A 562,472-nucleotide genomic window follows, 5' to 3' on the forward strand; every position below is an offset into this window, starting at 1 on the left:
TGGCAAAGAACATTTGAGATCAGCTCCATCTTATATGGAGCTATTAATAGCAAGCCAGGAACCACCATGTGGCGAATATTCCATTTCAGAATCCATGCTTAGAACAGAGAAATGTTTGCCAGAAGCTTGGAAAAGAAGCCACACAAAATCCAGGCGTCTTCTGTCTCGGTGGGATCTCCGGGGTCCAGCGGCTGGGGGCATCTTCTGATTTCCCCCCAAGGGAAAGAGAATTGCTGTCCTGGTACCTCCCATCAATAAGAGCGGGGCACAGTGCCAGGCAGGGCGTTCTGGAGTTTGGAGGCAGAATAGTCTTCGGCAGATAACTGTTCTCCTTTTTTTTTTTTTTTTTTTTTTTTTTTTGAGACGGAGTCTCGCTCTGTCGCCCAGGCTGGAGTGCAGTGGCCGGATCTCAGCTCACTGCAAGCTCCGCCTCCCGGGTTTACGCCATTCTCCTGCCTCAGCCTCCCGAGTAGCTGGGACTACAGGTGCCCGCCACCTCGCCCGGCTGGTTTTTTGTACTTTTTAGTAGAGACGGGGTTTCACTGTGTTAGCCAGGATGGTCTCGATCTCCTGACCTCGTGATCTGCCCGTCTCGGCCTCCCAAAGTGCTGGGATTACAGGCTTGAGCCACCGCGCCCGGCCAACTGTTCTCCTTTTAAGAAAAATAAAGAGTCTGGCTTTTGACTAGGCTCAAGTGGAGGTTCACCACTTACTAGAGGTGAAACTAGTAAGCCAATGAACACTATGAATGCTCCATTTCAGAATACCTGCTTAGAACAGACAACCTATACCATAAAGTACAGGTTGTCAAGGGACCTGGGCCTCTATGAGTGAGTGTCACCCAGCACTCATGCCCCAGATGTGCATGGCAGCACCCCGCTAACCAGGAGGGGTGAGGCGTGTGGCTCAGGCTTGTGCACGACTGACATGGCTGCACCCCACTAACCAGGAGGGGTGAGGCGTGTGGCTCAGGCTTGTGCACAACTGACATGGCTGCACCCCGCTAACCAGGAGGGGTGAGGCATGTGGCTCAGGCTTGTGCACGACTGACATGGCTGCACCCCACTAACCAGGAGGGGTGAGGCGTGTGGCTCAGGCTTGTGCACGGCTGACATGACTGCACCCCACTAGCCAGGAGGAGTGAGGCCTGTGGCTCAGACTCACACATGGCTGATACGGCTGACTCCTGTTGCACTCCCTGGTCTCTCTCCCCACACTGATGGCCTCACAGGTTGTTCCCTCTGACCAGTCCCATAGAGGAGAAAATATTTCGGCCTCATTTCTGGATGTTTTTTAATGAAATACTGGCATTACCTAAAAGTGCATGGCCACACCCTTCCCCTCTGAGGGGTGGCCCTAAATGATGCAGAGGGTGAAACTGCCTTTGCAAAAATGATAAGAGTGAGAAAATCATGGCGGTGAAAGAGATCTGACCTGACCAATCCTATCTTGCCTTTAGCTCCAAACTGCCCTCAGTCATTCCTAGGCTTGGGCCGAGCTAACTGTGGGAAAATTTTAGTTTATAGTTGAAATTATTAGGTTTGTGCAAATGTCATTGTGGTTTTTGCCATTAAAAGTAATGCAATTACTTTTGCACCAACCCTTTCCCCAGACTAAATCACCTTTGTAAAATGAATGAAAGACTGCCAGGTTAGGAGACTGAGAGGGACCTGAATTCGGCTAAGATGTGGGCATAGTTATATGATTACCAGCCATTGCTCTGGAGGCCACAAGATTTGCAGCTTCCCCAATTCCTCCTGCAGATAACTTCACTATTATAGAACCTAAGGTGGCATTTTGAGGTGTCTTTTCAGGCTTTTGCATTTCTGACAACCGGATGGCCCCACCCAGACCCTCGACTCTTGGCTCAACTGGTCCTGTGGTCCTCACCCAGAGGCAGACTATCATTGCATCCCCAACCTGTCAGCAGCACCCATTCCCCTAGTCCCCCTGCCCACCAAACTATCCTGGAAATGTGTGGAGAAAACCGTGAAAAACCCTAGCTATCAAACTCTCCTTGGTCAGGCGATTACGAGGGGAGAAGGGAAAGTCCACCTTATAAGCAGAACCTGTGGGACTCACCTGGCGTGGGTTTGCCTGGAAGGAGAAAGGGACAGAGCTGTAGCTGTATGTTGATTCAGCACCCAAAGGGGCTGGCCTGGACAACCGGGGTCTGGGAGGGAACCCTGTGGGCTGGAAGGTCCCAGGGAATAGCTAGTGGGTAGACGTCTCTAAACGAGCCCAAATGTGGAGATATTCGTGTCCCAGCTACGTGCTCAGTAAGTGCAGCCTCAGCAGAGGCCTCTCCTGCCAGCGAAGTGTACAAGGTGCCCCCAGAGTGGCCCATCCCGGTCTCTGCTGGTGCGGGCGGCCTCGACAGTGGGGTGGGGGATGTGCGGCTCCACCTCGTGGTGCCCTCGCCCGTGCTGACGTGGCTGCTGCACTGTGAGGTCCAGCTCCTCCCTGGTGTCTGCTGCAGCACAGCCCAAGGGGCTCCTCAGGGGCCAGACCCAAGTCTGGGTGCCCAGAACAGGAACCTGGACCTCTGCTGCACACACACCTCTCTCTGGGCTGGTGAGTCTCCCTAGCCAGGGGAATGACACCTTCACTGCCGTGGCTCCAGCCCCAGGCTATCGAGATCCTGGACTAGCTGGGTGGTCTTTGGGCTCAGAGTTCCTTGACGGACATGAGGGAGCTTCGAGTGTTCACAGCAGGACCCCAAGAGGGCACAGCTGACACCACTAAGAGAAACACCTTTCACCCCTTTGGGACCTCTCTGCCTCACGCCTCCAGCATGTGCGTGGTCCACAGGCAAGCAACTCTCCAGACTGAGCCCCAGCTCACCCCAGCAGACGCTTCCTGCTGACCAGTGGGATTGTAAATGGTCAGGTTCCAATTTGGAATCATCACCCCCTCACACGGTGGACTGTAGGATTAATGTGTGTCGGCAAAAGAGGGTGACAGGACAGGACACACAGGCACCCCAGGGGGCCCCTCAGGCAGTGGCAGTGCTCATCGGGCCCCGTCTGCCTTGAGGAGCTCAAGGTCCTGTGGAGACAGAGAAACAAAACGTCAGTGCCTGTCTACATGAGCACTCGCTTCCATAAACCTGCTGTGCCTCTGGGGAGGTTCTGACGCAGCCTGAGCCCTACCTGGTCCTGGCCTGCCTGGCGCTGGGGGTCCTGGGTGAGCATCTGGAGCATTGCTGTCATTGTGGGTCCTAAGCCTGCTGCCACCAAGTCCAGGGGCCCCAGGCCCAAGAGGAGCCTGCGTCGTCTGATCAGCACCTTGGACAGGGGCACGGGATGTTGTTCCTGGCCACGGCCGCCGACTCCTGGCACAAGCCTGGTGCCTGGGCCCAAAGGGATGAGCGGAGCAGAAGCCAGCTCAGGTGACTCTGACTCCAAAGCGCGGGGCCCAGAGCTCTAGGACTTCTTTCTCCGTGAGGAGCTCAGAGCACAGCATCAGGCCTCTTGCATTGTTGTTCTCTGACCTGGGATGTTGGGAAGTCATCAGCACACCCTTCTCTGCATATTTCTCAGACTTGTTCTTGTTTTTGTTTTTAACAGCTTTATTGAGATATAATTGACATACAATAAACTAAAAGTTTAGAGTGTACAGTCTGATAATCGTTGACACATGCATGGTGAACCAGCATGCTGATGGAGGTAAGGAATGGATCCGCCACTCTCAAACCCCCCCTGCCCCTCTGTAATTCCTCCTCCATTCCCTCCCTACCCCGCAAGGCAATCACTGACTCACTTTCTCTAACTGTAGACTAGCTTGCATTTTCGGGAATTTTATCCAACTGGGATCATTCAGTTGAGACACGTGTTTTTGTCTGACTTACTTATTCTGAGCTTCATCTGCGTGGCGGCGTGTATCAGCAGTTAATTCCTTTCCATTGCCGGGCATTCTTCCATTCTTGGATGGAGCACACTTTGTTTACTCATTTGCATGTTGGTGGGTGTTTCGAGTCTTTCCAGCTTCTGTCCACTACAAGTAAGCCTGCTACGAACATTCGCATACAGGTCTTTTTAAGGATGTGAGCTTTCATTGCTTTCTGCTAAATACCCACAAGTGGAATGGCTGCACCATATGTAGGCATACATTTAACTTTTTAAGGAACTGCCAAACCATTTTCAAAGGTGGTTGTAGCATTTTCCATGTTCACCAGCAGGACAGGAACGGTCTGTGACTCCACCTTTTCACCAAGACTCAGACTCGTATGATTGGAAAGTAAGGGATAGTTCAGAGGATGACAGCGACATCTCAAAAGCACACAGAACCCCACTTGATCGGGCTCCTAGGGACCAAGTCTGGGATACTTTTTAAAAATTCAACTTTTAATTATGAGATCATTGTAGATCCACATGTAGTTGTGAGGAATAACACAGAGAGGTCCTGTGTGCCCTTCACCCAGTTTCCCTCAATAGTAACATCTTGTAAAGCTGAAAAGTACAACAGCACAACCAGGACATGAGCATTGATGTGGTCAAGGCACCATGTGGGTCCCTCCTGTTGTCCTTTATAGCCACACCCCTCCTCCTCTTACCCCCATTTCCAAGACCTCCCTCACTCTTGGGGAACACTAATCTGTTCTTGGGGAATACTAATCTCCACTAACTCTTGGGGAACACTCCTCTCCATTTCTATAATTGTGTCATTTCAAGCATGAAATAGAAATAGAGCCCTACATTATGTAACCTCTTGGGGCTGGGCACGGTGGCTCACGCCTGTAATCCCAGCACTTTGGGAGGCTGAGGTGGGCAGATCACTTGAGGTCAGGAGTTCAAGACCATCTTGGCCAACATGGTGAAACCCCATCTCTACTAAAAATAAAAAAGTTAGCCGGGTGTGGTGGCAGGCACTTGTAATCCTACTCAGAAGTCTGAGGCAGGAGAATTGTCTGAACCTGGGAGGCGGAGGTTGCAGTGAGCCGAGATCGCACCACTGCATTCTGGTCTGGGCGACAGAGCCAGACTCCATCTCAAAAAAGAAAGAATGTCACTTCTTGGGACTGGCGTTTTCCCCTCAGCATAGCTCTCTGAAGGTTTATCCATCTTTGGAGTGCGTCGAGAGCCCATTCCTTTTTCTTGCTCAGTAGTGTTTCATGGTATGGATGTGTTGCACTTTGTTTAACCATTTGTCCACTGAGGGACACCTGGGTTGCTTCTAATGTTGGGGTATTTGGTATCAAGCTGTGCTAAACATTCATGTTTAGGTGACATGGTTTGGCCGTGTCCTCACTCACATCTCATCTTGAATTTCCACGTGTTGTGGGAGGGACCTGGTGGGAGGTAATTGAGTCAGGGGGCAGGTCTTTACTGTGCTATTCTCACGATAGTGAATAAGTCTAATGAGATCTGATGGTTTGAAAAAATGGGAGTCTCCCTGCACAAGCTCTGTCTTTTCTTGCCGCCATCCTCATAAAACATGACTTGCTCCTTCTTGCCTTCCATCATGATTGTGAGGCTTCCCCAGCCATGTGGAACTGCAAGTCCAATAAACCTCTTTCTTTTGTAAATTGCCCAGTCTCAGGTATGTCTTAATCAGCTGTGTGAAAACGGACTAATACGGCAGGTTTGGGTGTGAACATAAGTCTCCATTTCTCTAGGTAAATGGCTGGGAGCACAATTATTGGGTGGTATGGTAGTTGTATGTTTATTTATTATTATTATTTGAGATGGAGTCTTGCTCTCTCACCCAGGCTGGAGTGTAGTGGTGCTATCTTGGCTCACTGCAACCTCCACCTCCCAGGTTCAATCGATTCTCCTGCCTCAGCCTCCCGAGTAGCTGGGACTACAGGTGTGCACCACCATGCCCAGCTAATTTTTGTACTTTTAGTAGAGGCGCGGTTTCACCATGTTGGCCAAGATGGCCTCAATCTCTTGACCTCGTGATCCGCCTGCCTTGGCCTCCCAAAGTGCTGGAATTACAGGCGTGAGCCACAGCGCCCAGCCGTATGTTTAGTTTTTTGAGAAACAGCTGAAGAGATTTCCAGGAGGCGTTTGCTATTGTATGTTCATATCAATAATGTGTGAAGGATCCTGTGTTCCACATCTTCACCAGCAGCATTTTTTAATTTTGGTCTTTCCGATTGGTGTGTATAATATCTTGTTGCATTTTAACTTTTCATTTCTTTCACTTATAAAGTTGTTGAACATCTTTTTATGTACTTATTTTGCTATCTATATATTCGTTTTTCATGAGGAAAGCCCTCAATTTGAATATATATTCTCTTCAGTGAAATGCCGTTTCATGTCTTTTGCCCTCCTTTCTAATTGATTGACTTCTAACTGTTGAATTTTGAGAGTTCTTTATACAGTCTAGACACTAGTTCTTTGCTGGATAAATGGTTTGCAAATATTTTCCCCTAGACTGTAGCTTGTCTTTACACCCTCTTAACGATTTTTTTTTTTTTTTTCAGTGCTAAAGTTTTAAATTTGAAGAGGTCAAGTTTATCAGTTTTTCTTTTTATGGATCATGCTTCTGGTGTCAAGTCTGAAAATCTTTTTGCCTTGTCCCAGATCTCAAAGATGTTCTCCCGTGGTTTTGTTTTCCCTAAATTTTTTTTTTTTTTAATTTCATGTTTGTGATCTGTTTTGAGGTCACCTTTATACAAGGTCTAGGTTGCGTTTCGTTGTTGTCTGTTGTTGCTTTTTGCCTATGGATTTTTGATTGCTGTGGTGCCGCACTTTGAAAGCAATGTATCTTCCACTCAGTTGCACTTGCATCTTTGTAGAAATCCCCAGGGTGCCCAGGGTGTATCGGTGTGAGTCTATTTCTGGGTAGTTTGTTGTGCTGCATCAATCTGAGTATCTGTCCCTCTGCCAACCCCACACTCTCTAGGTCACTGTAACTACTATATATAAGAAGTCTTGGGATCAGGTACATGGATTAGCCCCATTTTTCTCTTTTTCCAAATTAAACCTCTTATTATTATTTTTTGTTTGTTTGAGACAAAGTCTCATTCTGTCGCCCAGGCTGGAGTGCAGTGGCGGGATCTCGGCTCACTGCAAGCTCCACCTCCCGAGTTCAGACCATTCTCCTGCCTCAGCCTCCCGAGTAGCTGGGACTACAGGCGCCCCCCACCACCCCCGGCTATTTTTTTAAATATTTTTAGTAGAGACGGGATTTCACCATGTTGGCCAGGATGGTCTCAATCTCTTGACCTCGTGATCTGCCTGCCTCGGCCTCCCAAAGTGCTGACATTACAGGCATTAAACCTCTTTTCTTTAAAAATTACCCAATTTTAGCTATTCTAGCTCCATCACTTTCCATTTATCCTTTGGAATAATCTTGTACTTATTCATGACATATCTTTTTGGAATTTTGTCAGACACAATAAGAACTGTGTTAAACCCATAGATCAGTCTGGGGAGAATTCAGCTCTTTACGATGTTGGGTCTTCCACTCCATGAGCGAGGCATGCCTCTTCACTTGCTTACGTCTTCTTTCTTCCATCACAGTTCTGTGTACAAAACATATATACAAGTCCAGTACATTATTCATTAGACTTACACCTAAGTATTTCATTTTTTGAGTGGTTAAAAATAGAATTACATTTTTCATTGTGGTGCCCATGTGTTTACTGCTATTACGTAGAAATACAATTGATTTTTCAAACGTTTAATCTTCTTTCTTGTGACTTTTCTGAACTCACTGATTAGTTCTAGGAGGCTTTTATTTGTTTCAGATTCCTTAGGATTTTCTAAGTGGGCTACAAAGTCATCTGCTTATGGGACGAGGGCATGTCTTCCTTTTTGATGTGTATGCCTTTGGTTTCCTCATCTTGCTGTGTGCACTGACCAGAGCTTCCAGCACTGTGTTGTGTTGGACACGAGGGTTTCCCTGTCTTGCTGTGCACACCGGCCAGAGCCTCCAGCACTGTGTTGTGTTTCACAAGAGTGAAACTTCGTCTCAAAAAAGAAAGAATAAGAATAAGAATTAAGAATAAGAATAAGAATAGGAATAGGAAGAGCAAGAGGAAATCTGACTGGGCGTGGTGGCTCACACCTGTAATCTGTAATCCCAGCACTTTGAGAGGCCGAGGTGAGTGGATCATTTGCGGTCAGGAGTTTGAGACCAGCCTGGCCAACATGATGAAACCCGATCTCTACTAAAGATACAAAAATTAGTTGGGCATGGTGGTGGGCGCCTGTAATTCCAGCTACTCGGGAGGCTGAGGCAGGAGAATCGTCTGAACCCAGGAGGCAGAGGTTGCCGTGAGCCGAGATTGCACCACTGCACTCCAGCCTGGGTGACAGAGCAAGACTCTGTCTCAAAAAACAAAGCAAAACCTAAGATTGGGAAATTTGTAAAGAAAAGAGGCTTAGGCCGGGCGCGGTAGCTCACGCCTGTAATCCCAGCACTTTGGGAGGCCGAGGCGGGCGGATCACGAGGTCAGGAGATCGAGACCATCCTGGCTAACACGGTGAAAGCCCGTCTCTACTGAAAAATACAAAAAACTAGCCGGGCGAGGTGACGGATGCCAGCTACTCGGGAGGCTGAGGCAGGAGAATGGCGTGAACCCGGGTGGCGGAGCTTGCAGTGAGCTGAGATCTGGCCACTGCACTCCAGCTTGGGCGACAGAGCGAGACTTGGTCTCAAAAAAAAAAAAGAAAAGAAAAGAGGCTTAGAGGGCTCAGGAAGCTTGCAACCATGTCGGAAGGCAGCAGGTGCGTCAGAGGCCGGAGCAGGAGAAAACTGGGGGATGGGGGAGGGGAAGAGGGGAAGGTGCTACACACTTTTTAAATGCCCAGATCTCGTGAGGACTCTGTCATGATCCAGCCATCGCCGTCCACACTGCCACTGGGTCTTGGCTGCCTTCCTTGCCTTCCTCACCCTCCTCGTTGCTCACTGTTTGCTGAGGCACATTCCCAGTGCGGGTGCCTTTGCTGGGCTTCCCTGATGGGCGTGGAATCTGGGGCCGGTGGACAGGCAGAGGCTCCTCCCACCTCACAGCACAGAGGGGTGGCTTTGTCAGGGGACGCCCTCCTGGGCTGGAGCAGAAAGCACGCACGGGGGCATTGGCCACCCCCCGGCCCCGGGGGAGGGGACGGGGGCTGGACCTGCCCAGACTTACAGGCTCAGAAGGAAACGTGTCCCTCCACTGTCAGGGGAGGCAGTGAGTCAAGGGAGCCTCACCTGGGAGGGGGGGCCCCACGACCGGTCCAAACAGAGATGGGGGATGAGACGCGGAGATGGTCATCAAAGGACCATGCAGATGGGAGAGTGGGCATCAGGGAGGAAGGGTGCTAACCACCGGGTGAGTTGCGGCCCCCTTGCAGGGCCTGGGCAGCGCTGCCTGCCGTGGCTTCCCGGTTACCCAGGTTCTCGGAGCAGCACAAGACACTGGCACAGAGGACGCTGTCCCAGGCGAGCTCCTCCCAGCCGGTTGTTGGTGCAGCCCCTGGTGACCTCTGTCACTTGTTCTGAACCTGGGGAGAGAGGAGGCTGGGCTCACAGCTCTGAGCCTCCAGGGGCAGCACAGAAGCCGGCTTTCCTGGAGGCGGTGAGGACCAGGGAGGACACAATTCCTCCCCAGACCTCCCTGAACCTGGGGGCGGAGTTCAGAGCAGCAGGTGTTCTCCCAGTGCCTGTGGGCGTCCGACCCAGGCTTGGCTGGGTCCTGCTTGTGTGCACAGACGGGACCGAGATGTCAGGAGAGGCCTCTGCCACTGTGTCTGTTTATAGGGGACCCTCCTGACAAGCACAGAGGAAAACCCAGAATGGCCCTGAAAGAAGAAAGGCTCGTGTGGGCGCAGCAGGAGGTGCCAACATCACACCCCACGCTCAAGAAGAATGTTTTCCAGCTGAAGGAGGCCTGGGGTCCTGCTGTCCCCGTCCCCAGGAAGCACTGCGCAGTTGGACAGGGAAGAAACGGGATCTTTAAAGTGCGAGTCAGTCCCGAGGGCTGAGCCGCCCCTGTAGCCCACCCACCTCCCTCCTGGCCTGCCCAGGGCTCACCCAGGTGGGGGCTTTGCTGCCACCAAACCTGGACCCAGAAGGACAGAGGGGAGGAGCAGAAACCAGCATGAGCTGCATCCAGGCGAAGCTGCAGTCTCCATTGATACAAAACTTCCTTCAAAACAGGAGGAAGGAGGAGCAGATGCTGAAGGAGCAGTGGGGTGACTGCCTGAGAAGGCGGCCACGGAAAATGGCAAACAGGAACAGCCCGCCCAACAGGGCTGGAGTTCAGTGCTTGTCAAAGCCCCAGCTGGCCAGCCGGGTGCAGTGGCTCATGCCTGTAATCCTGGCACTCTGGGAGGCCAAGGTGGGAGGATCCCCTGAGGCCAGGAGTTGGAGATCAACCTGGGCAACATGGTGAGACACCCATTCTATAAATAAATAAGTTGGGTGTGGTGGCACGTGCCTGTTGTCCCAGCTACTTGGGAGGCTGAGGTGGGAGGATCACTTGAGTCTAGGAGGGCGAGGCTGCAGTGAGCCATGATCGTGCCACTGCACTCCATCCTGGGTGACAGAACAAGACCCTATTTCAAAGATAAATGAATAAATAAAAAGCCACCAGCCACCCCAAACCACTGGGAGAAGAGGACATGGTGCCGGGAGGGCCATGGGCGTGCTGAGGGCTACATGCCCATCAGCACATCAGTGAGGGAGTTTTCAAGGGAAGGTGACTTGCAGCCAAAATTCAAAATGTGCCTCTCTTATCTAGACTGGTGACAGAGGATGCAAAACCACGTACAGCAGGGTGGCGGCCTAGCCAGGCAGGGCATTGACGTCTTTGAAAGTAACAAGCCAGCCCTGCACCTGCCCCCAAAATACTCAGAAATGATCACAAAGAAAGAGGAGGGGGACGGTGCAGCAGCTCATGCCTGTAATCCCAGCAGTTTGGGAGGCTGAGGCAGAGGATTGCTTGAGCCCAGGGGTTTGAGACCAGCCAGAGCAACATAGTGAGACCCCATCTCTACAAAATAAAAATGATAAATAAAAAAGAAGGAAGACAGCAACACATGGCTGGCACGTCCTGGGGATGCCTGCTGGTGCCTGTGTCCCTGGGATGCCTGCTGGTGCCTGTGTCCCTGGGATGCCTGCTGGTGCCTGTGTCCCTGGGATGCCTGCTGGTGCCTGCTGCAGAGTTTAGAGTTGACCTGCATTGTGGCTTATGCCCTTTGGAACCAGAGCAGGGAGAGGACTTCCTGTTACCCAGGGTCTTCCCATGGAATTGGAATGTACATCAATTCTCTATCTGGTCACCCAAAAAGAGATGGGTTTCATTGGCTCTCTGGACTCCTGGCTGCTCCCCTCCTCTCCAGGCATACGTGGCATCCTAGGGCCTGCTTTTCCCAAGGTATCCAGAGGCTCAGCATGGAGTCCCCAGCTGAGTCCACAAGGAGGATGAAAGGAGGAGGAGGTTGCCTAGGCCAGAACTCGAAATCTAGGTCCCCCCACCCTGGATCCCCAGGCCCTGCTCACAGCTGAGCAGGAGCCCATGGAGGGAACCACTGAGCTCAGAAGCCCACCCCCACCCTCTCCAGGGACTGTCCAGGCTGGCCTTGCCCTGTGTGGACCACCGCATGCTGGGAGAAACCTAGGCCCTCCTGGGCGCTGCAGGAGACTGGCTTGTAGGCCGCTGATGTTGGTGTGGAGGCAGTGGTAGCTTGACAGGCTTTGGTCTGCAGGAGTAGGGGTGAGGGCAGAGCCCTGGGCTCTGAGCCTACCTGAGTCTGGGACCAGCCACCACCGTATGAAGATGCTCAGCAACCCCAAGCTCACAGCACCTCAGGTGACACCGTCAACCCTGAGCACACATTCTCCACCCTGGGGCCGGCGTTCACAGCCACGGGTGTGAAGCCACATAGCATCCCACCCCCCTGCAGGGTCACAGGGCAAAATGCACTCAGCATAGCAGGCCTGGGTTGTCCTCAAGGAAACATGCGCCTCACAGCACAGAGACACAGCTGGCCTTTCCTTCCACCCCGCCCTGGTGTCTTCACCTTTCTCTGCACACACCAGCATGGGCCCCAGAAGCAGGAGGAACTGTCCGTTATGCAGGCAGCAGGTCTAGGCTGAGAGCAGAGGCAGAATCTTGCAAGGGCCCTGACCCCTGTTCTCTCCCGTCAACCCTTGGTCTTACCCCTGGACGTCTCCTCTGTGCCCAGTGGGATGTGTCCTCCTGGCCCCTCCGGCCCTATCCTCATGGAGGTCTGCATCCCAGGGAGCCTCACCTGAATCCCCCTCCTGCCCCTTTCCTCAGACCTGGGCTGGGCCTGACAGAGGACAGAGGTACTGGGGAGGATTCCTGGGGTTCTTACACAGCAGCCTTGGAGGCCCAAGGAGGAGGATGCAGCCGTCACAGCCAAGGGGGAAATGCAGGTCTACCCCCTGCCAGACTCAGCCCCAGCCTCAGCTCTGATGCATCCCCTCTTTGTCTAACAGTCCCCAAAAGCAGGGCACGGGGCTCCACACCGTGGGGTCACCAGGGACCGTGAAGGCTGGGAGCAGACCCAGAAGTCTCTGAGCTCCTGAAAGGACAGGGGGCCGAGGCTGAGAAACTGTGGAGAGAACAGTTTGTTTTATCAAGTTCATGTTCAGTGAAACAAACTGGTCCCTCGGGCTCCCTCAGCTCTCACCCTGTGAGCGTGATGGACATTGCATGCCCCTGGCACTCAGGCACTCAAGCCTGGATGCTTGAACAAGGACATCCAGGGCTTTGATTTTTATCCAGCATGTCCAGATCTTATCGTTCTTAAAAGCTTTCTGTATCTCATATCTTAAGACCATATTCTCTGATACAATGAAGTCATACAGTCATAACAAAAAGGATAAATACATATTTTCACAAGTGAAAATGCAAAAAGCACATTCCAAATGAATAGATTCTTTAAAAAGAGAAGATCTTAAATATTTTTTTAAAAACCTAGAACAGATGAATGAGGAAAATACCGCTTCTCAAAATGGGATGCGGTGAAGGGTGGTAGCTGAGCAAAATGCGTATCCTATGTCCTTACATGAAAGAAGAATAAAGGAGAATGTTCTGTTGGGAGTTCGTTTTTAGCTTTTCAATTTTCTTTTTTGTTGTCGTTTTAACCTCTACTCAAGACAACTTGGATTAACTTTTCATTTTGAAACAGTTTCAGATTTATTAAAAAGTTGCAAAAGTACAAGAATTATTCTGTCTGCTTTATATAGATTTTCTGAGTCTTAACATTTTTCATAACTATAGTACAATCAAAACCACAGAATCAGCACTGATAGAACAGTATAATCTAATCTACGGACCTCATTCAAATTTCAGCCATTGTCCCCCTCACAGCCTTCTCCAGTCCAGCATCTAATCCAAGCTCACACGTTTCACTTGGTTGTCTAGCCCCTTTAGTCTGCTTTAACCTGGAACGGGTCCTCAGCACAGATTTATTTCGTGACCTGACACTTTTGAAGAGTAAAGGCCAACTGTTTTGTAGAAAGCCCCATTATTTGGGATTGTTGCTTAAGTGTGCTGCTCTGTGTATTCACACTGACACATCTCTCCCACTGCCATAATATTCTGTATTTCCTTCCTTCTTGCGTACTTTTGATCTCTTTTCTCCCACAGTGACAATGCTGGCTTGTGACAAAATCAATTTATTTCAACAGTTTAATGATAATGTATCTGCATCTGTATTTATCCTATTTGAATTCACCAGGCTTTTGAATCTGTAATCTTTAGGTTTATGTTCTTTTTCAAAATTGAAACATTATCAGTCATTAGTTCTTCAGATCTCATTTCTGTACTCCACTCTTTCTCCTCTCCTTCTGTGACACCAATTATACAGCTGTTGGACTTTTTGGTATTGTTCCTGAGGTGCAGTTCTTTTTTTGTTTTGTTTTGTTTTGAGACAGAGTCTCCGTCTGTCACCCAGGCTGGAGTGCAGTGGTGCGATTTTGGCTCACTGCACCCTCTGCCTCCGGAGTTCAAGTGATTCTCCTGCTTCTGCCTCCTGAGTAGCTGGGATTACAGGCACCTGCCACCACACCCGGCTAATTCTTGTATTTTTAGTATAGATGGGGTTTTGCCATGTTGGCCAGGGTGGTCTTGAACTCCTGACCTCAGGTGATACATCTGCCTCAGCCTTCCAAAGTACTAGGATTACAGGCGTGAGCCACTGAGCCCGGCCTCATTTTTTTTAAATCAGTGTCTTTTGTGTTGTTCAAATTGCACGACTGCCATACTGACTCTTTCCCTTTTCATTTCCAGTCTGCTGTTGGCCCAGCCAGAGACTGCTTTATCCTGGTGATTATGTTTCCAGTGGTGCAATTCCCACTTGGCCATTCTTCATACATTCCACTTTCTCCCTGAGCCTTCTTATCTTTCCATTTATCTCAAGAGTGTTTGCCATTACTTGCTAGAGCATTCTTATGATAATTACTTTAAAGATGTTACATAAAAAATTCTTATGATAATTACTTTAAAGCCAGTGCTGAGGGTTGGAATCATCAGCACTGGCACCTACTGGTTGCAGTTTTCCTTGCTCATTGAGATTTTCCTGATCTTTTGTAGAAGTAATTTTGGATTGTGTCCTGGGCATTTTGAATGTTATGAGAACCCGTGTCTTATTTAAGTGGTATGGAGAGTGCTGCTAGTTTTGTTTTGGCAGCAATTGATGTGGTTGGGCTTATACTGCAAGTGCAGACCAACCTGCAGAGGCTGCGGCTTCCACATCAGCTCAGTCTTTAAAGCCTCATGGTGTTTGGGTATGCAGGTCACTCTGACACCTCGGTGGAGGTTGATCCCATCACCTAGCTCTCATAGTCTATGCCATCGAGGGTCACATCCATGCATGCCCAGCTCGGGAGTGAGCCCGGGGTTTTATTGACAACACGATGAATTGCTTTGCAAAGTTCCTCACCTCCTGCAGTTTCTCTGATGCTGTGTGGTCACCTGGGATTCTTCTTTGGGGCATCTAGTCAGAAGGCTGTGGCTCACTATGTCACGGTGCTTACACTTCCTCCCTCCTCAACCTCCTCTGGGGTCATGATGTGGGAAGATGTGGAGAGAAAAAGACCCATGGCCTTTACCTGCCCTCTCGGAATCACAGCTTCTCTGATTAGAGGAAAGCTCCCTGCCCTCAGCGTTGTGAGTCCCTGCAGGCTTCATGGTGGCTTCTGTGGCTACTGCCAACCCACTCCCTGAGTAAGCCCTGGAGGGGTCCCCCAGAGCTCCCCACCTGTGCCCTGGTGTCTGCTCCTAGAGTGTGGGCTGCCTTGAGTCAAGGCCACGCAATGCCAGAGGAATGAAAAGGGAAAACTTTCCACTGGTTTGGTGGCCCTCACATTTTTATCTTATTTCTCAATCTTCCTGCTAATTTTCTGATCAGAGTGTCCATTTGCATGTGTCCTGGAGGCAGCTCAGATAGCTTCTCCATGTGTTTCAGGCCGGTTTTACAGCTGCACTCAGCAGAAGAGATGGGAGGGAACTACCTCCTCCACCTGACCTTGAGCTCGAACCAGCCTTGGCAGTGCTGCCCTTGACAAGGCTGCAAGTTACCCTCTGCAGCAGGTGCCGCCCCAACATCCCTAGGGCTGTTTTCATTTGCATTTCTTCCACAAGTGAAGGGCAACATTTTTCCTTGTGTTTAAGTGATATTTTATATCACTGCCACTAATTGTTTTTGTATGTTGCTCATATTTTCTATCAAGCTTTTGGCCTTTGCCTACTTCCCCCAATTAAGAGTTGTTTATAACTCCCTGGTATATGTTTGTTTATTTGTGTGTGTGCCCATGTGCACCTCATACAAAATATATTTTTATAGAGTCAAATTAGTCAATCTTTTATTTTTTGCATTTGGACTGAATTAAACTTAGGAAGTCTTTCTCCACACTCAGGTTATAAAGATATTCACAGTCGAGCGCGGTGGTTCACGCCTGTCACCCCAGCACTTTGGGAGGCTGAGGCAGGCGAATCACAAGGTCAGGAGTTCGAGACCAGGCTGGCCAACTTGGTGAAACACTGTCTCTACTAAAAATACAAAAAATTAGCTGGGCGTGATGGTGGGCGCCTGTAATCCCAGCTACTTGGGAGGCTGAGGCAGGAGAATGGCTTAAACCCAGGAGGCAGAGCTTGCAGTGAGCTGAGATCGTGCCACTGCACTCCAACCTGGGCAACAGAGCAAGACTCCATCTGAAAAAAGAAAAGATTCACATATCATTTCTTTTGGTATTTGTACACTTTGGTTATTTAACATTAATTCTTATGTGTGCTATATGGATGTATGGGTGGAGGTCCTATTTGACTTCTTCCAGGAATCCATTCATTTGTTCAAACATCAATTTTTTAATAAGTTTATCTTTGATTCAGAGATTTGAGATTCTCCCTGTTTTGTACACTGAGTTTCCATGCATTCTTGGGTATATTTCTGGTCTTTCTATTCTACTTCACTTGATTATTCATTCTTATGACAACACCACACTGTTTTAATTTTTGAGGGTTTTTTTTTTTTTTTTTTTTTTTTTTTTTTTTTTTTTTTTAGTATGTTTTAATCTCTGGTAGTGCTAGCCCATCAATAACTCAACTTTTTTTGGAGTTTTCCTAACCAATCTTGAATGTTTTTGTTTGCATGTGTTTCAACTTGTCTTGTTCAAGAAAAAGAAGTCATGATTTTTATAGCAATCACGTTAAATGAAAACATTTTATAAATTAGGGAGGACTGATGTCTAATGGCCTTGGTGTCTAATGGCACCAATGCCATTAGACAACAAGGAACCGCTGAGAACAAGGAACAGCTTTACCGTTGCTCAAGGCTCCAGGTGCATCTCGCAGGAGTGCATTGAATTTTACTCCCTTAGATTTTGCACATTTTAAAATCCGATTTATTTCTAAACATTGGATTTTCCCCCCAATCGTAAATGAGGTTTTCTCTTCCATTATATCTTCTAGTTGGTTATTGCTTCTATATAATGAGGCTGTTGGTTTTCACTTTAATTTCATATTATACTACCTCACTGAATGATTTCATTGAATTTTCTAGTCTCAGCATTGCTCCATTAGGACTTTTTTCCTTTTTCCTTTTTTTTTTTTTTGATGGAGTCTCACTCTGTCATCCAGGCTGGAATGCATGGTGCAATCTTGGCTCACTGCATCCTCCACCTCCTGGGTTCAAGCAATTCTCCCACCTTAGCCTCTTGAGTAGCTGGGATTATAGGCGCCCACCACCACACCCAGCTAATTTTTTGTATTTTTAGTAGAGACAGGGTTTTACCATGTTGGCCAGACTGGTCTTGATCTCTTGACCTCGTGATCCACCCGCCTCAGCCTCCCAAAGTACTGGGATTACAGGCGTGAGCCACTGCGCCCAGCCAGGGCTTTCTTTAAAAAGAGTTTCTGAGGTAGATGGGTCAGCTGCAAATAGACTGTTTTCCTCAAATCTTATGCCTCCAATTGCTTTCTCTATTTTTCTTTGCTTCTGTCTCCACTGCAATGTTTAAAAAATGATGGTGCCTGTCCTGCTCTTGTTCAGTGCATTAGTGGGACTGCATCCAGTACTTTCCCATACAGTGAGTTTCTGGCTTCAGGGTTCTCTCACGCACACACACATGCACACGTGTGCACACACACAATCATGTTATTGTCCTATGTGCTACTGTATTTGTCTTGCTAATATTTTATTTAAGATTATTGCACTGATATATAAAAGTGCTATATTTTCTTTTTTGGTATCCTCTTTATCATGTTTAGCTGTCAATGTCATGCTTGCCTTGTAAAAGGAACTTGGAAACTTTACCTCTTGGGTCCAATCTGGCAAATTATGTTTTTACTAGAAATACTTCATTTCATCTAAATTTTCAAACTTATTCCATATAGGTACGCAAAATGTCTCTTGTGGTCATTTATTTCATTTTTATTTATTTTTTTGACACAGGATCTCATTCTGCTGTCCGGTCTGGAGTGCAGTGGTGCGATGTCAGCTCACTGCAGCCTTTACCTCCTGGGCTGAAGCAATCCTCCTGCCTCAGCCTCCCCAGTAGCTGAGACGACAGACATGCACCACCCAACCCAGCTTCTTGTGCCAGTTGGATCAATTTTACTGAAGTGTTATTTACACACAACAAAAAGCACCCATTTTAAGTGGTCAGCTCAATGAATATTGGCAAATTTACACACCACGTACCCACCACCACGCTCATCACACTTGCCTCCCACAACAGGTGCCTGCCATGAGTGGCATGGCCCCCCCATCGACATCCAGCTCCAGGCAGCCACTGATCCACTTCCCACCACTTGATTCAATTTCCACTTGCTGGGATTTTGCATGAATGGGTGCCTGGGACAGTTCAGCCTCTTTAACCACTCAAGCCGTTTATCTGTGTTTCCCCTTCCGTCTCATTCTCAGTCCTGCCAGCAATGTCACCATTTTGTGCATCTGTTGACTTTGTGGATCTTCTCTATTTTAGTTTATTTTGATTTCTGACTTATTCAATAACACCTTTGGGGGTACCTTTTCCTTCAGACCTCCTTGGGTTTCATTTATTGTTCTTCTCAAGGTTCTAGACCTGAATACATGGTTTCTTAATTTTCAACCCCTCTTCCTTTCTAACACTAGGGTTTAAGTCTATATGTTTTCCTCAAAGCACTGCTCTCATTTAAAACAAATGCTGGTTCTGATTTTTGTTACTATGCAGCTCAAGGAATTTTTAAAAAGCCTATTATAGTTTCTTCTTTAACAGATGAACTAACTGAAATGTTAATTAAATTTCCCATATTTGAAATTTTAAAGTTTATCTTCATAAACATTTAATTTAAATGCACATGGTCAGAGAACATGGTGCATGGGAAATGTGTTACACTGGGACATTGAACATGTCAGGTCTATACCACTGGGCTGGTATGTTACCCTGGGACATTGAATGTGTCAGGTCTACACCACTGGGCTGGTGTGTTACCCTGGGACATTGAATGTGTTAGGTCTACACCACTGGGTGGGTGTGTTACTCTGGGACATTGAATGTATCAGGTCTACACCACTGGGTGGGTGTGTTACCCTGGGACATTGAATGTGTTAGGTCTACACCACTGGGTGGGTGTGTTACCCTGGGACATTGAATGTGTCAGGTCTACACTACTGGGTGGGTGTGTTACCCTGGGACATTGAACATGTCAGGTCTACACTATGGGCTGGTGTGTTAACCTGAGACATTGAATGTGTCAGGTCTACACCACTGGGCTGGTGTGTTACATGTCAGGTCTACACTATGGGCTGGTGTGTTAACCTGGGACATTGAATGTGTCGGGTCTGCCCCCCTGGGGACAGCATCGCCATTTCTGGCTGTAGGGTGTCTGATAAAAGGTCTTGATTTTCCTTTGTTACTCAACGGTATAGAAGGTTTTTTCCCCTATCAGTAGGGGGAGGATGGGTGATTGATTATTGATGTTGCTGCAGTTGTTATTTTTAAAAATAAATTTGTATATAAAAAATGATGTGTTAAAATTGAAAATCCACATACAAAAACAAAACAAAACAAAAAACTAACCCAGACACAAATCTTATACCTTTCACAAAAACTAACTAAAAAGGACCATAGGCCTGAATGCAAAATGCAAAACTATAAACCTCCTAGAAGAAAATGCAGGAGAAAATCGATGTGACCCTGGGTTTGGTGATGAGTTTTTAGATACAACATTGAAAACATAATCTCTAAAATTAAAAAAATTGATTAAAAAAATCGACAAAGAGGTTGGGCATGGTGGCTCAACCTGTTTCTCTTGGGCTCAAAGAATCTGCCCACCTCAGGCTCCCAACGTGTAATCCCAGCATTTTGGGAGCCTGAGGCAGGCAGATTCCTTGAGTCCAAGGGTTTGAGACCAGCCTGGGCAACTTAGGAAGACCCTGTCTGTATTTTTTAAAAAAACAAAAAACAAACAAAACTCAATAAGAACATAAAAAATTAAGAAAGCATCTGACCAGACACCTTACCAAAGATACACCACTGGCAAGTAAGCAGATGGAACAAGGCTCAGGGAATAGGGAATTGCAAACGAAGACACCTATAAGACACCAGCACCGCTTTTTAAGTGGCTGAAATCCAGAACATTGACAATATCAACAATATCAGTTTCTGGCTGGGATGCAGAGTGATGGGCACTCCCTGTCATTGCTGGTGAGGGTGCAAAGTGGTGTGGCCGCCGTGTATTGGGGGAAATTTGCCCCTGATACACGTAGGTTCTTTCCTATTTTCCTAAGTGTCAGTTGGTCTGAGAAATAAAGGGAAAGAGTACGAAAGAGAGAAACTTTAAAGCTGGCTGTCTGGGGGAGACATCACATGTTGGCAGGTTCCGTGATGCCCCCCTGCCATAAAACCAGCAAGTTTTTATTAGTGATTTTCAAAAGGGAGGGAGTGTACGAATAGGTTGTGGGTCACAGAGATCACATGCTGCAAGGGCGACAAAAGATCACAAGGCAGAAGGTCATGGCGAAACTAGAATCACTAATGAACTTCCATGTCCAGTTGTGAACACATTGTCATTGATCAACAAGGTTCAAGAGCAGAAAACTGGCCTGACTAGAATTCGCCAGGTGGGAATTTCCTAATGCTAGCAAGTCTGGGGGAGCTGCAGGAGACTAAGCTGTGTTTCATCCCTATCTACGTCTGCATAAGGCAGACACCCCCAGAGTGGCCATTTCAGAGGCCTCCCCTAGGAATGCATTCTTTTCCCAGGGCTGTTAATTAATATTCCTTGCTGGGGAAAGCATTCAGTGATATTTGTCTTACCCGTTTTTGGTTATAAGAGAAATATGGCTCTATCCTGCTCGCCCACAGGCAGCCAGACTTTAAGGTTATCTCCCTTGTTCCCTGAACATCACTGTTATCCTGTTCTTAAGGAGCCAGATTTCGTATTATTCAAATACACATGCTCTACAATGTGTGCAGTTAACGCAGTCATCACAGGCTCCTCAGGTGACATTCATCCTCAGCTTATGAAGATGACAGGATTAAGAGATTAAAGACAGGCATAGGAAATCACAAGAGTATTGATTATGGGGAAGGGATAAATGTCCATGAAATCTCCACAATTTATGTTCTTCTGCCATGGCTTCAGCCGGTCCCTCCGTTCGGGGTCCCTGACTTCCTGCAACAGCCATGGAAGACAGGTGTGAAGTTTCTCACACAGCTACACAGAGGCTTCCCGGCAGCTCTGGCAATTGTGCTCCGTGGCATTTAACCAGAGGGGCTGAAGACTGACGTCCACATAAGAACATGAATGTGGACGTTTACCGTAGCTTCATTCATAATTGCCGATGCTTGGAAGCAACAAGATGTCTTTTGATAAGTGAGTGGATAAACAAATAGTGCTACATGAAGACGGTGGAATATTATTCAGGGATAAAAAGAGATAAGGTAACTAGCCATGAGAAGACATGGAGGAACTGTAAATGCACATCGCTAAGTGAAAGAAGCTAATCTGAAAATGCTCCACACTGTGTGTTTCCAACCACAGGTCATTCTGGAAAAAGGAAAACTGGAGTCAGGGAAAGAATCAGTGGTTGCTGGGGTTCAGGGGGAGGGAGGGATGACGAGGGAGAGCACAGGGGATTTCTCTCCAGCCATGAAAGTATCCCACTAGACACAGCAGCGATGGCACCGGACACTGTGCATTTATCAAAACCCACGGAACTTTAAGGCACAAAGAGTGAATTTTTTTTTTTTTTTTTTTTTTGGCCATTCTTCTTTTTGAAATGGAGTCTCTCTCTGTCACCCAGGCTAGAGTGAGGTGGCGTGATCTTGGCCCACTGCAACTTCTGTCTCCCCAGTTCAAGCGATTCTCCTGCCTCAGCCCCCCGAGTAGCTGGGATTACAGGTGCCCAACACCACACCTGACTAATTTTTGTATTTTTAGTAGAGACAGTGTTTCACCATGTTGGCCAGGCTGGTCTCGAACTCCTGACCTCAGGTGATCTGCCCACCTCGGCTTCCCAAAATGCTGGGATCACAGGCATGAACCACTGTGCCTGGCCTGCCATTATTCTTACGATATGGAAAAATATGGATTCTGGCTGCTTTGGTTTTTATGCGTTGCCGCACACTCCTGAGCGTTTGCCTGGCCGGCCTGGCTGCCTGCCCCGTGCCTCTCCCTTGTACAGGTGGTGCTGGGCCACCTGCCTGCATGTTCTCACGGTCCCCTGCCCTGCCCCGTCCCCCTGTTGGAGGCTCAGCCCCCGGTCTGATCGCTGCCTGTGGGGAACACAGATGGCTCAGGTTCCCCAGGTAACAGGGGGGGCCCCACTGCCCTGGAGAGACTAGAACAGTGGCTCAGAATTTTCTCAGGTCAGAAGGACAGGGAAACTGAGGGCCAGGAGAGAAGCAGTGGTGCGGGAAGGCATGCACCGCCCTCCTCATCCACCCTGACTGTCCCTTCTGTGACCACTTCCCAGTCTTACGTGCTCACCCTCAGCAAGCATTTATTTACCACTCAAGGAGTCTTTTCTCATTAATCTCTGAAGCATTCAGTCATCTTCATCTTTCCTTCCTTCATCCTCTTTTTAAAAAATCCATTTATTCAGACAAACTGTGGTGGCACACACCTGTAATCCCAGCATTTTGGGAGGTCGAGGCAGAAGGATCACTTGAGGCCAGGAGTTCAAGACCAGCCTGAGCAATACAGTGAGACTCTGTTTCCACAAAACATAAAAATGAGCTGGAGTGGTGGCACGCGCCTGTGGTCCTAGCTACTCAGGAGGGTGATGTGGGAGGATCGTTTGAGCCTGGGAAATCAAGGCTGCACTGAGCTAGGATTGTGCCACTGCACTCCAACCTGGGCAACAGAGCAAGACCTTGTCTCAGATAATAATTTTTTAAAAAATCAATGTATTATGCAATGTTTCTGAGTTCCAGCTGAGCAGGCGCCCTGAAGGAATTGTGGTTCCCGTCCTCCTGTCCAGAGAGGCCAAAGCCCCCAGCTCTCAAAGGCACAAGAGTGGCTGGTCCAGTGGCTGTGGGGAGGGGGGCCATAGGCCCCTGACCCCAGCACAGGTGCCCAGATTAGATTCACACATATTTCCTGGGAAAATGCATCAGGGAAGACCTGCACCGCCACTCTCACTGCGGCCAGATCACTTCCCAGTGCCTTCCTGTGCAGAAAAACAGAAGCTTTCGGGCCAGGGTCCTGGGGAATCTCCTCCCAGCACTGGTCTTGCTGGCTGCCCCAAGGCGTCGGATGCCAGATTCCTGACGTTACGAGGAGCACCAGGTGCCCTGCCCTGAGGATCTGCCCTAGCCAGCAGGGTTGGAATTCAGCCGATAATTCATAACCGCAAGAGGAGGGGAGCAGGTCCTGCTCTGCCTGGGAACCCGAGGACCCTTCTCTGGAGAGCCCGCAGCCTGCCGAGGACAGGGGATCCAGGGCCTCTACCTGAGGGGGCTGCCATGGCCACCTGGGTCCACAGGGGCAACATTGACTGGCTGGAGGACAGCGGGGGGTGCAGTGCACAGGCGCAGGGGTGCAGGCTGCAGGGGTGCTGTGAAGACCTGCCCTCGGGCAGCAGGCGGCAGACCCAGCATTGTCCTTCATCTGGGGCTTTGCTACCTGGTGAGGCCACCTCCTTCCCGATGCAGAAGGCCTCCTTCTCAGCCACCCCTGCCCTAGGACAGCTCCAGGATGTCCCATGGTACCCTGCTTAGCCTGGCCAGTCCTGAACTCGGCATTGGTCCCCTCTGCCCCAGGCTGCCCATTACCCGTGCCTCACCTGGCAGCCCTCCCATTCCTACTCTCCCCTTGCTGGCACTGTCCATCAGTCCTGACCTCCTGTTATCCTACTGTGGCTGCTCAGACGGGCACCCCAACCCTGGTCACATGCCACAGACCCCTTTCTCCAGGCTCATCCCCACCTCCACTCAGGGGCCCCAGCCCTTCTAGGATCCCAGCCCCGAGCCTGTGACATACTGCTTACCCACTGCTGGGCCCTAGGCTGCAGGGACAGTCCTTATCCTCAACCTCCCAGCTGGAAGGTTTTTTGCAGATCTGGCTGCTCCAGTGGCCGCCAGTACCAACCCACAGAGCCCTTTGCTGAGGACTGGGCAGGGTGGGTGGACGGGAAGGAGCAGGAAGGAATGAGCACCATGGAGCATGAGAGTTTATTATCTCCAAGAGGGTGAAGGTCATAGTCCCAATGGACGGGTGGGGGCACCCACAGTGTTATCCTTCCTGGGTTTCCCTTGGGCAGAGGGGGAGCCCCAGCTGTGGCCGCACCCGGGCTCTCCTGCCCCTCGAGGGGTCCTGGACAGCATTCAGGGCAAGGGGCCTCATGCAAGGGGCCATCGTCCACCAGAGACACCGTCCTTCCCCATCACCCAACACCAGAGGCACCGTCCTTCCCCATCACCCAACACCAGAGGCACCATCCTTCCCCATCACCCAACACCAGAGGCGCCGTCCTTCCCCATCACCCAACACCAGAGGCGCCGTCCTTCCCACCACCCACACCGGAGGCACCGTCCTTCCCCAGGAGGAGCAGTTGCTGAATCCACAGGGTTCCCCAGCAAAGGGGCCCCTGTGGGGGAGAAGTGAGGTGGCTAGATCCAGGGTGGAGGCAATGGCACCTTCCCCACCACCTCAGAGAGGGAGGGTCCCCCCCAGTGTCCCGGAAGGGGCGGACACAGGATGGCAGTGGGAGGCAGGAGACAGGACGGGCCAGCAGGGCCAGGAGGGGGTGTAGAGGGAGGGCCCTCACAACAGGGCCCTGAGGAGGCCGAGGCCCACCTGGAGCAGGAGCCCCCCTTGCAGGGCCCAGCGCCCCTCCTGTGGGGTTGGTGCCCTGTTGCAGAGAGCCCCGGAACAGCAGCGCCTAGTTATCACGCCTTGCACCGTGGGGGCTGGCGTCCATTCGAACTTCGTGTTGGTGTTGGGACATCTGGGAGCACAGCGTTTGCTGAGCAGGGTGTGTACGCTCCATTCTGCAGAAAAGAGGAGAGGCAGGTGGCCCCAGAGCCCCCAGCAAGGAAGTATCCACAGTTATCAGGAAAATGCAAGGATGCTTTCCAAAGGGGCAGCCGGGACCCAGAAGAACTAGAGCAAGGAATCTGGCCCTATGAGGGGGACCAAGAGACCACCGTCTCCTGTCCTTTCCTGGGCAAGGCGCTGCAGAGCTGGGGACCCTGGCTGCCCAGGCCACCTCCGCCCCGCAGCACAGCAAATACAGACTCCAGGGCAACTGGCTGTAAGGGGCTTTCCCTGGAAGCCAGGCACAGCCTGGACCACCCCTGCCAGCCCGGGGGCGCGTGCGTCGTGGGGAGAAGGGGTGACTCAGAGCAGTGGAAAGGGGCTGCCCATCACAGAAAACCTGCTGGGCTGGGTGACCAGCCCTGGGCTCCTTGCTCTGCTGCTCACTTAAAGACATGGCAGAGACTTTCTGATGGACACGTGTCTGTCAACAACCACGGAACCCCTGAAGGGATGTACAACACTCAAAATCCAAATGGTGGAGAAAAGAGCTTGGGTGGAATCTCCTTTATGTGTCATAGTGTGTTATGGCGTGTTGTGTTGCATTCTATTTTATTATATTATGTTGTATTGTATCGTATTATATGAAGTTGCAGTATACACGTTATATTCATTACGTTGTGTTATACTCTATGACACTGTCATACACTGTATTAGATTCCAGTGCAGCCTGCCCCATGCTGGGCTGTAGGGCTGTGCCAGGAAGGGCGGATAACCCATCCACCCGAACAGCTGCCTCTCCCCACCCCGTGTGTTCCTGCTGTCTTCGTAAATTCAGTGACATCAGAGCCTTTGTCCTGCTGACAGTTCCTAGAGACACCTCAAATGGAGGAGAAAAAGAAAAGTCAAAATTCACACTCTGGGATGCTCGCCCAAACCCAGCGCGGGAGAGAGAGCAGGAGGCACTGTCGGACCCACACGTCCCCAGGTCCTGGAGGACGCATCAGCTGAGTTGCTGAGAGGCGGGGCACCCGGCAACTGCCCTCTGCCCCAGGGGGGACTCACCAAAAGAGACGACCACCTCGTTGGAGATGCAGACTTGGTCCAGCGGGCTGCACGCGGTGGGCGGGCACTGCCTCCAGCTGCTCACCTTGAAGCACTGGTAGCAGCTCAGGTTCCGAGCTGTGGGCAGCAAGCGGGCCGCGGTGGACCAGGGTCCCCAGCCCCAGCCCCAGCCCTGATGCCCCGAGCCCTGTCAGGGCCGCTCCTTACCTGGCATCGTGGCGCAGACAGCAGACGCGGCAGCCAGCGGGAGGGCACACAGGGCTAGGACGAGCCCCTCCATGACGCCAGAGGGCTCAGCCTGAGTGGGGTGAGGTGGGTGTTGCGGGGGACTTCGCCCAGAGAGCCCCCTCCCCAGCTTCCTGCTCCCTAACCGGGCTTCACTCAGGGCGCAGCCCCCATCCCACCCCAGCCTCCTGCGCTCCTGGACTCCGCTTCACCCAGGACGCCCCCCGCCCCCAACTTCCTGCACTCCTTGGCGGGGCTTCACCGAGGGCGTCCCCGACCCCCAGCGTCCTGCTCCCGCGCTCGCTCTCCTCCCTTCCCCGCATCCCCTCTCCCTGGGCCCTCTGCCTTTGGTCCCCCTTCCAATCTCTCTTTCTAAACTCCTCGGAGCCCCATTCTCACCCGACCCTCATCCCAGCCCCCGGCCCACAGTCCGGACCCCTCTCCAGGCACCTTCTCTCCTGCCGGGCTGCGGGGATCTGCGCCCTGGAGGAGGAGTCAGCCCTGGGACCGAGGGGCTGGACCGGCCAGCCCCTCCTCTGGTCTCTTGCACTGGGGCGGCTCCGGGGTTCCGAGGGCCTCAGCGTCTGCCTGCAGCCGCCTCCTGGGGAAAATAGCCCGAGACCCGGGAGGAGGGGGACGCCTGCAGGTCCCCCCAAGGCCAGCCTCAACCCCAATCACAGACCCTGGGCTCCACGCCGTAGGGAACGTCGGGCCAGATTTGGTTCCTGACTCGGGGACCCACGGAGGCTGAGGGAGACCCAGAGGGCGCGGAGGGCGGGACGACCCTTTCCCTGGGGTGGGGCGGGAGTGGTCTGGATTTGGCCGCGGACGGGGGAGGGAGGAGGCTTCAAGGCGGAGGAGGAGGAAGAGGGAGGAGGCGGAGTAGGGACCCCGGGGCGCAGGTGAGGTTTGGACAACCTGAGATGGAACGGGAGGCGGCCAGGGCAGGGCGGCCCGGAGCCGGCCAGGCAGATCCAGGAAGGAGCATAGATCCAGGAAGGGCAAATGAGGTCGGCGGGGATGGTTAGGCCACAGGCACAGAATCTTCGTTCTTTCTAGAGTGCTTGGAGGCTTTCCCCGGCAGAGGTGGCCTGGGAGGAGGGGAGAAGGGAGGAGAAGGGCAGACGCCTCCAGGGGCCCCTCGGGCGCGTTCAGTGGCTCAGAGAAAAGCAGGGCTTAGCCTTACAGGAGCCTGGAGCTGCCGCAGGGGTTGGAGGCTGCTGCTCCAGAACCCTTGCTAAGTTTCTGGGACCTGCAGGGGGCTGAGTCCGGGCCTTTGAAGACTGGTGCCCTGGAAAAACGGCTCCTGCGCAGGCTGCCTCCCAGCTCTGTCCTCCCACACTTCCACCTCTCACAGGTGAGGCTGGGGCCCAGCCGGGTCTGTCCGGGTGCTTAAGCGTCCCTGGGCCCCTCGGAGGCTGTGGTTCCAATTTCTTTTGCAGCATCTGCCCGGACCCATGTAGGTCCTGGATGCAGAGTGTTAGGCCGCCCCGTCACAGCACAGACCTGCCCCCTCCCCACTAAACTCATCTGCCTCCTACACGGAGTCTTCCCTTTGTCCTGTCGTTTATTCTGTTGTTGTTGTTGTTTATTTTTTTATCCCCGGGAGCCAAGGGAGTTGACCCATGTTCTCACTGGGCCACTGGAACCCAACAGCGTGGACATCCCGGTTGGTGGGCACCCAGCTCTCCCCTCCAGAGGCACTGTCACACCCTCCCCCACCTCACCAGGGGGCACAGGGCCCTGCTGGACCCAAGCGACGTCAGGAAATGCTGTCCTCAGTCTGGAGGACCACCGACCCACTTTCCTCCACGGAGCCCCTCCCTGGGACCTCGGTGTCCCGAAGCTGTCTCACTAAGGGGTAGCCCCAGGCTCTCCCCTCCAGCCCGGGTGGTCACACAGTTTTCACTCTGTGTCAGGTTCACTCTTTTCTCCTTCCTGCCTTCATTTCCTGAATCACATCCTTTTGAGCATGTGTGATGACAAGGCAGGGCTGGACCCTGGGTCTGCAGCAGTGAACCGGCCCAGTCACCTGCCCTAAGGGGTCTTGCAGGAAGTAAGTGGCAGAAAGAAGAAAGGGGTAACTGCTACCCATAAGGTGGTTGGGAAGGGCTGCCCCTGGCCCCAGCGTGACTGCTGCCCACCACCTCCAGGGGCCTGGCATCCTCTCCTGCACTGCAGCCCAGCAAACCCCTCCCCTGCTGTGGCTTCGGGTGACAGCTGCTGGGAGAGAAGGTGCCGACCCGGCCCAAGAGTGAGTGTGCAGGCAGGTGGCGCCATTTCCCCTTCGTCCACGCAGTGGCCCACCCAGCAGGACTGTCCCGTTCCTGTTTCCCCTGGTGCATGCTCTAGGGATGCCCCAGATGGGCCCTGCCCTCTGACCCCTGCCTGACCAGGCTCAGCGTCCTCTGCTCCCTTTGTCCTCTGATGCTCTAGCCCTTTCTGCCTGTGTGTCGGTCGGGGCTGTTTTGGGGGTGGGTTTAGAGGGCACGGGATGGAAGTCGTTTGGAGGGGAGGGGCCGTATGCCCTTTGTTTATCATGTGCATTTTTTCATTTGCCATTCACACTGTGATTGATTTGAATGAATCTGGCACTGTGAAATCTGCAAAGTCAAAAATCAAAAAGAACAATCAAAAGAACAGTGGCATTGGAGGCACGTGCAATAAAGGAGTCCAGGTGGCAGTTGGAGGTCAGAGGCTGGAAGGAATACACAGTTCTCAAAGGAAGTGGCTGAGGGGTCTGTAGATACTCATCTGAGCCTGCGGCTGGTGGTGGGATGTTGGAGCAGCCACGGCCAAGAGGGCCGTGCTCAGAGCCGCACAGCTTTTAGTGCCCACGAGAAGGCACTGGCCCTCCTCAGGGCTGACCAAGTTCCTCGGTACTGCATCCAGCTGTGCTCCTGGCCTCATTTTTTCTCTCCTTGGTGAATTAACTCCCAGACACAGCAGCCCCTGGAGGTGGCGGGGAGTAGCCAGGGATGGGAAAGGGTCAGTCAGCCTGTGGTCAGCAGGGCGGCGGGTGCAGGCCTGGTGTTCCCAGGATACTTTGCTGGGTCATGCAGTTGTCCCCATCACGGATCACTCCAGCTCCCCGGAAGGCACAGGCTGTTGCTGTTCCTGGGGGCACCCCTGGAATGAGCATAGTTCGTGGACAGGCTTCAAAACAGCCCAGAGCAAAGATGTGGCTGTGAGGGAGGGGCACGGCTCTGGGGTCTTTGCCTCCACGGTTCCCTGACTTGGTCCCGCAGTTGCCCTGGAGAGGCAGGGCCACCTCGTTAAGGGCTTGCTTGTTCCTGGTGGTCTCTGTCAGGAGCCCCCGTCCCCTGGCCCCAGACTCCAACACCTGTCCAGGTGTGTGAGCCAGTGTCCCTCTGGCAGCAGAGAGGCCTGTAGGAGCACAGCCCACAGGCCCCAGTGACATTTGCTGAGTGTTTATTCTATCAATATTCTTCATTTCTGGCCTGACTTCAATCCTAGGAGGTGGGTACCATGATGAGTCCAATTCTAAAAATAATAAAATGGAACAGAGACCTGAGGAGATGGCTTCCTGATGGGGGACCAATGTCCCAATTTTAGCACCAAAGTCCTGCGACCTGGGAAGCCCTCAGTGCTGGGCAAACCCGGATGGTTGGTGCCCTGATTCAGGATCACCCAGGTAATAGGTAGAGGGCTGAATTCAAGCCCGGCGCAGCCGCGCGGAGCCTCGGCCTGCACTCTGCTTCTGAGCGGAGCCGGGAGCAGCACTGTCCAAGGAACCCGGGTCATAAAACCCAGCTGGCGAATAGGAACCATGTTTGTATGTTCTAGAAGATGAAAGAATAGAATTTAACTGAATAACAAAGATCAGGGTACATTATGCACAATTAGGACACATATATTTTAATGAAGAAAGTAATTAAATAAAAAAGTGTTTTATTTATGTTTATATATTTTTGCTTGTGTATATATGTGTATATAATGTTTTAGATATACAAATATACATTGTGTTTCATATTTTATTTCATATTTTATATTTGTTTTGTTATAAATATGTTGATCAGTTATAAATGTATGTAAATAAGTTCTGTGAATGTTTTCTGTGTCAGTGTTTTGGGTGTGTATATATTTATTTAACTTTTTAAAGTATAGATCTCAATCAGGAAAATGTGAGAGCTTCCTGTTTAGATGAAGTGGATGACCTTCCTTCCTGCCCTTATTGTATTCACCGTCCGAGAGCTGGGTGCCAGGAAGCTGCTGTGTGGGTATGTGCGCCAACCCTGGCATAGGCACGGACAGAAACACACCGTGGAATTTTTCCAGTGAGGGAATCTTGGCGCGATGTCCAGAGGCCTCCCCGAGAGGTGTCCTGAATGAGTCCCACAGTCTCCGTCCCTGCACTCTTGCTATGGAATGCTAGGCTGAATTGTTGAACTGAAGATGACTGTGCTCCCGCTACACTTATACCTGACTCTTTCCTTTTCACCTTGGCTGTTGGGAAGCTCAGATCCTAACCATTTGCCCCCAGGCACACGTGTGGGGCCTGGCAGGTTTCTTGTTGCCCCTCGTGGCTCTGCTCAGGTCGTAACTTGCTTGCCTTTCTCCTCCCCTTGCCATGTGGAACCCTGGTTTGAGCGTCAATTCTTAGGGCCGTGGAGCTTTAGCCCTTTTGACTGTTCATAGTTTTGGTGCCTTGGCTTCTTTCATGCTCCAGTTCCTGGCCCTGCCTTGGGGGCTCCATGCACAGCTCTCCCTGGGAACAGGTCGTCTCCTTGCCCTGTCTTAATCTGGGGACTGGTGTCTGGGTGTCCCCAGCGAGACCCCTCTCTGCTGCTGACAGGGCTTCCAGGAGGAACGACAGCGGCACCCCAGAGAGGCATGAGGGTGCAGAGAGAGCTGGGTCAGCAGTGGGGGCCTCACACTCTGGCTCCTCACTCCCCATGCCTGAGCAATTCATCAGGTGCTCTCCTTAGATGGACAGGTGTGTGCGATTGTGTTCCGTTTCTGACTTTGGGTTTAGTGACGTCAGTAAACATCAGGTTTAGACCTGAATGGTCTCCCCACGGTGCACAGCCCTTCTTGTTAATGCTGCAAAATCAGTCAAACACACAGCCACCAGGGAGCCCTTGAACCAGAGAGCCCAGTACTTTCATTTTGTTCTAAATGTACAGATTGTTATTATTTTCTTTTTTTCAAGGCAACAGTGAGCAAGGATTTTGTTATCATTTTCAAACTGGCACATTTACCACGCTGACAATATTCTCTGACCCAGCACAGAAGTTCTTAACAAAAGCATCAGTGACATAGTCACACATATTAAAAGATTGAAAACCACTATTCTAATAAACCACAGTTAAAGAAGAAGTCATATTGGAAATTAAAATACCTAGAAATGATTAAAACTAAGATACTACTATCAAAACTATTGGGCTGCAGCAAAAGCTGTACCTGAGAAAAAAAATCTAACTGTACATATTTGCATTGGGAAATAAGAAAGGTCAATTTTTTTTTTTTTTTTTTTTTTTTTTTTTTTTTAAGATGGAGTCTTGTTCTCTTGCCCAGGCTGGAGTGCAGTGGTGCAATCTTGGCTCACTGCAACTTCTGTCCCCCGAGCTCAAGTGATTCTCCTGCCTCAGCTTCCCAAGTAGCTGAGAGTACAGTTGTGCACCATCACGCCTGGCTACTTTTTGTATTTTTAGTAGAGACGAGGTTTCATCATGTTGCCCAGGCTGGTCTCGAACCCCTGGCCTCAAATGATCCACCCTCCTCAGCCTACCAAAGTGCTGGGATTACAGGCATGAGCCACCATGCCTGGCCTTATTTTTGAATTAATAATTTTCTCAGCCATTAGAGTGATATTTAGTGAGTAGGAGGGAGACTTTTTTCTTAGGGAATCAATGCTGGAGTTATTGGGGGAAACCGGTGGGAAGCCTGAAGTTAGCAAGCTCAGGGTCCAATCTCCGCATTTTGAAACTCAACTGAAGAAAAGAGACAGGACTGAGAATGCCTATTAACAAAACAGAAAACCAAGGTAAAATCACATGGCTATGGCTGTGTCTTTGAAGGAACAAAAATTAGACAAATATCTGGTAAGACTGAATAAGGAAAAAAGATCCACAGATGAATAATGTAAATGAAAAAATGGGTCATAATGACAAATAACTCCCAGATTTTGTAATGCAAAAAGACAAGAGTTTCACTTCCAGTTAGCATGAGGAAAGAGTGTGAAGCCATCCTTTCTATCTCAACAATGAGAAAGAAATGGAATTATGTACAAAAATTATCACTGCTTTCAAATGCATTGGAAAGTGATGGGTGCAAATCTGAAGGAACTGCCAGTCTCGGGAGGCCCTTCCTCGCAGTGGAGCTGAATGGTGCTGAGGGCGGGTTAGTCATTGGCAGAGCTCTATCTGCAGGGAGAGACTGATGTTTCTTGGTTCTTTTGCATATAATTTCTAGTACACTACCAAAAATTATAAGAATTACAGGAGAGTGTGATTTTCTTTCTTTTTTTTTTTTATTTGAGACGGAGTCTCGCTCTGTCGCCCAGGCTGGAGTGCAGTGGCCGGATCTCAGCTCACTGCAAGCTCTGCCTCCCAGGTTCACGCCATTCTCCTGCCTCAACCTCCCGAGTAGCTGGGACTACAGGCGCCCGCCACCTTGCCCGGCTAGTTTTTTGTACTTTTTTTAGTAGAGACGGGGTTTCACCATGTTAGCCAGGATGGTCTCGATCTCCTGACCTTGTGATCCGCCCATCTCGGCCTCCCAAAGTGCTGGGATTACAGGCTTGAGCCACCGCGCCCGGCCGAGAGTGTGATTTTCAACCAAGAGATAAGCTATGCAATAGAAGCAGACACACAGATAACCCAGATGAAAGAATTAGCAGACAAGTGCTTTACAATACTGTTGTAAATACATGAAATAAGATGGAGGAAAGGATGCACAAAATGGATGAAAAGATGGAGAATTTCAACAGAGAGATGGAAGCTATGAAAATAAGTGCTTATCTGTTATTAAAAATAAATAATAAAAATAAGTTTTTATTATTATATTAACCAATTAATATAATACCTGAAATTAAGAACTCATTGGATGTGCTTAAGAGCAGACCAAACATACAGTAGCAAAAAGGATTAATAAAATTTCAGACAGGTCCATAGAAATTATCCAAAATAAAGCATAGAGACAAAATAGAATTAAAAGTACACATACACACACACACACACACACACACACACACACACACAGAGGAGAGGGCCATATGGTACTGATCCAACTGTCTAACATGTATATTGGAATCCCAGGAGAAGGGTGAGAATGGGATAGGAGCAATATTATTTTTATGTATAGTAGCCAATTTTCCAAAACTGATAAGAGGCATTAACCCACAGATTCAATAGGCTTATTGAACTCCATGAAGTATAAAGCTGAAGAAAGCCATACTTAGTCACATCGTAGTCAAACTGCTGAAACTAAAGGAAAAGAGAAAACTGTTAGATGTAGCCAGGAGAAAAAAACACCTTAGCACTAGGGAACCCCGAGAACGACGGCTGTCTCCTTAAACAGGAACCCTGAGAACGACGGCTGTCTCCTTAAACAGGAACCCCAAGGATGACGGCTGTCTCCTCAAACAGGAACCACGAGAATGACAGCTGTCTCCTCTAATAGGAACCAAGAGAATGACGGCTGTCTCCTCAAACAGGAACCCTGAGAACGACGGCTGTCTCCTCAAACAGGAACCCTGAGAACGACGGCTGTCTCCTTAAACAGGAACCCCAAGGATGACGGCTGTCTCCTCAAACAGGAACCACGAGAATGACAGCTGTCTCCTCTAATAGGAACCAAGAGAATGACGGCTGTCTCCTCAAACAGGAACCCCAAGGATGACGGCTGTCTCCTCAAATAGGAACCATGAGAATGACGGCTGTCTTCTCAAACAGGCACCCCCAGAATGATGGCTGTCTCCTCAAACAGGAACCCTGAGGATGACGGCTGTCTCCTCAAACAGGAACCCCCAGAATGATGGCTGTCTCCTCAAACAGGAACCCCCAGAATGATGGCTGTCTCCTCAAACAGGAACCCCGAGGATGACAGCTGTCTTCTCAAACAGGAACCCCGAGGATGATGACTGTCTTCTCAAACAGGAACCCCGAGGATGATGACTGTCTTCTCAAACAGGAACCCCCAGAATGACGGCTGTCTTCTCAAACAGGAACTTTGGAAGCCAGAAGCAGACACTGGTAAGAAATCAAATTGCCAGCTTGGACTCTGACACTATGCACAATTTCCCTCACAAATTAGGGCAAAATAAAGGCATTTTTCAGATAAATAAAAGCTGAGAGGAATTGCTGCCAACTGTGATGTCAGGAGGAAGCGTGGGGATGTCACATCCTTTTCAGAAGGTAAATGTGAGGGGAGGTTGTGTTAGATGCTGTGTTGACTTTGGGGTGGATGGTGCTGGATTTTCTGTTGTAGCCTTGAACCCAGCACACCCTCTTCTGAAGAACCACCAGACTCCCTCCCGTGTGGCTCTGAATTAGAGTTTTCCAAGGGAAACTCACGTAGAACTTGGAAGATTAAGCAGAGGCCCTCCTTTCTGGTGATGGCTGAAGCCGGGCGCGTGTGTAGACGGCACAGAGATCCTCCTGCGAGCTCGTGGAGATGCTCGTTGCTGTAGAGAGTGACAGTAGGTGGAAGCTGTTTGGGGACCTTGGGGATTGCAGCAGCTTCCAGGAAAACTTATTTATTTATCAATAGACTCTATTTCTTTGAGCAGTTTTAGCTTTATAGAAAATTGAGAAGATAGTACAGAGGGTGCCCATGTATCCTCCTGTCTCTCACATTTCTCCTGTTACTAACACCCTGCATTCACGTGGTACAATGGAAAAACCAATATTGACACGTGGTTACTAACACAAGTTTATAGCTTACATCAGGGCTCACTCTTTGTGTTGTATATTCTGCGGGTTTTGACAAATCCATAACATCATGTGTCCACCATTACAATGTTGCAGAATCGTTTCAGGGCCCTAAAAATCCCCTTGCTCCACCCACTCATCCCTCCCCTCTAACCCATAGCCCTCTGACCACTGCTGCCAGGAGAATGTTTGAGACCTCTTCTTGGGTGCTTCAAGCTGACATGTCCACCATCAAGTCTTCTCACTGTGTTGACTTTGGTGTGGCCGCTGTAACATCCCCTGTCCCCTGTTCATTCACGTGTATTTTGTCCTCAGTGTGGGGACAGCTTCCCTGACATCCATGCTGCTGGGTCTTCCACCAGTCGTGCCGCCTCCTGAGTCTATATTCCACCCTTTATTCCATCCCGTGTGAAAACAAGCAACCTTCCTTTCCCCACCACACTCTGATCAATACACATCTCTCTCTGGGTGAAAGTGTGTGCTCTGGGAAGCCAGCCAATCCTGTTAGAATACTTTGTAACAGGCCGGGCGCGGTGGCTCAAGCCTGTAATCCCAGCACTTTGGGAGGCCGAGACGGGTGGATCACGAGGTCAGGAGATCGAGACCATCCTGGCTAACACAGTGAAACCCCGTCTCTACTAAAAAAAAAATACAAAAAACTAGCCGGGCGAGGTGGCGGGCGCCTGTAGTCCCAGCTACTCTGGAGGCTGAGGCAGGAGAATGGCGCAAACCCGGGAGGCGGAGCTTGCAGTGAGCTGAGATCCAGCCACTGCACTCCAGCCTGGGTGACAGAGCCAGACTCCGTCTCAAAAAAAAAAAAAACAAAAAAAAAAACAAAAAAAAAGAATACTTTGTAACATAAATACTAAGTCTGTTAATTTACAACAGATTTAGTAATTTGTATAAAATAATAAGGTAGAGGAGGAGTGAGAGGAGAAGAAATAAAATAATACATAAAAACACAGGGCAACTGCGGCCGGGCGCGGTGGCTCACACCTGTAATCTCAGCACTTTGGGAGGCCGAGGCTGGTGGATCACGAGGTCTGGAGTTTGAGACCAGCCTGGCCAACATGGTGAAACCCCGTCTCTACTAAAGATAAAATAATTAGCTGGTTGTAGTGGTGCATGCCTGTAATCTCAGCTACTCCGGAGGCTGGGGCAGGAGAATAGCTTGAACCCAGGAAGTGGAGGTTGCAGTGAGCTGAGATAGCATCACTGCACTCCAGCCTGGGTGATAGGGTGAGATTCCATCTCAAAAAAAAGAAAAAAAGAAAAAAAAATATATATATATGGCAGCTGGAGAAAGCCCATGGGCACTTGTTATGGCTGAACCGTGCCCCCCTCAAATTCATAAGTTGAGCCCTCACCCCCACTATCTCAGAATGTGATCGCATTTGAAAATAGGGTCCTTAAGGTGATTACGGTAGAATGGGGTCATTAGGGTGGGCCCTCGTCCAGCATGCCTGGTGTCCTTATAAGAGGAGATGAGGACACAGACACACACAGAGGGCAACTGTGAGAATGCAGGGTGCAGATGCCATCTGCACGCCAAGGAGAGGGGCCTCACGGGGAGCCAGCCCTGCTGACACCTTGATCTTGGACCTCCAGCCTCCAGGACGAGAGAATCCATTCCTGTAGCTTAAGCCCCCAGTTGTGGTGTTTGTTATGGTGGCCAGAGCTGACTAGTGCACTGCTGGACCCTAATGCCTGGGGCTTCCTACGACGCTGGGTGCGGCCGCTGTAACATCCCCTGTCCCCTGTTCATTCACGTGTATTTTGTCCTCAGGAAAGGGCTCTTTACTGGTGGGCTTGGAGCCGCCACAGGTTCAGGGGTTCTCTGCTGGCAGAGTCTGATTAACAACAGCAGGGGCCGGTAGAAAGGAAGAGACTTCATTCGCCAAGACTAGTGAAAGGAAGTAGCTGGATTCTGACCCAGAGCAACCACTTCAAACGTGGGGGGAAAGGCAAGCGTTCACAAATGGAAAGCTCGATATGGAAGGCATGCAGGAATCATGCTGAGCACAGCGCCTGTGTGTCCTGTCCTGGTGGCAGTCTTGGGTCTCAGTCCACCTAGAACGTGGGCTGGCATCATCGCAACTATGGCCGGGCTGTTAATTACCCGCTTTGAAGTCATCTCCGGAATTTTGCAGCTGGGTCTCCAGGCTTGGCCTGTCTGTCTCAAGATTAGCCTGCGGCACTTCTAAGAAGGCACATAATTAGATACTAATGGACCGTTAGAGAAATGGGAGGGGTTATTTACGGTGAGAAAGGGAGGGATGAGGAGTCTATTTCAAGGCTAAGGGAAAAGGCTTCTGCAGTTTGCTTCGAGGTTATATCTTGAAACCGAAGAGAAAGGAAACAGGTCTAAAAATGCATTTTGAAGACCAGCCACTCAGTTACAGGGTGACCAAGCCCTCACTGCAGAAGTCTTTGGACTTTCCACAGCCTTGTCTCTTTCTAGGGGCTCTGGTTCCTATTAACTTTTTCTCTTGGATGTAGGAGACGTAAGAGATGACAGAGAGCCTCGAGCCCACAGACATTTCCCCCCACGCCGTGGTGCGGTGCCAGCTCGCTTCCTTGGTTGAGTTGAAAACAGCCCCAGCTAGGATGGCACAGCCACTTGATTTGCCTATTGACTCAGAGATAGGAGCTCAGAACCACCATGGGTCAACCTCCGCTTCCAACTTCCAGGGCCCCTGGGGTCCTCCTGGGGTGGTGCGGGGAGCATTTCTCCCTGGGACATAAGATCTCAGACCCAGCCCAGCTCACTCCCACAGTGACAGGACAAACAATTCTGGGAGTGGCACGGCAGAAGAGCTTGGATTTTTATCCTAAGCATGGTAGTTTTCTAGGAAATTATTAGTCAATCTGGAGCAAGATTCTCAGGAAAAAAAAAGAAATTATTAGTCAAGTGCCCTTTGTTGGCATAAATCACCATAATAACCACTATAAATATAAAATTACTGTTCTCCAGGGAAACTGAGACAAGAAAATTTTGACTCTTTCCTGTTGTATTAGTCTATTCCTTTGTTGTTGTAAAGAAATACCTAAGACTGGGCAACTTACAAAGAAAAGAGGTTTAATTGGCTGTTGGTATTGCAGGCTGTACAGGAAGCATGGCGCCGGCATCTGCTTGGCTTCTTGGGAGGCCTCAAGAAGTTTCTAATCATGGCAGAAGGCAAAGGGGAAGTAGGTTGCGGGGAAAAGAAAGAGAGATCAGATTGTTACTGTGTCTAAGTAGAAAAGGAAGACGTAAGAAACTCCATTTTGATCTGTACTAAGAAAAATTGTTCTGCTTTGAGATGCTATTAACCTGTAACTTGAACCCCAGCCCTGTGCTCACAGAAGCATGTGCTGTATTGAATCAAGGTTTAAGGGATTTAGGGCTGTGCGGGATGTGCCTTGTTAACAATATGTTTGCAGGCAGTATGCTCGGTAAAAGTCATCGCCATTCTCCGTTCTCTGTTAACCAGGGACACAATGCACTGCGGAAAGCTGCAGGGATCTCTGCCTGAGAAAGCCTGGGTATTGTCCAAGGTTTGCCCGCACTGAGACAGCCTGAGATATGGTCTCATGGGAATGGAAAGACCTTACATCCTCCAGCCCAACACCCGTGAAGGGTCTGTGCTGAGGAGGAGGAGTGAAAGAGGGAGGCCTGTTTGCAGTTGAGATACGAGGAAGGCCTCTGTCTCCTGCTCTTCCCTGGGAATGGCATGTCTCAGTGTAAAGCCGACCATTCATTCTATTCTGAGATAGGAGAAAACCGCCCTGTGGCTGGAGGCGAGATATGCTGGCAGCAATACTGCTCTGTTACTCTTTGCTACACTGAGATGTTTGTGTAAAATGAAGCATAAATCTGGCCTATGTGCACATCCAGGCACAGTACCTTCCCTTGAAATTATTCATGATACACATTCCTTTGCTCACATGTTTCCCTGCTGACCTTCTCCCCGCCATCACCCTGTTGCCCGGCCACACCCCCTTCACCAAGATAGTAAAAACAGTGATCAATAAATACTGAGGGAACTCAGAGACCAGTGCTGGTGCAGGTCCTCACACGTTAAGCGCCAGTCTCCTGGGCCTACTATTGTTTCTCGATTCTTTGTCTCTGTGTCTTATTTGTTTTCTCAGTCTCTGGTCTCCACCTGACAAGAAATACCCACAGGTGTGGAGGGGCAGGGGTCCCTGTGGCTTTCCGCAGTGCATTGTGTCCCTGGTTAACAGAGAACGGAGAATGGCGACGACTTTTACCAAGCGTACTGCCTGCAAACATATTGTTAACAAGGCACATCCTGCACAGCCCTAAATCCATTAAACCTTAATTCAATACAGCACATGTGTCTGTGAGCACAGGGCTGGGGCTCAAGTTACAGGTTAACAGCATCTCAAAGCAGAACAATTTTTCTTAGTACAGATGAAAATGGAGTTTCTTATGTCTTCCTTTTCTACATAGACACAGTAACAATCTGATCTCTCTTTCTTTTCCCCACAGCAGGTATCTCACATAACAAGAGTGGAGTTGGGGGTAGGAGGCACCTCACTCTTTTAAACAATTACATCTCACATGAACTCAGAGTGAGAACTCACTCACTGTCATGAGGATGGCACCAACATGTTCATGAGGGACCTACCCCCACAATCCAAACACCACCCACCAGGCCCACCTCCACCACCAGGGACTACACTTCCGGAGACTTCTGAAATCCCACCAGGCCCACCTCCACCACCAGGGACTACGCTTCCGGAGATTTCTGAAATGCCTTTGAGGCCTTTTCCCCATGAGATTTAGAAGAGACAGACATCTAAACCATATCATTCCACCCTGGGCTTCCCGAATCTCATGTCCTTCTCATATTGCAAAGTAAGATCGTCCCTTCTCAGTAGCTCCCCAAAGTCTTAACTCGTCCCAGCATCAACATAACCAAAAGCCTCCAGTCCCAGGTTCAGTCTCATCTGGAAATGAGTTCCTTCCACCTATGAGCCTACGAACTCAAAGACAAGTTATTTATTTCCAAGATACAATGGGGATGCAGGCATTGGGTAAACATTCCCATTCCAAAAGGGAGAAATTGGCCAAAAGAAAGGGACAATTGTCCTCTCTCTGGTCTGTGCCTCCAAGATGACAAAGAAAAGAAGGAACAATGGTCATGCCAAGAAGGGCTGCGGCCATGTGCAGCCGATTTGCTGCGCGAATGGTGCCTGATGTGTGGCCAAGGACAAGGCCATTAAGAAATTCATCATCTGAGGCCGGGCGTGGTGGCTCACACCTGTAATCCCAGCAAGGCCAAGGTGGGTGGATCACCTGAGATCAGGAGTTCCAGACCAGCCTGGCCAACATGACAAAACCCCGTCTCTACTAAAAATACAAAAAATAGCTGGGTGTGATGGTGGGTGCCTGTAATCCCAGCTACTCAGGAGGCATGAGAATCTCTTGAACCTGGGAGGCGGAGGTTGTAGTGAGCTGAGATCGCGCCACTGCACTCCAGCCTGAGCGACAGAGTGAGACTCCATCTCAAAAGAAAAAGAAAAAAGAAAAGAAAAGAAATTCATCATTGGAAACATCATGAGGCCACAGCAGTCAGGGACTTTTCTGAAGCAAGCGTCTTCAATGCCTGTGAGCTTCCCCAGCTGTGTGTGAAGCTACATTCTCGTGCGGGTTGTGCAATTCACAACAAGGGAGTCAGGAATGGATCTCGTGAAGCCCACAAGGACTGAACACCCCCACCTTGATTTAGACCTGTGAGTGCTGCCCTGTGACCCCCACCAAAGCCCACATGAGGAACTGAGTCCTTAAAGACTGAAGACGGACTATTCTCAGGAGAAAAATAAAATGGATATTTACTGAAAGAAAGGAAGAAAGGAAGAGAGAGAGAGAGAGAGAGAGAGAAAGGAAGGAAGGAAGGAAGGAAGGAAGGAAGGAAGGAAGGAAGGAAGGAAAGAAAGAAAGAGACAAGTGGCCACATGCAAGTCCTGTGCCCAGCACAGGAGTCATTATGTCTTCCGGCTCCAGTACAGGCAATGCTCTGTCTCTCCCTACACAGTCATTTAGGGAGAATTCTGTCACATTGGAAGAACTTTGGTTATCCATCCATGACCAGCCCAAAAAAAAAAAAAAAAAAAAAAAAATCTTTTATTGCAACACAGCTTGGCCAATGTTTGTTTGGGGGTCTGAGAAACGGGGGCCAGTTTTTGGATCTTTGCAATTTCATACCATTTATCCATTAAAACTGTTCTGCCAGAGGTCAGGTAAAGGGGGCAGAACACCTTGACATGTATGTGGCTGCGTAACGAGGATGCTGAAGCAAAGGGAAATGAGCTCATGGAGTGAGGCACTGCTAAGGTCTGTCCTGCTCCCCAGGGGAGGAGGAGAAAACCTCCAAACCTGACAGTGAGTACCCTAAACCCCATAGTGTCTCCTGCCCCAGCTCAGAAAAGAGAGGGAATGTGACTCCCAGAGTACAGGGAAGCACCAGGGCTACTGTCTTCCTCTCAGACTAGGCTAGGTACTAATTTTGGCCGAGAAGTCACGGAGTCCAGAGCAGGGCACTGCATAATGTTCCCACGATGACAACATCCATCAGCAAGCAACTCCAGCCCGAAATGATTGGGCCTGTAATCCCTGCTCCACCTCAGACTTGTTAAATTGGAAGAACTCTAACCCTCCCTACAGACAGGGAGGATGCCCGAAAGATGGCTGAATTATTGACCACTATTTGCCGCACACCATCTCTCCTGGGCAGACGTGCAGGCTCTCTGGGACAATATGCTCACTGCAGATGAGCCACAACTGGTTTTAAATGAAGTAAAGGAAGAGGCACAGCAGCTTCATGATGAAAATCCAGACAACACTCTAGATCCTGACCAGAGCAATTCCCTGCACGGACCCAAACTGGGATGTTGTAGAGGACATACGTCCCACTGTAGCTAACCTGTATGCTATGTCTGTTTCTCTTCCTGGAGATCATAAATGGTTTGCAGTATCGGATTTAAAAGAAGCTTTCTGTTGCATACCCACAGACACAGAAAGCTAACTGTTGTTCACCTTTGAATACATAGGTCCTAAAGCCACACACAATTTCAGTATCATTGGACTGTGCTCCCACCAGGATTTCAAAGCTCTCCAACTATATATGGAGTAGCCTTGGCTCAAGATTTGAGGAGCTTACAATTGAAAAACTGGGTATAGTTACAATATGTGGATGATTTACTAAGATCTAGCCCCTCTGAATGGGACTATCAGAATCACACCATTAAAACGCTAAACCATCTAGCAACCTGTGGATCTAAGGTTTCAAGTAAAAAGGCTCAAATATGCCAACAAACTGTGGAATATTTAGGTTTTCTCTGACAGAAGGGAAACAGAGCTCTAACAGTGGAAGGGCGAAATGCAACCTCTTCCATCTCAGCCACAGCTACCCGAAGGCAGCTAAGAGGATTTCTAGGCATAACAGGGTTTTGTTAATCTGGATTCCTAACTATGAACTACGGTGAAGCCACTAGACAAACTGTTGAAGGAGCTAACCGTGGCCCCTTCTCCCGTGAACAAAACACCAGCACGCATGTGAATAACTGAAACCTAAGTTAACCTCTGCCCTAGTCCTCGGGCTCCCAAATTCTCACAAGCCCTTTCACGAGCCTGAGAGACTGGGTCTAACACTAGGGGTCCTTACACAGAAATTAGGAAGAATATTGCAGCCAGTGGCTTACTGGACACTGTGGCCAAAGACTGGCCCCTTGTGTAAGGGTGGTTGCTGCCACCTGCCTGCTGTTAAAGGAAGCTGAAAAGTTGGTTTGGGGACAGCCCATCATGATCCACGAACCTCACCAGGTGCTGGTGTTACTAGAACAGAAGGACTGACAGCAGGCAGGCTGAGCAAATGCCAGGCCACACCTCCAGATGACCCTGCAGGAAAAGTGCAGACTGCTGGAGCCTTAAACCCAGAAACTGTACTTCCTGCTACTGAAGAGCACAAAGAACCTATGCACAATCATTTAGAAATTATCTACCAGGTGTCTTCCAGTTGCCCTAATTTATTTGTTTGCTTGTTTATTTATTTATTTATTTTATTTTATTTTTGAGACGGAGTCTCGCTTTGTTGCCCAGGCTGGAGTGCGGTGGCGCGATCTCGGCTCACTGCAAGCTCCGCCTCCCGGGTTCACGCCATTCTCCTGCCTCAGCCTCCCAGTAGCTGGGACTACAGGTGCCCGCCACCACGCCCGGCTAATTTTTTGTATTTTTAGTAGAGACGGGGTTTCACCGTGTTAGCCAGGATGGTCTCGATCTCCTGACCTCGTGATCCACCTTCCTCGGCCTCCCAAAGTGCTGGGATTACAGGCGTGAGCCACCGCGCCCAGCCCAGTTGCCCTGATTTAAAGGACACAGCCCTGCCACATTCAGACTGGACATTGTTCGTGGAAGGGAGCAGCCTGGTAACCAACAGAAAAAGAAATGTTGCATATGCCTTGGTAACTGTTTCCAAGGTAACAGAAGCGGGGACTTTACTAATGGGAATCTCTGCACAGGAGGCAGAACTGATTGCCCTTATGAGAGCCCTGTGGTTGTCCCAAGTACACAGGGCACTCGGAATAAATTGGGAGTCGCACTCAGCATGGAGACCACAATCCTCTGGACCGATGGAAAGGAAAAATCAAACCCTAAAAACAGTTCTTACCAAACCGTGTCAGGAAACTCAACTGAAATGGATTTAGGGCTTTGGCCTTGCACTGCTCCGGGTAAGAGTGACCCCCAGAAGTGGGATCAGGTTAAGTCCCTAAGAAATTATATAGGGGAGACCCTTGGCTGCTAATCTGTCTCAGGTTACTGGGGTGCCCCTTGGTAGAAAGCCAACTATTAAACATACTCAGGTGGGACAAATTCTTCATGTTTTGCATAAGCTTGCTCTGAACAGGAGCCCTGTGAACTCGGCAGAACCAGTCCGCTCGTTCCAGCCTGGTGATCAAGTGCTGCTAAAACATGGGCCCAACTCAGCAGCTGTCTGTCCCCTTTGCCAATACCTAGCTGTCACAACAACAGAAAGTTTCAGAAAATCTTGACACGTGATTCATAAGCCCTTGTTCTTCTCCAAGGTTGCCCTGGTTATTCTAAAATTTTAGTATTTCCAGGTAAATTATAGACTCAGCAGGCGAATTTTGACATCCTCATCATTATCATCATTCCTGATACCCTTTTGATCAGGATTGCATCAAGTCTATACATCAGTTTAAAAGTATTAACTCTTCCAACAGATGCCTTTGTATGTCCTTCCTTACGTAGATCTCCATTTTTTTCTCATGTGTATTTTTATTTTTATTTCTTTGAAATGGAGTCTCACTCTGTCGCCAAGGCTGGAGTGCAATGGTGCGATCTTGGCTCACTGCAACCTCCACCTCCTGGGCTCAAGTGATTTTCGTGCCTCAGCTTCCCAAGTAGCTGGGATTACAGGCACCCACCACCATACCCGGCTAAGTTTTTGTATATTTAGTAGAGACAGGATTTCACCACGTTGACCAGGCTGGTCTTGAACTCCTGACCTCATGATCCACCCACCTCGGCCTCCCAGAGTGCTGGGATTACAGGCGTGAGCCACCATGCCCGGCCTCATGTGTATTTTCTTGGTTTTTCAGGGTAGAGATCTTCTGCATCTCTTGTTGGGTTTCATTTTAAACATTATATTGGTTTTGATGATAATATAAATGATATTGTCTTTTACATTTCACTTTACCTTGTCAGTCTATAGAATATATTTGATTTTTGTACCTTGACCTTCAGAACCCTGTTAAATTTATGTATATTTTGTTTGCAAATTCTTTTGGTTTCTCCCCATATGCAAGTATATCATTTGCAAATAATGACATTTTCATTTCCTTTCTAGTCATACCTTTTTCTTGCCATATTGCATTTATTTCTTTCCAACCTTTATATGTTTTATTTCTAATTCTAGATTAATTGCATGGCTGAGCATGGGACACATGTGATAAACGTTCTACATTCACTTAAAGAAATGTGGATTCTCCAGGTGTTTGGTACAGCATTCCATGTATGTTCAGTATGTGAATATTTATAATCCTGTATAAATTCATGTATTCTATTTTTTGGTCTGCTTGTTCTATCAGTTACTTAAAGATTCATATTAAAATACCTGGCCAGGCACGGTGGCTCGTGCCTGTAATCCCAGCACTTTGGGAGGCCGAGGCGGGCAGATCACCTGAAGTCGGGAATTCAAGACCAGCCTAACCAACATGGAGAAACCCCATCTCTACTAGATATACAAAATTAGCTGGGCATGGTGGCACATGCCTGTGATCCCAGCTACTCAGGAGGCTGAGGCAGGAGAATCACTTGAACCTGGGAGGTGGAGGTTGCATTGAGCCAAGATCGTGCCATTGCACTCTAGTCTGGGCAACAAGAGCAAAACTCCATCTCAAAAACAAAACAAAACAAAACAAACACCAAACGAACAAACAAACAAACAAAAACCTAAGTGTGATTGTGGATTTGCCTTGATTTTCAGCTTTGTCATATTGTGCTTAAATGTTTGGAAGCTGGTATTAGATATGTACAAATGTAGGATTAAAATATTGTCCTATTGTGTTGACCCTTATATCACTATAAATATCCTTTTATTTCAGTTGCATTTCCTGCCTAATACTATCAGTATGATGTATCTTTTCCCATTGTCTTCTTTCAGTGACCTTTTTTTTTTTTGTAGACAGGGTCTTGCTATGTTGCCCAGGATTGTCTTGAACTCTTGGGCTCAAGAGATCCTCTGACCTCAGCCCCTCAAAGTGCTGGGATTACAGACATGAGCCACCATGTCTGGCCTGTGTCCTTCCTTTTAAAATAAGTGCTGTGACCAGTTTATTGTTATCTTTATTCAGCCTAAAACTTTCTGTCTTTAAATTAGAATAAGTTCATTTACATTTAATGTGAGAACTAACATAGTTGGGTTAAAATATTCCATTTCACTGTTTGCTTTTATTTTTTCCCAGCTTTTTTTTTCTTTGTTTTCCTTTACTGTATTCTTCTGGATTTGTTAAATATTTCTCGTATTTTGTTTTGTTATATTCTGACATATATTTTACATGATTCGTCAGTGGTTATTTTAGACATTACGATATGCATCTTTGACCTATAGTCCATCTTAAGTTGGTTACTGTCTCATCATAGGGTCCAGCCCTACAGGGCCTGTGGGTTTTTCTCCTCATGTGTGGAGATGAGAGATCGTAGAAATAAAGACACAAGACAAAGAGACAGAAGAAAAGACATTTGGGCCCTGGGGACCACTACCACCAACGTTCGGAGACCAGTAGTGGCCCCGAATGCCCGGCTGTGCTGTCATTTATTGTATACAAGGCAAGAGGGCAGGATAAGGAGTGTGAGTTGTCTCCAATGATAGGTAAGGTCACATGGGTCACGTGTCCACTGGACAGGGGGCCCTTCCCTCTTTGGTAGTCAAGGCGGAGAGAGAGAGGGGAGAGTTTGTGTCATTATTTCTTCTATGTATTTCTGGAGAGATCAAAGACTTTAATACTTTCACTAATTCTGCTACTGCTATCTAGAAGGCAGAGCCAGGTGGATAGGGCGGAACATGAAAGTGGACCAGGAGCATGACCGCTGAAGCACAGCATCACGGGGAGACGTTTAGGCGTCCGGATGGCTGAAGACAGGCTTGACTGATGTCAGGCCTTCCACAAGAAGTGGTGGGGCGGAGTCTTCTCTAACTCCCCAAGGAAAGGGAGACTCCCTTTCCCAGTCTGCTAAGTAACGGGCGCCTTCCCAGGCACTGGCATTACCGCTAGACCAAGGAGCCCTCTAGTGGCCCTGTCCAGGCATGACAGAGGCTCACACTAGTCTTCTGGTCACTTCTCACCGTGTCCCTTCAGCTCCTCTCTGTATGGCCTGGTTTTTCCTAGGTTATAATTGTAGAGCAAGGATTATTGTAATACTGGAAAAAAGAGTAATGCTACAAACTAATGATTGATAATATTCATATAGAGTCATATCTATAATCCATTTCTAGTATAACTATTCTCATTCTATATATTTTCTTTATTAGACTGGAACAGCTTGTGCCCTCGGTCTCTTGCCTCGGCCCCTGGGTGGCTTGCCGCCCACACTCATGAACAATTCAAGAACATTACACAGCATAACTTCATTTACCTACCTCTATTCCATTGTACTTTCGTTGTTTTAATATTTGCTTGTGCCAGACACAGTGGTTCATGCCTGTAATCCCAGTACTTTGAGAGGCTGAGGTGGGAGGATCACTTGAGCTCAGGAGTTCAAGACAAGCCAGATATCGGGGAAACCCCCCCAATGTTTCAACACAGGCTCTTTCTATTTTCCGTGTCAGCTGGCTGAGAAATAAAGAGAAAGAGTACAAAGAGAGGAATTTTACAGCTGGGCCGCCAGGGGTGACATCACATATCGGTAGGACCATGATGCCCACCTGAGCCTCAAACCAGCAAGTTTTTTATTAAGGATTTCAAAAGAGGAGGGGGTGTAATAACAGAGAGTAGGTACAAAGATCACATGCTTCAAAGAGCAAAAAGCAGAACAAAGATCACATGCTTCTGAGGGAACAGGACAAATGGCAAAAGCAGAACTACTGATAAGGGTCTATGTTCAGGGTGCACATATTGTCTTGATAAACATCTTAAACAACAGAAAACAGGGTTCAAGAACAGAGAACCGGTCTGATCACAAATTTACCAGGGCGGAGTTTTTTCCCCACCCTAGTAAGCCTGAGGGCACTGCAGGAGACCAGGGCGTATCTCAGTCCTTATCTCAACCACGTAAGATAGACACTCCCAGAGTGGCCGTTTATAGACCTCTCCCCAGGAATGCATTCATTTCCCAGGGTATTAATATTAATATTCCTTGCTGGGGAAAGAATTTAGCGATATCTCTCCTACTTGCATGTCCGTTTATAGGCTCTCTGCAAGAAGAAAAATATGGCTCTTTCTGCCCAACCCCGCAGGCAGTCAGATCTTACAGTTGTCTTCCCTTGTTCCCTAAAAATCGCTGTTATTCTGTTCTTTTTCAGGTGCACTGATTTCATATTGTTCAAACATACATGTTTTATAATCAATTTGTACAGTTAACACAATTACCACAGTGATCCTGAGGTGACATACATCCTCAACTTACAAAGATAACAGGATTAAGAGATTAAACACAGGCATAAGAAATTATAAAAGTATTATTTGGGAACTGATAAATATCCATGAAATCTTCACAATTTATGTTCCTCTGCTATGGCTCCAGTCGGTCCCTCCATTTGGGGTCCCTGACTTCCTGCAACACCAGGCAACATATCATGATTCCATTTCTACAAACAAATTTTAAAAATTAGCTGGGTGTGGTCATGTGTGCCTATAGTCCCATGTATATTTACTTGTATGTATGTTATAAACCTACAAGATGTTATTCTTATTTTACACCAATAATTACACCAATATTATTTTATATTTATCCAAGTAGTTATTATTTCTGCTTCTCTTGCCTTCTTAGAGTTCCATACTCCCATTTGGGATCGTTATAAGTTAGCTTGAAGAACGGTGCTGGAACAATTGAATATTTGTCTAAAAAAAAAAAACCTCTTCAGTAAATCATGACCCCAAGCCTCACAGTCTACCCAAAACCATCCTAACCCTGAATGTAGGACTTAAAAACAATAAAACATTTAGAAGTCAACACATGGGAATATTTTAAGAAATCCTTGTCTACTCCACAAAAGCACTAACTATCAGAGTAAACGTACATGAATTTGACCTCATTAACATTGAGAATTTCTGTTCATAAGAAGATGTGGCCACACGTGGTGGCTCATGACTGTAATCCCCGCACTCTGGGAGGCTGAGGCAGGCAGATCACTTGAGCCCAGGAGTTCAAGGCCAGCCTGGCCAATCATCTCTATTTTATTTTTTAAAATATATTACAAATATGGTGGATATGCATGTTTAATCATTCACCTGCCACCTCACTGCCTGTCCTTTCTGAGGTGGCCTTAACCTGGTCACTCCTCATCCCAGCCCCTTGTTTGTGCATCCTGAGAACCATCATCACTATCTGAAATGCTCTATTTGTTTGTAAATGAATACAGTTAAATTAATTGCACTGACATTAATGAACTTGCCTCCACTTTCTTTCTTCTCAATTTGACTCAGTCTGTGGGCTGCCAAGATTTGAGAGAGATGCAGAGGGAGGGAGGGTCAGACAGAGGCGACGCTGAGACCACCCTCACCATGGGCTGTATCCCTCTAGAGCTGCTGAGACCACCTGCGCCGTGGGCTGCAACCCTCCAGAGCTGCTGAGACCACCCACACCATGGGCCGCAACCCTCCAGAGCTGCTGAGACCACCCATGCCATGGGCCGCAACCCTCCAGAGCTGCTGAGACCACCCATGCCGTGGGCCGCAACCCTCCAGAGCTGCTGAGACCACCCACACCGTGGGCCGCATCCCTCTGGTTGCGCGTGGGCTGGTTGAAATCTCTCATATGGCACCCGACACAGGCCACCAATCAAGCTGGCTGCAAGAGCTGGAAAATCTCACCCAGTCTAACTGGCTGTTGGATGGTTTTTCAAGGACATTTCGACAGGCAGAAGCCCTAGATAGGGCTCATCAGATCGACGCAGTGATTAGCCTGAATGTGCCCTTTGAGGTCATTAAACAACGCCTTACTGCTCGCTGGATTCATCCCGCCAGCGGCCGAGTCTACAACATTGAATCAACCCTCCCAACACTGTGGGCACTGATGCTCTGCCTGGGGACCCTCTCATTCAGCATGAGGATGATAAACCAGAGATGGTTATCAAGAGACTAAAGGCAGCCAGGCACAGTGGCTCACACCTGTAATCCCAGCATTTGGGGAGGCCGAGGCAGGCGGATCACAAGGTCAGGAGTTCTAAACCAGGCTGCCCAATATGGTGAAACCCCATCTCTACTAAAAATACAAAAATTAGCTGGGCGTGGTGGCAGGCACCTGTAGTCCCAGCTACTCAGGAGGCTGAGCAGGAGAATCGCTTGAACCTGGGAGGTGGAGATTGCAGTGAGCCGAGATGGCGCCACCACACTCCAGCCTGCGCAACAGAGCGAGACACTGGCTCAAAATAAATAAATAAATAAATAAATAAATAAATAAATAAAGAGACTAAAGGCTTATGAAGCCAAACAAAGCCAGTCCTGAAATATCACCAGAGAAAAGGGGGTGTTGGAAACATTCTCCGGAACAGAAACCAATAAGATTTGGCCCTCTATATATATTTTCCTACAAACTAAAGTGCCACAAACAAGCCAGAAAGCTTCAGTTACTTCATGAGGAGAAATGTGTGTAACTATGAATAGTAAGATGGGCAAACCTCCTAGTCCCTGCATTTAGAAGCGCTTTTCCTAAGACTTCCAGTATGTATGAATTCTTTGAAAACTATATGACTTTTATTTCTACTGATTTTATTCTGGATACTAAGGATGTGCCAAATGAGTCAGATACTAAGATTCATCCTTTGAAATCACGTAGTGTGTTTTATGCAGCTATCCTCAGAAACATCAGTGATGCCTGAACTTTTAAAACATCTGTTAGAGCAAAATTAAACAAGCATTTGGTAGTAATCTCACTTTGTGTTCAGTTAATTAGTGGTTGATAAAGTCCATGTTTTTCTGGAAAAATTAAAAAAAGTTACATGTCATTTGAGGAAAATATGTAATCAGAAATTTTTGCATAGATTGATTCCAAAAAAGGCATTTCTAGCATTGTGGAACATGGTGAGACATTATATAAATTCCAGAAAGAAAGCAACTGGATTTAGAGATTTATTGTAAGACACAAATTCACTGCTGCCTTTACAGTAAGAAATGTATGTGCTAACCATATATGCTGTATTTATTTTGTTGTTAAGCATACTTTCAGTTTGCTCAGAATTTTCAATTTGCTATAAACATGTATCAATTAGCATGTAGAAAAATATTACTTTAAGATGACTTGTTTCCTTTGAAAGTACATATATACTCAGGGCTATGATTTATGTCAGAAACTGGCATTATAAGTCCTTGGACAAGCACCAAAGTTGAATGAATTTTCAACAAAATGTAATTAAAGTCTGTATGTTTTCAGATATGACTCAGGTGAAGAAATGTGTTTTAGGATCTACTTGACGGTTTCTCTTTTTGATCCAAACGTATGATCTGCCCTGATAAATAACAAGTCACAGTGCCACCCCGCTGCCCAAAAAAGAAAAGAAAAAAGAGAAAACTGCGGCACTGTGTAAATAAAGTAAGCACACGTTGTCGTGAGTAAATAGATGAGGCATGCCTGGCATAAATAGCAATCAATCGTAATTAGTAAACAGGTGTGCCAATAAAGAGAATTTACGTGACGGGTTAACAAGGACCAGGAAGGTGAGTGAGTTTCCTGAAGGAGTTCTTGGTTCCTGATCAGAGAACTCAATGCTGTTAGCACTCATCGCCGCCTTATTTTAAGGGGAAAGAACTCTACTGGCGTCATCTGAGCAGCCATTTACAAATCGGAATCTAAAGTGATTCCTCAGTGGGGCAGCAAGGACGGCTGCTGACGTGCTGTGTGGTCTGATAGAAGTGGGGCAGCATGAGAGGTGGAGGAAATGCCCGATGGCGTCTTCCATTGCGTGTTTACTCTTCCTTTACTTGGTGCCAAGTCAAATGAAACAAGCCCTCGTACAAGCCGTTATTAATTGCCTTTAAAAATCTGTTCCGTTGTTTTCCAGGTACTTAAAATACCAGTGCCAGTAAGTAGTTCTTATGTATTTTGGGGGAAAAATTTCATTTTCCTTTTCTTCTGATATTTAAAAAATTCATCTATCTTTCAAGATGAACCAAAGTTTCTTAAACTAATTATAGCAAACACTTCATTCTTCATAAAACCTTCTATAATGCCTTGTTTGAATGTTAATCGTATGTGCTTTCTAAAATGTTGTGAACTACTAAACTTATGGATTATTGCTAGGCTATCAGGCATACATTAGTCTTTATCAGAATAAAATGAAATTAAATAACTGTGGCTATTACTTTGTCCTTGGTCCTTCACAGGGCCTGCTCCACCCCACCTTCCTTCCTGCTGCCTGATGGCTCAATGGCTTCTGAATGACTGTGTTCTAATAAAAGTTCTTAAAACAGAAAAGCAGCAACAACAACAATAACAAAACAAAGTTGGACTAAAAGTTAAGGCTAAAAGTATGACAATAATCAGCACTATTAAAGGGAGTAGGGCAGACAACAGCCATTGCTTCCAAGTTCCCATGGAAGTCCTAAAGATTCAATTTTGTCTGCCTGGGTAATGATGTTTTTAATATGTTCTAGGACCAAACTGGGCTGACTGATGTAGCCACAGCATTCTCCTTTTAGATACAGACATGTTCCTCCTTGTCTGGCATGAGAAGATTTAAGGTCCCTCAGTTTTGCAGGACTACAGCAGCCAGGGAGTCCAGCTGCTGTTGAAGACTCGTGAGGCCCTCTGCTGTTTGCTGGAGGGCCATTCGGTCTCCCAAGACAGTTTATGCTGGATTCCCAAGGCTCTGTCTCCCACAGCTGTCCCTGCTAATCCCAATAGAGAGGATGACACTAAACCCAAGGGAATAAGGGGTCCTGCTCAGCGGTGGCTCGCGCGATGTTGGTACATGGGAAAAGGGAGAGACACAGTAGCCCATGGGGGGTTAGATGGGGCGAGCTGTAAGCGATGGAACGCTGTCCCTTCCAGAGTGCAGGGAGTCGTAGATACACTGGAGATCCACAACCCCCAAAACTCCGTGTGCTACAAAAGTATTTTTCATTAAAGTGGTGAAAGCAGTGGAGGTTCTATAAAAGAGGGTTTTCTATTTTCTGGCCTACGAGTGAAAGGTTTTGTGCAGCTATGTTGGCAGTGCTCACTGGGTCCATCAGGGGATGGTAGAGTTGGATGGTGGTGTTAACAAGTTCTTTAAACGGTGCTCACTGGGTCCATTAGGGGATGGTAGAGTTGGATGGTGGTGTTAACAAGTTCTTTAAATAGGGTTCCCCTCTTAGGGTCCCACCACATTTAGTTTATTTTTTTATTATTATTATTTTTTGAGACAGAGTCTTGCTCTGTTGTCCAGGCTGGAGTGCAGTGGCACGATCTCAGCTCACTTCAAGCTCTGCCTCGTGGGTTCACGCCATTCTCCTGCCTCAGCTTCCCAAGCAGCTGGGATTACAGGTGCCCGCCACCACGCCCGGCTAATTTTTTGTAATTTTTTTAGTAGAGACAGGGTTTCACCGTGTTAGCCAGCATGGTCTCGATCTCCTGACCTTGTGATCCACCCGCCTCGGCCTCCCAAAGTGCTGGGATTACAGGTGTGAGCCACAGCGGCCGGCCAAGTGTAGTTATCTTTAACAGGAAATGTTGATGGTCCCCAGAGGATATATTGAGATAGAGTGATTAAAGGCTTCCCATGTGAAGGCAGCCCCAGCAGAAACCCCGTCCTAGTTTTGTTGACAGGAAGTAGAGACCCTGCCAGTCAGGGAACAGCATAGAGCAGGAAATTGATTGCATGGGCGAGTTGTCCATTTATCAGTATAGTTCCTGCAGATGTGTGGACTAGATAGTGACCCAGTGACAAAGGTTCATCTACACGGACTCTCTTGGAGTTTTCCTGCAAAAGTGTTGGAACTGGCATGATTGCTGTAAAGGCAGAAGGGGAAATACTCCAGATAAAAGATACGCTAAGAAAGAATTTCTCCTTTTGGGACATTTGAACTACTGTTGATCGTTAAGAGAGGGAACTTAGGGAACCCATGACCCCATCCAATAAAATCCCTTTGTATTGACTGTTGGGGCTGCTATCCCCATCCTGCTGGCCAGTGAGTTTGCTTCTGGAGGTGTGCTGGGAGGCCAGAGTCTTCCACGGGCACAGGTCTGGCATATTCCCCGCGTTTGGTAGTCATGGAAAGCCAGCCAGGCTGAGTTATGTTTAATAGACTAACATAATTATGTTATGTTAATTGCTTCCCTAGCACACGGACCAGCATCTCTAAAAGCGCTTAGAGCACAGCAGGCGAGCACCAGAAAAGGAAGATGTTACTTGTCTTCTGGATCAGCCCCATCTGGGGTTGTTTTCTTGAATAGAAACTTCAGAGCCTCTTTGAGCTCTTGGGTGTAATGAGCGGCTTCCTCTGGTTTCTGTAAAGGTTTATTGCAAAGTTTAATTCTGGTCATGCAGGCCCAACTGGCGATTCCCTGCAGCTTTACAGCCACTGGGGGTGGTTCGCAGCACTTGGTAAGGTCCGTTCCATTTAGGAAGAAGTTGATCTGCTGGGGAGCCTTCCTTCTAGGTTTTCAACAGGACCCAGCCTCCAGGCAGCACTTTGGGCTTCTGTTTCACTTGCCCAGGCGAGGGCAGCACCGTGTTTCCATATTCCTGGATGGCCAGCCGCACCTGGCCTAGATTTTGAATATATGTTATAATAGACTGAGTTTCAGGTTTGATTAATGGGTCTACGGTGAGGGAGGGTCTCCCATAAGTCATTTAAAAAAGACTAAGTTTCCTATTCCCTTCGGGGACCGTTTGTATTCTCATGAACGCGGAGCAAACTGAAAGTATGCTTAACAACAAAATAAATACAGCATATATGGTTAGCACATACATTTCTTACTGTAAAGGCAGCAGTGAATTTGTGTCTTACAATAAATCTCTAAATCCAGTTGCTTTCTTTCTGGAATTTATATAATGTCTCACCATGTTCCACAATGCTAGAAATGCCTTTTTTGGAATCAATCTATGCAAAAATTTCTGATTACATATTTTCCTCAAATGACATGTAACTTTTTTTAACTTTTCCAGACAAATATAGAAACTTTATCAACCACTTATTAACTGAACACAAAGTGAGATTACTACCAAATGCTTGTTTAATTTTGCTCTAACAGATGTTTTAAAAGTTCAGGCATCACTGATGTTTCTGAGGATAGCTGCATAAAACACACTACGTGATTTCAAAGGATGAATCTTAGTATCTGACTCATTTGGCACATCCTTAGTATCCAGAATAAAATCAGTAGAAATAAAAGTCATATAGTTTTCAAAGAATTCATACATACTGGAAGTCTTAGGAAAAGCGCTTCTAAATGCAGGGACTAGGAGGTTTGCCCATCTTACTATTCATAGTTACACACATTTCTCCTCATGAAGAGCTGGACCATGACAGGGTCTGGGACATCTCCTTGAATCCTCATGAAACCAGGGCCCTAGGAGGTCACGGGCATTTGGCATGCACCGTCCTGGGTCTCCTGGGTGCTGGAAGTCTCCAGGCCCGACTGAGGTGGCCCCCCCTGCTGGCTGGGAGGCCTGACATCTCACCAGCAAGCCTTTCCCTGCCTCACTGGTTGGCCATTGGTGATGCCCAATTACAATGCCTGGAATGCCTGATGCAATCCCCACGGCCTGGCATCTACATGACTAAGCATCTTTTGTTCAGCAAAGAAAGCCAGTCGAAGGACCATCTGAAGGAGCTGGAAAATGCATAAGGTCTGGAGGGACAGGGCACTCTTAATGTGTCCCTCAAAACAGACTTTGGCCAGGCGCAGTGGCTCATGCCTGTAATCCCAACACTTTGGGAGGCCAAGGTGGATGGATCACTTGAGGTCAGCAGTTCAAGACCAGCCTGGCCAACATGGTGAAACCCCATCTCTACTAAAAGTATAAAAAATCAGCTGGGCGTGGTGGCAGACCCCTGTAGTCCCAGCAACCCGGGAGGCTGAGGCAGGAGAGTTGCTTTAACCCAGGAGGCAGAGGTTGCTGTGAGCCGAGGTGGTGTCATTGCACTCCAGCCTGGGCAAAAGAGATTCCGTCAAAAAAAAAAAAAAAAAAAAAAAAAAAAAGAAAGAAAGAAAAGAAAAGAAAGAAAAAAGAAAAAAAGAAAATTTTGTAAAACAGAAAACGCGATCAGACAATAAATCACAATGGCCACGAGGTGGCGGCCGAGTGCTACCAGAGGGACAGCAAACAGCTGCGTCTGAAACGAGTCCAGAAAGGTGTGAAATTAAGCAGCAAAACAGCCCAAATACTGAACGTTGAGAGCAACCCATGTGGTTAGGATAATGATGAGCGGTGCAGAGGCAGCCAGAGGACAGCAGCACATACATCCACAGAAAGGGTACAGGCAACTTAGAAACCTTTCCCAGAGCTTGACTGAAACAGCCCTGGGAAAAGCAGCAGCAGCCAACCAGGCAGCCTGGCACTGCCACGGTACCCGCCGCGGGGAAGGGAAACCGGAGTGAACGACGCGGACAAACCTCCATCCGAGTCACGGCACCAGAAACGGTGACGGCTGCTGGGAGGCCTCCATTCTTGTCTTCTTCGTTTAAAAGAATTTATTTATTTATTTATTTATTTATTTATTTATTTATTTATTTGAGATGGAGTCTCGCTCTGTCGCCCAGGCTGGAGTGCAGTAGCCGGATCTCAGCTCACTGCAAGCTCCGCTCCCGGGTTCCCGCCATTCTCCTGCCTCAGCCTCCCGAGTAGCTGGGACTGCAGGCGCCCGCCACCTCGCCCGGCTAGTTTAAAAGAATTTAAACAAGAGACACGCAGCCAAGGAGAAGCAGCACAGAGCAATGTATTGCAAAGGAGAAAGAATATTTTGAAAGTGCGACGCAGAAGAGACAGGACGCCCTGAGAGAGAGGATTCAGGGCCGTCTGCTGGTAAGGGCGAGACAGCAGAGACTGGCACCAGGGAGGCTCCTCCGTGGGAGTCTTCCATGATTACTCACCGCGGGTGGGCAGAGGCGTTGCTAGGAAACATGTTCGGCGGGGCGGGGCGGGGCGGGTGGGGGGGGTCCTCTGGGTGCACATGCGCAGTACCTGCACCTGCTTGTTCCTCAGTTGCGTGTCTCATTAGCATCTTAAATCTCCACCCAGGGGTGTGTTTTCTATTATAATGAGCAAAGGGTCAGTCTGAGGACAGGGAAAATCAAATATGCATGCTCTCTAGTTGGGGAGGGGGGATTTCTCTCCTGGAGCTAGCTTTGCTTGGATGAGCTGGACCACAGCGCAAATGCAAAGCCTCACTGTGTTGACTGTACAGTGGCCACGGTGGCTGCATCCTAACGATATGGTCACTTCCTTAACTACCTATCCTGGCTCATAAGCAGAAGTCAAGCCCCTGGGCCAGGCGCCATGCCTCACGCCTGTAATCCCAGCACTTTGGGAAGCCGAGGCAGGCAGATAACAAGGTCAAGAGTTTGAGACCAGCCTGGCCAACACGGTGAAACCCCGTCTCTACTAAAAATACGAAACCCCCCCCCAAAAAAAAACTGGGTGCGGTGGCAGGTGCCTGTAATCCCAGCTACTCCGGAGGCTGAAGGAGGAGAATCACTTGAACCCGGGAGGCAGAGATTGCATTGAGCTGAGATGGCGCCATTGCACTCCAGCCTGGGTGACCGAGCAAGACTCCATCTAAAAAAAAAAAAAAAATTTCAAGCCCCTACCATAATGCTAACATTGTGGTCTTTCATTAGTTTTACAAAGGCGGCTTTGGTCAAGGAGTGGAGTAGTTTTGGGAAGAGACTATTATCGTCCTTACTTTATTTTTTATTTGTATTTATTTATTTTTGTTTTGAGATGGAGTTTTGCTCTTGTCACCCAGGCTGGAGTACAATGGCACAATCTCGGCTCACTGCAACCTCCCGCATCTCAGGTTCAAGTGATTCTCCTGCCTCACCTTCCTGAGTAGCTGGGATTACAGGTGCCCGCCACCATGTCAGCTAATTTTTATTTTTTTTTTAGTAGAGACAGAGTTTTGTCATGTTGGTCAGGCTGGTCTTTAACTCCTGACTTCAGGTGATTCACCTGCCTCGGTCTTTCAAAGGTATTACAGGTGTGAGCCCTCATGCCTGGCCCATCCTTACTTTAAACTATGAACTAAATTCCTCCCATAGTTAGCTTGGCCTATGCCACCTGAGCAAAGGCAGGTTAGCTTGTGAGATTAGAAGCAAGCTGGAAACAGTTATGTTAGATTCCTCCCTTTTTTTTGAGCACGAGTCTCACTCTGTCACCCAAGCTGGAGTGCAGTGGCGCAATCTCAGCTCACTGCAAGCTCTGCTTCCTAGGTTCACGCCATTCTCCTGCCTCAGCCTCCTGAGTAGCTGAGACTACAGGCACCTGCCACCACGTCCCGCTATTTTTTTTTGTAGTTTTATTAGAGACGGGGTTTCACTGCGTTAGTCAGGATGGTCCTGATCTCCTGACCTTGTGATCCACCCGCCTCGGCCTCCCAAAGTGCTGGGATTATAGGCATGAGCCACCACGCCTGGCCTCCTCTCATTGTTATAATCTTGCTAAAGTTCTTTCACTCCTGGCCTCAAGCTATCTTCCTGCCTTGGCCTCCCAAAGTGATGAGATTACAGATGTGAGCCACCAGGCCCACCTACTGCCAATTCTAGTGTAAAGAGTAAACTGGGCTAGGCATGGTGGCTCACACATGTAATCCTAGCACTTTGGGAGGCCAAAGTGAGCAGATCACTTGAGGTCAGGCTGGCTCAGAACGGTCTGGGTGAATGAACGCCTGTCTCAGCCTGGAGTCAGGGCTAGATTCAGAACAGCCTGGGTGGACGGCTGTCTCAGCCTGGAGTCAGGGCTGGGCTCAGAACAGTCTGGGTGAATGAACACCTGTCTCAGCCTGGAGTCAGGGCTAGGCTCAGAACGCCCTGGGTGGACGGCCGTCTCAGCCTGGAGTCAGCACTAGACTCAGAACAGCCTGGGTGCGCGGCCGTCTCAGCCTGCAGTCAGGGCTGGGCTCAGAACGGTCGGGTCGGAGGGCCCTCTCAGCCTGGAGTCAGGGCTGGGCTCAGAATGGTCTGGGCGGACACGTTCTCAGCCTGGGGTCAGGGCTGGGCTCAGAAGGGTCTGGGCGGACAGCGTTCTCAGCCTGGGGTCAGGGCTGGGCTCAGACGACCAGCAGAGGCTTTGCCCTGCCATGCCAGGAGCCACATCTCATGACCAGGTCCTGGTCTCCCACACTGGCCAGACGCCTCCATCTGAGACGTCCTGGTCCCTCCGACTGCACAGTGTGACAGCCACCACCCAGCCGTGCTGGGTAAGATGCCCAATTAAATTTTAATTTCAGATAAACAATTTTAGCATAAGTATGTCCCCAACATTGGTAAAAATGACTATTTGTTGTTTATCTGAGATTCAGAATAAACTGGGCATCTTGGACTTTTTATTTGCTCAACCTAGAAACTCATGAGTGCCTAAGGAGGTCAAGGCAAATTCCCGACCACCCCAAATCTGTGTCGGACCCAGGGGCAGTCACAATGGGGTGCAGTGGTTGTACCTGGTGACTCAGGCCGCTTGTCTACCATCTCATGTCGCCCCCTGCCCCTAGCACCATGGTGTCATGCCCTACCCGCCAGTGGGCCCAGAAAGCAGCGCTTTTGCCCAGGGCCATGGTCTTCTAGGCACAGGGTTCAGCCCAAGGAGGGCAGCCCTGGTTCCCAAGCCTCCTGCAGCACTGACTCTCCACTGCAGCTGGCCTGGGGTCTGCAGCTGGCCTTCTGCTTCTGGCCCTGGCTGGCCCTGGCTCACCTCTCCAGAAGGTCTCTGGAAGCTTCTTCCCCACAGGGTCCTCCCTTCTACCGTAATCTTCCCGGGTTCTGGGAAACAAACTTGAGAGGCCCAGGCGCACCCCACCTCTTCTCTCTGGGTATCCACAGCTTCTCCTCTGCCTCCTCCCCAAGGGGATCACTCCGGCCTTTCCCCTCTCCAGTGACCCTCTCCACACCCACCCGGCTTCCCCCTTCCTCTGAGCACCCCAGATCCCAAAGGACGAGGTGAGGGAGGCTTTGGAGAAATGTTGCCTGACGTCACGGGTCCTCCACTCTCGGGGGAACCACGCGGCCTGCCCGGCAGTCAGCCCCCTCCCCGCAGGCAGCTCCCTCCCCATAGTCAGCTCGCTCCCCGCAGGCAGCCGCCTCCCGCACGCAGCCCCTCCCCGCACGCAGCCCCTCCCCGCACGCAGCCCCCTCCCCGCACGCAGTCCCCCTCCCCGCACGCAGCCCCCTCCCCGCACGCAGCCCCCTCCCCGCAGGCAGCCCAGTCCCCGCAGGGAGTCCCTCTCCCCGCACGCAGCCCCGTCCCCGCACGCCGCCCCCTCCCCGCAGGCAGCCCCGTCCCCGCAGGCAGCCCCGTCCCCGCAGGCAGCCCCCTCCCCGCAGGCAGCCCCTCTCCGCGTCGCCTCACAGCTGCAGGGGTCTGGGCTGGGAAGTGTTGGAGGCATCTCAGGTTGAAGGCCGGGCAGCGGGCGCTTCTCCCCCAGCCTCCTGGGGCCCGGGCATCACTGGAAGCGGCGTTTGTCCCCACTTTGTATCAGTCGCAAAGAAAGAGCACCCAATTGGACGAAAGGCTGCGTTCCTGGCCCAGAGTGGGTGAGAGTGAGCCCCTGTCCTGTGGGGGAGGCTGAGGCCGGGGGTTGTGAGGAGTCCCATGCGGGGAGGAGGCTGCAGGAGCACCTCCGTGCGCCTCTTGATACCACGCATGCTTAGCAAGCCCTGGGGACTGTTCTCCCGGGCGGGGACTTCCGCCTTGTAATGACATGTCACTGACTTAAAGGGAACTGGGGTCACCAGCTCTGGTTTGTGCCCATCTGGTGCGTTCTTATCTCCCTGGTATTTGGCAGGGGATCCCAAGCCTCTCCTGGCATGCTGAGACATCTGGAGCTCATTAAGCCTTGGAGCCTGTAGATAAAGAGATTAAAGGAAAAAAGAAAAGAAATCCCGCCCTGGGAGAGTTGGGGCAGGATTAGCCCGGAGGCCACGCCTCTGCGGGGTCTCCCATAGGCTGGGCCAGCCTCTGCCCTCCCTGCTTCCAGAACCCTGAAGGCTGATGGCCTGTGGCGGCCAGTCTCCACCCACCCCAGAGCCCAGCCTAGCAGTAGAAGGCCGCCCACCCCGTTCGAATGTCCCTCTTCCTCCAGGGTCAGCCCGCACGCCACTCTCACGGAGGCCAGGAAGGTGGTGGGACGGGGAGTTTATCCTCTGCCTGAGGGGGCGTCTGGGGTGCCATTGAGCCTTTCACCCTTTGAGAGGAGTCAGGGTCATGCAGCGTCTCCAGCAAGTGGTGGCAGCAACTGATGGAGCATCCTAATCACAAAATAGGAAGAGAGTTTACAAAATAGGAGCGTTTACCAAGAGCTTCTCCCTCCCTCCCTCCGTCCCTCTCTCTCTGTCTGTCTCTCAAGTAGAAGTGGGGTCTCTCTGTGTTACCCAGGCTGCTCTCGAACTCCGGGGCTCAAGCGATCCTCCTGCCTCAGCCTCCCAAAGTGCTGAATTACAGGTGTGAGCTACTGGGCCCAGCCCCAGGCCCTCTTACAGGGGTGGGCTGCCCGGAAACAATCCTGCGCCGTATCCCCCTCCGGGTGCAGTGACAGGACCCCTGCCACCCCCAACCCAGGCCCAAAAGGAGGGGCCAGGAGGAGAGGGGCCTCCAAGGCAGGTGAGCTGCTTAAGAGGAGCGAGGGCTGTGGACAGTCCTGCGGACTGCAGGAGGGGCCAGCAGCAGGATCAATACCCAGCTTCTCTCTCCTGCTGGCTCCTGCTGGGGCTCCCCGTTGGTCACCCCAAAACTTACTGTCTCTCATGGCTGCCGGGGCTGGCCAGGCTCAGCTGCTGGTTCTGCCTTGGGGCACCTCCTAGGTGGAGTCAGGGCGGCTGAAGGCTTCTCCACTCATGCATCCACTGTCTGGACGTCCTGCCTCTGCTGACCTCCAGGACTTGCAGTGTGCGAAGGCCACACCACAGCCCCTCTTCCGCTGCCTCCCTCGTGCCTCCCGGAATGATGCTCTTAACCCCCCATTAGAGGCCCCATTCTTCCCGACTGTACCTCTTGACACCCTGAGTACAGTTCAAGAGACCGTGAAGAAACTCACAAAAGTGACAATTAGAGGCTCTGAGAGAAAAGAGTGAAGTCACTATGCATTTATTTTTATTTACTTATTTTTTTTTTTTTTAGAGATGAGGTCTTGCTTTGTTGGCCAAGCTGGTCTCTTGAACTCCTGGCCTCAAATGATCCTCCCACCTTGGTCTCCCAAAGTGTCGAGATGACAGGTGTGAGCCGTTTTCTCCGGCTTACTCTGTGTTTTACAGGAGGGATGTGTTGATGAAAGAAAACCAAACTCTAAAATATTTGAAGAGGTTTATTCTGAGCCAAATGTGAGGACCGTGGCCTGTGACAGAGACTCAGGAGGTCCTGAGAACACGTGCCCAAGATGGCCGGGGTACAGCTCGATTTTACACCCTTCAGGGAGAAAGAAGTTACAGGCTGATATGGTTTGGATTTGTGTCCCCCCCGGCCCCCCAGATCTCATGTGGAATAGGTGGAGGGGCCTGGTGGGAGGTGATTCGATCATGGGGTCAGATTTCCCCCTTGCTGTTCTGGGGATAGTGAGTGAGTTCTCAGGAGATCTGATGGTTTGAAAGTGTGTGGTGCTTCCCCCTTTGCTCTTTCGCCCTTGGGCTCAAGGGATCCACCTGCCTGGGCTTCCCAAAGTGTTGGGATTACAGGCGTGAGCCACTGCGCCTGGCTGAAGCCTCTGTTGATCCTGATTTTTTTTCCCGTTGCTATTATGGCTGTTTTTCTCCTCTTCTTTTTCTGACGGGTCTCTCACAAGAATTATCCACATTTTTAAGGCTGGGCACAGTGGCTCACACCTGTAATCCCAGCACTTTGGGAGGTTGAGGCAGGTGGATCATTTGAGGTCAGGAGTTTGAGACCAGCCTGGCCAACATGGTGAAACCTCATCTCCACAAAAAATACAAATATTAGCTGGGCATGGTTGCACAAGCCTGTAATCCCAGCTACTTGGGAGGCTGAAACACAAGAATTGCTTGAACCTGGGAGGCAGAGCTTGCAGTCAGCTGAGACTGCACTACTGCACTCCAGCTCAGGCAACAGAGTGAGACCCTGTCTAAAAAAAAAAAGAAAAAAAAAGCAAGAGTTATCCAAGTTTTTAGTTTACCCAAAGAAATAACTAACTTATGAATCCTATCTAATGTATACATAATTTATGTATTATTAATTTCTGATGTCACTTTTATTAGTTTCTTTCTTCTGTTTTTTTTTTTTTTTTTTTTTTTTTTTGGATTCCATTTGCTGTTCTTTCTGTAACTTCCTGTGATGAATGCTTCATTCATTGATGTTGAATCTTTTTTTTTGAGATGGAGTCTCGCTCTGTCACCCAGGCTGGAGTGCAATGGCACGATCTTGGCTCACTGCAACCTCCGCCTCCCGGGTTCCAGCGATTCTCCTGTCTCAGCCTCCCAAGTAGCTGGGATTACAGGTGTGTGCCACTACGCTCGGCTAATTTTTGTATTTTTAGTAGAGACAGGGTTTCGCTATGGTAGAGGCTGGTTTCCAACTCCTGACCTCCGGCGTTGGCCTCCCAAAGTGCTGGCATTACAGGCATGAGTCCCTGTGCCTAGCCTGAATGTTTTTTTAATGTAGGAAGGTAAGGGCCAATGGGAAATCTTCCCTTTTAACCCTGACATTTCCATGAAAACTCAGCTCAGAAAAGGCAGAGTAACTGGAGAAAAGGCACACAGGTTTATTAACGTGTTCACAGGGAAAAACACAGAGTGATATCCCCCACCCTGCAGCGGGGTTCAGACGCTGAGGGACCACCCTGGCCACACAGGCCATGGGGAGAGAAGAGGAATTCTGAGGGCAGTGGAGCAGGGAGCAGAGATGAACTTGTAGACAGTTCTCTTTGGAATGTGGATGGGCCTGAGGGACAGACATTATTATCTTTTGAAAGGGTCTGTTCAGATATGGTGACATTCTTTGTCTTGGGGTAGGGGGAAGAAAATACAATTGTTCTTGGTGGTTCAGACTTTAGGCAGACAAAGGAAGTTTAGAGAACTCCATCCTGACTTTGGCAGTCTGTGGGTTGTGGGGGAGAACAGAAAGTTCTTGAAGTTTCTTCAGCATGTCAAAGTGCCATAATTTGAGGTATTGGGTTCTGAGACCTAACAGTGGATACAGTTCTCTCAAAGCATGCAGTTATGGCCGGGCGTGGTGGCTCATGCCTGCAATCCCAGCACTTTGGGAGGCTGAGGAAGGCGGATCACCTGAGGTCAGGAGTTCGAGCCCAACCATGGCCAACGTAGTGGAACCTCGTCTCTACTAAAAATACAAAAATTAGCCAGGTGTGGTAGTGCATGCCTGTCATCCCAGCTACTTGGGAGGCTGAGACAGGAGAATTGCTTGAACCTAGAGGTAGAGGTTGCAGAGCTGAGATCGTGCCACTACACTCTAGCCTGAGCAACAAGAGCAAAGCTCCGTCTCAAATAAATAAATAAATAAATAAAAAACTAGCAAGATGTGGTGTGTGCCTGTGGTCTCAGCTACTTAGGAGATTGAGGCAGGAGGACCACTTGAGCCCAGGAGGTCAGGGCTGCAGTGAGCTTTGATTGTACCCACTGCATTCCTGTTGCATTCGGCAACAGAGGGAAATCCTATTTTCATTTTGATTTCTTCTGTGACATATGGGTTATTTATAAATATACTTGTTCATTTCCAAACAGAGGAGGATTTTCTCGTTTTGGGTAATAATTTCTGGTCTAATTGAAGTGTAATTAGAGAAGCCACTCTGTATGATTTCAGTTAATTTGTGGAAACTTTTTCATGGCTCATTATGTGATCGATAGTTGTAAATGTTTGTGTGTACTTGAAAAAGATGTGTGCTCTGGAATCGCTGTGTCCAGTTTTCTATGTCGGTTACCTTTCTTTTATTAATTTTAAAATTTGTTTTATTTTCTAAATTTTTAAATTGAAATTTTTTTTTTTTTTTTGGTTTTGAGATGGGGTCTTGCTCTGTTGCCAGGCTGGGGTGCACTGGCGCAATCTCGGCTCACTGCAGCCTCTGCCTGCAGGTTCAAGCAATTCTCCCACCTCAGCCTCCCGAGTAGCTGGGATTACAGGAGCCCACCACTACACCTGGCTAATTTTAGTAATTTTAGTAGAGATGGGTTTCACCATCTTGGCCAGGCTGGTCTTGAACTCCTGACCTTGTGATCCACCTGCCTTGGCCTCCCAAAGTGCTGGGATTACAGGCATGAGCCACCGTTCCCAGGAAGATCGCTTTTTAAAAGACGTTCTTGGCTGGTGCTGTGGCTCACACCTGTATTCCTTGAGCACGGGAGTTCGAGACCAGCTGGGGCAAAATGGCGAAACCCTGCCTCTACAAAAATACAAAAATTAGCTGGGCATGGTGGTGTACACCTGTCATCCCAGCTACTTCGGGGGCAGAGGCAGGAGGATCGCTTGAGCCTGGGTCAAGGCTACAATAAGCTGTGTTCCCACCACTGCACTCCAGCTTGGGCAACAAAGTGAGATCCTGTCTAAAATAAATAAATAAATAAAATAAAATAAAATAAAATAATAAAATAAAATTTTCTTTTAGTACAAGTATGTTGGAAGTATGTTGGTGATAACCTTTGTGTCTGTCTGACAAAGTCTTTCTTCCAATGCTCTTGTTGCCTGTGAATTCAGGGCTATCATCTCTCCTGGCTTCCATAGTTGTCCTTCTCACTACTGCCCCCTGGTGGCTGATCTTTTTCTCTGGCCGTTGACAGGACTTTTTTTCTTTGGGCTTCTGCATTTTCACAGGTGCATGAAGGGTTATTTATTTGTTGACGCTGCCTGAAATTTTCTGGGCTGCCTGATCTGTGGCTGGATCCACTTTATCAGTTCTGGAAATGTCTCAGCTATTAAGTCTTCAATATCACCTCTGTGCTAATCGCTCAGCTATTTGGGGAACTGTCACGGTGTATCTGCTATCTTTGTATATTTCTTACTTTTTCTCCTTTTGAGTATGGATCGGGCACTGAGGGGAAGGTCCGTCAGAAGGATTTTCCACAGATCCCTCTGCTCCCCAGGTGGGAAGGCAGGTCCCAAGTTTTCCCCATGCAGGAGGCTGGTTCTCCCAAAGGGACCTGGGTGCTTTCTGGAGAGGCAATGGTGGCTGTGTGTTTTTAAATTGTGGACCAGGCCGGGTGCAGTGGCTCACACTTATAATTCCAGCATTTTGGGAGGCTGAGGCAGGGGGATCACTTGAGCCCAAGAGTTCAAGATCAGCCTGGGCAACACAGTGAGATCCCATATCTATAAAAATTTTTTTAAAAAAATAGCTGGGTGTAGTGGCGGTGCCTGTGGTCCCAGCTACTTGGAAGCTGAGGCAGGAGGATCGCTTGAGCCTGGGAGGACTGCAGACTTGGCGTGGGTCTGGGGGCCGAGGCCCGTTCTCTTCTGCTTGTCTCCTGGTTGTCTCCGTGTCCACACTGGCTTCAAGGTTCCCTGAAGGGGGTGGCCCTAGGGAGGGTCCGAGGGGGTTGGGTGGGGCTTCCTGTGCCAGATGCCCTCCTCTTTCACCCACAGGGCAGAAGTTCAGCTATACTAGCAAGGGCTGTGGCCCTATGTCCAGATTATGAACCTCACCCATCCTGTGGTCCCTGGCAGGTCTTACCCCACAGAAACTGAGCATGGACTGATTGACTTGAAGACTGAGAAGCTGGACATGACCTGCTGTGAAAAGAGCCTCTGTAACAAGGGCGTCAAGGGGGCAGAGGCTGTGGATGGGGAAGGCGGCACAGGGTCCTGCCTGGGCCTTACCTCCCGAGGTCCCCACAGGGGCAGAGTGGTGGGGGACTGGTGAGGGGCAGTGCCAGGACCTGCTGCCCATCCTCCGGAGGCTCATTTGCAGGCAGATGCTGGGAAGCAGGGGCTGGATGGGGCTGCAGAGAGGAGGGTGCCCAGTTCCGGGCTGGCATGCAGACTGGGAAATCCCCGGCGGGAGGCTCAGGTTCAGAGCCCTGAGATGAGGCTTCCTTCCTCTCCCTTCCCTTCCTCTCCCTCCCCTCCCCTGCAGGCTGAGGTTGGGAAGGAGGTTGAGGCTGCAATGAGCTGTGATTGTACCACTGCACTCTAGCCTGGGCGACAGAGGGAGACCCTATCTCAAAAAACAAAACAGGCCAGGCGTGGTGGCTCATGCCTGTAATCCCAGCACTTTGGGAAGCTGAGGCAGGCAAATCACTTGAGGTCAGGAGTTCGAGACCAGCCTGACTAACATGGTGAAATCCCATCTCTACTAGAAATACAAAAACTAGCCAGGCATGGTGGCACGCACCTGTAATCCCAGTTACTCGGGAGGCTGAGGCAGGAGAATCTCTGGAACCCGGGAGCTGGAGGTTGCGGTGAGCCGAGATCGTGCCACTGCACTCCAGCCTGGGTGACAAGAGCACGACTCCATCTCAAAAACAAAAACAAACAAAACACCAAATAATCCCCCTGCCAATAAACTGGGGACCATGTGCATAGAGGGTATAAAATCAATTGAGTGGGACACAATCGATACTTTTCAAATAAAGTAGAAGGCATCACATGAAGTGAGGATAATTTGCTGTGTGAAAGCCATGCTTTCATCATCCATAGACACACAGAGTGCACACCTCTCGGGGATGCTTGTGCTCTGACTGGCATGTAACATGCACTGCTTATGGACGGTCAGATTAAAACATATATTTTAAGATTCAAAAATACAGCAAGTCAGTATCCCTAGCAATATTCTAACTTCTCCATTGCTTGGTGTTATGATGTCTGGCTCAGCCATCATCAGGCCGTGGGACCCGAGCAGTGTGACTGCGGGGCCAGCAGAGTGACCCGCGGACCATGGGCCCTGCTGGCGCTGCCCCTTCAGGTCTGACCTGTGCTCTGGTGCACTGCTTGGCGGGACAGTCAGGCCTCTTGGGCCCACAGCTGCCCGGAGCCACTGGGGTCTTTTGTGCCTGCTGCCTCCAGCTCTGTCCTGTCCTCCCCGCTCTCAGGAGCCACCCCCACCTCACCTGGCTCATCCTCTCAGATGCCATGGAGTCTCCAAGCAGAGACCCCTGAGGGCACAGGGTGGATTCTGATTTTTAGAGGGGACCTCCCACCTGAAAGGCGACCCATTCTTATGCGGGTGTGCTGCCTTTATCTGTCTTCATCAAGGGCTGTCCCCGCAGTCCAGGAAGCCCTCTCCCTCCTTCTGCCCAGCACCTGGTGGGGGGGTGCGGGGGCGGAGTCTGCAGTCACCCCTGGCCCATTTCCTGTGTCTTCTGATTCCCCTGAAGAACAAGTTCGGGTGTGGGTGTGATGGGGGTGGGCAGGGGGCACTGACTGGGAGGGACAGGGGTGGTTCCAGGAGTGGCCAGGACCCCCCCCACCGAGGGAGCCCCCATGTCGCCCCACCCCATTACAGGGGCCTCTGCTCCCTGCACAGAAAACAAGGGGTGCCTGCCCTGGGGTCTCAGTGTCAGAGCTTGTTGCCCCGCTGGCCCCTCCCAGGCTCTGTCTGCACAGGGGCCTGCCAGTGGTGGGCTCAGCCAGAGACCCTCATCCTGAGTGGGATGACCTGAGTGTGACGGCTGCTTTTCTCTCTTGCTTCTGACACCAGGAAGAAGCTTGCTCCTGATGCACCAGGAAACTGAAACTGAAACTCAGGGCCCTAGTCCAGGACCCTCCTCTCTATTGAGTCACAATTTCTCCTTCTAAGGCAACCTCCCACCCCAGGGGACACCCTCTTGCTTCTCTCCTCACGGCAGCCCCTCCTCCTTCCGGGTCTGTTCTGCTCACACCCTGAGCTCTGGGAGGCCCCAGGCAGAGAAGGGGTGGGGGGGGTGGTCTTGTTCGAGGTCACGTCTGCCTTCTAGAGCAGCCAGGTCAGGACGGAAGGGTTTCTACCCCTCAGTTCCCGTACTACGAGATGATGCGGTGAGGCCATCGGCTGTGTGCATATTACACAAGCAATCTGGGTTCCTCCTCATAAACCAGACGTGGGGCAGAGGTTCCCAGGCTCGGGGGTGCAAGGCCTCCCCTAGCTCTTTCCAGGCTCGGAGCCTCTGTGCCACACCTGCCCTCAATGCACCCACACCCAAGACCATGAAGGTCACCGGCCCCTGCTGCTGCTGCTGGCGCAGCTGTGGGTGAAGCCCTGTAAGTGGGGGCTGAGGGTGGAGGATGGGAAGGAGGCCTGAAGGTGGGAGTGAGACCCTCTCGATGCTGGGGGCTCCAGATGCCAGCAGGACCCTGCCCACAATTCTGAGTAGCCAAGGGCACCTGAGCCTACCTGTGTGCTGCCCAGGCCTGCTGCCTGTGCTGGTGAGAGGGACTGGAACCCACCCTTCAGCCTGGGACCCTGACCTGCACCCTCCCCGCCCCATCCCGAGTCAGGGCCTTGAGTGCTTCCAGTGCTACGGTGTCTTGGACCCCAGCCTGTGCCACCCGTCTCCGACCCCATGCAGGCTCAAAGCTGCCCCTCCTCTGTGGTCACTGGCACTACCAATGGTGAGTCCGGGTGGGACCGGCGTCTGTAAGCAGGTAAGGGGTGGGCAGGGCACTCTCAGGCAGCATCCCAGGGGCTCTGCCTTGAGCCCCCTGGCCTGGTAGAAGCTTGGATCTGGGGACAGAGCTCAGGGACCTCCATGTAACGGATCACAGACTTGGCATGGAGCCTGGGGCCGCCCCCCGTTCTCTTCTGCTTGTCTCCGTGTCACCACTGGCTTCAAGGTTCCCTGAAGGGGGTGGTCCTGGGGCAGGTCCGAGGGGGTCGAGTGGGGCCTCCTGTGCCAGCCGCCCTCCTCTCTCGCCCACAGGGCAGAAATTCAGCTACGCTAGTAAGAGCTGTGTCCCCACCCCGTGCCCAGATTATGAACCTCACCCATCCTGTGGTCCATGGAGGGTCTTACCCCATAGAAACTGAGGATGGACTGATTGACTTGAAGACTGAGAAGCTGGACATGACCTGCTGTGAAAAGAGCCTCTGTAACAAGGCAGCCACAGCGCGGCGCGGCCTTTGGGGCCTGGCTGTCAGGGAGCTCCTGCTCAGCCTGGGCCTCTTCCTTTGGGCCCTGCTGTGAGCCCAGCCCACCCTGGCACTGCCCCTGGTGGGTAAATAGGAGCGCAGGGCGGTTGCCCTGTGCAGCCCTCAGCTCCTGCCCTGATGCCCTCGCCTAGCTGCCCAGCAGCCCAGAGACCCCCCTCACCCAGCAGCCTAGATGCCCACTGACCCAGATAGTAAATGCATGTGTTCAACCCAAGGACTTTGTTCCCTTATTAACCCTTGGGGTCTGGTCTGTGGCCTTCAAGGGGGTCCCAGCAAATTCCCCAAGGTGGGGTTCAGAGACTGGAGGGCCTTCCCCAGGTGGCCCAGCCCTGTGCTCATTTCCAGCCAGGATCAGGCTCAGCCCCAGCCCGAGGTCCAGAAGCAGCCCGGAGGGTCTTGCACTCACGGCTGGGGCCACCCAGGAAGACTTGTTGGGGGCTGACAGAGGGGGCGGAGGGGTGGAGGCACTAAGGGCCCAGGCCAGCTGTGGCTGCCGGATGTGTGAAACGGTCCTGGGCCCACAGGCTGGTGACTCCTGCAAGGCACCGCAGAGGGCGGGGGTGTCAAGGGGGCAGAGGCTGTTGATGGGGGAGGCAGCGCAGGGTTCTGCCTGGGCCTCACTGCAGGAAGTCCCCACAGGGGCTGAGCGGTGGGGGGTGGGTGAGGCGCAGCGCTGGGGCGGGCTCCCCATCCTCCAGAGGCTCATCCATGGGCAGATGCCGGGAAGCGGGAAAGTGGGGCTGGATGGGCTGTGGAGAGGAGGGGGCCCAGTTCGGGTCGACGTGGAGACTGGGAAATCCCAGCTCCTAGCAGGGTGTGGTGGGCCCTGGGCGGGAGGCTCCGGTCCAGAGCCCTGAGGTGAGGTTCCCTTCCTCTCCCTCCCTCAGGCTTCAGGAAATTGAAACTCAGCGCGCTGGGCTCCTCCCTTCTCTGCTCCAGCCCCAGGACACAACCCGGGCTCCCTCCCTCTGCTCCCGGACTCCACTCCCTCCCTCGGCTCCTGGAAACCACCTGTCCTTGGGGGGCCTCCCGCCTCCGGAGGGCAGGGCGGCAGGAACCCGGCGGAACCACTCTCTCTGCTACCCGCAGGAGGTCAGGGCTGCCTCTGACCCCAGCCCTAAACCCAGAGCAGAGGGAGAGCTGGGCCCCGAGTTCCAGATCCCAGGAGGACAAGCAGCTTCCACTCTGAGACTGTCTCCCCTGGGGAAACGAGGGGATGACTGCGCCCTCGTCTCAGTGTGGTTGCGAGACTTAGAAACCAGTGAGCTCACCTGGGAAGTGGAGGAGATGCCAGAGATGGAAGTGAAAATTAGCTTTAGCAGAAACCAAGCATTTGTTAGAAATTCTATCATCGCCCAGCGCCCACCATGTTCCTGTGTCCCTGGAGTCAGATCCAGGTTCCTGGCCATGGCTTTTGGGTGCAGCTTCCTCTCACCAGCTCCACTATGATCAACTGGTCTGTCCCTCCAGCAAAGCCACTTGTGATTCCGAGTGAACAATGCAGTGAATGCACTGCACACTGGGACCCGAATGCCGGGATCTCTGTCCTGGCTACCGTGACCAGGCTTCTGGACCATCTGGTTTCCACCCTCTGTTCTCTGCTTGCATTTCTCAATGCTAGAGCAACCCACTCAGCAAATCCAAACTCCCCACAGAATCTCAAGCTCAGTCTCTGCAGGGTCCGTCCACAGGGAGTGGTGATTGGCGGCAGGACCCTCCTCTCGGTGACCCCTCTTGCTCAGTTACAACGGGCCCTTCTTGGGTGGCAGTAATGATTCGTGTGTTTCAGACAGGAATCACTACCTCAGGGACACAGGAGGACACAGGTCGTTGACCTGCCTTGACCTCAGGGACCTGGGAGGACCCGGCTATTCATACCAGCTGCCAGGGGTGGGAATCTTGGGCTTCCATGGTGACCACCGGCCCCTCCTGCTGGACGGTGCCCCTGGAATCTTGACACACACAGCACAGTTTCTGGGCAGCCAGGGAAATCCAGGGTGGGCGCCGAGTGGCCGAGACCCTGGTCCGTTTCCTCCCGTTGTTCCAGATAAACAAACACACACACCTCCATTGCGTGTCTGCTTGTTTTCTCTCTCCAGCCCAAAGAGCCCTCTGGGCTGTGCACAGCACCTGCCTGCAGATGGTGGCCTGGGCCGGGTTCCTCTGTCAGGAGGCCGCCACCTGCTTGCCAGGGGGAAGCGGGCAGCGCTGCAGTCCCAGGCATGGATGGGTCAGGGTTGCTGCCCCGAGCTTTTGCGTGGGAGCCCCCTGCTCCTCTCAAAGGCCACTCACTGAATTCCGGACTGTCTGTCCTGCCCCAGCCCAGCTTTTGTGCCCTCTGCACCAGCGGGTCCAGACAGACACCCTCCATTCCCAAGTCCTAGAGAGCCCTGGGTGCTGCCCCAGCCTGAGCGTGCTCCTTCTGGCACCTGCTTTCTTTCCTCCATGCCCCCCGACCTCCTCCTGCTGTGGGAGGCCGAACTCACTCGACCTGCTGAGCCTGGGGCAGGAGAAAGGGCAGAGTGCTGGCGAGGGGCTCCCTCGGAGGCCAGGCAAGCTGCTGGCGATGGCTCAGGGGACGACTCCTCCTCCCCGACCACCCGCCGGGCCGTACCAAAGAAGACCCCAGAACGCTCCAAACCTGGGGTGCTCTGCCTTTTCCCCCATGGGGCAGCCATACTCAGAGCAGGAAGCTGGGGGACATCTGTATTTATTTGAGGCACCACAGCAGCAGGAGGGCTCCAATGTAGGGGTGGGCTGGGGCAGGACTGGCTGGATTTGGGGCGGGGCCTAGACCTGGAAGCGGCAGAAATCCCAGCTCCCAAAGGCTGCCCTTGATGGGCATGCGGCTGTGCCAGGGCAGGGGCTACAGGAGACTGAGGCTCTCCAGGCTGCCGGCACCCCTCCCTCCCCAAACACCGCCCCCAGAAGCCGCCACGTGCTCCCACATGCACTGCACACCCACGTACACAGCTAGGCACACATCCCTACTGACACAGCCTCCCTGGGGGCTGTCAGCGTGTCCATGGGACTTGGTCCTGACAAAGGACCCTAAGACTCCAGGGAACCCTCGTCTCTTCCGCAGTCCCCCAAGGAAGGTCACATCATCGACCCCAGAAGTAAGGGCAGCTGGCCCCACTTGGGGCAGCGGCAGGGGCTGGGGCAGGTGGAGGTGCAGGGGGTGGGCCTGACCTGGGACCAAGGGCACAGATCAGGCACGTGAGAAGTCAGGGGCTCCCATACCCTGTGGGATCCAGAAAGGGCTGGGCTTTCCTTCCTGAGCTGGGGGATCGGGGGACAGGGTCTGGGCGGTCAGGGGCCGAACCGCAGCAGGGCCGGCAGCAGGCTCAGCAGCAGCCCGGCGCCCAGCAGGGTAGCGCTTGCCCGCAGCCCGCCGTCGGCTGCACTGAAATTGCACAGGAAGCTCTGGCAGCAGCTGATGCCCATGGAAGCCACACCAACATTGATGCCTTCTGGGAGGGGGCAGGCCGGGGAACAGGTCTTGCTCAGGCTGTGGCCAAATGTCACGAGATTCCCTGCATGGGAAATGAGGCTGTCAGGGGAGAGGCAGACGGCTGCAGGCAGACAGCAATGGCCTCTGCTGAGCCCCGGCCTGGGCCAGGGAGACGGCCAGGGGAGGAGGGCGTGGTCTGAGGCCTGGCACTCACCAATGCCGGCACTAGTAGACACGGTCACGCAGTAGTTGTCCTGGTCGGAGCAGATGGTCGGCTTCAGGCAGTACAGATTGCTCTTCTGGTTCAGGCAGGAGAAGCACATCAGCGAGCTGGCTGTGGAAGGAGGACACACCTGTCTCAGGGAAGCCTCCAGTGTCCCTCCCAGGCCTGACCCCAGTGGACATTTACTGAGAAATTACCGTATAGCAGCCCTTGGGGTGGAGGCAGAACGAAGACAGTGACACCCTACCCTGGCCGTCGAGCAGCTCAAGTGGCACCCAAACACACAGTGGGACAGTGTGGCCAGGCCGGGGGAGCCCTCTGCTGAGAGCGGCCTGGAAGGACCCCTGGGAGTCGAGCAGGGCACAGCCGGACAAAGTTCTGGGGTCCCCGAGGGCACCTCACCTCGCTCCACACCCAGAAGCGCAGCCAGCAGCACCGGCAAGAAGATCTTCATTCTGGAGAGGATGGCCGTCCTGTCCGGAAGTCACAAACCAGAGCAGCCGTCCTGCTCCGGAGAGACACCGCTGGTTAGGGGGCCGGGTGGTGCCTCGCTCCTCCCCAGGACCAAGCACCCCCACTTTGCAGATGAGGACACAGACAGCAAAGAGGGGCAGGGACCTGCCAGCACACAAGAACTTCTCTGCTTCTCTCCCGACCTGCCCCTCACTCAGTGCAGGCATGCTCTAGGCTATACCCCTCCTGAAACCTGGCATGGGCGCTGTGCAGTCAAGAGGAGGAAACTCACCAGCCTTCTCAGAACCACAGAAAAGGAAGCAGAGTCAGTGGCCTCTGCCAGTAGTCCTGGGGTGGGGGAATGGTGACCAGTAATACTATGAGCTAGTCTGGGGCTGGGTACGGTGGCTCACGCCTGTAATCTCCACGCTATGTGAGGCCAAGGCAAGAGGATCACATGAGGCCAGGGGTTTGAGACCAGCCTGGGCAACAGAGTGAGACCTCCTGTTTCTATAAAAAATACAAAAATTAGCTGGGCGTGGTATGTGCCTGTGGTCAGCTACTTGGGAGGCTGAGGTGGGAGGATCTCTTGAGCCAGGGAGTTCAAGGCTGCAGTGAACCATGATCATGCCACTGCACTGCAGCCTGGGCAACAGAGTGAGACCATCTCAAAAAAAAGAGAGATCTATATACACATTTATATGTGTGTCTGTGCATATTAGCTAATCTATATCTAGAACTTTCCTTGGGACAGCTCAGTGTCTTGAGCCCAGGTATCTCTCCTGACATGGAGACCGGGGGCCGCGTGGGACATGGCCCAGGGGAAAGCACTCCCCATTCCTGATGTTACTCAGTTCTGAGGACAGCAGCCCACTAAGTATCTGCTACTCCCCATTCTGTGGCTGGGAAATGGGCTCCAAGAGACCAGGCTGCGTGCCACCGGTCCCACCAGCAGGAAGGGGCCAGATGGGTCCATGTACTGCTCCTTGGCCTCTGCACAGGACCCTCTGTTGAGCAGGGGCCCATGGCACTGTTGGAGAAAGAATCTGGAACACGCCCTGCTGGGGTCGTGATTCTCTATTTTGTAAGTGCATGGTGTTGGAGGGGGAGGCTGCTGCCTTCTGCCAGGGACAGCCGTGGGCAGAGGAGGGGGAGGGACATCCCGGGCCTGGGGAGCTAGTGCTGGGCACTGGGGGTGAGGATGCCTCAGAGAAAAGATCTGGAGAGGGGCTTGCAGAGGCCCTAAGGGGAGAGCAGCAGGCCAGGACCCTGAGACCTGGGCTGACATCCTGGGGTTGGGAGTGGGAGCCCCAGATGGCCAAAACCAGTGCCAAGTCCAGCTGGGGCCTGTCCCCGCCTCCAGGGAGGAACCCGAGGAGGAAGGATCTCCAATTCCTTATCCCCCCACCCCCGAAAAGTGAGGTTCTGGTGTGGGGATCCCTGACCTGTCTCTGAGGAAGTCCTGGCACACAGGGCCGCAAACAGGTCCAGTTGGTGCCGCCATCTGCCCACTGGTTGGCACCCAACCCGCCGGGCCACCAGGCTGAGCTAAGGCACCGGTGGGAGCAGAAGGCAATTAGGAAGGCCGGGTGGGCTGTGGAGCCCAGAGGGAGCCGGCAGGCCGTAGGGGGCGCCCGTGGGGTCCAGGCTGCAGGCTCGTCCCCAGGCTCAGGGAAGCTGGCCCCTGGGAGCCAGGTATCTAGGGGCTGCCCAGCCAGCAAGAGACGGGAGCCTCTCCTGTGGGAATGGGGAGCGGCCCGGCGGTCCACTCCGGGAGGCTGGGCTCCTTGGACCTCACCGCAAGCACCACCAGTGCCAGAACAAGAAGCGGGGGCGGGTTCCAGTGCTCCGGGGTGATACGCGGGGGAGCGGTCAATCCTCCCTTTCCGGCCAGGAGCTCTGCAAGGTCCCGTGCCCCCTCCCCTAGTCAGCAAAGCTGTCACTCCCGGCCCACGCTGGGGAGCCAGGAGCGTCTGGAGTTGGGTGATGGGCTCCAGTGGCTGCGCAGCCCTGGGCCGGCCGCGAGGCTCCTGGCGGCAGTCTCCGCCCGCTCCCGCCCCAGATCTTTGGAAACATTCGGGGAGGCCTGGGGGGGGATGGGAGGAGAGGCTCAGCTCTCGCGGGACCAACCCACCGGCAACCCCAACCCCTCTCCTGCGCCTCCCCGTGCGCCCCTCTTGCTCTCTCCCACCGTCTCCAGCCCCGGCCCCCGCAGGGCGCCTTCCGCCGCGCGTGGCTGGGCCGGGGCCGCGTGCACCGCAGCCGAGGCCGCCGGGTCTGAGCGCGTGCGCGCAGGTGGCGGGGGCGTCCCGGTCGCGGCCCCGCGGACTCACCGCCGGGCGGACGCAGGTACCAGCAGCCTCGCGGAGCTCCCCGAACCTCGCGCGCTCTGGACCGCTGCTGGACCGCAGACTCCCAGGCAGCCCGCGCGGCCCCGGGGCGGGGGCAGGGGCGGGGCGCGGGAGGGGCCTCCGGGGGGCGGAGTCGGCGAGCCAGCGGTGGGGGTCCCCTCGCCGCCGAGGCCTGCCCCAGCTTCTTGGGATAGATGGGGAGGCTGAGGACCAGAAGGGGGCTGAGACCACCCCCCAATTTCCCCAGCGAGGTGGCGCCTGAGCCACGGCCAGGCCCGGCCTCCTTCCACCCGGCCCTGCTGTGCGCGAGGCGGGTGCTGACCTGGCGAGGCCGGACAGGGACCAGGTCGGGGTGAAGGTCACTGACACCTGGACTTGTGGCCAGTCCTCGTTGTGATCGGAGTGGGAGGCCCACGGGTGAGCAGACGTGTTTTGGGTGTGAGCACGGAGGAGGGGTGCCTCGGAGAGTGTCGGGGAGCAGTGTTGGGGGTCTCGCCTGCGGAGTGGAGCGGGGGAGGGGAAGAAGCAGGCACCCTTGTAGCCTGGGCTTCCTGAGGTCATCTTGTCCCTGCTCCCCGCTCCAGACTGGGCTGTGTCTTGGCCATCCCCCAGGCGGAGGTGGGGAGACCGGCAAGGGTTGGGAGGTGGGAGGTTGTGGGTTCTGGCTTCTCTCAGGGCACTGGGGCTCTGCCATCGGTGCGTGCCTTTCCTCCCGCCAGGCCCTCTCCGAGGGTTTGTGGGCGCTGGGGCTCCGCCACTGGCCTGTTCTCCAGTTGACAGTGAGTTTCCTTTCTGGGTGACAGGGCGAGCGCCAGGGAGGGGCTTCTGAACCCCACACGGAAGTAGGGGGAGGGTGTGGGGAAACGCGAGGGTCGGCAGGTGGCCGCGTGGCCAGGAGGGGGCTGGGGCGGAGAGACACCTGTAACACCCATCTCAAATCTAGGGGTGCATTCAGTGTGGCTGTGTATGTGTTTTGCATGAGTGTGTGTGGTGCGTGTGTATGGAGGCTGAGGCTGGGGCTGTGTGTGTCACAAGATGTCCTGGCTGTGGTATGATGGCACCGTGGGTGGGGCTTCCACGGCTTTGGGGGCGATGCCCCAGCTGTCTCTGGGGACTGGAGCCTCCAGTAGGCTGTGGCCCGGGGGGAGTCCAGGCCTCTGGGTCTTAACTGGGGCACAGGCAGGGTGTCTTCCCCTCTAGAATGTTGGCGGTGAGGGCAGGGGGTTCTCTCTGCGCAGCCAGCACCTGGGGCCATCCGTGCCACCGCAGGGGCTCAGTAAGAGTGGTGGGACGAGAGCGTGGGTGGGTTTGCCCCCTTCAAGACAGTACCGTCTGATTCAGAAAACAAGCCGCTTTAGGAAGAGGGCTGTTTGGAAAAGACTCTCAAACCTTTAATCCTGTCTCTCACTCAACACCACACAGGAGACATCAACACAGAAGACTCCCACGACTGCTGGGGCCAAATGTGGGGGGTGGAAGTCTCCCCGCCACCAAGCAAGCCGTCAGTTCTGCAGCGGACACCAGCTGGGTGTCCAACACCATTCCAACACTGTACCTGGAGACAGCGTCAGATCCCACAGCGTGAGCGCTCAGCCCCGAGACACCTACACACACACACACACACACACACACACACACCCCAGCTGGGTGTCCAATACCATTCCAACACTGTACCTGGAGACAGCGTCAGATCCCACAGCGTGAGCGCTCAGCCCCGAGACACCTACACACACACACACACACACACACACACACACCAGCTGGGTGTCCAATACCATTCCAACACTGTACCTGGAGATAGCGTCAGATCCCACAGCGTGAGCGCTCAGCCCCGAGACACCTACACACACACACACACACACACACACCCACCCCAGCTGGGTGTCCTCCAACACCATTCCAACACTGTACCTGGAGATAGCGTCAGATCCCACAGCGTGAGCGCTCAGCCCCGAGACACCTACACACACATACACACACACCTACACACACACACACACACACACACACACCCCAGCTGGGTGTCCTCCAACACCATTCCAACACTGTACCTGGAGATAGCGTCAGATCCCACAGGGTGAGCGCTCAGCCCCAAGACACCTACACACACACACACACACCCACCCCAGCTGCGAGGGCCAGCCTCTAGAACTTCTTGCCGACTGGCCCGACGTTGAGGTTCCCACTGTCAGAGGAACTCCTGCTCACCAGGCCTCTGGTTTAGTGAAACATGACCAGAGTGACTCCATCTTGAAGTAAGTAGGAGGCACTCACAAGGCACCTATAAGGTTAATGCTTATGGTCTAAAAATAGCCACGTCTCAAGCTGGCCACCAATTATAATGACAGAATATTTATGGCCATATGGGGCATCTCCCAGCAAGCCTGCAGACTGTCCAGATAACCCGAGAGTGCAGGCCACGTTACTCAGAGATAATGTCAGTGAGCAGCCTGAGGTTGGAGGATGAACGGTCACTGATGGCACCCACAGCCCCTATCTTTAGTGAGCGCATCTGCACATTCCAGGAGTGATTGCAGCTCCTTACAGTTTCTTGTAAGCAGAGGCACTAACAGAGGACCCGCCCTCCTTCTCCTGCTTTCTGAGCACGCCCCACTCTAGAACGGAGTCATTTCAAATAAACCTGCGTCTCTCACTGTGCTCTGTGGTTCACCAAAATTCTTTCCTGCACAACATCCAAGAACCTCTCTTGGGGTCTGGATTGGGACCCTCTTTCCCAGCAATATTGTAGCCCCTCCCCATTTTGCGTTTAATTGATTTGCAAGAGTGGCTCCGGGAAGTCAGGGAAATACATTTGCAGTTAATTATAAAGGGATACACATGAGAGGCACCGGCGCGGTCTCCGGGAAGGGGTGGGGAGCTTCCATGCCACCCACGTGGCCCCTCCAGGAACCCCTGTGTGCCCAGCATTCCTACCCCCAGGGCGTGGGACGAATCCTCTCTGAATGACCCCCTTGGGGCCCATGATCAGAAAGGAGGGGGAGGACTGGAGTCCTGCCTTGGGGCAGGTGAAACGGAGCAGGACCCGTCACAGACATTCCATTTCTACCCGTAACTGTAACAAGGGCCACGGAGTCCCCAGTCAGGAACCTGGCCGAACGCCAACTCTACCCATGCATCTCCCTCCTTACAGAGCAGCCCTCCTGCACACACGCCATTCCCTCCTCCTCACACGCCACTCCCTCCTCACACGCCACTCCCCTCCTCACACGGCACTCCCTCCTCCTCACACAGGACTCCCTCCTCCTCACACGCCACTCCCTCCTCCTCACACGGCACTCCCTCCTCCTCACACGCCACTCCCTCCTCCTCACACGCCACTCCCTCCTCCTCACACGCCACTCCCTCCTCCTCCTCACACGGCACTCCCTCCTCCTCACACGGCACTCCCTCCTCCTCACACGCCACTCCCTCCTCCTCACACGCCACTCCCTCCTGCTCACACGCCACTCCCTCCTCCTCACACGGCACTCCCTCCTCCTCACACGGCACTCCCTCCTGCTCACACGCCATTCCCTCCTCCTCACACGCCACTCCCTCCTCCTCACACAGGACTCCCTCCTCCTCACACGCCACTCCCTCCTCAAACGGCACTCCCTCCTCCTCACACGCCACTCCCTCCTCCTCACACGCCACTCCCTCCTCCTCACACAGCACTCCCTCCTGCTCACACGGCACTCCCTCCTCCTCACACGGCACTCCCTCCTCCTCACACGCCACTCCCTCCTCCTCACACAGGACTCCCTCCTCCTCACACGGCACTCCCTCCTCCTCACACGCCACTCCCTCCTCCTCACACGCCACTCCCTCCTCCCTCCTCCTCACACGGCACTCCCTCCTCGTCACACGCCACTCCCTCCTCCTCCTCCTCCTCCTCACACGCCACTCCCTCCTCCTCACACAGCACTCCCTCCTCCCTCCTCCTCACACGCCACTCCCTCCTCCTCACACGCCACTCCCTCCTCCTCACACGGCACTCCCTCCTCCTCACACGCCACTCCCTCCTCCTCACACAGGACTCCCTCCTCCTCACACGCCACGCCCTCCTCCTCACACGCCACTCCCCTCCTCCTCACACGCCACTCCCTCCTCCCTCCTCCTCACACGGCACTCCCTCCTCCTCACACGCCACTCCCTCCTCCTCACACGCCACTCCCTCCTCCTCACACGGCACTCCCTCCTGCTCACACGCCACTCCCTCCTCCTCACACGGCACTCCCTCCTCCTCACACGCCACTCCCTCCTCCTCACACGCCACTCCCTCCTCAAACGGCACTCCCTCCTCCTCACACGGCACTCCCTCCTCCTCACACGGCACTCCCTCCTCCTCACTCACACGCCACTCCCTCCTCCTCACACGGCACTCCCTCCTGCTCACACGGCACTCCCTCCTCCTCACACGGCACTCCCTCCTCCTCACACAGGACTCCCTCCTCACACGCCACTCCCTCCCCCTCACACGCCACTCCCCCCTCCTCCTCACACGGCACTCCCTCCTCCTCACACGCCACTCCCCCTCCTCCTCACACGGCACTCCCTCCTCCTCACACGCCACGCCACCCCCTCCTCCTCACACGGCACTCCCGCCTGCTCACTCACACGCCATTCCCTCCTCCTCACACGCCACTCCCTCCTCCTCACACAGCACTCCCTCCTCCTCACACAGGACTCCCTCCTCCTCACACGCCACTCCCTCCTCAAACGGCACTCCCTCCTCCTCACACAGCACTCCATCCTCCTCACACACACCACTCCCTCCCTCCTCACACGCCACTCCCTCCTCCTCACACAGCACTCCCTCCTCCTCACACAGGACTCCCTCCTCCTCACATGGCACTCCCCCTCCTCCTCACACGCCACTCCCTCCTCCTCACACAGGACTCCCTCCTGCTCACACGCCACTCCCTCCTCCTCACACAGGACTCCCTCCTCCTCACACGCCACTCCCTCCTCCTCCTCACACGCCACTCCCTCCTCCTCACACGCCACTCCCTCCTCCTCACACAGCGCTCCCTCCTCCTCACACGGCACTCCCTCCTCCTCACACGCCACTCCCTCCCTCCTCACACGCCACTCCCTCCTCACACGGCACTCCCTCCTCACACAGGACTCCCTCCTCCTCACACGCCACTCCCTCCTCCTCACACGCCACTCCCTCCTCCTCACACGCCACTCCCTCCTCCTCACACAGCACTCCCTCCTCCTCACACAGGACTCCCTCCTCCTCACACGGCACTCCCTCCTCCTCACACGCCACTCCCTCCTCCTCACACAGGACTCCCTCCTGCTCACACGCCACTCCCTCCTCCTCACACAGGACTCCCTCCTCCTCACACGGCACTCCCTCCTCCTCACACGCCACTCCCTCCTGCTCACACGCCACTCCCTCCTCCTCACACAGCACTCCCTCCTCCTCACACGGCACTCCCTCCTCCTCACACGCCACTCCCTCCTCCTCACACGCCACTCCCTCCTCACACGGCACTCCCTCCTCACACAGGACTCCCTCCTCCTCACACGCCACTCCCTCCTCCTCACATGCCACTCCCTCCTCCTCACACAGCACTCCCTCCTCCCTCCTCCTCACATGGCACTCCCTCCTCCTCACACGCCACTCCCTCCTCCTCACACAGCACTCCCTCCTCCTCACACTCACACGCCACTCCCTCCTCCTCACACGCCACTCCCTCCTCCTCACACAGCACTCCCTCCTCCCTCCTCCTCACACGGCACTCCCTCCTCCTCACACGCCACTCCCTCCTCCTCACACAGCACTCCCTCCTCCTCACACGCCACTCCCTCCTCCTCACACGCCACTCCCTCCTCCTCACACAGCACTCCCTCCTCCTCACACGGCACTCCCTCCTCCTCACACGCCACTCCCTCCTCCTCACACAGCACTCCATCCTCCTCACACAGCACTCCCTCCTCCTCACACAGCACTCCCTCCTCCTCACACAGCACTCCCTCCTCCTCACACGCCACTCCCTCCTCCTCACACAGCACTCCCTCCTCCTCACACAGGACTCCCTCCTCCCCACACGGCACTCCCTCCTCCTCACACGCCACTCCCTCCTCCTCACACGCCACTCCCTCCTCCTCACACGCCACTCCCTCCTCCTCACACGGCACTCCCTCCTGCTCACACGCCACTCCCTCCTCCTCACACAGCACTCCCTCCTCCCTCCTCCTCACACGCCACTCCCTCCTCCTCACACAGCACTCCCTCCTCCTCACACAGCACTCCCTCCTCCTCACACAGCACTCCATCCTCCTCACACGCCACTCCCTCCTCCTCACACGCCACTCCCTCCTCCTCACACGCCACTCCCTCCTGCTCACACGCCACTCCCTCCTCCTCACACGGCACTCCCTCCTGCTCACACGCCATTCCCCCTCCTCCTCACACGCCACTCCCTCCTCCTCACACAGGACTCCCTCCTCCTCACACGCCACTCCCTCCTCACACGGCACTCCCTCCTCCTCACACAGCACTCCATCCTCTTCACACGCCACTCCCCCCCTCCTCCTCACACGCCACTCCCTCCTCCTCACACAGCACTCCCTCCTCCTCACACAGCACTCCCTCCTCCTCACACAGCACTCCATCCTCCTCACACGCCACTCCCCTCCTCCTCACACGCCACTCCCTCCTCCTCACACGCCACTCCCCTCCTCCTCACACGGCACTCCCTCCTGCTCACACGCCACTCCCTCCTCCTCACACGGCACTCCCTCCTCCTCACACGCCACTCCCTCCTCCTAACACAGCACTCCCTCCTCCTCACACGCCACTCCCTCCTCCTCACACAGGACTCCCTCCTCCTCCTCACACGCCACTCCCTCCTCCTAACACAGCACTCCCTCCTCCTCACACGCCACTCCCTCCTCCTCACACGCCACTCCCTCCTCCTCACACAGCACTCCCTCCTCCTCACACAGCACTCCCTCCTCCTCACACAGCACTCCATCCTCCTCACACGCCACTCCCTCCTCCTCACACGCCACTCCCTCCTGCTCACACGCCACTCCCTCCTCCTCACACGGCACTCCCTCCTGCTCACACGCCACTCCCTCCTCCTCACACGCCACTCCCTCCTCCTCCTCACACAGCACTCCCTCCTCCCTCCTCCTCACACGCCACTCCCTCCTCCTCACACGCCACTCCCTCCTCCTCACACAGCACTCCATCCTCCTCACACAGCACTCCCTCCTCCTCACACAGCACTCCATCCTCCTCACACGCCACTCCCTCCTCCTCACACGCCACTCCCTCCTGCTCACCCGCCACTCCCTCCTCCTCACACGCCACTCCCTCCTCCTCACACAGCACTCCCTCCTCCTCACACGGCACTCCCTCCTCCTCACACGCCACTCCCTCCTCCTCACACGGCACTCCCTCCTCCTCACACAGGACTCCCTCCTCCTCACACAGGACTCCCTCCTCCTCACACGCCACTCCCTGCTCCTCACACGCCACTCCCTCCTCCTCACACGGCACTCCCTCCTCCCTCCTCCTCACACGGCACTCCCTCCTCCTCACAGAGGACTCCCTCCTCCTCACACGCCACTCCCTGCTCCTCCTCACATGCCAGAGCGGAGAGATCATAAGACTGGGACGGGCCCGCTCTCATGTGGAGGGCCTTTGTTTTTTCAATTTTTAAAATTTTGAATTAGGCAACCTCTGAACCAGAATAGGGTGGGGGAGGCTGCCATGACTGAGGCCTTTGGCCCTAGCTGTGGAAGAGTTTTGTCCTGGTGGTTTCTCAGATGACAGGAGGAGGCCGGTGGGGCCTGTGGGGAAAAGTCCTGTGGGTCCTAAGGGCCGAGTGAGCGTTGGCCCCCAGGGTGAGCACGCAGCCTTGACGTGGCCCTTTCCTCCCACATGCTCAAGAGAACTTTCCTCTTGCAGGATTGAGTTAGGTGCATGTAGAGTTTGGGGCACGTTTGCTGCAGGCTGCCTCCCAGCTCTGTTTCGAGTCTGGATTCAGCCATGACTGCTGTCAGGAGGGACCTGGCTGACGGCCTGGCCCAGCAGGCGGCGTCTGGAGCCAGAAAGCCAGATGCTGCTGCCCCGGGAAGAGCGAGCCGGGGCCTCCTGGAGCCCGGCGCTTACTGGGGCCAGCAGATGAGGCCACAGATGAGCTCTGCCCTGGCTTCTGGGTTCAAGAGGGAAGGAGCCACACCTGCCCTGTGTGCTCCTAGGACAGGTCAGCCACCTGAGACCTGCCCGTGGCCATGGGCCTCATCCTGCCCTGACCTTTCTCTGGTCACTATTCAGGGGTCCTGTCGGGGAGCGCCCCTGATTCTCGGCCTCCCGCATCCAGCCCCTGTTGCTGCTGCCTGTGTCTCTTGGAAGACAGGGACTGTGGAGCTGACCAGGAGGCCTGACGGGGAGTGCAGATGGCAGGACAGGGCAGGCTGGGGCAGGACGGGGCAGGCTGGGCTGGGACCTGCCTGCTGGCTCTGGCGGGAGGTAGGCTGTCTCCCAGCCTGGGCTCAGTGTGGGGAGAGCAGGCTGACTCTGGCTGGGCTGCCATGAGCTTGCTGCCTGACCTCCCTGAGTCCAGGCTTCCCGTTCCAACCTGCAGCTGCCAGTACTCTCAGGCCTGGTTCCTGCCTGGGCACAGTCCAAAGTGTGTCAGCATCTGCTCCCACCGCTGGGGCCTCAGGCCCTTCCTCTAACTTGCACTGCCACCTTGACCCTGGCTCAACCCTGACACTGAAGTTGGCTCCAGGCCTCCCTGAGTCGCTGCTTGGCCTCTCCTCTTGGGAAATCTTCCCTGACCCCAGGGGAGCCCCTCCCGCAGAGTGACTGAGACAGGTCTCAACCAGTTCAGAGGTTTACTTTGCCAAGGTTGAAGCCATGCCTGGGAAAAAGAGACAGAAGCCACAGTAGGGTGTGCAGCCCACTCCTTTTCCAAAGAAGGTTTTGGGGCTTCAATATTTAAAGAAAGAAGTGGCCAGAGGGGAAGGAGGAAAGGAAAAAAGGGAGGGTCGTATTCCTGTGAGGCTGTGATCTGTATCCACTGCTCTCCAGGTTGCAGGTAAAAGGAGCGGGGGAGGGGGGCAGAGGAACAGTTGATTTGTGTTTGTTTTTCATTTTTTATTTTTGTTTTTTTGAGATGGAGTCTCACTCTGTTGCCCAGGCTGGAGTGCAGTGGCACGATCTCAACTCACTGCAACCCCCGCCTCCCGGGTTCAAGCGATTCTCCTGCCTCAGCCTCCTGAGTAGCTGGGAATATAGGCGTGTGCCACCATGCCCGGCTAATTTCTGTATTTTTGTAGAGATGGAGTTTCACCATGTTGGCTGGGCTGGACTCGATGTCTTGACCTTGTGATCCACACTGTTCTTCACTGTGGTTGTACCAATTTACATTCCTTCCAACAGTGTACAAGGGCTCCCTTTTCTCCACATCCTCACCAGCATTTATTATTGTCTGTCTTTTGAATAAAAGCCATTTTAACTAGAGTGAGATGAGATCTCATTGTAATTTTGATTTGCATTTCTCTGATCATCAGTGGTGTTGAGCAACTTTTCATATACCTGTTTGTCATTTATATCCCCCCTTCCCCTCCCCCTTTTCCTCCCCCTCTTCCTCCTCCTCCTTCTTCCTCTCCTTCTCCTTCTCCTTCTTCTTCTGACAGGGTCTTGCTCTGTTGCCCAGGCTGACGTGATCACATCACATCTCGCTGTAACCTTGACCTCCTGGGCTCAAGTGATCCTCTTACCTCAGCCTCCCAAGTAGCCAGATCATGGGCACACTATACCCAGCTAAATTTTGTATTTTTTGTAGTGACAGGATTTTGTCACATTTCCCAGGCTGGTCTTGAACTCCTGAGCTCCACCAATCTCTCTGCCTCAGCCTCGAAAAGTGCTGGGATTACAGGTGTGAGCCACTGTGCCCAGCCATGCATGCCATTTGCATGTCTTCTTTTGAGAAATTTCTATTCAAATCTTTTGCTCATTTTTAAATTGGATTATTAGATTTTTTTTCTGTAGAGATGTTTGAGCTCCTTACATATTTTGGCTATTAATCTTTTGTCAGATGGATAGTTTGTAAATAGTTTTCTCCCTTTCTGTGAGTTATTTCTTCACAGTGCTGATTGTTTCCTTTGCTGTGCAGAAAGTTTAAAACTTGATGTAATTCCATTTGTCCATTTTTGCTTTAATGGCCTATTCTTATGGGGGTATTTGCCATGTTGGCCAGGCTGGTCTCGAATTCCTGACCTCAGGTGATCCACCCGCCTTGGCCTCCCAAAGTGCTGGGATTACAGGTGTGAGCCACCTCGCCTGGCTGATTTGTTGTTCATTTATATTTTCAGGTGAGGAAGGCCGCCTGGGGAGACTCGTGGCCTTCTCTCTTGTAGCTGTCTGTTTAAGAACAAAAGGAAAGGCAGGTTTTTTTCTTGTTTTTGTGTTTGTGTGACTCAGTTTCCAAGCTTCACTTTTTCCTTTGGCATAGTGAGTTTGGGGACCCAGATCTTATTTTCCTTTCTGTCACCCCACTTGGTTTTGGGCTCCATGGCAGCTGGACCCGGCTTCTGCGTGGTGCGTGCCTCTGAGTGGAAATGCTTGTGGGTGGTGGTGTGTGTGTTTGAACACGTGGAGGGGGACCTCTGACGGAGTCGCTGACGGAAGTCCAGCAAGCCTCACTCTGAGAAGCCTCCTTATTTGTGTAGTCACATTTGATGAGTCCTGAAGGAATTGTTAGTGGAAGCTCAACAGGCCTGATTGGGGATGACTGTCCGCTCGTCCATCTGGCCCGAAGACCACCCATTGAATTCCTGGTCAGAGGTCATCCCTCCCCTCCTTGAGTGCATCAAAGACACCAGGGACCAAAGGGGGCAAGTCTGAGCCTCGTGAGGTCGGCGTTGACTGCTGCGCGAGGTGACCTGTGTCTGTTTCGTTGTGTGTATTTTGCGACAGCTGGGATGAAAAATGTGAATTTTACCGGTTCCCCATGCAGCTCACTGGGCAGCATCTTGCAAAATTGAGAGTTTTTTTTCCCCCTGTGATTCCATGAAGTGGAAAAGGTGATTTTCCTTTGTGATGCCGCTTCGCCACCATAGCTGTGGTTGGTGCTGTGAGCAAGGTCACCAGGGCAGCCCAGGGAAAGGGAACCCAAAAACCTGGCATACCAGCAACAGGGTAAGACTGTCTTACCGGGCTGGGTGCGGTGGCTCACGCCTGTAATCCCAGGACTTTGGGAGGCCGAGGCGGGTGGATCACCTGAGGTCAGGAGTTCGAGACCAGCCTGGCCGACATGATGAAACCCCATCTCTACTAAAATACAAAATAAATAAATACATAAATAAATAAATTAGCCAGGTGTGGTGGCGGGCGGCTGTAATCCCAGCTACTTGGGAGATTGAGGCAGGAGAACTGCTGGAACCTGGGAGGCGGAGGTTGCCATGAGCTGAGATCATGAGATCATACCATTGTACCCCAGCCTGAGCAACAAGACTGAAATTCCGCCTCAAAAAAAAATAATAAGAATAATTCCTTACCAGCCAGGCTTCTGGGCCCTCTCTCTCTGTGCATCCTGGCTGAGTGAATGGTAAAAATCACTGTTTATTAATGAGGAAAAGGATTTGTGAGGCTAGTCTGAGGCTGTAGCACATCTGGAGTACCTTGTGCTGTGGATTTGTCTTTCTCTGTTGTTCTGTCATAAACAGGGTACCACAGGATGAACGTGAGCTTAGGACCCCTGGACGCCCACTACTCAACCTGGTCCCACGGGCTGGTCAGTGACAAACTTTGCTGAGGGTTCCTGGGCCAAAACTGAAGGAAGTTTCCCTTTCGTCTTGGTTTATGTCCTTGGAAGCGTGACTTTGTGACCGTGTGCAGGAATTCTCTCCGGGTCTCCACCATCCGGAGGGCAGGAATTTTCAAGTTCGTGTTGGGCGGCCGGTCCGAGAGGACCAAGAGTCAGAAATGAGTTGCCTTGCTCTTCCCCTGAGTGTGTTGAGCCCTCGCACGAGTTTTGTCTTAAAAGGTTTCGTCCCTACGGGGCTTTTACTGTCTATCGCTTTCTTCTTTTTTTTTTTTTTTTTGAGAGGGAGTCTCGCTCTGTTGCCCAGGCTGGAGTGCAGTGGCGTGATCTGGGCTCACTGCAAGCTCTGCCTCCTGGGTTCATAGCATTTTCCTGCCTCAGCCCCTTCTGAGTAGCTGGGACTACAGGCGCCCGCCACCATGCCTGGCTAATTTTTTGCATTTTTTTTTTTTAGTAGAGACAGGGTTTCATCATGTTAGCCAGGATGGTCTCGATCTCCTGACCTTGTGATCCGCCCGCCTTGGCCTCCTAAAGGGCTGGGATTACAGGCGTGAGCCGCTGCGCCCGGCCATCTATTGCTTTCTTAAGCCCATTTCTCAGAGTGAATTCTTGGGGATCATGGAGATGCCTGCTTTACCCGCTTTCTGGAAATACCTTTTGCTAATATGGTAAAAACCTGGAAAATTGCCATCTGGACTTCAGCTAGCTTTTTGGATTGAGTCGCAGTTGACACTGACTCCTGGGAAAGACGCCAGCAGTCACCTTGTGCTAGAGGTCAGCTAGCTAAAGCTTTGGTGGTTCTTCACAATAGCAGCCTGGGTTCAGCTCCTGGCTGTGGGAGTGAGTCCTTCATGGTCTAATACTTGCTAGACTTTTGCTGCTTGTTGATTATTTTCCCCTCCATGGACAGCTTCTGATTTTCTGTCTTGAACTACATTTGGGGAGATTCTAGACCTTGTAAAAAATCACTTATTATCTCTTTGGAGACACTCTGCATATCTTTGTGGTTAAGTCATCCTCTTAGTTAAGGCTCACTGATTTACCTTTAGTAAAACAATTCCAAAGCCAGAAATATTGGCCCTTTGTCCTGGCTGAAATCTGGTAATAAAAGATTTATTATTATTATTATTATTATTATTATTTTTGAGATGGAATTTCGCTCCTGTTGCCCAGGCTGGAGGGCAGTGGTGCAATCTCAGCTCACTGCACCTCCACCTCCCGCGTTCAAGCGATTCTCCTGCCTCAGCCTCCCGAGTAGCTGGGATTACAGGCACGTGCCACCACGCCCAGCTAATTTTATATTTTTAGTAGAGATGCGGTTTTACCATGTTGGCCAGGCTGGTCTCGAACTCCTGGCCTCATGTGATCCACCCACCTCGTCCTCCCAAAGTGCTGGGATTACAGGTGTGAGCCTCCACGCCCAGCAAGATTTTAAAAGGATTTTTCTTTTGAGAGCTCTGTAGTTAGAAATTGACTTCATTAAAGCCGATATTTGGGCAGACATTGTTTTAAAGCCCCTGCTCTCCCTCTAAACACTTCTCAGTCAATGGAATTCTGTCTTCATTCTTCGTTTCTGTCTGTCTGTGTATTTAATGTCTCGCGTGTGGCCTTTCTATAAAAGAGCTCTAATTGCTGGGCTCGGTGGCTCACTCCTGTAATCCCAGCACTTTGGGAGGCTGAGGTGGGTGGATCACCTGAGGTCAGGAGTTCAAGACCAGCCTGACCAACATGGAGAAACCCTGTCTCTACTAAAAATACAAAATTAGCTGGGCGTGGTGGTGCATGCCTGTAATCCCAGCAACTCAGGAGGCTGAGGCAGGAGAATCGCTTGAACCCGGTAGGCTGAGGTTGCAGTGAGCCAAGATCATGCCATTGCACTCCAACCTGGGCAACAAGAGTGAAACTCCATCTCAAAAAAAAAAAAAAAAAAAAAAAAAAAAAAAAAAAAAAAAACTCTAATTAACTGGATTAAAGAAAAATAGGCTAAAAGTTGGAAGACAGCCACCAATGTAGCCAGGTGAAACAGCTGCCATCGAGGGGCGCAGACGACTGGTGTGTTTCCAATAGATCTTCAGAGGGAGGGCACCAGGAGTGGACTGCGGGGCACCCAGAGTGGACTGCAGGAGGACACAGAAGCTAGGCTGAAGCGGGAGGAAGCTGGGAACCCTGTGCGGGGCCACTGCACACCGGGACTCGTTACTGGTCCCCAAGACTCTGGGAGAATAGGTGAGTTGAACTGGCAAGGAGGAGCCTGCTGTCACTACGGGCCTCTGGAATCCTGGCAGGAGGAGATTAACCACCATGGACACTTGAGGTGGCGGAGACAGCTGCCTAGAGAAGGTGTAGGGGCAGCCGCCAGCTGAGGCGGAGCCCGGAGGGTTTGGTGCAGGAGCGTCTGTAGTGGAGGGCCATCCCCCAGGCTCGAATTCCTCCCACAGGAGATTTTAGCCCTAGGGGAACTGTTGTATATGATCTTTGCAGGGCAGTCTTGCCCATCAGATGGGGCCAGTCTGACCCAGCCTGGCCACGCCTGCTTGCAGGGCAGCTCTGGGTGCCCTGGGGGCCTGCAACATAGCTTCTGCACTGGTGGACCATGCCTGACTGGTGGAGAGCTCCAGCAGGGCGGCCCCCACATCCCTGTGCCAGCCTACCCACTGCCTCCCACCCTGCAGCTTCTCCAGGGCCCACCGTCACCCCCCATGTTGCTTTTGCCAGTGCATTTCTGTGCAGGTGGGTTTTGCTTTCCTTGCCCACCAGTGTACCTGTGTGTTTGCACCCTGCCCTGCCATTGCTGTGGCAGGAGTATGGTTTGCCCCATGCCCCCTGCTGACTGCCATTGCAGTTGGAGCCTTGGCAGACACACAGCCAGCCAGCCCCACCTCCCTTGCACCCGCTCTTGCACCAACACTGTTGTGGGAGTGAAACTAGGCACCGGGAACAGGGACCACCCCTGCGTGTGGGGCACAAAGAATGCCACAGGCCTGGGCCTGCCGGTGCCCCACCTCCATCCCAACACCACCACCAGCATGGCTGTCACCAGCAGGGGGCCCTGCCTCCCAGGTGCTTGCTTCTGCCACTGCAGTGAACACCTGCACAGAGGCAGGCACCCCAGCACCTGCTAGCACCCTGCTACAGTTGATGAACGTGCACCCTATGCTGCTGCCACCGCGATTACTGGCACATGCAAACAAGAATGGATCCTGCTGCCTCTGCACTGCAAAATGCATTGGCTGGCACCACCTATCAGAGTGTAGTGACCAGTAGTCCAGGAGCACCTTGATCTCTCCAGGAGCCAGAGAACAAAGTTGGTGCCTGATACAAGTACCCCAGAGTTAGAGCACACAGTCCAGGAGTTGGGAACTGAGCCTTGGCCCCCTAAAATCTTCCAGAAACAAAGTCAGTCAGCTGAATCCAACTTATACTACAATGAGATCCTCAAGGTCATCAAACAGGATAAAAGAAAAAAAAAAAATCATCCAATGGTTAGCAATTCAAAGAGCACGGGAACATCAGCCCAAAAGATAAGAAAGAACCAGTGCGAGAACCCAGACAACACAAGCCAGAGTGACCTGCCCCACCTCTCCAGCAAGGGTTCTGAACCAGGCTGAGATGGCTGAAATGACAGAAATAGGATTCAGAATATAGATAGGAACCAAGATCGTTGAGGTGCAGGGATATGTGAAAACCCAATCCAAGGATGACAGGAGTCACAATAAAATGATGCAGGAGCTGACAGACAAAATAGCCAGAAAATAACATAACTGACCTGATAGAACCAAAAGCCACACTATAAGCATTTCATAATGCAATCAGAAGTATTAATAGAATATACGAAGTAGAGGAAAGAATCTCAGTGCTTGAAGACTAGCTTTCTGAAATAAGACAGTCAGACAAGAATGGAGAAAAAAGAACTTTGAAAAGGAATGAACAAAATCTCTAGGAAATACGGGATTCTGTAATCCAAATCTATGACTCATTGGTGTCCCTGATAGAGATGGGGAGAGTGTGAGCAACTTGGAAGACAGATTTCAGGATATCATCCATGAAAACTCCCCCAACCTAGCAAGAGAGGCTGCCGTCCAAACCCAGGGAACACAGAGTGAGATACTCCATGAGATCATCCCCAAGATACATAATAATGAAATTCTTCAAGGTCAACATGAAAGAAAAAATGTTAAAGGCAGCCAGAGAGAAAGGCCAGGTCACCTACAAAGGAACACCTATCAGACTAACAGCAGACCTCTCAGTAGAAACCCTACAAGCCAGAAGAGATTGGGGGCCAATATTCAACATTCCTAAAGAAATTCCATCCTAGAATTTCATATCCAGCCAAACTAAGCTTCATAAGTGAAGGAGAAATAAGATCCTTTTCAGACAAGTAAATGCGGAGGGAATTTGTTGCCACCAGACCCGCCTCAAAAGAGCTCCTGAAGGAAGCACTAAATATGGAAAAGAAAGACCGTTACCAGCCACTACAAAAACATACAAAAGTACACAGACCAGTTACACTATAAAGCAACCACACAAACAAATCTGCATAATAATCAGCTAACATGATGACCCGAGCAAATCCACATATATCAATATTAACCTTGCATGTAAATGGGCTAAATGCCCCAATTAAAAGGCACAAAGTTGCACGCTGGATAAAGAACCAAGACCCATTGGTATCTTGTCTTCAAGAGATCCATTTCACATGCAATGTCCGTAGGCTCAAAAGGATGGAGAAAACTCTAGCAAGCAAATGGAAAACAGCAAATCCGGGGTTGCAATCCTAACTTCAGACACAACAGACATTAAGCCAACAAAGATCAAAAAAGACAGAGGGGTATTATATAATGGTAAAGGGTTCAATTCAACAAGAAGACCTAAGTATCCTAAATATATATGCACCCAACACAGGAACACCCACATTTATAAAGCAAGTTCTTAAAGACCTTCAAAGAGACTTAGACTCACGTACAATAATAGTGGGAAACTTTATTATTTTATTTTTATTTATTTATTTATTTTTGAGACAGAGTCTCGCTTTGTTGCCCCGGCTGGAGTGGAGAACCTCCCAGGTTCACGCCATTCTCCTGCCTCAGCCTCCCGAGTAGCTGGGATGACAGGCGCCCACCACCACGCCCAGCTAATTTTTTGTATTTTTTTTTTTTTTTAATAGAGATGGGGTTTCACTGTATTAGCCAGGATGGTCTCTATTTCCTGACCTTGTGATCCACCTGCCTTGGCCTCCCAAAGTGTTGGGATTACAGGCGTGAGCCACTGTACCCGGCCTAATAGTGGGAAACTTTAACACCCCACTGACAGTATTAGACAGATCATCAAGGCAGAAAATTAACAAAAAAATTCAGGAGCTGAACTCAGCACTGGACCAAATGGACCTGATAGACATCTACAGAACTCTCCACCCCAAAACAACAGAATATGCATTCTTCTCATTGCCACATGACACATACTCTAAAATAGATCACGTGATTGGACAAAAAACACTCCTCAGCAAATACAAAAGAACTGAAATCATAACAACCAATTTCTCAGACTACAGCACAACCAAATTAGAAATCAAGACTAAGAAATTCACTCAAAACCATGCAATTACATGGAATTTGAATAATCTGCTCCTGAATGACTTTTGTGTAGATAATGAAATTAAGTCAGAAATCAAGAAGTTCTTTTAAACTAATAAGAACAAAGATACAACATACCAGAATCTCTGGGACACAGCTAAGACAGTGTTAAGGGGAAATTTATAGCTCTAAAGGCCCACATCAAAAAGTTAGAAATATCTCAGTTTAACAACCGAACATCACAACTAAAAGAACTGGAGAACCAAGAGAAAACCAACCCCCAAGCTAGCAGAAGACAAGAAGTAACCAAAATCAGAGCAGAACTGAAGGGGACTGAGACATGAAAACCATTCAAAAGATCAACAAATCCAGGAGCTGGTTTTTTGAAAAAGTTAATGCAATAGATAGACTACTAGCTAGACTAATACAGAAGAAAAGTGAAGATCCAAATAAACACAGAGATGACAAAGGAGATATTACCACTGACCCCACAGAAATATAAATAACCATCAGAGAACATTATGAACACCTATATGCACATAAACTAGAACATCCAGAAAAAATGGGTAAATTCCTGGACATATACACCCTCTCAAGACTGAGCCAGGGCCAGGCATGGTGGCTTATGCCTGTAATCCCAGCACTTTGGGAGGCCAAGGTGGGTGGATCACTTGAGATCAGGAGTTTGAGACCAGCATGGCCAACATGGTGAAACCCCATCTCTACTAAAATTTAAAAGTTAGCCGTGCATGGTGGTGCATGCCTGTAATCCCAGCTACTTGGGAGGCTGAGGCAGGAGAATTGCTTGAACCTGGGAGGCAGAGGGTGCAGTAAGCCGAGATTGCACCACTGCACTCCAGCCTGGGTGACAGAGCAAGACTCTCTCAAAAACAAACAAATGAAAAACAAAAAACTGAGCCAGGAAGAAAGTGAATCCCTGAACAGACCCATAATGAGCTCCGAAATTGAATCAGTAATGAATAGCATACCAGTCATAAAAAGCCCAGAACCAGATGGATTCTCAGCTGAAGTATATCAGATGTACAAAGAAGAACTGGTACCATTGTTGCTGAAACAATTCCAAAAAAATTGAGGAGGAGAGACTCCTCTCTAACTCATTCTATGAAGCCAGCATCATCCTGATACCAAAACCTGGCAGAGACACAGCAACAACAACAAAAACTCCAGGCCAATGTCCTTGATGAACATCGATACAAAAACCCTCAACAAAATACTGGCAAATGGAATCTAGCAGCACATCAACAAGCTTATCCACCGTGATCAAGTAGGCTTTATCCCTGGGATGCAAGGTTGGTTCAACATACACAAATCAACACATGTGATTCATCACATAAATGGAACTAATGACAAAAACCATATGATTATCTCAATAGAGTCAGAAAAAGCTTTTTATAAAATTCAATACCCCTTCATGTTAAAAACTCTCAATAAACTAGGTATTGAAGGAACATACCTCAAAATAATAAGAGACATCTCTGACAAACCCACAGTCAACATCATACTGAATGGCCAAAAGCTGGAAGCATTGCCCTTGAAAACCAGCATGAGATAGGAATTGTCTCACTCACCATTCCTGTTCAATGTAGTATTGGAAGTCCCAGCCAGAGCAACTGGGCAAGAGAAATAAATAAAAGACATCTTGTCCAGGCATGGTGGCTCACTCCTGTAATCCCAGCACTTTGGGAGGCTGAGGCAGGTGGATCGCTTTGAGCTCAGGAGTTGGAGATCAGCCTGGGTAACACAGTGAGACTTTGTTTCTACAAAAAAAAAAAAAAAAAATTTACCTGGGATGGTGGCTTCTATCTGTAGTCCCAGCTCCCCAGGAGGCTGAACCAGGAGGATCACTTGAGCCTAGGAAGTGGAGGTTGCCATGAGCTGAGATTGCACCACTGCACTCCAGCCTGGGTGACAGAGTGAGACCTTGTCTAAAAAAAAAAAAAAAAACAATTAAAAATGCATCCAAATAGGAAGAGAGGAAGCCGGACCATCCCTGTTTGCAGACAACATGGTCTCAGGATACAAAATAAGTTTACAGAAATCACTAGCATTCCTATACACCAACAAGAGTCAAGCTATGAGGCAAACCAGGAATGCAATCCCTTTCACAATTGCCACAAAGGAATAAAATACCTAGGACTACAACTAATCAGTGAGGTGAAAGATCTCTACAAGGAGAATTACAAAACACTGCTCAAAGAAATCAGAGGTGACACAAATGGAACAACATTTCATGCTCATGGATAGGAGGAATCAATATTGTTAAAATGGCCATATCACCCAAAGCAATTTGTAGATTCAATACTATTCCTATTAAACTACTGATAATATTTTTCACAGAACTAGAAAAAACTATTTTAAAATTCATATGGAACCTAAAATGAGCCTGAATAGCCAAGGCAATCCTTAGAAAAGAACAAAGCTGGAGGAATTTGTTTGAAGCCACCCAGCTTCAAACTATACTACAGGACTACAGTAACCAAAACAGCATGGTATTGGCACAAAAACAGACATATAGACCAAAGGAACAGAATAGAGAGCCCATAAATAAGGCCACACACATACAACCATCTGGTCTTCAACAAAGTCAATAATAACAAGCAATGGGGAAAGAACTACCTATTCAATCAGTGGCACTGGGATAACTTGCTAGCCATATATGCAGAAGGATGAAATTGGCCCCCTATCTTTTACCACATACAAAAATTAACTCAAGATGGATTGAAGACTCAAATGTAAAACCCCAAACTATAAAAACCCTGGAAGACAACCTAGGCAATACCATCCTGGACATAGGAAATGACAAAGATTTCATGATGAAGACACCAAAAGCAATAGCAACAAAAGCAAAAATTAACAGATGGGACCTAATTAAACTAAACAGCTTCTGCATAGCAAAAGAAACTATCAGCAGAAGGCCGGGCGCGGTGGCTCAAGCCTGTAATCCCAGCACTTTGGGAGGCCGAGACGGGTGGATCATGAGGTCAGGAGATCGAGACCATCCTGGCTAACACAGTGAAACCCCGTCTCTACTAAAAAATACAAAAAAAAAAAAAAAAAAACTAGCCGGGTGAGGTGGCGGGCGCCTGTAGTCCCAGCTACTCGGGAGGCTGAGGCAGGAGAATGGTGTGGACCTGGGAGGCGGAGCTTGCAGTGAGCTGAGATCCGGCCACTGCACTCCAGCCTGGGAGACAGAGCGAGACTCCGTCTCAAAAAAAAAAAAAAAAAAAAAAAGAAACTATCAGCAGAGGAAACAGACAACTTACAGAATGGGAGAAAGTTTTTGCAAACTATGCATTTGACAAACAGCCATAAGGAACTTAAACAACTTTACAAGAAAAAAACAACCCCATGAAAAAGTGGGCAAAGGACATGAACAGACACTTTTCAAAATAAGGCATACTTGTGGCCAACAAGCATATTTAAATAAGCTCAACATCACTGATCATTACAGCAATGCAAATCAAAGCCATGATGAAATGCCATCTCACACTCGTCAGAATGGCCATTATTAAAAAGTCAAAAAATGGCCAGGCATGGTGGCTCATGCCTGTAATCCTAGCACTTTGGGAGGCCAAGGTGGGTGGATCATGAGGTCAGGAGTTCAAGACCAGCCTGGCCCGCATGGAGAAACCTGTCTGTAGTAAAAATACAAAAATTAGTGGGGCATGGTGGTGCACGCCTGTAGTCCCAGCTACTCAGGAGGGTGAGGCAAGAGAATCGCCTTAACCTGGGAGGCGGAGGTTGCAGTGAGCCGAGATCATGCCACTGCACTCCAGCCTGGGCCACAAGGGTGAAACTCTGTCTCAAAAAAAAAAAAAAAAAAAAAAAAGGTAAAAAAATATCAGATGCTGACAAGACAAGGTAGTAGAGAAAAAGGAATATTTATACATTGTTGGTGGGAATGTAAATTAGTTCAACCACTGTAGAAAACAGTTTGGCAATTCCTGAAAGACTTAAAAACAGAAATAGTATTTGACCCAGCAATCCATTACCAAGTATATACCTAAAGGAATGTAAATTATTCTGTCATAAAGATACATAAATGTGTATGTTCACTGCAGCACTATTTACAATAGCAAGGACATGGAATCAACCCTAATGCCCATCAATGGTAGACTGGATAAAGAAAATATGGTACATATACACCGTGGAATATTATGCAGTCATAAAAAAGAATGAGATCATATCCTTTGCAGGAACATGGATAGAGCTAGAGGTCATCATCCTTAGCAAACTTAGGCAGGAACAGACAACCAAATATTGCATGTTCTCACTTATAAGTGGGAACTAAATGATGAGAACACATGGACACATAGAAGGGAATAACATACACTGGGGCCTATCAGAGGTTGGAGGGTAGGAGGAGGGAGAGGATCAGGAAAAATAAGTAATGGGTAGTGGGGCTTAGTACCTGGGTGATGAGATGATCTGTACAACGAACCCCCATGACACAAGTTTACCTAGATAATAAACCTACACATGTACCACTGAACTTAAAATAAAAGGTAAATGATAAAAGGAAAGCAAGTGCTTAAATCAAACACTGTCAGAAAAATAGAAACTTTAATGCCTTTTAGGTCATGTGACTCTGATAATCTTTGAAAAATAAAGACAATTGAAAGATTATTGCCAAGAAGTTTACACATTTGGTCTAAATTAGGAATGTTTAGTACTGTTTGCTAGATGCTTTAAGGCCATAAACTGCTTCTGTGACTTTTAATAAGTGGTCTGTTTTGTAGCCATTAGATTCTAGGGAAGGCCTGGGGGCACATGGAGGTAGCTAGGTCCCCTGGTGAGGCTGGGAAGAGACATACATTATCTGCAGCAATCTCCTTGCCTGGGCTCTCCAATCTTATACATGGTGAAAACTGCTTGCTTACCAGGTTTTTCACCAAAAATAAAAGTTGCTAAGAGTTAACAGTGTAACACGTACTTGAGACTACTGGAAAAACAGATTTACATGGAAGGTGTAGAAGGAAAGTAGAATGTGTTCTTTGTAAAAGGTTATAAGAAGGTTTGGAAATATATGTTTGTTTGTTTGTTTGTTTTTTGTAAAACAGAATGTAGTTTTGTCTAGTACACAGATTTTCAAGGGTTGCCCTAACCTAACAAGAGTAATGGGATGAAACTGAAGGTTTAAGCAAGTTGTGAAGGGTTTGTGAAGGGTGGATCTTGTTCAGGATGTTCTGTGGATATGAGCAAGTTGGCTAGGATTTAAAGGGGATGATTTAGTTTTCCATAGGTTGAACATGGAAATAAAAGCAACACTGATGCAGGGCCAGAATCTGGGCCCATGTGTTTGAATAACAGGGCTTTCTTAGAGAGCTGATCTGCTGTTTAACAGAAAATTATAAAACATTTATGGAAATTTTGTCTTATGTACAAAGTAAGATTGGATAGACTTGTTTGTAAGGTTTTATTAAGAATCGGATTTGGCCAGGCGCGGTGGCTCATGCCTGTAATACCAGCACTTTGGGAGGCCGAGGCGGGTGGATCACCTGAGGTCGGGAGTTCTAGACCAGCCTGGCCAACATGGTGAAACCCCGTCTCTACTAAAAATACAAAAATTAGCTGGGTGTGGTGGTGGGTGCCTGTAACCCCAGCTACTTGGGGGACCGAGGCAGGAGAATCGCTTGAACCCAGGAGGCAGAGTCTGCAGTGACCCAAGATCGTGCCATTGCACTCCAGCCTGGGGGACAAGAGTGAGACTTCATCTAAAAAAAAAAAAGGGAATCGGATTTAACATTAATAGTACATTAATGGAAAAGTGAAATTTGGGTTTCTTTTTTGAACAAGATTTTCATGTAATATTAAAAGAGAATGAAAGAGTTTTGTTTGCCTTTTGAGTAACAGCAGGAAAAACAGGAGGGAAAGAGGGGACATTCAGTTGGCCTCATGCCATCTTTTTTGGGTCCTGTTTGGAAAGTGGAGTCTCCCCTCTGTCAGTGAGTAAAGATGTTCCCCTTTACTTGTAGTGATCTGGACTTTCATGTTGTAATATCAAAAATTTAGTTAAACCTTTGATATCTGATAAACTTTCCAAAGTCAAATTCTAAAGTTAGCCTTTTAAAAACTCTGATAAAAAGTCCAAAAGAGGCATATTTGGTTTATTTGGTATATTAAAACCATACAGGAAGAATTATCAAGTATGAAATAGTATTTAGCTTTATTTGGGCTGTATTTGTATGAATATGTTATGAGTATGTGTTCCAAAATTGTGTAAGATTCCTATAATTCTGGTATGTCTCAGGATATATTGTCAGTAATAATTAGGATTGTTATGTGAAATTATTGTGAACCACAGAGATGACCAGACTTTAACTGTGGCTCTTCTGAGATTTCCTCATCCACAGTTGTTTTACTTTATTCTCAAGGTGGTTTTATAATCAGCTATAGGACTCTGACAGGTGCTCTTGAAGGCAAGTTTCTGAGAACTTTGGCAATTGTGACATTAGAAAAGAGGAAAAACTTCCAAGACTCCCACAGACAGCTAATGTGTTCATGAATACTGAGTGGAGCAGAAGTGAATTACATAGACTGAACTAATGGAAGACTGGAGTAATCTTTTCATTGCTTTTTTGTTTGAAGTGTTGCTAATTCTTTTGTTTTTCAGAGTCTAGAAGAACTTTTTTTTCTTTTGAGCTGTGTACAGCTTTTTTTTTTTTTTGGCTTGTGAAGGGTTTTTGTTTAATACATCTGAAAAGAATGCATATACAAAGAATTGAGACATGAGAAGGCATTGGTTCAACACTAATGAATCTACAAGAATTAGGATTGGGAAGGTGGAAAAGATTACCTCAACATTTAAAAAAATTGGAAACTGCAACCAAAGTAAGCTGATAAAATCCCTATTAACACTTATGAAGAGTCTTCATAAGATTCTTTCCGGTCAGGCGTCGTGGCTCACGCCTGTAATCCTAGCACTCTGGGAGGCCGAGGTGGGTGGATCACAAGGTCAGGAGATCGAAACCATCCTAGCTAACACAGTGAAACCCCGTCTCTAATAAAAATCCAAAAAAATTAGCTGGGCGTGGTGGCAGGTGCCTGTAGTCCCAGCTACTCAGGAAGCTGAGGCAGGAGAATGACATGAACCCAGGAGGTGGAGGTTGCAATGAGCTAAGATTGCGCCACTGTACTCCAGCCTGGGTGACAGAGCAAGACTCCATCTCAAAAAAAAAAAGACTCTTTCCATGATTTTTATTAAACTAGACAGCCTCACCTGGCTGCTTTAGGGTTCCTCATATGCAAAACAGAAATAAGGGGATTCCCCTGACTGGTCCCCATGTTGTTAAGTGTTTTCCCCACCCCCACAAGACCCCCAGCTTCTTAATGAAGTGGGATCCCCCCCTAATGAGAGGATGTGAATCAATCATTCCATAGATGTCTATCTGCTGGCGCCACCCCTGGTATTACCTCTACATACCAGGTCTTCAGCTGCATTCTAGGAACACCATATACCACTGAATTGCAAATCTATGCTAAGCATATAAGACAATGGCTGACGGGGAAAAAAATGTTAATTACAAACTCAATTCATTTGGTGTACTTCAAAGGTGCAATACTTTTCTTCATTTATTGGTGAGAGAAGTTAGAAATTAACTCCCCCCAAAAATCAGCAAATGGCAAACAAATGTCCTTGAAAGTCACAGTCACATATGGTGTGTCCTAGAAAAGAGGAGGGGCAAGACAGGCTCCACCCACTTTCATGAGTTTCATCAAATACTGGATCTACTGAAAGGTGAAGAGAAAAGGCAACTTTCAAAAAGGAGTCTGTTGTTAAATGAGTCATTTACTATACTCCTGCCTGAGAACCCCAGGTGGGGAACATGTTTTCTCAACTAGATCTAGGAAGTGGAATGTTCCTTCCTCAAGGTCCCAAGATAATTTTGGGCTCCTGAGCCTGTCAGAAAGTGATATTCTTTACATACTCCTACTGAGTGGGGCTGGTCTCCCTGTCCCTGGGGCTACCCTGGAGCTGGGCCTGCTAGTGGTCACCTGTCTGAGCGTGGGTTAGGAGGCTGGGAGGGCTGCCCACCACTCCAGGGCCCGCCTCCAGCTGCCTCCACCCTCAGGCACTACTGGCCGTGGTGCTCACACAGGGCAGGGTAGGCTGGCTGGCTGAGGGCAAGGGGTCCCACGTCAACATTCTGAGGACTATACTCTGGCCCTTTTTTCTTCTTTTGCCCAAATTCCTACCTAAGAGGCCTGGGGAGTGTGCCCTACAAACCGTAGAGTCTCTCAAATGGGTTTTATTTAACCCTATGTAACACGGCTCCCTTTCCAGCCTGACTGTGGCGTACCATCGCACGACAGACGAGGAAGGAAATGAGAGATATTTTAACTTCATATACGTTTATTTACCATATCTTGATGTAGCCCTGCAAAGTTGTCTCTTGTGGAGAAACGTCTACATTCTGCAGAGAATCCCCTTCCTCTTCTGAGGCCTTTTTCCTGACCCAGGAGAGAATCAGCTAAGAGACTGACACCATTTTAGGACTGATAAGAAACATTTACATTCCATTCTTCCTGAAGCCTGCTATCTGGAGGCTTTACCTGGATAAGAACATTGATGTTGCAATCCCTTATCTTAACCCAGACATTCCTTTCTACGGATTCCAAGTCTTTTTTTTTAGACGAAGTCTTGTTCTGTTGCCCAGGCTGTAGGGCAGTGGCGTGATCTTGGCTCACTGCAACCTCCGCCTCCTTGGTTCAAGCGATTCTCCCATCTCAGTCTCCTGAGTAGCTGGGATTACAGGCGTGTGCCACCACATCCAGCTAATTTTTGTATTTTTGTAGAGATTTCTACAAAAACTTCAACACAGGGTTTCACCATGTTAGCCAGGATGGTCTTGAACTCCTGACCTCAGGTGATCTGCCTGCCTCGGCCTCCCAAAGTGCTAGGATCACAGGTGAGCCACTGAGCCCAGCTACAAATGAATTTTTGTTTTTTTTGAGATGGAGTCTTGCTCAGTCGCCCAGGTTGGAGTGCAATGGTATGATCTCGGCTCACTGCAACCTCCACCTCCTGGGTTCAGGTGATTCTCCTACCTCAGCCTCCCGAGTAGCTGGGATTACAGGCACCCACCACCACACCTGGCTAATTTTTGTACTTTTAGTAGAGATGGGGTTTCACCATGTTGGCCAGGCTGGTTTCGATCTCCTGACCTCAGGTGATCTGCACACCTTAGCCTCTCAAAGTGCTGGGATTACAGGCATGAGCCACAGCGCCCGGCCATACACGTGAATTTTTAAAGGCAAAAAGGGGGCAGGGTGTGGCGGATACAAAGTTGTTTGTCAGGAATTCTGATTGGTTCACAGAAGTGACATTGCTGGGTGATTGGCTGGACATGGTTAAGTTTCAGGGTGTGGGTTTTCATGTCCAGCACGGCATTATCAGGTGAATTCATAGCTGCTGGCAATGGCAGCCACCGGAGATGAGTCCATTGCTCAAGGTAGTAGAAGGATGCACCTGCTGTCTCATGTCAGCATCTCTCTGGGTCTGATAATAGAAAAGGACTCACATTTCCCAGATAAGAGTTCTTTTCTTTTCTCCCTCTCAGCAGGGTGAGTGCCAGTCTGCTTCCGGGACACCACTGGGAGCACAGCCAATTGGAGGGGGAGAGGACCCTGCGTTTGGGGCAGGAGCTGGCCTCTGTTGACGCAAGTTCAGCACTGCCCCAGCCCCTTCCTTCCTGCTGGCAAGGACACAGAATCCCTGCAATTCCCTTTTCCCTGCCCCCACCCACGCCAGCTGGGCTCTGCTATGGCTCAGGGTGGCTCCTCCGGGTCCACTCTGTGGCCTTGGGAAGACCCTGCGTGCTTCCTGTGGCTGCCTCTCCCCACAGTACTGACCCCAGCACCTGATGAGGATGGTTTGCTTGGCCAATCTGTAATCAAGCTTCTGAACCTTCCCCCAGTCCCATCTGTGCCTTTCCTCTACAATTCAGTTTTAGCAAGAATCCTGCTGAGTCAGTTTAGCCCAAAACCCGCAGCCTCGCTGTCTGATCCGTCTCACATCTGATGGGGTTTCTCATCCTTTACCCAGGGCCAACCTGGGAGACTGAAGCAGGGTCTCCATCAGCTGAAGCTTGTTGAGCCACAGCTTGAGGGCATGGTCGGGAAAAATGCGGGCCCAGAAGCTTCCGTGGCCCATGTCCTCTGAAGAGGCCTGTGGGGGTTCAGTATAAATAACGTTTCTTTAACCGGGAGAAGGAGCGCAGGAAGAGGCAGCAGGCGTTTAGGCAAATTGGTTTCATTAACGAGTGCCCAACAGTAATCCGTGGGCAAACATTGCCGGGGATGAGAGGAGGCAAAGGAAGAGTTAATCCTGCTGGCGTCTGGTCTCAGGTAGGCAGAGGAATGGTTGATCTCATCTGGCCTTTGTTCTGCACCTGGGAAAGTCCACTTGGAATGCAGCTTGTCGATGTGCCTCTTCTGACAGACTAGCTTTGGGGACCAGGTGCTGCAGACTAAAGTTGCAGTTGAGGGTGTTCTTTTCTTGTTTGTGGAAAGATAAACATCTTGGAAGCTTGGGCCAGCAAAGAGCGCTATGAATGTGGAGGCTATGGTCAGCCTGGGGCCCTTCCCCTCTCCTCAGCTCCTGGAGGCTGTCAGGACACCTGGAGCTTCCACTCGCTCAGGGAGGGCCCAGGGCCACTGCTTTGCTCTTGGAGGCCTTAGCTGCTCCCTGCCTTGGGCCTGCTCAGGGGCCCCAGGTCTGCCCAGCAAGTCTCCCCAACTGGAGTCTTGGGGTTCCTCTCCTCTAGAAGGCGTATCTGCTCTTTGGGGTTTCCTGGGATTGGGGAAGAATGCCCACCTGTGCCCACCTGCCACTGTGGGTGGAGGCTGTGGGTGGTGGGTAGAGGCTGTGGGTGGTGGGTGGAAACTGTGGGTGGTGGGTGGTGGGTGGAGGCTGTGGGTGGTGGGTGGAGGCTGTGGGTGGTGGGTGGAAGCTGTGGGTGGTGGGTGGAGGCTGTGGGTGGTGGGTAGAGGCTGTGGGTGGTGGGTGGAAGCTGTGGGTGGTGGGTGGTGGGTGGAGGCTGTGGGTGGTGGGTAGAGGCTGTGGGTGGTGGGTGGAGGCTGTGGGTGGTGGGTGGAGGCTGTGGGTGGTGGGTAGAGGCTGTGGGTGGTGGGTGGAAGCTGTGGGTGGTGGGTAGGTGGAGGCTGTGGGTGGTAGGTAGGTGGAGGCTGTGGGTGGTAGGTGGAGGCTGTGGGTAGTGGGTGGAAACTGTGGGTGGTAGGTAGGTGGAGGCTGTGGGTAGTGGGGTAGATGCTGGGGAGGCTTTCCCGGACAGAAAAAGCACTGAGTAGCACCCCTGAGGTGCAGCGGGAGAAACCTCTCTTTGTGTGGCAGCCAGGGGTGGGGCAATGTGGGATCGCCCATGTCAGCTATGAACCTGGAACCACATATTCCAAACACGGGTTTCATGAGGCCAGGCCCGGTGTACTGTGAACCCATCCTTATACACACATACACACACACACCACAAATGCACACCTACCAAACCCAAACACACCCACCACACACACACCTCTACCAGACACACACTGCAAATGCACACTTACCAAACACACATGCATACACACCTACCAAATCCAAACACACATACCACACACCACACACACCTACCACACACATACATGCACACCTACCACACACATATCCAAACATACACACACACACACTTATACCACACACCCACACACCACACACACGCACACCTACCACAGCCAGATACCTAAACACACACCACATACACGCACACTTACTGAAGGGGTGGCCTGCCCCTCCACACCTGTGGGTGTTTTTCGTAAGGTGGAACGAGAGACTTGAGAAAAGAAATAAGACACAGAGACAAAGTATAGAGAAAGAAAAGCGGGGGCCCAGGGGACCGGCGCTCAGCTTACAGAGGACCCACGCCGGCCCCGGTCTCTGAGTTCCCTTAGTATTTATTGATAATTATCTTCACCATCTTAAAGACAGGGGAGTGGCAGGACAATAGGATCAAAGAAAAAAGAGGAAATCGGCAGTAAGACATATGAACAAACACCTCTGTGACATGAATAAGTTCAAAGGACAATGCTGTGCCTTGAGATGCATATGCAAACATCTCCATAAACCTTTTAGCAGCATACTTTCAGTCTATCACATGGGGAGAAACCTTAGACAATATCTAGCTTTCCTAGGCAGAGGTCCCTGCGACTTTTTGGCCGTGTACGTGTCTCTGGGTAGTTGAAATTAAGAGAATGGTGATAACTTTTAACCAGCAAGCTACCTTCAGGCATTTGTTTAACAAAGACACATCCTGCACAGCCCAAAATCCACTAAACCTTGAGTCACCGCAACACGTGTCTCTTGCAAAGGACAAGGTTGGGGGTAGGGTCACAGATTAACAGCATCACAAATACAGAACAAAATGGAGTCTCTTATGTCTACTTCTTTCTATATAGACACAGTAACAGGCTGATCTCTCTTCCTTTTCCCCACACTTACCACACACCGACACACATCACACACATGCACACCTACCACACACCCACACCACACACACATGCACACTTACCACACCCCCACACCCCCACACATACGTGCACACCTACCACACACCCACACACTCACCATACATAAAAGTGCATGCCCATCACACCCACATGCTGGCACACACATTTGTGCAAATGCACACCACGCACACCGCAGCACATCGCATGCATGCATGTGTACACACGCTCCCCCATGCATGGATGTGCTGTGAGCCTGGGAGCCAGGCTCTTGGTGCACTGTGTAAAGGGTGTGTAAAATGAAAATTTTTTTAATTAGACACACAGGTGGCCGTTCTAGAGCCCTCCTGTGCACATCTCATGTCGTGTTCAGTCACAGCACTGTGGAAATCCCAGCTCAGAGACAGCAAGGAGCCCTGCGTGGGTTTGCCCACAATGGTGTCCTGGCTCGGTTGAGACTCAGAGGCTGGGATGTCCAGAGGCGGCTCCACCACATCCATTCTGCCCTCTGTGGCCACACCTTGCTCTCCTGCAGAGACTAGAAAGCCAAACACGTTCCCCAGACTCCTCATAGCAGAGTGTCTGGAAGTGGCTTCGGTGCTGTGGAGCGACGGTAGGTTTGTGGTTTGGAAGGAGGGCTCCTGTCTCTGTCGGCGTGCAACGCGTTCCCCAACTTACAGCTGGAAACAGCCATCTTATTTTGGTCATGTTTTAGGGTCAAGAATTCAGGAAGGGATCTTTGGGAGTCAGTCTGTCATATGAGTGTGTTCGGAAGTCACTGGGCTGCGAGTCCAAGATGGGACACCCACGAGGCTGGAGCTCTGCAGGGGCCGTTGCCTGGACGCCACACATGGTGTCTCCAGCGTGGTGCTCACAGGGTGCTGGACTTTTCCACGTGGGCTGCTCTCCTCTCATGGAGCCTCTGAAGACGCCAGGTGGGAGCTGCAGGGCATTTCTGACGTGGCCGCGGGAGCCCTGTGCCACCGCTCCCTTCTCAGACCCCATCTCTCCGTGGGACAGCCCCATAGAACTTGCAGAGCTGTTAAAGGCTGTTGCACAGGGAGGTGACACCTGGGTGCCGCAGCAGCCCTGAGAGTGTGGCTCCCCTGCGGGTGTGGAGATTGGGCTCTGGGTGTTTCTGCGGCAACTCAAGCAGAGATTGTGGAGCCGTTCTCATCCTGGAATGCAGGCTTTTCATTCATAGAAACAGCAAGCGGCCATGAGTGTGATTTATTGGGAACTGGAGGTGAGAAGAGGGTTGCACGGTCTCCTAAACCAACCTGAGGAAACAGGTAGTCATTGCTGGCATTTAACTGTGAATATTTCCTAAGCCTGCCGTAGATTGAGACTCACTGCCATAGCTGTAAAGGGTGTGGACATGATGGGAATGGGGGTTGGTCTCAGTAGGGAGGCAGGGCTCCCATTTTTACTAACACCAGATTTACAGGATCAGCTCAACAAACAGACTGCTTTTTTTCTGGCTGGCTGAAAATAAATGGGAGAGAGAAAATAAAACAATACTGGTGCATTAGTTATCTATTGTCACATTAAAATAATTGCTCTAAAACTTGGAGGTTTACAATCTCAATAAGCATTTACGATGGCAGAGTTTCCATAGGTTGTTCAGAAAGGCCTGCTGGGTGGGCTCCGTGGTGAGCAGGTCTATGCCACTTACCCACAAAGGCTGAGGGAGCTGAGAGGCTGAAGAAACAGGCCGATGAATCCTGTTTCTCAGAAAGAAACATTCAACAGTGCGATGGGAGCAGAAGCCACGTGTGGGCGGCCATGAGATCCATGCATTGCTACCCGCAGACCCAGGGCTTAGGTAGCAGCCAGAAAGGGAGCGGGAGCTTCAGAAGGATGTGTAAGACAACTGGCCTACCCTCAGGAAGAGGCAAGAATGCCACCTGCTGGTCCACCCTCAGGAGAAGCCAAGAATGCCACCTGCACCACAGCCTGTGACTCACGTAAGGGCAGGATTTTGTTTACAATAACATTAAGGTTGTTTTGACCTAAGGGCCCAGAACTAGGGTTCATGGGAAGTCCACATGGAGGCTTAGCATCCGAGATGGAATCATTTTAGCCTTTGCCACAGGTGGTTCCGGCTGTGTGAGCCTAGATATTGTCTGGGGTGAAGCGGTCCGAAGGCTCGGCTAGGGCTGGAGGACCCATCTCCAAGATGGCACACTGTGCTGCCGGCAGGCAGCTGCTGCCCTTCGGCGGGAGGCCTTGGGTTCTTGGCACGTGGTCCTGTCTGCGTGTCTTCGCCGACTGTCCTCATGAGTGGCCTCTTCCTCCACACGGGGATCCCAGAGAGCACAGCGTAAGCTGCAGTGTTCTTCGCAGCCTCGTGTCTGAAGTCACAGTGTCACTCTGCCACATTCCATGTGTGGGGTGTGAGCCTCTAAGGTTGAAAGGAGGGTATCAAAGACGTTGGAACATATTTTAACAAAGACGTGACTATAAAAAATAAAATGACGAAGTGAATTATATAATATTATGTATAATTTTATGGCAAGAAATTTGAAGATTGAGAGGAAATACATTACCAGAATAAGCGGAAAACTTGGGTAAATCAATAAAAAAGGAAGAAATTGGCAAGTCCGTTTAACATTTGTTAGCGCAAAGCATGCCAACACCAAATGGTTTTAAAGCTGACTTCCTCCTCATTGGTAGGGAACAGGTTCTTCTAGTATTTTTTAAAATATTCCGGAAAATAGAAAAAGGTGAAAAATTTTCCAATTCACATTATATAGCTAATTTTGATGCAGTATGAGAAAAATATTCCAATTTATTTTATAAAATGGATGCAAAAATCCAAATAAAATACCATAAATTCATACACAGTCATTTATTAAGGAACAGCACACCATAGTCAAGCTTTTATTGCATACATGTAACAGTGACTTAATATTTGGAAGCATAATATAATACATTACATCAATACACTAAAGTACACAAATCATAATTATGTTGTAATTAGTGAAAAAAGTACTTGACAAAATTTAGCCATTTCTCATAAAATCTTCTATTTAAAATAAAAGGGGGCCGGGTGTGGTAGTTCACGCCTGTAATCCCAGCACTTTGAGAGGCCAAGGTGGGCAGATCACTTGAAGTCAGGAATTCGAGACCAGCCTGGCCAACATGATGAAACCCCATCACTACTAAAAATACAAAAATTAGCCGGGCATGGTAGCACACGCCTTCAGTCCCAGCTACTCAGGAGGCCGAGGCAGGACAATCGCTTGAACCCAGGAGGCGGAGGTTGCAGTGAGCCAAGATCACGCCACTGCACTCCAGCCTGGGCGACAGAGCGAGATTCTGTCTCAAAAAATAAAGTAAAATAATATATGGAATTTAAATAATGCACCTAAAAAATCACACCTACTTTTTAAAAAAGAACAGATAACATATTAATTGATGAAATATTAACGATCAGCATTAAAGCTGGGAAAAGGTCAGGGATGCCTGTTTCACCGCTGCCACTCCACCTGCATTTGGGGGTTCTCATGGCAGACGAAGGCAGGCAGGTGTGGTGGAGATTGTGCACATCAGGCCAGAAGTGCTGACATTCTCCCCTCCCTGCAGAAGAGAGGGATGCCCGTTGAGAAGATCCAAAAGCTTCATTCATACATTCGTAACCTACAGAACCAATAAGATGCTTTAGGTAAGTGATTGAACATATAAAATTGCTTTTATGTACTGGCCATAACCAGTTATCATAGAAATTGGAATAATAACAGTGAATTCTATATGTAACAGAGTCAAAAGCAATAAAATAATGCCTAAGAATATGTTTAATAGATGGCAAGATGATGAACCAGCACTGGCCACCGGTCCCTCGCCCCAGATCAACCCTGGGCGAGGACACCCTGCCTAGCCCTCCTGGGGCTGGGGCCGGAGGCCGGGCTGGACACCCGTTATATAGGATCTGAAAGTTCTTCTGATGTAGGGAACGGCACACTCACACTCCAGAGGTGAAAAGCAGAGTGCTTTGTCACTCACAGCTCCAAACAAGGAAGGCGTCCAGGCAGGGCCACATGAGGCACCCAGGGATGGGGTAGCAGCCAGCTGGGGCTGCCGGGCAGCTGGTGTGTGGCCAGCAGGTGGGGTGGCTGGGTTTCTCGGGCTCCCTGTGGATTGGCTAATTTGGGTGATTTTGAGCTCTGGGTCACAGGGCTGTCCCTGGTTGTCTGGCCCTTGGCCCTGGGGCAGATTTGGGCAGATGTGCAGTGGCCTGGAGTGTGAGGGGCCAATGAGGAGGTGGTTGGGTGTGGACTTAACTGGCTGCTCAAGGAGGGAACTGACTGGCCTCTAGGGCCTCAAAACTGGGTCAAGACAGCACATCAGCAGTAATAAAACCCAAGCTGTGTCACCCCACCAAGGCCAAGAGGGCAGGTGTGTCCCAGAGTGGAGGTGACTGCCCCTGCACAGATGCACCTGCTGCCTGTGGGGTCAGGGTGTCTGCAGGCACTCTGTGATGTCCACCCCCTGGATCTCTGGGTCTCACCTCCAGGGGCCCAGCCTTGGTGCACAGACCTGCCTTGGCTGAGCATTAGAGCTTCCTGAGCTCGCACTCTGTTGTGTCCTGACTGCCCCACAGCTTTGCCCATCCTCTGCAGGGGCCCATGCCTTCCTGATGCTTATGCACCTCCTGGTGTTCTCATTATCCTTTGTAGGGTTAGTGTGACTTGGTGAAGGCTAGCACATGACTGTGCCTGTAGGCATTTGCCCCCAAGACCCTCCAGGCCGCTGAACCATCACATGGGCTAAGGCGTAGTCCTCCCCGGGGTGCTTGCCCAGGCCACTGCCAGTGAACCCTCTGTGACCAGCCCCTGCCTTGAGCCAGGGACCATCTAAGTCCCACCTTCCACTCCAGATGGCCCTCCCTCACCAGGCAGGCCATGACTGGCTGGTCTCAAAATCCCATTTGTTATCTGTTCTCTCTCTTTCTTTCCTTCCTTCTTTCTTTCTCTTTCTTTTCTTCTCTTTCTTCCCTTCTCTCTCTTCCCTTCTGTTTCTTCCCTTCTCTTTCTTTTTTTCCCTTCCCCTCCCCTTCCCTCCCCTTCCCTCCCTTCCCCTCCCTTCCCTTCCCTTCCCTTTCCTTCCCTTTCCTTCCCTTTCCTTTCCTTCGAAGTCTCGCTCTTGTCCCCCAGGCTGGAGTACAGTGGCATGATCTCCACTCACTGCAACCTTCACCTCCCGGGTTCAAGTGATTCTCCTGCCTCAGCCTCCCGAGTAGCTGGGATTACAGGTGTGGGCCACCATGCCCGGCTAATTTTTGTATTTTTAGTAGAGACGGGGTTTCACCATGTTGACCAGGCTGGTCTCGAACTCCTGACCTCAAGTGATCCACCTGCCTTGGTCTTCGAAAGTGCTGGGATTACAGGCATGAGCCACCGCGCCCGGCCTTCCTGTCTGTTTTCTTGGCCCATGGCCTGCTTGGGTCCCTCAGAGAGAGGACACAGGAAGGATGTTGCATAGAAAGAGTTTCCAGCTTCAGCACAGTTCTAAAAAAGCCTCAGCCAGCCAGCAGGTTGCCTTCAAGCCAAAGTTGCCCACCAGAGGACTCTTGCCATGGGCAGAAAAACAGCCAGCTCGAGTACCCTCTCCTGCCCTGTCCTTGTGGGGAGTAGCCGGAGGAAGCCCCAGGCTCAGGCCAGCCTGTGGCCACACGCAGCCAGCAGGGAGCAGCCGTGAGCTGCAAGCATCGGGAATTCATGCCAGAGTCTCTGCTGCCTTTATCCCTTGCATGTTAATGTGCTTGTAAAATGTCTCGTAGGGAATGCAGCCAATTCACCTCTCAGCATCCCAAGGGGGAAAGGAGAAAAATCAGCCGGCCTGTCCTCATCCGTAATCCGTGGGGGATAAAGAATGGAGGAGCTGCCAGTCCTAGAGAGCACTGGGCTGTCCCTAGAGAGCACTGGGCTGTCCCACATGGGGTGAACTTACGGGCTTGGGCTTTTGAAACAATTCAAAGGGTGAGGCCTCACCAGTAGGGGGCAGAGAAACTAAGGCAAGTTCTGGATTTTCCTTGAGTACTGCTATTATTTATTCATTTGTTTAACGAGATGGAGTTTCGCTCTTGTTGCCCAGGCTGGAGTGCAATGGCACAATCTTGGCTCACTGCAACTTCCGTCTCCCGGGTTCAAGTGATTCTCCTGCCTCAGCCTCCCAAGTAGCTGGGATTATAGGCGTGCACCCCCATGCCGAGCTAATTGTGTGTATGTACATATATATGTATTTTGTAGAGACGGGGTTTCACCATGTTGACCAGGCTGGTCTCAAACTCCTGGCCTCAAGTGATCCACCTGCCTTGGCCTCTCAAAGTGCTGGGATTACAGGTGTGAGCTACCACACCGAGCCTTGAGTACTATTATTTAATATTCTTTGAAATAAAAGATAAAAGAAGAGAGAATTTTAAGAGGCTTTCATTTTTGGCAAAAGTTTGAGCTACAGGATACTGGAAGAAGTTGAATTATTTGAAAAGTACGCTGAATTTACAACAAGCAAGGGGGAATCTCTGGGGGGTGACTTGGTACCACACAACAAAGAGGGTGTTGGGATCCAGGACCATTTGCCTGCAGCGTTGCAGGGGTCTGGTGTGCTTAGCCAAGGGTCTTGGGGACAAGCTCTGGTCATGGGGGACGTAAAACTGAGACCCTGCAGGAGGCAGGACCTTGGCAGGGCCACACTCTGCATGGGGAGTGGGAGGGGGGACTACAGAAACCGCTACCCTTCACAACAGGGAATGAATAGGGATTTTGCCTGTATTGGCTTCTGGGTAGGAAAAAAAGCAACTGCCCTGAGATGTACACAGAAGCCTGAACTTCAGATGGCTCTGGGGCTGGAGTGGACACTGCCTGCATACTTGCAGAGGTGCCAAGCCCATAAATCACACCAAAGTGTGGTCTTGCCTTAGTGACATCCCTGTGGCTCCCAGGGAAGAAGATGAGACCTGGATATGAAGGGAAAGGAATCCCCTGAAATAGGGGCTTCCAGAACACAGCTTCAAGATTCACGATTTCAAATCTCATCAGGTAACACACCCACTGAAGGCGATATGTTGTAGGCACAGCAAAGGGCAGAACTGGTTCCGTGAGACCTTGGAATAACAGCACTTTGGAGAGGCACTGCATGATATATAGTTTTAAATAATTGGAGATGTAAAAGAATAAACTGGGAGGCCAGGCACGGTGGCTCACACCTGTAATCCCAGCACTTTGGGAGGCCGAGGCAGGTGGATTGCCTGAAGTCAGGAGTTCAAGACCAGTCTGGCCAACATGGTGAATCCCCATTTCCACTAAAAATACAAAAAAAGTAGCCAGGTATAGTGGCGTGCACCTGTAATCCAGCTACTAGGGAGGCTGAGGCAGGAGAATCGCTTGAACCCGGGAAGCGGAGGTTGCGGTGAGCCGAGATTGCGCCATTGCACTCCAGCCTGGGCAAAAAGAGTGAAACTCTGTCTCAAAAAAAAAAAAAAAAAAAAAAGAAACAGTTACCTGTCGGCTGCAGCTGGTACCAGCTCCCCACCTTGTAGAGAGCCCAAAGCGTCCTCTCTCCCCCCACTCACCCAGCACTAGACTCTGCCCCGTGACCTCAGGCTGCACCGCTTCCTGGCCCCATCCAACCTTCCAGCCTCACTTGATCATCATGGGCCACTGGCCAACACACAGGGCAGTGCCAAGCCCAGGCCGTGGGCACACATGGCTGGGTCAGTAGCTGAAAACATTGTTTTTCACTGGCCTCACAGTAGTGGCACCTGCCCCCATTTTCTGTGATTGAATTTTTGGATCCTGCTACCAGGTTATGATAGATGTTATGGTATGTCTCAAGATGTTGAGATAAAGGTAATAAAACAGATATAAAGTCCTGGCTCAGGAATTGTTACAAACCCAAGCTGGGTAAATACGAGAAAACCGCATGCAGGCACAACATAGTAAAATTGCAGAAAACCAAAGATGAATAGAATACTTAATAGTTGGAGAAAAAGAGCCACATTACCTTCAAAAGGACACAAATCATGCAAACATCTGACTTCGAAATAGAAATACAAAAGCCAAACCACAAGGGAATGTGATCTTCAAAATGTTGAAAGAATTTACTTGTTAAGTGAAATAATTAACTGCCAACCTAAATTGTATTCCTAGTGGAAATACTCTCCAAGAACAGAGGTGAAATAAACACAGACTCATACAAAAGAAATCAAGAGTGTTCTTCCTCAGGAGACGAGCTGATGGGTATGAGGAGAGGTGTTTGAAACGTCCTTAGAGGGACAGCTAGAGACAGAGGGAGGAGAAACCTTCAGAACACACCTTCCACTGAGGGCCAGAAAAGTCAACTATCGATTCTTTGAAAATGCCCCAAACTTGTAAATCTCTGGTGATGCTGACCAAGAAAACAATGAAGGCACCCTGCGATGGGGAAGGAAAAGGGGAGATCGCTGGAGATCTGTGGACATTAAAAAATAGAGCACAAGGAACATGCTAACAAATTTGAAAGTTTTGATGATTTGGACAAATTCCTACGAGCTGGAAAAATTCCTAGAAAATTACAGCTTACCAAAACTGAAAGAAGAAGAAAGACAAATGACCCCATGTTTGTTAAAGAAATTGGATCTGTCATTAAAAATTTTCCCACCGTGGAAACTCTAGTCACAAATGGCTTCACCAGTGAATTCTACTTAACATTTAATGAATAAATATCACCCATCTCGCACAAACTCTTCTAGAGCCGAGACATGATGGGAACAGCAACTCCACCTGTCATGTTTCAGCTCCAGGAAAACGTGATACCCAAACTCAACAAAGAAAAAAATAAACTTACAGACTAGTCTCACTGATGAACATAAACAGAAATCCCCAACAAGATAGTAGCATATAAGACCTGGCAGTTGGCCGGGCGCGGTGGCTCACCCCTGTAATCCCAGCACTTTGGGAGGCCGAGGCGGGCGGATCACGAGGTCAGGAGATGGAGACCATCCTGGCTAACACGGTGAAACCCCGTCTCTACTAAAAATAAGAAAATTAGCCAGGTGTGGTGGCGGCGCCTACAGTCCCAGCTACTCGGGAGGCTGAGGCAGGAGAATGGCGGGAGGCGGAGCTTGCAGTGAGCTGAGATTCGGTCACTGCACTCCAGCCTGGGCGACAGAGCGAGACTCCGTCTCAAAAACAAAAAACAAACAAAAAACCCTGGCAGTATGTAATGAACATATTAAATTGAGTCATCTCTCTCTCTCCTCCTGCCTCTCTCTCTCTCTGTTTGTGAGTGTGTGTATATGTGTGTGTGTGTGTATGTGTGTGTGTGTATATATATATTTCTACAAACCAATGAAAAAATGACCGGCAGCCTGCGAGGCAATTGTGCATAGAACTGAACAAACACTTGACAAAATAAGCTGTCCCATGGCCAATAAACATGAAACGGTGTCCAGCCTCATTAACATCAGGGAAATGCCATGCAAAGCACAAGACACATCAGCACATTCATCAAAACGTATAAAATTGAGGAGACCAACCACACCGAGCACTGGGGAGGTTCCGGGGCGAACAGAGCTCTGTGCACAGCGGTGGGGAGGGCACACATGGAAGGTCCTCCCATTGCCTGCGAGGTGGCAGGGCTGGAACGTCCGTGCTGGCTTCCTTCCTCCCTGGTGGCGCTGTGGCTTGGACAGCTGGGGGCTGGCCGGAGCCGCTCTGCTGGAGTTGCATTTCTGGGGCCTCAATTCCTGCTGTCAGCAGGGTTCCCCGATTTCTTTCCATGTAGCCTCAGGCTCTCTCCCTCTGCACGTGGCTTCTCCACCTGGTGTCTTTAGAGGGGCAGCCGGGCTTCATCCATGGTCGCCTCGGGCTTCCAAGAGGTGTAAGACCGAGTTGCCCAGCCCTCGTGAGACTCAGACGCAGAACTACAGCATAGGCCCCACCCAGATCCATGGGGCGTGGACTACAAGGGCGCAAATACGGGAGGCAGGTTAACACCTGCACCACCTGCACCACCATCCTTGCCAGCACGTGCCCAATGGCGAGTGAGAAAGCAACCGCACAGGCGCACGCAGGGGATGCCCTGACGTAACGTTTTCAGACAGGCGCACGCAGGGGAGGCCCTGACGTACCGTTTTCAAACGGGCGACCGCAGGGGAGGCCCTGACTTAACGTTTTCAAACGGGCGCACGCAGGGGAGGCCCTGACGTACCGTTTTCAAACGGGCGCACGCAGGGGAGGCCCTGACGTACCGTTTTCAAACGGGCGCACGCAGGGGAGGCCCTGACGTACCGTTTTCAAACGGGCGCAAGCAGGGGAGGCCCTGACGTACCGTTTTCAAACGGGCGCACGCAGGGGAGGCCCTGACGTAACGTTGTAACGTTGTGAAACAGGCGCACGTAGGGGATGCCCTGAGGGAACATTTTCAAACAGGCGCACGTAGGGGATGCCACGATGTAACATTTTCAAACCAACCTGAGACACACTGTGTATCAAGCACATCTTTAGCAAAGATACAGACACATTTGGAGGGCAAGGATAGCCCCGTGTGAAGGATGGGGTTACCTCTGGGTCTCGCTCTGTCGCCCAGGCTGGAGTGCAGCGGCGCAATCTCGGCTCACTGCAACCTCCGCCTCCTGGGTTCAAGCGATTCTCCTGCCTCAGCTTCCCGAGTAGCTGGGATTACAGGCGCATGCCACCACGCCTGGCTAATTTTTGTATTTTTAGTAGACACGGGGTTTCACCATGTTGGCCAGGCTGGTCTCGAACTCCTGACCTCAGGTGATCCACCTGCCTTGGCCTCCCAAAGTGCTGGGATTACAGTCGTGAGCCACAGCGCCCGGCCAAATCATGTCTTTGAAAGAATTAGAAGCAGCTATGTCAAAATGTTAAAATAGGACATACGTGCGTGGTGAGTTTACAAGTGTTTGTTATGTTATTCTACCATCTATCTATCAAGCTATCATCTGTCAATTATCTATCATCTATCTATCATTTATCTATGTAATCTGTATGAGTAATGTTAAGCAACACTTACTTAAAACTTTCCAGAGATACTAAGAGCTCCCGTGTCCCCTCTGTCTCTCCAGGAAGTGGTCACTGCTTTTGCCCCATCACACTGCGTACATGCATTCCCTGCCATCATTCTTTCTCGGATGCCAGCCTTGGCCCCTGGTCCTGTGGGGGTCAGCCAGGTTTCTCCACCTGAGATTTTCCTTTTTCCCTTTGTAATTGATTGGTCTTTTGTGGGAGTCATTCTGGATTGCACCAGTGTCCTGTTCTTTAAGTATCCACCCGGCAGCCTCACCGCTGGAACAACCACCCCAAATTAGCCACCTCCAGGAGAGTTGCTCATGGATGAACCTTCATTTCTATAATTTCTTCTGCATTTATTAGCTGACATGTGACTATTAAAAAATGTGAGTTTTCCAATGAGATACCATCTCACACCACTTAGAATGGTGATCACTGAAAAGTCAGGAAACAACAGGTGCTGGAGAGGATGTAGAGAAATAGGAACACTTTTACACTGTTGGTGGGACTGTAAACTAGTTCAACCATTGTGGAAAACAGTGTGGCGATTCCTCAGGGATCTAGAACTAGAAATACCATTTGACCCAGCCATCCCATTACTGGGTATATACCCATAGGATTATAAATCATGATGCTATAAAGACACATGCACATGTATGTTTATTGCAGCACTATTCACAATAGCAAAGACTTGGAATCAACCCACATGTCCATCAGTGACAGACTGGATTAAGAAAATGTGGCACATATACACCATGGAATACTATGCAGCCATAAAAAAAGGATGAGTTCAGGTCCTTTGTAGAGACACGGATACAGCTGGAAACCATCATTCTCAGCAAACTATCGCAAGAACAGAAAACCAAACACTCGTAAGTGGGAATTGAACAATGAGAACTCTTGGACACAGAGTGGGGAACATTACACACCGGGGCCTATTGTGGGGAGGGGGGAGGGATAGCATTAGGAGATATACCTAATGTAAATGACGAGTTAATGGGTACAGCCCACCAACATGGCACATGTACACATATGTAACAAACTTGCACGTTGTGCACATGTACCCTAGGACTTAAAGTATAATAAAAAAAAAATGTGAGTTTTCTCATCTTCCAGGTTCATTCATGTACACTATTAACTTGTGGGTTCCTATTTTATTCAGAGGGCTATAATCCATGAAATGCCTTTATATACTTATTTATTTAGAGAGTGAGTCTCACTCTGTCATCCAGGCTGGAGTGCAATGGCACAATCTCGGCTCACTGCAGCCTCCACCTCCCAGGTTCAAGTGATTCTCCTGCCTCAGCCTCCTGAGTAACTGGGACTGTAGGTGCATGCGCCACCACACCCAGTGAGTTTTTGTATTTTAAGGAGATGGGGTTTTATCATGTTGGCCAGGCTGGTCTTATACTCCTGACCTTAACTGAGCCACCCGCCTCAGCTTCCCAAAGTGCTGGGATTACAGGCATGAGCCACCATGCTCGGCCAATTATTATTTATTTTTGATGTTAAAATGGTTTCTGATTTAGGCATGGGAGCCCCTTCGGGTTGGCCCCCTGTGTCCCTTTGACATGCCTATATCATTCATTGACTAAGTCTGTACTTTATGGCACAAAAAATGTCCCAGGCTCATTTTATTCTTTTCCTGCGCGGCCCTGGAATCATTCCTTTTAGTGAAGGACGGTGTTTAGAAACCAAGGTCTGGGCACTAGGTCTGCTCATAGCTGCCAGGGTGTTAATGCCACTGGGTCCTCTCAGTGGACAGCCTGGGGTGTATGTGTGTGTTTATCCATACACGACACACATCTGTAAGTATCTCTGTATCTATCTGTGCATCCAGTCAACAGCCATGAGTTCTTACCAGTACTCTCAGTTTCAACCAACACCCCAGGATTCTTTCTAGCCTCTCAGAATTCTGTGTTTGTGAATGTCTTCCCCAGCAGGGCGTAACTCAATCTCCTTTATCCTGAATATATTTACTTGTTTGCTTAACATTACTTATCTCCCTATCACACTGATGGCCTCTGTCCACTCACTTTGTGCCCCTTCCCTGACACCCCTTGGCAATGGGGCCCAATGGCCTGCATTCTGAGGGGCTCCCCGCACTCCTGCCACCCCCCATGTCCTAGGAAACCAGAGCCTCTGGTCCACACCTTTGTGCAGCTGCCGGCTCCAGCCTGTGCCCCAGTGTAGCTTCCCAATCTCCATCACATCCTCGTGTCCTCAACCCCTTGGCTGTCTCGTCTATGCTAGAAGGGGAGGGAAGAGAAGGGGAAGGGGAAGGAAGGTGTCTTAGTTTGTTAGGGTTACCACAGCGCAGGTGTCTTATAAAAAACAGACGCTTACGTCTCACAGCTCTGGAGGCTGGAAGTCTAAGATCAAGGCGCTGGCAGATTCTGCGTCTGGCTAAGTCCTGCTTTCTGGTTCATCGAGGCGCTGGCGGTTCCCTGTCTGGCTAAGACTTTCTGGTTCACAGATGCCACACTCTCACTGTGGCCTCACATGGGGGAAGGTGCATGAGCTCCCTTGGCCCTCTTTCATAAGGGCACAAATCTCATTCATGAGGGCTCTGCCACCATGACCTAATCACCTCCCCAAAGACCCCACCTCCTGATACTCTGTCCTTGGGGACTAGGATTTCAGCACAGGAATTTTGGGAGGACACAAACATTCCAACAATAGCATTCTGCCCTGCAAAATTCATGTCTTCCTCATATGCAAAATATGTTCACTCCATCCTAACAGACCAAAAGTTTCCAGTCATTCCAGCATCAACTCAAATAGGCCCAAAAGTCTCATTTAAATATCATGTAAATCAGAGCTCGGTGAGACTCAAGGTGCGATTCATCCCGAGGCGGATTCTCCTCCAGCTGTGAGCCTGTAGAAGCAAGCAAGATGTGAGCTTCCAAAACAGGGGTGGGACAGGCAGAGGACAGATGCGCCTATTCCAAAAGGGAGAAATAGGAAAGAAGAAAGGGTAACAGGTCCTGAGCAAGGACGAAGGCAATAAAGCAAACAGCATTAGGTCGTAAGGCTCAAGAATAGTCTTTTTCTGGCCTAATTCGCTGGTCTCCCATCCCACGGGCAGTTGGGGGATCCACCTTTCAGAGACAGTGGGCGCAGCCCTGCCCGCTGGCTCTGTCCCTAGGCCCAGCCCCTACGGCTGTTCTGTGGCGACCCCAGCTCTGCATGTTCTGTATCTGAGTCTGGAGGTGTGAAATCATATGCTACTATCCTCCACTGCTCTGAGGTCTTGGAGGCGGCCCTGACTCCACAGCTCTGTTTGGCATTGCCCTAGTGGGGGCTTTCTGTGGAAGCTCTGCCCCACAGTGGTCCTCTCTCTGGCTTCCCAGCTTTCTGAGGCGTCCCTTGAAATCTAGGTGGATGTAGCCATGCCCCACAGCTTTGCTGGGCGCACAGACCACCAGCACCTGCCGGAGCCCAACTGGGGTAGTGAGGAGGGCTGCAAGGAAGTCTAGGGGGTGCATCCCACCAGACCAGGCAAAGCCTTCCTTTGAAGTCATTCTATTTCCAGGGCCCTTGCACTCTGGGTCTGTAATGGATGGGGCAGTCCCATGATCTCCAAACCATCAGCCTTTGGGCTCATTCTTTCACCGTCTCCATGGACAGCACCTGGCTTTGCAGAGGTGGCTGAGCTGTGCTGATCTCCTCATCGAGCGGTGGCTTGGCCACACCCTTGTTCTCTCCTGGACGTGCTTTCTCATTCCTTTCTGCATGAGCTGGCTGAGAATTATTCAAATTTTTAAGTTTTGATTCCCTTTTGACTAAAAACTTCATCTTTGAATCATTTTCCTCTTCATGTATTTCACTACAAGCATTTGAGAGCACCAAGCTGCACCTTAATGCTCTGCTTAGAAATGTCTTCAGCCAAATACCCGATTTCTTCCCGTGCAAGTTCTCCATTCACAAAATACTAGGACAGGAGCACAATTCAGTCAAGTTCTTTGCCACTTCATGTCAAAGATCACCTTTCCTCCAGTTTCCAGTCATTTCCATCTGAGACCTCATTAGAATGTCCTTTACTGTCCATATTTCTAGCAAATTCTGCGCCTGACCACCAAGAAGACTGAAGAGTTCTCTGTAACTCTGCTCTCTTCTTTCTGGCCCTCACCAGAAATGGCTTTAAGATGACAAAGTTTCTTTGCTTGATCAAACTTTAGTCAGGCTCCTGAACCTTCTAGACCCCTCTGTGCCCTTCCTTGTGAAGTCCAGTTTTAGCCAAGTCAGTTGATCATGAATCCCCCCTGCCCCACCCTTCCATATCTGATCTTCCTCAATATCTGATCAGGTTCCTCATCCCCCACCACCCCCCAGGGAAGGCCTGGTCCTCTGGCCTGCCTTCAGCATCCTGTTAGGGGGTTTCACCAGAACCCCTCACCCCTGATGCTTCCTCCTGGTCATTTTCCATCCCCCAATCCCACCTGCTCCTCGGCTGTAATCCCCACTTGGCCAGGTTGTATTCAGAGTTGAGCCATCTCTCTCCCACTGCAGGATCCCATTGTCATGGTCCCTGTGCCTATCACAACAGTCCTGAATAAAGTCTTTCTCAGTGTTCTCTAACAAGTACCGCTGAATAATTTTTTCATTAACAAAGAATGGGGCCAAACATTAATAAAGAATGGCATGGTGGCTCATACCTATAATCCCAGCACTTTGGGAGGCCGAGGAGGGCAGATCACCTGAGGTCAGGAGTTTGAGACCAGCCTGACCAACATGGTAAAATGCCGTCTCTACTAAAAATACAAAAGATAGCAGGGCGTGGTAGTGTGTGCCTGTAGTCCCAGCTACGTGGGAGGCTGAGGCGGGAGAAGCCCTTGAACCCAGGAGGTGGAGGTTGCAGTTAGCTGAGATCACGACACTGCACTCCAGGCTGGGTGACAGAGAGAGGCTCCATCTCAAAAACAAGACAAAACAAAACAATAAAACAAAACAACAAAGAATGGCAGTGTAGCCTTTTTCTGGCATCTGTCTCAACACTCTTCCAGCCTCTACTCATCAGCCAGTTCCAAAGCTGCTTCCACATTGTAGTTATTTGTTACAGTAGCACCCCATTCCTGGAACCAATTTTCTGTCTCAGTCTGTTCAGGCTGCCATCAAAAAATACCACAGACTGGGAGGTTTATCAACAATAGACATTTATTTATCACAGTTCTGGAAGCTGAAAAATCCAAGAGTAAGGCACTGGCAGATTAAGTGTCTGGTGAAGGCTGTCTTCTCACTGCAACCTCACATGGTGGAAGGGGCAAAGGAGCTCTCTGGGGCCTCTTTTAATTTTTTATTTTTGAGACAGGGTCTTGCTCTGTTGCTCAGGTTGAGTGTAGTGGTGCAATCAGAGCTCACTGCAGCCTCAACCTCCTGGGCTCAGGTGATCTTCCTGCCTCAGCCTCCCAAATAGCTGGGAGTATGGCTGCCACCACCAGGCCCGGCTACGTTTTGATTTTTTGTACAGACAGGGTCTTACTGTGTTGCTAGGGCCGGTCTTGAACTGGAGGCAAATGACCCTCTTGCCTCGGCTTTCCAAAGTGTCAAGGTTACTGGTGTGAGCCACTGTGCCTGGCTCTGGGGCCTAGGGCACTTATAAAAGAGGAGATTCGCTTTCATAACCTGGTCATCTCCCAATAGCCCCACCTCCATCACACTGGGAGTTAGGATCTCACATATAAATTTGGCGGGGTGGGGGGCAGAAACATTCAGACTCCAGCAGAAAGAAAGGGAAGGGTCGTCATTTGGGTGCTCTGGGAAACTGAGCCCAGGGGAGAATTAGAAGTGCAAGAGACTTACTGGTTGGATGCCTGCGAAGAAGAATAAAGTGGAAGGAGAAGGTGGAAAGAACCTTCAGGTCATAATGCAGATCTGACCCCGTGAAAGGAGAGAGGGAAGGAAGCAGCATTTGGTGGGAGAAATCTCAGACTGCAGAATAGCTCAAGAAAGTCTCAGCCAGGCTGATGGCTGCCTACTGGGAAGGTGGCACCGGGCAGGAATGGCCCAACTCTAGTGCTCTCCCCTGCTCAGTGGTGGGCAGGGGGTGGCAGGGGGCCCTTGCATGAACGTGGCCACTGGCCCAAGGCTGCAGCAGCTCGCCCTGTCTTCTGTAAACACTCCCCACAGCAGGTTGTCTATGGAAGGCGGGCTGAGCTGCGTACTTTCCAGGATGCTACAAGAGGGGAGAGAAGATGTAAAAATTGACTTTGCTATAAAACTATTTTATCTAATGTATGTCTCATGGATCTTTGACCTTTCACTAATTTAATGACTTTAGGACCTGGCAAGGAGAAGCGACTTTCCCTGATCTTTGGCCAAGAATTCTTCTACAGTCCCAGAGCCGGACATTGATCTGGGGTCTGTGCTAATAATTGTTTTTGAGAATTGGAATGGGTGAGGACTAGCCTGAGTCAGTGATCCCATGACCAAGGTCAAGGATAAACCTGCTCAATGCACCTGCTGACACTGAGACTTGCTGTGTAGCTACCCTCCCCTTCTTAGACAGGGACATTCCTCAATCATCCTGCAGTGGGCTAAGCCCTAGCAATTGCATTTCTGAACGTTTTAGACCAAGACCCACTGTAAAAAATATATTTTATATCATGACTGGTATATACAAATCCCTACTCTATGTGGTGCTCCTGATGTTTTCTATTCAGTTTTACTTAATTCCTTTCTATTTTTCATTAAAAATTACTGTGAAACACCACTATACTTGCCAAACCCACAGTTTGGAAAGCACTGCACAAGCCCCTATGCATGGCATTCATTTAATAAATGGCTGATCAGGAGTTTCTATAAGGAATAGAGTTATTTGTATTACAGATAGCTTGAGAATTGGATATTATATTAAAATGAACCTGATTTGAGACAAGAAAACCGGGCTCCTGGCTATCCTCTGGGTCCTTGTCTCCTTGTTGGTGAAGTAGAGGGTGTTCTCACTGATTTCCACAGCCTGACCAGTGCCCACACTTGGAGACCCTTCTGTAATATCCACTGTGCTCTGAGGCTGTGAGGAGAAGGCTGTGTGTGTGGACATGGGTGTGTACATGTGCGTATGTGAGTCTGTACATGTGTAAGTGTGTATGTACATATGTGCATGAGTCTTTGCATGTGTATTTGTTTGTGAGTGAGGGGTGCAGTAAGGATCCGGACAGCTTCTGGGACACCTTTCTTAGTCCTTTATCCTCTCTGAGGGGTTCCTGCCCCCAGCAGTGAAACTGCCTCTCCCTTGAGCTCAGACCTCTCACAGGGTAGAGACCAGTCCCCACTCTGAGACAGACAGATGGGGGTTGACTCAAGCCTCTCCATGAGGGTAGCTCAGGGCAAGGAGCCATCATGCACTGGGTAGGTGTTGGGGGAGAGGCCTTGTAGAAAGAGAACAGCTTCTTAGGCTGCACCAAGGCAGAGAAGGGCAGAGAAGGGCAGAGACAGAGACAGAGACCAAGGGAGAGGAGGAGACAGAGCCTGTGCCATACCCTCTGGCACAGGGATGGGACCAAGTGGGCAGGCAACATATGCTGAGTGAGCAAGTGAGTGAATGAGTGAAAAAATGACTGAATGGGCAATAAACAGCAATACAAGTGCACATACATGAAGTGTTAGACAAACTAGAAAAAACAGTTAAATGTAGATTCAGCATTCATCCAACATTTTCAATTTATCTTGAGTCATTGTTTGTCATCGATTCATTCATACATTCCAAATGTTCATTTTTTTTTTTTTGGACACTCACTGAGTACCAGAGAGAAATGAGACAAAACTGCTGCAGTGTGCCTTGGGCCTAGAGGAAAGGGGCAGGGCCTGGGTGCTTCTGTCCACCGTGTCCTTCTGCCTCCTACTCCAGGGCTGACCGGAGGTATGGGTGTCCCTCTCTATCTGATCCTGGGGGTTCCCTGGTGTCTTAGTCTGTTTTGTGATGCTGCTACAACAGAATACCACATACTGGGTAATTTATAATGAACAGAAATTTATTCTCTCACAGTTCTGGAAGATGAGAAGTGCAAGATCAAGGTGCCAACCGGTTCTGATCCCTGTTCCAAAAAGGTGCCTCACTGCTGTCTCCTCTAGAGAGGAGGAACACTGTGTCCTTATATGGAAGAGGAGCAGAAAAGAATGAGAGCCTATTCCCACAGGCCATTTTAATAGCATATTAGTCTATTCATAAGAGTGGGGCCACCATGACCTAAACACTTCCCTGAAGGCCACACATCCCAAAACTGTGGCATTGGAGGTTAAGTTTCCAACACATGAATTTTGGAGGGGACACATTCAAACCACACTGCCTGGCTCTCTCTCTTTTCATCCAAGCATATATCAGGTCCCCACCTCTTTGTGAGATCCTGTCTGACTTCTAGGGCCAGCAGAGACCCCTGCCCAGGGAGGAAGCTGATTCCAGAATTGGTAGTTCTTGGCCAAGATTCAAATATCCTTGATTGTAGTAGGCAAAGAGAAAGAAATCCAGGCTCAAATCCTGAGTTTTTAGCTATGTACATGTTATGCAATTTTGGGCTCAAGCAGGTAATTGATTTCTCAGGATCAAGAGAATGGCAATCCCAGCTTTGCAAAACTGTGAAGCATTAGGTAAAATTCTGCATGTAACATTGTAAGAGTGAATACAAGTAAAAAATAAGAAAAGACTAAATGTCCCTGGTGCAAAAAGGAAAGAGACTTTCTCCCTTCCCTTTTGTGAATTCTTTCTCTGCCTTAATATATCTATATCTATATATATATATCTATATATCTATATCTATATCTATATCTATATCTGTATCTATCTATATCTATCTTTTAAAAAGCCAATGGCTTCTTCTGGATCACCACAAGCCAACTACAACAGCTTTGGGTTTTGGACAAACCTCACAGTCAGGCAGACCTCGGTGGCTGCAGGCTTTAGACATGCACCAGAGCTGTGCTAAGCTCAGTGGTCATAGGCTTTGGGTGTGCACCAGCACTCCAGCAGACTTGGTGGCCATAAGACTCCAGCCCAGTGTTGTGCTGACTGTGGTGATCCTGGGCTTAGGGCACCCCCTAGTGCTGTAACAGCTGAAGAAGTCACGGGCTTAGGGACCACACCAGGTGACCTGCCCAAAACTTCTAGACAGGCTTACTATTGAAAAGCATTCTCAGACAAAGTCAGACTGTGAAGACTGGAATACTTCCAGAAATACTTCTCTAATGTGCAGACATTGATAAACAATCACAAAACTCAAGAACAATTAGGGAAATGTGATGTTACCACAAGGACAAAATAAAGTCCCAGAGACTGACCCTAAAGACATGGAGATATATGAACTGCCTCACAAAGACTTCAGAATAACTATTTTAAAGAAGCTCAGTAAACTTCAAAAAAATATATACAGAGAAACAATTCAACAAGATGAGGAAAACAATAAGTGGCTAGAATGACAACTTTAACAGAGAGACAAAAATAATAAAAAAATCAAACAGAAATCATTGGCCATTTGTGTATCTTCTTTGGAGAAATGTCTATTGTTGCACAATAAGCAGGTCTGTACAAACCCTTCCCAAAAAGGCCAAGGAAGCCGAGACGCTAAAGAAAGAGGACAAATCCAGTTTCTCAGAAGGAAACATGTAGTAGGGTGGGGGCGGCCTGGGGAAGGCCCTCCCGTCTCTGAGCCCCACCCTGGGGAATTTGCTGGGACCCCTTGAAGGCCACAGGCCAGACTCTGAGAGTTAATAATAATAATAATAATAGTAAAGGTCAAAATCTCTGGGCTGGACACATTTACTCTCCAGCCAGCAGGCTGGCTGAGAGGGGTGGGAGGTGGGGGCTGAGGGCTGCCCTGGTGACCACCCTGCTCTCCTCTAATTTACCCAGCAGGGGAAGTATACGGAGTGGGCTGGGCTCACAGCAAGGCCCAGAGGAGGGGGCCCAGGCTGAGCAGGCAACCCACCTCCACTGCCTCCCCCTCCCCCAATCCCTCCACTGCCTCCCCATCTCCCAATCCCTCCACTGCCTCCCCCTCCCCCAATCCCTCCACTGCCTCCTCCTTCCCACTGCACTCCTGATCCTCCTTGCCCCTCCTCCCCTCTCTGCCTCCACCGGCTCTCCTCTTGTCCCCACCCCTTCCTTCCCCAACTTCCTCCCGCACCCCCCCCCAACTTCCTTTCATTACCACCTCCCCATCCCGGTCCCAGGCAAGTATGTGCAAACATTTACAAATACTGATCATATAAATAGCCATAAAAAAAGTATCTACAAAGTTCAAAGCATTGAAATGATACAAAGCGGCTTCTGCATTTGCAGTGTAATTATACTAGAAATAATTAGCAAATGCACAGAAAATCTTGCTCTTTTTGGAAATAAGGAAACATAAATATTTATGAATAAGCCACAGGTCACCTAAGAAATTAAAAGGAAAGGCCGGGCGTGGTGGCTCATGCCTGTAATCCCAGCACTCTGGGAGGCCGAGGTGGGCGGATCACAAGGTCAGGAGACTGAGACCATCCTGGCTGACACGGTGAAACCTGTCTCTACTAAAAATGCAAAAAATTAGCTGGGCATGGTGGCGGGTGCCTGTAGTTCCAGCTACTCGGGAGGCTGAGGCAGGAGAATTGCTTGAACCCGGGAGGCAGAGGTTGCAGTGAGCCGAGATCGCACCACTTTGCTCCAGCCTGGGTGACAGAGCAGAGACTCTGTTTCAAAAAAAAGAAAAAAATTGTAGGGGAAAGGAAGAGAGATCAGACTGTTGCCATGTCTATGTAGAAAAGGAAGACATAAGAAACTCCATTTTGATCTGTGCTAAGAAAAATTGTTCTGCTTTGAGATGCTGTTAATCTGTGTGTAACTTTAGCCCCAGCCCTGTGCTCACAGAAACATGTGCTGTATGGAATCAAGGTTTAAGGGATTTAGGGCTGTGCGGGATGTGCCTTGTTAACAATATATTTGCAGGCAGTATGCTGGGTAAGAGTCATCGCCATTCTCCATTCTCTATTAACCAGGGGCATGATGCACTGTGGAAAGCCACAGGGACCTCTGCCCGAGAAAGCCTGGGTATTGTCCAGGGTTTCCCCCAACCGAGACAGCCTGAGATATGACCTCGTGGGAAGGGAAACACCTTACTGTCCTCCAGCCTGACACCCATAAAGGGTCTGTGCTGAGGAGGAGTAGTGAAAGAGGGAGGCCTCTTTGCGGCTGAGATAAGAGGAAGGCCTCTGTTTCCCACATGTCCCTGGGAATGGAATGTCTCGTGCAAAGCCGACCATTCTATTCTGAGATAGGAGAAAACTGCCCTGTGGCTGGAGGCGAGATATGCTGGCGGTGATACTGCTCTGCTACTCTTTACTATACTGAGATGTTTGGGTGAAGAGAAACATAAATCTAGCCAACGTGCACATCCGGGAACGGTACCTTCCCTTGAACTTATTTATGACGCAGATTCCTTTGCTCATATGTTGTCCTGCTGACCTTCTCCCCACCATCACCCTGTTCTCCTGCCACACTCCCTGGGCCGAGAGAGTAAAAATAATAATCAATAAATACTAAAGGAACTCAGAGAGCAGCACCGGTGCAGGTCCTCGCATGCTGAGTGTGCCGGTCCCCTGGTCCCACTGTTCTTTCTCTATACGTTGTCTCTGTGTCTTATTTCTTATATCAGTCTCTTGTCTCCACCTGATGAGAAATACCCACAGGTGTGGAGGGGCAGGCCCCCTTCAAAAATTAAAAGGAAAATCAGAAAACATAAACTAAATGATGAGAAATGGGCTCTACGTCAAAGTTCACAGGGTGCATCTAAGGCACACTTCGAGGTTACTGGGTAGACCTCATATATTAGAAAACAAAAAATGTTGAGTTTTAATGAACTAAGTATACATCACAAGAAGTTGCAGAATGAACAGGAAAGTGCAAAAAATAATAGAATGGAAATTAAAGAGAAGTTAATGATGTAAGATTCAATCAATTTTTCTGAGTTTCTCTTCCAAGGGTTTAGCCTGTTAACTTCCTTATCCTTTATTCTCAAACTCAACTTTCTGGTTCTTCCATGCCCCTAGTTACTGTAAACAGCCTACCCCCTTCCCGCCAGCTCTAATCAGCTCACACCTGTTCCCTTGGTTACCCGCACCCATTGTTCCCCCGAAACTGCACGTCTCACACGCTCCACCTCATACCTCACATCCCCCTCCCCTTCTATATTTAGAAAAATATATACAAGTAGCCAATCGGGTCAGCTCAGATTGTGCAGTCCAACCCCAGCCGATGGGGGAGTGACACAGAGACAGGGACTGCATTAAGGATAAAACCCCCGTCTCCTTTGTTCTGTGCGCACTTGCGATCTTGATTGACGGAGTGACACCCTTCTGCAGAAGTAAATTGCCTTGCTGAGAGGATTGAACTTTTTCCTGAGTGCTGGTTTTACTTTGAGGCACTGAGCATTGATTCCTGGAGCATTTTATATCCAACAATGATTTAGAAACTATGTATGCATTAGATAAGATTAATAAATTAGTTATTTCTTTGGAAAAGCTAGTACCATGGATAACTCTGGTGAGACTAGTGTTAAAGCAAACTATATCTGAGTCCTTGAGGTTGATTGTAACCTAGCTTAATAGTCAAACAAAATTGAAAACCTAACTTAGGAGTATTCACCTATAACAATAACCGAATCTTGGTCAATCCCAGCAGCCATACTTCAACCACTCAGACTGCTGAGTGTTCAAACTGTGTTCAAATCTGGCAAATGCCAGCCTATAACCCATCCAGCTGTGCTGTACGTCACTGCCGATTTCTGTACATCATTTCCCTTTTTTGTCTGTAAATCTTCTTCCACTACATGGGGTCTCTGTGAATCTGCTGTGATTCTGGGGGCCGCCCAATTTGCAAACCATTCATTGCTCAATTGAACTCCTTTATATTTAATTCGGCTGAAGTTTTTCTTTTATCACTAGTAAAGAGAAAAAAAATTAAAATAACTAGTATGGGCAATGGGAAAAAATAAAGATCAACAGAGATTTAAAACACAAGAAAATTTTACAACTGTATGCCCCCAAATTGGAAATTTAGCTAAATTGAATTATTAATGAGAAGCTAACAAAAACTGACAGAAGGAAAAACAGTTTTCCTTTTTTATTTGTATTTCTACAAATAGCTCTGATTTTAGAGAAACATTTTACTTTGAAATACTTACAAAAAGAAAAACTTCAGCTGAATAAAATTTAACTGAGCAATGAACAATTTGAGAATCCAGCAAGCTCCCAGCCAGAGTGCGGGCGGAGGATTACGCAGGTGCCGAGGCAAGAGACTGAAGGCAAAAACTATTTCAGTATAATAAAGAAAATAGAAAAAGAATAGTCATAATACAAATTAGATATAGAGATGATCATGAACAATTATCAATCATTATTATAAACATTATTAATCATTAGCTTTCAATATTACTCTTTGTTGCATTACTAACATAACCTAGGAATAACCGACGGGCATAGGGTCAGGTGCTGAAGGGATATTGTGAGAAGTGACCTAGAAGGCAAGAGGTGAGCCTTCTGTCACGCCGCATAAGGGCCGCTTGAGGGCTCCTTGGTCAAGCGGTAACGCCAGTGTCTGGGAAGGCACCCGTTACTTAGCAGACCGTGAAAGGGAGTCTCCTTTCCTTGGAGGAGTCAGGGAATACTCTGCCCCACCAGCTTCTTGTGGGAGGCTGGATATTATCCAGGCCTGTGTGTAGTCATCCGGAGGCCTAAACCCCTCCCTGTGGTGCTGTGCTTCAGTGGTCATGCTTCTCGTCCACTTTCATGTTCCTCCTGTACTCCTGATTCCTGTTTGAAGTTCGTAGTAGATAGCGGTAGAAGAAATAGTGAAAGTCTTAAAGTCTTTGATTAATGCTGACGTATGCTGCCTTCTCTCTCTGCTTTGGCTACCTAAAAGGGAAGGGTGCCATATGCTGTAATCACGTGACTTGCTTCACCTTGTCAATCACTTAGAAGATCTGCCCTCCTTACCCTGCCCCCCTTGTCTTGTATGCAATCAATATCAGCGAGCCCTGCCGCTCGGGGCCACTACCGGTCTCTGCGTCTTGATGGTAGTGGTCCCCTGGGCCCAGTGTTTTCTCTTTATCTCTTTGTCTTGTGTCTATTTATTACAATCTCTCCTCTCCGCACACGGGGAGAACACCCTACACCAGAGGAGACTCAGAGACTCCAGTGCCGCCATGGGGTGGAAGATTTATGGACAGAAAAAAGAAAGTGACTTACAGAAAATGGGCGTGCGGCACAGAAACAGCTAGAGGGTTACAGCTCGGCATCTGCCTTATTTGAACGCGGTTTGAACAGTCGGCTACATTTGGTTGGCCAAGACTCAGTGGTTGGCACAAGTGTAGACTACGGTCTGTTTATACCTCCACCTGTTACAGTTCATGATGTACAGAAAAACCTTTAGGCTGAACTTAAAATATGTAAGGACGTGGCTTTAGGCTAAACCTGATTGGACGATTTCTGTGCCATTTCAGGTGTTACAGGAAAGGGGCCCCAGTCCAGATCCTGAGAGGTTTCTTGGATCTAGAGCAAGAAAGAATTTGGGATGAGTACACAGTGCAAAGTGAAAGCAAGTTGGTTAAGAAAGTAAAGGAGACTGGGCGCGGTGGCTCACGCCTGTAATCCCAGCACTTTGGGAGGCTGAGGCAGGCGGATCACGAGGTCAGGAGATCAAGACCATCCTGGCTAACACGGTGAAACCCTGTCTCTACTAAAATTACAAAAACATTAGCCAGGCATGGTGGTGGGCACCTGTAGTCCCAGCTACTCAGGAGACTGAGGCAGGAGAATGGCGCAAACCTGGGAGGCGGAGCTTGCAGGGAGCCGAGATTGCGCCACTGTACTCTAGTCTGGGTGACAGAGCGAGACTCCGTCTCAAAAAAAAAAAGAAGGTAAAGGAATAAAAGAATGGTTACTCCATAGAGCAGCCCTGAGGGCTGCTGGCTGCCCCCATTTTCATGGTTATTTCCTGACGATATGCTAAACGAGGGGGTGGATTATTCATGCCTCCCCTTTTCAAATCATATGGGGCAACTTCCTGACGTTGCCATGGCATTTATAAACTGTCATGGCACTGATGGGAGTGTAGCAGTGAGGACGACCAGAGGTCACTGTCATGGCCATTGTGGTTTTGGTGGGTTTTGGCCGGCTCCTTTACTGCAACCTGTTTTGTCAGCAAGGTGTTGATGACCTGTATTTTGTGCCGACCTCCTGTCTCATCCTGTGACTTAGAATGCCTTAACTCTCTAGGAATGCAGCCCAGTAGGTTTTATCCTCATTTGACCCAGCTCCTGTTTAAGATGGAGTTGCTCTGGTTCACACACTTATGACATTTTCCCCTTCCCTTTTACAAGAGAATCCTTATTCCTAAGGATTGCAGAGGGATGGAGATCCATCTTCTGTAACTTCTTCAGGCTGAATGGGGGCAATGATATTCCTGTCTAACTATGAGAATCTCTTGCATTCAGAGTAGAGAGGAGCTCAGTCAGAAAGCAACAGTATGGTAAGTCCGTTCATAACTCTTGAGTTTTGACGAAAGGTGGTATCTGGAAGATTAATAAGTGTTTAAGAAAACATTCAGTAAGCTTGTCCTGTATTTCTATACAAAGGGTATAACAGCAACATATTCCCCAAGAGTAAAGCAAAATAAGTAAAGTTATGCCAAGTAAATTTAATTAGAAGGCTTTTGATGAACTGGGCAACTGTTGGAACTAAGCTGGTATGGGGTTGTTAGCTGATTGTAATGTGCCCAGAATTGGGATACCAATCCAGATTTGTACATTTCCCATCCCTCTTTTTTCTTCTGAGCAGCAGTCAGAGATCACTGGTTGATTCACAGGAATAAGCAAGGTTAGCTTACATTGCAGAAACAAACTTAAAAACAACAGATGAGACTAGAATTTAATAACAAGTGTACCATAGTTCTTGAAACATAATACTTTTCTCTCCAGTTTTCCATTTTTACTGAAGACAAATTATGGTAAGACTGATTCGCGTTATTATACTTGGCCTGATTATTTGTATAAAGTTCAGCAACAGTAATTATTTTTCACATAAGCTCCTTTTAAATTGGCTTTGATGGAACTCTGTTTCATAAGGAATCTCAGATAAGACTTTTTAAAAGCCGAGCCCAGCCATGGGTTTTTACCCTTGAATATCTATGAGTTAGGTACATTTTTTTCCTCTTGATGTCCCAGGATAACTTGGGGCTCCTGGACCTGTCAGAAAGTGACATTCTTCACTCACCACAGGTTAGAAACTCTGCACAGGGACTGTTGTAGGAAAGGTATAAGGTCAGTTCCCTAAAGGGATTTTATTGCTCTATAAGTCAAGTTTAGTTCCCTAAAGGAAAACACACTATTCCAGTCAAAGCCTTGACAAAATCACCAATTTCTCCCACTGTGTCCTGTTACAAAAGAAAACAGATTCTTATTGCACCTATGCAAATAACTATTGCCATAAGTTAAGAGTACTCACAACTAGTTTACAAATTCTGGGAAATTAGGTAGAGAGAAACAAATATACTCCACATTTTGTTTATAGGCAGATACATACTCAACTGTTAAAAGCTGTAAATAGCTCAAAAGAAAAGTTTCCTTGACTTTGAAAAACAAAACAAAGGATCAGCAATGTTTTAAGCAAAGTTTAAAAGATTACTTCCTTTTTTTATTGGTTTAGTGAATTTAGTTAATTCCCGTTTTGCTTGATATTTATGAACATTTTAGCTCTCCATGAGAGTCCTACAAGTTTTTCCTCTATTCTGATGTTACAATTTCCAAAGTTATTAGAAAACCTACATTTAAGAATGCCTGTTAGGCTAGGCATGGTGGCTTACACCTGTAATCCCAGCACTTGGGGAGGCCAAGGCAGGGGGATCACTCGAGGTCAGGAGTTCAAGACCAGCCTGTCCAACATGGTGAAACCCTATCTGTACTAAAAATAATAATAATAATAATAAGTAACCAGGCATGGTGGTGCATTCCTGTAATCCCAGCTACTCGGGAGGCTGAGGCAGGAGAATTGCTTGAACCTAGGAGGCAGAGGTTGCAGTGAGCTGAGATCACACCACTGCACTCCAGCCTGGGCAACAGAGTGAGACTCCGTCTCAGAAAAACAAACAAACAAACAAACAAACAACAAGAACAACAAAAACGCCTGTTAGAGTTCTATAATTGATTTTAAACCACTTTTAAAGAGGACTAAAACAAGGTAACAATTGTCTGTGGCCGACAAAATGCTTTAGGGCAGCCTCAGTCAAATAAACAATTGACAAGGAAATTTGTTATCACTATGGCATAGAATGATTTTGTGTAACAATTATAATTATTACTGATAATGTACACTGTCATATTGGGATTATAGGAGTTGCCCATAATTTTGGAATATATACCAATAACACATTTATACAAATACTGCCCAGAGAAAACCAAACACCATTTTATACAGGACAGTGCTTCCTGTAGGATTTTTGTACCAAATAAGCCAAATGTCACTGTTGTATTAGTGCATTATTGATGTCAAACTCGGTTCTTTTTTTTTTTTTTTTTTCTGAGACGGAGTCTCGCTCTGTCACCCAGGCTGGAGTGCAGTGGCCGGATCTCAGCTCACTGCAAGCTCTGCCTCCCAGGTTTAAGCCATTCTCCTGCCTCAGCCTCCCAAGTAGCTGTGACTACAGGCGCCCGCCACCTCGCCCGGCTAGTTTTTTGTATTTTTAGTAGAGACGGGGTTTCACCGTGTTAGCCAGGATGGTCTCGATCTGCTGACCTCGTGATCCGCCCGTCTCGGCCTCCCAAAGTGCTGGGTCAAACTCAGTTCTTAATAAAACCTTATAAATAAATCTGTCCAATCTTAATCAGTTTGACCATAAGGTAAGATCCTCATAAACCTTTTATAATCCTTTACAAGTTTTTGTTAACGAGCAGATTATAAAGTTTTTTTTGCTTTAAGAAAAACCTGTTGTGCTTTTATTCCAATGTTCAATTTATATAAAAACTAAATAATACCCATTTAATTTAGCCAACGTATACACACAGAATCTCTTTTACAATTAAGTTTTTACAAACCTTCCACAACTGTTCAAACCTTTAGCTTTATTCTACCTAACTTACAACAATTCTTTAACCCTTTAGGCAAAAAACATTCACATTCCCATGCCTTCTTCTAACCTTTTACCAAAAGTATATTCTACTTTCCTTACACACCTTCCATGTAAAGCTGTTTTTTTCAGTAGTCTCAATTACATGTTACAATGTTAACTTTTAGTGACTCTTACTTTTGGTGAAAACCCTGGTTAGTAAGCAATTTTATATTGTCTACTAGATGTGGAGCCTAGCCTAGGACATACCAGGCAGAGGTATAGATAAGGGCTGACACTCCAGCATAGCTAGGGACGTGACTAACTCCACATGTCCCCAGGCCTTATCTTACTGAAGCAGGCAAATTGTACAGTAAGAGTCATAGTGGCATTTTATGAAGCACTTAAGAAGCCCAATAACCTTTGAATTGTAGAACATTTCTTGCGTAAATTTCCCTTCACAAATCCTTTCATGACTTACACAGACCACTTGAGACATTTTTGGACTTTCTGACTTGCCCTAAACATCCCTCCTTTTAAACACTCAGTCATTTTACTTTAGGACAAGAATTTGCCATACAAGATCCTTCTCATATAACATTTCTTTCTTTAAAATCTTTGTACAGCTAGGGAGCATGGCTAATTCTACATGTCCCCAGGCCTTATCTAGAATCTAATGGCTTTAAGGTAGGTAAATTGAACAATTTTTAAAAGTTACAGAAGCAGTTTATGACCTCAAAGCATTTAGTCAACTTAATATCTGACCTGCATACTTTAGACTAAATGGTTTTATTTTATCAACAATTATTAAAGCTGTTTTTTATTTCCCAAAGATTTCTAAAGTTACATGAACTAAAAGACATAACAGTTTTTATTTTGCTTTCAAAATATTTGATATAAGTGCTTATTTTTGTGTAAGCCAATTAAGTAGTTTTTTTAATATAGATGTTACACAGAACACATATGTAGCTACACAGAAAGACAGAAGATTACCACAGGAGTTGTAAGATTTTTCATTTGCCAGTTTTTAAATTTTTTAATTGGATTACCAGCTTTAGGGTGGAGCCCTTGGAAGAACAGGGCCAGAAAAAGGGTCTCTGGTGCCTCCTGTTTTTCCCAGGGAGTCCAGGCTGTTAGAGCTTGAATATCCACTTTTAAATAAACCTGATTTTAACCATAGCACTCTTTAATATTAAAGTCTTTTTAGAATTTCTTATGCCAAATGGCCGATATTTCTGGCTTTTGAACTTACCAAAGGTAATGTCCCAGGTGCTTAGAGAAAGGAAGATTTAAGACGGTCTGCAGAGGAGCAGATAATAGACAAGATATTAAACCAGAAATGACTGACTTCCTGTGGGGAAATTGAACCCGGACTGCTACCGTGAAAGAGCAAAGCCTTGGCTACTGAGCTACAGCACAAGGTGGTATCCAGTTCTCTTCCCAGAGGGAGTCTTGAGTAGTTAACTTTGAGCTTGCAAAGGCTTTTAACTCTTTAATATGGTTTTTAGAGCTAACTATGACATGAACCCTAAAATTCCTGTTCCCCGAAGGCGGAGACCAAAAGAAAGTACTGCCACATGGTTAAAAGGTCAAGCTCCCAAGGACATAAAATCTCCATCTCAAATGCTACAAACTATGGCTCCATGTAAGTAACCTTCCCATGACAAAACTGTAGTGATGGAGGACAATTTAGAAGTTGCCAGGAGTTAGTGGTGTGTGAGGAGGGCAGCCATGGCCACAAAGGCATAGCACAAGGGAGGGTGTCTGCAGCGATGGAAGGGCTCTGCATATTGAATGAGGTGATGGCTGTAGAAATGACACAGGCATGGAGTTCCTGGAGCTCGGGGCACATTGTATCATGTCAATATCCTGATTGTCACATTCTACTCTAGAAGGGAAGATGTAACCACTGGGGGAACTGGGATCTCTCTGGACAGTCTTTGCAACTTCCTGTGTCAGAGGTGTGTGAACCAGAGCAACTCCATCTTAAATAGGAGCTGGGATTAGAGGCATCAACCACTGCGCCTGGCTCGTGTACTTTGTGTTTTTAAAGAAAATGCCAAGCTGTTTTCCAGAGTAGTTGTACCGTTTCACATTCCCTCCAGCAACAAATGAGCCATCCAGTCTGTCCACTTCTTCACCAGCATTTAGTGAGGTTGCTATTTTATTTTAGCCATTCTGATAGGTGTGTAGTAGGATCTTATTGCAGTTTTAATTTGCCTTTTTACCTAATGGCTAATTGTGTTGACATCTCCTCATTGGCTTGTTCTCTGTATTTCCTCTTCAGTGAAAAATTTTCCGTGTTTCTTTTTCTGACAATTTTCTGATTGAATTGTTGGAGTTTTTTTTTTTTTTTTTCCTGTTGGGTTTAGAGAGTATATATAAGAGCTGGTATCTAGAATCTAGAGCTCACTGTGGTTTGAATGTTTGTCTCTCCGAAACTCATGTGATCTCCATTGAGGCAGTATACAGCAGCGGGCCTTTAAGAGGTGGTTGGGTCATAAGGGCTCTGCGCTTGTGAACGGATTAAACCCATTCACGGGTTAATGGATTAATAGATTAATGGGTTAATGAATTAGTGAGTTATCATGGAACGGGACTGGTGTCTTTATAAGAAGAGGAAGAGAAAACTGAGCAGGCATGGGAGCACACTCAGCCCCCTTGCCCTGGGTCGCCCTGCATTCCCTGGGGACCCTACAGAGAGTCCCCACCAGCCAGAAGGCCCTCACCAGATGCAGCCCCTTACCCTTAGACATCGCAGCCTCCTTAACTGAAACTTCTTTCTTTCTCTCTTTCTTTCTTTCTTTTTTTTTTTCTTTTCTTTTCTTTTCTTTTTTCTTTTCTTTTCTTTTCTTTCTTTCTTTCTTTCTTTCTTTTTTCTTTCTTTCCTTCTCCTTCTCTTTCTCTTTCTTTTCTTTTCTTCTTTTCTTTTCTTTTCTTTCTTTCCTTTTTGAGACGGAGTTTTGCTCCTTTTGCCCAGGCTGGAGTGCAGTGACACAATCTCGGCTCACTGCAACTTCTGCCTCCTGGGTTCAAGCGATTCTCCTGCCTCAGCCTCCCGAGTAGCTGGGATTACAGGTGTGTGCTACCACGCACAGCTAATTTTTGTAGTTTTAGTAGAGACGGGGTTTCTCCATGTTAGCCAGGCTGGTCTCAAACTCCTGACCTCAGATGATCCACCCGCCTCGGCCTCCCAAAGTGCTGGGATTACAGGTGTGAGCCAGCACCCTCAACCAGGAATTCTTTTTCTTTATAAATTACCTAGTTCCAGGTATTCTGTTATAAACAACAGAAAACAGATTAAGACAGAGCTATATTCTAGGTATTAGTTCTTTACCAGATATGTGGTTTACAAATATTTCAATAGTTTAGCATTTTCCATTTCAATCTAGGAGTTGTTTTGAGTTAATTCTTGTATAAGTAGTTTAGGTCGAGGTTACCTATGGATAGCCAGTTGTTTCAGGACAGTTGTTAATATGACTCTCCTTCCTCCATTAAATTGCTTTTTACCTCTGCCAAGCATCCACTGGCTGCACTGTGAGGGGCTGTTTCTAGGCTCCCTGTTCTGTTCCATCCATCTATGTGTGTGTTCCTCCGCCAGGTCCACAGTCTTCATTACAGTAGCTATACGGTAAGTCATGAAACTAGATAGAATAATTTCTTCCATTTTTTAAGAGTTATTTTAGCTATTCTAGTTCCTTTGCCTTTTCATACACATTTTAGAATAATCTCATCTATATGTAGAACAGCTTTTGCTGGGCTTTTGATAGGGATTGCATTTAAAGTATGTCAAGTTGGAGAGAACTGACACCTTTCCTATGTTGAGTCTTCCAATCCACTGACAGCCTATATCTCCATCGATTTAGGTTTTTTTTTTTCTTATTTCAATAGCATTTTATAAGTTTCAGCACACAGATACTGTACATGTTCTTTTTTTAATTTCCTTTGGAGTAACTGCAAAAAGTATTCTGCCTTTCATTTCTATTTCCTCTTGTTCATTGTTAGTACATAAAACATAATTGAGTTTTGTGTGTTAATCTTGTATCCTGTGACATTGCTAAACTTACTAGTTCTAAGAATTTTTTTTTTTTGTAGATTCATTGAACCAGCAGGCCTGCCCCAGAACATCTCCCAGACTTACTCTCACACGTGAATTATGGAAACATTGGCTTATTGGTTGCAGTATTGGTTGCAGGGCAAAAGACAGAAAACCACCAAAATGTCCATCGGTAGGAGACTAGTTAAATAAATTACCATCAACCAGCCCGATGGTCAGCAATTTTAAAATAAGTTCTCCAAGATGGGCGTTAAGTGACCCATGTACAAAATGTGTGAAATTTGGAGCAAAATTGAAAATAAATTAGACTCCACACCCTTATGTGATTGCATTCCCATAAAGGAACCTGGAAAGGATGAGTCAGCAGGCCTGACGGCTGGCGGCAGCTGCCCTGGCGAGTGCCTGGGAAGTGGTGTGTGCCTTTATCCTGCTATCTGAAGCGTTAAGTCACCTGAGATGGGAAGGACGGAAACCCCTGCCTGTAGGCAAGGGCCCCTGCTGCCCCTCCCATGGCCTGTCCCCTCTGTGGGGCACGCTCTCTCTCCCCTATGGTCCTGCCCACTCCACCTCCCAGTGGGGAGCAGTGGTCCGCATTCCACCAGAAACATGCGCTGCCCTGCAGCCTACTTGCTGCTTCTTGGAAGACCCAGACCAAAAAATCAAAGGAGCACCCTGGCTGGATTCTGGAATGTTCCAGAACTCTCTGGATATGACTTCTTTCTGAGCTCGTCCCCAGAGCTCTTGGAGGCCCACAGCTTCCCTAGTTTTGGGGGTGGCACCCCACAAGTTCCCATCCCTGGCCTCCTAGGTCAGGCCTCCTCCCTGACAGCAGCCTGCTGCCCACACGGGGTGAAGGTGCAGGCAGGCAGGGACCTAGCACCACCCACAGACCCTGGTCTGAGGTCACCGGTGGGGTTTTTCACCTGTGGCGCCTTCCAGGTGGGAACTTCCTCCTCAGGGCCTCAGGGCGACACCTGCTCGCAGGAAGGGTCTCTTGACCCGGGATGAGGGGTGGGGTTTCCTCCTCTGGAGGCACCTGGATCAGGGATGTGGGTCAATGAAAATGAAATAAACACTGTCTTCTATTTTTTCCCCCAAAACTACAGCTTTATTGCCCACGTGACTGTAAATCATAAATCAGATTATGAGCCTTCCTTCATTAAAGTCCCCCAGGAGGCCCCGTATGTTCCGACAGCCTTGCCTGTGCCTGCTGTACTCTTTCAAAGGCCTGAAGTCATCCTGTGGCCTTGGCACTAACGGAGGAGTGTGACGTGGCCGTGCGCAGGGAGGCTGGTGCAGCCCCGCAGAGGAAAAGCAAAACCCTGGGCCCCTGGACCTGGGCCTGCGGCAAAGGAGGCTCGGGCTGAGAGGGGCCATGGGGGACTGGCCCAGGGGAGAAGCCTGCGGGGGTGGTGAGTGTGCCAGACGCAAAGCCAGAGTCCCACAGAGTCCCAGGGCTCTCTCCGCCTGTGTTAGAGTCTCACCTGCCCATTGAAGGGCTTTCGAGCCCTCTCCTGTGAGGGTGTAAGGACGGGGTCCCTGATGGCCTCTCAGAGCCCTGCCCCATCAGACAGGGTGCCCAGGCAAAGTTGAATTTCAGGTGAACACCAAATGATTTTTAGTGCAAGCATGTCTCACGCAATATTTTAAAAATTCAAAATTAATGGGGTGTCCTATGTTTCTTCACTTTGGCTAAGTCTGGCAATCCTGTCCCTCTGCCCCTGCACCTGGCACAGGCCCAGGGCCCGTCCAGTGAGTGGCAGAGGAAACCCGCACAGTTCCCCTGCGCTGTAGAGTGTCGTAGAGCAGCTGGAGCGCTCTGCTTTGCTGTGGGGAGAGCAGCACAGTAGGGCCGCTTTGGGGACGCTGTGGCCACATCTACCCAAGCTCAATAGGTGCCTTCCATGTCCAGCAATTCCACCCCAGGTACACAGCCCGGGGAAATGAAAACGTGTGTCCACAAAGAGACTTTTGTAAGTGTGTTAATTCCCAGTCTGGAAATGACACAGCTGTCCACTGACGGAAGACAAGATAAATAAGTTGTGGATATTCATCAGATGGAACGCTACTCGGCAACAGAAAAAGAACATGGTACCGACGCGCATGCCAGCATGGGTGCACCTTGCAGACGGGACGCTGAGCATGTGACGGAGGGCATCCTGTGCGACTCCACTGATAGAAAATTCAAAAGCAGAAAAGACCATTAGCTATCAGCCATGGAAGTCAGAACGGTGGCCACTTCAGGTGGGGGTGGCACAAGGGAACGCAGGAGTGGTCGCATAGGTGTATACTGTTAGGGACAAACTGCCCCAAGAAGCTTCTTGGTGCTGCCCGCCCCTCCCCACTCTGCAGCTCCTCTCTGTGCTGCCCCAGCCTCTTTACACTTCTGAGCCCTTATCTAGATGCCGCGGTGGCGCCAGCAGACTTTACCTGTCAGGCCTTGCAGCTATAAAGCAAATCCCAATTACAAACCATGGAGACCACACGGGATGTCGTGGGAGGCATAAGCAAACTTTACCCGCACTCCCTGGTAGCATGAACGTCACCAGGTGGTGTGTGGCAGAGTCGACCAACCAATGACCCCAGGGCCTCTCTCCCCCATGTAAACCCCTCATTGTGTAGGCTCAGGGCTGCCTTCTCTGCCTGTAATGGAGCAGCCGGCAGATTCAATAAACTTACTTGCCTGAACTTGGGTCTCTATCTCTTGTCCTTTCTCTTGGCTGACCTTACATATTCGTGTGCAAGAATTCAGGGAACTACATACTTGAGGTAAGGGTGTTGCAGGCACCATCTGCTCAGGTGTTATGCTTCACTTTTAAGTGGTGAAAAACACAAACTGCAGCAGCAACAACAACACATTCAAAACATGCACAAAGATAGAGAGAAGCCGGGTCCTGGAGGGCCCTGGCTGTGTGACTGAAGACAATGGCGTCCTGCACTCATGACCGATGGGAAGAGCCTTTGCAGCTGAGCATGGCTGTCAAGTGGCCAGAGGTGCCCTGCAGCCTGGGATGGGAGGGGAGTGAGTGGGGGAGGCAAGGAGACCAGGGGCAGGCTGGGCACTGGTCCGAACAGAGGTGGAGGGGCCTGAGCCTGGGCAGAGGCAGCAGGGGTGGGGAGGGGACAGACGGGTCATGAGGTGGATTCAGGGCCAGTGCATCCCCTGTAGCCTGTGGGGCTGTGGCACCAGAGGGTCTGGGCTGATAGCCGGGTCCATGGTGAGGTGTCGAGGGCATGCGGCTTGAATCAGGAGAAAATTGCAGCTGCTTTGGTTGAAGGTGGTTGGGCAACATCCCGGAGGGAATGATCCTGGGACACGTCTTGGGAGGGAGAGTTGGAGGCCAAGATGGCAGAGGGAAGTGACAAGGGACTGGGGATGACGGGAAGGGGAGGGGCTCAGTAGGGGATGGAGAGAGAGTGAGAAGAGAGGGAAGGAGAGGTGAGGAGGAGAGAAGAGACAGAGCAGGCAGGTGGGGAAGGTAAAGAGAGGAGCGTCTATAGGAGGGCTTAGGAAACAATCATAATCATAGTAATTAACATATCTTCAGCACTGACTGAGCCAGGCTCTGTTCTAAGGGCTTTGTAAATATCTCATTGTTTCTCACAGCGATCGGCAAAATAGAGACACAGTCGTTTTGCAGATGAGGAAACAGAGGCAGAGAAAGCACATGGACAGCGAGTGCCTGTGCCGGGGCTGGAGCACTGGCTGGTGGCCCATTCTGCTTTCCAGCCTCCACACGCCCTTCCATTTCTAGGCAATGGCACTGGACTGTGGAGAAGATGGTTAGAACTCTAGGAAGCTCAGGGGTGTCTGGATGGGCGACTGGGAGTAGAGGGGAACCTGGGGGATGGTGGCTCCCAGGAGGGAGACAGAGAGGAGCTTCCTAACTGTGCAGGAGAAGCTGAGGCATGGGGTGTGCTGCTGCAGCTTCAGGGACCGTGGGCAGTCGTCTCATGGCTGCCTCTCACTCTCCACCCCTAGCCACCCCCTCAGCCACAGGGAGAGGGACAGATCCTACTGCCCGTGTCAACGTCCCCAGTGCCTGGCCTGACTCTTCTGTGAGACTGCCAGGGTCCAGAGTCCCCTGAGTGTGTGCTCACAGCTGAGTGCATGGCTGGGAGTCAGAAATAAAGTGGGATGCAACCAGGGCCACTGAGCTCAAGGCCTGGCTGGTCCTGGAGACAGGCTGTGACTCACCATCCGCTGGAGTGACTCGGGGGCCAAGGCTGTGCATTGTCATCAGCACCACGAAAACTCTGACGCTGCTTGGCCATGCTGTCGGAAGACTCCAGTGCGTCAGGCTGAAAGCACCCATCCGTAGGGTGCACGTGTGGGGCCTGAGAGCCTTGGATGGGCTGGTCCAGAGCCTGCGGTCCAGGGGAGGAGTCAGAAACCTGCCCAGATCATGATGCTGCAACACCATGATCTGAGCCGAGTGCTGGGAACATGGTGGAGCACCTGCTGGCTCAGCCTGGAAAAGGGGAGGTCCAGGAAGACAACCCACCCCCACCTTTCCACCACCAAGGGGATTAGTGAGAATGTGGCCCTTGACATCCTCAAAATAAGTCTGAACCAGACAGAGAGCTTGAGTTCTGATCATGAAAATGGTAAACACTTACCTAGCGCATGCCAGGCACCAGGTACAACTTTAAAGGATTTGTGTGTATTAAACCCACCTGATCCTCCCCCATACCTTATGAGGTAGGTGCCATTATGAGGCCCAAATTACAGATAAGGATGTTGAGGCACAGAGAAGTTAAATAGCTTGCCCAAGGTCACACAGCTAGCAAGCGGCAGAGCTGGGGTTAGAACCAGGTACTCTGGATTTGGGTTTTCATCTCTAGTCACAGAGCAAAGGGATGATGACCTCAAAGCATGCAGCATGACTAGAGTTTGACCTTCTTCAGTGGGAAATGGAGCGCCAGGGAAGGCTTTGAGCCAAGAGTGGCATGAGTGAGTATGGCTTGGAGGGTCAGCGTCTGCAGCAGGGGAAATGGTGGTGCAGCGCAATGGAAGGTGGCATCACTGGTTGGGGCAAAACCTGCATTGAGATGAGGCAGCAGGAACAGAGCATACAGGGTGATTCTGGGTGGGCAGAACTTGAGAGACCAACTGGATGTAAGGAATCAAAGGGGTGCAGGGATATTTGGCTAATTTGGGTGTTCTTGTTAATACATGATGTGGGGATGCAGGTTTTGGTAAGGAAAGCCTCAGGGCAAAGAGAGCAGCTAAGTGCCCAAGTCTTTGGGACATACAGGGGGCATAAGTAGCCTTCAGAAAGAGTCGGGGAAAGGTGAGCGTTACGGATGGAACCTATCTGACACTAACCACTTTGTGGAGCCACAGCCAAAGAGCAGGCGATACTCTGCAAACTTCGGTGGTGTCTCCAGGGAAAGACACACAAGAGGAAAAGCGGTGCAGGTTGCTGGGAAGAGTGTCCTGAGTTGGGGCAGAAGGGCAAAAGAAAGTGTATAAAGGCGGCAAACAGGTGGGTCATGACAAGGTTGCAGAGCTAGAACAGGACAGAAATAATGAAAGTCTGGAGACATCAAACAGCCAGCAGGGATGGAAATATGGGATGGGGTTGGTAGACTCATGATTCCGGGTAAGTCATTCATGTCATTTCTGGGCTGAGCACACTGTGGTGGTTATCAAACTCTGCATTCCCTTCATGAGTCCTGTGATTCCCACTCCACTGATGAGGTCAGTGAGGCAAACAGATGACTAATGTGGCCGTGGTCATGCAGTGAATAAGTGCTGGAGCTGAGAGTCAAGCCAAGGTATGTAGGATTCTGAAGGCTGGGCTTTTAATCACAACTTGTTACTGACTCGTGGCAGGAAAAGCTGCAATACACTCTCCTCCACCTCCTTTGCCACCATTACTGCTAGCAAAACCACCGCCACTACTGTTATCCCCACCAATAACACCATTACCAGCACCATCATTACCCCTTCCATCACCATCACCACCACCACCACCACCACCATCGTCATAACCACCATGACCACCACCATCACCATCATCATAACCACCACTACCAACACCATCACCATCATCATAACCACCACCACCACTACCACCATCATCATAACTACCACCACCACCACCATCATCATAACCACCATGACCACCACCATCACCATCATCATAACCACCACTACCAACACCATCACCATCATCATAACCACCACCACCACCATCATCATAACTACCACCACCACCACCATTACCATCATCATAACCACCAACACCAACAACAACACCATCATCGTAACCACCAACACCAACAACACCACCATCACCATCATCATAACCAGCACCACCACTACCACCATCATCATAACTACCACCACCACCACCACCCCTACCACCATCATCATAACTACCACCACCACCACCGCCACCACCATCATCATAACCACCACCACCACCACCATCATCATAACCACCATGACCACCACCATCACCATCATCATAACCACCACCACCAACACCATCACCATCATCATAACCACCACCACCACTACCACTATCATCATAACTACCACCACCACCACCATCACCATCATCATAACCACCACCACCACCAACACCATCATCATCACCACCACCACCACCACCAACACCATCATCATAACCACCAACACCACCACCATCACCATCATCATAACCACCACCACCACCAACACCATCATCATAACCGCTCCCACCAACACCATCACCATCATCATAACCACCACCATCATCATAACTACCACCACCACCACCATCATCATCATAACCACCACCACCACCACCACCATCATCATACCACCACCACCACCATCATCATCATAACCAACACCACCACCACCATCACCATCATCATAACCACCACCACCACCATCACCATCATCATAACCACCACCACCACCACCACCACCATCACCATCATCATAACCACCACCACCACCACCGCCATCACCATCATCATAACCACCACCACCACCACCATCATAACCACCACTACCACCACCATCATAACCACCACCACCATCACCATCATCATAACCACCACCACTACCACCAATACCATCATCATAACCACCACCACCACCACCACCAACACCATCATCATAATCACCACCACCACCATCACCATCATCATAACCACCACCACCACCACCACCATCATCATAACCACTACCACCACCACCACCATCATCATAACCACCACCACCACCACCACCACCACCACCATCATCATAACCACCACCAATACCATCATCATAACCACCACCACCACCATCGCCATCACCATCATCATCACCACCACCATCACCATCATCATAACCACCACCGCCACCACCAATACCATCATAACCACCACCACCACCAATACCATCATCATAACCACTGCCGCCACCACCACCACCAACACCATCATCATAACCAGCACTGCCAGCATCATCACCACCATCACCATCATAACTGCCACCACCACCACCATCACCATCATCAGCACCATCACTACCATGACTGCCACCACCAACTTTACCATCACCACCATCACCACCATCATCACAATCATCACTACCACCATCACAATCATTATCACCATTACCATCGCCACCATTACTATTATCACCATCCCCAACAACAGCCCCACCATCCTCATTCATTTTGTGTTGCTAAAACAGAATACTACAGACTGGGAAATTCGTAACAAGAAAAAGAAAGAAAGAAAGAAATTTATTTCTCACAGTTCTAGAACTGGGAAGTCCAATATCAAGGTGTCAGCACTGGTGAGCGTCTTCCCTTGGTACATCAGCCCTATGGTGAAGGTGGAAAGGCAAGAAAGCAGGAGAGAGCAGGAGAGGACAGAACTTGCTTCTATAACAAACCCACCCTCATGATAATGACATTAGTCCATTGATGAGGGTAGAAATCTCATGACCTGAACACCTCCAATTAGGCCTCACTGCCTAACATGTTGCATCGGGGATTGTTTCCAACACATGAACTTTGAGCGACACATTCACACCATAGCACTATGCCCTGACCCCCCAATTCATGTTCTTCTCACAATGTCAAATACATTGATTCCACCCCAACAGTCTCCAAAGTTTCAACTTATTTCAGCATCAACTCAAAGTTCAAAGTCTCATTTAACTTGATATAGATGAGACTCAAGGCATGATTTATGCTGAGGTAAGTTCCTTTCTAGCTGTGGGCCTGTGAAATCAAAACAAGTTAAGTGCTTCCAAAATACAATGGGATGGCATAAAATAGACATTCCCATTCCAAAAGGGAGAAATAGGTAAGAAGAAAGGAGTAACAGCATCCAAGCAAGTTTAAAATCCAACATGACAGAAGCTAAGTCTTAAGACTCTAGTATGATCTTTTGCTCCGTACACCACCTCCTGGGCACACTGCAATGGGGATTGGGCAGCCTTGGGAAGCCTGGACCCCATGGCTTTGCAGCTCCTTTGGGTTGGAGTCTCATGTAGCGACCCCAGGCTTGCACTGCACACTGGTAGCTCCACAGTTCTGGCATCCCGGAGGTGGCAGTCCACTCTTATGGCTCCACTGGAAATTATTCTGGTGAGGACTGTCTGTGGTGGCTTCATGTGTTAGAAACTTAAGCACCAGTGCATAGTGGTGAGAGGTGGGATCTTTAAGAGGAAATTAGGTCATGAGGGCTCTGCCCTCATGAATGGATTAATGCCATTATCACAAACATGGTGTTACAGTTTGGATATTTGACCCTCCAACCCTCATGTTAATATTTGATCTCCAATGTTGGAGGTGGGGATCTAATGGAAGGTGTTGGGTCATGGGAGTGAATGCCTCATGAATGACTTGATGCTGTTCTTGAAGCAATGAATGGGTTATTGCTCTATTGGTTCCTGTGAAAATTCCCCCAAGAGCTGGTTGTTAAAAAGATCTTGGCATCTCTCCTTTCTCTTTCTCACTTTCTCTCTCACCACGTGATTTCCGCACATGGTGACTCCCGTTTCCCTTCCACCATGAGTGGAGGCAGCCCGAAGCTCTCACCAAGTACAGATGTTGGCACCATGCTTCTCGTACAGCCTCCGGAACCAGCCCCCACCTGCCAGCCCTTACCTGGCCAGCCACCTCCCACCTTGGGCCTTCAAGTTTCCTTGTCCATAAAATGGGGCTAAAGCTCACACCTGGAATCCTTGTAGTCAAGAAGAAAGGACAAGTTCCTGGCACTTTGAAATTGTGAATGTTTATTTGTTTAAGGAAGCAGAGCCCTGCGGGCCCAAATGTGGCCAGTAGTCTCCTGACTGAATGGATTCCAGCTATGAGTTTTGGTCCCATCTTAGGAACAAGGATACCCGCCCCCATGGGGCTCTCGGCGATCGCCTCTGTCATGATCACGCCCCAGCCCGGGAAAAGGACCCATTTCTCCCTCTCCCTGTGCTAGGGGCAGAATCGTGTTCCTCTGCATTCCTGTGCTGAAGTTCCAATCCCTAATACCTCAGAGCGAGACTGTGTCTGGGGGCAGGGTTTTTAGAGAGGAGATTAAGTTAAAATGAGATTATACAGGGGGCCTTAACCTAACCTGACTGGTGTCTTTATTAGAAGAGGAAATGAGGACACACACACAGGGGTGACTGCGTGAGGATGCAGGGAGAAAATGCCTTCCCCATGCCAAGGAGAGAAGCCTCAGGAGGGACCAGCCCTGCTGCTACCTCGATATTGGACTTCCCAGCTCCAGAGCTGTGAGACGCACACAGCTGCCATTCTGGCACCTGGCCTGTGGCCTTTGCGATGGTGGCGGAGCTGAGGATGCCCCTGGGTGATGCACCCTAAGGAGATGCAGACACCGGCATTGCTGTCCCCTGGGTGCCGTGGTGGGGAGGTGTGTGTGCAGGGGGCTGGCGAAGGGGGCACTGAGTGGCTCTCCAGGGCCAGGGCACCAGTCCTAGGCAGCTGGGGAGCTTAGGAGCAGGTGCGCTCCCGGAAGTATTTACTGCTCCAACCACACCTTGGGTGATGTCACATGTTGGGATGGAGTCAGGAGAGAGTGAGGAACACATCTGCTCCACTCCAGCCACAGCTGGCGAAGGCCCTATAAAGACCAGATGGCCTAATCCAGGCCAGACAGCCTGAGCTCTGGGCGGGGCCACCACCTGCCTACCTGCCCCACCCTAGCCATGAGGATCCACCTGTCTTGACTGCTGCCTCTGAGGCTGGCATGTTCAGGTAAGCCAATGCGCACCCCTGCTGTGGGTCCCCCCTGGGTCCCTGGGGGTGCTGGCGGCCACCCTGACAGCCTGGGCTGGCCTAGCTGGACCGGCCTGTGCAGTCAGGCACCCGTGCTGCTCAGAGGGGGAAGCTGGGGCACAGAGGGCAGGACTCGTCAGAGGCCCCACAGGAGGTGCAGCCCGAGCCTGAGCCAGCGCAGGGCCACAGCCTGGTCCCTCTGCCCCATTCCCAGCCCCTGGGCTGCCTGCCCACTCTGTCTTCCTAACTCCCCCAGGGGCACCGTTTGATCGCTGCTGCTTTTGCCCAGTCCTGCAGAGTTGCCCCCATTGGCCTGGTGGGCTTTGAGGGGTACCGGGGGTGCTGGGGATTACCTGGTAGCCTAGATCTCTGGCTGCTCAGAGCTTTGGTTCCCTAACCCAGGTGATTTCTAGTCCTCTCCCGAGAAAGTGGAGACGACTTCTTTATCTGAGCCTCAGTGTGCACCATGGAGCCGCAGCACTTGCAGGGCCCGGTGTCCACATGGGTGGGCGGTGGAGGACAGGGTGCAGGGCTTGGTAAGATGGTGCTTTCCCAAAAGCAGAGTCCATGCCTGACGGTTGTGATGTGGGAGGCCGGGCAGGGACCAGGGCTTGGTCTCTGACCACCAGCTGTGCCTCCCCCAGCCCAGGCACTGAGATGCCATGAGTGCTCTGCGACAGGGAATTGAGGGAATTGTTTCCAGCCCACATCCTGCCAAAACACCAATCGCTACCTGGACCAGTGAGTGCCTCTCCTCTGGGTGGCAGGTGGGCAGGGCGGTGTGCCTGGGCCTCAGCAGGAGGGCAGGGAGTGGCGGGGAAATCAAAGGGGCTGGGGAGACTGGTTTCTAATCAGAGCTCTGATGTTGGCAAGCAACGCCTCAGGCAAATGCCGCAACTGCTGGGCTCTCTATCTCCTTCCTCCAAAATGAGAATAGCAAGTGGCCTCCATCCTAAGGTCCTGAGAGTGGGTGAGATATTCCACATGAAATGGCCCACACAGTGCTGGCACCCAGGAAATGCTTAATTTAAATCCTTGTAATTACTGAACAGAGGGCAAAGTCTGCTGAGAAAGGAAGAGGGAGAAAAGTGGGACAGTGGGTAAGACCTGGAATCTGCTCACACACTGAGCCTTGACCTTGGTCACACACTGAGCCCTGACCCTGGTCACACACTGAGCCGTGGGCCCTATTCATACACCAAGCCCTGGTCCTGGTAACACACTGAGCCTTGACCCTGGTCACACACTGAGTCCTGGTCTATGTCACACCCTGAGCCCTGGTCCTGGTCTCACACTGAGCCCTGACCACATACTTAGTCACATACTGAGCACATACAGTATGTATGTCACATACTGAGCCCTGGTCCCTGTCACACACTGAACCCTGGCCTCTGTCACACACTGAGCCCTGGTCCTGGTCACATACTGAGTCCTAGTCCCTGTCACACACTGAACATTGACCCTGGTCACACACTGAACCCTGGTCCCTGTCACACACAGAACCCTGGTCCTAGTCACACATTAAGCCCTGGTCCTGGTCACACACTGAACCCTGACCCTGGTCACACACTGAACCCTGGTCCCTGTCATGCACAGAGTCCTGGTCTTGGTCACACATTGAGCCCTGGTCCCTGTCACACACTGAACCCTGACCCTGGTCACACACTGACCGCTGGTCCCTGTCACACACTGAGCCCTAGTCTTGATCACACACTGAACCTTGGTCCTGGTCACACGCTGAGCCCTGGTTCTTGTCACACACTGAGCCCTGGTCCTGGTCACACACTGAGCCCTGGTCCCTGTCACACACTGAGCCCTGGTCCTGGTCACACACTGAGCCCTGGTCCCTGTCACACACTGAGCCCTGGTCCTGGTCACACACTGAGCCCTGGTCCCCGTCACACACTGAGCCCTGGGGCTGCACTTGCCTCTTGCTGTGCATCCCTGTAAGGTGGGAGAACAATGAGGAAGAGTCAGGCAGGCTTTTGCCTGCCGAGAGGGGCAGGAATGAATTTCACAGGTCTTAAAAAACAGCCCTCTGCACTCTGTTTTCCAGCTCCCCCAGGTCAGCCAACGATTGTTATAAAATCATGTGCTTACACCTGACCTGGCTACTAAGAGAGCCTAGCCACCTCCAGGGCCTCGTGTTGCAACACGGGTCTCTGCAACAGCACAGCAAGCCTCAGAGTCAGCTGGGGACTGCTGGCCCTCAGCATCTGGGTGGCCTGACTCAACAGATAGCAGTGGGCTCAGCCCCAGGAATGCTCAAGAGTGGATTAGGAGTCTGCAGCCGGGTCGCATCTGCCGCTGACTTGCTTTGTGACCTTAGGCAGGGCACTTGCCCTCTCTGGGCCCTACCTCCAACTGGAGGGATTCCAGGAGAGAATGGACACGCACATGGGCGTTACAGGAGACGTTGTGGCCGCATTTGAGCATTGTCTTTGATGCTGTCCAGGGTACTGCATTGTGTGAGAGTTGGCCACCTGCTGGCCTCCAGGGGCTAGCACCATTAGGCGGCCACAGCAACAAGCCTGTTAATGATGCCAAGGCCGAGGCACCTCTGATAGTACAGACCACTGCCTTCGGGCCTTCATCTTTACCTGCATTCCAAGGCTGGGTCCTCCTAAGAACTTGGAATCATACTCAAATGTGCTGCTGTAAGTTGGGTCCCAAGACCATTGGCAAACAGAAACCCTGTGGCGGGACCCCCTGGTCTGTGTGCAGGGGTGGAGCGGCTGCCCGGACCCCCGGTCTGTGTGCAGGGGTGGAGTGGCTGCCCGGACCCCCTGGTCTGTGTGCAGGGGTGGAGCGGCTGCCCACATGGGGACAGGTGCGCCCCCAGCACTGGGTGGGTTAGCTCTGGTGGCAGCAGGAGCTGATGCAGGCAATGCCAGGCTGCCTGGGCATCCCCAGCTCCCGCAGCTCCCGAAGAACACGGTGTCCCCAGGGGCTGGGCCCTGAGGGATGCCCTCCTGGAGGCAGAAGCACTAACCCCAACCAGAATCTCAGCTCTTAAGAACTGCAGTCCACTCTGGACTTCCAGAGCACTGCAGAGCAGGATAACCAAGGGTCGGGCTTCGTCCAGCTGGGAGACTGGGCTTCAGGGCCGGGGCACCAATGCTACTCCCCAATCCCCTCCGCCACTGCCTCAAGCCCAGCCTCTGGTCTTGGTCAGTGTGTTAATCCGCACATCCTTTAATTAAAAGCCTCATGAGAGTCACTGCCTGTTCCTTGAGCGTGTTAGTTGGTTCTGTCTTTAGAGACCCAAAGCCCTAAGATAGCACCTCCCCCAGTCTCTTCAGAGGAGCCCCTTAGACAGGCATTTGTGAACACAGCAGACTTCACTGAAGCTTCCCTGGAAGGCCTTTTTGTACGGTGGGTGGCTTCCAGCATGGGAGGTGTCCACAACCTCCCCATGGGGGCTCTGCGGCCCTCCTCCTTCCTCTCATGCCCTCTCCTCTGGAGGGCATGTGCACAGGTGGCTTCCCTAATGTTTTGCAGCCCTGGGACTGGGCTGGGCTGGGCCACTTTCCTAACAAAGCCAGGGCTGTGCCTCAGCTGCAGCCCAGGGTCAGGGCATAATCCTGGGCTGACTTCACTCTGCAGCAGGGAAACTGGTGTGGCCTGTGTCCTCAGAGCCCCTAATTGTCCCTTAAGCACACAAGGGCTCTTGAGATGAAATGGTCCCTCTAACCAGCAGGCTCCTGGGACACAGTTAGCTCCAGGCAAGACCTTCTGCTGAGACACACACTCAAGCACCCAGCAGAGGCTGCTCCTGTGAGTTAAGTGTTTGCAGCTGGTCGAGGGGACCTATGGGTGCAGATGCTGGTCAATGCCATCGGCGGGCGGGTGGGTCTCTGACTTTCTCCCACAGGAGCTTCTTCAGGCCGAGTGGGGGTGTGGGGCTCTCCCACCTGCAGGGGACCCTATGAACTGCATCCCAGGAGCTGGTTGCATATGGAAATGGTTCCGTAGCTGATTCCTTGGGGATGGGGGGGTCATCAAAAGGGGCTCCGGTGGAAGTTCCCCACCCAACCCAGTCCCAGCAGGGTGGCCTGGCGCAGCCTCAGACAGCCTCTAATGACCAGGGCCCTCTCCGTGGGTCTGGAGTGGCACGTGGTGAGCATCTCATTACGCTGTGGGGGTCCTTGAAGCCTGTGTGCACACTGTGAGCTCTGAGCTCGGGCGTGTGCCACTGGATCTGCCGTCTAGAAGAAGGTGGGGCAGCAGGGTGCACAGCACGCTGAGGACAGCCATGAGACATCTGTCCAGGTGATGGACGGCGGGCTGTCTCTAGGTCTAACAGTGGGTTGTGAGCATTTTCTCAGGTCCTTAGAAATTGGGTCTTTTCTTTTCTTTTCTTTTCTTTTTTTCTGAGATAGAGTCTAGCTCTGTCGCCCAGGCTGGAGAGCGGTGGCGTGATCTCAGCTCACTGCAACTTCCGCCTCCCGGATTCAAGCTATTCTCCTGTCCCAGCCTCTTGAGTAGTTGGGATTACAGGCACACGCCACCATACCCGGTTAATTGTTGTATTTTTAGTAGAAACAGGGTTTCACCATATTGGCCGGGTTGGTCTCGAACTCCTGACCTCAAGCGATCCTCCCACCTCAGCCTCACAAAATGTTGGGATTACGGGTGTGAACCACCACTCCTGGCTAAAACTAGGTCCTTTCTGATGGGACCCCATCACCTGTGGCATGGGCACCCTGGGAACGCAGACTCAGGCTGGCCCCCGGCCTGTCCCCGCCCCAGGAGGCAGCACCTGTTCATGCTGGGCCGTGGGAGGCATTCCGTGGGCTTCTCGGGGCCCAGCACAACCCAGCCGCACGGTCCCAGCGGTGCGCAGAGCCCCTCTCCTTGACTCCCTCTGTCTCTGTCTCACTGGCCGTAGACCCTCTTCCCCTCCAAATCCTGGTCTCAGGGCTGCTTTAGGGGTCTGAGGGGAGACAGTGGGTGCCCGTCAGTTTTTCCTATTCCCCGCCTGCATTTTCCTATCATGAAGAACGAAGTCATATGCACAGGTGGTATCTTGGATTATTTCTTTTCAGTCAAATTCTAAAGTCGCATGATGGGGTCAAAGACCAGGAACAGTTTAAAGCTCTGGGCGCAGGTTAGCTCGCCACCTTCTGGGAGGACCCAACGCACTGCAGTTTGCCTGGACACTCACTCCCAGCCCCACACGAAGCTGGCTTTCATGATTGAAAACAAAATAAAACAAGAAGGCTTGTAAACAAGCCGGGCTCAAGAACATCTCCTTGCTCTGTGACTTCTTTTTCATTGGTGGCGAGGCTGGGCATTCTGATGTGTACAGGTCACTTTTATCTCTTTGTTTATGAATCAAAAGTCCCCACTTCCAGCCTGGCGTGGTGGCTCACATCTGTAATCCCAGCACTTTGGGAGGCTGAGGTGAGTGGATCGCTTGAGGTCAGGAGTTTGAGTCCAGCCTGGACAACATGGTGAAATCCCATCTCTACTGAAAGTACAAAATTAGCCGGGCGTGGTGGGACGTGCCTGTATTCCCAGCTACTTGGGAGGCTGAGGCAGAAGAATCGTTGAATCCAGGAGGCGGAGGTTGCAGGGAGCCGAGATTGCACCACTACACTCTAGCCTGGGCAACAAGAATGAAACTATGTCTAAAAAAAAACCCAAAAAACAAAAGCCCCCACTTCCTATTATTTTTTACACATGACAATTTTGACAATCGTTTCTTGTTCATTTTTTTCTTTGTTCTTTCCTCAGTTTATCTTTTTTGTATTTTTCCAATTTGTTTTCTCCTTTTTTTAATTTTAAAAATTGCCCTTGAGAAAATGAACAATTACTTCTGTATTAAATGTGATAAGCCCTTGTCACATATTTTTCAGTTTTTAATATATTTTTAAATTCACTTATGCAGAAGGTTGACATTTTTATCATCAATCTGTCAAGCCTTTCTTTTCATGCTTAGAACGTCCTTGCCCAAAACAGAAGCAAATTCGCATGAAGCTGAGTAATTTTCCACTGAACACTTTGATCTCTCTGGGTCTTGATAACATTTAGTGTCCACAGGCTTCGGGGGAGGTGGGGGAAGCCTGGCTGGGGGGTGCTGGCCTTTGCCTCACGCTTCCTCCCCTCAATCCCAGCCTGTCACGTCCACAAGGTCCAGCAAGGACCAAGCCTGGACAGGGCGCCGGGATGTGCGTCTCTCTCCGGGACAGCGCTGCCCGACTGTGCCTGTCCAGGGCCTATACTTGCTCCTCCATGGGCCGGATGGTGGGATGTGGGGTGGAGGAGCACACGAGTCCTGTTCCCTCAACTGCGCTCACAGCCTCCTGCGTGAGCTCACCGTCCAGCCAAAGGTGTTTGCGTGAAATGAAGGTGGAAGGATGTGCCCGTGGGGTGAAAGGCCTCAGAAGCATCCAGGGTGGGCAAAGGGAAACGCTGAAAGCCACGTGTGCTCAGGATAGGCCTCACCTGCCTGGGGGCTGTCACTGCGGCAAACTGGGTGCTTCTGGTGACCCATCCTTGTTTTCCTGAATGGAACTTGACTGCCAGCCCCACCCGTGGGGGCAAGGACAGCGCCGTCTCTGGGAAGCAGAGCTCAACAGCCCTCGGGCGCCTCCTGGCCTGCCCCGACTGCAGACCCCGCCACCTGCTCCTCTGGAGCCCATGCCCTTGCTGACCTCCTGGGAGGCCAGGCGCTGGGGACACCCTTGCGGGGAGCTGGCAGGAAGAGTCCGGGGACTTGCCATGTCCCGCCTCAGCCCCCAGGCAAAGCATCTTCGCCTCCCTCTCCAGACTGTGTGACTCTCCCCTCAGTCACTGTGGCTGACCCGGAGCACACAGCAGGTGCTGGGACCCAGGGGTCTAGGAGCCGCCGTGCTGAGAAGTGATTGGTGGAGAGGACACTGGGCGCCCCTGACCCCGGGGCCTTCTGGGAGAACACGCACCTGCCCCGCGGTCTCAGGGGCACCCCACAGGCCCCCAGGAACTGCTGTCCACCTTTGTGTCACGCCTCCCGCACCCAAATCCACGCTGGACCACAGACTCCTGCAGCTGCGATGCAGTCCCGGGCGGCCTCCCAGAAGAGGCGGGGCCTGGTCAGGAGGGAACCGCATCCCGGTGCTCTCTCCCAGGGCAGCTGGTGATGTTAGCAGGCGCTTCGTCTTCCTTCCAGAGAGAATTAGGATTCTTTATATCTTTATTAATTTTTTTCGAGGTAGGGTCTCTCCGTCTGTGGCCCAGGCTGGAGTGCAGTGGCACAATCGCAGCTACTGCGGCCACCACCTCCTGGCTCAAGTGATTTTCCTGCCTCAGCCTCCCAAGTAGCTGGGACCACAGGGGTTTGCCACCACTAACTTTTTCTTTCTTTCTTTTCTAATTTTAGAACTTTTTCTAATTTTTGTAGAGATGAGGGTCTCACTATGTTGCCCAGGGCTGGTCTCAAACTCGTGGCTTCAAGAAATCCTCTTGTGTCTGCCTCCCAAAGTGCTGGGAGTACAGGCGTGAGTCACAATGCCTGGTCCGTGTTAACTATTTTAACTGGAGTTCCTAGAGCCTTGATTTTAAACATTAACGTGTCTTGTAGATATATTGTTGTTAGGACCTACAGATGCATCTAATTCTTTTTTAAATAACAGTTGCCCAGTATAACAGAGCCGCGGCTTAGATAGTACCCCTTGCATGGAGACTTTAGTGGCCTCCAGCTTTTTGTTATTACAGCTTTGCACACCTTTTACACACATCTTCGTGCCCAAATCAGAGTATTTCTGTCAAAAAGATTCCTAAAAGTGAAATTTCTGAAAACAGAGGAATGCCCACATATTTAACATTTTGGTTACCCCTGCCAACTGGCCCTCCTAAAAGATGGCACCGGTTTATACAGGATATAAGCGTATTCATTTCCCTACACCCTTGAAAACACTGACTTTTATCAGGCGTTTACATTTTTGCACCCTGATCTGGGCGGGGCCGGGTGGCATCTCATCACCGCGTTGAATTGCTTCCCTGGATGTTCCCGTGGGGGGTCCTGTCACTTCCTCATCTGTGAACCGCCTGCTCAGGGCCTCTGCTCTTTTACACTGGGTCTTTACGTGCTTGAGATGTTACTTTTTGCTTGTTACACCTACTGCAAATAATTTGTCCTGCTCGTCATTCACTGTTTTTTAAAAATCTTCAGTTAATGGCTGTTATGTAAATATTTTCACTTTTGAATAATTTAAGTGTATAATTCTCCAATATTTCTGCACTCTAAGACTGTAAACAAAATTACTGACGGTTTTCACTGAGGTGTTTTTCGGGTTTTCTGTCTCTCTTCCTCTCATTCCAAATGGGTAAGACATTGTTCCAATGCTGCTGACTCGAAGCACTGGTTGGAACCACCGTGCTGATGCCTGTGTTAAATTCACACACGTAGACACACACACACAGAGACACACACACAGACACACAGACACACACACATACACATACACACAGACACACACACACACACAGACACACAGACATACACACACAGACACACACACACAGACACACAGACACACACACATACACACAGACACACACAGAGACACACACAGACACACAGACACACACACACAGACACACACACAGACACAGACATACACAGACACACACACATAGACACACACACACAGACACACACAGACACAGACACACAGACACACACACAGACATACACAGACACACACACATAGACACACACACAGACACACATGCACGCAGACACACACGGACACAGACACAGGCACACACAGGCACAAACACATGCACACATTCAGACACACACACAGACACACACACATGCATGTACACATGCTTGCACGCACACATGCACACAGACACATGCACACAGACACATGCACACACAGACACACACACTCAGACACACACACATACACATATGCACCCACAGACACACACACACGCACCCCCACACATACACACATGCACACACACATACACATGCATGCACACAGACATGCAGACACACATGCACACACACAGACACGCACACAGACACACCCACCCACATACAGACACACGTGCACACACCCCCCCACATACACATGCACACATGCACTCACAGACACATGTGCACAAACACACACACACACGCACACACACAGACACACACATACACACACACAGACACACACACACAGACACACGTGCACACACCCCCCCACATACACATGCACACATGCACTCACAGACACATGTGCACAAACACACACACACATATACACACACACACACACACACACAGAGACACACACACACACACACCCCTTTGCATTCTGATCCTCTGATGTGTTTGTTCGTCTCCTTGCCAGTACTGTAATGTGTGCATCTCCAGCTGTATGAAAGGTCTGAGATCCGCTGGCGTAAGCTCTTGGTTTTTCTTGTACTTTCATACTTCTGCCTTTGCTGCACATTTAATCTTCCAGATTCATGTTACACACATAACTCCTGTTGGGAGGATATTTGGAGTTTTCTTATGTTTATTGATTTGGCCAGCTGTGGTGGCTCATGGCTGTAATCCTAGCACTCTGGGAGGCTGAGGTGGGAGGATCACTTGAACCCAGGAGTTTGGGACCAGCCTGGGCAACACAGGGAGACCCCGGTCTCAAAAACAAACAAACAAACAAACAAACAAAAAAAAAAAAAAAACAGAAGAAAGAAATTAGCTGGTCATGGTGGCCCACATCTGTGGTCCCAGCCAGTCAGAAGGCTGAGGTGGGAGGATCACTTGAGCCCAAGAGTTCGAAGCTGCAGTGAGCTGTGTTCATGCCACTGCACTCCAGCCTGGGTGACTGAGCGAGACCCTGTCTCAAAAAAATAAAAAAACTTTACTGGGAGAATTGACACCTCTACCACAGTGGTCCTCTCATGTGGAAGCATGGTCTGTCTATTTCCGTTCAGGTTTTAAGCGCTCTTCAGTAAAGTGTAACTTTTTTAGCAGGGAGTGCACACTGAGTTACCCTGGATGGTTTATCATTGTTCGCCCTGTGAAGGAGAGCTTACAGTTATTCTAAGGGGTTATTGGTGGTATTCACATAGGAAAGTTCGTGATTTTTGCTTGTTCTTACTCACATGAAGTATGTATGTATAAACTTATGTACGCATGCATGCACATGTGTGTGTACAGGCATATATGCACAAAACACACGCACACATGTGGGTCCACACAGGGCATATGTGTAGGCAGGTATCCGTGTGCTTTCATGTATATATGCGTGTATGTGTATATGTCCATGTGTATGCATGCATGTCTATATGTATGCTTTATTTTTTGAGACAAAGTCTTGCTCTGTTGCCCTGGCTGGAGTGCAGTGGCGCTATCTTGGCTTACTGCAACCTCCACCTTCCAGATTCGAGCCATTCTCCTGCCTCAGCCTCCCAAGTGGCTGGGATTACAGGCATGTGCCGCCATGCCTGGCTAATTTTTGTATTTTTAGTAGAGATAGGGTTTCACCATTTTGTCCAAGCTGGCCTGGAATTCTTGATCTCAAGTGGTCCACCCTCCTCAGCCTCCCAAAGTGCTGGGATTACAGGCATGAGCCACCACACCCGACAATATGCATTTTTACATAGGAGAGGTTTACAGCCGGTGGAAATGCTCCAGTTGAGAGGATGTGGTGGAACACGGGAATGGGAAGAGTGCTTGCTGCTGTGGGGCACAGAGGGGCCGGGAAGGGTGGGCTCCATGGCTCAGTGGGGGAGGGTGCTGTGCATGGGATGGAGCTGGTGTGGGTTCCGCTCCTCAGGCTGGGATGGGGGTAGGGTTGAACTATTAGGAATTTGTAGGATCCAGTACCTACCTCCTGCCTACCGAGCTTAATTTCTTTCAGTTGTTTATTTTTCAGATTTCACTGTGAAGACTGTCACTGCAGTGGTGTTTGGTAGGTAATTAGTTTATGCCTCTTTGATGGCAGGGTCCTGTGGCAGTGAGGTATGGTGTGAGACTGAGGACAACGGTGGGGCCAGGGTTTTGAAATGGGAATGGCAGTTCTCAGGTTTCATTACATCGACTTTCATTTATTCATTGCACACTGTGTGATAGGGCAGGTGTGGCTCTCACGGTCGGTGCAGCTGTGGCATTTTAAGGCTCAGGCTGGGGATGGCGTGGGCACAGACAGAAGGCAGGTGGTCACTGGGTGATGCAGGAGCCCCAGGGCTGCCCCAGCCTGCCCCTGCCTGACCTGATGGGGAGGACCCCTGCGTCTCACCTCACCTCGGCCCTGTGGTGAAGCCGGCAGAGTGAGGCCTTCGTCTTGTGATTAGCAAGAAAGTGGAAAAGCTGCGGGAACCCCAAACACTTTCAACCTTGAGAAAGCTGTGGCTGTGATGTGAGTGACAGATGGTATAACTTCTGTTTTCAGATTTTGATTAACTCGTTTTCTTATTTTTCTTGTCCCTCACAACCCTCCTTCCCCAAAATGAGACTTAGAAAACTGCACTTCCCAGGCTCCCCTGCTGCTAAGGGCAGTCATGTGATGGGGCTCTGCCAATCAGAAGCTCAGGGTGAGACTTGCAGGGAGACCGAGTCCAGGACTCTCCAGCTGGTTTGGGGTGTGGCAGGTTCCAGGTGGTTCTGGGGCTGTGGGCCAGTCCTTCATAGGGTATAGCTAACTGGAAGTCTCTAAGGGGCACCTATGGGTGTTATCAAATTCTTTTAGCTTAATAAGAACGCTGGCTGGGCACAGTGGCTCATGCCTATAATCCCAGCACTTTGGGAGGCCGAGGTGGGCAGATCACCTGAGGTCAGGAGTTCGACACCAGCCTGGCCAACATGGTGAAACCCTGTGTCTACTAAAAATACAACATTAGCCAGGCATGGTGGCACATGCCTGTAATCCCAGCTACTTGGGAGGCTGAGGCAGGATAATTGCTTGAACCCGGGAGACAGAGGTTGCAATGAGCCGAGATCATGCCATTGTACTCTAGCCTGGGCGACAGAGTGAGACTCTGTCTCAAAAATAAATAAATAAATAAATAAATAAATAAATAAACAAATAAACAAATATACATAAATAAAAGTCAGAATGTATATTTGATGATCATAGTTATGTATATGTGAAATGAAGGACAGCAATGATACAAGGGATGGGTGAGTAGAATTAAAAATATCTTATTATTTATTTATTTTGAGATGGAGTCTTGCTTTGCTGCCCAGGCTAGAGTGCAGTGGGATGATCTTGGCTCACTGCAACCTCCGCCTCCCTGATTCAAGCATTCATCTTGCCTCGCTTGCCAAGTAGCTGAGATTACAGGCATGCGCCACCACACCTGGCTAATTTTGTATTTTTAGTAGAGACAGGGTTTCGTCATGTTGGCCAGGATGGTCTCCAGCTCCTGACCTCAGGTGATCCACCTGTATCAGCCTCCCAAAGTGCTGGGATGACAGACATGAGCAACTATGCCCTGCTTAAGAATATCTGATGATTGTAAAGTGCTTGCGTTACCTCTGAAGCTGTATAGTGTTATATGAAAGTGGACTTGGAGGATGAATTTTAAGTGTATATTGCAAACTCTAAGGCAACCACTAAAGAAGTGAGACCCAGCCTCTAGGAAAAAAAAAAAAAAAAAAGGAAATGAGCTATTAAGCCATGAAAAGAAATGGAGGAACCTGAAATGCATATCACTAACTGAGATAAGTCACTTTGAAAAGGCTACAAACTGTGTCATTCCAACTATACAACATTTTGGAAAAGGCAAAAGCATGGTGATGATGAAAAGATCGGAGATGCCAGAGGCTGGGGCAGGATGGGTGAGCAGCCAGAGCATGGGTTTTCCTTCCCTCTTTTTAAGGCAGTGAAAACACTCGTAGAATCCTGCAAGGAGGGATACAAATCACAAACCATTTGTCAAAACCCACAGAATGTTCACCACCAGGAGGAGACCCCATGTCAATCCAGGACCCTGGTTGATAACAGCGTATCCAGATTCCTCACATGGAACCAGCGTGCTCCTGTGGTGCAGGATGTGCCTGTGTCAGGGCAGGGGCTACATGGAAATTTTCTGCAGTTTTGGATCAAGTTTGCAATGAACTAAATCTGTGGTATAAAAATAAAGTCTATTAAAAGAATCCAAGGCCCCCTCTCATCTCACGATAAGATAAAGTCCCCATCCATTTTGCTCCTTTCAGTCCTGGAGAAAGGAGAGGCCATGTCCCACCACCTGCCACCAGCATAGACCCTTGTCCAGACCCCACGCATCTTCTCAGCATCCTCAGACCAGCAGGACTTGCAGCAATAGTGGATTAGGCACCTGACTTCTCCTTCATCTACCTTTGGCTGGGGGCCTCCAGCCTTGACCTTCGCTCTGAGAGTTTCAGGCAGGTCCAGAGCCAGTTCTCCCATGACGTGATCTGTTTCCAGGGCAGGTTCCCGGGTGAGATAAAAGGATTTGGGCTGAACAGGGTGGAGGGAGCATTGGAATGGCACTCAGAGCAAAGGCAGAGGTGTGCATGGCAGCGCCCTGGCTGTCCCTGCAAAGGGCACAGGCACTAAGCACCAGAGCCGCCCGGGCCCCTAGTACGGTGCTGCCCTTTGAAGCCATACCCCAGCGTCCAGGCAACAGGTGGCTGAGGCTGCTGCAGATCTGGAGGGAGCAGGGTTATGAGCACCTGCACCTGGAGGTACATCAGACCTTCCAGGAACTGGGGCCCATTTTCAGGTAAAGCCCTCCCTGGCCCTCGCTGGGAACACCCAGAGCCCTGCCCCTGCTGCCCAGGACCCTGCCGGGCACACAGCACTGCTGTTCCCAGCAGGCCCCGGCACTCTGCATCCTTTGGAGGATGGGGAGGGAGTGCAGCATGTGCTGGTCTGTGGTTCTGCCAGTGCAGGGGATGGTGCAGAGCAAACCCCAGCTCGCTGCAGAGAGGGCAGGACTCAGAGGCACTAAAGTTGAGACCTTCCGAGGAGCCAGCAGGAGGGCTTCAGCTGTGAAGCCGCTAATCCCGGAGCGGGATGGGTGGACAGGAGACACTTTGGATTGGGAATGCAGAGTGCGGCCGGGGAGACATGACCCCATCCAGCAGGGCCTTGTGCTTGGCCCCATAGATACCACTTGGGAGGACCACGAATGGTGTGTGTGATGCTGCCGGAAGACGTAGAGAAGCTACAGCAGGTGGACGGCCTACATCCCCACAGGATGAGCCTGGAGCCCTGGGTGGCCTACAGACAACATCGTGGGCACAAATGTGGCGTGTTCTTGCTGTGAGGGGCGAGCTGGGATCTGGGAGCAGGGTGGGCAGCCTGGGTGTGGTGGGGAGGTGAAAGAGGCAGGACCCGAAAGCACATCCACTCTGAGCCTGTGTGGTGGGCTGTGAGGGTGAGCACCCAGCCCGGAGGATGGCCATCCCGTGGGGTCACGTCTGCCCTGCAACTAGGGGAAGCAGGACAGTGGTGGAGAAATGGGCACGGGCACCTTTGCAGAGGAGAGAACGCAGAGCAATGAGCCCTTCTGTGTAGCGAGAACCCGCTCTGCACCGACCTCGGCGGCTTCTTTCTCTTGCGGTCTGGGGACTCTCCTTCCCACAGGTCAGAAAACTGGGGTCCTGAGAAGGGGACTCCCACTGGCCCAGGTCACAGGCTGTGAGCGCTGAGCCTGGTGTTGACCAGGGCCGCAGCCTCCCTCACGGCGCTCATGGTCCCTATAGTCCCGGTAAACCTTCGTGATGGGGACAGTCCTGGGCAGGAGGCAGGTGGGGACGCAGGTGGCTGGTGGCTCCATTGTTCTCAGAAGCAAGGCACGAGGTGGGGCGGTTGATGGCACTGGGGAGGATGTTTCCTGGCCCGTGGAGAGGGTGGCGCCTGGTCAGGTGGACAGGGAGAGGCTGGCGCTTGAAGTCGGTCACCTGCAGGGACGTTGCCATTAGGACAGGGGAAGGACTGGACGAGGATGTCACAGTGGTGACAGCCCCCTCTCCATGGCGGGAAAGGAATTCTCTTGGGAATAGCGGGATTTAGGTAAAAGGGCACCTGTGGTTCAGGGCCTTCACTGAGGCTGGCCGACAGACAACATCTGGGAGGGAGTCAGGACCCAGGAAGGCAGGTCCAGGAGGCTGTGTGCGCATAACAGAAGGAAGGAGAGTGCTCCGGTGTGTGTGCGTGTCTCGCATCTGTGCACATGCTGTGTGTTCCTCTGCACCTGCATTTGCACATGTGTGCATGTGTGTGTACCCGAGTGTCTGTGTGTGCATGTATGATGTGTGGTTTGTGTGCACGGCTGTCTCTGTGTGTGCATGTGCGTGTACACGTGTCTGGGTGTGTGCATGTATGAGGTGTGGTGTGTGTGCACGGGTGTCTCTGTGTGCGCATGTGCGTGTACACGTGTCTGGGTGTGTGCATGTATGAGGTGTGGTGTGTGTGCACGGGTGTCTCTGTGTGCGCATGTGCGTGTACACGTGTCTGGGTGTGTGCATGTATGAGGTGTGGTGTGTGTGCACGGGTGTCTGTGTGTGTGCATGTGCAGGTGCCGGCATGGGTGTAGTGTCTGTGCACACGTGTACATGTGTCTCTTCACACATGTGTGTTGAGGTCTTGCACGGGCACACGTGTACATGCGCATCTTCTGTCTGTCATCACTGTCAACTCGGACAGCAGCCGGCTGGACATAAATAAAGGAGTTTTGCAGGAATGTGGCTGAGAGAGGAAATTCCTCCCCACCATTCCATGGGGGCATCCATGGAGCCCCAACACACTCTGGCTGTGGGTGAGGATGGCATGAGGCACAGAGCTCGGTTCCTGCCCTGGAGAAGATGCAGATGCTTCACAGAGACAGGCAGAGACTGCTGCCCCAGAGGCACTGTGCCCAGGACAGGGAAGGGCGGGGAGGAGAGGGCAGCGAGGGGCTCTCCCCTTGAACACTGTGTGGGCGAGATGGGCAAAGCTTGATACCAGAGATCACCTCCTCCTTAGGAGAAAAGCCCTCCCCCCCACTACAGGGAGGGCCTGCATGGGTGAGGTGGTGCCAGCCTTGGGGTGCCAGGTCCCAGGAATGACCTGTTACCTCCTCAGCACCTGCGGGCAGAAACTACCGTCTCATCCCTGATTGGACCTGAGTGGCCTCTGCCCAGCACCTGGAGGCCGCTCTGAGAAAAGGCTGCAGCTCGAACACAAACAGGCAGCTTCCACCAGGGCCCCCAGTCAGCTCCCTGCAGGCCGATTCCCCTCAGGGACAAGGAGGATGGGATACGGGTCAGGGCCTGTGTCTTGCTGGGGCGGCCTCACAAGCTCTGCCCTGGCCTCTGTAGGAATGGGCCTGAATGGCGCTTCAATCGATTGCGGCTGAACCCAGATGTGCTGTCGCCCAAGGCTGTGCAGAGGTTCCTCCCGATGGTGGATGCGGTGGCCAGGGACTTCTCCCAGGCCCTGAGGAATAAGGTGCTGCAGAACGCCCGGGACAGCGTGACCCTGGACGTCCAGCCCAGCATCTTCCACTACACCATAGAAGGTGTGGGCCAGGTGGGAAGGTCCAGCCTCAGAGACCCTGGAGTGGCCAGGGACGGGGATGGGGGGCTGGAGGGAGTGGGGGGAGGCAGCCCGGAGGCCCGGGGCTTCCTTGTGCTCAGCAGTTCATCCTCCCCGCAGCCAGCAACTTAGCTCTTTTTGGAGAGCGGCTGGGCCTGGTTGGTCACAGCCCCAGCTCTGCCACCCTGAGCTTCCTCCATGCCCTGGAGGTCATGTTCAAATCCACCGTCCAGCTCATGTTCATGCCCAGGAGCCTGTCTCGCTGGACCAGTCCCAAGGTGTGGAAGGAGCATTTTGAGGCCTGGGACTGCATCTTCCAGTACGGTGAGGCCAGGGACCCAGGCAGTGCTATGGAGAAGGGACACCATGGGGGCCCAATTTGTTCCACTCCACCACCCAGCGGGGAATGGAGGCCACAGGGAGGGGCTGGGGATTCCTCACCTTCCTGCCAGGGAGATTGGGAGTGAGGCTGGGGCTGGGCTGGGCTGGGCTGATCCGGAGAATTTGGGATGAGAGCAGGGAGACTTGGGTATTGGGGCAGCCTGGGCAGGAGGAGGACACTGAAGGACGCTTCCCAGCACCAAGGACTGAGGCCTGTGTCCCGCTCCCCGGACAGGCGACAACTGTATCCAGAAAATCTATCAGGAACTGGCCTTCAGCCGCCCTCAGCACTATACAGGCATCGTGGCGGAGCTCCTGTTGAATGCAGAACTGTCACTAGAAGCCATCAAGGCCAACTCTATGGAACTCACTGCAGGGAGCGTGGACACGGTCAGGCCGGCAACCAGCCCCACCCAGAGAGGGTGATGCCAAGCCTGCCTCCCAGGCAGTGCCTGCCAATGCCACACAGCACCCACATGGCCCATCCCCAGGCTACGGGCCCTACATTTCTGTTGCCCTCAGCCTTCCCCCTCCATTTATTAAGGGATGAGATTTGCAGGGGAGGGGAAATGGGAGCTCCCTCTCACAGGAGACAGAGTTTGCAGTTACCTGTGTGGGGAAATGTGCTCCAGGCTGGAAGACAGCTGGACGAGGCCCTAGACACACAGCAGCTCAGTCCCCATTGGAAAGCTCTGGGTGTACAAGGAGAAGGAGGGATGAGAGGTGGCTGGAGGACTCCACAGGGCACCCTTCCCAGTGTGCCTGGTCACCTGGGGCCAGAAATGGAGATCCATGGGAGGGCAGGGTTGTGAGGAAGACAGCAGCACAGGCTCCAGCCAGTGCAGAGGGGACTGTGGGTGCCCCGTGGGGAGGATCCAATGGAAGCAGAGGGAGCTGGGGCTCCAGGACTCCCTGGATGATGCTGAGGTTTGGCCCCCCTGCCCTAATGGTGGCTGTGAGAACCCACCCTGAAGAGGCTGCAGGGAACCTGGGCCTTGGTGGAGATGGGGGTCACCTTTCCCTGAAGAAGTCAGGGAAACTGGCCCAAGTGGTCATCAAGGTTTCAGATCCAGGGTCCCAGGGCTCTGTCATGCTCAGGGCATGCATGTCTCCACCCCTCACAGGGAGGTTGTCCTGGGAGGGGTGTCCCGGGGGCTGAGTCCTCCTGTGCAAGGTCTGACCCTGCAGCTGTGGCTCCTGCAGACGGCGTTTCCCTTGCTGATGACACTCTTTGAGCTGGCTCGGAACCCCGACGTGCAGCAGGCCCTGCGCCAGGAGAGCCTGGCCGCCGCCGCCAGCATCAGTGAACATCCTCAGAAGGCAACCACCGAGCTGCCCTTGCTGCGGGCGGCCCTCAAGGAGACCTTGAGGTGGGTGCTAGCTGAGCCTTCCCTGTGGCCCTGGCCCCTGCTGGAGAGCAGCCCCCACTGGGTGGTGGCAGACAGAAGCTGGGCTGATAAGCAGCGTCACCCAGCAGCCCATTCCCCCTGCACCTGCTCTTCCTCTCCCTCAAGGACAGGGAGCTCTTATTCCTCTGCAATCTCTCTTCAATGCCCTGGAATTAACGTGGGGCATGTCCTTCTGGGCTTGGGGCTGCTCAAGTTAGGGGAGGTTTGGCCGGACTCAGCAGGTGCAAGGAAGCACTTCCTCAAGACCTGGGCTTCCCGTGGGCCAGGGACTTCTAGCGGGGTCTTGGGTAGGAAGGCTGCAGAGGGCACGGGAAGCCCCGTCCAGCTGAGGACCCTTTCTGTGGATGCCCCCACCTCCAGGCTCTACCCTGTGGGTCTGTTTTTGGAGCGAGTGGTGAGCTCAGACTTGGTGCTTCAGAACTACCACATCCCAGCCGGGGTGAGTGAGCCCCACACCCCTCCAGCTGAGAACCTCCCTCCCCAATCATTCCCTGATCCCCGCTCTGCACCGTCCGCAGACACTGGTGCAGGTTTTCCTCTACTCGCTGGGTCGCAACCCCGCCTTGTTCCCGAGGCCTGAGCGCTACAATCCCCAGCGCTGGCTAGACATCAGGGGCTCTGGAAAGAACTTCCACAACGTGCCCTTTGGCTTTGGCATGCGCCAGTGCCTGGGGCGGCGCCTGGCAGAAACGGAGATGCTGCTGCTGCTGCACCATGTGAGCAGGCCGGGGGCGGGGGCGGGGGCGGGACCTGGGCAGCAGAGGCGGGGCCTGCACCCTGGGGGCGGGGCTTGCATGGTGTGATTGACATCTGGGAACCGGATGGGGCCTTGGCTGGTTGAGGTCGGCGTGACCAGGGAGGGTCTGTGCTGAGCAAGACAGTGTAGGATCTGGGTGAGGTTACTTCTAAACAGTGAGGTGGGGACTAGGGGAGTGGGGTGGAGCCTGTACAGGATAATGGGGCTTGGGCAAGACCTGGGTAGGATTCAGTCTGGGCCTGGTCTGTAAGGTGGGGCTGGTCAGGAATGGGACAGGTTGGGGCCCAGGCTGCTGCTCCCCCTTCAGCATAATTGCTGCACCTGGGAGGATGGGAGGAAGCTGCCCCAGGTCCATGGGCTGCTGACCAGGCCAGATGGAAACCCAGCCTCTGTCCTAGGTGCTGAAACACTTCCTGGTGGAGACACTAACCAAAGAGGATATAAAGATGGTCTACAGCTTCATACTGAGGCCCGGCACGTTCCCCCTCCTCACTTTCAGAGCGATCAACTAGTCGCGCCTCTGCACCCAGGGTCCCAGCCTGGCCACCAGCCTTCCTCTGCCTGACCCCAGGTGCACAGCTTCCTGAGTCACCCCTCTGTCCAGCCAGCTCCTGCATAAATGGAACTCCCCAGGGCCTGCAGGACTGGGGCTTTCCAGCTTTACCAAACAGCAAGGCCAGGGCACAGCTGGGGACGATCTTGCTGGCTGGGCCTGGCCTTGTCCCCAGCCCCACCTGGCCCCTTCTCCAGCAAGCAGTGCCCTCTGGACAGCTTGACTCTACCCCTCCCAACGCTGGCTCCAGGCTCCTCGTGTGGCCATGCAAGGGCACCGTGATTCTGTCCCTTGCCCTCTTGCCTACTCTCACATGTCCCTGTTCCTCTCCCCTGGCCACGGCCTCTGTGCAGACTGTGTCAGAGTCATTAAGCGGGATCCCAGCACCTCAGAGTGCAGTCAAGCTCCCTCCTGCAGCCTGCCTCCCAGGCAGCTCGAGCATGCCCTGAGCTCTCTGAAAGTTGTCACCCTGGAACAGGGTCCTGCAGGGTAGAGTAAAAAGACCCTGTGGTCACTTGTCCTGACACATCCCCACTTTCAAGTGATACAACTGAGTCTCGAGGGACGTGTGTTCCCCAGCTGATCATGTCAACCCCATGCCCCAGGCCTCGTCTTTCATGGACCAGGCCTCATTCCAGCAGCGAGTGTTGGGTCCTCTGCTTCCCGTGCTGTCCCTTGAGGAAGGTCCTGAGGATGCTCTGAGGAGATGGAAGGGTCATGTGGGGTGGGAATCTTGGGTGTGGTTCCAGAAATGTTTCTGGGAACAGGAGAGACAGGATTGGGCCAACAAGGACTCAGATGCCTTTTATTCACTCATTCCTCTGGTTGATACGGAGCCATGCCACGTGCCATGACCTGGGGTGGGCACAGGGATGCTGCAGTTCCCAACATGAACCTGCCTTGGGCCTCATGTGCTCCTAATCCAGCAGAGAGAGTTGACCCCTCCTGAACTGGCCACTCCACAGTTCTCCCGTGCAGGGAGAGGAAGCACCCAGCCAGATCCTCTTTATCCCCTGGGACTTTCACTGGGGCAAAGATCTCAGCAGCCAGTTCATGGTGGCTGATGAGGATCAGAGCATTTGTTTCCCCTTGGAGGGGGAAATACTTAGGTTATCATTCCAGGTGTGTTTAGTAGTTCTGGGACTCAGGGCCTCAGGCCAGTCACCCTGTGATTGCAGGTCGCTTCCCCTCCCTCGGCAATGCAGCGCAGCCTGGGAAAGGAATAAGGGAGGAGCGAGGTGCACACCTCAGAGGTGGCTTTCTTGTTTATGGGGCTCTCACAGATACCCGTCCAACTCCCTAGTCAGCACCAGATCATGGGATCCTAAAATAAACCTTGGAAAACTATTTTAAAGCCTTTTATCTCAAAATTATTATAGACACATTCCAATTTGTTGACATATATATAGAGATGGGTCCCCCACACCCTTCACACAGCCTTCCACTGTCAGCAGCTTGCATTTATATAGAACAGTCTTCAAAACAGGAAATTGACAGTGGCACGATTCACTGAGTTTATTCAGAACTTAGCAGTGAAATGTGTGCCTGTGTGTGCATGTGTGTGTGTGCATGTCTGTGTCTGTAATTCCAGGCAACTCTGTTCCATACGTAACTTTTTGTGGTTTTTAAATGTAGGCTTAATTCTTACTCAGTTGTGGTGAGACCCACAGGCCAGGAGACTACTGTGGTTGAAAAACAGTCTGCTACTGACAGTGTGCAGTGGCAGGGCTGTTCTTGCCATCATGACCACATTGCAAGCAGCTGGGTCAATCTGGAGGCAGAGGTTTAGTTCTTCCTGGGGGAGGAACCAGTGAAAGCAGGGTAGGCAGGCTTGGGACTGATTGCTTTGCATGATTACCCAGGGTTCCGAGTCACGGGGATTGTTGCTGGCTGTCTGGTGCCTGACTCTGGGGGCATCTGTGCAGGGGAACTGTGGCCTGGAGTGCGCGAGCCCCATGGAGAAGGTGGCTGGCACAGGGCTTGCCCTGGTGAGACTTCACAGGAAAGGCATTCACTGGGGGGACCTTGACCATCTGTAGTAATTGGCCAGCCCTGGTAGGGCATCCTTTCCAGGATGCAAGCCCAGAAAGGCATCAGAAGCACAGAAAATAAAAACGATGATTACATGATTGGCCTGGTGATGCTTGGATGCCATATTGAGAAAGCGCTAGGGTCATGAGAGATGAGACATTACAGAGCAGGGTGTCAGATGCCCTAAACAGCAGGAAGACTTTAAATAGACATGTGAGTGGAAGGAGGGAGCACGAAGCACAGGGGATCTTTGTAGGTGGTCCGTAGCTCGGCTACCTACAAATCCTATAGATCCATAGTTCGGCTCTCCGTGAATATGCTATTAGCCAATGAAGTAGATCTGAAATTTCCAGAGTCTCTAACAGTATCTGGGTGGGGTTGCAAAGTGTATTTAAAAGTGTGATTATGTATATATTCATATGTACAACATGATTTTATTTTATTTCATTAAAATTGCTTTTATTTCCATAGGTTATTGGGGAACAGGTAGTGTTTGGTTACAAGAGTAAGTTCTTTAGTGGTGATTTGTGCGATTTTGGTGCAGCCATCACCCGAGCAGTATACATTGCACACTATTTGTAGTCTTTTATCCCTCACCCTTTTCCCACCCTTTCTCCCTGAGTTCCCAAAGTCCATTGTATCATTCTTATGCCTTTGCATTCTCATAGCTTGGCCCCAACTTATGAGTGAGAACATACGATGCTTGGTTTCCCATTCCAGAGTTACTTCACTTAGCATAATTCCAGATCACTGTGAATGCTATGACTTCATTCTTTTTTATGGTTGAGCAGTATTCCTATATATATATATATATATATATATGCACAGTTTCTTTATCCACTCGTTGATTGATGGGTGTTTGGGTTGGTTCCACATTTTTGCACTTCCAAATTGTACTGCTGTAAACATGCGTGTGCAAGTATCTTTCTTGTATAATGACTTCTTTTCTTTTGAGTGGATACCCAGTAATGGGATTGTTGGATCAAATGGTAGTTCTACTTTTAGTTCTTTAGGAAATCTCCACACTGTTTTCCACAGTGGCTGTACTAGTTTACACGCCCACCGGTAGTTAGAAGTGTTCCCTGTTCATTGCATCCATGTCAACATCTATTTTTTCTATTTTTTGATTATGACCATTCTTGCAGGAGTAAGATGGTATCGCATTGTGGTTTTGATTTGCATTTCCCTGATCATTAGTGATGTTGAGCATTTTTTCTTATGTTTGTTGGCCATTTGTATATCTTCTTTTGAGAATTGTCTATTCGTGTCCTTAGCCCACTTTTTGACGGGTTGGTTTGTTTTTTTCTTGCTAATTTGTTTGAGTTGACTATAGATTCCGGATATTAGTCCTTTGTCAGATGTATAGATTGTGAGGGTTTTCTCCACTCTGTGGGTTGCCTGTTTACTCTGCTGACTGTTCCTTTTGCATTACAACAGCTCTTTAGTTTAATTAAGTCCCAGCTATTTATCTTTGTGTTTATTGTATTTGCTTTTGGGTTCTTGGTCATGAAATCCTTGCCTAAGCCAATGTCTAGAAGAGTTTTTCCAATGTTATCTTCTGGAATTTGTATAGTTTCAGGTCTTAGATTTAAGTCTTTGATCTATCTTGAGTTGATTTTTGTGTAAGGTGAAAGACGAGGACCCATTCTCATTTTCCGGCATGTGGCTTGCCAATTATCCCAGCACCATTTGTTGAATAGGGTGCCTTTTTCCCACTTTATGTTTTTGTTTGCTTTGTCGAAGATCAGTTGGCTGTAACTATTTGGGTTTATTTCTGGGTTCTCTATTCTGTTCCATTGGTCTATGTGCCTACTTTTATACCAGTACCATGCTGTTTTGGTGACTATGGCCTTATAGTATAGCTTGAAATAAGGTAATGTGATGCCTCCAGATTTGTTCTTTTTGATTAGTCTTGCTTTGGCTATGGGGGCTCTTTTTTGATTCCATAAGAGTTTTAGGACTGTTTTTCCTAGTTCTGTGAAGAATGATGTTGGCATTTTGATGGGAATTGCATTGAATTTGTACAACACGATTTCAGTGCACTTGACAACTACACATATATTTGAATAATACTACTTGGTGTGTTGCTTGTGTCAAGGTAGCAAGTTGATCAATTATGTTTTTGGAGGATAACAATGGACAAATTAGGAAGGTATATGTAAGGATTAGTGGCATTTGTGTGTAACCAAGGAAAAAGAGTGGTTGTGATGGTTAGAGATGCAGGGCAGAAGGTCATGGTAGGATCCTGGAGAGGATTAGTAGGAGAAGTTCCTGGAGAGTGAGTGGTCCTTTCCCTGGGGGTAAGATGTTGATGTGAGACAAGTACCTTCTGGGGAAAGCAATAATCTCCATTAATTTTCAGAGTGGCACAGAGAGTATCAACCTTTTCCAGGTGTCCCTTGGGCATGGGAGTGTAGGAGTGTGGGTGGTCCTGGAGATCAGGGATTTTATAAGGACCATGGGTGTTATAGGTGAGTTGTGTCTCCCAGAAGTTTCTGTGTTGAACTCCTAAGCCCAGGACCTCAGAATATTACTGTATTTGAAGACAGAGTCTTTAAAGAGATAAACAATGTGAAACCAGGTCACTGGGATAGACCCTAATCCAATATGACAGGTGTCCTAGGAGGAAAAGGGATTAGAACCCAGGCACAAACAGAGGGTGTCGCTGTGATGTGGTCTATAAGCCAAGGAGAGAAGCTTGAGCAGAAACCACCACCCCCAACACCTTCGCCTTAGTCTTCTAGCCTCTGGAATTATGAAAAACAACTTTCTGTTGGTTAAGCCACCCAGTTCAGGTACTTTGTTATTGCGGCCAAAGCAAACTAACGTGATAGGCTAAGCAGTCAGGAAGCTGCAGAAACTCATTACAATTACTAAAACCAAAGAAAGAAAAGCAATCCATGTCCTGTGTCCAGTTCATGCCCTCGTGTAGCTGAACCCAGGCTCGGCTGCTTGCTGCACGAAAACCAAACTCGAGAGACAAGAGCTGGTGGGAGGAAAAGCAGGGGTATTCAACAGCCAGCAACCTGAGGAGATGGCAGACTAGTGTCACCAAGACCATCTTAATACAGTGCAAATTGTAGGCTCTTTTTAGTTAAGGGAAAGGGGAAGAGGAGGGAGGCGTGATTGAGAGGTGACCCACGACCACAGACTCCAGGGAGCCAGCAAGCGTCTGAGGAGGTTGAAAACTTCTTTGTCCTTGGTCAGGTCTCAATGCCCCTGTGAATCTTTAACAAAACATAGTTGGCTGTTTACATGTTTTTCCTTTGATCTCAGAGTTAGTTTAAAAAACTACTGTTGAACTGCTGTTTTTGTATTATTAACTCAGCGCTCTAAAATTATCCTCCCCCATGTGCAGGAATCGGTAAAGGCCCTTTAAACAGAAAATGGAGTGAGCTATGTGTGTTCACTTGTTGCTTTACTTTTAGATTAGGAAAGGCAGTCCATGGGCATTGCTGGGGAGCTGAGATCTTAGAGCCTGGGATGAAGTTGTGTCCTGAGTTGGGGGAGAAATCTTCTCCAATGGCAAGTTCTTGAGCTGAGGTGAGGTGAGGTCCTCCAAGGCGATGTCATCTCCTGAGTGTTCTCCTGGGCCAGAGTGATGCCATCTGGGATGTGCGCATAGCATTTTCTTTTTAGTGGACACCTGCTTGAGTTGATGCGGGTCTTGTGTTTATAGCTCTATGGTTTTATAATGAGCCTGAGGCCGAGCTCCAGCATTAATTGCTCTGTAGGGCAGGCCCACTTATTTGGTCAATTGCCATGGCCCTGAGCCTAAGTTGTGTGGTTAATGAAGGTCAAGCCATAGGGGCCTTTTGGTCATAAGGCTTTTATCAGCCAGACTCAAAGGCACGTGGTCCTCAGCACAGCCCCAGCAGGACAAATACTGAGGTCCACATTAGGAGGGCTGAGCCCTCCAGATTCCATTTAACAGATTTTTTTGTTTATATTTTTTGTTTTGATGAAGGTTTAGGCTCAAATGGGTCCTGTATCGGATGAGCAGATGCCTGACCCATGGTACAATCCATGGTTAATGGATCACCAGGAAACAATTCAACCCCCAGTCTGGTGGCCAACCCTCCTGGGATGAGGAGGGTTGGCAAACAAAGACCCAAAATTTACAAAGATGAGGGAGTCAACATAATAAGTTTTCCTTTACATGAAGGTGACACATATGCCCCTTTACAAATAAGAAAGGGAAACTGAAAAATTTTAAAACTTGGTGTGAGATGAGTCAGTCAAGCAGCCTGGAGTAAGAAGAGGTTAAGGCCTGGAACAACAGTATGATCCATGTCAGGGACATGATCCACGTTCTTCAGGGACATGTGACAGTATGATCCATGTCACAACCACTCTTTTTCTTTGGTTACACACAAATGCCACTAATCTTTACATATACTTTGCTAATTTACCAATTGTTACACAGACTAGGATTTGAAAAAGAGTTGTTTGAGGAAAATATATTTCTATCAATTAAATTAAATTAAATTTGGGGGACATATCAGGTAAATGAAAGATCTATTGACTGTGTTTTCCAAGAGCCTAGCATTGGGTACTTTGAGAACTACAAAACATTTGCTGAAAGAAATCATAGATGATATAAACAAATGGAAAAACATCCCATGCTTATGGATCAGAAGAAGCAAAGTTGTTAAAATGGCCAGACTGCCCAAAGCAATATACAGATTCAATGCTATCCCTATCAAACTATCAATGTCTTTTTTCACAGAATTAGAAAAACTACTCTAAATTTAAAAGAAACCAAAAAAGGGTCCAAATAGCCAAAACAATCCTAAGCAAAAAGAACAAGGCCAGAAGCATGACACTACCTGACTTCAAACACTACCTGACTTGGGCACAGACCATGAACATAGACTCCTCAAAAGAAGGCACGCAAGCAGCCAACAAATACATGAAAAAATGCTTCAGACTACTGATCATTGGAGACATGCAAATCAAAACCACCAAAACCAGTGAGATACCATCTCATACCAGTCAGAAAGGCTATAATTAGTAAGTAAAAAAAAAGATGTTAGTGAGGTTGTGATGCCCATCAGGTTCAATGGTTCAAGTGTCAAGTTTAAGTCCAGAATTCCTCTGTTAGTTTTCTGCTCTAATAATCTGTCTAACGTTAGTGGGGTGTCTCCATGTGGCAGTGCTGCTGCTTCTTGTAAAGGCTCCACCTTGGGCCTGTGTGGGTGGGTGTTGGTTGTGGTGTTGTCAGCTGGTTGGGCTGGTCTGACCTCAGGCCTTGAGGGAAGTGGTCAGGTGTCAGCAGAATTGAAATGGAGTAGGTAGCTCCCCAGTTCCCAGACCTCTGGATGGCCCACTGGACAGCATTCATGAGTTCTAAAGGGGCTGGACCTGTGTCAGGCTAGCTCAGGGTTCAGGTGCTGGCTGTGATAAGGAAGGGGACAGGATGGTTCCCAGGTCACTGGCCAAACTCTCAGAAAGGGGCAGGCAGAATGCTTAGGTGGTGGGAGGCTGAAGGAAGATCACAGACCTGTAGGGGCTGGGTTTTCAGAAAGGCTCTGGGCTGCAGATAAAAGTTCAGGCAGGGGCAGGGCAGCTATGCTGTGGACCTTTCACTGGGGAGGACAGGACCCCTCAGCTGGGTCCACGGAGACTGGTGGCTGTGGGATATGTGGCATGCTGACACTTCCCTCCTACCCAAGCAATGCTAAACTTCACTGCTGGGGGCATGCAAGGGTGCCAAGCATTGTCTGTTACCTCTGGGAGTTTTGACCCAGAGGAACACAGAGGAACAGCCCACCACAGTGTCCAGGCGGGGGTGGGGTTACTGTACTGGAAGCCCAAGCCAGTGAGCTTTGTCTGGCAAGGAACAATGGGGGTTGGGGAACATCATGTGGGCTGCAGTCTGGGTGCATGCCAGGAGAACACAGAGCTGTGCTCCCACAGTGTTCAGGTGGGGATTAGGTCACCGTGCTGGAAGCCTGAGTGGAGCCTTGCCTGGTGAGGAGAAGCACAGCAGTCTGGCCATTCCTTGGCACCACAGCTGTGGGCTCTATTGGGGCTATGGCAGCTGGCACAAGGCTATTCGGGGATCCAAGACCTGTGGGGCTCCATGTGGGCTTAAATGGTGCCTCTGCAAAACTCCAGCTAGCTCCCTGTGTCAGTCTGGAGGCCTGGGGGTTGGGGCATCAGAGAGGTTCTCCCATGCCCAGGATTGCAAAGGTCCAAGAGGGAGGTGTGGACCCCTTGTGGACTCTCACTCACTCAGCCTTTCCCTAAGTTAGAGAGCTTCTCCTGGCTCCAAACCGGTGACCTCCTTCCCTGTTCCCATGTCTGCTGAATTCATGAGTACACTGGGTTATGACAGGGGTGGCTGGCGATAGTGACTGGCTGGTGTTCACGAACAGATTCTCGTATGTACCGGATTATTAAAATCCTCCTCCATCGAGGTCACACTTTGGTAAGCATTAGCATGGGGCGAGCTTCAGTCCTCTCTGTTCTCTGTGGGTTCCCTTGCTTCCTGATTGAGGCCCAGTGTGGTCTCTCAGATGATGCACTTGAAGAGCTAGTGTTTCCTGGCTACCTTGTTTCCTCTCCAGTGAGTGGCACACACTAGCTGCTTCTAGTTGGCCATCTGGAACCCCCTCCCCAAGGTTTTCTGAATATATTTTGGGACTCTGTGGTTTGATATGTATATGGCTACAGTTGTTATCTCTTTTTGATGAATCTTCTCTAGAATAAGCCAGAGTTCTCCAGAAATACTGAATCAAGATGAGAGAGGGATTTATTTTACAGAATTGGTTCATGAGAGTGTTTCTGCTGGGAAGTCCAGAATATGCAGGGTAGGCTAGTAGTCTGAAGATGCAGAGAGAAGCTAATGTTGAGATCTTGATTCAAATGCTGTCTGGAGGCAGCATTCCTTCTTCCTCAGGAGACCTCCAGCCATCCTCTAAAGGACTTACTAGTTTGGATGAGGCATATCCTCATTCTGGAGTATAATTTACTTTACTCAAAGTTTACCGATTTAAATCTTATTCATATCTAAAAAATTTCTTTTCAGCAACAACTTGACTAGTTTTTGACTTTTATGAAGTGAATTGTGCCCGTCCCCATTTATATGTCGAAGCTCTAGCCCCAAATGTGACTCTGTTTGGAGGTAGAGCCTCTAAGAAGGTAATTAGGGCGAAGTGAGGTCACATGTATGGGGTCTCAATCCAGTGGGGCTAGTGTCTTTATTAGAAGAGGAAGAGATACCAGGAGTGCTCATGCAGGGAAAAAGGCCACGTGAGCACACAGAGGTAAGGCAACCATCTACAGTCTAAGCAGAGAGGCCCAGGAGAAACCGAGCCTTCTGGTACCACGATCGTGGACTGCTCAGCATCTGGAACTGTGAGAGATAAACGTTTGTCATTTAAGCCACCCAATCCATGGCACTTTGTTATGGCAGCCACAGCAGACTCATGCATAGCCTAGCCAGATGGAAACCTAAAACCAATCATCACATTCCATTCTTCTCATCTTGGCACCCACACACAGCTCCTTAAATCATACTCGACCTTCAAATAAAAATAAAAACAAGGTCATACTTCACCTAACGTGATACAGCTGTCCTAATCCTCTCCCCAGAAGAAGGTGCAAAAACCCTTGGTGGTGTTTATTCTTCTTGACTTTCTGCACAATAAATACTATGATATAGTCAACACATCTTATTTTATATAAAGTTATGAGATGAAATAAAAATGTATAGTTTTGACAGCAGCATTGAATGCAGAAAAAATGCACATCCAAAGAAAGTATGTATGTATCCCAAAAGGAACATAATGCTTCCCATCCATGATGAAACAGGCTGGCTGTAATAGACCTGCCACCAGGTTGCTGACTGATCTCCCCAGGGAGCGTATCACTCTGCGAGTTATCTGTTGGTGCATGCTGCTGGCAGACTGTGCACTCAGCAGGAGCTGTAGCCGATTTGGCACCGTCAGTGCAAAACCACATTGCTGAGCAAGCATAACCCCCTTCCTTGCTCCCACGTTTGCTTAATTCAGGAGCACATTGGGCAATGACAGGCATGGCTGGGGAGCTGGTGTTCACGAATAGGTCATCCTATCTACTTGATTATGAAAATCCCCTTCTACTGAGATCACGCTTTGATAAGCATTTACATGGGACACAAAGATCCTCACATGTTTTGCCTGTTCAGAGAGATCTATCAACATGACTCTTCCTCAAAATCTCTAGTCACCCATTTTACAGTCATCTTGCTTCCTAGATCCTGACCCCCAGCCAAATCATTGGCAAAAGCCCATAAATCTGTATATCATTGCATGCCTGGCCATTTCTCCCTCCAAGCGTAATGAACAACCAGGCTCAGTGCCCAAAGTTCTGCCCACTGGGAGAATTTTCCTCTGCCTTTGTCCTTCAGGGACATCTCGGAAAGTAGCTGCAGTGCTGCAGCTGTCTGTTTTGGGATGACAGCAACATCTCTTGCAGAACTATCTCTAAACCTGACTTTAGTTTTCTTGTTTTCTGCCAGCTAAATACAGGTAACCACATAAGGCCATAAGTGCAGGCTGGGAGAGAGAAGATGGTGTAGCAGGATTGTGGACAACATGGACATTAGGGCCACTTCTCCATATAACTTATTTGTGCTTTCTGGGCCTCCTTGAGGCCACATGAACATGCTCCTTCCATTCCATTCATTGACAGAGTGCTGCTGGGGTATGTTAAGGCTTAGTGGTTTATGCAACACCCCACGAATCAAGGACAGTCATGTGGTAATTTAGCGGCCCCTGGTAACGTGTTTATTCTCTACTAAGACCCAGGAGCAAGCAAAATCTCTTTCTCAAAGGAGAGTAGTTATCAGCACAGGATGACAGAGCTTTGTTCTGCAATCCCAGCGGTTTGTGCTGCGATTAACCTACCAGGCCCAACCGAGGCTCCAGAAAGCTTGCCTATCTGCCACTGCCACTTCAGTTATCACTGGATCTGCTAGAAAATGTGGCACAATGAGCAGAGCAGGTTGCACGGTGGCCGGGACCTGTTGCTGAGCCTTCCACTGTCCTGGGTCCCACTCATAAGTAGCAGCACTTTAGGTTAAAACAAAGTGGGCTGGATCATACCCAGATGAGATATATGTTTACCATGAAAGTCCTAAGAGTCTACTAGGCAATGCGCCTCCTTTTTGATTGCAGGAGGGACCAGATGTTACAGCTTGTAATTCACCTTAGAAGAGATATTTAGACATGCCCCACACCACCAGATTTCTAGAAATTTCGTGGCCGTAGAAGGGACTTGAATTTCTGTTGGGCTTATTTCCCATCTGTCTTAGCCCATTTTGTGGACTATAACAGAAACACTAAAGACTGAGTGACTTATAAAGAATAGAAATTTATTTTCCCACAGTTGTGGTGGCTGAGAGTCGAAGATCAGGACACCAGCAGGGTCAGTGTCTGGTGGAGGCTGGGTCTCTGTGTCCAAGTGGCACCTTGAACATTGCATCGTCTGGAGGGAAGGAACAATGTGTCCCCACATGGTAGACGTCAGAGGGCATAAGGGTGATGAAATCCCCTCTGCCAAGCCCCTTTACAAGGGGACCTAATCCCATTCATGAGGGTGGAGCCCTCATTGCCTAACCATCTCTCAAAGGCCCCAGCTCTTAATACTATCAAATCGGCGACAACTGGATTTTGGAGGGGACACATTCAAATCACAGCAGCACACTTTCATACAAATGTCTCTTTTTTAATTATTGTACTTTAAGTTCTAGGGTACATGTGCACAACATGCAGGTTTGTTACCTATGTATACATGTGCCATGCTGGTGTGCTGCACCCGTTAACTCGTCATTTACATTAGGTATATCTCCTGATGCTATCCCTCCCCCCTCCCCCCTCCCCACAATAGGACCTGGTGTGTTTTCACACAAATGTCTTAATAATCAGTCTAGAACAATTGGTATGTCTTGCTTCTAGGTCTAATTAGCATTACATTATAAATGTAATCCATCAGTGTGACATCTTTCAGAAAGGAAAGGTGATCCTTACAAAGTAAATTATGACAAGATCCCTACAAATTAAATTATAACAAGGCTGGAGAGTTAATAGATCCCTGAGGAGGACAGTGAAGGTATACTGCTAACCTTGCCAGCTAAAAGCAAACTGCTTCTGGTGTTTGTTACTGGTAGAAATGGAGAAAAGTGCATTTGTCAGCTCGGTAGCTACATACTATGTACCAGGCATGCATTCACTTGCTGCAATGAAACCACATCTGGTACAGTAACTGCAATTGGAGTGGTGGCTTGGTCAATCTTATAAAAATCCGCCTTTCTCCAGGATTCATTTGTCTTCTGCACAGGCAAAACAGGAGAGTCAAATGGGGATGTGGCAGGAATCTTCACCTGTGCATTTTTCAGGTTCTGACCGGTAGCACTGATCTCTGCCATCCGTCTAGGAATGTTACTGCTTTTGGTTGACTATTTTTCTTGGTAGATGCAGTTCTAATGGCTTCTACTTGGTCTTTTCCACCATAATATCCCTCGCTGCATAGAAGAGGCAACCAGTGTGGGGACTCTGCCAGTTGTTGAGTATGAATACTCCAATCATGCTTGAATTGTGGCGATAACCACAGGATGGATCCTGCAGGAGGATACTTGGAGGATCATCTGCTTTACTCAAAACCTACTTATTTAAATGATGGTACAACCTAAAAATACCTTTCCACCAAAATCCAGACTAGTGTTTGACCAAAACTATACCATAGCTTGGTTAATGACATATAAAATTAACCATCACAACTATTATATCAATATATAATGACCTTCTTTGCCTTTTGTAACATTTTTTACGTAAAGACTATTTTGTCTCACATGAGCATGGCCATCTAAGCTCTCTGGTTACTATTCCCATGAAATATCATTTTTCTACCTTTCCCTTTCAACCTATTTGCATCTTTGGATATGATGTGAATCTGCTGAAGACAGCATGCAGTGGATCACAATTTTTATCCATTTTGCCTTTTCAATGGAGAGTTTGAACCATTTATGTATGAAGCAATTACTAATAAATAAGACAACTTCTATAATTTTTCTATTTGTTTTCTCTGGGTCTTCTACTTTTTATTTCTACCACAGAAATACAAAGGATTATAAGGCAATAGTGGAGTCTATTTCTTTAGCTTGCATTAATCTGATGTTTTGACAAATTTGAGAGAGATTTTCTCCTTGGACACCAGGAGGAAAAGAAAAGAAAGAAAAAAAAAAAAGAAAAGAAAAGAAAAGAAGGGGGGAAATTAAAAAGACAAGAAAAATAATCGTACTGCCTTTGTTTTTGCAGTTTGGGTCTGTGTTTGGGGCACTCCTGGGAAGCCAGCCAGGATGATTATAATTAGACACTGTCTTAGCATGTGTCCTGCCCTGGAGCTTGTGGTTTTTCCAGATATCCCAGTACAGGTTGGCATTTCAAATCCTTTAGTTTCTCAAAGAAACACTCTTCCAAGCTTTTTCTTCTAGTGTTTTGACAAATTTTTTTTTTCTTTCCTCAAGTTGAACCTTTTTCCTTTGATGATATCAGGTTACTCAGCTGCCTTACAGTATTTTTGATAGCTACAATATTTTAGCTACTTTTCCACTTGAACAAATTCCAAGTTAGGCAAAACAAAGGCAAGGCCCTTGCATCAGTTCCTCAGGTAGTCCACAGAAAGGTTAGAACAAATAATGACAATTTTGGGGAATAAGCGCTGCCCTGATCCTTCTGTATCCAGACCTCAGCATCCCATACTGGTAGCTTGAGCTGCCATCTTCAAAGACAGCCACTGATCTGGGGTGGGCAAAGTCAGGGCAAGTAAAAATATGGCAAAGCTTCTCTACAATATAAGAGTTGTCACTTTCTTCATGTAGCATTTACGTGGTTGCTCGAAACAATTAATTATTTTCCAGAGCCCTGACAAAGTTAATTTGTGCAGTTTTTGCTTGATTTTTCAATGTTACTCTGGTGGGTCACACATTTAGAGATGCCCACTGCTTTTTTGCTGAAGCCTTGGATTTCTTTGGAGATGATAGAAATTTCTAAAATTGGAGGTAGTGATAGTTGTACGTATTTGTGACTATACATTTAATCGTATACTTTCAGTAAGTGAATTATTTGGTATGTGAATAACTTCTCGATAAAGCTATTTACAAATAGAATCAGGCCAGGCGTGGTAGGTCACCCCTGTAATCCCAGCACTTTGGGAGGCTGAGATGGGACTTCAATACAACACTTTTAGGAATAAACAGATCATCCAGACATAAAATCAATAAGGAGAAATCAGAATTGAATACATTTTAGACCAACTGAATCTAACAGACATCTACAAAACACTCCATCCAACAGTAGCACAGTACCCCTTCTTCTCAAGTGCACACAGATCATCATCCTATGTAGGTAATATGTTAGATGAATGAACAAGTCTTAAATTTAGGATGATTAAAATCATATCGAGTATCTTTTCTGGCAACAATGATATAAAACTAAGAAATCAATAGCAGTAGGAATTACAGAAAATTCACAAATATATAAAAATTAAACAACATGAACAACCAATGGGTCAAAGAAATTTAAATAAAAAATTTAAAATATATTGAGACAAATGAAAATGGAAACGCAATATAGCAAAATGTATGTGATGCAGCAAAAGCAGTTCTAAGAGGATGTTTATAGCAACAAATGCCTGCACGAAAAAAGGAGAGAAATATCAAATAAACAATGTAACATCACACCCAAAGGAACCAGATTTAAAAAAAAAAAAAAAAAAAAAAAAAAAAAAAAAAAAAAAACACAACGTTAGCAGAAGGAAGGAAATAGAAAAGATCAGAGCAGAAGTAAACAAAATAAAGATTCCAAAAGCAATACAAAAAATCATCAAAACTAAGAGTTGGTTGTTTGAAAAGATAAACAAAATCAACAATCCTTTAGCTACATCAAATAAGAAAAAAAGAAAACTGAGGGTAAAATCAGAAGTAAAGGCTCAGAAGTAAAATCAGAAATGAAAGAAAAGACATTGTAACTGAAACCACAGAAATGCAAAGGATTATCAGATTCTACTATGAATTATTGATTGACAACACATTATAGAAGAAATGGATAAATTCTTAGACGCATACAACCTACCAAGGCTTCATTATCAAGAAATACAAAATCTGAACAGACCAGTAACAAGTAAGGAGATTTAATTGGTGATTAAAAATTTCCCATTAAAGAAAAGCTCAGAACCTGATGGCTTCATTGCTAAATTCTACCAGACCTTAAAAACAACAACAACAACAAACTTCTCAAACTCTTCCAAAAAATTGAAGAGGAGATAATATTTCCAAACTCATTTACAAGGCCAGCATTACCTTACTACCAAAGTTCAACAAAGACATCAAAGAAAATAAAATTTCAAGCCAATGTCCCCGATGGACATAGATGCAAAATTCCTCAACAAAATGCTAGCAAATTGAGTTCAACTGCATATTAAAGGGATCATTCACTATGATTAACTGAGATTTATTTCAGTGATGCAAGAATTGTTCAACATGTGCAAATCAACAAATGTGATTCACTACATTAAGAAAATGAATGGCCTTAGGATCATCTCAATAGATGCAGAAAAACACTTGATAAAATTCAACATCCTTTCACGATAGAAACTCCCAGCAAATTAGGTATAGAAGGAATGTACCTCAACACAATAAAGGCCATATATAGAAATCCCTCAGCTAATATCATACTCAATGGTGAAAATTTGAAGGCTTTTCCTGGAAGATGAAGAATAAGACAAGAATGTCCATTCTTGCCATTTCTATTCAACACAGTGCTGGAAGTACTACATAGAGCAATTAGGTAGGAGAAAGAAGTAAAAAGCACGTAAATTAAAAGGGAAGAAATTAAATTGTCCTCATTTGCAGATGGCAATAATCTTATAATAGAAACCCTAAAGACAGCAACCAAAAAAAAAAAAAAAAAAAAAAAAAAAAAAAAAAAAAAAAAAAACCAAAAAAAACCCCAAAAAACTGATAGAACTAAAATAAATTCAATAAAGTTGCAGGATTAAAAAAGTCAACAGACAAAAATTCATAGCACTTCTGCATACTAGTAACAAACTATCCCCCCCACCAAAAAAAAAAAAAAAAAAAAAGAAATGGAAAAAAAACAATTTTCCCGGGCACAGTGACTCATGCCTGTAATACCAGTTACTCAGGGAGTTAGGGGGTGGGGCTGAGGTGGAAGGATCATTTGAGCCCAGGAGTTCAAGGCTGTAATGAGCTGTAATCGTGCCACTGCACTACAGCCTGGGTGACAGAGCAAGATCCCATCTCTTAAAAAAAAAAAAGAAGGAAAAAATCCCATTAATAATAGCTACAAAATTTTTAAAACTTAGGAATAAATTTAACCAAGGAGGTGAAATACCGATGCACTGAAAACTATAAAACCTTATTAAAAGCAATTGGGGAGAGGAGGTGAAGCAAGATGGTGGAATAGAAAGCTGAGCCAATTGTCCCCCTGATAGCAGTGGTGTGATGTGGAGTGTATTTCAGTGCACAGGGGGAGGGAGAGTGCAGCAATTGTGAGGCATTCAACTCAGTGCTACGCTACTAGAGCAGAAAGCAAAACCAGACCAAACTCAGCAGACGCCTGCCCATGGAGGGAGCATTAAACCAGCCCTAGTTCACAGGTTCTGAGGGTTAGTAACAAAACAACCAAACAAACAAAAACAAAACAAAATGAAACAAAAAACCCAGCCCTAGCCAGAGGAAAATTGCTGATCCCAGTGGTACAAACTGGAGTTGCCTCAAGCCTCGTTACCACAGACTAGAGTTTCAAGTTTATTTAGAGCACCTCTAAATAAAGGGGACCTCAGGACTTCGGAGATCCCCTTTAAAGCACCTTTAAATAAACTTGAAAGGCAGTCTAGGCCACAAGAACTGCAACTCCTGCTGTTGAACTGGGCCCAGAGCCAGTGGACTGGTGGGCACGTGAGATACTTAGGCAATAACTGGGGCAGATAAGGGAGTGCTGGCATTACACCCCTCCCCTAACCAGAGACTGCACAGCTTGCAGCTCAAAAGGATACCTCTTCCTTCTACTTCAGGAGAGGAGAGAAAAGAGTGGGGAGGACATTGTCTTACATCTTGGATAACAGTTTCAGCCACAGCAGGAGTGGGCACTGGTCAGAGTCCTGAGGTCCCCTTTCCAGGCCCTAGCTCTCAGATGACATTACCAGACACACCTTGGGCCAGAAGGCAACCTGCTGCCTTGAAGGAAAGAACCAAGTCTGGCAGGATTCATCACCTGCTAACTGAAGAGATCTTGGAACTTAAATAACAAGCAGCCATACCCAGGTTCTTCAACAAGGGCTTTAGGTGAGAATCTGAGACTTGCTGGCTTCAGGTGAAGCTTAGCAGATTCCCAAATGTGGTGAGAGAGAGAGACCCCCAATACAATAGTAAATGGAGACCTCAATACCTCATTTCGACTATCAGACAGATCTTCCAGACAGAAAATCAACAAAGGAACATCAGACTTAATCTGCACTATACACCAAATGGACCTAATAGATATTTGCAGAATATTTTATCCAACAGCTACAGAATACACATTCTTTTCCTCAGCATGTGGATCATTCTCAAGGATGGACCATAGGTTAAGTCACAAAACAAATCTTAAAACATTCAGAAAAATAGAAATAATCTTGAGCATCTTCTATGGCCACATGAAATAAAACTAGAAATCAATAACAAGAAGAATTTTGGAAACTATAAAAGTATATGGAAGTTAAACAATATCCTCCTGAATGACCAGTGGGTCAATGAAAAAATTAAGAAGAAAATTGAAACATTTCTTGAAACAAATGATAACAGGAAAAAAAACCCCCAAAATTTATGGGATACAGCAAAAGCAGTATTAAGAGGGAACTTTATAGCTGTAAGTGCCTATCTCAAAAAAGAAGAAAAACTTCAAATAAAACCTAAGGAACAGAAATAAATGAAATTGAAATGAAGAAAATGATACAAAAGATCAATGAAACAAAAAATTGGGTTTTTTTCTGAAAAGATAAACAAAATTGACAAAACTTTAGCCCAACTAAGAAAAAAGAGAGAAGATTCAAATAAATAAAATCAGAAATGATAAAAGAGATATTACAACTGATGCAGAAATTCAAAGGATAATTAGTGGCTACTATGAGCAACTGCATGCCAATAAATTGGAAAATCTAGAAAAAAATGGACACATTTCAAGACATAAAAACCTACCAAGATTGAACCTTGAAAAAATAAAAAAACCTGAACAGACAAATAGCAAGTAATGAGATTTACTCCATAATAAAATGTCTCCAAGTAAAGAGAAGCCCTGGACTCAATGGCTTCACCACTGAATTCTACCAAGCATTTAAAGAAAAGCTAATACCAATCCTACTGAAACTATTCCAAAAAACAAAGGAGGAAGGAATACTTCCGAACTCATTGTGCAAGACCAGTATTACCCGGATACCAAAACCAGACAAGGACACATAAAAAAATTAAAGGCCAATATCTCTGATAAATATTGATGCAAAAATCCTCAACAAAATACTATCAAATTGAATTCAACAATACATTAAAAAGACCATTCATCATAACCAAGTGAGATTTATCTCTGGGATGCAAGGATGGTTCAATAAATGCAAATCAATCAGTGTGATATATCCTATCAACAGAATGAAGGACAAAAACTGTATGATCATTTCCATTGATGCTGAAAAACATTTAATAAAATTTAACATCCCTTCATGATAAAAAAAAAAACACTCAAAAAACTGGGTGTAGAAGAAGTATATTTTGACATAATAAAAGTCATCTATTACAGACCCACAGCTAGTATCATACTGAATGGGTGAAAACTGAAAGCCTGTCCTCCAAGATCTAAAGAATGACAAGGATGCCCACTATCACCGCTGTTATTCAGCATAGTACTGGAAGTCCTAGCTAGAGCAATCAGACAAGATAAAGATATAAACAGCATCCACATTAGAAAGAAAGCAGTGAAATTATCCTTGTTTGCAGATTATATAATCTTATATTTGGAAGAACATAAAGACTCCACAAAAAAAACTATTAGAACTTATAAACAAATTCAGTAAAGTTGCAGAATACAAAATCAGCTTACAAAAATCAGTAGCATTTCCATATGCCAACAGTGAACAATTTGAAAAAGAAATAAAAAGTAAGTCCATTTACAATAACCACAAATAAAATTAAATACCTGAGATTAACTAAAGAAATGAAAGATCTCTATAAGTAAAACTATTAAACAGTGATGAAAGAAATTGAAGAGGGCACCAAAGAATGGGAAGATATTCCAGGTTCGTTGATTGGAAGGATTGATATTGTTAAAAAGTCCATACTACCCAAAGCAATCTACAGATTCAATGCAGTCCTTCTCAAAATACCAATGACATGCCTTACAGAAATAGAAAAAACAATCCTAAAATCTATATGGAACCACAAAAGACCCAGAATAGCCAAAGTTACCCTAAGTAAAGGAACAAAACTAGAGAAATCACATTACTTGACTTTAAATTATGCTGCAGAAGTATAGTAAGCAAAACAGCAGGGTACTGGCATTAAAACAGGCACATAGATCAATGGGATAGAATAGAGAGCTAAGAAAAAAATCCATACACAACAGTGAACTCATTTTTGACAAAGGTGCCAAGGAAAAGACAGTCTCTTCAATAAATGGTGCCGAGAAAACTGGATATCCATATGCAGAAGAATGAAATTAGACCCCTGTTTCTCACCATATACAAAAATCAAATCAAAATGGATTAAAGTCATAAATATAAAACTTCATACTGTGAAACTACTACAAGAAAACATTGGGGAAACTTTCCAGGTCATTGATCTGGGCAAAGATTTCCTGAGTAATACCCCACAAACACATGGGACCAAAATAAAAATGGATAAATAGGATTACATCAAGTTAAGAAACTTCTACACAGCAAAGGAAACAACTGCCAAGGTGAAGTGACAACCCACAGAATGGGAGAAAATATTTGCAAGCTACTCATATGACAAGGGAGTAATATTCAGAATATATAAGGAGTTCAAACAACTCTATAGGAAAAAAAATCTAATAATCCAATTTAAAAATGGGCAAAATATTCGAATAGACATTTCTCAAAAGAAGACATACAAACAGCAAACAGGCATATGAAAAGCTGCTCAACATCATTATCATCAGAGAAATGCAAATAAAAACTACAATGAGATATTATCTCACCCCAGTTAAAATGGCTTATATTCAAAAGACAGGCAATAACAAATGTTAACAAGGATGTGGAGAAAAGGGAGCCCTTCTACACTGTCAGTGGGAATGTAAATTAGTGCAATCACTATAGAAAACAGTGTGGTGATTCCTCAAAAAACTAAAAATAGAGCTACCATATGATCCAGCAATCTCATTGCTAGGTATATACCCAAAAGAAAGGAAATCGGTATATGGGATCTGCACTTGCATGTTTATTGCAGCACTGTTCACAATAGCCAAGATTTGGAAGCAACCTAAGTGTGAATCAACAGATAAAAGGATAAAGAAAATGTGGGAAATATACACAATGGAGTACTATTCAGCCATGAAAAAGAATTTGATCCTGTCATTTGCACCAACATGGCTGGAACTGCAGATTATTACATTAATTGAAATAAGCCAGGCACAGAAAGACAAGCATTGCATGTTCTGACTTATTTGTGGGATCTAAAAATGGAAACAATTGAACTCATGGAGATAGAGAGTAAGATGGTTACCAGAGGATGAGAATGGTAGTGAGGGCATGGCGGTGAGGTAAGAATGGTTAAAATATAGAAAGAATGAATAAGACCTACTATTTGATAGCACAACAGGGTGATTATAGTCAAGGACAATTTAATTGTACATTTAAAAACCACTAAAAGAGTATAATAGTGAGATGGTTTGGCTGTGTGTCTCCATCCAAATCTCATGTCAAACTGTAATTCCCACGTGTTGGAGAAGGGTCCTGGTGGGAGGTGCTTGGATCACGGAGGGGTGGTTTCTAATGGTTTAGCACCATCCACCTTGTGCTGTTTCGTGATAGAGTTCTCATGAGATTTGGTTGTTTGAAAGTATGTAGCACCTCCCCCTTCACTCTCCCTCTCTCCTGCTCTGTCATGGTGAGATGTGCCTGCTTTCCCTTCATCATCTGCCATGAATGTAAGTTTCCTGAGGTCTCCCAGCTATGCTCCCTGTACAGCCTGCAGAACTGTGAGTCAACCAAACCTCTTTTCTTTATAAATTACCCAGTCTCAGATAATTCCTTATAGCAGTGTGAGAATAGACTAACACAGAAAATTGGTACCAGAGAAATGGGGCATGCTATAAAGATAACTGAAAAGGTGGAAATGACTTTGGAACTGGGTAATAGGCAGAGGTTGGAACAGTTTGGAGGAATCAGAAGAATACAGGAAGATGAGAGAAAGTTTGGAACTTCCTAGAGACTTGTTGAATGGTTTTGACCAAAATGCTGATAGTGATATGGACAGAGATGGTCAGGCAGATGAGGTCTTAGATGGAGATGAGGAACTTATTGGGAACTGGCATAAAGGTCACTCTTGCTATGCTTTAGCAAAGAGACTGGTGGCATTATGCCCCTGCTCTAGAGATCTGTGGAACTTTGAACTTGAGAGGAATAATTTAGGGTATCTGGCAGAAGAAATGTCTAAGCAGCAATGCATTCAAGAGGATACCCAGCTGTTTCTAAAAGCGTATTCTCATATGCATGAAGAAAGAGATTATCTGAAACTGGAACTTACATTTAAAAGAGAAGGAGAGTATGAAAGCTTGGAAAACTTGCAGCTCGACCATGTGGTAGAAAAGAAAAAACCATTTTCCAGGGAGGAATTCAAGGCTGCAGAAATTTGCATAAGTAAAGGGCAGCCAAATGTTAATAGTCAAGTGCATTCATCCTTTCTTATGCTGCTATAAGGACATACCTGAGACTGGGTGATTTTTAGAGAAAAGAGGTTTAACTGACCCACAGTTCTGCAGGGCTGGGGAGGCCTCAAGAAACTTACAATCATGGCAGAGGGGAAACAAATACATCCTTCTTCACACAGCTGCAGCAAGGAGAAGTGCACAGTGAAGGGTGGGGGTGGGGAGCCCCTTATAAAACCACTAGATCTTGTGAGAACTTACTCACTATCACAAGAACAGCATGGAGGTAACTGCCTCCATGATTCAATTACCATCCACTGAGTCCTTGCCATGATACATGGGGATTATGGAAGCTACAGTTCAAGATGAGATTTGGGTGGGGACACAGCCAAACCATATCACCAAGACAATGGGGACAATGCCTTCAGGGCATTTCAGAGACCCTCGTGGCAGTCCCTCCCATCATAGGCCTGGAGACCTAGGAAGGAAAAATGGTTTTGTGGGCCAGGCCCAGGACCTCGCTGATCTGTGCAGCCTCAGAACATTGTGTTCTGCATCCCAGTGACTCCAGCTCCAGCCATGGCTAAAAGGGGCCAAGGTACATCTCAGGCCATTGCTTCAGAAGATGCAAGCCCCAAACCTTTGCGAGTTTTAATCAGTGAGGCCCTGTGGGTGTGCAGAAGGCAAGAGTTGAGGGTTGGGAGCCTCTGTCTAGATTTCAGAGGATGTATGGAAACACTTGGATGTCTAGGCAGAAGTCTGCTGCAGGAGCAGAGACCTGATGGAGAACCTCTACTAAGGCAGTGCAGAGGGGAAATGTGGGGTTGGAGCCCCCACACAGAGTTCCCACTGAGACACTGCTCAGTGGAGCTCTAAGAATAGGGCCACTATCCTCCAGACCCTAGAATGGTAGATCCACTGAGAGCTTGCATCATGCAGCTGGAAAAGCCATAGGCACTCCACGCCAGCTTGTGAAAACAGTCACAGGGGCTGTACCTTGTAGATCCACAAGGTTGGAGCTACTCAAGGCCTTGGGAGCCCAGCTCTTGCATCAGCATGAGACATGGAGTCAAAAAAGAATATTTTGGAGCTTTGAGATTTAATAACTGCCTTGCTGGCTTTGGGACTTGCATAGGTCCAGTAGCCCCTTTGTTTTGGCCAATTTCTCCCATTTGGTATGAGAGCATTTACCCAATGCCTGTATACCCCATTATATCTTGGAAGTAACTAATTTGTTTTTTATTTTATAGGCTCATAGGTGGAAGGAACTTGCCTTGTCTTAGATGAGATGTTGGACTTTTGGGTTAAAGATGGAGTGAGTTAAGACTTTGGGAGATTGCTGAGAAGGGATTATTGTATTTTGAAATGTAAGAAGGACATGAGATTTGAGAGAGGCCAGGACAAAATGGTATGGTTTGCCTCTACGTCCCCACCCAAATCTCATGTCTAATTTTAATACCCATGATTGACAGTCCCCCAAATTGAAAAGTGTTAGTGAGGATGTGGACAAAGGGGAACTCTTGTACCCTGTTGATGGAAATGTAAATTATCATAAATTATTGCAGGAGGGGCTTGGTGGGAGGTGACTGGATCATGAAGGTGTTTCTAATGGTTTAGCATCATTCCCCCAGTGCTGTCTCGTGATAGAGTTCTCATGACATCTGGTTGTTTGAAAGTGTGTAGCACCTCCCCTTTCTCTCTCTCTCCCCCCGCCCTCTCTCTCTCGCTCTCTCTCTCTTTCTCTCTCTCTCCCTCCCTCCCTCCCTCCTGCTCTGCCATGGTAAGACGTGCTTGCTTCCCCTTCACTTCCCACCATGATTGTAAAGTTTCCTGAGGCCTCCCAGCCATGCTTCCTGTACAACCTGCAGAACTGTGAGTCAATTAAACTTCTTTTCTTCATGAACTACCCAGTCTCAGATAGTTCTTTATAGCAATGTGACAATGGACTAATACAAATTGGATTGCTTGTAACAGAAAGGATAAATGCTTGAGGAGATGGATACCTCATCCTCTATGATGTGATTATTACACATTGCATACTTGTATCAAAGCATATATTCCATGATATGGGTTGGCTCTGTGTTCCCACCCAAATCTCACCTTGAACTGTAATCCCCATAATCCCTAAATGTGAAGGGCAGGACCAAGTGGAGGTAATTGAATCATGGGGGCAGTTTCCCTCATGCTGTTCTCGTGATAATGAGTTAGTCTCATGGGATTTGATGGTTTTATAAGTGTCTGGTATTTCCCCTGCTTGCACTCATTCTCTCTTCTTCCACCCTGTGAAGAGGTGCCTTCCACCATGATTGTATTATTTGTAAATTACCCAGTCTCAGGTATTTCTTCAAAGCAGCATGAGAACAGACTAATACACCCAATAAATATATACACCTACAATGTATTCACAAAAATTAAACACGAAAAATACAAATAAAGAAATTGAAGAAGACACAAAAAATGTGAAGAAATCCAGTATTCATTGACTGGAAGAATTAATATTGTTAAAATGTCCATACATTCCCCAAAATCTACAGATTTAATACAATTCCGATTAAAATTCCAAAGACAGTTTTCAAAGAACTAGAAAAAACAATCCCAAAATTGTTAGAGAATCACAAAATAATCCTGAATTAGCCAAAGCAATTTTGAGTAACAATGAACAAAGCTGAGGGGCATCACACTACTTGACTTTGAAATATACTACAAAGTTATAGTAACCAACCCAGATGGGTATTGACATAAAAACAGACAGAGACTAATGGAACAGAACGCAGAGCCCAGAAATTAATCCATGCATTTAAGGTCAATTGATTTTTGACAAAGATGCCAAGAACATACGGGGGGAAAGGACAGGCTCTTCGACACATGGTGTTGAGAAAACTGGAGATCCATGGGCAAAGAATAAAATTAGACCCTTATTGCACTAGACCGTTCTTGCATTGCTATAAAGAAATATCTAAGACTGGGAATTTCTGGGAAATTCATAAAGAAAAGCGGTTTAATTGGCTACGGTCCTGCAGGCTATAAAGGAAGCATGGCGCTGGCATCTAATCAGCTTCTGGTGAGACCTGAGGAAGCTTACAATCATGGAGGAAGGCAAAGGGGGAGCTGGTGTACCAGATGATGAGAGTGGGCATGAGAAAGCGAGGGGGAAAGTGCCACATTCTTTTGAACAACAGATCTCATGTGAACTCAGATGGCTTATTCTCTACTAAGGGGACACTCTCAGCCATTCGTGAGGGATCTGCCCCCATGATCCATTACCTTCCACCAGGTCCCACCTCCAACACTGGTGGTCACGTTCCAACATGAGATTTGGAGCGGACACACATCCAAACCATATTAAAAATTTTTAAGATATCACTTACTTCCCACCATATAGAAAAATCAACTCAAAATGAATTAAAGACTTAAATGTGAAACCTGAAACTGTAAAAATCATGGAAGAAAACACGGAGGAAAGAATCCACAACACTGGTCTTTGCAAATTTTTTTTTTTTTTTTTATATTAACACAAAACCATAGGCGACAAAAGCAATGATAGACAAATAGAACACATCAAACAAAAAAAATCTTCTGGGCAACCAAGAAAGCAATCCACAGAGTGAAGAGAAATGGGGGCTAAATACCTGCAAATCTATAACTGATAAGGGTTTAATATACAAAATATATAAGGCACTCAATTCAATAGCAAGAAAACAAGTAACTGGACTAAAAAATGGGCAAAGGACCTGGATTATCTATTTCTCAATCTATTTCTCAAATTCCCAGCCTCAGATATTTCTTTATAGCAATGCAAGAACAGTCTAGTGCAATAAGGGTCTAATTTTATTCTTTGCCTATGGATACCCAGTTTTCTCAACACCGTGTGTTGACGAGACTGTCCTTTTCCCTGTGTATATTCTTGGCATCTTTGTCAAAAATCAATTGACCTTAAATGCATGGATTAATTTCTGGGCTCTGCGTTCTGTTCCATTAATCTGTGTGTCTGTTTTTACGCCAATACTCATCTGTGTTGGTTACTATAGCTTTGTAGTATATTTCAAAGTCAAGTATATTTCTCAAAAGAGGATGTATGAATGGTGACAGGTATGTGAAAAGGTGCTCAACATCAGTAATCATCGGAGAAATGCAAATTAAAACCACAATGAAATATCACTGGCTCACGCCTATAATCCCAGTACTTTGGGAGGCCAAGGCAGGCAGATCATGAGGTCAGGAGTTTGAGATCAGCTTGGTCATCGTAGTGAAACACTGTCTCTACTAAAAATACCAAAATTAGCCAGGCATGGTGGCACGTGCCTGTAGTCTCAGCTACTCAGGAGGCTGAGGCAGGAGAATCACTTGAACCTGGGAGGCAGAGGTTGTGGTGAGCCAAGATCACGCCACTACACTCCAGCCTGGGCAACAGAGTGAGACTCTGTCTCAAAAAAAAAAGAAAAGAAAAGAAAAAGAGGAAGTATCACATGACACTGGTTAGAATGGCCTCTATAAAAAAGGGGGAAGATGACAGTGTTGTGAGGATGTGGACAAAGGGGATTCTAGTATCCTGTTGATGGGAATGTAAAGTATCACAGCCATTAGGGAAAACAGAATGGAAGTTTCTTAAAACTTAAAAATAAAATTACCATATGACCCACCCATATCATGGTGCGTCTATACAGATAAAGGAAATGAAATCAATATGCTGAAGAGGTGCCTGCACTCCCATGTTGATGGCAGCACTATTCACCATAGGCAAGACATGGAATCACTGTAAGTGTCCATCCACAGATGAATCAAGAAAATGTGGAATATAGACACAAAGGTTTTAATTCAGCCTTAAAAAATAAGGAAATCTATTATTTGTGACAACATGGGTGAACCTGGAAAATGTTATGTGAAATAAGCCAGGCACAAAAAAGGCAAACGGCAACACACAATCTCACTTATATGTGGAATCTAAAAAGGTAGAACCCACAGAAGCAGAGAGTGGAAAGGTGGCTACCAGCGGCTGCGGGCAGGGAGGCAGAGGTGTGTGGAGGGCTGCGGTGGGGAGGCACTGGTCAGCAGGTGAAAGGATACAAAGTTTCAGTTAGCCGGGGAAAAAAGGCCAAGACACTGATGATGCCACACGGGAACCATGGTTAATAACCATGGACTTGAAAATCTCTAAGGGAGTAGACTTGATGTATTCTAAACACACAAAAAAAATCTGAGCTAATAAACATATTATTTAGCTTGATTGTGGCCAAAATTATATTTCAGCTTTTATATATGTGGGGAAAAGACAGAGAGATCACACTGTTACTGTGTCTATATAGAAAGCAGTAGACATAAGAGGCTCCATTTTGTTCTGTATTTGAGATGCTGTTAATCTGTGACCCTACCCCCAACCCTGTCTTTGCAAGAGACATGTGCTGTGGTGACTCAAGGTTTAACGGATTTTGGGCTGTGCAGGGTGTGCTTTGTTAAACAAGTGCCTGAAGGCAGTATGCTGGTTAAAAGTCATCACCATTCTCTTAATCTCAAGTACCCAGGGACACGTACACTGCCAAAGGTCGCAGGGACCTCTGCCTAGGAAAGCTAGGTATTGTGCAAGGTTTCTCCCCATGTGATAGTCTGAAATATGGCCTCGTGGGAAGGGAAAGACCTGATCATACCCCAGCCTGACACCCATGAAGGGTCTGTGCTGAGGAGGACTAGTATAAGAGGAAAGAAGGCCTCTTGGCAGTTGAGATAGAGAAAAGCATCTGTCTCCTGACCGCCCCTGGGCAATGGAACATCTCGGTGTAAAACCGATTGTATGTTCTGTTTACTGAGAAAGGAGAAAACTGCCTTAGGGCTGAAGGTGGGACGTGCTAGCGGCAATGCTGCTCTTTATGCACTAGAAAGGTTTATGGAGATGTTTGCATATGCATATCAAGGCACAGCACTTTTCCTTAAACTTATTCATGTCACAGAGATCTTTATTCATATGTCTCACTGCTGACCTTCTCCCTACCATGATCCTATTATCCTGTCACTTCCCTTTTCTAAGATGGTAAAGATAATGATCAATAAATGCTGAGGGAACTCAGAGACCGGTACCGGCGAGGGTCCTCTGTATGCTGAGTGCCGGTCCCCTGGGCCCACTTTTTCTTTCTCTATACTTTGTCTCTGTGTCTCATTTCTTTTCTTTTCTTTTTATTTTATTTTATTTTATTTCTTTTGTATTATACTTTTAAGTTCTAGGGTACATGTGCACAATGTGCAGGTTTGTTACATATGTATACTTGTGCCATGTTGGTGTGCTGCACCCATCAACTCGTCAGCACCCATCAAATCGTCATTTACATCAGGTATAACTCCCAATGCCATCCCTCCCCCCTCCCCCCTTCCCATAATAGGCCCCGGTGTGTGATGTTCCCCTTCCCGAGTCCAAGTGATCTCACTGTTCAATTCCCACCTATGAGTGAGAGCATGCGGTGTTTGGTTTTCTGTTCTTGTGATAGTTTGCTGAGAATGATGGTTTCCAGCTGCATCCATGTCCCTACAAAGGACACAAACTCATCCTTTTTTTTGGCTGCATAGTATTCCATGGTGTATATGTGCCACATTTTCTTAATCCAGTCTGTCACTGATGGACATTTGGGTTGATTCCAAGTCTTTGCTATTGTGAATAGTGCCACAATAAACATACGTGTGCATGTGTCTTTATAGCAGCATGATTTATAATCCTTTGGGTATATACCCAGTAATGGGATGGCTGGGTCATATGGTATATCTAGTTCTAGATCCTTGAGGTATCGCCATACTGTTTTCCACAATGGTTGAACTAGTTTACAATCCCACCAACAGTGTAAAAGTGTTCCTATTTCTCCACATCCTCTCCAGCACCTGTTGTTTCCTAACTTTTTAATGATTGCCATTCTAACTGGTGTGAGAAAACCTAGGTAGTACCATTCAGGACATAGGCATGGGCAAGGACTTCATGTCTAAAACACCAAAAGCAATGGCAACAAAAGCCAAAATTGACAAATGGGATCTAATTAAACTAAAGGACTTCTGCACAGCAAAAGAAACTACCATCAGAGTCAACAGGCAACCTACAGAATGGGAGAAAATTTTTGCAATCTACTCATCTGACAAAGGGCTAATATCCAGAACCTACAAAGAACTCAAACAATTTACAAGAAAAAACAAACAACCCCATCAAAAAGTGGGCAAGGGTATGAACAGACATTTCTCAAAAGAAGACATGCATACAGCCAACAGACACATGAAAAAATGCTTGTCATCACTGGCCATCAGAGAAATGTGTCTCATTTCTTTTCTCAAGTCTCTCGTTCCACCTAACAAGAAACGCCCACAGGTGTGGAGGGGCAGGCCACCCCTTCAATATACATATTTCAAAACATCATGTTGTACAGGATAGATGCATGTAACTTTAATTGTCAACTAAAAGTTAATGAAATAAAAATTTTAAAAAGTAAAAAAATACATGTGGTTTAATACAATTAATGCCAACTCATTCCCCTGTTTTTTGCTATGAACCTTGCAAGGAGATGAATAATCCAAGGCTCTTGGATAAGATAAAGGCCCCATCCATCTTGCTCCTCTCAGCCCTGGAGGAGGAGGGAGAGTCCTTCCTCCCCTCTCCCCCCTGCTCCGCCCCCCGCTCCATCTACCCTCACGCACCCTCAATCAGTCCCCGCCTCCAGCCCTGACCTCTGCCCTCGGTTTCTCAGGCAGGTCCAGGGCCAGTTCTCCCATGACGTGATCCCTCTCCGATGCAGGGCACCAGCAAGATAAAGGACTGGGGCTGAACAGGGTGGAGGGAGCATTGGAATGGCACTGAGGGCAAAGGCAGAGGTGTGCATGGCAGCGCCCTGGCTGTCCCTACAAAGGGCACGGGCACTGGGCACCAGAGCCACCCGGGTCCCCAGGACAGTGCTGCCCTTTGAAGCCATGCCCCGGCGTCCAGGCAACAGGTGGCTGAGGCTGCTGCAGATCTGGAGGGAGCAGGGTTATGAGCACCTGCACCTGGAGGTGCACCAGACCTTCCAGGAACTGGGGCCCATTTTCAGGTAAAGCCCTCCCTGGCCCTCGCTGGGAACACCCAGAGCCCTGCCCCTGCTGCCCAGGACCCTGCCGGGCACACAGCACTGCTGTTCCCAGCAGGCCCCGGCACTCTGCATCCTTTGGAGGATGGGGAGGGAGTGCAGCACGTGCTGGTCTGTGGCTCTGCCAGTGCAGGGGATGGTGCAGAGCAAACCCCAGCTCGCTGCAGAGAGGGCAGGACTCAGAGGCACTAAAGTTTGGGAGGTTTCAGGGACCCAGCAGGAGGGCTTCAGCTGTGAAGCCGCTAATCCAGGAGCCAGGAGGGTGGACAGGAGACACTTTGGATTGGGAATGCAGAGTGCGGCCGGTGGGAAATGACCCCGTCCAGCAGTGCCTTGTGCTTGGCCCCACAGGTATGACTTGGGAGGAGCAGGCATGGTGTGTGTGATGCTGCCGGAGGACGTGGAGAAGCTGCAGCAGGTGGACAGCCTGAACCCACGCCGGATGAGCCTGGAGCCCTGGGTGGCCTACAGACAACATCGTGGGCACAAATGTGGCGTGTTCTTGCTGTGAGGGGCGAGTCGGGAGCTGAGAGCTGGGAGCAGGGTGGGCAGCCTGGGCACAGAGAGGAGGCAAGAGAGGCAGGACCTGAAAACACATCCGCCCTGGGCCTCTGTGGTGGGCTGTGAGGGTGAGCACCCAGCCCGGAGGATGGCCATCCCGTGGGGTCAAGTCTGCCCTGCAGCTGCGGGAAGCAGGACAGTGGTGGAGAAATGGGCACGGGCACCTCTGCAGAGGAGAGAACGCAGAGCAATGAGCCCTTCTGTGTAGCGAGAACCCGCTCTGCACCGACCTCGGCGGCTTCTTTCTCTTGCGGGCTGAGGACTCTCCTTCCCATGGGTCAGAAAACTGAGGCCCTGAGAAGGGGACTCCCACTGGCCCAGGTCACAGGCTGTGAGTGCTGAGCCTGGTGTTCACTGGGGCTGCAGCCTGCCTCAGGGCGCTCGTGGTCCCTGCTGTCCCAGCAAACTTTCTTGATGGGGACAGTCCCAGGCAGGAGGCAGGTGGGGACGCAGGTGGCTGGTGGCTCCATTGTTCTCAGAAGCAAGGCACGAGGTGGGGCGGTTGGTGACACTGGGGAGGATGTTTCCTGGCCCGTGGAGAGGGTGGCGCCTGGTCAGGTGGACAGGGAGAGGCTGGTGCTTGGAGTCGGTCACCTGCAGGGACGTTGCCATTAGGATGGGGGAAGGACTGGACGAGGATGTCACAGTGGCAACAGCCCCCACTCCACGGCAGGAGGATAACGCTCTTGGGAATAGCGGGATTTAGGTAAAAGGGCACCCGTGGGTAGGAACCTTCACTGAGGCTGGCCTATAGACAACATCTGGGTGGGAGTCAGGACCCAGGAAGGCAGGTCCAGGAGGCTGTGTGCGCATAACAGAAGGAAGGAGAGTGCTCCTGTGTGTGTGCGTGTCTCGCATCTGTGCACATGCTGTGTGTTCCTCTGTACCTGCATATGCACATGTGCTGTGTGTGCATGTGCGTGTACACAAGTGTCTGTGTGTGCATGTATGATGTGTGGTGTGTGTGCACGGGTGTCTCTGTGTGTGCATATGCAGGTGCCGGCATGGGTGTAGTGTCTGTGCACACGTGTACATGTGTCTCTTCACACATGTGTGTTGAGGTCTTGCACGGGCACACGTGTGCTTGTGCGTCTTCTGCCTGTCATCACTGTCAACTCGGGACAGCAGCCAGCTGGACATAAAGGAGTTTTGTAGAAAGTTGGCTGACAGGGGAAATTCTACCCCACCATTCCCTGGGGGCATCCATGGAGACCCAACGCATTCTGGGCTGTGGGTGAGGATGGCATGAGGCACAGAGCTCGGTTCCTGCCCTGCAGAAGATGCAGACACTTCACAGGAGCTGTTGCCCCAGAGGCACTGTGCCCAGGACAGGGAAGGGCAGGGAGGAGAGGGCAGCCAGAGTCTCTCCCCTCAGGACACAGTGTGGGTGAGGAGGGCAAGCTTGACAACAGGGGTCAGTTCCTTTCTTGCAGAAAATCCCTCCCCCCCACCACAGGGAGGGCCTGCACGGGTGAGGTGGTGCCCAACTCGGGGTGCCAGGTCCCAGGAATGACCTCAGTTACCCCATCAGCACCTGCAGGCAAAAGCTACTGTCTCACCACTGCTTAGACCTGAGTGGCCTTTGCCCAGCACCTGGAGTCTGCTCTAAGAAAAGGCTGCAGCTCGAACACAAACAGGCAGCTTCCACCAGGGCCCCCAGTCAGCTCCCTGCAGGCCGATTTCCCTTGGGGACAAGGAGGATGGGATATGGGTCAGGGCCTGTGTCTTGCTGGGGCGGCCTCACAAGCTCTGCCCTGGCCTCTGTAGGAATGGGCCTGAATGGCGCTTCAATCGATTGCGGCTGAACCCAGATGTGCTGTCGCCCAAGGCTGTGCAGAGGTTCCTCCCGATGGTGGATGCGGTGGCCAGGGACTTCTCCCAGGCCCTGAGGAAGAAGGTGCTGCAGAACGCTCGGGGGAGCCTGACCCTGGACGTCCAGCCCAGCATCTTCCACTACACCATAGAAGGTGTGGGTCAGGTGGGAAGGTCCAGCCTCAGAGACCCTGGAGTGGCCAGGGGACGGGGGCAGGGACTGAAGGGAGTGAGGGGAGGCAGCCCGGAGGCCCGGGGCTTCCTTGTGCTCAGCAGTTCATCCTCCCCGCAGCCAGCAACTTAGCTCTTTTTGGAGAGCGGCTGGGCCTGGTTGGCCACAGCCCCAGCTCTGCCAGCCTGAACTTCCTCCATGCCCTGGAGGTCATGTTCAAATCCACCGTCCAGCTCATGTTCATGCCCAGGAGCCTGTCTCGCTGGACCAGCCCCAAGGTGTGGAAGGAGCACTTTGAGGCCTGGGACTGCATCTTCCAGTACGGTGAGGCCAGGGACCCAGGCAGTGCTATGGGGAAGGGACGCCATGGGGGCCCACTTTGTTCCTCTCTACCACCCAGCAGGGAATGGAGGTCACAGGGAGGGGCCAGGGGTTCCTCACAGTCCTGCCAGGGAGATAGGTGTGAGTCTGGGGCTGGGCTGGGCCGATTCGGGGAATTTGGTGTGAGAGCAAGGAGACTCGTGTGTTGGGGCAGGCTGGGCAGGAGGAAGACACTGAAGGACGCTTCCCAGTACCAAGGTCTGAGGGCTGTGTCCCGCTCCCCGGACAGGTGACAACTGTATCCAGAAAATCTATCAGGAACTGGCCTTGAGCCGCCCTCAGCAGTACACCAGCATCGTGGCGGAACTCCTGTTGAATGCGGAACTGTCGCCAGATGCCATCAAGGCCAACTCTATGGAACTCACTGCAGGGAGCGTGGACACGGTCAGGCCGGCAACCAGCCCCACCCAGAGAGGGTGATGCCAAGTCTGGTTCCCAGACACTGCCTGCCAATGCCACATGGCACCCACGTGCCCCATCCCCAGGCTACGGGCCCCACATTTCTTCCTTGATATTGTGATGTGATAAACACATTTGCAGGTTGCCTTGGTTCGAATGGGGGTTCCTTTCTCTGGAGGACTCAGGGAAAGGGGTTTGGATGGGAACTGGGATTTGAAGTCTTGGGCCCCAGAGCTCTGTCGTGCTCAGGGCATGCGTGTCTCCACCCCTCACAGGGAGGTTGTCCTGGGAGGGGTGTCCCGGGGGCTGAGTCCTCCTGTGCAAGGTCTGACCCTGCAGCCATGGCTCCCGCAGACTGTGTTTCCCTTGCTGATGACACTCTTTGAGCTGGCTCGGAACCCCAACGTGCAGCAGGCCCTGCGCCAGGAGAGCCTGGCCGCCGCCGCCAGCATCAGTGAACATCCTCAGAAGGCAACCACCGAGCTGCCCTTGCTGCGGGCGGCCCTCAAGGAGACCTTGAGGTGGGTGCTAGCTGAGCCTTCCCTGTGGCCCTGGCCCCTGCTGGAGAGCAGCCCCCACTGGGTGGTGGCAGACAGAAGCTGGGCTGATAAGCAGCGTCACCCAGCAGCCCATTCCCCCTGCACCTGCTCTTTCTCTCCCTCAAGGACAGGGAGCTCTTCTTCCTCTGGAATCTCTCTTCAATGCCCTGGAATTAACGTGGGGCATGTCCTTCTGGGCTTGGGGCTGCTCAAGTTAGGGGAGGTTTGGCCGGACTCAGCAGGTGCAAGGAAGCACTTCCTCAAGACCTGGGCTTCCCGTGGGCCAGGGACTTCTAGCGGGGTCTTGGGTAGGAAGGCTGCAGAGGGCACGGGAAGCCCCGTCCAGCTGAGGACCCTTTCTGTGGATGCCCCCACCTCCAGGCTCTACCCTGTGGGTCTGTTTTTGGAGCGAGTGGTGAGCTCAGACTTGGTGCTTCAGAACTACCACATCCCAGCCGGGGTGAGTGAGCCCCACACCCCTCCAGCTGAGAACCTCCCTCCCCAATCATTCCCTGATCCCCGCTCTGCACCTTCGCAGACACTGGTGCGCGTGTTCCTCTACTCGCTGGGTCGCAACCCCGCCTTATTCCCGAGGCCTGAGCGCTATAACCCCCAGCGCTGGCTAGACATCAGGGGCTCCGGCAGGAACTTCTACCATGTTCCCTTTGGCTTTGGCATGCGCCAGTGCCTGGGGCGGCGCCTAGCAGAAGCGGAGATGCTGCTGCTGCTGCACCATGTGAGCAGGCCGGGACTGGGGAGGGGCCTGGGCGGGGTCCAGGCAGCATGGGCGGGGTTTGAGCAATGTGGGAGTGGCCTCGGAGGAGTGGGCGTGGCCTGCATGTTTCCTGGACCGGGTAGGGGGGTTAGTGGGAGAACCTGGGTGAGGTTGAGGCTTTGTAGGTCCTGGGCAGAAGTTGGTATGGTGAGGAGGGTACCATCTGGGTGAGGCTGCTGTTAAACAGAGTCAGGTGGGAACTGGGGAAGTTGGGTGGAGCCTTACAGGATAGTGGGGCTTGGGCAATACTTGGGCTGGATACATTCTGGGTCTGGGCTGTAAGATGAGGCTGGTCAGGAATGAAAGAGGTTGGGGCCCAGGCTGCTGTTCCCCCTTCAACATAATCCCTGCAACTTTGCGGATCTGAGGAGGCTGCACCACGTCTATGGGCTGTGAACCATGCCAGATGGCAACCTGGCTTCTGTCCTAGGTGCTGAAACACCTCCAGGTGGAGACACTAACCCAAGAGGATATAAAGATGGTCTACAGCTTCATATTGAGGCCCAGCACGTTCCCCCTCCTCACCTTCAGGGCCATCAACTAATCACATCTCTGCATCCAGGGTCCCAGCATGGCCACCAGCCTCCCTCTCTGCCTGACCCCAGGCCACCCCTCTTCTCTCCCACACACACAGCGTCCTGAGCCACCCCTCTGTCTAACCAGCCCCAGCACAAATGGAACTCCTGAGGGCCTCCAGGACCAGAGTTTGCCAGGTTAAGCAGCAATGCCAGGGCCCAGCTGGGGAGGATCTTTCTGACAGGGCCTGACCTTGTCCCCAGCCCCACCTGGCCCCTTCTCCAGCAAGCAGTGCCCTCTGGACAGCTTGACTCTACCCCTCCCAACGCTGGCTCCAGGTTCCTCGTGTGGCCATGCAAGGGCACCGTGATTCTGTCCCTTGCCCTCCTGCCTACTCTCACATGTCCCTGTTCCTCTCCCCTGGCCACGGCCTCTGTGCAGACTGTGTCAGAGTCATTAAGCGGGATCCCAGCACCTCAGAGTGCAGTCAAGCTCCCTCCTGCAGCCTGCCTCCCAGGCAGCTGGAGCATGCCCTGAGCTCTCTGAAAGTTGTCACCCTGGAACAGGGTCCTGCAGGGTAGAGTAAAAAGGCCCCTGTGGTCACTTGTCCTGACACATCCCCACTTTCAAGTGATACAACTGAGTCTCGAGGGACGTGTGTTCCCCAGCTGATCGTGTCAACCTCATGCCCCAGGCCTCGTCTTTCATGGACCAGACCTCGTTCCAGCAGCGAGTGTTGGGTCCTCTGCTTCCCGTGCTATCCCCTGAGGAAGGTCCTGAGGATGCTCTGAGGAGATGGAAGGGTCATGTGGGGTGGGAATCTTGGGTGTGGTTCCAGAAATGTTTCTGGAAACAGGAGAGACAGGATTGGGCCAACAAGGACTCAGATGCCTTTTATTCACTCATTTTTCTGGTTGATATGGAGCCATGCCATGTGCCACGACCTGGGGTGGGCACAGGGATGCTGCAGTTCCCAACATGAACCTGCCTTGGGCCTCCTGTGCTCCTAACCCAGCAGAGAGAGTTGACCCCTCCTGAACTGGCCACTCCACAGTTCTCCCGTGCAGGGAGAGAAAGCACCCAGGTTGAGTGCACGCCCAGCCAGACTGTCTTTATCTCCAAGGATTTTCGTCAGGGTAAAGATAACCGCAGCCAGCTCCTGGTGGCTGATGAGGATCAGAGCGTTTGTTCCCCCATGAAAGGGGAAACCCCTATGGCATCATTCCAGTGGTGGTCAGTAGTTCCAGAACGCCCTGCAGGACTCAGCCAGTACAGGGAGAGGAAGTGCCCCAAGTTGGGAGCACACCTAGGTAGAGTTCTTGGTGTTAATCTATTCAGGCTGCTCTAAGAAAATGCCATAGACTGGGTTGCTGACAAATATTAGAATTCTATTTCTCTTGGTTCTGAAGGCTTAGAAAGCTAAGATCAAGGTATCAGCAGGTTCTGTGTCTGGTGAGGACCCACCTCTTGTTTCACAGGTGAAACCTTCTTGCTCTTTCCTCACATGGTGGAAAAGGGCAAGACAGTTCCAGGAGACCTCTTTTATAAGGATGCCAATTCCATTCAAGAGGCCACTGCCTGCATTCCCTTCCCTTCTCAATGGCCCTGCCCTGCTATTACCATCACCTTGGTGACTAGATTTCAGCCTATGGATTCTGGAGGCAGACCCAAAAATTCAGATTAAACTATTCTGCTTCTGGTTCTCTAAAATCTACATCCTTCTCATATACAAAATACATGCATTTCTCCCCCATAACCCCAAATAATCTTAACTCATTTTAGCATCAACTTTAAAGTTGTAGTCCAAAGTGTAATTTAAATGTTATCTGAGTCAAATATGGATAAGACTCAAGGTACAACTTATCCTGAGTCCAACTGTTCTTGCTGTGAACCTATGAAATCAAACATGTTACGTGCTTCCAAAATACAGTGGTTGGAGAGGCATAGGATAAACATTCCCATTCCAGAAAGGAGAAACAGGAAAGAAGAAAGGAGTAACAAGTTTCAAGCAACTCCAAAATTGAATGTGACCAACAGCATTAAACCTTAAGCCTCAAGAATAATCTCCTTTGACTGGATTTTTCATCTTCTGAACATGGTGGTGCAGGGATTGTTTCTCCTGGGGCTTCAGGATGCTCTGCCCCCACAGCTTTGCTGGGTGCAGCCTGGCTTGCAGCTCTCATGAATTGGAGTTGCATTCCTGCAGGTCTCCCAGACTGGAATCAGGCACGGGTAGCTCCACCTGCCTGGGATCCTGGGTTGTCCTGCTCCGCTGGCTCCATTAGGCATGGCTTTCACAGCAGCCCTCTGCCTCAGTCTTGTGCCTGAAGTTCTGGGCCACTCCATCCCTTGATATCCAGGTGAAGGCTTCCACACCCACAGCTCATGCAACCTTCACTCCAGCAGAAATGACCCTATGCTGACACCACCAAGGTTTACTACCTGTGCCCTCTGGAGGGGCAGCCACTGTGGCACATGACACACATAAGCTCACTGGAGCCCACCTGGGGTGGTCAATGAGCAGAACTCCAGCATCTGGGGAGCAGAGCCTTGAGGTAGTACAAGGGAGTGAGTGCCAAGGTTTTACAGAAAAATGCAGTCCATCCTTTAAAAATATTCTGTCCCCCAAGACTCTTGCGCTTTGGGTGTGTACTGAGAGTGGCAGCCCCAGTTATTTCTAAAATGCCTCCTCGGTCATTCTTCCATTGTCTTGGTGAACAACACTTGGCTGATCTATAATAATCTTATCAAATGGTCCCTTGGCCACACCCTTGGTGCTCTCTCCAGAGCATGCTTTCTCATATTTTGCAATATGGACAGACTGGCAATTTCCCAAATCTTTAAGTTCTGCTTCCCTTTTGATTATAAAAAATCCATCTTCAATTTATTTTTTGCTTCTTCTATTTTACTATAAACATTCAAGAGCATCAAGTTGCACCTTAAACACTTGGCTTAGAAATTTCTTCAGCCAAATATCTTATTTAATTACTCACCAGTTCTACTCTACATAAAACACTAAGACGTAAAGTCAATTCAGCCAAGTTCTTTGCCACTTCATAACAAGGACTACCTTTCCTCCAGTTTCTAATAACATGTTCCTTATTTCTGTTTGAGATTCCATAAGAATGGCTTTTACATTCTATATTTCTAGTAACATTCTGTCCCTGACCACTTAGATATTCTCTAAGATGGAGGCTTTCTCTACAGCCCTCCTCCTCTTGTTCTGAGCCCTTACCAGAAGCATCCTTCAGGGCCTGCTCATAGTGACATAGGCTTTCTCCAGCATGCACTTCAAAACCCTTCTAGCCTCTACCCAATTACCCAGCAGCACCCCCATTTTTCAGTACCAATCTTCTGTCTTAGTTTATTCAAGTTGCTACAACAAAGTACCACAGACTGGGTGGCTCGGAAACAACAGAGATTTGTTGCTTACAGATCTGGAGCCTGAGACGTCCAAGATCAAGGTGCTGGCAGATTTGGTCTCTGGGGAGGGTCTATTTCGTGATTCACAGATAGGACATTCTTACTGTGTCCTCACATGATGGAAAGAAATAAAGAAGCTCTCTGGGGACTCTTTGGTATGGGTGCTTTCACTTTCAATAGCATTTTGCAGTTTTCCTTGCACATATTCTGAAAATTTTCCTGTACATGTATCCAGCAGTGGAACTTCTAAAAAAAAAAAGGATTGGCAATAGGGTTTGGAGGAGCCAGAACCCAGATATCCAACATAGCAGGCAGGGTCTTTTTTGGAAAAGAGCACAGTCTTTTTTGGAAAAGAGCCCTGCTCACATATCTCAGCCCTTTTACTGATAGAGAGGGACTGTTGGGCTCTCTTCTTCCTTAAGAGTTATCCTTGGAGACGTCCACCTCTGGCTGGAAAAGAATTCCCCAGCTCCAGTCTTCTCACTCTCCTAGGTAAAAGTGTGTGAGTGTTGTGTGGAGAAGAGCACAAGCTTGAGGCAGCACAGGGGAACGTGTCCCTGAGGATTGCAGAAACTCTGCTTTGCCTGAAGAACTTGTAATGGCGTCCCTGAGGGAGCTGCCTTGTAAGACACTGTTGATTTGTCTCAGAACCTACTCCACTATCTCTCTTTCCTTCTAGACCTAAAGCTTCACTTAAGTACCAGCAGGCCCCAAAAGATGAGGTAAAAGTGTGACCCAGGAGGAGCTGCGCTACACTCTAAAACAACCATGTGCCATTTCCAAACATGCAGATGCATCAGGGGAACACAAATGGAAATGAATATTAAGTGGGTGGGATCATGGTTGAACAAAAGAAAAGTTAGATTCAGGCTGAATAAATTGATATGGGCCCTCCAAGCAGAGCTTCTGCATAGCTTGAGAGTTAGAAACGGGCTCTAATAGTTTGGTTAGTTGGCTGAAATATGAACAAAAGATGGCCCACACGAAATGAATGCCAGGACAATCTTAGTTCACCGTAGAGGAACATATCCAAAGCCTGAAGGAGATCGAAATGATAAAGCAGATTGATCATACAAGATCTGCGCCAATCCACGGAGGTCACCCATCTCTGGAGGCCCAAGGACACATCTTTCACCATGACTGTCAGAAATAAATTTGGGAAGGGAGTTTTTTTTTTTTTTTTATCCTTAAAGAGCTCTGTGGGCACTCTTCTCTGTAGGTCAGGCATTATAGTGGGAACTGCTGTCGCTTAACTCGAATCCGTAAAGGCAGTGGAAATAATTGCAGTGGGAGGGGTGCAGCAGGGCCATGTGGCAACCCTTAATAACCAGATAAGCTGGTATGGCTGCAGTAATGAACAGCATGGTCAAAGCTGCACTCAGAAGAGTCTGCCTGGCAGAGGCAAATGGCATTGTCTAGTTGATCACGGTGTTCCTAGATGCCAAATAAATAGATATGGAGTCCACTAAATCCTTATTTGATCTGTATAAGCACAGGAGTTCTGAGTCAAGTGGACAGAAATTGAGCCAGAATCATGGTCCCTGAATCAATTCCCACACTGAGCCAGTTTACATACCCAGAACTGCTTGAATGAAAGGGTAGGCCAGTTCCTCTTGAGGAAAGACCCCACGACACTGCCAACAATTTATACTGTTAATCTTGCTCACATCCTGCCCCAAAGAGACTCACAGCCTTTTACCAGAGTGACTTTGCACTGGGGAAAAGGCAATCGTCAGACTTCTCAGGAATTTCTAAATACAGGCTCTGAATTGACACTAATGTCAGGAGAGCCCAAATAAAAGGGATTATAGAACTCAGATGATTAATGGAATTTTAGCTCAGGTCCATCTCACTGTGGATCCAGTGGGTCCCAAAACCCATCCAGTGCTTATTTCCCTCAGTTCAGAATGCATTATTGGAATAGACATACTCAGGTCCTGAACAAAATCCCACAAGGCTCTCTTGACCTGTGAAGCAAGGGTTATTACTGTAGGAGGAGCCAAATGGAAGCTACTAGAATTGCTTCTGCCCAGGAGATCATAAATAAAAAGCAATATTGCATTTGCAGAAAAAATTACAAATGTTGGTGTCATATCAAGGACTTGAAGAGTGGAGGGATGATGATTCCCACCATACTCCCACTCAACTAGATTATTTGGACTGTGCAGAAGACAGACGGATCTTCTAGAATGACAATAAAGTACGGTAAAGTTAGCCAGATGGTGACTCCAAGTGCAGTTTCTGTGCCCAATATCATTTCATTATTACAGCAAATTAATATGTCTCCTGGTACCTGGTTGCTATGATTTCAATGTCCCCTCCAGAATTCATGTTGAAACATAACCCAGAAGTGGCAGTGTTTATTTGTGGTGCCTTTGGGAGGTGATTAGACTATGAAGGGTTTTGCCCCCATTAATATATTAATCCATTCCTGGATTAATGGGCTGTCATGCAAGGGAAGTTGGTGACTTTATAAGAAGAGGAAGAGAGACCTGAGCTAGCACACACAATCACACTTAGCCCCTCGCTGTGTGATGCCCTATGCCACCCTGGGACCCTTCAGAGAGTCTCTACCAGCAATAAGACTCTCACCAGATTCACCTCGAGCTGGCAGTTTCTCAGACCCCATAACTGTGAAAAATAAATCTCTTTTTATTTACAAATTACCCAGTTTCAGGTATTCTGTTATAAACAACAGAAAATAGACTAAGACACTATTATGCAGGTATTGACTGACAAATGCTTTTTTTTCTAAATTTCTATTAGTAATGATCACCAGAAGTAATTTGCTTTCAGCTGGCAAAATCAGCAATACAACTTTTCTGTCCTAATGGCTATGATAATCGTATATGTTAACTTAAGTAGGATACAGTATCCAGTAACTCAATCAAACATGATTTATGAGTATTAGTTTGTTGTTACCTTCCTATAAAGAAATACCTGAGACTGTGTAATTTATTTTAAAAAGAGGTTTAATTGCCTCATGGTGCTGCAGGCTGTACAGAAAGGATAGAAGCTTCTGCTCAGCTTCCGGAGAGGCCTCAGGAAACTTACAATCATGGCGAAAGGTAAAAAGGAGGCAGGCAAGTCTTACATGGCTGGAGCAGGAGTAAGAGAGCATGGAGAGGTGCTACACACTTTTAAGCAACCAGATCTCATGAGAACTCACTCATTGTCCAGTACCAAGGGGGGATGGTGTTAAACCATTCATGGGAACTCTGCCCCCATGATCCAGTCACCTCCCACCAGGCCCCACCTCCAACATGGGGGATTACAACTGAAAATGAGATTTGGATGGGAAAACAGCCACACCATATCACTCTGTGTCGTGAAGGTATTTTGCAGATGTGGTTAATATCAACAGTAAATTGACTATGAGTAAAGAAGATTAGGATCATTCTAAAAAATGCGGTGGATCTTATCCAATCAGTTGAAAGGGCTTAAAAGCCAAATTAATGTTTTCTGGAGAAGAAGAAATTCTACCTCAAGACTGCAGCATCAACTCCTGCCCAAGAGGTTCCAACCTACTGACTTGGCCTACAGATTTTGAACTTACCAGCCCCCCAAATCATGTACAAACACACACACACACACAAATAGTATATATTTAGAAAGAGAGAGAGAGAGAGAGAGAGAGAGATCCATTGGAACTAATGCTTCTGTTTCTCTAGAGGACGTTCACTAATACATTTGGTGATATGGTTTGGCTGTGTCCCACCCAAATCTCATTTCAAATTGTAATCCAAATATGTCAAGGGAGGGACCTGGTGGGAGGTGATTAAATCATGAAAGCAGTTTCTCCCATGCTGTTCTCATGACAGTGAGTGAGTTCTCACAAGATGCAGGTGTTGATAGTGTCTGGCGCTGCCACCTTGTTTCTCTCCCTCTCCTGCTGGTTTGCGAAGAAGGTCCTTGCTTCCCCTTCACCTTTCACCACGATTGTAAGTTTCCTGAGACCTCCCCAGCCACGCAGAACTGTGAGTCAATTAAACCTCTTTATAAATTACCCAGTCTCAGGCAGTTCTTTATAGCAGTGTGAAAACAAATTAATACACTTGGATATAGGAAAAGGCTTTTCAATAAATAAAAGCTTGATAAATCTGACAACACAAAAAAGTCTTTTGCATGGCAAAAATGTAAACAAATCAAAAGACAACTGATGAACTAGTAGAAAATATTTGCAAAATACATAACAGATAAAGTGCTAATGTCCTCAAAATATAAAGTGCTTAAAGATGACTGACTGCGATCAGCTACTGGGCACTTCTCTCCCAGAGAGGAATCAAAATCATGAGTAAACACTTACACTTCAAGTAGATCATCTAAGAAAGCACACTGAAATTCAACAGAGAAATGACAGGAATCACAGACAGGCTAGGAGAGTGAAGATGGCACCCTCCGAGCTAGTAAGGGCACAGTTGGGAGAGGCTCCTTAATGTGGGGCAAGTAGTGGGCAAGTGAGAGACACAGGTGTCCACACCTCTGCCATGGACCTTTAAAATACTAGACATGGGAAAGCCCACTCAAGTCCCCCAGACCTCCAGGGAGCTGCCTGGAGACAGCACAGAGGCACCCCTCAAACCTGTGTGGATTCCCACAGGCTTTTGATCCCTGAACAGCTTAATACCAGCTGCTGCTGCCATGCCAGAGAGGGAGGCTGGGCACTTTTGCATTCCCCAAAGACAGATGCTGCAACTGTGCTATGGAGGAGCAGGCAGACTACGCATTGCATGGCTGCCGCTCCCCACCAAATGGGGTGTGCCTGCATTGGCAACAGGGTCCCAGCACAGCCACCCCATAGCTCAGCATTTTCCTGAGATCCCAAACCCCAGAAACCACTGATAAGCCCTGTGGATCATGCAGTAGTCACTGCCACAGCTGCCTCCACCCCTGCCTCCCATAGTCCAGGGAGGGAGCAGGGAGGCCAGGCACCTGCACATGCCCCAAACAGCAAAATCCAGCGCTGCTTCTGTGGGAGGGAAGTGCGATGGGTCAGGCACTCTGCAGTTGCCAGTCTCCAGTGTCCCAGCTTGGGGGGTCTGCCTTCCCTAGTGAAAGAGGCACAGCACAAGCATCAGTTCTCGCCTGACCTTTTCAGCTGCAGCTTGGAGCCCTTCTGACAGCCCCCACAGGCCTATTATCTGCCCTCAGGCTCTCACTGCCTGAGCATCCTGCCTGCTCGCACCTGACAGTTTGGCTGGTGGTCAGGGACCAGTCTACCCCCCCCATTGCGTCCAGCACCTGAACTCTGGGCCGGCCAGATCCTGGTCCAGTCCTGTCAGCACTCATATACGCCATTCACTGGCCATCTCGGGATCTAGGAATTAGATAATTACCTAGCTTATTGTGGCACTGCTGGTACCGGACCACTCCCCCAGGGCCTGAGGTGGGCTGACCCAACCAGCTGACATCACTGCCACTGAAACCCACCCACACAGGCTGAAAGGCAGAGGCACTCCCCACCTGCCTGCCCATCTCTATGTGGAAGAGCAGCAGTGACCACCCTGGGGAACAGGTGAGCCACAGAGCTGTCTGTATCGGGCTGAGTGGAGGTTTTATCCCAAAACCACTCACGCGGAGAGCCGTGGGACAGGCATTTCTGTGGCTGTTACGCCGTGGCCTGGAGATAGACAACAGTGTGCATCTGAACTGAAAGTCATGAGCCCTGGCACAGGGGTATGATAGGGAAACAGACTGCATTCCTGCCTATCTAGGACATAGAGCTGGTGCAATCCCCCAGGTGCCTGTGCTTGCCATTGGGGTATTTATGGGCAAGCCAGGGCATCCACCTCTGCCTAGCTGTGTCCCCCATCCACTGAACAGATAGCTCAGGGCGCCAGGCACTCCACTGTCCAGCCCATCACCTGAAACAACAGAGAGTGCCTCACAGTAGACAAAGGTCTGGTTCATACCCATCCACTTGTGCTGCAGCCGATTCTTACCCATAACTACCACCTACTGGCCTGCAGGTCAAACTGCACAGCTCACTATAAAACCTGCTGACCAAGGTGCAGACGGCTATAGAAGGGAAGCCAAAAGACCCTGCCCAATGTACTCCACAGTCACGCCCCCAAGAGTTGGGAGGAATAATACAGAAAAAAAATCAGAATGAAAATAAATTCAAAAATAAGAAGTGTCAGCTTCTCCAAATGAGAAGGAACCAGCATAAGAACTCTGGCACCATGAAAAATCAGAATGTTGTGACCAAAGGATCACACTAGCTCTTTATCAATGGACCCCAACCAAAATGAGAACTCATAAATGACAGGTAAAGAATTCAAAGTATAGGCTGTAAGGATGCTCAATGAGATCCAAGAGAAGGTTAAGAACCAACAGGAAGGAACCATGAAAGCCAAAGCCTTCCAGGAAATGAAGAAAAAGGTAAATATCTTAGAAACAAAAACCCAACAGAACTTGCGGAAAAGGAAAGGTCATTTAAGGAATTTCAAAGTACATTTGGAAGCTTTAACAATAGAGTACACCAAGCAGAAGTAAGAATATCCAAGCTTGAAGACAGGTCATTTGAATGAATCCAGTCAGACAAAAATAAAAAAGAATTATAAAAAATGAACAATACCCTTGAGAAATATGAGATTATGTAAAGTGACCAAGCCTACAACTTATAGGCATTCCTGAAAGACAAGAGAAACTAAGCAACCTGGAAAACATATTTGAGGGAATAATTCAGGAAAATTTCCCTAAACTTGCTAAAGAGGTAGACATCCAGACACAAAAAATTAAGAGAACACCTGTGAGATATTATACAAGACAAACATCACCAAGGCATATAGTCATCAGACTATCCAATGCCAATACCAGAAAAAAACTCTTAAGGGCAGCTAGAAAAATGGGTCAAATCACCTGTAAAGAAAAATCCATCAGACTAACAGCAGAATTCTCAGCAGAAATCCTACAGGCCAGAAGAGATCGGGGGCCTATTTTTAGCTTCCTTAATGAAAAAAAAAAATGCCAGGCAAGAATTGTATAACTCTGGCTAGTTAAGCTTCATAAATGAAGGAGAAATAAGGTCTTTTCCAGACAAGCAAATGCTAAGGGAATTTGTTACCACTAGACTACAATGAATACTCAAAGGAGTTCTAAACATGGAGACAAAAGGACAATACTTGTCATCATAGAAGGACATATAAGTGCAACACTCACAGATTCCATAGAGCAGTTACACAGTTTAAACTCCAACACAACTAGCTAACAACACTATGATAGGAATAAAACCTCACATACCGATATTAACTTTGAATGTAAATGGACTAAGTGCTCTACTTAAAAGATAAAAAGTGGCAAATTGGATGAAAAAAAATAAGACCCAATCATTTGCTGCCTACAAGAGACCCGCCTACTGGCTAAAGACACCTTCATACTCAAAGTTAAAAGGTGGAAAAAGATATGTCATGCAAATGAAAAGCAAAAGCAACCAGGAATAGCCATTCTTATATCAGATAAAACAAACTTTAAACCAAAAACAGTTTTAAAAAAGTCAAAGAGGGCATTATGTAAGATAAAGCATTTAACTCTCCTAAATATATATGTACCCAACACCAGAGCACCCAGATTCATACAAGAAATACTAGTAGACCTAAAAAAACAGGTTTCTAGCAATACAATAATAGTGGGGACTTCAACACCTCATTGACACCACTGGACAGATTATTGAGACAGAAAATCAAGAAACACTGGACTTGAATTGGACTATAGACTAAATGAACCTAATAGATATCAGCAGAACATTCTACCCAATAATCACAGAATGTACATTCTCATCTATGCATGGAATACTCTCCAAAATCAACCATATGCTTGGCCATGAAGCAAGTCTCAACATTAAAAAAATCATATCAAGCATCCTCAGAACACAGTAGAATAAAATTAGAAATCAATATCCAGAGGAACTCTCAAAACTACGTAAGTACATAGAAACTAAACAATTTGTTCAAGAATGATTCCTGGGTAAACAACAAAATTAAGACAGAAATAAAACAATTCTTTGAAACAAATGAAAGTAGAGATAAAACATATCAAAACCTCTGTGGTACAGCAAAAACAGAGCTATGATGAAACTTTATAGAATTAAACACCTACATTGAAAAGAAAGATCTCAAATCAACATCGTAACATCACACCTCAAGGAACTAGAACAACAAGAGTCTGAGTCCGAGAACACTTCTAAGGAGCTGCCCAGGCACACTGGGTGCAGGATCTACCTAGCTCTTTTCTGCAGCTCCCCTGGCTGCTTGCCCAAACTAAAATCTAGCAGAAGAGAAGAAATAACAAGAATCAGAGCAGAATTAAGTAAGACTGAGACCAAACAGAATGACACACAGGATCAGTGAAATTAAAAGTTAGTTTTTTGAAATGATAAACTAAATTAATGACCACTAGCTAGACTAACCAAGAAAAAAAGAAGATTCAAATAAGCACAATCAGAAATGATAAAGCTGACATCACCACTGATACCACAACAAAAACCAAAAGATCATCAGAGAGTACTTTGAGTACCCCTATGCACACAAACTAGAAAATGTAGAGGAAATGGATAAATTCCTAGAAACACACAATCTCCCAAGATTAAACCAGAAAGAAATAGAACTACTGAACAGACCAAGAAGGAGTAATAACATTGAACCCATAATTTAAAAAAATCTTCCAACAACAACAGAAAAGCACAGGATCAGGCATATTCACAGTGAAATATTACCAGATGTACAAAGAACAGCTAGGACCAAAGTAACTGAAACTGTTCCAAACAATCTAGAAGGAGAGATTTTATGGAATGCTTTTTCTGCATCTATTGAGATGATTACATGGCTTTCATTCTTAGTTCTGTTTATGTGGTGAGTCACATTTATTGATTTGTGTATGTTGAGCCATCCTTCCAACCCTGGAATAAAATCCACTTAATTGTGATAAATTGTCTTTTTGATGCACTGTTGAATTTTGGTGTCATAGAATGAGTTAGGGAGGAATCAGGCAAGCATACTACAAAGAAAACTATGGGCCAGCATCACTCAACACAGAAGCCAAAATTCTCAACAAAATACTAGCAAACTGAATCCAACAGCACATCAAAAAGATAATTTGTCCCTTTATTACAGGGATGCAATGATGGCTCAACATATGCAAATCAATAAATGTGATTCACCACATAAACAGAACTAAGAACAAAAAACATATGATTATCTCAATACATGCAGAAAAAATCATTTGATAGAAGCCAACATCCCTTCATGATAAAAACTGTCAACAAACTAGGCATTTAAAAATACCTCAAAGTAATAACAGCCATATATGACAAACCCACAGCCACTGAATGGGGAATATATATGATGAACCCACAGCCACTAAACATCATGGGGAATGGGGAAAGGTTGACAGCATTTCCCCTAAGAATTGGAACAAGGATGTCCATTCCTTGTTCCACCACTCCTATTCAACATAATACTGAAAGTCCTAGCCAGAGCAATCAGGCAAGAGAAAGAAAGAAAATAGAAAAGAGGAAGTCAAATTATCTCTGTTCACCAATTACATAGTCGTGTACCTAGAAAGCCCTAAAGACTCCTCCAAAAGACTCCCAGACTTGATAAACAACTTCTGTAAAGTTTCAAGATACAAAATCAACATACAAATATCAGTAGCATTTTTATACATCAGTAACATTTAAGCCAGGAATCAATTCAAGAACTCATTCCCATTTACAATAGACCACACACACACACACACACACACACACACTCACACACACAACCTAGCAATACATTTAAGCAAGGAGGTGAAAGATTTCTACAAGGAGAACTACAGAACACTAATGAAAGAAATCACAGATGACACAAACAAATGGTAAAACATTTCATGCTCATGCATTGGAAGAACCAACATTGTTAAAATGACCATATTGCCCAAAGCAATCTGTAGATTCAACACAGTTCTTATCAAATTACCAATGCCATGTTTTACAAAATTAGAAAAAAATTTCTATAGTTCATATGCAACAACAACGAAAAGCCCAAACAGCCACAGCAATCCTAAGCAAAAGGAAAAATCTGGAGGCATCATATTGCCTGACTTTAAATTGTGCTACAAGACTATAGTGACCAAACAGCATGGAACTAGTACAAAAATCGACACGTAGATCTATCAAAAAGAATAGAAAACCTAGAAATAAAGCCACATACCTACAACCAACTAATCTTTGACAAAATTGACAAAAATAAACAATGGGGAAAAGACACTCTATTCAATAAATGGTACTGGGAAAATTGGATAGCCACATACAGAATAATAATACTGAACCCCAACTCTCACCATGTGTATTGAGACGGAGTTTTACTCTTGTTGCCCAGGCTGGAGTGCGATGGCATGATCCCGGCTCACTGCAATCTCTGTCTCCTGGATTCAAGCAACTCTCTTGCTTCAGCCTCCCAAGTAGCTGGGATTATAGAAGCCTGCCACCACGCCCGGCTGATTTTTTATATTTTTAGTAGAGATGGGGTTTTGCCATGTTGTCCAGGCTGGTCTAGAGCTCCTGACCTCAGGCAATCCGCCCACCTTGGCCTCCCAAAGTGCGGGGATTACAGGCATGAGCCATCGTGCCCAGCTCTCTCACCATATACTCTAAAGAAATTAAATTAAGATGAATTAAAGACTAAATGTAATACCTGAAACTATAAAGACCTTAGAAAAAACCCTAGAAAAACCCTTCTGGATATGCCTAGGCAAATAATTTATGATGGAGACCCCAAAAGCAAATGCAACAAAAACAAAACAAGACAAATGAGACTTACTTTAAAAAGCTTCTGCACAGCAAAAGAAACAATCAACAGAGTAAATAGACAACCTACAAAATGAGAGAAAATATTTGTAAATTATGCCTCTGACAAAGGAGTAATATTTACAAGAAACTCAAACAACCCAACAAGAAAAAAACCAAACAACACCATTGAAAACTGGGCAAAGGACGTGGACAGACATTTCTCAAAAGAAGAAATACGAATGGCCAATGAACACATGAAAAAAATGCTGAAAATTCCTCATCATCAGAGAAATGCAAATTAAAACCACAATGAGATACTGTCTCATACCAGTCAGAATGCCTATTATGAAAATATTAGAAAACAACAGACATTGGCATGGATGTGGAGAAAAGCGAGTATTTATACACTGTTGGAGGGAATGTAAATTAGTTCAATCTTTATGGAAAAACAGTATGGAGATGTCTCAAGGAAATAAGAATAGAACTACCACTTGAGCCAGCAATCCCGCTACTGGGTATCTACCCAAAGGAAAAGAAATTATCATATAAAAAAGACACCTGCACTCATATGTTTATGGTAGCACTATTTACAACAGCAGTCATGGGACCAACCTAAGTGTCCATCAACAGTTGATTAAAGAAAATGTGATATATTTGCACCAGGAAATACTACAAAGCCATAAAAAGAATGAAATCATGTTATTTGTAGCAACATGGATGGAGGTAGACACCACTATGCTAAGTGAAGTAACTGAGAGATAGAAAATCAAATACTGCATGTTCTCACTTACACGTGGGGGCTAAACAATGGATGCACACGAATATAAAGACAAATAATAGACAATAGGAGTTTCAAAAGGGAGGAGGGTAGGGGGCTGAGTGTTTAAAAATAACCTGTAGGTACAATGTCCAATAGCTGGGTGACGGGTAGACTAGAAGCCTAACCCCCACAATTACATAAAAAACCCATGTACCAAACATGCACACGTGACCCCTGATGTGGTTTGCTCTGTGCCCCCACCCAAATCTCATCTTGAATCGTAATCCGAATTGTAATCCCCAAGTGCTGAGGGAGGGTCCTGGTGGGAGGTGACTGGATCGTGGGGGCAGTATTCCCCATGCTGTTCTCCTGATAGTGAGTGAATTCTCATGAGAGCTGATTTTTTTTTTTTAATTTTTTTTTCCTGGCACGAGGCTTTTTATCCTAACAGCACTGGGTGGGCCCAACCCACCTGCCAGACAGTTCCTGGAGTGAGGCTGGTCTTTCCTGGCAAGTAAGACACAGTTTTGTTGGGTGAGTGAGCAGCTCCTCCCTTAGTCCAGGGAGAGCCCCGTTCCACTGGGTGATGAAACGCTGGCTTTTTGGAGGCCTGGCAATGCACAAGGCTCTTCCTCTCCAGGAATGCCCAGGCTCACATGGTCCACTTCAGACATCTGGTCTCCTGGTGGGTCCCCAGACAACACATGGTGCAATACCAGGCACCACAGCTGACACAGGTGTAGGAGAGGGGAAGACGCCAGACAGCGCAGAAGGAGCACTGCAGCCACGACGGGGACCCTGCACAGGCTGTCAGGTAGTTGGAGCCCTCGGCCACACTCAAGTTCTGCTCCTCCAGCAGGGCCTGAAAGTGTTTTTGGAAGCAAAGTCGAAAATGATCACTTCAGGTTTTCTTCTTTTACCGTCTGGTATCTGCATCATCATCGAACCGAGGCAGTCTCTTACCGAGCTGAGGGAGTCCCACATGGGGGTCATCCTGGGTTGTCATTCTCCAGGGTCTCCAGCTGACACTGCCAGGTGGCCCAATCCAGCACCCACTGCTGCCCAGGGTCCTGGGAGTGGACTTCCTTGAATAGAAAGAGACCCTTTGCTTACTTCCTTGACATGATTCCAGACCTTCTCCATGTCCAGCAATGCTGCTCAGGCTCCAGCTTGGCTCCTCTCCCTGCCTCTACAGAGGTGGCTGGCCCTCTTCTCTGCTCAGTCTATGCACTCTTCCTGAAGTTTTCTCCTTCACCATTCGCACAACCCAACTGATCTGACGGTTTTATAAATGACAGTTTTCCCTGCTCTCTCTCCCTGCTGCCACCATGTAAGACATGCCTTGCTTCCCCTTTGCCTTTCACCATGATTGTAAGTTTCCCAAGGTCTCCCCAGCCATGCAGAACTGTGAGTCAATTAAATCTCTTTTGTTTACAAATTACCCAGTCTCCAGTGGTATTCTTTATAGCAATGTAAAAACGGACCAATACAACTCCCAAATCTAAAATAAAATAAAATTTTAAACGCTTAGAAATTGAGAGAAAACTTTAAAACCTGATAAAAAGGTAAAAATTCATGAACAGAGAATTCACACACACACACACACACACACACACACGTGCCCTTAGGTCTTCACCTCTATGGTATTCTTCCCTAAGATATGTAACTTCAGGCTAATCATGAGAAAACATCAGATAATCCAAATTGATTGGCATGCTGCAAAACAGCTGACCAGAATTCAAAGTATCAAGGTCATGTAAAACAAGGGAAGACTGAGAAATAGCTATGGGTCAAAGGAGACTAAGGAGACATATTCACCAAATGCAACGTGGTGTCATGAATTGTTCCTCAAAACAAACACGAGAAAGGACATTAATGGAAAGCTGGTAAAATACAAACACATTCTGTGCTTTAGTTAATATCGCTGTAATAAAGTAGTTACTTAGTTTTGAGAAATGTGTTGTGATTATGTAAGATGCTAACTCAAAGGAAGACAAGTGAAGTGGATAAAGGAACTCTGCACTCTTCTGACACTCCTGGATAACTCTAAAATTATTTCAAAATATATATGGAAATATAAATACACGAGACTACTCAGTGAAGCATTGTTTGTAATTGCAAAACATTGGAAACAAGCTGAACGTTCACATACACAGTAGTGGTTGAATAAACTATGGTACATCCATACAAAGGACAACTGTGTAGTTATAAAAAGAAGGAAGAAAACTCCTGTGATTATCATCAGAGCAAATTCCAGGATCTATTAAAAATTGTGTATACAATTTTTGCCTTTTGTGTAAGAAAGAAGAAAGAAAAAGAAAGTAAAGAAAAAGAGGAAGGCTAAACCAGAACTATTGAGATTGTTTACATACGGGGTGTGGGTATGGGATGGGAAGGAGAGAGCGAATGGTGTGATGCCACTTCTGACACTTCCCTGAATATACATCGTTTTGTATAGTTCCTACTTCTGTAACCATTTCACTTACACAACTGGAAAATAAAACAAAAAGGAGGTGTTGTCAGCAAGATGGAGGAGCAGGAAGCTCCAAGTCCTTGCTTCTCCACTGAAATGCTAAATAAACATTATATGGACTAAAACAGATTTCTGAGAACTCTGTAAACAAGAAGTTGCAAGCAACCAAGTGAATGCCCAATTAAGAAAAAGTCACTCGGCCGGGCGCAGTGGCTCACGCCTCTAATCCCAACACTTCGGGAGGCCAAGGCGGGTGGATCACGAGGTCAGGAGATGGAGACCATCCTGGCTAACACGGTGAAACCCCGTCTCTACTAAAAATACAAAAACAAAATTAGCCGGGGGTGGTGGTGGGCACCTGTAATCCCAGCTACTCGGGAGGCAGGAGAATGGCGTGAACCCAGGAGGTGGAGCTTGCAGTGAGCTGAGATTGCACCACTGCACTCCAGACTGGGTGACAGAGTGAGACTCCATCAAAAAAAAAAAAAAAAAAAAAAAAAAATCCACTCAAACAAGTAGAAGATTTCATGACATTTTTCTCACCTTGGCCCACCATCTTGCAGCACAGTGTGGCATAGTTGGAAGAAAACTACCCAATTCCCAGTTCCTCCCTTGGGATTAAAGGAAAAGGGTGGAAATGTATTCTAATGTTCTGGCTTGTTTGGGGATTGTCCAAGGGACTTGTTTCTGCCTTGCCTGACTCAGAGTGCTGATGAGAATGCAGGCATAGATTGGATACCAGGTTGGAGGCCACCGAAAGCAGTGATGGGCACCACCATACTTTAAAGATGCAGGAAGTCTGCAGATCTTTAGGTGACTGGGGCAAGAAATTAAAAGCAGAAAAGTACAATAGAAATCCAAGGCTTCCGAGAAAAAGCACTGTATATATGGAGTATTGTGATGGTTAATATTGAGTGTCAACTTGATTGGATTGAAGGAGGTAAAGCATTGTTCCTAGGTGTGTCTGTGAGTGTATTGCTGAAGGAGATGAACATTTGAGTCAGTGGACAGGGAGAGGCAGACCCACCCTCAATGTGGGTTGGCATCATCTAATTGACAGCTGGCATGGCTAGAATAAAGCAGGCAGAAGGAGGTGGGAGAATTGGACTTGCTGAGTCTTCCAGCCTTCATCTTTCTCCTGTGCTGGATGCTTCCTGTCCTTGAACGTCAGACTCCAAGTTCTTCAGGTTTTGGACTCTTGGACTTACATCATTGATTTGCCAGGGACTCTTGGGCCTTCGACCACAGACTGAAGTACACTGTCTGCTTCTCTACTTTTGAGGTTTGGGACTCAGACTGGCTTCCCTGCTTCTCAACTTGCAGACGGCCTATCATGGGACTTCACCTCGTGATCGGGAGAGTCAGCTCTCCTTAATAAATGCCCCTTCATATATACATCTATCTTATTAGTTCTGTCCCTCTAGAGAGCCTTGACTAATATAGGTATATAAAAGCAGCTGTATAAATGAGGAACTGGAATAAAAACACACATATAGGTCCAAGAAAAACACATCCCTATAAAATATTTCAGAGAACCTGAGCCTTTAAGCCCAGCTGATTAGGGAAGATATTCTGCCTGCATGAAGCCAGTCCACAAAGACTAGGAGGGGTGGCAGTTTTTTCAAATGCCCAAATCCCAACAAAATATCACAAGGCTTACAAAGGAATAGGAAAACAGTATCCATCCAAAGGAAAAAATTAATTTTCTAAAAGCTGACCCAAAATAAGTCAGGTCTCTGACTTACTTGAATTTTAAACTATCTTAAATATGCTCAATGAGTAAAAAGAGAACATAGATGACTAATGAAATGAGGAAAACAACTTATGAACACAGTAAGAATATCAACAAAGAGATAGAAATTATTTTTGGAAAGAACCAAACAAATTCTGGAGCTAGAAAATACAATAACTTAATTTAAAACTCCACTAGCAGGGTTTAACAGCAGACTTGAACAGGCAAAAGAAAGAAGCAGTGAACTTGAAGAGAGGTCACTTGAAATTATTAAGTAAAAGGAGAAAAAGAAGAAATAATTAAGAAAAGTGAACAGAGCCAAGGTATTTATGGGACGCCATGAAGCATCTATGGATATTTGAAGAGAGGAAAGAGAAAAGGACAGAGAGTTTATTTGAAGAACTAATGTCTGAAGAATCTCCATATTTGAATAAAGAAAGTTAAATATGTGAACAAATATAAAAACCTGCATTACTGTAATTTTAATATGAACTCCACTTTTAAATCTTTTGTAGGAGTTAAAAGACAGAGCATAACAATAATTATAGATACATGTTAATGGGTACACAATACATAAAGGTGTGATCTGTGACATCAACATAAAGTAGGACACAATCAAAGAAGAAAATTACAGGCCATTATCACTGAATTACAGGCCAATATCACTGATGAACATAGATGCAAAAATTCTCAAAAAAATACTAGCAAACTGAATTGAATTACACATTAAAAAAAATCATCCAGCTTGATTAAGTGAAACTCATCCCAGGGATGCAAGGATGGCTCAACAGATGCCAATCAGTAAACATATTACATCACATCAATGGAATCAAGAAAAAAGCTATATGATCATTTCAACAGATGCTTAAAAAGCAGTCAATAAAATTTAACATTCCTTCAAGGTAAAAACTGTCAACAGATTGGGTATAGAAAGAACATACATCAAAACAATAAAGACCATATATGACAAATCCACAGCTAATATTACAGTGAATGGAAAAAAATTGAAGCCTTTTCTCTAACACCTGGAACAAGACAAGGACAGTCATTTCATCACTTCTATTCAACATAGTACTGAAAGTCCTAGCCAGAGCAATTAAGCAGGAAGGCAAATACTGTGATTGCACTTACATGTGTTATGCAGAATAGTTAAATTCACAGAAGTGGTAGAATGGTAAAAGTTACCAGGGGCTGGAGTAGGCGAAAATGGGGAGCAGTCAAAGATTGGATAAAACCAGAAAAAGAATGAACCCATATTTCAAATGATTAGCATAACTACACTACTGTTGGGCAAGGGAAGTAACTCAACTAATCACTGAACATCGTTTCGGCTGAACATTCAGGCTGAACCCCTTCATTCTAAATATGAAAACACTCTAATCAAATATTGTACTCTAATGAGTGGATTTCTTTTTGGAAAAATGTGCACAACTCTTAAATGACTTTCTGTACATTCTAAGACAGGGTAAATGAATAAATATGTTTGGCCAAAGGAAGCATATGCCTTGAAGACATATGCCAAAGGAAGCACTGTTGAAGTACAGAGTTACACTGATGGAAAGGTGGCAGGGCAAGATGGACCCAGAGTGTTGGACGTGGGTGGTGGAGAGGGAGAAAGTGGGCCCCCATGGCGTCCCTTCCCCATAGCACTGCCTGGGTCCCTGGCCTCACCGTACTGGAAGATGCAGTCCCAGGCCTCAAAGTGCTCCTTCCACACCTTGGGGCTGGTCCAGCGAGACAGGCTCCTGGGCATGAACATGAGCTGGATGGTGGATTTGAACATGACCTCCAGGGCATGGAGGAAGTTCAGGCTGGCAGAGCTAGGACTGTGACCAACCAGGCCCAGCCGCTCTCCAAAAGGAGCTAAGCTGCTGGCTGCGGGGAGGATGAACTGCTGAGCACAAGGAAGCCCCGGGCCTCTGGGCTGCCTCCCCCCACTCGCTCCAGCCCCCCGTCCCCATCCCTGGCCACTCCAGGGTCTCTGAGGCTGGACCTTCCCACCTGGCCCACACCTTCTATGGTGTAGTGGAAGATGCTGGGCTGGACGTCCAGGGTCAGGCTCCACCGAGCGTTCTGCAGCACCTTCTTCCTCAGGGCCTCGGAGAAGTCCCTGGCCACCGCATCCATCGGGAGGAAGCTCTGCACAGCCTTGGGCGACAGCACATCTGGGTTCAGCCGCAATCGATTGAAGCGCCATTCAGGCCCATTCCTACAGAGGCCAGGGCAGAGCTTGTGAGGCCGCCCCAGAAACACACAGGCCCTGACCCATATCCCATCCTCCTTGTCCCCGAGGGGAATCGGCCTGCAGGGAGCTGACTGGGGGCCCTGATGGAAGTTGCCTGTTTGTGTTCGAGCTGCAGCCTTTTCTCAGAGCGGCCTCCAGGTGCTGGGCAAAGGCCACTCAGGTCTAATCAGGGATGAAACGGTAGTTTCTGCCCGCAGGTGCTGAGGAGGTAACTGAGGTCATTCCTGGGACCTGGTGCCCCAAGGCTGGCACCACCTCACCCATGCAGGCCCTCCCTGTAGTGGGCGGGGGGGGGCTTTTCTCCAAGAAAGGAGGTAACCCCTGTTGTCAAGCTTTGCCCACCTCACCCACACTGTGTCCTGAGGGGAGAGCCTCTCGCTGCCCTCGCCCTTCCCTGCCCTGGGCACAGTGCCTCTGGGGCAGCAGTCTCTGCCTGTCTCTGTGAAGCATCTGCATCTTCTGCAGGCCAGGAACCGAGCTCTGTGCCTCATGCCATCCTCACCCACAGCCAGAGTGTGTTGGGGCTCCATGGATGCCCCCATGGAATGGTGGGGAGGAATTTCCTCTCTCAACCACATTCCTGCAAAACTCCTTTATTTATGTCCAGCCGGCTGCTGTCCGAGTTGACAGTGATGACAGACAGAAGATGCACATGTACACGTGTGCCCGTGCAAGACCTCAACACACATGTGTGAAGAGACACATGTACACGTGTGCACAGACACTACACCCATGCCGGCACCTGCACACGCACACACACAGACACCCGTGCACACACGCCACACCTCATACATGCACACACCCAGACACGTGTACACGCACATACACACACAGAGACAGCCGTGCACACACACCACACCTCATACATGCACACACAGACACTCGGGCACACACACATGCACACACATGTGCAAATGCAGGTGCAGAGGAACACACAGCATGTGCACAGATACAAGACATGCACACACACAGGTGTGCTCCTCTTCCTTCCGTTATGCGCACACAGCCTCCTGGACCTGTCTTCCTGGGTCCTGACTCCCTCTCAGATGTCTATAGGCCAGCCTCAGTGAAGACCCCCACCCTTGGGTGCCCTTTTACCTAAATCCCACTATTCCCAAGAGAATTCCTTTCCCGCCATGGAGTGGGGGCTGTCGCCACTGTGACATCCTCGTCCAGTCCTTCCCCCATCATAATGGCAACATCCCTGCAGGTGACCGACTTCAAGCACCAGCCTCTCCCTGTCCACCTGACCAGGCGCCACCCTCTCCACGGGCCAGGAAACATCCTCCCCAGTGTCACCAACTGCCCCACCTCGTGCCTTGCTTCTGAGAACAATGGAGCCACCAGCCACCTGCCTCCTGCCCGGGACTGTCCCCATCACGAAGGTTTGCTGGGACAGCAGGGACCATGAGCGCCCTGAGGCAGGCTGCAGCCCCGGTGAACAGCAGGCTCAGCACTCACAGCCTGTGACCTGGGCCAGTGGGAGTCCCCTTCTCAGGGCCTCAGTTTTCTGACCCGTGGGAAGGAGAGTCCTCAGCCCGCAAGAGAAAGAAGCCGCCGAGGTCGGTGCAGAGCGGGTTCTCGCTACACAGAAGGGTTCATTGCTCTGCATCTTCTCCTCTATAGAGGTGTCCGTGCCCATTTCTCCACCACTGTCCTGCTTCCCCAACCCCCTGGGCAGACGTGACCCCATGGGATGGGATCCTCCGGGCTGGGTGCTCACCCTCACAGCCCACCACACATGCCCGGGGTGGATGTGCTTTCCAGTCCTGACTCTCTTGCTTCCTCTCCATGCCCAGGCTGCCCACCCTGCTCCCAGCTCTCAGCTCCCGACTTGCCCCTCACAGCAAGAACACACCACATTTGTGCCCACGATGTTGTCTGTAGGCCACCCAGGGCTCCAGGCTCATCCTGCAGGGATGCAGGCTATCCACCTGCTGCAGCTTCTCCACTTCCTCCGGCAGCATCACACACACCATGCGTGGCCCTCCCAAGTGGTACCTGTGGGGCCAAGTACAAGGCCCTGCTGGACGGGGTCATGTCCCCCCTGGCCCCACTCTGCATTCCCAATCCAAAGTGTCTCCTGTCCACCCATCCCGCTCCGGGATTAGCAGCTTCACACCTGAAGCCCTCCTGCTGGGTCCCTGAAACCTCCCAAACTTTAGTGCCTCTGAGTCCTGCCCTCTCTGCAGCGAGCTGGGGTTTGCTCTGCACCATCCCCTGCACTGGCAGAGCCACAGACCAGCACGTGCTGCACTCTCTCCCCATCCTCCAAAGGATGCAGAGTGCCGGGGCCTGCTGGGAACAGCAGTGCTGTGTGCCCGGCAGGGTCCTGGGCAGCAGGGGCAGGGCTCTGGGTGTTCCCAGCGAGGGCCAGGGAGGGCTTTACCTGAAAATGGGCCCCAGTTCCTGGAAGGTCTGGTGCACCTCCAGGTGCAGGTGCTCATAACCCTGCTCCCTCCAGATCTGCAGCAGCCTCAGCCACCTGCTGCCTGGACACCAGGGCATGGCTTCAAAGGGCAGCACTGTCCTGGGGACCCAGGTGGCTCTGGTGCCCAGTGCCCATGCCCTTCACGGGGCCAGCCAGGGCACTGCCACGCACACCTCTGCCTTTGCCCTCAGTGCCATTCCAATGCTCCCTGCACCCTGCTCAGCCTAAATCCTTTTATCTTGTCTGGAACCTTCCCTGGAAACAGATCATGTCATGGGAGAACTGGCGCTGGACCTGCCTGAGAAAGCGAGGGCAGAGGTCTGGGCAGTAGGTGGGGACTGATTAGGGGTTCATGGAGACAGAAATCGGGGGACAGAGTCCCCTCCCTCCTCCTCCAGGGTGGAGAGGAGCAAGATGAATGGGCCCTTATCTTATCCAAGAGCCTTGGATTACTCATCTTCTTGGAGCAAGGTCCCACACAGGAAGGAAGGGCGGAGGGCTGCACTTCCAAATTACCCCACTGGCATTTCGCCTCCTCTTCCAGGCCCTCTGCTGGGTGCATGGAGCAGGAACAAGAGCCCGCACGGGCCCCTCCCAGTGAGGGGCTCAGTCCTCTTGGGGCAATTCGGTGAATCCCCAAGGGCAAAAGGTGTCACAGAAGGAGATGAAAACATGTCCAAGGCCGGGTCTGGGCTGACCTCACTGATCCAGCTAAGGAGGAGGGAATACCCAGGAGACCACAAGAGGCCAGGTGCTGGGAGCCACACCCAGGCTGGAAGGCAAGCAGCGCTTGCCTGCGTCTGTCCTCGTCCAGGCAGGGGCCCTGTGACAGCGGCTCACATCCCCCTTTTCCGTCCTAAAACGTGTTGTCTGTAGTTCTGTAGTTCAGATTCATAGAGCCATGAGGGGCCTATGATGACTGAGTTGAGTTGGGACGCCTGGTCGCTTCCCCTGCCAGGCCTGAAGCTGCCCGTCCCCCTCGCTGATGCTGTCCGGCAGGGCCCCCGCCTTCCCTTGGGAGGACAGATCAGTGGGACCCGGCACTGCCTGTCCACCCTCCCTTGGAAAGGCACTCACTCCAAGTCTAGGGGGGTGGCACCTGGCCATGGGGGAGGACAACAGGGTTCCTGATGCCCTGGGAATGGCGCCCTGGGGCACCCTGAGGCAGGTCAGAGCCCGCACAGCCACACCAGCAGAGGCCAGAGTGAGGCTGGACTGCCCCTGTGGTAGCTGTGGCCTGGGGCCAGCCTAGAGGAAGGGGCCTTTCATTCTCACTGCTCACACCGCCACGTGTCCCCAGGACTCCACGGGCCCGGGGAGGGTGTGCATCCCACCCTGCACAGCACCGCAGAGTTCCCAGGCAAAGCTCTCACAAGCAAGACAGTGTCTGCGTGGACCCCATCGTCTCGCCTGTGTCCGATGAAGTGGGACCGAGTTAGGAAACCTTTCAACTTGCACCATCCCACAGGCAGAAAGGGCCGACCACAGTGGGAGACTTCCAGCCGAGTGGGCGATGCCACCTGGCCGCAGCCACCGTGTGGCCCGGAAACCAGAGAGGAGCAAGTGCAGCGTCTGTCCCGTCACGGGCAGTCACCCCTCAGCATTCTCGTCAGGGCTGCAGAGCTTGCAGGCTAACTGGGGGACCGCCGGTTGGCTCCTTTTCTCTGGGTCATGCTCACAGGGACGTCCAGAGGTCCCCTTGTGCATTTTGCTGGTGTCTGGAGCCAGGGCGTGAGGACATGAAGACGGCTTGAGTTTTAGCGGGTGCCTATCGGTGGCTGCTTGGGGAACGTGTAGACTGTGGCCTCTGCCTTCTGATTATGTTTTTAACACCAAGTCAAGTCCTTCCAACTGCCGGAGGGGCCACGACGGGCACCGCAAGGCTGAGTGGGGAATTGACTGGAGATGAAGCTGAAGGGGAAGCCGGGGGCAGCCGAAGTGTAGTTGGGGGAAAGGGTTTCCAGCCCGGCACACAGGAGGGCAGGCCTGGCCAGGAGTGGGCAGCAAGGGGGCGTGAGGCCTGGGCTGGGGGCTGCGGGGAGCCAGGTGAGTGCTGGGAGGGTTTTCACAGGGGAGGGCAAAGATCCATTTGTTATTTTTCATTTTACTTTAATCAGTTTCCCACTCCCCATTCTTCCTCAGGAATCTCAAAGGCCTCGGCCCCTCCGCAGCTGTGATGTGCTGTGTGTCCCCGTGTGCCTCCCACTGTCGTGTCAGAGCTGGCCTTGGGCAGGCTGATGCCATTGGACTTCCCAGCACGTCCTTGGTGTGGTGGTGCAATCTGCCCGGGCACGCTGGACGGTCCTCCTGCCCGACCCTGCCTGTGTGCACCCTCCCCTCTCCCATCGGCTGGGTCTGTTCTCATCTGTTCTGAGAGTTTCTGGGCCTGTGGCCATGAACCAGCGTTTCCCGTCCCTCCTCAGCCCACCCACAAGGAGGCTGGGGCCCCAGAGGACCCCAGAAGGCCCCTCCCATCCAGAGGGAACTGTGGGTGCAGCTGAGGCGTGGAGGCGCCAGAACAAGCACCCTGGACTTGCTCTAGACTCTGTGGCTTCCCACATGCCCTGACCTTGAAACCTGGAAGCAAATCCCGTAACTCACTTCCTGCAAGGCCTCAGTCATGTCACCGTGTGACACAGGGAAGAGGTGCAGGTCCCAAGGGCCCCTGCCCACCTCGCCTCCGGGGCCCTCTCTCTGCCCATAGGTGTGGTCGCACCCCGCTGGAATCTGCCTCCTGGAGAGGAAATGGTTCGACAGGGCTGACCTGGGACATTTCCTCTAACTCAGCTGTAGGGTGAGGGCCCAGCCAAGCCCCAGAGGCAGAAGAGAGGGGCAGGCAGAGGGCACCCTGGTGGTGCGGGAGCCCCCACCCTGATGTTCTTCCCCGGATGGGGGGGTGCCAGGGCTGCCTGGAGATCCCGGGGCTGCAGTCATGGGGCAAAGTCAGAGCAACTGTCCTCGAATAGGCTGGACGCCTCCAAGGTGCACTGTGGAGGAAGAGGGGCTCCCTCTCTGGGGACAGACCAGGCCTCCACTTTCAGGGTCTCCTGTGAACCAGGCTCGGCCAGCCCTCAGGCCTGCAGCAGAACTGTCCACCTCCCCTGGGTCTGTGGGTCCTGCTCATTACAATCCTTTCTGGCCCCAAACCCAGTGTCCAAGCCTGCACCCCATGATAGTTTGAAAAGCTCTCAGGTTCCTCTCGAGCTCTGAGAAGCAACTCAAACCTCAGCCCTGACCCAGCACTCTCCATCCGCTTGCCCTGGGCTAGGTTCCAGTAGCCCTTGGCCAGAAGCCTGTGTGCCCAGCAGTCGCTGGAGTAGCGGGGCTGTCTACCTGCAGCTGTGTCTCCTGATCCCAGCCAAGAGGACCGTGAGTGTTAGGGCTGGTGCAGAAAGCAGCAGTCCCTCGTCTGTAGCCTTGCACATAATATCTCCTTTACTGCACCAATTTTACTCCTAGGGCCTTGGCATTAGTGACAGCGGTGTCACTAATACAAACAGAAAAACGCAACACAAACAGAGCAATGGGTGGGCGCGGCGGCTCACACCTGTAATCCCTGCCATTTGGGAGGCTGAGGCAGAAGATCACTTGAAGGCAAGCGTTCCAGACCAGTCTGGGCAACAAAACAAGGCCCCATCGTTACCAAAAATTAAAAATTAGCCAGACGCGGTGGTGGCACCTATAGTCCCAGCTACTCGGGAGGCCAAGGCGAGAGAAACGCTTGAGCCCAGGAGTTCGAGGCTGCAGTGAGCTGTGATCACCACTGCACTCCAGCCTGGGTGACAGACTGAGACCAAAAACCCATACAAAGCAGCAAAAGGAAGAAACCGAAAATGGAGGAAACAGCAACCAAAATGCCTGTTGACTGGAGAACGTTTTTGCCCACGTGGTCCATGCACACGCGAGGTGAGTTTTCACCACTGTGGAAATGAATTCTTTCAGGCTCACGTGAAGATGAGGGTGATCAACAGTGCAGGGACTCACGGTGCAGCCTTGAAGGGAAAGAGGGAATGTCGGGAGACTGTGTCCCACGTGGTTCACATGCATTCAGTGAACCGCTTACAGAAGCAGCAAAGGCCAGAGAGAGAACATTGGGTGTGGGTGCCTGTGCTGGGGAGGTGGGAAGGTTGGTCTCTGTGAACGTGGAGGAGGTGGGACTTACTGCCTGTGTGGCAGGGCTTGGGTTGGGTGGAGTGTTTGTGACGTCTCAAAGATAGGGTCTAGGAAAAGGCAGCAGAATGCCAAGTCTGGAGGCCCCAGATCAGTGGTGTGGCACAGCGACGTGTGGACAACCTGGTTGCTCCAACAGACTTGGTCCCAGCAGTGCTGATCAGTGGGCGTGGCCTCCCCCACCTCCACTGTGGGGGGCTGCAGACGAGAGGGTGCTTGCCAGCTCGTCAGTGTCTGTGAGGACCAAGAGGGAGATCCAGCAGGGCTCAGAGCAGACACGCAAAGGAAAAATCAAATGCAGGGGGGATCTGAAGACTTCCTGCCACATCTACAAGGAGTCAGGACTGTGGGAGCTGCCCAGAGGCAGTGGTGTGGACTAGAAGAAGGTCAAAATTCACAGAGGTGCATCTCATGGAGGCACATGAGGTGGTGTGTGTCAATACGGCTAGGAGGACACTTTGTCAGCAAGCAAACCTTCCTTGAGAGAAACCAAGCCAGGGCCAGCAAGGTGGAGTGGCTGCCAGGCAGGGCAGGGCAATGAGTGGGAAGACACGGACGGAGCACAGAATTCGGGGCATGCAAACGCCACTCCTTGGGGGAGTCTGCAGGAATATCCCTCCTGTGTGTTCATACCTTGAGGATGGTGGGGAAAGTGGGAGTCCTCTTCTGGCGCCTTGCATTGTCCCAGCCCCATCTCCTCTGCCCTGGCAAATTCTCTGGGCCTACACAGACCCCACCCCGCCATCAGCTTCCTTCAAAGACCCTTAGTAAAACACTAGTGAACGGAATCCAGCAATATATAAACAGAAGTATACACCATGGACAAGTGAGATTTATTCCAGGAAGAAAAGTTGGTTTAACCTTCAAAATTAATGATTGCAATAAACCGTATCAGCAGAATAAAGAAACAAAAATCACATCCTCATCTCAATAGATGCAGAAAGTGCGTCTGAAAAATCTACCACCAATTTCATTTTAAAATACTAAACAAACTACAAATAGAAAGGAGCTTCTTCAACCTCATAAAATACATTTACGAAAACCTCACAGCTAACTTCCCCCTTAATTGTAAAAGCTAACTACTTTCCTCCTAAGTTAGATCAGGAGCAAGGACATCTGCTCACCACTGCTATTCGACACTGTATTAGAGGTTCGAACCAGAACAAGTCGGCAATAAAAATAAACAGAGATCAGCCAGATGGAAAAAGAAAAAGTAAAACTGCCTCTCTTCAAACTTCACATGATCTTTTATATAGAATATCCTAAGAAGCCCAGTAAAAACAGTACTATTTCTAACAAAAGTAGTTTAGCAAGATTTCAGGATACAAGCTCAATATGCAAAAATCATTTGTATTTTCTCTACTTGTAATGAAGAATCTGAAAAAGGAATTAAGAAAATAATTCCATTTTCAGTACCATCAAAAGGAATAGAATACATAGGAACGCATTTAACAAAAGAAGTTCAACACTTATGCTCTGAAAACTACAGAACACTGTTGAAGAAAACTGAAGATCTAAATAACTGAAAAAGCATCCCATCCATGTTCATGGGTCAGAAGACATGATGTTGCTGAGATGACAATGCTCCTCACATCAATCTACAGATCCAATGCAATCCCTATCACAGTCTCAAAGAATCCCCAAAGAATCTCTTCTTTGTAGAAATTGGTAAGCTGATTATAAAATTCATATGGAATTGCAAGAGACCCACAAATGCCAAAATAGTTTTGAAAAAGAATAAAGTAGAAAGACTCACACTTCCCAATTTAAAAATTTACTACAAAGTAGTAATAATCAAAACAGTGAAATACTAGCACAAGGACAGATATATAGATCAATAGAACAAAATTGTGAGTCCAGAAATAAAACCATACATCTATGGTCACCTGACATTTTTTAAATTGTACTTTGAGTTCTAGGGTACATGTGCACAACGTGCAGGTTTCTTACATATGTATACATGTGCCATGTTTGTTTACTGTACCCATTAATTCGTCATTTACATTAGGTATTTCTCCTAATGCTATCCCTCTCCCAGCCCCTCACCCCATGACAGGCCCCGGTGTGTGATGTTCCCCGCCTTGTGTCCAAGGGTTCTCATTGCTCAGTTTCCACCTATGAGTGAGAACATGCAGTATTTGGTTTTCTGTCCTTGCGATAGTTTGCTCAGAATGATGATTTCCAGCTTCATCCATGCCGCTACAAAGGACATGAACTCATCCTTTTTTATGGCTGCATAGTATTCCATGGTGTATACGTGCCACATTTTCTTAATCCAGTCTATCATTGATGGACATTTGGGTTGGTTCCAAGTCTTTACTATTGTGAATAGTACCACAATAAACATACGTGTGCATGTATCTTTATAGCAGCAGGATTTATAACCCTTTGGGTATATACCCAATGATGGGATGGCTGAGTCAAGTGGTATTTCTAGTTCTAGATCCTTGAGGAATTGCCACACTTGTCTTCCACAATGGTTGAACTATTTACAGTCCCACCAACAATGTAAAAGTGTCCTATTTCTCCACATCCTCTCCAGCACCTGTTGTTTCCTGACTTTTTAATGATCACCATTCTAACTGGTGTGAGATGGTATCTCATTGTGGTTTTGATTTGCATTTCTCTGATGACCAGAAATGATGAGCATTTTTTTATGTGTCTGTTGGCTGCATAAATGTCTTCTTTTGAGAAGTGTCTGTTCATATCCTTTGCCCACTTTCTGATGTGATTGTTTGATTTTTTTTTTTTTTGTAAATTTAACTTCTTTGTAGATTCTGGATATTAGCCCTTTGTCAGATGGGTAGATTGCAAAAATTTTCTCCCATTCTGTAGGTTGCCTGTTCACTCTGATGGTAATTTCTTTTGCTATGCAGAAGCTCTTTAGTTTAATTAGATCCTATTTGTCTATTCTGGCTTTTGTTGCCTTTGCTTTTGGTGTTTTAGTCATGAAGTCCTTGCCCATGCCTATGTACTGAATGGTATTGCCTAGGTTTTCTTCTAGGGTTTTTATGGTTTTAGGTCTAACATTTAAGTCTTTCATCCATCTTGAATTAATTTTTGTATAAGGTGTAAGGAAGGGATCCAGTTTCAGTTTTCTATATATGGCTAGCCACTTTTCCCAGCACCATTTATTAAACAGGGAATCCTTTCCCCATTTCTTGTTTTTGTCAGGTTTGTTAAAGATCAGATGGCTGCAGATGTGTGGTATTATTTCTGAGGGCTCTGTTCTATTCCATTGGTCTATATCTCTGTTTTGGTACCAGTACCATGCTGTTTTGGTTACTGTAGCCTTGAAGTACAGTTTGAAGTCAGGTAGCGTGATGCCTCCAGCTTTGTTCTTTTGGCTTAGGATTGTCTTGGCAATGCGGGCTCTTTTTTGGTTCCAATATGAACTTTAAAGTAGTTTTTTCCAATTCTGTGAAGAAAGTCATTGGTAGCTTGATGGGGATGGCATTGAATCTATAAATTATCTTGGGCAGTATGGCCATTTTCACGATATTGATTCTTCCTATCCATGAGCATGGAATGTTCTTCCATTTGTTTGTATCCTCTTTTATTTCATTGAACAGTGTTTTGCATTTCTCCTTGAAGAGGTCCTTCACGTCCCTTGTAAGTTGGATTCCTAGGTATTTTATTCTCTTTGAAGCAATTGTGAATGGGAGTTCACTCATGATTTGGCTCTCTGTTTGTCTGTTATTGGTGTATAAGAATGCTTGTGATTTTCGTGCATTGATTTTGTATCCTGAGACTTTGCTGAAGTTGCTTATCAGCTTAAGGAGATTTTGGGCTGATGCGGTGGGGTTTTCTAAATATACAATCATGTCATCTGCAAACAGGGACAATTTGACTTCCTCTTTTCCTAACTGAATACCCTTTATTTCTTTCTATTGCCTGATTGCCCTGGCCAGAACTTCCAACACTATGTTAAATAGGAGTGGTAAGAGAGGGTATCCCTGTCTTATGCCAGTTTACAAACAGAATGCTTCCAGTTTTTGACCATTCAGTATGATACTGGTTGTGGGTTTGTCATAAATAGCTCTTACTATTTTGAGATACGTTCCAATAATACCTAGTTTATTCAGAGTTTTTAGCAAAAAGAGCTGTTGAATTTTGTCAAAGACCTTTTCTGCATCTATTGAGATAATCATGTGGTTTTTATATTTGGTTCTGTTTATGTGATGGATTACATTTATTGATTTGTGTATGTTGAACCAGCCTTGTATCCTAGGGATGAAGACAACTTGATCTTAGTGGATAAGCTTTTTGATGTGCTGCTGGACTCGGTTTGCCAATATTTTACTGAGGATTTTCGCATCGATGTTCATCAGGGAAATTGGTCTAAATATTCCCTTTTTTTTTGTTGTGTCCCTACCAGGCTTTGATATCAGGATGATGCTGGCCTCATAAAATGAGTTAGGGAAGATTCCCTCTTTTTCTATTGATTGGAATAGTTTCAGAAGGAATGGTACCAGCTTTTCTTTGTACCTCTGGTAGAATTCGGCTGTGAATCCTTCTGGTCCTGGACTATTTTTGGTTGGTAGCCTATTAATTATTGCTTCGATTTCAGAGCCTGTTATTGGTCTATTCAGCGACTCAACTTCTTCCTGGTTTAGTCTTGTGAGGGTGTATATGTGTCCAGGAATTTATCCATTTCTTCTAGATCTTCTAGTTTATTTGCATAGAAGTGTTTATAATATTCTCTGATAGTAGTTTGTATTTCTGTGGGACTGGTGGTGATATCCCCTTTATCATTTTTTATTGCGTCTGTTTTATTCTTCTCTATTTTCTTCTTTATTAGTCTTGCTAGCAATCTATCCATTTTGTTGATCTTTTCAAAAAAGTAGCTCCTGGATTCATTGATTTTTTGAAGGGTTTTTTTTATGTGTGTGTGTCTCTATCTCCTTCAGTTCTGCTCTGATCTTAGTTATTTCTTGCCTTCTGCTAGCTTTTGAATTTGTTTGCTCTTGCTTCTCTAGTTCTTTTAATTGTGATGTTAGGATATCAACTTTAGATCTTTCCTGCTTTCTCTTGTGGGCATTCACTGCTACAAATTTCCCTCTACACACTGCTTTAAATGTGTCCCAGAGATCCTAGTACACTGTGTCTTTGTTCTCATTGGCTTCAAAGAATATCTTTATTTCTGCCTTCATTTTGTTATTTATTCAGTAGTCATTAAGGAGCAGGTTGTTCAGTTTCCATGTAGTTGTGCAGTTTTGAGTGAGTTTCTTAATCCTGGGTTCTAACTTGATTGCACTGTGGTCTGAGAGACAGTTTGTTGTGATTTCTGTTCTTTTACATTTGCTGAGGAGTGCTTTACCTCCAACTATGTGGTCAATTTTGGAATAAGTGTGATGTGGTGCTGAGAAGAATGTATATTCTGTTGATTTGGGGTGGAGAGTTTTGTAGATGTCTATTAGGTCTGCTTGGTGCAGAGCTGAGTTCAAGTCCTGGATATCCTTGTTAACCTTCTGTCTCGTTGATCTGTCTAATATTGACAGTGGGGTGTTAAAGTCTCCCATTATTATTGTGTGGGAGTCTAAGTCTCATTTTAGGTCTCTAAGAACTTGCTTTATGAATCTGGGTGCTCCTGTATTGGGTGCATATATAGTTAGAATAGTTAGCTCTTCTTGTTGAATTGATCCCTTTACCATTATGTAATGGCCTTCTTTGTCTCTTTTGATCTTTGTTGGTTTAAAGTCTATTTTATCAGAGACTAGGATTGCAACCCCTGCTTTTTTTTTTTTTTTTTTTTTTTTTTTTTTTGCTTTCCATTTGCTTGGTAGATCTTCCTTCACCCCTTAATTTTGAGCCTATGTGTGTCTCTGCACATGAGATGGGTCTCCTGAATACAGCACACTGATGGTCTTGACTCTTTAACCAATTTGCCAGTCTGGGTCTTTTAATTGGGGCATTTAGTCCATTTACATTTAAGGTTAATATTGTTATGTATGAATTTGATTATGTCATTATGATGCTAGCTGGTTATTTTGCCCATTAGTTGACGCAGTTTCTTCCTAGCTTCAATGGTCTTTACAATTTGGCATGTTTTTGCAGTGGTTGGTACTGGTTGTTCCTTTCCATGTTTAGTACTTCCTTCAGGAGTTCTTGTAGGGGAGGCCTGGTGGTGACAAAATCTCTCAGCATTTGCTTGTCTGTAAAGGATTTTATTTCTCCTTCACTTACGAAGTTTAGTTTGGCTGGATATGAAATTCTGGGTTGAAAATTATTTTCTTTAAGAATGTTGAATACTGGCCCCCACTCTCTTCTGGCTTACAGAGTTTCTGCTGAGAGATCCACTGTTAGTCTGATGAGCTTCCCTTTGTGGGTAACACGACCTTTCTCTCTGGCTGCCCTTAACATTTTTTCCTTCATTTCAACCTTGGTGAATGTGACAATTATGTGTCTTGGGGTTGCTCTTCTCGAGGAGTATCTTTGTGGTGTTCTCTGTATTTCCTGAATTTGAATGTTGGCCTGCCTTGCTAGGTTGGGGAAGTTCTCCTGGATAATATCCTGAAGAGTGTTTTCCAGCTTGGTTCCGTTCTCCCTGTCACTTTCAGGTACACCAATCAAGTGTAGATTTGGTCTTTTCACATAGTCCTGTATTTCTTGGAGGCCTTGTTTCTTTTTACTCTAAACTTCTTTTCTCACTTCATTTCATTAATTTGATCTTCAGTCACTGATATCCTTTCTTCCACTTGATCGAATCGGCTACTGAAGCTTGTGCATGCGTCACGTAGTTCTTGTGCCATGGCTTTCAGCTCCATCAGGTCATTTAAAGTCTTCTCTACACTGTTTATTCCAGTTAGCCATTCATCTAATCTTTTTTCAAGGTTTTTAGTTTCCTTGCAATGAGTTCAAACATCCTCCTTTAGCTCAGAGAAGTTTATTACTGACTTTCTGAAGCCTACTTCTGCCAACTCATCAAAGTCATTCTCCGTCCAGCTTTGTTCCATTGCTGGCGAGGCGCTGCAGTCCTTTGGAGGAGAAGGGGAGCTCTGGTTTTTAGAATTTTCAGCTTTTCTGCTCTGGTTTCTCCCCATCTTTGTGGTTTTATCTACCTTTGGTCTTTGATGATGGTGACCTACAGATGGGGTTTTGGTGTGGATGTCCTTTTTTGTTGATGCTGATGCTATTCCTTTCTGTTTGTTAGTTTCCCTTCTAACAGTCAGGTCCCTCAGCTGCAGGTCTGTCAGAGTTTGCTGAAGGTCCACTCCAGACCCTGTTTGCCTGGGTATCACCAGTAGTGGCTGTGGAACAGCAAATATTGCTGCCTGATCCTTCCTCTGGAAGTTTCATCTCAGAGGGGCACCCAGCTGTATGAGGTGTCAGTTGGCCCCTACTGGGAGGTGTCTCCAAGTTAGGCTACACGGGGGTCAGGGACCCACTTGAGGAGGCAGTCTGTCTGTTCTCAGAGCTTAAACACCATGCTGGGAGAACCACTGCTCTCTTCAGAGCTGTCAGACAGGGACTTTTAAGTCTGCAGAAGTTTCTGCTGTCTTTTGTTCGCTATGCCTTGCCCCCAGAGGTGGAATCTACAGAAGCAGGTGGGCCTCACTGAGCTACAGTGGGCTCCACCCAGTTCAAGCTTCCTGGCCACTTTGTTTACCTACTCAAGCCTCAGCAACGGCAGACGCCCCTCCCCCAGCCAAGTTTGTTGCCTCACAGTTCGATCTTGGACTAGCAGTTAGCAAGGCTCTGAGGGCATGGGGCTTGCTGAGCCAGGCACCGGATATAATCTCCTGCCATTTGATAAGACTGTTGGAAAAGCTCATTGTTTAGGTGGCAGTGTCCCGATTTTCCAGGTACAGTCTGTCACAGCTTCCCTTGGCTAGGAAAGGGAAATCCCCCGACCTCTTGTGCTTCCCAGGTGAGGTAATGCCCCGTCCTGCTTCGGCTCACCTCCGTGGGCTGCACCCGCTCTCCGATCAGTCCCAGTGAGGTGAACCAAGTACCTCAGTTGGAAATGCAGAAATCACCCATCTTCTGCATGGATCACCCTGGGAGCTGCCGACCGGAGCTGTTCCTGTTCGGCCATCTTGGAATGCACCACCCCTGTCACCTGACTTTTTTACAAAGGTGCCAAGACCATCCATTGGGGTCAGAATAATCTTTCAAACAAATGGTATTGAAACTTTATAACTATGTGGAAAAGAATGAAGTTGGGTCCTTACCTCAGACCACATATGAAAATTAATCTGAAATTGATCAAAGATCTAATCATAAGAGCAAAAAATAACAGTCTTATAAGGAAACATAGAGGTAATCCTTACTGACCTTGGGTTTGGCAAAGGTCATGGCACCAAGAATATTAGCAACAAAAGAAAAAATAGATAGTTTTGACTTCACCAAAATTGAAAGCGTGTGCTTCAAAGGACACTCTCAAAAGTGAAAGAACAACCCACAGAATGGGAGACAGTATTTGCCACTCATCTATATGATGAGGGATTTGTATCATGAGTATATAAAATTATCTTACAATCAAGGAAGATAAACAAATGGCCAAAAAACACAGGCAAAGATACTCAATGTCATCAGTCATATGGGAAATGCAAATCAAAACCACGATGAGACGGCACTTCACATATACTAGAAAGACTAAAATCAAAAACATCAGAGAATAACAAGTGCTAGAACCCTCATACATGGCTGGTGGGGCTGTAAAATGGTGCAGCCACTCTGGAAAACAGTCTCAGTCTCTTAAATAATTGCATAGAGAGTTACCATAGAACCCAACAATTCCGCTACTAGGAATATACCTAAGAGAACACAAGTCCAGGTTTCCATGACGGCAGTGTACAAGCAAGCTGACTTCCCTCCCATCTCAAAGAAAACCAAAACCAAATACACAGCACTGAGATTATCACCAGCAATATCCCAGAACTCAAACATGAGGATGCGAGAGTTCCTGGGGCCACAGAAAAGTAAAAAAACTCCTAGACCAGATGTAAGAAAACGGGATTTACATGCCCACAATGCCCCTCTCCCCAGTCTGCTCAGCACCAAATGTGCAGAACATTTCTCCCTGACTCCCAATTTCTACACTGGACAAAGTGACATGGAGGCAGACAGCCAGCTTCCTTCTCATGTTGGGTTTCCTGGCAGGAGACCTGCCCCTGCATCAACCCAGGGGTATCATCAGGAGTGCCTGAAGGGAAAAATATCTCTGAGGAAAGTCAGAGACAAAAGGGGAAATGGGACTCCCATCCCACCCTTGAAAACTCTGCTGTGTAACTCAGCCAAAGGAGACACCAAATCAGGCTGACTGTTCACAGTGTTACGTTGTAGGAGGTAAGTCCCACAGGCTCCCAGGCATGCAGCCCTGGTCAGCCTTCCCACATGACCAGGATATCCCACTGGAGCCTCTCTCTTTGGGACTGGTAGCACTCTACTGTTGCCTAGAACCAAGGCAAAGTTGGGCTTAAGTTGCCACCTAGTGCAGAAAAGGAGGCAGCAACCTAGCAGGAAAAAAGCAAAAGAAAAGAAACAGATAAATTACAAAGATCTCTAATAAAACATATCCAGTAAAAAGGTTAGGTGTGGTGGCTCACACCTGTAATCCCAGCACTTTGGGAGGTCAAAGTGGGAAGATCGCTTGAGCCCAGGAGTTTGAAAGCAGCTTGGGCAACACGGCAAAACCTCATCTCTACAAAATAATACAAAAATTAGCTGGACTGAACTACTCAGGAGACTGAGGTAGGAGGATCACCTGAGCCTGGAAGGTGGAGCTGCAGTGAGCCATGATCACCACTACATTCCAGCCTGGGTGACAGAGTGAGACCCTATCTTTAAACACACACACACACACACACACACACACACACACACACACAAACAAAAAAAAAACAAAGAAACAAAAAGAAGCCAGACAGAGAAGTCTGAAATAAATACATAATTCTTCTGTGCAAGGACATAAACATACATTCACAAGAAACAACAGCAAACAGGGAGCCATGACCTCCCCAACTGAACAAGGCAAGGAACCAGTAACTGACCCTAAAGAGACAGCAATATGTGAATTATCTGACCAAGAATTCAAAATAGTAGTTTTAAGGAAACTCAGTGATCTCCAAGATAACAAAGAAAAGCAATTCAGAAATTTATGAGAAATAATTAACAAAGACATTGAAATAATCTAAAAAATCAAACAGAAACCTTGGAACTCAGAGATATATTTGCTGAACTGAAAAATTCATTATAGGCTCTCAACAGCAAAATAAATGAAGCAGAGGTAAGAATCAGTGAGCCTGAAGACAGCTATTTGAAAGCATACAAAGGAGAAAAAAGAGAGAAGAATGAAAAGGAATGAAGATAACCTATAAGATACAGAAAATTACCTCTAAAGACCAAATCTAAGAATTACTGGTGTTCAAGAGAGAGTTAAGCAAGCACCAGGGGTAGGAAGCTGATCAAAAAATAGTAACAGAAAAATTTCCAAAACTTGAGGAAGAGATAAATATTCAGGTACAGGAAAGTTAGAGAACACCAAAGAGATCTGACCCAAAGAGGACTACCCTGACACATACAGTAATCCAACTCTCAAAGGTCAAGGACAAAGACAGGACCCTAAAAGTGGCAAGAGAAAATAGGCAGACACATAAAGGAGCTCCAGTTCATCTGGCAACAGAATTCTTAAAGGAAACTCTACAGACCAGGAGTGAGTGGTATGACATTTTGAAAGTGTTGAACAGAAAAAAAATCCTCAACTGTCATCCAAGAATAATATATCCAGCAAAACTGTACTTAAAATATGAAGGAGAAATAAAGTCTCTCCCAAACAAACAAAAGCTGAGAGAATTCACCACCACCACATCTGTCTTACAAGAAATGCTAAAGGGAGCTCTTCAAACGGAAAGAAAAAAACACTCATGTATAAAAAGAAAATATCTGAAAGTATAAAACCCAGGGTAAAATTAAGTACACAGACAAACCAAAATATTGCAATGCTATAATTGCAGTGTGCAACCCACTCATAACTTTAGTATGAAGCGCAGAGACGAAACTACCAAAATCAATAATAGCTACAGCAACTGATACTATAATAAAACCACAGAGTAATCCCTGAATACAGAGCGAGGGAAGGAAGAACAGATATGAATGGAGACTCCACTATGAGTGCTCAAGTACATGCCGGCAAACAAATGCTCATGAACATCTTCACTAAACAATATATTTTTTTTTATTTTTCTCTTACAACAAACCATAAATGGGCCACCTAGAAGAGCAGTGGATAAGGGTCTCTGGCTTACAAGGGAATAATGGAAAGCAACATTTCTCTGTGGAATGGGTGAAGATGGTCAGACCCTCCAAGGAGGGGTCCTCATGGCAATAGATTGCTGACTATGATAGAGGCAAAGCTCAGGAACAGTTTTGACTCCCCCAGCCTCACAGTTCCTTCTGGAAGCTCCTCTTCAATTACTTCATCGGGTAACATGTCCCTTTCAAGATTAGTAGGTCCTCCTGCATTGCAAACCATGCTATTACAACAACGAACCCAGTAGAAGCTATTAGTTTTGAAGATTTTTCTTGGGGCTTCAGGAGGCTGGTGAGCTGCATATAGAAACGTGCAGTTGAATGTACAGTTCTTATAAACAAGTAGCTCACGAGGGTTTATGCCTGAAAAAAAACAGCAGCAATGAAAATAACTGATTTCACATTTTCTGCTTGTAAATATTGAAGCACATACACCTCACATTCAACCATAATTAGCTCCATGTGCACATTCTATACCCCCAGCTGTGACAATATTGTTTAGAATACTTGACTGAGAGAGAATATCCAAGTACACTAACGGGTCTCATCACTCCAAGAACAACTACTTCTGGAGACAGTTTTCTATCTAAGCTGCCATCTTTAGGCCTCTGGCCCTCCCAAAATAATATCATGGTACCTTGTCATGTAGCTACGCGCAATGAAATGTCCTGTTCATTTTTTGTGGTAAGAATTCTACAGCTCCAGAAATCAAATGCAGACCAGAAGTCATGTTTCACTTATGGTCCAGAGATCGCACGGACCTTTAACAGAGGTGTCCATATTAATGTAGCATTATCCAGATTTTCTGCAGTTGGCAAGACCCTTTTAGGGTAAACTCCTTCCTGGGACCCTCAGCCTGGTGTTTCAGTCTCCTGAGCCCTTGGTGCCAACCTCCTCCCCAGCACAGACTTGATGCAGCATTCCAACTAGGTACATGTTATCCAATGGACAACCCCTCTGGTGAAGGTTATCGATAGCAACTAATGTGATCACGACTAATGTGATCAATAATCTTCACTACAGGGCTTGTCCAGTGGCCTCAGCTGACCAATGCTACCTGATCAAAGCTCCACCTAACACCTCCTTCAAGAATCCCTGGGTTAAATACCTTGGTCCTCATCACTACTTCCATTCCCCTTGAAGTCTATCCAGTGTTTACACAAATACTTTATTCTGGAACTTACCATAATTGATTTATCTATTCATGGATCTGGGTCTTGTCTCCTCTATAACACCAGAAACAACTGATGAATACGAACCAGTCACTTGTTTTCTGTTATTTTCCACTTAAAAAGTTTATTGGAGTTCAACATTCTACAGAAATGTGCCTGACCATAAGTCCACAACTCAGTGGATTTTCCCTAAGTGCCCACAGCCAGTACTCAGCATGTAGCACCAGACACAGAGCTGCACGACAGCCCCATGACTCTTCACTCTGCTCTTCCACACAGACACTACTGTAAGCAGCCCAGGCCAAAGATAGGAAATGTATGGGCTTCTAAACCTATAGGTTAGTTCTGTTTGGTTTTGAACTTTATGAAAGGAAATTATACATTATGTCTGATTTTGTGGATGGCTTCTTTTGCTCTATTCTGTGTTTATGAAATTTATCCCTATTGTTGCACACTGTTGTATATTGTTCATTCTCATAATTGTATAGCATTACATTGATGAACATACCACGATTTATTGTTGATGGACATTAAGGTTGTCTCTGGTTTTTGTTTACTCCAAACAATGCTGCAATGAATACTGCTATATTGTATTTGCCTTGAGGTGAGCCTGCATAAGCTTTTATTAAATTAGCTATGTACCTATTTAGAAGCGCTGAGTCTCAGTGTTTGATATGCAGCTTTAGCAGACAACGTCGAAGGGTTTTCTACACTGGGTTGAATTTATCTATAGTCTGAGGGATTGTGCACACTTCAGAACCCTGACAACACTTGGTATGATCATTTTAGGATACTGAGTCATTTCCTGTGGTGTTATCGTGTTGTGGTTTTAAGCTGCATTTCTTTCAAGAAGAATGACACTGAACAACTTTTCTTATATATGTTACACATTCAGACACCATTTTCTGGTAAATTCCCTTTAAGCCTTTTGTTTAAAATTCCACTGGATGATCAGCTTTTTATTAATTCATAGGAAGAAGTTCATTATATTATGAATACAAGTATTTTAGTAGATACATGTTTTGAAATGCTTTGTCCTCATCTGTGGCTTGCGGTTTTACTATTTCACAGGTATCTTCTTAGGAACCGAGGTTTTTAAGTTAAAGGTAAATCAACCTATCAATTTCATTCTTATGTGACTAGTACTATTTTGCTCAATTTTTAAAATTCTTAATTCCTAAAAGTCACAAATACAGCATTTTACATTTTTCTCTAAAAACTTTATTGGTTTAAAATTTACACTGAGATCTACAAACCGCCTAAAACTGCTTCTTTTGTATGGTGCAAATATTGTGTACAAATATCTAACATATCCACCACTACTTAGTGCAGAGAAGTGTCTTTACCTACTGCACTGTACAGTCAACTTTATCAGAGATCGAGAAACCAGATGTATGTGGCTTTTTCTGAATTATTTCTCTTCTAGTGTTGTATTTTTCAATCCTGACCACAGGATCCAACACCAAACTGTTTTGAATAAGAAAGCTATATGAATAATCTTGATAGTTCAAAGCACAAGTCCTCGAGCTTTTTTCTTTTTCCCCAAGACTGCTTTGGCTTTCCTAGCCCTTCATATTTTCAAAAAGCATTAGGCACCAACTTGTCAAAACACACACACACCCCTGCTGAGACTCTGACTGAAATTCTTTTGGATTTGTAGGTTAATTGGAGAAAAGATATCCTTACTTTGTTGAGTCTCATGGTCCATAAGTATAGTGTACAATTCCATGTGTTTAAGTCTTTAATGGTGTTTTAAGTCTTCAATAGGTGTTTCTGCAGTTTGAGTGTTGAAATCTTGCACAAATCCAGTTAGATTTGTGGTACTTGATTTTGTGATACTTTAAAGAGCAGCATTCCTTGGATTTCATTTTCAATCTGTTTCTTGATGTACAAAAAGACAAGTGATTTTGTAAACTGATTTTTGAATACTTATCTTGTATCCAGGATCTTTCCTAAAGGTATTTGTTATTTGAAGTTTGTTATCTCTGATGAATAGTAAGCAGTATAAATTCTTTCTTTCTGCTCTCCATGAGACTTAATCCTTCCTCTTGGCTAACTGAACTACCTAAGAACTCCAGTTCCATTGGGAATAGAAGTGGTAATGGTAGACATTTCCCTCAGAGGTTTGGAAAGGGTGTTGGATTTTATCAAAGCATTTCAGCATCTACAATAATCTCTGCCCTTTTCTTTGTTAATATGGTGAATTAAACTGATGGGTTTCAAATTGTAAACCACATTGCAATTCTGTTATTGAATCCACAAGGTAGTGGGGTTATGGAATGTGTGTGTGTGTGTGTATGTGTGTGTGTAAATGAACCTTTTATTTTAAAAATAGTTCTAGGTTTTCAGAAAAGTTGCAGAGATAGTGCAGAGTTCCTATATGCCTCATACCCACGCCCCTTGTCTCAGCACACTGCCTATGTTTCTTTCCATAGAGGTCTTTTGCTTACCATCCTGCACAGCCCCAGAAATCAGCAAATCTCCTGAAGGAAAAATGTCCCAGCATTCCAGCATTCCCAATTTCTTTGTCCTAATATCCATCAGGGTTCATTCAGGAAAATGGAGCCCTTAAAACAGTCTAGGTCTAAGTTATTAAATACAAGTGTTACAGCTGCCATGACCATGGGGAAGCCAAGAAAGGAAGTCAGTCAGGTGAGGCTGAAGATCAGAGGAACGGTCCAGAGCTAGGTCACTTACACTGGGGCAGGCTGGAACAGCCCAACTTTGCATGGCAATATCAAAGGCCATGTACCTTTATCCTCTCAAGTAAGGCTCTTGCAGAGATGTTTAAACTGCTCCATTGGAGTACCCATCATCTAGGCAGGCCAGTGGCCAAATACCTGCTGTCGTCTTAGGAATTGCTTTCAGTCAAAGGCTCAGAAGTAGAGAAGATGGGGTGGACATGAAGGAGGACAGATTGGAGTCCGCCAGTGTCCATTACCGCACAAAACCATCGTGACCTTCCAGAAGAGTGATCTCTGCTTCACCCACACCTTGCAAATCTCACTCAAGTTCCTCTTTTTGCCAACTATTACCCCGTGAGCGATTCATGGGAAAGATAGTTTTCAGACTCATTTAGAGGCAGTAATCATGCCATCAAGGTCCCCAGCAGTGGCCACTCTGGAGACAAAGCCCAGATTCTCAGCCTCCTGCCCATGTCCCAAATCAGCAGTTGGTCTGAAGAAGAGATGTGCATGAATCTCTTCTCACACTGCTATAAAGAACTGGCTGAGACTGGGCAATTTATAAAGGAAAGAGGTTTAATTGACTCACAGTTCTGCATGGCTGGGGAGGCCTCAGGAAACTTACAATCATGGCAGAAGGGGTAGCAAACACATCCCTCATATGATGGCAGGAAGAAGTGCCGGGGAAAAGGCCTTTATAAAACCATCAGATCTTGTGAGAACTCACTTACTATCATGAGAACAACATGAGGGTAACCACTCGCATGATTCAACTGCCTCCCACTAGGTCCTTCCCATGACACGTGGGGATTATGGGAGTTACAATTCGAGATGAGATATGGGTGGGAACGCAGCCAAACCACATCGAGGTGGTAATCAGGGGATTGTTTTTGTGCAAAGCTTAGAACACAGAATGACATGTGAAGTTGCAAGCACAACCACAGAAACTGGGGACAAAACGGCTAGAAGACAGGGCTCCAGGCAAGGCCTCCACCTGTACACCATGATGTACACTGGCTGCACCCTCCCTGCTTGCTCCATTGGTCACTGGGCCTCTGGCCATACATCTTCATCTTCTGCAGGTTAGTGCCCTGGGGAGACGGGGCACCTTCCTCAGAGCGCCAGAGGGCTCTGAGGAAGAAGCAAGAGTATCCTGGAAGTGCAGGCTCTGCCCTGACCTCATGCTTGGCCTTCCCATCTGTGTGTGGTAGGCATTTCTCTGAGGGCAGTCCATGGCCCATCCACTGCTTTGACCTGCCGAGCTGGAAGCACTCTCTAGACTACCAGAAATTGAAAGGCCAGTGAGGACTCGCCCAGGCAGCATGGGGTGTCAACACACACAACCAGGGACAGTAGAGGCTCTGAGGTCCGGCAATGCTCTTACCCTCTGGAGACACTGCAGATGTGTGGACAGATTGTACCACTTTGCAGAGTACCTAGCTCTACAAGACGATGCATGCTGGCCTATCATGAGGCTGAGACCAAGGCCTATGGAGACGCACTCAAGATGGGAAGACATGAGGGAAGGGGAAACAGCTGGGTTCAGAGAAGAAAGCAGACTGGCCCTGCCCCAGAGACTATCCAGGTAGGAGACTAATCTACAATGTGTCAGAATGACAAAAAGGTACTTACGGATGGAGATTGTCATACAGCGCCTAACATGATACGGACATGTTCTAATTTCGGGACAGTTGAAGTCATTTATGACCGCACAGTCATGGCATCTCAAACTATAGGTCCCTGAGAGGGGAGAGAGCAGGCTTCAGGCTTCTGCTCCACCACGACTTTTCCACCCATTACCAGCTCACTCTACCCTCCCTCAATGGCCAGCCCTTCCCCTCTGCTTCCAAGGACTTCTCCTAGCCTGCGCAGCTCAGCTCTCTATGCAGTCTGAGTGTCGCCCAGGCTAGCTCCTGGAAGGCAGGCCAGGCACAAGGAGAGCTTTCCCTGCTCTCCAACACAGGCTCCAGGAAGCACCACTGGTGGTCACATACAGGATTGCTATGCTCTGCAGACCTGGCCCACCTCACCAAGGAAGACTGGATACTCACAGGGGTCCAGATTCCTCCTGGATTTCCCTGGACACAACCCCTCCTGCCTGGCCCTGATGGGGAAGGGCCACATCAAGGTTCCCCTTTGGTTCCCGGTCAGCTGCTCTTCCATCCTAACCCTCTCCTTGCTCATGACTACTCCTGGACTGCCCTAGTGCCCAGCCCTGATTACACAGCAAACGTAGGCCCCAGCTGGCTGAGACGTGCTCCACGTTGCAGCCAATCATTCCAGTTACCCCCAGCAGCCCCAGGTGAATTCTCGTCCTCTCCGGGACAGTGAGAGGGAATGATACTTACACTGAGCACCAACGGTAACATTGGCTGCCACCAGTGGGAGCCCCACGGCTAGGAGTAAGGCAAAGCGGAGCATCACTTCATGCAGGAGCCTGGACCTGAAGGTAAGAAGACCCAGACAACACATTAGTGAGCCATGGCTCCTTGGCCAGCTCTATGTCCCTGGCGTCAGTGGTCTCATGAGTCTCCCTGACTCTGCCCACCTGAATGCCTCCCCCACTGGGCCAGCAGCTCCTTGGGTAAGGCACTGGGGTCGGGCAGGTCTGACCCACACACAAGTCTTTGCCAGGCCTGTGCCCTCACCTCAGACAAACTTGCCGTCACTCCTCGAGCCAGGGAGGTCCTGGGGCTGCTTCATGTGGCAGCTCACCTAAGGGTCCCCATGCTTCAAAATATTTCTCTGTATCTACTGGTTGATTCTGAACCTCAAAAGCGACTTGTGAAATGTTCTCAAATACTGCCCATTGACGCGCTTTCTGCTCTCACATGCAACTCAGCAACATGAGAGCTGAGGTGACTACAGGTGGGGAGCGAGGACAAAACATGCCAGAAGCCCAACTTGAAGGCATCCTCAGTGGCATTACGAGAGAACTCCCCTCCCAAAATCTAGTCTTCTTCCACCCTGGGCATCACCGAGCCATCAGTTAATTACTGGCAAGGGGAGGATCTGGGGCACCTCACACCTGAGTCCTGATGCCAGCACTGTGGGCTCAGAAACATCCCCCAGGTCACCAATCAGTTGCCACAACTGAGACATTTTCTCGCAGGGACACAACTGCACCCTTATTCCTGCAAATGCACTGTCTCCATCCCCTACCTGCCTTCAGCAGCCTGACTCAAGGGGGAAGCTCCATCTCCCTGATTCGGAGCAGGTCAGTCCTCAGTGCTCAGTGGGGCAACTCCCTGGGCACAGTTGCTGACGGCTGCTGACTCCCCTCATTCTGAGGCCCCACCTGGAGGGGGTCAGAGCCTAATGTGTAGCTCCCCCCACCGCAGGAGCAGCTGGGGCCACAGAACCAGAAGCTGACTGTGCAACAAGAAGCCACACCCAGGGATAGGGATGATCAGGATCCAGTACCCACTTTGCCCCACCCTGTGTACTAAGTCCAGCTCCAGTGGGGAAGGCTGAGATTCAAAATGCCCCTAGCCCTAGGTCATCAAGTTTGGGAAGAAAGATGGGTTGGTACCTCTGGGATGCAGGAGACCAAGACTGAGGGCCTGTCAGTGTCCACCCTTGGAAGGGGCTCCTGACTCGCCTGGCCAGTCAGCCTCCCTAGGTGGATCTCCCACCCACCCCATGCCCATTCCCCTGAGACCCAGCAGCCCTGTCTCTACTCTGTCCTGCCTGCTCTCCCTGGATGCCTCCTTTACTCATTCAACACTTGCTCCCAAAGCTGGGCTCAAGGGCACCTACTGACGCAGAGCATGTACACTGAGGCTGTCTTCCTCCATGAGGGCACAGCAGACATTCTGAACACCCTTCCACTGTCAATGCCCAGAGCACATGCAGGAAAACTCACATTAGATGTGTTCACTGATTTCCAGCTGGATCTTGGGGCAGATGGGAAAATACCCAAGAGCTACAATGCAACACTAGAAGAAACCGAGCTGGAAAGTCCACAGTAACAGTATGATTTCCTGGGGCACAGGTTGACACCCAGAGCCCAGAGCTTTAGGATTTTGTAGTTGAACAGGTTCTGGAGACAGAGCCAGGACCAAGGTGAGTGGGAAATGAGAGCTTGGATTACTTCACAGAGCACGGATCCTCAAGACCAAAAGTGTCAGAGAAGCAGAGTGGGCTAGAAAATGTGGATCGTCATCATCAGCAAACAGAGACCCTGGCAACTTTGGGCCTCATCTTCCAGAGGATGCATGAAAACAGTGTGTTTCCTGGGAATTCCTTACCCAGAGACTTTCTCAACAGTCAGGCTGGAGTTAGAACATATATGACTGTGTGATTGCAAACCCCAGACAGAAAAACCACTTGCAAGTGGCCATGAGTCATCCTCATCCTGGGAAGCCAACAGAAACCATCACTGGAGGGGGACATACCCTCCACTCAGACCCCCAGCCTCCGGTTGACTAATGACAAATACAAATGTGCCACAGACAACCAGAGGCACAGAAGTGATTAAGCCCCCAGGAGCAACAGCAGAAGAAACAAAACCCAAGTTAGACTCCCAAGGAATTCCCATATAGGAATGATTGGATGCCAATGTAAACACACAGGCTTAAAAAGTCAGGAAAAAATCATGTCACTTCCACTTCTACATGGGATGCAGTAGGTTGTGGCTACTCAGAATGTGACAACTGGGCAAATCAATCCACAGAGTTAAAAGTCACATTTGAGAGGCCCTTGGACAGATATGGAAGCACTAAGGCTAACGTAAACCGAAATTCCAAAGAGGGCAAGCCCTTCCCAGGGTACCCTTTGTCATTCCAGATACATTTGTCAGTTTGGGCACCAGCTGAAAGCCAGGCTGGCTACAGGCAGGGACTCCAGTAGGGAATGCAAACCAGAGTGCTTGGCTCACAGTCTTGGCTTACAGGGGACCAAAGTGGCCCAGAATCTCCAGGTACCCTAAAGATCAAGCCAGTTTTCCCATGGAAGGGCCTCCAAGTGCCATGGTGGGAGGGACCCTGGGGAGTCAGAAAAGGCCAAGTAGAATCCCCCCTAGTGTGGCAGATCCCAGGAGACAAAGTGCCCCTAGAAGGAGCCTGCCACAGTCACACCACTGGTCTCCATCATAAGCCAGTGGCCCGGGAGGAACAGGTGTGTGGGATGAGGTTCAAGGGGAAAGTCAAAGCCTAGAAAGGGACACCTGTCTGAGCTGAGGATTCGGTGTGAAAGCTGACCATACTAATTGGGTCATCCTTGTCACACCCAGCTAAATTAGAGTGCTGGGTGGGGAGACCATTCAGCACTCAAGGTAGAAAACATTGCTCCAAGAATGTACTTCTCTGAGGCCTGGCTGCTGAAACTGCCTGCGGTAACCTGAAATCAGTTTTATCTGATGGCTACTGAGACCACCTGCTGCAACTCTAAGCCTTGGTTCACCCACTGCTGTCATTCATTCACTCATCAACCAGAGCTTGCCAGCTCCCCAAAATCCTACTAGTGCCAATGAAATTCAGACAGCAGACAGCAATATGTACTATTTCTCTTCTTTATAAAAAAGAGGCACAGTTTCTCTCTCTCTCTTTTTTTTTTTTTTTTTTTTTTTGGAGTCGCGCTCTGTCATGCAGGTTGGAGTGCAATGGCGTGATCTTGGCTCACTACAACCTCCACCTCCCGGGTTGCCACACTCTGTGGGAGAAGGGGAAGGACACCGCTCAAGATGGCTTCAGTTAGGGTTAGAGACAGGGCCGGCTCCAGAGGTGGCCAGGGTCAGGTTGAAGCTGCAAGATCCCAACTGGCCTCCACCTTTGAGCAAGCCAGTAGGCCGGGCCTTCCCACAGGCTCCTGGAGAGAGGAGAGGGTGCACATCCCCAGTAGTAACATGCAACCATCTCCAATCTTTCCAGCTATTTTGTACACAGTGCAAGACATTCAATAAAAACATCAGAGGATATTTACGAATCAGGAATAAATTATTGCTAATCAATAAAACAACAATAGAAATAAACCCACACTTCACTCAAATGTTGACATTAGCATACAAGTGCTTTAAAAATTCTAATGAGAGCATGAAAGAGAAAAAGATTACAAAATTGATTACTAAACTGATTTTTTAAAGATGAAAAATATTTAAAAATAACTGGATGTGTAAGAGGCAGAAATAAGGGACTATAGTGTGAATTATTTCTATACCACCATACTTCTGACCCTAAATATGTGAGTTTTTACACACAAACCAGTTCTCCAACTCTCTGGACACTAAGTGACTGTCCAACATTTCAATTGAATTCTGACACTGCCTTGGGTAGGGCAGACCCCACAGGTGAAGGGCTCAGTCCCACCCTATTGCCCCCACTTCAGATGCCAATCACAAGTCTGGGCCACCTGTACTTCTGACTGCTCAGTTATAAATCAAGGGTTTCCAAGACCTCCTCCTCCTAGATAATTTGCTAGAACTGTTCACAGAGCAGAAGAAAACAGTTTATTTACTATTACCAGTTTATTACAAAGGTGACAACTCAGGAACCATCAAAGAGATGCATGGGGCAAATACAAGGTAAGCTTAAGATGGCTTCAGACAAAAAGAGTTGGAATATTTTATTACCAGCACACCCACTACAAGAAATATCGACTTTATAACATATATAGAAATAAAATATATGACAATATCCCAAAGCAAAGGAGGCTGTAGAACTGAAAGGCAGAAACAGTTATGTCAGCGTTGGCGAGCGCAGGCTTCCAGGCAAAAAACATTGCAAGAGGTAACAAGGACCGATACTTCAGAGCCGAATGCAGTTTCGGACACTCAGAGTCCATTTTCTGACTATGGTGGCATTAAGCAATAAACCACCCCTAGAAGGATTAACTGGAAAATCCTCATCTGTCTGGAAATTAAGAACACACTTCCAAATAAGAAATGGACCCCCAAATCCTTCTCAATAGAAGTCAAGAATATTTTGGGCCAAGTAATAATAAAGAATGAAAAATAGAAACCTGGCAGAAGCAGCCCGAAGGGACACGGAAGGAAAAGCAGGGCTCCATCAGAAAAGGAAGAAAGACTGGAAGCGAAGTCCTCCTTCTCTCCTTCGAAAGCAAGGAGCCAGAAAAGAACGAGGAGCAGAACGTGGAAAGGGCTGCGGTCCCGTGACCCCCGCCTTGGGGAATCACAGTCAGTGTGGGGGTGGAGCGGCCCCCGGGACACCCCGAGGGAGAGGGCTCACGAACTGAATGGGGCCCCCACCCCCAGACTCTCGAGGGAAGCTGAGCTCCAAGGGGAGGGGGATCCTGGGACCCCTGAGGGAAGTGGAGTTGGGGTGCTGGCATCTCCCTGGGACCCCTGAGCACAGTTGGGGGGCCTCCCTGGGACCCTGATGGGAGTGGAGTTCGAGGGGTGCCCCGGGACCCTGACGGGAGTGGAGTTGGGGGTCTCCCTGGTACCCCTGAGAGAAGCTGAGTTTGGGGGGTCTCCCCGGGACCCTGAGGGGAGTGGAGTTCGGGGGGTCCCCCGGGACCCTGACGGGAGTGGAGCTGGGAGTCCCCCCGGAACCCCTGAGAGTAGCTGATTTCGGGGGGTCTCCCTGGGACTGTGACAGGAGTGGAGCAGGGAGTCCTCCTGGTACCCCTGAGAGTAGCTGGGTTCGGGGGGTCCCCCTGGGACCTTGACGGGAGTGGAGTCAGGGGTACCCCGGTACCCCTGAGAGTAGCTGGGTTTGGGGGTCTCCCTGGGACCCTGACGGGAGTGGAGTTGGGGGTCCCCCGGTACCCCTGAGAGTAGCTGGGTTTGGGGGTCTCCCTGGGACCCTGACGGGAGTGGAGTTGGGGGTCCCCCGGTACCCCTGAGAGAAGCTGGGTTTGGGGGTCTCCCTGGGACCCTGAGGGGAGTGGAGTTGGGGGTCCCCCGGTACCCCTGAGAGAAGCTGGGTTCTGGGGTCCCCCGGGACTCTGAGGGGGTGGAGTTCCCAGGGGGTGGGGCGCCCCATCCAGGAAGCGCGGGGCACCCCCAGGCGGCGTCCGCGCGGCCCCAGCAGCTGCGGAGGAGGCTCCCGGCCGGGCTGCCTCCGCTGGGCCCCCGGGCAGACTCCAGTCTCACTGGGTCCGGACCCGCCTCAGAAACTGACCTGTGTCCCTCGGGGCCTGCCCTGTGCGTGACCGCCGCCTCCAGCCAGCCGCGCCTCCGCCGCCGGCCGCCCCACCCCCTTTCTGGAACTTTCCGGGCCCTCCGCGGCCGCACAGCTCCGCCCTCCCGCCGGACCCTCGAAGCCCCGTCCCCAGGCTCCAGGCCTCCAGCCCATCCTCCCGTGTTCGAAGCCTGGCGGGGTCCCCCGGGGGCTCCGGTGAAAACATTTCACACAGAAATCTGCACGCCCGGGCTCCATCCACACTCCCTTCGGGAAAGCCACGGGGAATGTTCTAGAAGCCACGCCCCTGGCTGCTGGAGAAGCGGGACAGCAGCCACCCTTGGCAGCCTGTAGGCACCACCCAGGCCCACGCCGCCCTCAAGGTCCCAGTCCACCCACCGCATTCCTGGACCCTCCCTCTAGGTGGTCCTGCCACCACCATAACCCCTGGGGACCCCGGGAGCCCCTCCGCTGGGGGCTCAGGGTGGGACCCCGTCGCCTCTGGAGCTGGTCCTGTCCCTAACCCTGACCGAAGCCAGCTGAGCGGTGCCCTTGCCCTTCAGCCCCGCCAGCGCCCACCTGTCCAGAGGTTTCAAGGGGGCACCTGCCTGGCTGTCGCTTGAGCTCCTGCCATTTTGCCTTCAAGCTGTGTGTGGCCAGTGACCGCTGGCTTCACCCGAGCATCTCCTACACGGTGTGACTTGTCTCTTGTCGAAGTCACACAAAATAGATGAATTTCTGAAATTGAAATGTTTTATTTGGGAGAAAATAACTGCAATTAGGGGCATGGGGGCAGACTGGCTGGCCTTCAGTATGTCCCAAGAACAAAGAAAAGGCTTTTGTAAATTCGCGGTGGCTCACGCCTGTAATCTCAGCACTTTGTGAGGCTGAGGCGGGCAGATCACTCGAGGTCAGGCGTTCAAGACCAGAATGGTCAACATAGTGAAACCCCGTCTCTACTAAAAATACAGAAATTAGCTGGGCGTGGTGGTGCATGCCTGTGTCCCAGCTACTCAGGAGGCTGAGGCAGGAGAACTGCTTGAACCCGGGAGGTGGGGGTTGTAGTGAGCGGAGATCACGCCGTTGCACTCCAACCTGCACAACAGAGCAGGACTCCGTCAAAAAAAAAAAAAAAAAAGAGAGAGAGAGAGAGAGAAACTATGTCTCTTTTTTATAAAGAAGAAGAGAAACAGTACATATTGCTCTCTGAGTTTCATTGGCACTAGTAGGATTGGGGAGCTGGCAATCTCTGGTTGATGAGTGAATGAATGACAGCAGTGGGTAAACAGAGGCTCAGAGTTGCAGCAGGTGGTCTCAGTAGCCAGGCCTCAGAGAAGTACATTCTTGGAGCAACGTTTTCTACCCTGAGTACTTAATGGTCTCCCCACCCGGCACTCTAATTTAGTTGGGTGTGACAAGGGTGACCCAATATGTTTGGTCCCTCACACCGGTCACACTGAATCCTCAGCTCAGACGGTTTTCCCATGCTAGGCTTTGACTTTCCCCTTGAACCCATCCCACACACCTGTTCCTCCCGGGCCACTGGCTTATGATGGAGACCAGTGGTGTGACTGCAGCAGGCTCCTTCTAGGGGCACTTTGTCTCCTGGGATCTGCCACACTTTTCGCCCTTTTCGGAATTTCAGTTCATGCAGGCCTTGGCGAGTTCATGTCTGTCCAAAGGCCTTTCAAATGTGACTTTTAACTCTGTGGATTGATCTCCCTCCCTTCTCAGATCCACTCAGGCCTGGCCAGCAGGATCATTATATGCTGAATGTCCATACCTGGCAATCCTAAAAAGTTCTGCATTCTACTGTCAGCCCATGTCACTCACCCACATCATGGCAAAAGCCCTGAGAGTCCTACACCAGGAGTGAGGGAATAGATACTGGTCCTCCAGAAATTTCCTTCAGATTCAATACCTTTAACCAAGAGACTCATCCACCACCCCACCCTTGGCCCACTTCCAGTATTCCCCAGTTGAAATTACGATCCATACTTGCAGTTTAGTTCCTCCAGGCTGGCACATATAGTAAAGATCTGACCCTTTGAGGCCTGTGTTGGGGCTATAGAGGCCCCCTACCCTGCAGAGGTGGGTGCTGTGGCAGCTTTGGGGCCCCTGACACATCTCCCTCTTCCATCTCCTTCTTTAGGAGCCGTGTCAACATCCTCATCCAGTTAGGTGAGTTGCCCTCTCCTGCCTCCTTATTTCCCCCATAGCTTCAGGTTTATCTAGAGGTGGGAAGCTTTCTCCCACCGTCTGGTCCATGTGCATAGTTGTTGGCTGTCTGACTGCCAGTGGTGACTGATGGCTGCCTCCTGAAGAGCTGCCATGACCAGGAACCTCCAGCCGTGCACATCTGCCACCATCTGGAACAATGGACCTGACTTGGTCATCATAAACCCGGCCTTGGATTCCCATAATTGGGGCATGACCAGTGATTCTGGGGCTGTTCCATTCAGCGGTGAGCAGGGTGTGGCGCGGAGCCAGCCGGTGGGCCCCTTGCCTTCACTCCATGCAACAGGCAGTCATCATGTCATCCTGAAGGGTCACTCCAAATAGTTGGCAACCGATGCCAGTGAACCCCCACATGGGGACTTAGCTTGGAAGGGTTCTTGTCTTCACCCAGGAAAGAATTCAAGAGTGAGCTGACAGTGAAAGAAAGTTTCCTAAAGCAACAGTGTACAGTGAAGTGGATAGTAAAACTTATAAATTATAAATCCCTAGAAAGACTGATCATGACTAAGAAGACACAAATTATCAACAGCAGGAATTAAAAAGGTGACATCTCGAAATTTAAAAACATAGAAAGATAACATCTAAGGCTAGGCAAAAAGTTCTTAAAGTTACACTGAAAACCAAATCCATAAACGGAGCAATTGATAAACTGGACTTCACCAAAGTTAAAAGTTTTACTTCGCTATTGACTCTGTTATTAGGATGAAAAGAACAGCTACAGACTAGAAGAAAATATTTACAAGCCACAATCTGACAAAGAAGGTTTATCTAAAACATATAAAGAACTCTTAAAACTCCACAGTAAAAAAAAAAAAAAAAAAAAAAATCAATGAAAATATGGGCCAGCCATATAAATGGGCATTTCATCAGCAAGCAGATATGGGTGGCAAATAAGCACGTTAAAAAATATTCAACATCCTTGTCCTTCATAAAATGCAAATTTAAGCCACAATGAGATATTGCTACATACCTATGAGAATGGCTAGAATAATAAATAGTGACCACACCAAATCCTGAAAAGGATGCAGAGTAACTGGATCACTCATACACAGCTGGTGAAAATTTAAAATGGTACAGCCACTGTGGAAAACAGTTTGAAGGTTTCTTATAAAAATGAATACACAACTACCATACATTTCATAACCCAAGCTGCACCAGACATTTGGAGAAAGCAGAAACTGGAATCCTACCCCAAGACACCTCAGGTGACATGGATAGCAGAGGTCTTTAAGGTTTTTAACAGTAAGGACCAGGCAGACAAGGAAAAAAAGGATGAGAGAATGAAAAAGAAGGCAAAAGTTTTGGCTGCTATAATTACAGGTCTGCCTCAAGGTGACCCTAGGCAACAGAAACACTCCAGACAAGGGATGACCAGACCTCAACAAGCAGCAATAGGATTGAGGCACAATCAATGTGCTTATTATAAGAAGGAGGGGCACTGGAAAAGGGACTGTTCATTCCATCCTGTGAAGTCATGACAGAATCTCCCCAACCCACTCCTCTTGATGCTAGACTCTTGCATGAAAAGGCCACCCCCTCTGCTGGATGTAGCCCAAGTGCTCTCCCAGTTGCAGTCTTGAAGCATTCTGTCGGCATCACCACTGCAAAGCCTCAGGTCACTCTCAATGTGGCAGGCAGGAAACTTAAATAACTATTGGATACTGGGACCATCTACTCTGTCCTGACCTAACCTGTGGGACCTCTGCAATGCCAACTGTATGGTGATGGGAGTAGATGGCCAGGAGAAGGTAAAATGATTTGCCTTTCCTTTGACTTGTGAAATTGGATTTAAGGGTGCTACTCATTCTTTCCTATATGTCCCTGAGTGTCCCCTTCCTTTAATAGGTCATGATTTATTATCCAACCTGGGAGCCTCAGTTTCCCTCCAGGGGAATGCAATATAAATCTCAGTATCTCTGAGAAGAGAATCCATTTACTGGCCCTTTTGGCTCCCAGCGGTCAGAAGTTGCCTCCTGTCCTGGAAGAGATGTTATCTCAAGTGGCAAAGTTTATATGGGATGCCAGTACTCTGAGACAAGCCATCACTGCAGAGCCTATTAAGATAAAACTTAAGCCAAGCATACCCTACCCATGCAAGCCCCAATACCCTTTGAGGACAGAAGACCTGCAGGGAATACAGCTCCTTCTGGGAAAATTCCTACAGCATAGGCCTATTCAGCCCTGCCAGTTACCTTGTAATACCCCAGTGCTGCTTGTGGAGAGATCAAAAGGGGAGTACTGGTTTATTCAAGACCTTAGGGCAGTGAATGACTCAGTTGTTCCCAGTCATCCTATAGTTCCCAATCTATCCACACTCCTCTCTCAGATCCCTGGGCACACTCAGTTTTACGTGGTGCTGGATCTAGAGGACACTTTCTGTTGTATTCCATTGAATCCCAAATTCTCCTCCATGTTTGCCTTTGAATGGAAGTATCCAGAGACCCAGTACACTTCCCAATAAACCTGGACAGTGCTACCCCAGGGGTTTCAGGGTAATGCAATATAAGTCTCAGTACCTCTAGAGAAGGGAATCCATGTACTGACCCTTTTGGCTCCCCTTAAAGGCCCGGATCTCCCAGACACAGGTTTAACACCGAGGGTTCATACTTATCCCAGAAACCAGGATACTTGCCCCAGACTGAAGGCAGGCCATCGTTTCACCACCAGTCCCTGGTAGTAGAAGACAGCTGCATGGATTTCTGCGGATAACTGGTTTCTGCCCGGTTTAGATCCTAAACTTTGGCCTCATGCTTAAACCCACTCAAGTGTGGAGAAAAACAACCATCCCACTGGGTAGAAGCCTGTCAGCAAGTATATGAAACCCTAAAATCTGAGTTAGGAAGGCCTCTGCCCTAGGACTCCCAGATTTGTAGAAGCCGTTCTTCCTATCTGTATATGAGAGGTTCAGGCCAGCCCTGGATGTCCTAATTCAGAATCTGGAGTCCATCCAATGGCCAGTAGTTACTTTTCAAAGCAATGAGACCCAGTAGCCCAGGGGAGGCCCAGCCGACTTAGGGCAGTGGTGGCCACCAGCCTCCTGGTCAGAGAGGCCTCTCAACTCACATGAGGCCAAGTCCTTCAGGTTGACACTCCTCACCAAGTCCCGAATGTGTTAGAAATAAAAGAGCACCACTGGCTGGGGAAGCCCAACTTTATAGCAGGCCCTGCTGCTAGACACCCTCGACTGAACCTTAAAGGTGTGTTAGACCTTGAATCCTGCCGCCCCAGTTCCCTCACCCACTTCGGAGACACAAACACACTTGTGTGGACACTTTAGACCAGACTTATTCTAGCCAAATGGACCTGCAGGACTCCCGTTAGAAAATCCAGACAAAGAATTGTTTATATCTGAGAGCAGCTGTGTAGAAAATGGAGTCCGGAAGGCAAGCTATGCTGCTTTTGGCCTGAACCACATTGTAGAAGCAAAAGCCCTTGCCCCAAGCACTTCCACTCGGGAAGCAGAGCTCAGAGCCCTAGTCAGGGCTCTTTAACTCAGGGAAGGAAAAAGACTTAATGTATATCTTGCCTCTGAGTATGGGTTCCTAGTGCTCCATGCTCATGCAGCTGTGTGGAAAGAGAGGAGATTGTGGAGTGCTAGGAGCTCCCCCACAAAACATAACAAAGTGATTCTGTCCCTTCTTGAGGCAGTTCAGCTCCCTGCCCAGGTAGCTGTCACGCACCGTGAAGGGCCCCAGCAGGCAGTTCTTTAACCAGCCGAGGAGACAGCTGAGCTGGTGAAGCTGCCAAACAGACGGCTCAGACAGAGTGGCTTGGCTCCTTGGCTCCTGTAACCCATGTTCCTACTATAGGAAGGAGGGGCACTGGGAAAGGGACTGCTCATACCTTCCTGGGAAGCCAGGCCAGAACAAATCTACCCAACCCGCTCCTCTTGTTACTAGCCTCTTCCTAGCCATTTTCTTCTAGACAAAGATTTAAATCAGGCTGTAAAATACATCATTCACTTGGGACAAGTTCAGCAGGCAATCTCCCGATATGATAATCAGATGTGACCTCAGCCAGGTCATGGAGTTTCAGATCATTTCCCTGCTAGCCCAAGTGCACATGTCCTACTCAAGACATGGCGAGAAGGAAGCCCAGAGGCTCAGTTCACTGAGAAATGAAAGGGTCCATACCAGGTTTCCTTGGCCACTCCAATAGCTATACGGTTGGAAGGACTTGTCTCTAGAATAAAATCTTTTGCTTCCAATGGACAACAGGCCTGCTTGGAGAAAACAGTCTACTCCTGTAAACCTGTAGAGGATCTCAAGTATTTGTTCAGGAAGCTGCCTCTGGAAGACAGCAATGGTTAAGTAACATCCTTATATGAATGATATATACCATATATAAATGATATATGCCAGGGGATATGCAGACCATCATCAGGACCCTGGCTTGCTGCTCGCCAACTGCACAATTCGTAACCTGAACCTCACCATTCTCAGTGACACCAGGGGACATTCGAATTTGTGCTCCTCTTGGAACTGTTTTCCCTTGAGGCCACCCTAATAACCTCCTGTGGTCCACTGCCTGCTTTCCCTATACTTTTCCTCTGTTGGCTCAGGCCTATTCTTGCAGAGACAATGTATGATTCACAGATGAATGTGCCTTGGGATCGATGAGGATAAATGGAGTAACCACAACTGCACCCCCCAACATCAGGCCTCTGTCTAAGGAAGGCAAGGCCTTGGCGTGGTGCCAGCAGGAATAGGCCTGACTATTGGCCTAGCAGCCCCTTGGAGAGACCTGACATGACAGATTGGTCATGTAGTGGACCAGACTGGGCAGGCTCTAGAAGGTGTGAAGCCCTCCCTCAATTCTCTCAAAACGTGGTGTTGGATAACCATTGGCCCCCCTCAATTCTCTCAAAACGTGGTGTTGGATAACCATTGGCCCTGGGTTACCTACCGGCAGAACAAGGAGGTGTATGCATAGTCACGAACACCTCCTGCTGTGCTTAGATAAATACTACAGGGCAGGCCAGGCGCGGTGGCTCAAGCCTGTAATCCCAGCACTTTGGGAGGCCGAGGCGGGCGGATCACAAGGTCAGGAGATCGAGACCACAGTGAAACCCCGTCTCTACTAAAAAAAAAAAATACAAAAAATTAGCCGGGCGCGGTGGCGGGCGCCTGTAGTCCCAGCTACTCAGGAGGCTGAGGCAGGAGAATGGTGGGAACCCGGGAGGCGGAGCTTGCAGTGAGCCGAGATCGCGCCACTGCACTCCAGCCTGGGCAACAGCGTGAGACTCCGTCTCAAAAAAAAAAAAAAAATACTACAGGGCAAGCAGAGGTGAACATCCAAGCAATCTACAACCAGACAACGGGGCCCAGCAGAGGAGTCAGTTCCAACTGCTGCCTCAGCACCTCTCTCTCTCTACAAGCTGGTTTCTTCCTTCCTTAGGACCATCAGCAGTTATCCTTCTTTTGATTTTTGGACCATGCTTGTTTAACTTCCTGGGAAACCTTTTGTGTTCTAGATTGCAACAACTTTCCTGACCGTGCATGCTTCCAGTGTGTTCCAGAAGCCCTCAGCCCTAGCACATCGACCCCTTAAGCTGCAGGAGAGTTCCTTTCCTCTCAGATAAAGGTAAAGGTGTAGGAATGACACTCGCCTTCAGCAGGAAGTAGCTCCAGAAGAAGAGACATTTACCCAAAATCCCTTAAGATGAAGATGAAATCTCTCAGGGGGAATGAAGCAGGTTGGCTGACTTCCTGTGGTGACCTGGTCTAAGGGAGAAGAACAAAGCCCCTTACTCAAGCTCTAGCTCACCTGACTTTCAGTCAATCAGCCCCCTGAAGTAGGGGGCTAGGGACTTACCTGAAGCCCTGCATGTGTAGTTAGACTTAAATTCCAACCTGGAGTTACCCCTTCCTCATTTTAATGCTAAAAATCACACCCGGAGGTGGAGATTTAAATTGCTAATGCCACATGCCATGTATGAAAAAGCCACTGCATCAGTGCCAGACAAACACCCCCTCTACACACCCTGACGCCCACCTACCTTGCTGGGAGAAAATGGAATCCAGGCCAAGAGCAAACCCCAGCCAAAGATGTGCAGCCTCCAACCAGGCACGGGCATGAGGTAGCCAGGCAGGGGCGTGGAGGGTGACTGCTGGCATGGTTTTATTAGATCTGCATGAGTATTGCCAAGGTTGGCTGCCCAGGGCCCCTGTCGTAAGGAGGATGACGGTGACCTGGACGGCAACCAAAGACCTCACACTGGGAGAGCACAGCCAGGCTTAGGAGCAGGATTCTGTTCCAATGCTCGTCAGTAGGTCTTCTAAGCTACCTGGGACTACGGGAAGCATGTTTTCTGTGCAGGAGCCATTTCCCACCATCTCAGGCCTACATTCTTATCACCCCCATGGCCCCCAGGCTGTGTGCCCTTCCTGTGAAAGCTGCTGGCCCTCTGGATGCCAGTCAAGGCCACTGTGGCGAATAGCCAGCACAGCGTCCAGCATGTAGGAAGTAAATAAATACTTGCAGAACAAATGAATAAATGAATGCTTTACCTTATATGACATCATACAGGCTGTAGTGTAGGAGCCTTACCTGCTTCCTGCTTGCAACCCCAGAGACTGTCAGGGTCCCAGTGTTAGGACAAGCCCCAGCCCACACGCCAGCCCAGCCTCTGCAGCAGAACCAGCAAGGCGGTGCTTCCCACAGGCATTCCAACCTCCAGAGACATCTGCAGGCCCCCTGGGCCCACACGGTCCCAGAGTCCTCCAATCACCAGGCTCTGGGCTGAGTCCTGCAGGCTCAGGGAAAGTGCTTCCTTTCTGCTGAGTGGACTCAGCACGTTGGGAGTGGCCTTCCACTGCGAGAGGTGGAGCAGGGGGACCCGAGGCCACCGGCGTGTGTCCACTGAAAAGTGGCCTGCCTTCTCCCTCGCTGACTGGGATGGGTGTCTGAGCTCACAGATGCAGAGCTCTGGAAATGGAGACCCTCAGAGCCATGCTGGTGATGCCACCTGAGGGCCTCCTCAACGCCGGCCCCTGCTGGCATCCTCCAAGCTGAGGAGGAAGAGATCAAGGGTAATCCCACACCTGCTTGACCCACTTTGTCCCCAGCCTACGCCCTCTCCCAACCTGGCAAAGGGGTGTGAACTCAAGGTCTAGGCCCAGCAGAGGAGCCCCACACCACCCGCAACTGTGACCTTGCCTGTCCCTTTGCTCTCCCAGGTCCCAGTGAGGTTCTGCACCTGGACTGGGCAGGAACGGCCTTCTGCAGGCTGGCTTTGCTCGATGGCCCCGCACCCTCCCTCTGGGCTCCTGCACCCTATGCTGCTGCCCCCACCTGGGCTGTAAGCCCCACCCCTTGTGCCTCAGCCGTCCCTTCTGACTGACCTTGCTGTGGGCAGGCTTTCACGGGGTCCTTCTGCACATGCAGGATTTGGCTCAACCCCGGCAGAGCCCAGCCAGCCTGTCTATGACATGGGGCAGTGGGGAGGGGAGGGAATGAATGAATGACTGAACCAAGGACCCACCATGGGCAGGACTAAGCTGTCGGGAGGCAGCACTGCCCTGCTTTGAGGGATCTTAGGCTCCAGAGTCAGGTGCAGAGCCTGCAGGGCGTCTTGGTTTCTGACCCTAAGGGATGCGGGCGTGGCTTCCCTTCATGGGTGAGGTTGTATCTGGAAGATACAGCAGAGGTTTGCAGGGTGGGCCCTAGGAAGGCCGTTGGGGAGGCTGGACACTGGCCCAGCTTGCACCTAAGGACATGACAGTTCCACACCCACTTATCCTCAAAGCCAAAAGAACCCCAGGAATTCAGGGACAAGAGGGCTCTGGGTGGTGTGATGGGAGGCTTCCTGGAGGAGGCAGAGGAGAGAATCTGAGGAGAGGGTAGAATGAGGGAGACCTGCAGGCAGGGCACAGTCAGTGGCAGTGGCAGGGGCCTGAGCTTGGCCAGCATCCAGGCATGGGTGTTGTGGGACTCACTGTCATAGGACTGTGCTCTGGCTACCTGTGAGCCAGGCTTTCCTCGGGGCGGGCTGTGGGAGTGCCCGGAGGGTTCCCAAGGCCCATGAGAGCTGGAGGCTGGGGTAGGCAGGCTTTGCAGCGTGAGCTGGTGCAGAGGCACCCCTGCCAAGCTACTCACCGCTCCACACTACCTCCTGCCTCAGTTTCCCCGAGGTGCTCAGGACAGGAAGCACAATTGCTCAGAAGAAAACCCTCCTGAGGGAGTCCCTCTGCGAACAGACGTGCTGTCAGGCAGGCCACCCCCTGCCCTTAGGGCCCTCAGCAGACAGGGCCGGCTCTCCAGCCTGCAGACCCAGCCCAGGTACCCACTTGCCGGCCCTGGGTCACACCCTTGGTCCAAGGGGTGTGCACCTGGCCTCCCCTAGATGTTTTGGCCTTGTCTACAGAAGTCACAGTCCCTTTGGGAAACTCCTGAATTTGTCGCAACTGGGTAGAGTCCATCTCTGTACTCTCCTCCCACCAGTGCGCAGTATCCTGCCTCTGCCCCTTCTGTGAGTCGTACCTCTGGCCTTCGGTGAGTTGTGGCCATGGTCCAGCTGCCCATGTGGCCAGGGACATTCATTCAACAATGGTGACAGCTGTGTCTGAGGGTCCCACAGAAGTGCAAGGTGGGATGCCACTCCAGGGGTCCCCAGCAGGCAGCAAGAGTGGGCGGCCTCACAAAGCCTGTTCAGTTTAGGGAATTCTCTCCGGAATACTCCTGGAGAGGCCACAACCCCCATCCCATCTCTTAGCCACGTCCTCCTCCTGCCCACCTCCCCCAGGGCGTCCCCCAGCCAACCTGGAAACAAGGACTGCGACTCCTGTCTCCTGGCCCAGAAGGCAGCTGGGGTCTCTGGGGACAGCCTGCTGGGCTGTGCCTTACCCTCCCCAGGCCTGTGAGGGGCACGGCGACGGTCCTGGCCCACCCTGGGCTGTGCCTCAGGCCCCAAGCCTGTGCAGCCTCTGTGGCTGCCTGCTGCCCTCACGGGTCTTTCTTAGCTGGGGTAGGGGGACAGGACACTTGGCCGTTTGCTTCCCAGAAGCCCAGCAGAGGCTTTGGGACCCAGTGCTATCGGCAGCCTCCCCCTCAGTACAACTGCCCCTTGGCACCCAGGCCCTCTCTCTTCTCCCACTCCCTCTCGTTCCCAAACTGCACAGCTCTTGGCACCCCCTTCTTACCGCCCCCAGCACTTGGCAAACACATCCAGAGGAGGCCTTTGCTAAAAGGAGTCTGGGCCATGGGTCGGCATGGCCCTGTGGCGTCCACCAGAGGAACCCTGGCTGCAGGCTCCTCTCCCTCTTGCTGCAGGGTCACTGACTTCTAGGCATCTGGAGTGAGGGTCTCCAGGGAGGTCACACCCTGGCAGGCCAGAAATTGGGAGCCTCGTGAGGGACTCTGAGAGGGTTGAGTGGTTCGCTCAGGCCCCACATCCACAGGGGTGGACTTAGACTTGAATCCACCGCCCTGGGCTTCACCAGGCAGTTCCCCTTCCGGGAGCGAGAGCCCCACCCCGAGGCTGAGCCAATGAACTCAGGATCTGAGTGGACTTTGGGACCTGCCCTCCAGACTTGGGCCTTCAAATGTTTCAAACACTTTCCAGCCTATGGGCTCTCATTTCACCAACAGAAGCCCCTGGCTGGCCAGTAGAGCAGGCAGCATTAGCCTATTTTTCAGGCAAGGTGAGTCTGTGGAGAACAGTGGAAGATGGGAGACTGGGGCCAGATCTGAAGCCTGTGGGCCCCAGAACCACCGAGACCTAGAACCACCAGTCAGATCCCCAGGAGGACGGAGCGTGGCCATGTTGCAGGTTACTCTCGGATGATGCTCACGGTCCCCACGGCCTGCTGGGCCCCGTCACAGCCCCCACAGCCTGCCAGGACTGGTGAGCTGCGCTGCTCTTCTAGATGTGTTTTCTGGGTGCTGGGAGTGGGATGACGCAGGTGCCGAGAGCTGCGCAGTTTGGGAACGGGAGGGAGAGGCGAGCAGAGGCAGGTGGGATGGTCCCATCCTGCAGGCAAGGAAACTCGAGGTCCTGCGCAGTGTCGGGGAGCAGCGGGTGGGCAGCAGAGGAGGCTCTGTGGGGTGCCCAGTGCAAGCCGGCCAGCCACAGACCTCCTCCTCCCCATCTTCCCGGCTCCGCGGCTCCCTGGGCCCGGGTCCCTCTTGCCCCCCATTGTCCTAGGTGACTTGGATCAGGCCCCCACAGCCAACACTTCCTCTTCACAGCACTGTCCCTCTGTTTCTCTGGGGTTTTCCTTGGTCCCAGGACTCTGCCAGACACACACATGCCCCTTTAATTCTGGGGACAACTTGGGGCTGGAGGGATCATGATCCCCACTTCATGGATAAAGAGTGATAAGGAGAGGAAGGAGACTGCCACGCAGCCCACACTGCACAAACCTGGTCTGCCAGAGCCCAGAGCCAGGCATCTCAGCACACAGTGTGGCCATGGCAGGGGAGCCGCAGGCCCTACCCTCCTCCTGCCTGGTCCATTGAATCTGACCCCCCAAAGCCGCTGGGCCTCCCTGGCCCTGCTCTTGATGAGATGCAGCAGGGTGGCTAAGCTCTGGAATGGCCCTCATCTTCCCTCTGGGGGCAGGACAGCTTCCTCCCTCTCTCCCACACTAGCCTCGGTCAGTCATGGGGGGAGAAGCACTTGGGGGCTGGACTAAGCCTGGTGCACTCCGGGGTTGGTGTGTGAGTGCAGTATGAATAGTGTGCAGGTGCGTGCACAAGTGTATATGTGCTTACAGGTATATTCACATGCAAATGTGTGAATGTGAGTATATGTGAGTAAATGTAAATGTGTGCATGTGTGTGCAAATGTTTGAGAGTGTCAGAGTATGTGTGAAAGAGGATGTGTTATGAGTGAGTGCACATGTGAGCCAGTGTGTCACTGTGATGAGTGAGTGTGCTTGTGTGTATGTGTGTGAGTAGATGTATGTATGAATATGCTTGTGTGAGTGCTTCTTTGTGTGTGAGTGTACTGTATGAATGCATTGTGTGTGTGAGTGTGCGTGTGCGGGAATGTGTGTACCTGTGTGCATGTGTATGTCTGTATTGTGAATGTGTGAGTGTGCACGTGAGTGCAGTCTGTGTGTGTGTTGTGTGTGTGAGTGCGTGCGTGTGTGTCTGTGTGTGTATTTTGTGTGAGTGCACATCTGTAAGTGTGCATATGTGTGCACATGTATGCATATGCTTGTGAGTGCATGTCTGTGTGTGTGTGCATGTGTAGGAGTGTGTGTACATGTGCGCATGTGCTTGTGTAAGTAACGTCTATGTGTGTGAATGTGTGTCTGTGTGTGTTTTTTGTGTGAATGCGTGCATGTGTGCATGTGTGGGTATGTGTGTGCCTGTGCTTGTGTGTGAGTACATGTCTGTGTGTCTGGATTGTGTTTGTGAGTGTATTGTGTGTGTGTGAGTGTGTGTGTATGTATTATATATGTGTGTGAGACAGGAAGAGGAGGAAGAGGTGCAGGGCTGAAGCCGGGGGCGTCTGCAGAGCAGATGGGGCTGTGGTGTAGAGGGATTTGGGGTGTACTGGATGCTGTGGTTCACACCAGATGCCAAAGCAGGATTCCATGTGCAAGAACATTTTGCCAGAAACGCCTGTGAAGGATGAGAGGGAACAGGAGTGGGAGGCGAGAGCTGTGGGACACTGCATAGCTCTGACAGTCATGGAAGGAGGGGGGCCTCCTGGATGGCGGGGCCATTCTGAGATGTCGGCCAGCCTGAGACGTCCCAGCCAAAGCTGCCCTAAGAGGAGGCCACAGAGGAGCAGCCCCCGCCATGCTCCATCATCAACTGGGAGCACCGTAGGGCTGGCAGGTGGGGCCAGCTCCTCCTCTCAGCTGAAGGACCCCGAGGGTGCACTGCCAGGGCTGCCCGGCAGGGGTGCTGGTGGTTCAGTTATGAGTTTGGCTCCATTCCCACCCTCTGTACTTGGTTTCAGACGCAACTCTGCAAGCCACATTTCCACTTTGCCAGCGGGGGCTGCAAGAGGCAGCCTGAGTGATGGTGAGCTGGAGGCTGTCCCTGGGCACCGCCTTAAACAGGGTAACTCATCTGTCTCACTGCCAGGCTGTGGTCAGGGGGGTGCTGAATTTCCATCCCACATCGTGGGCAGAGAACTTCAAGGCAGTGTGCTCGGAGACAGAAGCCCTTGCGGATGTTCCCTGCCTGGCTGGTGAGCTCCTAATGACCCTTCCGGGGCCACCTCCAGTCCCCCCAGTTGTAGGCCCTGCAGGAGCAAGCCGTGGCTCAGCCCCAGTCTGCAGGGAAGGCAAGCCGAGCTGTCCCAGGTGAGCCCTGAAGCCTGCTGGGAGCTGAGAGGGAAGCCTAGACACCCTTGTTTATCTAGTTTGCCACCTCCTTGCTCCTGGAAAATACCAGCCGCACCCCACACTCAGGAACAAACGCATCCCTGCCTCCTGCTCCTGGCTGACTAGATCGGGTGGAAACATGTGCACCTGCCTGCCTGGGAAGCCGGTGTGAATCATCTTTGTCCTCCACCTCCCCGCCCCGGTCTCTGCTCCCAAAGGAGCCAGCACAGCTTAGGGAGGGGCCGAACTGGACATGCCTGGGCAAGCATTCATGGTGCAGCTGTGTACCACACTCAGTGAGCCTGGAGCCCAGAGGCTGGGATCCTTCAAAACGGGTTTCCGAAAGCTGGTGTACTCCCTGCTCCAGGAGGCCAGAGGCAGCAGGGAGAAAGGGGTTGCAGGGACAAGGTTCTTGGTGGGAAGGAAAGAGGGGAAGAAGCAGGGTGGCCAAGAGCAGGTGCTGGGACAGCTTGCAATGCCCAACTTTTTCCTGGTGGCTTCCCAGCTCATGCCCCTTTAAGAGCCCCGTAAGCCTGAGCCCCCAGCTGCTCTCTGATCCCTTTGTGAAGTGTTCTGTCTCTGAGCAAACTGGCATTCCTTTGCTTCCCCCAAACTCTGTTCCTAGATCCGAATACATCTTCCAATCATGATGACCAGGGCCAGGGCTCAGAATGTGAGCAGTGGCAGCCCGAAATAATGGAAAGGATCAGAATCCAGTCTAAATTTATTCAAGTGCAAAGCTGAGAATGACCATTTAGGTAACACAGACCCCAAAAGAATGAGGTCAGTGCTCCGAAGCTGAAAAGTTAAGGTCTTGCTTTTATATACAGATAAAACAAAGGCATTTAACAGGCTTACCATTTTTTTCGTACAAGTCCAGTTTATGAGATACAGCAATTTGATTACAACTTGTTTTCCTTTTCCAGTTTAGAAGTATATTTAACATTCCATCTCAGACAACGTGATAGTCGTGAAGTGTTTGTCTAGGAGAAGTAAAAGGGAAGTCAGTCCATAATGAGATCAACAGTGAAGACGGAAGTGGTCTTCTCTGGTGCCCTGTTGTCTTTTACAACATACTGCAAAATGATGTAGGTAAAGGAGAGGCTAATATAACGAGAAGAACAAAGGTTTCCGCTGCCTGTTTACATGATTCGGGTCCTATAGTCACACTCCTTTAAGTCTCAAAATAATTTAAAGTTCCAACAGATTTGATTTTGAATTACTTAATTTTTACAGCAGGATCAGCATTAATGTATGTCCAGAGTCAGGCCACAGTGTGGGGTCACACCCCAGACTCAGCCTGTGACCACAGTCAGAGATGAAAGTGTGTCCAGAGTCATGCATAGTGTGAGAGCATGACCCAAAGTGTGGGAACAGGTCTCAGTATGTGATCAGAATCAGGGCTCAGTGTCAGATCAGGGCTCAGTGTGTGACCAGGATTGGGGCTCAACATGTATCCAGGATCAGGGCTCAATGTGTGTCCAGAGTCAAAACAGAATGGAAGCATGATCAGGGCTCAGCATGTAGCCAGGGTCAGAGCTAAGTGTGTGTCCAGGGTCAGGGCTCAGAATGTGACCAGGGTCTAGGTTCAAGCCATGCCTGTGAGAACATCTACTGTGGAATGATGATTGACGGGCATGAACTGTGGCCTTAGCTTCATTATCTCGGCATTTTATCTCCTGAGACAAGCCATTCCCAGGTCTTCAATCAAGCTACCAAAGACAGAATGGTACTGCTTGCATGGCAAAACAAGACCCAATATGTGGTCTTCTGGGGACCAGGACGATAGCTGCTCTAAGCAACACCAGCCCATGTGGCCTAGGAAGTGTGGCGATTGCCCTGAAGAGCTCTGCCGGCCACACAAACCCCACCATCGAGCCCCTCACTTCTATAGGCATTGCCACATTTTTGATAGAAACTTATTACTTTTATAATTGTTTAGATTTACAGAAAAGTTGCCAAAGATAGTACAGACAGTTCCTATATTCCCCACACCCAATTATCCCTATTTCTTTCTTCTCCTTCTCCTTCTTCTTCTCCTTTTCCTTTTTCTTCTTCAACAAAGTCTTACTCTGTTGTCCAGGCTGGAATGCAGTGGCGCAATCACAGCTCACTGCAGCCTCAACCTCCTGGGCTCAAGTGATCTTCCCACCTCAGCTTGCCAAGTGGCTGGGACTACAGGCATGCCCCCCATGCCTGGTTAATTTGTTATTTTATTTTATTTTTTTTGTAGAGATGGGATCTCACTATGTTGCCCAGGCTTGTCTCAAACTCCTGGGCTCAAGTAATCTTCCCACCTCAGCCACCCAAAGTGCTGGGATAATGGACGTGAGCCACCTCATCCAGCCGAAATCCCTATTTCTTTCTTTTTTCTTTTTTTTTGAGTGCCCTAAACCCTGGAATGCTGCAACTCTTACAGACTCCTAGATACAAAACTTTGGTAGATTTGGGGGAAATAAAGGAGAATTCCCTGGGTTACCAGGTAAAAAGTCTCTCTCTCTTCCTTCCCTTTCTGGCAGAGGAAGTCTCTGCACCAGGCTGCCTGGAGTTGGGGGAGGGATAAGGTGGTCACTCTAATGGCCATGACAGCTGGCACTGCACAGGGTCACATGTAAAGCCTTGCAGCCCAGCACGGTACTGGGGCTCACCCCACGCCTGTGGTCACTACTGCCTGGCTGTTGCCAAAGTTTATTCCAGGCCAAAGACATTTTATTCAGCAGAACGGGGTTTGTCCCATCAGGACAGTGGAGTCCCTGCTGGTCCAGGGTGGGTCTAGAAACACTGTCCAGAAACAAAGGCATGGAATCCGGGGGTTCAGGAGTCTCCCTGGTGCTTTATTTTAGTGTGGCTGAGCTGATACCCAAGTCACATGACAAAGCCCTCTGTATTCTTCCTTCTCCTTTCTCCACGTGGAGCGAGTCCCTGAGCTGCACTGCCTGGAATTGGGGGATGCGTGACACAGGCACACCCTTGGCCACCACAGCTGGTGCCACACCTGAAGTCTACACCTCTGTATTAGTCAGGGTTCTCTGGAGGAACAGAACTAATAGGATAGATGTGTATATAAAAGGGAGTCTGTTAGGAGAATTGATTCACACAATCACAAGGTAAAGTCCCACAATTAAGCCGTCTGCAAGCCGAGGAGCCAGGAAGCCAGTCTCAGTCCCAAAACCTCAAAAGTAGGAAAGCCGATAGTGCAGCCTTCAGTCTGTGGCCAAAGGTCTGAGAGCCCCTGGCAAATCACTGGTGTAGGTCCAAGAGTCCAAAAGATGAAGAACTTGGGGTCGGATGTTTGAGGGCAGGAAGCATCCAGCACGAGAGAAAGAGGGAGGCCAGAAGACCCAGCCACTCTAGTCCTTCCATGTTCTTCTGCCTGCTTTTATTCTGACCATGCTGGCAGTTGATTAGATGGTGCCCATCCAGATTGAGGATGGGTCTGCCTTTCCCAGTCCATTGACCCAAATGTTAATCTCCTTTGGCAACACCCTCACAGACACACCCGGGAACAATACTTTACATCCTTCAATCCAACCAAATTGACTTTCAATATTAACTATCACAACCTCCAAGACCAGGGTGGCACAAGGGCTTACCCAAGGACTACAGTCCATGTGTCCTGACTGCTACCTAAATTTACTCTGAGCCCCAAGCCACACTAGTCAGCCAATGGTGAGGCTGGTTGGGACTCAGTTTCCTCTTGCTGGGGTGGAGGATTCCCCTCCAGCCCAGCACTGTCCTCAATGCTCCTTCCATGGGCACTGGCAGAATTCTTCCCTGTGCTGTGTTCCACTGTGACAGGGCAGTTCTGAGCTCCGATGCAACGTTGCACACTCATTTTGCTCTCTCTTTCCCAAGCCCACAGATTCTTTCTCTAAGCTGTGCTGCCTGTGGCTGGGGGAGGGGTGATGTAGATAATGCAAGACTGTCTTTCCTAGCTTTTCTTTTCTTTTTTTTTTTTTTTAATTATTATACTTTAAGTTCTAGGGTACATGTGCACAACGTGCAGGTTTGTTACATATGTATACATGTGCCATGTTGGTGTGCTGCACCCATTAATTCATCATTTACATTAGGTATGTCTCCTAGTGCTATCCCTCCTCCCTCCCCCCACCCCACGACAGGCCACGGTGTGTAATGTTCCCCACCCTGTGTCCAAGGGTTCTCATTGTTCAATTCCCACCTATGAGTGAGAACATGCGGTGTTTGGTTTTCTGTCTTTGCGATAGTTTGCTCAGAATGATGGTTTCCAGCTTCATCCATGTCCCTACAAAGGACATGAACTCATCCTTTTTTATGGCTGCATAGTATTCCACGGTGTATATGTGCCACATTTTCTTAATCCAGTCTATCATTGATGGATATTTGAGTTGGTTCTGAGTCTTTGCTATTGTGAATAGTGCTGCAATAAACATATGTGTGCATGTGTCTTGATAGTAGCATGATTTATAATCCTTTGGGTATATATCCAGTAACAGGATGGCTGGGCCAAATGGTATTTCTAGTTCTAGATCCTTGAGGAATTGCCACACTGTTTTCCACAATGGCTGAACTAGTTTACAGCCCCACCAACAGTGTAAAAGTGTTCCTATTTCTCCACATCCTCTCCAGCACCTGTTGTTTCCTGACTTTTTAATGATCACCATTCTAACTGGTGTGAGATGGTATCTCATTGTGGTTTTGATTTGCATTTCTCTGATGGCCAGTGATGTTGAGCATTTTTTCATGTGTCTGTTGGCTGCATAAGTGTCTTCTTTTGAGAAGTGTCTGTTCATATCCTTTGCCCACTTTTTGATGGGGTTGTTTGATTTTTTTCTTGTAAATTTTTTAAAGTTCTTTGTAGATTCTGAATATTAGCCCTTTGTCAGCTGGGTAGATTGTAAAAATTTTCTCCCATTCTGTAGGGTGCCTGTTCACTCTGATGGTAGTTTCTTTTGCTATGCAGAAGCTCTTTCGTTTAATTAGATTCCATTTGTCTATTTTGGCTTTTGTTGTCATTGCTTTTGGTGTTTTAGTCATGAAGTCTTTGCCCATGCCTATGTCCTGAATGGTATTGCCTAGGTTTTCTTCTAGGGTTTTTACAGTTTTAGGTCTAACATTTAAGTCTTTCATCCATCTTGAATTAATTTTTGTATAAGGTGTAAGGAAGGGTTCCAGTTTCAACTTTCTACATATGGCTAGCCAGTTTTCCCCGCACCATTTATTAAATAGGGAATCCTTTCCCCATTTCTTGTTTTTGTCAGGTTTGTCAAAGATCAGATGGTTGTAGATGTGTGATGTTATTTCTGAGGGCTCTGTTCTATTCCATTGGTCTATATCTCTGTTTTGGAACCAGTACCATGCTGTCTTGGTTACTGTAGTCTTGTAGAATAGTTTGAAGTCAGGTAGCATGATGCCTCCAGCTTGGTTCTTTTGGTTTAGGACTGTCTTGGCAATGCAGGCTCTTTTTTGGTTCCATATGAACTTTAAAGTTGTTTTTTCCAATTCTGTGAAGAAAGTCATTGGTAGCTTGATGGGGATGGTATTGAATCTATAAATTACCTTGGGCAGTATGGCCATTTTCACGATACTGATTCTTCCTATCCATGAGCATGGAATGTTCTTCCATTTGTTTGTGTCCTCTTTTATTTTGTTGAGCATTGGTTTGTAGTTCTCCTTGAAGAGGTCCTTCACATCCCTTGAAAGTTGGATTTCTAGGTATTTTATTCTTTTTGAAGCAATTGTGAATAGGAGTTCACTTATGATTTGGCTCTCTGTTTGTCTGTTATTGGTGTATAGGAATGCTTATGATTTTTGCACATTGCGAAATCCCTATTTCAACATCTTATATTCCTGTGGTCCATTTGTCACAATTAATGAACCAATATTGACCCATTATTATGAGCTGAATCCACACTTAATTCAGATTGGCTTCATTCTCCCCTACTGTCTTTTTCTCATCCATTACACCCTCCTGTGTGACACATACTCATCGTGTATCCTGAGGCTCCTCTCGGCGGTGACAGTTTCTCAGACTTGCCTTGTTTTTTGTGACCTTGACAGTTTTCAGAGGTACTGGTTGACTATTTTGTGGAGTGTCTCTCAATTTTCCTGGTGTTTTCCTCATGGTTAGACTGTGATGGTCATTTTGAGAAGACTGAAGCAGAAATAAATCACTGTTTCTGTCACCACATCAAGGGTGCGCACTGACATTGGGATTCACCACTGTTGATGCTGACCTTGACTACTTCCATGGTGTTGTATCTGCCAGGTTTCTCTCCTGGTAATGTTTCTTCCCTGATATGGTTTGATTGTGTCCCCACCAAATCTCATCTTGAATTCCCACGTGTTGTGGGAGGGGCCTGGTGAGAGGTGATTGAATCATGGGGGCAGGTCTTTCCCATGCTGCTCTCATGATAGTGAATTAAGTCTCATGAAATCTGGTGGTTTTAAAAATGGGAGTTTCCCTGCACAAGGTCTCTCTCTTTGCCTGCTGCCATCCATGTAAGACCTGATTTGCTCCTCCTTGCCTTCCACCGTGATTGTGAGCCCTTCCCAGCCATGTGGAATTGTAAGTCCATTAAACTTCTTTCCTTTGTAAATTTGGCAGTCTCTGGTATGTCTTTCTAGCAGTGTGAAAACAAACTCATATATCCCCCACCCCATTTCCATGCTGTCATGGTTGGAAGGAAGTCACCAAGTGCAGTCACATCTGAGGGGTGGTGATTTAAGCTCCACCTTTTCAAGCAAAGTATCTATGTAAATTATTTGGAATTCTTATGCAGAAGATTGGTCTTCTCTCTCCAATATCCTTCTTTCTTCAATCCTTTATTGATATCATTATGAGCTTGTAAACATTTATTTTATGCACAGGATTATAATCCAATACTGTTATTTATTTTGCTGCTCAAATTGTTCCAGCTCTGGCCATTGGAAGGGTTTTCAGCTGCCTGATCTATTCCTTTCACAATCCGCACCATTTGGGGTCTTATTTTTCTAGGATTTTCTTCTTTTCTGGCCCCACATGGTCTTCCACAACCCGAATGTCCTTCAACTGATGAACTGGTTGACAAATGTGCTCTATTCACATGGAGTACATTCCGTGGAATCAAGCACTGACATAGGCGACAACAAGGTGAGCCTTGAGAACTTGGTGCTCAGGGAGAGAAGCCAGACACAGAGGCCACGTAGTATGTGATCCCCTTTGCATGAAAAGTGCAGAACAGACAAATTCACGTGGAGAGAAACTGGAGCAGGGGTTATCAGGGGCTGGGAGCAGGGAAGCTGGCCCTGACTGCTGATGGGCACATGTTTCTTTTTGGAGTAAAAACATCCCAAAATTAGATCATGGTGATGGTTGCACAACCCTGCGACTATGCTGTACTAAAACCACTGAACTGTTCACTTTAAATGGGTGAATTTCATGACATGGATTATATCTCAATAAAGAGGTTTGGTTTTGGTTTTGGTTTTGTTTTGTTTTTAAAGGTACTTCAGCCGGGCACGGTGACTCACACCTGTAATCCCAGCACTTTGGGAGGCCGAGGTGGGTGGATCACGAGGTCAGGAGATCAAGACCATCCTGGCTAACACGGTGAAACCCCGTCTCTACTAAAAATACAAAAAAATTAGCCAGGTGTGGTGGCGGCGCCTGTAGTCCCAGCTACTCAGGAGGCTGAGGCAGGAGAATGGCGTGAACCTGGGAGGCGGAGCTTGTAGTGAGCTGAGATCGCACCACCGCACTCCAGCCTGGCGTGCGACAGAGCGAGACTCTGTCTCAAAAAAAAAAAAAAAAAGAAGAAAGGAAAAAAAAATACTTCAGGCTCATATTGTGTTCCCCGTCCCACCCCTACAATCAGCCCTTTCTCCAGGTAGTGCTCGGTCCTGTGAGTGGAAGAGGATGTCAGGAGTCAAGATACAGGTGCTGGGCGGGCACCACTGGTTGCTGGCTGGGTTTGGGCCTCCCCATCCACTGCTAAGCCCACCGCAGAGCAGCCTTCTGTGCTGGTCAGCATTGCTGTCAATCTTTTTCTTCAGACAACCAATTGCAGGCTTGGAGAGATTGGGGAGCTGGTCCAACACCCCACAGCATGGGCGTGAGTGGGCTGAGACCTGAACCGGGTCTGGTGGCTGTAGATACCTTTCAAGATGCCCCCATCTCCCCCTGCGGAAGGAGCTGGGATTCCTTGTGTCTTCTCTCTGGTTCGAGCCCAGGCCATGAACTCCCGAGAGTAACCCTGCATTCCCCTGGCACAGGGGCCCTCCTGGGGCACATGGGCATGGGAGCCCCATGCCAGCATCCAAGTCCCCAGCACGGCTCCTTTCCTGTGCTGGCTGCCGGCCGAGGGGTCTTAGCTGAAATCCTGACTCCTCCACCGGCACCCGGACCCAGTTTTCTCTGTGCGAATTGGGCAGGGAGGTGGCACTGGCTACCCTCCCAGGATCCTCCTCTACTCGGACAAGCTCATGCCACTAGGGTACCACTTGGGCCTCACCCATTCTGGGCCAGGGACTGGAGGGCTCCAGAGGATGTAAGGGGCCCTGGGCAGTCTCAAGGGGGTGTTGTGGGGCTCAGCAGGCATCAGGTGGAGGAGCAGTGGCCCGAGTGGGCCTTGAGCTGTGATTTATGAAGTGCTTCCTCACTGTGAGGCAAGGACAGGGATGGCCTCCACCCATTGGCTAGCGGCTGCCATGAGGTGAATGCAGGTTTCCAGCCACCAAACTGGGCACGAAGAGAACAAGGTCCTGAGACTCTCTAGAGACTCAGTGTGGCTGGCATTTGCCAACTGCAATTCTGGGGCTTGGGTCTAATGCCCCTCCAGCCCCTGCCCCTGGCACTGGCTAGAGAGAGACAAGGCTGAGAGAAAGGGAAGGATGGAAGGAGGGAAAAAGGAGGGATGGAGGGAAAGAAAGAGGGAGGAAAAGAGAGAGGGGTGTAGAGAGCGAAAGAGAGAGGGAAAGAGGGAGGGGTGGAGGGAGGGGTGAAGGGAAGTGGGAGGTTGGAGGGGTGAAGGGAGGGAAATAGGGAGAGGGTGGAGGAAGGGAAGGAGGAAGGAGGTCAGAGAAAACTGGAGGGTGGGAAAGAGGAAGGGGTGGAGGGAGGGAAGGAGGGAGGGGTGAAGGGAGCGAAGGGCTTTCAGAGGGAAGGAGCAGGAGCGGGACTCATCCACCGGTTCACTCAGGGGTCTGGGGCTCCTAAATGGGGACCCAGGTCCCTTCCTGGAGGTGGGATCAAGCTCCTCTGGGCTGGCAGGTTCCTTGCTGGGATATCGCTCCTGCAGGACCTCACCCATGCCCTTATTCCTTCACCTGCCCTGCTCATCCCTGAGTCCCCTCTCAGCCACCCTAGGGAGTTGAGTCTAACGCCAGGCTGGGGAGGCCCCATTAATTATGGCCCTGAGAGAAAGTCTGGGCTGTATTTGGAGAACACCCAGCTTATAAAAGACTCGGACTCAGCTTGTAAAATGCCTGATTAGCTTAAAGAGGAATGGCCCAAGCCTTCCCACAGGCAGAGGAAGCCAGGGCAGCTGGCAGTAGGGCAGCTGGCAGTGGGCGGCCAGGCTTCATTCCAACGCCTACCCCCAGCCCGGTCCAGGGCAGCCCCTGCCCTCAGCTCTTCCCTCAGAGCCTTGCCTAAGAGCCCAGAAGGATGACCCCTCTCCCACACGCCCACCCTGTGGGGGCTGCAGAATCTTGGCTCCTAAAAGGCCTTTTGAGAAATCATTGAGTTGAGCATTTCTCAGAGCCTTCTGCTGAAGGAAAAACAGCTTTCACAGACTCCCAAGAATACAGACAACAGTTTGAGAACTGTGGTGTGCACAGGGTAAATCCAGCTGATGCCCATACTGAGTTTCCAGGATTCACTCTGCCCTGGTGCACCGTCTACACAAGCTAGTCCTCTACTCTCAAGATCCCGCCTCTCCACTCTAGTACTTCAAAATGCAGCCCAGTCCACCGGGTCTTCTCCAGGAAGGGGCGGATGGCCCTGGCACAGCCAGACTGCAAACTGTCACCCCACTGGCATCATCGGACTGTGATGATTTATGCTAATGCGGGTCCCACCACACACACACAGAGACTCATACACTCACACACTCTCTCACACACACTCATACACTCTCTAATACTCACAGTTTCTCACACCCATTTATACACACACACTCACATACTCTCACACTTAGTCACACACTGTCACACACATTCAGTCTCACGCTCAAATTCTCACACTTACACACTCATACACTCACTGACACACTTTCACACTCACACTCATTCTCATATACACTCATACACATGCAATCAACTCACACTCATACACTCATGCTATACTAACACACATTCTTACACTCACTGTCACACTTATACACACACTCATTCACTCACATCCACACTCATATACATGCACTCACACACTCGCATCCTCACACTCACACTTGCATGCTCACACTCATACACTATACTAACACATACACTCATACACACACTCATACACTCAGTCATTCACACACTCATTCACAGTCTCACACTTACACTCATACACTCTGATACACACTTTCCCACTCACATACACTCACACACACTCATACACATGCACTCACACTCACACTTGCACACTCATACACACACTATACTAACACACTCATCATACACACACATTCATGCACTCACATTATACTAACACACACACTCACATTCATACACTCACATACTAACACACACTCATACACTCACATACTAACACACGCTCATACACTCACATTATACTAGCACACTCACCCTCATACACTCACATTATACTAACACACCCTCATACACTCACATTATACTAACACACCTTCGTACACTCACATTATACTAACACACCTTTGTACACTCACATTATACTAACACACTCACCCTCATACACTCACATTATACTAACTCGCTCTCATACACTCACATTATATTAACACACTCACACTCATACACTCACACTATACTAACACACTCACAATTTACACTCATACAGACACTCACACTCATACACTCACACTATGCTAACAGACTCACACTCACACACACACTCACACACTCACACTCATACACTCACACTATACTAACACACTCACACGCTTACACTCATACACACATTCACACTCACTATACTAACACTCAAACACACACACTCATACAGATGCTCACACTCATACACTCATTCACACACAATTAGCACACATCCACACACATATGCACTAACACAGTCACACATAGCATCATGTACATTCTTAGTCTTAAACAGTCTCACACATTCACTCACATACACACACTTACACACATGCATTCACTCACACACGTACACATACACTCACACTATACTAACACACTCACACATTCACACTCACAAACCTTCTTACACTCACACTCACACACATTCATACACTCACTGTCATTCACACACTCATACACTCACACATCCCCATACACTCACACACACTCATGCTCATACACTAACACATTCTCACACACGCATTCACTCACATACACTTCTACACATGCACTCACACTATACTAACACACACTCTCTTACATTCGCACACACATTCTCTCACACACACTCATACACTGTCATTCACACACTCATACACTCACACACACACACGCTTATACAGTAACACAGTCTCACTCACACTCTCATATACTCACATGTCACTCACAGTCTTACACTCACACATAGTCTCACACACAGTCACACTCACACATGCACCCACCCACCTCAGCCCCTGTCCTGCCCCTGCAGTGAGAAGGGGCCCAACCTTGTGCGGATTGGTTACTACTCAGGGCAGGGGGAGCCCAGTGCCAGGGCTCTCTCCCCAGACCACTGTTGCTGCTGTGACCCTGCCCCTTCTTCATTTTCACAGACTCAGAGCCCTGAGGCACTGGGATGGGGGGAGGAAGGGCATGTCACAGTCTGCACCATCCACAGTGGCACTGGCAGCTCACCATGGCTTTCCTCCTGGGGCAGGGCCCTGCAGAGAAGCTGGAGAAATGCTCCCTGCCTCAAGGTACCCATATGGGGCCTCCTGGCAGGTGTGCGTGGAGCCCTTCTCCCACCAGAGGCTGTGTCAGGGCCTGCAACACCTAGCCGTCCTGTCACACCACGGATCTCAGTTCCTCCCAACAGCCCTGACCCTCAACCCCACTGAGGGGTGGGTGAGGAAACCTTCCCAGGGCTGGGCTGAGGACTGAGGCTGTGTCTGCAAAGGTGCCTGCCCCAGAGTCCAGTCCCTGTCCCACCACAGCTTTGCAGCTCACACGCTGCCAAGACCCAGGCCTGGAAGCCACTAAGCCCAGAGGTGAGCTGGAGTGAGCGGAGCAAGAGGAGCTGAAAGGAATGGATCCTTCCTTTTCACTGGGGCCAAGGCAATGGGAGCCCACATGCCATGTGTCCCCAAATATGTAAGTTTTCAAAGGAGCAAAAAAACAGTTAAAATAAAATACTGTTGACAAGTATACCATCAACACCACAAGAAAAGCCTGGTGTTCATTCAAATTCCAGACTCCTTGGCCTTCATGCTGGGAGATGGCTGCAGAGAGAGCCAGTCCTAACCCTGGAGCTTGCCTACCCGCGACCCTGCATCCTGCATGGCCCCCACCTAGGCGTCCAGTCCCACCTTCCAGCCTTGGAGTGGGTGCCCAGCAGCTTGGCCTGGCTTCCGAGGGTGGATGGAGAAGAGGACCCTTGGGCTCTCGGGTCTGTGGAGAGGTCGGGGAAGGGATTCGGGCCCTCAGGGGCACCTCGAGGGCACAGGTCCAGACAGACGGAGGGTATCCAGAGTGCTCCAGACAAGGTGATCTTGCTGAGGGGACGGCAGGGGGGAAGCGTGTTCAGGGTAAAAGGCAAGGCCTGGGAAAGGCTGAAGGTGAGCGTAAGTGTCTCATGCACGCGGTGGAGAGGACTGGAGCCCATCCCAGTGTGGAGGGCAGACAGGACTGGAGCCCATCCCAGTGTGGAGGGCAGACAGGACTGGAGCCCATCCCAGTGTGGAGGGCAGACAGGACTGGAGCCAATCCCAGTGTGGAGGGCAGACAGGACTGGAGCCAATCCCAGTGTGGAGGGCAGGCAGGGTGAGGAGGGAGGGGTGGAAGGAGACCAGAGGGGGAGCCATCCTGAGGCAGGGAGCCGTCGGGGGTTGGAGGAGAGACTCCTAGGGGATGTGAGCTTGTGAGCTGCTGCCCCTCAGCCTCCAGAACCCCAGAGAGACCCTAAGGATAGAAATGGGGCCAGCCTCACTGTAAACAGGCCATGTCCCGTGCCCCCAGAATATCCCTGTCACCCCACAGTCCCCCAGCCTGGCCTGGGGTTGGATGGGTAGTGATTCAGACATGGCTGGGCTGCCCTGTGCACCCTGGCTCTGCCACTGACCCAAGCTAAGCCTACCCTAGACAGGCAACACCACCCCCAGAAACTTGCCAGGAATGCACCATTCCAGGCCCCACCCAGTCCTCCACAGCCAGCATTTCGACCGGATCCTAGGTGATTTGTGGGCACACTAAAGCTTAAGCAGCACTGGCTCACAGTTTCCAGTCTCCGGTGCCTCAGTTTCCCCATTAGAATGGGTTTGGTGACCCCTGCTTGCCCTGGTGCAAGGGAGAGTGCAGAGGGGAGGGGGCCGTACATACTCAGAAGCAGTGGGGAGGGGGCTGTGCATACTCAGAAGCGCTCTGGGCAGTCCCCCCAGGCTGCAGAGGCAGAGCCATGGCCCTCTGAGAACTCCCAGGACAGGGCCCAAGCTGCAGGGAGTAGGGGCCCAGAGACTCAGGACCAAGGGACAGCAGAGTGGGGCACAGGTGTCTTCTGAGAGTCCTGGAGGTGGGGCAAGTGAGGCCTAGTGGTGTGAGTCAGGCCAGCCCTGCTCTCCCCAGCGCACCTTCCGGCTAAATTACCAGGTCTGGCTCAGTCGGCGGCCACCATATAAAGGCACCTTCGCACTGTGGCTCCCAGTCCCTGGCGATGAGGCTCCTCCTGGTGCTGCTGCTTCTGGCTGCTCTGTGTGCTGCCCTGGGTAAGATGCTGGCCACCCCCGGGGAGGGATGGGGACAGACTGGGCACCCCGGGGCCGGGCGCTGGCAGGGTAGGCTTTGCCAAGGACCACCAGCCTGGGCTGGGGGCTGCAGGGAGTTGGGGGAGGCCTCTTCCTACAGGGAGAGCTTCTGGGGTCTCTATGGCTTGTGTGGGGAGAGCCCCCGTGCTGGTCCTGGGCTCCAGCCTGGGTTCCGTCCCCCCTTTCCCAAGACAGAGGGGAATTCTTGGGATGTTGGACTCTTAGTGCTAAAACAGGAAAGTTCTAAGAAAACCAGGGTTAGTTCATCACCGCCCTTCTAGCCCCGCTCTACCTGGACCTTGATGACCTGGCTTTGGGGCCGGAAATGGGGCCAGGAGGCGGGGGCTGTGGGTGGGAGGTGATGGAGCGTGTGATTATCAGCTGAATAACTATCAGCTAGGGATAATTAGCCCCATCAGCTTCTCCCGAGCGTGGGGTGAGGGTAGGGGAGAAGGGGGGAGGGCTGGGGACTTAGGGGAGCAGTCCTAGCTTGAGGAGGGGCCCACGGAAGGCTGCAAAGACAGATGGAGGGGCATCAGGACAGTGCAGAAGTCAAGGTCAGGCTGCCCAAGCTAGGGTGCCCTGTTCAGATCCCTTCATTCCTGTATGGAAGGGCACGACACCTCCATATATCAGGGGACAACCATGGGAGAGAAGGGGCCAAGGGTGCTGAGTCAGGACATGGGGACACTGGCCTGGGACACCTGTGCTCTCTGGGGCTCACTTAGCTTTTCTGGGAGGTTGGCCCATATGATGCTGACGGTCAGACAGCGCCTGCTGGGAGCTGGTCACTGCTCCCAGCATCTAAGGAGGTGACCCCTTCATTCCCACCACAGCCCGAGGGCGTAGGGACTGCCAGGATCCCTACAGAGAAGTGGCAGTAATGTGAGGTCCTTGTTCAGAGGAACCTAGGAGTGTTTCCCAGCCCCATCAGCACCAGGAACCCAGCTGCAGGCAGGGAGAGCAAGGATGGTCAGGGTCGGACCCCAAGAACATGGATATTAGCTGCGCAGGTGCAGAAGATGCCATCCATGCAGCAGGCACCCGCTCTGAAGTCAGAGCAGGTGTGCTTTGCCCAGGGAACTGCTACAGGACACCCCCATCAGGACCATCCTACAGGAAGCCTACAGGGCACCCCCTACATAAAACCCCTACAGAACATACCTAAAAGATACCCCCACAGAACACCCCCTAAACAACATCCCCTATAGAATACCCCATACAGTACACCTCTACAGGACATTCCCTCCAGAGCACTCCCTACAGGACACCTATACAGAATATCTCTACAGGAAACTCCTACAGAATATCCCCTACAGGAAACCCCTTCAGAACACCCCTACAGGATCCCTGTACGTGGCACGCTTCAGGACACTCCCTACAGGACACCCCTTACAGGAAACTCCCACAGGACACCCCTTATGGGAAACCCCTAAAGGACACCCCTACGGTACACCTCCTACAGGAAACCCCTACAGGATACTCCCTACAGGGCGCCCCTACAGAACACCTCCTACAGGACACCCCTACAGAACACCTCCTACAGGACACCCCTACAGAACACTCCCTACAGGACACCCCTACAGAACACTCCCTACAGGACACCCCTACAGAACACTCCCTACAGGACACCCCTACAGAACACTCCCTACAGGACACCCCTACAGAACACTCCCTACAGGACTCACCTACAGAACACTCCCTACAGGACACCCCTACAGAACACTCCCTACAGGACACCCCTACAGAACACTCCCTACAGGACTCACCTACAGAACACTCCCTACAGGACACCCCTACAGAACACTCCCTACAGGACACCCCTACAGAACACTCCCTACAGGACACCCCTACAGAACACTCCCTACAGGACACCCCTACAGAACACCTCCTACAGGACACCCCTACAGAACACTCCCTACAGGACACCCCTACAGAACACTCCCTACAGGACTCACCTACAGAACACTCCCTACAGGACACCCCTACAGAACACCTCCTACAGGACACCCCTACAGAACACTCCCTACAGGACATCCCTACAGAACACTCCCTACAGGACACCCCTACAGAACACCTCCTACAAGACATCCCTACAGAACACTCCCTACAGGACACCCCTACAGAACACTCCCTACAGGACATCCCTACAGAACACTCCCTACAGGACACCCCTACAGAACACCTCCTACAGGACACCCCTACAGAACACTCCCTACAGGACTCACCTACAGAACACTCCCTACAGGACACCCCTACAGAACACCTCCTACAGGACACCCCTACAGAACACTCCCTACAGGACTCACCTACAGAACACTCCCTACAGGACACCCCTACAGAACACCTCCTACAAGACATCCCCTACAGGACACTCCCTACAGGACACCCCTACAGAACACTCCCTACAGGACTCACCTACAGAACACTCCCTACAGGACACCCCTACAGAACACTCCCTACAGGACACCCCTACAGAACACCTCCTACAAGACATCCCCTACAGGACACTCCCTACAGGACACCCCTACAGGACACTCCCTACAGGACTCACCTACAGAACACTCCCTACAGGACTCACCTACAGAACACTCCCTACAGGACACCCCTACAGAACACTCCCTACAGGACACCCCTACAGAACACTCCCTACAGGACTCACCTACAGAACACTCCCTACAGGACTCACCTACAGAACACTCCCTACAGGACACCCCTACAGAACACTCCCTACAGGACACCCCTACAGAACACTCCCTACAGGACTCACCTACAGAACACTCCCTACAGGACACCCCTACAGAACACTCCCTACAGGACACCCCTACAGAACACTCCCTACAGGACACCCCTACAGAACACTCCCTACAGGACTCACCTACAGAACACTCCCTACAGGACTCACCTACAGAACACTCCCTACAGGACACCCCTACAGAACACTCCCTACAGGACACCCCTACAGAACACTCCCTACAGGACTCACCTACAGAACACTCCCTACAGGACACCCCTACAGAACACTCCCTACAGGACACCCCTACAGAACACTCCCTACAGGACACCCTTACAGAACACTACCTACAGGACTCACCTACAGAACACACCCTACAGGACACCCCTACAGAACACTCCCTACAGGACACCCCTACAGAACACTCCCTACAGGACTCACCTACAGAACACTCCCTACAGGACACCCCTACAGAACACTCCCTACAGGACTCACCTACAGAACACTCCCTACAGGACACCCCTACAGAACACTCCCTACAGGACACCCCTACAGAACACTCCCTACAGGACACCCCTACAGAACACTCCCTACAGGACTCACCTACAGAACACTCCCTACAGGACACCCCTACAGAACACTCCCTACAGGACACCCCTACAGAACACTCCCTACAGGACACCCCTACAGAACACTCCCTACAGGACTCACCTACAGAACACTCCCTACAGGACACCCCTACAGAACACTCCCTACAGGACACCCCTACAGAACACTCCCTACAGGACTCACCTACAGAACACTCCCTACAGGACACCCCTACAGAACACTCCCCTACAGGACATCCCTACAGAACACTCCCTAGAAGACATCCCCTACAGGACACTCCCTACAGGACACCACCTACAGGACCCCCTACAGGACTCACCTACAGGACACCCCTACAGAACACTCCCTACAGGACACCCCTACAGAACACCTCCTACAGGAAACCCCTACAGGACACTCCCTACAGGATGCCCCTACAGGACACTCCCTACAAGACATCCCCTACAGGACACTTGTACAGGACACCACCTACAGGACACCCTACAGGACTCACCTGCAGGACACCCCTACAAGATACCCCCTATAGGGCACCTTTCTCGCTGCCTCCACCCCTAAGTCCTGATACAAAAGGCTCAAAGATGCCTTTCTGGGCGGCACAACCTCCAAACCAGGATGTGGTGTTTCTGGCTTCTCCACCCACTGTCACACCCTGTCACAGCTCCTGGGGCTTCACACCCTGAACAATCTGGCCTTCCCTCTTCCCTGCTGCACTTTCTGTCCAAGTGTCTCTCCTCCAACTACAAATAGAAATCCATCCACCCATGTCCTTACAGGGCCACCCACTCCAGGAAGCCTTCCCAGATCTCCCTGCCCTCTATCAAAACTGTTCCCTCTTGGCCAAGTGTCTCCCCAGGGCATCCATGGTACCTTGCCCTTCTTCCATTCAGGGCCCTGAGACTACATCTCTCAGCCTTGCCCATGGAGCCCATGGACCCAGTCCTCAATGTCATTGGAAGCTGGGGGCAACCACACAGCACACAGGTGCCAGCCAGGAACACAGACCACCCATGTTCCTCCCACTTGCAGCCTGGACCAGGGCCTGGCTGCAGACCCCTACATGGCTGGGGTATGGGCATCACCAGCAGGCTTCAGGCAGATAACTCTCTCAACAGCCCTTAAGCACCTACTGTATGTGAAGTCCCCAGAGCCACACCTGCCCTAGGTAAGGCAACCCAGCTGCTTCTGGCTTCCCTGTCTGGAGCTCCCTGCAATCCTTTCACAGTAAAGAAGTGTGGGCCAGGGGCCAATATTTTGTGCATTTCATCATTTCCTCCTCCAAAAAGGCCACAGCATGGGCTGTTATTACTCTCATTTGGTAGGTGAGGACACTTTGATTCAGATAGAAGATGGGGACAGTAAGAAGTATAACACCTCTGAAGACACCCCTCCTTGTACACATCATGATGCCCCATCCCTTCTTCTGTCCACCATTTGCCACTCTACCCATGCATCCTTCCATCGACTCACCCATCCACCCACCCGCCCAACCACCCTTCCGTCCACCCATCCAACCATCCACCCTTCCATCCACCCACCCACCCATCCAGCCTTCCATCCATCCATCCACTCTTCCATCCACCCACCGACCCACCCATCCACTCACCCACTCACCCTTCCATCCATCCACCCACCCATTCACCCTTCCAGCCATCCACTCCCACATTTATCCACCATTCACTCTTCCACTCATCCACTCACCATCTACCCACCCATCCACCCACCCATTCACCCTTCCATCCACCCACCCCCCATCCACCATTCCACTTGTCCACCTGTCCATCCACCCACTCACCCATCCACCCACACACTCAACCACCCTTCCATCCATCCATCCAACCATACACCCTTTCATCAACCCACCCACCTATCCACCCTTCCATCCATCCACCCACGCATCCATCCATCCATCCATTCACTCTTCCATCCACCCACTCACCCATTCCCCCCATTCACACTTCCATCCATCCACCCACCCATTCATCCACCATCCACTCTTCCACTCATCCACCAACCCATCTACCCTCCCATCCATCCACCCACCCCTCCACCCTTCCACTCGTCCACCTGCCTGCCCACACAGCCACTCACCCACCCACCCACCCATCCACCCTTCCATCCATCTATTCACTCTTTCATCCACCCACACACCCACCCATCCACCCATCCATTCACCCTTCCATCCATCCACCCACCCATCCACCCTTCCACTTGTTCACCTACCCATCTACCCACCCATCCACCCACCCTTTCACTCATCCACCCGCCCATCCACCCACCCTTTCACCCATCCACCTTTCCATGCACTCACTCACTCATCCATCCTTCCATCCACTCACCCACCCATCCACCCTTCCATTCATCCACCTACCATCCACTTTTCCACTTATCCAGCCACCCATCTACCCACACATCTGACCATCCATCCATCCACCCACCCACCCATTCACCCTTCCATCCACTCACCCACCCACTCACCCTTCCATTCATCCACCCACCATCCACTCTTCCACTTATCCACCCACGCATCCACCTATGCTTCTGACCATCCATCCATTCACCCACCCACCAACCCCTCCACCCACCCATTCACCCTTCCATCCATCCACCCACTTATCCACCCACCTGAATACTCTTCCACTCATCCACCCACTCATCCACCCATCCACCCACCCACCCATTCACCCACCCATCCACCCACTCATCCACCCAGTCTTCCAGTCATCCATCCTCCCTTCCACTCTTCCACTTGTCCACCTGCCCATCCGCCCACTCACCCATCCACCCACCCACCCATCCACCCTTCCATCCATCCATCCACTCTTTTATCCAGCCACCCACCCACCCATCCACCCACCCATTCACCCTCCATTCATCCACCCACCCATTCACCCTCCATCCATCCACCCACCCATTCATCCACCATCCACTCTTCCACTCATCCACCCACCCATCTACCCTCCCATCCACCCATCCACCCACCCTTCTACCCTTCCACTTGTCCACCTGCCCATCCACCCACTCACCCATCCACCCATGCACCCATCCACCCTTCTATCCATCCATCCATTCACTCTTTCATTCCCCCACCCACCCATCCACCCACCCATTCACCCTTCCATCCATCCACCCACCCATCCACCCTTCCACTCGTTCACCTACCCATCCACCCACCCATCCACCCACCATTTCACCCATCCACCCACCCTTTCACCCATCCACCCACCCTTTCACCCATCCACCTTTCCATCCACTCACCCACTCATTCAACCTTCCATTCATCCACTCACCATCCACTCTTCCACTTATCCACCCACCCATCCACCTACACTTCTTACCATCCATCCATCCACCCACCGACCAACCCATCCACCCACCCATTCAGCCTTCCATCCATCCACCCACCCATACACTCTTCCACTCATCCACCCATTTATCCACCCACTCATCCACCCAACCACCCACCCACCCATTCACCCACCCATCTAGCCACTCATCCACCCACTCTTCCAGCCATCCACTCTTCCATCCACTCTTCCATCCATCCACCCACCCACCCACCCACCTAACCAGCCACCCCTTCATCCATCCATCTTATCTCCTGATTTAGCTGACGTGGCTCCACTACATTCTCTAGCATCCCCAGTCCTCTTCCCAGTGACAGCTTCAGAGGACAGGGAGGCAGATGTGTGCATGAGTTTACAGGTGCTAAGGAAGCCATGGGAAGAAAAGGGGCTAGGAAAACCCTTCGTGAGACCTGGGGCAGCCTACACCTGCCCCACACATACCCCTCCCTCATGCTGACAGCCTGGCATTCACACACACAGAACAAGAAGGGACAGAGGGAGTGGTCACCACCACGAAGTCCCTAGCCCTTTGGCCCATCCCAGGGAACTGGAGGCTCCCCTGGAGGGAGGGCGGAGGAGGCAGCTCTGAGGGGCAAAGCTGGGTGGGTTGGGAGCCTGGCGCTCAGCCCCAGCCCCAGGCTCACACTGATGGGTAGCACACGTGGCAGCCCCAGTCCAGGCCCTGCACTGCCACGTGTGCTGCAGCCACAAGCACTGCGAGTCCCTGGTGAAGTGCGCCCTGACCAACAAGTACTGTGTGATCACATGGGCCAGTGAGTACCTGGGCCAGGCCTACCCACCCAACCCTGCCCCACCAGGCATCTCCCCACCTGGGTGCCCCTGCCCTGCCCTGGTCCAGACCCTGGGACACCACTGCCCTCCCAAAAGGATCCCGCAGCATCCACACCCTTCAGGCTGTCAGTGGCAGTGGCTAATGCACCTATGTTCATCATCACATCTTTCTGCGGGTGTTAGAGGAAGCCCCACTGCTCCCCAGCAGGATCGTCAGAACAGGGCCAAGAAGGGGCTTTACAGCTTAAACCAGAGGACACCCGTTTAAAATACTAGGGCAGGAGAGAGCAGGTGGTGTGTATGCAGAAGCCTGGAAAACGCAGCCCTCCTGGAAGGTGCCCCTATGTCCATCTCTGCCAGCCTCTGCCCTGGGTGCCTCTAGCTGAGCCTGGAGCTCTGCCCTCCTGATGACACCCTTTCTGTCCTCTGGCCTCCTGTGGACCCTTCTTCATTTAGATCTGGTTCTTCTGAGCTGCAGGCTGAGCGGGGTCCCAGAGCTCACATGTGGGGCAGTGGCAGTGACAGGCAGGGTCAGCATTCAAAGGCTGGAGGAGCCTGGGGGTCATATCTGAATCCTGAGGACCTGGGGAGGGCAGGAGGGAGGAAGCTCTCTGCAGAGGCAGTGGAGACCCTGAGAATGTAAAGCCTGGGAAAGGGCAGTGGGGCCAGAGACGGGGGGAACCCTGAACTGAGGAAGGTCCTGTCCCTGAGAAGGAAAGAGGCCTGGGATATGGTTGGAGGGGGAGGACTGATGGGCTCACACCCAGGACGGTCACATATGACCTGTGAGACCCTGGAGACAGAGTCACCCCTGAGCCTCAATGTCCATGTCCGGGAAGGGGATGAGGGATCTCTCTCCTGGTGGGTCTCTGTCACCATTGGGATCATGTCTGTGGGGGCCTCTAGCCCCCATAAATCACAGCTGTTGTGGTTCTGGGGCAGCCCTCCCAGTTCCCTGTTCTGTGCGGGGGCAGGGGTGTTAGGCAGCCTCCCTGTGTGGTCCTGGGGACCCATCCTCGGGCCCGGTTTCCTACAAATCCCAATGACCACAAAGTCCCCTCCAGCTTGGACACAGAGCCACCCCATTTTACGGGGAGACACAGCATCCTTCCCAGGGTGCCAAGGTGCCTGGCGCTGCCCAGAGACACCAGCTGTTGCTCTCAAGGGCTAGGGGACACTCCTACCCCACTCTGGCCACACCTGATGCAGAGGGTGGCATGGTGAGAAGCTGCTCTTGCCTGCATCCCCCAACAGCTGCCCGCCAAGTGTATAATATGGGCCCCACACTGCAGTGGGCACTAGGCAGGAACAGAGAGGCCCGAAGCCCTGCCCCGTGGAGGACCTGCTGCGGGTGGTGGTCAGAAAACAACAACCCCCAAGCTGCAAGCAAAGCCAGTTAGAGACGGGCCAGGGGCACTCTTCTCCCCAGGTGCCCCTTGCTGGAAGCCTCGGCGCTCCTCCCATACCCGCAAGGGCTGCTGTCCGCCCCCCGCCTCTCCTCCAGCTGGCCCCTAACTGTGCCTGCTTCTGTCTGTCCATCTGTCTGTCTGGCCAGGCAGCGTTTCCTGACAGAGATCTCCAGGGCCCATCCCCCAGGGGCCTCAGGCGTTACAGCCAAGCCTGACATGGGGTAATGGGGTGGCAGAACTGACACCTGGGGTGGGTAGCCGAGAGGACAGAGTGGACAGAAGGCGTCCTGAGCACACACCAGGGTCTAAAAGCCTCTGGCAGGCGCGCGTCCAGGCATGGGTGGGTAGAGGAAATCTACCAGGTGCCCTTGTACCCACCGGCAGTGACTTCAGCCGGTGACTCCGGGCCCTCGACCTGCTGGAGTCACTCCATGTGGGTGGAGAAGCAGGGGCTGCCTGGCCCCCTGAGGGCCTGGGGGCTAAAGAGAAAGGCCCCTGGGTTCAACACCAACGGGTGTCACTATCGATCCCGCAGAGCACCAGGCCCTGAGTGGTTCTGTCTGACTTCTGATTCGCTCCCTGGCAGCCCAGCTGAATGTCCCCATTTCACAGGCGAGGAAACAAAGGCCTAAGGCCCACGCTCTGACGTGGCCTCACTCTCCCTGGAGCTCGGGGCCTTCTCTCTCCAAACCATCTGACCAGTGACTGGTGTCTGGGCCTGCCCCAGGTCTCCCCAGGGATTACTCAGAGACGGGGCCAGCTAACGCTGCCTCTACTCCATTTTACCCATAAAAACAAAGCTCCTTACTTAAGAACAGAGTGTAGGTTCACTAACCATGGGACTTACGTAAAGAACCGCACACTGGGCAAGAGGTAAGGGGTCCCTCCGGGGAACACCTGCCGGCTCTGATGCTCTCTTCAGTCCGGGAGCAGCTTCCGTTCATCCAGACCTGGCAGCAGCTCTGTCTCTCTGCTTTGCCAGGGCTGGGAAAGAGCTGGACAGAACATGGCGCTAAACCCTGCTAGTAACTACACGCAGCTATGACTGCTATGCATTCGGCACCGGCCGTGCAGCCCCACTGCTCTGAACGCTCATCAGGAATTCATTCCTTTAACCCAAGACAGTGGCGATGAGGAAACAGCCATAGAAGCCCCCAGTCCCACACCCAGCTTTCAACAAGAGGCCCCTTGGGTCAAGGTTACAGCTTCCAGAGTGTTCTGAGCAGTGTGGGTTCAGGGAAGCAGCTCCCCTTTACCCAAGTCTACTGGGCTCTGAGTGGCCCCCACAGCGCAGGTGCAGAAGCCAGGGGAGTCTCACACAGACAGCAGTGCTGCCTGAGGCTGCAAGCCTGCTCCTTCTTACCTGCTCCCCAGGGCCCCTGGCAGACCCTGCCTCCCTTTCCCTACAGGACATGAGCTTCTGCAGCTGAGCAGCCTGCCCCATCCTCATCCCTGACCATTTCCCGACTTGGACGAGCGTGGGACCTGGGCTTTTCCTCTGCTCCCTGAAACTCTGCAATGAGACTGGGGAGGGAGGAGCCGCTCAGTTGCTCCTGGCCCCAGATGTCATGGAGGAGCCTGGTCTGAGGGAAGACTGATCCCCTTGGGCCAGAGGAAGGACCTTGCCCACAGCAGACAGTCTGTCTGAAACCTGCTCCTCCAAGCTGCCACCCCAAGCCCCGTGGGCAGGGGCCTCCCCAGGGTCTCCCAGCACAGGCTGTGCCCATGATGCCAATGCGTCCCAGGCTTCGGGCCTCCCCGGGGCCAGGCAGCTGGCAGATGACACAGGGTACCCACAGAGCCTTCTCCTCTCTCCACAGCCAGCCCCGGCGGCATCCTGGTCATGAAGTCCTGCTCCCCGACGTGCTCCAACAGCACTGTGTCCTCCGACGGCTGCGCCCCCTCTGTGTCCTGCTGCCAGGGTAGCCAGTGCAACCACAGCGCAGCCACAGGCCTGGTGGGCAGCCCCGGGACCCTGTGGGCCAGCATCGCAGCCAGCCTGCTGTGGGCCCTGCTCTGGGCAGCCCGGTGAAGCCCTGCTCCTGGAGCTCTCGGCACGGGTCCCCTGCAGCCTAACTGGCTCCCACACACCCCACCTGGGGCAGCAGGGTCCTAGTCTCAGCTGCCACGCTCCCTCCCTCCTTTGCCCAGGCCACACCCAGCCCCTCCCTGGCCCTGAAGAGAGATGAAGGACCCCACCCCCTTGGGCTCCTGCCCTGGTGAGGGAGCTCTACCCCTGAGTCAGGGAATCGCTGATGGGATGCCTCAGAGGGGATGCCTGCTTCAAGACCAACACCTGCAAGATCCTTTGCTGGGGTCCTAGGACCCCTGGCCAGCTGCGAGTGGGAAGAGCCCCCCAGTTCTCTCCAGCAGCCTCTATCACTATTTCGGAGGCTAGGGGTTGAGGCACTCGAGCCGGGGATTTCTCCCCCTCCCATGCTCGGCCTGACAGAACTCCCGTGCATGTGGCCGTCAGACCCTTTGGGCCTCCTCTTCTGCCCACAGTGGCCCTGGAAGAAAGGACACAGCTCAGGGGTTCAGGCATTGCATCTCTCTGACTCTATCCTCTCTGCCAGCCACCCAGTTCTCACCCCATCCCTCCTTCCCTCCATTCGTCCCTCCCTCCATCCATCACAAACCTGCCCAGGGTACCCTTGCAGCAGATACCCTGAGGAGGGGCCTGTCCCCAGGGCTCTCACTGGGGGCTCAGTCTGCTGGTCAGTGTCCCCAGCCCGAGGACCCATCCAGGTGAACACTGGCCTTTTAAATGGTCCCCTGGCTGCGCACTGTCGGGCTTGGGCAGGTCACCTCGGGGCTCAGTGTCAGGCACTGGAACTGGGGGGTGTCCATTCTCACTGGGCGCGGGGGATCGTCCTGGCCCTCCAGGCAGCGACACCTGCCAGCCCACCTCAAAATAAAGCTGTGAGCTCTGCCAGTCCTCATTCTCAGAGACGCCGGGTCCAGGGGGTATTTCTTGTCCCTTGGGAAAAGGGAAGGGCCCCTGCAGGTAGAGGTGGGTGGGGCCGCTCTACAGAGGGGAGGGTGGAATTCCTGGTGTCGAGGTTCAGGTGTGGGAGAAATGCTCGTGCCTTGTTACCTGGGAATCCTGAGTCCACACTGAGCCCTGCTCGACCATTGAGGCAGAAACACACGTGCAGTCAGTCCCAAGTGGAGGGGTTACCTGGGGTCCTCTGGGAAGCCCTTCTGAGCCTTGGTGTCCCTTGTCTATGCAGTCCCACCACAGGCTCCCATCCTGTGTGCTTGGTCTCAGCCCTGCAGGGCGCCCCCACACCCCGCAGCCCTACATCTCTGGTGGGGGCACAGGACTCCTTCGACCACCCTGGACAGGTTTCTCGAGGCCATGTCTCCTCCCTGAGATATTCCAGGGTGGCAAGGCCAGAACCACCCCCTGCCCAGGGCTTGGCTATGGGGACAGGTGCAGGGCCCTTCCTCAGGAAGCCACCCAGGTCCCAGCACCCACAGTGTTCTCATGGTTTCTCTGCTCCCGTGGCCTGGGAGGCCCTTCCCTGGCCCAGAGGCCTCCTCTGTCCAGGTCTTGAGCCCTTGCCCTGCTGTTCTGCCCTTTCAAGCTTGGAAGCCAGGAAGAGATATCCTTTCCCTTCCCCGAATTCTTTATCCCTTGCCTCCCTTCCCCAGGTGATGGGCACAAACTTCCAGGCCAGATGAGTGACAGTGGGCCTCCTGCCTGGCAGAGCCGGCTCCCACAGCCCAGGCGCCTGAGCCAGGAGCCATCGTGCCAGCTGGGAACCTCCCTAGGCAGGTGTTTGCCTCAGCTCTGGGAATCTGAGAGGGCAGGTGTGCAGGCCAGATGCCCAGCCTCCCCTGCGGCCCTCAGCTTCAGCTCTCCACAGCTGCCGGCCTCCAGGCAGTGAGCCGGGCAGGATGTTCCCACAGCCGCCCTGGCCCGGGGCTGCTGCCTGCCACTGGACTCTTGTTCCAGAAGGAGGAAGGCCTCCCAGCAGCGCCCTCGGCCTGCCCAGTGCTTCCTCTCAGCCTCCCGGGGCAGCGCATCTCGGTGCCCCGAATGTCCCAGCGGCCCCCCCGCAGCCTGCCACTGGTCTCCCAAGCCTGTGCCTGTGCTGAAGAAGCAACTCTGCAGGAGGCATCCAGGAGCAGGGAGCGCGGGTCAGCGGGAGAAGCTCCAGAAGCTCCTGCTCCCCGAGCGGGCTTCCTCCCCGTCATCGCGCCTTGAGCTGTCCGGAGGCCAGTAGAGGGCCTAGCGGGTTGAGGGGACCTGAGCGAACCCCCGGGAGCCAGGCTGTCAGGATTTCCGCAGGCTCCCCAGCACAGCCTCCCGCAGGCCCCGGCCTGCTGGGCTCTAGGGATCCACGGGGAGGCTGGTGTGGGGTCAGGTGCTCTCAGCCATCCTGAGAGTAAAGTTGGAGTTTTCTTTTCTCAAGGAAGGTGGGAATCCTGACTCTTGCCTGAGGAGCCTTCCCAGGCAGCCTGACTCAGGAGGGCTCACCCTTCAGGGCAGGCCCCACCCTTGCAAGTCCCAACAGAAACCGCATCTGATGCCACCCCGCAGCCCACGGCCTCCGCCTGCAGGAGCCTCTGTGTCCGGAAGCCAGGCCCAGCAAGGAGGCTGTTTCCACAGGCAGCTGACCACACCCACTCGCCACAGGGGAAGAGCCGGGGCACGGGGAGCCCCACTCCTGGGTTGGCGAGTGCTCAGCAGGACCCCTGGGCTCTCCGGCTTCCACATCACTAAGTCAGCAGCCTGGAGGGCACCTCCTGCACGCCAGGCATCGTGGCTGTCCGATGCCACCGTGACAGACTGTGCCCACCCTCGAGTGGGCAGGTGAGAGTGGGCACAGCAGGCAAAGTGACAAGCTCACGTGGGCTGCAGCGCCTGGCCAAGGTGTGAGGGAGGCAGGAGGGTAGGAAGGACAGGCCTCGGGGGCCGTGGCTGGGGCCCTCTGGAAGGCGCCAGTGTCTCTGACAATGGGGTCAATGTGCAAAGGCCTGGAGATAGGAAAGGGCTTGATGGCCTGACAGGACACCTCTCTGGGCACCAAGAGAGAAGGGGGTACCCGGCCCCCTGAGATGGACAGAGCACACAGCCAGCCCAGTCAGGGCCCAGAGGCAGGACAGGGAGGCTGAGAATGCGGGGAGCACTGAGGGGATCACCAGGGCAGGGACTGCATCCAACCCCAGTGCAGGGTGAGGGGCGGGACTGCAGGGCGGGGACCGCAGGGTGAGGGGTGGGACCGTAGGGCGGGGCGGGGCAGGCAGAGGCAGGCACAGCCCCCAGCCAGGAGGAGGCAGGGCCAGACTGAGGCCAAGGGAGGGGCAGAGGGAGGACGGAGATGCAGGCCTCTGGGGGCCCTTGCATGGCTGCTGCCGGTTTGAGGAGGAGCAGTTTGGTGGAGAGCTGGGGCTGAATGGGTTGGAATGAGTTACCTCTGAAATGCCCGAGGGAGGTCTGGGTCAGGAAGGAGAGGTCACCAGGCTCAGCAGGGCTCAGGCTGAGATGTGCAGGGCAGTGGAACCCAGAGCCAGCATTGTGGTTAGATCCTGCTGTCAGTGGGGCCAGCTCTGAAATGAAGGTGGGTGCAGCTTTCTCAGGTCCCTTCAATGCCGACCTGGTTCCTTGTGACCTGGGCAGGCAGTCAGAGCTGCTTCTCTGTCCTGGGCACAGCTGCATAGGCTCAGGGGCTCCTGGGCCTCCATGCTCCTTCCACTCAGCATCTCCTACTCCCCAAGGACCCACCCACTTCCCTTCTTACGTAACACCCTCTTGATCCCTTAAGTCCCTGGGGTCCTGGTGAGTTCCCTGGCAGGGCCTGGCATGGGCCTCTCTTCCCTCCCCTGGAGGCCTGGCCCGGTACCCAGTGAGGACTGCAGCAACACACACACCTCCTGCAGGGACAGTGCACCCCAGGCCCTGTCCAGGACCCAGCATCCAAGTGGGGTCCTCAGGACTCCCAGGCTAAGCAGGGAGCAGCCATGCTGGGCCGCTCCAGCCTCAAAACTCAGCAGTCACCTGATCTCAGGAGGAGCAAAGACAAGTCTCCTCCACCCAGGTCATGTGGGGACAGCTCACACGGCCCTGTGGAGGTGCTGGTGCCAGTGACAGACTGAAGACAGGGCATGCAGTGCATGGAAGATAGTTCTTTCCTTCTTAAGGCCTAGGATCCATGATGTCCACCCAAGTGATCCTGTAACCTTTAAAAAGCATGTGTCTACAGTCTGGGTGTTGCCGGCCCCAGAGCTCCATGACCTACTGCAGACCCAAGGGTCTCAGAACTCTTGCCAGGGTGGACTCCATGGCCTTTGAGAATTACCGTTTTGTCAGGGGCAGGTGTGGGTGAATACAAAAGGAAGAGTGGGTAGAGAGACAGAGGGACATCACTGTAACTAACGCCTACAGGACACATAAGTGGTATAAGGGCAGTGCCCACTGGTGGGAACACTGAACTAGGGACAGGCCCTGGAGGGACGAAGCCACTGCAGACCACCAAGTAACCCTTGCCTGAGAAGCACAGAAGGCTGGTCCGAGGTCTTGCTAGGACTTCCTGTGAGGGAGCTTGTCTGCACTGACTCATGGTGGGGAGTCCTGTGGTGGGATAGGAACTCCCACAGGGCAAGGGAGGACCACAGGCAGGTAAGAAGAAGAATGCCTGTCCTGAGGACAGGAGAGCAGGAGAGAAACAGCCCACCTACCAGGAGACCCTCTGGAAGGATGCACTCAATATCTTGGGAATTTTCCTTATGACTAAGGGAAAGGTCACACTGCGCCATCAGCACTAAATTCATCCCATGTCTTCCTAGGTGGCCAAAATGTCTGACCCACTTGCCCAGAGAAGGCAGGATGGGTGGAAGATGAATGAATGGATGGCTGAATGGAGGATGGATGGATGGAGCATGGATGGATGAGTGGTTGAATGGATGGATGAAGGATAGATACAGGATGGATGGACAGAGAATGAATGGATGAATGGATGGATCAATGGAGGATGAATGACAGCTGGATGGATGATGGATGGATGAGTAGATGGATGGATGGATGAGGAATGGATGGAGGACAGATGGGTGAGTGGGTGAATGGATGGAGGATGGATGATGGGTGAATGGAAGATGGATGGATGAGTAGATGGATGGAAGGAAGATGGAGAATGGGTGGATGAAGGATGGATGGAAGGAGGATGGATGGATGGAAGGTGGACTGATGAGTGGATGGATGATGGATGGATGGGTGGACAAATGGTAGATTGATGGATGACTGGATGGATGAAGAATAGATGATGAGTGGATGGAGAATGGATGGATGGATGATGAATGGATGGAGGACAGATGGGTGATTGGGTGGATGGACGGAGGATGGATGAAGGGTGAATGGAAGATGAATGGATGAGAAGATGGATGGATGGAGGCTGGATGGATGGAAGATGGAAGATGTATGGATGGAGGTTGGATGGATGGAAGATGGAGGATGGATGGAGGCTGCATGGATGGAAGGTGGACGGATGAGTGAAAGGATGGATGGGTGGACAGATGGTAGATTGACTGCTGGATGAGAGGTGAATAGATGGATAGACAATAGAAAAATGAGTGGATGGATAGATGGGTGGGTGCATGAGTGGAGAATGAGTGGGCAGATGGTAGATGGATGGATGCATGAAGGATACAGGATGGATGAGCGGGTAGGTATTGGGAGAGAATGAAGGCAGGGGATTGAGGGAGGAAAGTGAGGTGGGTCCTGTGTTCACCCGCCTTGAACCTACCTCATGGAGCTAAGGGTTGGCAGCCACAAGTTCCAGGCCACAACAGGAAGTAGATTGAGCTGTGGCCTAGCAGGGGGGAGAATCCAGGAGTGCAGCATTAGCACAAACCCTCTGACCTTCCTTAGAACCCTGGTGGGAGCATGTCCTAATGTGTGAAAATAACCCCCATCCAGTGGGGCTATTTCTCATCCAGGTTCCTTGGGTCTTGCAATTCTCGGGTTCTGTGTTCTGCAAGCCCATGCTAAGAGCCTGCAGTCTTGGAACTCTGAGGTCCCCACAGTTGTTTGTGCTGTGATTCTGTGGCTCCATGGCTGCACTCCTCTGCAAACTCTCTCCCACTACCTCAGGATGGACACAGTTCACACCCTGAGGGACTCTCCCTCATTGCCTAGACTTTGGCACCTGGGCACCCTTGACTAGCCCCCTGAATGCCAGTGCCTCACAGGAACCGTGCTGGTCCTAGGTGCTGAAATGGTGCCTCTCCGAGGGAAGGTGCCAGCCCTGCCTGTGGCACCACCAGCCAGGCCTGAGAACAGGTTTGTTTCTCTTGGGTCTTAGGAACCTGGGGCCCCAGTCCAGCCCTTGCTGGGAACAAGCGGTGCCCCAAGGTGGAAGGGTTTCTCCATCCACGAAACTACTCCCTAGATTGCCACCCTGGCAGTGCAGGAAAGAAAGACCCGGCAAGGATGAGGGGCTTGTATGGAGGGGCAGAGCTGGCCTCCAGCCCTGGCCCCTGGCCCGGCCCATGGACACCAGGCGTACCCTGGGAGGGGTGGCTGGTAGCCAGGGTCCCGGGAGTGACCTAAGACTGGGGCAGGGCCAGGCATGACCCTGGGAAGCAGGTGAAAGAGACCTTTCCTGGGATTGTGGCTCCATGCGTAAAGGTGACTCCAGCACTAGAGGGAGGAGTGGGGAGGCCTGGGTGTGAGGGAAGGGCCCGGGCCCAGAGGCCCAGCCTAGCTGTGGCTCCCGCTTGCTGGGTGATGCCGGGCAAGGCCGGGCCCTTGCTGTCCATGTGAGGACCCATTTGTGCAGGTGAGGGGCCGAGAGGAGCAGGGCAGCCTCTAGAAAGACACCACACACTCAGCCGCTCAGCTCGGGGCAGCACCTGCCCCTGCAGGGGAAAGAGGCAGAAAAGGGGCCTGTCACCTGGGCCCCAGTGCCCTTGCCCGACACCCACCTGCTTGCCAGGTGATGGCCACACACCCTTCCCTGCTTAGACAGCTCCACCCAGGTTGGTTCTCTCTCGGCCTCTCAGCCCCAGACCCTCAGCCTCTGCATTGTCACGTCCCTGCTGTGGGTCCTACAAAGCCAGCAATTGTCTGTTCCCACTCCCCACTGGTCTGCAGGCCCTGGGACCGGGGCCCTGTCTCTCTCCTCTCTTGGTCTCTGTTATACCCAAAGAGCCTTGCATATGGCTGCTCTTTATAAAATGTTGTTGAAGAAGGAATGAATGAGTGAGTGAATGAATGAATGAATGAATGAAGTGCCTCAAGGCAGAGGGATGCATTTTGGAGCCCTGGGGTGTGGCTGGGATTCTGGCTTGCCCAGGTGACAGTCTGAGGGTGAAGAAGCCCCTCCCTGTGCCCTGGAGCTTCCCAGCTCCTCCGGCCCAGGCATCTCCTCCAGCCCAGGCATCTCCTCCGGCCCAGGCATCTCCTCCGGCCCAGGCATCTCCTCCGGCCCAGGCATCTCCTCCAGCCCAGGCATCTCCTCCGGCCCAGGCATCTCCTCCAGCCTGGGGCCCCGCCTTGTCCACCGGGCACCCACTCAGCCAGCTCCTCCAGCCCGGGACCCCGCCTTGTCCACCGGGCACCCACTCAGCCAGCTCCTCCAGCCCGGGACCCCGCCTTGTCCACCGGGCACCCACTCAGCCAGCTCCTCCAGCCCGGGGCCCCGCCTTGTCCACCGGGCACCCATTCAGCCAGGACAGGGCCCAGGGCTGGGCTGGCGGAAGCCTGGAGTACCATGCTGTGCTGCCCTGAGCCAGGTGCTTCCCTCTCTGAGCCGCCACACCCCTGTGTGATCCTAGGGGCCCAGCACACGGTAGAGGGTCAGAAGGTAGGGGAAGGGGCATAAGCAAGGAACTTCTGCTCCAGACAGAGTCTGCTCCAGACAGAGGTCTGGGCTTGTCCCCGTGCTGGGCTTCTCCCTGTGCCGGGTTTCCTGGTTCAGGGAGCAGCAGGCAAGACTAAGGGGGTGGGGTGGTGGTTTTCCCTGCCCCAGGCCCCTTCATCGCCTCTCCCAGGTGTTATTTCTGCTGCCAACACCCTGATGGTACCAACCAGGCCCAGGGCCCCAGCTCCAGGGGCTGAGTGGGAGGGGTGGAGTGGAGAGGGCCCAGGCTCTAGAGAATAGAGGAGGGAGGAGGGGGGAAAGGCTGGTGGTGATAGTGAGAAGTGCTTGAGACCCCACCAGGTTCTGCCCCACTCAGGGGGCATCCCGGCACCTGCCTGGCACTCTCTGACCCTCATTTCCTCACCGGTGAACAAGCACTGGGCAGGGACTGTCATGAGCGGCCACAATGGCTCCTCTCCCCATTCCATCCCCTGGCTCTGAGGCTCTAGTCAGGTCACTGCCTATGAGAAGCCCTCCCTGACTGCACTGTCTCCATAAGCTTAGCTGTCCAAGAGCTCCTGGCGTCAGAATCACCCACTTTCTCCTGAGAGTAACCTGTGTGTAGGGCTACTCTTCCTGCTTTTGCTAGGACCACGCGGGATGGGCGGCTCATCCTCGTGGGCAGCCCTGCCAGGTCAGAGGCCCTCCTCCCACAGAACTGGAACCCCGCTCTGGCTTCCATGCCTGGCAGGGACGCAGCCACAGCGACGTCTGAGGTGTCCCACGGGGGTGAGCCAGGTGTGCAGGGCCCTCCTCCAGCCCCAGGTGTGGGGAGCCCACTCCCCCGTGACCCCACACTCTGACCCCACTCTCAGGCCACCTGACATCCTGGACCCTCCAGCACCACCAGGCCCAACAGGAATTCCAAACCTGTTCTTCCAGCAGCTCTCATGCCCCTGGCCACAGTGACTCACCCCTCCCCACCTGCCATGCCCACTGAGTCACCACCCTGTCACCAAGCCCTGAGCTCTGCTTCCCAAGGCCCCTGGAAGTGCCTTCCCCAAAGCTGCCCATGCCTCTCGCTGTGCCCCATGGACACAGGGCCTTGGAGCTGGAGGAAACTCCTCCCTCTGGGTGTGGGCGTGGACCTCTGGGTCACCTGCTTTGTCAAATGAGACTCCACGCGTCCCCATCAAGCCCCAGCCAGGACCAGACACCAGAGGCAAATGTGGGACTGCCCCAGGGGGCTCCTGCCTGCACCCCTCCTGGTTTCCAAAGGCACCACCAGACACCCCCTCCTGTAGGTGGATCCTCCAGGCCCTGGCACTGCGTCAGGGAGAGTCCGGCCAGGAGCATTCTCAGGAGACATTTGCTGGGATCCCCGGCATCCGTGACGTGGGGCTTAGCAAGGGAGAGATGCCAGGAGGAAGGGCCAGAGGGTCTGTCTCAAGCCCAGGCCTGACTAGCCCCGGTACCCATGGTGCCCCCAAGAGCCTCAGCCCAGCCCAGGACCACCCTCCCAGGAACCGGCCCTGCCCTGCCCTGGCCCTGTTGTTGTTGGTTCATCAGCCAAGTGGCAGCAGCGGAGGCTGGGCCCAGGGCTGACCTCCTTCTGTGCCCCCGCTCCCACTCACCATCCGCCTGGCCAGGGCAGGGGCAAAGCACGTCTGTAGATCCCTCCACACAACCAGGTGGGTGCTGCCCAGCACAGGCGAGCGGCAGAGCGGGCTGGGCCGAGCAGGTGGATGGGGGCCCCGAGAGGTGGGCTCCTGCGCTAGGTGACGGGTGCTCAGGTCCCCGTTTCCACGGAAAGAAAGTCCCTCCTGTGAGAGTAAAGAGGGTGAAGGTGGGGACTGGCCTCCACTCAACAGGCAGCAGACCAAGAACCTGCTTTGAGGCCCTGGGTGCTGGGGCCCAGCCCCAAGGAGTTCACGGTCTTGGAGAGACTGGAGCTGGGACACCTAGAGAAATAGTTGCAAAGTAGCCAGGATGGCGCTGCCCCCAACGTAGCAGGAGCGGCCCGGAGAGTAGGGGAAGGAATCCCACGGGGAGGGGTCCTGGGGCCCTGGAGGGTGGGAGGCAGGGCTGGTGGAGACCAGGAGGGCTCAGTCTCTCCCTGCGCAACGCAGGATGGAGTTGCTGCCTCCACAGCCCAGGCCTTCCACCCACAGGGCTCCCCAGGCAACTTTGAGGGCCAGGTCCTCACAGTCCTCACCCTGTCCAGTGCTTACCTCTCTGCTGCCCCAGCTGCCCTCCCTGCCTCAGGGTGGCCTCTCCCTCTGCCTCACACACCCCATCAGCCCACAGCTGCCCCGAGCCCCCGCAGCTCAAGGACCTTCCACGTCCCAGGCAGCAACCCTGAGCCCAGAGCCAGAAGGGTAGGACCAGCACCTGCTCTTCCTACCTCCCCGGCCTTGGGCACCCACAGGCACCCACAGGGCGCCTGGTACAGGCTGCAACTCTATTGAGGGAACTATGGGGGGAATGCAGGGACAAAGACACGGGATGGTGATGGTGGGGAGTGGGGGGTGGGGTAGCGGGTGGCAGGTCAGAGACAAAGTGACCCAGGAACAGACGGCAGCACGAGAACAAGACCCACAGAGACAGAGAAGTGAAAGCGGGAGAGACGGAGGCGCAGCAGCTGCAACAGCAGGGCCAGGAAGCCACTGGGCCCCGTTGCGGAGGGCAGACCTCTGCCTAGGGGGGCAGCAGAGGCAGTGCCCAGGGACAGCCAGGCTGGTGGGCGTGGGCCAGGCAGGGTGGGGCAGGTTCCCATCCTGGGCTGACGCTTGCACAGAGCCCTGCGGAATGCCGCTGGCTGGCGGACTGCCCACCCCCGCCCAGCCCGTGCCTATAAGGCCTCCGCAGTGCAGGGGCCCCCACTGCTCCCAGATGACACCAGAGATGAGGAAAGTCCTGCTGCTCCTCGCCATCCTGGCCGTGGCTACGGGGCCAGGTGAGGGGCTGGGCCAAGGGGACGGGCAGGTGGGCGGGCGGCTCTGGCCCGTGTGGTCACCAAATACTAGGAGCCTGGCGCTGATGACCTCTAGGCACAGAGAACCCCGACACTGGGCGCCAGACTCTTCAAATTTAAAACAACACGGAGCCCCAATCTTAAGCAGTGTCAGATTTACAATGTTTCAGAATCTGAGGATGTCAGAATTGATTCCTGGAGTCACGGACCCCGAGAAAGTGGCACAGGGGATTGTCTTGAGATGCTTCTCACTGGGAGGGCAGCCATCTAGCCCCTGCCACCAGCCCCTCCCGGTCCCCAGGTCTCCCCCAGCATAACCCAGGACAGCCCAAAGGCCACCAAGCCCTTCCCGTTATAGGCTCAGAGCAGCCAAGCTGGCTGCCCCTGGGGCCTTAGCTCAGTGAGGCCCTCGGAAACATGGCCATCTCTTCCAGCGACAGCCCCTGGGGTGGGGACAACAGCCAGTGTCCTGCAGACTGCTCTTGGCAGTCACAGAGCTCCCTGAGGCCTGGGAGGAAAGGCCTGCAACACACCCTAGACAGGGCCGGGGCAGGACGCCTCTTCCAAGCCGGCCCAGGCCGGAGCACCTGTCCCCGGAGGCTGCATTCAGGACACAAGCCCCACCAGGGCCCAGGGTCCAGAGTTGGGGGCCTAGGGCAAGGGCAGCAGGGCCTCTGTCCAGGAGGGGTCTCTGCGGGTCGGGGAGTGGGCCCTGCTGAGTCACCAGGAGGCCTCTGCTGGGCCCGCTGAGCCCGACTCCCTCCCCGCCAGCCCTTGCCCTGCGCTGCCACGTGTGCACCAGCTCCAGCAACTGTAAGAAGCCTCAGGTCTGCCCGGCCGGCTCTCGCTCCTGCAGGACCATGCACACGGGTGAGCAGCATCTGTCCAGGTTTCCCTGGGACTGGGGGGACCTCCCTGGCACTGGGGGGACCTCCCTGGCATGGGGGGGACCTCCCTGGCTGTTGTGGGTGCTGGCTGGGAGGCTGGCAGGGATTGGGGGTCAGAGGTAGCTGCAGGCCTGACCACACTCACCTGTGCCCAGTGGAGCCTCTGAGGGGGAATCTGGTGACGAAGGACTGTGTGGAGTCGTGCACACCCAGCTACACCCTGCAAGGCCAGGTCAGCAGCGGCACCGGCTCCATCCAGTGCTGCCAGGAGGACCTGTGCAATGAGAAGCTGCACAATGCTGCACCGACCCGCACCACCTTCGCCCACAGCCTGGGGCTGGTCCTGGGCCTCCTGGCCCTCGTCTTGGCCCCCAGCCTGTGACCTCCCCCCAGGGAAGGCCCCTCATGCCTTTCCTTCCCTTTCTCTGGGGATTCCACACTCCTCTTCCCCAGCCGCAATGGGTGTGCCAGGAGCCCCAGGCTGAGGGCTTCCCCGAAAGTCTGGGACCAGGTCCAGGTGGGCATGGAGTGCTGATGACTTGGAGTAGGTCCCATAACCCCACAGAGGATGTAGCCCCTCTACAGAGGATGCAGCCCCCAGCCGCATGGAGGGTGGGGACAGAAACCCTGTGGATCCCCGGATTTCACACTCCTTCTGTTTTGTTGCCGTTTATTTTTCTACTCAAATCTCTGCATGGAGATAAATGATTTAAACCAGTGTGGTTTGTCTGTGCTATTCTGGGACGGAGGAGGTCAGGGGTGGGCATCAGGCCACACAGGTCCCCTAAGCCTCCAGCACATGTCCCCTGGGCCAGTCGTGGAGCGATGCCTGAAATGGCACCATCTGTCCCCACCCTGGGAGGGCAGGCTGCTCAGATGCCTCCCCACTGCCCCAGAGGCGGAGGGCGCTCCTGGGGTGAGGCCTGAGTAGGAGCCCAGGGCAGAGGGCTCACAGGCCCTTCCCGCACACAGCACCTAGGGTAGAAGGGGCTCCTCACCCTTTCACCCTGGGTCGTGTCCCTGAGACCGGGGTTCAGGAGCCTCCAGAGAGGCCGGCTTGGGACATCCCAGGCCCGACCCGAGCTTCGGAGCCAAGTAGGCACTGACTACCTACAGCCATCGCCCAGGGCCAGTCCAGCTGCCCAGGGAAAGTCTAGCCACAGCCTAGGAAAAGTCCCATGGACCCCGTCCATGGGAACCCAGCAGCCCCTTGGCCAGACCTCACCAGGGTGAAGTTAGACTGGGCAGGGAGCATGACGCAGGTAATACGGGCCAGGTGAGGCTGCTCAGAGGCAGGGAGGGTTCCGTGCCTACTGCCTGGGTTCTGGCTGTATTTCGGGGATGAGGCTGTGACGTGGAGTGAGAAGAGGCCCCAGCAGAGGCCCCAGCAAGGAGCCCTTCCCCTTCTGGAGAGGGCCAGAGGTTCCCGCAGGCTGACCCCACATCCCCGGCAGGTGAAGTCTCAGGCCTTACCCAGTCAGAGCCGAGCTCTGCCTTCCCCCAGGCCAGCTCCCTCACAGGCCTGGCCTGGAAATTCCATGGTGGCCAAACCCCCTCTGGCCGTGGCCAGCAGACGGTGGTGTAGCGTGGGTGGCAGCTGGTGAGGGGTCAGTGGTGCTCCCCGGCCCTGGGTGCAGGCACTCAGCTGTTTGTCCAATGCACCATGAGACCAGGAGGTGAATCATGATTTCGGGAGGCCTGCTCTTAACACGTGTCCATCCTGCTTCCCCTGGGATCCAGGGCCACTGTGCAACCCCATCCTGGAGGGCTGCCTGCCCAGCCAAGGCCCTGCAACCCAGGACTGGGTCTGGGTGAGCTTCACTGTCTCCACCTTGGGATCTCCCTTTTCCTCACCCAAGCTCCATCTCCCCAGGGTGGCCAAGGTGGGTCCCTCCTTGCCCTGAGAGACCTTAGGCAAAGCACTCCACCTCCAGGCGCCTCCGTTTTCCTCCACTGGGCACCCACCTTGTGCAGCCAGCACCCCATATGCTGCCTGTGGCTGTAAATGGTGGCCCTGGCCTCCTGCAAACCCTCAGCCCTCCTTCCAGCCACTCCAGGGCTGCAGGCATTTCCTGTTCCCCTCGTGCGCTCCTGGGGCCCCAGACCCCACCTAGTGCTCCTGCCCTCGGCTGGAACTGGGGTGGTGATGGTGCTGGTCTCATAGTGCGTTGGACAAACAGCTGAGTGCCTGCACCCAGGGCCAGGGAGCACCACTGACCCCTCACCAGCTGCCACCCACGCTACACCACCGTCTGCTGGCCGCGGCCAGAGGGGGCTTGGCCACCATGGAATTTCCAGGCCAGGCCTGTGAGGGAGCTGGCCTGGGGGAAGGCAGAGCTCGGCTCTGACTGGGTAAGGCCTGAGACTTCACCTGCCGGGGATGTGGGGTCAGCCTGCGGGAGCCTCTGGCCCTCTCCAGAAGGAGAAGGGCTCCTTGCTGGGGCCTCTGCTGGGGCCTCTTCTCACTCCACGTCACAGCCTCATCCCCGAAATACAGCCAGAACCCAGGCAGTAGGCACGGAACCCTCCCTGCCTCTGGGCGACCTCACCTGGCCCATACTCCCTGCATCATGCTCCCCGCCCCCTCCGGTCTCACTTCACCCTGGTGAGGTCTGGCCAAGGGGGCTGCTGGGTTCCCATGGATGGGGGTCAGCTCAGGCAGCTGGACTTGCACTGGGCGGTGGCTGTGGGTAGTCAGCTCCCACATGGCTCCAAGGCTGGGGTTGGGCCTGGGGTGTTCCAAGCCGGCCTCTCTGGAGGCTCTTGAACCCCAGTTTCAGGGACATGACCCAGGGTGAAGGGGTGAGGGGGACCCTTCTCCCCCTGAGTGCTGGCATGCGGGAGGGGCCTGCAAGCGCTCCTGGAGGACTGCGTAGGAGCGCCCCCTTGTGGCCACCAGAGAGCCGGGTGCTGGGGCTCCTGCACAGGGAAAATCCGCCCTCGCCCAGGCCAGTGCCACTCATGGCCCCATGTGTGCCCTTTTCCACACCACTCTGGACAGGTGGCCTGAGTCCTGCCAATCCTGCAGGGCAGGGTGTGCGAAGGCACCTGGGCATGGGAGTCGGGCAGAGAGCAGAGGGGTAGGAGTGCCCAGGGCGCAGACCCACCCATCCCCACTTCCGCGTGGGGAAACTAAGGCTGGGCAAGGGAAAGTAACTCCTGCCACTTCACGGCAGGCTGGCTGCAGGAATCCTCATTCAGGGCCCAGGGAATGGGAGTGCTCTGTGCCCAGTGCCGCCTGGAGGCAGGAGGGAATGCCACCTCCCCCACCACTCCCACCCCTGAAAGTCAGGAAACCAGGGCTGCGACCACCAAATTCCAGGATGGAAGGAGGAGGCGGTTCTGCCGGGGTCAGGGAAGACTTCGCAAAGCAGCGGCGGGTATAGGGACAACGGAGCAGCATGGGTGAGGCTGTGTGCGCGCCCTGGGCAAAGGCCCAGAAGTGGAAACCGACCTGCAGGATCCAGAGAGGGCCAGGCTGCCTGTGTGGCTGCCGTGGGGCCTGGGAGCTGGCAGGACTCCAGACCAAGCCCAAGGACAGTCACAGCTCCTAGCCCATCACTGCCCTCTGCCCTGCTCCTCCAAGGGTCCCTAGCTCAGTCTCCCAGCCTCCAGGCTGCTTCTCTGTGACCCTGCTGGACAACTTCTCAACAGTCCTGGACACAACCTGACCCCAGCCCCAGCCAAGACCCTGTCAGGCATCATCAGCCCCACATAGGGCCTGCAACCCTGTAGGTGTGGACAGCACAGCTGGCCAGATGGGGGCCGGCAGCCCTGCCTCGTGTCCCTAGTGCCCCTGAAAGAGGAGCTCCCTCTGCCGGAGCCCCAAGCTCAGAATCTGCAGGGAGATGTCTTAGGCACAGGATTGAGGGGTGGGGCCCCAAGGCACAGATGTTGAGGTTCGGCCAGCACCCAGGGGTGGGGCACTGACCCTGTCATGGGGTGCATGGCTGACTCTCCTGGCCCATCACCAGGATGCAATTTTCTCTATGCCTTAAAAATGGAAATGCTAAAAGCAGTCAAAGCACAAAGTCCAGACAGAGGGCAGCTCTCAGGGAGACTGCAAAAGCGACCGACGAGGTCCTCTGACAAGGGATCCTTCCTCCACCTGCTCTGAACATCTACTCTCCTCACCATCCAGTCGGGCCTGAGCTCCCACCAGAAAGGAAGGAGCATTATTTGGTCAGGTCAGGGGGGCCCACGAGCCTCCCTTCATGCCCAGTTTGGGGAGCCAGATCCCACAGACAGCTCGAGGGGCAGCCCCAGCCGCCCACCCCACTGGGAGCCCCCAACTCAGGAGCAGCTAGCTTTGGTTTGCAAGAGTCCTCTCTCTGGTCCTGCCATCCAAGCCGGACTGGGAGGGTTGCTGGGGTCCTCCTCCTGGAAGTGCATTCTCAGACACTGGTCTCATTGATTTTTCTCTATTTTCTTTTTCTACCGCACTTTTTATTTTTATTTTTTTAATTTTGGCTTTTATTTTTGCTATTTTCTTTATTTTGCTTACCTTGGGTTTGATTTGCTCTTTTTGTTCTAGTTTCTGAGGGTGAACATTTAGGTAGTTTTTTTGGAGAACTTCCTCCCCTTCTAAAAGAAGTTTTACTTCTTTTTTTCTTCTAAAAGAAGCATTAGTGCAAAATTTCCCTCCAGGGCCCACTTCAGCTGCATCCTTTGACTTTGATGAATTGTGTTTGCATTTTCATTCAGTTGGACATATTTTCTGATTTCCTTTTTGGTTTCTCCTTTGACCTATAAGTTGTCTAGAAATATGTTGTTACTCAGTTTCTAAATATTTGATGATCTTGTAGATATATTTCTGTTATTGATTTCTAATTTAGCTCCATTGTAGTCCACGCAAATAATTTGTATGATTTTAATCCTCATAAATTTACTGAGATTTGTTCTATGGCGCAGAATACAGTCTGCCTTGGAGGACATTATCGGTAAACAAAGGTGTGTTTGTCTTCTGTGAGGTGGAGTGTCCTGTAAACATCAGTTGGCCGTGTTGGCTGGTAATTTGGTCCACATCTGCTTCCTTACAGACTTTTTGTCTATCTTTATCATTTCTTGAAAGAGGAGTGTTGAAATCTCTGTTGTTGTGGATTTTCTTTTTCTTCTTTCAGTTCTATCAGATGTTGTTGGTGTTTTGCTTTGTGTATTTTGAAGCTTAATTGTTAGATGCATACATATTCAGAATTGCTAAGTCCTCTTCATGAACCGATCAGTTTGTCATTTGGTAATGTCCCTCTTTTTAAATGTTTTCTTTCTTTCCGGTAGAGACAGTGTTTTGCTGTTTTGCCCAAGCGGTCTCAAACTCCTGGCCTCAAGCAATCCTCCCACCTTAGCCTCCCAAAGTGCTGGGATTACAGGTGAGAGCCACCACACCAGGCCGGTAATGTTCCCTCTTTGATTATAGTCTTTGCTTTAAACCTACTTTGATATTGACGTAGTCATGCCTGCTTTCTTTTAATTGGTGTTAGCATAGTATATCTTTCTCCATCTTTTTATTTGTATCTTAATTGTGTTTTTATGTCTGGTGAGTTTCTTGCTGACAGCATATACTTGGCTGTTTCTCTTTTTATCCAATCTGACAACCTCTGTTTTTAACTGAAATGTTTTTGTTTCTGAGGCAGAGTCTCACTCACTCTGTCACCCAGGCTGGAGTGCAGTGGCACCATCTCAGCTCACTGCAACCTCCGCCTCCCACGTTCAAGCGATTCTCCTGCCTCAGCCTCCCAAGCAGCTGGGATTACAGGCATCCACCACCATGCCCAGCTAATTTTTGTATTTTTTAGTAGAGAGGGAGTTTCACCATGTTGGCCAGGCTGGTCTGGAACTCCTGACTTCAAGCGATCCACCTGCCTCAGCCTCTCAAAAGGTTGGGAAGACAGGTTAGGATTACAGGTGTGGGCCACCGTGCTCGGTCTAATTGAAGTGTTTAGATGACATAGTGTCATTATTGCTGTGGCTGGGTTTAAATATATGTCATCTTGCTATTTGTTTTCTATTTCCTTTCTCCTCTTCTGCAGCCTGTGTAACATGTGTTTTTATAAATAATTCTGTATCATCACCTTTGTTGATTTATCAACTAGAGTGCTTTGACTTTTGCTTTTTTTTTTTTCTTTTTTTAGCAACACTTTAGTGTCTTAGTATGCACCTTTGACTTACTAGTCTGACTTCAAGAAATAGGAGACCACTTCACATGCAGTAGAACAGATCTACAACAGCGAACTTCCATTGTCCCTCTCCTGGTCTACTTGTATTACTTTTTTTTTTTTTTTTTAATTTGACACAGGGTCTTGCTCTATCACCCAGGCTTCAGTGCAGTAGTGTGATCACAGCTCACTGCAACCTCCACCTCCTGGGTTCAAGTGAGTCTCCCGCCTCAGCCTCCTGGGTGCAACCACAGGTGTGCACCACCACGCCCAGCTAATTTTTTGTATGTTTTTAGGGACGAGGTGTCTCTACGTTGCCCAGCCACGCCTGGTCTAGAACTCCTGGGCTCAAGCGATCCACTTGCCTCAGCCTCCCAAAGTGCTGGGATGACAGGTGTGAGCCGTGGTGCCCAGCCTGTACTACTGTTATCATACAACTTACTTCTACATTTGCTACAAATTCCTTAATACATTGTTATTATTTTTGCTTTAGGAAATCAACTACCTTTCAAAAATAAGAAAAAAAAATTACCTTCTATTTCCTATTTCTGGTGTCCTTTATTCCTTTATGTAGATCAGTATTTCTGCCTGAAGAACTTCCTTTAACACAAAGGTCCCCAACCCCCGGGTCATTAGGAACCACGCCACAAAGCAGGAGGCGAGCGGCTGGCGGGCGGGCAAGGGAAGTTTCATCGTATTAATTCGTCGTGGTCTGAGGCTGAAGCCTGCGACACCCTCCGATTCTGACCTATGCGTTTCTTTCACGCCTCTTATCCACCGGAGTGTGAGCTCCATGGCGTGGGAATATTCTGGAACGTCGGCTGGTTTTACTCTCTGCCCTCTCCCCAGCTCCTGGCACAGGAGGGCGCGCATTACGTGTCGGCAAACGGAACCACCGACTGGCCTAGTTTGTTGGGGACCGAAGGATTTCCTGGAACCAGAGCCCGCTTGCCCAGAAGGCATGGGGTATTCTGTACCTCAGGCCCACAAAAATGTTTTAAAGAAAAAAATGAGCTTTAGGGTCGAAGAAAAGGTTTTATTTTTCTTTCTCACATTGGAAAAAAAATGAAAACTTTCGGACTCATGAAATTTTATTACATTTTGCCAAAAACAGAACCAATAATGTAAGTATTTAAAGTTATGTGAAGACAATTATTTAATGTTAACATTATGATGGTGAGAGGGACCACGGAGCACGGGGCTGCCTTACAGGCCTGCCTTCCAGCTTTGCTCGGGGGGGACCAGAAACGGGGGCGGAGCGCGGGGGAGGCAGGCGGGGACCATGGGCAGCGAAGCGGGCGCGCCAAAGGGCACCAAAGGGCGCCAGTTCCGGAACTACTGGGACTGGGCTGGAGGAGCGCGGAGCTGGGGCGGCACCGCTGGTGCCAGCCCACGAACGACGCGGTGGGGGCGAGTGGGCGGAGGCGGCTGCAGGGAAGGCTGGGCTGCGGCGGGAGCCGGTGAGGACAGCCTGCGGAGTGCCCGGGCGGAACACGTGGGTCTGAGGGTCGCTAGGGAGTCCCTGCGTGGCTGCCCGTGTCGGCGATCCAGATGCCTGGGCTGGCCTCGGGGTCCCAGCGCTGGCCCGGCGAGCCTACGGTCCGGGGGGCGGGGCCGGGGCGGGGCCTGCGGTGAGCTCGGCTCGGCGGGTGCCCAGGAGGCGGGGCCGGGGCGGGGCCTGCGGTGAGCTCGGCTCGGCGGGTGCCCAGGAGGCGGGGCCGGGCCGGGGCGGGGCCTGCGGTGAGCTCGGCTCGGCGGGTGCCCAGGAGGCGGGGCCGGGGCGCGGCCGGGGCGGGGCCTGCGGTGAACTCGCGCTGGGCGGGCCGTTCCGGGGGCGGGACTGGGCTGGGCCTGCGGTGAGCATCCAGCGATGCGGCACGGGTGCTGCGGGACGCACAGACACGCGTACAGTTAGACCGAGGCAGGCACCTACCGGCGAGCGGCCGCGGGTGACTCCCAGGCGCGGCGGTACCTCAAGGTGGTGAAGGTCACAGGTGAGGTCACCCTGAGAGTCCCGCTCGCGCCAAGAGCCCTCCCCTCCACCCGGGACCGCAGTGTTTGGGGCGGGGCTCTCCGAGAGGGGGAGGGAAGCTCGCAGCCGCAGGCCTGGCCTCACCCAGGCCTTTGGCATCCTAGGGTTGGCCTGGGCAAATGTGTCCTGAGAGACGGATTTGTCGTTCTCAGGAAGGCGTAAGTTTAATTTAGCTCATCCCTGCTGGGGAGCTTCTGCGGTGGCCGAGGACTCAGACAACCCTAACCAGGGCTCTGGAGGTTTTCCTGGAAGAGGGGACCCCAAATAGGGACACCCCAGAGCAGAGGGGAGGGGAACAGCGAGAAGAGACCCAGCCCTTGGGCCCAGTTCTGCCGTGGCCAGCCATCCGGCCCCCAGGGCCCTGCGTGGGATGAGGTTGCAGACCACCTCCAGAGGACCTCTGTACCAACCACCCCCTGGTAAAATCCTTGTTTAGGCCTGGTATTTAAGGCCCCTCTGCCCACCCCCACTCCTCTAGCACTGCCCCTCATCCTCCCCCCCATCTCTCCTCCGTCCAGCGCTACAGGCTGTTTTGAGCTTTTGCAGGCGCTGGTCTCTGATTGAAATGTCCCGATCTCTTCTCCCTTCTTGTCCCCTCCCAAGTGTCTCCTCCTCCAGGACCCTTCCCTGACACCCACTGAGTTGGGTGGCTCCTCTGCCCACTGTCATCCCTGCCCAGGCCCCCCATGGGTCCTTCAGGCCCAGCACTGACCACCTGTCTTTGCCACCTGCTGTGCAGGGCTGCAGCACTCCCAGTAGACCAGGAGCTCCAGGAGGCAGGGCCGGCCCCACGTCCTCTGTGCGCCACCCTGAGTTGGATTCTCTGTGCGCCACCCCTGAGTTGGATCCAGGGCTAGCTGCTGTTCTCCTCCCCACTCTCACGCTGCCCTCCTGCCTGCAGCCATGACGCCCCTGCTCACCCTGTTCCTGGTGGTCCTCATGGGCTTACCTCTGGGTAAGATGGACAAAGGACAGAGGGATGGACAGACCCACGTTGAGGGAAGGTGGGCTGAAAGCAGGGAAGGAGACCAGAATTCCCAGCGACCACCCCTCTTTCTAGCCCCCTGCCCTGGGGAAGGTGATGGGCTGGGGACCTGATGGGCTGGAGGAGGGGCCTCTCATGTTCTGCGACCCCCGTTCCCTTCCCACCCATCTGCCAGCCCCAGTCCAGGCCTTGGACTGCCATGTGTGTGCCTACAACGGAGACAACTGCTTCAACCCCATGCGCTGCCCGGCTATGGTTGCCTACTGCATGACTACGCGCACCTGTGAGTCTGGGGGCCCTGCGTGGCCCTGCCTGGGGAGGATGAGGGGGAGGTTCTGCCCTGCCCCTGAGCATGTGGAGGTCCTGAGGAAGGAGGCTCTCCTGTCCCCGGATGCTGTCTAGGAGCTCTAAGCTGAGGGGCCCTGCCCTGACGGCCTTGGATGCTGGTGTGGGGCTGGCTGGGCCCCCTGCCCCTCTTAGCGGAGCTGGCTCACTGCCCTGCCCCTCTGCAGACTACACCCCCACCAGGATGAAGGTCAGTAAGTCCTGCGTGCCCAGCTGCTTCGAGACTGTGTACGATGGCTACTCCAAGCACGCGTCCACCACCTCCTGTTGCCAGTATGACCTCTGCAACAGCGCCGGCCTTGCCATCCCGGCCACCCTCGCCCTGGCCCCCGTCCTCCTGGCCACCCTCTGGGGTCTGCTCTAAAGCCCCTGAGGCAGACCCACTCAAGAACAAAGCTCTCGAGACACACTGCTGCACCCTGGCACCCAGTTCACCCTGCCTCACTCTCCACCCTCCCTGCGACCTCCTCAGCCGTGCCCAGGGCTGGGACTGTGGGCAAGAAGACACCTGATCCCCCCCAACCACCACGCGACCTCACTTCGAGGCCTTGACCTTCCGATGCTCTGTGGGATCCAAAAGGGCTGGGGGCACTGGCACAGTGCTGTTTATGGGGAGGGGCCCAGTCAGGAAGGGAGCGCTGATCAGATGGGAGCTGTGGCCAAGTCCACCTTCTGGGAAGCCCTAGGAGAGGCCCCTGCCTCAGCCTGCCCCGGGTGTGCTGGGGCACGGGGAAACGAGGACCTCCCCCAGGTGGGGTGGTTGGGGGGACTCTTAGGAGGAAAGGCTCTTCCAGGCCTAGGAAGGCTGTCACACTTCCTACTGAGGCCAGGAGCTGCCAGGGCTGGTGCGGGATCAGGGCTGTGGGAGGAAGGCCTTCGGCACTGGCCCCTGTGCTAGGAAGGCTGCCAGGCCTGCATTGGAGCCACCCCCTGCAAGGGAGGGGTGGCCATGCCTCAGCAGGCCCCAGTGCCCCCGAAGCTGTAGAAGCTTTTCCGGGTCCAGCAAAGGGTCTGTGTCCTCTCAGTCAAACTCCTTGACATTTCCCACCCCCTCATGGGGAGGGCGCTGGGCCTGAGGCTGGCAGGACCTAGGGCCTTGCTATATTTGGTGGGTCCTGGTTGCTGACCTGGCCAGCGCTATTCCGGGCAGGGAGGGAAAGGGGCAGGGCAGGTGGCCCGCTGAGGCCTGGTCCCCAACCACAGCGGGACCTGGCCGAGCAAGGCAAAGGACACGGGATTGGGGGATGCGCCCACAGGCTGGAAGTTGGGAGCAGCCTGGGGCAGTGCGGGGGCAGGGGTGGGGAGGGCGAGGGCTGGAGGATGAGACCCAGCCCCTCCCCACCAGCAGGATGCACACAGTGAGTGGGTGCCTCCATCACCTTCCACCTGGGACTGCGTCCATGGGGAGGACAGGGTGGAAGCTCCAGGTGGGTATGAGGACTCCCAGGGACCCCACCCCAGGCCTGTGAAGCAGGGTTCAGCCCAACACCCACCAATTCGTCCCAGATGCAGGTAGCCCTGGGAGCATCTGCCCCCGCTGCAAATGGAGCCATTGGGGGCATGAGACCTTTTGGTGCCAGCAGTCACGCTGCACCTGAGGCCCCCACCTGACCAGTGCTCCCAGCTCTGGTGTCCTTGGAGGAGCCCTTCAAGCCATCCCGCATGGGCAGGATGGTGACACGTCCATGCAGTGGGACTGCCCTGGCCCCAAAGTGTGGCCCTGGTCAGGGGAGCCCCTGCTGGGAACTGCATCTCCAGAGCTTTGATGCAGGACCCCTGGGGGCTCGGGGAGTGAGAGGCTCCACCCCAGGGTCTCCTTGCAGTGAGTCTATGTGCAGGCCTGCCTTCTGCTCCTGGGGCTGGGGCTGATGGTCCAGCCTCAGTCTCCTGAGGACAGGAGGGGTCAGAGTCTTGCTTAGGGCACACCCAGCTCCTGTTGGAGAAGGGAAGTGCCGGTCTCCTGCGAAGGGGCGTTGGGTGGGAATGGGCCCGGAGTGGGAGGAACGTGACTCCCCAGAGGGAAGATAGGCATCATACTGGGCCAACAGCTGGGAAGGGGTTGCTGCAGCACAGAGTGGGCCTGGACTCCCCTCGCCCCTACCCCCAGTGGTTGTGGCTGTAGCACTGAGCCTGGAGAGCGGGCCCGGCCCGGGGTGGCTGGGAGGCTGCCAGGTGCCTCCCAGAGCTCCCAAGGGCCCCCACCTGCAAGTGCCAGCCTCAGGGCAGTGCCCAGAGGAGGCCCTCTCAGCTGCAGCCAGCGAGGCCTTGGGATGCTCCCTGGGAGGGAGGCGGCTTTGGGCTCCTAAGTCTGTGGGAGAGGCTGGGAGCAGTCACTGCGCGCCTTGCGCAAGCCCATTGTCGGTCGGGTGGTTTCCTCAGCTGGGCTGGGAGGGGCTCCAGGATCAGGTCCTCCCTGTCTTGCTTCTCAGTGGGGTGATGGGGAGGAGACCTGGCCACCCAGCGCTCAGGGGCAGCTGAGAACAAGGACCTGCTGGAGCTGGAAGTGCCGTGGTGTTGAGGGGTGGGGTGGGCAGCTTCTCACACCTGCCTCCTGCCTCCACCTGTCTACCATTCCCCCACCCTGACTTGTCCCAGCCCAATGCTGACAGCACTGCCCCCAGCCCCATACATGGTTCTGCCTGGCTGGCCTGCCCTTGGTACCTGGCATAGAACACACAGAAGGCACTCGGCTAATGCTGGCCAGGCCCGCTCATGGGGAGTGCACGGCTGTGCAGCACCAGGGAACCGGGACAGCAGCGCCGGCAGAAATCACAGCAGTAAACTTGTCCCGGTTGTAAGCATCAAGGTGGCAACGGACATGGGTCCCCCCACTGCACTGTGGCCCTGAGCACTGTATAGCAGCCCTGCAATGGGAGCCATTATCTTGTCCCTTTGACAGAGGAGGAAACTGAGGCACAGGGAGGTGAAGTAGCTGCCCCCAGTAGTGCCTCCTCGCTTACTCACCACCCCCTGTACCACAGTGCAGCCGCTTCTCCCACCAGCTGGGGTTCCTTGGACCCCCAAGCCTGGGAAGGGGGAGGTGAGTTTACAAAGTGGAGAACTTAAAAGGAGAAAAGCGGAACCAGAGGTCTGAGAAGCCCTGAGTGGTAGAGTAAGGCCTCCAGCGCTGCCTCTGGGTGCAGGGCAGAGTGGCAAAGTGAAGGGGGAGAGGCACAGGGCACCATGGGGGCCCAATTCCTACTTCGGGGATCTCTGTGATAGAGCCGAGGGTCCCCTTCGTGGGGGTAGATGCCCAGGGCTAGCTGTTCCCACTGTCTGTGTGGACCTGAGTCCTGGACATGCCCGAGTGACTCAGGAGCGGCTGCTTGGGCGGGCTCGGGCACCCCAGGATGTTATACATTCTGGGAACTGGACAGGAGCGGCTGCTTGGGCGGGCTCTGGCATCCTAGGAACATTCTGGGAACTGGAATCAGCCACTAAAGAAATTGTAGCTGTAGGCGGTGACCCTGGGAGTGGGACCTGGGGACATGGCTGGGTCAGCATGGGGACACCTGGCGCCAGCAGGGGCTCTGGTCTGTCCTGGGGTCTTTGGGGCCAGGGCTGCGGCCCTGGGCAGGCTTCCTCCAGGCGGAGGTCCTGGGGCAGCCGGCCTGGCTCCCCCACTGTGTAGCCTCTAATTTGTCATCTCCCATGAAGGCGATTTGGTTCATAATTCTGAAACTCTGAAAGAGGTCGAAAGAGGTCGAAAGAAGCAGAGAGGCCCTCGGTGGATATGCCGAGCTTTTCTGCTGGTGCTTTGTCCCACTACTCTGGGTGGCCTGTGCTCCTCTTCGAGCCTCGGTTCACGGGGAGGGCCTGAATCTGCCAGCTCCTCTCAGGATCTCCTTCTCTCCGGGCCCTCCCCAGCCTTAAGGAGCCTCCCAGACAGAAGGGTGGACAGAACCACCTGGGCAGCCCGAGAGACACGCGGGAGTCCTCCTGTGGACAGCCCTGCCAGCTTCCGCCCAGCCCCAAGCTTCATTTGCATCTTGAGGAGTAAGGGGTGGTGAAATGGGAATGCTGGTCTGGCTCAGCTGGTCGTGGGCATAAGTGCCGGCTGGATGGATGGCATCTCTTCCTCCTGTCTTATGTCCTGGGGTCCAGGTGCTTCCCAGCGCCATGCCCCTGCTGCTATTGCTTGCCCTAACCCTCACCCTAACCAGGACATGGACTTCCACCCGCAGGCCACTCTCTCCCTGGCCCACCATGTACCCAGCACCCAGGAGAGCTCCAGTGTTGTTTCACCAAGCCATGAATAAATCAACAGATTCACGTTGTCTGTGCTTCTCTCCAGCCCCACTGCCTTGGCCTGAGCTCAGGCCTCACCTTTCCAGCCTGGCTGGGCTGGCACTCCGGGCTCCATGCAGCCACACTCCTGTCTACCCTACCTGGTCCAGGCCCTGGGCTTTTCTTGCCTCCAGGCCTGACCTGTCCTTGGAGCCAGGCACAGGGAGGGAGACAGGCAGGGCTCCTGGGGCTTGCTGAGAATTGCCCCCAGTTCCGTGGGAGAGAGGCCAGCACCCCCGAGGGGCAGACAAGCCCCTGGGGAAGGCTGGGGGTGCAGAGTAAGGGAGGCGGGAACCCCCTAGGACCCCATCCCACCATCTCTGATTTCTCAAGCTATCTGGTTCCTGACCCCAGCTTCTCAACTGCCCCAGGAAGGAGGACCTGCATCTGCCAGCCCCTCTCTCAGGATCTCCCTCCTCCTGGGCCCACCTCCCAGCCATAAGGAGCCCCCTAGACAGAGGGGTGGACAGAAGCCATGTGGGCAGCCCAAGAGACGCACAGAGGTCCCCAGGTTGGCAAGGCTAACTGGTTACAGACAGGTCCTTTGGGGCCCCAGCCCCTCACCAGCCTTTGGAGGAACAGCCGATGGCTCCCGCTCTCCAGGGTGTCCTTTCTGGGCTCTTACCTTATCCTTGGGGCCCCTTTTAGTGCCAAGGGCCTTTCTGTCCCCCGACTCCTGTGCACAGATCCTGGAGCATCAGTCACAGCGTGACAATGGCCGTGGTTCCTTGTTCGGATGACAGACGACGGAGAGGCGGCTCACAGCCATGCTCCCTCTGCGGTCTCCCAGCCCTGGGGGGTCAGGATGGGAAAGTTCTGACTTCTTTGGAGGAAGTCTTGTCATCGAACTCACTCTAGGGTGGGAGTACGGGTGAAGACCTCTGGCTTACACCCAGCCCTGAGCTTCATGTGCATTTTGAGGTGTAAGGGGTGGGCTGGGTGCTGGTGCCTGAGGCCCTCCCTCCTTCCCACCAGACCTTCCTTCCCAGCCGCTGAGGGAGACCGGCCTGTGGCCGTCGCCTGCCTGTTGCCAGGCCATTTTATGGGATCCTCAGTCCCGTCAACCAGGGCTATCCTGCTTTACCGACAAGAAGAGATGGCTCCTGAGATTACACAGGCCCGCCTGGAGGCCTAACCAGCAAGCTTTGGGGCCAGGTTGGCCCCTATCGCCTGGACCCCAGCCCAGCTCCTTGGCTGAGCCCAGCTGCCCGGTGACTCAGACCCACAGAGTCTGCTGAGCGGGCGAGGGCCAGGGCGGGGTGCCAGCAGGTATAAGGCAGCCGGCCAGGGCGCTGAAAGCCCGACCTCACCAGGAGAACATGCAGTTCCACACTGGGCTCCTGCTGGCCGCCATCCTGAGCCTACAGCTGGGTGAGTCCAGGGTCTGGGGCCACCTCCTGCTCAGGGCCCCCATCGCTCTAGCCCAACCACTGTCCCTCCAGCCCTGGGCCGTGACTGCCCACCTCAGGAGAACCCATTCCTGTCCCCCACCATCTGCCAGGTGCAGCTTTTCCTCTGACAGCCTCCTGCAATCCTGCAGGCCCATCCAGCTCAGCCCCAGCCCACACACTGACCCCCACACTGACCCCCCAACTTCTCAGGGCGCACAGCCCTTGGCTCAAACCCCCTCTTCCTCTCCCCAACCCCCAGACCTCTCCAGTCCATAGTGACGCTCCTCACACACGCACCTTTGTGTGCGCGCATACACACACTCTGAATTTGCACCCCCCAGCCCTCTTGGGCCTGGCCTCCCAACTGGCTCGTCTCCTGAGGCCACCCTCCCTGGACTCCCTCCTCCCTCTTGCCTGGGAAAACCAAGTCCCTCTGCTCTCCCATCCCCAGTCCCTGCGCCCAGGTCCTCTCCTCTGCTCCCTGCTTCCCTGGGTGATTTTACCCACTGCCCATCCCCCAATCCTCACGCCCCCCCACAGTGCCCACGTCTGCTACAGCTGGTCCTGTCCCCCCAGCTTCAGGCCCCTTGGCCCAGGGCCTTCCTGAGGGCTCCAAGGGTATGACTCCTCTAGCACAGCCATGCACACCTGGCCTTGGCATCCCCCAGCAGAGCCCAAGCATCTTCTCTTGGCAGGGCATCTCCACTCCCATCCCGAGACCTGAACAAAACTAACTGGCCCCTTGATCGGCCGGCCGCCCCCACCTCCAAGCCCAAGCAGCCCAGCCCCCCAGGGGCCAAGCCTCTGCGTCCCTGGCTGTGGGTTGGATGACCTGGGTATCCCCTGCCTCCCAGGCCCTGAATGAGCAGGTGGTGGAGCATCGGTGAGTCCCTGGCGCTGGCTCAGGTGTCTCTTACACCCCTCCAGCCTCCATCCCCAGGGGCACCCTCCTGGCCTGTAAGCGGCTGAGCCGCTGACTCTGAGGACTGCCCCAGGGTCATGAGGACAGACCAGCTCTGTGATGAAGGTCTGAGACACACAGGGGCTTGGGAGGGTGGGCATGTGTAGGGGGCAGGCAGGAGCTGCTTCCATGCCACCCTTGGGCACCCATATCCTCACCCCTTCCTTCTGGTGCCCCAGCCTCCTGCCTATCTTCCCTGCTACCCCCCACCCCAGGCAGCTGTGACAGCCAAGGGGAGCTTCAAGCCACTTTGGTGGGAAGGGGCAGAGGGGGGCTTGGAGGCAGCTGCCACCACCTTTCTTTTTTGAAGGTGGGGTCTCAGCTTGCTCTCCGGGGCTGGTAGAGGGGCCAAAGCTGATGGTAGGGGCCTGCCCTGGCCGGAACTTCCCGTCTGTGTCACCTTCTCTGTGGTGTCTCGATGGAGGATCCCACCCACAGGACCTAGGGGAGACCAGAGGACTCTGGCCAGTGGCAGGGGCCTGGTGTGCACTGAGGTCTGAGGTCAGCTCCGTGCTGGTGCGTGCAGAGCCATGCTGTCAGGAACCCGGGCTTGGAGCTGGCGCTGACCGGGGCTGACTCCAGCCCTTCTCCACCTTTGGCAACAGTGAGGCAGGGGCAGCCCAGCAGACACGGGATAAGGCAGGCATGGCTTCCAGTGTCCTGAGGTTGGGCTGCCTGGGGCACAGCTCAAGAGGAAGCCAGGGCCTGTGCCGGGTGCCTGTGACAGAGCAGCCCTCACATCCTTATGGTCACACCATTGGCCCTGTCACCCTGCAGGCTCCTATGCAGAGAGAGCAGACCCGGGGCCAGCAGGTGTTAGGGACTCTGTTTACACAGTCTTGGGTGTGTGAACCTAGGGTGAGGACAGGGAGGGAGGGAGTTTGAGGCTGAGAAGTGGACAGAGGTGGTCAGGAAGGAGAGGACAGAGTCAGGGATGAAGAGGGGCAGAGACCAGGCAGGGAAGCCGTTGGGGAGTGCCCAGGAGGGCTAGTGGGCCTTGGGAGTGGAGCAGTGCCCAAAGCAGAGAGCAGGACTGCTGGGCAGAGACACAGCAGCACTGGCGGAAGAACATAGTGTCTCCTGAGCACGGGCCATCCTCCTGGATAAAGCAAGGCAGAGCTCACCGCTCCCTGCTGCTGCTTGGGCGCTGCCACTGTAGCAGGATATTTTAAGGAATTAGAGAGACCGAGGGGTTGAGGAAGATATTTATTATTTAGGTGCAACGGCCCAATCGGATTAATAGCCAAAGGACTGAGCCCTGAACAAAGAGTTAAGTTACCTTTTAAGCATTTCATGGGGTGGGGAGAGATCTCTGCAGGGTGAAGCATGTTACAGAAGCGAGAAACAAAGACAGTTATTCAATTAATTGAGACATGCATTACATCATTTCTTACTTTTCAAGGAAAAACATGTTTTACGACTTGAGTTTATCTGTCTGTGACCTTGCAACTGCACAGCTACAGAAACAGGGTCTCCCCAATGCCTGGGAAAGGGAGAGAGAAGGCTCACCAGCCACAGACAAACAGGCAGTTAAGTTTTAAAGGACTCCAGTTCTTTCTTTTCCTCAGGGAATTGGGTTTTCTTACATGCAACTGAGTTTCTGTTTACACGTTCTTTTTTTTTTTTTTTTTTTTTTTTTTTTTGAGATGGAATCTTTCTCTGTCGCCCAGGCTGGAGTGCAGTGGTGCGATCTCGGCTCACTGCAACCTCTGCCTCCCAGGTTCAAGCAATTCTCCTGCCTCAGTCTCCTGAGTAGCTGGGATTACAGGCACATGCCATCACGCCCAGCTAATTTTTTTGTATTTTTAGTAGAGATGGGGTTTCACCATATTGGTCAGGCTGGTCTTGAACTTCTGACCTCAAGTGATCCACCCACCTTGGCCTCCCAAAGTGCTGGGATTACAGGCATAAGCCACCACGCCTGGACTACACATTCTTTAATTTCTTTTAATTCCTGTTCTACCACGTCCTGGTCGCCCTTGCCCTGGGCTCCCTGTGGAGGCAGGAACAGCCCCATCATCTCAGCCACCAGAGTCCAGTCCCAGGGGTCTAAAGGATACCACTCAGTACCCAGAGGCAAAAGGGGGCATGGCCAGAGAGAACGTCTCGGGGCCCCTCTACCTCCCCCACACCCCACACCCAGGGACCCCAAACAGCCAGGCTGCTGTACCCTCACTCCCCTGGGACATCACACCACAAGCCAGGGCTGCCCGGCCCCACCCTTGCCCAAGGCTCCTTCCTGGGCAAGGATGCAACCAGCTGGCTCCAGCTGCAGGGATGCCAGGCACCCTAAGATGAGGGACAGGGGCCCAGTTCCTAGGAGGACTGGATCACAGAGTTGGGAGACTGGCCACTGAGAAGGGGCATGTGCTGCTGGGTGGAGTTGAGTGGGCACCGTCACTGCAGAAGGTGGCCCACACCTGCCTCCGGTCCATTTGTGTCCTGTCTGTCCCCATGCCGGCAGCTGCAGCCCAAGCCTTGTGGTGTCACCAGTGCACGGGCTTTGGAGGGTGCTCCCGTGGATCCAGATGCCCGAGGGACTCCACCCACTGCGTCACTACTGCCACCCGTGAGTGAGGGGGCCAGCAGTGGGCTGGCCATGCCCTTCTTGCCCAGGTGGGAAGATGTGGGCTCAGAGGGGGACAGAGCCTGATCCAGGCACCCAGTAAGTCAGAAGCATAGGGGAGAGTGTCCACCAGCGATGCCAGGGAAGGGTATGAGCAAAGGGCCACGTCTGCCCCCAGGAGTGCCCGCATGCTTCATGTACCTGGGGTGTCTGACCCTCAGCTCAGTGGCAGATGGGGCAGCACGGTCTGGGCAAACAGAGGCTCAGGGAGCTCCATGGTTTCTCTCCTGCCCACTCAGGGGTCCTCAGCAACATCGAGAACTTGCCTCTGGTCACCAAGATGTGCCACACGGGCTGCCCCGATATCCCCAGCCTGGGCCTGGGCCCCTACGTATCCATTGCTTGCTGCCAGACCAGCCTCTGCAACCATGACTGACGACTGCCCTCCCCCAGGCCCCCGGACACTCAGCCCCCACAGCCCTCACGGCCTGGCGCCAGGGCTCACGGCCGCCCCTCCCTCGAGCCTGGCCGGCCCACATCTCCCGGCCTCTGCAGCCACCATCCAGCATCACTTGTCCTTGGGAAGTCCTGTGTGGAGTCTTGTCTAAATCTGCTGCTGTCCAAGCCTGGGGCCCATCGTGCCTGCCACCCCTTCAGTTCCCAACCTCCCCCAAATAAAATATGATTGGATCATGTGGCACAAGCTATCCAGTGGGAGTGGAGCCCCGCCATCCTGGGCTTGGGGGTAGAGGGGAGTAGATTTGGGAGTGCCTCGCTACCTCACCCCAGGCTAAACCCTACTACCCCACCCCCACCTGCCCTTATCACGGAACAGGCCCTCCCACCTCCAGCCAACTGTCAGGCCTGAAGGGCACAGGGGCCCAGGCCCCCCAGGCAGTTGCTGTTCCTGAAGTAGCCAGAGTGGGAGTTGGGGCTGGGGCACACGAGGAGACTCCCACCCCAGAGCGGGAGTTGGGAAGCCTCAGAGAAAGGACATCCCGGCTGAGACACGGAGGCTGTGCGGGGTGGAGGAAGGGAGGAGGGGCCCTTGGCAAAGACCGCTGCCGCAGGCCTTCTGGAATAGGGAGAGAGGTGAGGCAGGCTGTAGCTTCCTCACCCTCGCCCTCATACACACCCCTGGGCCAGTGGCCCGGCCTGCCCCTCTCTAGGAAACCCCCAGTTCTGGTAGGGAACACTACCTCCAGCTCCTCTGGGCCACTGGGTACCCAGCATGCAGGGCAGGGCGCTGGGGAGAGATGCTGGGAGTGGGATGAATCAGACTGAGGTGATGGGCAGCTGTGGCCGCCCATCTCGGGGTGGACGTGGGAAACTAGGTGAGCGATGTTTGTGGAAGTTGATCACTCGCTAGGCAAACATGGCGTCATGGCTGAGCTTCGGGCTGCAAGGTTGAATGAGACCCCCACATAAGCCTGGCACTCCCCTCGGAGAGGCTGAGGCGAGTCCACATCTGCAGGTCCCCCCCACTGAGTTAGCACCTGCCGAGAAAAACACCGTTGGTCCCTTTCCTCGGCCTTTCTTGTTCTCACCTTCGCAAAGTTCTGGTGAAGAATCAGCTCAGGAGAAAGCTGATGCAATTGTCAAGCTGCTCCACAAGGAGGGGGTGTCCCAGGCAGGGCCTCCGGACATTCAGGTGCCAGGACAACTTTCAGAGTAGCCCCAGGCACAGAAGGAGATGCAAACGGGGTGCGCTGGAGATACCCAGATAAGCTCAAGAATTGAGGTGACAATGGAGTGTTTCTCAGATCTGCGGGGGAGGGACAGGGCACCCCACAGCCACCGTGGAGCACTGCAGCGTGGAGCACTGCTGCGAGAACAGGGTAAGGCTGGATCCTCACCTCTCTCGTTATAGCCAAAGGCATTCCAACTGAATCAGAGGTTTCGATATAAAAAGAAGAGGTTTTTAAATGCTAGACAATTCAGAATAGAAAAGCAAGACACATTCCTGAAGGGACTGGACACAGAGTTGCTGTAAACACAGTAATTCCACTCCTGGGCCAAATTCCACCCCCAGACGTGGCCCAAGAGGAGTAAACAGGCGTCCACACAAAAGCCTGTGCACAAACATTCGCAGCGGCGTTATTCACAGCAGGCAAAAGGCAGGAAAAACCCAAATGCCCATCAACTGATGGACGGATCCACAGAGATGACAGACCCGTACCAGGGGATGTTATTCAGCCACATAAAGGAATGAAGCCCTGACCCACGTCAAAACACGGGGAGCCTTGAAAATACGGGGGAGCCTTGAAAACAAACACGACGCTGAGTGAGACAGCAGCCGTGCACAACAGGCCAAGCAGTGTACGATTCTATTTCTCAGAAGTAGCCAGAATAGGGAGCTCTATAGAGAGGAAAGGAGATGAGTGGTTACCAGAGGATGGCAGGGATTATTAAGAAATAGGGAAAGGCCGGGCACGGTGGCTCACGCCTGTAATCCCAGCACTTTGGGAGGCCAAGGAGGGTGGATCACCTGAGGTCAGGAGTTTGAGACCAGCCTGGGCAACATGGTGAGACCCCGTTTCTACTAAAAATACAAAAATTAGCCAGGTGTGGTGGCACATCCCTGTAATCCCAGCTACTTGGGAGGCTGAGGCACGAGAATCACTTGAACCAGGGAGGCGGAGGTTGCAGTGAGCTAAGATCATGCCACTGCACTCCAGCCTGGGCAACAGAGCGAGACTCCATCTTAAAAAACAAACAAAAGGAAATAGGGAAAAGCCAGAGTACTTTTCCTGCTCTCACACAATACAGTACTTCACCCCGTCACCAAAGTGTGTGTGTATTTCTCTCCACCAGCAACCAAGCCACACTGCAGTGGACACCGTCTGGGTGTCCTCCATTCAATTCCGACGCCATTCCCATGGAGGTCGCGTCAGATCCCGCAGGTGGAGGGCTCAGTCCCACGTGATGAGCCCCACTTCCGATGCCAGTCACAAGCCCCAGGTGTGGCCTGTGCTTCTGACCGACCTGCCATGAATCAGGGTTCCCACGACCCCCTCCTCGGAGCAGCTCACAGGACTCAGGGACGCACTGACCAGCATTTACCCATTTATGACACAGGCTGTGACGAAGGTGCGGATGCACAGCAGGTGGAAGAGACACGCGGGGCAGGCACGGGGAGGGGCGCGGAGCTCTCAGGCCCTCCCAGGGGCACCCCCAGGCACCTGCGCACGCTCTGCTGTCGGAAGCTCCCTGAACCCTGTCCTTTTGGGGAATTACGGAGGCTTCATTACGTAGGCATGATGGATTAAACTACCGGCCACTGATGAACCCAACCTGCCGCCCCCTCCTCTCCCCTGAAGGCTGGGGGTGGGGCTGAAGTCCCAGCTCTCTAATCCTGTGGGTCCCCATCCTGAAGCTCCCTGGGGACCCCCAGTCACCAGTCCTCTCATTAGCGTACAAAAGATGCCCTTGCCACTCCAGGGATTCCAAGGGTTTTAAGAGCTGTATGTCAGGAAACCAAAATATCCATTTCACAATCTCACAAAATAAGCATCTCACGTTCTCACAGGAATGAACCAACGAGAGTGCTAAAGCGTTCAGGGTTTATTTTCAAGATGATGAAAATGTGCTAAAACTGTGAATACACTAAAAACCACTGAATTACACACTTTAAATGGGTGGATTGTGTAGTATGTGAAGTATATTCAATAAAGCTGTTAAAAAAAATTTTAAAGAAAAGACACAAAACCAGAATTGGGATTCATAAATACTATCTAAAAATCTAAAATACAATAAAATAAAACAAAATAAACAAACTGAAAGACAAGAAAAACAAGGAAATATTTGCCACACATGTAACATACGATGATTCCCTCCACACATAATGTCCACGAAAAGAGTCAAACTGTAAAATATGTGAAGACATTTATTCTGAGCCAGATATGAAGGGCCATAGCCCATGACACAGCCCTCAGGAGACCTGAGAACATGTGCTCAAGGTGGCTGAACATGGGGCACAGTCTAGTTTTAGGGAGACTGAAGACATCAATAAAATACATGGAAGAGGTACATTGGCTCCATCCGGAAAGGCGGGACAACTCCGGGGGATGAGGCTGGGGCGGGGTGGGGCGGGGGTGGCGCGGGAGGCGGGATTCCAGGATTTAGGCAGATTTAAAAATTTTCTGATTGGCAATTGGTTGAAAGAGTTAAGATTATCTAAAGACCTGGAATCAATAGAAAGGAATGTGTGGATTATAAGGGGTGTGGAGACCAGGGTTTTATCATCAGATGAAGCCTCCAGGTAGCAGGCTTCCGAGCCAATAGATGGTAAATGTTTCTCATCAGACTGCAGGTCTGTGTGGATGTTAACACTGGTCAGCTTTCCCTGAATTCCAAGAGGGAGGAGGGATGATGAGGCTGTCCAACCCTTTCCCATCATGGTCCGAACCAGTTTTTCAGGTTCACTTCGGAATACCCTAGCCGAGAAGAGGGTCCATTCAGATGGTTGGGGGCGGGGGCTTAGAATTTTATTTTTGGTTTACGGTAAATAATCCTTCCAGATCCCCAAAGAGCAACAGATATGAGCAGCCTGTTCAGAGAAAAAGCCATTCAAGTGGCCAAGCCAAGGAGAAGAAATTCAACCGTACTTAGAATCAGAGAGGTGCCAAGCAGTATCGTAAACCCCCAGGCAGGAGAGCGACCCGGCCACGTGGTGAGAAAGGACACGGACCAGCCTCTGTGCTGTCACAGATGCAGCCCTTGCAGGACAAATCAGCCCTGTCCAGGAAACTTCAAAATGCCACTAGCACTTTGTTGAATGCTGGCTCCCTAAAATGTCACCAAAAACCCAAGGACAGGTCACCCCAGCTCCCTCCAGCACTCCTGGGATTTGAGTCTGATTTGAGGTAGGTCTTCCTAGGTGGGGGTTCAGTTAGGGTTGGGCCAGGACTCGGAAAAAGTAGTTTAGAATTTTGAGGCCATGGGTTCTGAGTCTGGAGGTGTCCCCCAACGGTTTCTATTGAAGAGTCAATAGGCCTTTTGGGAAGATCTTCAATAAATGATAGCTATTTGCTGCTTTATCTTCCTAGAAGCGTGAAGCTCAGGAATGAAGACGCAGGGTGGAAAGTCGTGGTCTAGGCCTGGCACGATGTCTCACTCCTGTAATCCCAGCACTTTGGGAGGCCAAGGTGGGCAGATCACTTGAGGTCATGAGTTCAAGACCAGCCTGGCCAACATGGTGAAACTCCATCTCTACTAAAAAACACGAAAATTAGCCAGGCGTGCTGGCATGCGCCTATAATCCCAGCTGCTCAGGAGGCTGAGGCCGGAGAATCACTTGAACCCAGGAGGGGGAGGTTGCAATGAGCCGAGATAGCACCATTGTACTCCAGCCTGAGTGACAGAAGGAGACTCTGTCAAAAAAAAGGGAAGGGGAGGGGAGGAGATGGGAGGGGATCGTGGTCCCATGAACAGTGAGCCCTGTGGGTGGAGTTGGCTCCGGTTCTCAGTGTGAACAAGCCCCACTGCTCCCCACTGCTCCTAACAGGGTAGGGGGCAAAGAACGTGCACAGACAGATGTTCCCTGCAGTTTTCCCATCATGAAGCTGCAGGTGAGCTAACCTGTGTGCATGCAGAGGGTGGCACTGGAGGGCACATCCCTTCTGGAAGGACACAGGATACCTCCTTCCAACGTACAGCCCTTGGTGCTATTTGTGCCTCCATTTCCTTTTCAACATAGTAACATTGGTTTAGGAGCCATTGGTCTGCCCTGCTGGAGCCCCTCAGGGGGGATGCCCGGGAGAGCCAGAGCCCAGGTGGGGTAGCCCTTGAGACTCCCGGGAGGAGACCACCCTGAGGGCAGGCTGCGCGGGAAGGCTCACTGGGCCCTGGAGCTGCCGTGGCAGAGACAGCTCTTCTGGGTTCTGGGTGAGGGTGGGTGTTGCCAACATAAACTGGGAGGGACCGTGCAGGGGACAAGGCCACAGAGGGGGACAGTGCCAGCTCCTACAGGGCTCTGCGTGTCAGACTCAGGATTGTGTCTCCTGCCCACTCAGCACCTCTAAACCTGACTCCTTCCAGCCAGCCCCCAGGCCTCCCTGAGCCTTGCTGGCATCTAGCCTGGAAGGGTGCCCCGGCCTGAACTTTTGACACTTCCTTTTCCCGGTCCACCCAGGAAGCTGCTCAAATAGAGGAATTCCTCTTTTGGAGGCAAAAAAAGAAATGAGGCCGTCCCATACGAGTGTGATCAGAAACTGCCCTGCCCCGGGCTTGGCCACAGCCTCCCACATGGGGCCTGGGGACTCCTGCCCCAAAGCAGAGGACGGGGCAGGGGTGAGAGGATGGAGGAGAAGCCACCAAGAGCAGAGCAGGTGGGGCTGTGTACAGGCAGGGCGTCCCTGGGTGCAGGGGAGATGCCCCCAGTGCTGCCCCTGTGGCACCTCACTGTGGCTTGGGGCCAGCCTGTGTTGGTAGAAGGCCCTGGCTTCCACCCACAACCATGCCAGGACACTGCCTGGCGCTGCAGGGGCTGGAAAACCACAGCTCCCTTTCCCAGGGGCCCTGGAGCCTAGGGGCGACCTCTATTTCCTGAATGTGGAAGGCAGGAATCCAGACAAGGCACCTACTTCTCGGCTGGCCACACGGGGTCCTGGCTCATGGGGCTTCCTGGCCACAGGCCACCTGGCAAAGGTATACACATGCACAGGCCCCGCCCACCGCCTCCCTGATGAGCAGTGGCTCCGCCCACCGCCTCCCTGATGAGCAGTGGCTCCGCCCATCACCTCCCTGATGAGCAGTGGGCATGGGGTCTCATTCCAGGAGTCTTTCCTCAAGGCCCATTGAGAGCCATCAGAAGACATTACTTGCAAGTGACCCTTGAGGGTCAGATTCTGGAGCTGGTCATCCAACCTCTGAGGGTCCCATCAGCCGAGAAGATGGGCAGCAACAAATCAGCTTCCAAATCCCTCCCCTGGGATGAGGTGGCCATGGAAGGTGAGGCTTTGGGGACAGCTGCACTTCATCATAAAGGCGAGAAGGGGGAAGGCAAGAGCAGAGGCCAGAAGCCACCTCCAATGAACCTCAGCACTTGCAGAGAGAATGACAAAGTTGGGGGTTTTACTGTTTGGTGCAAGATGCAGCCAGGGATGGAACATGTCTGCTAGTGGCAGAAAAGGAAGACAGAGACTGAAGCCGGAGGAGGATGCAGTGTGCGTGGCTGACTGGCAGGCAGAGGGGTCACCTAAGGAGGACTGGAGGCCCTAGGGCAGAGAGTAGCCTCCGCAGATGCCAGCAAGGAAACAGGGACATCAGCCCTGTGACCTCAAGGACGCGGATTCTGCAGTGCCTGAGTGAGCCTGGACGAAGATTCTTTCTGGAACCTCCAGGTTGGAGTCCAGCCCCACCACACCTTGACTGCGGCCTGTGGGACCCTGAGCAGAGAGCCCAGCTGAACCCACGTGACAAGAAAGACCGTAGCTAAAAATGAGTGTTGTTTTAAGCCACTACGTGTAGGGTGATTTGCTACCCAGCAATAGACGCTAGTGCAGCTTGAGGCTCTGATGAAACTGGTGGCCACGTTGAACGGGCCCACATGGCCGGGAGCTGAGGGCGGCCTCCACCAACAGACAGTGAGGAACAGAATTTGGCCAACTCCACACCAGTTTAGAAGCAGGTCCTCCCCAAGCTGAGCCTTGAGATGATTATGGCTCAGCCAAAGCCTGCACTGAAGCCTGGGAGTGACCCAGCAGCAACATGAAGCCATGCCCAGACTCCGAAACAGAAACAGTGATGCAGTAAGTGTGGGCAGCCACAGGATACTGACTGACCGCAGGGCGTGAGCAGACACAGAACACTGGGTACTGATGGGACACCAGATGACCATGGACAGACCCTGGGTAGCACGGGACATGGCAGACCATGGAACCTGAGCTCCCATCCCACCCTGGGTACCATCCGACCCACTGACCTGTCAGCAGAAACTGCCAGGGACCAGAGTGTGGCCTCTCTTCACTGCTGCCCTCCCTCACCAGAGTGCCTCTAGGAGACAGACTTGAAACTTCACCCCGGCCCATGGAGAGGGATCTGGGGAAGGTCCTGGAGAAAGGCCTCACAGCAGGGGTCCAGTGTGCCCAGAAAAGAGGCAGTGGTGTGGGAGCAGGTGCAAGGGCCCCATCTGATCCCTGGATCACAGTTCAGGAGTAATTTCTTGAAGTCAGCAGCTCCAGTGGCAGCCTGACAATTCCTCAGTTTAGTGGCAGCATTACTGTGGGTGGAGGTCATCCCTGGAGGCTGTCTCTGGTCACACATTGAGCCCTGATCCTAGTTACACACTGATCCCAATCCAAGTCACAAGCTGAACTCTGACATTTGTCACATGCTGAGCCCTGCTCCCAATCACACACTAAGCCTTGATCCTGGTCACAAGCTGAGCCCTGACATTTGTACATGCTGAGACCTGCTCCTAATCACACACTAAGCCCTGATCCTAGTCACAAACTGAGCTCTGACTTTTGTTACATGCTAAGCCCTGCTCCTGATCACACACTGAGCCTTGATCTTAGTCACAAGCTGAGCTCTGACATTTGTTACATGCTGAGCCCTGCTCCTGATCCTGATTACAAGCTCAGCCCTGGCATTTGTTATGTGCTGAGCCCTGTTCCTGATCACACATTGAGCCCTGATCCTGAATACAAGCTGAGCTCTGACATTTGTTACATGCTGAGCCCTGCTCCTGATCACACACTGAGCCCTGATCCTCACAAGTTGAGCCCTGACATTTGTTACATGCCAAGCCCTGCTCCTGATCACACACTGAGCCCTGATCCTAGCCACAAGCTGAGCTCTGACATTTGTTACATGCTGAGCCTGAAAGGAGCTGGGCACATTCCTCAGCCCCGGGCTCAAAACTCCTAGCACAAACGCATCCCATCCTCCCATCCCATCACCATATATCTCTCAAACTCCCTGAGCTCAGTACAAACACCACCTGGAAAGTCTCCAATAAGGAGACAGCCATTCAAGGTTACTGAAAGCGCAGGAGCCAAAAGAATTTCTTTGTTCCCCTACAACTTTCGGGCTATAAAAAGCAAACGCTCGCATTGTTCGGGGCCCTCTTGTATACTGTGTAAAGGAGGGACCAAGTTCGAACTTGTAGTAAAGATCCTTGCCGCTTGGCTTTGACTCTGGACTCTGGTGGTCTTCTTTGGGGAACAAACAGTCTGGGCATAACATCTGGGGGCTCGTCCGGGATTCCCCAAGCCCACCAGACCCCTGGTCAACGGATCTGCTAGGATCGATCTACTGATAGGTGAGCTGGCTCGTCTCCGTTTGTCTGTCTGTGTCTGTGTGTCTGTTCTGAATCTGAATCTCTGACTCGCGAGGTCTGAAACTGAGGCTGGCACAGTCCTGGCAGACGCGCTATAGGACAGCCAGTGGAGACCGGTGGGAGACGTCCCCTGGCTCTCTTCTGATTTAAATTGCGATCTGAGTTGCCGGAGCGGGTTCGCGATCCGGGCAACAGTCTGAATCTGACCCCGGTCCCCGGGTGCGCGCCTGCTGTATGAATCTGACCCCGGTCCCCGGGTGCGCGCCTGCTGTATGAATTGCCCCGGTCCCCGGGTGCGCGCTCGCTGTCTGAATTGCCCCGGTCCCCGGGTGCGCGCTCGCTGTCTGAATTGCCCCGGTCCCCGGGCTCCCGGCTTCCGGCGCCGCGCTCCCGGCCCGGTCCCCGGGCTCCCGGCTTCCGGCGCGCGCTCGCGGCCCCGGTCCCCGGGCTCCCGGCTTCCAGCGCGGATTTCCTTTACAGGGATTCCAACCCACAACCTAATTCTAACCCACATTCCTTTACAAAAAGAGACACAGAAAGTGAGACTGGGGAGAAGAGAAAATAAGTGAGAGAGAGACCATAGAGATGGGAAAGGGAGAAAGTGAGAAGGGAAACCGGAAAGAGAAAGGGGAGAAAACGGCAGACGTGGAGAGTCAGAGAAAAAGACTGAGTATAAAGGAGAAAGGACACGGGATGACAGAGAGACAGAGAGAGAGAAAGCGCACGCGAATGAGATAGAAACTTAAAGAAAAGACCCTGTAATATGTCAATCAAAGATTTAGACAGAAACGAAAAGATTAGAGAGAGAGATAGAGGGAGGGAGCAGGCGGAGGGGAGGCGGGCTCGCTGAAAGGGAAAGTAACTTTAAAAGGCTGGGGGGGCGGACGCGAGGGCGCACTTCGCGGACTAGGCCCCCCCCCAGCCGCCTGATTCCACGGTGGCTTTACCCCTTCGGGAAATAAAACCCCCAGATGACACAGGAATCCCCAAGCTCCAGTACTGGCCATTCTCCACCAGTGATCTGTATAACTAAAAGGCTCAGAGTGCTCGGTTTTCAGACAACCCCAAAGATTTACTGGCTTTACTGGATAGTGTCATGTTCACCCACCAGCCCATTTGAGATGATTGTCAGCAGCTCCTCCGAATCTTGTTTACCACGGAGGAGCGAGAGGGAATACAGGTAAAAGCTGGAAAGCTGGTCCCGGGGGATGACGGTCAACCGACTGCCAACCCTGACCTCATAAACGCGACCTTTCCTCTGACCAGGCCGGCGTAGGACTACAGCACGGCAGAAGGTAGGGGACGGCTACACCTTTATCGCCAGACTCTAATGGCAGGTCTCCGGGCAGCTGCTTGCAAGCCCACTAATTTGGCTAAAATATATTCTATTCGGCAAGAAAAGACAGAGAGCCCAGCCACCTACTTAAAAAATTAATAGAAACTTTTAGACAGTACACCCCCATAGATCCAGAGGCTCCAGAAAGTCAGACAGCTGTTGTAATGTCTTTCATAAATCAGGCAGCCCCAGATATTAAAAAAAAACTCCAAAAACTAAAAGACTTGGAAGAAAAGCGGATTCAAAACCTCCTTCAGATAGCCCAGCAGGTTTATAATAACAGAGATACTCCAGAAAAAAGGCAATTTAAGGCCACTAAAAAAAATGACCAAGGTCCTGGCAGCAGTAGTACAGAAAGAACATCTACAGCCAGAGTACACCCAACCTAGGCGGCCCCCCCCGCAGGCATGATAATCTGAAAAAAAAGACCAATGTGCCTACTGCAAGGAGGCTGGCCACTGGGTAAGAGACTGCCTCGCTACTGCCCAACCCGGACCTGGACGCCCCACTCCATGACTGCACCGAGATACTAGCTCAGGTGCACGGAGTTCGAGAAGACCTGCAGGATCGCCCACTTCCTGACGCCGACCTCGTCTGGTTCACTGATGGGAGCAGCTTCATGCATCAGGGCCAGAGGTACGCTGGAGCGGCAGTGACTTCAGAGACTAAGGTAATCTGGGCGGAACCCCTGCCCCCGGGGACATCGGCCCAGAAGGCCGAATTAATAGCGCTCACCCAAGCTCTTACCTTAGGGGCAGGGAAAAAGCTGACGGTATATACAGACAGCCGATATGCTTTTGCAACAGCACATATACATGGGGCCATTTACAGGGAGCGGGGGTTACTGACGGCTGAAGGAAAAGAAATAAAAAACAAGCAAGGAATCCTAGCCCTGCTAACAGCCCTATGGAGGCCAGAAAAGTTAGCCATTGTGCATTGCCCAGGGCATCAGAAACTAACTACTCCAACTGCTCAAGGCAACTTTCTGGCGGACCAAACTGCAAGAAAGGTGGCAAAGGCTCCCAGCCAACTCCTTGCACTCCAGCTCCCTGACCCGGGCCCCCGGGACTTGCCATATTTCCCTGATTATTCAGAACAAGATCTCCAGTGGATTGACAAGCTTCCCCTGAAACAGATCCAGAATGGGTGGTGGACTGATACTAATGACCAAACCATCCTACCAGAAAAATTAGGACAACAAATGTTAGAACACATCCACCGAACCACCCACCTGGGTGCTCGGCGGATGATAGACCTGATCAGACGCTCTAAGCTCAAATTCAGACATACAGCCGAGATGGCCAGCAACATCGTGACAAGTTGCAAAGTCTGCCAGCTTAACAACGCCTACCCCCAATCCCAGGCTGCAACGGGAACAAGGCTCAGGGGAACCAGGCCCGGTATCTACTGGGAAGTAGATTTTACTGAGATAAAGCCAGGAAAATACGGGTATCGGTACTTACTTGTCTTTGTAGATACTTTTTCAGGGTGGACTGAAGCATTCCCCACCAAGAAAGAGACTGCTCAGGTTGTAGCAAAGAAAATCCTGGAAGATATCCTCCCCAGGTATGGCTTCCCCGTCCAGATAAGGTCAGATAATAGGCCGGCCTTCGTCGCTAAGGTAAGTCAAGATTTGGCTTCCATCCTTGGGGCAAATTAGAAACTACATTGCGCTTACAGGCCCCAGAGTTCAGGACAGGTAGAGAGAATGAATCGGACCTTAAAAGAGACCTTAACTAAATTGACTATGGAGACTGGCGCTAATTGGGTGGTCCTTCTCCCCTACGCTCTGTTCCGGGCCCGTAACACCCCTTACAGACTGGGCCTTACTCCTTATGAAATTATGTATGGCAGACCCCCACCCTTAGTTCCCGGCCTAAAAGATGATCTGCTCAAGTCCGAAACAGAAAATGTCTCTGAACTCTTGTTTTCCCTACAAGCCTTGCAGAAAATTCATCAAGAAATCTGGCCCAAGCTGAAGGAACTATATGAGACCGGTCCCCCCCCGCCGACACCCCATCCGTACCAGCCGGGAGACTGGGTCCTGGTCAAGCAACACCGACAAGAAACCCTAGAACCCAGGTGGAAAGGACCACTCCAGGTACTCCTAACCACACCCACCGCCCTAAAGGTAGAAGGCATCGCATCGTGGATCCACTACACCCACGTCAAGCCAGTGGACCCAACCTCTGATCTTCTGGGACCAATCACGGCGGCGGCTGAAGCACCGGACACGTGGACTGTGGACAGAGCTAGGAACAACCCCTTAAAACTCACCCTGCGCCGGCAGCATAGCTCACTGCAAACATGCAGTTAGGTAGTCTAACCCTAACGTTAGTCGCCCTAGTGGCCGCTGGAGAAATCACAAAACCAGCTCATAATCCCTTTGTCTGGAGATTCTGGCTTTATGAAAACCGAACCCACCCTGGGCAACCTCATAAGCCCGGAAAATTATTGGCCAGTGCTGATTGCCCTTCCTCAGGGTGCAACAGCCCAATTCTACTAAATTTTACTGGTTTTCAAATAGCCAAACCTATGACACCAATAATATGCTTTAAGTTTGATCAGACTAAATACAATTGTAAACACTATTGGTGGCACCAAAATGCTGGCTGTCCTTATAACTATTGTAACATCCACAGACCCCGTTATTGGGGAGAGAGAAAACAGTTAGACCCTAAATGGCCCTTCTATCGTAGACGGGATAGAGACTTTCCATATACATGGATAGTTAGAGACCCCTGGAACTCCCGCTGGACCACACCTCAACATGGGGCTGTATACTACTCCCCCTCCTCCACATGGCCTAGCAGTCACCTCTATCTGTGGCGAGGCCTAGTGCAAGTACTGCCCCTGGTCCACGGGAATATCCAACGACAGGAAAACAGACTAACACAAGACTTACGTCCTTTCTCCTGGTTAAAGTTATTACAAGAAGGACTAGAACTTGCTAACCTTACAGGACTTCATAGCCTGTCTGGCTGCTTCCTGTGCGCCACTCTAGGGCGTCCACCGCTAACAGCTGTCCCTCTGCCATGGGGATCCTCTACCTTTGCCCAAGCTAACAACCTCCGAAACCTCTCGTATGCTCCTATCCTGAACGTGCCCCTATACCTAAACCCCAGTCAGGAGAAGTTTCCCTACTGTTTCTCAGGAACCAATTCCAGCCTCTGCAGCATCACTGCAACGCCCCCTAATATCACCTTAAGGGCTCCATCAGGCATATTCTTCTGGTGTAATGGAACCTTATCTAAGAACCTACCTAGTCCTTCTGTTAATAACCTACTATGTCTCCCTATCACATTAGTTCCCCGGTTGACTCTACTAACTGCTGGCGAGTTCCTAGGGTATACCGGTAACTGGACTAGTGCTGTTATTCACCCAGACCCTAGACCAAGACCTGCACGAGCCATATTTCTCCCCCTCATTGCAGGAATCTCCCTCACCGCATCCTTCATTGCGGCTGGACTGGCGGGGGGAGCCCTAGGTCACACCCTCATAGAAAGTAACAAGTTATACCAACAATTTGCCGTTGCTATGGAGGAGTCGGCTGAGTCCCTTGCCTCCCTTCAGCGGCAGCTCACGTCCCTAGCTCAGGTAACCTTGCAAAACCGGAGGGCCCTAGACCTACTCACTGCAGAAAAAGGTGGTACATGTATATTTCTAAAAGAAGACTGTTGTTTCTACATAAATGAATCAGGACTTGTAGAGGACCGGGTCCAACAGTTACGCAAGTTAAGCACTGAAGTAAAAAACACGGCAGTTTGCTTCAGCTGCAGACCAATGGTGGAATTCCTCTATGTTTTCTCTGTTAGCCCCCTTCCTTGGACCCCTGCTAAGTCTACTATTTCTGCTTACCGTAAGACCTTGTGTTGTTAACAGAATTTTACAATTTGTTAGGGAGAGATTTGACACCGTACAACTCATGGTCCTCAGAGCCCAATACCAACCTGTAAACGCTGAAACAGAATCAGACTTATAAGACCCAAGATTGGCTCTAAAGATACCTGAAAAAAAGGGGGGAATGAAAGGAGCTGGGCACATTCCTCAGCCCCGGGCTCAAAACTCCCTGAGCCTAGCACAAACGCATCCCATCCTCCCATCCCACCACCATATATCTCTCAAACTCCCTGAGCTCAGTACAAACACCACCTGGAAAGTCTCCGATAAGGAGACAGCCATTCAAGGTTACTGAAAGCGCAGGAGCCAAAAGAATTTCTTTGTTCCCCTACAACTTTCGGGCTATAAAAAAGCAAACGCTCGCATTGTTCGGGGCCCTCTTGTATACTGTGTAAAGGAGGGACCAAGTTCGAACTTGTAGTAAAGATCCTTGCCGCTTGGCTTTGACTCTGGACTCTGGTGGTCTTCTTTGGGGAACAAACAGTCTGGGCATAACAAGCCCTGCTCCTGATCGCTACTGAGCCCTGATCTTAGTCACAAGGTGAGCCTTCCTCCTGATCACACATTGACTCTGATCCTGGTCATGTGCTGAGCTCTGACATTTGTAATATGCTGAGCCCTGATCTTAATAATACACTTATCCCGGATTCTGGTCACACACTGAGCCCTGACCCAGAAGTTCCTAGTGGAACTGAGGAGGGAAGGGTGTGGTCTTCTCGAAACACAGTCCTCCCAAAGAAAGCCAGCCCAGACCCTGGCTAGGCCACATTTTTCCACACCCCAATCAGGCAGCTGCAACTTTGCAGAAAGGCTTAGCCTGGATCTCTCCACTGGGGGTCAGGCAGAAATTCCAGGAGGAGCTGGATGCCTGGGGGCCAGGCGTGTGTTCTGGGTAGAAGGCACAGGTGGGGCCCCTGGGTTTGAGGACAGGAAGGAGCTGGGCCATGCCATGTCAGAGGAATTGGGTCAGGCCTCAAGAGGAACCCAGGGTGTGTAGGGTGGGGTGTCTAATCCAGTTAGCTGCACCCAGCATCAACGGCCAATTGCAGCGTGGCTGAGTGGCACCATGCAAAACCAGACAGGCTTGCTGCTGTTCGGCCTTCACCCAGCCCTGGCTGGGCGGCCTTGCCTAAGTCAATTACTTCTCAGAGCCATAGTTCCCTTATGCAAAATAAATGCATTAGCACTGTGCACTTCTGGAGCTGCAGTGAGGAAAAGTGAGATCCACTAGGCTAAGTCTCTGACACAAGTGGGGTGCTAGGGAATCCTGGGTGCCCCGCTCACTACCCCTGCACACTCTGCCCCCACCTAGTGCTCAGGGAGACACAGGCTCTCTCAGTCGCTGGGGCGAAGACCAGATCCCAAACAGAGCTGATCCAGCAGGAAAACCCAGGGACCCCAAAAGGGCCATGGCAAGGAGGGGGTGCGGGCAGGTGAGTGCAGTCTACCAAAGACAGAATTTCAACCAATGGGGCAGGAGAGGGAAGGGCATTCCTGGCAGTGGGAACAGCAGGAGCGAAGACCAGGAGGGGGTGGGATTTAGGCGCTCGGGCTGAAGAGCTCCAGTGTGAGTCTCAGCATAGCTGACATCATGGCCTTGATGGCCAGGGCCCAGGAAGACGCAGGCTGCTTGTCATGCATCCGTCCCCCCACCCCCACACACTACACACTGGCAGCAGCAGGACTGGGAGCAGGAGGTGGCAGGATCACAGACCAGACACAACCTGGGGAGGCTGGTGCAGGCACTCTGGGGGGATGTCCGTAGGGGGAGCGGGGAGCTGAGCTGGAGATGGCCTGAGTCATCCCAACCCAAAGTCACTGTCCCCTGTCTGAGCCCGGGGCAAGGAACTTTCCCTCAGTTTCCTTACCTGCAAGCAGGCGGTAAGCCCTGCCTGAGGGCAGCCTTATCGGAAGGTTAGAGATGAAGGTGTCCAGCTGGCAGGTGGCTGGGGGCATGGGATTAGCGCCCCCAAGGGACCCCAGCTCCTCCCCACCCCACTCTCCATCCAGGACCTTCTCTGCTGACCCAGTAGTTTTTGGCGTTTGTCTCCTTAAGCCTCTGAGCAAACCGTGTAGCTGACTGTCCGGGTGGCAGTTCAGTCCCAGGCCCCCAGTACCCAGCCTGACCACCCAAAGGAGCTGGGAGGTGGGACCAAGGTCCTCCTGGGAAGATTCCAGCCCGGAATCTGGGAAGATCCAGCACACGGATCTGCCCTGGAACACAGATGACCTGAAGCAGGAAGGATCCCTGAGGAGCCAGCAGCAGAGAGTGGCCCACCACCCTTCCCTGTCCCCTTCCAGGCCGTGTAGGGGGGTCCCTGGGCTGCCTGGGGTGAGTCAGTGGGGGCTGTCCTGGATGGAGGGGAGTGGAGAGAAGAGTCGAGTCATAGGGTGTGTAGGAGTCAAGGAGGGTCCCCACAAAGGGAAGGGGGGGCAGCCCCAGGCCACGGCAGCAGAGGTGGGGAGCTGGAGGGGTCAGGAAGGGGCCGGGAGGGGACCCGCCCGTTACTGGAGGAATGAGGAAGAGACAGGGAGGGTCCCAGGTGGGTGGGGTGGGCCTAGAGGGCCAGGCTGGGAGTGGGAGGAGCAGCCTGGAAGGATAGGGAGCCCCTGGAGGCGGGCCTGGGGCGGGGTCTTCACACCTCCACCCTCGGGAAACTTGATCCCACTAATCCGCTCAGCAGACCGGTCTGTCGGCCACCTCACTTGGTGTCCGCTGTACCCCGCCGGGCAGGAGCACTCCCACTAGGGTGAGAGCACGGAGGAGTGGGCCGGACCATGAGGGGGATGCGGCTGGCGCTCCTGGCGCTGGTGCTGGCTGCCTGCGGAGAGCTCGGTGAGGCGTGGGACCCACGGGGAGCTGCGGCAGAGGGAGATGCCACCCACTGACATTCGCACACTGTTCCTGGGGAGGGCACCCCAGGAAGGGGCCTCAGAGGCAGGAGAAGCCAGAGGAGCGGGGCCGGGGTGTGGCCCACCCCTCGCCATAAGGAGAGGAGGGTGGAGATGGAGAGAGGGGCGGGCGGTGAGGGGGGCAGGAGCCTAATGAGGGTGAGCAGAGGGTGGCCTTTGAGGTAGGCGGGGGGCAGCCAGCCACATCCCTGGGCACCAGCCTGGGTGTCGCACTTTATGGGGGGTTATGGGCACCCGAAGGGCCTTGAGCAGGGGAAGGAAGGGGACCCCAGGGAGGCTTTGAGGCTGGGGTGGCAGTAGGGATGGAGACGAGTGGGGAAACCAGACACACGGGGTGGGGTGACTCCCTCACATGGGGCCTGAAACAACCATCGGGGCAATGTCCTGGACTCAACCAGAAGCAGCTGGGCCCAGAGACCCCTGGCAGATGGCTCTGCCCATTTCCCAGAAACAGGTGCACCAGAGGGGGCAGAGGCCCTGCTGGGTCCCCAAAGTGGGGACGGAGGAGTCAGGCCTAGCTGTGCAGCTGGCTGCCCCAGCCAGCATGGGGGCCAGCCAGACCCACCTGGGCTGCTGCCGTTGGGGCTGGGGTCACTAGAGCAGGAGGGAATTGAAGCCTCTCCGTCCCCCTGCCGGCCTGTGAGTCCCTGTGGGAGACGAGTGGGCACCCAGACGCAGCCTGGACGTAGCCTGGTCCACCCTGCATTCCATGGGCCTCCTGGCCGGATCCCTTAACCCCAACAGCAGCACTTCCCTGATGGGGAAACTGAGAGGGTAACCTGCTCCCAGCCACGCCCCCACCTGAGGCTTCCTGCTTGAGGTGCCTCTTGCTATGAAGATGCCAGGGCTTCAGTCCCCCTGAGTCTCCCAAACGTTTCCAAAGGGACTTGGCTTGGCCCCGCCCAGGCCTTGCCGGCTGGATCCCCGCCCCCAGCAGCTGACTCTGACTCTGGGATGCAGGGTCCCGAGGCGGAGCCCAGCCTGTCCCCAACCCCAGGCTCCTGGTATTGTTCCTGAGTTTTGGCCGGTGGGCACCTTGACCCTGGCCAGTGTCACTGTCCCCTTCAGACCTGGGCTTCCAGGACAGACTGTCTCTAGGCTTGGGAGGGGTGAAGCCTGCCTGACAGCCCTTGTCCCTTCTCCCCAGCGCCGGCCCTGCACTGCTACGTCTGTCTGGAGCCCACAGGAGTGTCCGACTGCAACACCATCGCCACCTGTACCATGAATGAAACCATGTGCAAGACAACACTCTACTCCCGGGAGATAGGTCAGTGGGCACGGAAGGCGGGCAGAGCTGGGTGCCCGGTCAGAGCCACCTCCAGCCCAGTCACCCCCAGCCAGCTTGGCCCCAGTGCACAGCCACCACCTCACCCATCTCCAAAAATGGCTTTCTGCCTGAGCTAGGCCTCCCTCTGCCCTCCCCTTTCTTCCTCTCTCCCTCCTGTCCTTCAGTGGGGAACACATCTGCGACCTCGTTTTGGGGGGACTGGGGAAGGTGGGCACACTTACAGACTTTGGTTTCACAGTCACCTCAGGGTGGGAACTGCCCCATCAGGTCGGGTGCAGAATGCCAGGTGTGTGCCTGGCACATGGTAGACACCCGGACAACACCAGTGGGAGGAAAGAGGAAGAGGAGGGCACTGGGCCAGGAGGGATGGAAACCCGGGTGGTGACCCCAGAGTGAGGCCTGCATGAGGTGGTGCCGGCAGGGACCAGGGCTTGGAGGCAGTAACCAGCCCTGATGGCTGACTCTTCCCGCACCCCACAGTGTACCCCTTCCAGGGGGACTCCACAGTGACCAAGTCCTGCGCCAGCAAGTGTGAGCCCTCGGATGTGGATGGCATTGGCCAGACCCGGCCCGTGTCCTGCTGCAACACTGAGCTGTGCAATGTAGATGGGGCACCTGCTCTGAACAGCCCTCACTGCCTGGCCGGGGCCCTCACGCTTCTCCCACTCCTGAACCTCCGACTCTAGAGTCCCCCCCAACCCCCATGGCGCTGCGCCAGCAGGCCCTGTGCGGCCCAGCCCCGAATGCTTTGAAGAAGTGCCCCCTGCACCAGGACTCCTGAGTCTCCTTTCTGGGCACAGACCTGCCTTCTAGGGCAGAGAAAGGGGCCCCGAGCTGCATCTCTAACCCTGTCTATGTCCCCGTTCCTGTTTGTCTGTCTCTCTTCCTGCCTTCCTGTGATGTTAAGCTCTATCCCATCGTGAGAACAGCCACTGGGCCTGGGACCCCCACACAAACCATGCAGATCTCTGCTCTCAGGGGATGTGGGGGCCTGACCAGGGTGGGGCAGGAGCTGAGACCCATGGGCAAGGGAGCACCACATCTACCAGGGTAAAGTCAGGGCCGGCTCCTGGAGGAGGGGGCATCAGGGCCAGGCCTTGAATGATGGAGAGATCTGGCAGGCCTTGAGGAGGGCAAGGCATTGTCAGGTGACAGGAAGGTCAAGGCAGTGACCAGGATCTGGGGTTGTCCCCTGGAGCACCCCACTACCCACCTCCCCAGCCTAAGCAGGGCCTTGCCCCAAGGCTGATGGTGGAGGCTGCTTTGAGGAGGAGGCCATGGGCCAGATCCCAGTGAGTCCACTGCCTGCCTCTCCGGGCTCACCCCACATGTCCACTTCATATCCCTGTCCTCACTTAGCTCTACTCCCAGGGGTCGGGTGCCCAGGGGGCCAGATGCCCAGGGCAGCACAAGTTCTGGTGCAGAAGGGGCCTTCATTTCACCTTGGCCCTAGGACAGTGCCCCAGTCCTCCAGGCAACTCACCAGGGAGTCCTCTGCCCCAGAGGCCTCCAGGCTGAGACTCCCCATGATCACAGGCAGGGACATGCATGCACACACATGCACGTGGTCCTAGAAACACACAAGGAACTCAAGGACATGAGGAAGGACAGGACCCAGTGGTCCTACTACCCAGCACCGGCCCCTCCCAAGGGCTGCGCAAGGGAGGTGGTGGCAGGAGACGGGCCCCAGCCTGGACAGAAGAGAAGAATGTTCACCCTGGAACCTGCCCCTCCCCCTGGACCCTGCAGACCCCCACTGAGCCTACCCACCTCACCCTCCCTGCTTCAGGAGCTCTTTCTGGGCCCCTGGGTGTCACCCTCCTGGGACTAGACCTGTAGTTCACAGTGGGCGCTATGGTCCAGGGCCTGCTCCCAGGGGCCAGGCCCCCACAGCCCAGTGAGTCCCACCACCTGGAACACAGTGACCATCGGTCAGAGACGCCTTGGGGGTAGAATGAGGGCAGCCTCCTGGAGAGGAAGGGGCCTGGGAGGCTAGGAACATTCTAGTGCTGTCTTGGATGCCGCATCCAGGCTGTGACCCTGAGCTCTGATTTTGTCAAGAGGGAGACACGCTCTCAGCCATCAAACATGTCACAGCTCTCAGCTGGCTTTTCTCAAGACTCTCACAAAGTGGCCTCAAAGCCTAGTCTGAGACTCTATTTACACACACACACACACACACACACACACACACACACACACCCTACAGAGAGTGGGAACAAGGCCTATCTGTGATCAGAGATCAGGACTCAGCCTGGAATCAGGATGGGGGCTTAGTCTTTGGCCGGTGATCAGGGCTCAATCTGTAACCAGTGCCAAGCCTTGATCTATGATTGATGTCCTGGCTCCGTGTGTGAGCCTGTAGCTCAGCCACAGAGTATGACTCAGTCAAGGGCCAAGGATCGGGATTCGATCTCTAACCAGGATCCAGGCTCAGTGTGTGATTGTGTGATCAGGAAAAGGCTTCAGTCAATGATAGGGGAAGAGGCTCAGTTAAGGCCCAAGCACAGGCTGTGAGTGAGGCCCATTCCAAGCCTCAGAGCCCTATCTTTGACCTTAACCTCACCGTCCACGATGCCACCTTTTGGGTGCCTGTCCCTGAGATTCCCCATGACCCAAGTCCTTCAACCAGGCTTACTCCTCAGCTTGCCAGTGGGGTAGGAGGGGCTTATAGTGAGTGCCAGGGCAGGGACCCAGGGCCCCACCAGTGCAGTGCCCTGGGCAGTTTCACAGCCTGTAGGAATGAGCAGGGCAGGGCATGGTTTGATGGGAAAAGGAAGAGCCAGTGGTTCCAGATTTTGGTTAGAAGAGGAGCCAGGAGCAGGCAGGGGAGGGGAGGAGTTGAACCCAGTGTCTGGTGGCGCAGGCCACTCCCACCCCTGGCGGGCTGATGGGGTGGGCTCTGCTCCTCTCTAGGACCTGCCAGTTCCAGCACCCTCTGCCCCGGCCCCATCACATCTGGCCCTGAAATCAGAGGAATGATGAGACCACCTTGCCAGCCGTCCTTTTTTCTCTCCTACTCCTGACCTTCCCAAGGCCACCTGCTGTGACCTTCCAGAACAGGACGAACCCCTGCCTCACTTCCTCAGGGAGCAGGTCTCAGCCCACCCCGGGCAGGGATGTCTGGATCTCAAATGCAGACAAGAGAGCCAGGACAAAGCTGGAACCCAGCACTAACCTTCTTTTTTTTTTTTTTTTTTTTTTTTTTTTTTTTTTGAGACAGAGTCTTGCTCTGTCGCCCAGGCTGGAGTGCAGGGGCACGATCTCTGCTCACTGCAAGCTCTACCTCCTGGGTTCACGCCATTCTCCTGCCTCAGCCTCTCGAGTAGCTGGGACCACAGGAGCCGCCACCTCGCCCGGCTAATTTTTTGTGTTTTTAGTAGAGACGGGGTTTCACCGTGTTAGCCAGGATGGTCTCGATCTCCTGACCTTGTGATCCGCCCGTCTCGGCCTCCCAAAGTGCTGGGATTACAGGCTTGAGCCACCGCGCCCGGCCCCCAGCACTAACCTTCAAGAGGACAAAGCACCCTCAGGACCTCAGTCATCACCTCCCACATCTCGGCATTAGCAATCCCCCCACCGCACTGCCAGGACATCTTCCTCAGCCTCAGCCCTGTGCCCGCTGTCATCATGCCATCTAAGCCACCAGTCAGTGTCCCTGGGTAGCTACTGCAGCCACCTCCAGCTCCTTGCCTCCCCCTTTCTATTCTAACCATTGTTAAATCAGCAGCCAAAGCTGAGAGCTCACTCAGTGCCTGTCTATGCAAAAAACCCCAATCCTGGCCAGGTGCGGTGTCTCATGCCTGTAATCCCAGCACTTTGGAGGCCAAGGTGGGCGGATCACGAGGTCAGGAGATCGAGACCATCCTGGCTAACGTGGTGAAACCCCGTCTCTACTAAAAATACAAAGTGGTGGCGGGCGCCTGTAGTCCCAGCTACTCAGGAGGCTGAGGCAGGAGAATGGCGTGAACCCGGGAGGCAGAGCTTGCAGTGAGCCAAGATTGCGCCACTGCACTCCAGCCTGGGCGACAGAGCCAGACTCCGTCTCAAAAAAAAAAAAAAAAAAAAACTCAACCCTCCAAGGTACTTGACTAGCTACCAGACTCACCTGTGAGATGTGACTGGCTCTGCAGCCTGGACACAGGGTCAGAACCAAGGCTGGGGGTATCAGACTGGCAAGTCCGAGATCCCATGGAAGAAGGCCTGAAACAGGTCTGTCCCAGTGGGGCAGGTTCTGCCCTGAGAAGGAGTAAGATTCCCATTCCCAGGGGTGTCCAAAGCTGTGCTGAGTTCTGTTAGAGAGGTTACAAAGCATTTGTACCCTGGGGAGAGGTCATCCTGAATGCCCACAAATACCCATCCTGGGTCACCTTGGAAGAAACAACATTAAGCCTGTCTTTAACTACTCATCCACCCATTCATTCCATCCATCCACACATCCACCCACCCATCCATCCATCCATCCATCCTCCACCCACCCACTCAACCATCCATCTCCCCTTTTAGCCATACATTATTCACCCATCCATCCTTCTACCCATATGCCCACCCACCCATCCATCACTCTCTTCATCCATCCACCCATCCCCTATCCGTTTATCTATCCATACATCCATTCATCTATCCATCCATCCATCCACTCATCCATCCACTCATCCATCCACCCATCCATCCACCCATCCATCCATCTTCTGTCCAGTCTCCATTCATTCACTCATCCATCCATCCCCCCTTTCATCTACCCATCCACCCACCCCTGCATCTATCCCTCTTCTCTCTCCCAACCATCCACCCACCCATCCATCCACCCACCCATCCATCCACCCATCCACCCACCCATTCATTCAGCCATCCTCCATCCATCCACCAAGGCACCTACCTATTCATCCATCTATCCCCCTTCCATCTACCCATCCATCCATTTTCCATCCATCCCCCATCTATCCATCCACCCACACATCCATCCATCCATCCACCCATCCATCCATCCATCCATCCATCCTCCACCCATTCCCCCATCTATCCATCCATCCATCCATCCATCCATCCATCCATCCATCCATCCATCCTCCAGCAAATACTGCTCAACGGTCAGCATGGTCAGACCCAGGCTGTGGGAGAAGGATTCTTAGAGGAATGGAAACATGTTCTACTTGAGGAGATGACAGTCCAGTAGTCCCTCAGGCCAGCCCAGACAGGGCAAGCATCAAACACCAACGGTGGTGGTGGGGCTTTTTGACTGCATGCTGAAGGCAGTGGAGAGCCAGGGAGCGTTTCTGGGAAGAGCAGTGTCATGGCCAGTTTGAATTTTAGCTGGTCTCTCTGAGAGGAGGGTGAAGAGTGTAGCCAAGGAGAAAGGGTCAGGCCCCTGGGAAAGAGACTGGGCTGACATGGCAGATAGCTGGGGCTTGGTGTGAACTGGCTCAGTGCTGCAGGCCTACCATGGATGAGAACTCCGGGGTTTGGGAAATGGAGCTGCCCTCAAAAAACCTGGTCTCCCGGTTCCGCATGTCGGGAAAAGGTGTGGATTCATGGAGAGGCAGGAGGAGGAGAGGGCAGTCACCTAACTAGGGCATAAATTCTCCCTGCTTGAGTCGTGTCTGACACAGTGCTGCTTTTCCACCTGCCAATAGGGTGCTGGGCTCAGGGATGGGCCAAGTTAGTGCCCACTCTTCCCACACAGCAGAAAGGCTGCCTGTGCCCCTCTGCTGGCTGATACTCCCACCCAGAGCACCCTCTGAGGACTTCCCTCCCTTTCAAAGCCAATGCAAGCAGCAGCTGAGAGCAGTACCCCTGTCCTCAGCATCTGCCCACCTCTACCCCAAGTACACCTGCACTGTAATCAGCACAGAGCTGAGGCGAAAGCGTGATGGAGACCCATCCTTTGCCAGATACTTGCTAGTTTTCACAACCACCCTCTGGCAGATGTTCCCCTGACCAGTGTATAGATGAAAGAAAGTGGGGTGAGAGTGTCTTGTGAGTAGACATAAGCCACACGGAAGGCTGGGTGGAGCTCAGGTTCCAGAACTGGACAGTCTCTGACTCCTCTCGAAACATCTGGGTGTATCTGTGGACCAAGCCCTGGGGAGAGGCTGCTCTTGGCTGCCATCTGTGCACCAACCCATGTCAGCCCCTTTGTTTGATTTGCAGTAACTACGCCCTCCCTTGGCTTTCTTGCAACCATCCCATAGCCTCACACAACTCACCTCAGCCCACAAGGCCAGGTCACTTCAGCTTTCACAACTACTAACAGAAAACCAAAGACTGGAGGGAAAAAGGGACCACATCAAGGCCACAGATGGAGAGAGCAGTAGGCCAAGACCAGAACCCAGGACTCCTGGTGCCAGTCCAGAGCTCCTTCCGGCATCGAATTCTGCCTCAGAAGGGCCCACTCACTCACTACACATTTGTCTGCCACCACGCTTATAGCCACCCATCCCTCCATCCCTGAATTCTCCCATCATTCATTTTTTCACCCATCAACTATCTCAAATGTCATTCATTCAGTAATCCATCCACTCATCTTTCCCCCATTCATTCCTCTATCCTCCACCCACCCATCCACCCATCCTCCATCCATCCTTCTGAAATCCACCTATCCAAACATCTATCCAACATCCATCCATGCATCCACCCACCCCTCCTCCACCCATCCTCTGCCCATCCACCCATCCATCCCCCATCCATCCACTCATTCTCCTCTCATCCCCCATCCATCCACTCATCCTCCCCTCATCCCCCACACATCCACCCATCCATCTTCCACCCATTCCCCATCCATCTCCCACACATCCACCCATCCATCCCCCATCCATCCCATATTCTCCCCCACTCATCCATCTACCCATCCAGCCATCTATCCATCCATCCATCCACCCACTCCTCCATCCATCCATCCACCCATCCATCCATCTATCCATCCCCCACTCATCCTCCACTCATCCCCCACCCATCCACCCATACATCCTCCACCCATTTCCCATCCATCCCCCATCCATCCACCCATCCATCTCCTATCCATTCCATATTCATCCCCTACTCATCCATCTACCCATCCATCCATCTATCCATCCATCCCCCACCCATCCACCCATCCAGCCTCCACCCATTTCCCATCCATCCCCCATCTATCCACCCATCCATCCCCACCCATCCAAACATACGTCCTCCACCCATTTCCTGTCCATCCCCCACCCATCCATCCTCCACCCATTTCCCATCCATCTCCCATCCATCCATCCATCCATCCCCCACCCATCCACCCATATGTCCTCCACCCATTCCCCATCTATCCCCCACGCATCCACCCATCCATCCTCCACCCATTCCCCATCCACCCATCCATCCACCCACCCACCCGTCCATCCATCCATCCCCCATCCATCCTCTATTAATTCCCGACCCATCCACCTATACATCCTCCACCCATTTCCCATCCATCTCCCACCATCCACCCATCCATCCCATATTCATCCCCCACCCATCCACACACTCATCCATCCACCCATCCACCCATTCATCAACCCATCCATCCCCCATTCATTCACCCATCCATCCCCTATCCATCCCCTATTCATCCCCCATTCATCCATCCCCCATCCATCCATCCATCAACTCATCCATCTATGCAACCACCCATTAGGACATCACAGGACAGAGAAACCAGAGAGGCTGGTATACCTAGAAGGACTGTGGAGAGGAGCACCTTAGTGGGCCTCACAGCATGGGGAAGATGTGGGACATCAGATGGGAGACCAGGCAATGTGGTCACTGAGCGGCATGGCATAGGCAGGCATGGATATGGAACAGGGTGTGGTAGGCGGCATGCAGTAAAGAGTAGACAACACAGTCAGGCCAGGAGGCTGGAGGATGAGCAGAATCCTATTGTCAGGAACCTAAAACCAAGAAACTTAGGCTTGGTCTAAAGGTCATTAGTGGGAAGGGGCTGGCAGTGATGAGCGGCCACTCCTGGGCCCAACCCTGTCAGCCTGAGAGCAGTCTAGCTGCCCCACGCTACCGTCACCTGACACCTGCTTCCTACCTCTGGCCTCTACTTTGCAGGTGTGTATCAGGTGTACCCAGACCAGGTAGAGGTCTGTGGAGAGGGCTGCAGGCCCGGCTGCAGGGGGGGGGTGCCAGGCAGGGCTAGAGCAACAAGGGCAGAGGCCACACTGACCCGGGTCTTAAGGGTCCCCCAGGTTGGGGCTGGGTGGCCTATGTGAACCCCAGAGGCACAGCCAGGACATGGGGGCTCATCCGAGGGGCAGTCTGAGCTCAGTGGGAAAGGCCTTCTCTGTCAGAGCTGTCCCAGGACCACTGGACATGGCTGGGGAAGAGTGAGTTCCCCAGTGCTGGAGGTGTGCAAGCAGAGGGCAGGGTCATCGTCCTCAGAGCTCCCAGATCCAGCTCCCTGCCTGCCTGCCATGTTCCTGCCAGCTGCCTCCCCACTGGGCCCTGTACCGCCTTCCTGACTCACACGGCCAGTTCTGCCACCGCCCAGAAGCCGGTGCCCAAGGGGCTGGGTATAAATCCTTGATGTGAGGCTGGCTGCCTCTCGTTGCTCCTGACCACGGAGCAATGGCCTCTCGCTGGGCTGTGCAGCTGCTGCTCGTGGCAGCCTGGAGCATGGGCTGCGGTGAGTAGGCCGAAGGCTGGTGGGGACCCTGCCTCTGAGCTTATCTGCCCACCTCCTAGGGGGATGGGGCTGTTAGGGGTGCTTTGGAGCCGAGAGCCTCCTTAGGCCCCCATGAGGCTCACACTCCTCATTCTCAGTGACCCTCCTGGATCCCAGAGCCCAGCTTCACCCTGGGACAGGGGTCATGGCTCCATTCTGCAGGAAGGAAGATGGAGGCTTGGTGGAGGGATGCAGCATTCAAGTCTGTGGCTCAGCTCAGTTAGAGAAAGCTGCCAGAGAGGCCCCTTTGAAGGGCTCCCCAGGGCCTTGAAAGATGTCAGCGAGACTCCTTCAGCCCCTGCCTCCTGGTTCCAGGATGAGGCCCCCGAGGCCAGGTGATGAGGTTCTGCCCCCATCCCTCACCTAGGTGAGGCTCTCAAGTGCTACACCTGCGAGCAGCCCATGGTCAGTGCTGCCTGCAAGACCATTACCTACTGCAAGCCGGAGGACACAGCCTGCATGACCACACTGGTGACGGTGGAGGCAGGTGAGTACAGGCCCCACGGCAGTGCCGGCTGCACTGGAGTCAGGGCCACCTCCCCCAAGTGCCTCCCTCCTTTGCTGGTGCTCCTCTCAGCCCAAAAGGCAGCAGGTGGGATGGGCAGAACAGGCTGCCACACCTTGGCTGGGGTACCTTCCACGAGGGTGGCACAGCCCCCTCAGAGATCCAGTCCTGGGGCACCAGGTGCTGGAGGTGGGTGGGGCTTAATGGTCGGGGTCCCCTGGGGGCTCAAACACCAGCTCTGACACAGACCCACTGGGTGGTGTTGCCACAGCCTCTGGGCTCGGGCTCCCATCTCAGGGCAGGCACTTCAGAGGTCCGACAAGTCCTAATAATTCATGAACAGGTCACAGTCGGAGGAGGGCTGGGCCCCGGGCGGCTTCACAGATGTGGGCTATTGGGAACGGGGATCCCAGGGAGGGCGAGGTCAGCGGACGGCGGTTGGGAGCAGTGCAGCAGCAGGCAGGCGCTGCAGAGGAGTGTGGGTTCTGACACTGGCCCACCCTGCAGAGTTCCCCTTCAACCAGAGCCCCGTGGTGACCCGCTCCTGCTCCCGCTCCTGCATGGCCACCGACCCCGACAGCATCGGGGCCGCCCACCTGATCTACTGCTGCTTCCGAGACCTCTGCAACTCGGAACTCTGAACCGAGGGCGGCAGGGTGGAAGGTGCTCCTCAGGCACCTCCTCTCTGACGGGGCCCGGCTCCACCTGCGGTCACCTCCTGCTGCCGGGGCACAGCTCACTCATGGGGTCTGAGGGGAGAGAACCACACCAGGGGCACCCTCTGCCTTCCATACCCCACACTTATAAAACATAAATAAGCCAAGAGTGGAGATGACTTTTGTCCTTCCTGGGCACTGACACCCTGCAGAGCTGGCCTTCAGGAGAGCCAGGCTGAGTGACAGCACATTCTAGGCACCTGCTCCTCCCTATCACCCAGAGCCTCTGTGACCCATTTCACAGACAGGAAAAGAGAGACTTAGGGGGAGAAATGCCTCCTGGGCCCCTTTCCTGATGCAAACTAGCCTGGCATCTCAGACCAAGGCCTGTTTCCTAGCCCAGGGAACATCTCCTCCCGCTAAAATCTCCCCCGCACACCCTGGAGGCGTCACTGCCACCCTGGAGTGGAAAGGAAGCTCAGAGTTGGAATCCACTTTCCTCCCAGGGTGGATGCATCTGGCTCTGCCTGCGAGGCCCAGGGGGTCTTCCTGGGCGTGTGCACCTGGGCCTGCTGGTACCACACAGCTCCACGGTTTCAGTCACCTCCTCTGACAACTGCCCGCTGTCCCCTTGGGACGGCTGAGGAGATTAGAGGAGGAGGAGCCCAGGGTCCTCAGGACCCAGGAGACCTGACTTTCAGGCTTGCTTCCCCCTCTGCCTGGCCCTGGCTGTCCCATCACAGTCACAGTGCTCTGTGCCACTGTCGGGAGGTGGGCAGAGCCAGCGGGGAGCATGGGCTGCTGTGGGCCTGAGCCACCCCCAGACATTGCCCCTCATCAGGCCCCAGTCCCCTGGTGTCCCCTGGGCTGCACACCTTCTAAGCGCTGCCCAGCTAGGTCTTGGGTTCTAAGGCCCCACACGCCAGCTGGGCCATGCCCGTGGGGTCGTGCGGGCACCTGTGGCTGCTGGGGTGGGAGCAGTATGCAGCAGGCAGTGGTCTGACCAGCTGGGCATACCCGAGGCACATGCGGGAGTAACCAGGGCAGTGGCGGGGGTCGCCCAGGACCCCTGTGAGAGCTCACTTCTCTCTATGAAGGGCCCAGATGTCAGAACCTACCCCTACCTCTACACCCTCCCAGAAATACCAGGAATTAAATGCTCTCCCTGGGGAGCAGCCCCGACCAGAGAAAGCTGCCAGAGAGGCCCCCTTGAAAGGCTCCCCGGGGCCTCCCCGCTAGCCAGCACCGGGCCTGCGGTGTGGCTGCCCGTTAGGGCACGTCCCCTGGGTCATGGCCGGACCTCCAAGGGCCTCACCAGGGCCTGGATTGGAGCCAAGGGGCCAGGGCCTTGACCTCACCAGGTGGACCAAGCAAGAAGTCGCCGCATCTCTGGCGGCGTCCCCAGAGGCGCAATGGGGTGAGGCCTCCAGGCTCTTTCGGAGCGCAGTGGGGAGGGCTCAGCGGGTGCCCCCATCCCTGGGAAGGTACCTGCGGGGGCCCCCCGGCGCTGACCCCGCGCAGCCAGCAGAGGGCGCGCGCCCGAGCCCCGGAACCCGCGCCGCGAAGGCCCCTCCCAGAGCTCTCTCCGCGAGCACGCAGAGACCCTGTGCACTCTGCCAGGAACCTCCACTGCGAGCGCGGCCGCGCCGCCTGGACCCCGGGGTCCCGCAGCACAGAGTTCAGAGACCGGCCTGGAGGACCGGTCATGGCTCCATTCTGCAGGAAGGGAAACTGAGGCTTGGGGGAGGAATGCAGCATTCAAGTCTGTGGCTCAACTCAGTTAGAGAAAGCTGCCAGAGAGGCCCCCTTGAAGGACTCTCCGGGGCCTTGAAAGATGTCAGGGAGACTCCCGCCTTGCATGTCGCCGCGACCCTCCCAGGAAATGCGTGGGGAGTCCACGGTCCAGCAGGGACCTCGGGAGGGCACGCCCACGGGGTGGGGCTCGCGGGGGCCAGGCGCTCACTACTGGGGCGCGAGGGGTCTAGGGAAGGGAGTGGGCGCCGCATCCGTGACCGCCGCAGGACGTGGGGAAAGCTGGCGGGGAAGCAGCCAGCTGCAAGAGGTGGCGGTGGAGGGGAGGGAGAGGGGCGCCCAACCGGGCCGCTAGGCCCTGCTGCGCGGAGGGGAAGCGGAGGCCCTTCTGAACCCCACTACCGCGGAGAGGTCCAAGGAGCCAGCGCTACTCTTGCGCAGCTTTGAGAAATCTCTAAGATAAAGGAGAGGGGTGTGCAGACCCTAGGGCGTCCCTCCCTGCCCTCAGGAGCAAGACCCTCCACCTCCCCAAGTGTGCCCTCAACTCGCAGGTGTCCAGAGGGGAAGTCATGCGGGAAGCGGCGGCCTGGGCCTGGGACGCATCAGCCCCTTTGGCCTGCCTCGTTGAGCCCTTGGGGGCCACACTGGGAATTCCCTGCCTTAGTCTGTTTCCCTGTCCATGAGGTGGGCGATGGTCCTGCTGTCCCAGAATTCCGGACACCAGGCACAGCCGAACTCCACTCAGCAAGACCTCAGATGTGGGGATCTGTGTCCCTGGGCCCTGAGGGGACACAACAGTGGCCACTCAGCAGACTGAGCCTAGAGGCAGTGGCTGGGTGCTGAGACTGAGGAGGTAACTGGCTCAGGGTGAGCTCCGGGGACACCCACCAAGGCAGTCGTGACTCCACCTGGCCATCAGAGGGCACAGCGCCCACTCCCCCAGGACGACCGGCCCGTGAGTCGTGACTGTCCACCTGGCCATCAGAGGGCACAGTGCCCACTCCCCCAGGACGAAGGGCCCGTGCACAGCCACCACCCCAGGACCTCTGGACACACTCCCATACCCTGTACCTGTCCCTTCTTCACTAGGATCCACCAAGGGCCTCCTGGGCCCAGCACCTGGACACTGTGCAGACACCTCCAGGGGTGGAGGCGGCTGGGGCAGAAATTCTGCAGCTGTTGGCCTTGGGGGAAGGACGCGGGCTGAAGCAGTCACTGCCCTTTAACTTCTCTGAGGTGGTGGGCCCACAGGAGCAGAGTGGGCTCTAGTGGCCCTGCCAGGACAAGGCACTGGTTCGCTTCCAATCCCAGCCGCCCATTCCCTGACCCAGGCCAGTCCTGCTGGCAGGAATCAGCACCACCACAGCCAACAAGGGCCCTCCTCCCCCCTGTGGTCCACCCATCCTCCAAAAACAAGACCAAGAGAGGGCCCTGCTGGCTCAAACCTTCCTCTGAGCCAGCCTACGACAGCCCAGGATGTTCAGCCTCCGCATGGAGAGAGAAGTCCCAGAGGCCTGCGGGCGCTGCCCGTTCAACCACCTTGAAGCTCTCCCGTTGCTTGTGCACGCCTGTGCAAATGCACACACACACGAATGCACACAGGCACGCACATGCATATGCACACTGGATACACTCACCCCTAGTCTAGTCACTGAGCCCCACTCCCCATCCAGGCCAATGTGCCTTCCACCACCCGGGGACAGCTGCTGAGCCAGGGACCGCAATGGCATCGTCACATAGTGTCCCCCTAAGTCCCCAGGCACCCTGTCCTGTGGCCCCCGCCCTGCTCAGGCAGCTGCTCATGACCACTGGCTGGACAGCATCCCCACAGCCTCGTCTGCAGCCCCACTGGGAAGCCTGTCTTGTAACACTCAGCTCAGACACCCATCGCAACCCCACGAGCCACCTCCCCCAAGGACCCCCAAGAAAGAAGAGGCTTCTGGCCAACCGCCTTGGCTGCAGACCCCAGACTTGCCGCGCAAGTTTGCTTCCCCTCTCCAGCCCTACTGCCCCATCACTAAATGCTGGGTTCATAGCTGTTTCCAACTGCCCACTCCTTCCCTGGCCCTCAGAGCCTTCTGGACCCTCCCAGGAAGGTGGTCAGAGCATGGACATGGCCACATCCCACCTCATTCACCTTTATGTCCAGGAGGGTCCCACTCCCCCTCTACCACTTTTGAAGGGCCCACAGAACAGCCCCTATGCTCTGCCTCCCATCCACCACCCACCAAAATCCATTGACCTCTGCCTCCAATGGCTGCCTGCACCCTGCCAGAGGCTCTGGGAGGCTGGAGGCCCAGACCCAGTCTGGGGCATGACCTCCAGGGTAATCCCTGAAGGAGGGAGAACAGCAACCTGGAGCCGGCATCTGTAGATGGGGCTGCAAGCCTCAAGAGCTGGGAACCAGGGGGGCCACAGCAGGAAGGGCTCCCCAGGGGGCTTTGAGCAGCACCTTCTTGGCCTCAGTCCTATGCTCCATGGGATGAGGACAAGTGCCCTGCCAGCCTGATCCCTAAGTTAATGGGAGCCCAAGAAGCCTGGATACCCCCCATGCCAGAAAACCCATCCTGGGAATGGGCCCCACCTCAGCCCGTCTGGATGGTAGTGGTGGTGGGAGCTCAGAAACAAGGACCTCCCCAGCACGGTTGCAATGAAAACCCTTTAATGTTGGGCTTTCTTTAAATAAAACAGAAAGATTGCAGCTTTCCAGTGGTGGCTGTAAGTCAAGAGCAGCAGTGGGGGCAGGCGTGTCCTATCAGGGGCAGCGCTGTAGCTCCTGGCTCTGGCTCAAGGTGGGCTTCCTGGAGGTAGCGGCAAAGAGGCAGTTCTGGATGTGCAGGCACAGATGCAGGGGCACAGGCAGGTGGGCACAGGGCCCTGAGCTGACAAGAATGACCACCACACCCCGCTAGATGGGGCACCTCCTCTCTGGGAGCTGAGGGCATCAGCTGGAGCCTCAGGCTGGGACCAGCCCCAACTTTGCCTCGGTGACTCTGGGTATTCCAGTCCTCAGTTTCCCCAGCTGTAAGGTGAGGTATTAGGCAGGAGGAGGTGGCCCCAGCCAGTGTCCTAGTAGCCTGGTGTCTCCATTAGGGAAGCCTGAGAAGCTGCCAGGAGAGGCTCTGCTAGTGCAAGGCAGGGCCGGCCCAGCAGCTGACAAGGAACATGCTAAATACAGAGGGCACAGTTGTTAAGAAGATGCCTGCTGGCCGGGCCAGCGAGTGGTACAGAGGCCTGTGGTACTACAGGCCCAGAGAGGGCAGGGATCAGCCCCAGTCACAGAGCATGGCCCTGGTGGGCACTCAGGGGTGGGAGTGGGCAAGGGCACCCCTGCAGAGTCCCACACCTGCTCTGTTCCCTCCGACAAAGGAACCCCCAGCAGGAAGCCTGATACCTCTCCAGGAGCCCCTGTGCCACCCAGTCACCTAGTCTGGCCCCTCTCAGCCACAAGGCTACCCTCCCATCCAGCCTGACTGGAGGTGGAGGAGGAGGAGGAAGCGGCAAGGCCGACTGCAGCGGGGAGCCCGGGTGCCCTGTCCTCTGTCGGCAAATGCCTCCCTTCCCTCTGCCTCCAGCCCCAGCCTCTGACCACCCAGGCTCTGCCCCAGGCCTCCATCCACCTCAGCGGAAGCCAGAGGAGGCTGCCTGGCAGATGCTGCTCTGACCCTTCAGGAGCGCCCACTGCACCTGAATCAGGCCCAGGCCCTGGAGAGGACAGGCCTGTACCCAGGATGCTCTGGCCGGGCCCTGCCTCAGCCCTTGCAGTGGTCAGAGCCAGGATCTAGACTCAGGAGGCACCTGTGGGTCCCTCTGCTCCAGGCAGTGTCCTCCCCTACCTAGGCCCACACGAGTGGCCTCACTGTAGGGCGAGACAGGACTCCCCTTTGCTCATCCATCCTCACCTTGAGGGCAGAGCTGGGTGAGGATGCCGATGCCACCCCCTCCCTCTGCCTAGCGTGGAGCCCAGCACAGAGGGCTATCAATAACTGGGGGGCCCAGTGGGTGAAGGGGGATGGGCCAGCTGCTCAGGAGGCCACTCCAGCTGGAAGAGAGTGCAGCCCAGCCTGCCCATCTTCAGGCAGCCCCCAGGCCCAGGATGGTGGCCGGAGCAGGCAGGGTGTGAAGGTGGTGGTCACTGGTCCTTGGTGACATCACTGAGCCCACTCTCCATGCGGAGCAGCTGGCTGCTGGCCTCGTTGTAGGAGATCCAGTGCTGCAGGTCAGCGGGCAGCTCAGGGGGCTCCACCTGCAGTGGACAGAAAGGGGACACCCACCAAGCTGCGGCCTTCTCACCTCTGGGCCACTGCCCACACTGCTCCCCAGCCCATGACCTTCCAGGAGCCCCCGCCCCGCGGCCTGCCATGCTTTGCCCATGCCTCCCCAGGCCCTGCATACGTGTGCGACCCCTGCATACCCACCTTGACATGGCCCCGCTTGTGCCAGGCCCATCTCCCCTAGGGGCCATCCCCAGAACCCAGACAGAAGCCCATGAAGTTGGCAGGTTGGGAAAGGCTGACGAGAAATCCAGGGGCCTCAGGGTGACAGGGGATGTCAGGCCTCTGCCCAAGCCAAGCCATCGCATCCCCTGTGACTTGTACATATAAGCCCAGATGGCCTGAAGAAACTGAAGAATCACAAAAGAAGTGCAAATGCCCTGCCTCACCTTAACTGATGACATTCCACCACAAAAGAAGTGAAAATGGCTGGTCCTTGCCTTAAGTGATGACATTATCTTGTGAAATTCCTTTTCCTGGCTCATCCTGGCTCAAAAAGCTCCCCCACTGAGCACCTTGTGACCTCTACTCCTAGAACAACACCCTTTGACTATAATTTTCCTTTAGCTACCCAAACCCTATAAAACGGCCCCAGCCTTATCTCCCTTCGCTGACTCAGCCCGCCTGCACCCAGGTGATTAAAAAGCTTTATTGCTCACACAAAGCCTGTTTGGTGGTCTCTTCACACGTGACAGAGGGCCAGGATGGGAGCCCTCCTCCGGGAAGGTACCACACAGGGCTCACTGGGTCCTCTTCTTTCTCCAGGGCACCCGGAGCACGGCACTTCATCCGCCAGGGCAGCCTGGGCCTGACCACTCTACTTCAACCCTCTCCACACACACAGCCACCATGTGGCAATGGCAGCCAGGCTCCAGGCCACTCCTGAGGGGTCCACAGCCTTGCAGATGGGCATTGGGAGCGCCCAGAATGAGGGGACAGGCCAGGCACAGGCCCACCCCCACTTCAGGGCGGAGCAGCACACGGATGTGCTCAGAGCTGGAGCCCAGACCTTCCCTGCAGATGGGCCAGGACCCCCATGGCAAGTCCCAGCAGAGCTGGGCCTGGACTCTTCCCTGGACGACTCCCCTCCCTCCCTAACTAGTTTCAACCATGTGACCGACGCTCGCTCCAGCCCAGCTCTGCCCCTTTGGCCACATCACCGCAGGCCAGCCTCCCAACCTGCGAGACCCCGCCCTGGCTCAGCCTGCCCAAACTGTACCCGCAGGCGTTCCACGTCACCCACAGGGTCTCTGCTGTTCTGGGTCCCAGCCTTCACCTCCCACAGGGACCTCACCAACCAGCCCCTGCCTGATGTTATCACGCCCTCTTTCCCAGAAAAGCAAGCCGGGTTCCCCATCTCCTCAGCCTCCGCGCCCGGCTCTCAGCCTTGGTGGCCTTCCCCTCTGGACTCCAGATGCATGAAAGACATACAGAGCCCAGCACCTGGGGGCAAGGAGAGATCTAGGCCCTTTAGGGGGTTCCCAACTGTAAACCAAAAATAACATCCGAAGGTACCCCCAACCATCTGAATGAACTTCTTCCAATAGGCCAGGGCCCTCCACATTTAACCTGAAAGACCAGCCGAGGCCGTAAAGAGGGTGTGAGACAGGCCTCATTATGCCCTCCAGCATTAACAACACACACCTTAAGTCTGACAAGAAACTTTCACAATCTAATCCCTCTGAAGCCTGCAGCCTGGAGGCTTCATCTGCATAATAAAATCTAGGTCTCCACAACCCTTATCTTAATCCAGACATGCCTTTCTACTGATAATAGCTCTTCAACCAACTGCCAATCAGAAAACTTTTAAATCTGCCTATGACCTGGAAGCCCCCCTTCCAGATGGCATCAATGTGAACCCTTCATATAGTGATTGATGTACTGTGCCTCCTGGAAATGTATAAAAGCAAGCTGTACCCCAACCCCCTTGGGCATGTGTCCACCTGTCGTCAGGACTGGTGTGTCCTTATCCTTGGCAAAATAAACTTTCTAAATTGACTGAGACCTATCTTGGATACTTTTTGGTTCACATGACTCAACAGAAACAGAAGACCAGGGAGCTGTGCCCTGTGGCCTGCTGTGCAGCTTTGTGCAGCGCCATCGCTCCTCTGAGCCTCAGTTTCCCCACCCCTGACATGACCTCTCAGTGTCAGAGGCATTGGAACCAGTGACTCCATTTTGAGTGAGGGCTGGGAAATGAGGCTGGGGCCTGCTGGGCTGCATCCTCAGAAAGTGAGATATTCCGAGCCTCTAGATGTTCACAGTTGTAAAAAGTAAAGTAGAGGTTCCTCTTCAAGGACTTTCCTCCTGATGTAATTAGGAACAAATAGTAACTTCTCTTAAAAGCAAAACTTATTCAAAGACCTGTGCTAACATTCTTAAATATCTGCTAGCCGTGATAAAGAAATCAATGTACTTTATGTTCTTAGCTCCCACAATTTAGCCTAAATATTTGCCCTGGCATGCTTATACCGGTCCAAGCAAGCATTAGGTCATAGCCTGTTCCTCTTCCTTATTTGAAGGTGTTTTTACCTTTCTCAGCATTCCACAAATTACTTCCTTCCTTTGTTCTCCTATGCCTTTGCCTCTTTTACAAAGTTCTAAGTTGCTAGCCCATCAGGACAAATATGGAATGTGAGGTCCCGTTCCAGCCAATGGAAACCCGGACACAGCAGTAGGGTGGATGCGTCAGGTTATAAATGACCCTGTTTCCTTTGTTCGGTGTACTCTCGTGGCAAAGCTGCTAGCGAGTGTACCCTTTCTGCAGGAAGTAAAAATGGCCTTGCTGAGTAAATTAATGTTCAAGTGCTATTTCTGTACGGCACCGGGGAACAAGCATTTCAAACGATTTGGCAGCAATCCGTACGGGAAACGGGATGATGACGAGAGAGAGAGAGAGAGAGAGAGAGAGAGAGAGAAAGAAAGAGAGAGAGAGAAATTAAAATGTAGAGGGAAAGAATAAGTAAGAGAGAAACTGGAAGAGATAGAAATCAAAGGAAGACACAGAGGGTGAAACTAGGAAAAATAAATAGTGTAAAAGGAAGGCATAAAGTTAAGACATGTTGAAGATTGTGAAAGTCTTAAGAAAAGCTATAAAAGGGAATTTACGCAAGAAATAGTGTATATTTTAAAAGTAATTAGGCCTCCTGAATGTAAAATTATTTTTTAAAAAAAGTTTATATACAAGGAATGTAAGAAAAATAAAATATACTTTTAATAACAGGACTATAAAGAGGTATAAGAATATGGATTTCTACCTACATTAAAAGGTTAAAAATATATTTTGTTTTAAAGGTTTAAGCAAGTTTTAAAGTGTTAACTGTAAAGGAAATTCCGTATGTAAACATATTGGCTAAAGTTAAAGGGGTATCATGCAGTTTTTCTGTGAACTGGTCATTAAAAGCACAATAGATTTTTCTTAAAGCACTAACCCGCTCTTTAACAAAATTATAAAAGCTTAAAAAGAGTCTATAGAAATCTTACCTTATAGTCAGACATTAAAATTGAATAAATAATGTCTACAAGATTTTATTAAGTTTAACATTAATAGCACATTAATATAAAGGTAAGATTTAACTTATCTGGTATAAAATCACACAAAAAGCACTGTCAAATATAAAATGGTGTTTAGCTTTCTTAAGGCCCAAAGGCGGCCAGATAAGTCACAAGAAACCTCATGTCCAAGGCCACAGTGCACAGGGGCAGTGAAGGCCCCAAGAAGGCCAAGACCTTAAGAGGAAGCAGGGCCGCAGCGTCCCCTGGGCTGCGCTGAGCAGGAATGGAGTGGGGCTTCAAGCCCTGGATATGCAGCAAAAGTTATATACTTAATTTATCTTCCACTTTCCCTTCCCTCGGAACTCAAAGTCTTTTAGCACAGCTACCACCCCTAGAATTTCCAGTACCAGCACCAGCCTGAAAACCACGTCCTCATCAAAAGACAGAAAGAAAACACTTGAGCCAGCCTGGGAAAAACGCTATTTTATGCTGTTAACCACTGAGACAGGCGTCCGCAGAGCCAAGAAAAAATGGTCCCACCATTTTTCTTGAAAGATGTTTCAAGAAAACATCTTTCTCTCAGAATCATGGGTTACTGTACTAGGATCAAGCCCTACTAAGTTAAAGAAAGCTTAATTTTCACATACCTTCTATATTGCTTCCTTTCCTTACTCTGTTACTAGTTCCTTTGTTATTACTGTAACTAACTCACCTCAGACCACTGCCTTTAATGCTTGCTCTGTCATACCTTGCGGAAATGTAAAAGATCAACAGCAGCTAGCCTTTTCACAGACACTTATGTCCCAGCCCTCTGACAGTTACCCTAGCACTCATTGTTGCAATGACCTGCAGCCAAGATGCCGATTTTCTGCTGCTACCACCTGGCAACCTTATAGTAAATGGGACTACACCCTTTACACTACTCAGCAACAAAGCTGGACTTCCATAAAAAAGGTCTGTGCAGTTCTAAAACCCCTCATCTATTTCACTGAAAGGGACTACCCCTTCTAACTGTCAGCCTTATCAATATAACCCTGTCCTTCTCTCTATCACCACCTCCACCTTAACTAACTCTAGGCCTGCCCTTAGTCACTTCTGTGGTACGGGGACTGACATAATGGAAAAGATCCCCTAGGTATTTTTAAATACGCATTATTCCCTCATCTCTCCCTTCTTCAGTAGCCTCAGTTCTAGATCTCACACTAGTTGCTTCTACATCTAATAATAAAACTAGGGTGTCTATTGTAAAAATAAGAGATCTAAGACAGATCTTAGCCATCAAAACAGAGTATCAAGATGCAAATGCCTGGCTGAAATGCATTAAATATTCCGTTCACACTTTAAATAGAAGCGATTGTTATGCATCGGGTTATATAAATGGCCCTGTTTCCTTTGTTCAGTGTACTCTCGTGGCAAAGCTGCTGGCCAGTGTACCCTTTCTGCAGGAAGTAAAAATGGCCTTGCTGAGTAAATTAAATTTATGTTCAAGTGCTATTTCTTTACGGCACCGGGGAACAAGCGTTTCAAACACAGTTAAGGGAACAAATTAATAATGTTTACTAAACAGACCCAGACTTGGAAGTGTCCAGATACCCCCGATATCTGGAGAACAAAGGCATTCCTAATTTTGAAACCCCGTCTCTACTATACAAAAAAGTAGCCGAGCGAGGTGGCAGGCGCCTGTAGTCCCAGCTAGTGGGGAGGCTGAGGCAGGCGAATGGCATGAACCCGGGAGGTGGAGCTTGCAGTGAGCCGAGATCGCGCCACTACACTCCAGCCTGGGCGACAGAGCGAGACTCCATCTCAAAAAAAAAAAAAATTGTAATTAAGAAAATTAATCCTTTATCACAAACCCTTGTAGCAGAACACATCTCCTCATATATACAAGCATTGCACCTAGGGTGGACGCGTTCCTCCTGTTACAGGAACGTCCTACTCAGTCTTTGGAGCAGCTATTCTTTCACCACTTTACTTTCTTAATAAACTTGCTTTCACTTTGCACTGCAGACTCGCCCTGAATTTCTTCTTACACAAGATCCAAGAACCCTCTCTTGAGGTCCGGATCTGAATCGCTTTCCTGTAACATTAGGACTGATGTGAGACATTGACCCTCCTCTGCTCGGGAGGCACCTGTCCGAGACCGGAGACGGCAGCGCCCTAAGGGCACACCAGGGGTGGGTAAGCCCTGGCTTCCTGCATGGACGCTCCAGGCAACTTTTCAGGCATCTGCTCTGGCCATATCGGCCACCAGTCCCCAGGGCCCCAGTTGTCACGCTGCTGGGGAGGTTCCGCCCTGCTGGAAGGAGCGAGTCCTGGGGAGACGCATGGCCCTCCTCTCTCCAACTGCGGAAAGGCCAAAAGGCTTGCAGCTCCTCGGCTCGGTACTTCAACCCCAAACCCAGGTGACCAGGACCCAGGCCTTCAGCTCTAAGCTGTGCGAAAGGGGGGTTCAGGTCCTTGGGAACTCCTAGGAACCTCTTCTAACTGATCACCCCTCCAGCCTATATTCAGGACCAAGAACCAGAGAGAGAGGTCAGCACTCTAGCCACAGAACAGAACCCCAGGCGAGAGGGGAGGAGTGAACATGAAACCGTGAGGCGCCAGGTTAAGAAATGGCAGGAGGGAAGCACGCTAAGCCAAACTATGGAGTTGATTCGGGGACCCTAGGAACCCCCATGAACAAAGGCATCAGTGAGGAATGCCCGGTAGAGAGGGACGGGCCGGAGCGGCAAGAGGCAGGACTCCAGCAGTACCCGAAAGAGGTGCAGGCAGCTGGCCTTCCCTAGAGGAGGTGGCCGGGGACTAGGAGAAGCCCCTGGAGGTCCCGCAAAGGCCGTGCTCCGGGGCCAGGGGCGGGGGCCGCTCACCCTGCGCTGGCACAGGTGCTGCACGACACGCTCGGGTGAAGTGCCCAGCAGGTGCTGCCGGAAGCGCAGCAGCGCGCACACGAAGCCGTCCCGCAGGCTGACAAAGCGCGCCTCCAGGTAGAACGCGCGGTCGTCCCAGCCCAGCAGGCGGGTGCGCACCTCGAAGGGCTCCAGCAGGCGCAGCGAGCGGCGGTGGCGCGCACATGAGGCCGCCAGCACTGAGTGCGCCCGCAACTCCCTCAGCGCCCCGAGCACCCCGCAGCGGGTCAGGTGCGCGGTGCGCGCAAAGTCGGCCTCGCGCAGGTAGCGCGCGTTGTTCATGTGCAGCAGCAGGTCCAAGTCCGAGGGCAGCACGCGGCCCGGGAAGCGCTGCTCGGCTAGCAGGTCACGGACGCGCGGCTGCAGCAGGCGCGCGCGCAACACGGCGCACGGGAAGCGCACCAGGTACCAGCCGTCCAGCAGCGCAAAGACGGCGAGCCCCAGGGCCAGCAACGCCACCAGCAGCCCCAGCATCGCGGCGGCAGGCGCGGGGTGCTGCGAAGCCGGTGGCGCTGGTGCCGGTGTCCGCGGCGCTGGCGACGGTGCCCGCCAGGCCTCTTGGGAACTCGCGAGCGCAGCGCGGCCGGAGCGAACCACAGCGCGAGGCCGGCCGGGGGAGAGGTGCCCGGAGCCCCGCCCACGGTTGCTTGATCCCCTCAGCGCTCTAGGTGGTCAGTCCCGCCGCCCAGGCCTGCGCCACTTTCGCGTTCCCCGGGGCGGGGCGGGCGGCGCGCTGAGCGCCACAGCGGCACCTGGCGGCCATGAGCGTCGCTGCAGGCGCGAGGGTGTCCGCGCGCCCCGGCGTCTCCGCCTCCCCCTAGCACGGGCCCCTCGCCAGGCTCTGAAGACGCGGTCTGGCCCTGGCCATTGGGCCCTTCGTCTGAGCACAGTCAAAGGCTCTAGCAGCTCCGCGGCCGAAGCCGCGGGACTTTTCGTGGAAAATGGGACCCAGCCCGGACGCCAGGGGCGCTGCAGCGGACTCTGCGGTAACCTAGCTTCTGCTCCAGGACCTCCACCCCGCAGCGCGTGCTCAGCGGCTCAGGGCGAATCACGCTCTGGTCCCCATGCGCATTTTCAGCCCCAGCCAGTACCTCGTTACTCGCCCTCACGACTCTCATTCTACCCCCTAAAGGTCCTGGCAATCCTAGGCCTCTCCCGAGCATTCCCGCCCTTCCTCCCTTTTGAAACCGGAGCAAATCAGGGTTGGGCGGAAGAGGGGGAGCCCGGGTGAGAGTCATGACTCAGCTGCGGACTTCAAGTGTCCCCGGAGGCCCTGGGGCGCAGGCCCAGCGGGCTGTGGCACAACTCGGCTGTCCTGTGCCCCTTCCCTACGAGTCTGGGGAGGAAAGGCGGCCCAGAGAAGGCCGGACCAGCTCTCCCCGCCAGCCCCAGGCTCTCAAATGACAGCGGATGCCGGCGACCCGGGATGGGGTCCCAGAATTGCTGGGTTAAACAAGCTCAGGATTCAGGCCTGGGCCTGGGCTCGGGTTCCAGGGATCTGGACCTCCCTTAAAGGAGGAGCTCCCTGGGGCGGCATCTGGCTCTGCTTGATAGTCCGAGGGACAGGGAGCTCACTACCTCTCAGGGCAGCTCCCCCAGTGCCGAGACCAGCTCAGTCTGGAAGACCCTAACCCAGCACGCTAGAGGAATTAAAGACACACACACAGAAATATAGAGGTGTGGAGTGGGAAATCAGGGGTCCCACAGCCTTCAGAGCTGAGAGCCTGCAACAGAGATTTACCCACGTATTTATTCACAGCAAGCCAGTGATAAGCACTGTTTCTATAGATTATAGATTAAAAGTATCCTTTACGGGAAACAAAGGATGGGCCAAAATAAAGAGTTGAGTTTGACTAGTTATCTGTAGCAGAAGCATGTCCTTAAGGCACAGATCGCTCATGCTGTTTTTTGTGTTTTAAGAACGCCTTTAAGCGGTTTTCCGCCCTGGGTGGGCCAGGTGTTCCTTGCCCTCATTCTGGTAAACCCACAACCTTCCAGCTTGGGCGTCATGGCCATCCCTAACATGTCACAGTGCTGCAGAGATTTTGTTTATGGCCAGTGTTGAGGCCAGTTTATGGCCAGATTTTGGAGGCCTATTCCCAACACCCCAGCATTGCTCACACTTGTCCCTGAAGTGTCACCTTGTTGTGGCTTGCCTCTGAGCCCTCTGCCCCGGGGAGGGGTGGCCGCTTGAGCTGAAAGGACTGAGTACATAGGCGTTGAGCCTGTTGGCCATTGCTCAAAGAATGCAGCCTCCTGGTCACCCAGGAGGTGACCCTGCCAACAAAAAGAGTGAAACACTGTGCAATGTTTGAAGAGATTTATATTGAGCCAAATCTTAGTGACTGTGGCCCGTGACATGGTCTCAGAAGATCCTGAGAACTTGTACCCAAAGTGGTCAGGTTACAACTGGGTTTTACAAATTTTAGGGAGACATAAGACATCAATCAGTACTTGCAGGATGGACATTGGTTTGGTCCAGAAAGGTGGGGACAACTGGAAGTGACAGAGGGACTTCTAGGTTATAGGCAGATTCAAAGATTTTCTGATTGGTGGAAAGAGTTAAGTTGGCCAGGCACGGTGGCCCATTTCTGTAATCCTTGCCATGGGGAGGCCGAGGACCATTTGAGCCCAGGAGTTAGAGACCAGCTTGGGCAACAGAGAGAGACCTCACCTCTACAAAAAAATAAATAAATAAAAAATAAAAAGAGTTATAAAGACTTAGCATTAATAGAAAGGAATGTCTAGTTAAGATAAGGGGTGTGGAGACCAATGTTTCGTCTTCAGATGAAGCCTTTAGGTAGCAGGCTTCAGAGAGAATAGATTGTAAACGTTTCTCATCAGACTGAAAGAGTCTGTTCTCTCAGTCTTAAGGGCTGTGTTGATGTTACTGCTGGTCAGCTGGGCCTGAATTCCAAAGGGAGGAGGGTACATTGAGGCATGTCTAATACTCATTTCCCATCGTGGTCTGAACTAGTGTTTCAGGTTAACTCTGGAATGCCCTTGGTCGAGAGGAGGGGTCCATTCAGTGATAGGAGGGCTTAGAATTTCATTTTTGGTTTACACTGCTATGTCCTATCCTACCAGGGGAAGGAGCCACAGCTGGAGGCTTAGCCCTGGAGATACCAGTGAAGATTGTTGAATGAGAAGCCAGTTGGAGCTTCCAAGGTCTCTACCCACCCTCCAGGCCTCCTCTGCTCCTGCCCCCACCCATTCATTCCCAGTTTCTGCTCTCACAGCTCCCCTCCCACCCACATGCTGTTCCCTCCTCTCCCATCTTCCCCTTCCTGGCCCCAGAGACTGGGAGAGATTCTCAGGGCTCTCCTTGCACAGGGAACCTCTCCCAGGGTGCACTGGCCTTGCTACAATCTTACACAGGGAATACATAAACAAGAAATACTTTTGTCCCTCTTGGACCCTGAAGCCAGGAGGCCAGGGCTGGGTTGGCCTCCTAACTGCTGTGTCCCAGGGCCACAGTGGTGCCAGAAACCCAGCAGTCTCAGCACCCACGAAAGCTGGAGGGACCCACACCTGTCCCATCGCTTGGTTGCATCAGTCTAATGCAATGGATTTGGGCAGCTTGGGGTGGGTCACTGGCAGTTTGCTGGGGGACTTGCAGGAGTCAAGGTCAGGTGAGGGACTTCTGGGTGCTGGACCTGGCCCTTCCTTGGCCTGGGCTTGGGGTGTCCAAGCCCGCAGAGCCGTGCAGGGGGAAGGAGCTAGGCAAGCAGGGTGGTGGTGCTCCTGGCTCCCTGGGCTCCTCAAGGATCCTCTGGATGCAGTAGTGCTGGACGTCACCTCCAGAGTTAGGCCTGCAGCGTAAGTTCTGGTGGCCATCGCCTGGGTTCCAGACTCCAGGGTGCCTAGACCAGCTCAGTCAGGGAGACCCTAACCCAGCAGCGCTAGAGGAATTAAAGACACACACACAGAAATATAGAGGTGTGAAATGGGAAATCAGGGGTCTCACAGCCTTCAGAGCTGAGAGCTCCAAACAGAGGTTTACCCACGTATTTATTAACAGCAAGCCAGTCATTAGCATTGTTTCTATAGATGTTAGATTAACTAAAAGTATCCCTTGTGGGAAACAAAGGGATGGGCCAAAATAAAGGGATGGATCTGGCTAGTTATCTGCAGCAGGAGCATGTCCTTAAGGCACAGATCGCTCATGCTATTGTTTGTGGCTTAAGAATGCCTTTATAGGCCAGGAGCAGTGGCTCAAGCCTGTAATTCCAGCACTTTGGGAAGCCGAGACGGGCAGATCACGAGGTCAGCAGATCGAGACCATCCTGGCTAACACGGTGAAACCCCGTCTCTACTAAAAAATACAAAAAACTGGCCGGGCATGGTGGCGGCGCCTGTAGTCCCAGCTACTCGGGAGGCTGAGGCAGGAGAATAGCTGGAACCTGGGAGGCGGAGCTTGCAGTGAGCCGAGATTGCGCCACTGCACTCCAGCCTGGGCGACAGAGCGAGACTCCGTCTCAAAAAAAAAAAAAAAAGAATGCCTTTATGAGGTTTTTCTGCCCTGGGTGGGCCAGGTGTTCCTTGCCCTCATTCTGGTAAACCCACAACCTTCCAGTGTGGGCATTATGGCCATCACGAATATGTCGCAGTGCTGCAGAGATTTTGTTTATGGCCAGTTTGTGGCCAGATTTTGGGGGGCTGTTCCCAACATGTCCCCCTTCTTTGATTTGCAAAACAATAAAAGCAAGGGCAGCTTTGTCACGGTGAGCTACTTCTTGCAGGAGTTGGGATCCGCATCTGCAGACTGTACAAAGACAACACAGATTAAAAGCACAATCATTGAAACCACAGAGCTTCCAAGTGTTTTTATCCATTTTAATGGGTTACTAGCTGCTAATCTATCTGTGGCTCCTTCAAGCACTCCAGTTCCTGGCATTAAGGTCAGGTGTGCCTGGGATGCTTTAAATACTTGTTCTTTTAATTTTACAACATCCAAAAACAAGTTTGTAGAGTGTCCTTCTAGATGCTTTTTTATTCTTTCCCAAATTTTGATCTTATTAAGCCACAAATCCTTATGTTTAGCTTCCACAATGGGCCATATCATTTGAGGTTGAGGTGCTACTATACCACCACGGTTCAAGATAATAGAAACTCTTATTGTACTTCTTATCATTTCTACCATCTGACATTTTGTTCAGATCAGCTGAACATAGTGTGGCCATGGCACGCAGACTGAGAGGTGCAATTCAAGCTAAACATCCCCTTAGGGGACCAATTAATAATGATTCCATAGGAATCATTGTGCAGCACCTCTGCCTGTTCTGCAAAGCAATCTTCCTAAACAAGTAAGTTCATTTTTTCTAACTGGGTCCAATTCTTTTTACAAATAGGTTTTTGAGAGCGGTATGCCTCAATTATAGGAGCAGAGTTGTTATGGTAAATACTGAGATCAGAAAGCATGTGTAACTGTGTCATAGAGTGATTACATCCAGGCACTATTACCAGCCAAGATTGATAAATATGCCCAATAAGTACAATTGTTCTCTGTGTCAGCCTTTGTTGAAGGAATACTCATGGCAATGGTGATCATCACTATCATAGTTACCATTAAATTACTCATTGTGACTGGCTGTCCTGCTTTCCTCAGGTTTTCCTCTGCCATCGGTGACAGCTTCTTGATCTGTCCCCAGGTGGGTGGCTGTGTGCGATGGGTGTCGCTCATGACAGTTGGGGTCCTCCTCAGTGTCAGTCTCAACATGGCTGCAACCGGGGGGTCCTCGGGATCCTCCCAGAATCTCTTCCTCAGCATCTGGCTCATGATAAGGTTTCAGGTGTCTTGATGGTATCCAAATCGGCTGCTGATTTTGGCCTGGAGAAATATAAGCATAACTTCTACCCCAAGTTATTATTTTACCTGTTTCCCAACTTTTTGTTATTTGATCTCTCCACCAAATCAATTGTTCTGCTTCTGTCTTTGCAGCTGGTTTCTGTAGATGCTGTTCAGCTGCTGATAACATCTGACCTTTGGGCAGGCTCAAAAAATTTGAAGTTAATAATGCTAGATTCAGTTGCATCTATGGTGTTCCATATTCTCTATTTCCCCCCGTCTGCTTTTGCAACTGCTGTTTTAGGGAGAGCTTCATTATTTCCACTATGGCTTGTCCTTGAGAATTGTATGGGATACCAGTAATGTGTTTAATATTCCACATAGATAAAAATGTAGTTAGAGCTTGGCTAGTGTAGCCTGTGGCATTATCTGTTTTAATAGAAGCTGGAATACCCATCACCGCAAAACACTGCAAAAGATGACGTTTTACACAGGCAGAAGCTCTCCTGATTGGCATGTGGCCCAGACAAAGTGAGAAAAGGTGTCCACACACACACGTACATAAGCTAGTCTCCCAAATGAGGGAACATGTATGACATCCATTTGCCAAAGAGAGTTAGGTTCCAATCCTTGAGGATTAACTCCCTGTAGAAGATGAGAAATGTACCATTTGGCAAGTTGGGCATCGCTGGGTAATATTTTTAGCTTCTTTCCAGGTAATGCTGTATCTGCGTTTGAGACCAGAGGCATTAGCATGGGTTAAATTGTGAAAGTGTCTAGCATTAGATACTGCAGTAGCAACTAGGCGATCAGCCATTTGATTCCCTTCAGTCAAAAGTCCTGGAAGAGGTGTATGAGCCCTAATGTGAGTGATGAAAGGCTGCATTCTACGCCTAACTGCAGTTTGCAGTTGAGTAAAGTCATCAGTTGTTCATCTGTATGAAATCGTAACTGAACATTTTCAATTAACTGTGTGGTATGAACCATGTATGAAGAATCAGAAATCACATTAATGGGCATATCAAAAGCAGTCAATACCTCAGTTACAGCTACAAGCTCCACTTTCTGAGCTGAAGTATAGGGCATCTGAAAAACTTTACCTTTTGATCCAGAATAGAAGCTTTACAATTTCTAGACTTATCTGTGAGACAATGAAAACGCTTAGCAGGCTGCAGGTTGTTTACCGCAGGAATTGTAAATGCAAACCATTCACAGTCTTGCTCAGCTAAGGGGATAGTAAAAACAGTCTTTTAAATCTGTGACTATTAAAGGCCAAGTTTTTGGAATTATAGCAGGAGAAGGCAATCCTGGCTGTAATGCTCCCATAGGTTGTATAACGGAATTGATGCCTCTTAAGTCAGTTAACATTCTCCATTTACCTGATTTTTTCTTAATTACGAAAACTGGAGAATTCCAAGGGGAACATGTTGGAGCTCTGTGCCCATTTTTTAATTGTTCAGTAACTAATTCCTCTAACGCCTCCAGTTTCTCTTTACTTAGCGGCCATTGTTCTATCCAAATTGGCTTATCTGTTAACCATTGTAAAAGTACAGGTTCTGGAGGCTTAACAATGTCTGCCATCAAAAATGATATCCTAATCTTTGGCAGGAACTTTGTCTTTCTGCTTGAAGTGGTTCTTTTAAACCTTGCAAATTTTTTTCTAGTCCCATACCAGGGACATACCCCATTTCATGCATCGTATGTTGACTTTGAGGAATACATAATTGTTCTGCAATTAGAACTTGTGCTCCCCATTGTTGTAATAAATCTCTCCCCCATAAATTTATAGGTACAGAAGTTATAATTGGTTGAATAGTCCCAGGTTGTCCATCGGGCCCTTCACAGTGCAAAGGGCTTTACCAACTCCAACTATGTTAAATTGAGCAGGTTGAATTGGCCATGCAGACGGCCAGTGCTGTAGAGAAATGATTGAAATATCTGCTCCTGTATCTACCAAACCTTTATATTTATTTCCCTGAGTAGTTATTTCACAGGTAGAACTTTTTTTTTTTTTTTTTTTTTTTTTTTTTTGAGACGGAGTCTCGCTCTGTTGCCCAGGCTGGAGTGCAGTGGCCGGATCTCAGCTCACTGCAAGCCTTGTCTCCCGGGTTTACACCATTCTCCTGCCTCAGCCTCCCGAGGAGCTGGGACTACAGGCGCCCGCCACCTCAACCAGCTAGTTTTTTGTATTTTGTAGTAGAGACGGGATTTCACCATGTTAGCCAGGATGGTCTCGATCTCCTGACCTCGTGATCCGCCCATCTCGGCCTCCCAAAGTGCTGGGATTACAGGCTTGAGTCACTGCACCCAGCCTCACAGGTAGAACATTTATCAGTGATTTGATTTACCCAATAAGCTGCTTTGCCTTGTTTATTTGTGCTGCCAAATCCTCCTGTTTGTTTAATTTCACTTTTTCCCATTCCCACATATGGCACAATCAGGAGCTGTGCTATGTGCTCCCTGGCTCTGCTTTCCAGGAAGCAGAAGTAGATATAACAATTTGAATTTCCCCGTTATAATCTGAATCAATGACTCCTATATGTATTTGTACCTCTTTTAAATTTGACCTAGACCTTCCTAGAAGTAATCCGATCATCCCTGCTGGGAAGGGTCCACAGACTCCTGCTGGGACCTTTTGTGGGGGTTCCCCGGCAGAAGGCTCACAGCGTTTGTGCAGCATAAATCTACTGCGGCGCTCCCGGCTGTGGCGGGCACAGACATCGTACAGGGCTGAGGGAATGGCCTGAGCTGGAAATGCCCCAGTTTGGAATGGGGCCGGGATGGGCCCCTCATGGCGTTTCCCGAAATCAGGTTCCCACCTTTATCAAACTTAGAGTGACACTGATTATCCCAATGTTTTCCTTTTTCACATTTTGTACATATTTCAGGCTCAGCAGTTTTCTTTTTTCCCCTACCTGGCGGCCTGACTCACTGATTTTTTCCTACATTCTTTTTTAGTATGACCATGCTTCCCACAGTTAAAACAAGCTCCGGGAAATGGAGTATTTCCTTTATCCACTCTCAGTCCTGCCATTGCCTGTGCCAACAAAGTAGCTTTATGCAGATTACCTCCAATACTGTCACAGGCCTTGATATAATCAACTAAATGTGCTTTCCCTCTGATAGGTCACAGAGCAGCCTGGCAATCAGGATTAGCATTGTTGAAAGCTAATAACTGCAACACTATATCCCGAGCAGCCGAATCTGCAATCACCTTTTTAAGAGACTCCTGTAACCCAGCTATAAAATCCACATATGGTTCTTTTGGTCCCTGTTTTATAGCACTAAAGGAAGGGTATTGTTCTCCACTTGAAGTGATTTTTTTCCCAAGCTCTAATGCACACTCCTCTAAGCTGTTCTATGGCATCATCCTGCGTGACCACTTGTGCATCTAAACCAGCCCAGCCGCCAACCCCCAAAAGTTGGTCTGCAGTTATATTAACTTGCGTTTGGGCCTGGGCATTGCGAGCAGCCTGAATGGAAACTTCATCTGCCCACCAAGCTTTAAATTGTAAGAACTGAGCAGGAGTTAGACAAGCTCGAGTAAGAGCATCCCAGTCAGTAGGAATCATCCGACTGGAAACAGCAGCATTCTTTAACAGTCCCATTACACAACGAGAACCTGGTCCATACTGATTAATAGCTTGTTTAAATTCTTTGAGTAAATTAAAAGGAAAAGGCTGAAATGTAGCTATAATATTTCCCTGCTGATCTGGGGGGTGTATTCTAACAGGAAACTGCCGAGCCTCTAAATCACCCTCTCATCTAGCTTGCTAAATTCCTGCCTGAATAGAACTAAGAGCAGTCGCTCCAGGCACTGCTTGAACAGTCACTGGGGCAACTACTTTTCTCCCAGTGTCCTCCAGAAAAGAAAGAGCTGGAGGGTCAGGCCACTCTTTTTCTTCAAAATAATAATGAGGGGTGCAGAAGGGTAGGGCTGAACCTCTCCCTCCTTTGCCGCTTTAGCTTTAGCTGGAAAACAAACCTGCTCTGTACCCTCTTCTGTTACTTCGTTATACCCTCCTTCCTCCTCATCAGTGTGAAAAAGCTCCAAGGTGGAATGAACCAGACCCCACACTTGTCCCATTGTTACCCTGATGCTCCCAAGCTCCCCTTCTTACTCACCACGGGCATTGCTTTAAGAGTACTCGGGTGTCCTCCAGCTTAGTTCCATGTTCTCCAACCGTCGCTCCAGCAACCCTTTGACCTGGATTCGAGCCCGCACAATGGACGCCACTTGCCAAGACCAACTCGATCAGGGAGACCCTAACCCAGTGGCACTAGAGGAATTAAAGACACACACACAGAAATATAGAGGTGTGAAGTGGGAAATCAGGAGTCTCACAACCTTCAGAGCTGAGAGCGCCAAACAGAAGTTTACCCACATATTTATTAATAGCAAGCCAGTCATTAGCATTGTTTCTATAGATATTAGATTAACTAAAAGTATCCCTTATGGGAAACGAAGGGATGGGCCGAAATAAAGGGATGGGTCTGGCTAGTTATCTGCAGCAGGAGCATGTCCTTAAGGCACAGATCACTCATGCTATTGTTTGTGGTTTAAGAACGCCTTTAAGCGGTTTTCCGCCCTGGGTGGGCCAGGTGTTCCTTGCCCTCATTCTGGTAAACCCACAACCTTCCAGCATGGGTGTTACAGCCATCATGAACATGTCACAGTGCTGCAGGGATTTTGTTTATGGCCAGTTTATGGCCAGATTTTGGAAGGCCTGTTCCCCATACCAGGGTGAGGAGGAGCAAAGGCTCAGGGCACTGCCCAGGGGAACTCTGCAAGAGAACAGCAAGTGTGGACCCGCCCCAGCCCTCAGACTCACTTTCCTCCCAGCAGAGTGAGTCACACAGGTCTTCCCGGCAGCAGCTCCTCTGAAATGCTCGCAGATATTACTCTAGGGTTTGGGGATATGAGCGCTGGACTTTTCTTTTTGTTTTTTGCTTTTCTCTCATTTCTAAAGAGGAGGCAAAGTGGGAAGACAGGGAGGTGCGGGTTCCAGACCAGATGGAGCTGTGGGGCCCTGAACGAATAGGTGACCTCTGGAGCCCAAGTGCACCAGGGCTGTGGCCTGCACTGTTGGTACAGGTGGCCCTCCCTGGCTGATCCTTGGAGAGAACCCAGTGAGACCTCCCACGTCGTTACCTTTCCTCCATTCACCTGGCCCAAAGCATTTCAACATGAGGAAATCCAGGGAACGGGGTGTGAGTGTACTGTACCTACTCTGTCCTGGACACCGCCAGCCTGCCTGATACCGATGGGCCCCCGCCCCGGAGCACACTGCCTTGTGTCTCTGAACCTAAGCCCCAGGGAGAAAGACCCCCTTCCACCAGGGGGTAGGGGCTGCTGTGTGGGCACCTGGGTGGGCTGAGTCCTGCTCAGTGAGGACAGCCACTCTTATCACTGAGGCATCTGCCTCTGCACTGCAGGCCTCCGGAGCCCCTCCCTGGCCATCCCAGCATTTTGGATCCTCTTTCCTTGCTTTTCCTTTTTTTCTCCCAGTTTTTATCACCAGGGTGACCAGGAGCAACTGGAACAGCACGTGGAACATACCATACCAAGGGTTTGATAACTGTGTGCTAAGTGGATGGAGCCAGGCAGGGCACCAGCCTCCCTCACCCATTGTCCTTGATGCTCCCCAGGGCAGGTCGGCAAGCCCAGGCCGGAAGCTTCAGGAGACACAGTGTGACCAGCAGCACTTGCCTGAGCCTTGGGCCCCAGTTACTTCACCTGAGCCTGTAGGGGTGCAGAGTTCTGTGTGGGGTTGCCAGATCTGCAGGGCCCTCCCAAGAAACAAAAGCCTAGCCCTGGACTCTGGACCTGAGCCCTGGGCCAAGGCAGATCTGTGTGCTGAGTGTGCTTGGGCACCAGATGGTGGGTGCGCATCAGGAGGCTGAGTCCAGAGCTCCCCATGGAAGCTGGGCAGGCTGGGGTTTAGAGGAGCTGTAGAAGAAGCACCTGAGGAAGCTGCCATGTTGGCAGCAGGTCCAGCAGTCAGAAAGGGATGCCCAGCTACAGATGTTGTTGGATAAGTTGACCAGGTTATTGCAACTCCAGGGGCTCTGTGCCCAGACAAAAGGAAGAGGATGCAATAAGATATAGGAAAAAGAGGGTATAATGGCAGTGTGATTAGTATTAAACGCAAGATGCAGGTTTGGTTAATATGCACTGGCAGGTGACCTGCTCCCAGCCAATATGGAGCAGATAGAGTAATGCCAACCTGTTGGGAACAGGCCCCCAAATCTGGCCATAAACTGGCCCCAAAACTGGCCATAAACAAAATGTCTGCAGCACTGTGACATGTTAGGGATGGCCATGATGCCCACGCTGAAGGTTGTGGGTTTACCGGAATGGGGGTAAGGAACACCTGGCCCACCCAGGGCGGAAAACTGCTTAAAGGCGTTCTTAAATCACAAACTATAGCATGAGCGATCTGTTTGGCCCATCCCTTTGTTTCCCGTTTTAGTTAATCTGTAATCTGTAGAAACAATGCTTATCACTGGCTTGCTGTCAGTAAATACGTGGGTCAAACTCTGTTCAGGGCTCTCAGCTCTGAAGGCTGTGAGTACCCTGATTTCCCACTCCACACTATATTTCTGTGTGTGCATCTTTAATTCCTCTGGCGCCAGTGGGTTAGGGTCTCCACGACCGAGCTGGTCTTGGCACCAACCAATAGATTATTAAGAAGCTGCTAACGATTTAACAGGAATAGAAGAGTGAGTGCATCCGATCAGTCATTTTATAAGAGGGTGTTACTTAACCACTGCTGTCTTCCAGAGGCAGCTTCTTGGACAAATACTTGAGATCCTCTACAGGTTTACAGGAGTAGACTGTTTTCTCCAAGCAGGCCTGTTGTCCATTGGAAGCAAAAGATTTTATTCTAGAGACAAGTCCTTCCAACTGTACAGCTGTTGCAGTGGCCAAGGAAACCTGGTTTGGACTCTTTCATTTCTCAGTGAACTGAGCCTCTGGGCTTCCTTCTTGCCGTGTCTAGAGCAGGACCTGGGCTAACAGGGAAATGATTTGGAACTCCATGACCTGACTGAGGTCACATCTTATTATCATATTGGAAGATTGCCTGCTGAACTTGTCCCAAGTGAATGATATATTTTTGAGCCTGATTTAAATCTTCATGTAGAAGAAAGTGGCCAGGAAGAGGCTAGCAACAAGAGGAGTGGGCTGGGCAGATTCATTCTGTCCTGGCTTCCCAGGATGGAGTGAGCAGTCCCTTTCCCAGTGCCCCTCCTTCCTATAGTAGGAACATGGGTTACAGGAGCCAAGGGGCCAAGCTGCCCTCTCTGACTGCCTGTTTGGCAGCTTCACCAGCCTGGCTGTCTCCTCAGCTGGTTAAAGAACTGCCTGCTGAGGCCCTTCACAGTGCGTGACAGCTACCTGGGCAGGGAGCTGAACTGCCTCAAGAAGGGACAGAATCACTTTGTTATGTTTCATAGGGGAACCCCTAGCAGTCAACAATCTCCTTTTTCCACACAGCTGCATGAGCATGGAGCACTAGGAACCCATACTCAGAGGCAAGATATACATTAAGTCTTTTTCCTTCCCTGAGTTAAAGAGCCCTGACTAGGGCTCTGAGCTCTGCTTCCCTAGTGGAAGTGCTTGGGGCAAAGACTTTTGCTTCTACAATGTGGTTCAGGCCAACAGCAGCATAGCTTGCCTTCCGGACTCCATTTTCTACACAGCTGCTCTCAGATATAGACAATTCTTTGTCTGGATTTTCTAAGGGGGAGTCCTGCAGGTCCATTCGGCTAGAATAGGTCTGCTCTAAAGTCTCCACACAAGTGTGGTCCCGTGTCTCCAAAGGGGGCGAGGGAACCGGCATGGCAGGATTCAACATCTGACACACCTTTAAGGTTCAGTCGAGGGTGTCTAGCAGCAGGGCCTACTGTTCAGTCAGGCTTCCCCAGCCAGCGGGGCTCTTTTATTTCTAACACATTCGGGACCTGGTGAGGAGTGTCAGCCTGAAGGGGTTGGCCTTGTGTGAGTTAAGAGGTCTCTCTGACCAGGAGGCTGGTGGCCACCACTGCCCTAAGTCAGCTGGGCCTCCTCTGGGCTACTCAGTCCCATTGTTTGAAAAGTAACCACTGGCCATTGGATGGACTCCAGTTGGAATTAGAATATCCAGGACTTGCCTGAACCTCAGATATACAGATAGGAAGAAAGGCTTCTACAAATCTGGGAGTCCTAGGGCAGAGGCCTTCCTAACTCAGATTTTAGGGTTTCATACGCTTGCTGACAGGCTTGTACCCAGCGGGATGGTTGTTTTTCTCCACACTTGAGTGGGTTTAAGTATGAGGCCAAAGTTTAGGATCTAAACTCGGCAGAAACCAGTTATCCACAGAAATCCATGCAGCTGTCTTCTACCACCAGGGACTGGTGGTGAAACGATGGCCTGCTTTCAGTCTGGGGCAAGCATCCTGGCTTCTGGGGTAAGTATGTACCCTGGGTATCAAACCTGTGTCTGGGAGATCTGGGCCTTTAAGGGGAGCCAAGAGGGTCAGTAAATGGATTCCCTTCTCTAGAGGTACTGAGACTTATATTGCATTCCCCTGGAGGGAAACTGAGGCTCCCAGGTTGGATAATAAATCATGACCTATTAAAGGAAGGGAACTCTCAGGAACAGAGGAAATAATGAGTAATAGCCTTAAATCCAATTTCACAAGTCAAAAGAAAGGCAAATCATTTTAACTTCTCCTGGCCATCTATTTCCATCACCATACAGTTGGCATTGCAGAGGTCCCACAGGTTGGGTCAGAACAAAGTAGGTGGTCCCAGTATCCAATAGTTATTCAAGTTTCCTACCTGCCACATTGAGGGTGACCTGAGGCTTTGCAGTGGTGATGCTGACAGAACTCGTCAGGACTGCAGCTGGGTGAGCACTTGGGCTCTAACCAGCACAGAGGGTGGCCTTTTCATCCAAGAGTCTAGCATCAAGAGGAGTGGGTTGGGGAGATTCATTCTGTCATGACTTCCCAGGATGGAATGAACAGTCCCTTTCCTGGTGCCCCTCCTTCTTATAATAAGAACATTGGTTGTGCCTCAGTCCTATTGCTGCTGGTTGAGGTCTGGTTGCTCCTTGTCTGGAGTGTTTCTTTTACCTAGGGTCACCTTGAGGCAGACCTGTAATTATGGCAGCCAAAATTTTTGCCTTCTTTTTCATTCTCTCATCCTTTTTTTCCTTGTCTGCCTGGTCCTTATTGTTAAAAACCTTAAAGGCCTCCACTATCCATATCACCTGAGGTGTCTTAGGGTAAGATTCCAGTTTCTGAAGCTTTCTCCAAATGTCTGGTGGACCTTGAGTTATTAAATGCATGGTAGTTGTATGTTCATTTTTATAAGAAACTGTCAAACTGTTTTCCGTAGTGGCTGTACCATTTTAAATTTTCACCAGCTGTGTATGAGTGATCCAGTTACTCTACACCCTTTTCAGGATTTGGTGTTGTCACTATTTTTTATTCTAGCCATTCTCATAGGTATGTGGCGATATCTCATTGTGGCTTAAATTTGCATTTTATAAAGGATAAGGATGTTGATTAGTTTTTAATCTGCTTATTTGCCACCCATATCTGCTTGCTGACAAAATGTCTGTTTATATGCTTCATCCATGTTCTCATTGATTTTTTTTTTTTTTTTTTTTACTGTTGAGTTTTAAGAGTTCTTTATATATTTTAGATAAAACTCTTCTTTGTCAGATTGTGGCTTGTAAATATTTTCTCCTAGTCTATGGCTTGTCTTTTCATCCTAATAACAGAGTCAATAGCAAAGCAAAGGTCTTAATGTTGGTGAGGTCCAGTTTATCAATTGCTCCTTCTATGGATTCAGCTTTTGGTGTCAAATTTAAGAACTTTTTACCTAGCCCTAGATGGTATCTTTTTATGATTTTTAGTCTAGAGATGTCATCTTTTTATTCATGATATTGATAATTTGTGCCTTCTTAGTCATGATCAGTCTTTCTAAGTATTTATAAGTTTCATTAGTTTTTTTCAAATAAGCAACCTTTTATTTTGAGTTTTGGTGAATTTTCTATTAGTTTGAATTTCTTCTTTCTGTGGATATATTTGCTATTCTTTTTCTAATTTCTTGAAGTAGATACTCAGATCTCTGTCTTTCAGACTTTTTCCCATTAATAGATGATTTTAGATCACAAGTTTCTCTTAAGCATATCTTTGTCACTATGTCACAAGTAATAATAGGTCATACAATAGTATAATTCTTTTTTTGAGAAACAGTGTAATTTTTTTGAACACTGTGTCATGCAGGTTGGAGTGCAGTGGCATGACCATGGCTCACTGCAGCCTTGACCTTCCAGGCTCAGGTGATCCTCCCACCTCCACCTCCATAGCAGCTGGGACTACAGGTGTGCACTACCACACCTCACCAGTTTTTAAAATTTTTGGTAGAGATGGGTTCTCACTATGTTGCCCAGGCTGCTAACTCATGGGCTCAAGCAACCTTCCCACTTCACCCTCCCAAAGTGCTGGAATTACTGGCATGAGTCACTCGCTGTACCTTGCTTCAGTATAATTTAATACAAATACTTTCCAACTTCCTTTGTGACTGTCTTCTGAGACTTAGAATATTCATAAATTTATTTCTTATCTTCCAAAGCTTTGGGGATATTTTATTTTTTGATATCAGTTTTTTATTTAATTGCATTATGGCCAGAAACATGCCACATGATTTCAAGTCATTGACGTTGTTGAGATTTGCTTTATCCCCAGCATATGGACAAAAATTTGATGAACGTTCCATGTACACTTGAAAAAACTGTGACTTTTCAGTTGTTTGGTGCAGTGCCCTGTATATGTTAGTGGGCCAAGGTTGTTAATGATGTTCAAATATTGCATATCTTTATTAATTTGCTGGATTGTTCTGTCACACACTGAAATAAGTATGTTGAAATTTACCATTTCATCTTTTATTTCTATTAATGTTTGCTTTATATATTTTGAGGCTATGTTAATAGATGCATACACATTTAGAATTATTGTATCCACCTGTTGGATTTACCCTTTTGCAATTATGAAAAGACCTCCATTATAGTAATGTTTCTTGTATCAACATCACTTTTGTCTGACAGTAGAAACTCTACCAGATTCTTTTACTTAGTGTTTACCTGGTGTTGACTCAGTTTACCTAAGTTGACTCACCTCCACACCAGCCATCCCCACTCCACCTCTGTGGCTGGCCCTAGCTCCGCAAACCCATTTCTGCTGGGCCAGCTGGTGCTGTGCTGAATTCTCCCACTAGGGGCACCAGAGAAAGCGTGCAAGGCTTGGGGAAGATGGGGGATGGGCTCCTTTCAGTTTGCTTCCGGTTTCTTTCCCAGGCTTCCAGTCTACGTGCCACTGGGGCCACGTGTCTTCTGGACGCTGCTGGTTCACCTGACAGGGGCACTTCCCCACCTAGCTGCTAAAACTGGACTGCAGGTTCCCGACTCTGCAGAACCAGCTTCATCTCCCAGCTAGATACCTCAAACCACTGCCAGGGATGCCTCATCTCGGGGGTCTGGGTTTCAGGTCACAGGCCCTTCCGGCTCAGACCCTGGCAGCAGCTGCCCTCCCTCTACAGACGCCAGATCCCAGTGTGGCAGCTGCCCTGGGGTGCCTGGGGAGTGCCTCAGTTTCATGAATTCCAGCTTATCAGTTTTATTAATTCTCCCCTTTGTACCCCAGACTGAGTGGTGGTAGCTGCCTTGTGTGGTTGCTGTTGTGTGGGCTGGCAAACCAAAACCTGAGACCACAGCCAGCTGCAATCCTGTGTTTGTACAACCTGTGAGCTAAGAATGTTATTTATTAAGTAGAATATTAATAAATAAATAATAATACTGAGTGTGATTTTTTTTTTACTTAAAGCATCTTCCATAGGTATATATGAAATTAAAATACATTTTATTGGGACACAACTGTTTTAATTCATTTTCATATTTATTACCTCTTAGCACAATGCTTGAGCCTTGGAATACTTTTAACTCCTTTCATTCCTCTGTCACCTGTGTTACTGTGGTGCATACAATTATTCACACTACTTATATTCATTATATTAAATCTGCTGTATAATTTTTTACTTCTATGTATTATATTCCTAAAGGCCTTGTTATTATTGTCTTATCCAATAGATTTTCATTTATATTAACTAATATTCTTTCCATTGCTTATGTTTGAGATAATTTTTCATACACCGTTTGGATTCCTTTAGTGTGGTCTGATGGCGATAAATTCTATGAGGGTGTGTTTCTTTTACTTTGTCTTTACTTTTGCATTTTGAAGGGTATTTTGTTTTGTAGAACACTCTAGAATTAGCAGTGATTTTCTTCCAGCAGTTTCACAATGTCCTTCCATTGTCTTCTCTCATTGCTTACTTTATCTTTTTGGAATTCAGGTATTGGTCTTATTGTTGCTCCTTTAAGTATTGTGGCTGTTTGCTCTGGCTACTTTTAAGACTTTCTCTTTATTCTTGGGTTTCAGAAGTTTTGCAATGATGTATCCAGGTATGATTTTTCCTTGTATCAATTCAGCTTCAGTTTCTTTGAGTTTCTCAAATCTGTGGCTATTTTCTATCAGTTTTCAAAAATGATCTCCTATATCTTCAAATATTGTGTCTGTCCCTTTCTCTTAGTGGATCCATGGTCTATCAGTTAGCTACTGCTGCATAATTAGCCGTCCCAAAGTCCACCGATGTGAGACATCCATTTTCATATCATCACTCATGGATCTATGGGTAGGCCCAGCTCAGCTGGGTAGCTCTGCTTCTCACTACAGATCGTGAGTCTACTGGGATGGTTCTACAACACACGTCTCCCATCCTCCTGGTACAAGTGGTCTAGCTGAAGCATTTTCTTCTCAGGACGATGGTGGGGGCATGAGAGAAATCCCAATCACACAAGCTCATCTCATGTCTTTGCTTGTGTCACTTCTGCTGATTATCATTGCCTGAAGCAAGTCATGTGACAACGTCCAATGTGAATATCAGGGAACTAAACCGAGTCTTTGGCTGGAGGAACTACAAAGTTACATGGCAGAGGGTACTGTATAGCAGAGGTCCCCAACTCCACAGTCCGTGGCCTATGAGGAGCCGGGCCACATAGCAGGAAGTGAGTGGCAGGTGAACAAGGATTCCAGCCTGAGGTCCGCCTCCTGTCAGATGAGCAGTGGCATCAGATTCTCATAGGAGCACAAACCCTATTGTAAACTGTACATGTGAGGGATCTGGGTTGCATGCTCCTTATGAGATTCTGATGATCTGAGGGGGAACAGTTTCATCCCGAAACCATACTTCTGCCTCATCCATGGAAAAATTGTCTTCCATGAAACTGGCCCCTGGTATCAAAAAGGTTGGGGACTGCTGTTGTATAGCGTAGGGTGAAGAAACAGAGTCAATAATTACATTGACTTATATACAACTATGCCAGACCTTTTCTCCATGTCCCAGGTATCAAGGCTTTTTCTGTATTCTCCATTCTTTTTTTAAATTTTGTGATCTTCAGTCTGATGGTTTCTACCCACCATTCTAGTTTACTCTTCCTTTCTCTGATTGTCTAATATGCTATTAAATTCACCTCTTGGGCCTTTCTATCATACTCTTGATTTCTATTTCATTAACTTCTACCACTTTGTTATTTTCTTAATACCTACTTTCTGACTTTTAAAATGGAATTTTTTGTTGTTTGCTTTTGAAGTAGGGTCTCACTTTGTTGCCCAGCTGGAGTGCAGTGGCACGATCACGGCTTGCTGCAGCCTTGACCTTCTGGGCTCACGGCATCCTCCCATTTCAGCCTCCTGAATAGCTGGGACTACAGGTGTGCACCATCATGCCCATCTACGTTTCGTATTTTTTGTAGAGATGGGGTCTCACTTCGTTGCCTGGATTGGTCTCAAACTCCTGGGCTCAAGCGATTTGCCAGACTTGGCCTCTCAAAGTGCTAGGATTACAGGGGTGAGCTCACACGCTTGGCAAAATCGAATGTTTAATGTATTAATTTTCCAATTTTCTTCTCTCCTATTATAAACATTTAAATTTCTAACTGATTTATAAATTTATCCTTGAGTACTGCTTTAGCTTTATCCTGAAGGGTTTTTTTTTTTTTTTCCATTTCTGTATAGATTTTTAACTGTTCAATTTAAAGTATTTTAAAATTTTCAGTTTGGTTCCCCCCTCCAGTTGTTTTAGAGACAGGGTCTTGCTCTGTTGCCCAGGCTGGAGTGTAGCAGCCCAATCATACCTCACTGTAACTTGAACTCCTGGGCTCAATCAACCCTTCTGCCTCAGCCTCCCAAACAGCTAGTACCATAGGCATGCAACACCACACCCAGCTATCTTAAAATTTTTGTAGGGATGGGGTATTGTCATCTTGCCCTTGCTGGTCTCAAACTCCTTGGCTCAAGCAATACTCCTAACTCAGCCCCTCAAAGCTCTGGGTGATTCTCCATCTTTGAGAAGAAGGCCTGATCTGTAATTGTTGGGTGCAAGGTCCCACATATGTATATTCAATCAGTCTTGTCAATTATCTTGTTCAATGTTTTCACTATACTTTGTATTCTAGATCTATCAATTATTGGGCAATGTGTGTTAAAATATTTCATTATATTGTCGATTTTGTCAAATTTTCCCCTTATTTACAACATCTTTTACTTCCTTATATTGAAGCACCTCTGGAAGACATATAATTTTAAATTGTTAACATATTTTTATAGTGACTTGAATATTTTGTCATTTATGTCTATTAATATTTTTGCCTGGAGGTCTATTTATCTCATATGAATAGTGTAAGTCCACTATATCTTCTGTCATTTTTTGTGTGATTAACTTTTCTGTGGTCTTATGTTTTGGGTGTATCTTTTTATGGATGAAAACAAAAAATCAGTATAATAATTAGCTTTGAACTGGTGATTTTTTTGTTTTCTTTTTTGAGACGACGTCTGATTGTTGCCCAGGCTTGAATGCAGTGGTGTGACTGTGGCTCCCTGCAGCCTAAAACTCCCAGGCTCAACCCGTCCTCCCACGTCAGCCTCCCAAGTAGCTGGGACTACAGGTACACACCACCATGCCTGGTTAACTTTTGTTTTTGTTTTTTTTTTATCGTAGGGACGAGGCTTTGCCATGTTGCCCAGGCTAGAACTGGTGATTTTATTTGTTGTCATTACTGAGGCATAAGGATATATTTCTATCATCTTGTTTAGTTCTTTTTATTTCTTTTATGCTTTTCACCATTCAATATTGATCTCTTATTTTTCTATACATACATAGAAGTTTAAAACTCGATTTCCATCATTTTGCATTTTGGAATTTACTCTTTATGTTTAATTTTCTTTCTTTTTTTTTTTTTTTCCCCCTTTTGAGACAGAGTCTCGCTCTGTCACCCAGGCTGGAGTGCACTGGCGCGATCTTAGCTCATGGCAACCTGTGCCTCCTGGGTTCAAGCGATTCTCCTGCCTCAGCCTCTCAAGTAGCTGGCACTACAGGCATATGCCACCATGCCCGGCTAGTTTTTTTGTATTTTTAGTAGAGACAGGGTTTCATTGTGTTAGCCAGGATGGTCTCGATCTCCTGACCTCGTGATCCACCCACCTGGGCCTCCCAAAGTGCTGGGATTACAGGCGTGAGCCACCATGCCTGGCCAAATTTTTTCCACATATCTGAACCTCCTTATGAACTCTGCAAAAACTACAGAACAACTCTATCACCTCCCTCTTTCCTTTTATGCCACGTGTGTCTAGTATTATCACTCTTCTTTAAGCCCCCATAAATTGGAAATTCTTATTGTGCTATCTATTCAATGATAGTTTTGATTTTTCCATATGTCTTAGTCCTCTCTAGCTGCCATAATAAATTACCACAAACTGGGAGGCTTAAACAACAGACATTTATTTCTCACAGTTCTGGGGGCTGGGAAGTCCAAGATCTAGGTGCAGGCAGATTCAGTATCTGGTGAGGGCTCACTCTCTGGTTCATAGATGGCAACTTGTCATTATGTCCTCACATGGTGGAGAGAGATGGAGCTCTCTGGTGGCTCTTCATATTAGGAGACTAATTTTACCAGATCGGAGGCTAACACCTATGACCCCATTTAACCTTAATTACTTACTCCAAATGCAGCCATTTTGGAGGTTAGGGCTTCAATATGTGAGTTTGTGGGGTGGGTAGGAAAAACAGCACAATTCAACCCATAGCACCACACATTAATATATCTTTTTCTATGATTCCTTCTTTCATTGCATCTGCCTGAGATTATTTTCACTCATTTTAAAGAATATTTTGGGAGTTCATTTAGTAATGGCTGAGCAGTGGTAAACAATTTATCAGAAAATGTATTTATCAGAAAATGCCTTTATTCAAATATTCAGTTGTACCTTAATTTCTTGTCATTTTCTTTCAACACTTTGGAGACACTAGTACACCATCTTCTAAATTCCATGTTCAAATTGAGAAGTTAGTGCAAATGTAATTGTTGTTATTTTTTAGATGTGTGTCTTTTCTCTCTGGCAGGTTTTAAATTTTCCTCTTGGCTTTGGAATCCTGAAGCAATACTCTGAATGTGCCTCAATGTGATTACTTCATCTGAGTATTAATGTCTTTAATCAATTTTGGAAAAACCACTCATTGTTAATTCTTTGAATATTGTCTGTACTCTCTTCTTCTGAAATTCTGCTTATTTCTATATCAGACTGTCTAATTCTATTATCCCTGTCTTCTAGTTTATTCTTTGTATTTTCCAACTCTTATTATCTCTGGGTCACATGTGAGTAGTTTCTTCAGCTCTTGTTCCAGTTTCTTATTCTCTCTTCGTCTGTCTCTAATCTGTTAATTCAATTTATCCCTTGAGTTTTAACATATGGTGGTTATATGTTTTTTTACTTCTAGATGTTCTCTTTAGATTTTTTTTTATTTTGGGGGGATCAAGGCTGCCCAGTATTTTTCTGATGGTATTATATTCTTTCCTGATGCTTTCTATGATTTTTTCTTTCTTTAAAGTTATTTTAGTTTTATAAAACAGAGATGGGGTCTTCCTATGTTGCCCAGGCTGGTGTCTAACTTCTGGGCTCAAGCGATCTTCCCACTTTGGCCTCCCAAAGTGCCAGGATTACAGGTATGAACCACCATGCCCAGCTGATCTTTTATTTCTTTAAGGAAACCTATTTTGTATTTGATATCTATTTTTTCCAATGTTTAAAACCTTTTATGCTCTAATTCTACTCACTCTTTGCTTCCTGTTTTTATTTTTCTTTTGTAAATTTTGATTTATAGCAGGTTTATGGAGACAGTATCTATGAGAATTCTATGATTTCTGGACTCACAGTCTATTCCTTCAGAGAGAATTTTCCTTTGATTTCCAGGCATCTATAGAGTGAAACTAATCCATTATTACATTTATTTCTTGGTTCAGAGTGTAGTGTATTTAACTAGTAATATAAATACAAACCCTGTACTCTGGATGTTTCTGGATTCTAAGGTGAAACTTCTCTTCCTATTTGTACCTTCATGCAGAGCCAATAGTGAGGCAGACAGGGTTGTGCAGACTGTGTCTTTCTTCCTAGTTTAGTATTTAATTTAAGGTATATCCCTTCCTAAGCTCCTAATTTATGTGTTTTTTAAATTTTAACTTCCTATCTTATGGACATCAGGTGCCTTGTCTCCTATCCCCTACATGTGGCACAAGATAATTACAGAAAAGCAAACATTCTCAAGGCAGCTTCCAGCCTCCTGACTTAACTACCATGTTGAATCATGATCCAGTTCCCATTTTATTTTTGGCCTCTGAAATGTTCGTGTTAACTTGGCATAGAGTTGAAAAGGATTTAAGATATTTTTTCATTCAGGATTTAAAAGTGTTTTTTTTTTAATTTTTTTTAAATCTGAGCAGCCAGAGAATCAGATGAAGTGTTTTATAATAGAAGAGTTTTAAGCTATTGCAAATAGTCTGAATATCATGTCCCTCCAAAATGTTGCAGTCTAATCTCCATTGCATTGGTATTAAGAGGTGGGGTCCTTTGGGAAGTAATTAGATCATGAAAGTTCCATCCTCTTAAATGGGATTAATGCTGTTATAAAAGAAATTGAAAGGATCATTCTAGCTCCTTCTGCCACATGAGGACACATAGAAGGTGTCATCTATGAGGAACAGGCTCTAATCAAACATTGGCTATTCTGGTGAGGGCTCAAAAGAAGAGAAGAGCTATAGAGAAAATCCTCAGTCTTCTTGGAGATTATCCAAGTGGTCATGATCAAAATCTGGGTAGAAACATGGACAGTAAAGGCCATTCTTATGAAGTACCAGACAGAAATGAGGGACAGATTTTATCAGAAACTGAAGGAAAGGCAATCCTTGTTACTAAGTGACAAATAACTTGGCTGAATTGTGTTCATGTTCTAGCCTTTTGTAGAAGGAAGAACTTATCAGCAACAAGGTAGAATATTTGAAAGAAGAAATCTCTAAGCAAAGTGTTCAGGGTGTGGCACAGCTTCTCTTGACTGCTTATAGTGAAATGTAAGAAGAGAGTCATGAATTAAAGACAGAATTTATCATCAAAAGGGAAACAAAACTTGAATATCTGGAAAATTCTCAGCCGACAATATTGTAAAGAATGTGAAAGTGTGTCCAGGAGAGAAACCAAAGGTGTGGTCAAGCAAATGTTTGATAAGGAGACTAGTATGGATAGAAGGAAACTGTATGTTATTCATCAAGACAATGGAGGAATGATCTTGAGGGCATTTCTGAGACTTTCATGGATGTCTCATCCACCACAGGTCCAGAACACCAGGGTCTTGGGAGCAAAATGATTTCAAGGCTTTGCTCTCTGCATTCCAGTTCTGGGCCTGCATTGGCTGTTACAGCTGTGGCTCAAGTAGGCCCAGGACCAGTTCAGAGTGCCCCCCAGGAGGGCAGCGTATGTGGTAAACCTTGGCAGCATCTGTATGGTACCATTTCCACATGGGCTTTGGAGGAATGGTTGCCTCCACCTAGATTTCAAAGGATGCCTCAGACAGACTTAGGGCACAGGCAGAGAACAGCAACAGATGTGGCGGGGGTCACTGGAGAGAGCAATACTCAGTGGCATCATAAAAGCAGGGCTGCCCTGAAGACCCCAGAGCAGTAGAGCCACCAGCATGCAACTCCAGCCTGTGAGAGGTGCACCTAGCAAAACCCGGAGGGCAGGCTGCAGGGCTGCCAAAAACCTTGGGGGTTCAAGCCCCACTCCAGTGTGTCCAGAATGTGTGGCGTGGATTAAAAAGTATTTTGGAGACTTAGATTTAATGTTTGCCCTGGCCGGGCGCGGTGGCTCACTCCTGTAATCTCAGCACTTTGGGAGGCCGAGGCGGGCGGATCACAAGGTCAGGAGATCGAGACCACAGTGAAACCCCGTCTCTACTAAAAATACAAAAAATTAGCTGGGCTCAGTTGCGGGCACCTGTAGTCCCAGCTACTTAGGAGGCTGAGGCAGTAGAATGGTGGGAACCCGGGAGGCGGAGCTTGCAGTGAGCTGAGATCACGCCACTGCACTCCAGCCAGGGAGACAGAGCAAGACTCCGTCTCAAAAAAAAAAAAAAAAAAAAAAAGATTTAATGTTTGCCCTGTTGGGTTTTGTACTTGATCAGGGCCTGTCACTCCTTCCTTCCTATTTCTCTCTGTTGAAATAAGCATGTTTATCCTATACCTGTCCCACCATTGTATTTTGGAAGCATGTCACTTGTTTGATTTTGCATGTTCATGGCTGGAGACAAATTTGCCTCAGAAGAAATCTTACCTTGAGTCTCATCCGTATCTATTTTAGGTGATACTTAGATAAGACTTTGGATTTCAGACTTTTGAGTTGATGCTGGAACTACATTAAGACTTAACTGAAGTTAAGAGTTTTGAGATGGAATAAATTTATTTTAAATGTCAGAAAGGCATGAGTTTGGGGGCAGGCAGGGGCAGAATGGCATGGTACAAATGTTTGTGTCCCTCCAAAATTCATATTGAAACCTAATCACCATTGTGTTGGTATTAAGAGGTGCAACCCAGCCCGGCGCGATGGCTCACACCTATAATCCCAACACTTTGGGAGGGTGAGGCCGGTGGATCACCTGAAGTCAGGAGTTTGAGACCAGCCTGGCCAACATGGCAAAACCTCGTCTCTACTGAAAGTACAAAAATTAGCCGGGTGTGGTGGCAGGTGCCTGTAATTCTGGCTACTCAGGAGGCTGAGGCAGGAGAATAACTTGAACCCAGGAGGCGGCGGAGGTTGCAGTGGGCCAAAATCTCACCACTACACTCCAGTCTGGGTGACAAGAGCGAGACTCCATGTCAAAAACAAACAAACAAACAAAAAAAAGAGGTGCATCCCTTTTGGAGGCACCCCTCAAGAATGTGATTCATGCCTTTATGAAAGAGACCAAAGGGAATGTCTTCGCCTCTTTAGGTCTTTCCAGAGACACATAGAAGGTGCCATCTATGAGGAACAGGCCTTCACCAGACATCAAATCTGTTGGCATCTTGATCTTTGACTTCCCCACCTCCAGAACTGTGAGCAATAAATTTCTGTTCTTTACAAATTAATTAATCTAAGGTCTTCTGTTATAGGTGACTCTCTAATGTGGCAGATTGTTGGGAACAAGTTTCTATACTCTTTATTTTTCTTATACTACATGGCTAAACTCTCCACTTTAATGTTTTATTGCAATGGTAACAATGTATATAGGCTTATCATGTTTTTGCGTTTAGACAGAACACTACTAATGCTTCACCACTAAGTATGGTGTTTGCTTTAGGTTTCTGGTAAGTAACTTTTTTCAAAATATTGAAATTGCCTTCTATTCTTAGGTATCCAAGATTTTTAAAATGTTATAACTGAATATAGATTATCATTTGGTTATTATTCCGTATTCTTTTGCTATGGTGAGTGATATCTTTTCCTAAGATTTTATTATTCTCGCATTTTTGGGATAAATTGTACTTATCATAATGTATTAGTATTTTACTACACTTGGATTTGATTAGCCAATATTTTACTTATTTTTTGTTCACAATTATGATGGCTTCTAATTTCCTTTCTTGTGCTGTTTCTGTTTTATAGTATCAGTTTTGTGTTGCCCATAAAAGAATTTAGTCAGTAATAGTTTTTTAGTGCTTGAGATAGAAAGGCACTTCAGAGACCTGGACATGTTTGTTTGACGAAGCAGAGCCTTCAGAAAGTCTAGCTGTTTTGAGATTTATGAATTAATTCATGTGTATTACAGGAGGGTCATTTTCTGTTTTCAGAGATCAAGACATGAAATCCATGTTCAAGATACTTTCTAGTGTGTCTTCATGTATCCTCTGAGTCTAGCCACCAGGCTACCAGCAGCTCTTGGAAACCCTGACATACTTATTCTTAGAAGACTGCTTTCTGGACTCAAAGTGGAACCTCAAATTTTCAATTTTGTTTTTAAAGCCTACACATAGGTGATGATCTATACATGCATATATATTTTGGAGAATTTATAATTCTGAAAACCATGCTGGTCTTACGGAACCCATACATTACCCTTTCCCCGTGTGTGCTCCAAGCTGTGGTGGCACGTGAAAGGGGGTCCTTCCAGCAGTGGCCCACAGCCCTGTGCTGCTTACTTGCTCATTTCATTTACAAGAGCAAGAAATACACATTCTTGTGTTAAGTCATTATGATTTGGGGATTTCCATTACTCACACACCTGATCTAGTAGGAACACAGTAGCCTATTTTAACAATATCATTTATTCAATAATCCATTCCTTCCCCATTAGTTTTGAGCCTTCATTTATTGTGTACTAAGTTCTGGTTATTTTTAGTGGTTGTAATCTCCTTCTTTCCTACTCTCTTAATCATGGGATTGCCAACATCTGCTCTGTGTTTCTGTGCCGTCTACAGCCTCTGGCCTTGGTACTGTTCTTCAAAACTGATATTTCTAACCTTACTTTGACTTCTCCACTCAGTCAATCTCCCACAGTTCATCACTCAACTGCTCTCTTTCCATCCTGACCTTCTGAACCGGCTCACACCCAGATATACTTTTGTCATCTGCCTTTCCCCCTCATAAACATGGACTGCTGCTGGGGAAAATCCACCACTGAACTCTTGCAGGTCTCTGCAAATGTTTAATGCCCTGTCTTAGCCATGACCTCCACAATGCTGGGCTATCCTATGTTATGTCCCCTAAGATATCCCTTCTCTCTTGCCTTTAGGGATAGTCCGAAGCTTCCATCATGGCACTCAAAGTCCAACCTTATTTGTACCCTCATTCTCTGAGCAGGCACCACTGTATTCTGTTTCACAGAGAAAATGTGAGTGCTGGGGATGAATTCTTTCAACTTCCTGGTCCCTTCCCATACATGATCTTCCTCTGTATTCTTGCCTATTGCTCTTCCACGTTGATAGAAGTGTCTGCTCTCCTTGTCAGCGTCTCAGCCTTGGATCTGTCCCCTGTTCTATTCTGCCTGTGTAAGGACCTTCCCTGACCAGCTGGGCCACCATCTCCTGCTTCTCCAATCCCTCACTCTAGACTGACTCTTAACCTTTTGTCAACATATACTCAAGCTTTTACATTCATAATGGAGCATCTATGTTGAACCTTATTCTTTTCTAGACACTACCCTCCATTCTGTCTTCCATCCATGGTGACTTTTCTAGAAAGAGCATCTATCACACCGGAGACAGCAAACTCCTTGATCCATTCTAATTCCTAACCCTGCAGTAATTTTCTACGTCCCTTACTCAAGTAATTGGGAGTGCTCCTAGTATTACCAGAGACCCAGCAGTTCCCAATTTCGGACCTTTCCATATTCACATTTCTTGACTTGCTATTATTTTACATCACAGATTACATCCTTCATTTGAAGAGACTTAAATGGAAGGTTGCCATGGAAACTCTCTCATATGGCTGACCTCCTACCTCACTTGCTCTTTCTGAATGAAGTTCCCACTTTTGCCTGCCTTAACAAAAGTAATGCTCCGGAAACTCAAGTCCAGGGCTGTGAATTGGAAGCAGCTGGGGCTACTGTTTCTGGGTGCTGGTATGAATGGCAGGATGTGAACACAAGCCTGTGATGGGTAAAAAGATGTACACACAGGCAGAGCCTGACAGGTGCTGGTGGTCCTATACGGTCCTGAGTTGCTGGCACCCTCCCTGCCCACTGCCCCCAGAATGGACTTTGGCCTCAGGTTTGAAGTGTTCAGATGTGACTGAGATGAGCCTGTTTCCCATGCCTCAGGAAGAGCGAAGAAACTCTATCTGGAAGGTTCCTCAGGGTTCCCCACCCAGCAGCCTCTGGTATTAGACCAAGCAGTGGCTGGCCAGGATGGTGGTTACAGAAGGGAGACAAAAGTGGGCAGTGGGTAGGGTCACATCCTCCCTAACACTGAATAGGCAACCTGGGGAGGAAGGATGAGTGATCTTTAGAACGTTCATGGAAAATGCATACTGGGAAAAAGAATGCACGGATTTCAATTTTTTTGCAACAAAATAAACTTACACTAACTTGTGAAAACATGTCTGAACAGGATCTAGTTTGAGGCCCTAAAAAGTATAAGACAATAGTTTGAAAAGAGCTCGTATCAGACACATGAATTCTGCTAAAATTGAAACCAGAACAAATATGCAATTGATGGTGAAGCTTGGCTGGAAAAATGGTGAAATCATTGATGATTTTTTGAAAGTTTATAGGGACGATGCCTCAAAGAAATCAGCAGTTTAAGTAAGTGGATTACTCATTGGAAGAAGGGAAGAGATGATGTTGGAGACGAAGTCCATAGCAGCAGACCAGCCACATCAGTCTGTGAGGAAACAATTCATCTTGTTTGTGCCCTAATTTAAGAGTACTGATTAATAACAGCAGAAACAATAGCCAATGCTGTAGGCATCCCAAGGTGTTCAGCTTACACAATTCTGACCAAAATTAAAGTTAAGTAAACTCTCCACTCAGTGGGTGCCAAAACTGTTTCTCCCAGCTCAGCTGCAGATAAGAGAAAAGCATTCTCTGGCAATTTTAAACAAGTGGAATCAAGATCCTGAAGCATTTCTTCAAATAATTATAGCCAAAGATGAAACATGGCTTAACCAGTACACTCCTGAAGGCAAAGCACAAGCGAAGGAATGACTACCGAGAGGTGGGAGTGGTCCCATCATAGCAAAAGCGGACATATCAAGGGCAAAGGTCATGGCAACCGTTTTGTGGATGCTCAAGGGATCTTGCTTATTGACTTTCTGGAGAGCCAAAGAACAGTAACATCTTATTATGAGAGTGTATAGAGAAAGTCCATGATTTAGCAGGAAAACACCCAGGAAATCATCACTCTGGAGAGCTTCATCAGAGAGCCCTTCTCCATCATGACAATGCTCCTGCTCATTCCTCTCATCAAACAAGGCCAGTTTTGTGAGAGTTTCAATGGGAAATCACTAGGCATACACCTTCCAGGCCTGATTTGGTTACTTCTGTTTTAAAACTTTAAAAAATCTTTAAAGTCCCCCCACTTTTCTTCAGTTAATAACGTAACAAAGACTGAAGTGGCATGGTTAAATTCCCAGGGTGCCCAGTTCTTTCGGGATGAATTGAATGGCTGCTACCATCACTTACAAAAGCATCTCAACCTTGATAGAGCGCATGCTGAGAAATAAAACCTATTTTTTAATTGTTATCTTTTAGTTCAATTTTTCTGTGAACTTTTGAAGTCCCCTTGTATTTGTTTCAGGTGGAACTCTGAGTCTGATTTCTCAGCTCTCCATGGATGGCTGCATCTTGATAGAGAAATGAAGGCCATTTACCCCGATGCTCTCTACTGGGCCCAAGTTTCAGATGTTGAACACACATGTGTGGGAATGTATGAATCCGTGCATCTGTGCCAGCTGGTGGGTGAAGTCTAAGTTTCTTCAACAGAATTAGTTATCTTCTGCCTCCTGGAATCTGGTAGGAAAGGTTGAGGAAAAGCAGCCATCCATAGTGCCTCCACCACTGGAATGGGGGCAGCCCTAACGTGTGCCCCACTGTCCCCCATGCTGAGGAGTCCTTCACTCCAGGGATGTCTTCACCCCAATCATTCAGACTCCCCCAGTGTTTCTGCGTCACCTGAAAGGTCAGAAGCATCTGGGCACATACTCTCCATGAGTGGTGCTTTGGCCTCCCTCCCCATCAATACTGAAGCCCTCAGAGGCAGAGGGGAGTCAAGGAAAAGAGTGGCCGTCAGCAATAAATGAGTTACAAGGTTTGATTTCAAACAGAAAACCCTGTCACCAAAATCACTACTCAGGAGATCTGGACTTCCTCTCAATGTGAGCTGAAGAACCCTTGAGGGTTAAGAGCCAACTTCACCTGATCCCCACTCTCCCATCCCAAGACCCTGGGAAGTCAAACCAAGAGGTAATCAACAGAAAACAAGTTTAATGCAACAGGTGACAATAGTCTGGAGCGAGTCCATGCTTCAGAAGGCTCAGTCCATGACAGTCCCGTGGCTCAAGGCAGGCTAAGGCCGGCTGCAATGGAGACCAGCAGCAGGAGGACGGCCAGCCCCAGCCCACCACAGCTGTCACCCACACTCCCAGCATATTCTTTGAACGATGATGTGTTGATAGCCGGCCCCTGTAAATTGCAGTAGCGAGTTTTACAACACTTGAGGTAAAAGAAGGGCAGGGGCTCTTCCAGGAGAAACCGCTTCTCCTCTGGCTTGGGTATCTCAATCGCTGCACAACTAGCGGAGCATTGCTTCGAAATTATGAAAAAACGTGGAAATATTTCTAATAGGAAATAAAGACCGAGAGAAGGCAATCACGCAATTCCAACGCCTGACACCGAGGCCCTTCTGTCTGGGTCAAAGCCTTATCCCTGGTGGCCCTGTTCAAAGGTGCACACTCAATTGGGGCACCAAGTGGGGGTCGGGAGGACGAGGGCCAGGCCTGTGTGTTGAATGCTGCTTTGGGGAAGGGCTGGCTTCTGCGTGGTATGGCCTGTCCACATGCACTGGGAATGTGGGTCTAGGGGTCGCTATTTGGGAACACACAGGTCTCAACTTCTCAAACACAACGTTGGCTCAGGCCTTTGTGACCACAGACAGACATATGACTCCCAGCCATTATGGCCATCACCCAGGGCATGGAGCCGGCCTCTCGGTGGGCCTGGCTCGGCTCTGAGCTGGGGTCTTGTCTCATGACCACACTTCATCTTATACTTCACTGTACAAATCATTTTGCCATATTAAGTTAAAAAGTCAATGTTGGCTACACAGAGTCTGAAGCATCACCTCGGCGCCCCACCAACTTCGTGGATACCGAAGGGCTGGAGAGCAACTGCTGGCTGGAATCAGAATTCACCAGCCCTGAAGATCGCCCTGTGGGCAGAATGTGCTGGGTGTCCAGATTCCCCTCAGGGAGGGCTTCATGTACCCAAAGGTTTTCAGGGGAATCACAGATGACAGAGCAGCGGTCTCCACTTTTTGAGGCATGCACCCTTCTTCGAGAACACACTTGAAGGCTGTACACCTTGGTTTTGTGCATCTCTTGTAAGAGTGACACAGACACTGTTCTCAGTGGCGCATTTAACATTATTAAAGCTTAATTTTTCATTTAAAAATGGATGACATGAAACCCAGATTTTCTTCCTACCTCCCAATATTTTATCTGGACCCACTGTAGCAGGCACTGTCTTACACTGGCACAGTTCTTACGGACTGAACCCCACCCCACTCCCCCTTCACCTCTCCCTGGCCTCTCAGGACTTTGCTCTTCACATTTTAAAGGACAAAAAAAGGCAGGGTGCGGTGGCTCACACCTGTAATCCCAGCACTTTAGGGGGCCGAGGGTGGGTGGATCACCTGAGGTCAAGAGTTTGAGACCAGCCTGACCAACACGATGAAACCCAGCCTCTACTGAAAATAAAAAATTAGCCGGTGTGGTGGCGCGCGTCCATAATCCCAGCTAGTCAGGAGGCTGAGGCAGGAGACAGCCTCTACTGAAAATAAAAAATTAGCCGGTGTGGTGGCGCGCGTCCATAATCCCAGCTAGTCAGGAGGCTGAGGCAGGAGAATCGCTTGAACCTGGGAGGCGAGGTTGCAGTGGGCTGAGATCACGCCACTGTACTCCAGCCTGACTCCATCTCAAAAAAAAAAAAAAAAAGCTACTTTCTATTAGTTATTCCCTATTGAGAAAAACTAGACAGCCCTGATTCCTGAAAGTCCTCTGTTCACCTGCCTGTTGGTCTCCAATAAGAAGGAAGATACTCACTCACGGCCGCTATAACGCAGTATGGCTCTGTCCATTGGCACCTCCTCGGGTTCTCGCACTCAAAAGTGTTTTCTCTCTCACAAACGTGACACCACACTCTATCGTCACCCTCGTCTGAAAGGAGGAATACAAAAGAAAGTAGAATATTCCAGTTATCCGTGCCTAGCTGAGGCACACAGCCAGCATCCGAGCCAGCACAAACTCGGCGGGTCCCCATCTTTCTCCCCCTGAGCAGTGGCTAGGGCCACATGACTCTTGAGTGAGCCGCATGGGGAGAAAGCAGGAAGGGTCTCAGGCCACGTAAGAGCTGCCCGCTTCCCCTTCGCCTTCCCCCATGATTTTAAGTGTCCTGAGGCCTCCCCAGAAGCCAGCACCATGCTTCCTGGACAGCCTGCGGTGCTGTGAGCCAATGACACCTCTCTTCTTTATAAACTGTCCAGTCCCCGGACTTCTTTACAGCCTGAGCGATTTGTCTTCTCTCCTGGGGGCTCCCCCATCCTCCCACATCCAAGCACACAACATGAGCGCACAGCGCACCCCCACTCGGCCGCGGCACCCTGACCCCGGGCACGGCCACGCTGCACCCACGGGCCCTGGCATCTTCCGGCCGACGGCTGCGGAAGCGACCCCGGGGCTCGGGTCTGCTCCCACGTGCCCTCCCGCCCACCTTCCAGGTCCACCCGCCTCCCAGGTCCTGCACCTGGCTCCCTCAAAGGAGGCCTCCTTGGTCTGGGTTGGGCCTGGCCTAGCTCTGCAGGAGGCGCCCACCCTCCTCCCGCGGTTTGAACTGTGCTCAGCCCGCGAAGCCCGCCGAGGCCAGGCCGCCGGGGCCTCCAGCCTGAGGGCTCCCGGGGACGCGGCGGAGCAGGGCAACGGCTGGGGAAGGGCCGGGCTCAGGCTGCCCCGCCGCCCGGGGGGAAGCCGCACGAGGCGAGGCTCCCCGGAGGCTTCCAGGCGCCGCGGGCCCCCTGAACGCCCTGTTCTCGCGGCCTAGTGGGGGCGGCGGCCACGCGGTGCTGGGCAGACGCCGCCGGCCCCGTCCTCTCGGCCCTGGCTGTCGGGGCGAGCCCGGCTCACCCGTCTGCGGGGTGTCCTCCGGATCTTGTTGTCTCGCAGTCAGGTTGAGGTGTGTCCACACCCGCGGTAGGGCCACGACCAGGAGCAAGGCGAGCAGCGCCATCGTCCCCAGCAGCGCCCTGTGAGAGTCAGCGCGCGACGCCCCCTCCTGGCCCTTCCGGAACCTTCGCAGCCTCCGCGCGCCGCTCCCCGGGTCTGGCCGGTAGGGGGAGCCCCGCCGACCCCAGGGCGCCCGCCTCCCACCCGCCGGGGCTGTCGGGGTTCTTGGAGCCCCTCTCAGCGCCCCGCGGCCACTGGCGGCCCTGAATGCCTGTTCTGAGTCCCGCCTTGTGCTGGTGTCGGAGCGGCCGGCAGCCAGGCAGGAGCGGGCGCGGGAGCCCCGGGAAACGCAGCACCTGAGCCCGAGGGCCGTCTCCTTGGGGACCCCACACTCCACAGAAAGTGGCCAGTGGCCGGGTAGGGGATTTTCTCCGCTGAAGAGCACGGGCGCACCCCTAATAACTCGCCCCTGAATAGCTTTTAGCTCATTACAATACCAAAGAGACATACCCCTGGACAGAGATTTTGGATTCTAAGGAAACACGCCGGTGCATTCGTGTGTGAGGTCACGGCGCATGCGTGCCCAGAGGACTTCGCAAAACTTGCTTACTGGTACGGCCCCTACCCGGGCCCTTCATGAATAATCCTGTAAAACTCTCATCAGGAGGGTCTCCCCAGCGTGAGTAGGGACGGACGCATTCTTTTGAGCAGCCCACCCTGTTCCTCTTTCAGGCTGTACTGCTTTCCTTCACCAAAAGCTCCAATAAGAATTTCTCCTGGCGCCTGTAGTCCCAGCTACTCGGGAGGCTGAGGCAGGAGAATGGCGTGAACCCGGAAGACACAGCTTGCAGTGAGCTGAGATTGCACCACTGCACTTCAGCCTGGGCGACAGAGGGAGGCTCCGTCTCAAAAAAAGAAAAAAGAAAAAAAAGAGAAAGAAAAGAATTCCTCGTAAGTCACTAGCTTTTGGCTCTATCTCCTGAGTGGCAGATTCTGTCTTGTCTCTCTGAGCTCCTGACTCTTTAAATAAAAAGGTTACTTAACCCTTTACCTCTTGCTGTGTATCTCTGGTCTGAATTCTTTCCTCCAAGAAGACCAAGAACTGGAGGATTTCCATGTCTCTCACACTAACAGTGCTACCCAAACATCAGGGTTGTCATCTAGGTCTGCTGCCCTGCACAGAAAGCCAATCACCAAGAGCAGTGCCAGAGAAGAAGGCCTCATTCAAGTGCTATAGCCCAGAGACGGGTGCTCAGTCACAAATCCCTCTCCTCAACCCACTAAAATTAGGAGTTTCTAGAGCAGGGAAGAAATGTCACCCCGTGTGGGAAAACAGAAATTAGGGAGAGTGAGGAGGCAGCTGGGCTTCATGACTGGTGAGGGGTCTGGCCTCAAGAACCTGCTGAGTTTCAGTGCCTTGATGCTGTCTGGAAGGCCCAACAGTTGGTTTCGTGAGAAAGGAACTCAGATAAGACAAATGTAACTTTCCCAAGTTTTAAGCTAGGGTGGGTCAATTTCTATGTTTATTCAAAAGAAACCCTAAATACTAGTTTTATGGGAAATTGGGCAGATCTGAGTAGACCCCAAAGGGCAATCCACAGGTGTTGTTCTCCACCATGCTTTTTCCCCTCAATCCTCTGTGTAGAGGCCCTCTGTTACCACAGGAAGGAGCAGGACTTTCACACTCTTTTCCTTTCTTTTCTTTCTTCTTCTTCTTCTTTTTTTTTTTTTTTTTTTTTACAGTTGTGATATGGTTTGGATCTGTGTCCCCACTGAAATCTCATGTTGAATTATAATCCCCAGTGTTGGGGGTGAGGCCTGGTGGTAGGTGATTGGATCATGGGGGTGGTCCTTCATGAATGGTTTAGCACCATCCCTTTGGTGCTGTTCCTGTGATAGAGTTCTCACGAGATCTGTGTTTTTAAAAGTGTGTGGGCAACTCCCTCTCTTCCTCCCAGCCACGTAAGAGGTGCCCGCTTCCCCTTTGCCTTCCATCATGATTGTAAGTTTCCTGAGGCCTCCTCAGAAGCCAGGACCATGCTTCCTGCACAGCCTGTGGAACTGTGAGACAATTAAACCTCTTTTCTTTATAAATTGCCCAGCCTCAGGTGTTTCTTTATAGCAATGGGAGAAAGGACTAATACAAGTTGCATCATATTCCATGGCCTTGATGTACCATAGCTAATTTAAATAGCCTCCTTGAATGAACATTTGTGTTGTTCACAGTGTTTTTACATCTCACACGTCAAAGTCAAACACATTATAGGATGAATCTCTAAACATGTTATTCGGGAATCACAGAATTGTAATTCTGGGCATACACAGACCAGAAATGTGTTTGGTGTGTCTGACGAACAAAGAGAAGGTTGAAAGTTTTATTTAAGAAATGTTACCTATTGTTTAGAAAGAAAACTTGTGGGCACTGGTAGAGGTTTGGGGAGCTGGCAGGCTCTGATGGGTGAGTGACACAGTAGGTAGACCTTGTCTTTGAGTCACGGCAGGTCGTTCCAGCAGCTGTGAGGTACACCTGATTGTAAAGTTGCAGCAGGCATTTCAGCACATGGGCTTGCAGATGGTTCTTGGAGCAGGTGCTGTCTGCCTGAGTGGTTTTCCTCTGGCCCTCAGCCTTGACTTAGTTGGGTATGACCAGAATAACTCAATATATGAAGTCAACTTTCATATACACAACACTGCAATTGTCCCTAATGTCATTCCTTACGTATATCATTATACTACAACTTCCCAGAAATGAGACCAAAGGACAAAAGTTAAATATATTTGCAGTTTATATGAGTATTGCCCAGTTGCTGTATCTGGTCTTTGAAGAATTTTGTCATTGAGGAGTGAGTGCTTGTTTTCATGGCAGCGTCAGAAAGAATATCCTCTTATTCACTCTTTGGATTTTCACCAGTCTGACAGATGAAAATGAAAATAGTATCCAGGTGTATTTTTAATTTGCATTTTTAAATTATGAGTGAGGTTGAGCACTTGATATGGTTTGACATGTTTGATATGGCTAGTGGATATTTGTATTTTCCTGTGATCTCTCTATTTATGTCTCTCATTCATTTTCCTGTTTAACAGACATTGCTTAACAGAAGGCAATATTTGAGTTGCTGACCAACCCCAAAATAGTTGTGAGGTACGATATCAGCAGGATTTGTTTTCTGAGCCTTGATCGTGACCCTGTGATCAAAACAGGACGTAACAAAGAAACTGGCCCAAACCAGCTCGGACCAAGATGGTGACAAAAGTGATTTCTAGTTGCCCTCATTGCTCATTATATGCTAATTATAATACATTGTCATAAGACACAAGGGCACCATGACAATTTACAAATGCCATGGCAATGACCCAGAAGTTATATGGTTCATATATGATGCCATAAAGGCTCATGACACTGGATCTTGGGAGTAATTTTTCAAGGAATATCAACAAAGTCTTTCCTGTGTGGTTAATTCATGAATGCTACTTTGGAATGTTCTGGATGGTCTAGACTTTCCTCTGTAATCAACACTGAGCCCTGCAGAACTTTAGGAGGGCCACCGGACCTTGCTACTCTTAAAGAAAAGGCTGAAGTGGAGGAATTGATTCCCACTGATTTTTTTTTTTTTTTTTTTGAGACAGAGTCTTGTTCTTTCACCAAAGCTGGAGTGCAGTGGCATGATCTCCACTCATTGCAACCTCTGCCTCCCAGGTCCAAGTGGTTTTCCTGCCTCAGCTTCCCAAGTAGTTGGGATTACAGGTACAAACCACCACGCCTGGCTAATTTTAGTATTTTTAGTAGAGATAGGGTTTCACCATGTTGGCCAGGCTGGTCTTGAACTCCTGACCTCAAATGATCCATCTGCCTCAGCCTCCCAAAGTGTAGAGATTACAGACATGAGCCACTCCACCTGACCTTGATTTTATTTTTAACCGTCCTGTCTGAGAGATTATTTGTGGAGGCTGACAACAAATGTGCAGGGTTTAACAGTGCAGTCTGCCGCATTTCTTCAGCTATACCTGATATTGTAAAGACCGTCCAGGTAATGCAACAAGCTGGAGGTAAGGGTTGCAGGTGGGATGCCCTAATATACTCCATTGGTCTAAAGGCACATTTCCTTCTTTTCCACCCACTATTGCAGTCCAGCCAGGCATAACTTTAGGAGAATGTGGTTTGGTAAACATGTACCATTTGGCACAGGGATATTTGAATTTGCTGGCATGAGGAGTGGCGAGACTTGGACTAGCTAACCATGAGAGTGAGTTAGTAGAGATGTGGGTGCCGTCATGCTGATGGCCTGCTCAGAGAAGCACTGGGCTGTTTTCACCCAAACACCCAACAGAACCTGGTCAAATGCAAGGCCCAGTCCGGTCTGGGGACTTCTCTGGAATGCCTGTGCCAGTATAACCACGAATGTCCCTCAAACAGAGAGAAGCAAGTTATTATCTCTTACTGAGCCCTTTGCTAAACAAGAAGCAGAGCTATGTGGACCTATGAGAGATTTGGAGACACAACATTCCCCATTGAGGAATACACTGCCCTTGCTATTCTGAATTCAAATGGGTCCATGAGCCAATAGAAGCATTAACGTATTTGCAAGAGGTAGTGCATGCAGCTTCACGCAGGCCTCCTGAGCCAGTCGTCGAGCTGTGGTTAGGAATATCTGCTATCAGGATACTTGCCGCCTGGGAACCCTTGGCAGAAGCCAGCATTGCCACCCAGCAGGGGCCTCTGGTGTGTTGCAGCTGCTCCTCAAATGCCTCTGGCAGACAATAGCAGCTTATGACCTCCTTGCCAGGAAAGAGCATCAGATAGCCTTCAAACCAGAAATGCCTTTCATGTCTTGATGTCAGAGAACCATTCTACCAAGAGGAGAAGCAGCCCAGCAAAGTCTCTCACCCAGAAAGGGTGAGAGTATATTCCAGAGCGGGGGGCAGGAGGACTTCCACAGCAGAGGCAATGGGAGGAGCCTTCAAGGGCTGCTGTGTGTTCAGAGCCCAGCCAGAGCCAAGCAGGCCTCTGAGCTCCCTGCTAGAAGTTCATGTCTGCAGGGCATGTGGCTGCTTGGAAATTAGCCACATAGACCTCACAGTCTGTCTTTGCTGGAGAAAGGCAGGGCAAACCATATCATACACCTTTATAACATTGTTTCAAATCCAGAAGTGTGATGCCTCCACCTTTGTTTTCTTTTACAAAATTGCCTTGGCTGTTTTGGTTTTTTTGTGGTTCCATGCCGATTTTGGATTTTTTTCTTTTCTCTCTTTTTTTGGGGGGAGGGCTGGAGTCTTGTTTTGTTGTCCAGGCTGGAGTGCAGTGGCACAATCTTGGCTTACTGCAACCTCCGCTTCCCTGGTTCAAGGGATTCTACCACCTCAACCTCCCGAATAGCTTGAGACTACAGGCGTGTGCCACCATGCCCGGCTAACTTTTGTATTTTTGGTAGAGACGGGATTTCGCCATGTTGGCCAGGCTGGTCTCGAACTCCTGACCTCAGGTGACCCACCCACCTCTGCCTCTCAAATTGTTGGGATTACAGGCGTGAGCCAACGCCCCAGCCAGATATTTTTTTCTATTTCCATGAGAAATACCACTGAAATATTGATAGGGATCACATTGAATTTGTACATTGCTTTTGATGGGATTATTAGGGAACCAGGAGTGTAGGCGAGCCAGGGTGACACCATTTTCAAGCCAGTTCCATTTTAAAACTAGCAAGGCACATTCTTTGCCAGTCACAGCCCATGGTCACAGCTATTGACAGCTAAGGAGGGAGTTTAGGAATGCCTGCAAGGACAAATTCCTATGCAACAAAATGTCCAGATGCACCAATATCTCATAACAATATGTGCTCTTAAAATAATTAGAGTCATGTGGGAGGCTGAGGCAGGAGAATGGCGTGAACCCGGGAGGTGGAGCTTGTAGTGAGCTGAGCTCGCGCCACCGCACTCCAGCCTGGGTGACAGAGCTAGACTCCATCTCAAAATAAAAACAAAAACAAAAACAAACCAACAAAAAATAATAATTAGAGTCATGCTTTGATGTACTTACTCACTAAAATCCCAAGGATAGTTTACTTTAAATCAACAAAGTAGTAAGTTTTGTCATGCTGTCAACCCACCCACACATAGACGTAACTTAGCTTAGCCTTTACGTAGATTAGACCCCTATATGAGAGGAGTTTAAAACAAGGACAGTGTGTTCCTCCTCTTGCTTTCTGAGGATGCCCTACTCTGCATCTGAGTAGCTTTCAATAAACGAACTCTTCTCACTGCACTCTGCGACTCACCTGAATTCCTTCCTGTGCTAGACCGAAAAACCCTCTTCCAGCCACATCTTTCTGGCGATGCACTAAGGGACCATAAGATGAGACCATATGCGGGGGAAATTTTGTCTGCAGCACCAATTGGCCACCTCTGGTAAATGGGGTCCCTCTTGGCATCCTGTGTCATGCTTAGACAAGGATGCTCGCCTAGAAAGTCAGGTTAGAGGCTGGGCCCACAAGGTTAGACGCCCTGCGGTGTATCTGGAACAATGGAAGTCTCTTTGCAAGATGTTTGTCAGTATGTGGTCTGAACTAATCCACCTTGTGCTCTCTGCTGGGGATGGGAAAGCTCTACTTCTCATCATCTCCCAGCTCATTGCTTTGCTGTACTGCGGGATTGGGCAGCCCTGAATGGCTGGCCCAAAGTTTCCACCTTCCAGTGGTGGCTTCTGATGCTCTTTATGTGTTTCTCTCTGTTCTTTTCTGCCTGCTTCGGATCTGCTGTTACTATTCTGCTGCCGAGCGGCGACTCTGCTTATCTCACGGTGTTGAGGTGAGACTCACTGTTTTTGGTATTACTAATTCAAGGCTCCTTGGAGATTGTCTTTTATTTTACAGTTCAGCCAGTTCTGGCTAAAATGTATGCATTAAAAACTCACTTAAAATGGAAGAAAAAAATGATGAAAAGGTGTTTTTTAAAAAGCCAAACTTCCTTAAAGACTACTTTACCAAAACTTTGGTCCACAGCTTTCCTTGAATTGCTTGTTGGATGTCTGGTTCATTTCCAATTGAGAAAAGTGTATGCTGTGGGAAACATGTTTCTAGGATTGTGGAAGGGTCTCAATCTATAAAGCGCTAACAGCTGGCTAACAGCGCTGGCTCTCTTGCTTGCTCAGTTTTCCCACTCACAGATGAATGAGTGCCCTGCGCTGTCCCGTCCCTTCCCGCTCTGGTTTCCCGTATGCAACGTGCTCAGCCTTCCAAGCCTTGGGACACACAGGGACACTCATGCTCCTTTATGTTCCCCTAGGGACTGGGGGTTAGTGGACCTCACCCAGAGGTGTGGGGTCCTTTGGGTTCTGTCTGCTGGGGAGCCTGGAGCCAGGGATCCTCCAGGTCAGCCAACATCCTGTTGCATGGGGCTCTTCAGCCTTCCGGGTCCCGGGACTGCAGTGCCACCCCAGTGGAGAGCCCATTTAAGGCTCAGAGGGACATTTGCCAGCATGTACTGCAGGATCCCCCTCGTCCCCTTCATTGGCTGCATATTTGCTGTCTGTGCCTCACTAGTGATGCCCGTCATCCTGAGCTTGCATGCTCTGAAGCCCTTCTCCTGGTGATTTTCTTTCTTTGGGTTATTTAATTCAGCATGTCTCTGGGCAGCATTTGAGGCCAAAAGGCTCCCAGGAACTAGTCTTGTTGAGAAGAAAAATAATTTTGTCTAATTCAGAAGTTATCTAAAGGTTAATTAAAATGATGAACTTGAAAATAGTTACTTACGAAACAAGGTAGAAAGGAGCCAGTAAGTAGGGGAGCGAGAGATGTGAATAAAAGTGATGGATATGAAGATGTATTTTTGGTAAGGAAGATTATAAAGAATAGCAAATAATGTATGCAAAAGGATCTTGTGTGGTAAATTTTTGTCCTAAAGTAAAATGACTGATGATTATTAGTCATTAGTCATTAATATGACTATGACTTTTAGCCATTAGTCATGAATAACGACTAAATGATTATTTAGGAAAGAAAGAAGGTTAGGGCAAGGCAGAAAGTTCAAGCATGTATAAGATGGTCTGTGTACACTGGGATAAAGTTTATGAAGGGAAATTTATGAAAGGAGTTTTGTATATGATTAAGTTGGTTATAATGGAAAGGAAGCCATTTATAACAGTCTTTCTAGAAATTGGTCCCCTATGTTAAAACGAAGTTGTCTTGAGGTACTGATTTGCTCTTAATGAAGTTACAAGAAATTTTACTTTCAATTTTATACCCTGTTTCTCTTCTAAACTTCTCAGATCCATATTTTAGACATTCCATTGGTTCTGTCTCACTGCTTTCAACTTTTTCCCCCTTGAGCAGGCCCGAGAAGATGACCCTCTACTTCAGCATTTTTTGTCAGCTCCTGCATCCCTTTTTTCCTCCGTTTTAACTGTTGGAATGGCCTGATGCTAATGTTTTATCTTAAAGCTCTATAAAAGTAATGTTTTCTTCTAGTATAACTTGATTTTATATTCTTGGCTTTTCTTGCTGCGTCTAAATTTTCAGTGTAATCAGAAAACTTCTCATGCTGTTCCTAAGAGTCATATATGCCCATAACCTTAAACACTGTTCCTGCACATTCAAGCACTTCTTTCCTCAAGTTTGTCTTCCAGGTTATCTAAATGGGCTTCCCATAAGGAGAAGCAGTCTCACTGCAGAAGGTTTTCTCTGCCTTTTTATCAGCTGGCTTAAAAAAAACAAAAAACAAAAAAAACAAGATTTTATGTTTTTTCAAGATAATTCCTATGCTGTCTTTATTAGCTTTGTGATTGCAAAAAAACTGAAAGTTAAAAGGGTTGAGGTTTTTACATCCATACGACCTTTCTCTATTGCTTGTTAAAGTCTTTTTGATTATTACTCTTGGTTAAGTGAATAACTATTATAATGACCTGTGATTTTATGTTGATAAAATGTTTTGAGCCTTTTAACATCTTAGAGAAATATCCTCAAAATCAAAATCCTAAATTTAGTCTCTGATTTAGTCTTATTGCTGGGGCTTATTAAACCTATAGAAATTAATCTCTGCAAGGTCATAGAATCTTTTTAGAGCTTTCTGGAAGACCATGAAGTCCAGTATCACCACCTCCAGCCTGATAATTATATATTGGAAGAAAATCAGTTAAAGGATTCCCTCAGCCCCTTGAAGCTGTCCTTATCAGGAGTTTTTAACCAATCCTTATGCTTAGTTAATAACCTGCTGTAGGACTTTGACTCCTGGACACACATATCTAAAGATGGCACTGACCTCTACCAGTATCTGGCAAAAACTCAAGTTAACTGAAGGCTTGTCTTTAGGCCTGGGCAAAGGGGACAAAGTAAAGTGCTTTCATGAGACACAGGGACAGGTCTGTATTCCAAAACATTACGATGCATTTCATAATTTTGCCTTTATCTGAAATCATATAATTTCTTCTATGTCTTTGTGGAAGGAAAATATCTTGGGCCCCCAAAATCACTAAGGTAGAGGGAAAATTCAAGCTGGGAACTGCTCAGGGCAAACCTGCCTCCCATTGTATTCATAGTCATCCCTCTGCTCACTGAGATAAATGTATATCTGATTACCTCCTTTGGAAAGGCTAATCAGAAACTCAAAAGAATGCACTGTTTGCCTCTCGCTTACCTGTGACCCAGAAACCCCTTCCCTGCTTTGAGTTGTCCCGCCTTTCCAGACGGAACCAGCGTGACTCCCTAGAATGTATGAAACCAAACTGTGCTCTGACCACCTTGGGCACATGTCGTCAGGACCTCCTCAGTCTGTGTAATGGGCGTGTGTCCTCAACCTTGGCAAATTAAACTTTCTAAATTAACTGGGGCCTGTCTCACATTTTCTGGGTTCGCATTTGGTAACCACGGGGAGATTCTGAGTGGAGGTGCCCCTGAGCTTTGACAGAGCTTCTATCGATGCTTGGTACCATCATGAACTAATTTATTGCTCAAATCAATAGGACAATTTGCTGAGGTCTGCGAACTGCCCCTCCAGAGAATCCCTGCTCTCCCAAGATTTGGTCAAGATCTAAAGTTTATTTTGGTGTACAACTCCTTTATTTTGGAGTTTTACTTGCTTCCAACAAGGAAGGGAAGTTTTCCTGTTTCCATGACGATGGAAGGCAGGCAACTCCTTTATGGAATTTGAGCTTGCTTCCAACAGGGAAGATGAGTTTTTTCCCGCTTCTTGGATGGTAGAGAGCAGTCTTCAGCCTGAGACCCATCCCTGGGTAAGTAACTGAATTGGGGTTTGTCTTGGATAAAGTTAAAGTTAACAACCAGCTGGTCTTAATTTCTTTTTACCGTTAGAGTGTTCAGTGATCATATAAGTTGTGTCATTGTTTGTTTTGCTTACGTTTTTTATTGTTTTTTATTTTTGATGTTCGTTTCTGTTTTTCTTGTTGTTTCAGTCTTTTGCCCATTGGGTTTGATCAGCTCTATCCAACTTGATCAAATCTGAAGGGAAGTTCCAAATTATGGGGAACAAGGCCTCTGAAGTGACTAAATTCCACCCCTCACCTCCCCTCCACACACACACACACACACACACACACACACACACACACAAAAGGTGGTATGGTTGGGGGAGAAAAACAGCCAGCAAAAGGAGAAAAAAAGGAAAGATTTTTGATTTTGACTACTAAAGGGGTTTTACTTACAGAACAAGGCCACCTTTTTGCTAGCTGAAAGCCTTGGCTGTTGCCCCATGCTGCGGTTCCACAGCTAAGGCTTTGCTTTCTTTTCACCGTGACAGCCTGGGTTTGGTGGGTTTGGTTCCTAAATCAAGTCCTTCCTGGTTTGACACTTGGTACCTCTGAAATAGCAGCAATTTTTTCTGACTAAAATACAGTAACAAGGCCGGGCGCAGTGGCTCAAGCCTGTAATCCCAGCACTTTGGGAGGCTGACACGGGCGGATCACGAGGTCAGGAGATCGAGACCATCCTGGCTAACCCGGTGAAACCCCGTCTCTACTAAAAAATACAAAAAACTAGCCAGGCGAGGTGGCGGGCGCCTGTAGTCCCAGCTACTCGGGAGGCTGAGGCAGGAGAATGGCGGGAACCCGGGAGGCGGAGCTTGTAGTGAGCCGAGATCGCGCCACTGCACTCCAGCCTGGGCGACAGAGCGAGACTCCGTCTCAAAAAAAAAAATACCGTAATGAGATTTAAAAGGATTATTTTAAAAGGAGCTCAATGGTTAAAAGTCAGTTTAATTAAAAGGCTAACATCCAAGACATATGTGTGTGTGTGTGCACGTGCATATGTGTATGTTTGTATTTGAAAGGTCTTCATGTGTTTGTTTTTTAGTTGTTTTTCTCCTCTAAGACCTTGCCTTTTTTTTTTTTTTTTTTAGCAAAAGTTTTTTCTTCTCGGTTGACTGAATTCTGTTATTACCTGATTATTTGACTAAAATAGTTACTGCAACAGAGGCTACTCTGGGGTTTTTTAAGGAAGAGTGTAGTTTAGACACTTAGAAATGTTTTTGTTTTAAACTATTTTTTAAGTGCACTGTAAAAGCATCACGTTGTCTAGCCTCATAGTAATTCACCCTTTTTGGAGACCCAGCATTCAGTGTGGGCTCTACCCACACAGAGCTCAGAGATCTGGTTAAAAAAAGAAAAACAGGTAGTCTCTATCTAAATAAAATTGGTCTTCTTATATAATCCAATGATACATTTCTGTAATTTTATTATTGAGTTGGCATCCATCTTTAATCTTTCTCTAGCACCACCAGACATTTTCTCTCTGTACCTGATAAAATAAATTTTGCTATTTGACTTTCACCTGAGTTATTTCCTTTAATATGCAACTTTAAGGCTATTTAGCTGAGAACTGCCTAGCGTTGTGAAACAGGTTATCAAGAATCTGAAAGTCTAAGATATGAAAAAAAAGGTTTTTATGAATCTATAAGATGTACTTCTATCAGCATGCCTAATATGTCTATGTATTTATGTGTTGTGTACACAATGTTTCACTATGAAAAATATATAAAAGAGCTCTAATTAATTGGCTCAAAGTGAAATAAAAGCACTTAAATACTTTATCGGGAAAAAAGGAAAGACTAGTCAAATGCTTTTTCAAATTTGCATAACTTAAGTAAAGTTGTTAATAAATGAACTCACTTTAAAAATATTGCTAAAGTAATATTAGAAATGTCTTAAGAATTGCCAGCATACATTTTTGTTTGCAATTGTTTGCAATTATTAATAAGCAATTTCATACTTACCCCTGCCAAATACTATAAGTTGTCAAAATTTGGCAGAGGGTTTACAAAACTATAAACCCAGCCCAAATCATAATGATCTTTGCTTGTGTAATCTTTAATAAGCCATTGATATTGATTTAATGAATATATCTGCATCTTGAATTTAGTAAGAGTATCATAACTTCTAATCCTGTGGCTTTAGCCAGTCTAGTGCACAGGCAGTAAGGAAGTTTGTTTTGGGAAAGGACTGTTATCGTGTTTGTTTCAAAGCTAAACTATAAACTAAGCTCCTCCCAAAGTCCAGGAATGAACAAGGACAGCCTGGAGGTTAGAAGCAAGATGGAGTCAGTTAGGTCAAATATTTTTTTCCCTATCTCAGTTATAATTTTGCAATGATGGTTTCATAACTTTAAATCATGACTATCACAGTTTTCATAAACAATCTAGGTAAACAATTCAGGTAATTAGGTAAATGTAATGGGATACATACTTGTAGAAAAATTTGTCATAATTTAGAATAGAAAGTTATATTAAATAATAGATATTTCACTATTTAGGTATTTTCCAATAAAAATATATTATAGGAAAACATTCATTCTTGCTAAAAAAAAAAAAAGTGTGTCTTTTTTTTAAAAAGGTGAACAAGTTTTATCTAATTTAAAGTTTATTTAAAGGTTATATATAAAACAAGGTAAAGGAACCAGGAAATAAGAGAGATGTAAAGAAAGTTATAAAAATAAAGAGGTATTTTTTGTGGTAAGAAAGCTTAAAGAGTAATAATTTTATATGAGAAAGAATCTTGTATGGTAAGTTTAGTCCTAAAATAAAATGACTGATTGTTTAAGAAAGAGGATGTTCAGGACAAAAGACAAAGTCCAGGCATCTGATGAATGGTCTGTATAAGTCATAGTAAGAGGATTTATTTTTTAAAAAAACCAAAAAACTTTGTATGATCAAGTTGTTTATAAGTAAAGGGAAATTATATTGCTCTTCCTAGAGACTGGGCTTGATGTAAAAAAACATTTATGCACTAAATTATTGGTTAGAACAATGAAATTTTCTTAACGGATTGATTTACTCTTAATAAATTATAAGAGATTTTAATTTTTTTAACTGAAAGTTCAACTTTTATTGCATCTCACCATTTTTTGGCTTTTCCTCCCATTTTAAAAGGCATGTTTTCTTAAAGGTCTAAGGAAACGTTTTCTTCCAACATAACATTATGTGTACTGCAGACGGTCTTTTCTTTTGCCTTTTGGTAAATGACCTCACAGATGTAACATTTTATTGAAATAATTCCTATGCCATTATTATCAGATTTGGTTTGCTTAGGAAAAGGATGATTTTTTGTTTTTGTTTGAGATGGAGTCTCACTCTGTTGCCCAGGCTGGAGTGCAATGGCGTGATCTCGGCTCACTACAGCCTCCACCTCTTAGGTTCAAGCGATTCTTCTGCCTCAGTCTCCCGAGTAGCTGGGACTACAGGGGCACACCACCATGCCCAGCTAATTTTTGTATTATTAATAGAGATGGGTTTCACCATATTGACAAGGCTGGTCTTGACCTCATGATCTGCCCGCCTCAACCTCCCAAAGTACTGGGATTACAGGCATGAGCCACCACACCTGGCCGATATTTAATTTTTTTAATTAAAGTTATTACATCTGTGTATCTTCCTGTATGTGCTTTTAAAGTTCTTGTGACATTGAATTACAGGGCTTTGACTGCTGGGTCTGAAAAGGACACCAAGTCCTGCTCAATTTTTAAACACTGACAACAATTAAAACCCCATCTTTGGGCCCAGTAGAAGATGCCAATCAAAATCAATTGCATTCCTGAAACACAGGGACAGAAATTAAAGCTATTCAACTCCTCAGGGCCCATGGACTACCTCGGTAGAGGTGGGTGCATGAGATTGTAAGGGCTGATTTTAAAGATAAAATAAGTCAGTTTCTCTATAAATTAATCATTAATGTTGAAGGCACACTGAAGCAAGACCAGCATATGGGCCCCTGAGTCAAATTAACAAGGTTTTCTTGAAGTATTAACTGACTCCTATATAAAGATTGTAAAGGTTATGAAAGGCTTATGGAAGTTGTATCTTATGATCAAGATTAAAATTTTATAATTTTTGAAAAACAAATTTACTTGGCTTCTTGTACACCTGTCCAAGATTAAGCTTGTTTCTTATGAGTCCCCACAGGCACCTGAGAAAGACGCCATGGCCTACACTTGTGAACTTTTACAATACCTAAAGCTGTTGTTTTGGAAATAAACAGATGACTAACATCCTTAGTGCCTCCTACTCAGCCTCCTTAACAGCTCCCATCCATATAGATTTGCACCCCCAGTGGATACCTATGGCCATGTGGTCACCTATTCAACCAGGCATAAATAGATTGTCTCTCATTTGGGATCATGAACCCAATGGTTACCAGCGTATTGATAACATTTGGTTCAGGGGTCAGTGTACAACAAGACCAGCAAAGCCCTATGGTATACAATTATATAACATCACTTACCTGAGAGCTAAGCGGGCAATCCGCCTTATATTGGCTGGGGTTGAGACTGCCATTGGCTTACTGACCCCATGGGGAAAATTTGCCTATCCTGAAGCAACTCTTCAAAACTTTACTTCTTCATTCTATACACTGTCTCATAAAACAGGAGACACTTAGATACATTAAAACTCTCGGGCCGGGCGCGGTGGCTCAAGCCTGTAATCCCAGCACTTTGGGAGGCCGAGACGGGCGGATCACTAGGTCAGGAGATCGAGACCATCCTGGCTAACACGGTGAAACCCCGTCTCTACTAAAAAATACAAAAAACTAGCCGGGCGAGGTGGCGGGCGCCTGTAGTCCCAGCTACTCAGGAGGCTGAGACAGGAGAATGGCCCGAACCCGGGAGGCGGAGCTTGCAGTGAGCTGAGATCCGGCCACTGCACTCCAGCCTGGGCGACAGAGCGAGACTCCGTCTCAAAAAAAAAAAAAAAAAAAAAAAAAAAAAACCTCTCTCTTGATTCCTTTACAGATATAATAATGGATGATAGATTAGCATGAGATTAATTATTGCTTGAACAAGGGGACATGTGCACTATAATCAATAAAACCTGTTGAGTTTATTAACGCTGAGTTAATACCTGAGTTAACACCTCAGGTCAAATAGAAGAAAATGCTTGTAAAATATATGAGCAAGCTGCCCGGTTGCATAAATATCAGAACCGAGGTTCTGATCTCAACTATATCTGATCAACCTTTAAAAGCGCCTTCCTGAGTCTCACTTGGTTCTGCCCTTCCTAGGAACTTTGTTAGCTATCTTGTTATTACTAATTGTTGGTCCTTGCTTGTTTATCTTCTTGGTAAACTTGTGTCTTCTAGATTACAACAATAGGAAACATCCCAAAGGCTATGAAATGCTGGCAGATATTACGCTAGGGTTTAGGGATTCGAGCTCTGCACTTTTTTCTTTTTTGCTTTTCTATCATTTCTGGGAAGTTTTTTTTTTTTTTTTTTTTTTTTGAGATGGAGTCTTGCTCTGTCACCCAGGCTGGAGTGCAGTGGCGCGATCTCGGCTCACTGCAAGCTCCGCCTCCCGGGTTCACGCCATTCTCCCGCCTCAGCCTCTGAGTAGCTGGGACTACAGGCGCCCGCCACCACGCCCAGCTAGTTTTTTGTATTTTTTTTTAGTATGTTAGCCAGGATGGTCTCGATCTCCTGACCTCGTGATCCACCCGCCCCGGCCTCCCAAAGTGCTGGGATTACAGGCTTGAGCCACCGCGCCCGGCCGCTTTTCTATCATTTCTAAAGATGAGGCAAAGTGGGAAGACTGGGAGGTGCGGGTTCCAGTCCAGATGGAGCTGTGGGGCCCTGAGCGAATAGGTGACCTCTGGAGCCTGAGTGCACCAGGGCTGCGGCCTGCACTGTTGGTACAGGTGGCCCTCCTGGCTGGTCCTTGCCCTTGGAGAGGTCAGCCGTCTGTCCTTCGAGGAGGCAGCAGGATGGGGAGGACCTCTGTCCCCCATAAGCCATGTGGCCAGAGCAGGCTCCTGCCCCATCGTGGTGGTGTGAGGGAGGGGCAGGGCTGTGCATCCTCACAGGCCCTTAGCTCAGAGGCCCTGTGACCTGAGGGACAGCTCAGGAGGTCGAAGGGGGCCACAGGTTTCAGGTTGGCCCCGGCATCAAGAGCCCAGCGAGGCCTCCCGCGTCCTTGCCCTTCTTCTCCTCACCTGGCCCAAGGCATTCCAATGCAAGGAAGTCTGGGGAACAGAGTGTGAGGGTCCTGTCTTGCTCCATCCAGGACACCTCCAGCCCGATGTGGATGGGCCCCAGCCCTGAAGCATGCTGCCTTGTGTCTCTGAACCTAAGCCCCAGGGAGAAGGACCAGGGGATAGGGGCTACTGTGTGGGCACTGGAGTGGGCTGAGTCCTGCTCAGTGAGGACCGGCGCTCTTATCACTGAGGCATCTGCCTCTGCACTGCAGGCCTCCATCCTCCCTGGCCATCCCAGCATTCTTGATCCTCTTTCCTTGCTTTTTTCTCCTAGTTCTCATCACCAGGGTGATTAGGAGCACGTGGAACAGCACATAGACCATAGCAGGGGCTCGATAACTATGTGCTGAATGGAGGGAGCCGAGCAGGGCACCAGCCTCCCTCACCCAGCGTCCTGGATGCTCCCCAGAGCAGGTCAGCAAGCCCAGGCTGGCAGCTTCAGGAGACACAGTGTGGCCAGCAGCACATGCCTGAGCCTAGGGCCCCAGTTCCTGCACCAGAGCCCTGAGAGCTGCAAAGTTCTGTGCAGGTCTGCAGGGTCCTCCTGGAAAACAATGGCCTAGCCCTCGACTCTGGACTCGGCCCCGGGCCAAGGCAGGTCTGAGGGTGCCTTGGGCCCGGGAGGGTGGGTGGATGTCGGGCAGGCTGAAGCCCAGAGCTCACCATGGAAGCCCGGCAGGCTGGGCTGGGTGTAGGCGAGGTGGGGAGGGTGTGACCAGTGCCCAAGGTCACTCAGATGCTGGCCTGGGGAGCTGCACCCTGCTGACAGTGCCACCCTGGGCCCGCGGTGTTCAGGAGGGAGGTCTCCCCGTGAAGTCACATGTCAGACGGGAGGGCTCTTTCCAGCACAGCTCTGCCCACTGGCTGCTCCATGACCCACCCCCAGAGTTCCAGTCCTGGCTCTGTATGGGATGTGGGCAACAGACCCGTTCCCTTTCCTAAGCCTCTGTCTCCTCTTCTCTGAAAATCCCCCTGAGCCCTACCCCTAACAGGAGGCCCCACCCTGAGCAGGTCCCCACTCAGGTCACAGACTGCACCCCCAGCCCTAGGGCAGGAGGCAGGCTGTGTGCGAAAGGCTTCTCCTGAGTGCAGGAGGCAAGTGTGGATGGCGTCCTCCCACTCAGGTGCCTGGGGATGATGGCGGGGCACAGGTTCTCCCAGAAAGAAGCCCCCGGCACTCCAGAGAGGGAAGAGGCTGGGGTTCAGGGTTGGGGGAGGCCACCTGTCACTGGGGACCCTGCTGTAGTGTTTGGATGCTGTATGGTGGGTATGTAGCGCTAAAACAAATTTTGAAAAATGGGGGTGCTCAAATGAGGCCAAAAGGACGAGTGGGAGCGTGAATGGTAGTAGCCCCTCCCCTCGGAACCCTCACCTTCCTGTGAACTTTCTGGGTCCATCCTCCCAGGAGGGAGGGGTCATAGATGGGCCGGAAGGCTCAGAGAGTTCTGGCCACATGCTTCAGGCAACACAGCAAGTGCAAGTCCTGGGAGCTGCCCTCCCACCCTCTGCAGGGACGTCCTCCTTTCGGGGCCAAGCTTTGCTCCTGTCAGGGCAGAGGCTGCAGCCCATATGACCAGGGCCCTGGACCAGACACAGCCCCGGATCCCGTCCCCACCTGGGGTGTGCAAGGACAGAAGGTCTCTCTGGCTTATTCAACAGGTGTTTATTAAGGGCCTACGCTGTGCTGAGGCTGCCGTTCAGGGAGCCCCATGAATGTGAGGTCTGGCCCCTCCCTTCAGGCCTCCAGGCCCCATCTCTGGAGCCTCCCAGGAACTCATGCTACCCCCATCCTCCAGTTCTACTCAGTCCACTTCATCTCAGCCTTTGCTGGGCCCTCCTGAGTGCCTGTCCCCTGCTGGGTGTGGGGGACACCATGGACCTGGCTCAGGTCATAGATGGGGTAGGCAGGGAAGGCTTCCTGGAGGAAGAGGTGCCTGAGCACAGGGTTAAGGGTGGAGAATGCTGGGCCATGGAAACAGCAGCAGAGAGGGTTGGAGGGGCCGTCTGCAGGCCGATCTGTGTCACTAGAGCCGATCTGCCGGGTGGGAGTCCTGGAGAGGGCCATGGGAGGGTCAGGGTGGAGGGCAGAGGTGCAGAGGGACATGGTCAGACCTGTGTTAGGACGTGCCTCAGGAACCAGGACAGGCTCCCACTGGGCCGGGTGTGTGAGGAGTGGCACGGGGACCTGGGGCACCACACCCAGTGTGGGCTGCAGCAGGGCCCCCGGAAGCCTACAGCTGTCTGGGGCCCCAAAGCAGCAGGCTGAGTGCAGGGAGCAGTGCCAGGATGGCAGCAGCCGGCTGCAGGGCATGGGCCCCGCTGGCGTTGCACAAGTCGGTGTCACAGCAGGTGATGTTCTTCTTGCCCACGTAGTAGTCCTGTGAGTCATCCACGCAGTTTGAGCTGCAGCCTTTGCTGATGACGGTCAGGAGGCCCACGGCGCCTGGGGAGCAGCGGGACCCAGGGATGGGGCTGCCCTGCATGCTCACCCGCCTGACCTGTCCCAGGCCTCCTCCTGTCCCCACCCTGCCTGAAGCTCTAGAGTCCCCCTGGGCTGGCCTCAAGATTGCAAGCAGTGCAAGGGCCTGGTCTCAGCCCTATCCAGATGCCCAAGTCAAGTGGACCACCCACTGAACATCAGCAATGGTGTGAATGAGTGAGCAAGGACAGGGATGGGGAGGGACAGAAGGGTGGAGGAGTGGCAGATGGAGGATGAGGAGGGACAGACGGGTGGAGGAGTGGCAGATGGAGGATGGGGAGGGACAGACGGGTGGAGGAGTGGCAGATGGAGGATGGGGAGGGACAGACGGGTGGAGGAGTGGCAGATGGAGGATGGGGAGGGACAGACGGGTGGAGGAGTGGCAGATGGAGGATGGGGAGGGACAGACGGGTGGAGGAGTGGCAGATGGAGGATGGGGAGGGACAGACGGGTGGAGGAGTGGCAGATGGAGGATGGGGAGGGACAGACGGGTGGAGGAGTGGCAGATGGAGGATGGGGAGGGACAGACGGGTGGAGGAGTGGCAGATGGAGGATGGGGAGGGACAGACGGGTGGAGGAGTGGCAGATGGAGGATGGGGAGGGACAGACGGGTGGAGGAGTGGCAGATGGAGGATGGGGAGGGACAGACGGGTGGAGGAGTGGCAGATGGAGGATGGGGAGGGACAGACGGGTGGAGGAGTGGCAGATGGAGGATGGGGAGGGACAGACGGGTGGAGGAGTGGCAGATGGAGGATGGGGAGGGACAGACGGGTGGAGGAGTGGCAGATGGAGGATGGGGAGGGACAGACGGGTGGAGGAGTGGCAGATGGAGGATGGGGAGGGACAGACGGGTGGAGGAGTGGCAGATGGAGGATGGGGAGGGACAGACGGGTGGAGGAGTGGCAGATGGAGGAGGATGGCTGGAGGGACAAATGCTGGGTGATTGTTGGGGGCAGGTGTGGGACGGGTGAGGGATGGGTGGAAGGAAAACAGCACATAGGTGTGGGCAGATGGCCAGAAGGATGAATAGTTCAGTGGCAGAGACCTAGGCCTGGCGACTTTCGTCTCCCCACTCACGGATGCGCTCGGTCCAGCACTGCTCCTCCGGCTGCGTGCAGTTCTCCACATTCAGGCAGTCCTCGTTGCTCACCTGGGCCTTGCAGGAGTAGCACAGCAGGGCAGTGCCTGTGGGGTGGAGTGGGAGGGGCCTCAGAGGCTGCCCCATAGCACTCCCCAGAAATGGTGGCTCCTGGGCAGGGGCCTGCCTGCCTCATCTTCTCTGCAGTGCAGAGGGCAGGGCAGAGAGCAAGATCCGGGCCCTTCCGGAGAGAGCACAGTCTGTGCTGGGACAGTCCTCTGCAGGGGCACGAACTTCTCCACACTCCCCCAGGACTGGCTTTTCTGCACGCCTCCTGCCACGGTGCCCGGCAGCTGCCATGTGTGCCCCAGCCCCCTGCTTGCGAGGGTAAAGCTTTGTTAAAACGCCCATGCTCTTGAGAGAGAAGGGGCTCGCCTCACCTGGCAGGGGCCCGGCTGGACAGGTGGATGACGCTTTTCCAGGACTTCCTCAGGCCACCGCCATGGAGGCCCACCTGGCCTTGTCCCCAGCAGCCCGGCCTCTCAGCCCCTCTCAGGCCTCCCGCGTCAGGTCTCGCTCTGCCCCTGGGGTGGTGTCCCTGCTGCTAGGTGCTCATAGCCACTGTCTCCTCCTCCAAAACAACCGCACCTGCCTGTGTAGGCAGGTGCCCAGCACTGTCCTCGGTGCTCCTCACCCTCAATATCTCCTCCCCATCTTCAGGGCCCCCTCCTCAGTGCCTCTGCAACGCTGCCCTGTTTAATCCCTCCGTGGCTGTTTTTGTGACCTCGCGTTCCAGAAGAGGAAGCTGCGGCTGTGGGGGTGACTGACCCAGGACCCTGGGTCGGGAGGGTCCTACCCCAAGCAGAGCAGCGCAGGCCAGCAGCTCCCTGGGACCCTCGGAAGCTGCAGTGCTGGGACTGGGCTGGATGTAGACCCCCCGGGTCCTCGCAGGACACCCCCAGCACCCCCCTCTTGTGCCCTCAAAAGTATTTCTTAGCCTGAGGCTTCCTGCCCTGTGCCTCCCGGCTCCTCATCAGCATCTCTGTCCATCCGTCCGTCAGTCTGTCTATCTGCCCCCTAGGAGCCAGGCCCTGCCCCACGGTCGTGAAGGAGAGTGATTCCTTGCTGGCCCTGCAAGCCCTGGTCACAGGGGATGGCAGGGAACAGGTCGCTGCCTGGTCGTGCCAAGAGCTGCCTTGGAGGAATGGAGGCTAGGGCGAAAGCCTCATCCCCTTCCCTCTTCCTCCTTCCTCCTTCCCCCCGCCTCCTCTCCATGTGCCCTGCAGGTATCCCTCTGGTCTCCCCGGCTCACCCCTGCTCCCTTCCCTGCTGGGGGCCAGCCAGGGCCTCACCTGGCTGCAGGGCCAAGCCTGCCATCAACAGGGCAAGCAGCACAGCCTTCATGGTCACGGGTGGGCAGCGGTGGAGAGGGCCTTGAGTGGCTTTATATGACCGCAGCTGGGAAGAGGCTGGACTGCCCACAGTCAACACCAGCGGGTTTCCTGGAGCCAGTGAGGGCCCCGGGACTGGGCAGATCTGAGTCTCCTCCCTGAGTGACCTGCACCTCCCTCTCCCTTTGTCCTTCTTTCCACCTCTGAAGGACAGAGCCTGCCCAGGGCCATATCTCAGCCACCCCGGGCTGAGGGCTGAAACGTCCTCAGGCCCCAGATTATGCCTCTCCCACCTCCCCAACCTCACAGCACAAGGCCAGACAAGGGAGACCCTTTCTCCAGACTCCTCCAGGCCTCGGCCTTCCAGCCAAGGACGAGGGCACCTCCCTGGGCCCTGTGCTCCTACAGAAGCTGTGCCGCCCTCCTGGGGCCCATGGCCCACGGCCCACGGGGTGATAAGTCTTGGTCACAGCGTCACTGACAGATCAGCAGCAGGTGCTGCAAAGGACAGGGGCAGGGGCTATTCTGGGTGTGAACCAAAAGTAACATTCTAAGGACCCCCAGCCATCTGAATGGACCCCTCCTCTCAGCAAGGGCTTTCCCAGGTGAACCTGAAAAACTGGTTCAGGCCATGACAGCAAAGGGTTGGACAGCCTCATTATCCCTCCTCTCTTCAGAACTCAGGAAGAGCCAGCGTTAACATCAACACAGGCCTTCAGTCTGATGAGAAACATTTACCAGCTATTTTCTCTGAAGCTTGCTACCTGGAGGCTTCCTCTGATGATAAAGCCCTGGTCTCCACAACCCCATATAACCCAGACATTCCTTTCTATTGATAACTCTTGCAACCAATTCCCAACCAGAAAATATTTAAATTCACCTATAATCTGGAAGCCCCCAGTTCCAGTTGCCCACCTTTTTGGACCAAACCAATGTATGTCTTCAATGTATTTGACTGATGTCTCATGTTTCCCTAAAACGGATAACATCAAGCTGTGCCCTGACCACTTTGGGCACATGTTCTCAGGGTCTCCTGGGGGCTGTGTCACAGGCCAGGGTCCCTCATATTTGGCTCAGAATAAATGTCTTCAAATATTTTACAGAGTTTGGCTCTTTGTTGACACAGGGGACAGCCTCCCTGGGGAGGAGACCCTGTTGGACAGGTCTTCATTTGTGGGGCATTCAGTGTGGGCTGGGCCTTGGGCTAGGAGCTTTACCCTCAGGACCGTGAGTGACCCTCAGCTTGGAACTTTAGCTGCAAGGGAGTCGGGAAGTGCAGCTTTTAGCAGCCTCTGCAATAGCGGGAGGCAGGGGCTAGGCCCAGGGCTGTATGGCCTCTGTCTGCCCCAGATCCCCTCTCCCTCCTGCTCCATGACCTGAGAGACTGGTCTAGCTCTCATGGGCAGGAGATGAGAGGGTGGAAGAGACAAGGTCAGGCCAGCTCTCCTGCCAGCTGGTTGGGTGATGGCTGCAGTGCCTCTGGCCCTCTAGAGCAGGCCCAGGTTCTCCTGTTAGCCAGCTGGGTGGTGGTGGCCGTGGCTGTGGCCTTCTAGAGTAGGCCCACGTCCTGTCAGCCAGGCTTCTCCTGTCCCCAGGGCTCTGGCCAGCCTCTGGTCACTGTACTCTCCCCCTCATTCCTGCAAGCCCATGGGGGCGGTGGCTTCCTGCTGCTGCTGATTTTGAGGGGGACTGGTGGCCCTGCTGTCTCCTTCAACCTGTCCCCTGCCTTTGTACATGGGGCCTGAGTTAGATGACTCTGCCTCGCAACCCTCTTGGGTATACTGTTGTTCCTGCCGGATGCTGGTGGGTCCACTGTGGGCCGTGGCCCTGCCTGCTGCCAAGTGTGTGTCTGGAGGGAGGCAGGCCCCTTCTCCCCTGATGCTCTCCCGTCCCTGTTGATGGGGTGTCTGGTGGGAAACAGGCCCCTTCACCCCGGACGCTCTCCCGTCCCTGTTGATGGGGTGTCTGGTGGGAAACAGGCTCCTTCTCCCCAGACGCTCTCCTGTCCCAGCTCATGGTTGTCTGGCTTTCATTGTTTCCTCCTCTCCTCGATTTTGCCTCTGAAAAGGGCTCTGGCACATTTTAGGGGGTGGTGAGGATGTTGTGGGAGAAAGTCTTGGGGAATCGGCCCCTCTCCCAGCCCAGCAGGCCTGCACCATCCGGGAAGGCTGGCAGATTTTCTGGGGTGTTCGGGGGACATCAGCTTCCCACTGTCTCGCCTTGAGTCTGGGGTCAAGGTGACACTACTGATGGGAGCAAGGATGATGCGAGACCCAACCTCCCTGAGACTCAGTGGCACCAGGAATCTGCCTTCGGGCTTCCCCGGGGGCTCCAGGTCATCCCCTGTCCTTTTGGGGCCTCTCCCGCATGGCTCCCTGGAACTCATTGGGTTGGGCTCTTTTCCACGGAAATTGTCTCTTCTCTGGCAAGTGAGAAGCCTGAGCCCAAGAGGGACAGGAACTTACTGGAGGCCATGCAGGGTGACTGCGGCCTACCCCAGACTCCTTCCTTGCCCACTCTTGCCCACTCTCTGGACATGCCCTCCAGCCCATGTCCTGTAAGCTCAAGACAAGGAGCCTCACACAGTCGTGAACTGCTTCCATGTGTGGCTGACAGCCCCTGTCCCATCCTCCCTCCGCCCCCAGCCCCAGCTTGCCGGGGCTCTGGCCACTCCTGCACAGTAAGTTTTCTTATCTGTCTCTGTATTCAAGGTACCAGCCTGGGACTTTCTGTTCTCAAATATTTACAGGTGTGTAAGTGTTTGTTGATCTGATTTGATACACAGTGATTGCTGTAAGGCAGTGGTTCTCACGTGGGCGACTCTGCACCTCCAGGGAATGTTTGGTGATGTCTGGAGGCATCTCTGCTTGTTCCAGCTCAGGGGTGCTACTGGCCTCTAGTGGGTGCAGGCCAACGAGGGGGCAACACACAGGATCCCCACCACAGAATTCGCAGGCCCCAACATCAGCCGCACTGAGGGTGTGGCTGGCCTGAGGATGGCGTCATGGTCACGGCTCCTATACGGCATTCCCAGAGCCCCACCCCTAACCACAGGTTGGGTTCTGACCTCACCCGAAAACTGAGCCCTCACTGTGGTCAGTCTGAACTCTAATCCTGGTTACCTAACAAGCCCTGGTTATGGCCCCACCTTGAGTCATAAGACTAGTCACACCCGGAGCCCTGGCCCTGGCCACTGACTGAGCCCTGATCCTGGTCACAGAATGAACCCTGACTGTGGCCACCCTCTGATTTTTGACCCTGTCATTCACACTTTGGCCATACACCGAATGCTAGGCCCTGAGCCTGAACTGAGCCTGCATCTTCTGGCAGTTCTCCTTTCTGGGAAGTTCTGCCACAAGGGGCATGGCTTCCTGTGGACCCTCATGCAGTGGACAGGGGCTGAGAGGCTGATTTGAGTGATAATAAAACTCCGGTCCTCCGGTCAGCTGGCTCTGTGTGAATTAAACTCTTCCTCTATTGCAATTCCCCTGTCTTCATAAATCAGCTCTATCTTGCCAGGGGTCAATATGAACCCAATGGGTGATCACACACTAGTGTATTTTATTCCTTCTCTTCCTCTCTTTCTGATCCCTCCCCAGTGCCAGAATGGACTTGGTCTTTGAGAAGAGGCCCAAGGTTCCCTGAGCAATGGTAGGAGCACCTGGGGAGGAGCCCCATGCATCTTGGGGATCAGGCTCCAGTTCCATGGCAATCCTCACTGCCCACCAGCACCGCCCAAGTCCTGGGAGACCACCTGATCCCATGTCCCTGAGGTGGTAAGCAGTCACACCAGGGATGGAGCCAGCCTTCCTGGGAGGACTTTGCTGTCCCAGGAAACCCTGCCTCGGGAGCCCCCATCCAGCGGCCCTGGGTTCTAGTCCTGCCATGTGCCTAGTTTGCCCCATGACTCAGCGTCCTCCTCTGAAACACATCTGACTCTAGCGTGCTCAAATTCCTGCTCCACAGAATCCTGTGCAATAAAAACGGTTAGTGTGGCTTCAGTGTGACTCACCATTGGCCTCCTTCCTTTGCTCTGCTAGTTGCCTCCCAGGACTCTAGATTTTCCTGTTTGCTCTTGGCCTTCCACCCACCCACCCCACCGCCATGGACCTAAATCAGCTGGGCTTCCTGGAGATCCTGCCTTCCACCTAGTGCAGGGGATGAGGCTGGGGCCAGGGCAGCCAGACCAGGCCCTGGGGCTTCTGGGAGCCGACTTACCTCGCAGGGAGTCCCACCACCACCTTCGGGGAGCCCCACAGAGTCCCATGCTGGAACACACATTCCTGTGTATAAATTTTTTTATTTCATGCAGCATTAATTAAAAAAAATAAAGCTAGCATGTCACTTGCAAAGTCATCCTGGTGTCAGTTTGTAGATTCTTTTCTTTGGAAAAACGCCGTTGCAGATCAGGAGGAAAATCCGCTGGTGCACATGGGATGGCTGGGGGTACTCAGTGCCAAGCCCCCCATTTGGGTTCTGGAAATTAAGGCCATGACTTGCAAGCTGTGTGTGTGTGATATGTAACTGTGAGGGTTTGTATGTGCAAACCATGTGGGCATGGGAGTGTGTGCTGTGTGAGAGAGGATGCTTGTCTGTGTGTGTGGATCAAATGTGCGAGTGTGTGGCATGTGTGTAAATGTGAGTGAGTGTGGGTGTGTGCACGGGTTGTGTGTTGTGTGAGCAAAAGCATGTGTGTAAATGTGGGTGTGTGTTGGGGCCACCAAGTCCTGAGGGTGCAGCTTGGAGCCCCTCAGAGGCGTTTTCCCCCAAGCCCACCATGGTGGGGCCCACAGGCCCTCCCCATCTCTAACTCTGCCAGGGCCCCTGTGTTCCCAGAGGAGGTGCCTTTTCCTGGCTTTCACAAAGGTGCCATCAGGGCCCTGCCTCAAACCAGCTCCCCTCCTGTCTGGGCACCAAGGTGGAGATGGGTACTGCTCCAACCCCTGTCCCACCAGCCAGGACCCTTGGCCTCCAATGACCCTCAGAACCGCCCCCACTGCTCTGCACCCTCCGCTTGTGCCACTCCCCCTTCCTGGAGTGAACTCAGATTCGGGAGGAGACCCAAGGCACACCCTTCCCTTCCAGCTGGGCACAGCCTCACCAGCACCCCCACCCCAGCCACCTCTGCTGTGGGAGGCCTGTCATCCAGAGACCTCCAGAGGGAGGGCTGGCTGGGACTGCCCCCACCTGAGGACTCCGGAAACTGAGCAAAGGACACTGCTGGGTACAGGCCCACCTCCAGGCAGAGGGAATAGCAGGCACAGGGGATGGCCCATGGGCTTGGGAGAGGACAGTAAGGGGTTAGCTCCGGTGTGGCCTTGTGGCCCAGTGAGGACCTGGGCTGTATTCAGAATGCACCGGCTTATTTGGGCAGGGGGAGTGACTGGCCCTGTCAAAGGCCACTCTGACTGTGGGTGGAGATGGGGAACCCAGTGGGGAAGGAGAATGGTGCAGTGGCCCAGGCATGGTCTGGGGGCTCTGCTCTGTGAACTTGGGGCATGGCTGGGGGAAGGTAGTCCTCAGTGCCAGCCCCCAGGAGACACTGGAAACTGCCTTTGTAAAAGTTACAACAGTGAGAAAATGATGACAGTGAAGGAGATCTGATCTAACCAACCCCCAACTTGCCTTTAACCTCCACACTGCCCTTAGCCATTTCTGGGCATAGTAGCCCTTTCCCAAAACTCAGCCATGTTTGTAAAGCTAATGAAAGGCCACCATTGCATTAGGAAGATGAAGGGAGTCTGAGTTCTGCTGAGGTGTAGACTTAAATGATTCCTAGCCATTATTCCAGGGGCCACAAGATTTGCAACTCCCCCAATTACTCCTGCAAGTAACATCACTATTGTGATCCTAAGATTGACCTTTTGAGATGCCATTTCAGGTTGTTGCACGCCTAATGACTGTTGGGTGGCTCTAACGAGGTCCACCAACCCAGCAGCTGGTCCCGTGGCCCCACCTGGACGCAAACTCAGTGCACAGGGGACCACTTTCCACACCCCCAACCAACCAGCAGCACCCATTCCCTGGTTCACCAAACTCTCCTTGAAAAACCCCAGTGTCCGAATTTTCTGAGAGGCTGATTTGAGTAATAATAAAACTCTGGTCTCCCGTTCAGCTGGCTCTGCATGAATTAAACTCTTTCTCTATTGCATTTCCCCTGTCTTGATAAATCAGTTCTATCCTGCCAGGGGTCAAAATGAACCCACTGGGTGATTACACACTAGTGTATTTTCTTCCTTCTCTTCCTTTCTTTCTGACCCCTCCCAGTGTCAGAATGGATGCATCTTGGGATCAGGCCCCATCCCCACTGCCCACCAGCACCGTCCAAGTCCTGGGATACCACGTGATTCCATGTCCCTGAGGTGAGGGTGATAGAGGAGCTAAAAATAAATTATTTAGGCAGATAGTGAGGGTAAGGAAGTCCTCAGTAAGGTGTTCCTTTTAATGGAAAGCAGCCCCTAAATCATTTTCTTTTCTAATAAAGAGCAGCCTATAAAATCGAGCTGCAAACATAAGACAAGCAAGCTGGAAGCTTGCACGGGTGAATGCCAGCAGCTGTGCCAATAGGAAAAAGCTACCTGAGACTAGGCATGATCAAAATGGCAGCTCCATCTTCCCTTCTCTTTGCCAGTCATGTGTACAGTAGGGAGCAGGCAAGATGGTGCTGGCCAGGTAGAAAGCCCATTTGCATAATAAGATTATGGTGGGGTGACCGGCCTTCCCCACGCCATATGTAAATATCACCCTTGGTCATACCAACCTGTAGGCCCTTCATAAATCACTGCCTCCTCAAGTCGGCCTATACAATCTGCAGGGGTCTGCTGCAGGCCGGCTTTTCTCTTTTGGACGCCTCTCTTTTGAAAGAGAGGGCTGCTCTCCTCTCCTTTTTTCTGTCTATTAAACTTTCTGCTCCTTAAGCCATCCACAAGTCCATGTCCTTAATCTTCTTGGCATGAGACGATGAACCCCAGGTATTTACCCCAGACAATGATGCTGCCTCAGCAGCAGAGTCACACCAGGGATGGAGCCAGCTTTCCCAGGGACGGAGGACTTCGCTGTCCCAGGAGACCCTGCCATGGGAGCCCCAGTCCAGTGACCTTGGGTTCTAGTCCCGCCATGTGCCTGGTATGCTCCGTGACTCAGCCTCCTCCTCTGTGAAACACATCTGACTCTAGCACGGCCAAATTCCTGCCCCATAGAATCATGTGCAATAAACACAGTTGGTTTCAAGCTACTAAGTTTTGGGTGGTTTCTGATGCAGCAGTTGATAGCTGTATGGGGGTAAGGGCAGACACGGAGACTGGGGAGGAGGCAAGACCACAGAGGTGTGGATGGGGGAGGGAAGTTGGAGGGAGTGAGAAGAGGCCAAACACTGACTGGATTTTGAGGGTAGAGGATCTGGATATGAGGGATGGAGACTGTTGAGGCTTAGCCTGAGTGAACAGCAAGGTGAGCTGCCATTCATGAAGGTGGGGGCAATGCAGACGGAGCAAAGCTGGGCTGGAGGATCAAAGTTAAGCAGAGACATTGGGTAGCACACAGGAGTCTGGATTTCTGGGGAGAGGCCCTGGCAGGAGACATGAATTTGGTCGTTGACAGTGTTGGATGGTATTTAACAGCATGACACCAGAGGAGATCACCCAGGGAGTGGGGATTGGTTGAACAAAAAGAGCCAAAGAATGGCCTGGTCAGTAAGGAACCAGCAATGGAGGGTGAGGAAGAGAAGACCCAGAGGGCGGGAGGGGCCTGGGAGCCCAGGGAACAACTGAGCTAAGGATGAGTGAGCTGTCACATGGGTTCGTGCCTGGAATTCCAGCACTTTGGGATCGCTTGAGTCCACAAGCTCAAGACCAGCCGAGGCAGCACAGCTAGACCCCATTTCTTTTTTTTTTTTTTTTTTTTTTTTGAGATGGAGTCTCGCTCTGTCGCCCAGGCTGGAGTGCAGTGGCCGGATCTCAGCTCACTGCAAGCTCCGCCTCCCGGGTTCACGCCATTCTCCTGCCTCAGCCTCCCGAGTAGCTGGGACTACAGGCGCCCACCACCTCGCCCGGCTAGTTTTTTGTATTTTTTTAGTAGAGACGGGGTTTCACCGTGTTAGCCAGGATGGTCTCGATCTCCCGACCTCGTGATCCGCCCGTCTCGGCCTCCCAAAGTGCTGGGATTACAGGCTTGAGCCACCGCGCCCGGCCGCTAGACCCCATTTCTACAAAAAATTAAAGACAGGTGAGATGGTGCATGCTTGTAGTTCCAGATACTCTGGGGCTGAGGCAGGAGGATCCCTTGAGCCCAGGAGGTTGGAGCTGCGGTGAGGAGAATGTACCACTGCACTCCAGCCTGGGCAACAGAGAGACCCTGCCTCAAAAAAGGAAAAAGGAGGAGTGAGCTACCCAAATCTGTGTTTGTTTCTTACTGCTGTCCTAACAAATTACCATAAACATGGTGATCCAAAACAATACAAATTTATATCTTACAGCTCTGGGGGTCAGAAGTCTAATGGGACGATGAGTGTCATGGGCTAAGATCAAGGGGTCAGCAGGCTGCATTCCTTCTGTTGGCTCCAGGAGAGGCCTTGATTCCTTGTCTCTCCCAGCCTCTAGAAGCTGCTCATAGTCCTTGGCTTGTGGCCCCTTCCTCCATCTTCAAAGGACATCACTCCAACCCCTGTGTCGGTTGTCACATTTCCTTTTCTCTCTGCTTTCATCCCATTGTCCTCTCACTTGGCTTCCTAACCCCCACAAGAACCCCTGTGATGGCGCCTGCCCTCCTATCTGTACTTGTGGGCTCTCCATCCAGATTGAAACAACCAAGGATACAAATGATTCAGAAAAAAAAACCTGTGTCTGTACTGAACATGTACAAACTTTTCTCTTGTCACCATTCGCTGAACAATACTGTATAACAACTATCTACATAGCGCTTACATTGTATTAGGTATTATAAGTAATCCAGAGGTGACTTAAAGTATACAGGAAGATGTGTGTAGGTTATATGCAAATATTAAGCCATTTTATGTAAGAGATTTGAGCATCAAGGATTCTGGCGTCCTTGAGAGGTGCTGGAGCCAGTCCTCTATGGATACCCAGGGATGACTGCACACTGGGCTCACCCTGATAAACACAAGAATCTCCCCATCTAAAGAATCTTCACTTCATTGCATTTGCAACGTCCCTTTTGCCATGTAAGTAATGTATTCACAGGAGCTGGAGGTTAGGATGTGGACATCCTTGGAGGGCCATTATTCTGCCCACCATAGTCCACCCTCCAGTTTCCAAAGATTCGCATAGGTCTCATGGGCAAAATGCACGCACCCATCTCAAGGTCCTCCGCAGCCTTGACTTATCACAGCATCAACTCAGGTGCACGTTCACTTAAGTCGCACCCAGTTCAAAAGTTTCAAATTCCATCATCTGAATCATCTAAACTGGGTATGGATTGGGCCCCAGCTAAGTAAGGGGGTCAAGCAGGCGGGCTGAGCACTGGTCCTGGTGACTGGAAGGCAGCACTGCCCTCCCCGCATCAGAAACTGCACCGGGAAGGCTGTCCTGGGCGGGGCGGCACGAAACCCTGGGCGCCTGTGGCTGCCCCAGAACTGCAGGAGCCCCAACGCCTTCAGCGCAGGGGTCACTGGTCATGAAAGGAACGTGACACCCTGCGCCCATTCTACAGATGGACAGAGCAGCTCGGAGCCTGGGTCCAGCCCGCGCGGCCCACCCCGGCCCCGTTTCCCCTCTCCCCTCCCTGTCCGCGCTTCTCCCCTCCTACGCCTCCCCCAACCCTGGGACTCCCACTCCTCCCCTCCCCGCCAGGCCTCCTGCCCTCCCAGGCCCTCCGTTACCACCCAGCTCTGGGAAAGCCGGAGTCTGGCTCCCAGACACCACTGAGCGCCGAGTCCTCCAGCCTGTCTAGAGCGTACCGGAAGTAGCTGGGGGAAGGCGACGAGGCGCGGACTGGAGGAGAACTGAGTGGCCGGCACTTCCGGCCGGCGGTGGCTGCTCCGGCTGAGCAGGGTGAGTAGGGTCCTGTCCTGAGGCGCTGGGCGGCCCGGCCGGGCCGGGTGGGCTCGGGCGGACTCCGGTCACTGCTGGGCGCGGGCGGGAGCCGCAGTCTGTGCAGGCGGGCGCGCGGGGCGGGGCTGGTCGCGAGGCCTCGGGGCCGGACCCAGCCGCGGGCGGCAGCGCCCCCTCCCGGGAGCCGCGCTCGGAACCCGAAGCCCTGTGCTTCCCGCGCGACCCCCGCGGCCTGAGCGCGCGGCCCCCGAGCCGAACCCACCTCTCGCCGCAGGGCCTGGCCTTGACGCCCCAGCCCGGACCCTTCCTGCGCTTCCACTTTCAGAGAGGCTTGGTCACGAGATCCGCTTGCCCTTAAAAAACCAGACCGAGACTTTTTTTTTTCTTTTTTTCTCCATTTTCGTTTTTGCTCTTGCCCCAGACTGAATTTCTACCCGCAAACGGGGACCCTGGGGTAGAGGTGCGTTTTAAGCGAGCCTCGCCAGTACCTCAGTGCTGTCTCCTGCGCCAGGATCCCCCAGCGTGGAGCGCTCCTAGCGGAACTCGGCGCCGGCTCCTGGGCGCGCTCTGCGGGGCGCACGGCCCCAGGCTTTCTGTCCCATCTTTTTCTGTCCCATACTCCTCTTCTGACCCCCCAGTTCACCTCTTCCCCCGGCCCCAGAATGCGACTTGTTTTTTGAGTATTTCTCTTTCATATCCTCCATACCCCCCCATCCCCAACACGCGCGCGCGCACACACACGATGCCCGTGCGAAGGTTGTTTTCCACTTTCCCCCCGCGTTTCTCAGGTCTTCTTCCCCTCACACAGGACGGAGTCGGCCCCAGCGCTGACCCCTTAGGCCTCCCGTTTTTTTTTTTTTTTTTTTTTTTTTTTTTTGAGACGGAGTCTCGCTCTGTCGCCCAGGCTGGAGTGCAGTGGCGCGATCTCGGCTCACTGCAAGCTCCGCCTCCCGGGTTCACGCCATTCTCTTGCCTCAGCCTCCCGAGTAGCTGGGACTACAGGCGCCCACAACCGCGCCCGGCTAATTTTTTGTATTTTTAGTAGAGACGGGGTTTCACCGTGGTCTCGATCTCCTGACCTTGTGATCCGCCCGCCTCGGCCTCCCAAAGTGCTGGGATTACAGGCGTGAGCCACCGCGCCCGGCCAGGCCTCCCGTTTCTTGTCTGTGACTTGGGCACAGGAGAATTCCATGTTTCATCCCGTGTTCACGTGACCTCCGGGTTCTGTGCTTCCTCTCCAGTCGCAAGGCAAGAAACCACCCTCATTTCGGGGAGACACGGAATCCCACAGTAGCTTGTGAGGGACTGACTCGGAACTGGGATGCCGGGAAAAGCTTCCTGGAGGAGACTCAGCACCAGACACGGGCCCCTTGTGGACACGTCTCCATACGTGAGCTGCAGGTGTGGCAGGATAACACAAAGTGCTGGAACACACTGCTGTCCCACTTTCAAGACCAAAAACTTCCTTTAAAAATAAAATTCAGAGATTTCCTTATGAAACAAATTCAGCCACTTTGTGTCATCCTGCCGCACCTGCACTTCAGGCACGGAGACGTGTCCACAAGGAGCCCGTGTCTGGTGCTGAGTCTCCTCCAGGAAACTTTTCCTGGCATCCCAGTCCCCAGTTAGTCCCTCACAGGCTACGGTGGGATTCGGTGTCTCCCCCAGTTTTTCTGCAGCGGGTTCATATTAAAAATCTCGAGGGTGGATTGTGGCTTTGCCATCCCTCCTGTTCCCCACGGTGAGATGCACATAGCTCACTGTGCTGTGCCAGACGACATGCATGTCACACCGTCACCCTCAGCGAACGATGCAGGATCCTTAAGGGACCAGCCCACATTTTGCAGACCAGGAAACTGACTCCGGAAGAGGACAGGACTCATCCAGAGGTGGCGGCCAACAAGCCTAGAACTTGTCTTTGGAGCTTTTGCTGCATTTGATTGCACTCCTCATTTCTCTTGAGCTCTGGCCTCAAAGGGCTGCGTTTCTGCACGCCACCACATGCTCTGCATGGAGTTGGCAGAAGCAGCTATGGCAAGGGCGCAGGAGGGAGGTAGGAACTCCAGGAGTCCATCCTCAAGTACTGCTGACCTGCGGAGGAGTGAGGGGAGGGAGACCCCAGGCCTGCACGCACGCCACACTGAGCCGGCCAGCTCAGCTGCCCGGTGTTGGGGCAAATAGCTTCTCAGCCCTCACCAGTGTCTTACTGGGTGAAGTGCATTGCAGGCCCTGACTCCATAGGCTGCCCTGGCCTCACAGGGATGTGCCCTCTGTGCCCTTCCAGTGGGCTCAGGTGTAGGGAGGGGTGTGGGGTGTTTCGCAGATTTGTTAGGAGGGGATGGAATTGTCCACCTAGAAGGGATGAGAATGACCCACATCCTCTTTATGTAGAAGGGTGAGAAGATACTTCAAAACTCCAACAGAAAGATGTGTTTGATTAGAGCTGCGACGTTTCTCTGTCGTTTTTCTTCATATTGGTCAAAGGTGTGTATGAAACTTAAAAGCAAAGCTTCTCATAGGGTACACAAGTGGCCCAGGAAGAGCCCTTGCTCCCAGCGGGCCATCAGGTGTCCTGGCATTTGCTTCTGGTGTGAATTAGTCATTTGTTCATAGAGCCTCCCAAATTAGCAAATGCTGAAGAAGTTCCTGCTCTGGACTAGCTTGTTCCTGTGTCCTCTGAGCGTGTATGTGTGAGTGAGGGTGAGTGGTTGTGTGTGTGTCCGTGTCTGGCAGGCTCTGCGGCCCTGCCATGGTTGTGGAGTCAGGTGGACGGGCAGCACTAGAGCCTGGGGTTTCAAAGACTGGCGGCCCAGTGTGGCTGCCTGGGGCAGGGTACCCTGAGCTGAGCTTGAGGAGAGCTCCCTCAAAGGGGCCTGGAGTGGTCACAGCTGTCTGTCTGCTGAGGCTCCCGGTAGAGGCATCTGAGTGTGTGTGGTCAGGGAGGTCAGAGGGTGACTGAGTAACTGGCAGTACCTCCTAGCCCTTGGAGGATCTTGAGGCCTGCTGTTACAGAGAAACTTCCAATGCCCCGTTTTCTAGAGGCAGTTTGGGGCTCTGTGTTAGAGAGAGGAGTTTAGAGACCTGCTGCAGATGGGGTTTGTAAGATCTTCGGCGGGGAGGGTAATGAGGAATTCCTCCTCCCTGCATCCCTCCACCCCTGCCTCTGCTCCTCAGGGAGGAATAAGGGATTTGAGAAGATGGCCAGCTCAGGCAGCCCAGCGAGCAGTTACAGCAAGAAGCTTAGTCCGGGTCCGGGCGGGTGGGAGGTTTGTTCTCAGGTCTGCCCAGCGTCGGACTTCCTGGCTTCCTCTGATGGCTTCTGCCTGAGCGCTTCCCCAGGAAAGGCCGGGCTACTCCTATGAGAGCCACGTCTCGTTTCTAGCCCTAGCTAATGGCTTCCGTTTGCTTGGTGGGAGTGGGGCAGAGTCCACCTGAGCAGCACACCCAGGAGCTGGGCAGGGCTGGGCCGCTCCCGGGGCCGCCCTCCCTGCACTGCGTGCTAGCGCTTGTGTGGCTCCTCTCAGTAGCACTCGCATTTCAGCTGGAGCGTCCCAGTGAGGATAGAGTCGTGAGGATGCCAGGTGTGTCCCGGGCGCGCCCCATCACTTTCCTCTCTCTTCCCTCTGCTTTCCAGCCCCTGAAGTGCTGTGCCTGGAGATACCATCGTGGACCCTGGAGAGGCACCCTGCAGCCTATGCGGTAAAACCTCGACCACCCCAGACCTGGTCAGTTTGAGGGGAGCTGCTACCACAGTATCCACTGAGGCCGGGGTTCCGGTCGTGTGGAGCAGCAGAGGGGAGTCTGACAGGGTCACCTCCTCCACAGAGAGAACTGGCAGCTGACTGCACTGCCAGGAGCCAAGGCTTGGGTGTGTGGAGCCTGGAAGACCAGGGACACCTGAGGCAGGAGGTGCAGCGTGTGGAGTGGGGAACCCGAGACGGACTGGGGCCTGTGCTCAGGATCAGGCAGGCAGAGTGGAGAGGGAGAGACGGAGCCCTGGAAGGGAAGCAGGAGGAGGGGGAGTAGTGGCAGCAGCCCAGGCCAGGCGTGTGTCCTGCAAGTGCTAGGACCAGCTACCCCTCCCCATGGCCTCCAAGCCGGCTGCCGGGAAGAGCGGAGGGGAGAAGCGGAAGAGGGTGGTGCTGACGCTGAAGGAGAAGATTGACATCTGTACGCGCCTGGAGAAGGGCGAGAGCCGGAAGGCACTGATGCAGGAGTACAACGTGGGCATGTCCACCCTCTACGACATCAGGGCCCACAAGGCACAGCTGCTTCGGTTCTTCGCCAGCTCGGACTCCAACAAGGCACTGGAGCAGCGGCGCACGCTGCACACGCCCAAGCTGGAGCACCTGGACCGCGTCCTGTACGAGTGGTTCCTGGGGAAGCGTTCCGAGGGCGTCCCTGTGTCAGGCCCCATGCTCATCGAGAAGGCCAAGGACTTCTACGAGCAGATGCAGCTCACTGAGCCCTGTGTGTTCTCTGGAGGGTGGCTTTGGCGCTTTAAGGCCAGACACGGCATTAAAAAGCTAGATGCATCCAGTGAGAAGCAGGCAGCCGACCACCAGGCCGCGGAGCAGTTCTGTGGATTTTTCAGAAGCTTGGCTGCCGAGCACGGGCTGTCCCCCGAGCAGGTTTACAACGCTGATGAGACCGGCCTTTTCTGGCGGTGCCTGCCAAATCCCACTCCAGAAGGCGGGGCCGTGCCTGGCCTCAAGCAGAGCAAGGACCGGCTGACCGTGCTGATGTGTGCCAACGCCACAGGCTCCCACAGGCTCAAGCCCTTGGCCGTCGGGAAATGCAGCGGCCCCAGGGCTTTCAAAGGCATCCAGCACCTGCCTGTCGCCTATAAGGCCCAGGGAAGCGCCTGGGTGGACAAGGAGATTTTTTCCGATTGGTTCCATCATATCTTTGTGCCCTCGGTGAGAGAGCACTTCAGAACCATAGGTTTGCCGGAAGACAGCAAGGCCGTTCTCTTGCTGGACAGCTCCCGGGCTCACCCGCAGGAGGCCGAGCTGGTGTCCAGTAACGTTTTCACCATCTTCCTGCCTGCCAGCGTGGCCTCATTGGTGCAGCCCATGGAGCAGGGCATTTGGAGAGACTTCATGAGGAACTTCATTAGCCCTCCGACCCCCCTCCAGGGCCCTCACGCCCGCTACAATATGAATGATGCCATATTCAGCATGGCCTGTGCCTGGAACGCAATTCCCAGTCACGTCTTCAGGCGGGCCTGGAGGAAGCTGTGGCCATCAGTTGTGTTTGCTGAAGGCTCCTCCTCTGAGGAGGAGGTGGAGGCAGAGCACTTCCAAGCGAAGCCCCACAACACATCCTTTGCGCACATCCTGGAGCTTGTGAAGGAAGGCTCCTCCTGCCCGGGCCAGCTTCGCCAGCGCCAGGCTGCCGGCTGGGGTGTAGCAGGAAGGGAGGCAGAAGGGGGACAACCCCCTGCTGCCACGTTGCCAGCAGAGGTTGTGTGGGGTTCAGAAAAGACTCCGAAAGCTGACCAAGACGGTGGAGGAGATCCTGGTGAGGGTGAGGAGGCGGCTTGGGAGCAGGCAGCCGTGGCCTTCGATGCGGTCCTGCGCTTTGCGGAGCGGCAGCCGTGTTTCAGTGCACAGGAAGTGGGGCAGCTGCGAGCGCTGCGCGCCGTGTTCCGGAGCCAGCAGCAGGTGAGGAGGTGGCGTGGCGCCCTCGGGGCTGTGGTCAAGGTTGAAGCCCTCCAGGAGGGCCCTGGTGGCTGCGGGGCCACGGCTCACTCTCCCTTGCCCTGCTCATCCACAGCAGGTGACAACTGATGGCTTCTCTGCCCTGTCCTGGCCACTGGCCCTGTTTCTCCACGCACCCTGGAGTGGCATGGTCCTGTGCCCCGACCCCACCTGAGGCAGGAGGGCGTGTGCAGACACTCAAGAGCCCTTCCAGGAGCGGGTCGCCCACGGTGTGGCTCGGGTGCTCAGGACAGTCTGTGCCCGAGGTTCCTGTCGATACAGGTTTTATCACTTGCCATGTCATCCGAAAGTGAGGAAATGTTTTGGAAGGGTCCACCCTAGCCTAGAACAAGCCAGAGCCTCACTCTGGCTGGAATGGGGGCCAGGCTGGGCTGATCTGGCCTCATGTTCGCTGGCTGATCATTGCAGTATCAGAGGGTGGAGATGTCTGTCTGTCCATGTGGAGAGAAGTTGCCCTCCAGGCCAACAGGAGGCCATGCCCACCGCCCCTGGACAAGCTTCGTCTCAGAAGGCTCTATCTGCTGGGCTGGCGGCCATCCCCTTGTTGGGTGGACCCCGGCACGGTGCCTGAGGGCCAGTGGCCGAGAGCTGGGACTCAGTTCTTGGCCTGCTCTCGGCTGAAGAGGCCGCACGTCTCACTTCAGTCGTGGCCTCGTTCAGCAGAATGACTGGAACCATCCTCTGTTACCCGCAGATCCCATCCCATGGGCTCTGGCCCCAGGATGTGGGGGGCCCCACGGAGAGTTGACTTGGTAGAGTTTCTTTCCGTGAAGAAAGTAGGAGTGGCTGACCAGGCCCTGCTCATCACCCGGATACAGGACACAGACCCTGCGTGGTATTTTGGCATTTTGGCTCAGAGTGCAATGTGCCATGTTGCCCAGAATTTCATACTTACGGCCTTTACATGAATACGTCTTGATCAGGCGCTCAGAGATTAGTCTTAGGTTTGCACGTAAGTCACTGGAAACAGTAAAACAGGTTGCTTAGATTTCCAGCAATTATATTTGTGCTCTTATCCCCAGCTGTTAGCACGTTAGTAATACCTTGGGGAGGAGTTGTCTGTCCTGGTCAGTGTTCACAGACGCGGTTGTAAGAGGATGTGGTGATTTTCTCCACGTCTGCAGCTGCTTTGCAGCATCTCCATTTCACGGGCAGCACTCGCTTCCTGCAGCTGAAATTCCAGAATGCCCTGTGTCCACAGTGATTAGCCTCGTCTTTGAGCGAGCATGAAATAGGTGCATTGTTCTTTTTTTTCATTTTTGAGGCAGGGTCTCACTCTGTTGACCAGGCTGGAGTGAAGTGGTGTGATCACAGCTCACTGCAGCCTCGACCTCCCTGGCTTGAGTGATCCTCCCACCCCAGGCTCCTGAGTACCTGGGACTAGAGGCGTGCACCGTGACGCCTACCTTTTTATTTTTTTGTAGAGACAGAGTCTCACTGTGTTGCCGAGGCTAGTCTGAACTCTTGGCCTCAAGCGATCCTCCCTCAGCCTCCCACAGTGCTGGGATTACAGGCGTGAGCCCCGGCACTTGGCCTAAATGGGTTTTTCTTGCTATGTTATTTTCAGTGCTTTGCTCTTGAATTCTTTTCCCCTCTTAAATTTGTATCATTTGGCTGAGTCAGCACGTAGTTTGCATTCCAGCGTCTGCTGTTGATTCCACTGAAACCTTTGTTCTCATGAGGGAGAGGATTTGGCTCGCTGTGGTTTCTTGTATTTTCACATCTCTGCCGATACAGGGGCAAAAGTCATTGCTGACAGAGCCCTGCCTATGTCCTGGGAGTGTGTGTTTCTTGCTTTGAATGCATGTGTGATGGTTACAAAAGCCAAATAGTTTCTAAAGATCTCGGTGCCGAATGACAGTCCCAGTTGTTCCCATTGGGGTCCCGTTGCCTTCGTGGTGTCATCCCCACTGTTTGCTTCCTGTGTCTGGGGAACTTCTGCACATCCGTGTACTTCGTGCCATTTCTGGGCTCACGTGTCACTCCTAGCAGAGCCTCATAACCAAGATTGCTGGATTGCGGCTGCTTGAGGCAACGCAGGAGGTTAGAACATGTCTCGAGGGCTCTGAAGCAGCAGGACATCCTGGGTGGGTGGAGCTGAGGAGGGCACGGGGCAGGCCTGCCGAGCTCCTGGCTGGCTCTCCTGAATCCTCTGGAGATGGCTTGTCCCTGTCAGACTGTAGCTCTTCAGGACCTGAGCTCTTCCCGCTCTTGACCTGCTTCTGTGCTGACTGTGCTGGGCTCATGGGTAGACATTTGTCCCCAGTGAGTGGCTGTGTCCTCAGGGTGCCCCTCTTTGAGACTAACTGCAACAAGGCTTGGAACCTGACTCTAGGCACAGCCCCTGTGGCTGGAATCCCTTGTGCCACCCAGGGGACTTGGGCCCTGCTCCTCCTGCAGCCGCTCCTCACCTGGGCTTGCTGCTGCGGGTCTCCCTGGAGTGAGGTTTTTAGGGAGCCCAGAGCTTACTCATCTCTGCGCTGCTGGGCCCAGCTGCCTGCTGAATACTTCCTGCCTCCATCCTGTCCCCCGGAACGCTTTGTGGAGACTGCTGTTTCCTCCGAACACTTTGTTTTCACTTCCTGACCAGTCTCAGAAGCTCAAGTGGTGGAATGTTTTAGCCTCAGAATCTTGTTCCCCAAGCCCTCTCAGGTGGATCCCCGCTGCACCAGACACCACAGCACAGCCCTGTGAGGCTGTGTCTCCTCACTCCGTTTCTGGGGCTGCTGAGGCCCCTGGGAAGCCCTGGAGCTTGCCAGAGCAGAGTGTGCAAGTCTCTGGTCCCGTTTAAATGCCTCTCCCTTTTATCTGTGAACACGGGGCTGGAGCCACTCCTTGTCTTCTCACCGTGCCCCTACAGGTCATGGCCTCAGTTCTCCAGTGGCTACTGGGGCAGCGGGTGCTGCGACGTCTGGTTTGGGACCTCCGTGGCTGCTTCCAGCCTGCTAGTAGAACGAACCTCTTTGTACCACCACATTCTTCTCTGGTGGTGCCCCTGAGGGCTCAGGCCTGAAGGCACTCCTTTGTCCTCAGTTGGGACAGGCAGCCTCCACTCTGGGAGCTCCCATCCCTCAGGGTGCCCAGGAGAGGCCATACTTTCAGGGTGGCATGGTGAATTCAGGGATTGGGATTGGTAGGTGGTCTTTCAGCCCCTTCTACCTTGGATTGGTTTACGGAACACCTGTCCTGCCTGTGCCAGCCTGGATCTCTGTGGGCACCCCCGGCACGCTGTGCTGAAGGTTGTCTGCCTCCTGCATGGGAGGATCTAGAGCGGACCTTGCCCTGGGCCCGTCTGCAGGCCACTGTTCTTAGCCAGCGGGCCGAATGAGTGATTGCTAGTGGTAGGTTGACTGGAAGAAAGGAAGTCGCAGCCCCTGCTCATGGCTTCCTCAGCTCCCTGGGGTTGGAGGACTGTCATCAGTTGTCCTCAGTTTGGAGGAGGTTCAGGGTCCCGGTGGCTGGATGTGCTTCCGGAGGGACAGGGTTTTGGAGGACTGTCATCAGTTGTCCCCAGTTAAAGTCCATTTGGAGGAGGTTCAGGGTCCCGGTGGCTGGATGTGCTTCCGGAGGGACAGGGTTCGAGGCAGGGATTTGCAGAAGGTGTGGACTGCATCCTTTCTTGGGAGGCTGTGGCACAAGGCAGCCAAACTTGGGACAAATCAAGACCCATCCACACTGCACCTCAGGGACCTCACCTCACCCCACATACATGTGCTTATGGGGGGCCAGGGGTGGTGGCTTCTGCCTGAAATCCCAGCGCTCTGGAACGCCAAGGCAGGAGGATCACGTTACTTCAGGAGTCTGAAACCAGCCTGGGCAACATAGGGAGACCCCATCTCTACAGAAAATAAAAGAAAATGAGCTAGGTGTGGTGGTGGTGGTTGCCTGTAACCCCAGCTACTCAGGAGGCCGAGGCAGGAGGATCCCCAAGCCCAGGAGTTCGAGGCTGCAGTGAGTTACGGCCTCTGCACTCCAGCCTGGGTGACAGAGTGAGAGGCCTTCTCTCTAATAAAAATAATAATGAAATGTGCTTTGGGGTCAGGTGTGGAGATCAGAGTTGGGGAGGTCATGAGGTAGGGGTCAGGATGTGGACAGTCACGGGCTGGTGGGTGTGGCAGCCGTGAGGGGTGGCTGGTGGGTGTGGCAGCCGTGAGGGTGGGCGGTGGGCTGGGAGACAGGGCCTGGGCAGGGCTTCTGCACTTCCGCTGCCGCCTCTGGGTTCGAGGACTCTCCTTGACAAGGGCTGAGCTCTCAGGCACTGCGCTGGGCTCAGCTGCCTGCTGGGAGGCTGGGGAGAATGGACCTGTGAGGCCTTGTTTGTCCTCTTCCCTGTCCAGCTCCTGTAGACCCCAGGCCTGGCTGTCTGCAGGGCCAGGAGCTGCAGCCACCAGCCTCCCAGGTGAGCCCCAGCTCCCGGCCCTGCACGCCCGCTCCTTTGCCCGTGTGGACTCGGCTCTGGTGTCTGCTTCCACACATGGACCCTCAGACCTTACACGTCTGTTGTTTCCCTTGCAGGGCAGTGATGATAACATGAAATGAGGTGGGGTCACTCCTGTTTAAATATGAGACTGGGGTCCAGGGAGGGGCAGGTGTGAAGTTGCTGAGGGCAGAGGGAGACCCACGGCTACCTGCTCCTGGTGACCAGCCTCATGTTCACTGCTCACTGCCTGCCATTCACCGGCTGCATGACCTTGAGCAGTGCCCTCAACTGTAAACAGAGGTGAAAACACTCCTTTACCAGCCTTTTTAGGGTCCACTCTTGTGTGAGGCCTTGAACCTCATTTCAGTTCCGTGGTGGTCCTGAGCCTCTGAATCTAGGCATGGCCCCTGCTGGGTCCTGGTCTCAAAGGCAGCATGATGGCCTCCCTGCTCAGGCCCTGCACCCAGCGGCCAATCCTCGGAGGCCCACTGGCCATGGCTGGACCCTCTCTCAGGGAACCTGTCAGCATGGCCATCTCCACACCCAGGCTGGCTGGGAAGCGAGATACGAGGTGCTCAAAGGCCGTCTATGTCTGTAGGCAGTCCCGTCCCACACAGGCCAGGATTGTTGGGCCTCCTTAGCAGCCAAAGGAACTGAGGTCCAGAGCAGGGAATGTGTTGCCCAGTGTCAGAGGGTGGTCTGCTCTGGGGTCAGGTGTCTTTCCCTGGTCCTAAGCCACTCCAAGCCAAGGCGTGTCCCTGGGCCCATTTCCCCTCTCGAGGTCTTGGGGTCCCTATTTCTGATGTGTGTGAAAGGAAGGCCTGTCCTCTGGGGTGGCCATGAGACTCAGTGGGAGGAGCTGCCACGTGTGAGCCAGGACTTGGCACCTGGCCAGCCTTTTTCTGTGTCATTGTACCTTGATGGGCTGTCAGTTCTGAAGAGAAGAAATACACTAGGAATCCTGTTCTCCTCCCCTTTCTCCCTGGCAGAGGGAAGTGACCACACCCCTATGGTGTGGACATATGGACGCTCCTCCACGAAGCAGCAAAGTTCTGTTGTTTCAGGAGGCTGTGGGCCCTGAGGATGTGGTAGTGACCTCACCAGAGGAGCTGGCAATTCCTAAGTGCTGCCTGGAGGCCTCTACAGAGACATAATGTTGGAGAACTTCTGCCTCATGGCAGTGCTGGGTGAGACCCCTCTGTCCCCACCAGTGCCCTTGAGGGTATGGGTGTTGGTCGGTGTGTGGCCTCCATCTCCGTAATGATGGTATTAGGACTGCATGTTTGTGTCCCCCCCAAAGTTTATATGTTGAAACCCTGACCCCCAGTAGGGTGGTATTAGGAGGTGGGGCCTTTGGGAGGTGACTAAGCTTAGGTGAGGTCGTGAGGGTGGGGCTCCCCGATGAGATTGAGTCCTTAAAAGGAAGGAACTAGAGTGAGGTCTCTTTTTGCTGTGTGATCATATGAGAAAATTGCCATCTTTCAAGCTGGGTGCAGTGGCTGACGCCTGCAATCCCAGCACTGGAAGGCCAAGGCATTGGGATTGCTTTGAGTCCAGGAGTTCGAGACCAGCCTAGGCATGATAAGACCTTGTCGCTAAAAAGAAGAAATAAAATGGAAAACTGCCATCTGCAAATCAGAAAGAGCCTTCAGCAGATACCAGACTGCCAGTGCCTTTGATATTGGACTTTCAGTCCCCAGATCTGTGAGAAATTAATTTCTGTTGTTTAAACCACCTAGCCTGTGGTATTTTGTTATAGCAATCCAAACTGAGACAGGCAGTAAGGAGAGAACAGAGGTTCCAGCCTGCTTCAGGTCCAGGCAGTTCTGCCATTGCCCTCGACTCCTCAGTTCCAGTCATGGGCCAGGCCCCTGGGGGACTTGGGATGAGTAAAACATGCACCTGTCATTAAGGTTCACCTGGTCTAGAAGGGGAGGCAGACCCACACTGCCCACCATGACCCGGACAGCGGTGATAAATACAGAGCACCTCATGGCCAGGGCCTGGGGGATTCCCACCCTGCCCTACCCAGTGCCAATAACAGAGGGACACTGCAGAGTTGTGTACACAAGATAGCAGTTTAGTTCTTGCACACATACTAGTTGAGAAGGGAAATCAGGGCTGATGAAACAGCTCAACTGTCTGGCAGAGCCAGGCTCCTCCTGCCATGATGCAGTTTGGATGCTTGTCCGTTTCTAATCGTACATGGAAATTTGATCCCCGGTGTTGAAGGTGGGGCCTGATGGGAGATGTTCCTGTTATCGGGATGGATCCTTCATTATTAGCCTGGTGCCGTCTTTGTGGTAACAAGTGAGTTCTCACTTGATTAGTTTCTGTGAGAACTGTTTGTTAAAGAGAGCCTGGCACCTCCCTCCCGTCTTCCTCCTCTTGCTATGTGATGCTGCTCCCCTTTGCCTTCCATCATGAGTGGAAGCTCCCTGAATTCCCCACCAGAAGCAAATGCTGGCACCATGCTGCTTGTACAGCCTGCAGAACTGTGAGCCAAATAAACCTCTTTTCTTTATAAATTACTCAGCCTCAGGTGTTACTTTATAACCTTGCACACAGACCAAGATATGCCATGTGTATTTCATGAAGGGAACCACAGGGTTGAAGATGTCACAGGACACCTGCTCCAGTCCCCTCCACTGTGTCTGCCTCCAGAAAGCACACCACTTCTGCTCATGTCCCTCGAGCCAGGTCCCAGTCATACGAGTACAACTAGTTATAAAAGGTTTGGGGAGCCTGGTTGTAGAGGATGGGTGAGCGAGTATAGGACTCATCTAGCAGTGCAAGTCGGCCCAGGCCTTGTGCCTTCATGCCTGCTCCAGCAATTATGTCTGATCTCCCCCATCTCTGTAAGGAGAGAGCAGAGGTTCCAGCCTGCTTCAGGTCCAGGCAGTTCTGTGGGCTTTGTGGATGTGGCAGTGACTTCACCAGAGGAGCTGGCAATTCCTAAGCCCTCCCCAGAGGCTTCCACAGAGACATAATGTTGGAGAACTGCCTCATGGCAGGGCTGGGCACAGGGCCGATTTACGAGGTGAGCTTAGGGTGTGAGGGATGGAGGCAGGCAACAACCCTTAGTGGGCCTCACCTGTAGAATGGGGGTTCCATACTGAGAGGCAAGCCCAGACAACCTGGGATTGCTGACTCCTCTCCCATCAAATGCTCAGCTGTCAAAGTTAGGGGGAGACACAACATTGTCCCCACCCCAAACAGCAGAGCCACTGGAGAAGCAGGCCATAGAACAGAGAGCTCCACATTCCTCCCCACAGGAACTGCCTTTGTTAGAGTGTGAAGTTCCAGCCTAAGGGTGCTCTCAAAAAACAGTGGAAGTGATGGAGAAAGGCAACTGTGGTCAATCAGTAGATTTATTGGAGATCTATGCCAAAAATATTGTCTGGCTAGGGGTCATATAAGTATCACAGACACTTAACTTCAGGAACTATCCCTTCAAAGGAGCCCAAATTTGATTGGATTGACCTGTGAAGCAATTTATGTCCAGGGCAGCATTCAAAATAGTGGAGCAATCAGCTGACCATTAGTGGAGCTTAACGGCTGGATGTGGTCAGGGAAAACAAAGCGCTTTGCAACACTTTCAAACCACTGTCATCCAGGGTGACTGACGGCATAACCAAGATGGTGCCCCTGAGGAGAAAAACTGAGATGCAGTCAGAGGCTCTGGGATGTGGGGTAGGAAATAGATGCCACTAAAATAGTCTAGCTGGTCCCTAAGCAAAGAAAGCAGAAAAATAGTCCAAGATCAGGCTGGCTAGTATCCAGAATTGCTACAATGGTTACCTAAGATGTCCATGCTTCAACAGATAATTATGAGGCATGCAAAGAAACAGGAAAGTATGGCCGATACACTGGGGGAAAAGGCAGGTAATAGAAACTGCCTATGTAGAGCAAGATGCTGGATTTAAAAGAAAAAGGTTTCAAAGTGGCCATCATAAATGTGTTCTAAGAACTAAAGGACGTTATGATTAAAGAACTAAAGGGGGTAAAACTAAAGGAAGGTGTGAGCCAATATTGCCTCAAATGGAGATTAAGAAGGTAGAAATTATATGTTTTGTATTAAAAAAAAAAAAAAAAAAAAAAAGGCTTGACTCAGTGACTCACACCTGTAATCCCAGCACTTTGGGAGGCTGAGGCAGGAAGATCATCTGAGTCCAGGAATTCAAAACCAGTCTGGGACAACATAGTGAGAACTTGTATTTACAATTTTTTTTTTTTAATTAGCCAGCATGGTGGCACACACCTATAGTCCTAGCTACTCAGGAGGCTGAGGTGGGAGGATTGCTTGAGCCTGGGAGGTCAAGGCTGCAGTGAGCTGTGATAGTGCCAGTGCATTTCAGCCTGGGTGACAGAACGAGACCCTGTCTCAAAAAGAACCAGATGAAAATTCTGGAGTTGAAAAGTACAATGACTGAAATGAAAAATTCACTAGGCAAGCTGAGCTCAACAGTAGATTTCAACTGGAAGAAGAAAGAATTAGTGAACTTGAGAATAGAGTGATAGAAACTATGCAATCCAAAGGACAGTAAAAAGAATGAAGAAAAGAGCCTTAGAGAAATGTATTATACCACACGAATTGCACCAACATACGCTTGGAGAACCAGAAGAGAGGAGAGACAGACAGGAACAGAAAAAATGTTTAAAGAAATAATGGCTGAAAAATCCCCAATTTTTTTGAAAAATGTTAGCCTACAAATCCAAGAGGCTCAATGAAATCTAAGTAGGATAACCAGAGATCCACAAATAGACTCATCATAGTAAAATTGCTGGAAGCCAAAGATAAAATCTTGAAAACAGAAAAATGATTTGTCACTTACAAAACAACACCAGTAAGATCAACAGCTGACTTCTCATGAGAAACAGTGGACGCCAGAGGGCAGAGGGATAATATATTCAGAGTGCTCAAAACAAACAAAAACAAAAACAAAAAAACCATTAACTAAGAATCTTATATCCAGCAAACTATCTTTCAGAAATTTAAGCAGCTGAACATGGTGGCTCACGCCTGTAATCCCAGCACTGGGAGGCTGAGGCAGGTGGATCACCTGAGGTCAGGAGTTCAAGACCAGCATGGGCAACATGGTGAAACCATGTCTACTAGCCTGGCATGGTGGCATGCGCTTATAATCCCAGCTACTTGGGAGGCTGAGGCTGAGGCAGGAGAATTGCTTGAACCTGGGCGGTAGAGGTTGCAGTGAGCCAAGATTGGGGCCAGTGCACTCCAGCCTGGGTAACAGAGTGAGACCCTGTCTCAATAAACAAACAAACAAGCAGTTTAAAGATGAACCCAGATACTACATACAAAAGCCAAGAGAGTTTGTTGCTAGCAGGCCCACCTTATCAGAAAGATGAAAGGATGTCTTTCAGGCTGAAAGTAAATGACCCCAGAAGGTAATTTAAATCCACATTGAAAATAATACTTGCAGAGGTACTTGTATAATTGTATAAAACAGTATAGATGCACATTTCTTCTTAATTGATGTAAAAAGCAATTATATAAAATAATATGGGTATAACGTTGGGCCTATCACATATAGAAATATAATGTATTTGTGAATAATAACCCAAAGGAGATGGGTGGAAGCAAAATAATCTGACTAGGAAGTGAGTCCAGATAGTAACTCAAATTCTCAGAACAGATAAAGAGAACCAGAAACAATAAAAGGAAAGTTAATGTGGCAAAATCTAAAAATATGTACTTGGTCTTCTTTTATCTCCCAGCTTCCTTAAAAAGCATAACATTACATAATAATAATAACAACATACTGCTGGGTTTGTAACATTTAGAGATGTGATAGGTGCATAACGATAATACCGCAGAAGGGAAAAGGGGACGGAACTGCACAGGAGCGGCATTTCTGTCTCACTGGAATTAGCGCAGATCCAAAGTAGATTCTGATAAAATGTAAATGGTGATCCCTAGAACAACCACTAGAGAAATAATTCAAAAAATAGAGTGAAAAAATCATTAAAGAAATTAAAATGCTACATTGGAAAATACCCAGTGTAAAAGCAGCAAAGGAGGAAGAGAGGATCCAAGATGACAGGAGGCAGAACACACTTAGTGGGGCCTGTGCTGTCCACATTCTGGTGGCCCTTAACTCATCGAATCTTCCTGGCACCTGGCTGAGTCACTAGTGCCATCCCTTTTGTACAGATGAGCAGTTGAGGCTCAGGAGCATCAGGGATAGTCAGGGACACAGAGTTTGGAGTCCGGAGCCATTTTACTCCACAGCCCAGGATCTCACTGCATCCCTTCCCCTGCCTGTTGCCTGTGATTCCCCGCTTTTCTTGGCCTCTGGCAGCATTTGCCTTGGCTGTGTCTGCCAGCCTCCTGCTGTGCTGAGCTGGATGTGCCTGTGGTGCCGCTGTGTCCTGCTTTCCCTGGGCAGTCCTGGTGGCACCTGTTGTCCTGGAACAATTACTGATACCCCTTTCACTCTCAAAAGTGTCTGAATCGTGTGGGGCCACTCTGCAGGGCTAACCTTCACACAGTGCCTAACACATGGTGTCTGTGGGGTGTCAGCTCTTCAGGAGCCCCAGGCCAGCAGTCACAGCAAGGTCACCACCAGAGGACATTGAATGGTTCCACCTCTGAAGTCAGTGCTGGCCCCCAGGGTCTCTGGGTGGGCAGTAACCTGGAGCAGCCCTTGCTGGGGAAAGAGAACTGGCACTACTAGGACCCATTTCAAGGGGGTGTGCAAAGGCAGAGAGGGATCCAGCCTGGGGGTGGTCACCTGAGGGCAGCCCTCATGGCTCCAGCGGTGGCTCGAGAAGCCCATGAAGCTGCCCTAGGAGGCTGAGCAGGGGAGGCCTCCTCAAAGCCACCCTGGGGCGGGCAGAGCCTCAGAAAGGACCCTGAGGCTGGCAGGGCAAGGAGCTTCTGCAGTTGACCTTCTCCAGAAGTGCAGCTGCCTGCTGAGAGACGCACCTCAGTTGGGAGGTCTGGGTCCTCTGCTTGCTCTTGGCCTCATCTTCACTGAGGAGGGCCTGAGGCAGCTCAAGGCTCTTGGCTGCAGCAGATCAGCACCCAGGAGGCTGCGCCCGTTGGCCCCTGAGCTGGGGGGTGGCTGGGGGCTTGGGCAGGGTGCCTGGGCAGGACAGCATTAAGCAGGTGGCACCTGCACTGGCTGTGCCTGAATCTGGGGTGGGGAGGACTCCAGATGCCCAGTGAGAGCTGAGCCAGCCAGGGAGGGCCCAGAGAGGTCAGGCGGGCTCTGCCAGCTGAGGAGGGCTGGTGGGGGTCTGTGCTTCTGAGCCCTGGGTACAGCCCTCCTCTTTGAATCGCCTGTTCTGGGGTAGCTCTGGTGGTGGGGCAACAGGATCCCACCAAGACACAGGGACCACATTGGCCTCCAGCCTGGGAGCCTCACAAACATTCCTTGCTCAACAGAATCAGGCTGGACCCTTACTTAGCAGGGAGTGGCTGGAGTCTGGCTGGAGAGGTCAGACGTCAGGAGGGAGGGAGCCAGGGCCTGTCACATCTTTCCTCTGGCCGCTGTCCTGATCTTTGTAAGCCCAGAGTCTCCCCTTCCCTGAAGGGAGGCCAGCACCCCAGGAGGGCAGCAGGTGTGCTGTGAGGGTTGGAGCAGTGTGAGAGGTCAGGATACACTAGAATGGCCATGGACACCATGTGGGGGTGCTGTGGGCTGGGCTGCAGAGCAGTGTCCTTCCTGCTGCTCCTCCCCTGCAGGTTCCCCTGACCTTATGGTTTATTGGGTTTGATACCAATCAGCAGACCCTGCAGGGTGGAGGCTCCCAGGCCTCTCAATCCCAGCATTCTCATGTGCCAGTCAACCCCACTGTAACTGCCCAATTAGTTCTACTTGTCCACTGCCCAGATAGAGCCAAATTTACCAAGACAGTGGAATTGCAATAGAGAAAGAGTTGAATATACATAGAGCCAGCTAAATGGGAGACTGGAGTTTTCTTATTACTTAAATCAGCCTCCCCTAAAATTCAGAGGTGAGAATCTTTCAAGGACAGTTTGGTGGGCAGGGACCTAGGGAATGGGTGCTTCTGATTTTTGGGGGATGCCATCATAGGGGTGTAGAAAAGGTCCTTGTGCACTGAGTCCACTTTTGGATGAAAGCTACCAAGGAGCTGCTGGTCTGCTGGTCCAGGTAGAGCCATCTGGTGTCAGCAGTACAAAAGTGTGGCCAGGCACAGTGGCTCACACGTATAATCCTAGCACTTTGGGAGGCTGAGGCAGGAGGAGTGCTTGAGCCCAGGAGCTCAAGACCAGTCTGGGCAATATAGTGAGACCTCTTCTCTATAAAACATAAAAAAAAAAAAAAAAAATAGCCAGAAGTGGTGGCACGTCCCTGTGGTCCCAGGTACTTGGGAGGCTGAGGCAGGAAGATTGCTTGAGCCTAGGAGGTCAAAGCTGCACTGTGCCATGATTCTGCCACTGCACTCCAGCCCGGGTGACAGAATGAGACCCTGTCTGAAAATACATCTTAAAAGGCCAATCCTAGTTTCTATAATAGTGATGTTATCTGCAGGAGTAATTAGGGAAGTTGCAAATCTTATAACTTCTGGGACAATAGTTGGTAATTGTTTATCCCTACGTCTTAGCAGAATCCAGGCCCCTCTCATCCTCTTAACTTGGTGGCCTTTCATTAGTATTACAAAGGTGGTTTAGTTGTGGGAAAGGCTGTTATCATTTAAATCACTAACTAAATTTCTCCCAAAGTTAGCTTGGCCCACGCCCAGAAGTGATCAAAGGCAGTTTGGACGTTAAAGGCAAGATGGAGTTGGTTAGGTCAGATCTCTTGCACTTAAAATTTGTGCAAAGATCTCTTCACAATGATCTGCCTGTGATAGATGTGGCCCAAGCCAGGCCTGTGGGGAGTGGCTGCATACCCCTCTGCAGTGTGGGGTACCTGGCCAGTCTGGGTCAGTACTGGGGCCTGCACAAAGGGGTGTAAAAAACGAATAAACATCATCAATTTTTGGAACCCTAGAAATGACATTGAGCCTAGAAGGAAATGTGGCTGTGTGGAATAACCATGCAGCATGCAGCTGCAGCTTCCGCTTCTCTGGCTGTAGGTCACCTCTCTTTCTCTTTTTTCTTGTTCTATAAATTGATTATGTGAAAGGACAATACATTGGGGCTCCTAAATCACTAAGCTAAAGGGAAAAGTCAAGCTGAAAACTGCTTAGGGCAGTTATTACTTAAATCAGCCTCCCCTAAAATTCAGAGGTGAGGATTTTTCAAGGACAGTTTGGTGGGGAGGGGCCTATGGAATGGGCCCCTGCCTGCCTCCCATTCTATTCAAAGTCACCCCTTAGCTCATTGAGATAAATGCATATCTCATTCCCTTCTTTGGAGAGGCTAATCAGAAACTCAAAAGAATGCAACCATTTGTCTCTTATCTACCTATGACCTGGAAGCCCCTACCCCACTTTGAGTTGTCCCACCTTTCCAGACTAAGCCAATGTTTATCTTACATATGTTGATTGGTGTGTCATATCTCTCTAAAATGTAGAAAACCAAACTGTGCTCTGACCACGTTGGCCACATGTCGTGAGGACCTCCTGAGGCTGTGTCATGGCGTGTGTCCTCAACCTTGGCAAAATAAACTTTCTAAATTAACTGAGACTTGTCTCAGATTTTCTGGGTTCACATTTTGGTAATCACAAAGGGATTCTGAATGGAGGTGCCCCTGACCTTTGAAAAAATGTCTTATGAGTGCTTAGTACCAGCTTGAGTTATCTTTATGGCTCAAATGAATAGGACAATTTACTGAGGCCTGGAAGCACCCCCTCCAGAGAATCCCTGATCTCCCAAAATTTGGTTGAGATTTAACTTTGCTGTACGACTCCTACCACCACCCCGCCCCTTTTTTTGGAGTTTTACTTGCTTCCAAAACAAGGCAGGCAAGTTTTTTCCTGCTTCTGTGACGATGGAAGGCAGGTAAACTGAGTTTGAGCTCACTTCAAACAGGGAAGATGAGGTTTTTTTTTTTTTTTTTTTTTTCCTGCTTCTAGGATGGTGGAGTGCAGTCTTCAGCCTGAGATCCATTCCTAGGTAAGTAACTGAACTGGGATTTGTCTTGGCTAAAGGTAAAATTAATAGCCAGCTGGTCTTAATTTCTCCTTACTGTTAGAGCACTCAGTAATTATGTAAGTTGTTCAATTGTTTGTTTTGCTTTGCTCCTTTTTATTATTGTTGTTGTTGTATGTTTCTGTTTTTGTTGTTTCAGTCTTTTTCCCATTGGGTTTGACCAACTCTGACTTGATCAAATCCAAAAGAAAGTTTCAAATTATGGGGAACAAGGCCTCTAAAGTGGCTACATTCCCACCAAAAAAAAAAAAAAAAAAAAAAAAAAAGATTGATTTTGATTTTCACTACTTAAGGGGCTTTATTTACATAACCAGACCACCTTTTTGCTAGCCAGGCCAAACTGAAAGCAATGGCTGTTACCCCACACTGCAGTTCAATGCCTAAGTTTCTGCCTTCTTTTTTTTTTTTTTTTTTTTTTTCCAGCATGAAAGCTGGGTTTGGTTCCTAAATCAAGTCCTTTCTGGTTTGATACTTGGTACTTCTGAAATAGCAGCAATTTGTTCTAGCTGAAATATGGTAATGAGATTTAAAAACTTTTTTTAAAGGAACTCAATGGTTAAAAGTCAGATAAATTAAAGCTAATATCCAAAATGTGTGTGTGTGTGTTTGTTTTAAAGGACCTTCATGTTTTTGTTTTTGTTTTTTTCCTCTCCTAGAACCTTGTCTTTTTTTTGAGCAAAAGTTTTTTCTTCTCAGTTGACTGAATTCTAGTTTCTTCATTTACTTCTGCTGTCTCTCCTTTCTCTTGCACCCTCTGCTGCACGGGGGACCTAAAATAGTTTATAATAGCGTGGGGTTCCTTAAAGAAAATGGAGAAGGTGCTAGACTCCCTTTGGGAGAGAAACCTCTGTTTTTCCTTATGGAACCCCAAGAATTTAAACAGACAAGTTTGTTTCAGCCCTTAAACCACTTAATTTTGTATTGTGAACCTGATTTTTTTTTTTATACTAAAATAGCTATTGCAACAGAGACTACCCTTGGTTTTTAAGGAAGACTGTAGTTTAGACACTTAGAAATGTGTTTGTATTAGTCCATTTTCACGCTGCTGATAAAGACATGCCAGAGACTGGGCAGTTTACAAAAGAAAGAGGTTTCATGGACTTACAGTTTTGCATTGCTGGGGAGCCCTCACAATGATGGTGGAAGGCAAGGAGGAGCAAGTCACATCTTACATGGATGGCAGCAGGCAAAGAGAGAGAGCTTGTGCAGAGAAACTCTCATCTTTAAAACCATCAGATCTCTGGAGACTTATTCACTCTCATGAGAACAACACAGGAAAGACTGACCCTATGATTCAGTTACCTCCCATCGGGTTCCTCCAACGACATGCGGGAACTGTGGGAGTTATAATTCAAGATGGGATTTCGGTGGGATACAGAGCTAAACCATATCATTCCATCTCTGGCCCCTCCCAAATCTCATGTCCTCACATTTCAAAACCAATCATGCCTTCCTAACAGTCTCCCAAAGTCTTAACTCACTTCAGCATTAACTCAGAACTCCATAGTCCAAAGTCTCATCTGAGACAAAGCAAGTCCCTTCTGCCTATGAGCCTGTAAAATCAAAAGCAAGTGAGTTACTTCCTAGATACAATGGGGGTGCATGCATTGGGTAAATACAGTCATTTCAAATGGGAGAAATTGGCCAAAACAAAGGGGCCACAGGCCCCATGCAAGTCTGAAATCCAGCAGCGCAGTCAAATCTTAAATCTGCAAGATGATCTCCTTTGACTACATGTTTCACATCCAGATCACACTGATGCAAGAGGTGGGTCCCCATGGTCTTGGGCAGTTCTGCCCTTGTGGTTTTGCAGGGTACAGCTTTCCTTCTGGCTGCTTTCACAGACTGTTATTGAGTGTCTGTGGCTTATCCAGGCACACAGTGCAAGCTATTTGTGGATCTACCATTCTGGGGTCTAGAGGTCAGTGGCCATCTTCTCACAGCTTCACTAGGCAGTGCCCCAGTGGGGACTGTGTGTGGGGGCTCCCACCCCACATTTTCCTTTCACAATGCCCTAGCAGAGGTTCTCCATGAGGGCCCCAGCCCTGCAGCAAACTTCTTCCTGGACATCCAGTCATTTCCATACACCCTCTGAAACCCAGGTGGAGGTTCCCAAACTTCAGTTCTGGACTTCTGTGCACTCACAGGCTCAACAACATGTGGAAGCTGCCAGGGCTTGGGGCTTGCACCCTCTGAAGCAATTTACAAAAGAAGAGGTTTAATGGAGTTACAGTTCCACCTAGCTGGGAGTGCCTCACAATTGTGGGGGAATGGAAGGAGGAGAAAGTCATGTCTTACATGGATAGCAGCAGGCAAAGAGCAAGATAACATGTGCAGGGGAACTCCTCTTCATAAAACTATCAGGTCTTGTGAAACTTATTTACTATCATGAGAAAAGCATGGGAAAGACTTTCCTCATGATTCAATTACCTCCCACTGGGTCCCTCTCACAACACGTGGGAATTCACGATGAGTTTTGGGTGGGGACACGGCCAAACCATATCACTCTGCCCCTGGCCCCTCCCAAATCTCATGTCCTCATATTTCAAAACCAATCATGCCTTCCTAACAGTCTCCCACAGTCTTAATTTCAACATTACTCAAAAGTTAACAGTCCAAAGTCTCGTCTGAGACAAGGCAAGTTCCTCCCACCTATGAACCTGTAAAATCAAAAGCAATTTAGTTACTTCCTAGATACATTGGGGGTACATGCATTGGGTAAATAGAGCCATTTCAAATGGGAGAAATTGGCTGAACAAAAGGGGCCACAGGCCCTGTGCAAGTTTGAAATCCAATGGGGCAGTCAAATTTTAAAGCTCCAAAATGATCTCCTTTGACTCCATTTCTCACATCCAAGCCATGCTGATGCAGGAGGTGGGTTCCCATGGTCTTAGATAGCTCCACCCTTGTGGCTTTGCAGGGTACAGCCTCCCTCCCGGCTGCCTTCATGGACTGGCATTGAATGTCTGCGGCTTTTCCAGGCACACAGTCCAAACCGTCAGTGGATCTACCATTCTGGGGTCTGGAGGATGGTGGCCCTCTTCTCACAGGTCCACTAGGTGGTGCCCCAGTAGGGACTCTGCATGGGGGCTCTGACCCCACATTTCCCTTCCACACTGCCCTAGCAGAGATTCTCCATGAGGGCCCTACACCTGCAGCAAACTTCTGCCTGGGCATCGAGGCATTTACATACATCTGAAATGTCGGCGGAGGTTCCCAAACTTCAATTCTTGACTTCTGTGCACTCAACAGGCTCAACACCATGTGAAAACTGCCAAGGCTTGGGACTTGCACACTCTGAAGCCATGGCCTGAGCTCTATGTTGGCCCCTCTTAACCATGGCCGGAGTGGCTGGGATGCAGGGCACCAAGTCCCTAGGCTGCACACAGCATGGCAACCCTGGGCCTGGCCCATGAAACCACTTTTTCCTCCTAGGCCTCTGGGCCTGATGGGAGGGGCTGCTGTGAAGACCTCTGACATGCCCTGAAGACATTTTCCCCATTGTCTTGGAGATTAACATTCAGCTCCTTGTTACTTATGCAAATTTCTGCAGCTGGCTTGAATTTCTCCTCAGAAAATGGAATTTTCTTTTCTATTACATTGTCAGGTTGCAAATTTTCCAAACTTTTATGCTTAAAGAGAAATAATTTTATATGAGACAGAATACTGTATGGTCAATTTAGTCCTACAGTAAAATGAGTGGTTGTTTATAAAAAAGATATTCAGGTCAACCCAAAAAGTCCAAGCATGTCATGAATGGTCTGTGTAAGTCACAATAAGAGGATGTATTTTTTTAAAAAGCAAAAACTTTTATGTGATCATGCTGTCATACTATTATTAAGTTTTGGTTTGCGTAGGAAAAAAACTGAGATTAATGTTTTTTAAAATTAAAGTTATTACATCCATGTATCTCTCTGTATGCACATTTAAAGTACTTGTGACATTGAGTTACAGGGTTTGACTCCTGGATCTAAAAAGAACACCAAGTCCTGCTAAATTTTAAACACTGACAGGAATTAAAGCTCCATCTTCAGACTCAGTAGAAGATGCCCTTCAAAATAAACTGCATTCCTGAGACATCAGGCCAGAAATTAAAGCTATTCAATTCCTCAAGGCCCAGGGACTATCATGAAGAGGCGGGTGTGTAAGATTGTAAAGGCTGACTTTGAGAGATAAAATAAGCTCAGTTTCTCTATAAATAAATCATTAATGTCAAAAGCACACTGATGCAAAACTAGCATATGGACCCCTGTGTCAGATTAACAAGGTTTTCTGGAAGCATTAACAAACTCCTTAATAAATTAAGGCTATAAAGTTTATAAAAGGCTTATGAAAATTATATCTTATGATCAAGATTAAAATTTTATTAATTATAAAATTTTGAAAAACAAATGTAATTGGCTTCTTGTTTTTATTAGGGTTTATTGTTTGGAAAATTAAGTTTTCTCTGAAAGAATGAAGGTTTTCACCTTTTTTGAAATCCTCAAGTTAGCACTTTGGTTAAATGAATGACTTATTTTGCAATAGCCTGTGATATCAAGTGTTTTAAACCTTTGACAAACTTTCCAAAATCAAATTATAAATTATGTCTTTTTCTGACCTAATTAATCTTTTAGGATATTAAGTTCCATAAAGTCCAAAAATGACATAATTTGTCCTATTTGGTATAAAAATTATATAGGAAGTGTTGTCAAATATGAAATGGTGTTTGGGTTTCTTTGGGCTGTGTTTGTATAAACATGTTATCGTTATGTGTTCCCAAATCATAGGAAACTCCTATAATTCTGATATGACTTAGTGTACATTATCAGTAGTAATTATAATTATTATGTTAAATTATCGTGTGCCACAGAGGTAATGAATTTTCTTGTCAATGGTTATTTTGACTGTGGCTGCCCTAAAACCTTTTGTCATTCACAGACAATTGTTGTCTTATTTTGGTCCTTCTTACAAGGTGATTTTATAAAAAGCTATAAAACTCCAACAGGTGCTCTTGCATACAAGTTTTTAACAGCTTTGGAGATGGTGACATCAGAATAAAATAAAAACTTTCAGGGCCCATGGAGAACTGAAATGTTCAGGAATATCAAGCGGAACAGGAATTAACTACAGTGACTGAACTATTACAAGACTGAAGTAATCCTTTTGACTTTTCACTTAAAATGTTGCTAATCCTTTGCTTTGCTTTTTCAGAGCCAAGGAAACTTTTCTTTGGAGCGATTAACAGGATTTAACAATTTAGTATATTCCTATGAACAAAATTTATAACATATTTGTTTTTCCTCTTCCTGATTTCTCCAGAATTTGCAAGCTATTTGTGGCAATACAGTTATTTACATAAGTGCAATAAGAATCTCTTTTCATGTATGAGAGGACACACTTGGAGAAACTGGTTATTCTACCAAGGCTTTGACTGGAATGGTGTGCTTTCCTTTAAGGACTCAAACTTGACTTACAGAGCCAATAAAAGCCCCTTGGGAAAACTGGCCTCATGTTTGTCTACATAGTCTCTGTACAGGGTTCCTGAACTGTGGTAAGTAAAGAACGTCACTTTCTGACAGGCCCACCAGCCCCAAGTTTTATCTTGGAACCGCAAGAGAATAGGATCCCCCAACTCATAGATATTTTATGATACGAATCCGTGACTACACTCAGCTTTAAAAAAGTCTTATTTAGCCGGGCGCGGTGGCTCAAGCCTGTAATCCCAGCACTTTGGGAGGCTGAGACGGGCGGATCACGAGGTCAGGAGATCGAGACCATCCTGGCTAATACGGTGAAACCCCGTCTCTACTAAAAATACAAAAAAAAAAACTAGCCGGGCAAGGTGGTGGACGCCTGTAGTCCCAGCTACTCGGGAGGCTGAGGCAGGAGAATGGCGTGAACCCGGGAGGCGGAGCTTGCAGTGAGCTGAGATCCGGCCACTGCACTCCAGCCTGGCCGACAGAGCGAGACTCCGTCAAAAAAAAAAAAAAAAAAAAAAAAAAAAAAAAAAAGTCTTATTTGAGACAAAGTTCCATCAAGGCCAATTTAAAAGCCTGTGTAGGCTGGTCATGGTGGCTCATGCCTGTAATCCCAGCACTTTGGGAGGCCAAGGTGGGTGGATCACCTGAGGTCAAGAGTTGGAGACAAGCCTGGCCAACATGGCAAAACCCCATCTCTACTAAAAACACAAAAATTAGCCAGGTGTGGTGGCATGCACCTGTAATCCCAGGTACTCAGGAGGCTGAGGCAGGAGAATCACTTGAACCTGGTTGGTGGAGGGTGCAGTGAGCTGAGATTGTGTCACTGCACTCCAGCCTGGGTAACAGAGGAAAACTCCATAAAAAAAAAAAAAAAAAGCCTGTGTAAAAAATAATTATTCTTGCTGCACTGAATACAAATAATTAGGCCAAGTATAATAAAGCAAACTAGTCCGACCATGATTTGTGTTTATTAAAAATGGGAAACTGGAGAAAGAAAAATTATGTTGCAAAACCTATAGTATACCTGTTGTTAGATTCTAGTCTTGCCTAATGTTTTAAAGTTTTTATTATTTTCTACGGTTTTGACTGAATTATAATTTTTCTTGGCTACAACTCTTCAAAATAATGTTTTTGATTTTTTTCTTCTGTCTTTTTCTCCCATGTTTCCCAATTTGGAGTTACTGAAAACTAAGCTGTGCTTTCATAAAGCCCTGTGAACTGAAGCCAGGCAACTTAAACTTCAGAAGAAAACAACAGCAACCTATTTACATACATAAGCCACTTTCATACCTGCCTACTAATGTATGGGCTTCAGAGTAATGTGGCCTATATTGAATTTTCCCAGCTTGTTCTTTTGTTTGTTGTTGTTTTTCCTCCCTCCTCCCCCTATTTTCTTTTCACAGGACATGACACTTCACAACCTTCTAAAAATGAGGTTTTCTAATAACTCCGGACCTAACTGTACAGGAATAAACCATCTAGCCATGAGAGAGCAGACAAAACCTGAGACCAGAGACTCATTTTCTTATAAAATGCTTTCTCCAAAAGACTTTTAAAAAGGGGGGAAACGTGAAAGGAACATACCTTGGGGCCCCAAAATCTCTAAGCTAAAGGAAAAGTCAAGCTGGGAACTGCTTCTGGCAAACCTGTCTCCCATTTTATTCAAAGTCATCCCTCTGCTCACTGAGATAGATGCATATCTGATTGCCTCCTTTGGAAAGGTTAATCAGAAACTCAGAAGAATGTAACCATTTGTCTGTTATCTACCTATGACCCGGAAGTTCCCTCCCCGCTTCCAGTTGTCCCGCCTTTCCAGACTGAACCAGTGTTCATCTTGCACATGTTGACTCGTGTCTCATGTCTCCCTCAAATGTATAAAACCAAACTGTGGTCTGACCACCTTGGGCACATGTCGTCAGGACCTCCTGAGCCTGTATCGTGGGTGTGTGTCCTCAACCTTGGCAAAATAAACTTTCTAAATTAACTTAGACCTGTCTCAGGTGTTTGAGGTTCACAATTAATAGTCAATGACGTGAGAGATAAGCCCTCCTCCTCTCCCGGTTGTGGACCTTTCCCTCTGTATTACCTTGCACCCAACTCAGACCAGAAGGCGCACAAGACCCCATGACTCTTCCATCCTCTGTGTTCAATATGCCTCTGCCGGAAAGAATACAGCCCCACCTAATTGGATGTGCTGGCCTGTGTGGACAGTGTTGAAGTCCCGCTAAGCTTCCCAAATGTTATCTATATAAATGACCCCTAAACCTCTCCACTTGGGAGCACCAACTTCCATTCTTTGGAATCTGTGTACCCAGGTGGCCTTTCTCAAGCATTGTGTGCAAATAAACTACATTTAACCATATTCCATACTTCCTGATCTTTTTAAGGTTAACAGGAGCCACCAGCACCCTCACGTAGCCTCATCGTCACCCTAGACAAGCTGACTGCAGGCTTGGCTCAGAGGTCAGCTCTGCTGGACACAGGGAGGGACCCAGGACACCCATGGGCAGGCAGAGGCTGGGTCTGATGTGCAGCTGCAGGGCCAGTGGAAAAGGGCTGCCTCATGAGGAACTGTTTTCTCCCCACTTCCCTTCTGAGGTCCTGGGATGAGCCTTGAGCAGATGCCCCCATTCCACCAGCCTTCCCTCCTGGCCTCCCCGTCTCACACCCAGTTCTCTTCCTCCTGCCCGGGTCCCAGACGCCGAAGGCTCTGCTGCCTGCAGAGGGTAGGGGAGGTGTCTGGGGCTTTGGGGGCCATAAGGATGGCCCAGATGCCGGCCCTTCCCTGGGTGGGAGAGCCACCTGCCCACCTTTCCCCAAGGCTACTGCCCAGGCTCTCCCTTGACTGGCAGCCTCCTCCCAGACACAACCGGGCCACGTGGTCCTCTCTCTTAAGGGGGTGGCTGAAGCCCGGGTCTTGCACACGTGGTGCTGCAGTTCCCCTGGGGTCCCTGAGGGAAGCCGGGGACTCTGTGGACTCCATGGCAGGGAGCCCTGCACTTGGACGCCATGCCATCCTTATAGCCATCTGAAGGGCAGGAAGGCCTGGCCAGACTGGGGATGGTGAGAAATCTGGACTTGAAGGTGGTGGCGGCAGCTGCTGTCACCTCTTCATTGTAGATGGGGGCTGAGCTCAGTGGGCAGGGGCCGCTGAAGTCACACGGCTAGGGAGAGGGGATGCTAGAACTAAGTCCAAATCTGTGGGACCAGGAGCTGGGTTCATCCTCCTGTGACCCTGACTCTTGGTGAGGAGACACCCTGAACTGGGCAGGGTGGCAACCATGACAAGCATGGGGAGGTGGCAGGTCCCCAGGCTCACTTGCTCCTTTGCATAGAGGGGCCTCTGGCCTGTGGACAGGGGCACCCTCCCAAGGCTCAGCCCTGCCACCTGCAACACACTTTACCCAGGATAAGTAAGTCACACTGCCCATTTTTCAGGGCAATAAATTTTAATGAAGAGTTGTATTTTCCCCTGCAAGACCCAGAGTGAAGGCTGTCTCTTCAGCGACAGGGTTCACCGCAGCTCAGGCTCACTTCCATCATGAGCTGTCTCATGAGGACTCTCACAAACCTCTCTCTCTCTCTCTCTACCCCCCCCCCACCGGTTCCAAAAATGAAGCCACCAGCTCTCACCATACCTTGCTGTTGAACTGAATGACAGACATTATTCAAAACCCCCACCCTAAGGCTCAAGATGAGGGGAGCAGGACAGGGTTCGGGGCAGCTTCTAAGAGGGAGGAGCCCCGGCTGGGAGGCCTTAGAGGATTCTTGTGTGACGGGGGAAATACCGGGTGTCTCTGAGGCCCCTTGTGGGTGCTGAATGCTCTGGCCTCCCCAGGGCTCAGCCCAGCCTCCGCTCTGCGGGACCCTGGGGCCAGGGTCTCCCTCTGGCAAGTGGTCCCAGGCCTTCTGACCACCACCTTTGCCAGTGGCCTCATCACAGTTTATTCCTAAAACCAGAGTCTGCTCCTCACTGGCCCTAAAGCCTCAACCTCCAGCACCCCTCCCGTGCCCCGTGACCCCTTCAGCCTACACACGAGCTTTCTGTTTGTGGCGGGGTCCCTGCCCCTCACAGAGGGGCACCAATGAGGGTCACTTATGTAAGAGCAGGGCTGTGTCCACAGCTTGCAAAGGACAGAAGTTGAAAAAAACTGCTTTATTGCAGCTCAACAATTAAGTAAATAAACAGCCTTTCTGTTTATGGAACTCAATCATGGTGTTTAATTAATTGAATTGTCCTCTCCAACACATCTGCAGGGGTCATCGGCATGCTGTGGGCTCCTCTTTCATTCGTATTCATGTTCTGCTTCTTGGGTGATACCCTGAGTCACAACTAAGAGATGGGGGCAGCCCAGAGAAGGCTGAGGTGGGGTCTCTGCACTGCTGTTCGGGACAGGCATGTGTCCCCTTACTCTCAAGGCTTCCTTGGAAGCTGACCGCACGCAGTGAGGCTGTGCCTTTCCTCAACTGTCCTTGGGGACCCTCCATGGGGCACCAGGGCCAGCGCTGCAGGTGCCTTGGAGCTGGCGGGTGCCCAGAATGGGGAAGGAGGCAGTAGTGGGATGGGAGAGGCCTGACGGAGGGGATGCTCCTGGCCTGATCCTCGCGCTGACATTGGTGCAGAGCGAGAAACCAGGAAAGGCCTGGGTGGTCCCCTGTGCTCATGGGGTGGTGGGCAGAGACCCCCTTACTTGTGACTTGAGAGGGAGCCCCTGGCTTTCTGAGCATGTGAGTGTGTGCCCATTTCCACGAGGGGCTCCGTCTGCAGTCCGTGTGTGTGCTGCTCATGTGCTCGTGTGTGGGAGCGTACATGCACACATTCACTGTGGCAATGCACACATGCACTGTGGCAATGCATACATGCACATGCATGTGCCAGAAGCTAGAGGGACAGAGGTTCCCCTGCCCAGCCAGCCCTGCTGACCAGGAGCCTGCAGCCACCTGCCTCAGTCTTCTCCAGGAACGACCCAGGGCCATTTTCCTCCAGACCCTTGAGGCGACACAGACTACTCCCGCTCTGTGGAAAGGAAGCTTGAACCCTGGCAGCTCCTTTCTTTGTGCTGGTTGAGTCAACCCATCTGCCTGTCCGACCATCCACCCATCCCCCGTCAGTCCATCTACCCATCCCCCATCAGTCCATCCACCCATCTGCCTGTGCGTTCAACACCATACACCTGTCCATCTGGCACCCTGGCCCTTACTGACTGGCCTGCTGTGACTCTCATCCACACCTGCAGCCCCACCAATCTGCTCCCCCTCTCAGGGACCCTGCCCTCCACCTCTAAAGTGGGGATGCTGGACAAGGCGGATATGAAGTCAGGGGGAGACTGGTTGAGAGCAAATCTCAGAAGTTCAGAGATTCCCCCTAGACAAGGCCCAGCCTGGGAGACCCTCACCCTTGATCTCTACTTGGCTTGGGCCCTTCCACAGTGGGTGCTCCATAGATACTCCCGGATGTGATCCTAACAGACCCACCCTGGCTGCTCGCCACCTGCCTTGGCTGGGCCCTGGGCTGGATCCCCCACTGTTATGTGGCTGCCACGCTGCCCAGCCCCGGTTCGCAGCCCTTAAGTGCCTCCTCCCACGATCGGCAATGCCGAGCCCCTTCTGCCTTGTGCCGTGATAAAGGGCTCACGGGGGTTTCTTATTGACTGAATTTTATTTGCTGACATTAAATGGTGCAGTGGGCTGGTGGGCCTAGCTTCCTGGTTCATAAATGGGATCAAAATGTCACTGTGATTCCGTTAAAACCTTTAAAAAGGATGGTTGTGTCAGTCAGATCTAGTTTGTAAACCTACTCCAGCTGCTGTGGGTCTCCTGGGGCCAAGAGGCCCACCCTGTCCTCCCTTTTCTCCGCTGGTGCTGGCCCTCCCTCCCCACATCTCCTGCTCCACCATGAGCGTCCGGCTGAGCCAGTGTTGAAGCTGTAGACATAAATCTACAGGCCGTTTGAGTATTGAAAACCAAGCAGTGCTGAGTGGAAGAAGTCTGTCTGTCCATCCACCCATACCCATGTCTGTCCATCCACCCATCCGCCTGTCCATCCAGCACCAATACGCCTGTCTGTCCATCCACCCATCTGTCTGTTCCTCTGGCACCCATCCCCCTGTCCGTCCATCCATCTATCCCCCTGTCAGTCCATAAACCCATCTGCCTGTCCATCCATCCACCTATCTGCCTGTCTGTCTATCCATCCATCCCCCTGTCCGACCATCCACCTATCTGCCTGTCCATCCATCCACCTATCCCCCTGTCAGTCCATCCACCCATCCCCGTGTCCATCCATCCACCCATCCCCCTGTCCATCCAGCACCCATATGCCTGTCTGTCCATCCACCCATCTGCCTGTTCATCTGGCACCCATCCCCCTGTCCGTCCATCCACCTATTCCCCTGTCAGTCCATAAACCCATCTGCCTGTCCGTCCATCCACTCATCTGCCTGTCTGTCTATCCATCCATCCCCCTGTCCGACCATCCACCCATCTGCCTGTCCATCCATCCACCTATCCCCCTGTCCGACCATCCACTCATCTGCCTGTCCATCCATCCACCCATCCCCCTGTCCGTCCATCCACCCATCTGCCTGTCTGTCTATCCATCCATCCCCCTGTCCGTCCATCCACCCATCTGCCTGTCTGTCTATCCATCCGTCCCCCTGTCCGTCCATCCACCCATCTGCCTGTCTATCCATCCATCCCCCTGTCCGACCATCCACCCATCTGCCTGTCCATCCATCCACCCATCCCCCTGTCAGTCCATCCACTCATCTGCCTGTCCATCCATCCACCCATCCCCCTGTCTGACCATCCACCTATCCCCCTGTCAGTCCATGCACCCATCTGCCTGACTGTTCAGCACCCATATGCTTGTACATCTGGCACCCTGGCCCTTACTGGCTGGCCTGCTGTGACTGCTCCCTCCTGGACCTACTGGGCCAGGTCTCCCCACTCCACAGGAAGTGGGGCCAGGCCTCTCCCTGGTGACCTCAGTACCAGAGTTCACAATGTGCTCTTTGTCAGTCTCCCCCTGACTTCATAGCCGCCTTGCCCGGCATCCCCACTTTACAGGTGGAGGACAGGGTCCCTGAGAGGGGCAGCAGATTGGTGGGGCTGCAGGTGTGAATGACCCTTGGAGCGGGCCAACTGAGATCCTGGCTCCTCCAGTAGTGTGTGGAGCCCTCCTCTCCTGCTGTCTGGATTTGGACTCTGCTGCCTGGGGTCCAGGCTGAGCGGGGCTCCCGCACCCTTCTTCAGGGCAGCCTGTGACAGAGGGTCTTCTCACCTCATTCCAGAGGGGGGCTGAGGCCTGGAGGAGCGGGTCCTGTGTTTGCTCTCCTGGGCACCCATTTCGGAGGTGGGCAGTTCTGCTTCCTAACTCACACTCATGGTCCACCCACTGCCTCCCGAGTGCCACGAGGGCCGCCGCAAGACTGAGCCCTGGAAAGTCTCTGAGGTGGAGAAAAAGCTGTGGGGCTTCAGGGTGGGCTCAGGGTCTTTCAGTTACGAAGCCACTGCCCAGGGCCTCAGCCACATGGCCACTGGGGTCATGGCCACCACAGGACCCTTCCTGTGAAGGAACTCACCTCCCCAGACAGCCTGGACGTTTCCAGGGTCAGCGTTCTCTCCCGGCACCTCCTTGGTCTGCACGGACGTTTCCCGCGTCAGCGTTCTCTCCTGGCACTCCCTTGGTCCCCACGGACATTTTCAGGGTCAGCGTTCTCTCCCGGCACCCCCTTGATCCACAGGGACGTTTCCAGGGTCAGCATTCTCTCCCAGCACCCCCTTGGTCCCCACGGACGTTTCCAGGGTCAGCGTTCTCTCCCGGCACCCCCTTGGTCCCCGTGGACGTTTCCAGGGTCAGCGTTCTCTCCCGGCACCCCCTTGGTCCGCATGGACGTTTCCAGGGTCAGCGTTCTCTCCCGGCACCCCCTTGATCCACAGGGACATTTCCGGAGTTAGCATTCTCTCCCAGCACCCCCTTGGTCCGCACGGATGTTTCCAGGGTCAGCGTTCTCTCCCGGCACCCCCTTGGTCCCCGTGGACGTTTCCGGCGTCAGCGTTCTCTCCCGGCAGCCCCCTAGTCCCCACGGCCTCCAGGCTTCTCACTGTCTCCCTCCAGCTCACAGCAACCACCCACAAGGGCGCATGGGGGAAGGGTGGCAGGGGGAGGTTCTGCCCCATGCACTGTTGCCCCCCACACCTGGAAAGGGCTCCCCAAAGGTGCCCATCCCAGGACGTCCTCCCACTGTTGTTGGCACGTCAGGGGCTCTATGCTGCTCTGTGCTGACGCACAGCCCCAAACACAAAGCCCTCCTTCCACTGAGGAGGGTCTGGGTACCTGGGAGGTGAGTCAGCCTGGGGTGGTGAGTAAGTGGCCTGCGTCATGCTTCACTAGCTGCTGGCACCTGCAGAGGAGCTGCTGTAGGAGGGCAGGGAGGGAACAAGCCCAGCCCCTCTGAGCCGAGCTGGGACTTCTCTGCTGCACAGCCAGCTGGAGGAGTTGGGCTCGGCTGGGGCCCTGGTGAGCAGGGGATTTGATGTGTGTGTGTGTGTGTGTGTGTGTGTGTGTGTGTGCGCGCGCGCGCGCGTGCGCCCCACAGGCCTCAGACAGAGGGAGCTGGAGCCCAGAGCCAGGAAGATGATGAGAAGGGTTTCAGGCTCTACTGGGTGCTGGGCCACGGGTCCCCAGTTCTCCTGCAGCCTCCTTCCCTTCCACACTGTCCCTGCCTAATTGTGCCCCCCATCCTCTGGAGCGCTGGTCGCCCCAGCACCTCCTCCCAGTCAGTGCTGTCCACGACCCGCAGCGGGGACAGGTAGTTACACCCCAGGAACAGAGAGGAGCAGGGCCTTGCCCAAGGTCACACAGCATGCACCTCTAGGATGCTGGGTCTCTGCTGTGGACAAAGTCAGACTCCTGGTGGGGCACGGTGGCTCACACCTGTAATCCCAGCACTTTGGGAAAACAAGGCAGGCAGATCACTTGAGGTCAGGAGTTCAAGACCAGCCTGGCCGACATGATGAAACCCTGTCTCTACTAAAAATACAAAAATTAGCCAGGCGTGGTGGCGGGTGCCTGTAATCCTAGCTACTTGGGAGGCTGAGGCAGGAGAATTGCTTGAATCTAGGAGACAGAGGTTGCAGTGAGCCAAGATCACACCACTGCACCCCAGCCTGGGCAATAGAGTGAAACTCTAGCTCAAGAAAAAAAAAAAAAAAAAAAAAAAAAAAATCAGACTCTTCTGCCCAAGGTGGAGGAGCAGAGTCCTGTCCTGTCCCCCACTGCCTAGGTGGGGAGACCAAGGCTGATGCTTGCAGTCAGTCCTGGCCTCCCGACACATGGTTCCTGTGCCCGCCGGAGCCTAGGGCAGAGCTGCCTCCCTCCCCACTCTCCTCTGGCCTGTGGGGTACCAGGGATGTTGGGAGGGTGTCTTGGTCCGTTTGTGCCCTAACGACAAATTCCTGGGGCTGGGTAATTTCTAAAGAGCAGAGATTTGTTTCTCAAAGCTCTGGAGGCAGGAAGTCCAAGGTCTGGGCACCAGGTCTGGTCACGGGAGGGACTTCCTGCTGCGCCCTTCCATGGCAGAAGGCAGAGGGCAGGGCAGGGGCGCTGTGTGGAGCCTCGTAAGGGCCTTGGGCCCACAGGAGAGCAGCCTCATGGACTCATCACCTCTCAATCCTGTCATGGTGGTAACACTTGGGTTTTGGAGGGGTCACATTTGCACCTTAGCAGATGTGGAGAGGGCAAGGCCAGGTGGTGGGCTGTGGGGTGTCCCCACAACAGCCCCTTTCGCAGGGGACTCGGGACACTCCAGGGACCCCTGGCTTCACTCTGGGTGATGCTGTGCTGGTGTGTCCCGCTCTCTGGCCCCTTGGTGGAGGGGTTGCTGGGCAGTGCCCTGGCCCTCGAATCTGGCTGGTGCCTACCCTACCTGAGAAATTTCATGCCCCAAAAGTCCACACCTGGCACAGTAGGTTGGAGCTCAGGGACCACCACAGGCCTCCAACTCCAGACGCCCTTGTGGAGTGGCCTCTGCCTGGATGGCTCTTCCCGGTCAAAGAGCAGGCTGGAGCCACGGACCCTGGGAGGAGCCGGCCTGGGGCTGCCACAGGTATCCGACAGCATCAGTGGGTACAAATGCCCATCATGTCAGTGTCTCCTGGGACTGCCAGGGGCTGCCAGGAACTGGGCCCCGGGATGCCAGCCTCTGCACACACTCCCTCTCTGGCAGTCTGGCTGTCCCCTTCTGGCCCCACTGCCCTAGGCATACTGCTCAGCACCTCGAGCCCCTGTGTCAGCAGCAGGGCCAGGGATTAACCCTGGGGGAGCAGCTGTGGCCCAGACTGCCCAGGGCTGGGCGGGAGCTGGGTAGGGGATGTGCCCGTGGACAGGAGTTGACCTTCTAGCTGTGGGCCAGCCCCGGGCAGCCAGTGGGCCAGTGGGAGGCAGAGGCCAGAGGGTGGGAGGCCATGGCGGCTCCTGGTGTCTGAGATCACTGGCTGCTGCTTAGGCAGAGGCTGGACGGCCAGGTGGGACTGTCGCCTCCTTGGTCACAGCCCCTCCCAGGATAGCCTCTCAGCTGGAGGCAGGGCTGTGCTGCCGGGTGTGGACCCCGCGGATGGGTGACTGGCACAGACCCCCTTCCACACAGACCCGGGCTTGCTGTGTTTTCTCTCGGGGGAGGAAACAGTGCCCTCTGCCGGACTCTTCAGGGATTGCAGGTGCCCCCGACCCAGAAAGCAGCTTCCTCGCGGATCAGCCCAGAAGCAGGACAGCCAGGGGCCGGGCAGGCGTGGATCTGGGCAGTGAAGGCGTGTGTGAGCCACAGGCACTGTATGACCTATGGGATGGCAGCAGAGCCAGGATCAGAGGATCCCAGAGGGCCTCTGGAAGGCAGAGTGCAGTGACCCTGCAGGAAGGTGAGATGCAAATTTCAGAGGAAAGGAGGGACGTGGAGGAAGCAAGGAAGCCCCTGGCAGGGGCTGGGGTGGGGCCTGGGGCCTCTGTGGCAGGGGCTGGAGTGGGGCCTGGGGCCTGTAGCAAGGGATCCCTGGCAGGGGCTTGGGTGGGGCCTGGGGCCTCTGTGGCAGGAGCTGGGGTGGGGCCTGGGGCAGCAAGGGGCCAGTAGGGCTGGGGGAGCCGCATTTCCTTGGGGCTCCCAAAGGCCCCAGTTTCACTGGGACGGGGGCCTGGGTCCAACTCCTGGGGAGGTGGGTTCTTGGGGAGAGCCCAGGAAATGCAGGGAAGGGCAGGCGTTAGAGGTTGTGCCACAGGACGGGCTAGGTGGACAGGGGCCTGGTGCCGGGCAGGGGCTCCCTGAGGCCTCATGAGGGACAGGGAGGAGGGCCTGTGCAGCCTGCTTTCTTCCTCCTCGCCTTTCTGTCCTTGTTCCCAGGGACAGCTCAGAAAAGCTCGCCTCTCCTTCCAGACCTCCAATGGCCCCCCTCCCATACCTTCTGCTGTCCCCTCCCATGGCCACCCCAGGTCCCTGTCATTGCCCAGAACACTCCACCCTCAAATCTTCCCACTTTCCTCTGGCTCCCCCCTTCCCCCAGGGAGACCTCGGTGCCCAAGCACGGACTCCTCGGTGTCAACGGGAAAGTTGTTCCTTCCTGGGCTCGCACCAGGCTAGTTCCTCAGGGGCTGGAGTGCCAGGCACAGGGCAGGCAGTGTGTTTCCTACATGACGTGCAGGATGAATGGAGGCCATGGCTGCAGGGACAGATGCTGGGAGGGCACACCTGAGGGCCTGTAGCAAGTGTGGAACGTGGACATGTATGGGCCAACAGAGGCTCGAAGACCAGAGCTGGAGCCTAATAACTGATGCTTCTTTCTGGCAGCTTGGACAGGAGGACCAGACCCGGCCCTGGCTCCTACTCTACTCCAACCCCAGGCACGCACTGAGCCCTGGCCCCGTCCCCTGTGGACCGTATGGAGGGTGAGACCACGGGATGGGTGTCCGCAGGTGTGTGCTTTGCTCTTAACCCAGAGAAGCCAAGAGCTGTCTTCCTGCCTCCTCCCCCTCAGTGACTCAGTGCCGTCCCTGGCCACACTCCTCTCCTCTCGCCCCCATCACAGCTCCACATTGACTGAGGGTGCAGGTCCTCTGGGTGACAGGCAGCAGTCCTGGGGGTGGACGGGGGAGCTGACTCATTGTAGTGGGAGGAGAGGTGTCACAGCTGAAGTCCCCCAAGTTTGGACCCCCAGCCTGTCCAGGTGGCTCCTGGGAGAGCACCCAGGGCTACACCTTCTCAGCAGTGGGGGGGTCCCCTGGGCACCAGAACAAAGACCCCTTTACTCCAGGCTCCACCCTCAGAGGCCATGGGTTCCTGGGCTTTGGTCTGTCTCAGTCACCAGCTAGTACTAGTGGCCTCTTTACTACAGGGGTCAGGAGGCTGTCCTGAGACATGGCAAGAGGGACTGGCAGGGTATTGGGAGGTCCCAGGGTGGGATGGCCCCAGAATGCCCTGCTGGTGGTGGCCCTCAGGGGATGCAAACTTCTGCCTTGCCCTGTATCCATTCAGACAGCCCCTGCATCAAGGGGCCCTGTGGGGACACTGGCTGAACCTAGGGACTGGGACCTTGCAGAGAAGAGGCACAGATCTTCCCTCTCCCAGGAGTTACTGGAGCTGGGCAGGGTCCTGGTGTTGAAGGGGGAGGGGCCAAGATGCTGGATGGGGCGGGGCCATGGTGCTGGATGGGGACGGGGCCATGGTGCTGGATGGGGACGGGGCCATGGTGCTGGATGGGGTGGCCCCTCTCCCGGCAACCTCAGCAGCAGCCTCCTCCTTCCAGTGCCCTCTAGGATGCTGTCCCCCGACACGGCACCATGGTGCTACCTCCTCCGGCATCACGATTCTGCCTCACCAGCACCACAGCCTTGCCTCCAGGGCCATGGCCCCAGACAGTGGCCACTGCCTCACTGGCTGTGAGTGTGTGCGGGGCCTCCTTCATCACACTCAGAGAAGAGGGACCCTGGGCTTCACCGGATGAAACTGGTAAGGGGTGGGGTGGGCAGACCACCAGAGAGCAGTGACCCTCACTGTACCTCATTCCTGCGGTGCCCCCCGACAAGCCTCTGAGGGAAGGCCCCATCCTTGCCATTTTCCGTGAGGAGCCTGAGTGAGCAAAGGGCGGAGGCGACCCTGACCCCAGAGCGAGATGGCTGTGTCTCCCCGCCCTCCCTGCACTCCTCTTTCGCTTGCAGTTCCCTGGGGCATTTGCCCTGGGGCCACCAGGGGAGAGGGGTCCGGCCCTCAGACTGTCCAGAAACACCTGGAGGGGTGGGCCCCTGCCACCTGCCCCTTGCCCACACAGCGCAGGGCTGTTGCCTGCGCACCTGACAGCTCCAGAGCTCCCGCGGCTCTGGACGAGCTCTGTCCAAGGTGCTGAAGGAGAAGCGCTGAGCCCTAGGTGGTTTTGCTGCTCACTGATGTCCCTGCAAGGGCCAGGAAGGGTCAGGAACGACTTGGGTCTGAGGAAGTCGACCTGGGCCCCCCGGGGAGCTGTCGTGTGTGTGTCCCAGTCGACAACGAGTGAGGAACTGAGGCCTCTGCCAGACGCTGTGTGACTAAGCTTAGAAGCAGACGCCTCCTCAGTGGAACCCTCAGATGACCCAGCCCAGCTGGCACCTCCACTGTAGCTCAGAGCCACCCTGAGCTGAGCCCCTTATGAGTTCCTGATTAAAGAAACCAAGAGAGAGTACAAACGGTTCCTGCTGTCTGGCACTCCGCGGTTCTGGGAAATTTGTTGCACTGACTGGCATGGGATTGGGTAAGCCGCCCTCCACCTCCAGGGGCATTCACTCAGTGGTTTCATGCCCCAGAGCCCCCAGTGAGGCCAACTGAAACTGGCTTCTGGCTATGAACAAAGCCTTGCCCAGCTCTTTCCTCTCACAGTCCTGCTTCTTTTGAGAGACTCCCTTAGCAAAGCTCTTGAACAAAAGGCCTCATTGTATGCTCTCCTTCCAGGGAGTCTGACCTGAGACAGTGGCTGTTCTCAGCAGGGTTGACCATCGCTCTGCAGGATCCTGGGTGATGAGAGTGGTCTCCCTCTGGAGTCTGCCTCTGAAATGGTGCTGAGAGATGATTCCTCGTGGGTCTCTCATGTTTCTGCACATGGCCAAGTTTGTTCTGCTCAGGGCTGGACCCAGCACTCCCCTCGCAGGAATGGAAGTGGGGTGGGGGTGGGGGGTGAGTAGAATCAAGCCATCGAGCCAGGTCCTGAGCAGAATAAACATGGTCAACATGGTTGAAGACCCAGGCCCTCCACCCTTGTTCTGCCGGAGCAAGAGGTGGGCTTTCCTTGAGAGGAGGCTGGGAGAGCGAGTCTGGGGAGAGGTGGAGAAGGGGACTTGCCTCCCAACTGGGATCACAGCTGGAATCAAGGGCCCTGGGTCCCTGCTCTCACCAGGCTGGGAGCACCAACGCCAGCAGAGGGTGGGAGTCCAGGGTGCTAGAGGCACTGGAAGGAGGCTACAGTTGATGGAACTCCTTCGGGGCACCCACCTAGACTCCAGTCTTCTTCTCTGTGAGGTGGCTGACAGGTCCCTGCCCAGCTCTCCCCTCCCTGGTGTCCCAGTTCTCAGGGTGTTTGTGCCTCCCTGAGGATGAGCCATCCCTGGACCCCTGCAGCTCTCAGCACTTCTTATCTCTGGCAAAGGCCACCTGCAAGCAAACCAGAAACTCCTCAACGTCAGGGTGTGATGAATCACCTATGGACTTCCCCGGTGCCCCCGTCACCAAAGGAAGTCTCCAACAAAGCATTGTTGAACAAAAAAAGAAATCAACATGAGGGCTCCTTGCTAAGCAAACTGGGAGTGAGCAAGGAATCCGACTCACTAGCTGAGGGTGTGTCAGGGGAGCTTGACTCCCTGGGACCTCACACCTTAGAGTCATCCCATCTCTGATCCCAGGGATGTATTCCTTCCGGAGCCTTTTGACCCTTGCCTGGACAGAGAGGAAAGGGACAGAGTCTTCCAGGCCTGCACAGCTGCCCACTGGCCCATCACCTCCCCATCCACTCCTCAGGAGCCGCTCAGGTTTTGTCCTGAGACAATGGTGTTGTAATGAAGGTCATGAGAATGACAGTGGTAATAGTGGTGATAATCATGATAGTGGTGGTGAACTCATGAGGATGATGGTGATGATGATTGTGATGGTGATGCTGCTGCTGCTAATAATGGTGTTGATATCACTATCAGTGATAGTGATAGTAATGATGGTGATGATGACAGTGATAGTGATGATGATGGTGATAATGGTGATGATGATGATAGTGGTGGTAGTGTTGATGGTGATGGTGACGATAGTAATGGTGATAGTTATGTTGGTGAAGAAGATGATATTATCCATCATAGTGTTAATGATGAGGTGGTGATGGTGATGATGATAATGATGATGATGATGGTTGTGATGGTGAAGACAACGATTATATTATTATCTATCATGGTGTTGATGATGATGATGGTGATGGTGATGGTGGTGATGATGATGGTGATATGATGAAGATTATGATGGTGATGGTGATGATGATGATGGTGATAGTGATAATGGTGAAGATAATGATGGTCATGGTGGTGATAATGATGGTGATGGTGGTGATGGTGATATCATTATCAATAATAATGATAGTAATGATTATGATAATGGTGATGCTGATGCTCATATGACGGTAATAGTTATGATGGTGAAGACGATGATATCATTATCTGAGATAGTAATGACGATGGTGAGAGTAATGACAGTAATAACCATCATGGTGATGTCAAAGGTGATAGGTTGGGGGTGGTAATGAGGGCATTTGTGTCAGTGTTGGAATTGGTGGAGGTGGTAACATTTGGTTTTGGTGGAGGCAATGAGGGTGTTGGCCAGGTGGGTGTTATGGGTGATAATGATGGTAGTGACGATTGACCGTCAGGCTCTGAGGCCACAAGTGGACTGATAGCTCTTCCTAAAACTAGCTTAGCTGACTGTCCACAGATTTAGACCATGCCTTCTTCAAGTCCCTATCCCTGTTGTAGGCTGGCAGGGGACATTCCCTTTAGTTTCTGAAAGGCTGCCTTCCATGGAGGCTGTGGAATGGACTCAGGCCCCTCCCTATCAGCCCAGAAAGAGAGACCAGGGCTGAGGGCCGGTATGACCCCTTGCCAAGGCAGTTCTCATCTCTTCGGCCTCCTGTAGGCATTTGTGGGAGAGAGAGTGTTGTTTTCTCCAGAGCCAGGATGGAGTGAAGATGACAACCCCACTCCTGAATGTTCCACTTGTCCTCAGATTGTACCCTGGGCAGGTGACATGGCTTAATGTTCCCAGTATTCACTGAAGAGACCTGAGGCCAGAGAGGGAAAGTGATCAGGTTGAGCTCAAAGCTGAGTCCCTGCTCCTGAGACCTCCCTTCCCCAAGGACCTCTCTGTCTGGGGAAAACCCACCTTGTGTGTCAGGCTCTTCCCTAATTGAGGAGTCACACTCCTGGATTCTGTGCCCACTTCTGCCCCCTCCTCTCTGGGAGCCCCTCCCTGCCTCAGCAGGTTCACCTGTAAGGGGGAGGGAGTTCGATGCCTGTACAGTGCTTCTGCACGATGCCTTTTCTTGGCGGGTCCAGCCAAACCCGAAGAAAGGCGGGTGGGAGAGAAGGAGAGAGCGGGAGAAGGAGTCAGAAAAAAGTCTAATGAGTCATTGGTTCAGCCGGGAGGTGGCTTGGGCTTCCAAGCAGTTAGTCGCAGAGAACGAGATTCTGTGCCAGTCTCCAGCAGGACAGCATCTGCCCCTCCCATTGATGAATAAAGCCATGCAGTAATGTCCCTTGGCACTGTCCGTAAGCATGCCACTCTGCTGACTAATTCTTTTTAATTAGAAACAAGAAGGGCAAAAAGCGTTGTCCTTGGGAAGCTTGACAAGTGTGGGTTTCAGAGACTGAGCTGCTGCTGCCCACCACTGCTCCTGGACTCTTGGGTTCCCTCACCAACCTGGAAGTAGAGCTTAGCCAGGGCTAAGTCTCAGATTCAGGCTGGGTGGTTCTGGGTCCCCCTAACTTGGCAAGAGGCTCAGCAAAGCAGCCTGGGAGTGGAGCAGCTGCTGTTCTCACCCCTGGTGAGGTAGATGGGTATGACACCTGCACCTGCCCCCCAGCACGCTCACTGAGTATCCCCTGTTGGGGCTGGGCCAGGTGCTGGTCATTCAGGCATGAGCAGGGCATGGTCTATGCCCTCAAGGTGCTCCAGGGCTGGTGGCACAATGAGCATTCAGGGGTGCCCCAGGTCTGTTGGAGCCCAGGGCAGGAAATGTGTCTCAGAGTCAGAGGGCATCCTCCATGCAGGAACTTGGAGCTGGCCCTTGGTGGACACACGAGGAGCCTCAGGAACAGGCATGGTCTACAGCACCCTTGAAGTGTTCCTCATGGCTCCCATAACCTCCTGCCACTCTGCCTGTGCCATGTGCCTGTCCTGGGCTGGGGGAGGCTTGAGGGCTGTGGAGTTTTCTCAACAGGAGACCTAGCCCAGGGCCAGTGCAAACCCACACCCAGTGATAATCATTGTAATAACAGTCGAACAGTGATGTGGAGCAAGTGCTTTGTGTGTCAGGTTCTGCCCGACCTAATCCTTGCTGTCCGCCTGCCAGGTGGGCGCTGTCACCACTGCGATGATTACTGCAGCACAGGTGGGTTCTTGATTGTTGCTCAGCAACTTCGCACTGAGAGGATTGAGAGTCAGATGTCAGAACACAAAATGGGTATTTCAGCAAACACTTTGAAATTCATCAGACCCCTCAGCGCTGGTAGCCACAGAAAGAGAAACTTCTGTCTTTAGTGACAGCTTGTTTGAAGAAACAGGGGCTAGAAGCAAGTTTCCTCCAAGGCCAAGCTTGAAAAGCCTTCACTGTGGCGGGGTCCTCCACACCCAGCTCTGGGTGCAGGAGCTGCTCGCCAGCTGGGGTTTCATCTGATCTTTGAAATGAAGTGGAATCTCTCAGAGGCTTGGTGACAGCACACCATCATACTGATCGCTGGCTCAACCAAGCCATCCCATGAGTCATGCTCTCCTGGGAGACCCTCCACATGGCTGGGTGAGGAGATGGGGCTGCAGGGACTCACAGCCTAACCCACTGCCTCTGGAAGGCTAGGCAGCCAATATGTGATTTTCAGGGATTCCCTATTACAGGAAACAAGGTCTGAATTGGGATATCCTGTCCTTTCTGTGCCTTAGGAAAGTGGATCGAAAAACTTGCCCACAGACACATAGTCAATAATGACCATGACCGGAATCTGAACCCAATACTGTCTCCCTCAAAACCTTACCTTCATCAGTAAAATCCATTGTCAGCCAGAAAGCAACCTGGAGTTGGGGTGCTCATATAATGAAGGTGGTGGCAGTGAGGGGGAAGTGGCAAGCACTGTGGTGTGGTGATGGTGACTGAGATGTAGATGATGGGAATAAGAGTGAGTAGTGGTGACAGTGGGGGGTCATGGTTATGGGGTGGTAACAGTGGGAGGTCATGGTTATGAGGTGGTGACAGTGGGAGGTCACGGTTATGAGGTGGTGACAGTGGGGGGGTCACGGTTATGAGGTGTGAGAGTGGGGGGTCATGGTTATGAGATGGTGACAGTGGGAGGTCATGGTTATGAGATGGTGACAGTGGGGGGGTCACGGTTTTGAGGTGTGACAGTGGGAGGTCATGGTTATGAAGTAGTGACAGTGGGAGGTCATGGTTATCAAGTGGTGACAGGGGGAGATCATGGTTATGAGGTGGTGACAGTGGGAGGTCATGGTTATGAGGTGTGAGAGTGGGGGGTCATGGTTATCAGGTGGTGAGAGTGGGGGTCATGGTTATGAGGTGGTGACAGTCGGAGGTCATGGCTCTGAGGTGGTGACAGTGGGGGGTCATGGTTATGAGGTGGTGACAGTGGGAGGTCATGGTTATGAGGTGGTGACAGTGGGAGATCATGGTTATCAGGTGGTGAGAGTGGGAGGTCACGGTTATGAGGTGGTGACAGTGGGGGGTCACGGTTATGAGGTGTGAGAGTGGGGGCTCACGGTTATGAGGTGGTGAGAGTGGGGGCTCACGGTTATGAGGTGGTGACAGTGGAAGGTCATGGTTATGAGGTGGTGACAGTAGGAGGTCATGGTTATCAGGTGTGAGAGTGGGAGGTCATGGTTATGGGGTGGTGACAGTGGGAGGTCATGGTTATGAGGTGGTGACAGTGGGAGGTCATGGTTATCAGATGTGAGAGTGGGAGGTCATGGTTATGGGGTGGTGACAGTGGGAGGTCATGGTTATAAGGTGGTGACAGTGGGAAGTCATGATTATCAGGTGTGAGAATGGGAGGTCATGGTTATGGGGTGGTGACAGTGGGAGGTCATGGCTATGAGGTGGTGACAGTGGGAGGTTATGGTTATCAGGTGTGAGAATGGGAGGTCATGGTTATGAGGTGGTGATAGTGGGAGATCATGGTTATGGGGTAGTGACAGTGGGAGGTCATGGTTATGAGGTGGTGAGAGTGGGAGGTTATGGTTATGGGGTGGTGACAGTGGGAGGTCATGGTTATCAGGTGTGAGATTGGGAGGTCATGGTCATGGGGTGGTAAGAGTGGGAGGTCATGGTTATGAGGTGGTGACAGTAGGAGGTCATGGTTATAAGGTGGTGAGAGTGGGGGGTCATGGTTATGAAGCACTGATAGTGGAAGGTCACAGTTATGAAGGTGGTGACAGTGGGAGGTCATGTTTATGGTGTGGGGACCATGGGAGGTCACAGTTATGGGGGTGACAGTGGGAGATCAGGGTTATGGGTTGATGGCGGTGGACACAGTGGTGATGGAAATCATTGGTGGTGCTGGCTGTGACAGTTGCATTGATGGAGAGTTGAAGTGGTGGTTTTGCTGGTGGTGGTAGGACTGCCTGGGGTAGTGGTGGAGAGAATGAGGTTGGTAGAGGTGGAGATGATGATACAAAGTTTACAGGTAAGATGGTGGGTGTGGTGGGGCTGTAATGGAGTTCCTGGGTGGAAATGTTGGGGACAAGAATGAAGGTAGGGTGGTGCTCATGGTTTGGGGTAGTGTGGAGAGTATGGTTATGATGGCTGTGGTGGAAGGGGCTGTGGTGGGGTGGTGGTGATGGGAGGCCATGGTGATGATGGTAGTTGGGATGGTGGTGATGGTGCTGATGGCAATTAAGATGATAATGGTGGTGATAGTGCCAGGAGGCCACGTTGTTGATGGCAGTTGAGGGGATGATGGTGGTGGTAGCAGTGATAGTTGTGGTGGTGGGAGAGTTGGTGGTTTGGATGGTGATGATGCAGGTGATGACTGGCAGTGGGGTGGGATGAAGTGGTTGGGACAATAATTATGGCAACTCATAAATGGGACATTCAGGTCCGAGCCTGAGCCACTCGGGGGAGAGCAGTAGACCCTGGTGAGCACGCCTCTGGGTGAGAAAGGCATCTAGGGTCTGGCCCGCCCCTCCCATGGCCAGTCGCAGGGCTCCTGGGAGATTCACGGCTCCTGGAGCAGCTCCTGCTTATGAAAATTGGGCGACAGTGCACTCTCCAGTGGCTACGCGCACACCTTAGCCTTCCGCCTCTAGCAAGGGTGGGCTCCTAGGGCTCCTGCGGCTGGACTGGGGGCCCTGGGCTCTCCGTGTCCCCATCCTGTGCTCTGGGGGACAGGCAATGCCTGGGCGCTGAGAAGCCGCTTGTCTGCCCCAGTTGCCCATCTCACTTCCTTCTCTCTGTCAGTCTGTGGGTCTCTGTCCCGCATATGGAAAACCTGATTTCCCAGGGCCGAGCTTAGTGTCTAGGGGAGCCTGACCTCCACCCTGAGGGTCTCCAGATCTCCCAGGCCTGCACAGACCCTGGAACGGGGCATCTCAGATCTGAGGGAGACCGTGGGTGGCAGGCAGGCCCTGAGGAACGCCTTAGGGATCTAGGAAGAAGGAGCTCCCTGGGATGAGGGGTGGGGCTGTCAGGGTAGGGGAGGCCTGGGTGGAAACGAAGACACTCAGGTGCTTGTTCTCAGCTCCCCCAGGCAGGGAGGACAGGAGGAGAGCTGAGGCTTTAGTCCTGGAGGTTTTGGAAAGGAAAGGGGCACATTCAGGTGGGGTTCAGTCTCCAGGAGTGGGTCTGGGGCCTGCAGAGGCTGCTGGGGGGTGTGGAGAGGCCCACATTTCTGGAGCTCAGTGGGGCATGCTTGTGGGGTGGGGTGCAGATCCAAGGGTGAAGCTGGAGGGGTATGCACCCCTCTGGCCCTGTGCCTTCTCCCTGACCGCCAGCTCTGGGGACAGGGTGTCTGTGGCAGTGAGACAACTGCCCCCATATTGGCCCTCACCTGCTCCCCCTCTCCTCTTGGGGTCCATAGTCTATGGACACAGCCTCCATCTGGACGCCCTGAAAGGGCCTGGCCTCCCCTCTCCACTCCTCTTTCTGGGGTGAGGAGCACGGCCACTGTCCTTAGGGAGGGCCAAGGGCTGGAGCCAGAGAGGAACAGAAAGGGTTAGAGACCGACAGAGGGGACAGAGTGGGACAGAGAGGCATGACAAAGACGAGGCAGGGGCAGGGAGAGACGGGGGCGGGTGGGGGGTGGGTAGGTAGAGAGATGGAGAGACAGGGACCACTGAAAGGGAGTCAGGGATGGCTGGAGACCGCGTGAGGCGGGGCACAGCCAGCAGGTGGCGTGCAGGCCTCAAAGGCGTCCGCTCAGCCCCGGACCCAGGACAGAGGGAGGGCTGGCAGGACCCGGCCCAGGAGAACAGCCTGAGCTACCAGAGTCCGGGGAGCCTGAGGACGGCCTGGGGTCCCAGAGCCCTTCCTGCAGACACCTGCACATGGGTCCAGGCTTGCCAGCTGTGAGCAGAGCAGCCCCTGCCCGGCTCAGTGCCCTGACCCAGCCTGAACTCACAACCCACCTTCCTCTGCTGCCCCTGGGGCACCTTGCTCTTCTCTTGGGCAGGCCACACCCTCAGGTGCTGCCCCTCCACTGGGGATCTGCCTTGGCCCAGGAAGCAATAAATGCATTTTTAGAGGACTCTGCGACATTGGAGTTTCATAGCCCCTGGAGTGGGGAGCAGAGGGCAGGCTTGGTGCACCCCCTCCTCTGTGATCTCAGCAATTTCTGACCCTTCGGGGCCTCAGAGTTCACTGGCCTGGGAGAGGGAAAAAAGGAGAGGAGAAGGCCCCTCCCCATCCCCTTTCTGGGGACAATGAGAGAAGCCCAGTGGCCAGGGCAGGTGCTGACCCCAGCCTGACCTTCCCTGACCCACCCACCAACAGGCTGCTCAGAGGCTCAGCGCCAGCGTGCAGCGATCAGGTGGTGTCAGAGAGATGGATGCGCTTCTGCCAGCCGCCTCTCCACCACTGGGCTCCCCCGGCCCGCCCAGGGCTCTGCAGCCCCCTCAGCCTGCCATGCCCTCCCAGGATCCAGGTCTGCCACCGGATGCACCTTAGGACCAAGATGCAACAGAGGGACATGGGCTCACGTGGGAGCAAGACGCACCGGCCCTGGTCCTGCCCTCGCAGACCGCCCAGGCTTCTCACCAGCTGAGCCTCCCCAGCTGGCTGACCCATGGTCAGCTCAGAGGGGCTCCTGAGGACCCCGGCCTGGCTCTTGGGAGCAGCAGATGGCAGCAGGCTGAGGACTGGCGGCCTCAGGGCCAGGAGAGCCTGGGTACAAATCACACCTCGGTCATTCACTATGACCCGGGTTACCTGGCACACCCCTTGCCATCTCTGTGCCTCAGTTTCCTCATCTGTAAAGTGGGGTGACACCGATCGCCCTCCCAGCTGTTCTGAGACTCAGCAAGATGGCCGGTGCACAGCAGGGCCCTCCTTTTCTCACCACAGGACCTCTGCTGCCACCTGCTTTTCCAGAAACACACAGCACAGTGGGCTCCCCACCCCCACCCTGGGACCGGGAAGGAGACCCTGGTAGGAGGGACCAGTGGCATAATGGCTGGGGTCCAGCACAAAATGAAAACAGAGGCCCTTTGTCCAAAAATGAATCAAAATTACACAGTGCTAAACCCAGCACAGTCCTTCTGAGCTCAGGGACCAGCGTGACCACCCAAGCCGCCAGCCCTGTGTCCCATCACACTCCTCACTGCTGAGCCTCACGAGTGAGCTGGGGGTGCCCAGGGCAGATGTGGGCACCCATGGTGTCTGGGGACATGGTGCTGGGACCTGCCGAGAAGGAGGCTCTGCCCTCTGGGTCTCAGCATCTCCCTCATCTCCCAGGGTAGGCAAGACCATGCAGAGAAGCCGACCCCACTCCCAGAACCTGCTGGTGCTCAGTAGGCAATGACTGTCCCCATCTGTGAGCCCCAAGCCATGTCCACCGCAGAGCCGGCTCGCTCCGCCTCGTGACGGGTCCCTGGGAATTTGTGGGAGCCTGAAGGGCCACTGGGCAGGGCCGGGACCTCTTGGGAGAGGGGTGTCTCCCCCCACCCTCTGTTGCCTGCACCCCTCCTATGCGGCCATGTCCTCGTGGGGCCCAGTGCCCGGGAGCAGGGGATGGTGATGCCAAATTCCGGGAGCCTAGCAGCCTGCGGTGTCATACCGGAGCCAAGGCAGGGCTGCGTGACTCTTGGCCCCTGACCTCCCAGCCGGGGGCCCAGGTCATCCACTCCTGGTAGGGCTGGGGCTGGGCAGGGGTCCCTTCAGGCCAGCACCTCAGAGAGCGGGCGGGCGGGCAGGTGGCGCAGAGCCTGCATGCGTGAGGAGCTCCTGGCGGCGTCACAGCCGCGCTATTCTCAGTCTCTCTCCTTTTATGGCTCCGGAAGTGAGCTGGGGATGCTGGCAGCCTGGCTGGCACCGGGGAGAGATGTAAATGGAGATGCAGAGAACAGCAGGAAAGCGCAGCCATCAGGGTGGGGGCAGCGTGCCGTCTTGGACGCCACCCCCTCCCTGGCACGGGCATCCTGAACCCCCAGCTCTGGGGGTGTCCGGCCTGGCCAGCTGGCAGTGAATCCTTCGTCCTGATTTTGGGGCAGCCACCCTCGGGGTTCCTGCAGCACAATCTGGGCCAGGTGGGCGTCCAGGGAGGTGTGGGGTGGGCACACAGCCTGGCTGGGGACCCAGTGTGGGGGAGCGCCAGGCTCCAATCCCCCCAGGCCGGACTCCAGTGGCTCCTGGCAAGTCCTCCTCATGTTCCCCCCCGGCTCCATGCTGGCAACCCGACACAAGGGGCCGCCAGCTCCCACTCGGCCCTGGCCCCCTAAACAGCCCTGAAACCCAGAAAAGCCACTGCCCACCTGCCTGCCCCTCTCTGCGCCTCCCTTCTCCCTCCTCCCCACCAGCTCCAGGTGGGCATCCTGGCCAAGGTGAGACAGGCCCCGGACTTATCCTTCCCTCATCTCCCCTGCCTGCAGGCTATGCCCTCTTTGGAAAGAACTCAGATGGCCCCCCAGCTCCTCCTTGACTCCCCACACCACCCTCTTCACAAAGGCCCTTTCTCACCTACCCACTGCTGGCCTCACACACCTCGGGGGTCAGAGCACCTTCAATGGAGACAGAACCATGTTCCATGTGCCCAGGGCAAGCTCAGGGCACATGCCAGTAGGTGTGCAAGAGAAGGATACCCTGGCCCATCCACTCACACACACATACACACACACACACTCATACACTTACACACATGCACACACACACACAGAGACATGCAGGAAGACTCCATTTGTGCTCCGGGGCTCCAATGGTAGCACACACACGGGAGGCCAAGGCACACGGAAGACTCAATCAACATGGAACGAGGTCAGGGAGGCTTCCTGGAGGAGGCGGTGTTGGGCTCAGGTTCAGACAACACTTACAGCAAAGCTGACTCTTCATGCTTAGGTGTTAACACTGGGACATTTGTCAGTTGAACAGGGGGTGGCGGGCAGTGGCGTGGACGGGGCATTCTGGGTGGAGGGAGGCTGATGATCCAGGACCCATGGGCTCCTCCTCACCCTCTGCCACACCGCCCAAGCTGAGAAGGACCTCAGCCTCCATTCAGTCCAGTCTGTCGCCTGTGGACAAGGACATGGGGCCAAAGAGGTTGAGTGACTTAGATGAGGTCACACAGTGCCTCGTGGAGATGCACAATGAGCGGTGCGTGGTTCTTCGTCCCGTGCTCAGGCTCAGCCCCGCCTGCTGTTCCCACCAGCACACCTGTCTCCCCGTGTGCACCCAAGATCTGCTCCCGCAGTGCCCAGACGGCCCTCCTCCCGTGTGCCAGTGTGGGCAGTGCCAGTCAGAGGGGCCAGCCTGACCCCCCCAGCAAGAGCGCCCGGAAGAAAAGAGCTGTGGGTGTTCTTTGCAGAGCTCTGAGCGGGGCGACTTGCTGGTGCTGATGGATGGCAAAGCCTGTGGGGGGCAAGGTGATGCCCACTCCTTATTTTATGGGGTGCTCTGCACCTCCTTGTACTCCACCCCTTCCCAGAGTCATGCCTCTGTCTGGCTTAGTACCTGCCAAGCCTGTCTCGGGAACTTTTGTTGACGGAATCACCCACCGACTGGGAAGGGCAGAGCTGGAGCTTCCTCGGAGCACTTCCTCGGCGAGGAAACTGAGGCCAGAGAGGGCGTGGGGGCTTAGGGGACTCACCTACAGTCACACAGGGAATGAAAGTGCTCATGGGACACCTCTGGGAGGTTGGAGGTCTCCCCAAGATCCCAGAGACCCCAGACACACTTCCTGTCCTGGCTCTGGCCTTCCTTGCTGTGTGGCTCAGGCTAATCCCTGGCCCTCTCTGGACCTCGATTTCCCCTTCCGTGCATGGCTGGGGTGGCGCCGGTGAGGAGCGCACATCCCTTGTCTGCCAATGGACAGTGGAGGCCTGGGCTCTCGTGACCCCACCGGCCCCAAGGGGACGCCTGTGCAGCTGGGCCAGGCTGACTGGAAAAATACAGAACTTTCCTAGGAGGCTGGACTGGGAGGCGCTGAGGCAGGAGGCAGGAAGGAGGAAGGAGGAGGGAGGAGGGTCTGGTGTGTGGGGGCCCGGAACGAACAGGCTGCCTGTTCCAGGGACAAGGACGCAGCAGCACAGAGTCTGCCAACAGGAGAAGAGGAAGGAAGGAGCGGGGTGGGGGTGGGGTTGGGGGGGATCAGAAAGAAAATGTTCCCGCAGCCCCAGGGGGCTGGGGAGGTTGCAGAGGGAGGGGGGCTAGGAGGCCCCTGGGCCCACCTATCCTGCACCCATCTCCAACTGGCCCCCAGGCCATCAGCTTCCATCTTCTGCACCAGTGCCAGAGCCAGCCCACTCCTTGGGTGTCCTCTCATCCCTCAGGCTCTTTCCCGGCCCTTGGTGCCACCTTGGGAACACCAAGCACTGTTCCCGTCACTGATAGGGGTCTCTCAAGACCCCTGCCCCATCCACCCTGGTCCCCTCCAGGGCTCTTGCAGAGGCTGTCTGGCTGCACCAGCTGGGGTTAGGCAGGTGGGTTGATGGATGAGGACCTCACCTCTGTCACTTGCCCACTCAGCAGCCTGGGGTGGGTCCTCCCACCCCTAAGGACCCCTGTGGAAGCTGAGGCGAGAGCATCTACCTGGGTGGCCAAGCAGGAGCAGCTGCGCCCCAGCCTCTCCTCTGCCCCTCTACTTTCCACCTCAGTCCTCTCCGCCTCCTTGGTCTTTTCCCCAGGCTCTACCCTAACCTGCTGTGCACCACCCCCCGCCCATGCTTTGGAGGTGGACTGGGACCCTTACCCCCAGCTCTGCTGTCTGCCTGCCCTGGCCCGTCCCCACTGCAGGAGGCCCTCAGGATGAAGACAGCAGGGCACAGGTGTCCTCCCAGCTGCCTGGACCCAGATCTCCCAGCTGGACCCAGATCTCCCGCAATTCGTCACCAGGTCTGTGCTGCCACCTCAGGAGTGACACCGGGGGTGGGCGCTGGCCAGGTCTCGGAGGACAGAGGAGGTGGGCAGGGTGAGGAAGTCCCCAGAACCTTTCCCGAGGAGCTGAGGGCGGGACCCCCCTGACCACTTCTGAGGCTCCAGAGTGGCGCTGATGAGACGCTCCAGCAGGAACAGCTGGGAGAAACCTCGCCAGACCAGGTGACACGAGGCCAGGGACAAGGCTCCTGGAGCCCCGGAGCTCCCGCCAGCCCTTAAGGCCTTGGCATTGCCACGCACTTTACGGATGGAAAGCTGAGGCTCCAGTGTTTCCTGACTAGAAAGGAATGGAACAGGAGCCTTTCTAGCCTCAGACCCTCGCCAGTGCCTGCTCTGGGCCAGGCCCTGCTTACACTCAGGTGTTCACCTGTGGGCACCACCTGTAGGGTAGCGCAGGGACTCAGCCAGGCCAGGCAGCTGGGACAGCCTTGCCCTGTGCCAGTGAGGAAGAGGCAACATGAAAAGAGGATACCTGGGCCCAGGAGCCCAGCGAGGTTGGCGGTCAGCAGCTCCTGTAGCCTGTGGAGCTCTGGGCTGGACAGCAAGGGACACCCAGTGCGAGCACGTGGCTGAGAGACTGGCCCCCAGGTCTGGCCATGCAGCCTGGCCCAGCAGTGGGCACCCGGAGGGCATAGGGCAGCCTGGTTCCTCTCTTCCAGCCCCACCGTGCAGTGGGTGGTGACAGATGAGGCCACAAGGCTGGGGCGTGGTCACATGTGGGGGGCGGGTGCCCGAACCAACCCCTAGGACTGCCGCATTCCTTCTCTGCTGCCAGTTCCTCACTCCACACAGCCCACACAGAAGGACAGCAGGAGCCCTGGAATGTGTGCAAAGGGTGGGGTGGGCAGGTGTGTGCGGCCAGCAGTGGGTAGGTGAGGAAGGGCCTTTATGAAGACGGTGGTGTTGGGGGCTAAGGGAGAGTTGGGGGCGGTCTGGGTTCTTTCCAAAGAGGACAGAGCCTGGAGGCAGGGGAGATGGGGGAGGTGTGTGCCTCTGCGTGTGCCCATATGTGTGCCCATGTGTGTGAGTGGGGGTGGACGTGAGCTCTGGCCTGAAGGGGCCTGTGTTTGCCTCTCCCTGCTGAGCCGTGCTAACTTCCGGCACCCGAGATCAGCAGGGCCAGCCTGGGGGAGCAGCAGGATGCCCAAGGTCAGCATCTGTCCTGTGAACGAGCCTGGCAATCCAGAAAGGCCCTGCCGGAGTGGGTCAGCCAGGCCTGAGACGGTCTGGGGCTGCAGGGAGAGAGCCGACTCCCTTCGCTCTGATCAGGCAGGAGCAGAGGCGGCTGGGCACCCCAGAAGGAGAAGGGAGTCCAGGGCACAGGGTGGTCCCTGCCTTTCAGAGCAGGTACCCCCACACCTCTGGGGACCTAGGTGGCAGGGGCTCAGGAACCAGCACTAAGAGGTCCTTTGAGGCTGTTGTGAGCCTGGTGGAGATCTCAACCGTGAACAGAACCTGGGGGTCATGGGCTACCTCACACTGCCCTGCAGGACCCTTTCTCTCAGGTGGGTGGGGCCTCAGAGCTGTCAGACCCACCTAGCAGCAGACCGGGTTGGCTTTGAGAGTGGGGGTCTCCCAGGTGCTCCTGACCTCCTTGTGCAGGCTTAGCCTCCATCCCCTTCCCCTGTTGCTTCCCCCACCTGCACCCCTGAGCCATGCAGCTCCAGTGGCTGTCAGGGATGGGCGGGGGTGCGGGTGGGCTGGAGAGAGGGCAGGGCAGGCCCCTGTTGGGAGAGGCCCCCGCTCCAGGTAGATGGGAGCCAGCCTGGCCTCCTTTCCTCGGGCTGCAGTGCGGGGGTTTGCTGAGGGCTTCTGGGGCGATAATTGGGCAGCGATTAAGTGTTCCCGGCAGCTGCGGCTGTTGCCTGTCACCTGTCAGCTCAGGCCAGCATTCACAGCCTCTGCAGACCCTGCTGGAGGGGGTTGGGGAGGGGAGGATGGGGCTCTGCATGGCACCCCCGACACTGCCTGCCCTCGTGCCATCCAGGGCAGGCTCTGTGCTCTCCCACCGGTCTCCGCTTGGCCACTTCTGGCCTTGTTGTTCAGCAGGTGACCGGGGTGGTGACAGGCCATGGGGCATTGAGCAGAGGACACCAGGATTCCTCACCAAGGGGCTGGCTCCTGCCCAGCTCTGCCTTGCTCACCAGGCCACCTTGGGCACTCACCCTTCTCCAGACCTGCCTCCCTCCACACGGGTGAGGGAACTGAGGCAGTGGCACCTCCTGCGACCTTGGCTCACGTGTCCCCAGTCCTGCCTCCTTGTCAGCTTGCTGATGCCTCAGGTGGGGGTGGCAGCTGGAGGCCACTGCTGGCCAGAGGCCTAAGAGCTGTGCCCTGGCGGGGACGTCAGGAGCCACACGGGCTTATAAACCCTGGTGGGGCTGGCCCCCGATCACTGAAGTGCTGGCTCTCACAGGGACACATACATGGTCAGTGCCCAGCACCCAGACAACACCTACAGGCTCAGACTGGCCCCAACCCAGACATGTGGCCCTCGGTGACCGCCGGCTGCACTCACCCGAGGCTGCTGGCATCTGCCCGTCCCGCATGTGCCCACCCAGCTCCTCTCCCCGGGATTCCGCAGTGGAGCAGTGGGAAGGTCCCTGTGCTGGAGGCTTCTCTGCCTGGCTCCCCGCTCCCAGCTCCGTGGTGCCCCTCCGCCCTCCCTTCTCTGTCCGCCCACTTACCTTTAATTAGAAATGCCAGGAGAGCCATTTTTGGGGAGTTTTTGACAGAAAGACATTCCCCCCAGGGGCGGAAGGAAGGAGGAGACAGACTGGCTCTGAGGCAGGGAAAGGTCTCCCTGGGAGAGCCGGTGGGGGGGGCCTCAGAGGGTGGGAAGGGAGTGGGGATTCCAGCAAGTGGGTACCTGTGTGCCCTTCAGTGCCTGAATAACACAGGGAGTATAAATAAGACAGGGGGGAACTGAGGGCTGTGAGTGGGGGGTATGAGTGTGTGTGTGGGAGCTGTGAGTGGGGGGCATGAGTGTGTGTGTGGGAGCTGTGAGTGGGGGGCATGAGTGTGTGTGGGGGGGGCTGTGAGTGAGGGCATGAGTGTGTGGGGTGGAGTTAGAGTGGGGGCTATGAGTGTGTATGTGGGGGTGTGAGTGGGGATATGAGTGTGCAGCATGTATGTGGCTGAGAGAGGGAAAGGGCAGCTGGCAGCGGGGACAAGGTGTCCTGATTGTCAGCTATGATGTGCTCATGGCCCTCTGGCTGTGGGGAATGGTGTGTGTCACCCATGCCCGGGTAGCATCAGAGGACCTGAGACCCATGCCTATCCAGCCAGCACTGGAGTAACTCAGGAAGGGCGTCCCTACCCCCGCCAGGTTGCCAGGGAGGCAGAAGGGGCCTCCCTCCGGAGGGAGTCTCGGCTTCCGGAGCCCCACTCCTTATATGGAGCTTGGCTTCCCTCTGCCTCTCCTGATGCACTGTGCTGCCAGCACCGGCCCTCCTCCCTCCTCCCTGCTCTTGTCTCCCCCCTCCCCCTCTCCTTTTCCTCCTTCTTCCTCCCTCCCTGTCTCCCTCTCTCCTCCCCTCTTCCATCTTCTTAGAAGTCTTGGAGCCTCTGGCCAGGTTCTTGATATAGCCAGGGGCTTCAGGGCCCAGTTCTCTTCACTGGGGGCTAATGTCCCCTCCATATCCTCCAAACCCCAGCCCCCCAGGTAGCAGCTTCCAGATTTCCCTGGGAACACAGAAAAGTATTGGGCCTCACCAGAGACCTGGGTGTGGGGGCACAGGGCAACCCTGTCCAGTCACAGCCACACGGGTAGGTGTCACCATGCACACCAACACAAGGGTCAGACAGAGAGCGCCTAGGCCTGGCTGTGTGTCCCTCACACAGAGCCCAAGACCTGGACTCGGGACCGCCTGGGCAGGGGTGGTGGGAGTTCAAAGCCGCATCTAGGAGCTCACATGTGTGCGTGTAGAGTTGCTGAGTCCCTGGGCACAGGAGGCTGATCGGGAGGGTCCTTCCCGGGCTGAGCCGCACATCCTGCACAGCTGGGCGGACAGGGTCAGGGGCAGTGAGGACCCAGGAGAGCAGTGACCAGCGCCAGCCCCCTTCAGCCCCCCAAAGAGAGAGGCGAGTGGAGAGGAGGAAGCCCACCTTGGCACCCTGGGAGGCAGGAGATGACAGCCCGCCCAGCGCCCGGGAGGGGGCGTGGGAGGGGCTCCCAGTGCCCGGCTTCAGTCCCTCCGGTCCCCGCAGGCTGAATGAGCTCCGCCGCCCGGGGTGGGAGGTGCGGAGCGGAGGGATTAGTCATCCCGGCCCCTCCATGTGTGCAAGGGGTGGGACCTCCAGTACCTTCGCCGCCCAGGAGCCGAGTGGGCGCGGGGCGGGGCCTGCAGGGGCGCGGGCGGGGCGCTGGCGGGGAGCCTGAGGCTGGGCCAATGAGAAACGGGGCTCGGCGAGCCGGCCGCCCACGGGCCGCGCTGGCGGCATAAAGAGCCGGCGGCCGGGACTCAGCGCAGAGCTCGGGCGCCGCGTCCTCCCTCCGCGGCAGCAGAGCTGGACCTGCCTCTCCGGGCGCGCTCCACCAGCCCCGCCGCCGGCCCGCAGCGACAGACAGGCGCTCCCCGCAGCTCCACACGGGACCCAGGCCGCCGGGCACCGCCGCCGGACTCCAGCGCCCTCCCTCCGTCCGCCCCGAGGAGTTTGTCGCCTGCCCGAGCACCTGCGCACAGATGGAGCTGGACCACCGGACAAGCGGCGGGCTCCACGCCTACCCTGGGCCGCGGGGCGGGCCCGCGGCCAAGCCCAACGTGATCCTGCAGATCGGGAAGTGCCGGGCGGAGATGCTAGAGCACGTGCGGCGGACGCACCGGCACCTGCTGACCGAGGTGTCCAAGCAGGTGGAGCGCGAGCTGAAGGGGCTGCACCGGTCGGTGGGGAAGCTGGAGAGCAACCTGGACGGCTACGTGCCCACGAGCGACTCGCAGCGCTGGAAGAAGTCCATCAAGGCCTGTCTGTGCCGCTGCCAGGAGACCATCGCCAACCTGGAGCGCTGGGTCAAGCGTGAGATGCACGTGTGGCGCGAGGTGTTCTACCGCCTGGAGCGCTGGGCCGACCGCCTGGAGTCTACCGGTGGCAAGTACCCGGTGGGCAGCGAGCCGGCCCGCCACACCGTCTCCGTGGGCGTGGGGGGTCCTGAGAGCTACTGCCACGAGGCGGACGGCTACGACTACACCGTCAGCCCCTACGCCATCACCCCGCCCCCAGCCGCTGGCGAGCTGCCCGGACAGGAGCCCGCCGAGGCCCAGCAGTACCAGCCATGGGTCCCCGGCGAGGATGGGCAGCCCAGCCCTGGCGTGGACACACAGATCTTCGAGGACCCTCGAGAATTCCTGAGCCACCTGGAGGAGTACTTGCGGCAGGTGGGCGGCTCTGAGGAGTACTGGCTGTCCCAGATCCAGAACCACATGAATGGGCCGGCCAAGAAGTGGTGGGAGTTCAAGCAGGGCTCCGTGAAGAACTGGGTGGAGTTCAAGAAGGAGTTCCTGCAGTACAGCGAGGGCACGCTGTCCCGAGAGGCCATCCAGCGCGAGCTAGACCTGCCGCAGAAGCAGGGCGAGCCGCTGGACCAGTTCCTGTGGCGCAAGCGGGACCTGTACCAGACGCTCTACGTGGACGCGGACGAGGAGGAGATCATCCAGTACGTGGTGGGCACCCTGCAGCCCAAGCTCAAGCGTTTCCTGCGCCACCCGCTGCCCAAGACCCTGGAGCAGCTCATCCAGAGGGGCATGGAGGTGCAGGATGACCTGGAGCAGGCGGCGGAGCCTGCCGTCCCCCACGTCCCGGCGGAGGATGAGGCGGAGACCCTCACGCCCGCCCCCAACAGCGAGTCCGTGGCCAGTGACCGGACCCAGCCCGAGTAGAGGGCATCCCAGAGCCCCCAGCCTGCCCACCACATCCAGCCTGTGGCTTTGCCCACCAGGACTTTTGAGCCGGGGCTGACTCCTGCAGGGGAAGCCCTGGTCCAGCTGGGTGCCCCCTCGGGCTCTGGGAGGACTCTCACACACTCGTGTCATCCAGATGTGGGCACCGCACCCCAGCATCAAAGAGCCCTCCCCCCTGCAGGGCTCTGCCCATCACCCTCCCTCTGTCTGTCTTCCCGGCCTGGACCCCACCCTCCACACTCTCAGGCCATCACAGGACACCCCAGCTTCCTCATTCTGCTACAATGCCCAGGCTCTCCGGGCATCCAGAAAACCAAGTGTCCGGATAGCAGGGGCCAGCGGCCACCAAGCTCATGGGACACCCCAGAGCAGAAGCTAGGGCAGAGCCAATGCTGAGGGAGCCTCGACTTCCGGCGCCGCCGCCCTCTCCCAGCATCTGCAGAGCCAGCTGACGCCCTCCCTGCCTCCCAGGGCAGCTGGCCAGCCTCGGGCAGCACGGCCCCCTCCCCCTCCTCCCAGGGGAGAGCAGAAGTTGCAGAGGCAGCAGCAGCAGACCTGATGTCCCGGTGCTTCCTGGCCCCTCAGGTGAGCCCCTGCCCCAAGGCAACACCCACTGTGGGGCATCTGAGAGCTAGTGGGACCCGGAGGCTGTTTTTGAGGAGAGCCCACTGAGGCTCGGGCCCCCAGCAAGTTAGAAGGGATGGGGTGGGGGTGGCATCATGGAAGGGGGCATCAGGGAGAGTGGGCCTGGTGGGAGGCAGGGGCAGTTTGCTGAGCCAGCTCCACATGGACCCGCGCTTTCTCTCCCCCAGCTCCAGTGATTCACGCCCGCCTGGAGAAGAATCAGAGCTCAGCTCGTGACTCACCCATGGCAGGCGGAGGGTCCCAGAGGGGCTGAGTCCTCAAATCCGGCTGAGGCAGCAGCTGGCACCATCGGAGCCAGGAGAGTGACAACAGGTAACAGGGCGCCACCCTCCCACCCAGACCCCACCATCAGCTGTCCCGGCCAAATGAACTCCTCCCCGGACCCCAGACACCCTGGGGCCCAGGCCACTCCCCAGTGCTCAGGCAAGCTGGGAGGCCCTGACAGGGTCGGGGGTCCTCTGCCCTGGAAGACCAGCGCCATCCACCAGCCCCAGATCCTCCCTGTGGAGCCCTGGCTACTGTCGTGCATGGTCCCTCACTGCCCTCTCTCCTTCTCTTTCAGGTCTCAAGGTTCCCACAAAGTCTTTGCTGCTGTGCTGGGCATCACACACCCCTCACCTTGCAGGCTGCCTGCGTGGGAGGCGAAGTCCCGGGACAGCCCAGAGGGGTGCTACAGAGAGGAGTCAGCTGCAGCAGAGGGCAGGAGCCCCAGCTTAGCCCTAAGCGCCAGCGTGAGGGCCAGGGCCTGCCACGAAGCCCGCCCCGCTGGCCACCAGCTGCCTGCCCCCAGAGCCACTGCAGCAGGAGTCGGGCCCTGCCTCCCTCCCAGCAGGGAAACCCCGCCCGCTGCCAGGCCATCCTCTCTGCCAGAGGCTTTCATGAGCCCCAAGGCTGGGGCCACAGCTCCTACTCCTGCCCAGCAGCCCTGAGCCCAGCTGCAGGAAGGAGATCCCAGAAGCCTTTGCTCCTGGGGCTCCTCCAGGCACTCTGCCCTGCCCCGACACCAGAACCCTGGTGCTGGTGGGCTACTAGCGTCTGCAGCCTGAGCAGGCGCTGGCTCAGGGTTCATCTTTCTGCCTTGTCCACTGGGGGACCAGCCCTACAGACCACTCTGACAAATCTTTAGCCCACACCCTGCCAGCCCCACAGATTTTATTTTTGCACATAAGCCATAACCGATCCTCACAGGCTGGCACAGGCTTTGGGGAAGCCCTGGAGCCTGTGAAGACCCTGGAAACCTCATGAGGCTGTGGCCGACCCCTGCCCCTTACCCCCGCACAGACCAGGCCTTAAATGTCCGTCCAGGCCCTGTGTACCTTACCCCAAAGACAGACTCTTTTTGTAAGATTTTGTTAATAAAACACTGAAACTTCTTGGAGTGTTCATGTTGCTTCTTCTGCGTGCTTGGGCTGGGCAGGAGTGGAGCTGCAGACACAGGTCCTCCGGCCCAGTGGGTGACCCTGAAGGCCCCATGGGTGTAGTGCGAGGTCTCCAGGGGTTTGGGGGAGCACCAACAGGGCAGCCTCCATCAGGGTCCTGGATCCTCAGGGGGAAGCACCTTCAGGCTCCACACTGCAGCCCACTAGGCCTAGCTCAGCCCTGCCTCCAGGCCTGGGGTGACCATCAGTGAGGGTGACTGCTGACTGGGGGAGCCCTATTCATGCTGAGCTGAGGCCTGCCCCTCTGTAAGTCCTACTGGCATGTGGGGTGTACAGCTGGGTGCATGGGGGGGACTACAACTAGGGCTCGGCCCACACGGCTGTCTCAGGCTCTGGAGCCCTGGGGACCTAGTCAGTGCAGACCCCAGCTGGGAGGGGACCCCGGCCATTCCTGGTTGCCAGATCATGAACTTGGTCTCTCTGAGCCTCAGTTTCCTCATCTGCAAAACAGGGCATGCTATCCTCACAGCACATGTGCTGAAGAACTTGGAAACAAGGGTAACTTGATGCCCTGCAGGACATCAGCCTCTGCTGCCTTTGGGGGGCACACTGGATTCCGAGGGGCTGTGGGAGGTCAGCTTCCCCCGCCTCTGTGGGGACAACACTGGATTCTGAGGGGCTGCAGGACATCAGCCTCCCCTGCCTTTGGGGGGACACTGGATTCCGAGGGGCTGTGGGAGGTCAGCTTCCCCTGCCTTTGTGGGGACACTGGATTCCGAGGGGCTGCGGGACATCTGCCTCCCCTGCCTTTGGGGGGACACTGGATTCCAAGGGCCTGTGGGAGGTCAGCCTCTGCTGCCTTTGTGGGGACACTGGATTCTGAGGGGAAGGAAGAGATGGCCTGGGGTAGGGATCAGCCCCTGCCCATCAGTGTTCAATGAGAAGCAGGACTAACAGGAGACAGCGAATTCATTGTAAGGAATTGTTTTACTCAACGTAGGGGCTGCTGAGCCAGTCCAAAATCTACAGGGCAGGCCAGAACCTTGGGGAACAGGCTGAGGCAGGCACCTGCCGGTTGAATGTCTTCTCCATCAGGGAAGCCTCAGCTCTGCTCTTACGGCCTTTCAAGGGACTGAACCAGGCCACCCAGGTTCCCAAGGATGCTCTTCCTGAAAGCACCTATGACAGACCTTCGGGGCAACACCTCTGCTAAGATTTGATTGAGTGACTGAGAACAGTACCCCGGCCAGGTTGACCCTCACAACCTTCATGGTCATCTGCTGCTGGAAGCTTCCCTCCCCTCTGGTGGGGTTGCTCTGCTCCTGGGGATCCTGGGCCAAGCTGTGGGGGCAGCTGGTGGGTGGTGCCCGCTCAGCCCCACTGGGGGGCGGGGTGCATTGCACCTGCGGGGTCCTGGCACTGAGCTCACGGCTGGCTCCTGCAGCAGTGAGGGGCCCGGGGAGAGCAGGAAACAAGAGGAGACTAAGCAGAGAGAGCCACCTGCTGCCAGGAAATGGCGTCACCCGTGGCGCAGGGCGCTGAGCAGGGCTCTCGACGGTGAAAGGGCCGCCTCCGCCCCATTCTTCCCTTGCATTTCTTTTAAATAACAAAGCTGCTGGAAGAACGGGAGAGGAAATTGGCAGGAACAGGAAGCTGGGCACCACCGTGCTGCCTGAAAGCAGTCATTTGTCTTGGAAGTACTACTTCTCACATGAAAAGCTGGAAGCTGTTGATGCTTTTCCCTTTTAGTAAAAAGTTACTCCCTGTAATTGTGGAACAGGCTATCAGAACCCTTCAGTTAATTGGAGGTTCAGCTGTGTCACTCTGTTCCCAAGAAAAGAGGCCGGAGGCTGGAGCAGGTGGGTGGTTGGGAGCGGAGGAGCCCAGACCCTGTGCAGATGTCTGTCAGCCTGAAGACCAGGTCCCGGAACAGGGTGTTCCCTGCCATCAGCCCCTCTCTACCCCTCACTGCTCCTGCCCATCCAGGTATCATAGACCACTCAGTCTCACCCCCTCACTGTAGCATGGGGAAACTGAGGCACAGAGAAGTTCTGTGCTTGCCTCAGTTTGGGGAGAAGAATTGAGTCTGGGGGTAGGAGCACCCAGGAAGCCCCTAGATGTTCTTCCCACAGACCCAGTTTGGTGGGAGGCCTCTGAGCCAGGGAGCCCATGTCAGGTCCCCATAGGGGCAGGTGCCTTTCCATAAAATCCCGCCAGCCTCAAGGAGCTGGTGCAAGGGGGAGAGGGCAGACACCCGGGCCCCTCTGTTGCCCTTCAAGGCTCAACTGAGATTAAGTCTCCCAGTACCAGCAGGGTCACTGCTGAGGGCTGGTGGTGCCACTGGGGGTTGCAGGGAAAGCGACGGGCTTGGGAGAGCGTGTGAGTCAGTGTAAGGCAAGGGTGCTGTAACAGAGGCCCTGCAAATGTGGGGGCCTCCCACAGTCTCCGCTCAGGGAAGCATGCAGCTGGCGGCTGGGCGGCACCTGTTCATTCCAGACCTTCTGTGTTTCTTGACACTCCGGACTGCTACCCAGAAGGGACAAGAGATAGCGAGGGGCATGCCACGATTGTAAAGCTGAGCCCAGGAACGCCACGGCCACCCATGGTACCTTTGCCCCTGCCCAGTACCTAAAGCCTGGATGCGTATGGGAAGGAGGGAGGAAGGATCTAGGTGGACAACCAGTGGAGAGAAGCCACACTGAAAATTGTTTAGGGTGGTGTGTGTGAAGAGTGTGACCTCGGCCAAAGATGGCGTGGCCCCTGCCCTGGGCTCCTGGGAGGTCATCACTAGGCCCCGAACGTCCGACCTGGTAAGAATGTCCTTGTCCACCTGGGGCCTTGGGCCACACCTATGGTCTCATGTGACTTCAGTGGAGGCTTTGGGCTATGTGGCATCAGCTCTGCCTCCAGAAGGGATGGAGACGGCTCAGCCATGTGGGCGCCAACAAGGACCATGTGACAGACCCCAGGGCAGGAGCTACCCTGAATGTCGATGCTCCGTGTGCCCTGACCCACATCACTAAGGGAGGGGTGGGGCCTAACATTGTCCACGACCCCAGGGGAGGACAACCAAGAGCTCTGTGTCTGGACCCTCCTGGGCTCTGTCCCAGGCACCTCTTTCCGTTCTGGTTTTATGTTTTATAGTTTTTGAGACAGGGTGTCTCTGTCACTCAGGCTGCAGTACAGGGCCACAGTCACAGCTCACTGCAGCCTCGACCTCCCAGTTCATGCCATCCACCCACATCAGCCTTGCAAGTAGCTGGGAACACAGGTGTGCACCACCACAACTGGCTAACTTCTTCCCTCCCCTCCCCTCTCCTCCCCTCCCCTCCCTTCCCCACCCTCCCCTCCTTCCCTTCCTCACCCTCCTCTCCCTTCCCTTCCCCACCCTCCTCTCCTTTTCTCCCCTCCCCTCCCCTCCCCTCCCCTCCCCTCCCCTCCCCTCCTCTTCCCCTCCCCTCCCTTCCCCACCCTCCCCTCCTTCCCTTCCTCACCCTCCTCTCCCTTCCCTTCCCCACCCTCCTCTCCCTTTCCTCCCCTCCCCCCCCCTCCCCTCCCCTCCCCTCCCCTCCCCTCCCCTCCCCTCCCCTCCTCTTCCCCTCCCCTCCCTTCCCCACCCTCCCCTCCTTCCCTTCCTCACCCTCCTCTCCCTTCCCTTCCCCACCCTCCTCTCCCTTTTCTCCCCTCCCCTCCCCTCCCCTCCCCTCCCCTCCCCTCCCCTCCCCTCCCCTCCCCTCCCCTCCCCTCCCCTCCCCTCCCCTTCCCTTCCCTTCCCTTCTCTTCTCTTCTCGTTCTGAGATGGTGTCTTGCTATGTTTCCCAATGTAGTCTTGAACTCCTGGGCTCCAGTGATCCTCCCGCCAGGCTGATTTTAATTTACATCTTTTCCCTGTAGGAATCCATAGTCACGGGTATAATGGCTTTCAGGGGTGCTGGGGCCCTCCTAGAGAATCATCACATCTGAGGCGGCTGTCAGGAGCCTGGGTTTCTATAGTTGGTGTCGGAAGTGAGGGTGGCACAGTCGTGTGGACTGTTCCCAACCTCCCAGGTGGCAGGACTCTTTTCTAGTTGGCAAGGGTCTTTTAACTCCAGGAAGAATTCAAGTTAGTATAGAAACTTAAAAAAGAATCGGCCGGGCGCGGTGGCTCAAGCATGTAATCCCAGCACTTTGGGAGGCCGAGGCAGGCGGATCACGAGGTCAGGAGATTGAGACCATCCTGGCTAACACGGTGAAACCCCCGTCTCTACTAAAAAATACAAAAAACTAGCCGGGCGAGGTGGCAGGCCCCTGTAGTCCCAGCTACTCGGGAGGCTGAGGCAGGAGAATGGCGTGAACCCGGGAGGTGGAGCTTGCAGTGAGCAGAGATCCGGCCACTGCATTCCAGCCTGGGCGACAGAGCGAGACTCCGTCTCAAAAAAAAAAAGAAACTTAAAAAAGGATCAAACCTGAAATATTATTATTTTTGTCAAGAAATAACATGTTTTATATTTTACATCATTTTAACACTGAAGAGAATTTGGCCAATTAGAAGCCATGGAGCACCCCTCAAAATGCCAACGGCAAGTGTCCAGCTGCTCTCCCGTTCTTTGACCCTCTGTCTCTATCTCTCTCGGTGGAGCTGGGGGAGGAACAGGCGGGGGCAGGTGAGACAGGTCAGAGCTGCATGACTCTTGTGGCTGTTGGGTGAGGACGGAGTGAAGAGGGTGGACAAGGGGTGAAAGGCCCTTCATAAGGAGGAAGAAGAAGTTCAATGGAGAGAAGTGCCAGGCATCCAGAGGCCAAGGAGCCCTTCCCTTTCTGCCTTGGCTCCGGTGGGGCTGAGGTCCCAGGGTCGAGGGCGGAATCAGGAGGCTCATGCCAGGTGACATTAGAGGGCATGCTGGGGCTCAATGCAGCCTGGTCCTGGGCTCCCCACCCCAGCTCTACTCCCACCCAGCCCTTCTCCATAAAGTCTGTGAGGTCCAGAGGGCCATGCTCTCCTCCAGAGGACAGACACACTCCAGGGCCTGCCCCAGGGGCCCTGCTCCCAGTCCAGGTCCCTCCCACAAGGGCACCTGAGTCTTGGGGTAGCATCTCTCGGTGGAGGGGTGGCTGAGGGTGGCTCTTTGTGGGGATGCAGGCTGGGTGTTTGCAGACCCTCCCCGTAGAGCCACCCCCAGGTGGTGGGGTTGGGAGGGGGAGGTGACAGGGAGGGCAGGTGCTGACTCTGCTATTTCAGTGCTGTTGGAGTGCTGAGCACCTGTGTCCACACACTCCCTTCCCAGAAGAATCCTGTCCAAAGATGGGACTTTGGACTTTTGAGTTGATGCGGGGATGTATTAGGACTTTGGGGTTATTGGGAAGGAATGAGTGCATTTTGTATGTGAGAAGAACAGGAGTTTTGGGGGTCCTAGGTGGAATGCTATAGTTTAAAGCTACCACCAAAACTCATTTTGGAATTTAATAATTGCCTTGTGGCAGTGTTGAGAGGTGGGACCTGTGAGACTAGGTCATGAGGGCTCTGCTCTCATGGATGGATTAATGTTGCTATCTCAGGAGTGGTGAGTTATCGTGGGAGTGGCTTTGTTATAAAAGTGAGCTGTCTCGTGTGCACTCTCTTGCCCTCCTGCTTTCTGCCGTGGAAGATCACAGCAAGCAGGGCCACACCAGATGCTGGCACTATGCTGCTGGACTTCTCAGCCTCCAGAACCATGAGCCAAAGAAACTTTTCTTTATAAATTATCTTGTGTGTGGTATTGTTATAGCAGCAGAGAACAGACTAAGACACACGTATATGAACCAGCTGAGGTTCCCCATATGAACAGGCTCCCCCATGACAGGGCACCCCTTACAACAAGGCTCCCTTATGCTGGGGCCCCCATCCACAGCCCCATGTTTCAGATATGAAAACTGAGGCTTGAGAGGCGCAAGGAATCTTCCCATGACTGCCATGGAACCAGCCAGACTCCCTCTCCCCATGCCTGGTGCCCAGGAGAGGCTTGAAATGACGACTTTGACAGGATATTGTTGAACCCTCCTGTGTCCGACTCCAAGCCCTCCACTTACTCTACCTTCTGGGCCACCTCCTTTTAGACAAGGTTCCTTGTCTAAAGGTTTCTTCCTGGTTTTGGGCGATGGGAAGGGGGCCACTGAATTTGCCACCCTCTGTTCTGCTGAGGGTCAGAGAGCAGTTGGTTCCTTTGTTCCTTTGCCTGCCCTAGGGTGAAGGTAGGGCTCCTATCCAGAAGCAACCTGCCTCCTATCCTATCCAGAAACAATCTGCTTCCCAGTCTCACGGATGCCTAGCCCTGGCTACCCACGGAGCCTCCCATTGGCCATACATGGCCCCTGCTTCCAGTCAGTCACTGTTTCCTGGCCCTGGCAACCCAGTGACCCTGACCCCTAATTACAGACACAGACAGGATGGAAAAGCTTCCTCCCAGCACTCCTCCCAGACACAGTCCAGGGCCTGCCCCAGCGGCCCTGCTCGCAGTCCAGGTCCCTCCCACAAGGGCACCTGAGTCTTGGGGTGGCCATCTCTCGGTGGAGGGGTGGCTGAGGGTGGCTCACACGTCTGTGGGGATCCCAGCTGGCACCCTGCTTTTGTAGGTAGCAGGTGACACACAATAGCCCATTTCTTCCAGGAATGAGGCCAGCATCCCACCCAGCCCCGGCTCTGGGGGTGCCTAGATGCAGCAGCCACAGGACAGGTTCCCTGGCCCTCCCTCGACCACCACCACTCTCTGGGATTGGCCTCGGGGCTGCAGTGGCATCCCTGGTATGGGTGGGGAAACTGAGGCCCAGGAGAGGCATAAAATTACCAGCATGAACAAGATAGCCTCCTCGGTCTGTCTGTGTGTGCCTGGGCTGAGCTGTGGGGCCTTGGTGGGCAGCGGGCAGTGAGCTGTCCTTTCTCAGACCCGTCCTTGAGGGTCCTTGTGTCTCCATTCTGTGTGGCCCTAAGTGGGCATCGCTATGCCCGCCCAGGTTGGCAGTCTCTCTTTTACCCACTACAATACTGGCCCAAATGACCACAAATGACCCAGTACTGATCCTGGCCACCTCATGGGGACCCTACTGAGAGCAACTTGGTCCAAGGATGGGGCAGAAGCCAGACCGCGGGTGCTGCAGAGTGCTCGTCCCAGAAGCTGTGCTGGGAACTTGTGTTGGAACACCAGGGTTGGCTCTCCCCAGGACCTTGTGCCCTCACCCTCCAGCCTTGGTCTTCTCTCCGGGTCACAGCCCACCCTCCATTGGATGCAGACACTGACATCCTGGGCACTTCAACTGAGAAAGTCCAAAGCAGCCCTCCTGGGGGTACTGGTCCTGCCCATCCCCATCTCCTAAGGGTCTGCCCACTCCACAAGACCGCTGGGCCAAGCTCCTCTATTTCTATAATTGCCATGGGAGCAGCTAGCGTGTGCCAGCCTTGCACTGACCCCTACCCTGACTGCACTTCCTCCCCTCCCTGCCTCTTCCCAAGTCACCATGGGGCTAAGTTAATATTCAGTGTTCACTTATTGCCACCATCTGGGCACAGTGGCTTACACCTGCAATCCCAGCACTTAGGGAGGCTGAGGTGGGAGATGGCTTGAAGCCAGGAGTTTGAGACCACCCTGGGCAACATGGCGAGACCCTGTCTCTACAAAACATAAATATATATAAAAAGGTCAGGTGTGGTGGCTCACGCCTGCAATCCCAGCACTGTTTGAGACTGAGGCTGATGCCGGAGGATCACTTGAGCCCAGGAGTTTGAGACCAGCCTGGGCAACATGGCGAGACCCCATCTCTACAAAAATACAAAATAAAATTAGCAGGTACAGTGGCATGCGCCTGTAGTCCCAGCTACACTACTTGGGAGGCTGAGGCAGGAGAATCACCCGAGCCTGGGAAGTTGAGCCTGCAGTAAGCCCTGTTCTCGCCATTGCACTCCAGCCTGAGCAACAGGAATGAGACTGTCTAAAAAAAAAAAAAAAAAGAAAATTACACCAGGGTGAAATTCTTTCCATGGCAGGGGACTGTGATCATGCTCCTTTCTGACAGATACCTCTATTCTCCGGAATTTCGGGTCGTCCCTTCCTCTCATCCTCCTCACCGTCCTCGGTGCAGGGCTCCATCCTACGCAACATTCCACAGGGGCACCTTTGCGTCTGTTTTCTGTTTGCTTGTTTCCTGGAAACCTCCCTCCTGGAATAAAAACATCTTTAAAAGCTAAAATTGATGACTGAGGAACTCCTGGGCCCACGCCCCTCTGGGGCCGGCCACCACCTCTGGGTAAAGCCCACATTTCCAACCGTCAGGCCACCCGGCTCTGCCCTCCCCTGCCTCACTGCTGGGGCGAGGAGCTCCCTCCCAGGCTGCTGCTGTCCCCGCTTTCCCCCAGCCCTGCCTCTCCCTCTGCCCACTTCCCACTCTCCCCTGCCCCCTTCCCACTCTCCCCTGCCCCCCCTGGTCCCTCCAGAATCCCTTAAAAGCAAAGCTCCCGGGGAGGATTGGGCGGGTTCCCCGGGTCCCCCACCCTCATCCCTTGCCCCCAGCCTAGCCAGCCTGGTGCCCACCCTGGCCTGGCCTCAACTGCTGTTTCCCGCTGCCACCTCTGTCCTCCCTCTGACCACCTTCTTCCCCGAGCCCTGGGGTTCAGGCACAGGCCCTGCCTCAGTGACCTCTGAGCTCAGCCTCCTTCTCAGCTCAGCCCTGGACAGAACCAGGGCTGGTGGGTATCCCCTCCCCCAGTGCCTGGCCCTGTCTCTTCCCCACTGTCTGGTCCTGAGTCCTTTCCCATGTCCATGGCTGGGTCCCACTGACACCTGGCTCTGACCCTGAGGGGAAGTGTCAGGCTGGGAGGAGCCACATTGGGAGCTGGGGCTCAGCCAGAAAGAGCAGGGTCTGTCCGGCCGCTGTCCTTTCTCTGAGCCACCACCCAGTACACAGCCTTGACGTGGGGCCAGTTACAGGTGCTGCAGGATGCTCCACGGCTGCCCCCAGAGGCAGCAGCTACTCAGCCCAGGGTGTCTACCAGGGGTGGGGGAGCCCTGCAGACGGTTCCCAACTATTCCTCCAGCTTGGAGGGAGGGCCAGGCCTGAGGCCCTCAAGGTGATCTCTGGCACCACCTTTGCCTACCTCTGGATGGCCCCCTGGAACCCACGAAGCTGCTCCACCCCTTCTTCTGGGAACGGTCAGTGCCTGTGAGCTTCCACTCATCCTCCGAAGCCGTGCCCTTGTCTCTCCTCCCTGCACCCCACCCCTGGTGTCCCTGCTGTGTCTTGGGCATCCCTGACTCTTCCCTTCTGCCTTGGCGCTGCCGGACGCTCCCTGGTGAGGGGTGCTGCTGCAGGCTGCCCCTGCCCGGGGGCCCAGGTCCTGGGCTCCTGCAAGTTCGTCTGGCGTCTTCCCTGCCAAGAGTCTGGGCTGGGAAGGAGGCTATTTTTAGCTTCTCTTATCCCCCGTAATTATGTTGCCTGTTTTGCCATGGTGCCTGGTGCAATCCTGCTGGAAAATGTCAGTATGTCTCTCCACACTCAGGGGACCTGGGGACGATGGGACCTACGCCCTGGGAGTGGGCGTGGTGGATGAGGGTGTTGGTCCAGGAGCTTCCTCCGTTCACATGTTCTCCCCGGACATGGGGCCCAGCCGCCTCCTCATTCCTGGATGAAACAAAAGTCTTGTGGTCCACTCAGACCCCTCCGTCTCCTGGAGCCCTCTCCACGGGAAGAAGGAGGCCGGGGCACCCCAACCTCTGCAGCCTGCGAGGAGCCCGACTGGGCTTTGCTCCTCTCCGCGCCTGCAGGCGAATCCGTTGCTGTCCGGGGCCTCCCTATCAAGTACAGACGGGGCGTGGGTGGGGGTTCTAGGTCCTTTCTGGTGGGGAGGGAGGCACCTGTGGGAAGTGGCCCTGGCGTGAGGCAGGCTTCGCAGCCAGAGGTGGGAAGAAGGGTCTGCCCGAGGTTGCCCAGCAGAGGCAGCTGGCAGAGCAGAGGCTGGGACCTGCTTGAGATTCTGGGGCTGCCAAGCCCTATGCCCCCCTCAAGTCTGCCTGGGGAGCTGTCCGGTACCCAGGGACTCCCCTGCTTCCATGCCTCCTTTGGTCCCCTTGGCTTGGCCTTAAAGCCCATCACTAACGGCCCCTCCCCGCACCGTGGCAGCTGGAATCATTCTTCCTGCAGCACCTGAGGCCCCAAGAAGGGACCGTGACAGGCTCCCCGGTGGCTTTTCTCAGCACAGCTTCCTCTGACCAGTGTCTCCCCCTGCAGCCCAATCCTCCACCCTCTGCAGGTGGAGCCTGAGCTGCCTCCTCCAGGAAGCCCCACTGATGCTTGCTCCCATCCAGGTGAGTCCCAAGGAGGTCAGCCCTGGACACATTACTTGCTTCACAGCTGGGCATGGATCCTCAGTCTTCCCGAGACTACAGGCACAGGAGGAGGCTGAGGCCCCACCCTGACATGCCCACACCCACCCCCAGCCGCCCCAGGACAGACTCGGTCTCCTGCTGTGGCCGTCTCCTCTGTAGCACAGCCCTTCGCTCTCCTCCACCTGGCGGAGCTCCCTCATCCCCTGTGGTAGTCAGAACGCTCCTCCAAAATGTCAGCATTCTCACGTTCGGCTCCCGGGCGCAGGGAACTCGAGCTACTCCTCAGCGGACCTTGACATGTGGAGGTTGTCCTGGATCATCTGTGTGGCCCAGGGTGACCGAAGGATCCGTGAGGAGGGAGGCGAGTCAGACAGGGTGTGGGCCTGAAGCAGGCCGGGTGCTGCTAGGCGACCACGACTGGACCTGCTGCGGCTGCAAGAGGACGCTCCCCTCAAACCTCCCAGGGGAACGTAGGTTGCAGACGTCTCGATTTTAGCCCAGTGAGCCCCAGGGCTGGGCTCCTGACCCCCAGAGCCGTGAGGCGAGAAAGGCGTGCTGTCTGAGCCCCTGCATTTGTGGTTGCTTGCTCGGTGGCAGTAGGGGACCAGCACAGCCTCCACGCTGCCTGATCCGTGCCAGACTCGCCTGTCCAGCATCCCTGCATGGTGCAGACTCCCGGGCCCGCCTGGCTGCGGCCTTCCCCTTCACCCGACTGTGTGGCCTCTCGGAGCCTCAGCCTCCTCACTGATGAAACAGGAAGATGAGGGCGCCTCCCCCTGGGGCTGATGTAGGGCTGACACATGGGTCACATAAGGTCTCACGCGATCAGCCCCTCCCGTGGGACGGTCACGGAGAGGGGCAGGTCAGTGCTAGGTGGGCAGGGTTGCCTGTCTGCTCCCCGCTCTAGAGCTGAGACCTAGGGGACTAACCGAGGACTCCCTGTTGGAGTCTGGCAGCCTTGCCCAGGCCCCTGTGTACCAGCCTTGGGGGCTGCCTCCTTGGCTTCTGTGTCTCAGGCCCTGTGCAGTGGCTGGCACCTGCCAGTGCTGTTTACATGACTGGTGATGGGGGCTGTGCCTGCTGGGGCCTCCTCAGCCTGGGCCGGGGCCATCCCTCCGTGGCCCTTTCCCTGACTGCTCATTTTGTGAGGTTGTTGTTCTTTATTTGGTGTCTGTGCATTTCCATTCTTCTCCCCTCCCCCACCATCCGGGTGTTGCTATGGGAACCGGGCTGAGGTCCTTGCAGCATCCTTGATAGACGGGTCTCAGGCCTGGGCAGGGGAGCAGGTTTGTTGGCAGGGAGAGGGGGGTGTTTGTGAAGGGTCCTTGAAGTCTTGTGGTTGGAATCGCGGGGTCCAGAGGAGGGAGAGCTGTCAGACACCCATCCCTGCCCTGCATCCAGTGTCCCCACTCAGGGCACAGCCCTGTCACTACCACCCCCTGCTGTCACTGCTGTGGGCCCCAACCCCTGTAATCTTTGGCCAGGTTGCCTCCATCACAATGGCCTGGGCTCTGTCCCTGCTGTCTCCCCTTTGACCTCCCCTTTGACCTCTGCGGGACGGAGCTGGCCACACATCCTCCCCATGCCGGGCCTCCGCCTCCCCACAGTGAAATGGGGTGGTCAGAGCTACCGCCTATGGCGTGGTCAGATTCATACGGTGACACCAGGGACTGGCTCCCCGCAGATGCTGGGTGCAGGTCCCTGCAGAGCCCTCGGCTTTCCCTCCTCTCACCTCAGTTTCCCCATCTCTGCAATGGCAGCACTTGGGCCATTCTCAAGTCACCAAAGCCACCTGCAGGTAAGCAAAGGGGAGAGAGGGTGGGGGCAGGGACCGAGTGGAGTTGGCGCTAGGCCACAGCCGCAGCCGGGAGCAGCGTATCCTCACGCTGACAGCAGCCCCCGCCTGCCACTGGCCTCCTGCCCCCACCGGGAGCTCCGTGCCTGGAGTCCTAATGAGCTGTGTGGGTGGCGAGGAGAGCCTCTGGCTGGGCTTCCGAGGCTGCCGCGCTCCTCCCTCCTCAGCCCCCACACTGCCCGCCGCTGCCTGGCCGTGGGTGTGGAGCTTAGGAATGCGGTTAAGGGGCAGGCAGGGCAGGCTGCGGGTGGGAGGGCTCTGAGGGCCGGAGGTGTGGTCTGCAGAGAGGGGCTCTAAAGAGGGGCCTCACCCCACCAGGTGGGCTCCAGGACATTCTTCCCCCTCAGACCCCACTCCAGCCCTGACAGCATCCTGATAGCACTCAGCCAGAGGCTGGAATGCTTCCTGCGTGGGGAAATGTTGGATTAAATATTGGGATATATTGGGTGGATATATTGGGTTAAATAAAATATATGATTCAAATTAGTTTCACCTCTTTCTCTTCATTTTTTATCATGGCCACCTCAGCTGGCAGCGGTGCTGTCCGAGCCCACAGGAGGGAGGGGCAGGGACACCAGCCAGCCGGGCTGAGCTTTCTTCCTGGGTGCAGGGCTGGGTTCGGGTCCAGGTGAACCCCAGATGAGGGTGGGGGCTGCATTTGGTGATCTCGATCTCTCTGGGGAGGGCCAAGTACAGGGTGTCCCTGGTGCGCTGAGGAGCCCGGGCATCCCCGGCCAGCTTCCTCCCCTCTTGAGCAGGTGGCCTGGTGACCCGGAGGCCCTGCACTCTGGAGTAGGTCCTGCTAGGCCGCCCAGGCCCCAGCACAGCTGGGAGGCCTGTGAGGCCCGAGGCAACCTGTGGCAGAAAGGCAAAGGAGGTGCCCTTCCATCTAGGTCACTTGGGGGAGCCAGCGGCAGCATCGGCCACCCCCTCTTCCAGCAGCCGGGCTTCCGGAGCCCAGGGCCAACTCCATGCTTATCCTATCAAAAATAGTGACTGAGCCTCAGGGCTGGCAAGGAGCTGAGTGAGGAGCTGCCTCTGCGGCTGCCCCGTACCCGTGGCCTCCAGGCCTTGGGTTAAATATATGATTCAAATTAGTTTCACCTCTTTCTCTTCATTTTTTATCATGGCCACCTCAGGCTGGCAGCAGTGCTGTCTGAGCCCGCAGGAGGGAGGGGCAGGGACGCCAGCCAGCCGGGCTGAGCTTTCTTCCTGGGTGCAGGGCTGGGTTCGGGTCCAGGTGAACCCCAGAGGAGGGCGGGGGCTGCCTTTGTGATCTTGATCTCGCTAGGGAAGGCCAGGATGAGCCGTGTGGGTGAGGAGAGCCCCTGGCTGGGCTTCCACGGCTGCCGCACTCCTCTCTCCTCAGCCTCCACACTGCCCGCTGCCTGGCCATGGGTGTGGAGCTTAGGAATGCGGTTAAGGGGCAGGCAGAGCAGGCTGGGTGTGAGAGGGTGGGCACCCCAGCTCCCAGCTCCTGCTGCAGGCCTGTCCTGAGACAACCTGTCCTTCCCTTCCCAAGTCCTCCTGCCTGCAGCCTGAGCCACCTACTGTGGGTGGCTCCTCCTGCTCTGGCCATGGCTCTCTCCCAGGTCCATCTCCCCAGCAGCCCTGGCAGGTGGCTGCCCTGCCCCCTGGAGTGTGAATTAAAGATGCTGAGGCCTGCTCGGCCTGAATCCTTCCAGGAGGAAGGCAGAATCTGCATCCCTATCTATCCAGCCAAACGCCAGCTGGAGCTGATCAGTTAGGCCCGACTCTCGCCAGACCCTGGGGGCTTGCCCTCTGCCTCAGGCACCCTCTCCCCACACAGGAGGCCACACAGCCCCACGCTTTGGGCCTCTGTTGACCTGGACACCCTGATGGACAGTCCAGAGCTGGCCGTCAGGGAAAATGGTCCTGGGGTCCTCTCCCCATGGTGGCTGGGGCCCTTTTTGTTCTACTGAACCCCAATCTTTCTCAGGGTTAGGCCAAAGGACCAGGAGGGGCTTGGCCCCAGCTGCTTGCAGCCCCCTGCTCTGGAGGATAACCCTTTAGCTCAGAGAGTGTCCCCCTGCACCTCAGCATGGGAGGGCAACGCGGGGGCTCTCTGGGCCAGGCCTCATTAGTGGACCCTCGTTCATGGTGTCCAGTGGTGCCTGGGTCCTGGACAGTGGACACTGGCTCTGTTGGATGCTGGTGCCCAGGGGTCCGTAGGGGACTTCCTGCTTCAGATGCCTTGGGGCCTGCCCAGTGACAGTGCACAGTCCACAAGCCTGCTTCTGTCCCCAGATGTACTGTTCACAGCACCCCGCCGGGGGCTGCCATGCCTGCCATGTCCCAGGCATCCCGGTGGCCAAGGCCGGTCTCCATGCCAGGCAGAGCTGAAGGGCCAAAGAGCTTGGGCAGACCAGAGAGGGCATTAGCATCCTGGCCACCCACTGTCAAAGGGCCCCTGTCTTCCATTGACTCAGAGATCTCTCCTCGTCCCCCTTGGTAGAAAACCCATCGTCCTGTGATCGCACCTGTTGGACCAGAGACCCCAGAGTGCCTGCTCACCTTCCACCCTAGCAGCCTTCTCCCCACCTAGGCTCATGGCCCTCCTGCTGCCTCGAGCTCCCCTAGGGCAGGGGCTGCCAGGGTGGGGTCCTCAGCCCACCCGCCCTCTCCTCTCACAGACCCTGCAGCGCCTGCCTCTGTCCTGTTAGCCCTGCCCTCCATAGCGCCCTGGTGTCGCTCCTTTGGGCATGGAGGGGCCTTGGGTACCAGAGACGACCCTGCTCCTTGCCCTGCCTTCACTCCCCTTCAGTGCTGGGGTCGGGGTCATCACCCCAGCACCCTGCATGCTCCCATTCCTGGTCCTAGACAGTCCACCTCCTGAAGCCCCCACTCTGGAATTTCTCCTCCATCCTAGTACTCTAGTCTGCAATTCCATTTCCAGGCACCTTAAAGTCACTTGCTTCCCTCCCAGGACAGCCTTCGGCCATGCCTTCACGTATCTTCCACCTCTACATTCCCCAGGAGGGGTCAGGGGAGGGGTCCCTGCCCTTGGGAGCTTGTGGGTCAGCCAGAAGAACAGGGCCAGTAATGATAACAGGAAAAACCCACAGTGCTTACTTAGGATAAGCCGAGGGGTCCTGGGTGATTACCCATTGAATGCCTCCACCCTTAAGGCCACCGTCACCCTCATGTCCCAGCTGGTGAGTGCAACCCGGTCCTGGTGCCAGGAGCCCCCATGGAAGGCCCTGTCAGCGGCTCCTGGGTGCCAGGGTCCTGGAGCTCCCAGGCAGGCTCCACAGAGAACTGAGGGCCAGCCAAGCGAGTCCAAAGCCCGAGCACGAGCCTAGCACCCGCAGGTATTGGTGCTACCTTCTTATGGGAGGCTGGGGATGCACAGGGCCAAGGGCACCTGCCCTGCAATGTGTTGAGAGGAGGGCCGAGGGGCTGGCCAAGGGAGCCTGGGGTGGGGATGCAGGAGGCCAGGGGAAGATGAGCAGGCTGCAGCCTTTGACCAGGGAGCTGAGGACCAGAGGAAGTGGGATGCAGGCGATGGGGGTTGAAGCCACTTGCCAGCCCAAAGCCCAGTGGGAAGCCCTGCTCTAGCCCCTCCCAGCCCACTTGCCTCCTCAGAGCCTGGCCGGGCACCCCTGCCCTCCTGCCTTCTGCCCACCCTTCAGGACGTGAGAAGTCAGCTTGCCTCTTGCCCCACTGCCCAGGGAAGAGATATGAGAGGAAAAACTTTTTTTAAAAGTAAAATCCTGATCCATTTAAATATGAAGTGGACACTTCTCAACGAGATTTTTTAACCCATTAATTCATGAAGTAGCCAGTAGGGAATTAAAACCAGCTCACAATTTTAAAAGTCACAAAAAAAAAAAAAAAAAAAATCTGTAGGCCCATATGGTTTCACTGGATAATTCTACCCAATGTTTAAAGAATTAGCACCAATTTTACACAATCTGTTCCAGAAAAAAGAAAAGGAAGGAAACTCACCCTATTTCATGTTATGATGCTAATCTCACCCCAATGTCAAAGCCAAAGACAGTACAAAAAAAAAAAAAGAAAGAAAAGAAAGAAAACTACAGACTGATAACCCTTATGAGTATAGGAGCAAAAATCCCTAACAAAATACTAGCAGATAGAATGCAATGTCAGGTAAAAGGAATCAAATACTGTGACCAAGTGGGGCTCACTCAGGATGCAAGGTTGGCGTGATCTGAAACTCAGGCAACGAAACCCACCATATGAACAGGCTGTATAATAACATTAAAGCAATTGATGCCCTGACATTTTTTGATAAAAATTCTTAGAAAAAAATAGAAATAGAGGAGAAATTCTCAACTTGACAAAAGGGCACCTACAAACAAAAAACAAAACAAAAACACACAAACAAAAAAAGCTTACAGCAAACATCATGCTGTCGATGAAAGACTGCATATTCTCCTCCTGAGATCAGAAACTCTTATTGATCACAGTAATGGAAGTTCTAGCCACTAAAATGAAGCAAGAATAATAAATCATAGGCATACAGATTGAGAAGGAAGATTTAAAACTGTCTGTGTCGGCCAGGCGTGGTGGTTCACTCCTGTAATCCCAGCACTTTGGGAGGCTGAGGCAGGCGGATCACCTGAGGTCAGGAGTTCAAGGCCAGCCTGGCCAACATGGTGAAACCCCGTCTCTACAAAAAATACAAAAAAATTAAGCAGACATGGTGGCATGTGCCTGTAGTCCCAGCTACTTGGGAGGCTGAGGCAGGAGAATGGCTTGAACCTGGGAGTGGAGGTTGCAGTGAGCTGAGATTGCGCCACAGCACTCCAGCCTGGGCAACAGAGTGAGACTTCATCTCAAAAACAAACAAACAAAAAACCCAAAAAACTGTCTGCGTCTGCAGATGACACAATTATCTGTGCAGAAAATCACAAAGAATCTACATAAAACTCCTACAGTTAACGGGCAGGTTCAGCAAGGTTGCAGGATACAAAATCAACATATACAAATAAATTGTACTGCTAAATGCTAGAAGGGGAAAACAGAAACAAAAATACAATACCAGTTACAACTGCTGAAATAAAAATGAAATGCTTGGGTGCAAACCTAGTGAAACACGGCCATGACAAAAGCCTTGTGAAAGAAATCACAGAAGATGAGGCGAATGGAGGGAAATACCATATTCATGGATTGGAGGACTTAACATACTGTAGAGGTCAATCCTCCCCAAAGTGATATTCAGGTTTAAAGAAATTCCTATCAAAATCCCAGCAAGATTTTCTTCTTTCTTTCTTTCTTTCTTTCTTTCTTTCTTTCTTTCTTTCTTTCTTTCTTTCTTTCTTTCTTTTTTTTGTAGATACAGACAAGGTGATTTTAAAATCTGTACAGAAAGGCAAGGGAACTAGAGTAGCTAAAACAATTTTGGAAAAGAGGAATAAAGTGGAAGGAACATGTCTACCCAATTTCAAGACTTCTTAAATAGCTACAGCCATGAAGACTGTATGGTATTGGTGGAAAGGAGGACACAGAAATAGAGCAGTGTAGAAAACCCAGAAATGACTCATACTGCACAGCCCAGCCCAGTCCTGCCTGCCCAGGAAGGCGGAAAAAAGGTGAATCCCAAGTACAACTGCAGACCAAACCTCTCCCTCCCCTCCCCCGTGGCCCCCATGAATCCCACTACACTGCACTGTGCAGGCAGCCTCTCCTGGGGGTCCTCACACCTGACTGGATTCTCTGGGAGAGCAGGGTGGGCCAGGAGCCCAGCAAGCTTCACCAGCACCGCCTCGATGGGCCCTGGTCCTGGCAGTTGCTGACTTGGGTGGGACTGTGGTTTGCCGTTCCTGCCTTTCTTCCCTTGGATGTGCTCAGACCCGCATTCCAATTCCTCCACTGGTGAACTTGGGCAATGGTTGCCCCTCTCTGAAACACACTTTCTACTGTCTCCTTTCTACTGTCTCCTCTGTGCAAAAGGGTTACTTTAGCCCTGGGGACTCCGGGAGGCTGCCCATGCCTATCCCATCTCCACTCAAGGAAGGGCTTGGAAAGGTGTTTCCTGAACACCTCTGTGGCTTTGTGGAGATGTTTTTCATGATCACAACCATTGAGGGGGAATCTGGGGTTTTATGTTACCCACACCTTGCCTCCCTCTCCTGCCTATACACATGCTATAGAGGTAGTGAGCTCCCCAGCCTCGGTGGTAACCAAGAGGCCAGATGGCCCTGGGCCACAGATGCTGTGGAAGACACTTTTATCCTGGGAATAGGGGACTGGCCTGAGGTTTGGATAAGACCAGGCAGCATCTCTCTAAGTGAGCTGGTCCTTTCATAGGTGCCTGGCTGATAGGTGGGTACAACCCCAGCCACAGAGAGGCAGCTAAGGGAAGAAATGAAGGAATTGTCATGTGACTGTCAACTTCTAGGGAGGCCAAGTGCGTGCAGAGGCCACTATGAGAGGAAATACCTCCTTCCTCCCCACCACGGCTCCCGTCATGCTCCTTCCTGCGGCTGGCAACTTGCAGCTTGTGCCAAGGCGGTCCTTGGCTCCGTGTGTCAAAGAAAAAGGAAAGTCATTAAAATAATAGCATCCGCCTCTGAAAGAGCTGCCTTCCCAACACCCACGCCCCTTCTCCCTCATCGCAGAGATCAGATTTTGTCTGAGGTGACTGCGCACCTCTCCCAGAGCACCTCACAGGCTCTTGCCATGTTGGGGAAGCCATGGGACAGAGCTTACAGGAAAGCAGTTGGTTTCCGCTGACAAAGACCCTTCACCCTCTCTGCTTCCTGGAGTGGAGATGTGATGGTTGGAGGTGAAGCAGCCATCTTGGGGGCAAGAAGAAGAAGAAGAAGAAGAAGAAGAAGAAGAAGAAGAAGAAGAAGAAGAAGAAGAAGAAGAAGAAGATCTTCTTAAGACTGAAAGTGGCAGGGTCTTTGGTGGGGCATGGAGCTTCCAACACAGTCCTAAAATACCCATTCTTTCTGGTTACACGAGAAAATGCCCACTTATTTAAGTCAGTACAGTCAGGGTGAGGTCAACTTTGGCTGACTGGAATTCTAATGGGAGCAGACGCCATTGGTACCCCTTGCTACACCCTCTGGGCTCCCCTCTGACTCCCGCAGCCGTGGCCGCCAGCTCCTGTGCGTGCTCACGACTTTCCACTCAAGCTCCCTCTTCTCTCTTCTTTGCTTCAGGGCCACCTCCAAAGAATGGGGCCGGACCAGCAGGTGCAAGTGTGCGATGCAGAGGAATGAGTGTCCCTGGAGGTCCCTCAGCTCATGGGGGGCAGAAGTGAGTAGGTAAATAGATCAGCATCCTTGTCTCCAGGGCAACACACCCCTCTGAGGGCCCCAGCTGCCCCCAGGAGTGAGCAGCTCAACAAGGGACCCTGTCTGGCTCTTTGCCCTTAACTGATGGGGAACCAGCTGAAGGATTCCACGTCTTCCAGCCAAGCAGACATCCCGGAAGGGTGGCGGTGGAAACCCAGGCCTAGCCCCCAACCCCTGCCCGGAACCAGGAACCATGAGCGGCATGGCATAACTGGGGCAATGGGCATAGGGAGGGAAACGGGCCACATTGGCAGGACTGCCAGAGCCACCGGACATGCCTGGGCTCTGTGGCGCTGGCAGCGACTCCCTGAGGGGTGGGGGAGCAGTCTTGGTGGGTCTGCCCTAGCAGGGCTGTCAGGCTGCTGGGAGAGCAGCTCCCAGGGCAAGTCCACCCGTGGTCCCTTCTGACGCAGCCAACCTGCGTGCTATGCATTTCTGAGCCCAGGAGGAGGCCCCAGTGTGGAAACAAGAAGACTCGGAGGACAGGACAGACCCACAACGGAGGGGCTCAGACTCATAGGACAGGCCCACCACAGAAGGGCTCAGACTCAGAGGACGGGCCCACCGCTGAGGGGCTCAGACTTGGGAGACAGGACAGACCCACCCTGGATGGGCTCAGCCTCGGAGGACTGGCCCACTGCAGAGGGGCTCAGAGGGCCTGTGTCCTGCTCCCCTCCTGGTGACACAGACCCACAGCCAGGACATCCCCTTGAAGAGGGCACCAACCGAGGGGCATCGCCAGAAGGAGCCGTGACCCTCAGGATAGAAGTGACCTGGAGCATGTACACAAACCATGCAAGTCACATGCCACACACGGCATAGACCCGCCACAAACACACACACACACTCCAGAGACCCTGACACACGCACACACACACTCAGACCTTGACACACACACACACACTCCAGAGGGCCTGACACACACACACTCCAGAGACCCTGACACACACGCACACACACACTCCAGAGACCCTGAAACACACACACACTCCAGAGACCCTGACACACACACACTCCAGAGACCCTGACACACACGCACACACACACTCCAGAGACCCTGAAACACACACACACACTCCAGAGGGCCTGACACACACACACTCCAGAGACCCTGACACACACACACACACTCCAGAGACCCTGAAAAACACACACACACACACTCCAGAGACCCTGACACACGCACACACACTCCAGAGACCTTGAGACGCACACACACTCCAGAGACCCTGACACACACACACACTCCAGAGACCTGACACACGCACACACACTCCAGGGACCCTGACACACGCACACACACTCCAGAGGGCCTGACACACACACACACACTCCAGAGACCTTGACACACACACACGCTCCAGAGACCTTGACACACACACACACAGACTCCAGAGACCCTGACACATGCACACACACACTCAGACCTTGACACACACACACACACTCCAGAGGGCCTGACACACACACACACTCCAGAGACCCTGACACACACGCACACACACACTCCAGAGACCCTGAAACACACACACACTCCAGAGACCCTGAAACACACACACACACTCCAGAGACCCTGACACACACACGCACACACACTCCAGAGACCCTGAAACACACACACACACTCCAGAGACCCTGACACACACGCACACACACACTCCAGAGACCCTGAAACACACACACACACTCCAGAGGGCCTGACACACACACACACTCCAGAGACCCTGACACACGCACACACACTCCAGAGACCCTGACACACACACACACTCCAGAGACCCTGACACACGCACACACACTCCAGAGACCCTGATACACGCACACACACTCCAGAGACCCTGACACGCACACACACTCCAGAGACCCTGACACACGCACACACACTCCAGAGGGCCTGACACACACACACACTCCAGAGATCTGACACACACACACACTCCAGAGACCTGACACACACACACACTCCAGAGACCTTGACACACACACACATACTCCAGAGACCCTGACACACACACACACACACACTCCAGAGACCCTGACACACACACACACACACTCCAGAGGGCCTGACACACACACACACACACACACACACTCCAGAGACCTGACACACATACACTCCAGAGACCCTGAAACACACACACACTCCAGAGGGCCTGACACACACACACACACTCCAGAGGGCCTGACACACACACACACACTCCAGAGGGCCTGACACACACACACACACTCCAGAGACCCTGACACACACACACACACACTCCAGAGGGCCTGACACACACACACACACACTCCAGAGACCTGACACACACACACTCCAGAGACCCTGAAACACACACACACTCCAGAGGGCCTGACACACACACACACACTCCAGAGGGCCTGACACACACACACACACGCCCACTCTACAGATGCCTCTGGGAGCCGAACTAGGCCACCCTCCCCATTCCCCGCTAGGAGCAGCGTGTCTGCCCTCCTGCACCAGCGCTGCCTGGCCAGCACTGCCCAGTGAGTCTCTCCATCGAGGCAGTGAGGAGTTCCACTCTGCAGCCCCACTCCCTCCCACTCCATAGTACCCCACTCTCTCCCACTCCACAGACCCCACTCCCTCCCACACTGCAGCCCCCAACTCCATCCCGCTCTGCAGCCCCCCACGCCATTCCAATCCGCAGCCTCCCACTCCCTCCCACTCCGCAGCCCCCCACTTCCTCCCACTCCGCAGCCCCCCACTTCCTCCCACTCCGCAGCCCCCCACTCCCTCCCGCACCGCAGCCCCCCACTCCCTCCCACTCCGCAGCCCTCCACTCCCTCCCTCCCCACAGCCCCCCACTCCCTCCCTCCCCACAGCCCCCCACTCCCGCTCTGCAGCCCCCCACTCCCTCCCGCACCGCAGTCCCCGCACTCCCTCCTGCTCTGTAGACCCCCACTCCCTCCCGCACCGCAACCCCTCACTCCCTCCCGGTCCTCAGCTCCCCACTCCCTCCCACACCGCAGCCTTCCACTCCCTCCCGCTCCGCAGCCCCCCACTCCCTCCCGCTCCGCAGCCCCCCACTCCCTCCCACACCGCAGCCCCCCACTCCCTCCCGCTCCGCAGCCCCCCACTCCCTCCCACACCTCAGCTCCTCACTCCCTCCCGCTCCTCAGCCCCCCACTCCCTCCCACTCCTCAGCTCCTCACTCCCTCCCGCAGGTGAGGAGGCCGCTCAGTTGGCGGGGTTGTACAGGCCCAGCAGCCCCAAGGGCAGGGCTGGGTGGGAGCTTCTGCTTCTCTTCCCAGACTCCTGACTTTCCGGACCTTCCCACCCTTCCCGCCAGCCTTTCCTCCCCCAGGGGCATTCCATCCCCTTCCTTCCCTTCCTGTGGCTCCTTTCTGCCCCTTAGGGAAGCTGTCCAGAGCTGAGAGGGGTCTCAGAGGCCTCCTACACGCTGCCCCTCCTTGGCTGACCCCACGAGCAGTCCTGCCCTAGGGGGAGCTGCTAAGTCCTGCCCAGCGCCTGCTGTGTGGAGCCACACAGGTGTCCCACAGGACACCTCACTCAGTCATCTCCGCCACTACAGTCCCCTCCTGACCAAGACACCTGAGTTCAGAGGGCTGGTGAGCTTGGGGCCTGCCGGGTGACCTGGCACCCAGCTCCCGAGCCCCAGTGGGGCCCTTCCCGGTGAGGCTTTTGGTTGATAGGAGCTGGCTGGCCTGCCAGGACCTCCTGCACCCAGTAGCTGGGCCTGTGCTTCTGGGGACTCCTCCTCCCTACTGGGGCCCCAGCGCCTTTGCTCCTCCTCACCCTCGGCCGGGATGTGCACTTTTTCTTCAAGGTTCCAGTTGGTCGGGCAACAGCAGGCTGGCCCTGCATTCCATTCTCGGAGTGGGCGTCCTCCGAGCAGCCTGAGGGAAGGGAAGCACATGTCAGCCTCGAGCCCTGTGGCCGACTCTGCTACCTGACAAGTGTCTGGAGCCTTGGTAAGCGGCCACAATCCAGGAGCTCGGGACTGGGGAACAGGCCCATCAGGGCAGCCAGGTCCTGAACCCTCGAGGCTGCTGGGCCCCAACCCCCACACCCACTGTCCTCTGGCTGCCCCCCATGCCTGGCTGTGGTGGGGCTTATTTTCTATTTGTCAAAGGAAGGCAGGAGGGATGTGGGGAAAGGAGACCGTTGAGCAAAGGACAGATCGCGTTTATGGCACAGCTTTCCTGTGACCCGCCCTGTCCAAACGCTTTTCAAATCAGCGCTCCATCTTCATCACAAACACATGCAGCAGCCACTGTTTTACAGGTGGGGAAACTGAGGCACTAAGCCGTTCAGTCATTTCCCCAGGCCTCACAGCACACAGTGGAGGACGGTCTTGAGGGCGGGGCCTGCGGCAGGCACTGGTTCACAGTCACACCCAAGGCTTGGCCACCTTGGGCTCAGGAAGGTGCTGCTGTGGAGACGGCTGCAGGAGGGGCCTCCAGTCCTGAGAGCTCAGCTTCCCTGATCCTCACCACCCGTCCCCCGCCTCTGCTAGCGAGGCTCCTACCCCACCCAGCCCCGGGGCATCTGGGGACCCAGAACTAGGAAGAAAGGAGGCGGGAGGGAGACAGCAGGTGGTGTGTGGGGTGGGGTGGGGGAGAACTCCAGGGAGGCAGAGGAGACAGACACGGAAGCAGCTGCGGCCTGGGTGGGCAGGGACAGGAGGCACGGTGGATTTTTTAGGACGTGCTGCTGAGTGCCCCTTGCAGAGCCTGAGAAATGCAAGGGAAGGACCTGGAGTTTGATGGGGTCTCCTCGACCCCCTCGTGCTGTCTTCCGGCGGGGGCCACACGGAGGCCACCATGGCTGCTGAGTAGAAGGGCATCCTGTGGAGTCCAGCAGAAGGAAGGGAGGCTCCCACCTGCGCAGCCCCTCGGCCCGTCAGCCTCCTGTCCTCGCTGTGCTACTGTGAAGCCTCCCTTCAGTCCTAAGATAAAACCTTAGCTCCCCAGCCCCACGTTTCTAAAGAGCTCTACCAACCGTCACCGACTCGCTGCTCTGCGGCGGAAGCCACGTGGCTCTCCCGGGCCCGGCCATCGCGCCCAGTGCTCCGGCCCCGGGAATGGCTGCACCTGTCCCACTCCGTGCCTTCTAATGCCATTCCCTCTGCTGCAAGAACTTTTCCTTCCTCACCACTTAGCAAACTCCTGTCTGTGCCTTCAGCTCCAACCCAAAGCCCCTTCCTCTGGGAGGCCTGCCCAGATTCTCTCCACTGGCCTTTTTGGATGGCTCTCCCTTGACAAGCCTGTCTCCCCTCCTGGGCTTTGAGCCCTCAGGGCTGAAGACGACCTTGGTTACATCTTTTTCTCCCTTTCCCAAGCCAATGCAGGACAGAACATTTTGGGCACTCAATTATTCTATGCAGGATGCGTGAGTCGGCGGGTGACAGCCCTGCTCAGGGAGCCGTGGGCTGCAGCAGGGCTCAGCCGAGACGGGGGAGGAACCTGTGCACGCCCACCCTGTGTCCCACCGAGATGGGGCCCCTCCCTACGCATGAGCTCCACGCTGCCTCTGCCACCCCGTGCCCCAGGCCCACAGTCCCCCCATCCCCTCTGTGGACTTCAGGCGGCATGGCGGGGAGCACCGTCCACAGGTGAAAGGCACAGCCCAGCCACCGCAGGTGCTGGGGGGCCTCTGCAGAGCCAGCCACTCTCTGGGCTCCGTGTCCCCTTTGTTGGGGAGGTGTGGCTGTGCTCAGCCTCATCCCGTGAAGTCTGGATCTCCATGTACTCCACGTCCAGCTTTCCAGTCCATGCTAGTAGTGACTGGTGCACACTGAGGAACTCAGACCAAGTTCTGGGAACGTTGTGGGAGTCCTTTCTCAGACACCAGTGGGGCAGACCCCTGTGCCTGGCTCCAGCCCTTCTCATGGCCTCCCAACCCCCAGTCTGTCTCTGCCCTGTCCTCACTCCAGGACACAGCTGCTTCTCCCTGGGCTCAGAGCATCCCCTGGACTCCACTCCAGGGCCCTGCCCCTCCTCCCCTCACTCTGGCTCACTCACAGGTGCCTTGACCTCAGTCCGGACAAAGCAGAGCTTGCCCCCAACCCCCAGTCTGCTTTTCCTGAGGTGCTCACCCCACAGGGCCTCGGGGTCCCCAAGGTGGCAGCTCCTCCCACCCACCTCCCCAGGGTCCTGACTTTGCTGCTCCCAGCTCCCGTTCTCCACAAAACCTCCCCTAGGCCTTGGCCGTGGCTCCCGCCAATGGCGCCACCCCCACTGCACACCCATGGCGCCCCCAGCTCCTCCTCCCCGGCCCTCTCCAAGTATTTCCCGGGAGAACCTGAATCTCACCCATGCTCTGCCCCGCCTCTGACCCCTTGGTCCCTGTGCCTGGCTGGCTGCACCGCAGGCCCCTGAGAAGCTGTGTGCCACTGAGCTCCACTTCTCTAAGAATGGCCCTCTAAAGCCTGGTTAGACCAATGGCTGCCCAGCCAAGCCTGGCCCTGTCACCTCTGTCCCTGGGTCTCCCAGGCCAATTCCAGCCCCTCTTCTAGAGGGTCCCCTGCTGTCTGCAGGGTTTTTGGGGACTGGGAAACTCCTGTGTCCCTCCGGAGCCTGGGGGCCTGGGTCAGGGTTTCTGTCCCTCCCCCACTTCTGCCTCATCCCACCCTCACCCCAAATGCCCTCTGGAGGTCTGGAGAAGGAGTGAGCCTGGGGGTCCTGTCAGGGAACAGAGGGGCAGCAGGCCTGCCCCAGGGTCTCCGTATAGTCCTGAAAGCCAGGCTGTCCAGCAGGGAGGGCGCTTGGGGCCCAAGCCCCTGAAGGAGGCCACCTGTGGTCATCCCCGCTGGCCACCGAGGTAGTTACACACAGGGGCCTTCTCTCTAGGCCGGGCCGCCAGCCCTCCAGCTCTGTGCCAGGACCATTTTCCATGGCCGGAGACGGGGTCCCAGACCAAGGTCCCAGCCCAGTGGCCCAGGCCCCAGGCCCCCAGTTTTCTTCAAAGCGCCGGGCCTATCTCTCCAGGGGCAGCTGTTGGCATGGGGGGAGAAACCCTGGGGACCACGCCCTCCACACACCCCTCCACGGCCACCCGGAGCCCGGAGCCATGTCCCCACTCCCTTCTGTCCCCCAGCCTCACATGCGCCCCTGAGAGAGGCTCTGGTCATGGTCAGGGAGCTCCCCTCTGCAGCAGCTATGAAGCTGGGATATTCTCTTAGGGACTCTCCCAGCTCCCCAGGGCGGGTGGTGGTGACAAATGCCTCTCAGAGGACAGCTCTTTAGAAAAAAAAAGGAAAAAAACTCTATTACTGGACAGAGGTTCCTCAGGGGCGTTATCTCTTAAGATCCTCCTAAAGAAGACTCAGGATGACCCCGCAGAGGAGCTGGCTGTGTTCCAGGCTGGGGTCATTCCCGAGGCTGCCAGCAGGACTGAGGGGCCACATCCTTCTCCAGCCTGCCCAGGCCTGAGGCTGCTGTCACCAGCGTGTCCCATTGTGGGGAGCAGGAGAAGGCTTTACTGCTGAGTTTCCTGACATGGCAGTGGGTTTAGCCACGCCCTAGCTGTCCCTGCTGGGGGCTTGTAATCCCAGGAAAGCCCGTCTGAAGATGCCTGGGCTGTCGGTCATGAGCCCGAGGGCGGCAGCCTCCCCCACCTCTGGACTGGTTCCATTCTTCCAGTCAATCTCGGGCCACAGCCTCAGGCAGTGGGGCTGGCGCGGGGACTCGAGGGAGGACACGCACGATCCCAAACAACATGAGCTCAAACCCATGGCATGAGCCAAGGCGGCCGCCCCATCCGTGGTGTTCTGGGCACCCTCCGGCCTCTTCCCGGGGATGGTTAGGGCCGGGCGAGGGTTTCTAGGAAGGGAAGCCCCTCCACAGAGCCCTGGTCGGTGGCCCTTCCTGGAGGACCCTTCCTCCTACAGACTGGGGGCTCCGCTGTCTCAGAGCCCCTGCCTGGGTCAGTGTGCAGTGGCTCCCTCAGTTTCCAGAGCTGCCTCCGTCTCAGCCTCAGGGCTACGTGTGCTCAGGAATTCCCTCAGCTGCCTGCAGAGTCAGTTGAGGCCAGAATCCTTGGGGCGAAGTTCCCCCCGACCTCCAGACTGTTGAGAACTGGTCCCTCGCAAACTCTTGGCTGCTGGACAGGCTTTCTCCGGAAGCAATCCTCGCTGACCCTGCGGACAGTGGCTCGCTGGGTCCGGGGTGGGTACCGGTGGGAAGGTATCACCTCCAGCCCTGCACCGTGGCAGTTGCTGGGCCCACCTGTGGGGGGTACGGGACAACCTGGACCAGTTCTAAGCTCCCTCAGGGTGCCTCGAAGTCTGTCCCCTGCAGCTGAGAACCAAACCTCACCTCAGGAATCCCTTCCCAGCACCTCCGCAGCAGCCGCCGTGCAGCAGAGGCCTCTGGGGGCCCAGTGGTACACACGCCTCCTGAGAATGCCTCCCTTTCCGCCGCCCTCAAGGGAGAGTGACGCAGGCGGGGCTCTCCCCTGCCTGCCGCCTGGTCCCTTCTCCTTAGTCGGATGACATCTAGGAGCCCAGCAAGCAACTGCTGTTTGGGGGTGGACGAGCAGACGGGGCAGCCATTCACGGCCGTAGTTGATCAGTCTCCCCAGTAAAGCTTCTCCTGGGACAAGCGGGAGCCCCAGGCTGAGGGTGAGCTCAGGGGACAGCCTCTTGGCATCTCCAGCTCCATCCCATGGCTGGGCCCAGCCTGGTTTAAATTCCCCTCGGTCAGGACAGCCACACTCTGGAACTTCCTCCCAGAAAACTCAGCAAGTTTGCCCCAGGCGGAGAGGGGAAAGGGCCTGGTGTCCTGCCCGGAGCAGAGCAGCCGCCTCTCCCCACACTCCTGAGGCCCCTCCCTGGCCGGCAGCACCCCAGCCTCTCGCACCTTCTCCCGGAAGACCTGACCCCTCCCATCTTCTCCTCAGGCTCGAGGCCACCAGGTTCTTGGGCCTCGCACCCCCAGGGCAGGGCAGAGCCTGTGCCGGCTGCCCCTCGGCGTCCTCTCGGGCTGGCCCTCCCCAACTCAAAGGGAGTGTTTGCTGGTTTATCTTTTTCTTGCCTTAAGAAACACATCAATTTTGGCTTTAAATAAGCATTTTCTTCTCTGATAAGGGTAAATCCCATGCTCATTGCAGACTCGTTGGATAATTTTGAAAAGGATTCAAAAAAAAAAAAATCACCCGGAATCCCAGCACCCAGAGATAACTCAATTTTAAATGAGAATCATGAGGCTTTTTCATTCCACTTGGATCCTGAGCGGTCCCAGTCATTAAATAGTCTTCAGAAACGTGCCCATTCTTGCTCTATTTTTGAACACGCGTGGCTATTTTAAACCTGGAAAGAAGCCTTAAGTAGTGAATTTTTTTAGGCATTTCTAGTTTTTCCTATAGACTCACTCCCTGGAGGTGGGATTCACAGCCAAACCCTACGTGCCGTGGTCGGGGGGTCCTAAGGGCGCCTGGCCACCTGTGGGAGTCCTCCCTGGGCAGGTGTGACGTGTCCTGCACTTGCGCCTGGGAGCTGGCTGCAATCCTTCCTAACCCTTAAACCTTACATGTAGCTAACAGACCTTTCTTGGCAGGTGCTTCTTCCGTTAACCCTCAGGTCAGGAGGGCAGGGCAGATGCCTTCTTTTAAAGAACTGAGAAGATGGCCTTGTGGCCTGGCCGGGGTGGGAGTGGGCTGGGCTGGCCATGGGGCAAGGGGAGTCGGCAGTGAACAGGGCTGTAGGGTCTGGGGGACCTTTCCCTTGACAGTAGTGGGGCAGGGTAGGTGCTGGGGCTGAGTCTCTGGGCCACTGTGTGGCTGGGCAGCAAGGAATAGGGGTCTTGGAGGGTCTCGGGTAGAGGGCCCTCGGGGGTGGAGCCCCTTGGCTCGTCAGCTTGGGGCTAGGGGGCCAGGGTGAGCACCAGACCTCCTCCATCTGGGTTCAGGGGCCACCTGGAAGCTTGTATGAAACACAGGTTCTGGCCCAGATCAGATATGCTGAACCCCAAGGTGCATTTTAACAAGATCCCCAGATGACCCCCTAATGTTTCCAAGCTAGGTCTAAGGTGGCAGTCCAGGGAGGGGCTCAGGGTTGAGGAGAGGAAGGTGCCAAGCCCTGCAGACCCCCAAGGGAGAGGGCAGATTGGGGGGTGGTAGAGAGGCCCTCAGAGGCAGGTGCAGCCTGGCTGGCTTCTGAGACGTGCGGCCGTCCACCCAGCCCGAGAGGCTCTGGCCTGGCTGTGCTTCCCCGAGGCTGCCTGAGCTGCAGCTGAGCTCCCAGTACTGGGGAGGAGGCAGGACTACCCACCAATGCACCACCGCCCCTGCTGTGCGGACTGAGACCCTGAGCTGAGTGGGAGGCTGGGGTGACAGGCATGGGACCCAGGGGATCCCCAGGAGCCTCTGAGGAGTCCCAGTGACTGGGGCTCCAACGCTAGGCCCAGTGTGGCAGCCTCCTCTTCCCTCCTTCCCGGGTCCCACAGAGAGCCCTCCTGTGCTGCAGTGACCAGCGGTGTTGAGGGCCCTGGTATGGGTGGGGGCAACCTCCTGCGGTGAGGGGACCGGGTAAGAACTGGGGTGACTGAGGGTCTCTCAGAGTTGAGCTCCGGGCCCGGCAGGCATGAGTGACACATTCCTCTGCTCCCTGCGCAGGACCTGTCTCCCCAGGACTTGGGACTTCTCATGGCGGCAGCGCCTGGCAATGGCCTCCTTCTGCGCCTCTGTGGGCTCCCTGCCGGCCACCCGGGCCAGAGCATGGTGAGCAGGGCTGAGCGGGCAGGCAGGGCCTGGCCTGGGGCTTAGGGCTCCAAGCGTGGGCGCCGTGCAAGGCGGTGGCCAACGCTGGCTGTCCGAGGCTCTCTCTGACGTCATCCCTATTTCCAGCAGGACCCTGGCGGGCAGCTTTACCGTTTCTTTTCTGATTGCAGAAGCATTGGTCATCTTTGCAAAAGGGTTTGTCAGATTGAAATTCACACTCACCTTCACAGCCAAGCTTCCGGCCTCGTTCTGTTCACGAAACAGGAATCCTGTCATATCATCTGTGCAGCTCGAGCAGGCTCTTTAATTTCCACACGGAGACCTGTTGGTCACTGACTGATTTTGCAAAGAGGAGGAGCAGCTGGTCCTGGGGCATGAGGATGGCTTCCTCACACTCCTTGTCTTTGTCTTGCTGACAGTGGAGAAATCCCATCTCCTTGTTGCCTTAACCTGCATTTCTTTCATTACTGGTGGGGTGGACCATCTTTTGATTTAATTCTTGACCAGTCAGCCTTCTTCTGGAAGCCACTATCCATGGCCGTAGCCTGGTGCGGGTTGTGGTGCAAGGCCTGTGCCCCCGGCACTCACCTCTCGTTCCAGGCGTGGGATGGTCTCCTCAGGCTGTCCGTGAGGGGCTTTCTGGGTGAATTGTGGTCTACGTTGCTAACTGTGAAGGTGCTTCCCTCAGGACTGCCTCCGTTTCATGTTTAGACCCCCTGTCTACCCTGAGACTGGGGTGATGAAACCCACATCTCCTCTGTGTTCAGTTTTTGTTTGGAATGTAGTCTGGTGGGAATAGGACAGGAGGCAGGTGAAGTTTGGTTTCAGATGCTCGGCGGCTGCTTAGGCGCTGTCCATCGGCCGAGGCTTCCGGCGTTGGTTTCAGGCTCTGGGTGTGGGTCTGCACCTGGTCCAGGCCCTGAGCCGCCGCTGGGCCTCTGCGGTGTGTCCCGGCCCCGCAGGGGTGATCGGGCCTCTGCATTCGGTGCTTCCAGCTTCTCAGCTACTTTCACACCCTTTTCCTGCGTGTGCGTTTTAGAGACAGCAGTTATGGGCTGTCTGGAGCCTCCAGGGCAGCTCAGACTTTCCCGTGAGCTCCCAGCACCCACAGGGGTCCCAGGGTTGGAGGGGGCAGGAGGCCACAGGCTGGCAAGCAGGGCAAGGGGTGCCTCTCTGCCTCCTGGTCCCCGCAGATCGCCCAGACCCAGGGCTCGTGGGAGTGTCCTCGGGTGAGGGCCTCCCCAGGGAGGAAGAGCTGGCCAGCAGGATCAGGGCCATGGAGGTCGTGGAGCAGAGCCAGGTGCTGGAGACCATCCTAAACCAGCTGGTGGAACACAGCCAGGTAGGATCCCTAGCCACACTCCGCACCTTCTGTGGCCCTGACATGTACAGAGCCATGGAGCTCTGGGGGGTCTCTGCAGGGCTCACTGGGCAGCTGGTGGCCTTGTCAAGCCTGGAGCCCACGCCTCCCAAGCCCAGTTGCCATCATTCTGTCGTCATTCTGGCTCCTATAGGCCCCAGCCATCCCTAGAGCCCCTGATTTTCCTGCTTGAAGTTGCAGAAGTGGTGAGGAAGTCAGGACCAACACTGCCGCTCCCTGCGAGGAAACGGGAAGTGGGTGGCCCAGGTTGCAGCCACCTCTGGGCCCAGCCCTGGTCTGCCTGCTCCTGCAGGATGGAGAGGGCACTGAGGTGTCCTCAGGGCACCCAGCTCAGCTTCCTGGGCTTGTTCTCATACCAGGCCTGGGAGTGGGGGCAGCAGGACCCCCTTGTTCTGTGTGCCCCAGCCCTCTTTGCGGGGCCGTCCTCTAGACCTGCTAAGGGCCTGGACCCCTGCCAGAGGTTGTTGAGGGCCCCAGGCAGGCAGGGGCTGTCCTGGCCCCTTGCCTCTGCATTCCTGCTGCGACCTGATTCACGTGCAGCCTCCTCATGCCCCTCACCTCCTAGGGCTGCTGTCAGCCTCCTCTGCTCTGAGGGACAGATTCTTTGGGGGCCAAGGCCCTGTAAACAGGCAGGTGGAGGCACCCCAGAAGGGCCCGAGTGCTTACAAAGGGGGACACACAGTGGGGCATTGGGGCTGACCGCTGACCAAGGCACAGGAGGTGAGAGAGAAAGCTGCCCAGGTGGTGGGGACAGGCTGTGCAAAGGCCCTGGGGCCAGCACGAAGCATCGCAGAAGAGTGGGGGCACTCCGAAGAGGTGGGGGCAGAGCTGGGGCGTCAGGCTTGCCGGCTGCCCTGTTAAGGGTTCGGCCTCTGTCCTAAGGGTAAGGTCTTTGGTGTGGTGGGGTGTTAAGCAGAGGAGGGTGTGGCCAGAATCACGCTTGAGCCTGAGTCCCCACCTGCTGGTAGGGCTTCACCCCAACCCTTTCCTTCCAGCCTTTGAGAGTCGGCTGTGTTCTCCAGCTGCCCACGGGTCCTGGTAGGACCATCTCTGTTCTGTCCACTCTAGGCCCTGTCTTGTCCCTGGTGGGAGGGCCAGGGACAGGAAGTCCATGCCCTGGGCACCTTGTTCTGCCACAGCTGGCCAGGAAGGAGAAGGCATCAGACACTGAGGACAGTGGCATCCAGGAGCTTCTGCAGCTCTTGAGCCTGGACCCCCAGCAGGCTTCAGAGAAGGTCGGTGCCCGGGTGTGGAGGGGCTGTCGGTCCCCTCCCCTCCCAAAGTGACTGCAGGAACCCCAAACCCTGTGTACCCGGAAGGTGGTGGATGGACACGAGACCTGCCACTGTGTGGCTCCTGCACCGGTGCAGGCTCTGGGGGGTGCAAAGGGGAGGGGAGCAGGCAGTGTCCCCGCAGTGAGAGCTCTGCCCAGGGCGTCTGAGGTCCCCAGGCTGGGAGTCCAGCGTGGCCAGGGCTCTGCACAGCATGGCCCAAGCAGCAGGCAGGGTGACGGCAGCACTCAGAGTGGGCTGGGACGTGTGCGTGGGACCCACAAGGAGCAAGGCTGGCCCAGTCCTGGGTTCCATGTTCTAAAGCAGCTCCCCCAGCTCCAGACTCAGGCGCCAGTGTGGGCACTGCCTGCAGGAGTCACAGGCTTGAAGTTGCTGGAGCAGCCCCCACGGAGCAGCCAGGGAGCAACAGGCAGCCGTGGGGCGGGGGCAGAGGCCCAGCACCTGCGTCCCTCCAGCCTGGGGTGGCCCTGCAGACGGACCTGTGAGTGCTGCTCAGAGAGGTGGGCCCAGGACCCCAGGCAGCAGTGTCCCCTTTCCCTTCGTGTCCCTCCCAGACCTTCCTCTTCCGCCTGTACAGGCTGGTCCTTCGAGAGTGTGCTGGCGTGGAGCTGGTGCAGAAGCACGTGGGCTGCCTCCTGGAGATGCCCCACCAGTCCTCCGACCAAAGGGAGGTGGGTTAGCACCCTGGGGACCCTCTGGTCAGCACAGCCCTGGCCCTGCCTCCGATGGGCCCCTTCTGATTCCAGGCCCCTGTCCCTTACTTCACAATCCTGTGTGATCCTCGAGGCCCTGGAGCGTCCTGTCAGGCACCGATTGTCAGGAACCACTGAGACCTGCCAGGCTGCGTGCGTCCTGGACCCACCCTGGCAGAGGGGTCCCTGCTAGGAGGAATGAGACCCCCTGCCCAGTGCCAGCTGCGGCCCCCGGGGAGGGCTGGGAGTGTCTTCACTGTCTCTTGAGGACTGTCTCAAAGGGTCCCCCGGTCCCGGTCCGCAGGGCATTGTGATTGCTGTGGGCTGGACGTCCACCTCGCATCTGGAGGAGGTGTGGGCCCTGCTGGAGCACCTGGGCCACACCAGGTTCCTGAGGTCGGCCCTCACGTCCTCAGACAGCCAGGTAGAGAGGCCCTCAGCACGGGGCTGATGCCAGGGCGATGTGGCAGGGAGGACCCAGGCCTTGGTCCCTGGGCCTGGGGAACATCACCTGTGTCTCTGAGCCTCGGTCTGCTCATTGATGACACAATGGGTTTCTGGCCCCACTGCCCTCCCTGAGGGTCTGGTGTGGGGGACCCAGGCTGGACCACAGCAAAAGCGTCTCTGTACTTGCCTTGGCCACAGAGGTGAGTCCTGGGACCCCAAAGTGGGGTCTGGAACTGCACTTGGGCTGAGGACCAGGGCCATGGGACCTGCCCTGACCCCAGGTGGTGTGTGTGGCTGGGCCTCAGTGTCCTCACCTGTGCACCTGAGCCGGGAGGACATGTGGAACGACTTCATTGTCCTGGCCATCCCTGCCCTGGGGCCTCGCTGGGAGAGGATCAGAGACACTGGAAGGAGGAGGTGCTGCCCGGGCATGCATGAGGTTCCCGGAGGGCGTAACAATAGAGGGGCTTCCTGGAGGAGGGGGCTGGCACGAGTCCCAGGAACATGGTCTCACGCAGGATATGGACATGGCTGGCATTTGTCCTGACCCTGAGCACAGGGCTTGATGCTTTCTTCCCTGTGGGAGGGGGTAAGAGCTGGGTTGGTGCCAGGGGTGAGCCAAGAGCAGAGTCACCCGAAGGCCCAGCTCCCACTGCCCATCCCACACCAGCCAGGCCTCGACCGGCACTGGAGATGGGCCAGCGGCTCCGCCCTGCTGCACTAGGGACAGATGGCCCTGCGTGCCAAGAAGATCCTGCCCTGGGTGGACAACGTCGCCTCCAGGATGGTGTACTACTTCTCATGCAGCCCCCACATGAGTCCCCCACACAGCAGAGACCGAAAAGCAGAGAAGGGCAGTGGGGGCCAGGGGGCCGCACACTCAAGGAGCAGCTTAGGAGACAGGCCCCTTGCCGTCACCTCACCCAATCCAGCACTGACTTCCGAGGCGGCGCTTACAAAGGGATGCAGGGCTTGGGTGGGGGATGTGACCAGGTGGAGCCCACCCAGGGTGCTGCTCCCCGAGTTCCAGGTCACCCCAGCATCACCTGCCGCTCTGGGTCCGGCCGCCTTGGCTGTGGGTGCTGGGGTGAGGCCTAACCAGGCCAGGGCAGAAGGCAGAGGGTGGTGGGGCCCCCTCCCCGCACAGCCCTGGGCCTAGGGAGGTGGGCATGCCCTTTGCTTTAAAAGGCATCAAATCAAGTGCTCCCACATCCAAACACTGCATAGGAAACACTAAGAGCATAGTAGCCTGCACCTGCCTGGGCGCCTGGGGAGGGGTGCGACGTGCGCAGCGTGAGGCGTGGGTGGTAGGGTACCTGTGTAGGAGGGGGATGTGTGTTGTGCATGTGTGTCCTGTGTTGCATGTATGTGATGTGCATGTTTGTGCTCTGTGTATCTTATGTGGATGTTGTGTGTGCTATGTATGTTGTGTGTGCACACTGTGTATGTTACATTGTGTGTTGTATGTGCTCTGTGTTTGTTGTGTGTGTTGTAGGCATGCATGTGTGCTCTATGTTGCGTGTTATGAGTATACACGTGTGCTCTGTGTATGTAATACATGTGTCCTCTGTGTATGTTTTGTGTGTGTGTGAGTGCTCCGTGCATGCTGTGTGTATGTTCTGCGTGTGTGGGTGTGCTCCGTGTATGTTGTGCTGTGTGTGTTTGTGTGTGTATTACTTGCACTCAGGGTACATGGATGTGCAGTTCTGCTGCAGGATATTGGGGAACTCTCTGCCGACACCCCGACTTGGCCCTGACATCCACCTGCGCCTGGCAGGACCATGTTCTCAAAACCAGCTTCCTTTTGGTGGCCATGATGCTCTCAGAGGCTCTCAGCCGGGTCGGGGTGCGCAGGGCTACAAGTTCACTCAGATCCCAGAGCTTATCCAGTGCCTCCTGGGGAGTGTCCCCCGGGGTCCTGCCCAGCAGGGGCCCGCACGGCCACCAGGGTTGTGGGAGGGTGGGTCTGGCGGACAGCCCTGCCACGCTGGCTCCTTCTCTGCCATCCCAGCACATCCTTCAGAAGGATTCCAACGTCCCGGTCACTCTCTCGTGGCAGCAGATCATACTAGTCATCGTGGGACTCAGGTATCTCCCCCTTGGGCCCCGGAAGGAACGCAGTCCAGGCTTCCGCACAGGGACTGGGGGTCGCGTGGGAGGTGGTGAGCGGTGAGGGACCGGCGGCAGGGACTGAAACTGAGCTCCGGGTGGGCTCTGGCCAGGGGCCACGTTCCATCTGGTGAGGTTGGCTTTGGTTTACATCCAAAATAAGTTGTTGGCGTTGGCACTGGCTGAGCCCTGGTGACAGTCACACACGGAGCCCTGACCTGGTCACACACGGAGCCCTGATCTTGGTCAGACACGAACCCCTGAACCTGGTCCTAGGCTGAGCCCTGACTCTGCCATGCCTGAAGCTCTCGGCTTGGCCCCCTTGAGCCCTGACCCTGGCCTCCATCACCAGCTAACCCCTAATACCATTCGCAGCCCTAACCCTGACCCCAGAATAGTCCCTGCGTTTTCTCACAAACATGTCAATGAAGCCGAGAGAACTGACTGAATGTGTCACAGTGGTTCAGACCCTGTCCCCTGTGGGCCTCTGCAGTTCATATAAGCTCCATTGTCCCAGCAGTGCCACCTCTTACCCACAAGCCGGAGTTCACCCTGTGTGCAGTCCAGACCCATATCCAGCACTTGAAGTCACATCCACCTGTGCCTGTGCCTGTTGGGAGCCCATTTCGGCCAGGCCGTTCATGCCCAGGACCACGGGCTGTTCAAAGAAGTTCAGAACCTTCTGTTTCTTCTAGCAACCTGCAGCCCCATCTCACACCCACGGTCAAGTCCAGGATCCTGCAGACCCGCCTGAGGAGCTTGTACATGCTTCCCCGAAGGAGGCACTGAGGAACCGCCCCTCGCTGCAGGAGCCGGACCGCGACCTCACGGTGATCCCTGTTCCTGTGGCTGTCCTCCTGTTCTCTCCAGGTGGTGGGGCCCGGGGCTGGGCCCATTTGACAAGGCTTTGCCTCCTGTGGCAGGTGAAGGGGCAGACGAAGGGCTCTGGTGCTGGGGGCGTCAACTGGGGCCATCCGGCAGCTGTACTGGCTGGTCCCTGGCAGTTGCACACCCCCTCTTGACCCCTCCGAGAGCTGGCAGCTGCTGGAGGGCTGGTGCCAGGCCTGGGGAGGACCCAGTGGGGCACTGCACCCACTATCACCTGAGCCCTGGGAGCCAGAGGCAGACATCCCAAGGGCGTCAGAGGTGGGCCATGAGGGCATGACCCTGAGCAGGGGTCCCTTGGTTTCAACAGATTTATTGAAGCATAGCCAAGATATAAAACACTGCGCGTGTTCAACATGCGCCCTTCGGTATGTTTTAAAGTGTGAGCATGAAACCATCATGAAGTCGAATCTATCACCCCCAAAGCTTCCCTGTGCCCTGGGGCTGCCTCCTCTTCACCCCTCACCCCTGCAGGACCCCTCCTCCTCACCTCTTTCCCCTATAGGATCCCTCCTCCTTAACCTCTCACCCCTACAGGATCTCTGCTCCTCATCCCTCCTTTACAGGATCCCTCCTCCTCACCCTTCTCCCCTACAGGATCCCTCCTCTTCACCCTTCTCCCCTACAGGATCCCTCCTTCTTAGCCTCTCACCGTTACAGGATCTCTGCTCCTCACCCCTCACCCCTGCAGGATCCCTCCTCCTCACCCCTGCAGTATCGCTCCTCCTCATGCCTGCAGGATCCTTCCTCCTCACCCCCACCAATCACCTGTGGGGTTCCTCCTCACTTGTCTTCACTGAAAACACTGCTGGGTTTCTGTGGCTGTGGGCTGGTCTGTATGTTTCAGAGCTCTGGGTGGATGGAATTGAATGGTGAACGCTGACCTTGGGCGTCTATAGCTGTGGGCTGGTCTGTGTGGTTCAGGGCTCCCTGTGGATGGGATCAAATGGGACACACTTATCTTTGTCTGGATTCTGCTGCCTCACCATGATGACTTTGGGATCATGCGTGTTGTAGCTTGCAGCGTCCTTTTATCGCTGAGTGGAATTTCATTTGTGGGTATTCCACCATTTGTTCATAGCTCATTCGATGATGGCATTTGGGCTGTTTCCAGCTTTGGGCCTTTATAAATAAAGCTGTTGTGAACCTCTGTGTACAGGTTTTCTTTAGACACGTATTTTAAATTGCAGGGGGCCATACCTAAGAATGGGATAGCTGGGTCCTATGGCAGGTGTGTGTTAACAAATCACCAAACCGTTTCCAAAGAGGCTGTTCTGTTTGACGTCCCCACCAGCAGCACGTGGAAGTTCTGGCTGCTCCACGTCCTTGTGAAGGCTTGGTCTGGTCAGTCTTCCAAATGTTGGCTGTCGAACATGCGCATTGTGCCAGCTCATTGGCGTCAGTTTCCATTTTCCTCCTGGCTAATCGTGCTGGGCGTTGTCCCAGCACCTGTTTGTCAACCCCAGAACCTCTCTGGTGAGGCGTCTGCTCAAACCTCGTGCCTCATTTTAAAACTGAGTTGTTTGTTTGATTATTATGTAGATTTCAGAGTTCATGTTATATTGTGGATGTGAGCCCTTTGTCAGCTCTAGGATTTGAAAATACTTCCTTCTGGGTTGCAGCATGTCTTTTTATTCTCTTAACAATGCCTTCCGAAGAGCAGAAGTTCTTTATTTTAAGGAAACTCATCTGTCTTTCTCGTATGGGTTGTGTTTTTAGTATTTTATGCAGGAAATCTTTGTTTTACCCAGGGTCACGAAGATTTTCTCCCAAGTTTTCTTCTAGAGTTTCACAGTTTTCAGTTTTATACCTAGGTCCATGTCTTAGTCAATTTAGGCCACTATAATAAAGTCCCACAGACTGGGTGGCTTAGAAACAACAGACATGTATTTCTCACAGGAGGCTGAAAGTCTGAGGTCAGGGAACCAGCGTGATCAGGTTTTGGTGAGGATCCTTCTCAGGCTGCAGGTTGCCAACTTCTTTTTTTTTTTTTTTTTTTGAGACGGAGTCTCGCTCTGTCGCCCAGGCTGGAGTGCAGTGGCCGGATCTCAGCTCACTGCAAGCTCCACCTCCCGGGTTTACGCCATTCTCCTGCCTCAGCCTCCCGAGTAGCTGGGACTACAGGCGCCCGCCACCTCGCCCGGCTAGTTTTTTTTTTTGTATTTTTTAGTAGAGATGGGGTTTCACCGTGTTAGCCAGGATGGTCTCGATCTCCTGACCTCGTGATCCGCCCGTCTCGGCCTCCCAAAGTGCTGGGATTACAGGCTTGAGCCACTGCGCCCGGCCGCCAACTTCTTGTAGCCCCCAAGGAAGGAAAAGGGCCATAGAGCTCTTTGGGGCCCCTTTCATTAGGGCACTAACCCCACCAATGAGGGCTCCACCCTCATGGCCTCACCGCCTCCCAGACCCCGTTTCCTGATGGCCTCACCGCCTCCCAGACCCCGCTTCCTGATGGTCTCACCGCCTCCCAGACCCCGCTTCCTGATGATCTCACCGCCTCCCAGACCCCGCTTCCTGATGGTCTCACCGCCTCCCAGACCCCGCTTCCTGATGATCTCACCGCCTCCCAGACCCCGCTTCCTGATGGTCTCACCGCCTCCCAGACCTCGCTTCCTGATGGTCTCACCGCCTCCCAGACCCCGCTTCCTGATGGTCTCACCGCCTCCCAGACCTCGCTTCCTGATGCCATCACACTGCAGGTAAGACTTCAGCATGGGAGCTTGGGGGTGGAGAGAAATAGTCAGTCTATGACAAGCCCATGGTCTATTCTGAATTCATTTTATATGGTGTATTATATGGAGTACTACATACAGATACTCAGTTGTTCCAGAACCACTTGATGGAAAGGTCATCCTTTCTAGGCTCAACTACCTCTGTGCTTTTGTCAAAATTCAACTGGGCATGTATCCATGGTTCTATTTCGAATCTCTTCATTATTTCCCACTGATCTACTTGTCTATCTTTATGCCAATATCACACTGTCTTGAGGACCATAGTGTCTCAGTCCATTTTCTGTTGCTATAACAAAATACCCGAGACTGGGTAACTGATAAAGAAAAAGGGTCTATGTAGCTCATGGCTCTGGAGGCTGGAAGTCCAAGATGGGACAGCCTCATCTGGCAGAGGCCTTGCACGTATCATAACATGGCTGAGGACATCCCACAGTGGGAACGGGTGTGAGCCTGGTAAACGGCTGTGTGAAAAGCAGACAAAACACAAGGGGCTACCTTGCTCTACAGTAGCCTGCTCTACTAGTAGCTAATCCAGCCCAGTGAGAGTGAGAAGTCACACCTTCCTGGGAGATGGCATGAATCCCTTCATGAAGGTGGGTCCCTCATAACCCAAATGCCTCTTACAGGTCCTACTACCTCTCAACACTGTGACACTGGGGACTAAGCATCAACATGAGTTTTGGTGGGGACAAGCCAGCTGCGCGGGCCTGTGGTACGGTTTGGATCTGTGTCTCCACCCAAATCTCATGTTGAAATGTAATCCGCATTGCTGGAGGTAGATCTCTGTCCCCACCCAAATCTCATGTTGAAATGTAACCTGCATTGCTGGAAGTGGATCTGTGTCCCCACCCAAATCTCCCATTGAAATGTAATCCACACTGCTGGAGGTGCGGTCTGGTGGGAGGTGATTGGATCATGGGGGCAGCTTCTAATGGCTTAGCACCACCCCCCTAGTGCTGTTCTAGTGAGTGAGTTCTCACGAGATCTGGTTGTGTAGCACCTCCCCCACCTCTTCCTCCTGCTGTGGACCTGTAAGATGTGCCTGGTCCCCCTTTGCCTTCTGCCATGATTGTAAGTTTCCTGAGGCTTCCCCAGAAGCAGAAGCTGCCATGCTTCCTGTACAGCCTGCAGAGTCATGAGCCAATCAACTCCCTTATCTTAATAAATTTCCAGTCTCAGATATTTCTTTAAAGCAATGTGAGAACTGACTAACACAGCCTCTGCTCAATGGGAGGGCAAGAGAGGAGAGGGCAGGGTCTGAGTGCCTGGGTGGAGCCCTGGGTCACCCTTGGATCTGGGGAAAGTGACTCTCCACCATCTCTTTGATGACTCTCCTTTCCCATGTCACTCGAATACATGGCCAACGCACAGTCTCAAACTTGTTTAGATGCTTCCTTTTGTTCTCGGGTGTTCATTACTTGTTTTTTCCTCTCCAACTGGACTAGAATATTCTTATGATAAGGACCCAGGTCTGGTTCCTACCACACACCAACCTTGCAGGTGGGGAGTACAGTATGTGCTAGGAAATATCCATTCAGGGAGAGAGTGATTCGTGGCTAGTGGACTGTCACTGACAGAGGCCATTGTCCTCCTCGCTCTGGCGTGTCAACAGCATGTGCTGTCTCCACTGAACTTCAGGATGTTTGGTCTTAGGTGGCCAAGGGCATAGACTGTGGTGCTGTGACACACGGGAGCAGCTGTGGTTCATTCCTTTGGTCAGAGTTTGAGGGGATGCCGTGGTGTTTCCTATATTTTGCAAGGATTTTCGCAGCACCAAATGACATTTACTCCCTGTATATTCATCCCACAATCTCCAAGCACCCCCCACTGCTGAGCAACACACTGGATTCTCACCCACCAGGCTGGCAAGCCCTGGGCACAAGCCTGAGGGGTCTGCGGGGGCTTTGGACCCATTGACTTCTGAATATCTGAGGACATCAGCCAAAAACTGTTCCCAGGGAGAATAAAGAGGGTGAAAAGGAAAGAGCACAGGCCACCCCAAGGGAGAGCAGCGTCAAAGGGACAGCAGAGGACAAAGGGCAGCCCCAGAGGTGGGGGGGCGGGAAGTGGGATGAAAGTGAGGGGCGCCATCTGAGAGCCGAGGGCAGGGCAGTGCACCTCACTGTGCTCCCCTGGGCTGGCTTCAGCTCATTGCTCGGTGGCCCCCACAGGTCCCCCGTGGTGTGCAGGCAGCTCTCACCACCCCCAGCGATTATCACCTGCAGAGAGCAGCTGCTGCGGGCACTGTCTGTCCTCACACACTAGAGCTGGCCCATGGTAGACAAGGTGACCGGCCCGAGGCCTTGCAGTGAGGAGTGGTCTGGCCCTCCTCCCAGTTTTGCAGGTGCCTTGTGAGGGATGGATGAGCACATCTTTCTGCGAGGGCAGTGGAGCTGGCAGGCTGACCCTCGACTGTGCAACACGCTGTGGCCATCTTCCTCTGTTAGGTGCTGTACGAGAAGGCCACGTGCACCCTGGACCTGCTGCTTCAGAGCTTCGTCTCTGAGAAAAAGAGCATGGACGAGGTTTCCTTCCTCCTGCAGGTAAGGGGCAGGGAGGGGAGGTGGAGGCCAGGTGCATACATACGTACGTACATACATACATACATACACACGTACGTACATACATACATACATACACACGTACATACGTACATACATACACACACACGTACGTACATACATACACACGCACGTACATACATACATACGCACGTACGTACGTACATACATACGTACACACATACACACACGTACATACATACGTACACACATACACACACGTACATACATACGTACACACATACACACACGTACATACATACATACACACATACGTACATACATACATACACACGTACGTACATACACACATACGTACGTACGTACGTACATACACACATACGTACGTACATACATACGTACATACGTACATACATACATACATACATACATAACGGTGTGGTGGTGCACGCCTATAGTCCCAGGTGTTTGGAAGGCTGAGGTAGAAGGATGTCTTGAGCCCAGGAGGTCGAGGCTGCACTGAGCTGTGATTGCACCACTGCACCCCACCCTGGGGAGAGTGAGACCCTGTGTGAAAAAACACTTTTTTACAAAGGCACCCTAACTTCTGCCTTCCACGGGCAACACTTGATGGCTGTCTCGAGGGCCTCCCGTGTCTCGCCCTCTGTCTCCCGTGGCGTACACGCTGATCGCCCTCTGTCTCCCGTGGCGTACACGCTGATCGCCCTCTGTCTCCCGTGGCGTACACGCTGATCGCCCTCTGTCTCCCGTGGCGTACACGCTGATCGCCCTCTGTCTCCCGTGGCGTACACGCTGACTCTCCCTGGCTGCCGTCATTGACTAGTGAGCTAACTGTGCTGACTCCCCTCAGTTTCTCAGCGGCCCGGAGGTCTCCCAGTGTGCACCTCGGAGAACTGTGACAACTTCCTGAGCGTGGGCCTCAATCATCCCAGCCAGCTGGTGCAGGTCAGGAGCCTGAGGGGCCTCAGCAGTGCCTCAGTGCACCCTAAGAAGGTGAGAGGAGACGGGGTGCTCCAGGAGGACACGCACTTCTATCCTAGGAAGCGGGGAGGAGGTGGCGCCGGGAACAGTCTCCACTGCAGGCATCGCATTGTGGGTGGGGAAGCAACCCCTACAGCACCGCACAGGGCTGGGGAGCCCAGAATCTCTGAGCTGAGGGGAGCCCTAAGGTCAGTGCCTCTGGCCTCCTTTGTGGGTGGGAAGGAACCTCCTGTCAGCAGCCTCGCGCTGGGGCTGGGGCTCAGCTGTGGCTGAGGTTCCCAGGCTTTTCTTCCCTCTGCTAAGCGGTGTGAAAGGAGGCACGGAGTGGCCGGCAGCCAATCTCTGCCGGGGGCTCAATCGTCCGCCCTCTGCCCACTCAGCCACCTCTGAGGCAGTGCACTGTGGGCTGGGCTTGGGGCAGAGGAAGCTCACAGCCCGCTGGGAATCAGAAGAGCCCTGTGGCCAGCAGGCAGGGAGCCGCCCCGCTAGGGGAAGCCTGGGGAGGGTTCCTGCACAGAGCAGCTGAGCAGGGGTCCCACGTGCAGGGCCGGGTCTCCCATAGGTGGTCCTGCTCCGGGCCCAGCTGATGGGGCTGCCAGACAGCTTCCTAAAGCCTGAGTCCGAGGACCTCACAGGCCTGACGGAGATCCTGGGTGACATTCTGCACCATCTGGGCACCCAGGGCTTTGGCGCTGCCAGTGTCACGATGGCCCAGCACCTGCTGCCCTTGTTCAAGGACGTGAGCAGGCCTGTCCTGGGCAGGGGTGGTGGGTGGGCCCCAGGGGACCTCAGGCCCTTTGACCCCTGGCTGTCCCGGCTGAGGGGGACCCCCTGCCAGCAGGGTGCTTACATGGCCTCACCCAAGCCCACCCCTGGAAGAAGCCAGAGCTGCCCACGGGCTGGTGGAGCTGCTGGGCGGGGACCTTGGGAAGGAAGGGGGTTTCTGCCGCCGGCGGAGCTAATGCACTCCCACTCTAGAGGAACGCTGGGGGCCAAGGGGTGGGTCCTCCAGCTGGGAGGACGAGTGGGCTGGGGTTTAGAAAGACCCTTGGGTCGACCAGGTGAGAATAGATGGGGGCTTTGAATCACTTAGGGGAGGTATGGAGTGAAGGGCAGAGGCCTGAGCCAGAGTCGGGCAGCCGCATAAGGGGGTCGTGAGCCCACAGCTGCCAGGGACTGACCAGACCCTAGGGAGGTGGAGATCTGGGAGCGGCCCCAGGTGGGGTTTAAGAGCCAGGAGGGGCCCTAGGTGGGATCTGAGAGCCGGGAGTGGCCCCAGGTGGGGTCTGAGAGCGGGGAGTGGCCCCAGGTGGGGTCTGAGAGCCAGGAGTGGCCCCAGGTGGGGTCTGAGAGCGGGGAGTGGCCTCAGGTGGGGTCCGCAGGTGGGAGATGGTTGCTGCCTTTCAGAGCTGGATCCCACGTGGGGAAGTCAAGCTGCTGCCTTTTGCAGAGTTGTCTGGGGGTGTCGGATACAGAGTGACGAGGATATAACGAAATGGGAAACTGAGGGATGCAGCCATACGTTCAGAAGGAAGAGATGGCTGAGGTCACCAGGGTACCCTGCTGACCCCATCCAGACTTCAGTTAAAAAGTTGCGCGGAGGCCGATGTCCACTGCATTCTCTGAGCAGATGGGCAAAGGCAGGACGGCGAGGCTGAGGCCTGGCAGGGAGCAGAAAATCCCCCTTGCTCTGTTGATATCCATGGATTTGTCAAGCACCTGCTGTGAGTGGGGCCTCCTCGTGGGTGTGGAGAGGAGGCAGCCCCTCCCCATGAGGAGCACAGTGCTATGGGGACAGATGTGTGAGCCCCAGAGCACCAGGCAGGGGCCCTGGCAGAGTGGACTCGGGAGGAGGCTGAGGGTTTTGGAGAATGAAAACCCGATGGGCCAAGTCCTCCCAGCTCAGCAAGGGGCGGGGAAGCCAGGCCTGGGATGGGGACTGCGAGGATGGCCAGGGCCACCTGTGGGCGGGCGGAGGGGGACAAAGCAGCAGGCATGTATTGTCTCTGAGTTCGGAAGCTCGGCGATAAGGCATCGAAGGGCTGGCTCCTCCTGGGGTCTCTCTCCCTGGCTTGCGGACGGGTGCCCTCTCCCCGTGTCCTCACGAGGCTGTCCCTCTGTGTGCCTGTATCCTACTCTCCTCCTCTCAGAAGGACACCAGGAATCCTGGATTGTGGCCCACTTTAATGACCTCATTTTACCTTAGTCACCTCCTTTTGTTTGTTTGTTTGTTTTTGTTTTCGAGAAAGGGTCTCCCTCTGTCGCCCAGGCTGGAGTGCAGTGACGCAATCTCAGCTCACTGCAACCTCCGCCTCCTGGGTTCAAGTGATTCTCCTGCCTCAGTCTCCCGAGTAGCTGGGACTATTTGCACATGCCACCACCCCCGGCTAATTTTTTTGTGTTTTTAGTAGAGACGGATTTTCACCGTGTTGGCCAGGCTGGTCTCAAACTCCTGACCTTGAGTGATCCGCCCACCTCAGCCTCCCAGAGTGCTGGGATTGCAGGCGTGAGTCACTGCACCTGGCCCCTAATCACCTCTTTAAAGATCCTGTCCCCAGTCACAGTCGCCCCTGATAGCTCAGTACCAGGGTTCAGAGACTCAGCACATGGATCTGGTGGCCACAGCTCAGCCTACAGCAGGGGCTTTTCTAAGGGAGGCCTGAGCCTGGGCCAGCAGCTGTGGTGCTGGTGGCCTCTGGCCCTCCCTTGCACCCTTGTCCCTCATCCCTCTGGCCCTCGAGAGAGGCCCTCAGGTCCAGAAGGAGGCCTGGGCAGCCAGGGTGACCACTGGCCTCCCTGGGAGCTCGGTGTGAATTACCTCAGGAAACCCATGGGACTGGGGTGGACACAGTGCTGCGGGGACCTCCCTTCCTCTGGCAGGCCAGCCCCTCCAGGGCACTGGCAGACCGTGCAGCCGGGGACAGCAGGGCTGTGGAGGCCCCTGGGCTCTTCGAGGGAGGGGCATGGTGATGGGGAGGGGAGCCCGGACCTCCTGGTCCTATCTTTCTGCTGTGCACCCACAGAAGACCAAGCTCACCTTCCTACGCTGCGCCATCTTGCTGAAGCGGAAGTTCCGGAAGGAGCTGTTTAGCATGTTGGCGTGGGGCCACAGGCTGGGCGCCGAGAACCACATTTTTATCTTCGTGGTAAGATGTGGGCGCCCTCTCGGAGGAGGACCAGCAGGGCCGGGGAGGAGGGGAGGGCTGTGTGCGGGAGCCCAGCACCCTGAGGGGTGTCTATGTGAGGATGGAGCAGCTGCTGGAGGGTCCAGGTGGCAGTGGACACGGTGAGGGGAGCCTTGCGGGCCTCAAGTCCCAGGGCTGACCTGAGGAGGGCCCTCAGCTCACAGAAGCCCACCCCACAGACCCTGCTGAGCCCAGTTCTCTGGCCAGGAGCACGTCCTCGCAAGAGGCAGATGAAGGGGGAAGGGGCGAGTGAGAAACACCACTTCTCTATTTTCCAGCTGCCAATTTCATCTCTGACTGCAGTCTCTCATTCTGTCCTACAAGTGGGGAAGCCAGGGTGGCAGCGCCAGGCTCTTTAGCAGGGCCAAGGTCACTGGTGGGCCCAGCAGGCCTGATCTCCACCTGCACTGATCTCGGCCCACACGGGGTCCCTTTGTTTGGGTACTGGGTGCCGTGCCCAGCGCTGGCTGCGGGCCCTGCCTCACTCCAGCTGCTGGGAGAATTCCTCTGCCTGAAAGCCCCACCAGGCTCCCAAAGGGCTGGGGAGGAGCCCGAAAGCTGGAAGGTTTGCTGTTGTCTGCATTCTTGACCCTGTCACCTCCTTCCTGCAAGGGGATGAAGGGAAGAGCCACTACCAGTGTGAATGCAGAGGGAGGGGAAATCCCAGGGGGAAGCTCCTGAGGCTGCCGCAGCCGCAGTGGCAGAGGTGAGCGGTTAGAGGTCAAAGAAGGCCGGGTTTCTGTGGACAGGAGCAATCAGGGAGAGCTTCCTGGAGGAAGCAGAGGTTGGCGCTGGATGTGGGGAAAGGAACAAACATTTCCTGAGAGGGTGGGGATGTAATTCTCAAAGGCAGGGGAGGGCGGGAATCTGATGGAGCAAAGATTCCCAGGAAGAGATACATTTAGCTTCTGCCGGGAACCCTGAAAGCTGGCGAGCCAGAGCTGGCCGGGCCAGGCTCCTCTGCTGCGAGCTGCCTGTGCAGATCTTCTCCGCGTCCTATATGAGGTTGTCTGTTTCACTCGGAAAAGTGTGGGAATTCTTTCTATGCTGTGCCTGCATCCTTAGCCAACTATTGGCGTTGCAAATATTTTTGCACAGTTAGTGACCTGTCCTTTGACCTTGCTTATGTTGTTACTGGTTGCACAGAAGTTTTTGGTTTTAATGGAGCCAAGTGTATTCCTTTTCTGTGCTTCGTTCTTTGGGGTCTTTTTTATTCTTTTTGAGACAGGGTCTGTCTCTCTGCCCAGGCTGGAGTGCAGTAGCTATCCACAGGCACAATCCTAGCTCACTGCACCCTCAAACTCCTGGGCTCAAGCAATCCTCTCACCTCAGCCTCCTGAGTAGCTGGGACCCCAGGGGCCCACCACCACACCCAGATGATTTTCGTACTTTTTGTGGAGACAGGGTTTTGCGATGTTGGCCAGGCTGGTCTTGAACTCCTGAGCTCAAGTGACCCTCCTGCCTTGGCCTCGCAAAGTGCTGGGATTTGAGACGTGAGCCACCGCGCCTGGCCGGGATCTTTTTGAGAACTTCCTCCTTGCTCTGTGGAATTGTGCTGGTACTGGGAGGGGTCCAGGAGATGGATCAGCAGTGACAGGCTCAGGGCTGGGAGGGGCTATGCCTTAGGATGTGAGTGTGGGTGGCGCCAAGCTCCCTGCCGTGGGAACGGGATGCTGGCTGCCCACTGTGTGCCGTGGTGCCGTCTGTCCTCAGGCTGTCACCCCTGGTGGATAACAGTGACAGTGGAAACATTGACCTTGGGAGTCCAAGATCTGCTGCCCTTAACCGCTAGAGCATAATTGGGACGTGAGTATTCTGTATCGCTCGGAGCCCGTTCCTGAGATGGGCACCACACAGCAGTGTGAGCAGGCAAGTGCGGTGTGAAGAATGACTCAGTGCCACGGGGAATGAGAGTTCGAAGGGGCTGGCTGGTAAGAAGTAAAGAGTGCTCTGAAGAAAGCAGCAGCGGCAGGAATGACGCGTCTGTCGGACATTAGCGTGTGTCCTGTCACAGAAGGCGGAAGAGCCCCTCCCTGGGCTGAGGCAAGTGCCCAAAGCAGACCTCCTCTCCTGGGCGACCGGCTCCTGTAGCAGAGATGCCAGCGGGTGCAGAGACTGCTGTACACGAGCCCTCTGAGGTGCAGGAGAAGTCGCTCACAGGGAGGCGTCGCGTGGGTGATACTCCCTTGCCAAACCGCCCCAGGGGGTTCGGGCACAGCTGCCCCTTCCCGTGGCTGGCCCCATGCTCTGCAGGAGCTGAGTGCTGGGGCAGTGGTCACAGTGCAGGAGCCTGGCCCTGGAGATCCTGCAGCCCACAGAGCAGAGGGGCTGCCTCCTGGGGTGCCTCTCACTGCTGTCTTCTGACCACACCCCAGGACCCACCAGCAGAGGAAGGTATTCAGGGGCTCACATCCATTTGCACACACCAGGCAAAACGGGTGAATTTGAAAAGGCAAAAGAACCAGAAAAACAGAAACCACGTGAGGGGCACAAATATCTCACACGTTTGCTGTGAGTGACCTTCTCAGCCTGTTCCAGTCCGTGTGTCTTAAGCCCGGTTTCACATTTTCTATCTCTTTTATCTCTCGATGGTGCATTTTGGGTTATTTTCCCCCGGGTTTATCTCCCAGTTCATTTTTTCTCTATCCCTGATTCACTCTTAAAACATCCGCCAACTTCATCACATCAACAGTGATGGTCTTCACTTTGTCTCCTGCGCTGTGTTCCAGGTGCACCTGTTCTTTCTCTGTAGTGTCTTGCCTTTTTCTTAGGAGTTCCTGTTTCCCACAAATGTAATCATTTAAACAACACCTTGTCATCTCTTCTGCATGGCTCGCTTCTGGGACATTCTCAGGGTCTGGCCTTGCCGTTGCCTGTGCTTTCTCTCTCTTGCTCATGATGGCTTCTCCCCTGCTCACGTTGCTTCTGTGTATCCTGAGCTTCTCCGTGAAGCCCTGGCATTGGGCTCAAGGCTATGCGGCAAGGGTCTTTGTGTTTGCTGCTGATATGGGATGAGTTTCTGCATTAACTCCCCAGCTCTGGGGTCCCCACTGAAAGCCGGCAGTGGAAACTGAAACCCTAAATCCTCCTGTGGGGCTTGACCGTGGTTATCAACCCTGAAGAAAACATCCTTTTCCACAGGCCGAGACACACACAGACCTTCTTTGGTTCTCTCTGCCTGCCCTCAGAGTCTTTCCGGTCCAGTTCTTAAGGTGCCTGTTTTAGGCGGGGGTCCCTCTTCCTCCCGACTCCTGGGCCTCCAGGCTGGTCCTTCCCCGGGGTACTTGGGTGGTGGACTTGACGCCTGGCCTCAGCCTGGGAGATTGCCTGGTGCCTGGGGCAGCTGGAGCTCAGTGCGCACCTGGGGCCCTGGCTCTGTCTCTCTGTCCAGCTCCGCCTTTTTATTTTAGCTGCTTCAGTTGAAGATTTTATGAGAAATTTGTTGTTAACAGATTCTTTCATTTTGGAGGTATTTTTGTGCGTGGAGAGGTATATGCACTACCATTTGTATTTTATTTAAACCCAGTTTATAGGCTGGGCACGGTGGCTCATGCCTGTAATCCCAGTGCTTTAGGAGGCCGAGGTGGGCAGATCACCTGAAGTCAGGAGTTCGAGACCAGCCTGACCAATATGGTGAAACCCCGTCTCTATTAGGAGGTCAGGAGATTGAGACCATTCTGGCTAACACGGTGAAACCCCATCTCTACCAAAAAAGATACAAAAAATCAGCTGGACGTGGTGGCAGGTGCCTGTAGTCCCAGCTACTCGGGAGGCTGAGGCAGGAGAATGGCGTGAACCTGGGAGGCGGAGCTTGCAGTGAGCCAAGATAGCGCCACTGCACTCCAGCCTGGGCGAGGAGCGAGACTCCGTCTCAAAAAATAAAATAAAATAAGATAAACCCAGTTTATTAATCTTATTAATTTATGAAATAGTCCACCTTCTAAAGCATTGAACAGTCAGCACTGCTAGCATTACAATTACCCTTACTAAGACAATTGATCCATGAAAACTCACAGAATTAACAAACTTCTCAACATTTACATATTGCTTACAAACTTATTGACACAACTCTAAAAGCTTAACTACAATCCTAGGTTTAAACATCACATCCTCCCGCGTTTCAGGCACTGCGGACGAGGAGCCGCACGGCGGCGTTGGGACTGTGTGGGTCATTGGGGTGTGCGCCCTCCTTGCCGGATATTTGCGTCCTCCTTCCTTATTATTGTTCTTTCTTCCCTGCACAGGCCTTCCTGGGTTTTCAGGGACGTACCCATTTTCACACCTCCCTAGAATTTCCATAGCTTTAAAGATCAGACCCAACAGAAACCAGCCGCCCCCCTGGGCCATCGCGGGTGTTGGGAGCTGGTTGTCCACCAGTGCCCCTGGGTGAGCGTGCCACTAGGTGTCCCTGGCTGCAGGGGCCCTGACCACCTGACCATTCACCTGCCCCATCACATCAATTCTACTTCTCAAAAGTCAGCGTCTTTCCCTGACATCTCACCTTGTTTAAGTTTCGGCCGGCCGGCATCCCTTTCTGGATGGAATTCCATTCCTTTCATGGTGGTCAGGTGGCCCCTGACCCGCAGGTGTTACTGACAGCAGGTTATGTGTTCATGACCAGTATTTTAAAATAGGCGGCTCATCGCTGTCTAACGCCAGGCTGCTGTCTCATGCTGCACATGGGGGCCCTGCAGGCTGCTTGGGAACATGGGCTGAGCCTTGGCCATGGCCGACCACTCTCTCGAATCCGCACAGCACCCCGAGGCCCCCGCCCTAGCCCCCAGCCCCGGAGGCAGGGCGGTTTATTCTCAGCCCTGCCTTTATTCTTTCTTGACTCCACTGATGGAGCAAGTTGATGTCATACCACGAGTAGAAGAAACACAAGACATGCATTTAAACTCTTCCGTTAGTACCCAATAGGTAGTTTTACAATTAAACAAACACAAACAAAAGAACAAAAAATGCTTCCCTCCTTTTGAACACCAGTAGAAATTAATGTGTGTAGTGTGTAGTCTCCCTTCTCTGTGGTCTTCTCCTTCCTGTTTACTTCCCGTGAAACCCGCTCTTTGGAGTGATCTCGAGGTCAGGGCCTGCATGTGCTGGGCAGACCTCTGTCACCCAGAACCACATGCCTGGTGGCTCACATCGCGAAGACGCACCCTCTCACGGTTCTGGAGGCCAGGAGTCCAGACGAAGGCACCAGCAGAACCCTGTCCTTGGGTGGCGCTGGGGCGGCATCTGCCCGCCTCTCTCCTTGCTTTCGTAGGTCCTTGGCCTGGGGCGGCGCCGCTCCCATCTCCGCCTGGCGTCCTCCCTCCGCGTGTCTGTGTCCCAAGCTCCTCTTCTTGTAAGCACACAAGTCCTGCTGGACCAGGGCCCACCCTGGCAACCGCACGTCACCTTGATCACCTCTTCAAGACCCTACCCCAAATACAGTCACATCTGAGGTACTGGGGTCAAGGCTTCCACATTTGAGTTTGCGGGGACACAGCTTAGCTCATGAAGACTCAGCTCAGTCCCAGGAAGCGCCACGCCCATGGTGACCATCCCGGAGTGAATGTGCAGGGGCCACAGCCTGGCCAGCAGCCCCTTTAACCCACCCCTTCTTGCTGTGAGCGTTGCTCCCGGACCCCAGTTTGTGCTTTTGCCCCTGGGCGTTTTTTAAAGCCTCCTTCCTTCTGGCAACATTAGAAGGTTCAAATCCTTCCTAATTTTTTCCACTCCGAGACACGGGATCAGCGCTTGCAGGGCCCCTGGAGCCTTTGAGTGGGAGGTGTCAAGACAGGCCAGAGTCTGGGCCCCCAAGAACGTGTGAGGTCCGGTGGGGGCCAGCGCTGCCGTCCAGCCCCTAGAGCGGCCCAGAGCAGGGTTGTGGGTCTCTCTAAGGTCATGGGTTCCTGACCGAGTTTCCAGCGTGTGGGCTTGCTGGCGACTGGGATGCTCTTCTGCATGGACAGCAAATTGGATCTCGTGTGTCTGGAGTGTGGAGACCCCAGGGCACCTTGTGGCTGAAGCTGCAAGTCCAGGCTGCGTCTGGGGCTGTCCCCTGTGGAAGGAGAGTGGGAAGTAAGCAGGCTTGGGTGGGAAGGGCCACAGACCACAGGCAGCTCTGAGCTGGCCTAGCAGCAAGAAGCAGGCAGGTGGGTCCCAGGTTGGGCAGGAATGGCCTGGTGTCAGTGTCCCCACTCTGGGAACAGCCCAGGAGCCCATGCCTGGGCATGGCAGTGGTGGTAGCCCAGGGGCCTGTCTGAACTGCAGGGGATGTGGTGGCCTGGGGGGTAAGGGCCAAAGTGAGGCAGGATTCCTGGTGTGCACGTGGCAGGAAAGCCAGTGCAAATAGGCTCAGACAACAAGACAAGCTCGTTTCTAAAACCCAAAAGCCTCAGAGGATGCCGGTCACTGAAGAGTTTGTTCTAGCAGGTCCCATGAAGCTCTCAGCACCCCTGCACGCCCACTGCCCCCTCCTTCAAGTTGGCTTTGTCCTCGGGGTTCCACGGTGCCCCCTGTCCTGGACGTGCTCTCCTCTATTGGAAACCTGGAGCCCAGCACACCCCAGGAGGGCGAGAAGCCAGTGAGCCACACCTGCTGTGGGGGCCAGTGTCCTAGACCCCCCATGGGCTCTGACGGGGCTGCAGACCCAGCGTGGGGACAAGCGTGACCGCCGTGGGGTGCCATGGGCACAAGGCATGGGTGGAGGATGGAGGCGACTCTCAGAAAGGATGACTGGGCCCAGCTCCCTTGACCCGGACTCCCACCCGGGGTGGGGCTGAGTCTTGAAGCTGGTCCTGCAGAGCTCAGCTCTTCCTGCCTCTGACCCCACAGCCTGCCGGAGCCCAGGTGCCAGCTCTGGCTCCTCATGTCCAGGCCATGATCAGTGAGAGGTAGGGGCTGTGGGGGCTGCCAGGGGAGCCTAGGCAGAGCCAAGTCCCAGAAGTCAGGGAGCCCAGTAGGCCCCCAGCCTGGCCACAGGCCATCTGTTCTCTCCTCCCCAGGTAGAGAGCAACTTCAACAACTACCACCAGTTTCTCATATAGGCCTTACTTTACCTGGAGAGCCCCCACAGGAACCTGAAGCTGGTAGCCGTGAAGTTCATTGGTAGGCGCCGGGCCGATGGCCACGTTCATGTTCCCCGGGGCCTGCTCTTGGCATAAATGGCTCTAGGCCCAGCAGGGTGAACAAGGTTGACCCTCGAGTCAAGCACTGCTTTCCTGACCCCTTGAGCCAGCCCAGCTCCCCCAGTGGGCAAGGGGCTTCCCCACCAGCCTCGGGGGAACAGGGCCCTGGCCCACCGCTGCTCCCCACAGTTATCCAGGGGGAATTCTGCACGGCTACTTTTCCAACCTCTGCTTCTACCTGAACAAAGGCGACGTGAGAGTCCTTAGGAGACTTAAGCCGGGAATTCCACCCTGGCCCGTGGGCTGTGTGGCCGAGGGGGGCTCCCCTGGCCAGCCTGTCCTGAGAACGGGACATTGTCCCCTCCTTCACACTGGAGGATGGGACAGGGCTGTGCTCCCCATCAGACGTGGCTCCCGGCACAGGGCAGTGACCCCTCCCCACCCCTCTCAATGGGACGCCCGGGACAGGAGGGCCCCAGCTGGTTCTCAGCTCCAGGGCAGGTGCCCACCCCTCCCAGGCTGGGGCTGGGCAGGCTGTGGTCGTGCAGTCAGCCCCGAGGTCTCTACTGCAGACTCAGAGGCCCTCAGGCAGGACGAGAACGCCATGTGCCGCGAGTTCTCCCTGACCTTCTTGGAAGACGTCATGGGATGTCCCAGTATGTAGCCTGAGCCCTGGGCTTGTTGCGGTTGTCAGCGGCTGGTCGTTGTGTTGATTTCTATCTTTATTAAATGCTGACAGAGTTCGCCACGGCCCCTCCTCGGTGTATCCAGGGCCCGGCTGGGCTCTCCCCTCCAGATTCACACAGCTGTGGGGGTTGGAAGGGCCCTGGCAACCCAGGGCTTCAGAAGCTGCTGGGATGGCTCTTTTGGCCAGTGTGAGCTGAGGACTTACCTGCTGACACTGGGCCATAAACAAAAGGATCCCAGGACCTCAGGGGCCATTCTCACAGCCCCTTCCCCACTCCTCCCTCCCCAGCAGGGCCGTGACCCTTCCTCCTGCATCCACAATCATCCCTCCCACATGCCTGCCCTGCTCCAGGCTCCCCCTGCGTCCCCTCCACCCCGCATTCTTCTCCAAGTGATCTCAGGTCCCTCCCACCCTTGGGGGCCTGTTTAAGCCTGGAGTGGCCCTGGGCCCTGTATCTGTGCCTGGCCTATATCTCCGCTCCAGCCATTGAGGGTACCTCTCACACTTGCCACATCCAGGCCTACAGAGACCCCCTCCCCGGCCACCCCGCCTCGCCTCCAAAGGGCTGCATCTGCTCTGCTGTCTGAGCTCCTGGTGCAGACGTCACTGCGCCCTCTGCAATGCCTTCTGTCCCTCCCCACGCCTTGCCCAGGGGGCTTTCAGCTGTGCCCATGGCCCTGCTGTCTGTGGTGGCTTTGGGGCCATCTCCGCGGAGGGCATCCAAGGCTCCTCCTAGAGTCTTTGGCCCATGGTCACCACTCAGGGAATGTGCATCGCATGCCGAGTGCAGGCGTTGCTGGGAATGCGGTGCTCGTCCTCGGGGCGCTCTGGGGAGAACAGCAGATGCGTCCTAGGCCGCAGGCCAGGGCATGGGGAAAGTCACCCGGAGACCTCCACCTCCCAGCCACTGCCCCGGGAAGGGAGCTTCCTGGAGAAGTGGTGCTTGAGCTCAGCCCTGGAGGACATCAAGACTGAGATGGAGGTGGGAGAGGGAGGGCACCACACCCAGAGGCCATCTGGGCTGGAGGAGCTGCCCAGGCAAAGGCAAGAGGCCGGGGCATGGGAGGAAAGTCAGCTGAGGGGCCACCGGGGGCCCGGGCCTGAGCCTGCCCGGGCTGTGGAGCCAGTGGGCATGCCGGGCAGGAAAGCAAGAGGGAAGTGCCGTTTGTCCTGGGCCTTTCCCAGCAGGCTGAGGGCAGAGGCCTGAGGCCCGAGCTCTCCCCTGACAGCGCCCGCCTCTCAGTGCTCACCCGGCGCCCCCCGTCCCAGCTAAGCACTATATGATGGGAGGACAAGCGGCCAGGAGGAGGACAGGTCCGGGGACCAGGTGCATCTGGCCCAGTCAGAGAGGCCAAGGACAGCAGGTGTGGGCCTGGGCACAGGGTCGGCTGAGCCGTGGTGATGGGTGTGCAGCGTCAGCAGACAGAAGACGAGGAAGCCATGGTGTGGAGGAGGCTGCTGGGGGATGAGGGGGCCAAGGACTGCACCTTGAGGAGTTCCAGCGTTTCATAGTTACTTGGAGGAGAATGTCCCAGCAAGGGACACTTAGAAGCAGCAGCCGCCGAGAAGGGGGGCACTGGGGTGGTGTAGACTCACAGGAGCCAAGAGGGTTCAGCTGTGAGAAGGAAAGGGCGGCAGACTAGGTGGGGAGCTCCCCAGAGGTCCTGATGAGGAAGGTGGGAAGGGACCCACATCTGTCCTCAGAGTACTGTGGGAGTGGGCGGGTGGACAGGGGCCGGGACAGAGGTTTCCAACCTCTGCAGTGTGCAGGCTAGGTGCTCCAATGATCCCCCCACCAAAATACAACTAGGTCTTACATAAATGACAAGAAATGCAGCTTTTAATGTATCCCCAGCTCTCAGAAAAAGCAAGGGAAATCTCTAAAGGCTTAAAAATGAAAGACAAATGGAAGAGCCCAAAACAACTGACACTAGGATAGCGAGTGAAAAACAATGAAAAACTAGGGGTCACTGTTGGGAGCAGGAGCTGAAACTGGGGCTGGGTTGGAAGACAGGTCTTGGTTTCCCAAGAGGAGGGACGGTGAAAGCTGAACCCCAAGGCTGCAACAGGCCAGGACTCTGGAAGGGGCCTGCAGGGCAGTAGCACCCACTGATTCCAAGCAGAAGCAAGTACCAAGCGGCTCTGGAGGGGGCGCTCCCGTCCAGGCCCTCTACAGCAGACAGGCTGGGTTAAACCACAAGTGAGCTCCCAGAAAAAGCTGGCAGACGTGAGCAAAGGAGCCCCCCAACTGAGAGTCAGCAAATAAGTCACAATCACTTTCAGGGGCGGTGGCATGCATGGAGCTGTCCCCTCCTAGGGCAGCAATAGCGTTCCAGGAACTTCAGCTACTGTCATTCACAAATACAGCACACAAAATAGCCATGTATGAGCTCTTCAAAGAAGCAAAAGACAGACCCAAACAATGAGCAAGATAAGGAAATATCGGAAGTGACCAAGCAGATGTGAAAAAGCATCAAACAGGACATCTAGATAGGAAAAAATGCAAGTGGTAAATTTTAATGGCTAAATGAGATGGCATATTAGACACAGCTGAAGAGAGAATTAATTAGCTGAAGGCTAGATATGAAATTACCAGGAATTCTCCAAAATTGATAAAACACAGAAATTCAAGCACAACCTGTATCTAACAAGATAAACAGATTCCACATGCAGACATATTGTGTAGAACGCAAAAGAAAAATCTTAAAAATAGGCAAGAGGAAGAGATTCCCCCCACCCCACGCCCCCACCCAGGGATGACAAACCAGCAGTAGAATCAAGAATAGCAACCATGGAAGCCAGAAGAGGGTGGAACGAGATTTCGCAACTGTGTCTGATCCTGTCTCCTGGGTCAAAAGCCTGGGAGGTGGGCAGACTGCTAGAGGTGGCAATGAGAGGGCAGCTTGAGGCCAGCTTCTTAAGTTCCATTCATGCTGCCCCCACTGCTGCCACACACATCTTCCCTTGGGGGTAGTCAGTGTCTGCCCCTTCACTGAAGAACTTGGGGGCAGCAGCCCAGGTCCTAGTGCAGGGGTCCTTGGATGACACTGAGGACTAATGCAAGATGTTAATAATAGAGGAGACTCTGGGGGTAGGGTGAAGGTGTGTGTATGAAACATGATAAAAATAGAATTTAAAAAATGAAAAGTAAAAATGTAAAAAGGACCACATGGAAATTTTAGAACTGGAAAGTACAATAACTGAAATAAGAAAAATTCACTGGTTGGTCTCAATAGCATACAATGGAGATAAGAGGAGAAGAGTGAACTTGAAAATCAATAGAAATTATCAGGTCTAAACAACAGAGAGAAAAGTGATGGACCAAAAATGAATGGAACCTTAGGACCCACAACACTAGCATTCATATTAAGAGGAGACAGTGAATGGTTTGGGAAAATTCAATAAATAGGAGCTCAAATTGCTTGAATCTTAGCAAAGACAGAAACTTACAGATTCAGATATGAACACAAAACAGGATAAACGAAGAGAAATCCATGCCAAGAAACATCCTAATCAAGCTGCTGAAAGACAAAAACATCTTGCGGCCAGCCACAAAACAATGCCGTAGACATATGAAAGAGCAAGGATTTGAAAGACAACGGATTTCTCACCAGAAACCATGGAAGTCAGGGAGCAATGGAGCAAAATTTTTTAAATGCCAAAGAAAAAGGAATGGTCAATATGAATTATCTATCTAGTGAAAACATTCTTTGGGAATTTAGCTGGAATAAAGGCATCCTCTGATGAAGGAGGACTTGGATGTAATTCTTATACCTTATATAAAAGCTAGCTCAGATGGGATGTAAACATAAGATGCAAACCTATCACACTTTTAGAATCAGAGAAGAGTCCTTGTGACCTGGCAAAGAGGTCTTACATATGACACCAAAAGCTCAATCAATGGGAAGACAACTTTGTTCTGCAAAAGACATTCTTGAAAGAATTAGAAGAACAGCTATGACAATAGCCAGCAAGGAATTCTTGAACCATTGTTGGTGAGAATGCAAAATAGAACAGCTGCTCTGGAAAATCGTTTGTCATTTTCTTACAAAGTTAGAGATACACTCACCATATGCCCTAGCAGTTCCACTCCTAGGCATTTGCCCTAGAGACATGGAGATATTTCTACACAAACTCAAGCATGAATGCTTATGTCAGCTTTTTTCATAGTTGTCAAAAACTGGATATAACTCAAATGTCCTTCTATGGGTGAATAGATAAACTATAGTGTGCCCATACAATGGAATTCTACTCAAGATTAAGAAAGAAATAGGCTGACCATGGTGGCTCACGCCTGGAATCCCAGCTCTTTGGGAGGCCAAGGCAGGAGGACCGCTTGAGCCCAGGGGTTTGTGACCAGCCTAGGCAACATAGCAAGACCCCATGTCAAAACAAAACAGGCCAGGCACAGCGGCTCATCCCTATGATCCCAGCACTTCAGGAGGCTGAGGTGGGAGGATTGCTTGGGCCCAGGAGTTTGAGATCAGCCTGGGCAATAGAATGAGAGCTTGTCTCTACAAAAACCTTAAAAAAATTAGTTGGGCAGGGTGGTGTGTGTCTATAGTCCCAGATACTAGGGAGGCTGAAGTGGGAGGATCACTTGAGCCTGGGAAATAGAGGCTGTAGTGATCTGTGACTGTGCCACTGCACTCCAGCCTGGGCAACAGAGTGAGACCCTGTCTCAAAAAAAGGAAGGATTGGTGCACAGCACCGGGATGGATCTGAGCAGTGTGAATGCTGAGGGGAGGAGGTCATCCCAAGGGGCTGCAACCCTGTGTGATTCCATGGACATGGCACTCTGGAAACGGGAAAAGTGCAGTGCAGTGATCTGCTGCATCCTCTCCTGTTAGCCAGTGATGGACCATGTGCTGCCTCCCCTCCTGTTAGCCAGTGATGGACCATGTGCTGCATCCCCTCCTGTTAGTGATGTGTCATGTGCTGTAACCCCTCCTGTTAGTGATGGACCATGTGCTGCCTCCCCTCCTGTTAGTGATGGATCATGTGCTGCATCCCCTCCTGTTAGTGATGGACCATGTGCTGCCTCCCCGCCTGTTAGCCAGTGATGCACCATGTGCTGCATCCCTGCCTGTTAGTGACGGACCATGTGCTGCATCCCCTCCTGTTAGCCAGTGATGGACCACGTGCTGCATCCCCTCCTGTTAGTGGTGGACCATGTGCTGCATCCCCTCCTGTTAGTGGTGGACCATGTGCTGCATCCCCTTCTGTTAGCCAGTGATGGACCATGTGCTGCATCCCCACCTGTTAGTGATGGACCATGTGCTGCATCCCCTCCTGTTAGCCAGTGATGGACCATGTGCTGCATCCCCTCCTGTTAGCCAGTGATGGACCATGTGCTGCTTACCCTCCTGTTAACCAGTGATGGACGGTGTGCTGCATCCCCTCCTGTTAACCAGTGATGTATCATGTGCTGCATCCTCGCCTGTTAGTGATGGATCATGTGCTGCCTCCCTGCCTGTTAGTAATGGACCACATCCTGCATCCCCGTCTGTTAGCCAGTGATGGACCATGTGCTGCATCCCCTCCTGTTAGCCAGTGGTGGACCATGTCCTGCATCCCCGTCTGTTAGCCAATGATGGACCATGTCCTGCATCCCCCCCTGTTAGCCAGTGATGGACATGTCCTGCATCCCCTCCTGTTAGCCAGTGATGGACCATGTGCTGCATCCCCTCCTGTTAGCCAGTGATGGACCATGTGCTGCATCCCTGCCTGTTAGTGGTGGACCATGTGCTGCATCCCCTCCTGTTAGCCAGTGATGGACCATGTCCTGCATCCCCTCCTGTTAGCCAGTGATGGACCATGTCCTGCATCCCCTCCTGTTAGCCAGTGATGGACCATGTGCTGCATCCCTGCCTGTTAGTGATGGACCATGTGCTGCATCCCCTCCTGTTAGCCAGTGATGGACCATGTGCTACCTCCCCTCCTGTTAGTGATGGACCATGTGCTGCATCCCCTCCTGTTAGCCAGTGACGTACCATGTGCTGCATCCCTGCCTGTTAGTGATGGACCATGTGCTGCGTCCCCGCCTGTTAGCCGGTGATGGACCCCATGTACAACGGTGATCTCATAAGATTGTAACAGAGTTGAAAGTGTCTGTCACCTAGTGACATGCTAGTGGCCATTTCTCCCACGTGTGGTGACGCTAGTGTAAGCAACCCTACTGTGCTGCCAGTCTATAAAAGTCAAGTTCATACAGTTATGTACATTACATAATACTTAGTAATAAATGAGTCTGTTACTGGCTTATGTGTACAATACTTTTGTTATTTTAGAGTGTACTCCTTCTACGTATATAGAAAAAGGTGAACTGCAAAACAGCCCCAGGCAGGGCCTTCAGGAGGGGTCCGGAAGACGGTATTGCTGTCCTGGGAGGGGACAGCTCCATGCATGCCACCGCCCCAAGGACCTTCTAATGGGACAAGACTTGAAGGCAGAAGACAGTGAGGCGGGTGATCCTGACCCTGTGCAGGCCTAGGCTACTGTGTGTGTGTATGTTAGTTTTTAAGAAGAAAGTTTAAAAAGTAAAAATAAAAATAAAAATAAATTTTAAAATAGAATAAAGCTTATAGGATAAGAATACAATAAAGGAAAATATTTGTACATGTTTGTGTTTTAAGGTAAATGTTATCACAAGAGAGTCAGAAAGTTATAAAAATTAAAAAGTTTATAAAGTAAAAACGTTACAGTAGGATATCGAGGAATGAAAATATTTTTAAACAAACTTGGTGAAGCCTACATGTACAGTGTTTACAAAGTCTCCAGTAGTGCACAGGGACATCCGAGGGCATCCCATTCACTCGCCACTCAGACACTGGCTCACCCAGAGTAACTGCCCGTCCTGCCAGCTCCACGCATGCCAAGTGCCCTATGCAGATGGGCCATTTCTAATCTTTTATTTATTCTAAAAATACTGTATTTTTACTGTACCTTTTCTATGTTTAACTATACAAATTCTGTGCGGTTTTTTTTTTTTTTTTTTTTTTTTTGAGATTGGGTCTTACTATGTTGCCCAAGGTGGTCTTGAACTCCTAAGCTCCAGTGATCCTCCCAAGTAGCTGAGACTATAGGTGCAGCCACTGCACCCGGTTTGGATACACAGTTTCCTACCATTGTGTTATAGTTGCCCACAGTATTCAGTACAGTCACAGGCTGAGCAGATTTGTAGCCTAGGGGCAACAGGCTGTACCATACAGGCTCAGTGCATCAGCTCGGCCAGCTAGACCTGTGTGAGTAGACTCTGTGATGTTCATGCAAGGAAGAACTCATGTAAGAACACATTTCTCAGAATGCATCCTTGTCGTGAAGTGACACACGATTGTACAGGGACGAAGCATACAGCAGTAGCTGCCCCAGGGGGAGGATGGGGAAAGGATTTCACTAGAAAGGGACCTGCTGAGGGGATGTTGGGGGCTTGTGGCACTGTCCCACTCATGGTGACAGTTGCATGGGTCTGCCAGAGCTGTGCACCGTCTGATGGTGGCAGTGGCTGAGTGTATACATATGGCCAAACCCATCCAACACTTAAAATGGACGAATCTTGGTATATTTAAGTTGTACCTCCAAGTTAAACCAAAAATGCAAAATTCAAGTACGCACACCAATATTAGTTGCCATACACAGAGAATGTCATTACATACGGCTTCGTCTCATCTGTGGTATACGTTTGGCTGTATTTTATATTAAAATAAAACACATCAAGAAAAAAATGAAAAAGAACAGATGAGATGCACACATAGCAACCCAGATGGATCTTTTTTTTAAAAAAAGTGCTTATGGAAAAAAGTAAAAAACAGATTGAGATCTATAACGATATAGTTTAAATAAATAGACACTTTGATAATTGTGCCATGGTTATATAAGATGTTAATGATGGGGGAAGCTTGTAGGGGGTAGAGCAATGCTTTCTATAAAATCTTTGCAACTTTCTGTTGCCTGAAATTATTATCAAATAAAAAGAACACTTGCAAAAAAAAAAAAAAAAGACACGTTAACTAAATTAGAGTAGCTGCTTATCAGTTGGGGGGCAGATTATGGAGATTCAAGAGAATAAGTAAGCAAGAACGGGGCTTCCCATGGGCCAGCATGATGCCAGGCCATGAGTGGGATTAACTCGGCCTTCTCCATGTGGACAACAGAGTTACAGTCAACAGGTGTCTGCCAGCAGGACTTGGAAAGCCTGTACTTTGCGAAGAAGGACAGCATGAAGGAATGGTGATGAAGGAATGGCTAAACGCATAAGTACATATAACCAGGGCTGTCTACTGACAAGGATAATCCTGTCTCACGCATAGGGTTGTACATATACAGCTCAAATCACAGAAGCCCAAGGATAGTGAGTAAAGTCTTCCGAGGTCCTTGTACTGTTTGAAAGGGAATTCATAGATTGACTCATTTTAGACCCGGTTAAATAATGCGTAAAATTTCAAAGGTAAGCTGAAAAGGAATAGAAAGAATCTGTAAGATTTCCATGTGAATAAAAGGTAAAACTGCATTAAAAATAAATACTTTAGGTCAGGCACGGTGGCTCATGCCTGTAATCCCAGCACATTGGGAGGCCGAGGCAGGAGGATCACTTGAACCCAGGAGTTCAAGACCAGCCTGGGCAACATAGTGAGACCCCATCTCTGCTAACAAACAAATAAACAAACAAACAAATTATCCAGGTGTGGTGGTGCACACCTGTAGTCCCAGCTACTCAGGAGGCAAGGGCAGGAGGATCACTTGAGCCCAGGAGTTTGAGGCTGTAGTGAGTTATGACTGTGCCACTGCACTCAGCCTGGGTGACAGAGTGACCTCCTGCCTCTAAAATAAATAAAGAAAGAAATACTTTAAAAATGCAGTCACTTTGAAAAATCAAAACAGGAGTTTTGTGGTTCTTTGTTTTTTTTTTTTTTTTTGGGAGACATGATCTCACTATGTTGCTCTATCTGGTCTCACACTTCTGGCCTCAAGCAACCTTCCCACCTCAGGCTCCCAAAGTGCTGAGATTACAGGTCTGAGCCACCATGCCCAGCTGAGAAAGGATAATTTTTTTAAGTAAAAACAAGATGCTGATGGGGCACTAAGACAGAGTACCAGATCCAAATACAGCAGCCATCACCCAAAAATGGGAAAAAAAAGGTTAAAAGCCAGATTCTCTGATTGGATTATAAAAGTCCAGTTCTATGCCCTTACATGAGACATACCTAAAATTTGAGAATAAACCCACAACAAAGTTATTTAATAAAGGATGATGAGGGTATTTATATTAATATCAAATGAGATAGACTTTAAGTCAAAAGCAAAAAACATTATTGTGTAGAGAAATGGTTACTTCAAAATGACAAAAATTCAAATATCCAGGAACATATAATAATTCTAAACTCATGTTCCTCAAAATATACAAAGCAAAATTGGGTAAAATTACGAAGAAAAAAGAGACAATCTGCTATCATAGTGGGAGATTTCAATACTTCTTTCCAATTCTTGACAGGTCAAGCAGATTCAAAATAATTGAAGGTTGTAAGAGATGAGAAATCCGAACTGAAGTGCTTCTCTTCCTCCCTCTCACATACTCAATATGGCACAGGGCACTTCTGTGACCAGCTGTGAGGTCACTTCCCCACACACTGAGCGACACTGCAGAGGACACCGGCTGGGTGTCCTCAATTCAATTCCGACGCCATCCCACCTGATCCCGCAAGTAGGGGCTCAGTCTCACGCGATGGCCCCACCTCCAATGCTAGTGCTTCTGACCAACCTGCCATGAATCAGGGTTCCTATGACCCCCTCCTCGGGTTTGATGATTTGCTGGAGCAGCTCACAGGACTCAGGAACACACTGAGCTGCGTTTACCCATTTATGGCACAGGCTGTGATGAAGGTGCGGATGCACAGCAGGTGGAGGAGACGCGGGGGGCAGGCATAGGGAGGGGCACGGAGCTCCCAGGCCCTCCCAGCAGCACCCCCAGGCACCTGCATGTGTTCAACTATCTGAGGACTCCCTGAACCCTGTCCTTTTGGGGTTTTGTGGAAGCTTTATTAGGAATGCGTGATTGATTACATCATTGGCCATTGGTGATCAACCTTCAGCCTCTCTCCCCTGCCCGGAGGTGGGGAGTGGGGCTGAAAGTCCCAACCCTCTACTGCTTCCTTGGTCTTTCCAGTGACCAGCCCCATCTTGAAGCTATTTCAGGGCCACCAGTCATCTCATTAACATACATAAGAAATGCTTGTCACTCTGAAGATTCCAAGAGTTTCAGGAGCTGTACATCAGGAAATGGAGATGAAGATTAAATATACATTTCACAATATCACAATGAGGTAGGAAGCGGGACTCAACTCTGGAGGTGGGGCTCAGGCACAGGACCAAGTTGAGGACTAGCTAAAATAGTGGCAGGGTAGAAAGACCTTTCCAGAACACACGCGCACCAGGGTACCTAACGGTTTACTATTGCCATGGCAACACCAGAAGTTAGTGCCCCTTTCCATGGCAGTGACCCACTGACCTGGAATTTACCACTCTTTTTCTTGAAACTTCTGCATAATCTGCCCCTTAATTTGCATACAATTAAAAGCGGGTATAACTATGACTGCGGGAGTGCCTCTGAGCTGCTTCTCTGGGCTCACTGCCTACGGGGTAGCCCTGCTCTGCAAGGAGCAGTCCCTCTGCTGTTGCTGTACACGGCCACTTCAATCTAAGGTGCTTCTAACAGCACCGGCTTGCCTTCAAATTATTTGCTGAACAAAGCCAAGAACCGTTCCAGGCTAAGCCCCGCTTTGGGGGTCACCTGCCCTGCATCCACAAGGGTACAGAGGATTTGAGCAACAGAATTGACCAGCTTGGTTTAACTAACATATAAATAACTACGCACTCAGCAATTGTAAAAGAGGTGTGAAATACTTATAAAAATTGGTCACATACTATGCAACAAAGCAATTCACATACAGATTACATTTTATGACAACATAATTAGAAATCACAAAAAGATAGGTTTCTTAAATCCCATGGTTTGGAACTTTAAAAACACATATAAAACAACATATATCCAAGAAAGCAATCATAATGGAAATTTAAAAACCAATACAACTGAATGGTAATGAAAATAATACATACAGAAACCTTCAGGGGGAGCTAAAGTAACGCTTTGAGGGAAATTTGTAGCCTAAAATGCTTATATTAGACAATAGCAAGGGCTAAAAATGAATATGTTCAGCATTCAGCATAAAAAGTTATCTTCATTCCTAATAAAACCAAAGAAGAAGGAAGGAGGTTATAAAGATAGGAGTAGGAATGAGTGAAGTGGGGGACATAACACAGGGGAACCACAAAGGCAAAAGTTTGTTCTTTGAAGTGAATGATAAAATAAACAAGTTGAATAACATAAAGAGAAAAGGCACAATTCAAATGGTGTTAGGGGTGACAAAGGGGACCCGACTACAGACACATCAGAAATAAGAGAACGTTAGGAGCAATGTGATTCCAACACATTTGAAAACTTAGTTGAAGTAGTTGGATTTCAGAAAAGCACAATGCACTAGAAGTGACTCAAGAAGAAATAAAAAGCCTGAATAGCTCCATAGTTAGTTGCTAATGAGAAGGACTCTTAAGGAGAAAGGCTGGAGAGTGTGGAGAGAGGGAAAGGCCTCGTGTAAAAGACCCTACGAGGAGCTGATGGGGAGGGAGGTAGGCTGGGGCTGGAGGTGCTGGACCCAGCAGAAGCAGAGAGCACAGCTTCTCCACTGCGAGCTCTAGGAGAATGTGAGAGGTGGGGCACGTGGAGCCAGTGCAGCTTTGAAGACGCTGTAGGTGCCTCCCACCTGAAATCTGTGTCAGGGCCTGGCCTGCACTTAAAATTTATTTGACCAGCACTTCGAATAGTCCAGGCCCAGATAATACATCAACATAGGGTCTTACTTCTTGCTTTGTTTTTGGAAATGGAAATTGCTCTATTTTTTCCCTGATAATACTCCTTCGTTACAAATACGTCATGCACAGGTGCTCAGTGTAGACCAAAAATAAAATTCTAAGTCCCCCAACCGACTGAATGGACTGCGCTCTTGGCCAAGGAGATTCCAAAGAAACCTAAAAAGAAAAAACGAGTTCAGGTTATGATGAGAAGGAGGGATCAGACATGCCTCATTATACTCTCCTTTCTTGGGAATTCAGACACAAAATTGATCAGCATTAACATTAAACAGAAATCTTAAGACAGACCAAACAGACTTTTTGTAGAAAAAACATACCAAATTCCAACCTGACCCCAGCAGAGCATCACATGATACTAGGCTCTGAAAGAAATCAAAGGATTTTACCCCAAAGTGTATTTCTTTGACATGTTTTGAAGTGGCCCTGCAAGGCTGTCTCTTGTGGGGGAAATTTACATTCCATAGAGAATCCTCTTCCGTTTCCAGGTCTTTTTCTGACCTTGAAGAGATTAGCTGAGAGTGTAGCCTAACATCTTTTAAAGGTTGAATAGCAAACATTTGCCATCTACTGCCTCTAAAGGTGGCCACCTATGAGATTTCATCTACAAACTAACTTTGCTCTCCACAACCTCTTATCTAACTTAAACACCCTTTCTATTGATTCCAGGTCTTTAGAAAATAACTCTTCCAACCAATTGTGAATCGGAAAATCTTTAAATCCACCTATGACCTGGAAGCTTCTGTTTCAGGGTGTCCCACCTTTCTAGAACCAATATATATGTCGTATGTATTGATTGATGTCTTAAGTGTCCCTAAAATGTATAAAATCAAGCTGTACCCCAATGACTTTGGGCACAGGTCCTCAGGCCCTCCTGAGGCTGTGTCATGGGTCATAATCCTTAAACCTGGCGAAGTAAATCTCGAATGATGACGCCTAAGTACACCACCACGACAGCCTGGATACCTGGGTTTGAATCCCACCACTGGTTTAGCTCTGTGACTGGGCAAGTCACCTACTCGCTCTGTGCCTCAGTTTCCTCTTCTGTGCTGGGTGGTTGTTACAAAGGCCTGCATCACTGTCCCTCATCCCCTTCATCAGTGCCATGGGTAAGGGCACGTGTCATTCTGTGCTTCTCTGGTCTTCACTGAGGTCCCTTCTCTGGGAGCTTCCACTAGGAGTCCCTGAGCCACCAGCATAATCTCTACAAGCCTGGCGCATACCCGGGAGGTGCTGCATCGAGACCTGTGGGCCACGGAGACCAACGGGACCCATGAGATGTGAACAGCCACTGCCCTCCACACATGGCTGCTGTTCCTCAGCCTGGACCCCTGGCCTGGCCTCCACCTCGCCCCTCCTCACCAGGCCTGCTCGGCTCAATCTGCCCTCTTCTCCTCCTACGGCTGCCTGTTCCTGGTGCATTGCAGGCACGAACCTGGAGGCAGGGGCAGGTGGCCCCTTCCCAGAGCACTCTGTGGCCTCTTTCCCAAGGGCCCCTCTCAGACTTCTCAGCAGTCAGATGCTGACAAGCGCCTCCTCTGAGCATACCCCATGTGCATGCCAGGTTCGGGGGAACCGCTGTCCTGCAGGAAACTGCCTGCCTCCCCGCCAAAGCCTGCTCTAAGGCACATGGCTTTGGAGAGACTCAGAGGCAGGGGTGTTGTGAGGCCAGGACAGTGAAGAGGGAGGCACCACCAAGGTTTGGGGCCAGGAATGCTTCTGGCAGCCACAGGCACAGATTGCCTGGAGGATGGCAACAGTCGGGTGGGGGAAGGGGTTGGCCAAGCGCTGGTCCAGGCCTGAGCTGTGTGACCCTGGCCACACCCCATCCTAGTGACCTGTTAGTGACCTGGGGTGGGCCCAGAAAGTAATCCCCCGCAGCAGCCCCAGGGTGGGGCCTGAGCGCTGAGCCCCTCTCTCCACACCAGCAGGCAGTGGGCTCTGGCGGCAAGCCTGAACCTCCTGAACCTCCTAAACCTTCAAGGGGTACGGGCCCTGGCCCATGCTGCCCATGCTCCCCATGCCGCCAGCCTTGGCTCTGCAGCCACTGGTGACATCAGCAGCCTCCAAGGCTGGCCCTACATGGGTGCCAACCACTGTCCACCTCTGCTACCTCCGGGCTCAGCCAGGTCCCTGCCTCCAGGAAGCCTTCAAGAGTGGGAGGTCCAGTCCCTGCCCTGCACCCTCCCTGCCTACCCTCAGGGTCCTGTCACCAGACTGTGCCCACCCCTCTCCTCCAATAAAGCAGCCCCTGCAGACCTGTCCCTCCCTCCTCTTCCCTGCCCCGGTGCCCAAGGCACACCCTTGTCCTTCAGGAGGTTAAGCGTTACCCAGTGGAGGAACGGGGCGGAGTCCATCAGAAGCTTCCCCTCTAGGGGTGGGGGTCCCTCGGCTTCAGCAGGGGCAGGGAAAGATCAGGAAGGACATGGAGGAGAGGTCGGGGGCGGGCAGCGAAGGACCACCTCACCCCTGTGCACACTGCAAGGCAGGAGGGGATGGGTTCCTGGGGTCCCCAGCACCTGAGCAGCCCTGGAACCCGGGCTTGTAGCCCACCCTCACCCCGGAACTCCTGGGAGGGGCTGAGGGGGTTGCTGCTGGGGGTGCTGCCTCCTGCCTCCCCCCACCTCCCCTTCCTGGACAGGGTCCATATGGTGTTCCCAGAGAGCCATATTGAGCCCAGCGACACCGCCTCTGCCTTCCTGGGAGAGCTGGGAGCCATCCGCCATTCCCCCAGAGGCTGGCCGAGAGGCCACCATGCTGCCCCTAGCCCCAGGGGAGGTCCCTGCTTCTCCTGGGGGCTGGGCAGGGCTTTGGAGCCAATGTCTTCTGCGATTTGGGGGAAGGGTCTGAATTTGATTATCCTAAGATTGCGTACGTTTAAATACAAGTTTCTAGGCTGGGAAATGCTTCGATTCTGTAATTATAAATTTCAGGACCTCTAACGGGAAGGGCTGCCATCTCTTAATGGGCTCCGGGTGCCTAGAATGATTCAGGCTGCCCAGGCCTCTGATCCGGCTGCCGGCCCTCTGGGAGAGACCCTGTGGCTCTGGGAGGGAAGGTTCTGGAACACAGCTGACATGAGTGGTGATGGTTCAGGCTTCCGGCTCTGCCAAGTCCTTATTTGGAGGAGTTTCCGCTGTGCATGGGGTGGGCGGCTCGCACGTTCACCAGCTATTCGTAGACGTTCCTCCCTCCCGATTATTTTTAGGACCTGACAAGATACTCCAGAGCCCGCTGCTTCCGACACCTTGAGAAGCGCCAAGTCACAGACTGCTGGCCCTGGAAGGACCCTCAGCTGGCACCTGTGGGGAAACTGAGGCCCAGACGGGGAGGGTCCGAGGCAGGGCCAGGAGCGGGCCTGGGCAGCCAGGCACCCTGGGAAGAGTCTCACCTGTGTTCAGGTCCCTTCAGGGGCTGCTCTGAGCTGACCTGGCCAGAGACATAGGACACCTGGCGGGCAGAGGTGTGCTGCTCAGGGTCTTCAGAGGGGCCTGTGCCATCACTGCAGGGGTCTGAGAGCTCCCCGGGCCACAGGGAGCAGACGGCAGAGCAGGGCTGTGGTGGAGGCCCACTGGCCCCTCCCACTGATGCACTCCTAGGTCTGGGCCTCCAGGGAGGTGCTCGGCCCTCCCCAGGACCATGCCTCAGAGCCAAGAAGCTTGTGGGGCTGTAGCAGGGCTGGGGAGATGGCGCTGGTCAGAAAAGTCTGCCTGGTCCCTCCTGACCCTGCTTACCTCCCAGGGTGGTGAGCAGCTGGAGCGGGGTGGGCAGTGCCTGGGTGAGACACCAGCTGCTCTGTCACCTCAGGGGCACTTCAGAACCCTTGCCAGGGGCCCT

The 562,472-nt window shown here is 51.8% G+C and overlaps 18 protein-coding genes, 4 long non-coding RNA genes and 2 pseudogenes across 33 annotated transcripts; 11 read left to right on the forward strand and 13 right to left on the reverse strand.

Annotated features, from left to right (window-relative positions):
* Positions 1 to 24,542: 24,542 nt before the first annotated feature.
* LY6L (lymphocyte antigen 6 family member L) lies at positions 24,543 to 26,311 on the reverse strand. The gene is made up of 3 exons (XM_050801065.1): positions 26,150 to 26,311; positions 25,943 to 26,059; positions 24,543 to 24,891 (listed from the first exon to the last, which is right to left on the reverse strand). Exons 1-3 carry the CDS (start codon positions 26,220 to 26,222, stop codon positions 24,665 to 24,667), a joined length of 417 nt encoding a protein of 138 aa, XP_050657022.1. The 5' UTR covers positions 26,223 to 26,311; the 3' UTR covers positions 24,543 to 24,664.
* A 3,480-nt stretch (positions 26,312 to 29,791) lies between these two features.
* LOC126961615 (uncharacterized protein FLJ40521-like) lies at positions 29,792 to 35,439 on the forward strand (annotated as a pseudogene).
* A 10,873-nt stretch (positions 35,440 to 46,312) lies between these two features.
* Positions 46,313 to 60,423, reverse strand: LOC126961046 (uncharacterized). 2 transcript variants are annotated; one of them, XR_007728167.1, is made up of 4 exons: positions 60,288 to 60,423; positions 56,819 to 56,977; positions 47,226 to 47,418; positions 46,313 to 46,504 (listed from the first exon to the last, which is right to left on the reverse strand). It is a non-coding gene; the product is annotated as an uncharacterized LOC126961046 (long non-coding RNA). The 2 variants fall into 2 exon arrangements; XR_007728168.1 differs by having other exon boundaries at positions 46,313 to 46,970.
* A 7,988-nt stretch (positions 60,424 to 68,411) lies between these two features.
* LOC126961033 (lymphocyte antigen 6L-like) lies at positions 68,412 to 70,362 on the forward strand. 2 transcript variants are annotated; one of them, XR_007728166.1, is made up of 3 exons: positions 68,412 to 69,068; positions 69,306 to 69,419; positions 69,728 to 70,362. XR_007728166.1 is itself a non-coding variant. In XM_050801060.1 (2 exons), exons 1-2 carry the CDS (start codon positions 69,093 to 69,095, stop codon positions 69,989 to 69,991), a joined length of 591 nt encoding a protein of 196 aa, XP_050657017.1. In that variant the 5' UTR covers positions 69,075 to 69,092; the 3' UTR covers positions 69,992 to 70,359. The 2 variants fall into 2 exon arrangements, 1 of the variants encoding a protein (XP_050657017.1); XM_050801060.1 differs by lacking the exon at positions 68,412 to 69,068 and having other exon boundaries at positions 69,075 to 69,419; positions 69,728 to 70,359.
* A 146-nt stretch (positions 70,363 to 70,508) lies between these two features.
* On the forward strand, positions 70,509 to 457,739 carry JRK (Jrk helix-turn-helix protein). 4 transcript variants are annotated; one of them, XM_050801029.1, is made up of 4 exons: positions 431,953 to 432,026; positions 435,661 to 437,692; positions 452,181 to 452,220; positions 456,211 to 457,739. In XM_050801029.1, the coding sequence occupies exons 2-3, from the start codon at positions 436,112 to 436,114 to the stop codon at positions 452,205 to 452,207; spliced, it is 1,608 nt and encodes a 535-aa protein (XP_050656986.1). In that variant the 5' UTR covers positions 431,953 to 432,026; positions 435,661 to 436,111; the 3' UTR covers positions 452,208 to 452,220; positions 456,211 to 457,739. The 4 variants fall into 4 exon arrangements, with proteins under 4 accessions (XP_050656984.1, XP_050656982.1, XP_050656986.1 ...); XM_050801027.1 differs by lacking the exons at positions 452,181 to 452,220; positions 456,211 to 457,739 and adding an exon at positions 70,509 to 70,519 and having other exon boundaries at positions 431,973 to 432,026; positions 435,661 to 444,700; XM_050801028.1 differs by having other exon boundaries at positions 452,181 to 457,739.
* On the reverse strand, positions 72,652 to 76,529 carry LY6E (lymphocyte antigen 6 family member E). The gene is made up of 4 exons (XM_050801067.1): positions 76,421 to 76,529; positions 74,037 to 74,139; positions 73,626 to 73,745; positions 72,652 to 73,493 (listed from the first exon to the last, which is right to left on the reverse strand). The coding sequence occupies exons 2-4, from the start codon at positions 74,086 to 74,088 to the stop codon at positions 73,270 to 73,272; spliced, it is 396 nt and encodes a 131-aa protein (XP_050657024.1). The 5' UTR covers positions 74,089 to 74,139; positions 76,421 to 76,529; the 3' UTR covers positions 72,652 to 73,269.
* On the reverse strand, positions 74,162 to 77,693 carry LOC126961616 (translation initiation factor IF-2-like). The gene is made up of 4 exons (XM_050802150.1): positions 77,500 to 77,693; positions 76,761 to 76,934; positions 74,291 to 76,622; positions 74,162 to 74,252 (listed from the first exon to the last, which is right to left on the reverse strand). The coding sequence occupies exons 1-3, from the start codon at positions 77,691 to 77,693 to the stop codon at positions 74,972 to 74,974; spliced, it is 2,019 nt and encodes a 672-aa protein (XP_050658107.1). The 3' UTR covers positions 74,162 to 74,252; positions 74,291 to 74,971.
* Positions 77,903 to 78,311, reverse strand: LOC126961047 (uncharacterized). The gene is made up of 2 exons (XR_007728169.1): positions 78,230 to 78,311; positions 77,903 to 77,993 (listed from the first exon to the last, which is right to left on the reverse strand). It is a non-coding gene; the product is annotated as an uncharacterized LOC126961047 (long non-coding RNA).
* LOC126961020 (cytochrome P450 11B2, mitochondrial) lies at positions 163,135 to 169,230 on the forward strand. Of its 2 annotated transcripts, XM_050801032.1 has the most exons (9): positions 163,135 to 163,373; positions 163,760 to 163,915; positions 165,955 to 166,154; positions 166,292 to 166,495; positions 166,788 to 166,942; positions 167,756 to 167,922; positions 168,322 to 168,400; positions 168,480 to 168,677; positions 169,117 to 169,230. In XM_050801032.1, the coding sequence occupies exons 1-9, from the start codon at positions 163,135 to 163,137 to the stop codon at positions 169,228 to 169,230; spliced, it is 1,512 nt and encodes a 503-aa protein (XP_050656989.1). The 2 variants fall into 2 exon arrangements, with proteins under 2 accessions (XP_050656989.1, XP_050656990.1); XM_050801033.1 differs by lacking the exon at positions 168,480 to 168,677.
* On the forward strand, positions 199,010 to 206,520 carry LOC126961618 (cytochrome P450 11B1, mitochondrial). The gene is made up of 10 exons (XM_050802161.1): positions 199,010 to 199,269; positions 199,657 to 199,812; positions 201,634 to 201,833; positions 201,971 to 202,174; positions 202,461 to 202,647; positions 202,717 to 202,723; positions 202,772 to 203,151; positions 203,551 to 203,629; positions 203,708 to 203,905; positions 204,375 to 206,520. Exons 1-10 carry the CDS (start codon positions 199,031 to 199,033, stop codon positions 204,486 to 204,488), a joined length of 1,764 nt encoding a protein of 587 aa, XP_050658118.1. The 5' UTR covers positions 199,010 to 199,030; the 3' UTR covers positions 204,489 to 206,520.
* On the reverse strand, positions 220,054 to 222,437 carry LOC126961619 (zinc finger HIT domain-containing protein 1-like; annotated as a pseudogene).
* LOC126961026 (cytochrome P450 11B2, mitochondrial-like) lies at positions 224,786 to 228,486 on the reverse strand. The gene is given in 6 exon segments (XM_050801045.1): positions 224,786 to 225,488; positions 225,626 to 225,822; positions 226,361 to 226,438; positions 227,704 to 227,859; positions 228,019 to 228,153; positions 228,248 to 228,486. Coding segments are annotated over 6 exon segments (1,134 nt in total). The 3' UTR covers positions 224,786 to 225,159.
* GML (glycosylphosphatidylinositol anchored molecule like) lies at positions 243,616 to 255,714 on the reverse strand. The gene is made up of 4 exons (XM_050801063.1): positions 255,650 to 255,714; positions 249,917 to 250,011; positions 249,201 to 249,308; positions 243,616 to 244,075 (listed from the first exon to the last, which is right to left on the reverse strand). Exons 2-4 carry the CDS (start codon positions 249,987 to 249,989, stop codon positions 243,780 to 243,782), a joined length of 477 nt encoding a protein of 158 aa, XP_050657020.1. The 5' UTR covers positions 249,990 to 250,011; positions 255,650 to 255,714; the 3' UTR covers positions 243,616 to 243,779.
* Positions 305,682 to 307,501, forward strand: LY6D (lymphocyte antigen 6 family member D). Its single transcript, XM_050801064.1, has 3 exons — positions 305,682 to 305,878; positions 306,668 to 306,766; positions 306,939 to 307,501. Exons 1-3 carry the CDS (start codon positions 305,731 to 305,733, stop codon positions 307,163 to 307,165), a joined length of 474 nt encoding a protein of 157 aa, XP_050657021.1. The 5' UTR covers positions 305,682 to 305,730; the 3' UTR covers positions 307,166 to 307,501.
* LYPD2 (LY6/PLAUR domain containing 2) lies at positions 306,795 to 344,980 on the forward strand. Its single transcript, XM_050801074.1, has 4 exons — positions 306,795 to 306,804; positions 342,740 to 342,857; positions 344,082 to 344,201; positions 344,703 to 344,980. Exons 2-4 carry the CDS (start codon positions 342,800 to 342,802, stop codon positions 344,906 to 344,908), a joined length of 384 nt encoding a protein of 127 aa, XP_050657031.1. The 5' UTR covers positions 306,795 to 306,804; positions 342,740 to 342,799; the 3' UTR covers positions 344,909 to 344,980.
* On the forward strand, positions 314,772 to 320,569 carry LYNX1 (Ly6/neurotoxin 1). 2 transcript variants are annotated; one of them, XM_050801062.1, is made up of 4 exons: positions 314,772 to 314,929; positions 315,707 to 315,922; positions 316,128 to 316,235; positions 316,465 to 320,569. In XM_050801062.1, exons 2-4 carry the CDS (start codon positions 315,871 to 315,873, stop codon positions 316,659 to 316,661), a joined length of 357 nt encoding a protein of 118 aa, XP_050657019.1. In that variant the 5' UTR covers positions 314,772 to 314,929; positions 315,707 to 315,870; the 3' UTR covers positions 316,662 to 320,569. The 2 variants fall into 2 exon arrangements, with proteins under 2 accessions (XP_050657019.1, XP_050657018.1); XM_050801061.1 differs by having other exon boundaries at positions 319,955 to 320,569.
* Positions 321,872 to 326,205, forward strand: SLURP2 (secreted LY6/PLAUR domain containing 2). 2 transcript variants are annotated; one of them, XM_050801071.1, is made up of 3 exons: positions 321,872 to 321,955; positions 325,401 to 325,505; positions 325,802 to 326,205. In XM_050801071.1, exons 1-3 carry the CDS (start codon positions 321,904 to 321,906, stop codon positions 325,936 to 325,938), a joined length of 294 nt encoding a protein of 97 aa, XP_050657028.1. In that variant the 5' UTR covers positions 321,872 to 321,903; the 3' UTR covers positions 325,939 to 326,205. The 2 variants fall into 2 exon arrangements, with proteins under 2 accessions (XP_050657028.1, XP_050657029.1); XM_050801072.1 differs by having other exon boundaries at positions 321,873 to 321,955; positions 325,956 to 326,205.
* SLURP1 (secreted LY6/PLAUR domain containing 1) lies at positions 352,780 to 354,226 on the forward strand. Its single transcript, XM_050801070.1, has 3 exons — positions 352,780 to 352,857; positions 353,264 to 353,383; positions 353,909 to 354,226. The coding sequence occupies exons 1-3, from the start codon at positions 352,800 to 352,802 to the stop codon at positions 354,040 to 354,042; spliced, it is 312 nt and encodes a 103-aa protein (XP_050657027.1). The 5' UTR covers positions 352,780 to 352,799; the 3' UTR covers positions 354,043 to 354,226.
* Positions 358,455 to 367,113, reverse strand: THEM6 (thioesterase superfamily member 6). 2 transcript variants are annotated; one of them, XM_050801055.1, is made up of 2 exons: positions 366,605 to 367,113; positions 358,455 to 360,055 (listed from the first exon to the last, which is right to left on the reverse strand). In XM_050801055.1, exons 1-2 carry the CDS (start codon positions 366,956 to 366,958, stop codon positions 359,942 to 359,944), a joined length of 468 nt encoding a protein of 155 aa, XP_050657012.1. In that variant the 5' UTR covers positions 366,959 to 367,113; the 3' UTR covers positions 358,455 to 359,941. The 2 variants fall into 2 exon arrangements, with proteins under 2 accessions (XP_050657012.1, XP_050657011.1); XM_050801054.1 differs by having other exon boundaries at positions 366,446 to 367,113.
* Positions 397,643 to 401,248, reverse strand: LY6K (lymphocyte antigen 6 family member K). Of its 2 annotated transcripts, none has more exons than XM_050801046.1 (3): positions 400,575 to 401,248; positions 399,498 to 399,611; positions 397,643 to 398,015 (listed from the first exon to the last, which is right to left on the reverse strand). In XM_050801046.1, exons 1-3 carry the CDS (start codon positions 401,119 to 401,121, stop codon positions 397,735 to 397,737), a joined length of 942 nt encoding a protein of 313 aa, XP_050657003.1. In that variant the 5' UTR covers positions 401,122 to 401,248; the 3' UTR covers positions 397,643 to 397,734. The 2 variants fall into 2 exon arrangements, with proteins under 2 accessions (XP_050657003.1, XP_050657004.1); XM_050801047.1 differs by lacking the exon at positions 397,643 to 398,015 and adding an exon at positions 398,102 to 398,262 and having other exon boundaries at positions 400,575 to 400,840.
* On the reverse strand, positions 418,716 to 422,109 carry PSCA (prostate stem cell antigen). 2 transcript variants are annotated; one of them, XM_050801069.1, is made up of 3 exons: positions 421,981 to 422,109; positions 420,628 to 420,735; positions 418,716 to 419,122 (listed from the first exon to the last, which is right to left on the reverse strand). In XM_050801069.1, the coding sequence occupies exons 1-3, from the start codon at positions 422,030 to 422,032 to the stop codon at positions 418,956 to 418,958; spliced, it is 327 nt and encodes a 108-aa protein (XP_050657026.1). In that variant the 5' UTR covers positions 422,033 to 422,109; the 3' UTR covers positions 418,716 to 418,955. The 2 variants fall into 2 exon arrangements, with proteins under 2 accessions (XP_050657026.1, XP_050657025.1); XM_050801068.1 differs by having other exon boundaries at positions 418,716 to 419,514.
* A 3,409-nt stretch (positions 457,740 to 461,148) lies between the features above and the next one.
* LOC126961051 (uncharacterized) lies at positions 461,149 to 465,293 on the reverse strand. The gene is made up of 2 exons (XR_007728177.1): positions 465,001 to 465,293; positions 461,149 to 461,368 (listed from the first exon to the last, which is right to left on the reverse strand). It is a non-coding gene; the product is annotated as an uncharacterized LOC126961051 (long non-coding RNA).
* Positions 465,294 to 489,028: 23,735 nt separating this feature from the next.
* On the forward strand, positions 489,029 to 492,474 carry ARC (activity regulated cytoskeleton associated protein). The gene is made up of 3 exons (XM_050801034.1): positions 489,029 to 491,041; positions 491,269 to 491,413; positions 491,664 to 492,474. The coding sequence occupies exon 1, from the start codon at positions 489,245 to 489,247 to the stop codon at positions 490,433 to 490,435; it is 1,191 nt and encodes a 396-aa protein (XP_050656991.1). The 5' UTR covers positions 489,029 to 489,244; the 3' UTR covers positions 490,436 to 491,041; positions 491,269 to 491,413; positions 491,664 to 492,474.
* A 7,516-nt stretch (positions 492,475 to 499,990) lies between these two features.
* Positions 499,991 to 501,695, reverse strand: LOC126961049 (uncharacterized). Its single transcript, XR_007728175.1, has 3 exons — positions 501,581 to 501,695; positions 500,507 to 500,646; positions 499,991 to 500,418 (listed from the first exon to the last, which is right to left on the reverse strand). It is a non-coding gene; the product is annotated as an uncharacterized LOC126961049 (long non-coding RNA).
* Positions 501,696 to 562,472: the final 60,777 nt, after the last annotated feature.

The sequence above is a fragment of the Macaca thibetana genome, chromosome 8 (assembly GCF_024542745.1).
Source record: "Macaca thibetana thibetana isolate TM-01 chromosome 8, ASM2454274v1, whole genome shotgun sequence".
Classification (NCBI taxonomy): domain Eukaryota; kingdom Metazoa; phylum Chordata; class Mammalia; order Primates; family Cercopithecidae; genus Macaca; species Macaca thibetana.

What these genes read in the sequence shown, in the direction of transcription:
- LY6L (XM_050801065.1), bottom strand. Translation starts at nt 26,222, where the DNA reads ATGGAGGGGCTCGTCCTAGCCCTGTGTGCCCTCCCGCTGGCTGCCGCG. An exon ending in TGTCTGCGCCACGATGCCAG is followed by an intron (nt 26,060 to 26,149) that starts GTAAGGAGCGGC and finishes TGCTGCCCACAG; the next exon opens with CTCGGAACCTGAGCTGCTAC. An exon ending in CGAGGTGGTCGTCTCTTTTG is followed by an intron (nt 24,892 to 25,942) that starts GTGAGTCCCCCC and finishes TCTTTTCTGCAG; the next exon opens with AATGGAGCGTACACACCCTG.
- LY6K (XM_050801046.1), bottom strand. Translation starts at nt 401,121, where the DNA reads ATGTCTCTTTGGTATTGTAATGAGCTAAAAGCTATTCAGGGGCGAGTT. An exon ending in GGAGGACACCCCGCAGACGG is followed by an intron (nt 399,612 to 400,574) that starts GTGAGCCGGGCT and finishes TCCTCCTTTCAG; the next exon opens with ACGAGGGTGACGATAGAGTG. An exon ending in CTGCGTTATAGCGGCCGTGA is followed by an intron (nt 398,016 to 399,497) that starts GTGAGTATCTTC and finishes ATTTCCTATTAG; the next exon opens with AAATATTTCCACGTTTTTTC.
- LYNX1 (XM_050801061.1), top strand. Translation starts at nt 315,871, where the DNA reads ATGACGCCCCTGCTCACCCTGTTCCTGGTGGTCCTCATGGGCTTACCT. An exon ending in CCTCATGGGCTTACCTCTGG is followed by an intron (nt 315,923 to 316,127) that starts GTAAGATGGACA and finishes CCCATCTGCCAG; the next exon opens with CCCCAGTCCAGGCCTTGGAC. An exon ending in CTGCATGACTACGCGCACCT is followed by an intron (nt 316,236 to 319,954) that starts GTGAGTCTGGGG and finishes TCTCCCATGAAG; the next exon opens with GCGATTTGGTTCATAATTCT.
- LYPD2 (XM_050801074.1), top strand. Translation starts at nt 342,800, where the DNA reads ATGAGGGGGATGCGGCTGGCGCTCCTGGCGCTGGTGCTGGCTGCCTGC. An exon ending in GGCTGCCTGCGGAGAGCTCG is followed by an intron (nt 342,858 to 344,081) that starts GTGAGGCGTGGG and finishes CCTTCTCCCCAG; the next exon opens with CGCCGGCCCTGCACTGCTAC. An exon ending in ACTCTACTCCCGGGAGATAG is followed by an intron (nt 344,202 to 344,702) that starts GTCAGTGGGCAC and finishes CGCACCCCACAG; the next exon opens with TGTACCCCTTCCAGGGGGAC.
- LY6E (XM_050801067.1), bottom strand. Translation starts at nt 74,088, where the DNA reads ATGAAGATCTTCTTGCCGGTGCTGCTGGCTGCGCTTCTGGGTGTGGAG. An exon ending in GCTTCTGGGTGTGGAGCGAG is followed by an intron (nt 73,746 to 74,036) that starts GTGAGGTGCCCT and finishes CTCCTTCCACAG; the next exon opens with CCAGCTCGCTGATGTGCTTC. An exon ending in GTCTACTAGTGCCGGCATTG is followed by an intron (nt 73,494 to 73,625) that starts GTGAGTGCCAGG and finishes TTTCCCATGCAG; the next exon opens with GGAATCTCGTGACATTTGGC.
- LOC126961618 (XM_050802161.1), top strand. Translation starts at nt 199,031, where the DNA reads ATGGCACTGAGGGCAAAGGCAGAGGTGTGCATGGCAGCGCCCTGGCTG. An exon ending in AAATGTGGCGTGTTCTTGCT is followed by an intron (nt 199,813 to 201,633) that starts GTGAGGGGCGAG and finishes TGGCCTCTGTAG; the next exon opens with GAATGGGCCTGAATGGCGCT. An exon ending in ACTACCACATCCCAGCCGGG is followed by an intron (nt 203,630 to 203,707) that starts GTGAGTGAGCCC and finishes GCACCTTCGCAG; the next exon opens with ACACTGGTGCGCGTGTTCCT.
- PSCA (XM_050801068.1), bottom strand. Translation starts at nt 422,032, where the DNA reads ATGAAGGCTGTGCTGCTTGCCCTGTTGATGGCAGGCTTGGCCCTGCAG. An exon ending in AGGCTTGGCCCTGCAGCCAG is followed by an intron (nt 420,736 to 421,980) that starts GTGAGGCCCTGG and finishes TCCACCCCACAG; the next exon opens with GCACTGCCCTGCTGTGCTAC. An exon ending in GTGCTGGACCGAGCGCATCC is followed by an intron (nt 419,515 to 420,627) that starts GTGAGTGGGGAG and finishes GCTGCTCCCCAG; the next exon opens with GCGCCGTGGGCCTCCTGACC.
- LOC126961033 (XM_050801060.1), top strand. Translation starts at nt 69,093, where the DNA reads ATGGGAAGGAGGCCTGAAGGTGGGAGTGAGACCCTCTCGATGCTGGGG. An exon ending in GGTCACTGGCACTACCAATG is followed by an intron (nt 69,420 to 69,727) that starts GTGAGTCCGGGT and finishes TCTCGCCCACAG; the next exon opens with GGCAGAAATTCAGCTACGCT.
- ARC (XM_050801034.1), top strand. Translation starts at nt 489,245, where the DNA reads ATGGAGCTGGACCACCGGACAAGCGGCGGGCTCCACGCCTACCCTGGG.
- SLURP2 (XM_050801072.1), top strand. Translation starts at nt 321,904, where the DNA reads ATGCAGTTCCACACTGGGCTCCTGCTGGCCGCCATCCTGAGCCTACAG. An exon ending in CATCCTGAGCCTACAGCTGG is followed by an intron (nt 321,956 to 325,400) that starts GTGAGTCCAGGG and finishes CCATGCCGGCAG; the next exon opens with CTGCAGCCCAAGCCTTGTGG. An exon ending in CTGCGTCACTACTGCCACCC is followed by an intron (nt 325,506 to 325,955) that starts GTGAGTGAGGGG and finishes GCCCTCCCCCAG; the next exon opens with GCCCCCGGACACTCAGCCCC.
- GML (XM_050801063.1), bottom strand. Translation starts at nt 249,989, where the DNA reads ATGCTCCGCTTTGCCTTACTCCTAGCCGTGGGGCTCCCACTGGTGGCA. An exon ending in TGTTACCGTTGGTGCTCAGT is followed by an intron (nt 249,309 to 249,916) that starts GTAAGTATCATT and finishes CTCCCCTCTCAG; the next exon opens with GGACCTATAGTTTGAGATGC. An exon ending in CTGTATGACAATCTCCATCC is followed by an intron (nt 244,076 to 249,200) that starts GTAAGTACCTTT and finishes GTTTTTTTTCAG; the next exon opens with GCATAAACCCTCGTGAGCTA.
- LOC126961020 (XM_050801032.1), top strand. Translation starts at nt 163,135, where the DNA reads ATGGCACTCAGAGCAAAGGCAGAGGTGTGCATGGCAGCGCCCTGGCTG. An exon ending in GAACTGGGGCCCATTTTCAG is followed by an intron (nt 163,374 to 163,759) that starts GTAAAGCCCTCC and finishes TTGGCCCCATAG; the next exon opens with ATACCACTTGGGAGGACCAC. An exon ending in GCCCTCAAGGAGACCTTGAG is followed by an intron (nt 167,923 to 168,321) that starts GTGGGTGCTAGC and finishes CCCCACCTCCAG; the next exon opens with GCTCTACCCTGTGGGTCTGT.
- LOC126961616 (XM_050802150.1), bottom strand. Translation starts at nt 77,693, where the DNA reads ATGGCCCCAGGTGCTGGCTGCGCAGAGAGAACCCCCTGCCCTCACCGC. An exon ending in CCGTGGAAGCCCCACCCACG is followed by an intron (nt 76,935 to 77,499) that starts GTGCCATCATAC and finishes TCCACTCCGCAG; the next exon opens with GCGAGACCCCCAACACTGCT. An exon ending in TCCCTGTCCGGCCTCGCCAG is followed by an intron (nt 76,623 to 76,760) that starts GTCAGCACCCGC and finishes ATCTATCCCAAG; the next exon opens with AAGCTGGGGCAGGCCTCGGC.
- THEM6 (XM_050801054.1), bottom strand. Translation starts at nt 366,958, where the DNA reads ATGCTGGGGCTGCTGGTGGCGTTGCTGGCCCTGGGGCTCGCCGTCTTT. An exon ending in AGCACCTGTGCCAGCGCAGG is followed by an intron (nt 360,056 to 366,445) that starts GTGAGCGGCCCC and finishes TGTCCACTGCAG; the next exon opens with GTGGAGCCCCCTGAGCTGCC.
- SLURP1 (XM_050801070.1), top strand. Translation starts at nt 352,800, where the DNA reads ATGGCCTCTCGCTGGGCTGTGCAGCTGCTGCTCGTGGCAGCCTGGAGC. An exon ending in AGCCTGGAGCATGGGCTGCG is followed by an intron (nt 352,858 to 353,263) that starts GTGAGTAGGCCG and finishes TCCCTCACCTAG; the next exon opens with GTGAGGCTCTCAAGTGCTAC. An exon ending in ACTGGTGACGGTGGAGGCAG is followed by an intron (nt 353,384 to 353,908) that starts GTGAGTACAGGC and finishes CCCACCCTGCAG; the next exon opens with AGTTCCCCTTCAACCAGAGC.
- LY6D (XM_050801064.1), top strand. Translation starts at nt 305,731, where the DNA reads ATGCCGCTGGCTGGCGGACTGCCCACCCCCGCCCAGCCCGTGCCTATA. An exon ending in GGCCGTGGCTACGGGGCCAG is followed by an intron (nt 305,879 to 306,667) that starts GTGAGGGGCTGG and finishes CCTCCCCGCCAG; the next exon opens with CCCTTGCCCTGCGCTGCCAC. An exon ending in CTGCAGGACCATGCACACGG is followed by an intron (nt 306,767 to 306,938) that starts GTGAGCAGCATC and finishes ACCTGTGCCCAG; the next exon opens with TGGAGCCTCTGAGGGGGAAT.
- JRK (XM_050801027.1), top strand. Translation starts at nt 436,112, where the DNA reads ATGGCCTCCAAGCCGGCTGCCGGGAAGAGCGGAGGGGAGAAGCGGAAG.